The 576,716-nt window shown below is 42.5% G+C and overlaps 9 protein-coding genes across 23 annotated transcripts in view; 4 read left to right on the top strand and 5 right to left on the bottom strand.

Annotated features, from left to right (window-relative positions):
- PDE1C (phosphodiesterase 1C) overlaps positions 1–168,143 on the bottom strand; it is a 311,437-nt gene extending 143,294 nt beyond the window's left edge. For 3 of the 5 annotated variants that reach the window (XR_009558360.1, XM_060280590.1, XM_060280589.1), the window contains exons 1-3: positions 167,643–168,143; positions 52,718–52,768; positions 43,489–43,660 (exon numbers count right to left, since the gene is read on the bottom strand). Coding sequence is in view for 3 of the 5 variants with exons in the window: in XM_060280590.1 (XP_060136573.1) it covers positions 43,489–43,660; positions 52,718–52,768; positions 167,643–167,964 (545 nt within the window). In the remaining 2 variants the exon portion in view is untranslated. Of the gene's footprint in view, positions 1–43,488; positions 43,661–52,717; positions 52,769–99,095; positions 99,327–167,642 lie in introns of those variants that run through there. The other 2 variants (XR_004693428.2, XM_035129012.2) reach the window with 1 other exon arrangement.
- A 19,597-nt stretch (positions 168,144–187,740) lies between these two features.
- Positions 187,741–191,460, bottom strand: LSM5 (LSM5 homolog, U6 small nuclear RNA and mRNA degradation associated). The gene is made up of 5 exons (XM_035128956.2): positions 191,371–191,460; positions 190,285–190,380; positions 189,672–189,699; positions 188,478–188,550; positions 187,741–187,995 (listed from the first exon to the last, which is right to left on the bottom strand). Exons 1-5 carry the CDS (start codon positions 191,414–191,416, stop codon positions 187,963–187,965), a joined length of 276 nt encoding a protein of 91 aa, XP_034984847.1. The 5' UTR covers positions 191,417–191,460; the 3' UTR covers positions 187,741–187,962.
- A 3,254-nt stretch (positions 191,461–194,714) lies between these two features.
- Positions 194,715–228,571, top strand: AVL9 (AVL9 cell migration associated). 2 transcript variants are annotated; one of them, XM_060280586.1, is made up of 16 exons: positions 194,715–195,157; positions 202,848–202,968; positions 205,032–205,117; positions 206,969–207,040; positions 207,678–207,767; positions 209,004–209,070; positions 209,591–209,631; positions 212,399–212,437; positions 214,581–214,650; positions 215,293–215,843; positions 219,121–219,255; positions 219,821–220,040; positions 221,288–221,405; positions 222,301–222,354; positions 223,666–223,754; positions 224,759–228,571. In XM_060280586.1, exons 1-16 carry the CDS (start codon positions 195,038–195,040, stop codon positions 224,851–224,853), a joined length of 1,968 nt encoding a protein of 655 aa, XP_060136569.1. In that variant the 5' UTR covers positions 194,715–195,037; the 3' UTR covers positions 224,854–228,571. The 2 variants fall into 2 exon arrangements, with proteins under 2 accessions (XP_060136569.1, XP_060136570.1); XM_060280587.1 differs by lacking the exon at positions 194,715–195,157 and adding an exon at positions 195,192–196,096.
- A 312-nt stretch (positions 228,572–228,883) lies between these two features.
- Positions 228,884–241,281, bottom strand: KBTBD2 (kelch repeat and BTB domain containing 2). Of its 4 annotated transcripts, none has more exons than XM_035128953.2 (4): positions 241,212–241,281; positions 237,650–238,174; positions 235,635–235,800; positions 228,884–233,520 (listed from the first exon to the last, which is right to left on the bottom strand). In XM_035128953.2, exons 2-4 carry the CDS (start codon positions 237,817–237,819, stop codon positions 231,985–231,987), a joined length of 1,872 nt encoding a protein of 623 aa, XP_034984844.1. In that variant the 5' UTR covers positions 237,820–238,174; positions 241,212–241,281; the 3' UTR covers positions 228,884–231,984. The 4 variants fall into 4 exon arrangements, with proteins under 4 accessions (XP_034984844.1, XP_034984842.1, XP_034984845.1 ...); XM_035128951.2 differs by lacking the exon at positions 241,212–241,281 and adding an exon at positions 241,052–241,201; XM_035128954.2 differs by lacking the exon at positions 241,212–241,281 and adding an exon at positions 240,742–241,034.
- A 3,596-nt stretch (positions 241,282–244,877) lies between these two features.
- On the top strand, positions 244,878–252,007 carry LOC118092177 (uncharacterized). Its single transcript, XM_035129975.2, has 5 exons — positions 244,878–245,027; positions 246,974–248,845; positions 249,586–249,711; positions 250,670–250,789; positions 251,858–252,007. Exons 1-5 carry the CDS (start codon positions 244,889–244,891, stop codon positions 251,893–251,895), a joined length of 2,295 nt encoding a protein of 764 aa, XP_034985866.2. The 5' UTR covers positions 244,878–244,888; the 3' UTR covers positions 251,896–252,007.
- Positions 252,008–252,378: 371 nt separating this feature from the next.
- On the bottom strand, positions 252,379–260,108 carry RP9 (RP9 pre-mRNA splicing factor). 2 transcript variants are annotated; one of them, XM_035129976.2, is made up of 6 exons: positions 259,845–260,108; positions 258,650–258,680; positions 257,462–257,591; positions 255,516–255,607; positions 255,040–255,101; positions 252,379–254,134 (listed from the first exon to the last, which is right to left on the bottom strand). In XM_035129976.2, the coding sequence occupies exons 1-6, from the start codon at positions 260,030–260,032 to the stop codon at positions 253,948–253,950; spliced, it is 690 nt and encodes a 229-aa protein (XP_034985867.2). In that variant the 5' UTR covers positions 260,033–260,108; the 3' UTR covers positions 252,379–253,947. The 2 variants fall into 2 exon arrangements, with proteins under 2 accessions (XP_034985867.2, XP_060136568.1); XM_060280585.1 differs by lacking the exons at positions 255,516–255,607; positions 258,650–258,680.
- Positions 260,109–267,944: 7,836 nt separating this feature from the next.
- On the top strand, positions 267,945–284,611 carry FKBP9 (FKBP prolyl isomerase 9). The gene is made up of 10 exons (XM_035129105.2): positions 267,945–268,323; positions 271,806–271,951; positions 272,977–273,166; positions 273,661–273,806; positions 274,807–274,996; positions 276,841–276,986; positions 280,007–280,193; positions 280,544–280,689; positions 281,988–282,151; positions 283,248–284,611. Exons 1-10 carry the CDS (start codon positions 268,043–268,045, stop codon positions 283,425–283,427), a joined length of 1,776 nt encoding a protein of 591 aa, XP_034984996.2. The 5' UTR covers positions 267,945–268,042; the 3' UTR covers positions 283,428–284,611.
- A 2,316-nt stretch (positions 284,612–286,927) lies between these two features.
- NT5C3A (5'-nucleotidase, cytosolic IIIA) lies at positions 286,928–316,659 on the bottom strand. Of its 5 annotated transcripts, none has more exons than XM_060280583.1 (10): positions 316,101–316,223; positions 302,886–302,992; positions 298,684–298,782; positions 297,434–297,503; positions 296,914–296,960; positions 295,878–295,963; positions 294,111–294,200; positions 293,229–293,391; positions 292,452–292,652; positions 286,928–287,310 (listed from the first exon to the last, which is right to left on the bottom strand). In XM_060280583.1, the coding sequence occupies exons 2-10, from the start codon at positions 302,985–302,987 to the stop codon at positions 287,209–287,211; spliced, it is 960 nt and encodes a 319-aa protein (XP_060136566.1). In that variant the 5' UTR covers positions 302,988–302,992; positions 316,101–316,223; the 3' UTR covers positions 286,928–287,208. The 5 variants fall into 5 exon arrangements, with proteins under 5 accessions (XP_060136566.1, XP_060136563.1, XP_060136565.1 ...); XM_060280580.1 differs by lacking the exon at positions 316,101–316,223 and adding an exon at positions 303,926–304,168; XM_060280582.1 differs by lacking the exon at positions 316,101–316,223 and adding an exon at positions 303,478–303,831.
- Positions 316,660–316,814: 155 nt separating this feature from the next.
- Positions 316,815–541,906, top strand: BBS9 (Bardet-Biedl syndrome 9). 2 transcript variants are annotated; one of them, XM_060280578.1, is made up of 23 exons: positions 316,815–317,139; positions 320,270–320,393; positions 320,719–320,869; positions 321,883–321,947; positions 324,271–324,384; positions 334,088–334,262; positions 335,452–335,533; positions 336,513–336,693; positions 338,022–338,151; positions 353,247–353,428; positions 355,639–355,715; positions 360,445–360,498; positions 361,757–361,853; positions 367,581–367,685; positions 373,028–373,168; positions 373,799–373,894; positions 379,043–379,215; positions 380,109–380,261; positions 411,959–412,141; positions 423,439–423,661; positions 449,598–449,696; positions 522,292–522,418; positions 539,645–541,906. In XM_060280578.1, the coding sequence occupies exons 2-23, from the start codon at positions 320,282–320,284 to the stop codon at positions 539,658–539,660; spliced, it is 2,736 nt and encodes a 911-aa protein (XP_060136561.1). In that variant the 5' UTR covers positions 316,815–317,139; positions 320,270–320,281; the 3' UTR covers positions 539,661–541,906. The 2 variants fall into 2 exon arrangements, with proteins under 2 accessions (XP_060136561.1, XP_034985953.1); XM_035130062.2 differs by lacking the exon at positions 522,292–522,418 and having other exon boundaries at positions 316,816–317,139.
- The last annotated feature ends 34,810 nt before the right edge of the window (positions 541,907–576,716 follow it).

Here is a 576,716-nt window from a genome sequence, read left to right as displayed (position 1 = left end):
TTCGACTAGGTTTGGTTTGTGCACTAAGATCATAGTAAGAAAATACTACTACTACTAAGCTAATATTCCTTTGCCATTGGTGTCTTGGTATACAGGAATGTTCTGTTTCACTTCCTGTGCAATTGCAATGCAGAGGTACAATCTGATGGTGAAATTATTACCACCCTGCTGGTGGATGAAGACATTTATTTGCATGGAACTATGCGCCCTTCTGGAAAACCCTGCTTGCTCTTCTGAGGGACAAGTCTTTTCGTAAGTGTATCCGTTTGCTTTTAAGAGATTGAAAGCCTCTGCCTTCAAATTACTCATGGGGGAATTGGAAAGGAAAATAAAATAAAATGTGAAATGCCTGTTGCCCGGAGATCAGCCAGCAGACTATGTTTGCAAAGTCCCATATCCAACAAAAAGCAGCACAATTAACAAAGAAGAAAAAACACATTTCAGCCACACTAGTTCTGAAAGAAAGAGGGAAAATGTACTTTTTGGGTGGTTTTGAGAAGTCAAAGGGGGGCTGGTACTTTTTAAGTGTGCTGTCTTTTGCACTTGGACATCATCCTGACACTATCTACAGAAGGACAACACTATTGTGACACATACTTCATCAACCCCCACCCCCAGCAGGGTTCTGCCTACAGCATCACTTTGCAAGATGATGCCATTGAATTGAATACAACAGGGTTCTTTTTAATTTGCTTTGCTCCCCAAGTATGGGCAGAATTGCACCAGTAATTATTACAGAGTGGACTGTCATGAAATTACGCTATTGACCAAGACACTTAATCATATCTGACCATGAGGGATAGCCTAACTCTTGCACAGAATGCTTTAGACAATCACAAATGTATATATAACCAGCAGGGAGATTGAAAAATAAAGGTTTGGGGTTGTTGTTGTTTTGTAGAGCTAGTCTGTTTGGAATTGCTACACAACAGCTGTCACTGGGCTTGACTGCATTTCTTCACAAAACAGACTTCCTGGAACAGATCCCCACAGTGATATATATTCATTCCTGGTCCAAGGCAAGCACAACACGTTCAGAATAATTCCTTATAAAACGTGATATCACCAGGTAAAAGAAAACGACAACAAGTCAACAACTTGCAAAAAGAATGCTTCAAGTTTTAAGCCGGGATTCTTGGGCGGAGTGGGGAGGGGGCTGAGATTACTTTCCCCGATATATTCACAGCATCTCTCCCTAGTGAAATCACAGACAGTCTGCTATGTTAAGATGATGAGAGAGAAAATATTCTGTTCTGAACATCTGGACAGATGCAGCTTAACATGCTAACACTCTATGTAGGCTTGATCAGCAAAGGAATAAAGCAAATACTCTGTTGCCATTAAACAGATTTACAGCACAATCCCATGCATGCCTACTCAGAAGTAACCCCTACTGAGTTAAGTGTGTCTAGGGTTGCAGAATTAAAGTTTCTAATAATAATTTCATTGCAACTCTCTCTCACACACACACACACACACACACACACACACACACTTAGAAACAAGAGATCCAGATATATATTTATAGATCTATAGATATATATGCATTTCAAACCTTCCGGAACTATTGAATAACACTTTTATTTGCATACCTCACCTTTCTTCTGTCATGCTGCTAGGACTAGCTGTACCTTCAATACGGCAAAAATTATGCCCATTCCAAAAGTTCAAATAAATAAACACATGCTGAATCACAAGCATTAACAAAAACAGACTGGAGTTTCCTGCCGTTAAAAAGTGGATTTCAACTGTGTTTTCCAAGTTCCTCCACATTTGTTCAGGCTGCTTTGGGGAGAGGGAGGGAGGAATGCAAAAACAAACACAGAGGTAAACAGAACTGGGTACAGGAGGCTTAGTTTTAATATGACAGAGGTGTGACTGTGTGTTTTTTTTTATGCCCACTTGCATATTAAAACATTGTTGCGTTTGTGCTGACATAAATGGCATTTCTTCACTGTAACGTGCAATTTCAGCATATTCAGAGAAAAGACCATGGATTTCTTTTACCCCTGTAAGTGGCTGGAAGTTGGTGGATATGCAGTAAGCAGGTGTGGTTTGTCCTTGGACCGGACTAAAAAGTATGTGGAACAGAACAGTTGTCTAAATCATTGCCATAAAAACGAGAGAGAGAGAGAGAGAGAGAGAGAGAGAGAGAGAGAGAGAGAGAGAGAGAGAGAGAGAGAGAGAGAGAGAGAGAGAGAGAGAGAGAGAGAAGGGAAATACAAAAGATAAAGTGTTACTTACAGTCCTCTGAGGCGAAGCCATATCTTCTCTATTTGTTCTGGTTGCAGGTATTTCAAAGAGTTGCTCTCAAATTCTTCAATTTCCTTCGTTGGAGATTCCATAGCTCTACGTTTTCACTTTGGTCAAAGCTCAGAGAGAATGAATGCGTCCCCCGAAACATGCACACGCTCCAATTTTCTTTTTCTTTTTTTTTTTGGTTAACACTGACCAGGAGCAGCAACCATTTTTTTCCCCTGCCTCCAATTGCTCCCCCCTCCGCCACACACACCCCTGGCTTCCACACTAGGAGCAAAAATTTCAGGTGTGCTCTGGGGGGGAGCTGCGATGGCATGCCATGTTCCTCGGAGTGATGGGAAGGGATTAGAGGCTGATCTCCAGATTGAACGCAGCAACCCACAGATTTTTATTTTTTATTTTTACACAATAAGCCAAGGGTACAATCAGTAATACCAGCTGAAGGATCTTTATCAGGGGCGAGGGAGGGGGGTGGGGGAAGCCTTGCAGACAATTAAGCTGTCTGAATGGGAGGCCTTATAGTACTGGCAGATGTACAGCTCCCAATTATCCGCCTTGCCATTCGCTGGACTCACTCTGCGTCTCCCCTCTGTGCTATGAAAGGCAGCCCTCATTCCTTCCAGTGCTGAATTTCTCTCTCTCTCTCTCTCTCCTTCTCTCTCACACCCACCCACAAATGCCCTCCCCTTCTCGGGTTCTTCCACTTACCAGCCACTTTACTGACAGGCAAGGAAACCGACAACTGAGGAAAAGTCCTCTGTCAGCATAAGCCTGACCAACGTGTCTCTCTTTCTTTCTCTCTCTCTCTCTCTCCCCCCCCCTCTCATTCTTTCCCTCTTCATACACAAAAGCACACCAAAGTAGAGTAGTACAGAGGGAGAAGATAATCCAAAGGGGGTGGGAGGGAAGGCCGGCTTCAATTAAAGTGGAACCGAGTCAAGCAATTGCACTAATGCACCTCCAAGAGAATCTGCTTGAGTGCAGCCAGCCTGCCTAGGCGAGCCAGCAATCATGGATGAGAGACGACGGCGCTGTGTAAAACTGTTTTCGATCCAGATATATCTTTTTAGAGAAAAGGGTAAAATCAACTAGTGACCAAGGAACTGTGAAATGGACAGCTAATTTACCAACAAATTAACCATTCCTAAACAAGTATTGGCAAAAGGTGTGAGCAGCTGACCAGCGAGAAAACTTGCTTCATCTCCAGTCGCTGAAAGGAGCCACAGATCAATCAGTTTAGCTACAAAGACGTTGCTTTAGAGTAAAGGCTTCCACCGAATGAAGCAGGTGACTTTCTGGAGCAGCATTTTTTCCCCAGGTTAAAATTTTTCAAATCACGTTCCATAGGATTGTTTTACAAAAAGATCCCCAAACCTGAAGCATTATTATTTAAAACTGTTTACATTGTTTACCTCTGAACTTACTGGTATGTGTTGAGAATAACACTGTATACATCTGATGAAATGGATTTGCCTATGAAAGCTTTTGTAACAATCTAGTCTTTAAGGTGAGGCAAGATTCTTCGTTGATTTTGCTGCAACAGACTCACACAAGTCTATAACCCTGGTCAAAAAAGTTTTATTGCTGAGGCATTTCAGTCTATTTGTAAAGTTTATCCCTAGTACCCCACCACCAAGACAAAGTCTTTTTCCAATGGACCAGGGTCAATTCTCACTTGACATTCTGTACTCAGATATAGATTCTCAAGTGTGGCTTTCTAAACCGCTTTGAGGTTTCATTAAAATCAAGCGGTATGAAAGACACACGCACATTTATTTTCCACCCTGCCCCACTTTAAAATGCAACCATGAGTAGAGGGCTCAGATCAGGCTTTTGCTCACAAGCATGGGAAACTGGAGTGCAACAAAACTACGGTATTGCCATGTGCTCTTCATTAGGGATGTCGGAGGATTCCATCAGAAAAGAGAGCAGACATTTCCACAAGTCGCATTTTGGTCTGAGGTGAGGGACAAAAATCACACGAGCATATCTGAGTGGTACTTGCTATCATTTTAGTCTGCAAGTGCTAATGTAAATAGTTGCGTTGTTTTCTGCATTGTTTTTGACATTGCCTTTCATTGAGATGTATCAGAGAGAGTTCTTATCTCTCCTTCTTCACCAAAGGAGCGGCATATTTAAGTCTTACCACCAGGCTGCAGCTCAGTGGAAAGTGCCAAGAGGAGGGCAATGTTTTGCCATGATGAGCATTTGAACAGATGGTTCCCTGGCTTCCCAGTGTCACGTCACTGCTCTAGAAGGGGAGGGTTGAGGCAAGCAACGAGAGCAGTGGGTTGGCTCCACTTAGGTGCCGGCACCATGTCAGGATTCCCACTCGGCTCTCCCTCTCAATAACCAGCAGCAATGCACCCTGCGAGCATTGCCCTGCTGGCCATTCCCGATTTAACCCCTGGAAAGCATGGGGAAGGAAGGAAGGAAGGAAGGAAGGAAGGAAGGAAGGAAGGAAGGAAGGAAGGAAGGAAGGAAGGAAGGAGGAGTCCTGGGACAATTGCTCGAGGAGTGTATTTAATCCCCATGGCTGCGGCTCCATGGAACTCCCATGTTGTGCGTGCTTGTGTGCTTGCCTGCCAATACAACTTTCTTCATTGAATCCCTGGAACTGGAAATGAGGTTTGTGAAAAGGTGCCTCAGAGGATCCCGGCTTCAGCTCCTGGCTCAGGTGTACCCAATGTGATGATCTCCAGATATTGGCGCTACAATTCCCAGAGAGCCAGTGTGGTGTAGTGGTTTAGAGTGGTAGACTCGTAATCTGGGGAACTGGGTTCGCATCTCTGCTCCTCCACATGCAGCTGCTGGGTGACCTTGGGCTAGTCACACTTCTCTGAAGTCTCTCAGCCCCACCCACCTCACAGGGTGTCTGTTGTGGGGGAGGAGGGGAAAGGAGATTGTTAGCCGCTTTGAGACTCCTTTGGGTAGTGATACAACGGGATATCAAATCCAAACTACTACTACTCCACTTCTTCTTCTTCTTCTTCTTCTTCTTCTTCTTCTTCTTCTTCTTCTTCTTCTTCTTCTTCTTCTTCTTCTTCTTCTTCCATGTTGGCTACCCCTGTGCATTGCAAAGAGATCTGGGGGTATTTCTTTCAGATAGCACCCTGCTTCATTAACTGACTTGATAATATTGATGCCACAAGCCAGAAGGGCTGAAGCCACTTTATTACTTCTTTTAATGCAATTGTAAGCTTTGGGTACAGGGCCCTGTGGGTTAAAACCAAAAGGATTCCTGTACAGCACCCAGTTACTATAGGCATTTATTGATTATCATTCTTCCATCTTTACCCCTTTGGCTCATGCCTCGCTCAGCTCAGTCGCCTAGTTCCCTCCACCTTTGAGACGAGGCAGTTGAGAATGAAAAAAAGGAACATTTCATTCTGTCAAGGTCATTGTTTCATAAATTGCGGCACATTTTTCAGAGCTGAGACCTAGCAGCCCACCTAGTGCTCCTCCTCCTTGGAAAAGACCACCTTGTATTGAATAGAATAAAATAAAAATGATAATCTGGCCTTAAAATCATCAGAAAGCGGGGTGAGAGTGGGCAGTGTAATGACAAAAGTACTACAAGCACTAAAAGTGTGTGAAGCATGCACCAAAAACCAGCTCTCGGGGACAGAAATTTATCATCAGGAGAAAAAATCCCGATCAACAGAAGGGAAGATTGCGTACACAAAACAGGTTCAGTCCTGTTTGTAGTCTGGGTTATGAGTGATCATAATATCTAAATACAACCAAGTATGTAATATTAAAATGTATTGATACCCTTCCCACAATACAAGATAAAAAAGGTTAAATCAATACAATTTACGCAATCAAGTACCAAAAAACCTCCTCTTTACAGCTAACCATTTTTTTCCTGCAGTATTTAGATTCACAGGCAGCGAAGCCAGCCACCCATTTAGTGATGCAATTTTCAGGATCTACTAAAAGACACTTTCCTTTTGATGATGCATTCCGGTCTGCAGTTCAAACATTGGGTTTCAGAGATCATCAAAGTGCTGTTAGAGGAGGCTTATTAACAGATATGATCTTCCGCATCCCAGATCTACAAATACATAGCCTATTCCCATAACCAGACAAAATATACCATGCCTATTTTTAGAGCAAGTCCTGCACAACTTGAATCAATAATCTGAATTCATTCTGTGATGATGCACAAAGATGCTATCTTTGTTCTGGCTCATACATTCTCTTAAGTGATACAGTTGTCTCTTTGCTGCGGTTAAATGCTCACTGTCCTAATAACATCTGGACAACTGAATGACATGGGATTGCTGAGGTTGTACGGTACCATTCATGCCAATAGCCATGGACCAGATTGGGGGGTGGGGTGCTGCCCCCATGGACTTGAACCTAGTGACACATGTGAGTCACTCATCCAAATGGTAGCAAAGAAGAAGACAAGAAGATTAAGCAGAGTAACAGAAGGATGTGCGCTAAGTAAAAAAGAAAAAGAAAAACTCAAATACAATGCGAAGAATTGGAAGTTTTCTTTTTTTAGAAATTTGAGAAATGAATTCATATGATTGTAAATTGTGGTTTTGTACGCCGTGTCTATTTTTTTCCCTTCCCCCCCCCTCTCTCTTCTTTTTCTCCTTTTTGTTCCAACTTTTTATTTCTCTTTCTTGATCTTATGTATGTATGTATGTATGTATATGTGTATTTTAACCAAAGAAAGACAATATGAATACCAAATGGTAGCAGAGTTCCACAATACTAAGCCACAGGAAAGTGATAGCGATATCACACTATGCTAGTTGCAAATGAGTTAGCCATATCCATATCCCAATGATTTAGGGACTTTCCTGGCCAAAAGAAGCAGCCTATATGATGTCCACAGGGTTCTACGAATGTAGTGTGAACCATGGAGCAAGAGGCTCCAACAACTGACCTCTGTTCCACTAGCGGCAGCTCAAAATTCAGGAAAAACTGAGCATCATGACCTCCATGCGGTCAAGTGTGATGAATGAGCAGACCATCATTAATCAAGATTATATTAAGCTATAGCCTTTCATTATAAAACACAGGGAACATTCTGAAAACTGGGTATGCTGCAGAGTATAAATATATCCCTACATTTTAGCTGAAGGATTTAGTTCAAAGCTATGGAATTTGCTTTAAAGCTTTTGGGTTAATTTTAAATCCACCCCTTTCTCAAGGTTTCTCCAAATTGCCTTTCAGAAGCACTTAAGTCTAAAACAAATCACTGGGCATCTTTCTGGAACCTGAGCAACTGAATGTATGGATTTTGTCCCTAAGGCTGTTGGGGAAAGGTGTGATTTTCTATTCAAAATATACTGTCAATATTCTACATGCAACAAGACTGAATTGGGTTTTTCATCTAATGTCATCACAACATCTCCCTCCCCCCCAACCAATTAATGAAATAAATACAGCTTTCTCTTAATGGTTATGAAGGTATCTGTACATCAGTCCACGAGGATAAAACAGTTGCATTTCATTTGAATGTTGGGATTCATTCAAATGAGTGTGAATTAAAATTGCCTTTTGGCTAATATAGAGGTTGAGTTCAAAAACCAAGCAGAGCAGTTTTAAACTGGTAAGGCAGGAACAGGGTGAGCTCCTGATCTTATGGATTTGAAGGCTCTTTTCCACCAGGGCAACCATAGTGGGCTTCAATACTAGAGGGAGCAAGCAATATTCAAAACAATCATTGGAGGCTGAATCTGGCTGACATTGTAAGTTTCACAACAGGTGCACTATGGGAAATTGACATGGTGGCCTGCCTGTCATCCCTTGGAGCTCTGGTCTGGAAAATTTCTCAACAGCTGCCCTTGCCAAGGTGCCAGGACCCTAGCAGCTTATTGGGGATGCCAGTCCTGGCTGGAAATGCCAGCCTATACCTACTGCCTAGGAGAGGGGTATAGGGTCTCTAAGAGAACTCTTAGTACTCCCATGAAATTACTGCTCCCATAATTCTTTGGGAGAAGGTGTATTCACTAACGGATGGAAACTGATATATTTTGGTTGCACAGATACACCTAAAAGAATTCATGTATGCTCAAATCGGGCACTCTTGTCCTGCTAAAGCTATCAGGTAGGTGTGCAAATCCACCTCAACACAAGACACAAACGTTAGGCCACAAGAACATGCAGTTCCGATAATACCTGGGGGAAATGTTTCTACCCATAGATTCAAAAGACATTAATTAGGATGTGCCATTTCCTCATCTGTATTATTTTGGATTTCTCAACAAATGGGGCAAGCTACCTTTCCATTTCTTAGATAGAAAATTAGCACACGAAGAAATGGATGGAAATAGCTTTATTAGAAAGAAAACAAGGAGAAGACTGACACTTCAGAAGCCATTAAAAAGTTCTGCCTGGTGACATAAAATGGAATGCTTGACATAAAATGCAAATTATGAGAAACAATAAAGAATATGCCTGGAAAATATCTGAAACACTGTATTTTGTCACACTGATAGGAAAGTGATCTTAACAACATGAAATCTTCCATTTGAAGTACTTTATAAATGCCACTAATAGAAAACCTTTTCTTTAAAGGTTTTCATGGTAGGACACCATTGGGACTAATTAGAACTTTAGTGGCCAATATTATCTACCTTTCTGTCCATGTGTGGCCTTAAGTTATGCAAATCCTTTGTACAAATGAAATACACAAAATGCTCCTTACTATGCTAATAAATACCTATATTTGTGTAAATAGGACTGTGTGGATGTCACAAAATCAGATCTCTAATTAAAAAATGATGCCCATACAGAATACATTAGACATTTTCCTGAGAATGTTGGAGACAGGGAGGGAGGGGTAGGCAGGAGTGCCAGATGCTTATTGCAGTGTAGTTGTTAACCCCTTCTCTGGCTTGCCCTTAGCCTGAGACATTCATATTCTGTGCATCTGCACATCAAGTCCGTGTTAGTTATTCCTGTCCTCTTGGCACACTCAGTCCCTAGCTCTCTATATTGGACAAACAGGCCAAACCCTACGCCAAAGGATAAATGGACATAAATCTGACATCAGGAACCAGAAGACAGAAAAACCAGTAGGAGAACACTTCAATCTCCCAGGACATTCTATACAAGATCTCAAAGTAGCTGTCTTACTACAAAAGAATTTCAGAAATAGACTGGAAAGAGAAGTTGCTGAATTACAACTTATCACCAAGCTCAAAACCATGGAGGGACCTGGTTTGAACAGAGACACTGGATTCTTATCTCATTATACATGATAAAGCGATCTCCAGTCATCTCATTGTCTCAACCCTTGCTTTTTCATGCAAAATCATTTGCAGTTTTCGGTCATCAACAGCTATCAGTCAGTCAATCACCCACTTCCACCACCCTTCTGAGTGATACCCCCTCCCCTCCCCACCCCCTCCCACCCCTTCTCTACATAAGCGCCTGGGGACTCCTATTTCAGTGTATCTGAAGAAGTGTGCATGCACACGAAAGCTCATACCAAAATAAAAACTTAGTTGGTCTTTAAGGTGCTACTGAAGGAATTTTTTTATTTTACTTCGACCCAGACCAACACGGCTACCTACCTGTAATCAGTCCCTACTTGTTGAGCATCACATTGCACAGAGACTTTGCACATAGACCCCAGCCATGTGGGCGGGAATTATATGATCCGTGTACCCTTCAGTTTTTGCAGCCCTATGTGGACTGGGCTTGGCATCCACAGGCCCCTATACATCTACTGAATTGAAATCAGTCATGAAGAAGAAATAGGACCACAGACAGCATGGTCATGATGGAACTCAGAATCCTAACAGCTGCACAGAGGTGATATCTTACAGCAGCTTTTGACTCACTAGGGCTGCCATACTTCTGGCTTTTCCCAGAAACATCTGGGAATCAGCAGAATGGTGTCCAGGCAGATTTTTGCCGAATCGGCAACATGTCTGGGAAAACCCTGATGTATGGCAAGGGGGGGTACTTTATGGGGGTAAATCCACAAAATTTCCCCCCCCCCCAAAGCCCCCAAACTTAAAAGCTCAACAACTTTATCCGGATATCCACTTTTGGGAATATGGCAACCTGATGACCCACAAATCGCTAAACGATTTCAATCTGAGATACCCAGGTCACTACATTCTTTCCCAAATCTCCTCTCTCTGAATGCAATTTAACTTACCCTATGTAGTTAAACATCCAGACATTTTCGGGGGAACGCCATGCTTAAATAACCTCTTTCCTGAGCAGATCTACTGAGCGACAATTTGGTTTGCTGGTTTGCTAGGCACCCCTAGGACTTTTCTGCGCTTCATGGTTATTTGTTCCTCACTCCCTGCATACAAATGAAGTAAAATCTGCTTTCTGTAAACTTTTCTTGCTCTTTTCTCTTTGCTTTTTCCTTCACATTATCTTGGCACCGAACCAAAAAAAATTAAAAATCTCTGTGGTAGGATTTATTGCTCCTCATGACACATTGAGCCTGAGCTTGTCATAGCTGCCAAGTTATCCCTTTTTTAAAGGGATTTTCCATTGTGCTGAATAGGCTTCCTCGCGAGAAAAGGGAAAACTTGGCAGCTATGGAGCTTGTGGAAATAACAATCACACTGCAAGTCCTCTCTTAAACTTTACTTTGACCATCCATGGGTTGGCCTCCCACACAGCTGGCAAAAGGGCACCTCCTCAGCCTGGAAATTCTCATTTCAGCTCGTGAAAGAGTTGTGTCTCCTCGAAGATGTCGTTCCATAAGACAGTTAACTTCCCAACCTCAACAGCAGCTGCGCTGTTCAGTGGAATCCTTCCAAAAATGTTTTCCACAGTTTGGCTTGGATTTCTTGCTCCAGATTTCAGGAAATAACAAACTGGCGAAAGTGGTGGCTTATGACTTCTTCACATGCTATCTTTGACTCTGGGTTACAGTACAGGACAGACAAGAATAAATACTTCTTCACACACAACACATCAGTTACCTGTGGAATTCACTGCCACAAGCTTTGGTGACGGCCATTAGCCTTGATGGCTTAAGGACTGCGTTAGCCAAATTCTCAACTTCCAGTCGCCTACTTTGCCACTGCATACTGGTTCTCGTGGTGTGTTCATACTGAGCCGAACTGGTCACTGTCTCTCCGCTCCCTCCCTCTTTCTCAGTATGCCGCAATGGCACACGCAACCAGAGGTCAGGTGAGCATTGCTGCTCCACTTGATGTGGCTAAAATTCACAGATAATGTCTACCAACAGCTATTGGCAGGACCAGCTCTAGCATTAGGCAGAGTGAGGCCACCACCTCAGGTAGTAGATGCTCAATGGCAGCAGTAGCAGTTTTCTGGCTATTCTTTCCACACACACCCAGCCATTCATTTTTGTTGGAAGACAGAGCTGCTTAAGCCTTGTGGTCTGTGTGGGGCGCCCTAAAAGTAGCCTGCTTCTTCAAGGGCAGAAGAGGAAAAGATGTCATCCCCAGCGCTGAAGGAAGCTCCATCTAACAATCCAGTTGGCCTCTGTCTGCGGAATGAGGTAGGGCACCATTTTGTCCTTTCCTCTGGCAGCAAAACATCCTGGGTTGCTCCTACCCATCACCCCCCTCTAGCCCCAAACTCGGACAAGGCATGCTGATGTCTTTGCAGCCAAAACACACCCACACACAAGAGGAAACGCTTCTGCATGCTTGCGAAGAACCAGAGATTTGCAGAAGTGCCTAAGCATGTTTAGTGGGAGGGACCCCCCCTCCAAAAAATGAAACCCAGACTGCATATGTGTGCTTGTGTGGAGAAAAAGGGAATTAGGGAAGGCATCTGCAGTGAATATGGAAGTGAGGGGGCTGGTGAGCCAAGCCACCTGCTCCCAGCAGGAGCCACATTCAAAACTAAAGCTCAGCTGAAATTTCCCAAGACTTCTTTTTCTGAGGAAATTTCTGACAACCATCCTGAAAAAGAAAACCACTTTGCAGAAATTTCTTTAAGTATTCTTCACCACTTGGGGAGGGCACTGTTCTCCCCTTGCCCTGGAACGACACCAGGTCTGGGGCACCGTGGAAGATGCAAAATGCTAGCCAGGCTGCAACACAGTGACTGCTGCCGTCAGGTGCAGTCGAAGCAAAATAATCCTGAGGATAGAAGAAAAAGGCTGTGTTGCTGCTAATGGGGAGCCCCACGTGCCTGCAAAGTTGTTGGGGAAATTCCGTGAAATTCTCTCTCTCTCTCTCTCTCTCTCTCTCTCTCTCTCTCTCTCACACACACACACACACACACACACACACTTTCTCTGCTCCTAAATTAAGTGGAGAATTTTTTTACAGCCTAGGACTGCCATACATCCAGAATTTCCCAGATTCATCCGTTGAAAATTGCATCCAGGAAGAATTATCAAAAATCGGCTTAAATGTCCAGAAAAACCCAGGCATATGGCAGCCCATATTGGAAGAGTTGTTTTTTGGTGATTTTCTTCATTGGGGGCAGGGGAGGTTTTTTTTCCAAAAAAAAATCAACAACTTTTGTGTCCGGATATTCGCTTTTTGAAATAGGGCCACCCTAGCACGGCAGTGTTGCAATGGGGCAATAACAAAGCAACTGTGTTGGGTTCATGGGCAGTGCCAGAGGGTCAGAAGGGGGGCAAGCACTCACAACCCAAACAAGGATTTCTCTCCCCACTCCACCCCTCATTGCTGGACTCCTGTCAATAATATAAACTGTTATTTTTCTGCCGTGGATCTTAACATGTGGAACACAATGCGCACACATAGAAAAATACTTTGACTTTTCTGTGCTCGTCTCTCCCACTCCCCCCCCCAAAAAAAATCTAGGTCTGGGAAGGGAAGGAAGCTAGAATTAGATGGAGGTACCGAAAGAAAAGATGTCCCAGGAAGAAGATGGTTCATAGGGGAAGGAGAAGAGGGACGCACAGCAGCACAAAGGGGATGGGCCGCAACATTTTGTGGCACCTTCTGGTTCAGAAGCAGCTTTTGAATACCAAGTGCTGAAGGAAAGCAAGCAGAATGGGCATTGGAAATTTTTTGATTTACATTGCAATTTTACATGCCATTGTACCAAAGTAAGCCACATTGACCTCAGTGGGGCTTACTCCTGAGTATGTGTGCATAGGATTCTGCCCATCCTTTGCTACCTATCTAGTCAACCATGAAATTAATACCACTAGCTGTCACCACTGAACCACATCTCCTCCCCCTTGAAATGCATTAATCCGGAAAGATTCTCTTTGAAGTGAAGGTCAGAAAAAAATCTACCTGGCAATCCTGAGTTTATTTTTTCATCACTCTCGGTTTTGCAATCCAATTTATATAGAATGCAATAAACCAGGGGTGGCCAACTTCCAAGAGACTGCGATCAACTCACAGAGTTAATAACTGGGAGTGATCTACCCCCCTTTTGGGGGGGTTCAGGTCAAAGTTGTTGTGCTTTTTTTAGGAAGGAGGAAGGCCCATGTTGGGGGGGGTCATGTAAAAGTTGTTGAGCTTCTTTAGGGAAGAGGAAAGCAACATCGAACTTTTTTTAGGAAGGAAAGCCCTGTTTTTGGTGGTTCAGGTCATTTTAGGGGTGCAGGGCAAAGATGTTGAGCTTTTTTAGGGGAGCCAAAGTTTTTTAGCTTCTTTGGGGGGAGCCACTGATCTACCGGTGATCTACCACAGACATCCAGTGATCTACCGGTAGATCACAATCTACCTGTTGGACATGCCTGCAATAAACCTTTGTAGCTAATTTTAATTTTTTTTTAAAAAAAGGACAGGGGGCACCACCCATGATGTCCTCAGATGTTGCAGGATTCTAACTCCCATCACCACCAAAAAAAACAGGGCCAATGGCCAAGAATGATGGGAGAAGTAATTCAATAACATCGGGAGCATGTTGGTGAGCCATGGCTTAACAAAAATGCAACTCAAAATGTGAGTGTGATCTTCCGGAAATTGTTTTATTATAGCTTTAAGTGCTTCCACAACCATTGTGAGGCTCCACGCAAACAGAAAAGGCAGATACACTCGAAGCAATTAAATCTGATCTTTTGCAAAAACAACGTCAGATAAAGAGGCTCCTCCACAATCACTTCCTTGCAGGTGAAACTTTTTTTCAAATGGTAGCCCACTCCTATGTGGGCTTCTTCTTTTTTTAAAAAAAATAATGAAACCTCTATCAATATAAAAACATTATTTCCATCTGAAAGTTAAATTACACTTTAACTTTCCTTTGCTTCAATTTAGTAGAAGACTGAAAGTGTGACTCATTCTGCCACAAATATACCAAAAGAACAGGAGCTCTCTATCTCAATTCCCAAAAAAAATGTTGAGAATGGAGAACCATTAAGTTTTGCTTTGCTTTTTGGCCTGTTTAAACTTTTATGATATGAAGGAAAGGTAGGCAGCTCCATTGCAAAGAGAACATTTGCCCTCAGGATATTGCTGTTACTTCGTTGCGGCACATCAATACACCCAACTGTAATCATAAACCAGGGAACCTCTGGCAATAAAATGCCAGAGCACATTATTTCCTGAACAGCTACAAATCAAACAGTGATGCAATCTGAAACAAACAAACAGAGCCTGGTTGAACAAACCATTGGGCCTACTGGTCACATACAGAAAGAAGAGCAAGTTCAGGTGGTTCTGCTTTTTAATTTCATGAATTGCTAAACTGCTTCTTCATAGCAATGCACAGAGCTGTGAGCATGAATGTGCACGGTCACTATAATGCTCAAGCAATGTCCCCCTATGAAATAGCTATTGCAGGTTTTTAAAAGTCCACAGTACAGTCAGAGCTGAATGAGAAAGACTGGATTCAGCTACAAAACACTGTTCATTACCAGGGGCGGCTTGCCCATTGACTCTAGTGGCGTGGGGAGCCAGGGCGCTTGGGTGCCGAGGGGTGCCCCAGCAAGTGGGGAAGGTGCGCAGCAGCCTCCTTTTCCCTCCTCCTGCACGCCGCGCCGCTCAGGGCTCAGGGGAGAGCAGGGAGGTAAGCGAGTGGAGCAGGGGCACTAGGACCCTGTTCCGCTCTGCAGCGACAGGGTCATCCCTCACCCCGGCGCTGCGTTTCATTGGTAGAGGCGATGCCACATGGCATTTCTGAACACCAGGCCACATCACAATAACATAAAACTCATCCACAATATGGCTGTGGACAAGGTGGCTCACCTGGGCTGGTAAGCTAGGTGGTCCAGATATCGCACAGCAATGTCCACTCAGGTAGTGCAGCAACAACATAAAAGGGCAGGGAGGGTTGGCTGGAGGCACAAGGAGATCAGGTCCAGGATCTAACTGGGCTCCTCCAGATCCTTCCTTGTCTGGGGAGGAAACAAGCTGTAGATTCACAAGGAGGTGACAGCAACTACAGGAGAATTAGAGACACACAACCGGCCTCTCCTGCAAAGCAGGTGTGTAAAGAAAGGGAGTAAAAGAAGCTGTACTGAACCTGCCCTTTCACTATGGTATTTGACCAAGTCCTACTCAGAGTAGACCCATTGAAGTTAATGAAACCACATTAGCCATATCCATTAACTTTAATGCGTCTATGAAGAGCGGGACTAGCATTGAATACCACCCTAGATTTCCAACTGCATTACATTAAATTAGCACTCCTGTCAAGAGCGCTGTAAAGTGCAGCGATCTGCCTCTCAAGTTAAATCCCAGAATTTCTTGTTCTAATGAAGGCGAAGGACTGCGGGTAGGAATTATAATGCACTTCATAGAGCTAGGAGTTGGTTTTCAGCAATGAAATTTGCAAGCCAAAACAGCAAAAGAATACGATCCTGTTTCTGCCAAAGTCAGGTTTAAAAAGAAAAGAAGAAGGAAAGAGCCTGCTAATTCATCAGACAGACTGATGTGAGCATTTTACAAAGAAAACAAAATAGTTATATATATACATATATTTAAGTCAGCTTGTTTACCTGAATTCTTATTACCTGAGAGTAGAGGTTATCTACTCTCTGGAAAAGACAGTTAGAGCTATATGAATATACAGATAAAGAGTCTAATGTTGCCTGGGTATAAACACAGGATGAAGATTAAGTGCAACTGCGCATCTTCATTATCATCATTTCAATACAATCCATGTCCGTGGTGCCTTACAGACTTGCAGAGTCTATCCCTGCTTTGAAGAAGCTTACACTACAAAATGGGCAGTGGGAAGATAACCTCTCATCTTCATTTCCGCATTCTTCATTCACCATGAAGTCATCTGTTTGTTTGTGTATACATTTATATCTTGATTTTTGTGGAACATGCTTATTGAGTCATATAAAAAAACAAAAAACAACTAGGTGGGATAGGTGATTAACCCAAAAATACCCAGTGAGTTTCATGATAGAGTGGGGGGGGGAGGGATTTTACACATCACTTGGGAAGACAGGCGAACTAATGCTGGTGTACTGGAAGAAGCAATGATCAGCAGTTTCGAAGCAATGATTCTTCAACATCAACTTCGTTGGACTGGTCACATTGATGATCATCTTCCAAAGCAACTACTCTATTCCGAACTTAAAAAAGGAAAGCATATTGCTGGTGGTCAACAAAAGAAGTTCAAAGACTCTCTCAAGGCTAATCTTTAAAAATGTAGAATAAGCACCAACAACTGGGAAACACTTGCCTGCGAGCGCTCCAGTTGGAGAACAGCCTTTATTTTGAAGACGCTCAAACTCAGGACGAAAGGGAGAAACGTCCTAATAGGAAGGCACGTGTCAGCGGGTCTCCTTACAGAGAGCCCCACCCATCATTTTCACCAGCTCATCACCCAGCGTCAGCACCAGTAGCGAGTCAGAGGAGAGGAATGAGGGAGTGAGCGGAGTGAAGAGAGGGCTGTCGTATGCTACAGAGCCATAGCTGCTAAGTCTCCCGCTTTCCCCGGGAGCCCCCCATTTTTCCAGCTGTCCCCAGCCGAAAAAATGGATTTTTTTTGTTTCCCCCCGGTTTATTCTGGCGCGGCGGCCATTTTGGAACTGGGTGAAGAATGCTCAGAAGCGACTTTTGATGCTGCTTTGCCCAGTTCCAAAATAGCTGCAGCGCGACTTCTGGTGCGGCGGCCATTTTGGAACTGGGCACAGCAGCATCAAAAGTCACTTCTGAGCATGCTCCGTCCAGTTCCAAAATGGCCACCGCGCTACTTCCGGTATGCTACTTTCGGTCCGGTCCCTTATTTTTCAGAGAGGTACTTGGCAGGTATGTACAGAGCCCTTGTACCACTCTGAGAGAGAGCTAGGGGAGGAGGAGCTGAGACAGCCATCGGACACAGGGCGTCCGTTTCCCCCGAAGCCTGAATTGAGGCGTGCTACCACCCATAGGGCAAGGGGGCGGCATTTTGGGGTCCCCAGGCTCTTATGCTGGGTGAAGACCAGGAAGAAGCCATTGCGAGGTTCTGATACGAACTGAGCAGTCATGTTTCCTGATACTCTTGCACTGTAAATAGCATGCACAACAAAACTCTGAAAGAAACGACGGAGTGGAGCGTCTTTACTCATGAGTAGCTGCAGCCCCCTCTGACAGCACACTTGGCAAACCCTCACTGTGATCAACTCCCGCCCGGAAACCTATTTCCCCACTGTGGAAGGACGTGTGGATCCAGAATTGGCCTCCACAGTCACTTACGGACTCACTGTTAAAACTGTGTTCATGGAAGACAATCTTACTGGGCAATGAGGGATCGCCAAAGAAGAAGAAAAAGCGGGGATTTAAGCAAAACTCCCTCTACTCCAGCCACTGCACCATGGTGACTCTTGTAAGTTCAGATGTATTAGTCAAGCTACTGCTGCTGCTGTCACTCAGTACAATGTCTTGAGTACCTAACAGTGCCAACCCGTCATCTTCGTCGCACATCCCCTTCACCCAGCAATACTTCCCTTCATCCCTACAGCTGCTCAGAGTGCAGAAGGGAAACTTAAAGCCCTTCTATAATGCAAAAAGGGGGGTAGTGATGGTTCACTAAAGACAAAGAAAATAAAGAGAGAAATTCTCAATACATCAATGGTTTACAAATTACTAATAGATGGGTGTGATCGTGACTGGGCCCGTAATATATGATCTGTGAATATATTTTCAGAGGTTAAGAATCTAGTTTCATTTAGTTTTTTCCCACTCCCAAAGCCTTTCCCGCGGCAGCGACAACGACGTACAGTGTAAAATCAGTTTAGTTGCTTGCCACAAAGTCCATTTAAAATGGGGAAATAAATATGAAAATCTGGCGTTGATAGATTAATCCGTTCCAGACGGGTCTGCGAAGTACTCAACCTGAAGCGTATTTAACCCAAAGCATGGGTGTAATTGGTTCCGGAAGTCTGTTCATAAACTGAAGTGTTCATAAACTGAAGTGAACTTTCCCATTGAAAGTAATGGAAAGTGAATTAATCCATTTCAGATGGGTCCGCGGCGTTCGTAAACCAAAAATTCATAAACCAAGGTGTTCATAAACCGAGGTTCCACTGTACACAGATAAAGCAGCCCTTTCCCCATTTAGTTTCCTATTGCTATTGTGGACACTTGCTAGCAAACTTGGATATTCTTTTGCATTCCGCTTACATTTTAACATAAATCTTAGGAAACAGAAGTGCAACTGTCCTTCCACGATGGAGTTAACATTGAAAATGATGTTTTGTAACATATATTTCGGTTCTCTGTTACATCCGGGACAGAGCCTCCCAATCCTAGCAATTTCTTAAGAAGTTTTTGGTCTCCTGCTCCCAGCATTGCTCTGTCAATTGCAGTTATGCTAATTGACCTGCTTCAGTAAAGAGAATTACACCACAGGCAACCAAACGAGAAACTCCTTGGCTTCTTCGTTTTCATTGGAGGTTATTACAGTGTAGAAAAGACAAATGGAAAAGACAGGTGTGGAATATCTCCCTCCTTCAAATACTGTCATTCCAGCAGTTAGCTTTCTTTCTTTCTTTCTTTCTTTCTTTCTTTCTTTCTTTCTTTCTCTCTCTCTCTCTCTCTCTCTCTCTCCTCTACACCTATGTATGTTTTCCCTTTGATGTGGTGAAAATTTGTGCAAGAGTTGCGCAATGAAGTAGTGACATAAGGAGTCCTCCATTTCCAATGTTAGACTATTTTTGATTTATTGAACATAAATGTTCACTGCAATGGACTGGGATGCGGCAAATGTAACACCAGTATTGTTATTTTTAAAGAGAATCCAGAGGGGATCTGGGGAATTAGTGGCGGGTTAGCCTAACATCTGTTCCAGGAAAACTGATGGAAAGCATGATTAAAGATTAAATTACCAAGCATCATGGAATAACAACTGCAGAAGCAAAGCCAACATGTCTTCTGCAAAGGTTAGCCCTGTCTCACTAACCTCTCACAGTTCTTTGAGAGGTTCCACAAACATATAGAAAGATGTGACTCCATCAACATGGTGTACTTAGACTTTCAAAAAACTTTTGATTAAGTTCCTTACCAAAGACTCCTGGGTAAGCTCACAGTCATGGGCTGAGAGTGTAGGCGGAGTAGCAACTGGTTAAGGAACAGGGGAAAACAGTAGGAATAAAACGAGAGTTCTCCCTATGGAGGGATGTTCACTTTTGTCTGCCAGAGATCAGTACTGGGGACCTGTGCTTTTAAACTTGTTCATGAATAATCTAGACTTGGGGGTGAGCATGAGGTAGCCAAGTTTGTGTGCAAATGAACCTAGCAGTGTTCAGCTTATTTCTTAATTGCTATTTTGTTAATACTGCTTTATAGATTACGAATGACTCGTTGACTTGTTAATCATCTAAAACGACATGCTGTAATTGTGAAGTTAAGCTTCTTCTTTTTTAGTTGCTGGGCTTTTTATTGCTGGTTTGGTGTTTTATAGATAGTAATTGCTTTACGGATCTTTTGTTAATTGCATTGCATGATTTACGATGTGATGTCCTGTCCTGATTACTTATTGTTTGTAAGCAGCTTTGAGATTCATTTGAATGGAAAGCAGCATAGAAATGCAACAAATAAATAAATAAATAAAATCAAGTTCACCAATGGCACCAAATTGTTCAAGGGAATTAAATCGAAAAGGGATTAGAGGAGCTCCAAAAAGAATCTGGAGTTGAATGTATGTTGCTGTCCAGAGGAAATCAATAATAGCTCTGATCAGCTATTTAGAAAGGGGAACAGGAAACTCAATTTAATTATATATTGTCCCTCCTCCCTCCAGAACAGCTAACTGGTGCAATTACTGAATATTTCACCCGTCTGCTAAAACGGGTTCTCCAATCATGGAGAGCACGAGTTGCGGAAGGGTTAACAAGACAATCCCAGGTTTGTTGGGCGGGTCAGTTTAGTTGGCCACAAGTGTGATTGGGGGTTTGCCGTTGCTGGGGAAACTGGTATGTTGCAAGTTAATTGATTGACAGCCGTAGCCTTGAAATATTCATGCAAGCAGCTTGCAGCTTGCAGATCTCCTGCCCACCCTCCCTATATTTAGGGGTTCTTTGCGCTTGACCTTGCTATGCCCGTCATGGGGTCGCCTGTTTTGGAGCAGGGGCCTGGTAGGAATTTTGTCCACTTGGCCGATTGGCCGGGCCAGGTGGTTTTTGCCTACTGCGTAGCAAATTGTCACAACCTGTAAGGTTGCAGTTAGGCATTGGTTCAATTTGGATGGTGGGGGGGTAATGATTTGGCTGGGCCTGCCCCTCAAAATTGCTGCTGCCTTTAGGGGTATTCCATTAAAGGAATCCTGGGGCTCCACATGTTTGTCTGTACCCCCAGTGACCGCGCATGAGCCTCGGGGAGCATCCGAGGGAGAGGTGAAGGGTTTGGCTCCCAGCTCTGTCCTCTCTCAGAGGGTGCTATACTGACTTCCCCAGCATGCTAGCAGGAGTCAGATCGTTCTCTCCCAGGCGGGTGACAGATGGCGGGAACCAATGAAGCAACCACTCACTTTAGTTGTATTTAAATAAAGTTGTGGCCAAAATAATGCCAAAAACCTTAAACTTAAATTCCTGTTGAAGTGTGAGTTATTGGGGGGAATTATCATGGTACCTCGACATGCAAGTGCACATTTAGCTGAATCAAGACAACTTTGAGACCCCTTCAGGCATACTTTTAAGAGTGCATTCATGAATGGTGCTCATGATGGAACTAGCGCAATCATGAGAGGTCTCACATTCAATACTGTTCGTGCCTGTAGAGGTTTTGGGACAGATATACTACTTTGTTTCCAATCAGTGTATGTCCTGTAACTTTCTGCTGAAATCCTGTAACTTCTTATATTACAAATGCTCTGGGGGGAGGTAGGGGACTTTTGTCCAGTTTCTCTTGAGTTCCCCGCCACACGGTAGTACAGTGGTACCTTAGTTCTCAAATGCCTTGGTTCTCAAACGCCGAAAACCCAGAAGCAATTGTTCCGGTTTTCAAACGTTTTTCAGAAGCTGAACATCTAATGCAGTTGTCGGCCAATGTTTCCAGGCCACCTGCACCAATCAGAAGCCGCGCCTTGATTTTTGAACATTTTGAAAGCCAAACGGACTTCTGAAATGGATTAAGTTTGGCAGTTTTGTTTTTGCTATTTATTTTGGGGTTTTGTTTTTGAGGCTTCTTTGGTTAATTTGTTTTTGTGACTGTGTGGAACCCAATTCAGCTACTGGTTGATCGTGTGACTGCGGCAATGGATAAAAGCCCCCATCCAAACAATCAGTGCAGGTAAGATTAAAAAATTTTTTTTTAATAATCTACAATACTGTCTTATTTATTTTATAGCACAGTACATTGATTATTGCTTTCATTTTATGGATCAATGGTCTCATTCGATAGTAGAATTCAGGTTAAATTGCTGTTTTAGGAGTTGTTTTTAAAAGTCTGGAACAGATTAATCCATTTTGCATTACTTTCTATGGGAAAGTGCACCTTGGTTTTGGAATGGAATTCCGGAACAGATTAAGTTTGAGAACCAAGGTACCACTGCATGTCAGAACTAAGTATATGAGCAGCAAACCCCACTTATCCCAGATACCTCTAGTAGAAGTATCTGCTTGCAACAGGCAAATATTAAGAACATTTGTTTCTAAAGTAGAACCTGATAGTGGACTCAAAATCAAGAACATCTGAACATTTGTCTGAGAGAGAGAGAGAGAACACATTTCTAGCCCATAATGAAGGAAGTAGTGGGATTCTGGGTAGGTCATCTAGTAACCAGATTGACATTTATTCATCATGGCTTATTGGTGATAATGAGGATTCAATAAAGACGATATCCATTCTTAAGGAAATCAGCCCTGAGTGCTCACTGGAAGGACAGATCGTGAAGCTGAGGCTCCAATACTTTGGCCACCTCATGAGAAGAGAAGAATCCTTGGAAAAGACCCTGATGTTGGGAAAGATTGAGGGCACTAGGAGAAGGGGACGACAGAGGACGAGATGGTTGGACAGTGTTCTCGAAGCTACAAACATGAGTTTGACCAAACTGCGGGAGGCAGTGCAAGACAGGAGTGCCTGGCGTGCTCTGGTCCATGGGGTCACGAAGAGTCGGACACGACTAAACGACTAAACAACAACAACAAGATGGAACCGAAGCCTAAGAGTTAAAGAATTAAGGCTGCTATATTTTGCTACTAAACAAAATATATGAAAACAATATCAGATGCTTGAGGAGGGCAGGGTGGAATATCAAAAAAGGAGGAAGGACCTAACAAATTCTCTTTGATAACTAAGCCCAATGTCATGTTCCTTGCCTTTTGTAGATTTCTGAAAAATTGTTTATTTTTGGCCCTTGCCAGTCAAGCAGAATTGTTATAATATAACCCTCCATACATTCCCCGGTTTTCACTGCTTTTTTCATTGGACTGAAAGGTCAACGTGTAATTTCTCCCCTCCACACTGGTTCAACATGACTGTAGTGAATTATTCAGAAGTTCAACAACTTTTGGGGAAATGAAGGGACGCCTTTTGCTTTTTGATAGTTTATTGTTTAATTTTCTGGCTTATATTATGAAACTGTTCTGAGATTGATTGTTCCTGACAATCTATTAGTACAGACAAAACAAATACGAAGTAGTGAATAGAAAGTCAAGATATCTTACAAATTAAGATTTTGAGCTACTTTTGGATATAGCACGTATTGAATTTTTCAGGGGACAGCTTTGATACTTCTATCAGAATATGAAATGGTAGGGAAAAGAGAATAAAAACCGCTCAAATATGAATTCCTTATTAAAGAATGATGCTTTGAAGTGTTCTCAATGGCACTAGACTGCCGTAGCAAATGAACTCCAGTTGTCTGTACAAAGATCATTCTCTCTCTCTCTCTCTCTCTCTCTCTCTCTATATATATATATATATATATATATATATATCTTGGGTTTCTTTGGCTGAGCAGGAAAAAGACTGCCCCAAGGAGTTGAGTCAAACATGCAATTGCCTTAATGACACTTGAAATTAGCCCAAAGCAAAATTAATAATATATGGGTTAAGGACATAGGCACATTGAGCCAGTTCAAATTGGCTGGCAAGTATGTTCACATGCTCGATCACACACATAACAAGTTTGCAAAAAAAAAAAAATCCTCTCCAATAAAGGGGGAGAAGTAGAGAAAATTGCATTATCTGTACACTCGTGTTATTCATGGTAGAGAATGTATGCCCATGCAAAGACTCTCTCCAATCTGGTAAATGTCTGAACCAGGACAAAACCTTTGACTGCTATTATGAAGGAGGGAGAGATGAAGGGAGAGAGAGAGACTTACATTTACTTATGAAAAATAAATGTGTAGCACAGTACAGTCATATGACAGCATACTCATTCACTGCATTGATCAAGTAGTCTGTGTAGAGAAGACTGGAATGAACATGTTTTTTATTTTTTTAAAAATCAGCCCGTATATTCAAAATAAATGTCTCATCTACACAAGTTACGGTCAACCTTTTTGCCTCCAATTTTCGTTTTCATCGTCTCCCTTCCAGATATGCAGAGATCAGGTACAAGGATCTGTCACAACTCATCAAACTGAAGCACTGAAGCTTCATTCTTCACACGCTGCATTAGAAAAGAGCGGGATGGGCTGCGACCTGCCCAAGGCCAGCTTCAGCATTTTGTAGCCCCCAGAAAGAGAGACCTCCCTCCAGCGCTTGAGAGTGCAACTGGCTTGTCAGGTAAGAGGAGCAAATGTCAGCTGTGGCCCATGGGACTTCTAAAAACTATTAAAGGCCACTACCATCACACTCCTGAGTCCCTGCTGCTGAGACCAGCAACAGGGGCAACAGAGGAAGTCTAGCATCGGTGTGTCAATTTTTGCACAGCTGCAAGGTCCAAGCACCCAGGAAGAAACCACTAGCAGCACTGACATCTGCCCTGAGCCCTTAGTCATGGGCTACTTGCTGTAGACAGACTATCCGAGCACAATTCAAAGTGTTGGTGCTGACCTTTAAAGCCCTACATGGCCTCGGACCAGTATACCTGAAGGAGCATCTCCACCCCCATCGTTCTGTCCGGACACTGAGGTCCAGTACCGAGGGCCTTCTGGCGGTTCCCTCGTTGCGAGAAGCCAGGTTGCAGGGAACCAGGCAGAGGGCCTTCTCGGTAGTGGCGCCCGCCCTGTGCAATGCCCTCCCATCAGATGTCAAAGAGAAAAACAGCTACCAGATTTTTAGAAGACATCTGAAGGCAGCCCTGTTTAGGGAGGCTTTTAATGTTTAATTGATTATTTTATTTTTCTGTTGGAAGCCACCCAGAGTGGCTGGGGAAACCCACCCAGATGGGTGGGGTATAAATAATAAATTATTATTATTATTATTATTATTATTATTATTATTATTATTATCATGGGGTCACGAAGAGTCAGACACGACTAAACGACTAAACAACAACAACAACATTATTATCATCTAATTTTCCAGAGAGTCCTGCAGTGATGCTGCACTGGGCAGTATGGGGCATTGTAGGAAATTTAAAATGGCCACCTGTTGCTGGCGCTGCCAGGTAAGCCTACAAAAGGCGGACAGAGGTCATTAGAGGACACTCTGCCAAGAGCACCCTCAAAACTGGAGCTGTCTCCCCATGAGAGCCTCATGGTCACTACAGTCTGCTAAAACATCTTTTAGTCTTGTGGGCATGTCTGATCCCACACCCAAGGCCCCTCAAAAAGATGGATCTAGTTGGGTACCCTAAATGCCTCCAGTCACCTGTGGCCCCCTTGCCAAGTCATGGTCCTAGGGCACCATGTGACTACGCCAGTGTTGTGATTCAATAAGCATTCTTGTGACTATTTTAAGTTATCTCCAATATTGGCCTTGGCTTCACACCAAATGACCACTCTTGGACTATTTCAGTGAAAAAAGTGAAGAATACACACTGAAGCAATGAAATTACATCAGATTTTCATAGGCAGGCTTGCTGATGGGAAATAAAGTGATACAATTGTTTTATTGCATTTAAACAGAATAGCAAGTTGAGAGCTGGATCATAAAGAAGGCTGATCACTGAAGAATTGATGTTTTTGAATTATGGTGCTGGAGGAGACTCTTGAGAGTCCCATGGACTGCAAGAAGATCAAACCTATCCATTCTGAAGGAAATCAGGCCTGAGTGCTCACTGGAAGGACAGATCCTGAAGCTGAGGCTACAATACTTTGGCCACCTCATGAGAAGAGAAGACTCCCTGGAAAAGACCCTGATGTTGGGAAAGATTGAGGGCACTAGGAGAAGGGGACGACAGAGGACGAGATGGTTGGACAGTGTTCTTGAAACCACGAACATGAGTTTGACCAAACTGTGGGAGGCAGTGGAAGACAGGAGTGCCTGGCATGCTCTGGTCCATGGGGTCATGAAGAGTTGGACACGACTAAACGACTAAACAACAACAAGAACAGCAAGTTCAAATTCATTATAGTACATGTTCAGCCAAAGAATTTATGTCCATTAATTTGGTGAAAGCTGAGTGTTTGTATGAATCCATATATGTTTGTATATATTTTATAAGCTTTGCCTTCGAGTTTATTTTGAAGGAGGATGGGCATACCTATCTGCAAAAGTTCAAGATACTATTCCCCCCCCCATCTATAGATTTTGTCAACAATTAATATTGGCATTAGGAAACTTGAGCACACTCACCAGTTTTCAATACAATACTAACCATTTACAGTAGACAAGGGCTCTGGCTAAGCCTCGGTCTTCATCCTTCAAATAGATTTCAGATGCAAAAACAAAGCCATAACAAGCTCCCCATTGCAGTCAATGGGTAGGGGAGAGAAATATAATAATACAACCTTTCAAAATGTCATAGAAGAAAATGCAGCAGATAAAAAGTTTGCAAGCTAATGGAGATCCCTTCAAGATCACTTCACCTTAGAGGGGAACCATATTTCCCTCTCCACTTGCGTTGCCGAAAGGTTTTTATTACCACCCTGTCTTTTTGAAACACCATTTCTCTTCCAAGTGACAATAGTTGTCAAATTCAGATGCAAAGATTTGAGATGATAACAAGCTCCCAAGGCTTTTATTTCTATGCCACTCTCTCTTCATTCCTTGCTTGTTTTCTACTGCTGCCTCTGCTGTGAGGTAAATCTCCTTGACATCACTGATGGGGAAAAGCACGAGGCTTTAACAATAACGTGGTAATTGAATGGAAGAGGGAGGAAATAGATGTGCAGCCTCCAACCTCCTTCTCTTTGACCTGAACCCTCTTCAACGAGTAACAATGTGAAACATACCAGCATAATTCTAGAACTTTCCTAGCACGTTGATACTGAAACAATGTGGAACTCCTGAACTAGCGCGGTGGTTCTCAGGAAGATTCAAGGACAATCAATATTATATTTTGGGAATGATTCATGTTCCCCCACCACCACCCCTTGCCTTTTATTCTTTGCCAGGATCCAGGACAGCCACTTGGAGTAAAGCAATTACAATTTGCCTAATCAGTTATCAAACCTATGGAACCTCATTTTCCTACATCTGTTTATTTTTAACGCAGCTTCTTTAACATCACTTGGTTTTAAGTAAATAAAAACCAGAGAATAGATGTGGGCTACAATAAGCCCATATGATTGTTATATCCAAGTTTACAAGAACCGTGAACAATGATTCTTAAACAGAGGTAGCTTCCGCAGACGTAAACCAAGAGGGAACTCAGCTACACAGCTGCAATTAAAACATTTTAAATGTGTTGTAAAGTGCAATGCACAAATGTGACACTAGAGGGTGAACATGAGCTATGTAAAATTCAATGTGTTTTCCAAAACTTTTTTTTAAAAAAAGCATTTTTACAGTGTTTTTTATATGTTTGTAGATTCCACCAGGATCCTGCCTGTGGAATCTAGCAGACATCAAGTTGATCCGAAGTGCCGTCCAGTGCAAGAGAAAGCACTCAGTGGACCACCTTAAGAAGAGGCCTATATGCCCATGGGATGGGGTAGACTTCTCCAGCAAAAAATGATTTTTAGGCTGCCCATCAAATGAAATTAGAACCAGGCACCATTTTTGTATAAAGTCATTATCAAATCTGAAATTAGCCGAAGCTGTTAATGATGTGAAAGCTTCCCCATAGCTTGTGATACTGTCCTTGGATAATGAGACACTTTATAACAGCAAGGTCATTTTGGCACATGAGCTACGTTCACCCTTGGCCAGCCCTGTTGGGGCTATATGCCCACGGTGTGCTTGGCCAAAAGTAGATGTGGCCACCCCACACTCCCCATCAAACACTGTCACATGCACACAGACACAGGCACACAGCCTCCCTGGGGTCCCTAGTGGGGTCTTGGGGGAAGCAGAAAGCTTATTGAGGGGTGTATCTGGCACCCAAACTGTAGGTTAGCCACGCTTCAATCTTACTGCAAACTGTTGGCTGTTGCTGTCTTCAAAGAGGACCACCTATTCTATTTACCTCGCCAGTGACAAATCCAAAGATTAAAGTGGCAGGGAATGCTTGACACATTTTTTTAATTGATATGGAGATTAGCACACAAAACAGTAATTAAGAAATAATGCACACAAATCTGCAGATGCTTTGTGAAGTAAGTATGTGCTAATAGGCTCACCAACAGCTTTATTCTAACCTCTGAATCTCATGGCATATAGCACTATATTTAAGGTTTTCTGCTCCGACATTCGTCATTCCCCTTTTAAGGCTAATGGTCATCATAATCCAGCCAATGTTGCTTCTTTGAATAGGAGAGCTAAATTCATACTTAATGATCCCAGGATCGTTAATGAAGCTTAGAACCAATGTACTGCCCTCTGGGGAATCCCTCACTTCGGAAAGCAAGTTGGGGGGTGGTATAATTGAATGCTGCAATGCAACTTGGCGCACTCTGTACATAAAAGCTAGCACATGCCTCCTGACATGCTCGCTTTCCATGGATAGTGAGATTTTGACTTCACATGCACTATACATTTAAATCACTGGTGCCACATGAACAGTCACTGCTTCCCCCAAATATGCCTGGGAAATGTAGTTTGCAAAGGGTGCTGGGAGTTTTTAGGAGACTACTCTTCCTCTCAAAGAGCTACAGTTTTCAGAGGTCCCTGGGAAGAGGAATCAACTGTTAAGCCACTCTGGGAATCGTAGCTCTGGGAGGGAAATAGGATTCTCCTAACAACTCTCAGCACCCTTAACAAACAACAGTTCCCAGGATTCTTTGCAAGAAGCCATGGCTGTTTGAAGTGGTACGATACAGCTTTAAATGTGCTGGTGGGGCCTGACACTGTTTCTGTCTAACGAGAACAATATACGGTAACATTATTGCATCAGTGAGGCCGAAAGGGTTCAATGAGACAATATAATTTGAGGTGTTGACTCTTACATGGAAAGACATTGGCAACAAAAATATACATATGGGAACCTTCCAGGGTTGAGAGTGTGACTACCTACTGCAATCGCACTACAGCAGCAACATTTATCATGGCCGCATAACAAGCTGACACAGAATTAGATTTCACATTTAACACAGAAAGTTCAAGAGGGAAGACACGATAACGCAAGACGAACCAGTCTTATTGTGATGAATGGATTTCATTCTGGCCTACAAAATACATCTATCTGGATTAAATCCTCAGAAAAGCAAATGGAGCCGTTTCACGCAATCTGACACCCACGGACATAGCTGCCAAGTCTCCTGGTTTTCCCGGAAAATCCCCATTTTCCCAGCTGTTCCTAGCTGAAAAAACGGATTTTTTTGTTTTTCCCCGGTTTATTCTGGCGCGGTGGCCATTTTGGAACTGGGCGGAGCATGCTCAGAAGCGACTTTTGATGCTGCTCTGCCCAGTTCCAAAATGGCTGCAGTGCGACTTCTGGCACGGCGGCCATTTTGGAACTGGGCAAAGCAGCATCAAAAGTCACTTCTGAGCATGCTCCGCCCAGTTCCAAAATGGCGGCAGCGCTACTTCCGGTCTGCTATTTCCGGCCCGGTCCCTTATTTCTCTGACAGCAACTTGGCAGGTATGCCCACGGAAGGTGTCAGTTGTTTGACTTAATGAAGCGTTAGCCCTGCTGCCGCTGGGTTATCTATATGCTCACCTACATAAATGGGGAGGCGGCGACAACGGTGTAAAGTTAGGGCTGCCAAGCTGCCATTATTTTACTGATCTGACGCCCCTCAAAACCCCTGCTATTCTCACAGTAAATCAGTATCGGCAACAGAGAAGATGTTGCAATGCTTTTATTTCGAGCTGCTCATAGGATCCTAGAACTGTTACGTTTTAAGGGACTCTGAGGCTCATCAAGTCTAACCTTGAAATGCAGGAATCTCAACTACATTATTATAGGAAATGAAACTTTAAAAAGTAGCATCTGCACTTGATTCCTCCCCTCCTCCTCCCCTGTTTCCTCGTGTGTTGTGCCTTTTAGATTGCAAGCCTGGGGGAAAAGGGGCCACCTTACTACTGATTTGTGTAAGTCACTTCGGGAAACTTTTCAGCTAAAAAGCCAAGTGAGGATGCATTCAATAGATAAATATTAGCTGTTGTTGATCACTAAAGCTTCAAATTGTTGCCTGAAGATCTTCCTTGCTCTTAATCATCGTTGAATATTTGCGCCAGGCATTTTGACTGACCAATAGTAGCATGCAACAAACCTGTGATATGAACATAAATGCTAAACGTGATACATGAATTGTTTTTCACTTCCAGCTAGCCATCCAAACTGGGGATCAAACGCAAGCTTCAAATTGTGGTTTGTGATTCCTGTTTGTTTAAACTAACCATAGTTAGTATTAACCGCGACCCTCAGTTTGGATGGAACTGGAAACCACAGTTAGTTGAGCAAACTGCAATTCCCTTTCCTACACAATTACTGAACATGCAGCAGCCATTGGGTCACCCTACGAGGGAGGACTAGGGTTGCCAGACTCAATAGTGGACAGGACTTCTGTGCCTTTCATTGCCCTGCTCTCTTTTGAGTCTGGAAACCTTAAAGAGAAACCAGCAGACCCTTTGTTTAATTTCCAAGCAAAGGGTCTGCTGGTTTCTCTTTAAGGTCTCCAGACTCAAAAGAGAGCAGGGCAATTAAAGGCACAGAAGTCCTGTCCACTATTGAGTCTGGCAACCCTATTATCAGCTTGCCATCAAGCAAGTCTTTTTACCATCTTTCCATTCCTGCAGCGAGTGGAGGCCACCTGTAATTATCACAGCCCATGTGCGCGAGCCAGTGGCAAAACCCCTTGTTGGATAACAAGGGCAAAAACTAAAAGGTGAGGACCAAAATACAAGAATCGCCTTTGGCAACGAGGATAACAAATATCACACACAATCTTTACCATGGTAAAGAATTGCATACACGCCCTTCCGCTTCCTCCCCATGCAAGCAACATGTGAGGTGCAAACTCTGCACAGAGGCAGGATTTGCATTACTCTTCCCCATGAAAAAGGATGAACACAACATCAAGCCCCTTAATTAATTGTTTATTACTTATATCCCGCCCAACTGGCTGGGTTTCCCCAGCCACTCTGGGCGGCTCCCAGCAGGATATTAAAAACATGATAAAACATCAAACATCAAAAACTTCCCTAAACAGGGCTGCCTTCAGATGTCTTCTAAAAGTCAGCTAGTTGTTTATTTCCTTGACATCTGATGGGAGGGCGTTCCACAGGGCAGGCGCCACTACCGAGAAGGCCCTCTGCCTGGTTCCCTGTAACCTCACATCTCACAGTGAGGGAACTGCCAGAAGGCCCTCGGTGCTGGATCTCAGTGTCCAGACTGAATAATGGGGGTGGAGACAGTACTTCAGGCATACTTGGCCAAGGCCATTTAGAGCTTTAAAGGTCAGCACCAACACTTTGAATTGTGCTCGGAAACGTACTGGGAGCCAATGTAGGTCTTTCAGGACCGGTGTTATGTGGTCTCGGCGGCCGCTCCCAGTCACCAGCCTAGGTGCCGCATTCTGGATTAGTTGTAGTTTCCGAGTCACCTTCAAAGGTAGCCCCACATAGAGCACATTGCAGTTGTATGGGTCAGGCTCTAATTTTGCTGTCCAGTAAGCGGAAAGTGTGCAAGTATTAGCGCAGCCCAAGCCAGCATGACCTATGATGAGAGGACATGGAGAGAGACCCGCCTACTTTGGGCCACACATATTGCAGGCATCCCTGCTGTGAACTAGATCAGTCGTCTCCAACCTGGGGCCATGCAAAAGCTTTGGACCAACTCCCATCAACCTGGCTGAGGGGGATAGGCTGGGGAAGGCCAAAGTACGGTATATTATCTGAAATGTTTAAGATAAATTAATATCATGAACATTATGCTGATTCTTTTTTGTTATCCATTTTACCCATCAAAGATTTAAAGTTGTAGGTATCTGCCAAATGATGCATGAATTTAGATTTAGGCAATATTTTATTAAATAGTGTGCCAGATTCCAGTCTCATTCCAATTTCCCAACAGAGTCCACACAGTTTACCCTGTCTTGCACAAATGTGTAGTTGGCTCACTGAACATTCATTGATATTTTCTATAATCTTTCTAATTGGTTAAGTATCGCTGGCATTTGGGATAATAATATTAACAGCATTGTTAGAGTAATTAAGGAAATGGGGAAGCTCTCCAAAGGATGTTCTTTAATAAGATCCCAATATTCTTAAGCTTTCATCTTCAGAATGAGTTTAAAATAGTGCCCAAGAAAAACATTATTTGAAAATGGAGCTGAGTTAATTATTATTTCGATTTGGTTACAATGAAATAAAATAGTGGGTGTGCTATTTTAATTCATGCTGCTGATATTACTTACTTATTTATGTCCTTGTACTCCCAACCCACCCTTCTTCCTCCCAGTGGGAGCCTGACCCCATTAGTAGAGGCATGACCCTGTTAACCTCTTATTTGACATTCTCAACCCCCAGAAAGCATTGAGAGTTTGGCACGACAGCTCCAGAAAACTATCTCTATCTATCTATCTATCTATCTATCATCTATCTATCTATCTATCCATCTATCTATCCAGGGCCGTCTTAACCATATCTGGCGCCCTGCTGCCAAGATCCCTCCGGCGCCCCCCCCCCGTGAGTAAGGCGGGCAGGAGGGGGCGCGGGGAGCTGAGAAGCACGGAGGAGGCAGCCCCAGGCTCACGCTCCCTGTGCGCCTCCGGAGAGCGGCCTGAAGCCACTCAAAAACTGAGAGGCGCGGAGGAGGAGGCCCCAGGCTCCCACTCCCCGTGCGAAGCTCTGGAGGTGCGCGGGGAGCGTGAGCCTGGGGCTGCCACGCTGTGCCTATCAGCTGTTCAGGCGGCCCCAGGCCAGCGCTCCCCGCAGCACTTCGGAGAGCTGCCTGAAGCCACTCAACAACAGAGGCGCATGGAGACAGACACCAGCGTTCGGCGCCCCTTCCACACCCCTGATGGCCAGGCACCTGGCGCCTGGCGCCACCCAGCCCGGGCCTAGGGACGGCCCTGTATCTATCTATCTATCTATCTATCTATCTATCTATCTATCTATCTATCTATCTATCTATCTATCTATCATCTATCTATCTAATCTATCTACAGTATCTATCTATCTAAACATTTGAACTGAATTCATAAATTGACCCAGACATATTCCAAACCACATCCTGCTTCCAAGCTTGCTGGCCTCAGCAATTCCCACCATAAAGTTTCACCAGTACAATCCCCTGTCACACACACACACACACACACACACACACACCGAGATAAAACCACAAAGCCAAAGAACCATTCTTGTGACGACACCATACATCACAACCAAGGCATTGAAACCAGAGATATGATTCTAAGGACAGTCCTCAGAAATGCTACTGATTTAGGAGAAGAATAAAATCTCCATATTTCCAGACTTCACAAAACAACTTGCAGACCAAAGACGTGGTTTCCTCCAAGCGAGACCCACGGCAAAAGAGGCTAATCTGGAGTTCTGCATCAGGTCCCCTGCTATTTTCTGTGTCAGAAGGGGCGAGGAAACATACAAATTTACAGTACCAAAGGATGCAGAAGCCTATATCCAAGAGGAGCTACCCACCGAGCACAATAAGATTTTTATTTTTCCAGGTTTTATGATGTCCAATTTTCTACTCTCTCTTCTTCTTTTTCTTAACAACTATGATTTTATAGCACTCATTGCTTTTTCCCTTCTTTAGCTAAATAATAAAAATAAACAAATTACCAACTGAAATCTTTTTTTCATGGATACCATATTAGAAAGATGTCAACAGTTTTCTTCTTCCTCTTCTTCTTTGATATGTGAATAATAATTTTCATCATTAAAAGGAGAGAGCTGCTAGACGCCGGATTCAAGCAATAAGTCCTTTTTTAGTTCCCCCTCCTCTTTTTTTCCTCTTTTTCCTTTTTTCCTCTTCCCCCCTTTTTCCATGTTAAGTCATTTTTTTCTACTAAGAGCACCACCTACTTAGTCCACTCTTGTTTCTTTCCCCTTTTTGTTGCTTCATATAAGCAAGTGTGAGAGAGTGTGCCTGAGTGTGTTTTGTAATTATTTTCCCTTTTTTATTACTTTCTGTATTTTCTCCCTTTTATTAATCCCATACCTTCCCTTTTATCAATATTGATATCTATTTCTCCCCTTTCAATAACCAACTTGTATTGGGTATATCTTTCTTATCTATATATTATTGTTTTATAATTATTGTTCCAAGGCATAGCGTTTGTTTGGGAAACAGATTCTACATATAGCTGATATCTATTGAATTCTAGTTTAAACATATATGTTAGATTTTTATCCTTGACATATATTATTAGATCCTATGTACATAGCTGTCAAGCTTTCCCTTTTCTCGCGAGGAAGCCTATTCAGCATAAGGGAATTTCCCTTTAAAAATGGGAGAATTTTAAAAATTCCCTTTAAAAATGGGAGCTATGCCTATGTATTGATCCAAAAGTCTCTGCCACCAGCAGCTCCCCAATGCATGTGGCGGGTGTCCATTTGGCAAGGCTACAAAAGGGTCTATCAGGTACGCATAGTGATGTGGCAATCAGTATCCCCGCTTTGTGCACAGGAAGTCTGCATGTATATGTTGGCACACACTTAGGGCCACTTTTCACATTGGTATTAGTTCGCCTGTCTTCCCAAGTGATGCGTAAAAAATTCCGGAGACACCGTTGGTGGAATCTTTTGAGGAGTTGGAGATGGCTTTTATAAGTGGTCCATGTTTCACAAGTGTACAGTAAGACACCAGTGTTGAATCAATGATTCTTCAACATCAACTTCGTTGGACTGGTCATGTTGTGCCAGATTATTGTCTTCCGAAGCAACTACTCTATTCCAAACTTAAAAATGGAAAGCGTCATGCTGGTGGTCAACAAAAGAGGTTTAAAGACTGTCTCAAGGCAAATTTTTAAAAAAATGTAGTATAAACACCAACAATTGGGAAACCCTTGCCTCTGAGCGCTCCAATCGGAGAACAGCCTTTACCAAAGGTGTCATGGGCTTTGAAGACACTCGAACTCAAGACACAAGGGAGAAATGTGCTAAGAGGAAGGCACACTTGGAAAATCCACACCATGATCAGCTCCCGCCCAGAAACCAATGTCGCCACTGTGGAAGGACGTGTGGATCCAGAATTGGCCTCCACAGTCACTTATTGTTAAAACTGTGTTTATGGAAGACAATCTTACTTGGCTACGAGTGATCGCCAAAGAAGAAGACAACTTTTCACATCTTCCAAGCACACTGCCAGCAGGCAGGGGGCCAGCTGAGGTGGCCTTGTGACTGCCCGGTGCATTCCTTTCATATATGAAGGGGTCCATCTGAATGCTCTCTGCTTTTTAAAGCTCAACTTTTTAAAGCACCACCTCAAGCATGTGAAAGAGCTGCTTCGTGGGCCATTTTTGGACCTGCCATTGCCCTTTACATAGCTATGGCTGCCAGGGTTGAAAGTTAAGAGATTTGTGGGGGGGTGCAGAAAGTTTGGTGGTGAAAATATTGTAGCTTGTCCGTGCAGGGAGGCAAAGAGTAGTAGCTGTAAGTATAAAAATATAACAGGCAGACTCTCCATTCCAAACATTTCGCACCAAACCTGCTGTGTAGCATATGAGGCAGGAATATTTAGACATTCTTTTTTTTTCTGTTGCCTTATCGGTTTCTCTCAGTTTAGGAAAGACACAATAAGGAATTTATCTGAACAGTCATTTCCACCCCCCTCCCATCACTCTAAGTTGCTGTCAGAGAGAGAGAGAGAGAGAGAGAGAGAGAGAGAGAGAGAGAGAGAGAGAGAGAGAGAGAGAGAGAGAGCTCTTTTGTTCTTACTCCAGAAAACAAAGTCACAAAGGTATTAAATTGAGCAGGTGCTTTTTACAAAATTGTTTTCTGGAACCACATTCTGAAGAGCCAAAATGTCATTCCCTTTGTCTAAATGCAACAAAAGAATCCCAAAGGGGCCACCCAGGTAATGAGTGATTTAAGTCTACATGCAAGCATATGGCTTTTATCTGTCAGACTTCCCCAGTCCCAGTGGGTGCAATGATCACACTTCTGTGATCTATGGTCAGAAATCAAAGGGAAGTCACACTGGCATGTAATTTCTGACTACTTATTGTCATCACCCCAAAGTCCACCAGCGACCAGGGCCCAAGTTCAGAGGCTACATTGCCATTGGCTGAGGGAGACAAACAGGTTCCTGCTCTGAGCCCAAGTGCTGGGGATTAGAGACCCACCAAAACTGACACTGGCACCAACAGGCCACCGAACTGGATCCCACAGCACCAAGGTTCATAGAACCATAGGAATGTTGGGTTTCTTGAATAATCAAAGTTGCTTTTGAGCCGGTCTAATGTCATGAGAAGAGAAGACTCCCTGGAAAAGACCCTGATGTTGGGAGACATCACCTTGCCGACAAGCAGAGACATCACCTTGCCGACAAAGGTCCGTATAGTTAAAGCTATGGTTTTCCCAGTAGTGTTGTATGGAAGTGAGAGCTGGACCATAAAGAAGGCTGGTCGCCGAAGAATTGATGCTTTTGAATTATGGTGCTGGAGGAGACTCTTGAGAGTCCCATGGACTGCAAGAAGATCAAACCTATCCATTCTTAAGTGCTCACTGGAAGGACAGATCGTGAAGCTGAGGCTCCAATACTTTGGCCACCTCATGAGAAGAGAAGACTCCCTGGAAAAGACCCTGATGTTGGGAAAGATGGAGGGCACTAGGAGAAGGGGACGACAGAGGACGAGATGGTTGGACAATGTTTTTGAAGCTACAAACATGAGTTTGACCAAACTGCGGGAGGCAGTGGAAGACAGGAGTGCCTGGCGTGCTATGGTCCATGGGGTCACGAAGAGTCGGACACGACTAAACAACAACAACAATGTCAATACTGTCTGTTTAAGAAAAACAGGTGCCGGTAATTTCTGTTTAATTGCTCACAGACGTGGGCTCTACTCCATGTATATAAGGCTCTGTTGGAAAGCATTTTGTGTGGTAGTTGTGTGGGAGTATGGTGGGAGTTTTGGGGAGGTTTGAAGGGTTGGAATGTGGGTATGTACAGTTGCTGGGGGAGAGAGCATTTATCTTTAGTTTAAAGTCTCTTCCGAGTCAGTTTGTTTTTCTGTTAAAGAAAGCCAACCTTTTGTTTCTCTTCTGTACACTTAAAAGGTATACTGCTAGTCAGGGGTTCCATGCTAGGTTGGTCTTTAAACTCTTGGTGGTGTATTTTAGCCAAGTCAACTTCTGTTTGCGTATTTTGTTTTTCTATAAACTCTGCGTGAAGCGTACTTTGAAGGGCCACTGAGAAACTGGGGTATATGATTTATGTTAGCACTCTTAATACCCAGTTTTCCCCAATATTATTTCGCGATAAGGAAGAACCCCTCGCAAGTATTTCCCCTTAGGAACCAAGTGTCTCTGACCCAAAGGGAAGGAGAAGCACCCATTTCCAAGCCATAGGGTTAGCTCTTTAAGGGTCTATAGTTCTCCAAGAGAAGAAGGGGAGCATTTGAGAGGTTGACATAATATAGGCAGAGGCTCAAAAGCCTCAGCTCACCTCTTGTGCTAGTCAGAGCAAGGGGCTCACTTGGAGCTCTCCAGGGTGCTGCAAGAACCAATCTGCCTTGCTTTCCTCCCTCCCTCCCTCCCAACTGTGGATGCCCCCTAGAAACATAAACAGGACACTTATGGCCCAAGTGCATGGTTTAAGAGTCCTTGAAACATGACACTGGGCCACATTGAGCACTCCACATTTAAGTGCCTTTAACATGCCCAGTGTCTCATTTAAAATTGGCTCGGGGTACATTACAAACCAAACGTTAGTCTACTCGAATTGTTTTTATTTATTAGAAGCTTTTTATTCTGTTCTTCTGTCCAGAGACTGCCAAGCCACTGCGAGTCTTTTGGAAAATTAAAAATTTATAAATTACAAATTAAAAAGAGTGCTCACTAGAGATACCCGAATACAAAACTTTATGGAGTGCCGAGCACTATAGCGGTGAGCTCCGTGGCCCAGGCAATTCTAATAATACTAATCATCTCCTGCTCCATTTCATTTCCTATCACATTTTCAGCAGCTCATATGTGCAAATGGAAATTTGAGAAGCAGCGTGTCTTTCAGGGATTGAAGGCAAACGAGTCTTGCATTAGAAAGAGAGTGCGCACTCCAACAAATGTGTCGAACTCTTTCTGCTTTAATAGCGGGGATGATGACTAATACAAAAAATGTGCAGCTAAATGCTTCATTAGCAGGATAAAACCCCGCCATCACACCATTACCAGCCCACGCATAACCCCTCTCTTTTGCTGCAGAAGTGCAAGTTAATGGACTAAGCTTCCAGCAGCCTGGAGAAATACAACTGCCAAGAATCCAAAGTATGAACACCCTTTCGACGGGCTCCCCAATGTCTCTCCTAAGCTTTGGGCCACCACTGGTTTTCTACCTGCAGATGGGAACAGAAGCAAGAGTGACAAGTGGGGCCAGAGGAGAGCCGAGAGTTTGCACAAAGCTGAGAGCAGTAAAGCAAGCGTGTGCCACTATTATACATCATTTCCACACATTTTCATTCCAAACGTTTTTATGCCAGACAGTTTTCCTAGGAAGCAGGTTGGAGACAGAGGAAGATTGTCACCTGCATGCGACCCGGAGAGCAGGGATCCTGTCTCACATGGTCTCCTCTTTAAATTAAGGAAACAGAAGCTAAGGGAGAAAGAAAAAGTGCCCACAGTCTTACACTCAGCACCACACATGGAAGGAGTAAGCCTAGTCCTCAGTGGCCATGCGTGGCTTTTGAGACACCCAGAGGCAACTGAGCATATTCATTTCTGCATGCCTGATGATGATGTTCCATCATTTTTAAATAGCACCATTTATTTCTTCAATTTATTTGTGAATCACTTTCCATGAAACATCCCAAAGCAATTTAACGATAAAAAACATCAGCAGTAAAAAACATGTGCACAATGGCCTTGATTCAGACCTTGGTGCCTCCAAGGGGATGTGGGAAATATTTCTGCCTGAAACGGTGAGGAGCTGCTGCCTGGCTGACAAGACAGTCATACCTTGGATCTCAAATGTCTTGGCTCCTAAATGATTGAAACCCAGAAGTGGGTGTTCCCAGAGGCGTCGTACCCATAGAGGCTAGTGGCGCGGGGCGCCAGGGCACCAAGTTCTGGAGGGTGCCAGGGAAGAGGCGGAGGTTGGACATGGTGCCTCCCAGCATCAGCTCGCCGCCCTCGCCTGCTTCTGCCATGCTGCACCAAAGCAGCGCCACACCCGGAGCCTCCGTCTGCCGTGGCTACCGCGGCACGAAGCGGCCAGCTGAGCCGGGAGGCACCGCGTCCAGCCTTCACCTCTTCCCTGCTGGAGGAGCAGCCCTCCAGCCGCTGCCTGCCTCCTCCAGCCCCGCCGGCAGCACATCCTCCCTAAAAAAAACTCTGGGAAACAGGGGGAAACCGGAGGGAGCTTTGCACCACAGCGCCGGATATGCTTAAGACGGCCCTGACTGTTCCTGCTTTCAAATGTTCTTTTGGAAGCCGAATGTTTTGGAAGTCGAACGGACTTCTGGAACGGGTTCCGTTCGACTTCCAAGGTACGACTGTACTGAGCTTGACAGACTAACAGTCTGACTTGCTATAAGGCAGCTTCCTCTGTTCTTGCGATTAATTCGTCCCAATGGTTTTAATGGAGCATTGCTCATCTGGCTTCCTGACACTGAGGGCAGAGCCAACCGCATTATCCCTACTGCTGTGCCCACACCATGCTGAGCTCCCCTCAGCCCTTCGTGGGAACCAGCAGCAAAACCTGCCATTGGGAAACCAGGTGGGCAATGCCACCCTTCTTGCAATGCCCCTCTAACTGATGCGCAATTTGACTGAATTAGCATGGATCCAGCAAAATACCACACTTTGCGACAAGCTGCGTGTAGCACTGAAAGTCAGGTCTGTGGAGGTAGCTCCCAGCCAGGGGTCCTCCTTTTGGCCACCAGCGGAGAGCAGAAAGGGTTCAGCGCACCATATCTAGCTTCAAATCTCTTTCAGGAGACTCATCTTCCACACAAGGCTACCACAATCAGGGGGAGTACCCAGGCTTGAAAGCCATGACTCCGCAAGGAGATAAAGGAAATTCTGATGGATCTATTGTACATTAGGGTCAACGGAAACTTTTATCTGCCACATTTATTTCTGGACAGCTTACAGTATCAATAAAATGCTAAAATACAAACATTAACCATCAAACAGCCCAGGGGTCAGCAAACTTTTTCAACAGGGGACCGGTCCACTGTCCCTCAGACCTTGTGGGGGACCGGACTATATTTTGGAAAAATAAATGAATGAATTCCTATGCCCCACAAATAACCCAGAGATGCATTTTAAATAAAAGCACACATTCTACTCATGTAAAAACACCAGGCAGACCCCACAAATAACCCAGAGATGCATTTTAAATAAAAGGACACATTCTACTCATGTAAAAACATGCTGATTCCTGGACCATCCATGGGCCAGATTTAGAAGGCAATTGAGCCGGATCCAGCCCCTGGGCCTTAGTTTGCCTTCCCATGAAATAGCCAGTCATAGTCAATAATTTGGCCAGTGTGTGCAATTTTTTAGATGTATTAGGACAGTACAAGCAAGTATGTAGCAGAAACTACACAGGTGAGATTTCAGGTGATAGCAGAAGCAGAATTTGAGTTGCCTTTCACAAAATGACTGTTTAACAAGGTGTTTTGATTACACACACACACACACACACACATGTCCCATTTAGAAACAGTGGGGGTGAAGTGATTTGAGGGCTGGTCTTAGACCAGGGAAACCTATATACAGATCTCTACTCAATTACTTGAATAAACTTGCGCCAGTAACTACCACTGTGGATATGTTTCCAGGATAAAAGCAGTGAGGTGACATATGCTGGTCTCATTAGAGCAAGGTCATGGGAAAAAATGTAATAAATATAAATATAGTTAAAAGAAAAGTAGTTACATCCATGGAACTCTCAAGCTCTTGAGCTGAAGTTCAAAAGTGAAATTTAAAAACCTGACCCTAAACAAGCACCCACCCCACTCACACATAAAACAAAGACCGCCACAGCCAACCACAAAAGAAAAACATATCCAGACCTAGGCCAACCCCAACATCTCTCACCATCAAAGGAACACAAGTAAACAGCAGAGAACCTACACAAGCGATGCTGACAAACCACCACCCCCCACACACATTAAGTAAAATAGAAACATTGTCACATGACACCCCCCTCACACCCTCCCCTATCTATCTCCCTTCCCCTTTCCTCCCCAATGTCTCAACAATTGAAACTGATCTGTAAATATGTTATGAGAGACATTGCACATATCTTTGTAAACTAAGAAAACCTTTTTTTAAAAAAAGTGAAATTTAAATGTATGTAAGTAAGTAAAACTTTAATACGGTCAAAGACCAGCAAAATTTAAATGAAAAATAATGGCATTGGTAAAACTCTTGACCTTTTGACCTTAAATTTCACCCCCACCCCAGCAGTGTTCTCTTGCTCCAGTGCAGGAAATACTTCAGAAACAACTCAGACATGTTCTTACATCTATAATGTTGTGCCATGAGGCCATCTGGATGTATTTTCCATTATTACTTTGTGCCCTCTAGTGGAGTTTCAATGCTCCGTTCTTAACATGAATGTTCTGGCATTTCACTGGGTATAAATGCAAATCTGAAACAGTCAGAACCTATTGCTATCCACTGGCCAGAATAATATGTTGCTGGCCAAACAGCACTTCCAAACCCATGGTCACTGCTTCTCTACTGCAAAACAGCAGCAGGCAGAGCTGGCCCAAGACATTTTGTTGCCTGAAGCAGAAGACAATATTGCACCCTTCTTCCTTACCTTCCAAGTCCCGGACTGCAGAATCTGGGACCGGCAGCCGTGTGACACCGGAAGTTGCGTCGATGTAACTTCCGGTATCGCTTTGCCCTTCTATGGGCACCAAAAATGGCCGCCGCCGGCTTCAAAAGTCGCTTGTACGCATGTCAGGAAGTGCGTCGACGCAACTTCCGGTGTCGCTCCTCCCATCTATGGGCACAAAAAATGGCCACCGCCGACACCGGAAGTCGCGTCTATGCACTTCCGGACATGCGTAGATGCAACTTTTGAAGCTGGCGGTGGCCATTTTTGGTGCCCATAGAAGGGCAAATCGGAAAGAAAAAAATGGCCGCCAGCAGGAGAAAATAATGGAGAAAAACGGAAGACTAAGTGATATGGGGGACCACCGGGAAAAGGTAAGTAAAAACGGGGGGTTTCCCGGGGAAAATGGGGTACTTGGCAGCTATGCCCTTCCTCCCATTCCATGTCTGAAAGTTGACAGGACTGGCAACCGAATCAAACTTCAACAGTGACTATAGTCTTCTGCACATTGATGAAGGTTGAATATAGTGTCATTCGGCAGAGCCTAGCTGCACTGGACTGTAAATATTCTCCAGCTGAACCAACTTTCAACACTAGTTATGGGTCAGTGGACTCCTGGGTTAGCCAAGGAGCCACAGGCAGCTGCCCCAGGACCATCCCAAGACATTTTGCTGCCTGAGGCAGAAAACAAGATGGCGCCTCTCACCAACTCCACAGATAGAAACTCACTACACTTCCAGTTACTTCAACACTGGCAATGGGAGAGCAGCCTGGTTAATATTATGTCTGCGCTGTCAATGCCTTCCCACCAAACCTCTCATCAATCAACACAGGTGCTGAACATTGTCACTCAATGCACTAAGCAATAGTGATGTAATTTTCAAAATTTTGCTGATAGCCAAACTCTCAGTACCATCAAATCACAAAAAAACAACCTCAGTACAGTAGCATAGTACACCATGTGCTTTCTTTGAAAAATTTAAAATTAAAAAAACACACATGCTGAAGTAAAATCCATGCATTAAAAGCTCGTCAAAGATAATATGCCTATGAGTCAGGGGAAAAGTGTTACTGGTGGAGAAGGGGAAACCTATTAAAGAACAGTGTTATACTGATCTTTACAAAATTGAAAGTGTTTCTAATCTTCCATTTTCTATTCTTCCAGTAAGTTCAAGTTCCTTTCTAAATTGTGTTTTTGCACCGTCCCTTCTTGTGCCTTCGAGAATGCTATTTCAACATCACAGTCCAGATCTCCCAACGTATATCACCCAGTGAGAGTATTATTTAACTTTTCGGGCATGCAATCGCATTCTTATAAGATAACAGGATTTACTATGAAAACCTTCAGGTGGCAAATTTCACAAACGATCTGATAGATCTGCTAGTCGTGTAGCATTTGCATCTTTCTAGATTACAATGCAAGAAAAACGCAGGTTGGCAGCCATAATTTCACTGCACTGATATTTCTTCATTTTTGTTTTTGCAAAGGCACTGGAGCGGCATCTGTTGTAAGAGTTATCCCATTCAACCCTGAGAATTCAACATGCTGATGATTAAGAAAGCGCAAGCTTAAGCAAGGAACATCTATTTCGGTCAAACCTGAATGAGGTTTTCACAAGTGCTTCGGGGCTCTCTACCGCCGGCAGCTCCTCTGCTAAGATTTCTTCAGGAGGTCTTGGGTCAAAGACGATGGTTGGCTTCTGTTTTTCCTTAAGATTCCCTGTAAGCCCACCAATAATGGTATTCCACAGACAGTTCTGAGATTTCGACCCTAGGCGGAAAAGAAGACAAACTGATATAAAAACTCGCCCTTCAGAGAACTGGAGACAAGTAGTAAATAGTCCCTCGGCTTTTGCCCGTGCAAAATCTCACGCTGTGCCAATGGTTGGTCTCATTATTAACCCTGGAGAGAGGGAATGGGATCTAATATTCAAGTTGTTGTTGTTGTTCATTTTATTTATTTATTTATTTATTTATTTATTAAATTCATAAGCCAACCTTCACCACAAGATCTCAGGGCAGTGCACAGAATGAAAACAAGGAAAGAACACAAGTAAATAGTTAAAACAGAAACAAAAAAATACCCTCCCTTCCCACAAACACATTTAAAAGGCTGTAGAATATTAATCAGCCTAAGGCCTGGTTGAAGAGGAATGTTTTCACCTGTTGCCTAAAAGGATGTAATTAAGACGCCACTTTATATTTTAAAGAAACCAAACTCAAAGTGTCTTACAACACGTTAAAAGATGAAATAAGACAATCCAAAATAAAACATTCCTGAAGGGAGTCCAATATAAATTATACATTCAATGCAACATAATTAGCAGGCAACTAAAATATTATCTTAAAGATTTCACACACAAAAAGTATTACAAATGAGGGCAACTACAGAATGCACAAGTAACGCAGGAAAATTAACCAAATCATAACGATCTTAAAGATTTCAAAAGAAAACATTACCAAAAAAGGTCAGATAGAAAATGCACATTTTAAAAAGCATAATTACCAATGGAATAAAATATTATCATAAGCATATAATGTATCTGCTGCTGTTGCTGCCAATCCTGCCAATGGTGGTTCATGGCAGGCTGCAGCTGTCTCTGGCCTCTTCTGCAGTCTTCGTTTTTGTAGCTGGAGTCAGTCCGGGCCCCACTCTCCCAAGCCAGATAGGGAAAGGTTTGCAAGGCAATGAGCAGGTCTTGCAGGACACACAGCCAAGAGAGCCCTCCTCCTTAGGCTCAGTGTTGCCCCTTGTAAAACTCAGCAAGGAGAAAAATGAGTTGGCTCTGGCACCAGTTGTTCTCCCGGCCCTACCAATCTCAGTGGGCACCAACGACCACTACACTTGAATAAATAAAACCATGGCTTAGAAGAGTATCATATCTAAAAACAGCTCATGAAGAACTTTTTTTTTGAAAAGGGAAAAAGGAAAAAAGCAGCTTGTGACATTCTTCTTCTGCAAAGACAGTCAGAAATCACTTGCAGCATGAAACCAAAATGCTTGTTATAATTGTAGTCAAATAACTGTTTTGGTTTCTGTCTAGATATTTGCAAATTGATATCATGTATTCCAATACATGATATCATGTATTACATGCAGCCAAAGATGGAGAAGCTCTATACAGTCAGCAAAAACAAGACCTGGAGCTGACTGTGGCTCAGATCATCAGCTTCTTATATCAAAATTCCAGCTTAAACTGAAGAAAGTAGGAAAAACCACTGGGCCAGTAAGGCACAATCTAAATCAAATCCCTTATGAATACACAGTGGAAGTGAGGAACAGGTTTAAGGATTTAGATTTGGTGGACAGAGTGGCTGAAGAACTATGGATGGAGGCTCGTAACATTATACAGGAGGCAGCAACGAAAACCATCCCAATGAAAAGGAAATGCAAGAAAGCAAAGTGGCTGTCCAACGAGGCCTTACAAATAGCGGAGGAGAGGAGGCAAGCAAAATGTAAGGGAGATAGGGAAAGATACAGGAAATTGAATGCAGATTTCCAAAAAAATAGCAAAGAGAGATAAGAGGGCCTTCTTAAATGAGCAATGCAAAGAAATAGAGGAGAACAACAGAATGGGAAAAACCAGAGATCTGTTCAAGAAAATTGGAGATATGAAAGGAACATTTCGTACAAAGATTACCATAATAAAGGACAAAAGTGGAAAGGACCTAACAGAAGCAGAAGACATCAAGAAGAGGTGGCAAGAATACAAAGAGGAATTATACCAGAAAGATATGGAGGTCTCGTACACCCTAGGTAGTATGGTTGCTGACCTTGAGCCAGACATCCTGGAGAATGAAGTCAAATGGGCCTTATAAAGCACTGCTAATAACAAGGCCAGTGGAAGTGATGATATTCCAGCCGAACTATTTAAAATTTTAAAAGATGATGCTGTTAAGGTGCTACACTCAATATGCCAGCAAGTTTGGAAAATTCAGCAGTGGCCAATCCCAATCCCAAAGAAGGGCAGTGCCAAAGAATGCTCCAACTACCGCACAATTGCGCTCATTTCACACGCTAGCAAGGTTATGCTTAAGAGTCTACAAGGCTGGCTTAAGCAGTATGTGGACAGAGAACTCCCAGAAGTGCAAGCTGGATTTCGAAGGGGCAGAGGAACCAGAGACCAAACTGCAAACATGCACTGGATTATGGAGAAGGCTAGAGAGTTACAGAAAAACATCTACTTCTGCTTCATTGACTACGCAAAATCATTTGATGGAAAGTTCTTAAAGAAATGGGAGTGCCTGATCATCTCATCTGTCTCCTGAGAAATCTCGATCTGGGACAAGAAGCTACAGTTAGAACTGGATATGGAACAACTGATTGGTTCAAAATTGGGAAAGGAGTACGACAAAGCTGTATATTGTCTCCCTGTTTATTTAACTTATATGCAGAATTCATCATGCGAAAGGCTGGACTGGATGAATCCCAAACCGGAATTAAGATTGCCAGAAGAAATAGGAACAACCTCAGATATGCTGATGACACAACCTTGATGGCAGAATGTGAGGAGGAACTAAAGAACCTTTTAATGAGGGTGAAAGAGGAGAGTGCAAAATATGGTCTGAAGCTCAACATCAAAAAAACTAAAATCATGGCCACTGGTCCCATCACCTCCTGGCAAACAGAAGGGGAAGAAATGGAGGCAGTGAGAGATTTTACTTTCTTGGGTTCCATGATCACTGCAGATGGTGACAGCAGTCAGGAAATTAAGACGCCTGCTTCTTGGGAGAATAGCAACGACAAACCTAGACAGCATCTTAAAAAGCAGAGACATCACCTTGCCAACAAAGGTCCATATAGTTTAAAGCTATGGTTTTCCCAGTAGTGATGTATGGAAGTGAGAGCTGGACCATAAAGAAGGCTGGTCGCCGAAGAATTGATGCTTTTGAATTATGGTGCTGGAGGAGACTCTTGAGAGTCCCATGGACTGCAAGAAGATCAAACCTATCCATTCTGACCAAATTTTGGATTTTGACCAAAAAATGGAGGGGAAACAACCCAGGAAAACCCTTTGAAACTTTGCAAAAGGCAGACAAGGAAGGAAAAACTGCTCTCTTCTTTGTCCGATCTCTCTCATTTGCCAACAGAGGTCCGTATAGTTAAAGCTATGGTTTTCCCAGTAGTGATGTATGGAAGTGAGAGCTGGACCATCAAGAAGGCTGATCGTCGAAGAATTGATGCTTTTGAATTACGGTGCTGGAGGAGACTCTTGAGAGTCCCATGGACTGCAAGAAGATCAAACCTATCCATTCTGAAGGAAATCAGCCCTGAGTGCTCACTGGAAGGACAGATCCTGAAGTTGAGGCTCCAATACTTTGGCCACCTCATGAGAAGAGAAGACTCCCTGGAAAAGACCCTGATGTTGGGAAAGATTGAGGGCACTAGGAGAAGGGGGCGACAGAGGACGAGATGGTTGGACAGTGTTCTCGAAGCTACAAACATGAGTTTGACCAAACTGCGGGAGGCAGTGGAAGACAGGAGTGCCTGGCGTGCTCTGGTCCATGGGGTCACGAAGAGTCAGACACGACTAAACAACAAACAAACATCATGTATTCTATTAATATTTGTATTCCATGTTGTGAACTGCCCTGTAGTCTTTGGGCAAAGGGCCATATATACATTTAATAAAAATGAAATGAAATGAAAATGAAATCAAATACATGGAAATTGCAGATTATAAATCCCACAAGGTTTTTGAAATGTGGAATTTTAGCTTATTCTTCTTTCAAGAAAAACACGTTTGGTTGTCTGAGATCATTCCACTTTGCTGTCCCAAAGGGGCTGCCTTCTCCTGCTGCAATTACTGTTCGTGCTTTTTGCTTCAGTTAACGTTCAGCATCTCTCACTCAAAGCTCCTCTCATAATGGGAGCAAATGGGAAATAAATCCCTGGGAGCCGAGATTTGCTGCTGCCATTCTCTTATTAGGCAAAAGCTCGATTTGCACGTGACATTCACACTTCCCCTTCAATCCTATGTGGAAGAACTTGGGGGGAAAGCAGGGGCAGGGGAGAGAAAGATTTTTCTTTCTTTCTTATTAATCTTTATTGGTTTTATACAACGAATCACAGCTGTAACTCTCCATCAGTAGTGTAAATAAAAGAAGTAAAAAATAAAATAAAAAATTGGGAAGAAGGCAAAGTTATTTCCATATTGAGACTTCCCTCCTCCCCAGCCTGGCTTCTCTACATTTCTGTATCAACTGCATATTAGACAGCATCTATTTTGCTATTATCCAATACTTCCAAGAATTATATCACATTACAGGAGTCCTTCAAAGCCTGCCAAAGAGTTTACATGTTTACAGTGATCTTTTAAATATTTCATGTATTTATCCCATCCTCTGTTAAATTGTTGATCTTCTTGATTCCGAACTTTCCCTGTCAATCTTGCCATCTCAGCGTACTCAAATAATTTCATCTGCCTGTTCTATTTTTGTCAGTATGCTCTAGGAGCATAGCTGACAAGTTTCCAATTTTCCCCGGGAAACCCCCGTTTTTAAAGCTGTTTCCCGCTGACATCATGAATGGTGAAATATCCCGTAATTCCCCCGGATTTCTTCTGGTGCCGCTCTGCCCATGTCTGGGCACCGGAAATTGGGCAGCGCCGGCACCGGAAGTTGCTTCTGGACATGCATAGAAGCAACGTCCAGTGCCGGCGCTGCTGATCCCGTATTTTTCTAACCGGGACTTGGCAGCTATGGCTAGGAGAGAGAAATATTTCATCCGGGGTGGGAGGGGGGAGACAGATGAAACAGTTAAATAGGAATGGCAGCTGTACACCCAGGCTATTCCCAGCTTTGCATTTTCAGAATTTGAGGCATGAGCCCTATTTATGCAGATAAGCAGGGTGAAGTAATCAACATAAAGTCTTGTGCAGAATGGCTGCCTATCCCCTGGGAGCAACACTGGGGCTAGGAGGTTGGCCTTTGGGGAACTCCTCCTAGGCCAGCAACTGGGGACTGGCAGGCTTTTTCGCCATCTGTTTATTTGAATTCTGTTGTTGTATCCTTTTTGTAAACCTCTTTGAGATTTTTTACAACCACACAGGTGTATAACTTTTTAATGAAATTAATAAATAATACGTAAAATAAAATCATTCAGCATTCAACTGCCCACTAAACTTACAAGATCCCCTTTTTTGTCAACTTTTCTCGCTCAGTGTCACGTGAGTCATTCTATCTGTTGAAAGAATTTTAACAAGGCAAAATCCAGAGAGCTCTTTGGGGTGAGCTTAATCGCTTGCAATCTTATGCAATTTCAAAAGTAACTTTCAGTGGATCTTCAACAGCTGTTGTTAAAAAATAAAAAGCCTCAATGTGCGTGTGACACGAATAATTCACATTATTTGCATCATTTACGTTTTCTTCCTTCCAAGCCACAGCATGCAAAATATGGTTCCACTGCCACCATGTGGCGATATAGGAATACTGCACCCTAAACTGAACAATTTGCAGAGGGGTAGCCCTGCTACCGGTAGTTTCTTTGTGCAAAAAAAATGATGAGTCTAGAATCATAGAATCATAGAGTTGGAAGAGACCACAAGGGCCATCCAGTCCAACCCCCTGCCAAGCAGGAAACACCATCAAAGCATTCTTGACATATGGCTGTCAAGCCTCTGCTTAAAGACCTCCAAAGGAGGAGACTCCACCACACTCCTTGGGAGCAAATTCCACTGCCGAACAGCTCTTACTGTCAGGAAGTTCTTCCTAATGTTTAGGTGGAATCTTAAACATTAGGAAGAACTTCCTGACCTGACAGTAAGAGCTGTTCGGCAGTGGACAGTGGCGCCTTAAATACTAACAAATACTAACAAATTTACTACAGCAAAAGCTTTTGTGGACTGCAGTCCACTTCATCATTTGCATGAAGTGTCATCCTAAGTAGCAGGTACATTATATTCGGGGGGGGGGGTTACAGACACTTCAAGTGTCCCTCTTTTCCAGGAACAGTCCTGGACTTACAGAATCCATCCCCGGTTCTGATTTGATCCCTGAAGGTCCCACTTCTCCTTAAAAGGTAAAGGTAAAGGAATCCTGACAGTTAAGTCCAGTCACGAATGTCTCTGGGGTTGCGTCGCTCATCTCGCTTTACTGTCCGAGGGAGCCGGCGTACAGCATGACTAAGCTGCTTCTGGTGAACCAGAGCAGTGCACGGAAACACCATTTACCTTCCCATCAGAGTGGTACCTATTTATCTACTTGCACTTTGACGTGCTTTCGAACTGCTAGGTTGGCAGGAGCAGGGACCAAACAACAGGAGTTCACTCTGTTGTGGGGATTCGAACCACCAACCTGTTAGGATTCATTCCCCGTCTGCAGTCATAGGGTTATTGTGTATCATATGACTGTATGTGTTTTCATTCCCACAGAGTGGAAGTGACGTAGACAGGATGTTTATCTTGGAACTGTTGTTCCTTTGTTCTTTCTCTTTACTGGCTGTTATGCCAGAGAGAGGGAGCCATGATGTAGAGCTCCCAGTTTGTTTATATGTAAATAAAGCAGTTTAGCCTTATTTACTGACTTCTGTGTTGTTCATCACGTTTGTGAGAGCAATCGCATATTTGGCCTGTGGGACCAGTCTGACAACTGGCCCCCGGGACGGCCGAATTACTGACACAACCTTCTGATCGGCAAGCACTAGGCTCTGTCGTTTAGACCACAGCGACACCCGCGTCCCTCACTTTTCCTTAGGACGTCCCTATTCTTTTCAGAGAAATGTTGGAGGGTATGGAGTTACCTGCCCCTGAGCCAAGGAGATAAGCGCAAGCCGTAGAAGACATCTGAAGGCAGCCCTGTAGTGGGAGGTTTTTTTAATGTTTAATGTTTTCATATGCTTTTATATATACTGGAAGCCACCCAGAGTGGCTGTGCTAACCCAGTCAGTTGGGTGGGGTATAAAAATTGAAAATTCATAATAGTACTAGTATTAAATAGGATGTCCCTTTTCTCAGCGAAATGTTGGAGGGTATGGGGTTATAAACAGTAAGGTCAGAAGAATAAGAAATGAAGAAAATTGCCGATGATGGTCATATGAAACAGTAGTTGATAATGAAGGCACCCTGGGAATTAACATACATAGTGTTGTTATATATACAGTACACACACACACACAGTCATACCTCGGTTTAAGTACACTTCGGTTTGAGTACTTTCAGTTTAAGTACTCCGTGGACCCGTCTGGAACGGATTAATCCACTTTCCATTACTTTCAATGAATGGGAAAGTTTACTTCAGGTTAAGTACACTTCAGGTTAAGTACAGACTTCCGGAACCAATTGTGTACTTAAACCGAGGTACCACTGTGTGTGTGTGTGTGTGTGTGTAATCTATTATGTCGATTTGGACCACAAATGATAGCATGGAACCTCTTTCTGTATTGCGATCCAGTGATTTCAAATCACACTTCCCTTCTTTAAAAAATATTCTGCCAAAATGTTTCTGCACCACCTTTCATATACAGAAGCAGCAGTGTACAAAAAAGCAGAAGTACAAAAGAATTACGTTTAAGAAAAAAAGTAAGGGATCTGCAAGGTCAATGGCAAATAGGTTTAGAAGGAAGCAAAGCCTCAGAAAATGAATGGGCTCTCAGCAAGTGTTTTGAAGATCGTAAGCTCAAAGATGCCCTCCTTCAGGACAGCACAGCGTGGTCTGAGATTCGTTCCTTGTGCTTTAAATCCGCATACTTATTAATTCTTCACTAATCTCAAACTGAGCGTGCCAAATATATTTAGTGTACATCGCCTTGAGATGATCACTTAGAAGGCAATAAATTGATGATGATGATGATGATGATGATGAGCAATGGTAAAAATAGGGGCTAGGTAGGGGAATAGGGGAGGGACCCAGGTGGCGCTGTGGGTTAAACCACTGAGCCTAGGGCTTGCTGATCAGAAGGTTGGCGGTTCGAATCCCTGTGACGGAGTGAGCTCCCATTGCTTGGTCCCAGCTCCTGCCAACCTAGCAGTTCGAAAGCACGTCAAAATGCAAGTAGATAAATAGGAACCACTATAGCGGGAAGGTAAACGGCATTTCCATGTGCTGCTCTGGTTTGCCAGAAGCGGCTTTGTCATGCTGGCCACATGACCTGGAAGCTATACGCCGGCTCCCTCGGCCAATAATGCGAGATGAGCGCGCAACCCCAGAGTCGGTCACGACTGGACCCAATGGTCAGGGGTCTCTTTACCTTTACCTTTTAGGGGAATAGGTGGAATCCAGGGAAGACTGGAATTTCTCCCAGTAGTGGAGGCATCTTGCTCACAAATGGACCTGCTGGCATGACTGCAGAAAGAGGGGAGGAAGGAAAGAGTACAGTTCAGGAGAAGGGAGGGGAGAGACTGCATCAGGCAAGGCCTCCTTCCACCTGCCTTGCCCCACCCTCCAGTCTCTGCTTCTCAATTTGTATTGTATTATTTTATGTACTGTGGCTTTGTTTTATTGAATATAGTTTATAAATTATTTATTGTAATTGTCAAGTGGATTTCTGTTTAACTTTTATATGTTGATACTATTAATACTATTCTAATAATTGTTGAATGTTACTTTTTGATGTAGGCTGCTTATTTTAAAGTTTTGCTTTATTATCACATTTTTGTAGTGCATTGGATTGTTATAAGGTGTACATTTTTTTGTTCCTTCAGCATGTAAACTGCCTTGAGTATTGTAAGATAGAAAGACGGTATACAAATAAAAAATGATGATGATGATGATGATGATTTGTCTGACATTTTCCTTTGTAGGCTTGTCCTTTGGTCTCTAGAAAGTAGGGAGTTCTAGTGCACTGATCTGAAACTCTCATGAAGCAAAGTGACAAAACTTAGCTACTTACGGGCGAATCTTGAAAGCGGCCGAGCATTCTTGTCCCCCGTCTCATTTGCAACTGAAAGACAAAATGCAGCTCTAATTTAAAATCCATATATTGCAAGCATCACTAAGGCACACCTCACAGCCCCCTGCACTTTTAATCCTTTGGATTGGGGTTGCTTCCAGAAGCATTGCCATTCCTCTCATGTAGCAGACATCTGCTTGTACAACACAAACTCCCCTTCGGTGCACCCTCAAAATCTGCCCCAGATGCCTCTGGAACAGTTTTCAAGGGAGGAGAGGAAAGTGAAAGTCCCACTGTGCAAGAGGAACTCCATTTGCACAGGGACAGATTCAATCCTTGGAATTAAAATCCAGATAGATGATAGATAGATAGATAGATAGATGATAGATGATAGATGATAGATAGATAGATAGATAGATAGATAGATAGATAGATAGATAGATAGATAGATAATGAACATTTATAACTGACTTAATGCTTTTTTTTTACAAAACTCAATATATAACAAGACAGTTTCTAAACCATAAATCATTATTAATAACATCATCATCATAACCATCATTATAAGGTAAAGGTAAAGGGGCCCCTGACCATCAGGTCCAGTCGTGTCCGACTCTGGGGTTGCGGCGCTCATCTCGCTCTATAGGCCGAGGGAGCCGGCGTTTGTCCACAGACAGCTTCCGGGTCAAGTGGCCAGCATGACAAAGCTGCTTCTGGCGAACCAGAGCAGCGCATGGAAACGCTGTTTACCTTAACTTTGGGAGGCAGTGGAAGACAGGAGTGCCTGGTGAGCTCTGGTCCATGGAGTCACGAAGAGTCAGACATGACTAAATGACTAAACAACAAATTTCTATTCTTGTATATTGTATTGTTGTTTTATTGCTATGGCCGATGGCTGACGCAAATAAAGATTCATTCATTCTCTTACTGATAAATAAATAAGATAGAAACAAGCCACCTAATCACTCCTAGCAGAAACAAAACCCACAACTGCGCATCAGGTCATCAGCGAGAGATATCTGCCTCCAAGATGCTAGCAGCCTTCACCTGATCTTGTTCTCACTACTGCAAGACACACAGGGAGAAAGCTGTCCCTGGCCTTTCATTGGAGCGTTTGTCACTTTCCCCAATCAGAGGCCTTTCCCCATTCAGAACATTCCAGAGAAATGTCAACGATCCATTTTCTATAGATCCCATTAAGCAGCACCCGCTGGCTATTAAAGAACTCATCCTTCTAGCTCATTAGCACTCTTTCATCCAAGGCCACTTTCTGAAGACCTTCTTAATGAGCACTCAGTCTGATTTCTTTGCAGGGAGATGAAATGCTGGGAGGTACCAAATGAATCCTTCACAAGAAGGTTAGACGACCATCGCATCAAGGAAGCGCCATTCCACACTTTCTGGTGCATTTTCACATCCTCTTCCCCTATCGCAGAAGTCTGATTTTGGGGGGAGGTTAGACATTTCATGATAGGCAAAACGATGAGGCAAGTATGTTGGTTTTGCAAGTGCTCCAAATTGGCTTTAATAGTGGAACCTGAGTCAGCTGGGTGGGTGGGTGTCTGAATCCCACCTGGAAATAGTGACAATCTATACTTTCCAAAAAATAAATAAAGCCAACAACCCAGAGTCCTTTCTGCTGGGGAAAGCTCAAGACTGAAATCCTCAGGTGTCAGGAAATGTTATTTATGTATGCAATAACTGTGGCCCGTGTTTTGTTAGCCCAATAATTGTAAGTGAGAGAGGTCCCAAATAAAGAGGATTGGCAACTTAAGTTGGCAGAATATGCACAACTTGCAGATTTAACATCTAGAATAAGAGAGCAAGAAGGACATACGTTTAAAGAAGATTGGGAAACGTTTATTGAGTATATGGAAAATAACTGTGTACAGCTGAAAACGCTGGCATTAAGACGAATTCAACAGGGTAAATAATTTTTGACAGGTGTAATAGTGGAATAGTGAATGGTATAAGATATGCAAAATGAACTATGGAGAGAGAAGAAGGGAAAGTATATAAAATGTTTATTTGAAATGTGTCCGTGTGTCCCACTGCTTTCCCCAGGAAAACCTGCTGTTTACCCCTGAATGGGAACAAACAGCAATCAGGTTTTCTGCACATTGCCATTTGTTTCGATTCAGCTGTAAAGAATGGATTTTTCCAGGGAAAGTGATGAAGCCAAAAAAATAATAATGCTCAGACACGGACCTAGAAATCCTGTACCTAGAAAGATAGCAAACACACCATGCCACCACGATAGTCAGCAGGAAATCCTCAGTATTTGTTATGCTTTACCCAATAGCCAGCTCCTGCCACCCTGGGTTCCATGATGCCATCTGGGCAGAGGCTGTTCCCAGCACTCTCCTCACTTCACCCCACTCTCAGCCTCTTTGAAGTCCGCAGTTGCCACCAGATAAGATTAAATAACTAACCATCTGCCCCTTATCCAATAGCCTCCACAATTTCCCTAGGTGCTCTCTGAAGCCTCCTTAGATAGTGCGATATTAAAGGTCCAAGCATGAGGGTGTTGAAATAGAAAGAGACTCCACCATGTTTAGGCAACAATTAAAGAATTCACTAAGATTGGGGGAGGGGATATGGAGTTTTAAAAGACAGGCAGTGTGTAAGTTGTAGAAGACTCTTCCGGAGCAAAATGACAAAATACGGTAAAGAGGATCAAAATGCAATCCACTATCCCGGTACTAAACAGCCCCCAAACCAGGCTCTCTAATAGCAGTCCTTCTTCCTTTGTTTGCCTCTCCCCAGGTGCACAAAGTTTGCCTATCACGTTGAGATTCACCTTGAAGTGCTTGCCTCCTGACTGGCTAACCCTTGTCAATCGTAGACTCCTTCCAGTGGGACACAGGAAGTCATGAAGCCTCTTCGTGAAAGTGTGCCAACTCTCTCACATCTAAATGGAGTCTTGCTGCCTTGATATTGTGACCCTCAAGACATTTACTAGGTTTCCAAGTTAACCAATGAACCAACGGTTTAAAATACACATCCCATTGAAACAAAGCAATAGCCTGCATTTTGGGTTCTTGACGTCACCTCCTCTTTATCACCAGAACAGCAAAATAGTAGCAGTCAGATGAGCTTTGGCCTAGGATACATCTGAAAGTCCATCACCATATTCCGCCTCTTCCTAAGCATGACCAATGACCTGTGAAATGTAGGTGGGTTCTCATGAGGCAAGACACAGTAATAACAGCAAGAACCTTTATTGAATTACTGTAACATAAGGGGAAAACAGGGGAAAACCAACTGCTTATACTCTTTCTGTTCACGTTAGCCAGTAGATGGAACTCTTACAACATCCTGCTCTGTGGGGGTGTCTTGATCCGCTTCCAAAATTTATTTTAGATTCTGTACCATAAAGGAAAACCCTTTAGGTTTGTATTCTCCTCGGTAGGAGTTTTGTAAGCTAACCCTCTAGGAGATAAAGAACTACACAACTTTTAGAAGACATCTGAAGGCAGCCCTATATTGGGAAGTTTTTTAATTTCTGGTGTTTTATTATGTTTTCATATCCTATATGGCATAACCAGTTAGAGCAAAGTTCCTGGATACAAACAAATTTGCAGAAATGATCTTTTAATGTATGTACTTTCTGTCCAGAGCTGAGGCAGTAGAACAGCACCACACTAAATGACAAGGAGTGCTCTCCACAGGGGCTCCCACATAGACTCTCAACTTCTGAGATATTCCCACTCACACAAACACCTATAAGTTTTTAAATTCTTTTTATACCATTTCTGCATGAAAGTCGCATCTACTTGCACTTTGACGTGCTTTCGAACTGCTAGGTTGGCAGGAGCTGGGACCGAGCAACGGGAGCTCACCCCGTCGCGGGGATTCGAACTGCCGACCTTCTGATCAGCAAACCCTAGGCTCTGTGGTTTAGGCCACAGCACCACCCGTGTCCCAACACAGCAGGACACATAACCACCCTAATAGTCCCACAATGGCGCTTCCTTCTAGCTAGCTGTGTATCAGATCATACCTTTGCTTCAGTTTACCAAATGAAAAGCTTATACCATGGGACTTGGGACACAAAGGAACAACAACAAAATCTTCTAAGTATTTCAATGGTAACTTTTAATCCTGCTCTTTCCAGACAGCAGAGCAACCCCTCTGAAAGGAGGCTGGCTTAAAGGGGGCACAAAGGCAAATCTTCTCAGAGGGCTTTCCCGGGCCAGGCGACATAAAGAAATAGCAAAGCTTCTGCCTCAGTCTAACACTTTCGGTGTCTGGCTTTTCTGATTTTGCTCACAATCACAAGCAAGCTCCCGACCAAAGGTAGGGTTATTGGGAAAAGATGGAAGTTCTCCATCAAAGCAAGCACTGCTCCCATCTGCAGGAACAGAACAACCACACTGCATTCTGGGAAAAGAAAGCAACGCCATCTGGCAATTAAAACAACAAGTTTTGCCTGATTTTCAAGGTGAATACTAATGCATCTCTGAAAATCTGTTCTTATTGGCACATGAGCCAATATAGTATGTCCCTATAATTCTCTCTCTCTCTCTCTCTCTCTCTCTCTCTCTCTCTCTCTCTCTCTCTCTCTCTCTCTCTCTCTCTCTCTCTCTCTCTCTCTCTCTGTGACAGACAGACAGACAGTTATTTTATCTTTTGAAAACAGTGCCTTGAAGGAAAATCTTCAGTTAGAAATGGCATATGGATTCGTCCTCAGAAATGTAGGTCAACCTTTTAAGTGTGTTAATGCCACAGTGCCTAAAAAAATATGAACCTCGCGCATTCTGTGGCAATTCTCAAAAACATCACATGTCACATGGAAAAGAACATATGGCAGTTTGAGACTATTTGCTATTTTTCCCCAATACACATTTAAACCCAATTATGTGTGAAATGTAGCACAATTCAAGGTACATTTACTCAGAAGTAAGCTCAATGGGACTTACTCCCATGTAAGTATCCACAGAACGTCAGCTTATGGACTTAAAGATCTGGAATTTTCAGATTACTAGCTTCTCTTAATATTTATTATTAAGGCTGCAGTCCTCTATTCATTTAACCTGGGAGTAAGCGCTAATGAACGCAATGGGACTTATTTGTGAGTAGACATCTATAGGACGGCACTCTTGTACGGTAGGATATGTGCACGGGAATTCACAGGACAAGTGCAGAATTTCCCCTCTAAAACCTTTTATAAATAAAAATTATCACACACATAAAAATCAAATGCAGGTTTAACACTAAAAGTCACCCAACAGTCTGACACTACAAAGGAGCCAATCCCTGGGTGCAAATCTGTTGCTGCAATGGAAAATTCTCTCCTTTCTGGTAATGAAAGACTCCCGTGGGGCTGTTTCCAAAGGAAACAGCTACTAACTTCAAAAGGTATCAGCATCACATCAGCAACACTGGGACAAACTATTTCTCTTTTTAATAGTATTTTTATTAAATTTTCAACAAAAATAACAAAAATAAAAAACAAACAACAACAAAAGCAACAACCACAAACAAAGAAAAATATACATAAAAACAATATCAAATCCATAAAATGGGATTCTCTGAATCCCGTTACCTCCCCTCCCCCCCGCTCCCCTGGTTCCTTAATTTTCTACCTCAAATTTCTTAGAATTACAAGTGCTCTTAAAATCCTGCCAATGTATTAACCTGTTTACAATGCTTTTGTAAGTACATAATAAACATTTCCCATTCTTTTTAAAAATTTCTTGTCGTCTTCATTTCTGAGCTTTCCAGTTAACCTAGCCATTTCAGCGCAGTCCGCTAACTTGGTTTGCCAATCTTCTTTGGTCAAGATTGGGACAAACTATTTCAATAGTTTGAAGACTGAAGGCACTGTCCCTTGTTCCTGCTTTTAGTACCAGTTCCTTATTCATTTCTCTCTCGAGAATCCAGACATTTGGTAGCATGGGGAGCTGTCTTGTCTTGAGTCTGACCATTGGTCCATCTAGCCCAGCCTTGCCCCAGGCTTTGCTTCAACACTAAGACTGCAGCTAAGGACATCTAAGGTGCTTCACGAAGGGCCTGAAGGATCTCCTCTTGGGTAACTCCATGCTATATATATAGTTATTCCCGCTGGGCTCAACTTTCCACTACTGGGCCCTGCTTTAGAAGCTATTGCACCTGTGCAAATGTTATCATCTTATGTTATTTTCCGTAAGTGGAACACGAGACAAGACTCAAATTTTTGGTTTAGTTTTTGACAGAATTTAGGCCACTTTATAGGCTCTGGTTCAACTGCCCTGGTTCAACTGCCCTGCGGGCAGCGCTGACTCTGGGCACCAACTATAAGTCAGCCTTGGGTGAACACCTGGGACAGTGGCAAGCAGGAGGCCTGCTAGGCCTCCACCCAGATGAGCCCAGATGAACTCAGGCTTAGGGCACAACCCCACACGGGGAGACCAACCAACTATTCCATGGATTCCTTCTTAAAGGAATACCCAACGCATAGGGATGGTTAGGCATCCTGCCACCCCTATCAACCTGAACCAGAGCCTACCCGCCTTACAAGTTGTGACCGTTTGCTACACAGCAGGCAAAACCCAAGTGGCACCAGCCAATCAGCCAAGTGGGGGAAATTCCTGCCATGCCCCTGTCCCAACGACAGGCGACACACGACAGCATAGCAAGGTCAAGCACAAGCCCTAAATATAGGGAGAGGTGGGCGGGTGTTCCGATGCACTGAGCCCAAAAGAGGAAGCATCGGGTTAAATAGTGGTCCCTCGATCGCTTTGACTGGCGTCCCTCAGGCCCAATTGCACCCAAGATCGAGGGACCACCAATAGGGTGTTGTGGCCGCTCCAATGTTCCCACCCACAACACAGGGTCTGGTTGCCAGGTCGCACTGCAACACGTGCCCTCGTTAGGGAGGACCCTAACATAGTCCAACAACATCTGGAGAGTACCACACAGCACTGCAGAACTGTAGCACTGGAAGGGACCCTGGGGGTGAGCGGGTCCAGCCCCCTGCAATGCAGGAATCCTGCCCACAACCATCCCTAGGTGGGCTTGAACCACCGACATTCTGGTTGGCTACCACTACTTCAGGGCATCCTCTCATCATCTTGTTTTCTACATCCCTTGTTCATGTACAAGCATCCTATGAATGGGTTCCCCACAGGCTGTCAGGTTCCAGGAATGAATAGCTGCGCACAGCTTGGTGGCAGTTCTCCTCTCGCCGAACTTTGCATAAACATCCGGTCCACACAGGCTGCCCACTGCCCTCCCCATTCCTTTTCGTCTTCCAGCAGTTAATCAACGGCACTTATAATTGTGAGAAAACAGTCTCTGTTTATGTCTCTTAGCCAAGATTTTTTTTCATTGTGGATTTTTGATACTACATCATTGGGCAGAAAACCGAGGAACCGGTGTGAATGGATATTTCAGCAGCCCGAGTAAATGCCATAAATTAGTCATCTTCAAACCTTGTTACATAACCCTACACTTAAGGTACCTTGTTTTTAAAATCAACAACTGGCTCAGCGAGTCCCTAGAGCAGCAAATGTTGGCAAACACCATAATGCAGATAAAGCCAACTTATTCCTTGCGGACTCTGTTCGATGCAGAGAGGCGTTCTGTTTTTTCAGCCACCTCAACTGTATTTCTTAACACCAAAGCATTGGAGAAATGTTGAAGGGTGTGGAGTTATCCGACCCCCGAGCCATCTGAAGGCAACCCTGTATAAGGCAGTTTTTTAAATCTTTAATGTTTCATTATGCTATTATATATGTTGGAAGCTGCCCAAAATGGCTGGGGGTAGAGTGTGGGGTGTAAATAGTAAAATTATCATTATGGAATGGGACACCCCTATTTTCATCGGAGAAATGTTGGAGGGTATGAAAAATGTCTCCTTACTCTTTGCTTACTTGTGCTGTTTTTGTTTGTTTGTTTTTTGTGTGAGGGCAGGACTGACCCTTAAGGAAAGGAAGAGGAGACAGCACTCTGAGGAAGAAAGCAGGAGCTGGAAGACTGTAGTCAAGGGGCAAGCAGGACGAGGCCAAGCCAAGCTTTCCCAAAGTTGGCCACAAAATACACCTTTTGAGTCTGCCGCAGAAGCAAGCGGTCAATTTCTCCCACTCAATGCTGATGGCTGGGTGGATTGCACTTATATACCACCTTCCTGCCAAGGCAGTTTACAATTTTAAAATACGGAAACACATAAATGATATGAAATGTAAAGTTGGCCCAGTGGTTGGTGGGAGCAAAACCTTGACTGGGGCAGACCCTGATGTTGTCTTTGCCTGCCTTCCTTGCTCTTTTGCTCCTTCCCACGGGGCAGGTGGTGTCTGCTAGTTCTGTAAAGGTGGCAGAAAGCACCTCTGGAAAATGAAAAACCATTAGAAGGGAGATCACCTTTAGGTTAGCACCTTGAGAACAGGCACCCTAGTCACCTGCTCAGTCTTTCCCACTATGGTGTGATGTACTCTATTTCTGTTTAGATTATAGTGACTATTTCAAAACTTTTCTCTCTCTCTCTCTCTCTCTCTCTCTCTCTTTCTGTGTATATACAGTCGTACCATGGAAGTCAAACAGCTTAGTTCCCAAACGTTTTGGCTCCCAAACGCCCAGAAATGACTGTTCCGGTTTGCGAACTATTTTTGGAAGCCAAATGTCTGATGGGGCTTCTGCAGCTTCCAATGGGCTGCAGGAGCTTCCTGCAGCCAATCAGAAGCTGTGCTTTGCTTTTCGAACATTTTGGAAGTCGAACGGACTTTTGGAACGGATTCCGTTCGACTTCCAAGGAAGGACTGTATAGCAAAGTAATGTGGAAATGTGGCCAACTGAACTTAAGATTGGAAAAATGAGAAACTGAGAGAAACCAAAATTGAGAGTGCCATCCACTCGTAACCAGAGCCGAGCCTCTGAAGAGGGCATTACGGTTCCAGTAGTTACATACAAGGGGAGGTGCTCTTTCAGGTAACTTAGTCCCAAGCAGTTTTGGCAAAGCAAAGTGGCTTATTTGCCTCTTTTCCCATTATTTTATGTTTCCTGGAGAGAATTGCTCAGATCCAAGGAAACAGAAATATTTAGTCTACAGCATTGCTTCTAAAACGAATTTTAAGTTATTGGCTTCCAAGAATGACTTCTTAAATAAATATATAGAAATCAACAGGTAACAGTGAATTGGGGAAACTGGGCTTTCCTACACGCTGGGGGAAGTGATACACTATATATTTCATTCAAACCTTGTTTTCTCTTATTTGTGAATCACAATGTGGCACAGGTCCCTTGAGCAAGAACTCTTGTTTTAAATGTCATAGCATTAGTAAATGAGATCCCATGTGGATTTCTCACATGCAGATTCCCCCTGCCCTCGGTTGAATGTTGTTGAAACACCAAAGCTGTTGTTCTAAATGCAAAAAAAAAGTCATGAAAACTTCAAATGGTATATGTATCCACAGCTTTAACTTTTTTAAAAAACAACAACCCATATGGTTGTTCTGGACGTATCTTTAATGATGTGAGCATATTAGCATATTGCAGAGCATATAGATTCTAGTTTAACAACATAAGTCCCCAAAGCAAAGTGAGCTGATCATCCTTAACCAACCAGAAATTTTCTAGCTCCTCGTTTACTCAGTTCATGTTCTACTAAAATAGAAGAGGATGCCTTCACCCCGGTATGGTTCCCCTTTATCACACACACAGCCCAACAAGATAATGACAAAAATTAACCACCAGCATACAAATCAGTATAGCTAACCTGACCCAAAACACCCACCCACCCCACTCACACATGAAAACAAAGGCCATCATAGCCAATCACAAATGAACAACCACACCCTTGGCCAACCACAATCTCTCTCACCACCAAAAGAACACAAGCGAATAAAGGAAGCCGCACAGTGGCGGAGCTTCATGCTCCGGCACCAGGGGGCGGGGGTGGGGCTGGCGCCCGTTCTGGGGGTGGGGCGCACCTCCCGGAGAGGTGGCCCACGCGTTCTGGGGGCGGGGTGCGCCTCCCTGAGGGGTGGGGGGTGCGTTCCAGGGCTGTGGCGCGCCTCCCGGAGGGCCATGGCGTGCCTCCTGGGGGCAGGGCATGCGTTCCAGGGACGGGGTGCGCCTCCCAGAGGGTCGTGGCGCGTGTTCCAGGGGCAAGGTGCACCTCCCGGAGGGGCATGCCATGCGTTCCGGGGGCGTGGCATGCATTTTGGGGGGCAGGGCATGTGCCCGCAATGGCGCCCCTTGGAGCCCGCTGCTCGGGGCAGCCCGCCCCCACCGCCCCTATCTTCCTATGCCCCTGAAGCCACAGAAGCCCTGTCGGATGTTCGGCTTCCAAAAGAATATTTGCAAACCCACTCACTTCTGGTTTTCAATAGTTTGGGAGCCAGAAAGTTCAACTCCCAAGGCGTTCAGGAGCCAAGGGAAGACTATATTCTATGAGAGACCTGGAAATACTTATCTATGGTATTGAAAGCCATGCAATGGTCCAAAACCCCTGAATTGAAATATTACCTCAGAACTTGAGAGCACAGAGCAAGGGAGAGTGAATGAAGAACTCACCTTTGATCTGAGGTGCTTTTATATTTCATTCTGAGAGGCAAAACGCCCAACAAACTCAAGTGTCCAGTGCATCTTCACATTGGGCCAAGCAACATGCAACATACAAATAAGCTTCTTGAGATCCTAGATTCCCTTTTCATGCCAATGGAAATTCCTTCTTCAGAGTATTTGCTCAAGAGATTACCCAAACTGCATGTGTGTGTTTTTCTGAGGAGCAATCTGCTTTTGTCCTTGGCAAATGGACAAAATACTTGTTGTTTTCAGATCATTTTAATGAATGAACTGGGTGTAGCCTTCCCAGGTGTTGTCTTAGCAGCTCTCTATAGAGAGGCTGCCCTACCCCAAGAGGGGTTAAATCCCAGGAGAGTCTTAATCCCCCTGAAGGTTCATTAGCAAAGAGCAGGAATTTACTAAGAACCCTTCAAAACTGTTGTTGTGGGCGCCCATTATATACCGTTTCCTTTGCACTTCTATTTCAGTCATGGATTTCCTAAAAACAACAGATAATAGGGAGGATATCTGGTACCTGTATTTCGGGTGCAGGCCCCATATCTTCATGTTTTTGCAACAGGAGCAGGGAAACTTTTCCAGCTAGCATCCTTAGGTTGCAAAACTGCCCCAGGCCATTTTGACAGGTGGGCTGGGCAAGGCTGACACCAGGTGAAATGTTTTCCTTTACCCTCACAGTTTGAACTCAAATGTCATAGGCACAAAGCTCTTGCAGGCACTGGTGATCTACTGAACAGAGGAATCGTTCTGAGAAAAAAAGCTTAGCTGTCAGTGAAAAAGTTATCGCCCTGTTTGGCTGCATACCAAAAGTGCCAACTTCCGGCGCCCTTTCTATCTAGCATGGCAACTTAAGCATCATCAACAGAGAGGACAAAACAGTACACAGAATTGCATAGGATTTGTACAAGCTTACCGTATTTGTAAGACGGCATCTTAAAAAGCAGAGACATCACCTTGCCGACAAAGGTCCGTATAGTTAAAGCTATGGTTTTCCCAGTAGTGATGTATGGAAGTGAGAGCTGGACCATAAAGAAGGCTGATTGCCGAAGAATTGATGCTTTTGAATTATGGTGCTGGAGGAGACTCTTGAGAGTTCCATGGACTGCAAGAAGATCAAACCTATCCATTCTTAAGTGCTCACTGGAAGGACAGATCCTGAAGCTGAGGCTCCAATACTTTGGCCACCTCATGAGAAGAGAAGACTCCCTGAAAAGACCCTGATGTTGGGAAAGATGGAGGGCACAAGGAGAAGGGGACGACAGAGGACGAGATGGTTGGACAGTGTTCTCGAAGCTACGAACATGAGTTTGACCAAACTGTGGGAGGCAGTGCAAGACAGGAGTGCCTGGCGTGCTCTGGTCCATGGGGTCACGAAGAGTCGGACACGACTAAACGACTAAACAACAACAACAACCGTATTTGTATGTCTAGAAGCAAATTTAGAAATAATTGCTATCCTATAAATAGGAATGCAGTATATTTCACCTTGGCAGGGAAGACTATAGTCAAGTGCCCTTCAAACACAAGACCCCTTGCAACAGAAATATATCTGCCATTTAAAGCACATTTCCCCCCTGTATACACATTTTGGGGTTGGAAAACTGTATTGCAAAATTCAGAGAAGTGCAAGTTTCAAAGGATAGGCGTGTTTTGTTTCATGTATTCTTTTGGGGAGTTGAATTAGGTCAGGTCACATTAAAATTCAAACTGAACCAAATTTCTTCCCCATCAGCTAAGTCACAAATTCTGCAAGCTTTTGTGCTTTGTTAATGACTTATTCTAGGATAGTAATCCAAGGTTTAATAACTAGTAAGCAAACCTGCCCACTGGATATATAAAAATGCTGAGTTCTTTTCTTTTTTTACCGCTCCTGTTTTTTAATTCTCCACTTCTCCAGTTTCACTACCTCCCCTCCTCCCTAAAAAAACCCATTTAATCATTTTATCCTATTAATGTCTTTTCATCAAAATACATTTCATACCTGCCTGTATTGCTTGTTGTGCTTTTCCACTTCTCCAGCTGTAGAATGGAGATAACAGTTATCTACTTTGGGTAAAGTTGATATTCATTAAAACTATTTTGACATCATGTATGGAAAGTGTCATAGGACTCAAACATATCAGTTTTTATTCCCATAAGCCATTTCTTCCCAGTTTTAAAGCCGCTGCCAGCATTATACAGACACTGGCCCCCTAAAAAAACATTTTTATCGTATCATTTAAACATGTTGTTTTGCAACAGCAATTGTCATCATAACCACAGCTCAATCCAGTCCAGAGTGTGTACAGCATCCATAAAGAGAGAGATCCTCTTAGCCAGGGGTGGGGAACATTTTATACCCTGAGGGCCACATTCCCTTCTAGGCAATATGTTGAGGGCCACATGCCAGTGACTGGGGCAAGAAACAGAAGTGGATAGAGCAATAAATATGTATTTTACCTTTGTACAGTAAGCTAATTTCTACACACACAACTCTCTTGTTAAGTATAGTAATTTAATTCACTGTGTTTAAATTTGATTGGTTGGTAACTGAATTCTAGGGAGTTCTCTAGTAGTTCTCATGTGATTGGCTAATGTTAGTCACATGGGAGGTATCTAGTGAAGGAGAGACTCCATTTTGTATGAAGCAAGATGACTGTGCTTTAGAATCCACTGTAAGCACTGCTAAATTGAATAGAGTGTCAGAGTACTTCTAGGCTTGAAAGAAAGAGAGCAATGCTGCAGTAGAAGGTAAAAGTGGAAATCTCTCATAGGAGCTACAAGGGATGGGCTAATTGAGATGCAGAGGCTGAAAGTGCTGTGCTCTGGAAAGGGAGGAAAATACAGTTGTTTGGAAGTTATACGAAGAGACTGTGAGCCCGTGCTTGGAGAAGCATGTGACTGTAAATATTATGTTTCAATTCATCTATAAGTTTCTGCAAGTAAAGTTTTGAATGTTAAAGTCTGGACGTTGATTTAATTTCCAAAGAAGGGCGTCAGTCATATATATGATTTGAGCTTCTTAGCTGCATTTTTGCTACTCTTTACTTCAACATTTCCAACCTCTGAGTTCAAAGATGCATGCCAGCCAGGCAACAACATCCAAGATGGGAGTGAAGCAAGACTGGAGAGGGTTGTGTGACCTGGGGAGAATCCCAACCACTACACGGAGACCCAGGAGGCTGCATTTCGACCACAGTACTGAGGTTCCCTGTAATGAACACAACTGGAGAAGTGAAAAGGCACGGCAAGCATAGAGTATACTGTCAGAAACAACAACAAACTTCACTCTCCCAAAAGGGTATTCTACTCCACATAAGTGAATTACTCATTTATCTGCAACTCAGATACATACATCACATCAGCAGGCCAAGAAAGAAGGGGTGAGTGAAGATTTACATAAAGAACAAAGATGAAAGGAGTCCAGCAGTGCCTCCCATTCACCAAGAGGCTGCTGTAGAGATGGCATGGGCAGTTGGACTTGAAGACCCTTGGGTCCCTTCCAACGCTAAGACTCTATGATTGTATGACCTCCAATGAGGTGGTAGATCTTGCCTCCAAGGAGCATGCCAGACCTGTTGTTGCCAGTGCTGCAGCAACAGTGGGGGATGCATTCATCGGAGGCCGGATCTGCTGTCCCTGTGGATTCTGCCATCCAAGGCGGTCGCCTCCCCTTGCCTCATGAGTTGGCCCTCACCTTTGTAGCAACGGGCTGGATGTGGATGGCTAAGGACACAGAGCAGCCTCCAACCAGTTGCTTGTTTAGGCAAATCACGGCCAGCCCTCCACTTATCACTGCTGGTGGCACCACAGATATCAGTCATCTGCAATCAAAAGGATGCTGCCCACACTGAAAATCAAAATGAAGAGGACCCAAACTACGTTCCTGGGCTTCTGGAAAACATCACCAGCCACCTGCAGGGGGGAAATGACTTTTCATTTCCCAGCAGATCACTGTAAGATTTTTAGCTTTATGATCATCATCATCTTGTATTATTTTTAAACAAATGCTTTGTGATTTTTATTAACTTCCTTGTGCCAAACCAACAGAAAAGGGTTATAAAAGTAGGCAGGCAGGCAAATAAATAAATAAACAAAGTCTTACTTTGTATGAGTTGCTCCTAGCCCTAGTCAACCAGAGCATGTCTAGAAATTTTGCATACGAAAGGTTCCCAGCATCTCTAGTTGAAAGGCCTTTGGTAGGGGGGGTGGGGGTGGGAAAGAGCCCAGAAAGCCAGTACCATCCTGAGTAGACAGTTGTTCACCAGATGAAGATGATTTGACCATGAGATACCTTGGGCATACATTCCTCTGGCTACAAAGGTACCTACCACATTTCTGTATTACCCTCAGGAAATTAACCATGTACAATTCTGTCCAGTACAGGCCAAGTGAACCCACTACCATTGGCTGAATCTAGATTTAATGCCTTTCCTTCTAATGTTATGAACAATAGATTTTCCAAAGGCCAGATTTCAGCTCTGTGTGTATGTGATAATAGCTCTATAGAATCCTTACAACATATACTATTTTGCTGTCCACTGCATTCAGTTTCTCGGACCAGATTTTTGTCCCCTTTATTATTGGAAACCTCGGGTGACTCCTTGGAAACACAGTTAACACATTTACTGCAAGATTCTGATCCGAGTAGGTCCCTTTTTGTTGCCAGATTTCTGATCACAGTTTTAGCTTATAAGAGGAAAAATGGATTACTTTATGATTCTTGATCTCACTTAAATAATACTGATTTATAGTGATAATCTGATCTTTTAAGTGCTGTATTGCTCTTATTTTAATGGAATTTAGAAATTTATGATTTTAGATATGTGTTTTAATTTAATTAATTTTGTCTTATCTGCTTTGTTGTATTATGTATATCAGTATTGAATATGGGCCTATGGCCGTAATAAACTATCTATCTAAGTGAACCTACATTTCAGAACAGAGCAGCAATCAGAAACACAATTGTGTGTGTGGACACAGAGTTGCTTTATTCCAGGTCAGACTATTTATTGTCTACTCTGACTGGCAGCATCTCTGCAAGAGGTCTTTCCCATTTCCAGCCACCCAACTGGAGATGCTGGACCTTCCGTATGCATGAGAAGTATGTACTTTCCTTCACCCTAAAATCTGAACCATCTGGAGTGCCTGCTTGTGTTGCTCACTCATTGCTCATTGCTCATAATGGTGAGGTAGCATTCTATTCGCAGACGCCTGTCCATACTGTTTCCTATACATTGGCTTCATAATTGCAGTGTGCTGACTACAAATTATGAAGAAATGTTTTGTGTTGAAAGCCACACATTGACAAGTACCATCTGGAATGGCATCTAGTAGGATGCTCTTTAAAATATATAAAGTTGCTGCTTTAAAAATAAGGGTGGGGGGAAGGATTGTGGGACCTATGATTGCAACCATGCCATGTCCCAACCACAGGTAAATGTTTCATGTCATTCACCTCCAGCTGTTTGCAGCTTGTGGCAAGCCATGGGCATGCTTTGGAGGCCTCTGTAAGTCAGGCCATAACAAACTACTCTAAATGCAAGTCAGTGAGGGCATGCCAAAAGCTACTCCCAGCATTCAGTAGCCGAAGGGTGTGTATGGCAGGCTTGGGGGTTTGGAAATCTATGTGTGATTGGCTTTTCCACAAAATGGTATGTGCTGGAATGTGCTCATGAAAAGTTGTTCTTGTTCTTAAATGGAAATAGTCACGAATATATTCCCTATATATCTAGGGAAGTAATAGTACCACTGTATTCTGCTCTGGTCAGACCTCACCTGGAGTACTGTGTCCAGTTCTGGGCACCACAGTTCAAGAAGGATACTGACAAGCTGGAACATGTCCAGAAGAGGGCAACCAAAATGGTCAAGGGCCTGGAAACGATGCCTTATGAGGAATGGCTTAGGGAGCTGGGTATGTTTAGCCTGGAGAAGAGAAGGTTAAGGGGTGATATGATAGCCATGATCAAATATATGAAAGGATGTCATATGGAGGAGGGAGAAAGATTGTTTTCCGCTGCTCCAGAGAAGCGGACACGGAGCAATGGATTCAAACTTCAAGAAAGAAGATTCCACCTAAACATTAGGAAGAACTTCCTGACAGTAACTACCAAGTCAACATCAATGTAGCAAAGGGGGGCTCAGAAGACCAGCATGGCTCACCCTCGTTGCTGGCCCTGTTCTTCCCCCACCACATACAGACACCATGATGGGTGAGGTCTCTGCCATTTTAATTACCCCCAGTATAATTACCCCCAATGTGGCATATATAGGGCTGCCTCTGAAGATGGTTCAGAAATTTCAGCTGGTGTAGAACTCGGTGGGCAGGTTGCTCACCTATAAATTCATAAATGGGTCAGGACCAGGATCTCTCGAGGACCACCCCTCCCCATATGAAACGCCCCAGACCCTGTGATCATCATCATGAGGCCCTTCTTTGTGGGTCTCCCTCTACAAGAGGTTCAGAGGGCAGCAACACAAGAACGGGGCCTTTTCTGCATTGTCCCCCTGTTGCTGGAATGCTCTCCCCAGGGAAGCTCACCTGGTGCCTTCATCACATATCTTTAGGTGCCAGGCAAAACCGTTCCTCTTTTCCCTGGGGGCGGGGGGTGGCATTGCTTTTGTTTGTTCCTATGTTTTACAGTCATGCCTCGGTTTAAGTACGCTTCGGTTTGAGTACTTTCAGTTTAAGTACTCCGCGGACCCATCTGGAACGGATTAATCCACTTTCCATTCAATGGGAAAGTTTGCTTCAAGTTAAGTACAGACTTCCGGAACCAATTGTGTACTTAAACTGAGGTACCACTGTATATTTTTGTGTTTTAATATTGTAAACCACCCTGTGATCCTCAGATAAAGGTCAGTATAGAAATTTAATAAATGATAATAAGTAATAAATAACTCTGTAACAGTGGCCACCACTCCCCCCCCCAAATGTCTTGGTGTGCTAATACACTCGGGGGCAGTGTGGGTGGTTACCATGGCAGGCAACTCACAACAACTTCCTGGTGCAGATCTCTGGAGCACAATCCTGGGCAATGTATATGGAGGTCCTGGGCTGCCCAGGCAACAAGATCCACCCTCTCGGCCTCACTGTTGTGGTCCAGAGGAAAGCAGAGCAATATGTTTAGCACCAGCATGACTGCGGGAGTTGCTGGAAGGAGGCATTCAAGATGCCATCCCAACGTCTTAGGGACTCCACTCCAGATTTGTATAGTGTTTACTGCTTAGCCACCACACTCCTATTGGTTATCAAAATCTCCAGCAGGTAGACACACTGGGGGAAGGGACTGAATTAGAAGGGCACTTAAAAGAGTACAGTTGGGAGCAGGGCTCCTATCTGGTTTCCACATGAGCTGGTCAGAGTGTAAGCAAACTTCTATATTTTCACCTGGCTTCAGTCCCTGCTATTTCGTGTAGGCTCCAGATGTTTTGGGACTACAACTCCCATCATCCCTGACCACTGGTCCTGTTAGCTAGGGATGGTGGGAGTTGTAGTCCCAAAACATCTGGAGGGCCGAGTTTGCCTATGTGTCTAACCACAACAAGCAATCCCCACATGTTTTGGGACCTCATAGTTGGCAGCCATAACGTATGAATTGGGTCTTTTGTCTCTCCAGACTCATCATGAACATTACATCTGATATTCCATGCTTTAGCTTCTGAGCATGGAGTAGGGAAACCCTGCTTGATTTTACACTTTTGCTCATAAACTTTCCTGCCTTGGAAATAGCATAAACCCCAGCTGTCACTCACTTCTGGCAAAGCTGCTTGCCAGCCCTGAAATCAAATATCATATTATTATTATTATTATTATTATTATTATTATTAACAATAATATTCACACCACAATCAAATCCTCCTAAGGAAAAATAAAATAATTACAGAATGTGGGCCTTAAGGCATACGCCTCCTTTCACTGAAATGTTGACAAGGAACTTAATTTTGTAAAATAATGGGTTAAGAAAGAAAGAAAGAAAGAAAGAAAGAAAGAAAGAAAGAAAGAAAGAAAGAAAGAAAAGGCTACATACAAAACAGACCTCAAGCACGAGTGACTAAGCATAACACAAACATACACTGCCGGATGGGAATATCTCCCTAAGGTTTCATTTAAATATCGGTGTGGAGACAGTTAGAGATAATTAGGCATGTAAAGTAAGCAAATGCCTGATAAACTAAAAGACTAGAACTAAACGACGATGTAGCGTTCAAAAGGGCAACATGCACCAAAATGACGAGAAGAAATTATCGCAGGGAAGGCAACCCAATAAAATGGCATAAATGATTTTAATTAACAGAGAGAATCTGTGCGGGATATAGGCGCTGAAGAATAAACAGAATCTCCAGAGAAAGAACATTTACTCTGACAACTTTGTCAGTTAAACAAGCACATCTTCCCAGAGAAGGCTGATCTTTGTTATCGGAGGCGTTGTAATTGGCATTTTCAATGCTTATGCACACCTCCTTCAAGAACAATTAAACAGCAGGCTTGGGAATAAGGATGATAAATCTGAGTAGCAATTGTAGAAGCATATTAATGGCATTTATCTGAATGGAGGTGAGAGAAGAAAGCTGAGAAGCATTACAAGACTACCTTTAGTGAGGTTTAAGTGTACCGAATGGTTTGGCTATGGAACCAAACACCATGTTCAGGTGCCAACTGTGAAATGTCTTCCGCCATAATTAGCAGAAATGACAATCTAATGAACTCCTAGAGATGCATCTGTGCTGTGCAGTGGATCTAAATGAGTTCAAGAAAGCAAAATGTGCTTTACAAAACTCAGACTATAAGACAGGAAGGGAGAAACTATGGCCCTCCAGATGTTGTGACACAACTCCTCTCATCATCAAAGCAAAGATGTTTATTCGGCTTTACGCCCATCATAAAAGACAACAAAACAAAACAAATAAAACAGCGGACTCGTACAAGCCTCAAATAATATAACACAATTCACAGCTCACAAGGACAAATATTAACAATTCAAAAAGAAAAGATTAAGATTAAGATTAAAATTTAGGCACTACACTAAAATCAATATCTGATGTCATTATAGAAAATTCTTATAACTATCAATAATCAGCTAACATTCCATTCCGTCTCTTGTACGAAAGGACGGCTGTTAGGAATTTAGCAACCTGTAGAGTAATATAAGGCTCCACATCTTGAAGAACCCAGGCAAGCTGTAGGTCAACTGGTTTGTCAGCCATAGGCTGGATTGTGGAGTTTAGTATACTTGCACGAGCCGAACTGTACATAGGGCAGATAAACATAACATGGTGTAGAGATTCAGTTGATTTCGTTTCACAAGCACACATTGAAGAGATTTGGCCCTTAGTAAATCTATGTCTCAGCACGTTTGTTGGATCTAAATGAGTTCAAGAAAGCAAAATGTGTTTTACAAAACTCAGACTATAAGACAGGAAGGGAGAAACTATGGCCCTCCAGATGTTGTGACACAATTCCCCTCATCATCCTTGATCAATGGCCATTCTGGCTGGGGCTTACGAAATCAGGAAGGATCCGGAGGCGGCGAGAGTGGTTGCCACCCTCTGCCATAAGGTAACACTCACTATCCAAGTCAATTCCACACAATCAAGCTAAACAAAGTGGCAGAATAAAGGCATACCAGATGTGAGTGGTCTACCTATCTTTCTTGCCTGTCCCAAGAGATCCATTTGAGAAAAATAATATCCCCTATGAGATCCCCGCTGTCCTAAAATTCATCAGTGTGTCCAAAATTCTGGCCTCAGGGGAGCAGGCTTTCCCTGCGTGGAACCCATCGCAAATGGTAAACCTTGTGTCCTGCAATTTCAGTTGTAGCTGTTCTTTCCAGCTCTTGCTCTTCTGCTGGGGAAGCCTCCTCCTCCTAACTGTGTGTTTAAGGAGAGTGCTGAACGTACTTCTAGTCAGGTCTTAATGTGTATTGTTTAGGCAAAAGCAAGTCCTGAGCCTCAGTGAAGCAGAGAATTTGCTGCCTGGTATGCTTTAACATTTGAGGAATATAGCAGAAGTGGCAATGAAACACCAAGGCTGGCCTAAGACATGTTTCTGCTTGAGGCAAATGGCAAAGTAGTGCCTCCTTCCATTTTATGTACAGAATCCAAATGGACTGACTCTTGACTTTATTTCAATCCTCAACCATAAATGAGAGCAGCAGAATACAGTAGCTGGCCAGGGGGTGGGAGTGGCAGAAGGCTACTGCTTCCCCATCCTCCAACATCTGCCAAATGAGGCAGCAACCTCACTCTGCCCAATGGTGGGGCTCTCATCATGCCTGTATATGCCTTGAAAGATCTACATTGGCTCCCAGTATGTTTCCGAGCACAGTTCAAAGTGTTGGTGCTGACCATTAAAGCCCTAAATGGCCTCGGTCCAGTATACCTGAAGGAACGTCTCCACCCCCATTGTTCTGCCCGGACACTTAAGTCCAGTACCGAGGGCCTTCTGGCGGTTCCCTCATTGCGAGAAGCCAAGTTGCAGGGGACCAGGCAGAGGGCTTTCTCGGTGGTGGCGCCCGCCCTGAGAACGCCCTCCCATCAGATGTAAAAGAGAATAACAGCTACCAGGTTTTTAGAAGACATCTGAAGGCAGCCCTGTTTAGGGAGGCTTTTAATGTTTAATAGATTATTTTATTTCATTTTTCTGTTGGAAGCCGCCCAGAGTGGCTGGGGAAACCCAGCCAGATGGGCGGGGTATAAACAATAAATTATTATTATTATTATTATTATTATTATTATTATTATTATCATTATCATTATCATCATTATCATCATTATTATCATTATTATATGAACAACTTCAGTCTTCTTCCTTTTCTCAGAAAACCAGGACTACGTTGTAGTCTACCATGCCTCCACCTCAGGCCACCATTAATGCTGCTTCCAGAGAACAAATACTGGTGTAGGGAGAAGCCATAACATTACTCCACACCAGAGATACATAAAAGAGGCAGAAATAACTAGGGAAGTGGTACCTCTGGTTATGAAGAAGAAAAAGAAGAGTTTGGATTTGATATCCCGCTTCATCAAAGCGGCTAACATTCTCCTTTCCCTTCCTCCCCCACAACAAACACTCTGTGAGGTGAGTGGGGCTGAGAGACTTCAGAGAAGTGTGACTAGCCCAAGGTCACCCAGCAGCTGCATGTGGAGGAGGAGAGACACGAACCCGGTTCCCCAGATTATGAGTCTACCGCTCTTAACCACTACACCACACTGGCTCTTAATTCATTCCAGAGGTCCGCTCTTAAGCCGAAACTGTTCTTAACAGGAGGCGCAGTTTCGCTAATGGGGCCTCCTGCTGCTGCCGCGCCGCCAGCACGCGACTTCCGCTCGCATCCCGGGACAAAGTTCGCAACTAGAGGCATCTACTTCCGGGTTAGCGGAAGCATTCGTTACCTGAAGCGTTCGTAAGGAGGACGGTACATAACCTGAGGTTCCACTGTACTGTACTCTGTGTATGACCATTACACCAGGGAGATTTTAGACCAAAGTGATGCCTGCCAGGTGTTTTTGGCTACACCATGCTAATATAGCCAGGGTTCAGGGGTGATGGGAATTGTCATCCAAAACATCTGGCTGTCACCATGTTGGCTACCCTGGCAGTAGCTTTCCAGGGTTTCAGACTGAAGTCTTTTAGGCCTACCAGGAGATGATGGGATGTGCTCTACCATTGAACTAAAGCCTTAAACAAAACAACTGCTTATTTCTTTACCATCTCAAAGGCAACTTGCAAGAGAAGAACCACCTTAACGGAAGAATGAGAGATGGCAAAAGCCCAAATACTCCGAATCTCGATTTAAATAAAGAAAATAGTCCCTCCCTTCCCCAGTGGGGATTTCAGTGGAATTATAGCTGGCTGCTAAGACAACAAAATGAGGATGTGATGTCACAGAACGGTCCAAGTGACTGTAATTGTTTTGTTCTAGTATACTGCTCTTGCTGCTTGCTGGAAATCTAGAAGAGATATCATTAAGCGCAACTGCCTAGTAATTGCTACAAGTTTTCTTTCATCATGAAACAGCCAAGCCACAAGACTACAGCTACTGAAATAACAAGGGCTTATTTCCGCTTGCAAGTCTGAAGCTCACAGAAGAATCATTGCATAAAAGCTCATTCACTAGCTAAACGAGAGGCTTTGGGGAAAAAATCAATATCCTCATTAGTGATTTTTTAGAAAGCAGAAAAAAAGTTAATCTTATAGACTTAAGTACATGCCAATTCCAAACACTGTGTTTCCTAGTCATATTAATTTCTCCATAACATCTGCAGAAATTTGCCATTAGTATTTTGAGACCACGCTCAGCTCCTAAAAATTATAGCATATGTCTTATAGACAGCTGGTGTAATGTTGTGAGTGGCTGGGTGAGTGAACTTGGAAGTCCCTGGTTCAAATCCTGCTCGGTGGCCACTGTCCTCAGGAAGAATAATTTTATCTCTCTCGGCTTTCATCACCACCACCACCACCTTGCATTAGGAGTTTAATAACATGGACACAGTTTACAGGGCTTTTGTAAAAGTTACTGAGGTAAATGTATATGAAGCACTCTGGAGAGTTAGGGGCTTCTGTATACTACAAGCTTAAGCAAGTTTTTAACTGCCATGACTGTCCCCAATGAATTATGAGAATTCATCACTACCAGTGAGTCACTAGGTGTGGGAAACCAATCAAAGGGGGGATCAATTATTACCATCCAGTTGGTTAGTAGAACTGGATACAGAGATATGCTTAGCACATCATTCTTTGTATTTGTCTTCACAGAGTTCCAAAACCTACGGTAGTACTGTTTGTAAATGCTTTAGAATACTTTTTAAAAGAAAGGAAAACAGTGTTAGATATCATTCACAGGACTTCAAGAACAAAAAGACTTCCCTTCCCCTAAACAAGGATATCTACACTGCAGCTGGACAACAGCACATTTCATAAAATGATTATCCATTGAGTTTCTCTCTCCTGTTTTCCTATTTTTGCTATTCTCAGAAACAGATGCCTTTCTTAGAAACTCAGCCACTTCCCCCATTTTTTTAAAATTTCTCCAAATAATTAGATTTTCATGCAGAGGAAGCCATGCAAACCTACTGCTTTGAGAAACAAAGGTTCAGCTAAAATACAAACTCATGAACAATGGACTTTGTTTTCTTCTTGGATAATCTTTGGATAATCTAGGGATTCAAGAGCTAGGGTTGCCATGCTGTCTTCAAAATAATGATTTTCAACATCCTGATTCTATTGTAGTTTACTCTAAACATAACATAGTAAGGCAGCTGTGCTATGCAGACACACTGGCTTCCCTCTGAAAAAAGGCTGGAAACAGGAACTTGATCACTCTGCTTAAGCAGTTCTTCCCTATATGCAAAACAAACAAACTGCAAATAATTATCCTTTTTATTCAGCATTTTAGTTACGGCACATAAGCGGTATATGAAATAATATTAACAAAAGAACGGAAAATGTGCTTTTGCCTCTCCTGGGGAGCAGTAGCTGCAGAGGCTAAGAAATAACTAAAATAGGCCGCAACCCTCACTTCCGCTTCCCATATAAAAGCCTCCAGTTGGGTGGCCACATCCTGACACTGATAAAGGAAGATGCCCTTAAGGTGTCCATATGGCCTCATTTACAGAAGACAGTCTGATGGGCTGTCTAGTTCAAGCCCAGTTTAAAAATAAAGGAATCATAAAGTGGAGAAGCAGCTGAAATTGTCCATCAACAGCTGGGTCAACGTCTTCCCTGTTATGATGCAATGGATATAATTTTTAATTAAATTATCACCATTATTTCTAAATGTGCACCTATATGTTTAAATTGGCATGTGGAAGTTTAATGTACATCTGTGTCCTCTTTTTTTTTTTTGTCCACTCTACTCACATATTTCTATGGGACGGATCTGAAGGCCGAGACAGACACGATGGAAGCGGAGCTGTTGGTTTAAACCCAAGTCTGGCCAATCACATATGAAGTAGGGGTGTGGAAGTCTTATTTTTAATAGCAAAAGGGTCTGAAGTGAAGGCAGTGGATCATCTTTATGCCTGCCACTTTCTTCCCCATTTGCCAGCACTTTTGTCCCAGCTGGGCTCACCTTTGATAGCAGAGCTAAGCCAAATAGAAAAGGCCTGGGGGTGATAGGTGAGGGGATTCACACACACACAGACACACACACACCTACCTGTGTACCCCCTCTTGATTTGGGGGCAGATCCAGGTTTACACAAAAGGGGTCTGCCTTTGTCCTGTCTAGTTTGGTCCTTATTTGCCTGTCCCTGGTCTCACCAAAATTTCTGTTTGATTGGAAATAGGAAGTGCCGGATATCCCTTTGCAAGGCCAGGTTCATAAGGGGCCATGTACTTGGCTATTTAAAGCATTATGGCTCAGTACCTGCACCTTGAATTGTGCCACTGGTGTTCTTTTTAAAACTGGCGAGATAGTAGGCAAGGTTGCTGTTTGGAGTTAATGTTTCTGAGCAGTCTTCAAAGGCAGCCCCACATCAAGAGCATTGCAGTAGTCTACCTGGGTTTGACCAGGGCATGGATAACTCTGGCCTAATCTGCTCCTTCCAGAAAAGACCACAGCTGGTGAACTTCTTGGAGCTGCTTACATGGCAATTAAGCAGGACATTTGGGTGTTAATGGCTATAATCAGATCCTAAAGCACCAAGATATGAACCTGATACATCGAAGGGCATTTTTAAATTTCTTTAACTTACATACCACTTTGTTTCAACAGAAATCTTGAAGCAAGTTACTTATCTCAACAAAAATCAGTATTTCAAAACAAATCATAGCTGCCAAGTTTTCCCTTTTCTCGTGAGGAAGCCTATTCAGCATAAGGGAATTTCCCTTTAAAAAAGGGAGAATTTGGCAGCTATGAAACAAATATGCAAATGCCGCATTCACTACTACTGATGAAGATAATAATAGTCACATTTTAAGTAGTATAGTTGAGCAATTTCAAAGCAATATAAATAAAAAACCACAAAAGCAAACTGTATACAACATATCACAATATAGCATCAAAATGCAACATAATTACACTATATATCGGGGGGGGGGACACCTCACAAGTCTTACCAAAAAACCCACCCCTTAATACACAATAATACAAATCAAGAATTCAGGAACCCTGCTACCATACCCAATTTCTCAACAGTCACAATCTCCTTGCACCCATCACAGCACTCCATTCACTTCAGTAAAGCACTCAAAGCATTCAATAGTGCATAATCATATACCGAAATATAAGACCACTGAATAAGAACAATCCAATAACTGGAGAAAACCCGGAGGAAGCACATCAGTCTCTACCCCACCTCTCACCTGGAGAGATTAAGACTTTTTCACCAACAGATTCCCACCATATTGGATGTCAGGCACAGCTCCCAACACACCCGATCCTCACCACCTCGCAGGGAGCCTTCCAGTCAATCAAATGCAAATAAAGCAATCTTCCTTCCTTAAGGATCAGCAATGTTCCAACAACATCCAATTGAAAAGGGCAAAGTGTGAGCTTCTGTGGATTTTCACTGATGCTGCCATGGGCTGAGCTGGCCATATGAAAGCCACCCATTGCCAAGTAGTGAGTTGAGTGGAGATGACCTTTCTGTATGCCATCAACAGCTGCAGGTGATCTGGCCTCGTTTGTAGCAGAGGAAAATCCAACATGCTGGATCCCAATTTCCTCTTCCACCTTACTGCTAACCAACAACATTGTAGTGAGTTTGAGGGGCCTGATCCAACCCTTACCAGTCCCAAAGCATTCTCCAGAGCTCCTGCTGCCACACCTGGATTTGATGTCATGGGGCTTTCCCATTGCAAGCAAACTAATATTCCACCATAAAGGTTCACCTGCAATTCTACTTTGCCTTCCAAAGTATGGTACTGTAACTACATTTTGGCATAGCTGCCAAGTTTTCCCTTTTCTCGCGAGGAAGCCTATTCAGCATAAGGGAAAATCCCTTTAAAAAAGGGATAACTTGGCAGCTATGCATTTTGGATCTTTGGAAAAATAATCTTATATCAACACAGATATAAAACTGTGAAAATTTTAACATGTACCTCATCAAAACAACCTGAATTGACTTCAAAAAGAAGCTTGCAACCAAATAATTGACCAGCTAGGCACATTAGTTAGAACCGAGCAACCACTTCATTTCCGTGTCCTCTCTGCCATTCAGGTGTTGTGTATTAGTTCATAAACATTTACTTACTTAAGACTGGATTGCTGAGGGGGGTTTTTGTAATACTGAATTTGTTTGACAATTTGTTGAATTTACTGATATGCTCTGTATTTTGTATATTTGTATTTCGAATGCCCTCTATTTTGATGTTTTGAATGTGTGCTGTAAGTGACTTTGAGCACAGTTCATTGTGGAAAAGCAGCATATAAGTAAACAAATCAATCATTACATACTCTTTGCCCTTTCTTCAGACATCTTTGATTCTGGACTCCCTACTACTTAAGTGTCCCTATAAAGGTAAAGGGGCCCCTGACCATCAGGTCCAGTCGTGTCCGACTCTGGGGTTGCGGTGCTCATCTCGCTCTATAGGCCGAGGGAGCCGGCGTTTGTCCGCAGACAGCTTCCGGGTCATGTGGCCAGCATGACAAAGCTGCTTCTGGCGAACCAGAGCAGCGCACGGAAACGCCATTTACCTTCCCGCCGGAGCGGTCCCTATTTATCTACTTGCACTTTGATGTGCTTTCGAACTGCTAGGTGGGCAGGAGCTGGGACCGAGCAACAGGAGCTCACCCCGTTGCAGGGATTCGAACCGCCGACCTTCTGATCAGCAAGCCCTAGACTCTGTGGTTTAACCCACAGTGCCACCTGGGTCCCTGAGTGTCCCTATAGCTGGAGGTTTATTTCCAGTCCTCATCCTGTCCATCAAGCTACTTCTGACTCTATGACCTACGCCAAGTTTTAATCCCAACCAAACTGACAATTTTGCATTTCTTCCCTCTGAGAATCAGGACAGCAAACATTCTTTCTTTCCAGAGCACCTGGCACTTTCCAAACCATCACGCCAATTGCAGGAGAGTGATTCACTGCCACAAGCACCACTCAGTACAGATGCTGAAAGTGGACACAGTCCTAAAGGAGTTCACTTTCCATTGCCACTTTCCATTTGCACTGCAACACTTCTCAGTCAGCAGGCTACAAACCTTGAGTATGTTCCAACATTACAAAAGCTGCACAGAGCAACAGAGGCTCTCAGCTCTTTAGCAACATCTCTAAACAGTAGCACTGCAATTCAAAACAGGGCAGCTGTACATTGGTGTGCAGGCAGGTGGTTGAGTTCAGCCTGTGAAAATCAAGAGCTCCATGGGCATTGTGAAGACAGATGGGATCGCCACAAGAGGCCTGTCATTTGGAAGCAAGCAGCTGAGAAAGAGAAGCCTACAGAGAATGAGTGCCAAGCTAGGCCGGGAGTAGCTACAATCTCATAGAACTCTCTTTGTATGTTGCTCACTATATTCCTAGCAATTGATCATGTGTGCTTGCTGTTTGGATTTACTGTGAATTTAGATCCGCAGGGCTCAGCCACCTGCCTACAGCTCTTCACAGTTTTCAGAGGGATGGCATCACTCACTTACTTTAACAACATATTGATGATTAGATAGATAAGAGGAGGCATTTAAATGTCTTGCATTAGAATTGCCTAATGCTTTGCATTGTTGTTTTGGTGAGGATGATCCTGAAAGGACCTTGTCGAGGACTGGAATAACATCGATGAGCACCTAAGCGCCCTCTGCAACCCAGCCGAAACCGGGCCCCTTGGTTTACTGAGGAGCTCCGGAAAATGAAGCGGGAACTCAGACGCCTAGAGCGAATATGGCGATGGACTCGCAACAGAGCTTCAAGAACATCTTATAGGATGCTTATGAAAGCCTATGAGATGGCTATGATAGCTGCTAAGAAATCTTACTTCGCAGCTTCCATTGCATCCGCTAGCTCTCGCTCGGCATAACTTTTTAGAATAATTAGGTTGATAATGTCCTTAGGGGGACAACCAAATTTAAGCACAAATTTGACTCATAGCTGTGAGGCATTTGCGAGCTTTTTTGCGGAGAAAGTCCTGTTGCTCCGCCATGACCTCCCTGCCAATTTAGATACAGCAATAGAACTGGAGGCCCCTCAACTGTCTTCAGGTCCAGTGTTGGACCATTTTGATCGGATACTCCCTGCTGATGTGGATAGATTCCTCCAAGCTGGCAGGCCCACCACTTGCCTCCTTGATTATGTTGTTGTTGTTGTTGTTGTTGTTGATCTGTGCCCATCTTGGCTGATTAGGGCATGCCCAGATGTCGCGCAGATCCCCCTGGTTGAAATTATCAATTTGTCCCTTGGCATGGGGACATTCCCAGGGGAGCTGAAGGAAGCAGTGGTGTGTCCGCTCTTAAAGAAAACTTCATTACATCTTTTAGATTTACCCAATTACTGCCCAGTTTCGAATCTTCCGTATCTGGGTAAGGTAATTGAGAGAACGGTTGCTGAACAGCTTGGCTTAGGGCCCTCGTATTTACAGGACCGCCTCACCTGGTATGCCCCGCAGAGGACCTTAAGGTCCATGAATAACCATAGTTAGAGGTCCTGGGCCCTAAGGAAGTCAGACTATCCTCCCCCAGGGCCAGGGCCTTCTCAGTGATAGCTCCGATCTGATGGAATGCTCTGCCCCATGAGACGAGGGCCCTACAGGATTTAACCTCCTTCCACCAGGCTGTAAGACAGAGCTATTCCACCTGGCCTTTAATTTGAACTCAGCCTGATCTTTTATTTCCCTTCTCTTCCCCCACCCCTTTTATGAAGATTACCCGCTCTGGCATCCCACAGCTAATTCTCCCCTGGCCTCCTCGCTGGCCCAAGTAGGACTAATTTAGCCAGCTAGCCCTTGTGACTATCTAATGTTTATTGGATGGATTTTCCCCAAATTGATTTTTGATTTTTGAATTTTATTGTTATTCATGCTTTTATACTGCATTTTATGCTGCTTTTATGTTGTATCACAATTAAGTGTTTTAAATTTGTTGTTAGCCGCCCTGAGCCCGGGTTTCTGAACCGGGAAGGGCGGGGTATAAATAAAAATTTATTATTCTTATTTATTATAAAGATCACCTTCATATTCCACAGCAACAAACAAATGCTCTGAATGACACACACATGCAAAAAGAAAATACACCTTGCCTAAACATTTTTAAAACATTTGGGATGCCTAAAGATGGCACACCATGTGTGGGTGAGTGGCTGACCTCCAGCCCTCACCTCCTACACATGGGCTAGATTGGAAGAGCTTCTACGTGTGACTCTGACCTCAGAGTGAGTCTCTAAATTTTGTGTTCTAAAATAGTCAGTCCCTAAAGAAATCTTCGTACAAAGATTACCATAATAAAGGACAAAAGTGGAAAGGACCTAACAGAAGCAGAAGACATCAAGAATACACAGAGGAATTATAAAAGACGCCTACTTCTTGGAAGAAAAGCAATGACAAACCTAGACAGCATCTTAAAAAGCCGAGACAACACCTTGCTGACAGAGGTCTGTATAGTTAAAGCTATGGTTTTCCCAGGGGTGATGTATGGAAGTGAGAGCTGGACCATAAAGAAGGCTGATCGCCGAAGAATTGATGCTTTTGAATTATGGTGCTGGAGGAGACTCTTGAGAGTCCCATGGACTGCAAGAAGATCAAACCTATCCATTCTGAAGGAAATCAGCCCTGAGTGCTCACTGGAAGGACAGATCCTGAAGTTGAGGCTCCAATACTTTGGCCATCTCATGAGAAAAGAAGACTCCCTGGAAAAGACCCTGATGTTGGGAAAGATGGAGAGCACAAGGAGAAGGGGATGACAGAGGATGAGATGGTTGGACAGTGTTCTCGAAGCTACGAACATGAGTTTGACCAAACTCCGGAAGGCAGTGGAACGCAGGAGTGCCTGGCGTGCTCTGGTCCATGGGGTCACGAAGAGTCGGACATGACTAAACGACTAAACAACAAAGAAATGGAAGTAAGACACCATGTGGACCACAGAGTCTGGTGCATATTAGAAGGTGCATCACGCACAGGTCTTATTATCTGAACACAATGTGTTGTTTGTTAGGCAAGTGTATGTATAATGAGTCAACAATTTACATTGATTCCTATGGGGAAATTCCTAATGCATTCCTGACCATAGAATTTTGACCAAAAATGGGGGGGGGGGGACAACCCAGGAAAACTTTTTGAAACTTTGCAAAAGGCAAACAAGGAAGGAAAAAACTGTTCTCTTCTTTGTCCGATCTCTCTCACTTCCTCCCTCCCTGCTCCCCACCATGTTTTCTGGCAAAATGGCTGTTGTGGACCAGCAAAACAAACAAAAAAGGCTTTCTTAAAGCTGCTTATTTGTTTAAAGTTTGCAGGTCTGGCTGTTTGGTTAGCTGAATCTGTATACAGCAAGGTTTGGGTACTAATTCCTCGTGTTTGGATAAGTGAATTCTTGTTTAATAAGCAAGTTTGGCTAGTGGGACCTGCATGTACATTGGTCCAATAGTCTTCTACCAGTATTAATAGTAAATGTTACTATTGGTGGTGATGTTCTATTATTTTCATGCCACTCATCTGACTGGGTTACGGCAGCCACTCTGGGTGGCTTCCAACAAAATACCAAAACATACAAAACTCAAACATTAAAAACCTCCCTGTACAGGGCTGACAGATGTTTATTTCCTTGACATCTCATGGGAGAGTCTTCCACAGGGCAGGTGCAACTACCGAGAAGGCCTTCTGCATGGCTCCCTGTGACCTCACTTCCCACAAAGAGGGAACTGCCAGAAGGCCCTCAAAGCTGGATCTCAAGTGTCTGGGGCTCTGGGCTGAACGATGGGGGTCTTTGTTATTCAGCTTCCTGGTAGTGGTGCTGTTTAATTTGACAGGGGTGAGGGGCTGAGCTGAAAGATCAACTCAGCTAACTTCCAGCTCAAAATTCAGGGGCAAACCTTGGAGTAGAGGCAGAAGTTTGGAAATATTTTGGAAGAAATTCCCAGAATTGCAACCTCTTCTCCCCTGCTTTTCTTTCTTTAACAATGCTACTCAAAGTCATAGAGACTGTAGAGTTCCTTTTGATAGTTGTCATTTCTCCTCCACAATGTCCCTGGATAGCAATGGCCAAATCTGTCAATTTCTGTTTTTTATTTTTCTAATCTTCAGCTTAGTTCAGTTCTCCATTTGTTTGTGGGTTTTTTTTTAAGTCAGTCCATCAGCACTTATTTTCATGACTTTAGTATATGCATTTTTGTACTTGCAAAGTTTAGAGGTGTGCTTAATTTCAAAAGATTATTGTGTTTCAGTCCAGATATTGTTGTGGAAAGTATGATAGGGTTGCCATATTTCAGTAAGTAAAAACCAGGGCACCCAAAAGTTGTTGAACTTTTTTTTTTTAGAAAGACCCCTAAATTGATCCAAGACAAGGCATCGTGAACGTCAATTCCACCTTTGAAATCCCCATAATGAAATCCCCAGAAAAATCCAGATGTATGGCAGTCCTCAAGTATAAATTTGGTAGGTTTGCCTTTAAGTGTGAACCAAATCAAAATTCCACCCCATCCCTTCCTTTGGGGCAGTGCTATTGCATAGCACACAGTTATTTCAAGGGGTATGTGGGGCTAGGCTAGCAGGAGATAGCTGGTAAAAATAAGCTTGGAAAAAAGTTTGAAAACAGGAAAAAGAGGAGGGGAATTGCGAGTCAGCCCCCCCTAAAAACTTTCACAACTTCCCGCCCACGAACAATTGCCAAAATACAACTGAAGTCCAATACAAAACAAGCAGCACGCAAGGGCACCAGATTCAATACAACTGAAGGCAAGTAAAGCATAAAATATTCAGAATTTGTACCAGAAGATTTGGTTTGTTATGATATTTGTTTGTTTGTTTGTTTATTTCACAACATTTATTTGTCACTTGGTTGTTAATAAAAATAAAGCCTTAAAAAGGTAAAGGTAAAGGGACCCCTGACCATTAGGTCCAGTCGTGACCAACTCTGGGGTTGCGCGCTCATCTCGCATTATTGGCCGAGGGAGCCGGCGTACAGCTTCCAGGTCATGTGGCCAGCATGACAAAGCCGCTTCTGGCAAACCAGAGCAGCACACGGAAATGCCGTTTACCTTCCCGCTGTAGCGGTTCCTATTTATCTACTTGCATTTTGACGTGCTTTCGAACTGCTAGGTTGGCAGGAGCTGGGACCAAGCAACGGGAGCTCACCCCGTCACAGGGATTCGAACCGCCGACCTTCTGATCAGCAAGCCCTAGGCTCAGTGGTTTAACCACAGCGCCACCTGGGTCTTACAGGTTTACAAAAAAAAAAATGAAATTATCAGCCAAAATGATAAAAAACAACTATTTGAAGCACTCAAAAAATAAAATAAAATCAACGCTAGGCTAAAAATATTCTACATTTCTGGATGGACTTGCCTAAACAAAAATGCTTTTAGCAGGCACCAAAAAGAGTGCAGTTAAGGCACCTGCCTGATTTCAGATTTAATTTATTTTTGCATGGGTAATTAAAACATCCATCAATCATAAGTTAAGTGTAGGAGACATAAGCATTGGAAAACCAGATTCCCTTATGAAGGTGTGTTACAATGTTTTCATAAACAAGTTTTAGTATTAATACTTCTATGATTAAATACTTTTACACAGGTAGAATCAGGAGGTGTTAGAGGCTAGAAAGTTAGAGAGAAATTGTTTCTTTTTTCAGTGTGTATTTTGCATTTTTAAATTGTCATTATTTGTATGTCTTTATTTTACCCATGGATTCCAAAGAGAACTCTCTCATCCACATCACTAAGACCGAATCCAGGACGGTATGCAACTCATCACCCAATCACGGCACACCTCCAAAACAGGGTGACCATAACTCAAGTAAAAGGGTATGGAGCTTGGGGACAAAGCTTTCTGCCTTTCTGTCATGCATACTTAAGAGTTCACAAGGGGGCGTTGAAGATGGGAAAGAAGGAAAAAGAACACTTTTCACACAAAGCTCCACCTGGTAAACCAGCTGAGACCCTACCTGCCTGTGCACTGTCTTGACAGAGTAATACATGCCCTTGCTTGGACCAGTGCAATGCACTCTATGTGGGGCTACCTTTGAAGATGACTCAGAAACTACAACTAATCCAGAATGCGGCTGCCAGACTGGTAACTGGGAGCGGCTGCTGGGACCATATAACACCAGTCTTGAAAGACTTACAGTGGCGCCCAGTACATTTCTGAGCACAATTCCAAGGGTTGGTGCTGACCTAAACAGCCTCAGACCTTTCTACCTGAAGGATCGTCTCCACCACTGTCGTTCAGCCCAGACACTGAGGTTCAGCTTCGAGGGCCTTCTGGTGTTTCCCTTACTGTGAGGTTACAGGGAACCAGGCAGACAGCCTTCTGGGTAGTGGCGCCTGCCCTGTGGAATGCCCTCCCAGCAGATGTCAAGGAGATAAGTAACTATACAACCTTTAGAATACATCTGAAGGCAGCCCTGTATAGGGATGTTGTTAATGTTTAATGTTTCATTATGTTTTTGTATATGCTGGGAGCCACCCAGAGTGGCCGGGACAAACCAGTCAGATGGGCAGTGCACAATTATTATTATTAGTAGTAGTAGTAGTAGTAGTACAGACCAACCTCACAACACACATAGGAACAAGAGCACATCACTCACACTTTTCTTCCTAGAACCCTAGAAGGTACCTCGCCTTGAGACACAAATGGCCCAAACCCAACCCTACTCCACTTCAGCAACTGGGGGGAGGGGGGTTGCCAGGAAAGAGCACGACAGAGACAGGTAAGCAAAAAAAGGGAGGATTGCATGCTAGGAAGTACAGCTGCTGAAATTGCCTCCCATATCTCCTCACCCCACACTCTTTCCCATTTGTGAACATACCGGTGTATTGTCTGAACTAGAAGGATGTTTGTCTATTGTTCTGGGAGGTGATGGAGAAAGTAGAAAGAGATATTTCAGAATTAAAGTGAAGTATGCCTCCTGTTTCAACCCAGGTATCAAAAGTTAAGGAAACCCAAGCTTAATCTACCAGCAAAAATGTGTGCTTGGGAAAAGTCTGCCTCAATTGAGGAGATTGGACTAGATGGCTGTCAGATGTCCTTCAACATCACATATGAATCCGACCTGCTCAAGACATTGAAAAGATTCTCCACAACTACCACTCCCCACGCTGGGACATAAGATAGACTATGTGTTCTACACAGCAGTCACTGCTGCTCCCTGAAGCATTTGCATCAATCTGCCAAATAACAGGGCTGGCCCTGAAATCAGCTGAGCTGGGATGCTATAAAGAAACTGGCAACATAGAAGCCATGGTACCCCTGGATGCAAGAAGCCAAGTTCATACTGCTATCCAACCTCAAAGCTCACTAGTGGCCTTGGCAAAGTCGCTGCCTCTGACAAGCTTGCCACACAAGGCTGTTGTGAATTAAACACCCATCTTGGGCACTTTAGAGAAAGGGTGAGTCTGGCCCATAGTTTTCATGATTCTTTTCTTTTTGGAAGCATAAACGTCCCACTTGTGTTTGCATTCTCTTCCAAGCGGCTAAATTTATCCGCTAGAGTTCCTTCCAACTTGAATGTGACAAGCTTGCTTGGGGCTGTCTGACTGCAAAGTTCAGAGGGATGAGAAGAGGCAGGCAGGCAGGCAGGCAAAGATCTCGATGCTATAAAGGTAGCATAGCCCACGCAAAGACTTGATCCTAAGTGAGGTGGGCATCCAGTTAGAGCAGATATGGGGGGAATTCTTTAGACAGCCTTCCCTTTTGGCAAGCACATGGGCAGGGGCCAGAGGCAAAAAAAGTGTGTAGAGCAATGAATGAAAACTTTACTTCTGCACAGCAGGCTCATTTCCCCCCCCACACACACACACAACCCTTTCTATCCTGCAGCCAGGCAAGCAAGAGTCCTTATCAGTTGAAGGACATATTCCAACCACACTCAACGAGGGTGTTAAGAAAAAGGCAGATACTTGGGGTGGGTTGTATATAATAATAATTTAACCATGGGCTGTGGTGGACATGCGAAAAAGTTAAAAGATTTTGGGGAATGATATACAATGAACTGAAAAAGATTATTAAATATACTTTTCCCAAAAAATCTGAAGCTTTTCTATTAGGACTTATAGGACAGGAGATTGTGAAAGAAGATCACGTATTATTTATGTATGCGACAACCGCGGCTAGGACTTTGTTAGCCCAAAAATGGAAAACTCAGGAGTTACCGACGATTGAAGAGTGGCAGACAAAAATGATGGACTATGCGGAATTAGCAGAAAACCACTTCCGTGCCTTTGCCGGAGGTGGAGTTGTGGGCAGCCCGACGAGCCCATTGTGCGGGGGCTGCAGTGTCAGCCCCTGCGCAATGGAAGCTCCCGCCTGCGTCACCCGCGCCCCTGTCCAATAGGGATGGGGGGGCGGGGCCGCAGCGTTTAAACCCCGCCGCGCTGCCGGAGCTCATTCTCTTCATGCCCAGTTCGCCGGAGCGAACAGAAGCAGCCTTCTTCAGTGGTTTTTGTTTTCGTTTTGTGCTCAGTGTTGTTTGATTGTTTTATTCCCCTTTTCTCTCCTTCTCTCTTTAGGTCTTTTTCGTAGGTGTTTAGGTTGCGTCTGCGAGGAGGCTTTGTCGGAGCCGCGGTGCTTCCGCCACCCTCGGCTCAGCCGCCTGTCAGCTGTTCCGGCGCCGGATCCAAGCCGCTTCGTCGCGTGGGGGCTTCATCGGAGTTGCGCCGCTTTAGCCTCCCCCTGCCCAGCTGTTCCGGGTGCCGGCCTCAAGCCACTTCGTCGTGTCGGGTTTTGCCACCTTCGGCTTCCCGGGCTGGGCAGCAGCAACTCTGAGAAAGGACCGTGCCCACAACGAAGCGGCTCGTGCCGATTGCAGCGGAGGATCCCGCTTCCCTGGGGGCAGTGTTGAGGCGGCTGCCTCCTCTCCCCGTTTTTGTGCGAAAAGGACCTTTCGGGAAGCCAGGGGTGCGTTGCCTGAAGGTTTCCTGCCGTGGTTTGGGTAGCAGAGTTGAGGCGGCTGCCTCCTCTCCCCTTGCCTGTCCGAGGTCTCTCTTGAACCGGTCGCGGACGCGGTAAGTGCGTTCCTCTCTCCCTCCTTATTCTGGGTTTTTTCCTCCCCCTGTTTGCATACTCTCTAAGTGGGGATCGCGCCATTAGCGGTTGGGCTATATCCTTCATCAGCCCGGTTTGGTTGCTTAAAAGGAGGCATTTTGAGTGTGGCCAGGTGGGCGGCTGGCGGTCGCCATTTTGAGAAGGCCTCCTTCAGTAAAGTGTGGCGGCCATTTTGAGTGGCCACGTGGGTCTGCCGACGGGCGCCATTTTGGGAGGGTCTCTTTAGTTCAAATCAGGCAGCCATTTGGTGTGTGGCTGCTGGCTTAGGCCTTAACAGCCAGGTTACTGGTTAAAGCATTTGATACTGTGACTGCTTTGCTTAGTGTAGCAGCGCCATTTTGGGAAGGGCAGTGCTGGCTGTTTTGTCCTGTGTGGCCAGCGCCATTTTTGGGAAGGGCGGTGCTTGCGAGGGCAGCGCCATTTTGAGTGGCTAATTCTTCCACGTGGCGGGCGCCATCTTGTGTGTGGCCTGCTGTATTGCCGGTACTAGCAGCTCACTGTTCTTCCCTTGTTTTGGTTCTCAGGGCGTCCTGGTTTTAGCTTATGTTAACCTGTCTTATCCTGGTGTTTTGAATTAATTCGACGCATTTACTTAATTCGTGATATTTCCCAAGGGCATTTAGTAATTATTGGTAAACTGGTTTCTTTTGGGCAGTTGGTAATAATCGATTGGGTGGACTGCTTTTCATAATTTTACCAGGCAATTAATTATATAGAAAACGTAAATTGGTCTTGGGCAAATTGTTATATTTGCTGCTATCTGGAATTAATTTGGGGTTTGGTTATTATTGGTTGGTATTGGTTTCGCCTTCTGGAGTGCGGACAATAACTCTATTAATATCGGGAATTTATTGCAGTATATAGAAGTGGCTGATCGTTTAATGTTTAATTTATCAGGGTTGCATTTACCTAATTTGTGATATTCCCCGAGTGCATTATTAATTAATGGTAAGCTGGTTTCTTCTGGGCAGCTAGTAATAATTGAGTGGATACAGGCTTATACATAGATAAATTTAGTTAATTATTAGATAAATAATAAATAAATCTAAATAATAATAATAATTATAAATAATAATAATAATAATAAAATAAAATAAAAAATCAAATAAATAATAATAAAAAGATAAAATAGAATAAAATATATATATATCATACTAATATAAGGGAGGGAATTTATTTCTTAGCATTTTGTCAAAGTCCTTGCGATCATGGCTTCCAAGGGCAAGCAGGGCCAGGCCAAAAACCTAGCAGCTAAGGTGAATCCTAAGGCTTTCGCCCAGGCGGTTAATGCATTGCAATCTATTTGCGGCCAGCTGGGCCCACTCTGTAGCACGCTGGTCCCACTGGCCGAAAGCCTTCAGGATGAGTCCCCACCTAATTCACAGGATTGTGTAGCTGATACGCAGTTTGATGACCAGGATGGGCCGTCCACCTCTGCTTCCTTTTTCTCTACCTCCTCCTCTGGGGGGGTTAGCGACGCGGCTCAGGGACCGCGTACCCGGTCGCAGAAAGCACGCTCCAATGCTCCCAGCCAGCAATCAGTGGCTTCAGGGTCTCAGGCGCCCGGCTCCCTCAGCGGGGCGGCCCAGTCTGTTGCAGGTCAGCCGGGAACCCAGCCCGCGGCGGCTGCGGCTCAGCAGGGGGCGCAGGCGCGCGATTCGACCACGGATGACGAGGCGGCGGGGCGCGCGGCGGGCGGAGTCGCGGAGTCGCGGGATGGTGAAGACCGTCGCCAGGGAGGAAAGGCGAAGAAGAAGTCGGAGAAACGTAAGAGGAGCAGAAGGGACGATTCGGACGACGACACAGGTACGTCCTCGGATTCGGAATGCGACATCCCAATGGAGGATTATTGGGGTGTGGGGGAGGACCAGATGGGTTTCCCCCTCTGGGTGCATAAAAGGAGGGCCAGCGCCCATCGTAAGTCCTTTAGGGGTACGCTGGAGTGGCGCGACGGTGCGTTGATTCCCGACGAGAAGTATGCCACGAATTCGGACACGGATATCCTTTTGGGTTCTCATTTGTCAGATAAAAAGAGGGAAAAAATTTTAAATGGGGACTATATCGATGTGTTCACCATTCTTCCCCTGACTCAGATGATGGGAAAGGGGGAGAAGCGCCGGGATTACAGGGGTCGGCGATATAGGACGCCTCGGGCTGATCGCACGTTTGAAAATTGGTTAGAGGGCATTCACATCTGGGCGGCCGTGATCTCTGCGGCATATCCAAAGCGGGCGGTGCACCTATTTGCTTACATGGCCGACGTTAGGTTGGCTCACAAGATGGCGGGGGAGACGGCAGCTTTGAACTACGACGAAGACTTCCGCAGGAATGCTTCAAAAAACCCAAAAACGCGTTGGGACCAACGGCACCAACATTACTGGAGTAACCATGTAGTGCCGTATGTTGAGAAAAAACAAACTGACCCCCCGAAGGTAAGCAGGTTTGAGCCTAGAAAAGACCCGCGGCGCAGGGTCTGTTGGGAGTTCAATAAAGGACTCTGCCAGAGGCCCAATTGCAAATACACTCACGAATGTGAGAAGTGCCTGGGTCAGCATCCGGGGGTATCCTGCTTCAAGGGGAAGCAGTCCTTTCGGGGGGCCAAGGGCAATTCTCACCAGGGCCCCAGATACCCCCCCGGTGCCTCCCACGGTGCAGCCTCCGGACAGCATAGAGTCTAACTGTTCCCTAGCCATGGCCTACTCCCCTGTAAAACTGAACCCCTTAAAAATGTTGCTAGCCCTATACCCTAATAGATCTGCTGCAGTGTACCTCGAAGAAGGTTTCTCTTCTGGTTTTCGCATCCCCGTCCAGATCCCGCCTTCCACAACCGACCCACCAAATCAAAAATCAGTCAGGGAGCGACCCGACATAGCCATCAAAAAAATAAATAAAGAGCTATCGGCGGGCCGGGTCGCGGGCCCATTTTTAACTCCTCCCATAGCCAACCTTCACATTTCCCCGCTAGGCATAGTTCCCAAAAAGGCCCCAGGAGAATTTAGGTTGATTCATAATCTTTCTCACCCTAGGGGCAGCTCAGTTAATGACGGTATTCCGCAAGAGCTTTGTACGGTAAAATACACGTCCTTTGACCACGCCGTGAAGCTGGTTCGCCAGTTTGGCAAAGGGGCCATGATGGCGAAGTGCGATATCGAATCGGCCTTCCGCCTCCTTCCTGTACACCCCCTCGACTACAAATGGTTGGGTTTCAGGTTCAAGGGCGCTTATTTCATCGACAAAGCTATGCCCATGGGATGTTCCGTTGCTTGTTCGGCCTTTGAAACATTTAGCACATTCCTGGACTGGGCCCTTCGTGCCAGGACGGGTCTGTCAGGTGTCACTCATTACCTGGACGACTTCCTTTTCGTGGGTGGAGCGCTCAGTGCTGATTGCGCAGGTCTCATGGAGGCCTTCGCTTCCCTTACAAGCGAACTGGGGGTGCCACTAGCAGCTGATAAAACTGAGGGACCTGTGTCTCGTTTGACGTATTTAGGTATTGAATTGGATACGGTAGCCCAAACCTCGCGTTTACCGGCTGAGAAACTAACAGCCCTCAAGGAGTTGATCAGACAGCTTATTCCCCGTAAAAAAGTCACGTTGAGACAAATCCAATCGCTACTAGGGCACCTTAATTTCGCTTGTAGAGTAATCTCGCCTGGGCGCCCTTTTTGCCGGAGGGTTGCCAGGCTCACTGTAGGACTAACCCGACCGTTCCATAGGGTTCGCTTGCCAAAAGGGGTGAAAGCGGACCTGCTGAACTGGCTGACCTTTCTAGAACATTACAATGGCGTATCGTTATGGCAGGATAACATTACATTATATTCAGACTTTCAGATTCATTCAGACGCAGCGGGCGCATTGGGTTTCGGGGTATATTTCAGAGGAAGATGGTGTGCCGAACCTTGGCCTCCTAGTTGGAAAAACACAGACATTACTCGGGATTTAACATTTCTAGAATTCTTTCCCATAGTTGTAGCAGTGCATCTTTGGTCGGACGACTTCAGGAACCGGAGGGTCTGCTTCAACACGGACAATCAAGCGGTAGTCAGTGTGCTTACCAGGCAATCGTCGCGGTCGGAGCGGGTGTCTGCCCTCCTGCGTCATTTTGTGCTGCGCAGTCTCGAGTTAAATATGCACTTCTCAGCCAAATTCGTGCCGGGGCTAAGTAATAATATCGCAGATGCTTTGTCTCGTTTCCAGATGGACCGCTTCCGCTCATTAGCACCAGATGCGCAGCAGTGTCCAGAGAGGTTCCCGGAACACCTATGGAACCTTGGAAACGGGAAATCCTGAAGGGAGTATTTGCTTCCGTGGCCCCCGCCACCCTCAGCTCCTACAAACGAGCATGGGCAGACTTCCTTGCCTTCCGACAGAAGGGCGCTGGCGGGCACATCGAGAGTCCACCAACCCCGGAGGAGGTTATGCAATACGTGGTATACCTCAGAGGGCTGGGCCGCGCCGCCAAGACCCTTGGCATCCACACCGCAGCTATCACCTTTTTCTCGAAATCTCTCTATCTCAACGACCCGTGCGATAACTTCCATTTGCGTAGAGCAATGGAAGGCTGGCGTAGGCAGCAGCCTCCCGTTGCCGATTCCAGGCGGCCCATCACGTTTGAGATGCTTACCCAAATCCATAGGCAATTGAGAACTCTTTGTTGGTCCAAATTTGAAGCGCGGCTGTTTTCGGCAGCCTTTTCGTTAGCTTACTTCGGGGCCCTTAGGGTTGGGGAAGTGGTGTGTGAGGACCACCCTGATGGTATTACCCGGGGTATATTATTACGGGATCTATCACTGTCCGAAGCCCAAGCTATCGTGCACGTCCGCCACTCAAAAACGGACCAGAGGGGGAGAGGCGCTAGCATTCGCCTCCCGGCAACAGGTGCCGCAGGTCCTTGTCCAGTGAAGGACACTAGACGGTATCTTTACCTCCGACCGCCGGGTCCTGGCCCGTTGCTCATTCACCATGATGGTGCTCGGCTCACTCGCCAGCAATTTACCAGGGTACTTCGCAAAGCCATTGCATCTTGCGGGTACAACCCCACGGAATATTCTGCCCATTCCTTTAGAATTGGCGCTGCCACTTCCGCTATGCATCTAGGCTTGTCATCGGAGAGGATCCAGGAGATGGGGAGATGGAAGTCGAATGCTTATAAAAGGTACATTCGCACGTAGGTTGAAGCTGGCCTCTCTGGTGGCAGTGCTGATACGGTTTTCATCTTTACTTTTCAGGTTACCATTTCATCCGGGTTTGGATAGCAGGGCACAGTATAGTGCACTGGGCCCAGAGAAGAGCAATTGAAGTTGGTCTGGGATGCAGGCTCGGCCTCCCAGATAATGTGGAGGTTTCCTGGATATCCAGAAGGGGTATGCGGTGGAACGAGTTGCTGCCGATCATCCAGGCCCGGGCTGCTTCACTTGGCCCCCCAGATTTCCTGATTGTGCAACTCGGCGAAAACGACCTGGCTTACCGCAACGCGGTCGAGTTGAGGAAACATATATTCAAAGATATTGACCTGATGAGGGAGAGTTTCCCGCGGATGACATTACTGTGGTCCTCTTTGCTGGAAAGGCGCTGTTGGCGTGATGGCCGTTGCCCGAAAGCCTTGAACAGATCCAGGAGGCTTTTGAACTCAATGGTGGCTCGCAGAGTGTTATCATTGAATGGCCGGGTTATACAGCATCCCACCCTGAAACGAAGTGAAGCAGCCCTCTATCGCGATGATGGCGTTCACCTTTCTCCGATCGGGAATGACGCCTGGCTACTGAACGTTATTGCCGCCATACGTGATGTCCTGGATGATGTAGATCTTAATTAGGCGAATAAGAGAGTAGGGTCACACTCCCCCGGTAATAATTTAATTCATATCTTACAACGAATTATCAGAGTGCTAAACCTCTAATTAGGGTTACGCGGAAACTAACACCTAGGTTATTATAACATGTGAGCGGATTGGCGGCGAGCCTGGGGGGGCTCGAGTGGCGGTTAGGCGTTGGAAATTTGCATAACAATAAGATGGAGGAGGGGCAGATTGCGTCATCACCTGCCCAAATTTGGAGAAGTAATTCCGTTAAAGGATTCCGGGGGCGAGGCTTGGTCCAGAGCCGGGAGTCGCCAGGGCCGTAAGGCACGCCCCGTACGGTGGCCACAGAAGGAGTTCCGGTTGATCGGCATCGCCGGGTTCCTTACTGGTGGTTAACTTCTCACGGACTTCAACACACGGGTTGGAGTCGGATTTAGTCTGATAGGTTCCAACGCCTAAGCCAATTCCGCTCAACATGCATATTTAATAAAGTTGTGGCCTGAACCACCCAATTTAACCTTTAAATCCTGTGTCACGTGTCATTATTATTACACTGATCGGAGGGCATTGCTACACAAAACCACTTCCGTGCCTTTGCCGGAGGTGGAGTTGTGGGCAGCCCGACGAGCCCATTGTGCGGGGGCTGCAGTGTCAGCCCCTGCGCAATGGAAGCTCCCGCCTGCGTCACCCGCGCCCCTGTCCAATAGGGATGGGGGGGCGGGGCCGCAGCGTTTAAACCCCGCCGCGCTGCCGGAGCTCATTCTCTTCATGCCCAGTTCGCCGGAGCGAACAGAAGCACCCGCCCACCCGCCCCTTAAAAAGAGAATAGGGGGCGCTGCTGCGGACCTGGTCGGTTGCCTGGTTAGTCAGTGGACCGGGTAGGACTTTTCCCATACTGGGCTAGCCATGATGGGTTTTTCGCCTACCTCGTAGCATGTCGTCACAACTTAGGTTAGGCGGTTAGGCGTTGGAAATTTGCATAACAATAAGATGGAGGAGGGGCAGATTGCGTCATCACCTGCCCAAATTTGGAGAAGTAATTCCGTTAAAGGATTCCGGGGGCGAGGCTTGGTCCAGAGCCGGGAGTCGCCAGGGCCGTAAGGCACGCCCCGTACGGTGGCCACAGAAGGAGTTCCGGTTGATCGGCATCGCCGGGTTCCTTACTGGTGGTTAACTTCTCACGGACTTCAACACACGGGTTGGAGTCGGATTTAGTCTGATAGGTTCCAACGCCTAAGCCAATTCCGCTCAACATGCATATTTAATAAAGTTGTGGCCTGAACCACCCAATTTAACCTTTAAATCCTGTGTCACGTGTCATTATTATTACACTGATCGGAGGGCATTGCTACACAACTGACTAGCAGGATCCGAAACCAGGGAGAGTCAAGGTTCCAGAAGGATTGGAGTAAATTTGTGGATTATATGGGGAAGAACTGTAGAAGTTTAAAGACCCTTGCAGGACTGAAATAAATTCTACGAATTGACTTTAAATAGAAGGAATAAAGAAACTGCAAGACAGGAAGGTACAGCAAAAAAAAACCGATTGGGGGGAGGGAGGGAAGTCAAAGCTCGGCAGAACAAAGAAAATTGTAATAATTGATAAGATGGTTAGAAGAAAAATTTTGTGTTTGTGTTGTGTTTGTGGTTGTTTGTTTGGTTATTGTTTAAATGTGTTTAATTGGAAAATTTAATAAAATGTCTTTAAAAAATAATAATTTAACTATGGGCATGATCTAGCCAAAATTAAGCACTTTGGACTGTAATCATGTGCACATACATACCTGAGAGGTAAGACACATTGTGAACACAACGGGCCTTGCATCTGGGTCAAATTGCACAGGAATGTGCTGTTAGGGTTCCAATCTTATGTGCACACTCTTGAGAGTAATTCCCACCTTAGTTTAAAGGTGCTTACTTTTTGAGTAAACACAGAGGGCATCAGATGGAACATATCCTTGGTTTTAATAGGAGAATTAGGCACAGGCTTAACTCCCCCTGTTTCTTGAAATCAGTGGAGTCGAAATGTGCTGAAAGCCATGCCCCGTGGCTACCTCAACAGCCCCAAAATAGAAACGCCAAAATAATGCAATTATAAACATGTCACTTTAGTCATCCTAATACATCATGTTTGAAGGAACATCATTTATCTTGGACCATCTAGTTTTTGACGTATAACCCCTATTTACAGCGCAACCCATACTCAAAAGTAAGTCCTACTGTTTTCAATGGAGTTTATTCTTAGGTAAGTGTGTATAGGATTAGTTACAGGTAAGTAGCCGTGTTGTTCTGCTGTAGTCGAAACAAAAAAATTCCTTCCAGTAGCACCTTAGAGACCAACTAAGTTTGTCATTGGTATGAGCTTCCGTGTGCATGCACACTTCTTCAGATACCTAATTGGTGGACCAATGACTCCTGGTGTCTGTTTTATTATCGCTTACGTATCTGAAGAAGTGTGCATGCACACAAAAGCTCATACCAATAACAAACTTAGTTGGTCTCTAAGGTGCTACTGGAAGGAATTTTTTAAATTGTGTATAGGCTTGTTGCCTTAGTGTTTAGTTCAAGATCACACACACAATATTAATCCTCGGATTCCTACATGAGTAAGAAACTGTCAATTCCATGCAGCTGCAACAATTCCCCCCCCCCCAAAAAAGCACATGTTCTGATGTTCAAGTGACTCCCACAGAAAGCATCATTTTTAACAGCTGTAGAATGCAGCATGTAAGATAGCAGAAAGACCATGACAAAAGTTCTTGCATGCCACCAAGAACCTTTAAGCTCTCCATCTAGCCTGAAGCTCTTGTGCTATTTACATCAACATCAATCCACAGCAGCAAAGAACAAGCACAACACAATCAGCAGCTGGCCATTAGATATAGGAGAAGGCATAAAAGTGAATTTGTTCTTCATAAATAGGCCACTCGGATTGCAAACTAAAACTAAAGTCAGCAAGATAGCTTGCTTTGTTAAGATTTGCAGAGATTTGCATAGTGGAGTTCAGTCAGATATGAAATTTCAAAAGAACAGCCTGCTTAGTTCACCCTAGGAGTCTAACTACCGGTACTGTGCAGTCTGATAAGGAAAAAGAAAGCAGGAAGGAGCAAGAACCTGTGGCTCAGAGCAATTCTGCTCCCCCCGCCCCCAAACATCAAAAAGACAGAGTGGGACAAAGTGGTCTTAGGTTTAAAGGGCTCAGTCCACCTTAGAGGCATGTTCTCAGTTCTGGACCCCTTTTTGTCAATGATCACCAAGATCAACTTTCATCTGAGATTGTACAGGGTGTCTCCCAGCACTTGAGTAACCACAACCAGCCTCCACATCTTTAGGATCAGGGGCAAGCAGAAGGCATGTTTTCCACAGTAACCTCTTTTTTAGAAATGAGCCACTGTTTACAGCAGGGACCAAGGAGAATGGGTGTGATTTGTGTGTCTCCTCTTTCCATTTCCAGGTCCACTTCATTTCTGTTTACGTGGTACAAGGGCAATTTCGGGAAAGATTTGGTTTGCTGTGTCAGTGACCATGGGTTTACAGAAGCTTAGTTACCTACTTAAAACTCCCAAGTAAGGAAAAACAAAGAAACTACACACACACACAAACACACAAACACACACACACACACAGCTTCTGTGCTCCTGAGCTTGTAGGAAGGAAATGCAGCAAGCAAGTTGAAAATATGTAATCCCCAAAACACAGGCTTTCCTGAGATAAGGGCTGCCAACGAAACAAAAGTTCTGTATACCTCTTGCCAAACTAATGCCAAAAACATTACAAAAGCATGGTGGTTCAGGGCAAGGCACCTTTCTTGATTAAAAGAAAGCCAACAAAGCGGCAAGAGGGACAGAGCAAAGCAAAAGTTACAGCAGGGCAGCAGCATCTTCCAAGAGGCATCTTGGACAAGCCCCCTCATCCACCCCTGTTTCCTACTTGAGACAAAAGGATAAGAAGAAGAATCACCCACACAAAGGAGCTCACCAATTGTGAAGCTATAGCCATCAATGCTGAAGGTGGCACTCCGGCATTTTTTAAATCCTTCTTTTCTGTTGCTTGCCTCTGTCATGACGATCCTGCCAGTGAGTGTTCTAGGCAGCAAGAGCAGCAGCAGCAGCAACAATTCTCCCCTTGTGGGATGAGAGCTTCTCTAAGCAGGCAATTAGTTGCCCTTGAATCTCTCCCTTCGGCAGCACTCACCACTGACTTCATGCATCTCTGAATGCACAATGCTGGATCCAAGAGAGAGAGAGACATGCCCAGCAGTAATTCTCCACCCCCTAAGAATGTCACAGCAGCATGTTACTGACATACCTACTCAGAGGTTTTAACCACTAGTTAGAGACGCTGGGATCTGAAATCCAGCAGCAATTAGTGTAACACTGCTGAGCCAAACAAATCAACGGTGCATGTCGCAGAAATGTGGAGGATCTCTAGGCACAACAGTATGGAACTGGGATAGAAGCAGATTGTGGGAATCATAGCCTCTATAAGCCTCCCCCCAAGGGATCTTAGAAGATTTGCAGCCTAATCGGCTCCTGACTGTACCTTGGCAAGGAGTTTCTAGACCCCCTTTGGACCCGGTATAAACAAGTTCTCTTCACTTGCCTAAAGGTCTCCAGATAAAGTTTCTGAATGTATGTGTTAAAGGAAAGTAGGTAAAAATGGAAACTTCCCTCCCCACCCCACTTTTGCCATGTGCCCCAAGCCTGTGATTTTTTGGGTCACAGGATCCTCGTGACATGGTGACCAGATCCAGACAGTGAGAAGCGTCCTTTATTTCCATCCTAGAATTTCCCTAGGCATGCCTTTCCCGATCTTCAATTCAAATCCTTAAAAGGTCTAAGAGTGTCAGGACCCTGCAATCCAGATACGGAGGCTGCGGTGCTGACAGAGGAGCTGACATCCTCTGGACCTGAGCACCCCCAATGAACCAGAGACTCACCAGGACTGAGATGTGAAAGGTGTCCATGCCTGGACCAGATACTGCAGTCCCTGGGTCCAGCACCACCACACTCATCTCTAAGGACATCACATTCTACAGATCTTGTGAGCCAATGCAGGCAGCTTGTTTGGCATACATTCATGGAGGGATAGAGTACCAGGTTCCGGGAGGAGTGGGACATGAGAAGGGGTTCTGGATGTGAAGGTCTAAAATGCTTCAGGCTTGACCCAGACATTGTTGGAGGAAGAGTCATCTTAGGAGCTCTCCTTGGTGCTGTAATGACTGGCCTGCCTTGCTACACTGACCTCATTATGACCTGTGGGACCAGAACAGAAGACCTCATGTTCTGAATTTAACCTTAGTCACCCTTAACCTGAAGGAGCGTCTCCACCCCCATCGTTCTGCCCAGACACTGAGGTCTAGCGCTGAGGGCCTTCTGGCGGTTCCCTCGCTACGAGAAGCCAAGTTACAGGGAACCAGGCAGGGGGCCTTCTCGGTAGTGGCACCCACCCTGTGGAATGCCCTCCCACCAGAGGTCAAAGAGAACAACAATTACCAGACCTTTAGAAGGCATCTCAAGGCAGCCCTGTTTAGGGATGCTTTTAATGTTTGATGGATTTCTGTATTTTAATATTTTGTTGGAAGCCGCCCATAGTGGCTGGGGGAACCCGGCCAGATGGGCGGGGTATAAATAATATATTATTATTATTATTATTATTATTATTATTATTATTATTATTATTATTATTTCCACTCTTTCACAAGGAAAAGAGCTGTGAAATATGATTACAACCCCCAAAATTGCCCTGGTTTCATCACCCAAGATACGGTACCTGTTAGGCCTTTGAGCCATCCCAATTAATATGAGCATCCTGCCCACCCCATTTCATGAGGAAGTAACTTTCCCTTACTCAGTGACCTTTTCATCCTACACTATTTAGTAGGGTGGTTCTCCTTCATGTTCACATTGCCCACTTCAGCTATAGAAAAAAATCTGCCCAGGTCAACAACCTTCCCTCCACATCCAAATCTTGCCTTTGGGTTTCTTGTGAGAATTTATTGAGGTCTTGCACATAGGAGATTGCGAAGAGACAATTAAAAGAAGAAGAAGAAAGGAATGCATAGTGGGACAGTTTGGAAGGATGTGATCCACACAAATGTTGTGGGGTCTCCCCAAATAAGGGTTTTAGAAGGGTTGATTTGCACTTGCAAAGAAGGCAATAGTGACAACCCAGCCAAGAGTTACAGTACAATTTTCTGCAGCCACTACAGCTTCTGAACATGTTACCCATAATTCTCCATCTTAAATTATAAGGGCAGCATGGCACCTTATTTAAAAAACACCTTTCCATGGGTGTAGACAGGGGGGGGCAGGAGGGGGCAGCTGCCCCCCCCTAGAAGCAAAAAATTATTGTATTTTACAGACCATAACCAATACTTTGCCCCTCCAAAAACTGAAGTGGAAAGGGCTTTGCTTTAGCAAGAGCAGCTCTCCACTTGCTGGGGGCGGGAACACAGCTGTAACAAAAACACATCAAATAAATAAAGCAAAGTGGCTACCAGTACTTAAGCAGTTAAGACAATGGAGTTAAATATCCCTTCAGGCAAGGTCCACCCTATTCACCCTATTGTTATTCAGTGGGAGTTGTTAATGGGCATTCAGGGATCGCATTAACAGTTCTACTGGCGATTTAATGAGGGTGCAGAGGATTCAATTTGACTAAGGTGGCCCTGCAAGGCTAAAAGGAAGTGAATAAGAAGGGGGGGGCTGTAGCTTTGATAGACACAGTGATGTTTATAAAAAGAATTGGTGTTCCAGTCTGCCCCTCCTCCTGCATCTGTATACTGTAAATCAGGGGTGGCCACCTCCCAAGAGACTCTGATCTACTCACAGAGTTAAAAACTGGGAGTGATCTACCCCCTTTTGGGGGGTTCAGGTCAAAGCTGTTGAGTTTTTTTAAGGAAGGGAAGCCCTGTTTTGGGGGGTTTAGGTCAAACTTGTTGAGCTTCTTTTAGGAGGGAGGGAGGCCCATTTTTGTTTAGGGCTTCAGGTCATAGTTCAGCTTTTTTTAGGGAGGTGGAAAAATTTGGGTGAGCTTTTTTTAGGGGTGCCAGTGATCTAGCAGTGATCTACCACAGACATCCAGTGATCTACTGGTAGATCACAATCTACCTGTTGGACGTGCCTGCTGTAAATCAAGCAGAGAGAAAGCTGCTTACAAGGCTCCTGTACAGGTGTACCGGTATCTTCCTCTTGCTGCAGAGTTCTAGCATCACAGCGTCACCCAGAGGCACCCACAAATGTGAGTTATCCCTCTCTCTATTTCTTCCTTCCTTTCCTCCCTCTTCCATCCTCAATAAAATACTGGGGGGGGGGGGGCAGATAAGCCCCACATAGAAAGCCCATCAACATGGGGGGGGGAGGACTCTTTAAAATACAGTATTTACCAGTAATTTCTTTTGGGGGGGGAGGCACCTAGGCCTCTAGGAGTTGGCTGCTATGCCTAGGACAATTCAAGAAAGCAGAATCATGCATATGCTATGGTAATATATCAATAGAATCATGGAATTGTAGTCGGAAGGGACCACAAGGGTCATCTAGTCCAACCCCCTGCAATGCAGGAATTTTTCCCCAATGTGGGGCTTGAACCCACAACATGGTTGAAATATTATGCTGATATGCAGCAACGCCTCGGAGCCATCGAGACTGCCGCCCTGTCTTGCCTCGCCCTCGCCTGCCCTGCCACCCCCTCTCCCCTGCCCGACCCTCCCATCCTCTTGCTGCAGAGTTCCAGCTTCACAGCATCACCCAGAGGCACCCACAAATATGAGGTATCCCTCTCTCTATTATTAATTCCTTCCCTCCCTCTTCCATCCTTAATAAAATACTGGGGGGGGGGGCAGATAAGCCCCACATAGAAAGCCCATCAAAATGGGGGGGGTGTGACTCTTTCAAATACAGTATTTACCAGTAATTGGGGGGGGGGAAGAGGCACGTAGGCCTCTAGGATTTGGCTGCTATGCCTAGGAGTAGGACAATTCAAGAAAGCAGAATGATGCATATGCTATGGTAATATATCAATGGAATCATAGAATTGTAGTCGGAAGGGACCACAAGGGTCATCTAGTCTAACCCCCTGCAATGCAGGATTTTTCCCCCAAGGTGGGGCTTGAACCCACAACATGGTTGAAATATTATGCTGATATGCAGCAACGCCTCGGAGCTGTCGTGACTGCGGCCGTACCTTCCCTTGCCCTCACCCGCCCTGCCACCCCCTCTCGCCTGCCCGACCCTCCCGTCCTCTTGCTGCAGAGTTCCAGCATCACAGCGTCACCCAGAGGCACCCACAAATATGAGTTATCCCTCTCTCTATTTCTTCCTTCCTTCCCTCCCTCTTCCATTCTTAATAAAATATGGGGGGGGCAGATAAGCCCCACATAGAAAGCCCATCAACATGGGGGGGATGACTCTTTCACATACGGTATTTACTAGTATTTGGGGGGGGGGAGGCACCTAGGCCTCTAGGAGTTGGCTGCTATGCCTAGGAGTAGGACAATTCAAGAAAGCAGAATGATGCATATGCTATGGCAATATATCAATAGAATCATAGAATTGTAGTCGGAAGGGACCACAAGGGTCATCTAGTCCAACCCCCTGCAATGCAGGAATTTTTTCCTAAGGTGGGGCTTGAACCCACAACATGGTTGAAATATTATGCTGATATGCAGCAACGCCTCGGAGCCGTCGTGACTGCGGCCGTGCCTTGCCTTGCCCTCGCCCACCCTGTCACCCCCTCTTGCCTGCCCGACCCTCCCGTCCTCTCCAGCCAAGCAGGGTAGCCGCCGCCGTTGCCAGCCCCAGAAGCACAAGGTGGCCGCTGCCGCCACCACGATGTCGTCAGGCCAGCTGGCCCTGTAGCCCCGCCCACGTTCCCACTTTGTGGCCCCGCCCCTGAATGATCATGGCTTGCCCCCCCCCTAGTTTTGATCCTGGCTACGCCCTTGCACCTTTCTCTATAAATAAAGCACCACCTGAGCCTTGTCATTAAACACGTGCCCCTCAATTCACCCATCTGTAAACCTGCAGTAACTTCAGCACAGTGGGTGTTCTACGACATTAAGTATCTTTTGAAAGATGCAAAGAATGAGGCTGTTTTAAAGTGCTGCCCTTGCTCTCCTTCTCTGGCTCTCTTTTTTTCTTCTTCTTTTTTTGTAAGTGGTTTTCTAGGTCACCTAAACAGTGAATTTACCACTTCATAAAAAAAGAAGCCATGAAACAAACTCTCCTCAGAATATGCAAAGTACAGAATACGTAGTCTAAACTTGATTTTATGCTGGTTGCTGGTTCCATCTAGTTATTTTCTGCTGAGTCTGAACAACATCTCTCCCTTCCCCTAGCTGGCTCAGGTCCCACAGCTCCAAAGCAAATTCACTTTCCTTATCTCAGTGGTTTCTCTCAGGACACATTCTTTAAACTGTGCTCTTAAATCTTAGGTAATTTCACTGCTAAATGCCCCATGGCTGCCCTTTAGCATCACACAATGCTTCATGTGGATGGATCCTTTGAGATGGAAGACAATGTAGCAGCTTAATAAATGCAAGGTGTAATCATGTTGCCTATCAACAGTACACTAAATTCATGCAGAAATTTAATTGCCCAAGATGAAGGAGGGCTGTTTTAATTGAATTTACAGAGGGAGGAGGATGTGTTATAGCAAAAGACTTAATGTTAAAAGAAGAGGCCTAATGGATCAGACCAAAAATCTATGTCGATCAGCATGCTGTTTCCTGCAGCGGCCAACCAGGGATGTCCAGGAGGACACAAGCACAATATTACTCCCCTAGGGAGACACTAGGGTGAGGGTCTGATTGTTGGTGGGATCGATTCCTGGGTGTGAAAGAGAAACACTCAGGACCGTGTGTATGTCACCTTCTTGGTGAGAGACAAGAGCTGCTGGGGAATGGTGACCTGGTCAGATCATGGAAAAAAATCATAGGCACATAACACAGTGTGCATAGCAGGTGGTAGCGTGTGCTAGATGGGATCCTGAGATTTGAGAATGCATGTGTCAGAGTCAGGATGCGTCTGGGTAAAGGAAGCAGGGGAAGGTATGTATAAGTCATCACAAGCAGGGGATAGTTTGGTGTTCTGGAGAGGGAGGGTCAAAGGAATGAAAGACCTACCAGCCCATTTTCCAAAACCCTAAAGCAAATGCATTCCATTCACACCCCTAATTTAGATGTAGAGGCCATTTAATTAGTGGCGCTAATGACGTTTGAGTGGGGAAGGAGGGAGACTTGACCCTAGACCTATCTCAAAATGAGGCGCATTAGCACCTGCCAACAGCCCTCCCACAATACTGGAACTATCAGTGGCTCACTGTGGATGACCTCCAAACCATCCTAAACATCTTTGCAGAAGCTTACAAAAAGCTTGGGCTATCACACAACATCCAAAAAACCAAAGTGCTGCACCAACAAGTACAAAACAACCCCTCTGGAGCATCACAAATCCAACTCAGTGGTGTAACGTTGGAAAACGTTGATCACTTCTCCTACCTAGGCAGTTACCTTTCCACAAGGGCCAACATTGATGCCGAAATCCAGCATTGCCTGAGCTCTGTGGGTACAGCTTTCTCCCGATTGAAGTACAGAGTGTTTGAGGACCAGGACATTCGCAGGGAAACCAAAATGCTTGTTTACAAAGCTATTGTACTACCAACATTACTATATGCTTGTGAAACATGGACCACTTATAAACGCCATCTCCAGCTCCTCCAAAGATTCCATCAACAGTGTCTCCGAAAATTTTTACACATCACTTGGGAAGACAGGCAAACTAATATCAGTGTACTGGAAGAAGCAAAGATCACCAGCGTTGAAGCAATGATTCTTCAACACCAACTTCGTTGGACTGGTCATGTTGTGCGGATGCCTGATGATCATCTTCCAAAGCAACTACTCTATTCCGAACTTAAAAATGGAAAGCGTAATGCTGGTGGTCAACAAAAGAGGTTTAAAGACTGTCTCAAGGCAAATCTTTAAAAATGTAGTATAAACACTGACAACTGGGAAACCCTGGCCTGCGAGCGCTCCAGTTGGAGAACAGCCTTTACCAAAGGCTTTGAAGACACTCAATCTCAGGACGCAAGGGAGAAACGTGCCAAGATCACACTGTGATCAACTCCCGCCCGGAAACCAATGTCCCCACTGTGGAAGGATGTGCGGATCCAGAATTGGCCTCCACAGTCACTTACGGACCCATTGTTAAAACTGTGTTCATGGAAGACAATATTACTCGGATACGAGTGATCGCCAAAGAAGAAGAAGATCAGTGGCTCACTGTGGCTAGTTTGCAAATCATTTTGAGGTTGAAATCACTTGTATCCATCGTGATTTAGGTTCCAGAGTTATAGCCAGTGAATCTGTGGAGATGTCTGGAATGCTGTCTGGTGTGATATTGATAGATGAATTTCATTTTATGTGGCTTGAGGATGTGGGAAGGTCCTAGGTTGGGTTAATGGGCCCACTTGTGTGCTGGGTCCTTGGCCTTCATTGCTTTCAGAATCTATCAGGGAGGGAATAGCTTGGTTGGGCCAAAGAGGTAATAAATGCCTTGTTGTGAAAGGGAATGGTCCTGTGTTGCCTTACACTGGCTGTGGTGAGGCTTCTCCAGAAGAAACCTCCCATGGGCACTGAAGGTTTGAATAACTACAGAGCAGTAGCAAATGCCCTATTCCTGAGAAAGGTTCTAGAATCAGACCCAGGTTCTCTTGGATGAAACCAATTTTCTAGGCCTATTTTAATCAGAGTTTCAGCCCAGTATTGGCACTTAGACCACTGTGACCAACTATCAGGATGACCTAGAATGACCAGGAGAGAGACACAGGAAGGTGGCCCTGCTGATTCCATTCAACAGTGTTTGCTATCATCAACCATTGTATCCTCCTGTGATGTCTGTACATTTTCGAGCACAATTCAAAGCCCTAAACAGCCTCGGTCCAGTATACCTGAAGGAGCGTCTCCACCTTCATCATTCTGCCCGGACACTGAGGTCCAGTGCTGAGGACCTTCTGGCGGTTCCCTCGCTGCGAGAAGCCAAGTTACAGGGAACCAGGCAGAGGGCCTTCTCGGTTGTGGCACCCGCCCTGTGGAACGCCCTCCCACCGGATGTCAAAGAGAAAGAAAACTACCAGACTTTTAGAGGACATCTGAAGGCAGCACTGTTTAGGGAAGTTTTTAATGTTTAATAAATTATTGTATTTTAATATTTCTGTTGGAAGCCGCCCAGAGTGGCAGGGGAAACTCAGCCAGATGGGCGGGGTATAAATATATTATTATTATTATTATTATTATTATTATTATTATTATTATTATTGGCAACAGAGATTACAGTTTTACCATTCTGATTCTAATTGGTCAGTTGATCCCAATCGGTACCGGAGGCTTAGGGATATTCTGCATGATTAGAAGGCATTACCATTTATGCATCATGAAGCAAGTGCACACCATCAATTTTAGCTAGTAAACATTACCTCAAAATGACTGGTGGCAGTCCCCCTTGTGACTTTTCCATGGAACACTAACAGTATACTTAATGAGGTTCTCTCTCTCTCTCTCTCTCTCTCTCTCTCTCTCTCTGTCTCTCTCTCTCTGTGTGTGTGTGTGTGTGTGTGTGTGTGTGTGTGTATCTAAGTGTGAGAGAGAGATTTAGAAGAATCCATAACCAGGGTGATTTATCAAGGGATTACATTTCCCTATAAAATTAATCCTGTCAACTTCTGGAATCAAACCTCATGCTGCCTTAAGCGCTCCAAAATGTCCTTAGACATGAATAAACCTTAAAATGGGGAAGAGTTCCTCAGGAAAGATGAGCTGAAATCCCTGTAATTATGCTATGATAATTTTAGATAGCTAATGTGATCATCCTTTTCAGATTGGTTATGGCAACTGTGAGATCCATGCCTGAGAGATTCTGAGAGTCTTTCCCCTCCCCTAGAAACACACCATCTGGATGTTAGGATGACTTCATCAGGAAAATGAATTCTACTTCAGTGGTATTTGGTTTTACACAGAATAGCCAGGAGGCAATACAATGTTGTTGTTTTTTCCTAATGCTCAGCTGTTTTAAGTTTGCTTTCCTTTTCCTTACTCCAAAGCTGACCATTTTCTTCCATGCCAAGTGCTAATCAAGCATTCCACCGAGCCCAGAGAAGTGCCTGTTGCTTCTGTCACTTCATATTTTTCACTTGGCGCAGTCACCCGTTTAATTCATAGCGGCGTGAGATGGGAGGTGGGGGATATGGCAAATGGGAAGGAGAGATTAAAATTAATGATGGGGTGGATTCCAACCAAGGCATTTCATTCCGTTCCATGTCTGAATTGTCAGCCACATCATTGTCATATTTAAGAACCCACTAATTCATGATGGGCTGAAATCAGCCAAGAGCTAAGTCAATTCCCTATTCTGCCAGATGAATACAGGCACTCCTCTGATGCCAGCTCCAAAGATTATTGTTGGATTTGGACAGGGAAGATACAGGCCTTAACTCAACACAGCAGGCCCTCCTTGGGCAAGAACCAAGTACCCGTTTTCCATTAGGCTACATTCAACATTACGTTTGCTTTGCCCACTGGGTAAGAAGAAAAGAATAATTGCCAGTGTTCCTTTTCACTGAATAAGGAAGGGAAGGCGCTTGCTTTGAAAAGGACAATCTACAAATTTATGTACAAGAGCCAATGCCCCTCGGTGGTATATTCAGATCATTTTAGACTCTGGGTTTAATGGCCTGTGAGGGGAGAGTGCTTGTCTTAATGGCCCTGGGAGGGACCCACTGGACGATTAAGTCCAGTCAAAGGCGACTTTCAGCCAAGGGAGCCAGCGTTTGTCAACAGACAGCTTTCCAGTTCATGTAGGCAGCAGGACTAAACTGCTTCTGGTGCAATGGAACACCGTGATGGAAACCAGAGTGCACAGAATTGCTGTTTACCTTGCCGCCACAGCAGTACCTATTTATCTACTTGCACTGGCATGCTTTCAAACTGCTAGGTTGGCAGGAGCTGGGACAGAGCAACGGGAGCTCACCCCGTCGCATGGATTTGAACAGCCGACCTTCTGATCGGCAACCCCAAGAGGCTCAGTGGTTTAGACCACAGCGCCACCCACACCCCTGGCTAGGCCCTGTGAGGAGGCCGTCTTTAGATGATAATATCTATCACTTCAAAATATACTTCAAAATATGCCATGCCAACCCTGGTGAATTTGGGGGACCCTTGTGCACATTGTGCCGAGTGGGGTCCCTGGCCTTCTGCCCCAAATGCAGACCCTGAATATACCTCTGAATGCCCTGGGTTGTCCTACAGAGCAGAGGGCCTGCGTGGTAAACATAAAAAGTTGCCATACATATATGTCTATGTTTAACTCAGACTGGAAATTGTTCTCTAGGATCTGGGAATCTTTGACATTGCCTGCTACTTGATCTGTTTAGCTGTGCCTCCCTTCTGCACAACAAAGCGTGTGTTCTACCAATGAGAATACATTCCCTTCTTCAAATCAAATCCCACAAATGCAGATTTACCATATTTTTTGTGTATAAGATGCCCCCATGTATACTACGCCCCCTCCTTTTGGAATTTAGAAAATTTAGAAAATGGGCATATGCAAAAAGACGCCCCCAGATTTTTAACCTTATTTTAAAGTAAAAAAAACAAAAACCCTAGTCTTATGCGCGGAAAAGTACGGTAATTGTTTTCCTGCTACCTGACAGAGCTAACCAATTGCCATGGATACAAGAATCCCAATCTCTCTGCAAAGCTTCAGAGACTGGGTTTTATTACAGATCAGAGGCCCTTCCAGTTAGATCACAATTTGCAGGTGTCCATTTTTCAGTGACTAGGGGAGCAGCCTTCTCTGCTGTGGCTCCCATCCCCTCAGAGATTTGATTTACTCACAGTAATCTGCTTTCAGTGCTTATTGAAAACCTATGTACTTACTTAGGTCTTCAGGACCCATATGTAGGTCTTTATTAAGTGGTGGGTACTGTTTTATTTATAGCTGTGAACCACCTTAATGTTTCCAGATCATTGGCTTTCATATATATATTCATATATTCATATGTATTCATATATATATATATTGCTTTCATTAAATAAGAAATAAATTATTGGCAGCTTTCAGATATGCTTGAGTCAAGCCAAATTCATTTCCTCGCAAAAGCCTTTTGGACATTTCCAAATTCTTAGGAACTGAATTGCTATTGGTAGATCAACCAGATTTTAAGTGTTGCCATTCTACTTCAAGGAGTACTCAGTGTGACTCAGAAGCACCAGAAGCAAAACACGTGTTCTCTTGAAATCTAATGGGAAATCTCTTGAGCTGAAAGAGAAAAATAATATTTTCCGTCGCAGATACAGAAATGTGCAGGCAAGGTGCTCGTTTATTTTCTAAAGGGGGGAGATACAGAAGAGTGGCTAGAGAAGTATTCTAATATGTACCTGATTTACAAAGAACGATCCCTTAGAGCTTTATGTGGCCTGTTAAGCAGTCCCATCCCACCCTCATTGTGACTGAGCTGAAACTTGAATTAGTGAAAGGGGAAATAAAATGAGGTGCGTGTCTCACATTCACTGCAAGAAGTCATGGTTTCCTCGATTCAGAATTGTCACTGTATATCCTACTTTTAAGGATATAAATCCTTTTGAGGCAACTTGCGAGAGTATAAGTTGAAACTCAACAAAACCATAATGTCAGAGCCTGCAAAACCTTGTCACATGGTCTACAGGCAAGTTTGAAATGACTCCCACACAATGGATGTTATGTTCCTTTTTGCCACCTACCCACAGAACCCTATTTCAGTTCTCTGGATCAGTACGAAGCTAGATAATGTTTCGTGTGTATCCAGTCTGAACTTCTTACAGTACGTTTCCGAGCACAGTTCAAAGTGTTGGTGCTGACCTTTAAAGCCCTAAATGGCCTCGGTCCAGTATACCTGAAGGAGCGTCTCCACCTCCGTCGTTCTGCTCGGACACTGAGGTCCAGCACCGAGGGCCTTCTGGCGGTTCCCTCCCTGTGAGAAGCGAAGTTACAGGGAACCAGGCAGAGGGCCTTCTCGGTAGTGGCGCCCGCCCTGTGGAACACCCTCCCACCAGATGTCAAAGAGAAAAACAACTACCAGACTTTTAGAGGACATCTGAAGGCAGCCCTGTTTAGGGAGGCTTTTAATAGATCACTGTGTTTTATTTTTCTGTTGGAAGCCGCCCAGAGTGGCTGGGGAAACCCAGCCAGATGGACGGGGTATAAATAAATATATTATTATTATTATTATTATTATTATTATTATTATTATTATTATTATTAGCAATCATCTGCTAACCAATCTTTAAATAAATAAAAAAATAAAAAATGGGCATGGTCTATCAAACATTTATCTTCTGCCTATGTGGAATCAGTGGGTACAGTATTGTTTGAGGGTTTCCTTATTGGATTCTCCCAATATCAGCCCTTCCTGTGCTCCTTTATTACATCAAATAAGATACAGAGTGTTTTACACACTCCAGGTGTTTTTGTAACATGTTAGTAATTTATTTTTCTGACAAGTAATAGAATACCTTGCCCTCCCTCTTGGAACTCTGCGTCCTCATCGCTCCTTCCTTGACTTCCTGCTGCTAAACTTTTGTTGTGTTCTTGGAATTTCATCACAACAAACATTCTGGCGAGATCAACAGAATATCTACCAAAAGGGTCTCATGAGTTGCATCAAACCCCTTTGTTCATCCCCCATAAAAATACTCACATCAGAAAGCAAGATGCTCCCTTAATTTCCAAAGAAACAAAAATCTTAGGGATTTTTCCTCATTATATTGTAAAGAAACATATAGAAATAATAATAATAATAATAATAATAATAATAATAATAATAATAATAATAATAATACCAAACCCAAGGATGGAGCCAAAAGGTTTACTAACCAAGCCTGGAACTAGATTAGCAATGAATGCAACATGTAGGCAGCCTGTGTGTTATCCAGGCAGGATGATCATTTTACTGCCTTTGGGACTCTTGATTCACTTTAAAATCATACCTGCTTGAAGAGAGGAAATAATAATCAAGCTCAGTCTACCCTTTTTATCAGGTTCCGGAGCTATGAAATGCACTAGTCAAGACAGCCTCTATTGCTGAACAAACAAAAAGGCCCTTCTGACCATTCAAACTGTTCCAAAATGCAACGCTTTAATTCTAATCAAGGGAGTGGAGTACCATATTTTTCCATGTATAAGACTAAGTGGGGGGTTTTTTTTACAAAAAAAAATAGGTTTAAATTGGGGCTCGTCCTATACACGGGTAGTGCTGAGGGGTGTTTTCTTAATTTGGAGTCCCCCAAAATGTTGTTGTTGTTGTTTAGTCATTTAGTCATGTCCGACTCTTCGTGACCCCATGGACCATAGCACGCCAGGCACTCCTGTCTTGCACTGCCTCCCGCAGTTTGGTCAAACTCATGTTCATGCTTCGAGAACACTGTCCAACCATCTCGTCCTCTGTCATCCCCTTCTCCTAGTGCCTTCAATCTTTCCCAACATCAGGGTCTTTTCCAGGGAGTCTTCTCTTCTCATGAGGTGGCCAAAGTATTGGAGCCTCAGCTTCACGATCTGTCCTTCCAGTGAGCACTCAGGGCTGATTTCCTTAAGAATGGATAGGTTTGATCTTCTTGCAGTCCATGGGACTCTCAAGAGTCTCCTCCAGCACCGTAATTCAAAAACATAAATTCTTTGGCGATCAGCCTTCTTTATGGTCCAGCTCTCACTTCCATACATCACTACTGGGAAAACCATAGCTTTAACTATACGGACCTTTGTAGGCAAGGTGATGTCTCTGCTTTTTAAGATGCTGTCTAGGTAGGCAAAATAGGAGGCATTTTATACATGGGGGCGTCTTAAACATGGGAAAAATACGGTACAGTAGTTGATTTGCAAAAATGCTCAAATGTGGGGGGGGGGCACCCAGCTGTATCTGAGAAACAGTTTTTAAGAAAAACCCAGCTTGATCTCCAGCAGCGGAATACAGCTCAATTAGCACCAGCCAAAGAATGTCAGCTTCGACCGCAGTCTTCCATGATTAGACAAAAGATAAACCGCATGAACAGCACCCTTGGGAAAAAGTGTTTCATCAAGTGGGAACTACGATTGCAAAGGCCCTGATCAGATAACAGGTGGGGAATGAGGGGATGCTGAACCAAATGGTACCTGTCGCTCTTCATACGATGCAGGTGGTGTTATGTGGGAGAATGCATTCTCCTAGGTACCCGTGTTTCCCCTTTTTTTAAGACACCGTCTTATAACTTTTTTCCTCCCAAAAAAACACAGGATGGCTTACTTTCGGTGGGATGTCTTTTTTTATTTTATTACCAGTACGGTTTTTACGGCTCAGGGCGCTGCTGGGCTCTCTTGAGTGCTCGGCGCTGCAGCAGCCACCGGTTCCGGGTGGCGGGGCGGCAGGCATCCTTGGCCGGGCCAGGCGGAGGCTGCTGGCTCAGGTGCTCCGCCCGCCGCTGCAGGGAGCTTCAAGCTCCTTGGCCGGGCCAGGCAAGGAAGAAGCAGTGAGCCCAGCGGTGGCGGCAAGCACGGAAGCGGCAGGGACGGCAGTGGACGAGAAGGCGGAGCGCGGGGATGCAGCCAGCAAGGCGGGAGCGTGATCAGCTCTTGGAGCGCCGCTTCGCAGCTGATCGCGCTCCTGCACTGCCGGCCGCATGGAGTGACTCTGTGAGTTGAGGTGCCTGTGGGGGTTGGTTTCCGCGGCGCGGAAGTATGGCTTATTTTCGGGGTATGTCTTCTATTTCTCAAATGCTTAAAAACCCTGCCATGGCTTACTTTATGACTTTCCCCTTAAAAAAGGGGAAAGAGGGTATTTGGGAGGCAAGCACCAACCAACTGAGCCTGGAATCAGAATGACAGACAATGCAAGCAGTCGCACAACTGCTTGCCCCCCCCCCCCCAAACAAGCATTTCACAAGCAAAAACAAAGGTCTGCTTGTGACACCAATAATTACTGCTGGACACCCTTCCCCACTGACACATTGCTGAAGACTCAGTTCCATCCGTTGCAGGTGAAATTCTTTCACACCACCCTCTCCTTTGCTCCTCTGATTTAAAAGCCAAGAGGAGGCATAGGCTATTGGGTGAAAGATGTGTTACAGGTATGTAGTTATTAGAAGAAACATGACATTTGGGGCCTCAGCATTCATCCACACAGGTAACAAGATGCATCTGCCGTGAATTCCCAGCCTGTAAGGAAAGGGCGGTGGATCTTGAAGGGCAGGGAGAGTCAACTGTAGCAACTCATATGTTGACAAGGCAAAAAAGTGGGTACACTGATTTACAAAGGACTGCTGCCAGAATGTAAGGACTTTGGCTGATAAATAGCTATGGTCAGCTAGAGCTAAGCAACTGTGGCTGTGGGTTTCCTTCTCTTCATTTCATCAAGGGGCAGGTGCATTTTCAAATTTAAAGGGCAATCACTACTATTTTTATTATCATTATTATTGCTTTCCACAAATGCTTTGTTGAAATTAAAAGACAGACAAAAATTCATCCAGAAATAACAATAAAAAATCTTACATCAAATCATAGAATCATAGAATCATAGAGTTGGAAGAGACTACAAGGGACATCCAGTCCAACCCCCTGCCAAGCAGGAAACACCATCAAAGCATTCTTGACATATGGCTGTCAAGCCTCTGCTTTAAGACCTCCAAAGAAGGAGACTCCACCACACTCCTTGGCAGCAAATTCCACTGTCAAACAGCTCTTATTGTCAGGAAGTTCTTCCTAATGTTTAGGTGGAATCTTCTTTCTTGTAGTTTGAATCCATTGCTCCATGTCCGCTTCTCTGGAGCAGCAGAAAACAATCTTACTCTCTCCTCTATACGGCATCCTTTAATATATTTGAACATGGCTATCATATCACCCCTTAACCTTCTCTTCTCCAGGCTAAACATACCCAGTTCCCTAAGCCGTTCCTCATAAGGCATTGTTTCCAGGCCTTTGACCATTTTGGTTGCCCTCCTCTGGACACGTTCCAGCTTGTCAGTATCCTTCTTGAACTGTGGTGCCCAGAACTGGATACAGTATTCCAGGTGAGGTCTGACCAGAGCAGAATACAGTGGTATACATCAACTTCTTCTTACATCTGTAACGACTTTCCGTCACTCCATCATGCATCTACCACCTTATTTCTTTGAGCGCACTTTCCGTTTTCATTTATTAATTTTCATTAATGACTTGTTATCCTATGAATTTTGACTGTACCACAGAGGTCCTTCAAGGCCTGCCATTGATGTTGTATTATTACAATGTTCCTTAAGATATTTTTTATGCATGTCCCATTCTTTAATAAATGTTTGCTCAGTATGTCCTCTCAATTTCCCTGCTCAGCGAATTCTAACAGTTTACTTTGCCACTCCAGTTTGGTTGGGATTATCACTGCTACGGAAATAAAGGAAGCAGTCCCCATGCCCCAACAACAGCTGAAAGGTAAGAAGGCTTTATGGCAGGGAAACTGGTGTGAGGGGTTCTTCACGTTGCTTCTGGCAACATGCTGATTAGATTACATGGTCACTATCCCTTTGACTGACCACATATAACATCCCAGATGCTACAGGGTAGGGTAGTGATGGAAGAGGTTTTTTCTAAATGGCCTAAATGGCCCTAAATGGCCTCGGTCCAGTATACCTGAAGGAGCGTCTCCACCCCCATTATTCTGCCCGGACACTGAGGTCCAGCGCCGAGGGCCTTCTGGTGGTTCCCTCGTTGCGAGAAGCCAAGTTGCAGGGAACAAGGCAGAGGCCTTCTCGGTGGTGGCGCCTGCCCTGTGGAACGCCCTCCCACCAGATTTTTAGAAGACATCTGAAGGCAGCCCTGTTTAGGGAGGCTTTAAATGTTTAATAGATTATTTTATTTCATTTTTCTGTTGGAAGCAGCCACCGAGAGTGGCTGGGGAAACCCAGCCAGATGGGCGGGGTATAAACAATAAAAAATTATTATTATTATTATTATTATTATTATTATTTTCTTCTTCTTCTTCTTGACAGTCATGTTCCCTTGGGGGGTGCACATGACACAATGAGTAGACACCACACCAATCTCTCTCTCTCTCTCTCTCTCTCTCTCTCTCTCTCTCCCACCCATTTTTTCCTCTCTTTCTCTCTTTCTGTCAACTTATTTCCCCTCTTCACTGCCTCTATGAAATTGGGCCAATTGCCCAGCCCCATAATAGAGACTACAACGCTTTTTTTCTTTTTTTGTTAACAGATTAAAACCTTTTTATTTGCCCAGGCATTGTAGATTAATGTATGTTTAATGTATGTTTAATGTATGTTTAATGTATGTTTAAACCACTGAGCCTAGGGCTTGCTGATCAGAAGGTCGGCGGTTCGAATCCCTGTGACAGGGTGAGCTCCCGTTGCTTGGTCCCAGCTCCTGCCTACCTAGCAGTTCGAAAGCACATCAAAATGCAAGTAGATAAATAGGAACCGCTACAGCGGGAAGGTAAACGGCGTTTCCATGTGCTGCTCTGGTTTGCCAGAAGCGGCTTTGTCATGCTGGCCACATGACCCAGAAGCTATACGTCGGCTCCCTTGGCCAATAATGCGAGATGAGTGCGCAACCCCAGAGTCGGTCACGACTGGACCTAATGGTCAGGGGTCCCTTTACCTTGTTAGCTGGCTGGGTGATTTATTCCTCTTAACTGTTGGTTCATTTTATAATACATTTGTTATTTTAAATTTCATTGTAAACCACCCTGAAATCCATTCGCGGCTGAGGAGCAGCCTAGGCATTTTCAAAAGAAAGAAAGCAATGGCTGTTCTCGATGGGCTGACCTCTTGCAGAAAGAACCAATGAGCACACAGAAGGGTATCTGGGCAGTGTGAGTGGGTGTCAATTTGGTGTGAATCAGCAAAGTCCATTTTCATGGAGGTAAAATTTGTATTTGTACCATTTGTATGCACAGAAGCTCCTCCGTGCCTTGACCTGAACAGGGCAGAGGGACACACCAGCAGCTGTGAGCAGCTGTAGTCCTGTTCCTGCATGCATATTCAATCAAATATTGACAGAGAATAAATATATCAAGAAATGGGAAAATATCAAGGGTGATGAACTTAGCAATCCATATCCGGTATTTTCTCCCCCTGCTCAGACTTCATGAGTTGTACCAATGATTTGAAAACTTTCTTTACTTCCTTCCCTGCTCATAATCAATGCGTAGCCACAGCGGCAGCCAAGAAACTAAAATTATATCATATTTGTGTGATTTGCTACGAAGCGAGCCAGCCACCAAGCAGCACGATCAGTGGTTCCCCAACCTCCTGATGCTCCTTCGTTGCCAAGCCAACTCATTCATCTCCCTGAATGTTCTCAAATGATGAGAGCTAAGCGGCTGTTGTTGTTTATTTCTTTTAAAAGGAGGTTGGAAATCTGTCCAGACAGAAAAATAAAAGGGGAAAGTGTGAACAGCAAAACTCCCACCACTGCCTGACACACCCACCTCTCCATTTAGGAATTTAGGTCACCGTGTTCACATGAAATTGATAGGCACTGAGGGAAGGGGAATTAGAAGTCTTTTCATGCAGCCAAGAAGCACATACAGCTGAAGTTTCATTTCAGAGGAGCAATATTCTGCTTTTCAGGGACCAATATATATCTGTTTCTCCTTGAAATGGGAGAGAGCTGGTGCCACCGTGCTCTTAGAGGTATTTTTTAATCAAGCGGTATTTACATCTTGCTAAAGAAAGAAATAAAAATCCCAGAGGCATCTGGCTAGCCACAGCTAGCCCATTAGAAGGCATCTGAAGGCAGCCCTGTTCAGGGAAGTTTTTAATGTGTGACATTTTAATGTATTTTAAATCTTTCTTGGAAGCCGCCCAGAGTGGCTGGGGAGGGCCCAGCCAGATGGGCAGGGAACAAATATATTATTATTATTATTATTATTATTATTATTATTATTATTATTAAGCTGCAATCCTCTACACACTTTCCTCGGAGGAAGACCCACTGGTCTCAGTGGCATTTTGGGATCTGTATTTGGGGGAGAGTGTTGGACATTACGTTGACTCTGTTGCTTCATGGCTCATCATCCCTGCCCATTGGCTGTACTAACTGGGGTTGACAGGAGTTGGAATCAGGGCCGTCTTGAGCAGATCGCGCGCCCTGGTGCTGAGGGGCAGAGATTGCTCCGCCGCCCGCCCCTCCCTCGCAGGGCGCAATTGGTTTCCGCGCAGCTTTGCCGCGCGGTGCCCTTCTTGCCAGGCCGACGCCCAGCTTACCAGCCCCCCGCTGTGGTGCACTGCGCCACCGGGGGTCTATGTAGAGCCGGCCCTGGTTGGAATCCAACAGCATCTCACTGGTTTCCCATCCCTGGGCCTTCAGCAAACTGAACCTCGGAAGGCTTCTCAATTGGGGAAACGAGGGCAGTCAGCTACGACTGCTACTGCCGGGTTGCCAAACCAGAGATTGATGCTCAGCCTTTGTTTAGGAAACGTATAAACTGCTTGCTCAAAAAAATTATCCAATTGGTGTACAAGCAAACTCATTTATAAGCAAAAGGTGACTAAAATGAACATGCCAATAAAAAATAAATGCATAAAACAATAATTGAAAACAAAGATAAAATTACGGCAATAAAAGGTTTAAAACAAATGTAACAATATCATTTTGCAGTAACAGAAAGGTTTTCAGCAAACATCCGAAACAGTATAGTGTTCCAGAGCCCAGGTGCTGCCACAGTAAAGGAATGACCCCTTGCAAAATGGTCAAAGGCCTGGAAACGGTGCCTTATGAGGAACGGCTTAGGGAGCTGGGCATGTTTAGCCTGGAGAAGAGAAAGTTAAGGGGTGATATGATAGCCATGTTCAAATATATTATAGGGTGCTGTGAGGGACAGGGGATATCGCGAAGTCCCTCCCCTCCTGAGTTCAAGCCCATCCCCGAGCACAGGGGAAAGCAGAGAGAGTTCCGATTCCAGTGGGGAAGCAGGAAGTCGTGTCCGAGGCTCAGGCAAGGTAGCGGAGCCAGGGTCCCAGGTGGGACAGGAAGGGGCAAATAAGGGGGGGAGACCCATCCCCCCAACTCCAGAATTGCGCAGAAAGCGGAGAGGAAAGAGGATGGGTCTACCCAGGCTTTTGTGTTGGAGAAAGACGCGCCAAAAGCCATTCGGAGGTTCTGAACCCGACTGAACACATCGCTCCGTGTAAATAGCAATGACTTCAGCACTGTAAATACGCAGCACCAATAAAAGAATAAAATGCAGAGCTGTGTAGAGTCGTTACTCTGAAGTAGCCCGCTCCGGCCACTGTGACAGCAACCTCCGAATCTTTTTTTGGGCTACTTTGGAGTTGCCGGGATGAGTGCGTCAGAGGCGGAGAAATGGCGGCAGATCGCGGAGAAAGCCCAACAGGACCTGCAGCAACTGGCGCTGCAGGCACAGGGGGAATTAAAGGCAGCTAAAGAAGAAACCAAGAAGGTCCAGGAGGACCGGCTACAACTTGCGGAACAGGTGAGAGCGCTTCAGGAAAAAGAGCAGCAATTAAGGGCGGTGGCGGTAGAGCTCCAAAACAAGTTGGATGCCGAGAAAAACAAGGCGGGAGGGGCCCCCCAACTCCAAGTGCTGCCAGGAAGGAGAGCGGGGACCCTAGTAAGCAAGTTCAATGGAGACCCGAGGGAATATCATGGCTTTGAGACTGAGATCGTGTATGCTCTTGAGCTGCACCATGATGAGTTCCCTGATGATGAGCACAGGGTAGCGTTTATTGTGGAACACCTTACAGGGGCAGCCAGGGAGTGGCTAAGACCGTTAATCGCGACAAAAAATCCTTGCATGAAGAATGTCAAACTATTTCTAGAGGCTTTAAAAACTATGTATGCGTCCGATAGCCATATGGACCAGACCAAGGAGGAACTGCATAATTTAAGGCAAAGAACAATGACAGTTCGCGAATATTGGGCGAGATTCACCATGCTAGTGCACAGACTGGGGTGGGAACTGCACTCGCCTCCGATGGAAGCGGCGTTCTACCTGGGGTTGAATGAGGATGTGAAAGATGAGTTCTCGAGAGGTCCAAAGCCCAGTAATATGGATCAGCTGAGCAAAGCGGCTCTGGCGGTGGGGGTGAGACAGGAATCCCGGTGGAACGACAAGCACGCAACGCGCGCAAAGCGGGCTTGGTTCCCACGGTCGCAGGAGAAGCCACTCCCCCAACAACCCTTCCAAGCCACGCCTGAGGCCAGCCAGGACCAGGAACCCATGCAAATTGATAGCGCGCGCGGGCTTTTCAAACCCCAGCGGCGACAATACGCAAGGAGGGAAGGGGCGGGAATTGCTTTCTCTGCAACTCCCCCCAGCATCTCGTCAGAGACTGCCCACATCGCAGAGAGTGGCAAGGAAAGGCGGGAACGGTTGTGCCCTCCCCCACTGACGCAGCACCACAGCAGGGAAACGGGAAAGCCTGGTTGCAGGAGACAAGGGGCAGCAGCCAGGCGCAGTCAGCAGACAACAGCCCCAGCCCGCCCACCCGCACAGAGCGGAGCAGAGCCAGCCCACCCCTCCCAGAGCAGGAGTGGTTCTAGAAGTGACGCCACGGACTTTTTGGGATTCCAGTCCTCCCAGGTGGAAGGGGGGGCTCGCAGGACTGGGGGAAGGTGTTCACACCAACGGGCTCGGAAAGTACTGAGTTCTTAGGCTTCCAGTCGTCACCGACACCTGGGGGGGACCTGGGGAGGGGAGAAGGGGAGCTTGGGAGGGGGGTGGATGTGAGGGACAGGGGATATCGCGAAGTCCCTCCCCTCCTGAGTTCAAGCCCATCCCCGAGCACAGGGGAAAGCAGAGAGAGTTCCGATTCCAGTGGGGAAGCAGGAAGTCGTGTCCGAGGCTCAGGCAAGGTAGCGGAGCCAGGGTCCCAGGTGGGACAGGAAGGGGCAAATAAGGGGGGGAGACCCATCCCCCCAACTCCAGAATTGCGCAGAAAGCGGAGAGGAAAGAGGATGGGTCTACCCAGGCTTTTGTGTTGGAGAAAGACGCGCCAAAAGCCATTCGGAGGTTCTGAACCCGACTGAACACATCGCTCCGTGTAAATAGCAATGACTTCAGCACTGTAAATACGCAGCACCAATAAAAGAATAAAATGCAGAGCTGTGTAGAGTCGTTACTCTGAAGTAGCCCGCTCCGGCCACTGTGACAGGTGCCATATAGAGGAGGGAGAAAGGTTGTTTTCTGCTGCTCCAGAGAAGCGGACACGGAGCAATGGATTCAAACTACAAGAAAGAAGCTTCCACCTAAACATTAGGAAGAACTTCCTGACAGTAAGAGCTGTTCGACAGTGGAATTTGCTGCCAAGGAGTGTGGTGGAGTCTCCTTCTTTGGAGGTCTTTAAGCAGAGGTTTGACAACCATCTGTCAGGAATGCTTTGATGGTGTTTCCTCAGCTACAGCTTGTCTCCCTCTTAAAACCTATTGTCTCCGCTGTTAAAACCTGAATTCTTTTTTGTTTGTTTGTTTTTGTTTGTCTATGATGCTATGAAATGTAGAACAAACACTGTATGGCACTCAAGAAATTAGATGAGGCAGCAATGGCTTATTCTGAGCTCTTTCCTGCAATTTGTCCTCCTCCAACACCTACCACAGGAATCTTACTGCACACATGACCAGGAGACAGGGACCAGGTTGAAAATTGGCTATAGTTTTAAATGATTTCAAATTGTAGTGTGAACATGACATTCCATTTTCTGCATTGTAAAATGCAGATACAAAATGGAGAACAAGAAAGATGGCGGGGGGATTCATCACCCTACACTAGGATGCAAGATTAGGAAAGGCGAGTCTTTATACTGTAACATTTGTTGCCATATATATATATATATATATATATAGTTGATATTGATATTGATATATATATATATATATATATATATATATATATATATATATATATATATAGTTGCCATATATATATATATATATATATATATATATATATATATATATATATATATATAGGGATGGGAATGAGATAAACAAGGAAGGGGGGTGGGAGTTGGTTCAGTTTGCATTTAAATGTGAGCCTACCTAATTTTCACTTTTTCAAACAATAAGCAAACCAAAATGCAGCCATCAAAAACAAATTTTTACTTCTTCGAATTTTGCAATGCAGTTCACAAGCCAAGTAATTTGCCCCCCCCAACATGCATATGCTTTAAAATGCATGTGTTAGCAAACATAGCACACCAATGTGCTGTATTAGCAAACATTGCTTTGGGAAAATAGGTATATAAGGCAAAATTGCATGCAAAAGTGTGTACAGTCATACCTTGGATCCCAAACGCCTTGCAAGTCGAACGTTTTGGCTCCTGAATGCTGCAAACCCAGAAGTGAGTGTTCCAGTTTGCAAATGTTCTTTGGAACCCGAATGTACGACGAGGGTTCCGCCGGTTCCAATTGGCTGCAGGACCTTCCTGCAGCCAATCGGAAGCCGCACCTTGATTTCCAAACGTTTTGGAAGTTGAACGGATTTCTGGAATGGATTCTGGTCCATTTCTGAAGTACGGCTGTATTGGAAGAAAGTCACACTAAAATACTGATGGATTTTTTGAGGCCCTTCCGGGGGGAAGGGATCACAAACTGATGTTGTGAGAAACAAAAAATTGGAAAGAATGCAAAATTGACAGATCCACCGATCCCCTAGAACAGGCATCCCAAAACTGCGGCCCTCCAGATGTTTTGGCCTACAACTCTCATGATCCCTAGCTAACAGGACCAGTGGTCAGGGATGATGGGAATTGTAGTCCAAAACATCTGGAGGGCCGAAGTTTGGGGATGCCTGCCTAGAAGAACCTTACTAATTTCAACATGGATGCTATTGGAGTAGGGCTCCTCCCCATAACTCAAGAGATTCAGCTTCCTGCTCTATATCTCTGTTATTGTCAGAATTTTGCAGGATTTTGCAACGTGAACCAACCATGCAAGAGTCCCTGACAGCAAGACAGGAACTGTTGTAGCTTCTTACTGTACTTCTCTATTGCAAAGGTGTCCAAAATATGTCCATTTCTCCCTATAGCTTCAGCATATATTTAAAGAAAACCAAATGAGGCTGGTCCAATAATAAGAAAACTGCACCCTCTTTCTCTGCCTGAAAATCCAATTTCTTTCTGGCTCCTTTTGTGTAACGTGTTATCGCACTTCAGCAACTTTCTGGGGAGACAGTGGAATGGGGAGGGAACAAAATCATGGCTTTATCTTGACGCGTGAAGCTGCTGTGATTTACTAAACCTCTCTTACTGTAATCATTTATGGCCAAATATTCGGCAAGCTGCTTACTTTCTGCAAGATCCTCATCTGTCTCCGCCACACTCTTCAGCCAATTTCGAGAGAAAGGGATGCAAAGAGAGCCCTTGATAAGCACCACTTTGAGAGACCCCCTGCAACGTTCGGCACAATATCAAGCATTAGCCGGCACTTGTACAATCCAACAATTGCTGTTATATAATGGCCTTGGGATATTGTACTGGAGATGTGAATAAAAAGAAGTCATAGAATGCAGAACACTTAAAGGTTCAAGGCAGAAACAAAATACAGTTTCTTGCACAACCTGGGCAATCAGCCCTACATTGTCTGAAAAATTCTATTCTAGATTTATTTTTGTGTGGGTGTCTCAAAACACCTTACACAGAAGAAGCGATTTTTACGGGAAGGGGAGAGAAAAGAGGATACAGACAGATTAGTTATGAGCCATTTTACCAGATTCATCTGTCAGCCAGCACTAAGTGAACGAATCCAGTATGTGGATGGTGTTTTGTAAGCCACCTTGAGGACTTTTTCAGTGAAAAGGCTTTTTAAAAAAAAACTTAAATAAATAAATATTAATCAATCCAATTTTTAAAAAAAATTCAATTCTGTCTACTATATTTGCACTCAGCCCTTGGGAGAGCAAGGCAGCCTGCCAACACCACCAAGTCAAAGAGAGGCCAAACTCTCTGCCTCCATTTAACCCCCACAGTCTTCCACGCTGTGATGGGATAGCCACTTTTCACCACAGACACACACACAGGAAGTGTTAAAATGCTCTGAAGGGAGCTGATAAAAAGAGATTCAAAGCGAAAGGGTGAAAAATAACAGTGTAAAACGGCACACGCACACTGCTCTATTAAACTGAAATAAATAAAAACCTCGGGGATCATTATTTTGCTCATAGTGATGGGGAGCTGCATGGGAAAAGAAAAGCAACAATTATTTTTAATGGCACAGCTAATACCAACTTGTACTCAGGGCAAAACCAGCAGGAAGAGGGCACACTTTTCAGCCCGAAAGGAACTTCTCCTTCTGGACAAACTTCCATTGGAGAAAAGGCCAGAGGCAAAATTTGGTGGAGCAAGGAGTGTCATTTTTTTCCTTGCACAGCACCTCTTCCCCCCAGGCAAGCAAGAACCACTGTCAGTGGCAGACTTTGGGTTCTCAAATTTCACTGGCGCCCTGGGCAACGCTAAAATTTGGCACTGGCACACACACACACACACACCCGCCTCTCACGCTCCATTCTACAGCACTGTTGTGGCGCCCCCTGCAACACAGTGCCCGGTGCGGCCAAACAGGTTGTGCTACCCTAAAAGCACCTCTGGCACTGTCACAGTGGAAGGGCACGTTTCACCCAGGGCCGGATTTAGGGTTGATGAGGCCCTAAGCTACTGAAGGTAATGGGGCCCTTTATACGTCTAGCTATCCTTTTGTCAATAACAAATTGTCACTGTTTTTTGTGTGTGTTGAATATATGCTATATGGTAATTTATGGACCTAACAGGTATTTAAAGCCGTTTGCACATAACAATATATGTATTTTTTATCAAAGTAATTGTTACAACCAGTCCATGCAGAATGTAGGCATCCTATATATAGAAATGAGCAAACCAGTGATATTTTAGGGAGCATAGGAGCCTACACAACACAAAACACTGTTGCTGTATGTAAGTTTTATTTGGTTTTTATCTTATATTTTGGAAATGTACATCCAGGTGTTTTGTTTTGTTTTTAATTTTGGGGGGGGAGGGGCCAAGAGAGTGGGGCCCTAAGCTATAGCTTGTTTAGCTTATATGTAAATCCGGCGCTGATTCCAGCAATGCAAAAACACTTGGGGTGTGAAACAAGGGCAGTGAGGAGTGTGGCCTAGTGTCGCCATGCTGAGACTAGGACAGTATATCTTGTGACCCATCACTCAGCTGATCACAGCCCACCTGAAGCTCTGTAAAACCCTGTCTACTGCTGTAAAGACTATGGGAGAGATGGATCAAATATATGGAGTGGAGGTCTGTTTTGAGCTTGGTAGGCTACAGTTTTCAGCTTGGTAGGCTACTGTTTTCAACTTGGTAGGCTACAGACTTGTAGCCTGATTGTACCTGTGTTTATTGGGAAACAAGTGCCACTCATCCCCAAGTAAATGTGCAAAGGACAGCAGCCTCAATGGGGACTGCATTCCACTCAAATCAGTGTTATCTACTTTAGAGGATACAAGAACAAAATCAGTCTGTGCTACTAATACTGCAGCGAAATACAATATTTTGCAGTTGTTCAGTGAAGGAGCTCAGAAGACAGTTTTGAATCTATTTTACTGGGCAACCCAGTTAGATGGGAGGATACAAATAATAAAATTATTATTATTATTATTATTATTATTATTATTATTATTATTATTAAAGGTGAAATACACAAACCCATCTCAAGCCTTATTCATTGGACAGCATTTCCGTCTATACTATGCTAACTACTTTGCACGGACATTTAGAACCAGGAGCTGTCCAAGGGCCAAATGGCAGTGCTTTTTTCTGGGGGGGGCGCAGGGGTACGCATACCCCTAAACAATCTAGGTTCGGCCTCATTGAGGGGTGGTATTTCAGTATGAGTAGGAAGATGAGGGTACCCCTAAACATTTTTAGGAGCACTGCCAAATGGGATATGGGATCCAAAGATCTATGACCCGAGTGCCACTTTTAAAAAAAGATAAAACTGAGATTGAGGCTGCCCCATTGAGGGCATATCCTCCTTCCCCCCTCTCTCACATAAACACAAAGTTACACACACACATACAGTATATTGGTGACATTCAGCTAAGTTTTACTCAGACTAAATTAAGTCCATTGATTTCAATGCTCTGAGTAAAACTTAGCTGAATACCTCACAAAGCTTTTTTTCCTTTTTGCAGCACATTTAGATGCCATAAGGATACACCTGTGTTTTCCCTGGAAGGCAAATAGTGTGCCTTTGGGGGGGGGGTGGAACCACCACAGTTTTGATGCAATTTGAACCTGCCCTCAGCTACATTTAGCATTTCCAAACAAAAACAGAGATCTAATCCTGGATCTCTCTCACATGCACACACTCCTCAATTGCAATCCCAGGTCAAAGGGTCAGGTTTTGGATGCTGCTGAATGCCATTTTGAATGAAGGCAGTAGTCTAAACCTTTCAAAAACGTGCTGATTTTAACCACAGATTTTGAAGCTGATCTTTCCGTTTTCTCAGAATTCCTGAGCAACACCAGGCAGCAGGCTGCTAGTACCTTACAAAGGGGGCTAGGGATCCCCAACAAAGATTTTTCAGCAATCTCTCAAACCTACATTTTCCAGTTTTCTTTCTGGGAGTCCACACCACAAATTGCAAGCCAGTTCACACATGAAACCCGGCCAAAATATGGCTTTAGCATTAAGGTTCCTAGAGTAGAAGATCATAGCCGCTGTGCTCTTCCTCCTGAACCCCCTCTGGCTGCACTGTGTTTTGGTGAGTGTGTCAACGAAGCTCAGGCTCATAGTCTGCCTCCTCTCGAAAAACCACAAGCTGAAAATCCCAAGATACAAATTGGTTACAGCTTGTGGTTTGCCTGGAGTGAGACAAACCATGAGTCCTGGTTTAGGTGACATGCTATGCAAAGCCATGGCCTCACTCAGAGCAGCCATAGCTGCCAAGTTCCAGCCTGAGAAATAAGGGACTGGACCGGAAGTACCAGACCGGAAGTAGCGCTGCCACCATTTTGGAACTGGGCGGAGCATGCTCAGAAGCGACTTTTGATGCTGCTCTGCCCTGTTCCAAAATGGCCACCGCACCAGAAGTCACACTGCAGCCATTTTGGAACTGGGCAAAGCAGCATCAAAAGTCGCTTCTGAGCATGCTCCGCCCAGTTAAAAAATGGCCGCCGCGCCAGAATAAACCGGGGGGAAAGAAAAAAAATCTGTTTTTTCGGCTGGGGACAGCTGGAGAAACGGGGGTTTCCCAGGGAATATGGGAGGCTTGGCAGCTATGCAGAGCAGCACAGACCGAGAACCAAGAGTAGAGCTCTGGAAATGCTGTCTCCTTACTGGGTGACAGAATGCTTGCACATTCCTACCAAGGCATAGATTGTATTAGTCTTGCAAGCGGCTGGCTCAAAGAGACACAAATATATCCAAACAGTATCTCTATTACCCTGTTTCTCATATTTTAAGACATACCCATAAAATAAGCCATAGCAGGATTTTTAAGCATTCAAGGAATATAAACCATACCCCGAAAATAAGACACAGTGATAGGCGCAGCAGCAATGCCGGCCACGGCAGGAGGAGGAAAAAAATAAGACATCCCTTGAAAATAAGCCATAGTGTGTTTTTTTGAGGAAAAAATAAATATAAGATGTGTCTTATAATATGAGAAACACGGTACACTGACGCAAGTTCACAAATCAATGCCAAATAACAATGAATACTATAAACCCACAAGAATTCAGGATCACCGGTTAAAAGTCCATTTCAGCTATGAGTCTTTCTCAAGTTATTGATGCTTGCTTATTCCCCTTAGGGAAAATTTTTCGGATTCCAGCTTGAACCAAGACAGCTATATGATAGGTGCAAATCTTCAGACATGGTGTGCCTTCTTTATAGACAATTTGCTTCTGGTCGCCAGCTGCGCTACTGCTTGGATATGTTTGAGTCTCCTTATTTATGGTGTAGATTGTTGTTGAGAGACTCTCATTGCCTGTATATTTTCTTTGGGGAAAGTCGTCACAACTGAACAGGTTTCAAACTGTTTTTGCTTGGTATTGGAGTCAGTGCGCTCTGGCACACAATCGTGCGCACCACCCGTTGCTTTCAGTTCTGTAACGCACATTTACAGTAAATCCTATCGCTCATCCCAGACCCTGCCTGTTCCCCTGAAAGCTACGTATTGTGAATAACCCACTTTACTTAGTCCCTCTCCCTACATGTGCACCATTTAACGGAAACCGAAGATTACCAACTCATCTGATTCCACCGAATTCTAGAACTACAGCTGCAAGTCCCTGCCGGGAACCGGAGAGTGGGGGAAGCTTAAGAAGAACTCTCCTAGCAACAGCCTCAACAACAGAACTGCAAAACAAAAGAGATGGAATCTGCAAGATGTTTTTTTAAAAAAAACAACCTCGCAGGCTGGGAGAACAATTCCATCTCGTTGCCAAAAGGCCTTTTTTTATATAAAGGGACACAACATTGGTGACATCGGCTGCTGTGCCACTAAACAGGACCACCTAATGGGTACTTCAGAATTCATCAGATGGGTAGGAGAGCAAAGGGAGAGAAGGAGAATACTTTATCTCTGACCAAAGAAGAAATAATTGCAGTACAGGACCAGGCTGCCCTCTCTCCCATTTTCTTACAAATTCCTCTTATTTGTCTATTCGCTTGTATTCCAGTTGTATGATCTTTCATGTTATAAAAGTACAGCAAGCAGTGCACAGAAGCCCAGTGGAGCGAGCTCAGTGTCATGCCAGAGGGGATGTATTCTGCAGATGTACTTATAAGCATCTGCCCAGGTTGCTGCAATGCCTTCAGTAATATTATTTTTTTAAAGCTGATTAGGACAATGGAAATTATTCTCCCTTTAGTCTGCACTGATTAGTCCCATCAGCGTCAATGGTAGTTCCACATGCGTATGAAGGGAAGAGGAGACCCCATTATAGGATCTACATCCTTGACTGTTATGGAATAAAATCAGCAAACAGACACTCCCATGGGGATGTAAGATCTCAGATTACCAAACCATCCAGAGCATATGGCTTACTAGGAAAGCCAATCAAACAGTTTAGGCAGCCAAAAAAAAACCTCAAACCCATACTTTGAAAAATAAAATGCTTGCTTGCCACTGTTTCCATCACCCTTGATAAAAAAAGGCCATTATTTCCTAATAAACTGCATTTCTACAGCACCTTCAATGAGGGCATTCTAATGGAACTTGCAGACATGAACCAAGTCTCAGAGTGCATTGTAAGCTTGGACTTAATGGTTGTCAAATGCTTGCACTTGAGAGAGCTTCTTTTGGCATAAGCATGGGAAAGGCTTGAATGAAGAGGCATTGAAACCATGATGTTCAAAACACACTGACTAATCAAATTGGCCAGGCAGACATTTAAGTACCCTGGAATTTGAGGCTGTGGGGGAAATGCTTACTAAGAGTACAATCCTAGCCCTGCTCAGAAGTAAGTCTGGTTGAAGTCAGTGGGGCTTACTCCCAGGCAAGTGAGATTAAGACTGCAGCCTAAAGCAGAAAGTAACACCAAGGACAATGCTGGGAAGATTCTCAAGGCAGGTCAGAAGGAGCAGGAAAAGTAAGAGAGGAAGTTCCAGAAAGCACAGCTTCTCCTGCAAACATCAGGAGGAGGACCGGTATTTCATGACTATCATATATCAATCAAGTATTGATGAGCATTTGTGGGTATTGCTTTAGAGAGCAATGCCATTGGAACCAATGGGACTTCAAGTAGCCATAATTAAGTTAGCTAATTTACATCCCATCAAGTTCTCTCTAAACTTGCCAAGTCTGGATGCAATATATTTCAATCCCTAAACATGTAAATCCCTACATTTCAATCCCTAAACAGATTGCCGGAATTAAGATTGCCGGAAGAAATATCAACAACCTCAGATATGCAGATGACACAACCTTGATGGCAGAAAGCGAGGAGGAATTAAATAACCTTTTAATGAGGGTGAAAGAGGAGAGCGCAAAATATGGTCTGAAGCTCAACATCAAAAAAACCAAGATCATGGCCACTGGTCCCATCACCTCCTGGCAAATAGAAGGGGAAGAAATGGAGGCAGTGAGAGATTTTACTTTCTTGGGCTCCTTGATCACTGCAGATGGTGACAGCAGTCACGAAATTAAAAGACGCCTGCTTCTTGGGAGAAAAGCAATGACAAACCTAGACAGCATCTTAAAAAGCAGAGACATCACCTTGCCGACAAAGGTCCGTATAGTTAAAGCTATGGTTTTCCCAGTAGTGATGTATGGAAGTGAGAGCTGGACCATAAAGAAGGCTGATCGCCGAAGAATTGATGCTTTTGAATTATGGTGCTGGAGGAGACTCTTGAGAGTCCCATGGACTGCAAGAAGATCAAACCTATCCATTCTTAAGGAAATCAGCCCTGAGTGCTCCCTGGAAGGACAGATCGTGAAGCTGAGGCTCCAATACTTTGGCCACCTCATGAGAAGAGAAGAATCCTTGGAAAAGACCCTGATGTTGGGAAAGATTGAGGGCACTAGGAGAAGGGGACAACAGAGGACAAGATGGTTGGACAGTGTTCTCGAAGCTACGAACATGAGTTTGACCAAACTGCGGGAGGCAGTGCAAGACAGGAGTGCCTGGCGTGCTATGGTCCATGGGGTCACGAAGAGTCGGACACGACTAAACGACTAAACAACAACAAAACATGTAATACATCTAGCCTTGAGTGCGAATCCCTGAGTGGATGGAGAGGGTGGCCTTTAAAACAGACTACTTAGGAGCCTTTATCAGCTAAATATGTACCCTGCACTGATAAACCCGACCCTGCAGGGGCCGCTCCACCCATTAGGCAAAATGAGGTCGTTGCCTCTGGTGATAGGGACCAGGAGTGACAAATCAGCACCCCCCCCCCCAGGGCCTGCACACACTTCCTCATCTGACCAGTGGCACCCTCTTGGCGCCCTCTTCCTGGTTGCAACAGAGATGTCTGGGTGTGGCAGCCCAACACCACTTCTGCACACAGCCTCTATAGGTGCCAGCCACAGCGGAGACCATATAGTGGCAAGAACATGCCTGGCTGGCCTTGGCAGTGACTTCAAAAGCTCTCCAGTGTCAACAGAAGCTGCAGCAACAGTCAGGAAAGGGTTGTTTTGTCTGGCAAAACATTTAAAAGTAAGTAGCGTGGGGGGGAGAGGAGGCAGGAACAGGGAAGAGGAAGAAGAGTGGCGGGTCAGCTCACACGGTGCCATGGTTTGCGTCAGTTCTGCTGAGCTGTGTACCCCACGCTTTTTTAAAAAAAAAAATCAGTCCAAATTCTGTGCCAAGAAACACTGACTATGAAACACAAAGCACATCAGTATGATTTCTTTCATTTTGCAGAAGTTATTATTCCACAATGTTGCTTTTTATTTAATTAATTCTGCTTTGCTTCTCAAGGGAAGCGGTAGTAGCTGTGCACCCCAACTGCTAGTATGCTAAAACTTGAATCCTATGTGCTCCTAACTGGGATTAAAGCACCCTCAATTACAGAGCATAGGGTTGCACTGTGATCCAGGTGTTCCATCAGGCTCCTGGGATATCCTGGGATATCACGTACTTTGAACCATAAGGACTAGAATCAATGCTTTTCTTCTGGGAGGGGGGAGAGTTTCAGTACTGCGTACCCTTGAGTACTCCCAGAAGAAAGCACTGGCTAGAATTATGATTTGTTCTTAGGCAAGCTTCCTCAAGGACCACTGGTCCTGCTAGCTAGGGATCATGGGAGTTGTAGGCCAAAAACATCTGGAGGGCAGAGGTTGAGGAAGCCTGTTCTTAGTTGTCTACTGTGTCTTATCCAACTTTCTATGCATTTTTCCATGCTTCACAAGGGACCCAGGTGGCGCTGTGGGTTAAACCACAGAGTCTAGGGCTTGCTGATCAGAAGGTCGGCCGTTCAAATCCCTGCAACGGGGTGAGCTCCCATTGCTCGCTCCCAGCTCCTGCCCACCTAGCAGTTCGAAAGCACATCAAAGTGCAAGTAGATAAATAGGAACCGCTCCGGCGGGAAGGTAAACGGCGTTTCCGTGCGCTGCTCTGGTTCGCCAGAAGCGGCTTTGTCATGCTGGCCACGGACAAACGCTGGCTCCCTCGGCCTATAGAGCGAGATGAGCGCCGCAACCCCAGAGTCGGACACGACTGGACCTGATGGTCAGGGGCCCCTTTACCTTTACCTTTTACCATGCTTCACAGAACTGCAGCATACACACATCCCTGGCTATAAAGAATAAGCCAGGAAACACTGGATTTTCAGGTGTGGGTCAGAAATGTAGTAGAGAAGTGGAGCAAGCTACCTTGCCTCCACAGCTGGTTCACCCATGAGGTTCCACCACCCATCTTTGCTGCCAGGTGGGGGGAGGGAGATCTTCTCCTCGAGGGAGGAACCAATGCAAAGCCCCATAGCCAGGCAAGAGGAGGGATCTGGAAAGGATATTCCTCGCCACCCCCCCAAAAAAAGCTGGGGAAACGCCACATGGGCTCACAGAAGAAGCCCTTACAGAGTTTGCCCTCCCAGTGTTGGGGTGACTCCATGGCATTTTGTTTCAGGTGCCAAAGCACCTCAGGCCACTGGAGGAGGAACGGGGTGTGGCGATTCGCCCTGAGTCAGGACCCAGCGTGTAAGGGGTTAAGCTTGGGATAGTTAGAACCCTCAGGGGCGGGCTCAGCCAAGGGATAAAAACCCCTCCCGAGTGGCAGTTAGGCAGTTGAGTTGCTGTTGCAGTTGGAGTTGGGTGAGTTAGGAAGTCAGAGTTGGTTGGGTAGTGAGAGTCAGAGAGCTAGGTGGAGTATTGGGGGGAAGGAACAGACAGACAGGATAGCAGTGTGATATAAAACTAAGTGTGTTGTATAACTTAGAAGGTATAGGCCGGTATAGGCAACAGTTTTAAGTTCATGTACAATATTATCAATCCAGTAACCACACGCATATGTACCAATAAATAAACTAAACTTGTTGTTTTTAAACCATATCCTGGTCTGTGTCATTTGAGAAGGGAAATAGCAAGTATCCAGCTGGCAGTCTGAGGGGAGCTGCGGCCGAGGATAGAACGTGTCATTGGTGCAGCATCAATCGATCTTGAAAACATTCAGTGGTGCTGTACAGGTCCAGGCAGGACCGTGACATGGGGGTGCGGAGGGAGCGGTCTGCCCCCAGCACCACTATTCCGGTAGGGTGCCATTGCGGCGGCACCCATGGACACGCACCGTGTGCACACACCCCACGCCCTGGGCGCCACGCCCCCACAGGCAGTGTGTCACGCCCCCCGGGGGTGGCAGCCATGCCCCCTGCCTGCTCTCCAACCCTCCTCCCCCTGGTAGCGGAGCATGCAGCTTCACCACTGCCTCAGGCCACCCTTCTTGGCCCTGTGGAATCTTTTGTTCTGGACCATCAAAAGAGACGGGGTGATTTATCCTTTAGAGTTAGTTAGCATTTCCAAAAATGCAATAGTTAATGCTTTTAAAGGTTGCTTCCGGACTGATTTCAATGGCATGCACTTTATTATCACAGTTTAAGGATGGGGAACCTGTGTCTCCCCCCCCCCCAGATGTTTTTGGACTCCAGCTTCCATCAGCCTCTGCCAGCCTTGTCACTGGCAAGGGATGGTGGGAGCTAGAGTCCAACAACATCTGGAGAGCCACTGGTTCTCAAACCCTGTTGCGGTGGATGCAGATCCAGAAAACAAAGACGTTCAAAAACAAGGTCTGGAAAATGAATGCGGATTTAAAAAGAAACAGAGGGCGGGGGAAATATTGATGAGCTAGAATACTGTGGGCAATTGAAAGCTTTTTTTATTATAAGCTCGAAGGAGGATATGGTGTGGGTGTTATCACTATTATTAATACTGTTATGCACCACTCGGCGTAGCTCTTTATACTCGCGGCATGAAGATTATCAGGTGGCAAAGATGATGCAGCACAAAAGGCATGCAGGAAAAGATGCTCATCCAAGAGGACAGGACAGGGAGGTAGTCAATGTAAACAAATAATCAAAGGCCACTTCATGAAAGCACCTCAGAATGCATCACTCATCCCATCTGGGTCTGGTTCAGGGCATCTTGCCATGCCTGTTTGAACCGAGACGAGTGATTCCTTGCAGAATCAGATGGTGGATTGGAGCCCTCATCATTTATTCTCACTGTGAAGTTCCTATCCATTGATGCTCCCTTACTAGCAATCCCATACCATTCCTCCTATTTCCTCACAAATAATGGGACCTCTGCCATTTTTACAGAATTGCGATGACAGTCAATATTTTTGCATCTTCTTTGCAGAGTCTGTAATCTCTTAACTTTTTAAAATTAGAATAACTACTACTACTACTACTACTACTTTGTTGTTGTTTAGTCGTTTAGTCGTGTCCGACTCTTCGTGACCCCATGGACCATAGCACGCCAGGCACTCCTGTCTTGCACTGCCTCCCGTAGTTTGGTCAAACTCATGTTCGTAGCTTCGAGAACACTGTCCAACCATCTTGTCCTCTGTCGTCCCCTTCTCCTAGTGCCCTCAATCTTTCCCAACATCAGGGTCTTTTCCAAGGATTCTTCTCTTCTCATGAGGTGGCCAAAGTATTGGAGCCTCAGCTTCACGATCTGTCCTTCCAGGGAGCACTCAGGGCTGATTTCCTTAAGAATGGATAGGTTTGATCTTCTTGCAGTCCATGGGACTCTCAAGAGTCTCCTCCAGCACCATAATTCAAAAGCATCAATTCTTCGGCGATCAGCCTTCTTTATGGTCCAGCTCTCACTTCCATACATCACTACTGGGAAAACCATAGCTTTAACTATACGGACCTTTGTTGGCAAGGTGATGTCTCTGCTTTTTAAGATGCTGTCTAGGTTTGTCATTGCTTTTCTCCCAAGAAGCAGGCGTCTTTTAATTTCGTGACTGCTGTCACCATCTGCAGTGATCAAGGAGCCCAAGAAAGTAAAATCTCTCACTGCCTCCATTTCTTCCCCTTCTATTTGCCAGGAGGTGATGGGACCAGTGGCCATGATCTTGGTTTTTTTGATGTTGAGCTTCAGACCATATTTTGCGCTCTCCTCTTTCACCCTCATTAAAAGGTTCTTTAATTCCTCCTCACTTTCTGCCATCAAGGTTGTGTCATCTGCATATCTGAGGTTGTTGATATTTCTTCCGGCAATCTTAATTCCTGCTTGGGATTCATCTAGTCCAGCCTTTCGCATGATGAATTCTGCATATAAGTTAAATAAGCAGGGAGACAATATACAACCTTGTCGTACTCCTTTCCCAATTTTGAACCACTCAGTTGTTCCATATCCAGTTCTAACTGTAGCTTCTTGTCCCACATAGAGATTTCTCAGGAGACAGATGAGGTGATCAGGCACTCCCATTTCTTTAAGAACTTGCCATAGTTTGCTGTGGTCGACACAGTCAAAGGCTTTTGCATAGTCAATGAAGCAGAAGTAGACGTTTTTCTGGAACTCTCTAGCTTTCTCCATAATCCAGCGCATGTTTGCTATTTGGTCTCTGGTTCCTCTGCCCTTTCGAAATCCAGCTTGCACTTCTGGGAGTTCTCGGTCCACATACTGCCTAAGCCTGCCTTGTAGAATTTTAAGCATAACCTTGCTAGCATGTGAAATGAGCGCAATTGTGCGGTAGTTGGAGCATTCTTTGGCACTGCCACTACTACTACTACTACTACTTATTTATACTCCGCCCATCTGGCTGGATTTCCCCAGCCACTCTGGGTGGCTCCCAATCGAATATTAAAAACACAAACCTCCCTGAACAGAGCTGCCTTCAGATGTCTTCTAAAAGTCAGAGAGTTGCTTATTTCCTTGACATCTGATGGGAAGGCATTCCACAAGGTGGGTGCCACCACCAAGAAGGCCCTCTGCCTGGTTCCCTGTCACCTCACTTCTCGCAGTGAGGGAACCGCCAGAAGGCCCTCAGCACTGGACCTCAGTGTCCCGGCTGAATTATATACTTCAGGTATACTTCCATGTCAAATAGCTAACACATCAGGGGAAGGCTGCCAGCCTAAGATGCTACCTTATGCGTTGGCTGCCCATGTGGAAGGAACTTTTCAGAGAAGCAGTTTCCCATATCACACTAATTCTGAAAAGATGTTGGCCTTTCCTGGGAGCCTCAGGCTGTTTGAATTCAACATTTTTGGGCATCATTCATAGACCCTCCAGGTGTCCTTACTTTCCAGGGATGTCCCTGATTTAGAGATACTGTTCTGGTTTCTGATTTGAGCCCAGAACGTCCCACTTTTCCTTAGGGCGTCCCTATTTTCATTGGAGAAATGTTGGAGGGTATGGAGTTATCCAACACCCGAGCTGTCAGCAGGCAATCCTGTATAGGGAAGTGTTGTTGTCTTTATAATGTTTGGTGTTTTTTTTATGTTTTCATATATGTTGGAAGCTGCCCAGAGTGCTGGAACAACCCAATAAGACGTGTGGGGTATAAACAGGGAAATTATCATTATGGAATGGGGCGTCCCTATTTTCATCAGAGAAATGTTGGAGGGTGGGCATCCATATGGCATTGCTCTCAAGCAGAACTCACCCCATCCCCCTTTTTTGTACAAGCATAGGATCATAGAATTGTAGAGGTGGAAGGGGCCATAGGGGTCATCTAGTCCAACCCCTTGCAATGCAGGAATCTTTCACCCAATGTGGGGCTCAAACCTACAACCCTGGAATTAAGAATCTCAGTGAATTTGGAATTTTCCACTCATGGGAAAATCAAAAAAGCAAAGCGAAGTTCAATATCCCAACCTAATATCCTGTTGCCTGGCTGTGGGGTGGAGCAAGGAGGGCTGCAGCTGTTTGAATTCTCTTCAGTTAAGTTGGCACCAGGAAGAGCTATGCAATCTGAAGAAGAAGAAGAAGAAGAAGAAGAAGAAGAAGAAGAAGAAGAAGAAGAAGAAGAAGAAGAAGAAGAAGAAGAAGAAGAAGAGGAGGAGGAGGAGGAGGAGGAGGAGGAGGAGGAGGAGGAGGAGTTTGGATTTGATATCCCGCTTCATCAAAGCAGCTAACATTCTTCTTTCTCTTCCTCCCCCACAACAGACACTCTGTGAGGTGAGTGGGGCTGAGAGACCTCAGAGAAGTGTGACTAGCCCAAGGTCACCCAGCAGCTGCATGTGGAGGAGCGGAGACGCGAACCCGGTTCCCCAGATTACGAGTCTACCGCTCTTAACCACTACACCACACTGGCTCCTTCCCTACTTCCAGGCACTCACCAACAGCTCTAGAAGGGACCCACATAAGAATATTGTATATAACTGGACTTGTTTTTGATGGAAGATGGAGATTTGTTTATGGGCCTTCAGGAAACGGCTTCGAATTCACTGTTTTGAGTCAACTATTGTCTTTCCCGCATTTTGAACGCTGCTCAGTTTTCCAGAGAGAGACTTCCCCCAGCTAGCTCTTCCATCAACACACACACACACACACACAAACGTACCATGCCTTGTGGGGGGCCACCCCACCCCCCCAGCTTACAGAAAGGATCTCAAACTACCACAGACACCAATAATAATATAGAGAGACCGAAAGAAAGTGTTGTGTGGCTTCATACAAAAAGGAAATTAAATTGCCTGCTGTTTTTGAGAGGGGAGGTTTTTTCTTAACAATGACTTTTTATATCACCCTAACGGTGAGTTTGAAAGCCATATTGCTAATATGTGAGGAGGAGGGGGCTGTTGCAATGAAAAATGTCTAAATGTCTGACAAAAGCAGCTCAGGATTAAGGCATTCATGCTTCCATTTGCTGCTATTGGTAACAGGCAGTCTTTTCTCATGATAATGTGATATGTCTGACTTGCAAATCAAGCATCAGGCAGTAAGAGCATAGGAAAAACATAAGGTAAAATCTACTTTTAATCATGACAGCCATATTATGGTTGTGTTTTGAAAGGCGGGATTTGCTGGCATGTGGAAATCAACCTTTGAGTCGTTTTGGGAATCTTTCCTGTTGTGCGGATTGTATGTGGTTTGAGGAGCAGGGCTAGGATGCCTCTTGAACTGGACTTGAAGTTAGTCATCTGTGTGGCCTCCGTGTGCTAGCTGCTGCTGTTCTTACTAAAAGGCAACCACAGGAAGGGGCATCCAGATCAGGACCAAGCCTGGGACAATGGCTTAAATCTCCCCTCCCACCGCACTGCCAGCCCAAACCACACACTGCCACAGGGCACTTCACAATGTCTGGAGCATCGCACTAGATTTTGTATAAGCTTCAACTGGGTTCTACCAAGGGTCTCATAATCTTCATCAGATTTCACCAAATTCTAACTTCACATAGATTTTGCCTGCATTTTGCTAGGTATCACATAAGTTTCAATGAGGTCCACCCCAACAGGACAGGGAGCCTTAGTGGAAGCTGGGAAGTACTGTGGGCAGCAAAAGGGGGCTCGACTCAGAAGAAGGCGTTGGATCAGGAACTGGAAGAGGAGAGCATAGAATTGTTGCCTGGAACCCGATGTAACCTCCACAGAGACTCTAGAGCAGCGCAGTCTCAACATTCAAAGAGAGCAAGTCTCGCAACTGAGCACATCAGGCCTCATCATTAAAAGCTTGGTGGGCAGGGTGTGTAAATGGTTGGGACATCTTCGCTGCTTCTGTCCAGTTCTGAACGCCTTGTCTGTTTCCTAAACTCCTGAATGGTGTCTCCAGAACTCTGTTGTCCACTGTCAAGAGTGTACTGTTACTTGCTTGAAAAGCGATCTCTTTCTTACTTAAACGTCAGAAACTCTGTCTGCCTGCGTTGAACGAGAGGCAGGGCACATATGGTTTTTGCTACATTTCACAGATGTTTCACAGGACTGCAATCCCCAAGGCTGCAATCCTAAAGGCAGAGGGGAGATGACTCAGTTACTCCACCAAAGTAAGGGCAGAGCAGCGCTCTTGTGCTATTCTATCCCTTCCTGGGTTCGTTCTTTCTTTCTTTCTTTCTTTCTTTCTTTCTTTCTTTCTTTCTATTTCCCCTGTCACTGGGAACAATGGGAAGGAAAATCGCTACAGCAGCTCCTTCAATTGTTTCCACAAAAGACCTACAGTGTTTAATTATTATTTTTAATTAACTGAAGCAAGTATCCTCGTTGCTTGCCTAGGACATCAGTTAATGCTGAAACTTCTAAGAGCGGCACCTTATCTTAATTCTGAATCTTGCTCCTTTTGTTCTGAAGAAATTGCACAGTGCAATTGACTCAAGACGCAGTTGTCATGACAACAAAACTAGAGTAACAAGCTGCATCACTGAAGGTATTATTATTTGAATGAATATTACATAGCATGTTGATTATTTAATTGCTACACATCTAAAAAGCCCCAAGTGTACATCAATTCACCCTGTAAACAGCAAAGAAAGCAGATGAAGGACTGGATTAAAAGCACCCGTATGGACTGAAAGCAAGGTACGTGGGCGACCAAGGCGTTAGGCTGTGGAGTGGGCTGGTCATCTCACAGTTTTCACCCCACCTGTGTGAAACTTGCAAAGTCCAGATGGCTAGACATTTTCAAATGTCTGTTTTTAACTCTCTGGGCACAGGCTGAGAGAGAGACTATCATCCTTCTGTCTCCACTTCAGTGTGTTACATAGGAAAGCATCCTACAGTTTGTTTCCCTTGCTTCCCTGCTCCCTCCTGAGACAGTTTTGTAGGCCCTCTACAAATTGTGGCTAGTTGGTGCCGCTCCTGTGGCGATTTATTCATACAAAAGCATGCAGCCATAGTGTCAGGGACTGGGCAGAGGAGGAATGGTGGAGACCGCCTCTCCATCCTGACCCTCCCAGGGAGGAGGAAGAGGAAGACAGTATAGATTTACAACAGGGCTTTGAGGGAGGTCACAGCTCAGAGCCAGATGAGGGGGAAAGCTGGGAAATCATGGGAGAGCCAGAGCAACACCCGGCTGACACGTTGTCATAAGAAAGCATTCCAGGGCCTCCATCTCCCAGATCCCGGCGAGCCTTAAAAGTAGGAGAGCAAAGAGCTCAAAGACAGAGGGCACATAGCAGCACCCGTAGAGGAGGGGATAAGGATGACAAATGAGGAAGTGGGAGAGACACGGGGGGGGGGGGTTGAAGATTCACTTGGGGCAATGCCATTATCCAAGAGGCTGGGTTCTATAGCCTCTCTCTGTAACGACTGAAATAAAAAGGACGGTAAGAAACTTTTCCTTGTCTTTATACTTTCCTGGGCAACCAGCCGGGAGCTGCTGACAGCACCCTGACACATACCGAATTTCCAAAAGGGCTATCCGATGGCCACCCATTGGGCTCTGTAAGCCTTTACTCCTAATTCCAGATATTTGGGGTAAGGTGACTCTAAACCAGGCATCCCCAAACTGCAGATGTTTTGGCCTACAACTCCCATGATCCCTAGCTAACAGGACCAGTGGTCAGAGATGATGGGAATTGTAGTCCAAAACATCTGGAGGGCCGAAGTTTGGGGATGCCTGCTCTAAACATTGCCAAAGGCAACCTTTTCTTTATTAGTACTCCACATGTTCAGAGACACTGGCAGCACATTCTAGAAGAGCTAAGCTCTGGCAAATCGTAACTTAGACCAGGAATATGGAACCTGCGGCCCACCAAGATGTGGCTGAACTTCAACTCCCATTTGCTACACTGATGGAAGTTGGAATCCAAAAGCCTGCGATGGGCTGCAGTTTCCAGTTCCTTGGCTTAAACCAAGCCCTGCTTACAGCTGCATGCTACTGCAGGCCATAAATACCGTAGGCAGCAATTGGTGAGAAGTGGTTTCATTAGAACACAGTGAGCCCACCACTGTGAAGCATGCTCAAGCGCTATTTCAATGGGACAGGCTTAAGCACATACACAACGTTCCCATAAAAAGAATTGAGGGTTAAATGTGCTAAATGTTGCTCAGGTCACAATCTAAAAAAGCAGTGGGCAGAAAGAAGGTGGTCATTGGCTGGTGAAATACTGGCTAACTTGAGTGGAGAAACAAGAGAGAAACTGATTCTCAAATGTGCTAGAGCAGGCATCCCCAAACTTTGGCCCTCCAGATGTTTTGGACTACAATTCCCATCATCCCTGACCACTGGTCCTGTTAGCTAGGGATCATGGGAGTTGTAGGCCAAAACATCTGGAAGGCCACAGTTTGGGGGTGTCTGTGCTAGAGTTTACAGGCACTTCTTTGAATCCAGTTCTCTCTTTATTATTATTTTTCCGCATTTTTCTGCTTTTCTCTTTGCTTCTCAATCTGCAATAAACCACAAAAGCAGCTGCTGGTTGCTGGGATTGGATAGTTCAGTCCATAGAGCAGGAGGCTGTTAAACTCAGGGTCATGAGTTCGAGCTCCACGTTGGGAACAAGATTCCTGCATTGCAGGGGGTTGGACTAAATGACCCTCGTGGTCTCTTCCAGCTCTACAATTCTATTATTCTTGCAGTGACTGCTGAACTAGATCAGATCCAAGAATAAGCTTCCTAGAGTCTTAAGTAAAATTTCATATTCAGGACTAGTTGCCTTTCACCGTTAAAGTTCTCAAGCATGCATTGTTGCTTTGTAAAGAAGGGAAGAGTCCGTGATGATATGAGAGGCCAGGGGCGCCAGGTATGGGGGACTCTGGGTGCCTGAGCACCCACAAAAAAATGTTGCGGGTGCTCAGCACCCACACTGCAGGACCCACCCCCACACACACAACTGATGAGGTCTCGCAAGAACAGCATCTCTGAGGCCTTGGAGGTGCTTTCTGAGGCCTCAGAACCTGACTTCCAGTACCACCAGAGTCGGGTTCCGATGTCTTGCAAAACATCGGATGGTCAGCATCTCTAAGTGCTCACAAGGTGGCACCAGAAATAGGGTTCTGAGATCTCAGGCGGCCTCAGACACCATCTCCGAGGCCTCACAAGGTCTTGGAAGCTGACTTCCAGAATTCAGGTTTCAAGGCTGGGGGGGCGTGCATGACGTAACCCATAATCTGGGGCCCAGGTTGGCTCCCTGTGAGAGCCCATGGTGTCAAAAGACTCCTGAGATTTCCTTTGAACTTGCTGTTATATCTATAGCCTTGAACACCTAAGCTTTGCTTGTAATAGCCAACCTGAAAAGTCTCTGATAAGCCTTCTATAACAAGGGAGTTTATTATAGTTACTGCTTATAAGTTAAGACCCACATGTTCTTCATGTTCCTGTTTCTTCCTTGATTATATTAAGCTTTTTGAACTGACATTCCTTTCTTGTCTCTTGAAGTTGCTCTTAAACTGTGAACTGTCTGAAGCCCAGATAATCACCAACATTTCCTAAACAATGTTTTTCCACTAACACTCAAAACATAAGACAACTTGACGTCATGTGTCCCTAGCTGTGACCATCAATATAATGGAAGCTTTGAAGCTCCAAAAATATTTCCACTATGTGTTCTTCTTATCATGTTAGCAAACAATATTAGGAAGACTAGCTGAACCAATTTCCTTCCTCTCAAGCCCCTTACAGGCCTTTCTTGAGAGTAGAACAGGTGAACTGCAGATGAACAAATATCTAATCACGTTGACATAAACTAATTCAAAAACACTCTTAGCTGAGTTCAGAGGTCTTAAAGTACAGTGGGTTTCTAGCTGAGAGGTTATATCGGGTCAAACAGCATGAATAAATCTGTTCAAATCAAAATTATTTTGAAATCTTTAATTTAAAAAAATTTAAAAAAGAAAAATCAAAGTGATCTAAACGCATTCTCACTTTCCCCCCTGTTACTATTACTACAAGATCATAGGTAACAATGCAAGAAGTCTGTTTAAACAGCAAGGATTTACAAGGTTCATTTAAACTAAGTGAAATGAATGATGATGCATTAAACACTGAAGACCAGAGACTTCTGTGATCACGATATCAATCTTTTCTTGCTAACATCCAGGAGCATAGTTCACTGAGCAGCTCCGTCAAAATGTCATTATTAGCTAACAATGCCAAGCTGTTCGATGTAGCGTGGTCAGGTAGTCTCCTTCTGAAATCCAGGTAAGTAAATTTCATCTAAATTTGCCAAGCTTCCCTCCCCTCTTCTAAACGCAAACTGTAAGGCCAAAAGCGACAAGGATGTTACAAAGAAAAATGTAAAGTTCAGGCAAGTTTGCTTCCCTGTTCTTCGGGGTTTTAAATTAGAATGGCAGATATAGACACAATATCAGGTAAGATAACAGACATCCCCTTTGTCAAACGTGCCGTTTTCATGAAGCTCACAGCCGAACATGAATGCCAATTTAATCCTATCTGATTTCTGTAACTGGGGGGAGTGCTACAGGCCACATCTGCAAAGTTAAAGTACTCCTATGCCACTTTAAACAGGCATAAGGTAAAGGGACCCCTGGCCGTTAGGTCCAGTCGTGGACGACTCTGGGGTTGTGGCGCTCATCTCGCATTATTGGCTGAGGGAGCCAACGTACAGCTTCTGGGTCATGTGGCCAGCATGACTAAGCCGCTTCTGGCAAACCAGAGCAGGGCACGGAAACGCCGTTTACCTTTCCGCCAGAGTGGTAGCTATTTATCTACTTACACTTTGACATGCTTTCGAACTGCTAGGTTGGCAGGAGCAGGGACCGAGCAACAGGAGCTCACCCCATCGCGGGGATTCAAACTGCCAACCTTCTGATCTGCAAGCCCTAGGCTCTGTGGTTTTGACCACCCGCATCCCTTTTAAACAGGCATAGCCTTCCCCAAAGAATCATGGGAACTATCATTTGTTAAGGGTGCAGAGAACTACAGTTCCCAGCATTCTTTGGGGGAAGCCATGGCTGTTGATATATGAGTGTTTTGGTATTGGTATGGCAGATGTGACCGTAGGACATGGTTACAAAACAGCACATGCTTTGGCCACCTAACATGCCAGGTTCAACTCCTTGCACAAAGACAGACAGAATGGGGGGCATGCTTCTTGGGGAATGTGCATATATACCGGAGAATGTGCATAATAGCCAGATGGTGTACAAAAAGCAGTTGAAATACGCACATTCCTCAAGGCCTGCTGGAAATTTTGCAAACTGACCAGGAAAAGTGCACAATTCCCTCTTCGTGCAAACATTGTGTGCATATTTTCCATGGGTGGGGTAGGAGCCCCACTGTGGTGTAGCGGTTAGTGTTGGACTAGGTAGGACCTGGGAAAATAATAATACTCTGGAAAAAATTTCAGGTTTAAAATTAAGGTATTTCCCTCCAATCTCTCATATGATGCATTTAACTATATACACACAAACGCGAAATATTTAACTATATACAATCCTAAGCAGTCTTAATAGGGCAGAATCCAGTAGGTCTTCCTTCTGAGAAAACATGCCTGCAGAGGAGTTACGACTATAAATATGGGCACCCAGAATGTTATGGATCCTGATATTATTTATTCATTTATTCATTCTATTATTATTATTATTATTATTATTATTATTATTGAAGTTATATATCGCCCTATACCCACTGCACAATCTTCCCACCCAAGCATCTTATTTGTTTAACGCCACAGCAGCAGCCATTCTTAAAAGCTCTCAGCAGGTGGCAGTGTTGCTTTTATTAATTCTGTTGCGTTTCCTTTGCCTTGGCTCTGCCCAACACTTTCATGGTTCTCTCTTCCCTGAATTCTGCACTCTTGTCTTTTCCTTTCCTTAATCCCACTGGAGCTTTCTTCATCAACCTCCTTTTCCAGCAATGCTGCCCACACCCCAGCTACCTTCTGGGAAAAGAGGAAGAGGAAGGGAAAGGGAAAAGAAGGAAAAAGGGGTTTTCAGGACGCATCACTGGTTCTTCCCTGGATCTGTGGAATCCACAACGCACAAATAATGAAGCACATTTTTCACAGGAAGAAGCACAGTTGCAAAATAGTTCAGAATACGGCTGCCTACGTGCTATATCTTTAAAGCACATTCTTTTCCTCAAAGAATTCTGGATACTGTACTTTGTTAAGGGTTGCTGGGCATTGTAACTCTGAGGGGTAAACTACACTACCCACAATTCTTTGAAGGAAAGAATGTGCTTCGAATGTGCCTTGTGCATTACTGCAGACCAATTATACTAGATTTATTTATTTTCCCTTAGTTTACTCAGTATTATTATCACTAGAGCGGAGTTGAAATGTCTCAGGAGACAGTTTTTCTCCAAAATGACTTAGATTTTTTCCCCCTTTGTCTCAAACCCATCTTTAAAAAAAAAAAGAAGGCCCCTTTGCAGATGATGCAACATAGTGACCAAGCCATCTACAGAGTTGGTACTGTCACTTGCAGAGATGAGAGAGGGAGCCCTTAGGGAAAACGGGAGGAAAGCTTTGCTACTGCCAATGCTAATGGAGAATCTGATTAAATGCTGGCGCCCACCCCAATATCTCTACAGGGTGGATAAGATGGAAGAATTTCGAGAGGCCATTTGGGCACAGCTATAATTCTCACCTGCTTTCTTGCCAAAGAGCCAGTGAGTGTGTATGGGGTGGGATCCACTGATCCTACTTCCCACTGTAGCTGTCATTCCCTTGCTCATCTCTTTGAGGCCAGAGGGAGAAAGCAGGTGAGCAGACAGCGGCAATGAGAGGAAAAGCAGGACCAGGTGGCTCTTAATGCCAAGTCCCTTGAAGATGCTTATCTGCTTGCACATCCAGAGCATGATCTTTCTCTGGGCCTCATTAAACTAGCTCAGGCATCCCCAAACTGCGGCCCTCCAGATGTTTTGGCTTACAACTCCCATGATCCCTAGCTAACAGGATCAGTGGTCGGGGATGATGGGAATTGTACTCCAAAACATCTGGAGGGCCGAAGTTTGGGGATGCCTGAACTAGCTGGACGCATCTTTCATTGTGGACAGGCCATCTTTACCCCACAAGGGGTGTGGGGCACCCAGGTGCCAAATTCTGGGGGGCACCAAATGTATACCTACTGCATACCAGTCCCTCTCGATCAGCGGCAGTGAAAAGCAATGGAGCGAAAGTCCTCGCCCCCTCCTCTGCCGCTCTGTTACTCCGTAGTGTCAAATATTCCCGCCGAGTCAGGAAACAAAAGCAGGGGTTTTTTGCTGCATTGTTGTTACAGGTTAGCGTTCCTCCTCCCCCGCCCCCCCCCCCAAGCTCAACAACTTTGGGTTCAACGGCTAATCGCTAAAAAGGTAAACAACTTTGGCTTCTTCCCTCCCAAAAAAAGTTCAATAAAAGTTAATTTGGGGGCAGCTAAACTAAATTTGGGGGCACTGGGCTGATCTTTGCACCCTGGTGGCGCATATGCTAAAGACGGCCCTGGTTGTGGGTGAAGGTGAACATTCCTATCTGTGATCATCAGTTGCGTGCAACTAGTTGGGGATAACGCTGCACATCCCTAGGCTGAATGTGTCCACTTTCCTCAGTCTTTTTGGCATACCTGTTGCCATTTACCTGTGTACTTTGCCCTTCAGTAGTTGAAAACAGACCATCATGCTTTAAGAAGGGCTTCATTCCACTCGTCTCCAGTGAAACAGTCAAACAGACCTGGCAGGTTTTGCATAGGGTTGCCATGTGTCCTGGTTTTCCCAGACATGTCCTCTTTTGGGGGGCCAACATGCAGGTTTTTGCATCTTATAGGAAATGCCCTGGGGGGGGCTATTATTATTTTTTAATTTGTTTGTTTGTTTGCTGTGCCCCAGAAGCAGAAGCAGTTGCCTTGGCTGGAGGACACTGCGTCACCAACTTTTTCCAGGCTCAGGCTCCCGCTTCCTGCTCTGTTCTGGCTGCCCAGAGCCCAAAGTCTGTGAGCAGTGGGGCTGGGAGTGCTGGAGGAGGAGGGGGCTCTTGACTAGAGACCCGGATGGTGGTGTTTAGGAGCTGCATTGGGCCTGGAGGCAGAAGCAGTTGCTGGAGTCCATCGGCTGTGCTCCCGCGCTCAACCCCCGGCAGCCCCGCATCCTCCCCCAGCCGTGGGTTTTTGTGCCCAAGTTCTTGCTTCTTGGAATATGGCAACCCTAGTTTTGTACCACTGCTAACCCACCAGACTCCGATTTTGGCCCACTTTTCAGTTTGCAACAATAACTCAAGGTGGCTTACGAAGGAAAATGACAATTGCCCAAATAATAATTAACAAAAGACAATCGAGCCACATCCCCTGAAACGTTTGTACAGCCAAGACTCGTTTGAGCAGACATAATAGTGGGGTATGGAAGTGAGAGCTGGACCATAAAGAAGGCTGATTGCCGAAGAATTGATGCTTTTGAATTATGGTGCTGGAGGAGACTCTTGAGAGTCCCATGGATTGCAAGAAGATCAAACCTATCCATTCTTAAGGAAATCAGCCCCGAGTGCTCACTGGAAGGACAGATCGTGAAGCTGAGGCTCCAATACTTTGGCCACCTCATGAGAAGAGAAGAATCCTTGGAAAAGACCCTGATGTTGGGAAAGATTGAGGGCACTAGGAAAAGGGGACGACAGAGGACGAGATGGTTGGACAGTGTTCTCGAAGCTACGAACATGAGTTTGACCAAACTGCGGGAGGCAGTGGAAGACAGGAGTGCCTGGCGTGCTATGGTCCATGGGGTCACGAAGAGTCGGACACAACTAAACAACAACAACAATAGTGGGGCAAAAGCGAGTACATCATGCACAAATATTATTCTATGATTTTATGCCCTAATACTATCTCGAGCCAATGAGGCCAAAGTGAAGGGGTTGCAAACATGTGCTTCCGCATCAGCCATACAAATGGATCTGCAAAAAGACATTTCAGTCTACAGGCCTGGGTTTTCCGTGCATAAGAAGTGAACACTGTAACTGCATTACATGAGTAACTATTCAGTTGTGAATTGGCTCTATTTATAAACACTTCTTCGCAGTACTCTCTGCTGAGTCACTTTCCACACCATAAAGGCAGTCAAATGCTAATTAAAGAACAAAAAGCAACCATGCCAGAATTCTCATCCCTGTAGTTTTATCCGCCCAACACCCTGCCATTTGAAAGGACGGATTAGAAGTAAAGATGCTGTTAAAAATAAATACCTGCCTAAGGTGACTTGTCTTATGCCTTCTGTGTTGACCTTTCACCACCTGGTGAAAAATTCTCTTTTAAGCAGTAAGTAAGCATCTTACTTACTATGGTGGATGTGGTGCTATTACAGTCTTCTGTTCGAAGCAGGGTGTGAAACGCTGCTGCTGGCCCTTCCCCTGGAAATCACATCTAATTCCAAAAGGCATCAATTCTTGTGCAGATCCCCTTTCTGAGATCTTGGCTCCAGATGTGAAGGTCAGGCACGGGGCCAGCAGGGTGCAGGACATGGGGCACAATCTTGTCACACCAACCTTACTGTTCTCCACATTTTAATGTATGCAGGCAAAAACAATGTGTTATACGTAGGGCTGCCTCTGAAGATGGTTTGGAAACTTCAGCCAGTGCAGAATTCAGTGGCCAGGTTGCTTACCGGAGCAAGACGGTTTCAGCATATTACCGTACACCAATCCTGGTCCGACTGCACTGGCTACCAATTCTGGGCCCAATTCAAAGTGCTGGTTTTGACCTATAAAGCCTTAAATGGCTCAGGACTGCAATACTCTTTCCATATGAACTATCCGGACCCTGAAATCATCTTCTGAGGCCCTCCTCTGTGTGCCTCTTCCTCGAGAGGTCCGGAGGGTGGCAACACATGAACAGGCCTTCTCTGCAGTGGCTCCCCATGTGTGGAATGCTCTCCCCAGGGAAGTTCGCCTGGTGCCTTCATTATACACCTTTAGGCGCCAGACAAAATGTTCCTTTTTAACCAGACCTTTGGTTGATTTGATAGACATCCTATGCCCTTTTGGAATGTGGTGGGGGATTTGGGGGGGGGGTTGGGTTATTGGGTTGTTGTTTTTATTTTGATTGTGTATTTTGTGGTTTTATATTTTGATTTTATTCTGTGAACCGCCCTGAGTATAGGGCGGTATATAAATTCGATAAATAACAATAAAATAATATATCGTGAAGTTCTTTGAACACTCTATCCGTAGTGCTACACAAAAGCTAAGTATTTTTTTAGAAATAGAAATTATATGCTTTTAAAAAAGCATAAAAAATAATAATTTAAGACATCATTTCAGAATCCTGAATCAACAGTTTAACCTAGCTTCTTTTTGCCACACCGGTCCAGGGTTTTCACATCGTAATTCTGAATGGAAACATTTGGTTCCATCCATGTAATTTGGTCAGAATTTGGCATCAACCTTTTGCCCAGCAGCCTGGTCTGTCTCTGTCAAGACAGAAACACATCCAGCTTTCTCTCCAAAGGTCGCCTCGCGCTCAGAGGCCTTTGGCCATCGCAGTTCATCATTTAAAAGAGGAGGCGGGCACTTTCTGCAACATCTTCTTGTGTTTTTGTTAAATGTTAATTCACTTTGTGATATATAGGGTATCTGGAAGTGGAATATGATTAGCAAGATGAGAAGCCTTGACACAGCATAGCCTGTGCCATTTGTTGCTGTGGTTACAAGTATCAAAGGCCACAATAAAACACAGTAAAGACCGGATATGAAAAAAAACATGGATTATTTCTTTCATTTCCCCATCTCCTTACACAAAGGCCCTCCAATTGAGTTTGAAAATGAGTTTTGCCAGAGCTGGCTTCAAAGGAAAAGTGCATTTCATCACTAAGCATAATTCTGATACAAACGAGTCAACACTTGTTTTAGACAACCGAAGGGGTGGGGGAGAAATGGAAGCTTGATGTCGTCAAGATCAGGCTGGAGGCATTGGCGGCCATAACTAAATCTATTCCCAGACAGCCCAATCAGTCTTTGAAAGTAGGAGCTGAAAGCTGGGAACATGCAGCAGGCAGGGGCTAAATAAGACTTGTCCAATCCAGAGGCTCCATATTTCTTGCCCATCACAGGGGCTGATGTTGCACTTAAACTGCTGCAGTAAAGCAGTTGCCAGAACTGACAATCTGTGCCTCCCACTTCCTCCTGAACCTCCTCCCCATCCAGCTGTTTTCCCTGCAGGCTTACACTCCATCAGGGAGGGGGTCACTGTGTTCTCTGTGCTCTGCTACAAGGGAGGAGAGGAGCTGAATACAGTAGGACCGGCAGGCTCCTGTGACTCTGTTGCAGCCTCAGTTCCTGCCTCCTCCTCAGCTGCCTGTCCTATGTCTGCAATGTTTTCTGCCTCTTCTTCCTCTCTCTCACTCAAGCTTGTTAGTTGTGCCACCGCCCCCCCAACCTTTCTTCCTTGTTCCACCACTACTCCCCTCGTTCGGAGCCTTCCTCTTCTGAGGCTTCCCTAGGGGGTTCTCAGGCTGCAGCTTCCCATCACTCTTCCTCACCCAGCCAGTCCCTGACACCAGGGTCGCTCACTTAGATTGGTCCTATCTTCATGGCCAGGTACAACTTCCAGAGCCCAGGATGCATTTCGGGGGGGGGGGATTTATTCAAATAGCATGACCCGACTGCAGAGTTCGTGTATCAGCAGAATTGAACCAGAGGCATAAATCCCACATTCAGATGAGATCGACAGAACTGTGTTCCTCCACCATTGCACACAAGTCCAATGTGGTGGACTTGTAAGGTAATAAAAGCTTTCTGGGAGATGATATATAATGAAATGGGAAAAAATAACGAACCATAACATATAATGAAAGGAAAAAATAATAATGAACCATAACATTTAAACAAACTATTCAACACAAATAACCTTTGTTAAGAAACCAGAAGCTTTTCTATTAGGAATTACAGGGACTGACATCCCAAAAGAACAGAAAAAGACTTTTTATGTATAGCACAACAGCCGCCCAGATGCTATTAGCCCAGAGATGGAAAGAAGACAAAGTCACTACTAGAGAGGATTGGCAAACCAAGCCGATGGGCTATGCTGAGATGGCAAAACTGACTGGAAGCTCAGAAACCAAGAGGACAATAACTTTATAAAATAATGGGGAAAATTTATAAGTTACTTAGGAGACCACTGTAAACAGATGGAAACATTAGCAGGATTTTGACTCAGTTGTAGCGTAACGATGACAATGGATAATATGGTTTGATATAAAAACTGGAGTATTGGAGAATATGTAGTGATAAATGTTTAAAATGAGACCCCATGGAGGGGGTGGGGTGGAGAGTCTGGAGATTCAGAGGAATCTCTCTATAGTCTATATGGATACTTTTTTTCAATTTGTTGTTTATAATTTTGCATTTGTAAAACCAAATAAAAATGATTTCAAAAAAAAGAAATGAAATGAAATGTTCGGGAAATTGATTAAAATCCTGTTTTTTGAGAAGCAATGATGCTTGTCAGCTGTTGTTGATCACATTTTTCCATACCCCACCCCACCCCAACACCGGCACAATTCGTTTTTAACCATTTTAACATAGACCTGGTGGACATGCCTTTTCCTAACTTGTAAGTGTGCTTTTGGCAAGTTAATTCAGGCATCCCCAAACTTCGGCCCTCCAGATGTTTTGGACTACAATTCCCATCTTCCCCGACCACTGGTCCTGTTAGCTAGGGATCATGGGAGTTGTAGGCCAAAACATCTGGAGGGCCGCAGTTTGGGGATGCCTGAGTTAATTCCTCGCTCTCCCATTCTTGCCTGGCAGCCCTGTGGCAATGGCAATGTCTCCTTCAGCTGTGAACTTGCAAGCATGAATGGAAGGTGGAGAGATGAGGTGGGAATGAAGAAACCTTTTGTGTGGCCGGAACAAAGTAAGAGCCACAGCCACTGTGCCCCCCCAATTCTGCCTCTGGTCCCTCCTGTGCTTGGCATGTGACCCTTGGAAGGTTGCCCATGAGAGAAGGTGGCCCTCCAGCTGCAAAGGGTTCCCCATACCTGGCTCCTGTTGAACTGGTAGCTGCAGAGCCACCCTCTTTTCAAGCATAGCAAATGATGTTCAGCCATAACAAGCAGAGCAAAGTCCTCTTTCAAGTGCCCACCAGGCTACCTGACAGCCACCAATCTCTACCCTTGGAACTCAAACAAAAACAAAATAGAGTTCTTGCCTTCTGCAACAGACTCATTGCCTAACAAAATCATTCCGCTCTTTTTATTGCAAACTGGTGCCTTAGGTCTGCAGGTACAAAGCGCTGTTGTGAAATAATGAGACCAGCTCTGGTTTGTAGTAAGGGACACAATGGAAGACGTTCCGTGGATGCACGCCAATTTACAGCCAGCATAAAGCACTTCTACTGCTGAATCATTCACAGTATTCACAGCCTAAGCCATCATTAATTCAGACACGAGCTCATTCAGAATTTGGAACCGCTGCCAGAATCTGCTCACATCCTAGGCTCCGGGTTGTAAACAATTTCGCAGATCTGAATAGAGGTCTTCTGGCAACAAGATGTTGAAAGAGGAGCTGCGTTTAGCCACAATCCTATAAGGGAATGATTGGGAGTATCTTGAGCTGAAATCAGTGGGCAAGGCCCTGCCAAAAGTAAGCAAGTTTAAGTCTCGTCTGTCTTATTGGGAGCAATTTAAGCAAATAACACTCCCATTTAAATGTAATGTGAACAAGCTTAATGTGAGTTGTGACAGCCACATTGCAGCGGAGTGAGGTGGTAGAGTCCTAAAGCAGGGTGAGGATGATTATTAATTTAAATTTGTTAGTTGCTTCATCTTGCCCTGGGTGACCGAAAGTGACGTACAAACCAAACCTACAGACAAAAAAACCCCACATAAAGACATTAAAACTATCCCTCTGGGCCGTGGGTGTCGACTATCATTTTTGAACATTCCCTAACTGGACAAACACCAAATATCATCCCTGCAAGAATAATTTTTTAAAAGAACAAGGAGAAATATTAGAGTCCAGCCTGAGGTGGTATCATCCATCCATCTCATTGTGAAACTGTACCATCACATTCTGTTGCATGTGCTGCTCCACACTTTCGAGGTGCAAGGTCCACACCAAACATCTAACACACACATTTAAAGCACATGACTTCTCCCAAGGAATTATGGGAACGGTAGCTTGTTAAGGTTGCTGGGAATCTGTAGCCCTGTTCTCATCTCAATACACACTGTTCTTCTGTGTATTTGGTGAAACATGCATGTTTCCAGATCAGGTGTACGAGACAGACAGCAGCCCGTCTTCCGACAGAACAGCTCCAGAGCTCTCGGAGGGAAGAGGTTCCCCTAGCAACCAACTCATTTCCCTCCAGGCATTCAGGTTCCTGAAGGGTTTGCTCCCTGACACAGAAGAACAGGCTTCAAAGACACATGTTCTGAGCACATGTGTTAAGGAGGACTGAGGTACCTTCGCTCTTGTGCCCATGTCTGTCAGTACACACAGCTGGGCATAAAGTGTGAGTACTTTACCTTCCACAACCAACCTACCTGGAGAGTACCGTAAATGTTCCAGGCTGTGTTTGACTTGAAGAGAGATTCCCCTCCCCCACCACCACCAGTTTTGAATCAGCTGGTCTCGTTTCCAAAGTGGAAGCAACATGTTCGAGAATCCTCCCTTGTTCCTTCTGTGACTACCCAATAACAAGATGCTTCTCTGCACAGACGGTTGGGTTCAGATTTATTACTGGTGCGCACGTACACAGTGGCAGGTACAGTGCCGCAAAGGCAAGAAGCCGTTTCGATACAATTGTCTCTATGAGAGTGGATCAAATTTCTCCATTGCATTGTGCGTTGCCAATGAGCACGTGGCAATTCTGTGCATTGATAAACCAAGCAAACAAAAAACAGTAATTGTGATGCAATGACACAATAAGTCCACTTACCCCCCTTTTAGGGGTGCGGCAGCTTTGGGGGATGGCCAGCGCCTCCCCGTCCCCCAACTTCCGACCCCCGGCCGACTGTGTGTTGAGTCAGCTTTCTTTCTTATATAGTGTTTCATAGATGCATCAGCAGAATTTCTGTAATCTGTTCTACGTGGAGCTGCTTTAAAAATGTTCCAAAACCTTATCTAGGAAAGACTATGGCAGCAAGGATGCTGCGAGGGACCATGTATTCAGAACATATCGCACCATTTTCTACTGGTTACACCGGCTGGCTTGGTTTGAAGTGCTGCTTTGGGCCTTTAAAGTCCTAAATAGTTGAGGGTCATGTTATCTAAAGGTCCTGCTCTCCTGTACAAGCCTGCCTTGGGTTTACCATTCTCTGTTAAAGCCCTGCTCTCCGGCCCATCTATAAGAGATATTAGATTAAAGGATACCAGGAATTGGGTCTTTTCAGCCGTGGCCCTGCAATTATGGAATTCATTCCCCCAGGAAATAAGCATGGTCTCCATTTTTGAAAAAGTGTTATTTTGGTTTTCTTTTTATGAAATGCTTTTGATGTATGAATTGCTACTGCTCTCTTTCAAGGGTGTTTATTATGGTTTTAATTTTTTTATAAAAATTAATCATGTTTTATTATTATTATAATTATTATTGGATTTTATAACATCTTTTACACCACTTTGTAAGGGCAATTGTGATCTAAAAGACAATATATAAATCAGGCAATTAATTTAGGAAAAGCCATGGTCGTCTATAGCAGTCTATATTAATGCAAGCTATAGTTGTCTCTATAGGGACTGCAGGTGGCACTGTGGATTAAACCACAGAGCCTAGGGCTTGCTGATCAGAAGGTCAGCGGTTCGAATCCCTGCGACGGGGTGAGTTCCCCTTGCTCAGTCCCAGCTCCTGCCAACCTAGCAGTTTGAAAGCACGTCAAAATGCAAGTAGATAAATAGGGACTGCTACAGCGGGAAGGTAAACGGCGTTTCCGTGCGCTGCTCTGGTTCGCCAGAAGCGGCTTTGTCATGCCGGTCACATGACCTGGAAGCTATACGCCGGCTCCCTCGGCCAATAATGCGAGATGAGTGCGCAACCCCAGAGTCGGTCACGACTGGACCTAATGGTCAGGGGTCCCTTTACCTTTACCTATAGTTGTCTCTATACTAATGCACAGAGTATAGGGGACCAGCAATTCAAAGTTCAGCTCTTAATACAGGGTGGAAAATATTACCTAATAGGCATTACTGAAACCAGGAGGGATGAGACTCATGAGTGAAATGTAGAAATTAAGGGGTATAACCTATTCAAAAGAAATAGATCAAACAAAGTGGGAGAAGGAGGAGCATTAGGGAGGAGCATGGAGTGTGGATTGAGAATATATGGGTAGAATGTAGGAAAGGAAAAAACTGTGACCATGCTGTGGGTGTCTGCTATAGACCTCCAAGCCAGACTGAAGACTTGAGTGATGCCTTCCTAGAGTAGATTGCCAAACATTCAAAAAAGGACAGATAGAGTGGTCATGGAAGACTTCAACTACTCCAATACCTGTTGGAACTCAAACTCTGCCAAGAATGTAAAGTTCAACAAATCCCTCAATTGCCTCACTGCCAATTTCATTCCCCAGAAAGTAGGAGAAGCAACAAGGGGGTCATCTGTCTTGGACCTGGTTCTTACCAACAGGGAGGAACTGAAGAATGAAGTGAAAGTACAGGGAACCTTGGGAAGAAGTGACCATGTCCTTTTGGGTGTCAAACAGGCAAGGGAAAGCTGGATGAAATTGGACATGCACTCTAGACTTTAAGAAGGCTGATTTCAAAAAACTTAAGGAACTATTAGTTGAAGCCCCATGGTCAAAGAGAAAGAGAGCCAAAGATGGGTGGGAGTTTCTTAAAGGTGAAATATTGTTGGCACAAAGGCAAAAAAAAATATCCAACAATAAAGAAAAGTGGGAGGCACCTAAAGAAATTGGTGTGGCTCCATAAAGATCATACAGATCAGCTAAGATGCGATGCTTTTTTTCTAGAAAAATAGGTGCCAGTAAGGTGTTACAGTAAGTGCCACACTTTCTAACAACAAAAAAGAGAGGTGCCAATACTGCGTACCCCCTAAAAAAAGAGATGTAAGAAGGGCATGCATAAGAGATGGAAGAAAGGAGAAATCACAAAGGGAGAAAATACAGGAATAGCCAACAGTTGCAGGGAGAAAGTCAGGTGGGCCAAAGCTCAGAATGAGCTCAGGCTTGCAAGAGAAGTTAATAATAATAATAAAAGTTTCTTTGGATGTGTTCGAAGCAAGTGGAAGAGCAAGTAAGTAGTAGGTCCCTTGAAGGGAGAAGGTGGAGAAATGCCATCACCTAAAAGGAAAGCAGTGCCCAATCTGATGATAACAGACTAAACAATGCAAGGTGGGAGCTGCAGCCCAAGACAGCAAAAAAGGTGGTATGGGAACACCTAGCTACTTTAAATGAATTCAAATCTCCAGGGCCTGATGAGCTGCACCTAAGGGTACTAAAGGAGCTTGTGGATGTAATCTCAGAACCTCTGTCTATTCTTGGAGAACAGGTGAGACTCCTAAAGACTGAAGGTGGGCAAATGTCCCCATCTTCAAAAGCGGGGGGAAAGAAGACCCAGGCAACTGCCAACCAGTCAGCTTGATGTCAATACCAAGAAATGTCCTAGAACAGATAATGAAACAGTTGGTCTGTAAGCACTTAGAAAAGGATGCTGTGATTACAGCATTACTAAGATGCTGTGATTTCTCTTTTTTTTTTTAAATATATTTTTATTAATTTTCCAATTAAAACCAATTATATCACATTCATTATTTCAAATTATACACATATATATATCAATCAAACCGAATGTTATGCCAAATCATCTAGAGAATTTTTTATTTGGGTTCCCATGCTTCAAGAAATTGGGGATTCCTCGCAACCGTCCACTGCCGTCTTTTTTCTAAAGTTCAAATCGTCCTCCAAATTCATAATAATCCAGATCTTCCCCTTACAGTCACATAGATGTTTTCCACTTTCAACCGATTGTTTCCCAGCTGCTGAGATAAATATCAAACAAGGTTTCACAAATGTTCTTTCTCCTGTGTGGGTTAATCAGTCCAGCCTCCCCATAAATCTTCTTAGTCTGGAGCTCCCTGTTGCGTCGAAGCAGCGCCATCTTAAAAAGCTCAAATCACTTTCGTTTTCTCTCATAGCCATGAAGATTAACGATCTTTATAAAATTTACAGCTTTTCCAGGCAGAAGACCCAAACATCAAACCATAAACTCTTGGTAAATTAATGGATCTCCTTGCCCTATAGCTGAACTTAGCTTCAGGTCGCTGCTCCAATTCAAAGTGCGTCACAGCTCATAAATCCTCCGAACGCGTCCAGGACTCCTTCCGTCCGACTAGGGGGGGGGCTTTTCTCATCGGCAACTCCACATCTTTAAAAAATATGCTCAGTAACAACAGTTTATAAAGTTCAACTCACACAGTCTTTTGCTTCTCTTTCACTCCAAACAAGCCAGGACATCGCGTCTGGGAAGGTACGAAGTAACTCATATGAAGAAAAATTAAAAAAAACTCAATTCCCTTATCGCTCCATCCCCATCAATCCTTCTTCCAGATGATATACAGCCTTTGACTCCTCTCCCTCAGCAGCATAAATTTCTCAGCAGTAAACAGCGCTTCTTCCCCTCCTTCTGAAGTATGTCCATAGATTTAAGCCTAATTATCTTCTTTAACCATGGAAATCCCCGCCATGCAGATTAGCGTCCGGGAGTCCTGGCCCTCGTAAGTGCTTTTCAGCCCAAGCTCCCCCCACTCCATAAACAGTCGGAGTGGGTCTGGGGGCATCGCGGGCCAGCGGCCCCTCTCCGTAACCCCCGGAGAGGGTAGGGGGTTGCCATTTACTCCCCTAGCAACCGCCAAATTCCTTACGAAGGTCAGAGGGATGGAAAACAGGTCCGCCATTCCTGCCGGCGGAAACCGGAACCCCCAAGATGCTGTGATTTCTCAAAGCCAAATCATGCCAAACAAATCTCATTTCTTGATAGAGTTATTAGCTTGGTGGATCAGGGGAATACTGTGGACATAGTGTGTCTTGATTTCAGTTAGACTTTTGACAAAGTCCCCCATAATATTCTTGCAGAGAAGCTGGTAAAATGTGGTCTGGATGAGGTAACTGTTAGGTGGATTTGTAGCGGGTTGACTGATCAAACCAAAGAGTGCTGACTAATGGTTGCTCGTCATCCTGGAAAAAAGTGACAAGTGGGGTGCTGCGGGGTTCTGTCCTGGGCCCGTTGTTGTTCAACGTCTTCATAAATGACTTGGATGAAGGAATTAGGGGGATGCTCATCAAATTCGCAGATGTCACCAAACTGGGAGGGGTAGCTAATGCCGCAGAAGGCAGAATCACGATTCAAAATGACCTTAACATTGGAGAACTGGGCCAAAACCAACAAAATGTATTTAATTTGTTTGGTTTTTGTTTTTTTTATAATAATTTTCATTAATTTTAATATAAACAAAACAAGACAAAACATAGCATACATGATCCATCCCCCTTCCCTCCCTCCCCCCACAAGTCCACTTCTGCCACCAGTAGGCCTTGCGGGTGTTGGGAGCCAAAGGCGGTCCATTTTAAAGCTGAGTTTGTCCTCCCCCCTCCTCCCCCCTGCCCCCCCCTGCCACCAAGAGGCCAGGGGTGGAGGGAGTATTGAGGTTTGTATTTCCCCCAGCTGGTCCTTCAACATAAACACACAAACAAACAAATAATTTTAAAAATCTCCAATTCTTAATTTCTTAACATTGTATTTGTGACTTCCTCGAATCTCTTCTTCCTGGTTTTCTTAGTTTCTTAATATAGTTGTAGCGGGTTTTCTATTCTTAATTCAAAATCTTTTCCTTAAAATATTCACTTTATCCTCCTCCTTCTTCGTGCCGCCTCCCCACGGGCCCCCTCCTGCCACAAGAGGAACCCGTGAGGTGCAACCTTCCAAAGAAGATCCATCTTTGGTGGTTGGGTTTCCCTCCACTCCCTCCTCCCCCCCCCCAGAGCCCCCCAAAATGTATTTAAATAGGGGGAAATGTCAGGTTCTAGGCGGGAGGAGCCAACTGCACAAAAATATGATGGGGGTCCTTGAATCTTCTGTTACGCTCACATGAGGGAGGGCTTTATCATGAGAGATTTTAAAATTGCACTCATGTAATTTTAGTATGTTTTCAATCATGTATGTAAACTATTTTACTTAGGCAATTTTTTATTATCATTTCAGGGATGGGGAACCCCTGGACCTCCAAAAATTATTGGACTACAGTTCCCATCATCCTTCACCACTGGACCTGCTGGCCAGGGCTGATGGGAGTCTGAGTCCAGCTGCACCTGGAAGGTCAAAGGTTCCCCAGCTGTGATTTATTCCATAAAATAAATAACAAATGGACCTGGCGCTTGGGCCCAGACACATTTTCAGCAAAAGCATGCCTGCTAACCACATAGCCCAGCTTCTGCACGTTTGGTCTAATGTCTGCTCTGCTCACATGAATGGGGGACCCTGCCTTTGGAGTGTTCTCTGAACTTGTGTTGACAGAGGTGCAGCTGGATGCTGTACAAAGCTCACAAGCACAGCAGGCAGGGTGAGACCCGCAGGCATGACCCTCCACTCCTCCCTGTAGTCATGCTTACCGTATATGATGCATTTATACAGCTCTAGGTAACCATGCAAAAATCCGTGAATAAGGAGGGAGAGCCCTGGGAAGTTTAGCAGTTGGGAGGGGGGTTGAAGTTAGCAGTCGCCGTACTGATGACTCCAGAACAGCTGCAGCTGAGCTTTCGACTGCTTCTGCCTATTAGCAGTTTCACTTAATAATAACTATCAGGTTCTCTTCGAGACCCAATGGGGTAGAATGAACACATAATTGTAGCCGGGAACAATAATTTTGAGTCACTTCTCAAAATCACAGTTGGATGCTTGTGTAATTATACCCTTGGTAGTCAACTGTACTGTGCAAGTATTAAGAGCTACTAGTAACCTTTTGTTCCCCGGCAACAGGGATGCAGGACATGGTGCGAATGGGCTTTCCATGTGCTCTGCTCAGCATCATCTCTTCCACAACCATGTACTGTACTGTACCAACCCTGTTATCACCTCTAGTTACCATGTTCCATTTGAATAGGGTTCTACACAACCATCAAAACTCGTTTCAAAGGTGTTAATAACGCAGCAGTTGGTGCAATTGAAAGCACTTTCTGGCAGTTGTACCAGCTTTTCACACTATTAAACCCTGTGAAAATGGGACAGCCCAGTAAATCCAATGCAGAAGTGGTCAATGTTGTGCCTCCTACGTAGATCAGGGAGGTCCAACTTTTCATACAGACTAGGCCACAAGAATACTTCAACACAGAGCCTGCAGATCACACACTGAATTAAATCTCCATGTTGTAAATTAAAGTGCTCACAATGTCTTCAGTATTATTAAATATACACAATCAATAGATCTAATTACATACACAATTAATAGATTTAATAAATTTAATGTTTAAACAGATTTAATACACAAACAGGTGTGTGCACTTTCATGAACAATGCATGACAGAAAAAAAAATACTCTTTTAAGGCTTTAAGATGTTTTTTTCTCGAATGTTGCCAAGGGCTGGCAAAAAGGGCCTCGTAGGCTACATGTGGCCCATGGGCCACAGATTGGACCACCCTGTTCTAGATGTTGCTAGACTACATTAACTTCACCCCTGACCATTAGGCATGCTGGCTGGGGGGGGGGGTGGAAATTGGAGTCCAACAAGTTCACCACCCCATATTGCACCAGGGAATGAGTACAGGCAGTCTATGCCCAGAGACCCATGCTATTTCCAAGACCAGCCTCCTGCATCCCCCCAAAAAACCCCAATAACTTCTACAGAGCACCTGGATGCCTCAAGCTATTCATCTTTAGCACTTTTTACACCTAGAGAATTTTATGTAGGATCAGTGATCTACCACAGAATTGCAGCAGGTGACACTTTTAGCATTATATTTTCTTAATAAGTTGCTGGCTTTCCTGGTTGAGGACTGCGGAGGCAGGCTTATGTAAGGCAGCTTTCAAACGCTACCTGGTTGTGCCATGAGAGCAATGTTTAGAGACCCACAACCATGTAGACATGGTCAACAGCAAGAGATCTTTATCTGTAATAATAATAATAATAATAATAATAATAATAATAATAATAGTTTCCCCAGCCACTCTGGGCGGCTTCAAACAGAAAAATGAATTAAAATAATCTATTAAACTTTAAAAGCCTCCCTAACAGGGCTGCCTTCACATGTCTTATAAAAATCTGGTAGCTGTTTTTCTCTTTGACATCTGATGGGAGGGCGTTCCACAGGGCGGGCGCCACTACCGAGAAGGCCCTCTGCCTGGTTCCCTGCAACTTGGCTTCTCGCAACGAGGGAACCGTCAGAAGGCCCTCGGCGCTGGATCTCAGTGTCCGGGCAGAACGATGGGGGTGGAGACGCTCCTTCAGGTATACTGGACCAAGGCCATTTAGGGCTTTAAAGGTCAGCACCAACACTTTGACCTGTGCTCGGAAACGTACTGGGAGCCAATGTAGATCTTTCAAGACCGGTGTTATGTGGTCTCGGCGGCCGCTCCCAGTAACGTGAAATCATCACCCAGCTGGGATCCGGCTGTCAATTTCACATTGAAGATATACTGCCCCTGCCCAAATGGCTATGGTGAGTGTAAAGGTTTCAGCCAATTTATGGAATGAAGCTATGGAAAAGTAACTCTTATGGTGAGGCTGTGACAAACAAATGGGCAAAAGAAAGATACAAGGCAGTGCAGAACTGGACCACATCAAGAGCTTCAATACGTCTGCATCTTGCATGACCTCAAGTCACCAGGCATTACTCTAAATACAGCTCTGAACCACATGTTTGGGATTCTCCCAGTGCCTATTTTGAAATCAAAGCAGCTGCAGATCAGATGCCCATGCAGCTCTTTTTCTTTTTTTAAAAAAAGGCACGGAGAATCCCATTTTGTCCTACCAATATGCACACGTCCCTCGACTACTCTGTTTCTTTCCTCCTTCTATTAATTGCCCCTTCCCAACCACCCACCAAATCACAAAAGGAATTCTGCCACACACTGCAGCATCTTCAGACTCAAGCATACCAAAATGAGATTTGAAAGGCAACATTGCATAAATATGCAATATATTCTCAGGACAGAGTTGTGGCTGGTTTTTGTTTGTTTTTATCACGGAGCTTGGGCCAAGCTTTTTCAATCTCATTCTGACTGCTTGGGATTTTGGAAATCTGACAAAGAATGGCTTTTTTCCTTCTTAAATAGTGTTTGCATTTCCAGCTCTCCTTTAGAACAGGGTGTGTGTATATAAATCTTACATTTTCTTTTCTTCCTTTTTGTACGCTCACCCCCTGGAGATTTTCCCCTTGATTAGTTTTTGTCTCAGTTGCCTTGGTTTGTTTCCTGAGAGATCATGGCATGGCATTCACATTCCTACATTTGTAAATGCAGCCTACAGTCTTTTATGCTTTCGTACCCATCTGTGCACTAGCACACTCCATTTGATCTCTGTGCGGTGCTATTCAAGTTAAGGCTGCAGCCTGCTGTGCAACTAACCAAGCCTGTTTCACAAAGCCAAAGAGCATGAAATAGAAATATGTGAGCACGCCTTGGTCAGAGCATGGAAGCTTGCTTTGAAGAACTTGAATCTTGTGTGCATTTGCAAAACAAAGAACTATCTTTTAGAATGTTTTATGAGTTCTTCAGCAAAAAAGGACATGCACATTATTATTACTCTATTATGCTAGCGGGGGAAGCTGTTCAATCCTTTATGCCTCAAAATAAATTCCTAAATTTAATTGCAATTGTCAATAAACCTGTCATTAAAATACAGCAACAACCATTACAGCTGCTTTCCCGATAAAGTCTACAGGTAAAAAGAAGGTAAAGGACCCCTGGTTGGTTAAGTCCAGTCAAAGACGACTATGGGGTTGTAGCGCTCATCTCGCTTCAAGCCAAGGGAGCCGGTGTTTGTTCACAGACATCATAATCATCATCATCATCGTCGTCATCATATATTATTTATACCCAGCCACTCTGGGCGGCTTCCAACAAAAGATTAAAATACAGTAATCCATCAAACATTAAAATCTTCCCTAAACAGGGCTGCCTTCAGATGTTCTCTAAAAGTCTGGTTGTTCTCTTTGACATCTGGTGGGAGGGCATTCCACAGGGCGGGTGCCACTACTGAGACGGCCCTCTGCCTGGTTCCCTGTAAATTGGCTTCTCACAGCGAGGGAAACACCAGAAGGCCCTCGGCGCTGGACCTCAGTGTCTGGGTAGAACGATGGGGGTGGAGACACTCCTTCAGATATACTGGACTGACACCATTTAGAGCTTTAAAGGTCGGCACCAACACTTTGAATTGTGCTCGGAAATGTACTGGGAGCCAATGTAGGTCTTTCAAGACCGGTGTTATGTGGTCTTGGCGGCCGCTCCCAGTCACCAGTCTAGCTGCCTGTGTACCAGATGAAGCTAGTAAGCAGCTGCCCTGGACACAGAATTGACCTGTGCCTCCACGGACAGCTGTGAGTCCAAAATGACTTCCAGGCTGCGCACCTGGTCCTTCAAGGGCACAGTTACACCATTCAGGACCAGGAAGTCCTCCACACCCACCCGCCTCCTGTCCCCCACAAACAGTACAGTGGTACCTCGGTTTATGAACACAATTGGTTCCGGAAGTCTGTTCATAAACTGAAGCGTTCATAAAGTGAAGCAAACTTTCCCATTGAAAGTAATGGAAAGTGGATTAATCTGTTCCAGACGGTCCGCGGGGTACTTAAACTGAAGCATTCATAAACTGAAGCATGGGTGTAATTGGTTCCGGAAGTCTGTTCATAAACTGAAGCGTTCATAAACTGAAGCGAACTTTCCCATTGAAAGTAATGGAAAATGAATTAATCCATTCCAGATGGGTCCATGGCGTTCATAAACCGAAAATTCATAAACCAAGGTGTTCATAAACCGAGGTTCCACTGTACTTCCGTCTTGTCAGGATTCAACCTCACAGTAAACAAGAGTCACAAGATTGCATGGGAGGAGTCAGCAGTGATGCCAAACATGATTGCGCACAGTGCCGAACCCAGAAGTAGCCCCAAAAGACATCATGAAGAGGGGCAGGGTGGGGGCAGGGTAGACTGTTAAGCGCTCTGCCAATTTGCCAAGGATTGCCTGTTCTGGGGTTTAATTGGAGCTTTGATAATTAAGGTGAGCTGACATGCTGAGCTTGTTTTAATGCTGGACAGAGGAAGATGATGGCCTTGCCATCTACAAGACAATCCATCTACAAGACAAAAGACTCGACCAGTAATCGAAGGGGGTGTGATGTTACATGGAAAGAAAAGTTGTCCTTTTACAGAGGTTTTGGGCAAGGTGTTCTGGGAACAAGGAGGAGGGAAATTGGACATGTGGCACTGGCTGGAAGAGACTGTACCAAGAGACATGGGGCCATGACTGGTTGCTGCTTTGGACCCAAGCATGTTGAAGCTATGAAGGGAGCAATGAGAGACACTAATGGGGTGTAATGTTCTGCACCCCCTCCACAGAAGGCTTCAGGTGTAAATATGTGTGAATAAATCATAATTCTAAGACACCGCAGGCTCCGGTGTGCCTTGATGTTCCAACAGAAACACAACCCTGGTTGTGTGTCTGGAACCCCCTGGAATCTTGCTGCTGCTTGGCAGAGATTGGAGGTGATGTGTAAGAATACATTGCGGCATGAGCTTCATAAGAAGTATCTGATGAAGGACAAGTCTGTGCTGGTGAAATCTGAACAAGGCATACTTAACCGTGGGGTGACTTTTGTGCATGGATGGCATCTAGCAAACCATATAAACATACAATTTTTATTTTTCTAAATAGAACTTGCTAGTCATTTGGGAATGGAGGAGAGGTGAATGAACCTCCCTCAATGGACTGATGCATGTGGTTTTAAGTGCAAAGTTTTCAACTCCCTCCCTCCCTCCCTCTCTTCCTCAGCAACTAAATAAAACATGTTTGTCATTGTCAAAACAGCATTTCCTTTCTAAATCCCATGTTGTTCAATTACAAGTGCACTTTTACCCTCATTAGCTGATCAGTTTGAAAGGTTTTTTTCTCAAGCTCCCAATATCTCAGACAATATTATTTATTTATTTTTAAGAGCCTGGACAATATGAGGGATACAGTTCCCTAAGATGTTCTGCCTACTAGCACAGCATTGCTCTAAAAATGAATCCCTTTCCCCTTGTAAGTGCAAACTCAAATGTATCTGGAGTTATACAAAAAGAGCATGGGCTGGCGATGGGGAAATATGAAGATGAAGACCCAGAGGGAGTAAAGGTAAAGGTAAAGGACCCCTGGACAGTTAAGTCCAGTCAAAGGCTACTATGGGGTTGCGGCGCTCGTCTCACTTTCAGGCCAAGGGAGCTGGTGTTTGTCCACAGACAGCTTCCCAGGTCATGTGGCCAGCAGGACTAAACCACTATTGGTGCAACAGGACACCGTGATAAGTGCCATAGCACACGAAAACACTATTTACGTTCCTGCTGCAGCAGTACCTATTTATCTACTTGCACCGGTATGCTTTCAAATTGCTAGGTTAGCAGGAGCTGGAACCCAGATTCGAACTGCCAACCTTCTGATTGGCAAGCCTAAGAGGCTTTAGACAACAGCACCACCCACGTCCCTAGGTTCAAATGGTTCAGCTCTAGCATTCCATGTTTGCAGCCTGCTCACCTTGCCAAACAGTGATGAGTATATTCCATGAGCTCTGCATGTCCTCACCCATAAATAAACCCTCAAGAGGCCAATTTAGAAGTATACGTCTCTTGATGTCTTAAAATAATTTTAGTCTAATTATGCATTTCCTTTGTGATAAGTGGAATGGGCTTCGATGAGCTGCTAGTTAGTGAACTGGAAAACTTTGCACTAATGGTGTGCAACTTTTGCCATTTTCTCTATTCATTCAGCTTATTGCATTATCATGAGGATGCATTCTAATTATCATGAGGATGCATTCTAATAAACTTGTGCAAAATAATAATGGTGAGCTGGATACATGTCATCAGCAGAGAATTGACAGGAAAGCATTCATTGCCAAGATGATTATTTTATATCACATCCTATATGAGTCAGACCGAGGCATTGGCTAGACTGAGTGGCTCTTGCTCCAACAGTCTTTCCAAGCTCTGCTACCTGTATCATTTTTAGCAGGAGATAATGTGGATCGAACCCGACGCCTTTTGAATACAAAGCTTGCACTCTACCATTGAGCTATGAGCCAAGAGAAGGGAGCCGCGGCCAAGAAAAAGAAAATTAAAAGAGAAGAGATGCAAAAATCATGCTTACAGCTCCAGTGGCTTTTGAGCTGCTGTCAGCTTGCTTTCTCGGGATCTGTCATATTGGTTCTCTTCCCAAGCACATCTCCATATCAATTGGTGGTACTAACAGACCACATAAACTAGTGTGGATCTGATAACTGTGCTCCCATTGGGAGGAAAAATGGGATAGAACATGGGTAGGAAAACTAAGGCCAGTGGGCCGGATCAGGCCCAATTGCCTTCTGGATCCGGCCCATGGGGCTTTTCAAAATCACATGATTCTTAATTGTTTGCCATATCAATATATACTCTTAACTGTATTCTGCCCTTGCCATCGCCTTGTGCTTTTAAAAGCCCCTTCTTTCCCTCCTCCCATCCCTTAAATTATTGTTTCCCTAAACACACGGCAGTCATTTGCTAACAGCTCAAGCAACATTCATTTATACACAGCATAACATAACCATGGTCTCTTACCACCCTGTCTTCACCCAACCATGGTTGGGATGGGGATGGGAGAGGTACCAAAGAAATTAAACCAAGCATTTAAAAAATGAACATGTATTTGAAATGCAAGTGACAGTATGCTTTTGAATTCTCTGACTGGGGGAGTGAAGGGGCACAGTCTTGTATCGGAAGGTCTTCCTGGAATACAGAACATGCTGTAGGACCACCACTTCACTGTCACCTCTCCTCATGCTTCAGCTTGCAAACAGAAGGTATGCTCTGAGGCTGCTGACGGCCAAAACTGTTAAATCAACATCCAAGCCCTTCTGTAACTAAGGCTTATTGCACGCGTTTCCTCCTATTGTTTACTCCTGCCTGCACTTCCTCTGCTGTCTCCCCTGTGCCAGAAATAGTCTGCACATTTTCTGGGCAGGGACCAATCCTCCTGCCCTGCAGAATCACTTTAGTGCATGCAAAAGGACACCCATCAGATACAACCACACCATGGAACGCTGGGCAGCAAACCCAGAGCAGCTACAAACCTCCATTCAGCAGCGAGCGGACCTTGAAACTATAACTTAGCTCCGTAGAGCTGTTGAGAGGCTACAGTGCCACTCTGAGCTGCTTGAATAACCAGATGTTAAACAATTTTTAAAAATGCAAATATCCTTTGATGCAGGGGAAGGGGATTTCAGCCGGCACCGCTTGCCATGTCACAGCGTTGGAGAGCGCTGCGCTTTCCCCTGCCTGAAGTGGTTTCTACCCAGTCACCGCAGTTCCCGCTATTCGCTCAACTAAACTTCCAAGGAAGTTTTGCCCGACTCAGAAAGCCGAGCAGATTCAAAAGTCGTGAGCGGGGAGGTCCGTGGAGTGGCACCGATTGAAGCGTGAGCGTAGGCAGAGAGACACGCATAGGATGAGAGGGAAGAGAAAGGCAAGACACACACACACACACACAGAGAGAGAGAGAGAGAGAGAGAGAGAGAGAGAGAGAGAGAGAGAGAGAGAGAGAGAGAGAGAGAGAGAGAGAGAGAGAGAGAGAGAGAGAGAGAGAGAGAGAGAGAGAGAGAGAGAGAAGGAGCGAGGCCCAATCGTCTAACACTCACAGGCGCTCCCGCAGCGGCGGGGATTGAGGGGCAAGGCCAGCCCAGCCGGTCCCTGTTCCTCTTCGGGGCGCTTCAGCACCACGGACAGCTCCTCGCGCGTTTCCTTCTCCTCCGCCTGGCCCGGCCGGTTGCTTCCTTCCCAGGCGCCCGGGGCGGGCGGCGGGCGGCGGGCAGGCGCGGCTGCGGTGGCCGCCTTGCCCGCCCCTTTGCTCCGGGACGCTCGTGTCTTGCTGCCGGCTGCCGGCGGAGCCCCCGACGGCTCCGAGCGCACCTGGACTACGGCGTTGCGCGAGCGCGTCAGCGCGGAGGTGATGGAGCCCATGGCTCCGCGGGGAAGGACGACGGAGCGCCCGGGTCCGCGGTCAAGGCAGGTAGGCAGGCAGGCGCCCCGTTCCCGCTCGCTCCGCCTTCGCCTCCGTGGCTGGCTCGAGAAACGCAGCTCCCGGGTTCTTCCGGGCAGCTTCGGGCGCCAACCTCTGCCTTGCGCGCGAGTGCGCGGAAACCGGCAGGCTATCCCCCACCCCACTTGGACGTCCCACTGGTGGTGCCAGCGCGCAAAGGGCCGCCCCCTCGGCGCTCAGAGGCGCTCCTTGCTGAGCCTGTGGACAAAGTTGTTCCAACTTGGCTTGCTCAGCAGAAGAAGGGGTTGCACTCAGAATCTGAAAAATATTTTTCTTTTTTAAAAAGAAGAAGACCTAGCCTAGCTCACCGGGTCAATCTAATCCTTATTATTATTATTTTTATATTTTATTGAAAACAGTTCAGCTAAAAATGTTTTTTAAAAAATGAAAGAGAAAACAAAAGGAGCATCAAAACCCTATAATTCTGCACATACAAGTCTAATACAAAGATATGAATGAAATTATTATTCTAATACATTTATTTATAACCTACTTTTTTATACAAAAGCTTTCCAAATGTCATAATATTTGTCGATTCATAGTCTGTGTCTATAAGATATCCATTCATCTAATCTTCTCACTAAGTCAATAGGACTTTGTAACTGCTTGTTGTGATGTGCAGGGATGCCAACTTGAATAAAATATTGGGGGGTGGGCAGGTAGTTCCCACCCTACATAATCAATCACATGATGTGGCACACACAGTATTTGAATGGCAATGCCCATCAACTTGGGGGGCTGTCCCCCTCAAATATTTTATGGGGAGAGGTGAAGGGACCTTGGCTCTTAGGAGTTGGCTCCTATTGCAAAACATAACAAGCTGATTTGCTTTTTCCCATTCGAGCTGCAGATCTAATTTTCTGCTTCCTCTGCATGCTTCTCCCTCGCTCTTTCAAGTGTTGGCGGAAGAGTCCTTTGGACCAGGATGTCAAGCTCAAATAGGGCCTCGCATTTAGACTCTTGTCATTTATTGTTGGCACTTCATAAGTTTCACAACTTTTTTATCTGCATCGGACCAAAATGTGGCATGCATGCACACTCAGTTTGGAGCTGCAAATGAGAGGTGTGATTTAGTAAAAGACTTGCTTTGTTGTTCCCTGTCAAATTAACTAATTTAAAATATCCATAATAATAATGATATATATATCGGTTCTGATGGCACAAGTTTAGACTGAGTTGAACATGCCCTCTCAGATCAAACCGCTCACTCATGTTTCCTGCCTTATTTTGTTGTTTTTTTGTTGGTGTGTGTTGTCATTATTTAATTTTTATTTATTTTTGGTAGAAGCCAGAAATGGCCCAGGTCACTATGGTCCTCAGAGGGCCTGGTCTTCATGGCTGAACTGAACTCAGCCATTTGCTTCTCATATAAATAGGTGAGCCTCATACCCTCTGCTTGGGAAGCCTTTTCTCCAATCCTCATATATGGGAGCTGCTTGGAGTCATTTGCTAACTAAGAGGTAAACATTCTGCATATGTTCTAATCTTTATAATTTCTGAGCATCTAGTACTACAAAACAGGTTGTGGGACTGAGCCCCAATGGAGATGTAAATATATTAAGGTTTCAAATAAATGTCTGTGCAGCTCATTTTCAGTTTTGCAGTCACTTTTGATTAATTGTTTCCTTGAGCAAAATTCAAATCTATATCTACATACGTCTTATCCCATGCTGACACACATGCACAATTCCTTTGTGTGCAGCTGTAGGAGGGCCTGTTTATACAATCTGTCATACGGGGATAACAAACCTCTGAGTCATTTTCATGACCTGGTTTGGTTACATGTTTGAGGGGATATGAATTGCAGGTTGAAGCAAGCTGAGAGTAAGAAAAACCAGGAAAAAATCAGAGTACAACTGGATGTAGCCGGCGTTGTTATGGGGAGGGACAGAGGGAAACTGTAATTGATTGCGTGTTTGTTCCTATGTGCAAAATTCAGAGAGAGAGGGAGGGGAAAGGGAGGAAGGGAGGAAGGGAGAGAGTGAGTGTAAGGGACTGTTGCCAACCCAGGAAAGTGGTTTTGTGCAGTCACAAGGTTGTTATTTTGATGAGTGTATTTAATAGTTACATATAGTGACACAGAGTGACCAACAAGTCTGCTGATGTTTCTTCATTCTTGTCTCTGCCACAGAGCAGATTTGCACATGCATGTACGTCAAACACACCAATATGAACGAGTGACTTGCCTGCACAAAACTACTACTTGAGACCAACACCACAGATGCTTCCTCTGGCGCAGCACCTTTCAGTGGAGGCAGTTTAGACATTGTTCCATGTTCAAGACCAGCATGGGCAACTCAACCACAGAGTCTTGTGGCACTTTTAAGGCTACCATGTTTACTGTAACATATGTTTTCGTGCACCATGTCATCAGCTGCACAAATAATTATCCTGCGTTACAGGCGTAAGTAGGGACGCGGGTGGCGCTGTGGTCTAAACCACAGAGCCTAGGGCTTGCTGATCAGAAGGTCAGAGTTTGAATCCCCACGACGGGGTGAGCTCCCATTGCTCGGTCCCTGCTCCTGCCAACCTAGCAGTTCGAAAGCACATCAAAGTGCAAGTAGATAAATAGGTACCGCTCCGGCGGGAAGGTAAACAGTGTTTCCGTGCGCTGCTCTGGTTCACCAGAAGTGGCTTAGTCATGCTGGCCACATGACCCAGAAGCTGTCTGTGGACAAACACCAGCTCCCTCGGCCTATAGAGCGAGATGAGCGCCACAACCCCAGAGTCGTCCGCAACTGGACCTGATAGTCAGGGATCCCTTTCCCTTTCCCTTTACAGGCATATGTACACCTGGTATGTGCAGAGAATGAGGAGTCCAGAAAATGTTCCTTTCCATCTGCCTTCCCCCAATCCCACCCTCTGTTTGGACATTTTCCAACTCTTATTCTGCAAATAAAAGAGCTAAGTCTCACTTGTGGGCTGCTAGGAACAGCCTTCCTAGCATTTCATAGAAAATCCGAGGATTATGTTAAGTCATAATTACTGTAATACAACACTTCATCTCTGCTAAGGGGCTGATAATAGACTTGGGAGAAACTGCCTATGCTAGAGATGTGATTACACAATGAACACACCTCTGTAATTTCCAAGAAGGGAAATATATGATTACAGTCTTGCCTACGCCAACATGCAATGCTGTGTATATGTATTAGGTTGGCTGGCTGGTGTGCGATGGCTAATATAAATGCATATTATTTATTCACTTACGCATTACATCTGCTTTTCCTGGGTAGCATAAGTGGTGTGGAAATTTCCTTAGCAAAAATGTAGCAATTATAGCTACCCATGCAACTCTCTTTTGCATCCATGCCCTTTTCTGCCATATTAACAGTGCAATCCTAAGTAACTCAGTCTCATTGTGTTCAATATGCATGAGTTATCATGTTTGGGTCTGAAGTCTTAGGATGCTGTCCTATACACTAGGGGCAGGCAATATGATGGCCTCCAGATGGACCGCAGTTGGGGACCACTGGGTGAAGAGGCTGAGGAGTATTGGGTGTCCAACAACACCTAGAGGGCACCATGTTGGATAACTCCTGCTATCTGTCAAGATATTGAATTTTGTTAGAGTCAACATGTATGGGATTTATAACACAGAACACAAATACTTTATAATATGATCATGGGACATCCATAAAACAATGCAGCTACATAAGAACATAAAACATTTCCAAAATATAATTATAAACAAGCCTCTTAGATATTGCCTTAAGTATGTATACAAGCTCAGCGAGAGGAGTGAGCTTGCATTTGTTGGGTAATCTCATTTATATTGGGTCTAATTTGAGACAAACAAACTCTCATTTCCTCATTGACACAAAGAGCACTTTCTCTTTTTCTGATTTTTCATATTTGTCAGAGTTGAAAATCCCTGTTCACAACAATATGTTGTGGAAAACTGTAGAAAAAATAGCCAGCGCTCTTGAATATTGATCCACATTCTGCAGATAAAAACATTTTGTTACTATACTATACCTCGCTACACTACACTGAAATGTTGAGATGTTTCTTTGATTGTCCTGAGTCTTCCTGCCACACTTGCCATCCTCTCCTGCCCCACCAGTGTGGCACGCCAAACCCTTTGAGAACCATTGTTCTAGACCAGGGTTTCCCAAACTTGGGTTTCCATCTTTTATTGGACTACAACTCCTATCATCCCTAGCTAGCAGGACCAGTGGTCAGGGATGGTGGGAATTGTAGTCCAAAAAACATCTGGAGACCCAAGTTTGGGAAACACTGTTAGACAGACCCAAAGAATGCCCTTAAGGCAGGTGTGAGGCATGGCCAGTATAGGTGTGCTTTGGGAAGAGTTCCCCCCACCTTGCCATATTGGAATAAACTTTATCCTATTACCATGCTGTCATCCGAGGCAACTCGGCCCCACTGACATCATCACAGGGAGTTTCCACTGCTAATGGAATTGTCCCTTATGTGAACATATAAACAGTGCTAATGCACTCAGCCTAAGACACAAAACAAAACAAAACACAGATCTGCCGCTTTCCTTTGCAGATCTTTGTCTCCAGTGTCTGTCTCCGGGGCTTTTCCCCAAGGGGAGAAACATAGAGTAGCATCACGAGAGATAACATGATAGGTGGCAAAGAAGAATCCTTTCATCCCAGGAGATGCCACTTTGCTGGTGATTAAAGAATGGGGCTTCTTTATTATAAGTGGGAATGGGGAGGGTGGAAACAAGCTGCATCGTGGTTTGACATTTATATTTCAAATTATTAACCACTCTCAGTTCCACCCTGATACTTGCCACCTGCCTGGATTTTAACTTGTCTGAATTAATTTTAAGATGTATATTTTAAATAATTGATGTCTGTTTTTATGCTTATTGTGTTGTTTTTATGATGTTAGCTGCTCTGAGCCCAACCTCAGCCAGGGAGGGCGGGATACAATTATTATTATTATTATTATTATTATTATTATTATTATTATTATTTCGACTTGATGGCACTCACCATTGCCGAGACTATCTAGCAAGCAGCAATATTTCTTTTTCTCATAAACACTCAGAGCAACCTGTATGAGGAGATCACTGCTGCTGCCATTTAACATGGGCTGCCCACCAATTAAATTGCTTTACCTACTCAACCAGCCTTTAACCAACTGAAAAATCCTGCCAGGCAGAGCCGGCCCACCCACAAGGCAGAGTGAAGCAGCTGCCTCAGGCAGCAGAAGTCCCTGAAGTGGTGCCCCGCAAGTGCTCACAATATATTACTGGAACCTGCTGCCATGGCTGATTCTTGCCACCGCCACACAAGCTAGGTAAGATACGCTTCAGCGGGGGTGGCACTGCAGCAGCAAGACAGCACAGCACTTCCCCGTTTCAACTCAAGCGGCAAAATGGGACTTATCTGGAGTCCACTGCAGCTCTGTGATTCTATGGTGTGGTTCCATGAGTCTATGCCAACCACAGAACAGAGAAACAGCAGGAACAATATATTGCCTACTAGCCCTCCCCTCATCCTCCTCACCTGGGGGATTTGTGTAGCTTCTTGCTGAGAGTGGAACAACAGGAAGGGCCTCCTTCAAATTTTACTGTACATAGGGTGAATGCCCCTAGTGAGAATGGCTGTATGGGCTTTAAATCTCAAGGCCCTCACATTTTTAAAATGTTTATTCTGTTTGGAAACTCTCTTTATATGGCACAGCCTTGCCCTATTGATTGAAACTGTCGGATTTTGCTCTCTGGTGTTCTCTTCAGAGCTTGCATTTAATAAACTGGAGAGGGGTTGCAGGATCTGTAAAAGTGGCTACTGGGGGGGGATATGAAGTATCTGAGCCAAAACAACAACAACCACCACCCAGAGCAGTGTTCATGCTGGTTCAAATGGTGCCAATTGACCAGAGCTGTGAAACCAGCCCTGTGAGGAAGTAGAAATGTCACCACTCCTGTAGTTTGACCAGCCTGAGTCAGGAGACTCACAGACTTTACTAGATGTCCTTAAGATTCCAAGAAGCAAGTTCTTAAAATGTCATTTTCCGCTTCTGGAGCCTAAAGCAGAAAACCACCCCACAAACTATACAGTAGCAGGTTTGACCAAAAGGCTAAGTCACTGGCTTAATAACCAAGGACCAATCCAAGGAACCACAACAAAATAGAAGAGGTGGCGCTGTGGTCTAAACCACAGAGCTTAGGGCTTGCCAATCAGAAGGTTGGTGGTTCGAATCCCCACGACGGGGTGAGCTCCCGTTGTTCGGTCCCAGCTCCTGCCAACCTAGCAGTTCGAAAGCACATCAAAGTGCAAGTAGATAAAAAGGTAACCGCTCTGGCAGGAAGGTAAACGGCGTTTCGTGAGCTGCTCTGGTTCGCCAGAAGCGGCTTAGTCATGCTGGCCACATGACCCGGAAGCTCTCTGCGGACAAACGTTGGCTCCCTCGGCCTATAGAGCGAGATGAGCGCGAAACCCCAAAGTTGTCCGCAATTGGACCCAACCGTCAGGGGTACCTTTACCTTTTTATTTTATTAATAATAATTTAAACAGCAGCATATGAAGCCTAGAGCCTGTAAGCCAATAGGAAAATATAGTTGGAGAATACAGTACAGGACAGTACAGGAAAGAAATATAAAAATATAATTTGGAGTTACAAAACAATAAAACTACCTTGTCTCAACTCTGTTCTTCACCAATAGAGCAACGACCCCACAGAAGGCAGAAGGCAGCACAGATTGCAGGAATGAAGTTGGACGTCCAAAACTAAGATGAAATACCCCGCAACAAATATGTTGCACAAACTTCAGAAATAAAAATGTTGGGCCTCGCACAAAGAAATATAGAATACTTTTAGGCTTTGACCCGGTAACAAGCCAGTGTCTTCATAGCCAGCCAGAAGACACACTCCAGAACTGGGTGTGTTTGTGTGTCTGTGCCTGTGGCTCCACAGCTGAGGCAGGTCAGTTCTAATTAGGAAGGCAACAGGATGGCCTTGAAACCCAACACACATGACCCAACACAGCTGCAATCCATGAGACCATTTGCAATGATTGTGAGAAAGAAACTGCTTTTGCATTAGCTGAGTTCTTTCCCCGGAAGCCTGAATAAAAAAGAAAGAAACCACGTTGCTGGGGAAATCTAAGAAACCCCAAATTCAATGCAGTATTGAAAGGTTCGCGCCACCATCTTTATCCAAAATGGTACAGTCAAAGATCGGTTCCCGAACGCCTCTGTTATTGTACGTTTCGGTTCCTGTGCGCTGAAAACCTGGAAGTAAATGCTCCGGTTTTTTAACGCTTTTCGGAAGCCAAATGTCCGATGCAGCTTCTGCTCGACTGCAGCAAGCTCTTGCAACGAATCAGAAGCCGTGCCTCGGTTGTTGAACATTTTGGAAGCCAAAAGGGGTTCTGGAACGGATTACGTTCGACAACTGAGGTTTGGCTGTATCTATTAAGACAGAAGCAAAAACTTGCTTCCTCATCTCAGGAAAAAGCAGCAGTAAACAGCATATTTTTGAATAAGTCTTAAAAGCCCTGGTGGTAGCGAGAGCAGCAAAGGCACAAGGGTTGCCTGGCCCAAATCAATGAACATTCTTTTGAATTTTAACTTAGCTGGTGACTGCAAAGAAACGCAGTCTAGGTCTAGCCTTTGAACTACATATAGCTAACCATGACCAACTTTGTTTGCTCCTCGTTTTGGAAGATGAGGTTGTTTCAAATGCTGCCCTGAATCATATCACAAACATTATACCACTTATTATACATAGCTATCCATTCTTAAGGAAATCAGCCCTGAGTGCTCACTGGAAGGACAGTTCGTGAAGCTGAGGCTCCAATACTTTGGCCACCTCATGAGAAGAGAAGATTCCCTGGAAAAGACCCTGATGTTGGGAAGGATTGAGGGCACTAGGAGAAGGGGACGACAGAGGATGAGATGGTTGGACAGTGTTCTCGAAGCTACGAACATGAGTCTGACCAAACTGCGGGAGGCAGTGCAAGACAGGAGTGCCTGGCGTGCTATGGTCCATGGGGTCACGAAGAGTCGGACACGACTAAACAACAACAACATACATAGCTAGAGACATGGGCATAGCCAAGGGGGCAGCTGCCCCCCCCATCAACAAAAATCAATACAAATCTGAGATTCCCCCCCCCTTAACAAAAATCCTGGCTATGCCCACATCTAGAGAGCTTGTGCCAGTTTCATCGCAGGCCAGCGTAATCAAGAAACCCTACCCAGAAACTGAACCATGTCCTGCGCTGATCACAAAAACCTTGGTTCTCCAGTGCCTGAGTCACCAAGAGTAGGATTCACTTCTGCTTTTGCCCCAAGTCTTCAAGACTCAAGTACACCTCATTCTTCCACATCAGCGAATGGCTATCATTCACTGCTACGTGGGTAGGCAAAACCCAACCCTTCCAGTGTCTCTATTTTCCAGGGACAGTCCCGGCTTTACTGAAGCCATCCCAGGTTCTGATTTGAACCCAGAGTGTCCCACTTTTCCTTGGGACACTCCTATTTTCATCAGAGAAATGTTGGGAGGGTATGGAGTTACACAGCCCCCCCCCCCGAGCAAAGGAGAAAAGTAACTACCGTGTTTCCCCTTTTTTAAGACACCGTCTTATTACTTTTTTTTCTCAAAAAACCACAGGGTGGCTTATTTTTGGTGGGATGTCTTACTCGTATTTTTATTATGAGTCTGAGGGAAGGGAGGTGTGTGCGTCCCTGGCCCAGCCCTCTCTCCCCAGCCCTGGGATGTTCGCAAAGGGCTGCTCTCTCTCTCCTCCAAGGTGGGGACTCACTTAATAGCAATCTGCTACACTGGAGCTTCTTAAATCTAAACCAGTATAATGGAATCTATCTGTGTGATACAGTCCTAGCAGTAGCCTATAGTAAAGCAAATAAGGATCTCTACTAGCCAGCTGCCCAAGACTTAAGTTCCAACAATGTAACACTTTGTAGTGCTAAAATAAAAAAAATCCTTCAGTAGCACCTTAAAGACCAACTAAGTTTTATTTTGGTATGAGTCTTTAAGGTGCTACTGAAGGAATTTTTTTATTTTACTTCGACCCAGACCAACACGGCTACCTACCTGTAACCAGAACTTTGTAGTGCTATCACTGATAGCAAAGAAGCTACCTGCTGAGAACAAAGAAGCCAGCTAAACAGCAATTAAGATTGCTGACTTGGTAAATGGTAGCAATTAAGAAGCAATTGAGCTAGCAAGGTAAAATTTTGTGGGTAAAGGAAGCTAGGACCGGCAGTTTAACTTTTGTGCTCACAAACAGCAAGAAGGAAAAAGTCCTTAATTTTTTTAAAAAAGTCCCCAAGGCAAGGACTGCGATCCAGACTACTTACAAATCCTTAAAGGGGCAGCTCCACAGACAAGCAAGCATAAGGTAGAAAGGAAGGCTGCAAGGAGACAACAATCAGACACAGGAGACTGCCGTCAAGAGGAAATCAACAGGCAACTCATGGGTGGACGCATAGAATGGAAGGGAAAGGTGGAGGGAAGCGAGAGGTGGGTTCTGTGTGTGTGTGAGAGAGAGAGACAGAGAGACAGAGAGACACAGACGCGCACACGGAGATCTCTCCCTTAAAGGGAAAACAGCCTTTGCATTCAATCGCTCCTCTCCCGTCAAGAGGAAATCAACAGGCAACTCATGGGTGGACGCATAGAATGGAAGGGAAAGGTGGAGGGAAGCGAGAGGTGGGTTCTGTGTGTGTGAGAGAGAGAGAGACAGAGAGACAGAGGACACAGACGCGCACACGGAGATCTCTCCCTTAAAGGGAAAACAGCCTTTGCATTCAATCGCCCCTCTCCCGTCAAGAGGAAATCAACAGGCAACTCATGGGTGGACGCATAGAATGGAAGGGAAAGGTGGAGGGAAGCGAGAGGTGGGTTCTGTGTGTGTGAGAGAGAGAGAGAGAGAGAGAGACAGAGAGACAGAGGACACAGACGCGCACACGGAGATCTCTCCCTTAAAGGGAAAACAGCCTTTGCATTCAATCGCCCCTCTCCCGTCAAGAGGAAATCAACAGGCAACTCAGGGGTGGGCGCATAGAATGGAAGGGAAAGGTGGGGGGAAGCGAGAGGTGGGTGCTCTCTCTCTGTGTGTGTGTGTGTGTGTGTGTGTGTGTGTGTGAGAGAGAGAGAGAGAGAGAGAGACGCAGGGGGCGGGGGGAGAGAGAGAGACAGACGCGCTCACGGAGGTCACGAGGCTTCGGCAGCCAGCAGCTACGGCTCTTCAGTGCATTTTTACAAGCTTTTAAAGGAAATACGTGTCTGTGGAGCGACAGCAAAATGGAGATATTTTTAAGGGGGGGTTGGCTGGCGGGAGGGGGGTTATTGCTACTGGGTGAAGGGTCTATCAGTATGTCTTATTTTCGGGGTATGGCTTGTATCGCGCAATTGCTTAGAAATCCTGCTATGGCTTATATAATGACTACGTCTTAAAAAAGGGGAAACACGGTATACAACTTTTAGAAGACATCTCAAGGCAGCCCTGTCTAGGGAAGATTTTTAAAAATGTTTAATGTTTTATTATGTTTTTATATATGTTGGAATCCGCTCAGTGTGGCTGGGGCAACCGAGTCAGATGGGCAGGTAGCAGTAGCAGTAGTAGTAGTAGTAGTAGTAGTAGTAGTAATAATAATAGAATAAAAGGTAAAGGGACCGGACCCCTGACCATTAGGTCCAGTCGTGACCGACTCTGGGGTTGCGCGCTCATCTCGCATTATTGGCCGAGGGAGCCAACGTATAGCTTCCAGGTCATGTGGCCAGCATGACAAAGCCGCTTCTGGCAAACCAGAGCAGCACATGGAAACGCCGTTTACCTTCCCGCTATAGCGGTTCCTATTTATCTACTTGCACTTTGACATGCTTTCGAACTGCTAGGTTGGCAGGAGCTGGGACCAAGCAACGGGAGCTCACCCCGTCACAGGGATTCGAACAGCCGACCTTCTGATCAGCAAGCCCTAGGCTCAGTGGTTATCCCACAGCACCACCTGGGTCCCAATAATAGAATAAGACACCCCTATTTTCATCAGAGGAATGTTACTTTAGCAGCTCCATCAGCTTGTTCCAAAAGGCCTTGCTTCTTATAGACCCTCTGCTCCAAAAGGGACCCACAGCTTTTGAAACAAACTGCACATTTCCTCATCACCGCCCTCAAGCATTTCAAAGCTAGCCACCTTGCTTTCAGAACACTGCTAATCCTCTGCCCACTAGGAAATATAACTCCTTTGTATAGAGAACCAGCTGCACAGCATGTGAAACATGGAAAGTGGTTATTTCAATTTCTAGAGGCAAAACCCCTGACATTTTAGTGAGTTATGAGCTAGTGTTCACTATTTGCACCTATGATATAAACTTTTTGTTCTGGACCAACCACCAAAAAAGGGGAAAAAATCAAATCAAATGTTTGCTGAAAGCACAATTCCATAAAACAGCAAAGCCTCAAGACTGTTGAAACACATTTAGGCCTACTTTATTTGAAGGAAGACATCTGCCAGAGATACATTTCCTTTTTGGGGTTTGCAGAAAGAAATTACAGTTTTAGTTGAATTCAAGATGTCCATTTACTCACAACTCCTTTGAGGGTTTTCTTCAATCACTAAACGACGTCAATAGGACAGGAAAATATTTTGCAAAGAGACAAATGCTCCCCTGGCTTAATACAGACACCAGTTGTGTTCATGCAACAATTAATTCCCAATGGATAAGCTCATAATGAATGGTAATGATTTTTTAATATAGGAGAGACCATATTTTAATATGTGTAAAGTTTTACAAACAAAATATATATTACAGAGAAGTTACTAGATGAAATGATTAGTCCGTTGCTTATTATCCAGTCAAATATTGTATATTGATAATTAAACTGGGTAAGTAAAGAAACCACCATACAATAGTTTTCAGGCAACTGAAAATAAACTTTGTTTTGAAAGAGTCATCTCTACAGAAAGTCAGGTTCTCCCTGCATTCAGGGAGAACCTTTCTCACAATGTGGACTTATTTGAGGAGAATCTAGTGTAGTGTAAAGTGACTGAAAGTGCACTTATATTCCATGTGTTGGTTGAAATTGTATTCCACCACAAAACGAAGCATAATCCATTACTACCCTCAATATTCGTTGAAGAAATAACAGCACTCACTTAGCAGACATGTTTTTATTTCATCGTAGAAACCATTAGCTCCTGTCAACTATTTCATACTGCGAAGCCAATTCTATCTTACATTTTCTCTGCACCAGAAGTAGTTGCATAACAGCATCGTTTTCACCCAGTGTTCTCCTCTCATAAAGTGTTCTCATCTCTCTTACCGATCAGTAACAAGACAGTGTAAATCCCACCCTGTCATGTTTTATAAATCTTTGTGGCAAAGATTTTTGTTTTAACCAAGTGATGAACATTGCTGACTACTCTGACTATTGGGGAACCCTGCCACAACAATTACTAGGCTAGTTAGTGCAAGGCAGCTGCTGCGTATTATTCTGCAGACCGTAAACCACCATCCTAACATCTCATATTTTGTGGCTGTTGTGATGAAACACCATGTTTTCAGCTCTCCTTTATTTCCATACAGCCTCCCACCTCCCAAGAGCAGTTGAAAATTCAATGCCCTGGACAAACATTGATAAATCTCACATTGGCAGAGCTTAACAACCAGCTCCTATCTGGAGACAAGTCACTGTGTTCTGATTAACACTGCAAACCCCTGGGCAGTATGAATCATTCACATGATTTTCTCTTACGAGGTAACTTTTTCCATGTTTCCCTACCAAAGGCAGCTGAGATTTTCAGAATTAACCTCATGTTCCTATTGATACATAGCAATTTAACCAGCAATTCTTTATGCAATGTCTTGGAACATCATTCACACATGCATGGGGATCACTTGACTTATTCATGAGGACCAACAAGATACAGCTGTGTTATTCCTTCATCTAAGGCAGGCATAGGCAACCTTGGCTCTCCAGATGTTTTGGCACTACAACTCCCATGATCCCTGACCACTGGCCCTGTTAGCTAGGGATCATGGGAGTTGCAGTTCCAAAACATCTGGAGAGCCAAGGTTGCCTATGCCTGATCTAAGGTATAAAGCAGGCATCCCCAAATTCGGCCCTCCAGATGTTTTGGGACTACAACTCCCATCATCCCTAGCTAACAGGGCCAGTGGTCAGGGATGATGGGAGTTGTAGTCCCAAAACATCTGCAGGGCCGAGTTTGGGGGTGCCTGGTATAAAGTGTCAAGCTAAAAATTGGCTGTTCCTTTTCAGCTGGTCCTTCTCTCAAACCATTGGCTAAGCTGCTGTGATGTCACAACATTCCAATAACTCAAGGTGAAGTAATACTCATGGAAAGTTGGACAGCTGCTGAGAGGGAAATGAGTGAATTGGGAAAAGGTTGGTAACTGGCCTGCAACAAGACTAATATGTTGGCAGTGGGGAGTAGATAGGAAGAAAGAGGCAGTGCACTTTGTAAACTGGAAAACTGAGCAGAAAGAAGGAATATGAAGAAGGGTGAAAGCTGTGGTGCTGGGGCATAATTAAAACAAATGTCTGAAAGGAAGAAAAACAGAAGAGGCAAGGAGTATGTGGGATGGGGAAGGACAATGCTAACATAGGATTTAAGACTGAATAAATTATGTGCTTTTGAAAGCTAAGGGATTGTCAGTCAGGAGCAGTAAGGGAGAGAGTGGAGGGCTGAATTCCTTCTAGATTAACACACAAAATCTGTGCCTGTTTCCAGTAAAACTTGCATATGAGTACAAATGCATAAAAAGGTTTTTTAAAAAACTCGGAGTCCAAGCCAGAAGATTAAAACACATACCAGAAAATATCATCTCATGGGTATTAAAAGTAATGTTGTCCTTCCTTCCAAAAATGTCCTACTGGCTTTCTAGATAACTATTTGGTAGAACAAGAGACTCTACATCTCAGGGCAGTGGGTTTGAGCCCCACGTTGGGCAAAACGATTCCGGCATTGCAGGTGGTTGGACTAGATGACCCATGTGGCCCCCTCCAGTTCTCCAATTCTATTATACAGAGCAAATTGAATTCTGCATGCTTGATCAAGTCACATGCCAACAATATGAGTCACCGTACATTTAAAGCACATCCCAGACCCCAAAGAATCCTGGGAAATATAGTTTACAAATGGTGATGGAATTGGAGCTCAGGAGTCTCTGCAGCAGTGGGGATGTGCTTTACATAAGAGTCATACTAACTGGAAGAGAGTTGGAAGGGACCCTGAGCATCATCTAGTAGTCCAACCCCCTGCAATTCAGGAAAATGCAACTGTCCCATATGGGGATCGAACCTGCAACCATGGCATTATCAGCCCCACACTCTAACCAACCTTCTATCCAGGCATGTAGGGTGTGTGTGTGTGTGTGTGTGTGCGCGCGCGCAGATCTGCTATCTGCTTCCAAGGAGTCAATTCCTTTGACCAGAGTAACAAAGACAAGCTACTCTATTTAAGAGAAACTATTGAACAAGCAACAGTAAATATCTTTATCCTAGTGGCATCATGCAAAACTGAACAAAAAATAACTTGCCACCTTGATCTTAAAAGTTTAAAATGCATATTTTAAGAATGTCGCTGGGATTCTAATAAATTAACCCCACCCCCACCCCCGAAAGGGCAATTACTACTGGAGTCAGGGCTGAAATCAGGGGGTGGGAGAGAAATCATCCATAAACTAGATAAAAAGGCTCAAGCTCAGAAGTGAGTCTGTACTTTTCCACTGGTTGAAAGCAATTGACCAGCTGCTTTGTAACTCCCAGTGCATCTGGCTTGTGCAGTTGCCTGGTAACTTGTCATGTGGTACTGCACATATATTGCGTTTAAAGAGAGACACACAGTTGCTGGCCTGGTAATCTTTAGGGACTAAGAATTTGTCAAGTATTGTATTGAAAATGCTTTGGCTTTATGCTGGATTGGAGTTAGATGCAGGTTTCATATATTTCATTAGTCACTTTTTAAGATCGAAGGGCTAAAAACTTACCAACAGTCATTTTAACAAGTTTATGTTCTCTGGATAAATGAGGTCTTTATTTGAATATACTCTAAGAATAAGGTGCAAAAGCGTTTGTAGAAATGAAGCTAAGGTTGATGACTTGCAGTTACCAATTAATTCCTTATGTGATGCTCTGGAAAATCCTTACAGACACATCAATCGTATGCATGTCTGCTCAGAAGTAAGTCCTGTTGAGTTCAGTGGAACTTATTCCTAGGTATGTATACACTGGATCGTAGCAAGAATGGAATTAATCTCATCATGTCTATTCCTTTTTTTTTTTTGAACATACTTTTTATTAATTTTACAAAATACAAAAAAGCAAAAAAACGGTACATACTTAAACCCCTTTTCCACCTCCTTCCTACCCACCCACATGGGTCCTCCCCTGCCACAGAAGTATCCCATGTATGTGAACAGTCAGAGATGGTCCATTTTATGCTTGGGTTTCTGTCCTCCCCCCCCTCCCCTGACCCCAAAGCCCCCCCCTGCCACCAGGGAGCTCCAGCAAACCAGGGCAGTACGCAGGAGGACATCCATCCAACCATCTATTGTCATACCCAAAAAAAAGAGAAAAATAGAAATAGGAAAAAAGGGAAAAAAAAAAGAAAGGGCGAAAAAAGAAAAAAGAAAAAACAATACAAAACAAAAAAAAATTTTCTTGCATTCATAGTTGTAAAACCATATTTTGTGGGCTTCCCCTCCCCCCCCTCCCCGGTTTTCATCCCTTTTTAATCATCTGCAACAGTTTCTTACTTTATAAAAATACACCTTTGCATCTTATACAACTTATAAATCAATTGTTAACATTTTCATCTAATATTCAAATCACTGAGAAATCAAACTCCCATTTTCTCTTCCCGTGCCTAATTTTTTGTTTTTTCTCCCTCTATAAGCCTCCATATTTTCACATTTTCCAAAATCCATTCACTTTTAAAACTATAACTATTCTCAATTTAACCTTACATCCCCGATTGCCGGCTCCACCCCCCCAATCCAGCAAGTTCCAAAATCAGCAGACCAGTTATAAACCTGTTAATCCATCCTTAATCACAACATCACTTTCCCTTCACCCCACCCCCTGTTTACAGTCTTTTGCCATCCAGGCCACCATACAGGACCCCTGGATTTCTTCTCTTCTCTGCATATTTTTTCCTTCTTCCCTGTGGGCGTTCTGGAGTTCCAATAATACCAATCGTGCCCCCCTCAAAAGCAGGGCACTCCATCCAACTTTTTGTAGAGTAGAGTCATCATTTTTTTCGTGGTGTGCTTCATTTTGTGTTGAATCATCACAATCCTCATCTTCATCTTTTCCTTCCCCATCCTTGTCATTCTCACATTCATCTTTTTCAGTGTCAAAAGCTTCATCTCCTAAAAAATCATATTCCGCCATCACCTCCTGGAATTTTTTCTGTAACTCTTGCCGTCGTGTCTCCTCTTGACATAACTCTATTCTTGTTTCCCACATTAAGGTCAAAACAGACCGCTGGAACTCAGGGGAACACTTTTTTGTTGACATATTTCAGTCCTGCCAAGGTCAAAACTTGTCACGTGGGGTGGAATATGATCACAGTTTATTTTTTCGACTCCATTTTAACAAGCTGGCTGCATTCTTCAAGTCTTATTGACAATAGAGTTCGAACTCACATTTCACAAACACTTAAGCCAAAAAAGAAATTCCACAAAGTCCAGAAATACAAATTGAAATAAAATTTGACTTATAAATCCTGACAACTCACTGGGTTGTCTGGGCTGCCGGCTCCCGAGTGGAAAGACAGGTTTTTTCTTAGGCTGTACCTCTTATTGCAGGGCAGTCATAAACCGCAGTCTCTCTCCCCTTTTCACCCTGCATCAAAGGGGAGATTCTCTTTGATGCCTTTGAGGGATCCTTTGAATTGTAAATCTTCTGTTTATGGCTTCGGGTTTCTATTTACTGTCTCTTTTGTTGCCGTGGGGGGGGGGTGGCTTCCTCTTTTCTCCCCTCTCTCCCAGATCCAAATTGTTTTATAATAATCCAAATCATGAGATTACTTACAGTCTTTTCCAATCGTTTTATTTTCGGAAGAATCCAGCGCTCTCCGCCTTCGGCTTGAAGCTTCTCCCTGCTAGAATAACGTTGCCGCTCAAAATGGCCCCCGCGACTTCTACCCTCCTCACTCCGGAGCTCTTATTAGAGCTAGCCGAAGAGTTGGGGAGTCCGGTTTGGGTCTGTGCTGAGCAAATTGCCCTCGGGACGCCCTTCCCGAGGTTCTAAGGGGCGCAGCGTCGCTCTCGCTGCCCTCCCCACTCCTAGCAGAGACGGGCCGTCTCGGAGACGAGACGAAGCCCCGCCGATCGACGCTGGCGCTGAATCCGGAAGCCCATCATGTCTATTCCTTAGCACATGTGCCACATGTCTTTTGGCCATGATATTCTATTTTTGTAGAAGTAGCTCCTACTAAACAACTTCCTATAATTGGGGTGGGGGGGAATTAAGAATTCAGGTATAGCATCCTACTTTGCTTCTATCAAATGACAATGTGAACATTAATGCAGTCAGCACAGCTGATGACAAACAAGTACTTTGGGCAAGACAAAACTTCCTCTCTTCCGTGAAAACTCTATGGTTCAGACTCAAGAGCATTGTTTTAAAGCTGCCATAGTTCAGTTAAAATGCTAACTTCCATCGTCTCCCCCTAGTGGAAAGAATACCAGTGGAAAGAATACAGTGGAAAGAAGGCACTTTCACATACAGGGGAGAAGTCACCACCACCAATTTTCCTTCCTTGTTCCATCCCATTATGCTTTGAGGTCAGTCTTTGGGAGGATTTTTCAGTGGACATGGTGGGTTGCCAGCAGAAGGGTAGTGAAAAGAAGTACCTCATCTTGTACTGACAGAAGCAACCGCCTCCTCATCTGCCTCAAATCCTATATACAGAGAACAGAATTCAAGGCACCAAGTAGGATAAACTTGCTTCAGTTTGCAATTTTTGCTTAATTAAAGCAGGACAAGATTTCATACAGCAAGATCTAGCATCTTGTTGAGTGCATTTTTTTAAAGGTGCTCTTAAGTCTGAAAACAGTTGAGCTGTTTGTGTCTCTATAGAAAACTAAACTCTAGTTACCCTGCATAGTAACTTCATGTTTCTTATCACTAATTTCGAATGCCAAAAACTGTCTACAGACAAGGATTCTCTGTCAATTCCCTCCGGTTATCTAGAAGTGTAAGCTGAGCAGCACAACTGTAAGAAAAAAACTTTAGCATTAAATCTGAAGATCAGAGTAGTCAGTAAACCAATTTCCAAGTAAATGCATTTAGGAAAGCTGGCTTTGTTAAAACACTGTAAAAAAAAATCTCTCATATACTGACTATTTTTTAAGATTAATGAAGAGGAAATATTTGCATTGTTTTGCTGTGGGTTAAACCACAGAGTCTAGGGCTTGCCGATCAGGTCGGCGGTTTGAATCCCCGCAACGGGGTGAGCTCCAGCTCCTGCCAACCTAGCAGTTGGAAAGCACGTCAAGTGCAAGTAGATAAAGGCGGAAGGTAAACAGCGTTTCTGCGCGCTGCTCTGGTTCGCCAGAAGCGGCTTAGTCATGCTGGCCACATGACCCAGAAGCTGTACGCCGGCTCCCTTGGCCAGTGAAGTGAGTTGAGCGCTGCAACCCGTGTCGTCCGCGACTGGACCTAATGATCAGGGGTCCCCTTTACCCCCTTTAAGCATATACGACCAGGCTTTTTGTGCTTATTTTATCTCAATCCATGGGTAGGCAAACTAAGGCCCAGGGGCCGGATTTGGCCCAATCGACTTCTAAATCTGGCCAGCGGATGGTCCGGGAATGAGTGTGCTTTTATATGAGTAGAATGTGTCCTTTTATTTAAAATGCATCTCTGGGTTATTTGTGGGGCACAGGAATTTGTTCCTTGTTTTTTTCAAAATATAATCTGCCCCCCCACAAGGTCTGAGGGACAGTGCCCCCTGCTGAAAAAGTTTGCTGACCCCTGCCTCAATCGGTAGAGCATGAGATTCTTAAATCTTACAGTCGTGGGATTGAGCCCCATGTTGGACAAAAGATTCCTGCACTGCAGGGGGTTGGAATAGATGATCCTCATGGTGCCTTCCAACTCAACAATTCTATGAATAATGTTAACATTGTAGTATGAAACCAGTTTAAATTTAAATATTATAGGAATTAACTGTGGTGTCCGTTGTTTAAAGGATACAGGTGCATTTTCTTCCTTCCATATACTTTATTTGGTTCTTGAGAACATCTTTTAATTAGACAAGCCACTTCTACAGCAAGACAAAATAGTGTTTTAATGGGGAATGATATTATGTACCATAATTGGTATAATATGATAAGGATTTGGCGATAGAAATCTCTCCTCTTCCTTTTACTTATTTTTATCTCAACCTATTGAGCAGTTAACATTTGTTTTCATCTGACAGAAATAAAATCACAAGGTATTTTAACAAGGTATTTACTATCGCAGCCTAAAACTCTAGGCTGTGGGGACAAGGAAGGAAAGCTGGAGAGAAATGCATGAGAAAACAATTCCCCTACACATTATGAACCACAGCTTAACCAGCTCATATAGGTAAAAGGTAAGAAATATTTATAACTAGCTCATAACCTGCTCTAAGCAGCCTGAACCAGAACCATTCAAAATTCCTGGTTTTATCTGACATCTAAAATGCCAGAGTTACAAAAACAACTCTGTTCAATGCAGTTATTTTTTTTATTAAAAAAAAACCTCTTTATTGCCTTGCTCTGAACAGCAAGTTAGTTTTGCCTTTACAACAAAGTCATGATTTTAACTTACAAAGTCTTTGTTAACGATGCATTTTTCCTGAAATGGAAATCTGCCTTTCTATAAATGTAAAAAATAAAAAAACGCATCAAATTTCATCAATATATTCCTACAGAAGCTTTAACAGGAAGTCTTCAATAATGGCATATGACTTTATTTACACTTCTGGTCCTTCTCCTCCGGGAACCAGCTGAAAGAAAGTTCACATGAGAAGATGAAGAACATAAGCATTTCATCTAGAAAAGTTATGTACAACCATTCTACCCTCTCTCAAGGATGGAGCTACAGAAACATGCCCAGCAAGATCAGTTCTATTGGCCTGTCTGTGTGAAGCAGGCCATTGTATAAGCCACCTTGAATTTTTCAGGTCAAAAAAAGATTATATACACATGTGTATCTGTAAATAAATTACATTAGAATAGCTTATATTCCCTTGTTTTACATTTATTGAGACCCCCACACAAAATGGGCCATATCTCCACCTCCGTGACTCAGAACATGCAACATCTCAGTTCTTTTTTAGAGTACCACTTCAATTTTTTTTGGCATTTTATTGGATTTTGTTTCAGTTTCTGACCAGTTTCTGAATTAACCAAGCTTCCACAGTTGACTACAGTTTGGCCTAGTTGGCAGAAATTAACTAGGGGCAGAAATGTAAGAATAATTACTTACCATTGTTATGTTATTTCCATTTAGCAAAATCTGGTCTAGCTTTGTAATTCTTCGTCCTTCAGGTGTGATCTCACTGTTGAACACAAGACAAACAGGAAAAAAGGATACAAAACTAGAAAGTTTGATGAAAACTAGCTACCTATTTTTCATTCAAGTCTTAATTATCTGATAAGAGACTGCTACTCTCCATGCCAGAACCACCCAAATGGGGAAAACTGGTAAGATAAATTGCAGCAATCTTGCCCACATTGTTCTGCAATTGGTACTTTCCTAGAATAGCATGGGAAGGGAAGTTGTTGCAACTGTACCCTTATAGCTAACGTGAAAAGTAAGGAATGAGTACCTCTGAAAGATACTGCCACAGTAGTCTGGGGATTTGTAGAGAGGAGCATCCCAGTGTCAGGGGGCAGGTGCCAAGAGCAGGATAATAATAACTCACACAGCATCAATGAAGTTAACTCTTCATTCAAAGAAACAAACAGCTCAGGAGGCCAGGCCTAGTGAACACAGCAATTCTTCCCAGTAGATCTTGCCTCAATGAGGCAGTTGTGAGGACGGAAGGTCCCTGCCTTCCCACAGCTGCTTAAGTCTCCACTTCCCCTGGGTCCTTCCCAAGCAATCTGAGACTCCATTGATGTGTCTGTCTCTGCTCCACCCTCTTCATACTTCTTTTGGTCCTGGGATACTGGGGGGGGGGGAAGCTGGTCACAACAGGAGGGGGAGACCCCCTGGCTTCTTCAAAGGTCCACCTCATCTGTTTCTCGTCCCCCCTCCTCTCCAGCCCCGATTCTGGACTGCTCTCTACCACAGCGTCTTCCTGCTCACTAAACCCTGTTACCTCTTCAGCTTCCGACACCTCCTCCCAATCTGCTCCCTCTTTTCCCTCTGACCACTTATCGTAGTCCCACTACCAAACCTCGGGCTCTGAGCCTTCTTCCCTTGGGGGCTCCCCAGCTGGTGCCTCCTACCACTAAGATAATGCTCCACTCTCACCTTAGGAGAATTACACTCTGCTTTTTCTGAAAACTGGTGAACAGTATTACAGCATGCCTCTCACAAAAGTAGCTAATATTGTCAGCCTATGTCCAAGTGTGGGAGAGGTCAAGAGAGCAAGTTCTGAAGAGTGAGTGAAAGTAAAGACAACTGTTGGTACAAGATGTGCTGAGATTGAAAGCCAGAAGCAACCATACTTACAATTCTGTAACATCTTCCAGTACCATGTCTGAAGCCTGGTGTCAAGGAAAAAGTTACTACAAAAGTAGTAATTCACATTTTCCCCTGCATTCATTAGATGAGTAGATATCCAAGATGGTTAACAGTGTTTTTACATTATCAAGGTGTAGGCCCTGTTCACATAATACATGGCTGCCACACAAGTGGCTCAGAGCATGTGCAACAGGTACTAGGCTTGCAGCCTGGAAAAATGATGTACAACACTGGTAGGGAACCTGAGATCTTGTTGGACTCCAATTCCCATCAGTTCCATTCAGCATGGCCAATTATGAGGGGTGGTATAGTCCAGCAGCATCTGGAGGACGAGGATATAATACCCCATCCATTATGTACAGGCACCATCTGTCAGTACTGCAGACACAGTATTCGCAGAAGCCCAGTGGCTGCAAATGAACTTGCACAGTTGCAGTGCAAACCAAAAATGTATGAACCTAAATGCAGATCTACTTTTATCCAATTCAAAACACCAGAACTCCCTTTCCATGGGAACGTTGTTTTAAACAGCTGCTTACAAAAAAACACACCCAAAAAGAAAACTGTCAAAAGCTTCCACATTATTTCTTGTAAAGGATACTGACAAAGTCATCAAATCCTAGGAGTGTGCCAACAATTTCTTTATCACTTTTCATCACGATGTGAATTCGTGAGCCTATGCACTTGTCCACGAGCTCTGTTAATCAGAAAAAAGCATTTAATTAGCAGTTACTAATGTATGTACAAAAGTATGTGCACTGTCTCTTTCTTCAAATTGTGTTTTCAGTTACTAATGATTTTAAACATACATCATTTACAAAACAGTCTGCATCCAAAACTAAAAGTAATCTTAATAGCAGGGGACACTAGCATATTACTTCATTAGCTAAATCCAGTGGGTCAATTAAATAATCCCAAAGTTCAAAAGATGCAGTTGGGAGCCGATTATGATCATATACATAATAAAAGGATTGCTAGAGCCTCAAATTTTAATGTGATTTCAGTTCTGAACCTTTCCCTGCTTTTCAGCAATTAGCATTCAGGAGCATTGTTGGCTGCAACTGTGGAGGCAGAACACAGCCATTGCACTTAGTAGCCATCGCTACTGGCTTATTATCCTTCATGAATCTGTCCAATCCTCCTTAGAAGTGGGTCCAGTTGGGGGCCATCGCTGCCTCTTGTGGAAGCGAGTTCCACAGCTGAACTAACTGTGCTGCATGGAGAAACGCTTCCTTATCCATCCCAAATCTTCCAACATTCGGTTTCATTGGATGCCCATGAGCATAGCTGCCAGGTTATCCCCTTTTTTTAAGGGATTTCCCCTTATGCTGAATAGGCTTCCTCGCGAGAAAAGGGAAAACTTGGCAGCTATGCCATGAGAGAGGAAAGAACCCTCCTCTCCATGCTGTGTGTAACTTTGCCCCAGGTATGTGGCCATGATGTCACACGTACAAATGCTGCACTTGCCCCCCCCTCCTCTCATCTCCCTCATCCTCCCCCCTCTCCCCCATCCACCTATTTCCTCCCTCTTCCCCACCCTATTTCTCCCCTCCCCCACCCATTTCAACCCTCTCTCCCCACCCCACCCCACTTCTCCCCCACCCTATTTCCCCTCCCCCTCCCGCCCTTTCTTTAACCCTCTCCCCCGGCTACACCGCTCAGAGACGAGCGCCCGCCATTCATTTACCAAGAGGCAGAAGCTGAGACGGGTTGGTAGTCGCGTTGGCCGCCATTTTGCCGCGAGGCCTGACTAATCGAATCCGCCGTCCTCTTATTCCTCACTGGTGGAAAAAATAAATAAATAAATACCGGGGGAGGCGGGCTCTTGCATCCCCGGCCACTCATAACAAAGCAGACTGTTCTAGCTTGAACAGACTCGGCGAATCGATAAGAGAGCAATCGAACTAGGAAAGCCCTCGAAAAGGAATCCCAGCGCAAGTCGAGGCCGAGGGCCACGTGACGACCGAGCGCTAACTTTAAAAGCTAAGCCCTACCCTGGTTTGGTTCTTTTTTTAAAGTGTGCCGTGCTTTAAATCTGAAACGCATCTCCTGGAACTCTTTTTATTGCCTCCACAAAGACCTAAATGCGGGCTGTGTGTGGTAAAGGGGAAGACACTTTGTGCATGCTCGAGGGTATCTTTTCGCCCATCTGTTCTTAGATTGGACCTTGGTATGGAAAATCTCGGGCGCTTGGATTTTGGCCGAAGTAGGACTCGAAAGGCCGGAGTTCTGAAAATGCACAAGAATCAGGCCTCCAAGGGTTGCATCCCTTTAAAATATGGGTTTCGATATCCACCCGTTTTTTAAATCTGTAGCATGTCAAAAAGATGGATTTGAGCCCGTCGTTTTGTGTTCTTTTTTTAAAAAATATTTATTTGTTTCATTCAGCTGTACAACATTCAAGTACTTCGATAAAAGAAAATATCAATAAAGTAAAAAACAACCATAACATTGTGCTACAGGTGTCTTATTTGTAATATCATCTCTTCCCACCTTTGTGTTCTAACCTTGGAGATTAGTCAAGCATTCAGTACCCATCCAATTCGTGTACGTGCCCTTCCTAAATACTGTAGAACAAATGGCATTTGCAATGAGAGGTTTCCCAAACACAAGCTTAAAGGCCACGGGCTTTGCTATGTATGATATATAGTCAGGGTCAAGCCTGCATTCTTGCCTGCTCCCCACTTCCCCACTTAGAAAACTGTTGGGGGTGGGGTGGTCAGGCCAAGGGATGTATGTGTATATATTGTCATGCGCTAGAGTAGGCTTTCCCTAGCTAACAGGACCAGGGATTGTGGGAATTGTCCAAAAACATCTGGAGACCCAAGTTTGGGAAATCCTGCGCTAGAGTGATGACACCACAACTAGTGTAAATGAGCTCTAGTCTGGTTCTTATTTTTTTACTATGGGTACCAACTGATGCTGGTACATATCCCCCATGTTGCTGGTAAATTGCCAGCTTTTAATCCATAGTACCAAAGGTAACAAGTTTTCTAGCACTGTGTATAATAATGCATGCCTTGTAATCAGTATCATACAACTGGCTCATTCAAGCTACTTTCTCTCTGCGCCAGTTATAGGGGCTACCTTTTAATGTAACATTAAACAAATATGCTGATTTTCATTGGCCAGATGTCACATGTTCCAGACTTGTGCCCTGATCTGTGCTATAACCATACACTTAGTGGTCCCCACCCACCAAATTTCTCCACTGAGAGAGGAAAGAGAATCAGTAACTGAACTGAAGGGAGGCAAATGATGGAAAGCAAAGCACAATCCCAGCCTCCTAACCACAGCAACCTCTTGATTGTGTATGTAGTGAGAGAACCCACAAAGGCACTGCAGTTGTCAGTAGTAGTAGTAAAAAAAAAATTATATGCCGCCCATCTGACTGGGTTGCCCCAGCCACTCTGGGTGGCTTCCAGCAAATTAAAACATCAAACACAATAAAACATCAAACATTAAAAACTTCTCTATACAGGGCTGCCTACAGGGATTCCCACATGGCGGGGATGGTATTCCCAGCCTTCATGTCATGTTTGCAGACATCTTTGTACCGGTAATGCAGAGTTAGCCAGCTCCCCAATAGGAACATGTCCACATGTTCCTATGAACATGTCCACTTGTTCATTCCGTGGACATGACCAAGCCAGCATAGATGTTGCCGAGACAGGACTGCGAACATGCTGGGAATGTGGACTTGGGAAAGACTTTGTCCGACGCTCTGTCCTACCATGTGATGCCCAAAACTTCGTCCGTCAAGGTAGATCTTCCCATTTCGCGATCTGCCTTCAGCAGTTTTCACTATGGACAGGCAGCATACAATTAAGATTACGATATTGGCCAGTGTGGCATAGTGGTTAGAGCATCAGACTGAGTCCCCACTCAGCCATGAAGCTCCCTGGGTGACCGCTGTCGCTCAGCCTAACCATCCTCACAGGCTTGCATGGAGGGGAGAAGGGAAGTCCTAAGATTCAAAAGAATCTTGTTTTATTTGCAATGTTTTCAAGAATGTTAATTGTGTGGTTGATTTTGTAAAACCAGATATGTAAAATTATTTAAAAATAAAGAAAAAAGTGCCTGGCCCCTTCATGGGAAATTTTGTGGGTGCTCCAGCAGGGCCCTGGCACCTATGCAGGGTTGTTGCTGCGAGGACAACATGGGGAGCAGGAGAACCACATGCTTCCCCTCGAGCTCCTTGGCAGAAAAAAAAGGCAGTGTACAAACATGATAAGAGAAAGAAATGGGCACACCTCTGGGGCTACTTAAAGCAAACAGTCTAATTTGTCAGTGCCTAAATGATATCCAGCGTCAGAACTTGGCCACAATAAGGAAAATGACTATTTTCCACCTTCCCATTTCGACTCTCTGGCACCCTATCAGCATAACCTAGCAATTCTAAAATATAGGTGCACTTTTACTCTTGAAAAATTGAATGTATTGCCCTCAGCTGTATTCGAGGGACTGTTCCAACAGATTCCACACGAAAAATGCTTATGTCCCTGTGGAGATGGCAGTAGCGAATTGCTGGTGCATGCCCTTCTGGCTTGCACTTTATAAAGACTTGAGGAATAAGGTTATCGCCCCTCTTTCATTGTCCATTCTGGGTCCCCAGGCCACTGCCACAGTGTCCTTTCTCTTGTCATATATCAAGATGAGCAGATGACAGCAAAGATTGCAAGGTTTCTAGCTGGGCCAATCAGAGTAAGAAGGTCCACTATTTGACTGCTGATTCAGGACCCTAAAGTGTGTTTTATATTATACAGTAATCGACTTTTTATTTCTGTTATTTGTGCATCGTATTGTTGTTTTATTGCTATGGCTGACGCAAATAAAGATTCATTCTCTCTTTCTCTCTCTTTCCTCTGGGACTACACTGGGCTCGGCTGAGGTTTTGGGGCGGGGGGGGGGCTGGCATTCTCCGGCGGGCTGCACCTTTAAGAACAGAGCCCTGGCCGCCGGTTGCCAGGAGGAACCATCCTGAGGTAACCGGGTAAGGCGGCCGCCGCCGCCCTGTTTTGGCAGCTTCCTCCCCCTCCTCCGGCCTCGCGCGCCCGTGAGGCGGCCCTGGCTCCCGCGCGCCATTGAGGCCTTGCCGGCAGCAGGGCCCGCTCTCCCCTCCGCGGGGCCCGGCGCCTCCCTCTCTCTCCTCCGCGCTCGGCCGAGAGGCCCCCCTGGCGCGGATTCCTCGGCGGCCGCTACGGGGCGTGCTCGGCGGCCAGGGAGCATGCTCAGAGGACGGGCGCCGGCGGGCTGGCGTGGCCGGCCGCGGAAGGAAGCGGCGCCCGTAGCCCGCCGGTAAACAACCTCCTCCTTCTCCTCCGGCGGCGCTGCTGCTGCTCCTGGGCTCCTTCATGGAGCGAAGGGGCAGCTCCAAGGGCGACCTGTACCCTCGAGGCGGGGGCGGCGGCGGCTCCAAGGGTCCCGTGCTGCACATCGCGGTGGTCGGCTTCCACCACAAGAAGGGCTGCCAGGTGAGGAGGGGGTCTCCTTCTTCTCCTCTTCCCTCTCCGTCCCCTCTTCGCTCCTTCCCTTTCACGCGGCGTGAGAATCGTAGGCTTGGAAGAGGGTCCCAGGGGTCATCTAGACCAACCCCTTGCCGTGCACGGATCCTGCCCGCAGCCTCCTCTGGGTGGGCTTCAACCACCAACCTTCTGGTTAACAGCCAGGAGGAGAACAATTGTGGAGGTGCCTTGTCGCCTTGGGCAAGGCGAGTTGTTTGTTTTTTAAAACAGCTCAGCCTATTTGTATATTTTTATTTTGTGAATAATTTGCACACTGCTTGGTGGTTGTTGTTTTTTTATAAAAAACAAAACAAAAACACACACACACACAACAAAAACACGTCCAACACACCTGAGTTTTTGTTCGCCCAGGCTGGTCCTGTTTACACACCTGCTTTAGCATGTGTAACAGCCTCAGAGGGAAATGTGCATTACAGCGGCATCCTTGATTTGATTTGACTTTGCATTTTTATGCTGCGAACCATCCTGAGATCATCGGATGAAGGGTGGTAGGCAAATGGAACAAATAATAAAAGAAAAAGTAATAATAATAATAATAACCACCCTGCAATACTTTTATTATGGGGGAACGAAACAGTAGAGTGGTCAGCTCCAACCTTTCAGTGGATGCTCCTTGTTGGCTGCGGAGGAGTGCAGATTTTAGTTTATGTACTTGTTTGAGGAAGGATAGCTACCTTCAGTCTGCAACAGAGCATTAGACACTTCATCTCAGGGTTGCGGGTTCAGACCCCACATTGGGCGAAACATTCCTGCATTGCAGGGAGTTGGATTAGATGGGCTTCAATGCCCCTTCCAAATCTACAATTCTATCATTCTGTGAAATAATCCTAAACATACTTACTAGGGGAGCAAAGCTATAGGACTCGCCATGCAGTCCTGTGCATGGAGGTAAGTAAAATGAGGTCTGGGCTCACCTCTGTGGCGTTAGACACATATGCCTGGGGTTAAGCTGGCAGAATTATCTTTGCTTGTGGAAGGCATTAAATAAGGGTATGGGACAGTGAAAGGGACTTTAAGGGGTTGTCATTTGAAATGAATGCGATGAGCTTTGATCAGGGTGGATTTGATTTAAATTATATCGATTTGAATCACAATTTAAATCACTAGTCAGTAAGACTTGATTTAAATAAAAAAATTTACAGAAAGACTCATTCTTGCTGGTATAATCTTAATATATACAACCAGATGAAGGTTTCATTTTTGGAATAATAAATTTTCAGAGTAGTTTTTACAGTTACATAAAAAATACTGATTTGGTTATACTATTAGAAATACATAGACAGATATGAAATTATTGTGAGGTTTAATAAGTTAACTGTTTATATTTGGGCAACTTTTCTGCTGTACTTTATTGGAAGGAGAGAAATAATCATTTCCTTAATAACAACTTTAACAATTTATTTAACTAAAACAATAACATTATAGCAAATGTATCCATGTTTGTTAACTGATGTGGTTAAATGGTTGTTGTTGTTTTTAAAAAAACTTAGACTGGGTTTTAGCACACATGAAAAACTTAAAACAAATCCTTATTTCCTGATGAATAACCTTTGAACTATAATGTAACTTAAATAGAAAACTATGTTTAGAAAGATTTTCCTCCAAAAGCATTTTATTTAAAAAATTCAATTTTTTATTTTTTTATTTTAAAATCATTGAGTTTTATCCACCCTGGCTTTTCGGTCAGTTTTCCCTCTTGTCCAGTTCCAGGACAGATTTTGTTAGTGCCTCATGTGCATATAGATATATATATATTATATATTTTTGTACCTAAAAGTGGCCATAAAACCTGAGTAGCAAGTGAAAGAGTGAGATACTACCGTAGCTTAGCATGGCATCAGGTGAAGAGTTACTACAGAGGCTTCTTCTTTTCAATCATAAAACATTTTATTGCCACCACCCCCCCCTGCTTAACTTGCAGTATTTAACCTGTAAATAAAAAGTACATTTCTTGAGCTGCAATACATTTGTGATATACTATGAGACTCAGGTATGCCCTTTTATGATGAAGCACATTTCTATGGCTAAGATCCTATACCTTGGACGTACCTATGTGCTCTGAATTCAAGAGAGTTTCCTTCAAGGTAGACATATATAGAACTTAAGTGTAATAAATATGTGTATGTATGATTTAAGGCTGTTCCTTTTTCATGCTTTATAAATAGACTGGCATTTTTTGCTTGACCTTGTTTAAATAATATATTTTGCTTGGTGGGTGAGGCTGTGATTACTTTGGCATCAACAGAACTTAAGTTTGTAAAGAAGGAATGGCTCAATTTGTCAGCTGTAGTTAATATGCCGCACTTACACATGAGAATATTTACGGTACTCAGTTAGAAAAAAGATTTTCTCAGGTTTCAGACTCAAAAGGCTGTATGCTTAGCAGAAGGTGCTAAATTTCAGGTAGATCTGAAGAGAAGTGGCAGAACAGGTTGTGAGTATTTTCAGGTAAAGGTATCTGTCAACTTAGATAGCCGTTTTAAATGTAAAATAATGATTATGAATGGACAAAGACAGAAAATGGATTTTGAAAAACATGTTGCTAAACATCATAGTCCTGAGCACATTGACTAGGGAGTAAAATTCACTGCTGAACTCAGTGGGAGTTGTGTGTGGGTAAACTTGTCTGGGATTTGGTCACAGGCTGGCTGATTCTTTGTGTGTGTTTATTAATTCAGTTGCTACATTCCTTTTGTGTATTAGGTTAAGTTCACTCAGACTTGTGTAACATTCTTCCTGGTGGGCACTTAATTGACTGATGTAAGTTGGCACAGTTTGATAATGTTTTATAGACATTTCTTGGGAAACAAGTTTTCTCCCTCCTCCTTCAACAGTTAAGAGTTGTTCAGCCATGGAACAGACTCCCTTGGGAGGTGTTGGACTCTCCTTCCTTGGAGGTGTTTAAGCAGAGTTTGGATGGCCGTCTGTCACGTATGCTTTGAATTGAGATTCCTGCATGGCAGCGGTTGGTCTAGGTCAGATGATCATCAAGGTCCCTTCCAGCTATACAATACAATGATTCTGTTCTGTGAACACTGTTTCTTACTCAGTGGAGACATACTGTGTCTAAGAAGGCAGTTCTCAGAAACTGACCCCAGCACCAAACTGTTTGATGCAGCCAGCCAAGCGATTGTTGCCCTTCAGGTTTGTTACTTGGTAAAGGTAAAGGTAAGGGACCCCTGACAGTTAAGTCCAGTCGCGAATGACTCTGGGGCTCATCTCGCTTTACTGGCTGAGGGAGCCGACGTTTGTCCACAGACAGTTTTTTCGGGTCATGTGGCAAGCATGACTAAGCTGCTTCTGGTGAAACCAGAGCAGCGCACGGAAATGCCGTTTACCTTCCCGCCGGAGCGGTACCTATTTATCTACTTGCACTTTGACATGCTTTCAAACTGCTAGGTTGGCAGGAGCTGGACTGAGCAACGGGAGCTCACCCCGTCTGGATTCAAACCGCCGACCTTCCGATCGACAAGCCCTAGGCTCAGTGGTTTAACTACTCCACCTGATGATTAGGTCCAGTCGTGACCGACTCTGGGGTTGCAGCGCTCATCTCGCGTTATTGGCCAAGGGAGCCGGCATACAGCTTCCAGGTCATGTGGCCAGCATGACAATGCCGCTTCTGGCGAACCAGAGCAGCGCATGGAAACACCGTTTACCTTCCCGCCGGAGCGGTACCTATTTATCTACTTGCACTTTGACGTGCTTTCGAACTGCTAGGTTGGCATGAGCTGGGACCGAGCAACGGGAGCTCACCCCATCACGGGGATTCGAACCGCCGACCTTCTGATTGGCAAGCCTATGCTCTGTGGTTTAACCCACAGCACCACCCACGTCCCTGCGTCCCTTGTTACTTGGTACTAATTATTAAATTCTGCTGCCTTTTACCACCCATCACACGGATTGTTACGGTACTTTCCAGGCAGTTATTGTCTCTCAAAGCAGCACACAGAATAGAAAAAGAAAAGCAGAAAAGGAGACAGGCCTTTCCTTTAGGCTTACAAACTAAAAAAGACAAGGCCCATAAGGAAAAGGGAGTAGAGAGAAAAAGTGCAGAAGAGAGATCAGTTCATCAAGACCAGAAGAAGGCAGTGATCTATAAAAGAGCATATATATCCTGTTTGGACAAGCTGATTGTCCCTTGGTGTTACTGCTTGAATAGTGATGGGCTCTTGTTCCTTTGACTGATGGATGGGGCCAGAGAGTCCTTTCCCCCCATGTATCTGCACTCAGAGGATAACAGACAGCTGTAGCTAAGTGGTCTTTCAGGCATGAAGGAGGAGGAAAGTGACCCTCCTCCTAGTATTCCTTCTGTGGCTGATGGATGGAGCAAGTTAGTGTCCTTCTTGCCTTTATGCTATTCCTGAGTGGCATTGCATAGGTGATCTTCCTGTGGCCCCAGAGCTCCTAGCTGATGGCAGAAGCCAGAGTGAGCTTCCTTCATAGCTGCCAAGTTATCCCTTTTTTTAAGGGATTTTTCCTTATGCTGAATAGGCTTCCTCGTGAGAAAAGGGAAAACTTGGCAGCCATGGCTTCCTTTCTTCAGTCCCGTTCCAGTACTTTTTCTAGGAAGGCAGTTGAGCTTCTCTCAGAAACTGACAACAGTAGCTGACGGTTTGGCATGATAAGTCAAGTGATGGTTGCCTTTCAGAGGGACCATTTGTTACTGATTAAATTATGCTGTCCTTTCCCATCCAATACATAGGTTTTTACTTTTTTATAGCTTTCCCTTCCTGAGTACTGGATAGCTCAATTGGTTACAGTGTGGTGCTGATGATGCCAAGGTTGCAGGTTCAGTCCTTGTATGGGACAGCTGCATATTCTTGCGTTGCAGGTGGTTGGACTAGATAGGCATGGCCAAACTTGGCCTTCCAGCTGTTTTGGGACTACAATTCCCATCATCCCTGGCCACTCGTCCTGTTAGCTAGGGATGATGGGAGATGTAGTCCCAAAACAGCTGGAGGGCCAAGTTTGGCCATGCCTTGACTAGATGATCCTCAGGGTCCCTTCCAGCTCTACCATTCTACGATTCCAAGAACTACAGGATATGCCACCAATGGTACTTTATGCTTATATTTCCCGAATAGCAGCCCTTCTGCTACACGACAAGCCATTCTTTGAAACTGAAAGGAATATCAAAAGCTGTTTGTTACAAGGTACACACTGTTTTTCAAAAAGTGAGAAATCCCACAGGGTTGGGTGTGTCTAAAGTAGCCGTTTAACTCAGAGGTAATAGAACTATCATTAGCTGTCTTGCTTCATCACACTTATAAGACTAATTATATTTCTTCTCTGTAGCAGGTTTGTGGCAACTATTTTTCCAGATGTGGTAGGAACTTTGAGGTTGGGCTACTATAATATGTTTGCCATAATTCTTAACACACATTGTTTAATGTTTTCCCTTTTCTTTTCTGCTCAGTCACACAATTTCCCTAAAGATGTAAAGGTTACTTGTTTTAGGGAAGCTTTTAATGTTTAATAGATTATTGTATTTTAATATTCAGTTGAAAGCTGCCCAGAGTGGCTGGGGAAACCCAGCCAGACGGGCGGGGTATAAATGATAAATTATTATAATTATTATTATAAGCAAATCTGGACAACATTCATTGAGAACAAAAATATACAATATATTGTTTGTCAAAGCTCCAGTTGTGAATTCATGTGTAGCTACAAGCTTGATTCTGCAATTGGTTGAGCACCTTTTTGGCCTGTGGGTGCCTCGTCATTTGTGAAAATTAGCCTTAGCTAGAGCTAGCATTGCATAAGGCACCAAATTCCTTAGAAGAAGGGAGGATAAATTGAAACCATCCTGCAGAGCTGATGAGCAGAGTTTATGAAATCATAATCTTTCTTCCTTATCATTTCAAATATAAGCATAATGTGTAAATAAGCCATAATAGACTTCACTTAACTTGTTGTAAATCTCATCTTTTTTACAGGGGGGGGGGGAGAGTACACAAGGTGGCTTATGTAATTCCAAAATAAAACAAACTGATAGTAAAAATAAGAAACCCTTTTAAACATTAGCAGAAGTATTAAGAAGTCTCTCTCCTGTGTACCCATTTGTACAAAGAAAAACTTCAAAAGTTAAGCAAAAAGAACTGGACATGCTCACAACAAACTGTGCCTACAGTTTGATTCAATCCTGACCAGACAGAAAAATAGTCATATAATTAGGCTTCAGTCATTTCTGGGGCATTCTTGAATTCTGTAAACCATGGGTTACTGTCCCTGCTATGAATTAGAAATATGTCCAGACACAACATGGAATAAAGTTCTTACCCGATGACTGGCAAGTTGTTCCAATTAAAGTGAAGCATCATAATTTCTGCTCTGATGCCTACCTTGTGACACTGATGTTTCCCTTTCGGATAACTGCCTTTTGTGAATATGCTATAAGGAAGAAAAAGGTTATCTGCTTTTGAAATTGAATTAGGGAGATCTGTGGTAGAATCTTAGCTGAATTTGCATTCCTTGATGAGCTTTTTGTATTGAAGCCATTATCATTGAATGGTGATTTTGCAAAGAACTAGGGTTTTTCACATTGAATCCATTTATTTTCCCAAATTAAATTTCCTGAAAACAGGGCTGTTCCATACTTGCATTACTCTGTGGTTTAAAATAAAATAAAATATAGTTCTTGTGTTATTTTATTGAACAAAAAAAGTTACTTTTTGTGTACTGAGGTACATTTTTAGAAGAATGACAAAGTTATATATTTATGAAATTTTAGGTGGAATTTAGAGGCAACAAACAGGAAAGGATTTTGGGAGGAGCATAGTCAACGCACATCTTGTGAACCTTCTTACACTAGGGGGGGGTCTGGTGAACAGACAAGAGTTTTTTGCAGAGAGTCTGGCTCATTAATTTCAGTATCATGTTATTTTGTGTGTTTAAGAGCCTGACAGAACTTGCACTTTGACCACACCTTAGCATGGCAATAATTCCTTAAATTGGTCTTAAAAATATTAAACTACTTCACTAACTTTTGGAGGATTTTGGTTTTTTAAGGTGGAGGGGAAGGAGGTGGTCTGTATTTCAACCCCACTTCTGTTCTTAGGAATTAAAATTCACAATCTAAAGTGTTCCATTACAAAGGAAAACATCATGGGAGGAACCCCCCTTGCTGCAGTTTCACAATATTTGCCATTTAATATACTGTATGCTGTAATGTGCCTTAATGAATTTGATCTCTTCAGTAATACTGCCTGTGTGTTTTGTTATCACTGAATTTCATTCTCTGTATTTTATAGATGTTCCCATGTTCTAGCTTTCAGCAAATTTGAAGTTGTTGTGAGCGCTGCATTAGCTGGCAATTTCGAGAGGGATATGTACCATAAGCAAAGGTTTATGGAGCATTGAGTGTCAGGTGGTTTGTTTTACGTATTGATGCAAAGCACATTCATACCAATGTGGTGGTATCCATTATCCCCTATCATCCCTAATGTCTTACACTTTCACGTTTGTTTGTTTTTCATGTTGACTGGATTGATGGGAACAATTACGGTACTGTATTTGTTTTAGGGAAAAGAATTGCAATGGGATTGGTTACCCATTTTTCACTTAGATATCAGGATACTGGCTGCTGGGTTTGCTACATCTTCTGTTCCCAGTTCACTGAATATAACATGCCTCTTTGCAGGTTGAGTTCTCTTACCCTCCCCTAATCCCAGGAGAAGGCCACGACAATCACAGTTTGCCAGAGGAATGGAAATACTTGCCTTTCCTCGCATTGCCGGATGGCGCTCACAACTATCAAGAAGGTAAGGAGACATTTGGGATGGTTCCCCCCAATGTTGCATGGATTACGTGATCGGGCCCAACAAGCACAGAACTGGGCATTGTCTGTCTCAGCATTTTTACATTTTATATTAACCAGCTTTCTAGTCCCTGCGGCTGCAAAGGTAAGGCGCAAAATATTCCGCCGAGAATAAATTAGGCAAGGCATGCACAAATTTGGTACATAGGCTAGTGGGCACACACTAACTAGTTAATGTTTACCTGCTTCTAACTGCACCAGGTGAAACATTCCTAGATGTCTCAGCCCCAAATGCAAAGGCAAAACACAGCTGCAGGCCAATCTGTTCCTATGGCAGCAAGGCATTAGTGCATAGTTTGGGTAAAAGCAGAAGTAATGGTTACAAAGCTATCATAGCAACAAAGCAATCAGACTTGTTCAGTTGAAAGCATTCCCCTGGGTATCGCTGCTCTGGCTGTAAAGTGTAAGACAGCTGTTCTTAGAGCAAGTGCTTTCTTCTTGTAAGGCTGCCATTCAAGCTTGATGCTCTTTGCCCATTAATACTGACAATTGAAAACAAAAAATCCAGTTGATCACAAAAAGCTTAATTTTATATCTGTAGAACTTTGATCAGCAGTTTTTTTCTTCATTTGAAGTGGGAGTGAGAGATGGTGGACACCCTGGCCAGCTCTTAAAGTAGCTGACAAGCAAGTTATTAGCAAACTTTTCTCTATACCTTTCCTGCTTCAGATTTGGCAGGAAGTATGCTTTAAGGTGTCAGTAAAGGCTCTAACACTGATTAGCTAAGTTTGCGGAAGGTGGGGCTTGGAATGTTCACTTAAGCAGGAAACTTAAATTGTTTGCTGTCCATCTTCTGTGAGGAAAGCAAATGCCAGTTTGGCTAGGATTAAAACCTGACATATGGGTGGCTGTGGTGGATTGGGAAATCCTGGGAGGGAGTGAAGGCAAAGTGAGTGAAGGAAGGGTGCATGGGTCCAAGTGGTTTTCTGTTTGCCCAGCCACTTTCCCCAGGAAAACCTGCTCTTTACTGCTGAATCGGAGCAGACATAAGTCTGCGAAAAACTCTATGGGCATTTGCTCCGATTCAGTGCTGAAGAGCAGGTTTTCCTGGGGGGGAGTGGAAGTGTGGATGAGCCCTGAGAAAGAGAAACCCCGGGGAGAAGATTAGAGGCAGTGTAGAATGACAAGAAGCAGCTGATGAGGAAGCTGTCCTATGGGGCAGGGCTGGGGAGATTGGCTGGTCAACAAACAGAGTGATTTAAGAAAGTTCAGTAAAGTAAACAGCATAATGAAAAGCCGGAAGCCAAGGAAACCACGGGTGGTGGAGGTGTGAAGTTGAGGAATGGCCAAATAGGGTAGGCCTCAGGCAAAACTTCAGTTAGGGCCTAGAAACCGGACCTGCCAGAAGGAAATAAGCCAAGAAAGGAGAGAGACAAAGAGACTTATTGACAGAATTTGGATCACAGGCTGACAGAAAGGCCGCTGGTTGCAAGAGTCAAGGAACGGTGGTGGTGCCAAGTTTCACCTGTGGATTTCAACTAACCAGCCAGTTCTTGGGCAGCAGGTTTATAGTTCCCTGGAATGGGATAGGGAGCAGCAGCTGCAAGATACAGTTCCTTATCGCTGATGACTGAGGTGCACTCCTGGCTGTTACAAAAAGATCCATTGATGGATGAGCAAAATTAATTTCCCCCAGGGCAGTAAAGCAGCTTAAGCAGGCTCTGCATGGTAATGCAAAATACTCATGTCGACCCATGTTCTACCCATTATTCCACACCATAATGTTTTAGCTTTTCCTGGACATGTTAGGCTAGCTTCCTAATTGGCTCTTAGGGTGATACGAAGCAGGATAACACTGTAGAACAGGCACCCCCAAACTTCGGCCCTCCAGATGTTTTGGACTACAATTCCCATCTTCCCCGACCACTGGTCCTGTTAGCTAGGGATCATGGGAGTTGTAGGCCAAAACATCTGGAGGGCCGCAGTTTGGGGATGCCTGCTGTAGAAGCTTCATACCTCTATGTGATGCCTTTAGTGAATGGTAAGACCATTTCGTTCCTCTTTCAGACACTGTGTTTTTTCACTTGCCACCAAGAAGCGGAGATCGAAGTACAGTGTATGGTGTCTCATGCTACAGACAGATTGAAGCTAAGGTAATTATATTGCAATTGTGTAAACTTTAAAAGAAAAAAGGTCTTGTGCAGAAACTTAAGTTGCTTCTCCAGTTTGGCACCCTCCAAATTTGACCATTTGTACAAAGTATTGGTGCAGATATTGATATAATGTGAACATTAAGTCTTTGAGGCCCTTGATGCAGGGTAATATTCTTCCTGAAGCTTTTTATGACAGCGCCTCTGTCGTATGTTTGAGCTTTTTTTCAGTTCTTGTGAATTGTTGGACTTCGCATTTGGCAATTGTTGAGGAACTTTTTATAGTAGCCTTTGTTTCAAACAAAATATAGTTAATATGAGCCAAAGTTTGTTTGTTTGAGTGACATGATAAACCATGGTTAAGCAAAATGAAAGACTCTGAATTCCTTCCTGTCACATGGGAGAAGAAGGGGGAGGCTCTCTTGGGTTTGTCATACTGAACTATGGCTTAGCATGATGTGCAATAAATGAACATGAAAACATTAGCTAGGAATCCAACTGCAGATTTTCTGGCCTGTATTGATACCATGAATGCAACTGCAGGAGTAATGTTCATTGTTTACACAGTGACTTCTCTTGATATCAAATGTTACGTGGGTAGTGATGTGGGGTGAGAATATTCTAGAGAATGAGAATATTCTCGGCTAGAAAATTCTCCAGAGAATATTCTCCACAAACTGTAAATTATAATGCAAGAAACAGTTTTATAACCAGTTTTCTATAAAATCATGAGTTCCTAAATTATTCATTTATATTCTAATATTGTTACCCTGTCATACTCCAGCAGCATTTATAGTCTGTTAAGCCTCTGCAGCAATTTCATAACACTAACCGGATATCACAGGATATTACAATAAAACATTTATGGCAATGGAACTACTGTGTTATTTCACTGTGGCTGTTCTAGTTTTACTGGTCTTTTCTTCACTCGCTACTATGTCTGCATTTAAAAAACAGATCTTATATAACATACCTGTCTATTTGGGACCTGATGCTATCTACACTCCCTTGCTTTTTGGTGCAATTTGGGTGAATTATATGGTGGTACCAGTGCTTTTTTCGGGGGGGGGGGATACAGGGGTACACAATCTTTGTACTTTTGTCCATTTACTGTATTTATTTTTCCTGATTTGAACTATGAAATGGTGATTTACTTGAGTCAAAATGAGAGTACCCCTAAACATTTTTTAAGAAAAAAAAAGCACTGGGTGGTACCATGTGATTTTGGCTAAGAAAACAACTGGCATTGTGACTCAGTTCACACATAATGCAAAACCATGGTTTAGCATTACAAGGATGAGCCTGTGTGAATGTTAGGTTCCCAGTCCCATGCATGCTTTCCTGAAAGCAAGCTCCACTGACCTCGAATGGGTAGATCTATGCATAGGATTGTTTGCCCTGTAAGGATAGTATCTGCTCCAACATTCCTCTTACACAGGAAAAGTCTGCCTTATTTTTCAGAACTAAAGTATGTCTTCACATGTAAACTTGTGGAAGCTTCATAAATACATTAAAGTTGATATAATTACTGGGGTTGCTGAAAGTGTAGACAATGTATAGAAAAGGAATGGATCTCCTCTTCTATTAGTGTATTCAAAGCAAATCTTTTCACTTGGCTTTTCCTTATTGACCCCTTCTTCTCTCCCTTCTTTTTTACCTTCCTTCTCCTTTCTCCATAACATGCCTAGTGCTTTATCAGACAACATGACTACAGGCAGAGCCTGTCCTATTTTTTTATTTTGTAGAGTGCTCAGTTGTTTTTATGAATGCTGCGGCTAAATGAGTATTTGTTCCTTAAAGGCGGATGTGTAAAAAATACAGTAAAAGCTTGTTCTCTCTTACTCTTTTTCAAAGGCCTTGAAAGTACGGCAAGCAGATGTTACCCGAGAAACAGTACAGAAAAGTGTCTGTGTTCTAAGTCAGCTGGTAAGAGATAGTTACATGCCTTAAAAATAGCCTGTTTGGGTATCTTTCCTTCATATTAGGCACACTCCTGTTGAAATCCAAGACAAAGGCATTCTTTCAAAATCATATTCTAGTTAACAGGAAAATGCCATTTGCAAGCTCTTCAAATGACAGCATGTCTAATTTAATACACTCCAGAGCATTTCCCCCAACACTGTAACTCTACACCAGCTCTCAAATGGAGCAAGGCAGCCCAATTTTGCCTGTATTTTATCACACTACTCTGATCAGATAGGAACACTATCACATTTATAAACTATTGCTTGTTTTGACAGCAGGATGACTGACATAGTCAATCATTCTAAATAAACTGTTACCTAATGCAGTGTTTCCCAACCAGTGTGCCTCCAGATGTTTTGGGACTACAACTCCCATCATCCCTAGCTAGCAAGACCAGTGGTCAGGAATGATGGGAGTTGTAGTCCCAAAACATCTGGAGGCACACTGGTTGGGAAACACTGACCTAATGTATGTGTAATTTGTCATCAATTTGAGATCAATATGTGTACAGTAATTTGTTTTGAAGGGTAGCTGTTTTTGTCCTTGACTGTGTGCCTGCCTTTCTTGTTGTAACATGATGATGTGTTTTACTTTCCAGCCTCTTTATGGGCTGCTCCAGGCTAAGCTGCAGCTAATTACACATGCCTATTTTGAAGAAAAAGACTTCTCACAAATTTCAATACTTAAGGTAAGTTTTATGTATAGAAATACAAACTCTTGTGTGATACTGATGAACCGCAGAGGACCTTCATTATTATCGATTTGATTCCTAAACTTTAAAGTCGCCCTTCCATCATTTCTACCTGCTTAGCTTTCCTTTCCCTTGAAGCAAATGGGGAAGCCCATGCAGACTGACAGATAGGTCAACTCACTGGAGTCCACAGCCAGGATAGAAAGGAAGGCCCTTAGCTTACATTATTTGCATTCAGAAGGTTTCTTTTTCTCGATTATATTGTTTTATCTTTTTGCAAACCACTTTTGTGGGGGGTGCACACGTTTAAATCAAGCAGTATATACTTTTTACGAAATAAAGAAAATAGACCAGGGGATGTGGATGTTGTCCTTTCCAGACGTTGATGAACTCAACTCTCACAGTCCCTGAGCACTGACCATACTGGCTGGAGGGAAGTTGGAGTCCAACAGCTTCTCAAGCACACCATGTTAGCTACCACCAGTGAAGACCCAGGGGTGGGCAGCCTTGTGGTATCCTTAGGGTTTTCTTGCTAGCACCTTGAGCTCCACCTGCTGCAAAAAGGCACACACTTAGAATTAAAGAATTCTGACCCCGGGGATTTCTTTTTGAGATCCAGAACCTCACAGTTCTTCCCCACCAAAGTCCATTCCTGCTTACTCCAAACTTTCTTCATTTCAACAAAGAGCCATTTTGTTGCCACCTTTGTTTAATAGTTGTGAGTCAGAAATGCTTGTTGATCTACTGAAAATTACCCAGGGATCTATTAGATAAGTCCCAGACTACTTTCTGCCCACCCCTGGTGTAGCCAATACTGAGCTAGGTAAATGAGTGGGTCTGGCTCAGCTTAAGGCAGTGCCCTATGTGCCAAGATCAGCCTTTCTCAACCTTGGGTCCCCAGATGTTGTTGAACTAACCAGTGCTTTCCCCCATACCCCATTGCAAATGAGAGGATTTTCAAATGCCATTGGTGGTGTAGAACATTAAAATGGGTCAAAGATCCCATTGGGTTTACAGCCACTCTGGGTTCTACCAAAGGATCCCTTTGGATTCCAGCTGAAGCCTCTGGATTGCTGTCTGTGTATTTAGTAACTCATTGAAAATAATGCCAAGAATCTTCTTAGTAGTATAGTATTTTGGCAGATCCATGCTGTATGAAGCCTTTTCATTTATTTTCTAGTAGATGCCTTTAGAAAGTGTTTTTAATGCTTTCAAAAATTTATGGCTTTTCAGGAACTTTATGAGCATATGAATAGCTCTCTGGGAGGAAGCCCCCTGGAAGGATCACAAGTTTATCTTGGTAAGCAATATTCACTAAATAACACAACTGTTCAATTTTCATTTCCTAAAGTACTTGATTGGTACTAAAGTCTAATGCCAAGCCTGTGTGCACCTAAATAATGTACTAATTATTGTGATTACTTTTCCCATCAGTCACGGGGCTAGCTAAACCTGTCACTTTGCTTGTCATTTTCACTGGTGGGTGAGGAGAGCTGCTCAGGTGCTTTTTCAAAATCATGTTTATTCAAAAGTAATGAGTGGATTATTAAAGGCCTATCAATAGGAGAAGGGCCGTATAATGTTCCTTCCTCCTGGCTTTAATAGGAGAAGGCAGTCAACTATTATTGGTAGTTAAAATCCAATTTGCATTTGTGGTCAATGAACCATGTAGCTCACACGGATTCTTTGCCCCTAAGGGCTGGGAAAATAGTACAAAATCTTTTAATCCTGCTGCCAGCAGGTTTCTCCACATTTACAAGCAGGAAGAGCTGGTGGTTCTTACTAAGTTCTGCTAATTGTTTTGCTGTCCCTCCTTTTAGGCCTGTCTCCACGAGATCTTGTCCTTCAGTTTAGACACAAGGTATGTTTCTTCCTGATGTGAATCCTGAGGGAGGTTACATCTACCGTGTTTCCCCTTTTTTAAGACACCGTCTTATAACTTTTTTTCCTCAAAAAAACACACGGTGTCTTATTTTCAGGGGATGTCTTATTGTTATTATGTTTTTATGGTATCTATGGTTCCGGGCGGTGGGGCGGCAGGCCTCCTCAGCCGGGCCATGAAGAGGCCAGGCCGCTGGCTCGGTGCTCCGCCCGATCGGCGCTGTGGAGCGCTCCGTCCGATCGGGGCTGTGGAGCGCTCCGTCCGATCGGGGCTGCGGAGCGCTCCGCTCTGCCGCTGCTGGTTCTGGGCGGCGGGCGGCAGGCAGGAAGAGGCCAGGTCGCTGGCTCGGTGCTCCACCCGATCGGCGCTGTGGAGTGCTCCGCCCGATCGGGGCTGTGGAGCGCTCCGCCCGATCGGGGCTGCGGAGCGCTCCGTCCGATCGGGGCTGCGGAGCGCTCCGCTCTGCCGCTGCTGGTTCTGGGCAGCGGGCGGCAGGCAGGAAGAGGCCAGGTCGCTGGCTCGGTGCTCCACCCGATCGGCGCTGTGGAGTGCTCCGCCCGATCGGGGCTGCGGAGCGCTCCGCCCGATCGGGGCTGCGGAGCGCTCCGCTCTGCCGCTGCTGGTTCTGGGCGCCGGGGCGGCAGGCAGGAAGAGGCCAGGTCGCTGGCTCGGTGCTCCGCCCGATCGGCGCTGTGGAGCACTCCGCCCGATTGGGGCTGCGGAGCGCTCCGCCCGATCGCCGCTGTGGAGCGCTCCGCCCGATCGGCGCTCCGCCCGATCGGCGCTGCGGAGCGCTCCGCTCTGCCGCTGCTGGTTCTGGGCGCCGGGGCGGCAGGCCTCCTCGCCGGGCGCTCTGGCGGCGCAGAAGGGGCCAGCAGCGCTCCCGCCGTGTGTCGCCCCGGTGGTGCGGAAGGGCCTGCGGGCCTCCCGTCACCACTCTGCCTTGGGCCATGCAGCCCATGACACTCCAGCGTCGCGGAAGGAGCCAGCAGCGCTCCCGCCGCCGTCCATCACTCCAGTGGTGCAGCCCACAGGGGCGAGCAGCGGCCTCACCTCTGCCTGGCCCGGCAGCAGCAGCAGCAACAGCGGGAGGACAAGGACGACGCTGCTGCTGGGTCCCGCTGCCTCGAGGCGAGCGGCGCTGCTGTGCGGAGGTATGGCTTATTTTCAGGGGGTGTTTAATCTGCACAAATGCTTAAAAAGCCTGCTATGGCTTACTTTCTGACTACGTATTAAAAAGGGGGAAACACGGTACTTCTGCCTTTGCTCTGCTTTTGACAAACAGTGAAGATGCATCTGCTCCAGCAAAGGTTTATTAGGGGATTCATTCTCAAATGTATTGAGTTTGTAAAAGTTACTGTTCTGTGTGGTTGATAGTTGGCTTAGTTCGTTTGGGCTAAATGTGATGCTTAATAGTGAAGGGTTGCAGCTCAGTGGTAGAAGATCTGCTTTGCATGCAGAAGGTTCAAGGTCCTCTCCCTAAAAACATGGAAAGCTGCTGCCAGTCAGTATTGAAAGCACTGATCCAGATGGACAAAAGATCTGACCTTGTGTGAGGCAGCTTCCTTTCAAGGCAGATCTTGTACTGATGTAGACGGCCTTCAGGTAACATGGCCCCAAACCATTTGAGACTTTAAATGTTAAAACCAGCACTTTAAACATGGCCCGGAATTGGTGTTACATGCTCTGATCATCTTGCACCCACCAGCAGTCAAACACAACAGCATTCTGTACCAGTTCACATTTCCAAATAATCTTCAAAGGCAGCCTTATGTACGGTGTATTACAGTATCTATCTTGGATGTGACCATCACATGGATTACTAAAACCAAGGTCCAGTCTCTGTAGATAAGGTCATAGGTGGCATACCAGTTTCCCCTGGAAAAAAGGCACTTGTGCTTCCCAAAATAGTGCTGAGCCGAAGAGAAACCACAAACTTGGTCCTTCAGGGAAGTCAAGGCCCATCAAATAGCAGTTGTACCCCAGTGTCCAGATTAGCTTGCTTCCCCAGGCATAGCACCTGTATATTATTTGGCCTGAGTTTCAGTTTATTCACCCTTATTCACCTCAGGACTGTCTCCAGACACCCATTTAGGATTTCCACAGCCTCCCTGAGATTGACAGGTGGGAAAGAGAAGCAGAGCTTGGCATCACCTGCAATTTGAGCTCAAGCTTCTGGGTGGTTTCTCCCAATGGTTTGACTTAGAAGACAAACAGCATGGGGGACAGAATAGAATTTTTTGGGCCTCCAGAAGCCAGAGGTATAGGCTACAAGAGAAATCCTCCAGTATCATATTCTGGGACCAAACATCCAGAAAGGACTGGGGCCGATGTAGTACCATTCCTCCCCTTTCCAATCCAGCTGCACAGGCCAGAAAACACCATGGTTAATGGTACTGAATGCCACTGAGAGGTCTAAGAAAATGAATCGTGTTGTGATCTTGTCTGGTTCTCATTGTACCTCATCCACCAGGACGACCAAAGCTGTTTCTGTCCCATATCTGGGAGTAAAACCTAGAAATGTATAATGACTCATCTGTGCTGCTACTATGAGTTGTTTAATTGGTTGATCGATCCTTTTGGGTACTTTGAGTATTTTAAAAGAAAAGCCAAGTTATAAAAGTAAATGAAATCATTTGTTCAGGTATTTATTGTGCATTTCTGAAGTGTCAAATGGAAATGATATAATGAAATATTAATATGCCTACCTATTGCTGTTTAAGATTTGTGTCTCTTTGTTTTGAAGGTCTTAATACTTTTTAAGCTGATTCTTCTAGAGAAAAAGGTAAGATCTTTTCCTTCTCCCCAAGTTGGCAGAAAGAACTGAAATGGACTTGCTTAATGACGTAGTGTAATGGAATATAGATTAAAAGCCATTATCTTTTATAGATGGTACTTAACACCTGCCAAAATAGCTAAAATGTATAAAACAAAAGCAAGCCTGTGTTGGAGGTGCGGTAAAGCAGAAGGGACACTTATACATATCTGGTGGACCTGTGAAAAAAATCAACAGCTTCTGGGATATACAGTATATGATGAACTTTAAAAAATGTTTAAATATAATTTTGTGAAAAATACAGAAGCTTTTCTATTAGGAATAACAGACACAGGTATAGCAAAAGAGGATTGGAAAATATTCCCGTATGCCACAGGCGTGGCGAGGACCTTAATTGCCAGAAATTGGAAAAAAAGAATTTGTGCCAACAAAAAGGAATGGCAGGACAAATTATTAGATTATACTGAATTGGCCAGATCAATAGAGACAATTGGGGGACAACCTAGACAAGAATTCCAAAAAGAATGGGGAAAATGCAGAGAATACTTTACCAAACAGTGCCCCAAAATATACACCTGGACTTGTTTCAATTTCTGTAGGAGACTTTGTGGTTTTTTAAGTCATAATTAGGAACAATTGTAATAATCACATATAAAAGAAACAGTACACAAGAATAAGGAGGCCATTTACAGAATAAAGGAGGTCTTTTTTATGTTATGTGTTCTTTGTGTAAGGGGATAGGAGTTTAATTTTGGTAAATAAACTGTCAATGGTGGTGGGTTTGTTTGTATGTATGAGTTGTTGTGGACCATGTTGTAAATAAAATAAAAAATAAAAGCCATTATGGATAGATGTTATGAGCTATCCCACGCATGCAGTTAGCTAGTATGGAGACGTGCCTGTTCTGTTTGCCTGCTTTTTAATGTTTCAATTCAGCAGCAGTTGCCATGGCAAAGGTAAGCGAACTTTGCTAAAGTCGTGGTGTGCCTGTATGTGTGTACAGATATGCAAATGTAAAGAGGCAGCTGTATGCAACAAAAAAATGGCTGCAAAATATAAAAAAGCAGAAAAGAACAGTGCCATAAAATGGTACAGGCATGTCTCCTTCAGCCCTGCCCAGTCGGGAAAAAGGCAGCTACATCAGCCAACACTGTGCTCACTCCCAGAGCGCAGCTCTCTGCACCTTTCCTTTCCTCAGACCATGTCACCGCCTTGACATGTAATAAAATACGGGCAGGCCAAGCCAGTGTAAATAGGAACTGGGCAGGAAGAGCAAATCGTTTCTCATGCATTGTGGATTTTTGAGAGGATATTTACTGAGACCATTTGCAGGAACCATAGGAGGCTACGGTGCGCCTGTGAAGCACCCTTGGTTTATATTCACCCAGTAGCCACATAGGTTTAAAAATGAAGGGTGGAGGGGATTGAATGCTGCAGGCTACTATAGCTGCAGCAACATGGGAAGATGATTATTAATCTGAACTTTTTACATGTCACAAAGCATAAAAGCAAGAGTGCTCCAGAGCGTCGAGTCATACTTACCCTTCCCATTTTAATGCACTGAAATCTGTGGGATGTTTCCTTGAACCAATGAGGAAGGAAGACCAAATGCAGAGTAGCAAATCCTCTGCTTCTGAGTTCAGTCTGAGTGCTGGAGCATGGAGGGTTCTTCCAGATGTAATACAAATGTTGCAGAAGAGGAGGGGGTAGTGTGTTCGTCATGAAACAAGAGTGGGTGAACCTCTTTGAAGAATAGGCCTTAACTAAGAGCAGGTTCATGCTACTCAGACTATATACCACGAGACCTGGCTCCAGATGCATCCAAGAACTCTTAACAGCACACAGTACTCCATTGGCTCCTAGGCTCTGGATATAGATGGTGTTGGGGCACCCCTGAATAATTTATCCAAACTGCAACACAGGAAAAATTGTGTCTAATGCTTAAAAAATATTGTTGCTTGTGATTCCTCTTTCCAGTGCTGTAGAGAGTTCTGCATGCTGTTCTTTAAACATTTATCTGAATAATATGCCTCGGAAAGTCATGTGCTGCTGTCATTCTGGGTGTTATGAACTGCCATTGTTTGTTTTTTGTTCTTGCTTCTCTTCCTCTAGAAATTAATGTTTGTCATTCCCACCCACCCCTCCCTTTCAGGTTCTGTTTTATATCTCTCCAGTGAATAGGCTTGTGGGAGCACTAATGACTGTCTTATCACTCTTTCCTGGTAAGTGAGAGTAAAGTATTTACAACAACAGAAAGCAAGTTACGCAGTTTCCCATGTCACCTGAACCTAGAGCTGTCATTAGCTATGGTTGGTTTGTTTCAACAAGCTATTTTTAGAAATCACTGTTTGAAGTTGGATTGTTTGAAACAAACCATAGTTAATGTAAACCACAGTTTGCTGGCCCAGACCAAATTAAAAATCACGGTTAACCAGAACTACTACTCCCAGTCATACAGTAAGAGGGGAGGAAGGGAAATGTCAGGGCCAAAAGAAGGCTACATTCATTCAGGTATTGCTAAACCATAGATTAGAATGACATTGGGATACAGCTTGTCTCATGAAAGATCACTAGTATGGTATATTTTAGCAAGTATAAGGAACTGTGCTTCACCTATAAATATACTGTGCATGGAAATCTAAGATCATTTATAGAATCGTAGAATTGGAAGGGACCCCAAGAGTCCTTTAGTCCAACCCCCTGGCATGCAGGAATCTCAGCTAAAGCATCTTTGCTCAGGAAAAAGGGAGCCTTCAGATACAGAGCTGTAAGGTAGCTTTCAAAGTATGCAATATGTTTTGTATTATGATAAACTCACTTTTCATAATGCTATTATCAAAGAGATTTTTTTTTATGATTTCTAGGTATGATAGAGCATGGTCTCACTGACTGTTCACAGTACCGGCCAAGGAAGAGTGTTTCAGAGGATGTCGGACAGCAGGAAGTCCCACCTCCTACAGATTATTATGTCTCCTTGTCCACTGTGGCGCTTTCAAATGAAAACGTGGAAACAGATGCAGAAGGCCCAAAGTTGTCAGGAAACCAAGAACGGGATACTGAGAAAGTAGATGCACCTTTATTTCAGACTGAGAACAATCTCAATGGAGCACACATCTCCAGGGACAATGGGCAGCATTTGAAACCTCCCTCTCGCACTTCTCCAGAATCATCTGAAAGTGACTGGGAAACCTTGGATCCTAATATCCTGGAGGACTCCAGTTTGAAAGAAGGAGAAGGTGAAATCCCTGCAGGAGCAGCACAGACTGAAATCCTTCCAAAGGAGCCTGCAGTCTCTGAAACCATTCCCATTACTGTGCAGCCTCAGCCTAACACAGGGCACGCCGTCTTTGTTCCTGGCCTTATATCAGGTTTGGAAGAAGATCAGTATGGCATGCCCTTAGCTGTTTTCACTAAGGTAACCTGGCATGTTCTGGCTTCTGGAAAGTTGCCACATTGCTTTTTATCTTGTTGCAAAGTTGTATCTTTATCCTCTCATTGGGTAAGCTGTCCTGGAGCAAGTGCTCCTCATAAAGGTGGATTGCAAATATTAAAAAACAAATAAGCCAGGCATCCCCAAACTTCGGCCCTCCAGATGTTTTGGACTACAATTCCTATCATCCCTGACCACTGGTCCTGTTAACTAGGGATCATGGGAGTTGTAGGCCAAAACATCTGGAGGGCCGCTGTTTGGGGATGCCTGAAATAAGCAATCCAATTAGTAAATCAGTCAACAAAACATTATGGCTTGTCTTTTGAAAAGGTGAGGACCCATCTTCTACAAGCTCTCCTTTTTTGGATGGTGAATGCCATGGGGTCATAACAAACCTTGCACAGTTTAAACTTGCCACAGTGGCAGAGAGATGAATGAGGTATCTGATCAAAGTTCCACAATTAGAGGAGGGGATACAATAATGTGACAATAAAAAAGGAAGATAATGCACAGCACAGTCTACCAGCTCTCCCTGTCCTGGTAATACAAGCTGGGCAGCTGTGCTGACAGGGCCAGTGGTGTTAACCTTTTGGGAAACTGCAAGGATATCTTAATACCCAAAGGGAATGGGACAAAAAGCAGCAACAGACAGACAGAACACCCCAGAGTCTTCATGCCATCACCAGGAACTGGGGTGTACTCATTCATGGCAGGGCCCTGTTAGGATGGAAATAATACACACTTTCTCTGATCTGGGTCATAGGGTCATAGCTCATTGGTAGAGTGCAGAAGGTCCCAGGTTCAGTCCCCAACATCTCCAAGAAAGACTAGGAATTTCCCCTGTCTGAAACCCAGAAGAGCCATTGCGCCAGTCAGTGTAGATACCATAATGAGCTAGATCGGACTTGGTATAAGGCAGCTTCCGACGGGTGTTCAGTGCTATTCAGCTCAGAATAGGCCCACTGAAGTTAATGCACATGGCTTAATTTCAGTAATCTTAATGTGTCTACTCTGAGCAAGACTTGGTTGAATACCGCTCTATGTCCCTACTCCATACAAAGAGTCTCAAAAGAGCAGCACTGACTTTGTGAGTCTGGGACCTAACCTAGCAACTCCCAGCTCTGCCAGTTTCCAGCACTTGCCAAGTATGAAACACTCATTAAATTCTTACTACTAAGGGATTATCTATAGGTAAAGGTAAAGGGACCCCTGACCATTAGGTCCAGTCGCGGACGACTCTGGGGTTGCGCGCTCATCTCGCATTATTGGCCGAGGGAGCCAGCGTACAGCTTCCAGGTCATGTGGCCAGCATGACTAAGCCGCTTCTGGCAAACCAGAGTAGCGCACGGAAGCGCCGTTTACCTTCCCGCCGGAGCAGTACTTATTTTATCTACTTGCACTTTGACATGCTTTCGAACTGATAGGTGGGCAGGAGCTGGGACCAAGCAACGGGAGCTCACCCCGTTGCGGGGATTTGAACCACCGACCTTCCGATCGGCAAGCCCTAGGCTCAGTGTTTTAGACCACAGCGCCACCCGCGTCCCTCGGGATTATCTATACAGTAGTGTAAAACAGTGGTTACTTGGAATGGTCACCCACCAATTTATTGTCACATGAATTGTGGACCTCAGCAGCCATCGGCTTCATGCATTTTAACTGCATGTTTGCCAATTTTATATCTGTAACTTGAGACATCCAAACAAGAATCCTAGAGCCCATGACCCATTTGCAGGTCACAACCCGCAGATTGGGAAATGCTGGTCTAAAAGAGACCTCCAGAATATCTGGGTTTCGTTGACTACTATGGCTGACAGTCATAAATAAATCTCTCATGAACAACTTCTAAGAAAGATAATGTCAAGGAGCATGTTGATACCTTAGCCAGAGGTAGCCAACGTGGGGATCTCCAGATGAACTCCAACTCTCCTAGGCCCCTACCAGCAAGGCCAATGGTCAAGGGTGATATGGGAGTTTTGGACCGAAACATTGGAAAGGCACCATGCGAAGCGGTCTGAAGGGCTAGACAACATTACAGCTGTTATAGTATGGGAATTCTTGTCTCTCATGCCCAGATTGTTTGAGGCAGTGCCCCCGTTCATGTTTGTTTCCTTTCTCTCTCCCCCCCCCCCATGTGTCTCTAGTCTTTCAAGTCAACAGCACAATTTTTATAACAGCTGGAAGTGGGCTAGAGTTACTGATTCTATTTATAAGTTTAAATTATTATGCTTTCAATAGCATCAGTTGAATTTAGGGTATAATCTACATACAAGTGCTTTGTTCAAAGACTTCTTAAAAATAGTAAACTTTCCTGGAAAATACTGGCGTAATTGATGGCAGACAAATGCAAACTATAGCCATGTGCTCTGTAATCTTGATTTTGTGAAACACTAGCTGGAAAACCTGAGTTTTTATAGGATACTGTTGTATCATAAGCTTGATTTCATGTAATTCTTCCATAGTTACTCACTTAAAAACAGTTCCCCTTCCTCCACCATAAATTTTCCATGTTAAACTCACAATGTTACTGCAGTGCTACTGGGGGAGGGGGTGTATTTCTAAAAATGAGTAGTCGCAAAGCAAGAGGGTTCTAGTGGTGACAGTTTCCTATAAAATTTAATAATGAAATGCTCAACTTTTTGCAGTGTGCCTTACTCATATACAACTTCCCAGCATTGTACGTTCTGTCCTTACGTTCTTTGCTGAGACTCCGAAGGTCACAATAATTGGGCTTGCAGTCAGATCAGTCTGTTCTCATTGCCCTTTATCTGACAACTATAAAATGCAGGCACCATCAACGTCGTATTTAAAGCAAGGAACCACAAGACATTGGTTTGGCGTTACTACAAAAAAGCCTTGCATTTCTATGTTCCCTCCCTCCCTCCCACACTTTTCCTTTCATATTCACTTCCAATTTAACCCAGAGCAAAGGCTTCAAACTGCAGTTTGTCTGCTTTAGATGTAATTCATTTTTGCTCCCATGTATGTCTGGGGAGGAGGCAGTATCTGAGCACAGGGAGTGTTCATATAGTTTGCTGAATCTGTATCCTGCCTAGATTTCATGCTAATTTATTGACAGTAATAGTTTAACTCAACAGAGCAATATTTCACTGAGGTGTAATTGTTAACTGATGAGGAAGTAACAGTTCAAGTTGCAATTAAAATCTTCATTATTTTTTCCTTGTTCATTAGAACATCACAGCTCCTGCTCTTCAACCTTTTTCTTTCTCACATTGATCTCCTTCCTCCCTTTTCTCTGTTTCAGGGATACCTTTGCTTGCCGTACATGGCGCTGCAACAACACCATCTCCTGTCTGATATAACCATTCGTGGGTTTGTTGCAGGAGCCACCAACATCCTTTTCCGTCAGCAAAAGCATCTAAGTGATGCTATTGTAGAGGTATGAATCATTTTCTTTTATATCATAGGCGGGTAACTGAATGGCAGCTTTTTTTTAAAAAAAAAGAGAGGGTTTTTTTTGGTAAATGTGCCATAAAAATAAGGATACAGCTGGCAAAGCGTCATACTTCCAAACAAATACAATTGCTTAACTACTGGATATATTCTACCCAACAGGAAGATTCTTCCTATCCCAAGTCCTATTTTGTCTCTTTATGGAGTGGGAACATTGCTTGGAGAACTTCTCCAGCAATCCAGTTGCAGAGTTGAAATAGACCCAGAGAGAGACTGTTCAGCCCTGCCTCCCCCAAACAGGACCCATACCCCAAATTCACTCTGTGGTCTATTCTATACCTCAGTTCATCACAAGGAAAAAGAAGCTGATTGCTTGTAGGGACTAGAGATGGTTGATTGGTGACTGAGTTAGTTGTAAGACACTGTTGCCACCTGCAACTCTGCAGCCAGAATGAGTTCCATCTCTTAAGAGTAGCTCCTCTTAAGAGTTCAGCTCGGGTTGTTACGTTTTCCTCTGCACTGCTTTTTCATGTTGGATTTTTTCTCAACAGATTGAGGAAGCTCTCGTTCAAGTCCATGATCCAGAGCTCAGGAAGGTTCTGAATCCCACAACAGCTGACTTGAGGTTTGCAGACTTCTTGGTGAAGCACGTAACTGAGAACCGGGACGATGTCTTCCTAGACGGCACTGGCTGGGAAGGAGGAGATGAGTGGATTCGAGCCCAGTTTGGCTCATACCTCCATGCGCTGCTTGCTGCTACTCTGCAGCCAGGTAAACCCTGGTGTCATTGCTTTCATTTTTTTATTTTTTTAAAAAATCCTCTAAGAATATACTTAGCAGCTGTAACTAGAAAGAGTAAAAGGAAAGGACAAAGAAATATAGGGATCTGGGTCTGACCTGGTTAGCAACCATATAGAAGCTCTGATGCTGTATTAAAAAAAAAGGGTCTCAAATATTAGCAGCACCCTGTGCAATGTCAGAATTTGCTGCCCTCTTGCCTCTCTCCTTCCATTCTACATCATAGTTGCAGCGCCCCCGGGGCTCCGCACTTAGTGCAACCAAACTGGTCACACAGCCCTAAATCTGCCTCTTAATCTGATCTGATGCTACATGCTAGCACACAGTAACGCAGACCCAGGTTTTACTATCAAAGCGCTTGGTTCTGTCTAAAGGACTGTGTGATGATGTGGAGTGTTTTATATCAGATGCATGAGAAGAAATGGTCCCATCTCTCCAAATCCCGTTAAAACCCAGATTAGTTCCTTCTTAAAATTCTGTCTCTTTTCAAGCTGTTTTTTTATATCTTAACTGCATAATCTGCTTAGTTTTAACTTCCCATCAATTTCACTAATTAAACCTTTTATTTCCAGTTTTTTATTTGCTTCCTGGCAGTAGCAGCTGCCACTTTGCACTGAGTGGGGAAGGATAGATTTGCCTGTTTGCCAATAGGTCCCAAGTCCACACTCCTATTCTTGAATGCTAGCCCAGGTGCATGTTTATATATGAGGTTGGTGTCTTTGTCTGCTGACGCCATGCCTTTGAAAAACAACTGTGGAGGAGCTGTCTTTCAGTGACTTGGTATGTCATAGACCAGGGATGGCCAAACTTGGCCCTCCTGCTGTTTTGGGACTACAACTCCCATCATCCGTAGCTAACAGGATCAGTGGTCAGGGAAGATGGGAATTCCAGTCCCAAAACAGCTGGAGGGCCAAGTTTGGCCATCACTGTCATAGACGTAATCAGGGGGTGACACCAGCCCTTGCACACCTGTATTCACAGTGATACACAACACATCAAGGGGGGGAAATAAGAAAGATTTTTGGGCTTTCAAACATGTGGAAATCCAGTCTGTTAGCCAGCACCATCCCCTTTCTATTTGTTGCATTGACAGTATTACTATGCCGAAGGTGCACACTGCCTTTTTAAAAATTAAAATGTGCTCGCTTCTTTGCATGCACACGCATAGCATGCGAAGTACTGAAACTGCTTAGGTTTCTCTTATCTATTTCATTCATCAGACAATGAAAAAATATTATCAGACTTTGGAACCACCTTTGTAGCAGCTTGGAAGAATACACACAATTACAGAGTGTGGAACAGCAATAAACACCCAGCTCTCGCAGAGGTAAATCCCAGGTAAGAAATTTTAGCTTAAATGTTTGTATGGAAGAAGTAGAGAGTGGAGTGCTGTCGTCTTGAGCACCTGTGACTTCCGAGGTCGGCCATTTAATTTCCAGGAAGCACAAGCAAGAATTCTCCATTTCCTAGTAGTATCAAGCTTTGAAATTACAAAGTTTTAGTTCTGGAACTCACTTTCCCCACATATCTTTCTCCTTGCTTGTGCTTCAGATGTTGCATGTTCTACATTTAGCTTGCCTTGAAGGCTGTTCTTTAGATAAACAAGAATATGGTACTCTCTGCCTGCTTGCCTGGTGTAAGGTGGCCAAAATTTGTCCTGCTTCTGAAGATCAGAACGCAACACAATTCAAGAAATTAGTGCTTCCAGGCCCCTAACAGCAGGGTGTATCTGTGCTCTTGATGTTTGACCATTTTATCTGAATGTAATTACAACTGAACTTCAGAGGCTTTTAGCCAAGAATTTAATTTATTCCATAAACAGTTGTTTGGAGGTGCAGAAGCCCTTGGCTCCTGATTGTGGCCACTGTCCCATAGAGTCAGAAGTAAGAGAGACTGGAGGACATTGGAAGTGACTGTGGTGTAACTGAACAGCCACTTTAAAACGGAAGGCATTTCAGAGGCGTAGCAGGTTGTAACCCAGGGAAGAAATTCAGAGATGGATCAGTGCCAAATGTTTTGTCCACTGTACAGTCATTGGGGCCTCTGAGATCTCCCCTTCCCCCCCATGCAAACTGATCAGAGCAGGAGTCAAGAAATGTTAATGTTTTCAGTCTAGTTAGAGAGGAATGGCTTATGGTTTCTGTTTTTATTGTTACAACACACAAAACATTTTAAAATTGTGTTCTGTTTTTCTCTTCTCTTTTCTTCCACCTCCTTCCAAAACACTTTTCAGTCACCCATTCCAGGGCCAATACTCGGTTTCAGATGTAAAATTAAGATTGTCACAGTAAGTACCATAACCGAATATGCTTTTAAAGGCTAGGATTTTTGTAAATTGGCGAGCATGTTAAACTGGGGTTTGGTATTCTGGCAGGCGATGACTGTTGAAATCTTCACAATAGTTGTCCGGTTGACTCTGTGGCCCAGTTTACACGTAACACTAAACCATGGTTTTAAAATAAGCTGTCGTCTAACGTGAACAAGGAGCATGCTGCTGCACATTGCTCAAAAGTCCCCACTTCACTCATCCCCCGTGCCTCCCTATGCCACACTTGTGCGAACGCAGTACAGACTTTGCGTTCCGCACAAAGCAGCACTTGATGGGATAGTTTGTTTACCATAATAAATTATGTTTATTATTGGCTCTGTAATCTTACGGCCCAGGACAAACCAACCAGATCCAGATGAATGCATTTTTCATTATTATTATTTTTACATTCTGTTGACCATTCTGCTGTAGAAAGAATTATAATCCAGGTTAAATACAGAAATTGGATGATAAGATTCTACCTTTGAGAGGTCCTTGTATGGTTTGGGGATTGCTACTATCCTCAGTTGTTTCCAGATTGGTGGTGATAGGTCTCAGTTAGAACGTCAATATGTAGTTTGGTCATATGTGTAACCATCAGATTTAAATGATTTATAAAATACTGTGGAGAACCTATCTGCGCCTGGGGTTTGCCTACCTTTTTTAAAAGAAATATTTAATCTCTTCTTATATAATCAGCTCTTCCATACGTTTTGCCTCTGCATCCCCCAAAGTTGGTGGTGTTATTGTGTCCAGATTTTTTTGTATCTCTCCTGAGTGGAGTGGACTTAGAAGAGTACAGAGATGATGAAAACCCCTTAAATCTTCACAAAATTTTAGTAGAAAATACTTTCCCCCGTTTTGGTCTTTGTACCTGTTAACGTTTTTTTATTTCTCTCCAAATTTACAAAAAAAAATTGCTTTAAATATAGTAGTTGTATCATTGCTTTCTCTATTTCTATAGTTTCTAATTCTTTCCGTTTTTAAAATGCCCTTTGTTGGTAGTTGAGTTGGGTTTTACAACTATGGTTTAACAGAATGTGCAAACTAGATCTATATCCATGCTTACAATATTATAAAGAACCTTTATTATTGTTTGAGAGTTACTGGCCACAGGGCTTAATACCTGCCCTTTAAATCTAGTACCTTGGCCTAATAAAAGTATCTGCCTACTAGGTATTTCTTTCTTTCTTTATTGCCAACTCCTTTGTTTAGTTTCATGATCAATTTACATGCTTGGAAACAGTGAAAGTCAGTTGTAGGATGTGATGACATTTCTCTCTCGTTTAGTTCTGTTCAGAATAGTGAACGGGGCAAGAAGATTGGAAATGCCATGGCTACAACCAGCCGGAATGTTGTACAGACAGGAAGAGCCGTAGGTAAGATGCTTCGTAACTGGAAACCACGTTATGTGCTGTGACATTTGTATGCTGCAAACAGAAACCTTAACTTTCATGGCCTGTTTCATGAATCTTGGGGGTGGGGTATATCTCCACCAACTGCACACAAATGTTGCTACCTTCCGTAAATGAAGGGATAGCTGGAAACTAGCTGAAGCACTATGTATGGAGAAGTGAAACGGGAAACTTCATGCACAACACTTGTAGGATGTGTCATTTCACATATTTCTTCAGTGAGGGGTCTTAAAAATATGTTTTTGGGTGTGAGGAATTCAAATCTTACTATTTTTGTGATTGGACAACATCTAGCTTGGTAAAAACCACATAAACCAAAGAAATTTAATTTTACCTTCTGAAAATGTCAGGTGATGCTAATTATTATTATTATTATTATTATTATTATTATTATTATTATTATTATGTAATATAATTGCAAGTACTTGGCAATCATTTTCAATAATTTCTATACAATTTTACACACATCTAACCAAGCAGAACGAAATTATATTAACTTAATCAAAATATATTTGGGATTCGCAAGTCATGTTACATCTTTTAGCACCCCTCATTTTTGGAATTTGAAAGCTGTAAGATTCCACATGCCTATCATCTCAGCCATCAAGTTTTCTACTGCAACGAGGAGAGCCCCCCAGCCTTGCATACTCCTCAGCTCACTTTCCTCAAACCCAGCAGTTCCAGAGATAGCTATGAGTGTTGCATACTTACACAGACCTATGGGAATGTTCATCCCAAGCTTCGCCAGTCTGAACCAGCTTTAGAAACGTAGAGAATGCCAAAATAGAGGCTGTCTGTTTGAGAAATCTGCTTTTTACACATAGGTGTAAGTGCATTACAATCTCGTATATACTTTTCAAGTCCTATTAAACTTAATGGGAATTACTTCTAAGTAAGCACCATGCTATTAGTTGCTCTCATCTTAGCCTTACCTTTGCCTAACCTCCTCTTTTTACTATAAAATCCAGGTCAGTCAGTTGGAGGAGCTCTCACGAGTGCAAAATCAGCCATGTCCTCATGGCTTTCTACTTTCACCCAGTCAACACAAAGCCTTGGGGAATAACTGTTCTGCAGCGGACCAAGCCCTTACATTCATTTTGAGAAAGAGACCTGTGGTTTTGCTTTTAAAAACACGCCCATGAATTCAAGCAGCATGAGGATGAAGGAATGGCCTTTAAAGCTGCATCGCAGGATGCCATTGCAGTTTGCATTAATGCCTCTTTTTAAACATCTGAGCCTTTGTAACAACAGTAGCATAAAAGCCTTGTTGTAAGACGGACTTTATTTTTCAAGGTGTGCTGTTCTTTGGATGTTGATAATGATTTATGTAAATTTTGTTGTATTAACTCCAGCTGTCTAGACTTTTTCTTGGAAAAAAGAAAGAGTGGGGCTGACTAGGTTTGGAACAGAAAACTGACCTCTCACTTCCACCCTCCCATACCAAATGCAGAAGTAAGGTCTTTTCATTTCAGTGGAACCAACTTGTGCAGACGGTTGCAGCCTAATGTTGCAACCTTTTGCACCTGTGGGTGGAAAGAAGTGAAACAAATACAGATTAAATGAGACGTGCACGCCCGGTTTAACACCTAATACACCATAAATGACAGCTGATCTGAACAGCTGTTGGCAGTTTTGCACCTGCTCATTTCAACTTTCAGAAATCTAGCTGCTAGCACTTAGGTTTTAAAAAGTTTGTTTTTAAAGGTCATGGATAAAATGGAAATTACCATAGTTCTAATACTGACTAAAATACACAGGTTTACCATATTTTTGTTTCCTCTTTGGAATTATCACCCGAGATACCTCTTAGCAGAAAAACAACTCTTGCAACTCTTGCTCACCAACTGCAATTTCCTCGTTTTCAAGTTGTGTAAGTGAATTTAGCTTTCATCATTCAGGTTCCCATTTGCTTGTGTTGCACCCAACAGTGGCTGTTCGAAAACTTTCACTCGTGAATACCTATAACCAAATAACCTACCTCTATGGCACAGTTAAGACTCCAAATGCAAGAGTCAGAAGTGCTTTCCCCCTTTCCTAGCTGTTTTAGGGTTTTCTAATTTAATGTGTAAGTTAGCAGACATTTGAGAAATGACTGTAATGAGATATTACTTGGCTTTCTGCCAGCGATAAGTTTTATGGATTGCAATGTAGGCAGCCGTGAGATTGCCTTGGACTTTTAAGTAATTCATCTTAGCGTAGGACATTACACTATGAATGATTTACCAAAATAGAAGAATTCCAGGGCTTCCCTTAGATCATAGTATTTTTGCTTACAACAGCCAGTTCAAGTCCCTTCCCCTTCTTGGTTTTCTTCTCCAAACTTCAGTGATTTAAATGGATGTGGAATATAGTGTTAATTCGGGTGTGCTGTGGCTAGACTGCTTTACTTCATATCCTTTTAGGGAACAAATATTTTTTGATGTAACATTTTGCACCAAAGTTGTCACAGCATACCCCAACCAGAATTCCTGTATTCCGGCCACATCTCAAAGACCCAGTTTTCAGAGATGGCTATGGTTGCACTTCCAAGATAGCTTTTCATATAAGCAGTTTGGGTTACTTCACCCAGCTTTCCTGTAGATACTCTGTGCAGCTGTTTTCATACCTGTTCCACATACGCATTATGAAAATTAATGACCAATTGTGGTATGCTACCAGTACACATGTGCAATTTTCACACACCTGTGTATTTTTCATAGGTGCTGTACAAGGGAGGTTGTTATGAAGTGGCAGGTGTCCTGCTATAATCCATGTATATAGTACTGTTTGCAAGACACATCTTATGATTTCAAGCTTACTCATGATATCTGAAATAATATAGCCAGCATAAAAAACCCTTGTATGTTTTCTTCTTCACTACTTTTCTCAAATGAATGAGTCCATAAATTAAGAGTTATGGTTTTCTAACCACAGAAGTTGACTGCGCTCCTAAAGCAAACATTTTACAAGGATGCTGTGGCGTGGAGATGTTACCCTTTTATTGAAACTACAGAACTAGACATGCCATGGCAGTCATTACACTGCTTTTTTTCTTGGGAGCTCCTTGGAATTGTTACATCAAGTTGTTGGTTTTCATCCTTCCCTAAAAGGAGCACAAATTAATTGCCAATTAATCCACAGGCACCATAACAATGGATCAGCAAAATCCGTAGGGACAAGATGGTATGAAAAGCTGGTAATTCTTTTAAAATGTCTTCTTTAGCGATTGCTTGTAGTACATGACTATACGCTGTACAAGTGTTTATAGTAGCCATCATCTTGGAGTGACCAATTTATATTTATAATTTTACTACAGGGAAAAAATTTGCCAGTAGTTAATTGTACAAGTCAAATGCAGGAATAAACTGTAAAACCTATTAAAAATGATTACTGTGTGTACTGTAGTAGTTACAATCACATAATTTGGATTGAGCAGGTAGTCGTAATATACACTGAAAAAACTGGCATGAGCACATAGTGTATTACAAATGTGTGGGGTCACATACATATCTTTGCAAAAGGGTATTGAAAGACTAAATTAGATGGCGGTCTGTAAGAGAAAATAATTCAAATTTAACATGAATAGCATTTGTTTTCTAGCCACTGATTGCAAATTAATTTATTCTGGAAAACGTAAAAAGCAGTGCTGCTTGTATTATTGAAACATCAGATGTTGCGCATTGAAGCACTCTTGCTTGAAGCACTTCACATCAAGCAAGCACCAGCTAAAATGCAAGCACTGTCATTTACTCTAGTATTGTAGTGACAATTCTAAGCGGGGGGGGGGGGGGACTTAAATCTTGCTGTTCCTGTAATGCAGAGGTAGTCAATGCGGTACCCTCCAGATGTTGGATTCACATTAGCATCAGCCAGCATGGCTAGTAGGAATGGTTATGAGCTCAGTATCATCTAGGGCACACTCATTGGCTACCCCTATTTTCAGTTACGTTCTTTAAGGGCTGGTTAGTAACGCCTGCAAATTCTACCCAAAATAGGGCACATGATGTTGATGTGACCTAAAGCCAAATTAAGAACATAAAGTGCTTCAAATTCAAATAATACATGTGCTGTTCTATAGAAAATGGCCAGAGCATGTTAAAGTAAAAAAAAAAAACCCTTCCAAATGTAGCAGCAGTGCCCAGCCCAAAGGAACCCCCACCCCACCCCGAGTTATATCTAACAGTATGATCTTAATACTTGCTCCACAAGCAAGTAAATGTTCAGGATGCAACACCTTGGCTGGTGCCAACATACTGCATAGTGCAGTGCTTTATGGCTACTGAAAGGGTATTATGCTGGTGTTTGAACATTTTGTCCCACACAAGTGTGTTGAATCAGGCTGCTAACTTGGTATTTTGTAAGGCTGTTTTATGTGCTGGTGCTTCCTATTACAAACGTATATATTTGCATCATGCACAGTAGAGAAACTGATTTTTATATTTTTTTAAATGTTACAAGTATTTGGATATGTGTATCATATTACAGTATGAAATAGACTAGAAATACCTCTATTCCAGTTTCTATACCACTTAACAAATCAATATCAATCATTCAAGGCTGGTTTTGAGACATAAACCTGAAATCAGTTAATCATGGTTTAAGTGAAATGAAACCTAAGTTTATTTCCGTATGGTTTTTAATGCTACCAGCCTGTTGGAAGAGGAGGGTTGGTAAATATTAGGTATTTCATCTATCATCAATGTGTAAAAAATAGGTTACTATGTTCAAAATACTATTAATGCTTCTGCTGTATATTTTGTTCTAAAGAAAATAAAGATTGTTCTTGTTTTGCTTGAATGTAACTTGTTTGGCACAAGGGTTTACTTGTAGTTTGAACTGCAAAAGCTTGAGACCTGCTCTTACTCACAACCTACCGTGTTTCTCATATTATAAGACATGTCTTATATTTATTTTTTCCTCAAAAAAACACACTATGGCTTATTTTCAAGGGATGTCTTATTTTTTTCCTCCTCCTGCTGCTGCGGCCAGCATTGCTGCTGCGCCTATCACTATGTCTTATTTTCGGGGTATGGCTTATATTCCTTGAATGCTTAAAAATCCTGCTATGGCTTATTTTATGGGTATGTCTTAAAATATGAGAAACAGGGTAGACAGGGAAAGAGAGGCAAGAAACACTAATGAGTGTGTACATGCCCTCACCATTGCCAGCTTATATCAGACTAGTTTTGGTGGTTTAAAAATGGGTATTCATATGTTTTAACTCTTTTCACTCATGACTTTTTCAAGAGTGTGCTAAAATTATCTGCCTCATGCAAATCAGCAGTAGCTTTTAATTATATAGCCCTAATTTTCACCTGCTACAGCCAAAATTACAGCCAATATTCTAAATACCAAATATGAATCCATAATGTCGTCTTCTCCTTGTTAAAGTTGCCTAATATGTTCAGTTGATGCTGAGCAAAATCTCAAAGAAACTGATCCATTCTAGACCAAAGGTTAGGTGCACCGATATTACAGGAACAGAATCATCTTCATAAAAAATGCAAACTATGAAGTTACTTGTTTATCTTCACAACTTGCAGTGTGATAATTTCCTCCAGTATTTCTTTCCTATACTGTTTTCTTCCAAGAAACATATTTGCTAGTTAGTATTAGTTACAAATTTCTGAATAATCTTTCCTCCTGTTCTGTTAGAAGGGCAGATATACAGTGGTACCTCTGAAGTTGAACGGAATCAGTTTCGGAAGTTTGTTCGACTTCCAAAACATTCGGAAACCAAGGCGCGGCTTCTGATTGGCTGCAGGAAGCTCCTACAGCCAGTGGGACGTTCAGGTTGCAAAGAATGTTTGCAAATCAGAACACTCACTTCCGGGTTTGCGGCTTTCAGAAGCCAAAATGTTCCAACTCGCAGGGCGTTTGGGGTCCAAGGTATGACTGTATTCAACTTAAGTTTAGAAGCAAAGCCAACCTTATTTTAACAAGTTGGAAGTGGGATTTTTTTCAATAGGTTCATTTTTTTACCAAAATCAATTGGCAGAAAAGTGCTGGACAAGAAGCTTTCAGCTACTGAAAAGAACTATGCAAGTTTTAACAGTGGCCTGGTTCACACGTCATGCTAAGCCAAACCATAGCTTAGGGAGAGGATTGCGGCCACTTCACTCCTCACCAGCTGTTTTGTGCCATGTTCAGCTAAGCTATGGTTCGTCTTAGCATGGTATCCAAACCTGGGCTTGTGGTTGGTTTGTAATGGACAAGAGGTAATCAAGAACAAACCTTGGTTACAGTTCATGGTTACATCTGGATTTAAACCAAGGTTTGTTCTTGGTCTCAGAACGGCACAGCAGCAATCCAACGAGTGAGGCAGGCACCATCTCCCTGGAAGACCGCACACTCACATGTAGCCACTGTTTAGCTAAGCATGAAGTGTGAACCAGCTATCAGAAAGCATGCATTTTAAATACAATTTTCAGCACCTTGCCTATGATTCCAAAGTGTAATGAGTACACTGTACAGCAGGGATGTCCAACAGGTCGATCGGGATCGACTGGTCAATCCCTAGGAGGCTGCAGTCGATTGCGGGATCATTTTCCTTTACTTTTGTCTAAGAGCACCTAGCTCCACTCAGCATTTTATTCTGTTCCGTGGAAGCAATATTTTGGTGAGCGAGTAAACCCCTTGCCCCTGAAAGTTAGGCGCCCCCAAGTGAAGTTTTTATCCCGCACCCTAATAAAATGGGTTATAAAACATGTTATTTCCCCTCTCTAAAAAAAGCTCAACAACTTTGACCTGAACCCCACTAAAAAGGGGGTAGATCACCTCCAGTTAATAACTCTGTGAGTAGATTGCAGTCTCCTGGAAGTTGGCCACCTCTGCTGTACAGCAACATCTGCCCCCTCTACACCTTGTGGCCCTCAGAGGAAAGCAAACTTGTATACTGTAACTTACCTCTCTGGAATATTTCAGAACATGAGGCACTTCCACATCCTGTTGCGCCTAATTTTTTGAGCCACCCAGTACCAGAATATTTTTTGACATTACAGTTTGAGGAAATATTTTTTGACATTACAGTTTGACATTGCAGAAAATGCAGGAAACAAGTCTTTGACTCAGGTTTTTTTTTTAATAAATTAATATCATTCAAAATACAGTGCCAGAACATGATGCAGCTGAACATGCTAGTATGATCCATCATGAAGCACCTGTGCTCATGTAAGATTGGCGGCGCTCCGCTACTGCTAGTGGTTCCTGGGATTAATGCCAGAGCAGCACTACTGAACTGCTCTCCTGCACAGAGTATTCCTGAAAAAAACAACTGCCCCCCCCAAAAAAACAAAGAGACAACTAAGGGATATCTATACACAGTCACACTACAGTAATGCTTGTTATTAAATTAACAAAAATAAAAACCTGGTTAATCCACACTATATCTTGGTTAACATTGGGGCAGGGGGACATAAGCAGCAGGAAGTAATATGCATGAGCCATTGTTTCTGAAATACAGAATGTGGAACTGTTTACTGATCAAAGCTCCACACAGACCCGCACTAGGTAGGGCTGGCAATTCTTACTGCAAGCCCAGCAACGTAAGTTCACACCTGGCAAACTACCAGCTGCTCGGAAGACCTGTATTCTAAATAGACAGGTATAAGTTAGTGAAAATACATGCACCTAATAATAATAAAATAATAATACAGCTTGACTGAGCCTGCAGTCATTTTGCCCTGCATGTCACCATAAATTGGAAGATCTACCCTTCCTACCACAGGTAGATCCATGGGATTTGTTTCTCTCTTTACATGGCATTATTATACCAACACGGCTGTTGTGTAATAGGTGTAGCACATTCCATTAGGCCACACAATCTATAATAACTAGCACATACAAAGATTTCCAGAACTCACTCAAATATAACTGGAAGATACTTTGAGCAATTAACATACCATCCTAGAAATAGAAGCTGCTTTTGTGAAAGTTTCCTGAACTAAAAGTCTTCACAAGACTAAAAATTTAGACAATAAGCAGATGCTTTAAGCTTGCAATATACATACAGATCCCATCAGCTACCAGAGGGATTGTTTCAGATTATGGAAGCATATCCGCTTATAAATTCCACCGATTTACACTCAATGGCCACAAAATGTTAAATAGGGCACACATACAAGACAGCTTATTGTTTCATATTCCAGCCCTGTTCTCTCAAAGAGTTTTCATGATAACCAGTTATAGGCATGCAGTCTCTTAATTTTTTGGGGAGCTATACAGGTGGCAGTGTTAGCATCTCTCCATCAATCTCAAACTCATCAGCTCCATCTGGTGAAAAGAGATACGGTGGAGGCTTCCATGGGGATTCTTCAAGGCAAGATGGATATAGCTTTCCCACAGTGCACCGAAAGTCTTTCCCCAAATCCCAGAGCACCCTTTCAGATATATGCTGGCGCAAGAACCACCGGTCAAGTTCCATATCGTACTGGTAGGTGGCATACTTGGCTCTCTCATTCATGTGGGTTTCTCGTATGAAGACACATAAGGAGTTGGAAATTACAACAGCTCTGACACAGGGGTCAGAATATCGTTTGGCAGGGATGTTGGCTGCCATTCGCCATTCATTTTTATTCACATCATAAACTTCCACAGTAACGGAAGACCCATCTACAGTGCTAGTAGGGAGCCTTATACCAGAGTTGCTGCCAACGTGCAAGCCTCCGATATAAAATATTTTATCCCCAAAAGCAGCAGCTGAAGCAAAGCATCTACTAGTTTGCCTCATAGCCATTTCAACCCAAGCATCTGACCTGGGGAAGTAACAGTACATCAGGTTGTGTGCCATTACATAAATGCAGTTATGAACAGCAACAGCTGTACTCCATTGCCACGCACAGGGCAGTGGGCTTACCATTGTCCATTCATCTCTCTCAGTATCATACCTTTCAACAGTTCTCCTGTTGAGCTCTCCACCTACACTGTCTCCTCCAATTGCATAGATGTGGCCTTCACAGCAAACGAGGGATGGCTTTATACGAACAAACAGCATTGGACTCTTTGGAAACCAAGTGTTTTGTTGGGCATCAAACCAGTAAAAGCAATTCACAGTTCGGAAGGCAACCTGAAGTCTGCTAGTTTTACTGTGGTTGGTTTTTGCATTTTTCAATGGGATCTGCCCCCCTGCTATATAAATGTCATTATCAGGAGTTACAAGCGTCCCAACCTTATGCAAGTCAGCGGGAGGGCTGCAGAGCTTGTAAACTTTTTCAGCCTGTGGGCTGTAGCATACTGAAGAGTAAAGACCACCAGGGTTTTCAGAAGCAGCTTCAATGAAGATCATCATTTCCTCTTTAGTCATTCCAAGTCTTGGTTTAAAAAACTTCGGCATAGATTTATATAATCCTTGAACCACTACCGATTTATCATTCGGCGGTAAGCCTTGAAACCAAGCTCTTTGTGTAACTTCAGAAAGTGCATCAATTCTTATTTGGCTAAGAACAGATGACAAATACTGTGATCGAGATTCTGTGTTGTATTCCAGCCATAACATAGCAGCTTCACGAACGGTTTCCTCCTTTTCCACATTTAAGTTGTCACTACTCAAAATATCTATCAACAGATCATGTGAGAGTTGCATGAAAGCCTCCTGGTGACATACAGCTGTGAACTTGTGTTCTACCATTCTTTTAGCACTCTGTTTTAACTCCTCACAGCTGAAAAGATCAGCGAAGCTCAACAGCCGCACACAGTTCTCTGCATTTATTTTTTTAATTAAGTATTCTCTACAGCGCTGTAACACATCTTCTACCTGCAATAAAAAAATGCAATACTTACATTAACTTCATATTTACGGTCAACAGAACAGGAAAAGAAACAAATTTTCCTAGATTTCTATAAAAGCAACATCTCCTTTACTCATTCTATGTTTAAGATATTTTATTCTCTTGCCATTTATGCTGTTTTAAATGTGTATTATATACTTCACCTTCCTTTGTAATCTCTTACTTTGAAATCTTTAAGAAAATATTTTAGTTTCCTGTTAATTACATTGCTTTGACTGTATATTTGCATTTGAGCTTCTTTTGTAAAGCTTTATAGTGTAATACTTTATTTGATGTTTTAATGTAGGTTGAAAACTGATTTGAGATTTTTTTCTTTAAAATATAACGCAGCATAGAAATGAAATGAATAAACAACTTCTACTGACCAAAAGTGAAGGGATCATTTACAGAATGTGCCTAAACATATTGGCTACAACAAGCCATTGTTCACAAAAAGGAAAGGAAGGGAGAAAGTGCCCCAGTTCATCTTCAAAGGCCAAAGTCTATTGGTTACTGAAGAAACTGACTATCTTTCATTTGTAGATAATAGGGAGAGAGGTTTTCCCTATTGCTGGTCAAATTGTTATGTACCTCAAAACAAAACAAAAAACCCCTGCTTTCCCATCTCACTAGGTATCAGACAGCTCCAATCTCTACAGGGATGGCAGTGAACAGAAAAAGCTGAATCAAACCTTCTGCTAGTTCACTGGCGAATACAGCCATTCTACTGTCAGCTGTAAACATCAGAGCCCAAAGAATTTCAGGTAGTAATGATGTCCATAACAAGGCAACATATGCAAATCTGGGAGGTTCCACTTCCCTTTACTGCATTACTGCCCCTTATCCTAGATGTTGCAATGTATTAAAGTACCTCTAGATTATCATTCCCCTTATAAGCTTTCCCAGACTCTGAGATCATCATTTAAATCCCCCCCCCCCGTGTGTGTGTAGGAGAAGAGATGTTTGGAGGGTGGCATCAAACCTTTCCTGTAGGAGTGCTTCAGTTGTACAATGCTCTCCCTAGGGAAGTTCACCAATATCTCTTCTGTGTCGTGGTAAGACATTATTTTATTCTCCCAGGCATGTGGGCCTTAAGTTAGTGTACCTAGGTATGCATCTGTCCACTAGTGGGAGGGATATTTGTGTTTCATAATGGTTTCTGTGGCTGAACACTTTTAATGTGCATCATTATTTTTACTTGGTCTGTTATATATTGTATTTTGGTTGTAAAGAGATTAACAAATTAAATATATAAAATTAATTATACTGCAAATTCCTTTGGAAAGCTCATGACAGTGCATGGCTCCCTGAAATCATGAGTAGCTAACCTTTTGTGGCCTGAGGGACGCATCCACCATTGGCCACTCTCTGAAAGTGGCATCCATGCAGGTCAATAGAGGAGGGCTATTGTTTCCCCTCTGCTCAAATGATCAATCCTATGACCAACCAGGGTTTGATCTGCACCACTATCTGAACACTGGGCTCCACCCAGTGCAGCACTGCTTAGTTTAATTGTCATTACCAAAAACCAGTAGTCTTAAAGGGCCTTGCTTAAGGGGGCACATTAGGCTCTCAAATTGAGGGTTAACTATCCTTGCCCTATATTAATACATCCAATTTAGAGGAAGAGAAGAAGAGTTTGGATTTGATATCCCGCTTTATCACTACCCGAAGGAGTCTCAAAGCGGCTCACAATCTCCTTTCCCTTCTCCCCCACAACAAATCCTCTGTGAGGTAGGTGGGGCTGAGAGACTTCAGAGAAGTGTGACTAGCCCACGGCCACCCAGCAGCTGCATGTGGAGGAGCGGAGACACGAACCCGGTTCCCCAGATTATGAGTCTACTGCTCTTAACCACTACACCACACTGGCTCTTAATTTACATCTTAATTCTAGAAGTATGTAATGGAGAGCAAACTCATTTGAACCAAGTAGAAATATATTGTAATTAGAGAAGTTCATAGTAGCACCATTAGGGCAGAAAATGCAAATACTTCCATGGCAGTTTCTGTTAAATGTAAAATACCGTAAAATAAAAAGTTAAATATTCAGAAAAATAGCTTTTTAAAAAATGTCTAAGAAAAGTTAGCATGACATTCTTACCTGTAAGAAGCAAGCTGTTTCATAAAGCTGTTCGACTGTAGTGTCACTTATTGCCAAATTACCCGTGTATGCGTAAATTATTATGATTTGCAAAGTGGCTGCATCCACATTCCTTAGATGGACATGCGTTTGCTTGCTTTCACTCAACCCACTCATAAACATAGCCCTGAAAGATAAAACAAAATACATTAACTTCCAGCTTCTATCTTACTTTCTCCAACACTGGATAAAATTCAGTACATTTAAGAGCATTCAAAACTATTGAATGGTTCACAAAGGCTGCATTCCAAGGATTGGGATTTCACACTATTTACATCCAGTTTCATGGATAAGCTAATGTCCAGTTTGTGTGCAAGTGGACTCCCTGATCTTATTGAGGTACAAATCAGTTTAGTAAACATATTAATAAATGTTATATATGAACTTCCTCTGTGTTTAGGTTACATTAAGCACATATACCATATTTTTCAGTGTATAAGACTATGTTTAGCTAAATTTGCAATTTAAAAGTCGTCCAAAATTGGTGGTCATTTTATACACAGGGGTGTAAGCACAGGGGTTTCTGTTTGGGCTCTGGTGCAGGCAGCCTGGGCTTGGGTTCAGGCTCTGGTATGGGCGACCTGGGTTCAGGTACATACACAAAGTTGCAGATCTCTGTAGCTAAACTAGAGTTTCATTTAAGTATTTTACACTCATCTGCTGAGAGACTGTGGCATGAAACTTAAGTTCGTTCGATGTTAGTATTCCTTGAGTACTTGCATGTTACTAGTGTGAAAATCATTTTGTTTAGGGACAAGTTTCAAGTTTTCAAAAGGTCTGGAACTGGCTCAATTGAAAGCCAAGAGGAGCCACTGACATTGTGCTTTTATTTCATTTAATACTCACTGAGATATCAACCATACCTGAAGTTTCCACAATGGAACAAAGCAGATGTAAAATGCAGCATGTCCCAACATCTTCTACAATATGTATAAGATATTTTTATTTATAAATATATTAGTTGCACAAGTTATTTTGCTCTTGTACAATAAACATCACAGCAGATATTGAGCCAGAACTCTGGGCATATTCACCATGGTCAATTTGCACTCGAGCTTGCCTAATCCTTCTAGATTAGTGGCAGCCAGTGCGATGCTTTCTGTAAATTGTGGACTCCATAGCAAATTGTAAACAATGATTGATGGAAGTTGCAGTCCACGACATCTGGAGGCCACACTAGCTACTCCTGTAAGCAGAATGCACTCTTCTCCCTAACCTGCCATGGAATACAGTCGTACCTTGGGTTACGAACACCTCGGGTTACAAACTCCGCAAACCCAAAAGTATTTTCGCTGCGCATGCGCAAAAATCACAAAAAATTACGCTTTGCGCATGCGCAAAATGGCGCTTTGGGTTACGACCATTTCGGGTTACAAACTGCGTCCCGGAACGGATAGTGTTCGTAACCCGAGGTACCACTGTAGTGAAATCATGCTCTTATTTCATGTGAGCTTCCTATTTCCATGCCTCCTTATTTCCTAACACACAACAGAGCAATGAGATTTTGCATGCATGCGCACACACACTTTAGATCTGTTCACACTCAACTCTAGGGCAAGAGGGACCGCTCTCCCCCCCCCAAAAAGGGGGGGGAACCCCGTAAACCTCAAAACTGTAAAAAGAAGGAAAAGAAGGAAAAGAAGGGAAAAAAGAAGGAAAAGAAGGAGGCTTTTCCTTCTTTTTCTGTGAAATTGATCTGGAGATATTTCAGACCTTGTTTTCATTAACCAAGTTTCCCTCCATAACACAAATGTCATGTTTGGCACTCAAACATCACTCTTACAATAGATATTCTTCACTTTGTGAAGCCATCAAAGTAGTTGTACACCCGTTTAGCTATTCCACATCCACATCTCCATTCACTTCAAATTACCAGTAGAACCATTTTAAAATTATATTATACACTGTAGTCTTAGACATAAGAGATGAATAGAATACATTTTTAAGGAAGAAACAACACTACTTTAATCACATACCTGAAGTAAGAGCTACATGTAGCAAGAACCATCTTATGGCATGGGAATTCAGTGCCCTCAACAATTAAAACAATGTCAGTTAGCAACTGCTGTTCATAGAACAACTTTAACTGCTCCAGTAAGGATACAGCATATTCCGTATTGATCTGCCTTTCTTCCTGGGTAGACATGATTGCATTCCATTAATATTTCCAGAATCAGGTTACAGAAGCCACTTTATTTCAGCAGGAAAGAGGTCAAGCAACCATTTTTTGAAGAACTCAGAAGAAACTACAAGGGATATTTTGAATCCTTTGCTAACTTTATTAAGACATTCAGCAATGATAGACTGGACTGTTGAATCAATACTTCAGATAGCAACCCACTCCTTGGATGCAATAAAATGACTTGGTCTCCATCCGTTCGCCTGAGACTTTCAAGAACAACAGCCAAGTTCCTGTTCAGATTTCCAGTGATACAGTTCATGGGCGAAAGAATGCAATTTGTGAGGTAGATTTTCTTGAACCATCTCTCAATCACTTGTGACTAGAAGAAAAAAAAATCATGTCAGCAATTTTTCTAAGCCTGTCCTACCACTGTACTGCCAAGAACACTGTTTGGTACACTACTTTAAACCATAAAGTTGCTGTTATGAAGGCCATTCATAAATTCAAAGACTAAAGGTGAAGAACACATTTGATGCCTTCTCAACTCCTCTGATGAATTAAGAATGCCCAGAACTAAAATGAAGCCTTGGATAGGAGTAGCAGTGTTCAAACCCTACTAGCACTGGTAATGTCTCCTTACTATTTGCAATAATGGATCAAGTTTTTGTCTCTCTTCACAAAATTTAACATAGCCACAAATGTCATTGGACTCCAAATCTTACCTTTGTGATCTCTGTGACACAATGAACAAGGGTAGTGAGCAACTGGTTCTTAGCCTGTTCCCAATCAAGATGAACATTTCCCTATTAAACACCAGCAAGGTCACCATAACTTGAAAGCTAAATGCTTTCAACTTTTGCTTATACAGTCATACCTCGGGTTACGGCTGCTTCAGGTTGCGTTTTCGAGTTGCGCACCGCGCTGAACCCGGAAGTCCCAGACTGGGTTACTTCTGGGTTTCAGCACTCATGCATGCACAGAACCGCTAAATTGCGCGTGCGCAAAAGCGCTGAATCACACTTTGTGCATGCGCAGATGCGACGCTGCTGGTTGCAAACGCGCCTCCCACAGGGATCACATTCGCAACCCGAGCATCCACTGTACTATTTGTTTTCTAGCAGTTATGTGGGGAAGAAAAAATTTCAGTGTTTTATTTTTCTGTCGAAAATTTTCTCTTTTATAACTTCATTAATAACAATGGAAGGATGCCAACTACAAATACAGTATTAGGCGAGCTTGGCAGTTTCAAAGTTTTTAGTTTGTTTACTAAATATAAGTAGAACATACATACTCCTGAACGCCTCCCTTGTTCTCTCATAATGGTAACGGTGTCCACCTGAAAGGGGCCAGAACTGAGTTTTGACAAGTTCTGGCTAAAAAAAAGCACTGCTTATGGTACGGTAGTTCCTGTGACTATTATACTGGCTTACACTTCAAATAGCATACACTTCAAATTTCCAAATAGGATGACTGTGCAAGATTGAACTCTCCAACCTTCAGTCTTTCAGATCAAGTGAAATCTGGTTTCTAAACAAGAATCACACACACAATCCTATTCAAAACTATACAGAACTGCACTTTATATTATTCTTATTAAAACACCATCATCTGAAATTAAGCTGTATGAATTGTCCTTCTGATCCTCCGGTATTAACCCAGCCAATAATCGCTGCTAAAAAGTAAGACATCAATTAAAGCTCAATATGACTTGCAGTGTCGGCACAGAAACACACACTATTGCTGAAATATGAGCCCCTGGGAACAGCGATAGCACCAGTCAGTAACCTGGCAGAATTAAGAAGCAAGCCCTATGCCATGCATGCCCACTCCCTACCTCCCCCCACACAAAAAAATTATTGCAGCAACCGCTATACCAAATGCACAATATATTTCTTTAGACCTCTGCAAACACTGTACTTGTTACTTCAACTCAATAGTTTGCATTGGTTCTATGTAGAACAGGTGAAAAAAATAACCTGACCACCATTCTCAAAACATTACAATCCAACATCCATTTACATGCCAAGTTCACAATGCAACTATATAATTATGCCAAGCCAATATAAATCATCATTAAATTCATGTAAGTGTGTGAGAGTTTGAGATTAAAACCGAAGAAGCAAAAAGAGTCTGTTGCTCAGCTTCAATTAAGTACCTCCATTTCAACATCATTAATTGTAACTTTACACCTACAATTCATTTTTTTTGGGGGGGAGCGGAATCCCATCCTCACCCTCTCTGCTAAGCAATGGCCAACCTCTTTCCGCTAGGAGGCTGTGGTGTAAAAAAACAAAAACAAAAACAACCCACCTGCTTTTCTCATCGCAGGAGGGGAGGGGAACAAGGGGTGTTTCTAAATAGCAGCTAAGGATGACCACCCAAAACCAGTATTTTTATGCAGCGGGGGTCAGGATGCAGCAAGGCAGACACTCTGACCATGGCTTCACCTGGATGCGATGCTAAGCCAGGCCATGCCAGGCCATAGCTGCCAAGTTTTCCCTTTTCTCGCGAGGAAGCCTATTCAGCATAAGGGAAGTTCCCTTAAAAAAAGAAGGGAGAACTTGACAGTTATAGGCCAGGCCCCCTCATCAGCTTTTACCTCCACACCCACCTCCACACCCCTTCCTCCCCAAAGCCACGCACCTCCCAAAAAGAGAAACAGTAACCCCTCCGCCCACCCTGGAACAAAGACCTTGGGCGCCCGCTGCTCAGAGCCGCAGCATGACATTGGAGACGGCAGGCGCGGATGATGCGCCGCTGCGGCTGCGAATTCCGCGGGGCTCCCCCCCCGGAAGCACCTACTCTCCATTTGCGTCGCCGCAAGAGGCGGAGTCGGGGGGAGCCGTTTACGGCGCGTGGGCCCCCGAGAACAACACACCGACACAAGCACACGCACGTCGCTCTCGCCCGTCGTTCAGGGCGCAGAATCACCCTGCCACCTCATACCTCATACCCCCGCGGCCTTCCTCCTCCTCGCCCCCATCACCGTCCGCGGAAGCCGGTGCCGACCATCCTCGCCCCGCCAGGAAGGAGCCCAGGCCGCTCCCCGAAGGCGGCTGTCCAGGCCACAGCCTATGAAGTAAACGCGTGGGGGGGGGAATAGGAGCCTATGGCGGATTTCCTTTTTTGAGGGGGGGTCGCGCGCGTTTCCTATCACGGAAGGGCCGGCAGCACCTCCCGCCCCACCGGGCAGAGGCCTAGGAGATACTGGAGGCGGCGGCTGCTCGCCATCCCTTCACCCACACCCCTCACAAACCTGCGCCACCCTCTCCCCTCCGGCGGCGGCCGCTTCGCCTTCCTCCCCTCAGGATCCTCCAGGGCGAAAAGGAAAGCGGAAGGAGGGGGGAGGGAAAGGGGCCCGGGGCAAAGGGACACACACGGCGGCTGCGCACGCGCGGGCGCACGGGAGGCCTTACCTCGCTCTCTGCCTGCCTGCTTGCCCGCCCCGACGTCCGTTGAAAGGAGCGCAGCGCGCGGGCGCACCCTCTCGGCGTTCGAGCCCGCCCTCCTGCGCATGCTCGGAGGGATGAGAGCGCGACGCGGGCGGGAGGAAGAGGGGGGGAAATGGCAGGGAGGCGGAGCTTGGGTGTGTGTGTGGGAGGGAAATGTTATCGCGCATGGGCAGAGGCGCCTCCGCCCGGCGCGGCCTTTCTCCCTTCGTGCGCACGCGCCCCTCGCCCCACCTGCCGTTGCCGCTTCTCGGGGGAAAGAGGCTCCTTCCCAGAATGCACCGTGTTTGCAGCGCGCCTTCGGGCGCCTGGCGGAAGAGGCTGTTCCCTGCTTTGCGCCCCCTGCCGATCGGATGATGTAACTGCAGCCGTCTGATCCCACCAAGGAAGGCGCAAGAAATGATTGTTAGAGTAGCGCTTGTGGAGAAACTAAGGAAACGTCTTTCCTGCCCTCAGGAACACAAACGACGATTTTGAAACCGTATTCTTACACAGTACACCGGAGAGATGTCCCCAGCTCCCCATGCAATCAGTTATAAACCACAAACCTAATGTGCATTATTTACATTGTATATGCAGAGAATGTTTCTATGGGGCTTGCCAGCAGACCATAAATTTACACAGTGCTTTTTTCTCTCTAGGGGGACGCATACCCCTAAACATTTTGTGAATCTAAGTTTGGCCTCATTGAGGGACAGTATTTCAATTTGAGTAGGAAAATGAAAGTACCCCTAAGCATTTTTTTTAAAGAAAAAAAGCACTGAATTTACATATCTGTTTTCTCCTACTCTGAAGTAAGTCCCACCCATTCAATGAGTCAGCCTCTCTGAGGTAAGTAGCCAGAGGATTACAGCCCTGGCCGGTTATTTTACCTTCTTAGCCGACTGCAGATACTGGTGGAAGGCTATGTTCCAGGTTAACCCCGTTTGCTGCTGCTTCCTGTTTGTGCATTGCCATAATTCACGCTGGCACAAAAGTGTCCCACCTTGGGACAGCGAGCAGCAAATTGTGTGGTACACGTGCATCATGCTTTGAATGCAATCCATGCATGCTGTATTACCTAAGGTTAGCAGAGTTTTTTCAATGAATCCAGGGCCACTTTTCAACTTCAATGGATCTTGTATGGGGACTGATTTGTAAATCTGGGGACTGTCCCCGGGAAACAGGGACGTCTGGTAACCTTACCTTATGTGGCTCTTGTCCTTAAGGGAAAGGAAACTGGCCATTTTGGAGGTGAGCAAAGACTGCAGGATGCATTTCGGTCTCTCCATTGCTTACATGGAACCTTGCATTCTGTTAAGTCACTATTTACCCTACTTTACCCCAGGCTCTCTCAGCAGGTGAGGGCTAGTGAAACAATCAGCATCTTAGGCAGGCAAACTGAATTGGAGGCAAGGCAACCAGATCTCCAACAGCAGAGTGAGCCTCCTTTCCATCAAGGAAAGTCTGTACAGTCACACGGGAACTTTTGACACTAGGTCATTGAATCTTCTTCTTTTTCCAGGGGGACACTACACATGCTCAGAGGCACTCAGTCCAAAGTGGTAGAATTTTTTAAGGTGAATGGGGTCAGGCATTCTGTTGGAAAGCTGCCTTAATGGCCCTAGCAGGGGTGGCAAATACATCCCATGGTCTTTTCTTGACATTTACTTGCAACTGTAACTTCATTAGGTAAGGGATCCCAGACTGGTTCTGCTTAGCCTGACCCTATGCAGAGTAAGGGAGACATGAGAGTGAGTTTGCTGGATTGCAGAGTGGCACTAAGTATTTGTAGGATCAGAGTGCAAATGAAATGCAGTGGTCACTGGCCTCATTGTGTCTCTCTACCTTGGTAATAAGCCTGAACTTTAAAGGTTGAGGGCAAATGAATGCACACAGCCATAATCCTATGCAAAGTAAAGTGTGCATTAGCCCATTGAAATTCATCAACTTAGATGCACTCAAATTTGCACAGGACCAGACTGTTAGCTGTAAGTCTCCTGTTGCTTTAAAGAAAAGGCCTCAATGAGCTACAGGTGTGCTGAGGAAGGGCTTGTGCTTAAGAGAGAGGAGAGAGGCGTTAGCAATTAGTTCTTTGCTGGGCTGTCTTCAGATACAGCAGCAGCATCGATGCCTGGTTTGGGGCTATATAAAGTAATGACTTGGCTTTGTAGAGCTTGCATTTAAGGAGTAAAAAGCAATTGGAAGGTGGGGGTTCTTGGATTATAGAAAGGTGTAGAAAGATGGTGAGAGCTTTAGTGGAGACCTGGAAGAGGCTGGCCTGTTGCTGAACGAATTCTCTGTATTGTTAGACTGTCTGGGTTTCAGAAGAGGTTTGTAGGCTTTTTGTTACCTTTGAATAAGCTTATTTCTCTTCCTGTCTTGCTTTTTTATATGTTTATAAACTTACAGCCCCTTTCTAAAAATACAAAACTATTGTTTGAACCAGGTATCCTGGATAAGTTATCATGTGGGCAGTTACTGCTAAAGTTTTGTGTACTGTATGTGTTAAATCCTAGTAATAATGCTGACAACAGCAATAATGATACTTGAGGGGTAATGGGAGGTTTATTGTCTTTGCCTAGGAGGAAAGAAGAGAACTTTGACTGTAATGAATTGAGACAGGTGTGTTCACTGTAATAGTCTTCTGCCATTTTAGAAATAGATGTATTTCTGATTGGTCATTAAGCAAGCTGGGTCAACATTGTGCCCTGTATACTTTGAAATTGGTCCTACTGAAATTGTGAAATTGACGGGACTCAGTTCTGAGTAAGCATGCACAGGACTAAACTATAATGCATCATTTCAAAGTTATATGGATTTTCCATTTCTAGTATTTAAGCAGTGGCCATAATCTCTGCTAATACTTATGGTTTTTCTACAACAGTTTGCACAAAATAGTCAGGCTTGAGTGGAAAAGGCGATTATTAAAGTAAGAGAAAGAGTATTTGCTTGTATGTTTGTGTGAGCAAAGAGAACACTTATGGCATAAGATCCACAGAGAGCAATGAGGCTTAAGGACATGGTTTCACAAAAATCTGTTTGTTTGGAGAACTTTTCCAATAATAAATGATATAGACTTCTCTGAACATTGCAGGGATCAGTCGGGATGAAGTTTTTTATCCTAAATGCAAGAATGGCTTTAAGGTCACAAGGGAACCTAGTGAATGGTCAGTACCCGCCTGTCCCATAAAGCCCCCTTAAGACTCTCTACTTTAAGGGGGCTTTTTCCAAAAAAAGATGTGGGGGGAAAAGAACAGGGGAATGACATATTAATGGATGGGTATCAAGCCCATGCCCCCCCAGCCTTACTTGCCATTTTCCCTCTGCTTCCCTATTATTTATTTATTTATGCCCCACCCATCTGACTTGGTTTTCCCAGCCATTTACATTTCATACAAGGCATTCGGTTGCACTGCAGAACATAGTGCTGGGGGCTCCAGCCACCCATCAACTTAAGTTCTCCAGGTAACATAGAAATTAACATTTGTTTCCTGGTTCCTGAGCCCTGCCCGAGTCCTTTAAATGCCTAGCAGAACCACCATTCCATGGGGAGTGTTGAATCTGTTTCATCCCCAGAAAACCCAGGCCGTCCACGGACTTGACAAAGGTGGTGTGTGTGTGTGTGTTTTAAGTGCTCTTTTTTCTGTTTTCTAGCCTACAAAATGAAAGCTTCCTCGGAAAACGGACCCTATTCCACAAACCAAAGACCCTTTTTTTACGCACAACCGACAGCACAGCAACCTTTCCCTAATCCGTGGTTCCTTGGCCCAATGTACAACCCGTACGGCATCCCTACAGCAGGTAAGGCAGAGGAAGAGGTACAGGTTGAGCCACAGGTGAAATAAGAATTGAATCCATTATGTAGCATTGGTCTTGCAGTTCATATTCAGGTTTGGATTTAATGTGGGTATTTCCCTAGTTCAGCCTTGGCCAACCTGGTGCTGTGCCGGTCAGAACTGAATAGCGTTGTACAGTGGTGCCTCGCTTAACGAATGCCCTGCTTAACGAAATTTCCGCTTAACGAAATAATTTTTTGAGCAGAGGTTGCCTCGCTAGACGAATTCATTTTATGAAAAATTCGTCTAGCGAATCACGGTTTCCCATAGGAATGCATTGAAATTCAATTAATGTGTTCCTATGGGCAAAAAAATCAATGCATTCCTATGGGATTCACTAGACGGATTTTTCGTTATAAGAAAAGACCCGTGGAACGAATTAAATTCGTCTAGCGAGGCACCACTGTAGTCCAAACCACCTGGATGGCGAAGGCAGTTCTAGTTTATTTTGTAACTGGCTATCTGTGATATAAAGAATTCTACAGAGGCCTTCATGACTGCAGCAATTACAACTGTGGTTTTGCCATGTTGGGGTGCCCCCTTCCTGGCAGGGACCCTCTTGGTTAACCGCTGTACACCAGAGGAATCGCAATGGGTAAAGCTTTCAGTAACATGCAATAGTGATGGAAAATGCTTCACCTACTGAACTTCTGCATGTTGTCCTGTATGAAGAAGAAAAGAAACCCTGAAGCAAATTTTATCATAGCCATTATTATTTAATACTTCGCTACACAAGTTGCTTTATTTCAATAAATTTAAATCTCACTTTTGCTTTGAACCTACCTGGCAACAGTGTGAGGCTCTAACCTAGGGAATGTTGCCCAACCCTAAAAAGGTTGACCCCTTGGCAGAGCAGGGGGTAAGGAGGAATAAGAGAGCACACCTGAGCTAAAGGATTCCCTTCAGAGCTAAACATTTGACCAGACGATGAGAATCTTAGTCCAGGAGAACTAGCGAAATCCAATGGTGTTCTCTCCACCATCTCATTTGTCTATCCAGAGCCAACAAACAATTGGTGTAAATAACTACCAGCAAGCTCTTTAAATTGGGAACATGCCCAAGATTAATAGTTGCCTCGATGGGAGAGAAGCTAGCCCCTTGCCCTATGTTCTCTAGGCAAGTCCAATCCCCCAAAAGGCTAAACCCCAAAAGTATGTATGTGACCCTTCAGTTTGTGCCGGCTCCAATCCACCGGAGGTGTTGGCTCATCCCCAAATGCCCCTGAGCGCCCCAGGATGGCTGTGGTGCAAATGCAGTTGTGTAAATATAGGACAGGACAGGGCTTCCTTCCAGGCCATGCTGGTCTGCTGCTGATTACCCCAGACAGCCAGGCATTTATCAAGTTTTGAGTGTTGTCCCTTGGGCAGCCGATGTCTGCAAAGTCGGTGGGGGGTGGGAAGTGGGGCAGAGCACATGGGACAGTTCACCCCAAATGGTTCCAAGTACAGGGCTCTTCTCTGCATGATGGGGCTGCTTGTGCTACCCTGTTCTTGATTCCCCCAACTGCTGTATTCAATGCATATTGCTGCAGAAATCAAGAACACTGATTCTTTACATGATGCCAAGGAGGAACGGAAGCAGCCTGAAGAGGTTGCTTTGATAATGATAGAGGCAACCTTTTTTTCATCCTTGGACATCACAGAGGGAATGCTTAATAGATTATTGTGTTTTATTTTTCTGTTGGAAGCCGCCCAGAGTGGCTGGGGAAACCCAGCCAGATGGGCGGGGTATAAGTAATAAATTATTATTATTATTATTATTATTATTATTATTATTATTATTTCAATTAACTTTTGCTGATGAAATGTAGGTCTTGTTAAAGGTCTGAATGTCTTCTACGAAGTAATGAATCTTAAGATTGTTTTGGCAAAACTTACATTGGTGGAAAATGCATGTTTCTGTTCTTCTTAGGCTTAAGAAGTGGGAGTCCATATTTCCCCCTTTACTCTGTTCCTGTTCAAGAGTATCCTGGATATCTTCTTCCACAGCATCCCATGCAGATGAGAGTTAACAGGAGACCCTATTTTAATGGTCCTCCGCCCTCATCACCCATGTTTTTCCAAGCCACACGCTTCAGGCACTATAATCCTGGGAAGCGAACAGAGACCAAAGAGACTCAGACTGACCCTAGGCAGGCTGAAAGTAAAGCGAAAAAACATCAGGAACATGGTATAGAAGTGAGAGACTGTGAAATAGGAAGCATGGCCTGTGTCTCATCTGGTGTTGGCAAAGATGCTGACATCTCTTTGGAAAAGGCAGAGAGGGCTTTATCTCCTCTTGTTGCCGAGAGAGACTTTGCCAAGGGCTCTGCAGGTTCTTTACAGTTCCGAAGCCTTCCCCCATCAGGTTACGCTTTTGAGAAAGAGGAAGTGAGAATAGAGTATGGGAATAGCGGTGGCCCCGCCATTCAGCTATGGAAGTCCTTCAAAGAAACAATTCCTCTTTATGATGTGGTGAAGAAACCCGTGCCGGAGAATGTAATGCAAAGGGATATGTTTGCTATGAGTTCCTGCGAAGGCGTTGCATATGGGCCTCGTGAACAAACTGAATTGGTGCCGAGCATTTCTTACCCAGAGGAGCAAGAGGCTGTTGAAGATGTGCAAGAGACAGAGCCGCAATATAAATCGAAGCTGGATTTGGAAAAACAAGGAGCTACTACTCATAGGCCAAAGTCTCCTCTAGACGAAGCCAGAACAGGGCAGCTGGCTGAACAAAACAGACCTGACCTGTTAGGTGCGAGGCAAGAGGCTTTGATGTCGAAAAGATCTGGCTTGAAGAGGTTCGGTGGTTCCAGAGCTCCTCATGATGTGTCCAACCTAGTTCGGCAAAGGGAACTGTTTCCATCTGGCATGGAGATAATGAATGATTCGTATTTCCCTCGGAAGTTGAATGAAAAAAATGATGCGAATGATGATGAACACGTGCCAGCTTCAGAAAAAAGCATGTGGTGTGACGAGTCAGAGAAATATATTCCTCCTGAGGGCTGGTTAGCTTGCTTAAACAGCATGGATGCCAACTCAAATTACAATCCACATTTTTCCCGAAGGAAACGTCCGAGTGTACTTAGTTTTACCTCGGATGAGATGTCTTCTGTAGATGAAGGCTCCTCGATGGACGATGAACCACTCTCTTATTTTGCCTCTGACTACATGCTTCAGAATATGTATACCTTTAAGAAAAACGGCGAAGGTTTGGAGATAGATAAAATAAAAAGTGGAGGCTCCCTCAATGAAGATGAGGAAGTGGTGGGGATGGAACAGGCCAATACCAGCTGCAGCCAGAACTTGAAGGGCAGTTCACGGGTCAAGATCAAAGAGGTTTCCAGTCCAAGTGACAAGCTGGGTGTTCTCCCCAGGACTTCCAGTAAAAGGTATCTCCAGTCTCTCAAGAAGAAAGCTACTAAGAGTCTGTCTCCATCAGAAGCAGATGAGTCTGAAGATTACTGGGCAAAGGAACCGGAAGAAGAGGAGGAAGAGGGAGAAGAAGAGGAGGACGACGATGACTACTTGAATCAAAGAGGCTCCAGAAGAACCTTGACCCCCACCAAAAGTTGCCCTTACAGGCAGACTGGCCAGCAAGTGATCTGGAGAGTACCAAAAAATGCTGTGCCAGCTCACCTCCTTAGTTGGCCCATGCAAGATAAAATGAAAACGGCAACTAAACTGAAGAAGGATCAAGAACAAGTTGAGGATCTCTTCGGCGACTATAGCTTCTGGCTGCAGAGGCCGACATCCCAACAACTAGAAGTGCTTGAGGCACGAAGAAATTCACAAAAGAGTTCAGGTAAATAGCAAACACACAAGTGGCATTCCTGCATGTTGGGACACCTAAGTCCGTATTCCTTTTCTCACACACAATGGGCCTTGCCAGTTTGGAAGGGGGGGCAGGAACTGAAGCTTTAAAGTACCTTTTAATAGACTGGTGTATGTGGGATCCACATTCTTCTTGTCCCAGTGTATATTTAGTACGTTTATACATACATACAAACTGATCTGCATCTTTAGGCGTTCGGAAGAATTTATCACTACTTAATAAGAATTTAATCAGGATTTAATGTAGTCCAAAACTTAATATGAAATCTCCAAACAGTGCACATAAAATTAGAAAGTGTTTCTGATACAATCTATTCTCATAACAGCTTTACTAAAAGTAAATGCCTTCTCAAAAACTAACTTGAAAGGGGCTCCTGTCCTGATTTATAGTCAGTTGTGGCCTGGATCCTGACTGGTATTGCTATAGATCTTTGAACATGAGATTGTGATCCTGCTGTGCAGTTAAATCAGTGCATGAAGTGGGAGGGGGGAAACGGTAAGATGGTGGTACTTGAAAGTTGAAATGTCTCAGCCCAGAACCCAAGAAAACTGGATGTTGGTGGTAGAGTTCAGTTCAATAAGGCTTTCTGGATTAAATGATCTTGAACGCTTGTTGGGAGGGGGGCTCTGGCAAGCAGAGTAGAGAGCATTAAGGTTAGTGTAATAGCAGGAAACACAATGACTGACTTAGATTCTTCTTATTTTGCCCAGGAAGGCTACAAAAGGAAGGTGGAAGGACTGCATCTGATGAATACTGGATGAAAAGTGGAGCTAGACCCAAATTTGCTAGCCTCGTGCATGGTGACCACTTCCCCATAATCAGAAGCAGAGATAGAGGTATGGCATTGTCTATATAAATGTTTTGAGAAAATGCACCTGTTAAACATAAGGCACAAAGTACTTTCCTCTGTCCTGGTAGCGATTCATCTAAACTTGGTTGTTCTCTCTGTTATGGCCCAACACAACAGCTTGAATGCACACATAAAGCAAGTAGAGGCAAAGCTGGATTTGGCAGATAAGGTAGACTCAGTATGCAGCTGCAGTTCACCACAGGACTCAAATCAATGTATCTAATACAACACACCTATTTGCAAATATGAAATATGATGCACATGCTTAATTTTCACTGACCTTTTAATACATTCCGAGGGCCAATCTGCACAAGGCAAGAGTTCATAGGGTTGTAGAGTTGGAAGGGACCCCAAGATTCATCTAGTCCACGCCCTACCAACATAGGAATCTCAGCTAAAGGATCCATGACAGGTGGCTCTCCAACCTCTGCTTTAAAACCTCCAAGGAAGGAGAGGCCACAACCTCCCGAGGGAGACTGTCCCACTGTGGAACAGCTCTTACTGTCAGAAAGTTCTTCCTGACGTTTAGTCAGAATCTCCTTTCTTGTAACTTGAAGCCATTGGTTCGAGTCCTACCCTCCAGAGCAAGAGAAAAAGTTGCCCGTGTTGCTACAAATGAGTTTAACCCACACCATTCTCCATAGCTGTCCATGAAAGTATTAACAGTATAAGCCCAGCTTTATAGCATAATCAGTCATTCAAGCTAGTTGGGAGAGAGGGGCGGAGTCAGGGGAAGCATCTTAATTCAACAGTGGAGGGAATGAACAGCTCTCTGGTCTAGACTGGGTTAATAAAACTGGCTTTAAAGCGTTTTCATATTCTCTTCAACCAAACAGCAGGTGATAAATCTGTGCTAAGACTTCATAGAAAAGGGAGAGGGATTAGGGAAGCAAACTCTGGTATATTTTGGATGAAGAAATATTTTATATTCCCTTTTTCTTCAGGCGACTTGCTTCTAGGCATGCCAAAGAGAAAAGCACGGAAGCCTCCACATAAGCGTAGAGACACAAGACATGATATAGAAGTTGAAGAATGGGAGAAGCCCAAGTCCACCCAACACAAAGGTAGGTTTATTAAGTCTAACCTAAGACTTAGTCCAGTGGTCTTCAGAGTGTAGGTGCCAGAACAGATTCTCAGAAGAAATTGCTGGTCAGTAGAACTGGAAAACTTAATATGAGAACTTCGCTGTGAATCTGTGCATGGGATGCTCCTAGGATTTGAAACACAGGTCTGGGGAAATGTGAAAGGGCACATGACTCTGAAACTTCGGGTGCTTTTCTATAGTGATTTGGCCTATCTCTGATGATAAGAGAGGCCACAGACACTTTCTGAGTTGCAAATGCAAACCATCTGATGTTAAAATCTCTACAGCATGGATATCTGAAATACCAAGCCTAGGCCCTGCATTGTAGGATGTTGAAAAGATTAGCAACCTGATTCCAGGTGTTGGCCAAGGTGACACTGTATGCTCGGCTTGCTAGAGCTTTGCCTGTATTCTGACTCACCAAGCTGGAAAAGTATTCTGTGCATAGGGAAGGGCCGTTGCCTTGCACGCAAAAGATCCCACGTTCAATCCTTGGCACCTCCAGGTAGGGCAGGGAGTATTCTCTGCCCGAAATCCTGCAGAGCTGCTGCCAGTTAGATGGACCAAAATCAGTCGCGACGTGGTATAAGGCAGCTTCTCGTGCAAACTCACCTTATTTTTGCTGCATTTTACCCTGTTGCCTGTTAAATTGCGCCTATTGTGTGTGTGCAGAGTTTGTAGCTGCAAGAATGAGTGAGATGCAAGTATCTGTTGTGGCACAATACTGGCTGTCTTGTGGGACTTTGCTGCACTGAGTTAACACTTAAGACTTGGGGAACAAGTCAAACGTTCAGAAAGTGTGTGGAACACACAGGTGAGCTCTTGAGAATAGATTTTTAGGAGTCCTGCGAGCTTCCCCAAACAGGTACTGCTTTTTCAACACTCCTGCATATGACCCTTGTTTAGGCTCCGCCTCATCTAAGGTTTGCAGGTGAATCTTGGACAACTCCTTTAGTAGGTCAGTGTCTATCAAAATATGATTGGATAAAAAGAGAGCCTGCAGCAGAGTCTCCTTAATAATTAACCTTCTTTAATATCATTTGTGCAGGACGTGGAACAAGGAGATCTCTCTATAAAAGAAGATAATCGTAACTGAAGTGTAAACAATCCCCATATATCATTCGGATGAGTCCTATTTAACGGTTGCAAGTGGCTCGGCAAGATTAAAGTTGCACTGTAAAGGTTTCTGAGCACACATCTGACAAAATGTATAAAAAAATGAACACTAAAACAAAGGCACTTGGTTTTGTAAATAACACAACTGATATTTAACCAAAATAAAAGTTTAAAATTTGCACTAAAGCGATGTCTTCGGAATATTAATTGTAGTGCCTCAAACATTTACGTGAAGTGGCAAACTTTGAAGCAAGTAAGTTTTCTGTTTGGGAACTGCAACTTAGTTTGAGAAACTTTCATTCAGGGTTGAATAAAGTTCCATTTTTAGAAGAAATTTGCTGGATGTTGTGAAAATCCAGAGACAGCAAGAGTTGTTTCAGTTTTTGTAGCCCAAAAGCTCCTGTTGCCCTCTCATTGTTACCTGGTATTCACTGGCATGTATCTTCAAGCCAATAAGGTGAATGAGTTTTTTATTTGAGAAATCGGCTGCAACAATATTAACGTTTCTACCCTTATAAGGTTTCTCTTCTGGTTTTTTTAACAAAAGAGAACCTGAATTTATGGTCTAGGGATGCTACGTAAAAGTATATTCTGGTTATAACCACTTCACAAACATATTCCAAAAGAATATATCTTGCTAACTTATTTTACAGGCAATGTTTAGCTTTTCAAGCAATCTTTCTAGCAGTCAACCTGTTTGCTGCTTATTATTTTTAAAACATAGTAGCAAGATTGTTTTTAACGCTTAAGGTTTCAGTTCCATAGGGCAGCAGAACTATTTTTATGTGCTCTGCATAATGATATTTGCAGGAAAAGGCGCAACTGAAATTTAAGTCTAGATTTCAATTGCAGTAATGCCAATCCTGTTGTATGCTTTTGGTATGAAGCACACCTCTTTAAAACTACTGCTTGCAAGATAGCATCATATGCAAGATTTGCATCATTTTGCCCTGTAAACGAAAAGGCTTGTTGTGGCTACATCATATACACTACACTTTCAAGTATGGAATTATCAGACAAAACAAAACTGTACCATAAATCACATGGGACAGAGAGCTTTAAATCTGGTTCTCTACAGCTTGTGATCCTGCAACCTGAATGCAGACCACCAACCCCGTTCCATTGCTTGACAACCCCTTCTGCTACAGTTCCAAGCAGACGGCCCAAACAGGAGATTTGAAGAGCCCCTCGTGTTCTGTCATATAAGGCTGCTGGACTGCATTTGGCTGAGTGGGTCACCGATTTTACAGGCTAGCATTAAGTTAAAGCAAAAATGTTTACATCGAGGTCCAACTGCAGTCATGAAGACATTTCCTCCAATGGCAGAAAACAAACCAGTTTCCACAATACTGTAATCTCTGTTTAATCACACTGTTCTGTAGAATAATAAAAAGTCAACTACAGTACAGGCAATTTGAGTGAAGTAACTTCACACCAAGTTCCTTTGTAGTTCTCTTGATTTTTCCCATTGTGTGCCTCAGAAACTGAGTGGCCAGAGTCATTCCTTGTTAGTCTTCTTTCAACAAAGCCCAGGTATTGGCTGTGCAGAATGACAGAGGCCTTGTTTACATGTCACTAAAGGAATCCCTTTCTCCATATTCTCCAAGAAAATACCACGGGGCGCTTCTATACGCCTTGGGAGCTATGTGGCTAACTTCTCCACTGGCAGCTTCCCCCTGCCTGAAAATTCTAATTTAATTTTTGACCTCCCAGAAGGCTAAAAAGAAAATTGGGGGGGGGGGGCAATAGTGCCCAAGAACTGCCAAAAAGGGAAGTTGCAGGGGATGGAGAGAATAACACTTAGACACCAGAGGCTCTTTATCTCAGGTGCAGCCCTCTGTTCTCAAAGTACCAAACTTTGTCAAACCTGAACAATGAGAAAAATGCAATGTGGAGGGACAGTGGGGGAGACCTGATAGGGCAACTCACAAAATGACACCAAGGAGCACCTAAAACACGCCCTTTGCAGAGAATTGTTCTCTGAATGGTTCGTAAGATATTGCAAGCTCGCCACAAGTATCCTCAATGCAGTTTGGACCTCTTGCTTGGTTTAGAAGATTTGTGCTTTCTCTTTTTCTTCCTCTTTTCTTTCCTCTTTCTCTTTTTCTTGTGTTTTCCTTTATATCCTGAAGAGCTGGAGCTGGAGCTGCTGCTGCTGCTGTCTTCATCCGAAGTGGAATCCTCTAGCAGCTGCTTCAACTGTTGTATCCTAAATGTACAAATGACCAGTGAACACAAGATCAAATTCCCCCTTTTGCTTGGCAATGGCAAACCACCTGTAGTTTTGTTTTTTTAGGTGGGTGGTAGTCTTAAATGGAAATGGAAATTACGACAGGAAAAGTGGAGGTCTCTACCCTTGAAAGCAACACTGAACGTTTCAAACCATCACCCTTAGATGAGCTACTGAAATGTAGTGGCAGACACACTGAACTTTGAATCAAGAGTTCCCCTGGGTTAAAAAAATTTCATCATGCGTAATTGGTAAGCTCAGCCTCACTCACACACATGCCCTGGCCTGAGGATAAGACTGTTTTTTATATTTAAAAAAATGATTATTATTAGAGGAAGGGGTGTAACTCACTGGTAAAGCATTTGCTTTGCAGAAGGTTCAATCCCTGAGGCCTCCCTCCAGGTAGGCCTGGGAATGTCTCCTTTTTTGAAACCCTGGAGAGCCTCTGCAAATCAGTGTAGACAATACAGAGCTGGAAGTACCCAATGCTCTGATGCAGCAAAAGCAGCTTCCTATGTTCCTATAGCACAGGGGTAGGCAACCTAAGGCCCGGGGGCCGGATCTGGCCCAATCGCCTTCTCAATCCAGCCCGCAGACGGTCCAGGAATCAGTGTGTTTTTACATGAGTAGAATGTGTCCTTTTATTTTAAATGCATCTCTGGGTTATTTGTGGGGCATAGGAATGCGTTCATTTTTCTTTCCCCCCCAAAATATAGTCCAGCCCCCCACAAGGTCTGAGGGACGGTGGACCGGCCCACGGCTGAAAAAGGTTGCTGACCCTTGCTATAGCATATGGAGGCCTCCAAACACTCTATAGAGTGCTATTATGATTGTGGTTACTGTATTATTGCATGGACCCAGTTTAAAACAGGAATCAGTCTTACCGCATTTCCTTCTCATGGCGTTTATTTTCCCTTATAATATCATACATGGGGTCTTCGTGTGCCTTCAAAGAAAAAGGGGGAGGGAAGATCATTGCCCAATAGAATAAATTGCAACTTGTTTGTTTTTAAATAATTGCTGTGTTTCCTAAGGATTCAAGCAAAGACCTTGCCAGGCTATGTCCTCATGCAGAATCACTGGTGATTGTTTCATTACCAAGCTGGGGATAAAAAACCTTAAAAACTGCAGTAGGGACTATGTGATGGGGGAAATCCAAGGACAGAGGGGAAATTAAGCAACCTCTCCCCTCTATCTCTGAATTTCCACATAACAGCACGCTGCAGAAGATACAAAGTTCCCTCATAACAGAAATAGTTCTGCCCTCTGGTTAAAAGAAGGAATTCAGACACTCTTAACGTAGCAGAATTTTCAAAAACATCATTAATAAACTACCGTAATGCCGCAATGTTTTACTTACTACTCTGAATTGTTCTAGCTTCTGGTTGCCTTTAATGAAGAAGGGGCATTCTTTGTCTCCCGTTCTGTGTCCATAACGTTTACATCTCCAGCCTTGAGGGAGAAATTAGAAATCTGTCCAGATTGCGCCCTCTAGCCATGGACAAATTAGCTGCTCTTTCTGCCTCTCCTCCAACCCCCCACTCCACCCATTCAATTCACCCTCTATTTAAAGCCTTTTCTTATGAGGGGACAACCATTATTTTTATTCAAATATGTCCAAATATTTATGGACATATTTTTAGCCAGTTTTGCGTGCCCCCTCGCCTGCACCCCTGGCAGGGGGGGGGGCACCTCACCACCCCCTAGTTACGACCCTGCACATAAGTGAAATTGCATAAATTTGGGCATACCCTCTAAACGCCCTCTCTGCCACTCTCTCTCCAATCCAGACAAAAAAACACTGTATCCAAAAATACCCACCATAATTGCAGCTCTGGGGCTGTAAAAATGGCCAGTGCTGATGTGCTACTGCAAACATCAGCTGTTAGATGGGGTGGCTCGGCAGCCTAAACAAAGCCCCACTGAGCCGCTGCTCTCTCTGGGGCTTCCTTCGCCCTCACAGGTGTGGTCTTTCGGTCAGTTCAAAGCGGACAAGCAGGCAAAAATGGCGGAAGGCGATCGCACAGGTAAACTGGCCCCGAGCTGTACAAGGCTTCCAACATCTCCAAGTTCCGGATCAGCAACCAGCATAGATCTGCTGAGTAGAGGTGCTACAACAGGCATCCCCAAACTGTGGCCCTCCAGATGTTTTGGCCTACAACTCCCATGATCCCTCGCTAACAGGACCAGTGGTTGGGGGAGATGGGAACTGTACTCCAAAACATCTGGAGGGCTGAAGTTTGGGGGTGCCTGTGCTACAAGCTATCAGCCACCGTGCTGCAGCATTCTGCATTGGCTGTGGTAAGCCCCACATAGATGGCTCTGGACCACAATACCTCAAGGACCACCTCTTTCCATATGAACCTACCCGGACCCTGAGATCATCTTCTGAGGCCATTCTTTGTGTGGCTCCTCTGCAGGAGGTCAGAAGGGTGGCAACACGAGAACGGGCCTTCTCTGCAGTGGCTCCCGTCTGTGGCATGCTCTCCCCAGGGAGGTTTGCCTGGCGCCTTCAACTTGCCTGGCGTTCCTTTTCAACTAAGCCTTTGCCTGACTTGATCTACATCAGGCGTAGGCAAATTCAGTCCCCCCCCCGATGTTTTGGGAATACAATTCCCATCATCCCTGACCGCCGGTCCTGTTAGCTAGGGATGATGGGAGTTGTAGTCCCAAAACATCTGGAGGGCCAAGTTTGCCTATGCCTGATCTACATCCTATACCCTTTCTTAAAATGCTGGCTCTTAAAAATATATGCTGGCTCTTTTGGGGTTTTTTTATTGGGTTGTTGGTTTTGTTTTGATTTTATGTATTTGATATTTTATGTGAACCGCCCTGAGACCTTTGGGTATAGGGCAGTATAGAAATTATATTATTATTATTATTATTATTATTATTATTATTATTATTATTATTAGAGACACCATTGCCTCCTTTGCCAAGATTTTGCTAAACCCTTCTAGAACTTCTTTGCCTGCATATCAGTTGACTCCTGCCTCTAAATCAGGCATCCCCAAACTGCGGCCCTCCAGATGCTTTGGCATACAACTCCCATGATCCCTAGCTAACAGGATCAGTGGTCAGGGATGATGGGAATTATAGTCCAAAACATCTGGAGGGCCGAAGTTTGGGGATGCCTGCTCTAAATCCTCATTCCTTCTCTCCAGCCTGTCAAGTCCAGCTTGTCATCAACTTGGTCCCCTACAGATATTTTGAACTACAATTCCCATCAGCCCCAGCCAGCCAAGCCATTCATTCTTTGTTCCCCGTTCCCCAAAAGCTGCACAGAAGTCTACTTTCCTCACTCACATTGCATAACTTTGACCTCCTTCCCCAATGGCATCCAAAGCCCTTTGGTTGGGGCGTGGGCAAGGAATTCTCGGGCATTTTCATTGCCAGGTACGTCAGGAATGCAGTCTTCCGGTTTAGTCTCATCTTCCTGTACACACAAGAAGCAAATCAAATGAAATGAAGCCGCGAAAACAAAATGGGATGAACTGGTCTAACCTCCATCCCTGCGAGGTGGGACGGGCTGCAAGACACTCTAACTTTCTTACTTTCTTCCAGCAGATCTGCTATCACCTTCAACTGTTTAGCCCACAACCAATTCAGACTTATGGTTTGCACTTCTGGAGAAAGACAGACCTTTAATCAGGGCTTCCTTTAAATTCTGCAGAACCAGGCCGGTGTGCGCACCAAGAGGTCTAGACAGGCTGAAAAAAGCATTTGTACGTTTCCGAGCACAGTTCAAAGTGTTGGTGCTGACCTTTAAAGCCCTAGATGGCCTTGGTCCAGTATACCTGAAGGAGCGTCTCCACCTCCATCATTCTGCCCGGACACCGAGGTCCAGCACCGAGGGCCTTCTGGCGGTTCCCTCATTGCGAGAAGCCAAGTTGCAGGGAACCAGGCAGAGGGCCTTCTTGGTAGTGGCACCAGCCCTGTGGAACGCCCTCCCAACAGATGTCAAAGAGGAAAACAACTATCAGACTTTTAGAAGACATCTGAAGGCAGCCCTGTTCAGGGAGGCTTTTAATGTTTAATAGATTACTGTGTTTTATTTTTCTGTTGGAAGCCGCCCAGAGTGGCTGAGCAAACCCAGCCAGAAGGGCGGGGTATAAATAATAAATTATTATTATTATTATTATTATTATTATTAGGCTTCCAATTCTGATCTGTTAACTATGTGGCTACCACAAACAAACTCACTCACCTCAGGGTACATGAGATTGCAATAGGGAGCTTTGGGGTCATCTAATTCAACCACCCGTTTTATCTACCATGGATAAGTATGTAGTTTTACTCTAGTTTCATTTAGCTTTTAAAGTCTTGCGCTGTATTTTTACACACAGTATTGTGTGTGTGTCCCTCAATTATATTTTGTGTAAAAAACTTCAATGTTTCTTTTTATATAAAGTTCTAGAGAAACTGCATATTTGTTCCTGGTTTACTGTTTTTTCATTTTTTTAAAAAAACAGTTTTACAAGCTACCCAACCTACCTTAATAAACCCTGGAGGAAGTTTCTCATAGCTGAAAAAAGATTGAAAATATACATTTAGTGTCATTTTTTTTACAAAAAAAAACACTACTACAAAACAATGCAGAAAATTCAGCTGAAGCTAAAGAATTAAGATTGCTGGAAGAAATATCAACAACCTCAGATATGCAGATGACACAACCTTGATGGCAGAAAGTGAGGAGGAATTAAAGAACCTTTTAATGAGGGTGAAAGAGGAGAGCGCAAAATATGGTCTGAAGCTCAACACCAAATAAACTAAGATCATGGCCACTGGTCCCATCACCTCCTGGCAAATAGAAGGGGAAGAAATGGAGGCAGTGAGAGATTTTACTTTCTTGGGTTCCATGATCACTGCAGATGGTGACACCAGTCACGAAATTAAAAGACACCTGCTTCTTGGGAGAAAAGCAATGACAAACCTAGACAGCATCTTAAAAAGCAGAGACATCACCTTGCCAACAAAGGTCCGTATAGTTAAAGCTTTGGTTTTCCCAGTACTGTAGTGATGTATGGAAGTGAGAGCTGCACCATAAAGAAGGCTGATCGCCGAAGAATTGATGTTTTTGAATTATGGTGCTGGAGGAGACTCTTGAGAGTCCCACAGACTGCAAGAAGATCAAACCTATCCATTCTTAAGGAAATCAGCCCTGAGTGCTCACTGGAAGGACAGATCCTGAAGCTGAGGCTCCAATACTTTGGCCACCTCATGAGAAGAGAAGACTCCCTGGAAAAGACCCTGATGTTGGGAAAGATGGAGGGCACTAGGAGAAGGGGACGACAGAGGACGAGATGGTTGGACAGTGTTCTCGAAGCCACCAACATGAGTCTGACCAAACTGCGGGAGGCAGTGCAAGACAGGAGTGCCTGCCGTGCTCTGGTCCATGGGGTCACGAAGAGTCAGGCACGACTAAACGACTAAACAACAGCCTACTTCTCAGGGCTGTTGTGAAGGAACAAAATAATAATAATAAATCCTTCCAGTAGAACCTTTGTTGGTCTCTAAGGTGCTACTGGAAGGAATTTTTTAAAATTTTCTTTCGACTACGGCAGACCAATACGGCTACGTAGCTGTAGTTAGGGATCAGGGTTAGGGACGCCGCGCGCCTCCCCGCTGCCCCCTCCTCCTGCGACGCCCCCGCCCGGCCCCCTTCCCGAGCGAGAGCCCCGAGCCTTACAAGGACTCCAGGTGCTGGATCTGCTGGATCTGCTGCACTTCCCGCTTCTTCCTCTTCTGCTCCTTCCGCTCGTGGCCTCGGCTGCTGGAGCCGGCGGGGCTGCCTCCGGGCAACGACGACGTCGACTCGCTGCGGCTCCGGTGCCGCTTCAGGCCGCTGCCGCTCCTCGCTCCGTCGCGCCGGGACATGGTAAACCGGGGGAGCCGCAGCCCGGCCCGGCCCGGCCCGACCGCGCAGCTCGGCGCCCAGCCTGGCGCGTGTCACTTCCAGGGGAGGCCAAGCGAGCACTTCCTCCGGCTCTCGGCAGCAGCGCCCCCTCCCAAGCTCGCCTCCTGCGACCGCGCAGCTCGGCCCGGCTGCGTCGCGGGGCGGGGGTGGGGGGGTCGCCTGGTCACTCGCACTGAATCGAAGCAATCCATCAATCAGTCGTGAAACCCGATCAAATTAATAATAAAACCCGACTGTCGTTTGGCAGCGCCGGATTTAGCTCCTCCCTGAGCAGTGCCGGATTTATGGTACCTATATACTAAACAGGCTATAGTTTAGGGCCCCGCTTTCTTGGGGACCCCCAAAAAATTCAAAGGGGGAAAAGAACCCTGGATGTACATTTCCAAAATGTAAGATGAAAAACAAATAAAATAAAACCTCCATACAGCAACAGTGTTTTGTGTTGTGTAGGCTCCTATGATGCAAGTACCGGTAATGGCCTGCTAGCCTGCTCCCTAAAATATCACTGCTTTGCTCATTTCTATAGATAGATAGGGTGCCTACATTCTGCACGTGCAAATGGCTTTAGATACCTATTAGGTCCAAAAATTAGCATATAGCATATATTCAACACAAAAAAAGCAGGGACAATTTGTTGTTGACAAAGGACAACTGGACATATAAAAGGCCCCATTAGCTTCAGTAGCCTAGGGCAGGGATAGCCAACCTAAGGCCCGTGGGCCGGATACGGCCCAATCAGCTTCTCAATCCGGCCCGCAGACGGTCCAGGAATCAGCATGTTTTAAGTAGAATGTGTCCTTTTATTTAAAATGCATCTCTGGGTTATTTGTGGGGCATAGGAATTCATTCATTTTTTCTCTCTTCAAAATATTGTCCAGCCCACCACATGGTCTGGGGGACGGTGGACCAGCCCATGGCTGAAAAAGGTTGCTGACCCCTGGCTTAGGGCCTCATCAAACCTAAATCGGCCCTGGCTAGGCCACCTCCTTCCCCAGACCATGCCTTGCCTGGGCACACCTCTCGCTGGCCCCACTCCACAACTTTCTCCATACCCTACAACATTTCTCTGATTAAAATAGGGGCATCCTATTTGATGATGATGATGATATAGGAATTCCAAGGTCTCACATATATATAAATCATATGTTCCTAAATCTACAAGGCAAATATATACATAAGTATATAAACCACATGTCTGAAATAGTACAGGAGAGCAATCCTGAAGCCATTCTGACTCTTCCAGCGGCCTCAGATATTCTCTGCAGTGAGGAAGGAAATCGGAAAAGCCTCCCCATTGTCTCTTTGTTCACAAATCCTATCTTAAGGGTATACTATGGTGAGCCTGAGACCTGGATTCAGGAATTAAGTACTGTACAGTGGTACCTTGGTTCTCAAATGCCCAAAACCTGAAAATAAGTGTTCCGGTTTTCGAACGTTTTTCAGAAGCCGAACGTCCAATGCGGCTGTCGGCTATTATTTCTGGGGCACCTGCAGCGATCAGAAGCTGCACCTTGGTTTTTGAACATTTTGGAAGTCAAACAGATTTCCGGAACAGATTAAGTTTGCCGCTTTTGTTTTTGCTATTTACTGTATTTTGCATTTTTGAGGTTTTTTCGGTTAATTTATTTTTGTGACTCTGTGGAACCGAGTTCAGCTACTGATTGATTGTGTGACTGTGGAAATGGAAATGGATAAAAGCCCCCATTCCAAAAAAAAGGACTATCATCAGTGCAGGTAATAATAATTTCAATTTTTATCATCCACAATACTGCCTTATTTATTTTATAGTACACAGGTGGTCTAAACCACAGAGCCGAGGGCTTGCCGATCAGAAGGTCGGCGGTTTGAATCCCCGCGACGGGGTGAGCTCCCATCATTCGGTCTCAGCTCCTGCCAACCTAGCAGTTCAAAAGTTTCACCAGAAGTGGCTTAGTCATGCTGGCCACATAATAATAATAATAATAATAATAATAATAATAATAATAATAATTTATTATTTATAACCCGCCCATCTGGCTGGGCCTCCCCAGCCACTCTGGGCGGCTTCCAACAGAAAAATAAAATAAAATAATTGATTAAACATTAAAGGCATCCCTAAAGAAGGCTGCCTTCAGCCCATGACCCAGAAACTGTCTGCGGACAAACACCAGCTCCCTTGGCCTATAGAGCGAGATGAGCGCGCAACCCCAGAGTCATCCACGACTGGACCAAACAGTCAGGGATACCTTTACCTTTACAGTACATTGATTATTGCTTTCGTTTTATGGACCAATTGTCTTGTTAGATAGTAAAATTAAAGTAAAATTAAATTGCTGTTTTAGGGGTTGTTTTTAAAAGTCTGGAACGGATGAATCCTTTTGCCATTACAGTGGTAGCTCTGTTAAGAACTTAATTCATTCCGGAGGTCCGTTCTTAAACTGAAACTGTTCTTAACCTGAGACACCACTTTAGCTAACAGGGGCTCCTGCTGCCGCTGTGCCGCCGGAGCACGATTTCTGTTCTCATCCTGAAGCAAAGTTCTTAACCAGAGGTACTATTTCTGGGTTAGCGGAGTTTGTAACCTGAAGCATTTGTAACCTGAAACGTTTGTAACGCAAGGTACCACTGTACTTTCTATGGGAAAGCGCGCCTTGGAACGGACTTTTGTAACGGATTAAGTTTGAGAACCAAGGTACAGCATCTCAAAAGGAATGGCCAGGCTGCCCAGGTAAAGCAATCAAGTGACCATTATCAGTATCCTGCCAGACAGGCTTTCTGTTGTAGACCCCATGCTGCATTTCTGCTGTAGCCCTCCTCCTTCTGTGATGTATGTATGATGTTTCTGGGGTTGTTCTTGAGCTACAGGGTGGGCTATTTCAAAAGTCTATACATTATAAGGGCTTGCACACCATTGTTCTGGGTCTTTCCTGCCTCCTGTGTGTGGCTGTGAGCACCCTGTTGCAGCAGTTAATAAAGATCAGGCTTACTAGCTGCCTTGCTTCTCAATATTCTCTGGTTAATCTCTGTTATTTTCTCCTTCCGACAAGGGACCTACTTAAAGACTCTATATGGGCTCTTGGATACCCCATAAGAGAAAGGGAGCAGTATTTTTCTTATAACAATTATTAATGCTATTTTTCTAGAAAAAGAGGTGCCAGAACTTCACAATGAACGCCTCCCTTGTTCTATTATTATTATTATTATTATTATTATTATTATTCATTTCATTTACATACTGCTTTATATTTTAAATAAAAATCTCAAAGCGGTTTGCAGCACATTGAAACATCAATAAAACAATCCAAAATTAAACATTACTGAAGAAAGTCAAATATAAAGTATACAGCCAAAGCAACATAATGAACAGGAAACTAAAATATTATCTTAAAAGTTTCAAAATGAAACCTTGCAAAGGAGGTCAACTACAGAATACATATTTAACACATACCGGTATTTATCAAAAAAAAAAATCTTAAACATTTCAGAAGAAAACATTGCTAAGTGGCAATGGCGCCCCTCTGAGAGGGGCTGAAACAGAGTCCCAGTGAGCTCTGGCTGAAAAAAGCCCTGATTATTTTACCAGTTATACCCCACCCATCTGACTGGGCCACTCTGGGCAGCTTCCAACACATAAAACAACATAAAAAAGCATTACCATATTAAAAATTTGCCTTATTCACAGCTGCCTTCAGATGGCTCAGGAATCAGATAACAGCATACCCTCCAACATTTTTCCAAAGAAAATAGGGACGAACATAAGGGAAGGTGGGACATTCGGGGGGGATCAAATCAGAAACCGGGATGGCTTCTGAAAATCCTGGAATGTCCCCAGAAAAATGGGACGTTTGGGGGGTCTGTAATGTAGTCCATCACATTCATCGCCCTGGCCATATTTGCTTATAGCCTCCCCCCCCCCCCCACCTCCACATGGCCCCTGGAAGGTTGCCTGTGCAAAGAAGCCTGTGAATAAATGGATCCTAAACCATTTCAGCTGCTTTCCTCTTTAGAAAGGCCAGTGGTGCCTGAATTCACAAAAATGCAGAGTAGTGTTTCAGGTAAGTGGGGCAGAAATTCACTTTCAATGCCAGCTTTTGCATCTGGCGTGTCGCTAAGGGGGTGCCAACATTCCAGTGGAATATTGGCTGGTGTCTTCAAAACATTACCAGAGCGCTGGGAAGTAGCGCAGAAGCTGCTGAAGGCCATTTTTCAGGAGGTTTTGGGGTGATGATTAGGGCTGAGACCTGCTTTATTTTTCAATTTGGTTTAAAAAAGAGAAAAATAGCATGTGTGGCATTTTTGATTGGTCAGATATGCACACTTTAAGGGCTTATTAACTGAGGAAAGGGCTTATTATCTTTACAGCTCCCGAATCATACCTTTTTAACCTTAAGATTTTAATTGTCTCTGTGAAATCTGGTTCCTGCTTACAGGAGGGTGACAAGTAGATCTGTCTGGCAAATACAGAGATCGGCACTCCAATATTTTCTGCAGCCAATAGGTCAGGATGCTGTTGTGTCTAGGTCATGTACAAAACAGGAGCTTGTACCAGGATCACAGATAGTTCCGCAGGGATCTATTCTATATTAAACTTATGCCTTCTGCACTGATGCCTTGATCCATATAACTAAACCATGTAAAAGGTTCAGACAAGTCCCTTTTGAAACAGTTGGTAGAACTGGGGGTTGGTTATAAAAAGGTCTCAGCATCTTCACAATTACAATTCCCAGGACTGCCTGGGGTAAGGTAGGAGAGTTCAACATTTTAAAAATAGTTTGTGTCACAATTGTGCCCCGAGAGCCTTACCAGCATTTGTTGGGGTAATGAACGAAGTGTCTGAATGAATGTTTTCAATATACTAATATACAATATACTAAACATAAGGCAGAACCAGGGACGCAGGTGGCGCTGTGGGCTTGCCGATTGGAAGGCCAGCAGTTCAAATCCCTGTGACGGGCAGGCGCGTAGCAAGGGAGGGGCGTAGGGGGGGCCCGCCCCTAGCTCCACACTAGCTCCACTATGGTGGTGGCAGTGCGGCGGCAGCACACGGCGGCAGCGCTCGCGGCCCGCCCCTTGCCTCCTCCGCACAGATAGAAGCAGAGCAGAGCAGCAGCGCCAACCCGGATGGACTGCGCATGTGTGGACATGCACAGTCCACCCTGACTTGTCCTGGCGCACGCGTCGTGCGTTGTGACGTCATGACGCATGCGCGCTGCGGAGCGACGCCCCGCCCCCAGGGGGTGCTGCCCCAGGCAGCCAAGTGGCACTGTTCGCCACTGGCGATGGGGTGAGCTCCTGTTGCTCAGTCCCAGCTCCTGCCAACCTAGCAGTTCGAAAGCACGTCAAAGTGCAAGTAGATAAATAGGTACGGCGTTTCTGTGCGCTGCTCTGGTTCGCCAGAAGCGGCTTTGTCATGCTGGCCACATGACCTGGAAGCTGTATGCCGGCTCCCTCGGCCAATAACGTGAGATGAGCGCCACAACCCCAGAGTCGGTCATGACTGGACCTAATGGTCAGGGGTCCCTTTACCTTTTAAGACAGAACGAAGTTTTTATGCAACATGTTTTATTCTACTTTCCTGCAATCATTTATCTTCTTGCTCATCTGTATGTATACAATCCAGGAATTCAAAACAGGCAATTTTGCTAGATTACAGAGCACTTTCCTTTGCAGCAGAAGTACAACTTGTGTTTTGGTGCCCCTGCCATGTAATCCAAACTGCAAATCCCACCAATGTTTAAAGGCATCTGAGGAGTTTCCATTCCTGCAGTTAGCTATACAGTAATGTAACAGGTTATTAAGCTGGGCAAATCACATTTGCTAAACTACCGGTATACCATAGGATAACTCTCTGCTCAGTTTGTCCTATACTTTACAAATGTGACATTCTTTTGAAGATTTTCACTGACAAAGAAGAAAACAATACCTTTGCTTTTCAGTTCAATATTTAACTGATGTGCTCTATTGTAAGTCAAAGTTGGTGTCTTACATTCTTGCAACAACAGTGTCCCGATGTTATGAAGTCAACCCCTGAACCTATATGCATGCCCAGCACACATATGAACCCACAAACACTACAAAGAAGAACGGACCCTTTTGAGTGGAGTCAGGATGTGTGGCCATTTAAAATATGTGTATACCTTCAACCCAATAAATAACTTGTCGCCCTAGTAAGCAGAAAAAGATGTGTTTGTTACATGGAAATGGAAGAGACATAGCAGATGTGTGCTGCTTTAGACAGTGAGGTTGCAAATAAGTGGGGCAGCAAATCAAATTAAAATTCAAACACCTTAATCCTAAAGATAAAAGGAGTCCCTACCTTATCCAATGAATAGAGATGTGTCACAGTACTGTACACTCTGGGCAGCTTCCAACATATAAAACAACATAAAAAAGCATTACCGTATTAAAATTTTGGGAAGGTGTTTACGTATGCATACCTGATCTTGGAGCAAGAAACCCTGGGAACGTCCCAACTCTATTGTTTTTTGCAAACTAAAAATGGCTCTGCCATTACCCGTTTTGTTCTTGGATGGCACCTCTCTCAGCCAGTCTTCTGAGGAAGCTGGCTTGACTTATTTTGCAGGCCTTGCTAAACCTGCTGATCAAACCCTGCCTCTACTAATTACAAAATAAAAAAATTCATTCAGTAGCACCTTAAAGAACCAAGTTTTTATTTTGGTATGAGCTTTCGTGTGCATGCACACTTCGTATGAAGTGTGCATGCACACGAAAGCTCATACCAAAATAAAAACTTAGTTGGTCTTTAAGGTGCTACTGAAGGATTTTTTTTATTTTGTTTCGACTCAGACCAACACGCCTACCTACCTGTAACTTCTACTAATTACAGAAATTATGGGGAGAACTGGGCACCCAGGAATTCCAGGGGATCCTTTCCCCATGTAAACTCTTAACATTTTCCATCATGAGAGGTGTAGACTTCTGTCACCTGATCTGAAAGTTCACTCTGTCCTTATTAGAAAAGCCAGGCCAGCAATCATCTTTTCTGGTTTGTAGAGTGACTATCTCTCAAACAGAGGAGTCGTCTGAATCATAGCTGCCAAGTTTTCCCTTTTCTCACGAGGAAGCCTATTCAGCATAAGGGAATTTCCCTTTAAAAAAGGGATAACTTGGCAGCTATGGTCTGAATAGCCCTTTTATGTTAACAACATCATGGGCGTAGCAAGGATTTATTGTTTTTATTGGGGGGGGGGAACGCTTTAAGGTTTCGGGGGGAGGGAGAGAACTGAGTACCAGGGTCAGTTAGTTAAATACAGTATATTGATATATTTACACACACACCCAGTTACTCTACGCCCATGAACAGCATCCTGTTGATCTGACTTGCAAAGGACGCTTTCCTGTCCTAAGCGAGCGGCTCAAAATACTCCGGTAGATCATTCCTCCGCTGCAGTAATTCAACTTCTTCCCTGCGACTTCCTACTCCAAAGGCTTTGCGCGCTCCCGCTCCTCATCGCCCTGGGGTCCGAGAGGATGGCAGGGCTGGGCAGGGCAGCTGCTCTGCTTGAGGCCTCGAGGAAAAAACCCCGAGCCCTCAGCAGCCGCGTCTCTGGGCTGGAAACGAAGAGGCGCCACGTCGCGACGCGAGGGGACCGTTGCCCCACCTCTAAGTTCCACCCCCGCGAGACAGGGGGAAAAAACCACGCACGAACTATAAACTTGACTCTTGGCGGCTCCCGCTCTCCCCTTTGGTCGGCCTTTTCTCCCTCAGTTTCCCGAGTGGGAACGAACAAGCAGACCCCCCTCAGGCACCCGCCTGGTCTCCCAGGCCCTCCTCTTCCTCGACGTCCCCTCGGGGCTGGCTCCTCCCGCTCTGCAAGCGGAGAAGCAGCGGCTGGCCGTTCCCCCCCCCCGCCCCGACCCTCCTCCTCCTCCTCCCTCCGCCCCTCTCCACGTTTGCAGCTCTGGGAAGCCGGGATTTCGGCGCAGGACCTCCGCCTTGGCCGCGCCTCCTTCTCGCTCGCCCCATCGCCATGGAAGGGCCAGGAATGCAGCCCGGCTGGAGGAGACGCCACCGCCACGGCCACCGCTGCTGCTGCTGCTTCTCGCCGCTGCTGCTGGCGCTACTGGTGAGCTGCGTGGCGTGCCAGGCTCCGCCGGTGCCGGCCGCCGGCGAGCCGCCGTGGGACGGCAAGGATGTGCTGGTGGAGCGCAGCTACGTGCCCCGCGAGTGCCCGCGCACCGTCCGCGCCGGCGACTTCGTGCGCTACCATTACCACGGCACCTTCCCCGACGGAGCCAAGTTCGATTCCAGGTACGGCTCCGCTTTGCGTGGCAGCCCTGCTTGCGCGCGCTTTCCCGGCAGCGAGGCCCGCCGGAGGCAGCGGGACTTGCTCCCCAGGCGTGCATGCACACGCTCGCGAGCCTTCGCGCTCGATCAAGCTCGCTGGCCAGCCGAGCGCAGTTCAAAGTGTTGGTGCTGACCTTTAAAGCCCTAGACCAGGCACCCCCAAACTGCGGCCCTCCAGATGTTTTGGCCTACAACTCCCATGATCCCTAGCTAACAGGACCAGTGGTCGGGGAAGATGGGAATTGTAGTCCAAAACATCTGGAGGGCCGAAGTTTGGGGATGCCTGCCCTAGACGGCCTCTGTCCAGTATACGCGAAGGAGCGTCTCCATCCCCATCATTCTGCCTGGACACTTGAGGTCCAGCGCCCAGGGCCTTCTGGCGGTTCCCTCACTGCGAGAAGCCAAGTTACAGGGAACCAGGCAGAGGGCCTTCTCAGTGGTGGCGCCTGCCCTGTGGAACACCGTCCCATCAGATGTCATAGAGAAAAACAACTACCGGTACCAGGCTTTTAGAGGACATCTGAAGGCAGCCCTGTTTAGGGAAGCTTTTAATATTTAATAGATTATTTTGATGTTCTGTTGGAAGCCGTGGGGTATTATTAATAACAATAACAATAACAATAATTTATTATTTATACCCCGCCCATCTGACCGAGTTTCCCCAGCCACTCTGGGCGGCTTCCAACAGAACAGAACATTAAAATGCAAATAATAATAATCCCAAGATGGCATCCAGCCCAGGGCGGCTTTTGATGTGGGGCAGAGCACCCGCTTCGCACGAGGGAAACCGCAGCCCTGCCCTCTCCTGTGAAAAAGGTCCTCGGTGGCGGGGATCGGGAGCCCACAGTCTGAGAGAGCTCTCCCCATTAGGCAATAATGGACAGTGGTACCTTGGTTCTCAAACTTAATCAGTTCCGGAGGTCCATTCCAAAACCAAAGCGTTCCAAAACCAAGGTGCGCTTTCCCATAGAAAGTAATTCAAAATGGATCAATCCGTTCCAGACTTTTAAGAACAACCCCTAAAACAGCAATTTAACATGAATTTTACTCTCTAACGAGACATTGGTCCCTAAAATGAAAGTAATAATCAATGTACTGTACTATAAAGTGAATAAGGCAGTATTGTAGATGATAAAAGTTAAAATTAAATTTTTCCCTTACCTGCACTGATGATAGTCGTTGTTTGGGTGGGGGGCTTTTATCCATTTCCACAGTCACACAATCAATCATTCAGTAGCTGAACTGGGTTCCACACAGTCACAAAAACGAATTAACCGAAAAAGCCTCAAAAACAAAAATGCAAAATAAATGGCAAAAACAAAAGCGTCAAACTTAATCCATTCCGGAAGTCCGTTTGACTTCCGTAATGATTGAAAACCAAGGTGCAGCTTCTGATTAGTGCAGGCACCCCAGAAACAATAGCCGACAGCCACATCGGACGTTCGACTTCCGAAAAACATTCAAAACCCAGAACACTTACGGTACTTCCCGGTTTTCAGCATTTTGGAACCAAGGCCTTTGAGAACCAAGGTACCACTGTACAGCTCTATGCAGCCAACTGCTAGGGCTGAGGTCCCTTGCCCCCCCCCCCCCCAGATTTGAGTGGGTTGTCCCTCCCAAGTTTATGGGCATTGCCATTCAAATAGTGTGCATGTACCACATCATGTGATCAATTATGTGGGGTGGGGTTTACATGGGCTCCCTCAATAGTTTATTCAAGTGGGCACCCCTGGCTCTAGGTGCATAGGCATCTGTTTATAACCTGAGAAGCCTGGGAGAAGCCATACCTGCCATCATCTTCAAAAGACAAAGGTATACAAGCTCCTCTCCTAGTCTAGAAAACCCCATCAGTGCCAGATATAGGGTGGCGAGCCAAGGGGGCACAACAACAACAACAACATTAAATGCCTATATTTATACAGGTACCAACTGAGAAGATGGTACAGATGCTTTATGTTTGCATATGATTTATGCTGCATTTGGCCCTGCAAATTCTGTTATGTTCCACAAAGTATTGTTTGTAAGCTGCTTTGGGATTCATTTGAATGAAAAAAGGCCCAGAACTACTAATTAATAAATCAATAGCCATAACAAAGCAACTGTACCAAAAGGAATCATTGTGAAAATAATAAATACGATGGGAGTGGGGGGGGGAATTGCCAAATTTTGTCCTCCCTGCAGGCGCCACATCAGCAATGTCTGCCCCTGACCCCACCCAAGGCGGAGAGGCTGCTTACAGTGCAATCTTTTGGATCACAGGGCACCCCCTTGGGCCTGCAGATGTAGCTCTGGAACTGATCCATTTCCAAGTGATGGAGACACTTAGGAATGTTGCCGCACAATACAGTAAACTGGCCTCTGCTATATTTCTCTTTGTGTATGATACTTTTGAATGCATTCCCACTGAAGTCCTTGAAGAAAGGTAGATTTAATATAACTTGGGTGCACTGTAAGTTTGCCTTTGAGTAAAACGTAGGCTATATCTAATTGCATCATAATTATAGGGCTGTATAACAGCCCCTGCACAAGGCATAGAAGGGGGTGTCTATTTCTCCTCTAGTGAGAGGGCAGCCTTTGTGGCCAGGGAAACTGCATCTTGTAAATAGATATAATGTTAATTATCAAAAATTCCCAAGTGAATATGCCCTTTGGCAAAATTCCAGACATCTCTCTGGAAAGAATGCATATTTTTGGAAGCTTATATTTTTTTACCCTTTCAACATTGTTGTAGAATGCTGCATTCCTAACCCCACACCTTGGGAATAAGCCCCATTGAATTCAATGAGACTTACTTCTGAGTAGACATGATTGGGGTTGCACCAGGAGAGCCAAACCATTCATTCCCCCCTATCTGTCAATCAAATTAAAATTGCCTTGAATATGTGCTTTCTGTCATTATCCATTCCAGACAAAAGAAAGTTCGCCTTCACGAAAGTTGTGGCAGAAATGTTTTGTTTGTTTGTGCTGAATCAGCTGCCATGAGTTATTCTGAGTTTGAAAGATTGGTGAAAAAAATTCTCCCACTTCTTTTCCCACAACAACTGTTTAGATCTCTCTCTTAGCCAACCATTATCCATATTTTGCTTTAAAATACCCCTGCTGCCTCAAATTCTTTAGCCTTTCCTAGTAGGAAAGATACTCAAAGGTCTACATCGTGTTGGTTTTCTACACCCTTTCTAGCTGTAGGACTGTCCAGGGTATCCCACACAGGGTATGAAAGCAACACATGTTTAGATGGCTTTTGAAAGAGAGATGAGACAAGTTCATGGGGGATCAGTAGCCGTTAGTCATAGTCATGACTGAGAAATGGGTAAAAATAAAAGAGCTGCCAACAAAATACCTGTGAATGAGATTTAAGTGAATTGCAAATGAATTTGCAAGTAACCTACTGTGTGTTCGTTCTCCCTCCCCCCTCTCTCCCTCTCCCTCTCTCTCTCCCTCTCTAGCTATGACAGGGGTTCCACATTCAACGTCTTTGTGGGGAAAGGCCAGCTCATTGCTGGGATGGACAAAGCTCTGATCGGCATGTGTGTGAATGAGAGGCGGTTTGTAAAAATCCCACCCCATCTTGGCTACGGGAGTGAAGGTGTTTGTGAGTACGGTATTCTGTATGGAAATGTTCATCCAAGACAAGCTGTTGAAAATACAGAGTTTCTAACAAGTCCATCAAACCCGACTTTTTTAATGAATGCCTTGCTGCCTAATAAGTCCTGTTCATGGGATGTATCTGTGGATCTGGATGTGTGGATGAGGAGGGACCATGCTGACGGACTCTGCCTCCCAAACTCCACATCTTCATTTTAAGTTCTGAACTTCTGAGAAACACGTGGAGTTCCTGCTCTCTCTCTCAGTCCACGTATTTAGATCTCTGGATATGTTATATGAATTGAGTTCGGGGGGGGGGGGGGCTGATTACTACAGGCAGGGCCACAGTCTCATGCACACCAAGCAGACTATCATTGCTAAAGTTTCCCCCTGTCCTCCACATCAAGTCCTTTTGCCCTTTTCTTGAAAAACATGAGAATCTTTGTTTTCTCCCCATTGTTCATTTCTTTAAGACAGACTTCTAGCTACAATTGTTGCAGAGAATACGTGATGGCAGAAATGTCCAGCATGTTCCTCAGTGAGGAACAAGTTGCTGTCCTGTTCTGATCAAGATTAACGTAATACAATTAAATACAATATTTAATACAACTTCAGTAGTGATGACTTTGAGCAGGGTAACAGTAGTAAAGCGAACTCTCTCCAAGTCAGTTGTTTCCCCTAATTTTTGATAAACAGAGGCATTTCCAAGTTCCCTGTGAAGAGGGATTGATTGATAATCCACGCTGGGAATTCTTGCTCTGGGGCGGAAATGGTGGGCTGTATCCAGTAATTCTTAGCAAACGACAGCTCCCAGAATGCTTTGGGTGAAGCCATGACAGCTGAAAGTGGTATTATAGTGCTCTAAATGTGGCCTCTGTCTCTGTACGCCTGGGCCACTGGTGAAACAGTTCCTTAGCCAGCCACAGTCTTTTGTGCATGCCTGCTACATCTTGAAAGAGACAGTTGTTTGTTACATTAATTCTGTTTTTTCAGCAAGCATCATTTCCGTTTTAATATATTTTGCATTCACAGCTGGTGTCATTCCTGCAAACTCAGTGCTTCACTTTGATGTGCTTTTGATCGACCTTTGGAATTCTGAAGACCAAGTTCATATTGAAACTTATTACAAGCCAGAAAATTGCACAAGAACAATCCAGGTGTCTGATTTTGTAAGATACCACTACAATGGGACATTTCTAGATGGTACACTGTTTGACTCGAGGTAGTTAATATATATTTCTTTTTTTTTATTCATGTTTTCTGAGGTCTTGAGTTTTGAGGGCTTGTGCGAGAATTTACATAAAAATGTGAATGAAAATATTTCGTTGGCAGGGCTGGGAAAAACCTATGCCTGAGGCTTAGGAAAACCACTTCCTGTCAGTATAAGACAATATTAGACTAAATAAACCAATGGCCTCTCACGCCCGCTATAAGGCAGCTTCAAATGTTCAGCTTTTAACCACTAAAGCAATAGGGAAAGAATGTGGCGTATTTGGCATCTTCGCCTTTGTGCAACTAAGTTTTGTTGTTTTATACGCAGCAGAAATTGTTTGAAACAAAATGCGCATCAATCTACATTGATTTTACTCTGTCCAACTCTTCACGTTTTCTCCTGCTTCCAGTGTTAAAAAGGAAGACACTGACTATAAGTAACTTGCTTTTGTTTATATCATCAGACACTGACTATAAGTAACTTGCTTTTGTTTATATCATCAGCCACAATAGAATGAGAACATATGACACTTATGTGGGTATCGGTTGGCTGATCCCCGGTATGGACAAAGGTCTCCTTGGAATGTGTGTCGGAGAAAAGCGCATTATCACAGTGCCGCCTTTCCTGGCGTATGGAGAAGACGGAGATGGTAAATGCCAAATTTGTTTATGCCACTAGTGAATATTATAACACAAATGCAAACGCATAACTGGTAGTGGATATATAATTAATCACAATGTCATTCAAAATATACTAATATGCCACTTCAAAATAAGGTATATATCATACAGTACATCTCACATTTCCAGCTGATGAAGACTTTATTCCGAAACAGTGAGCTATTCCGGATACACTGTCCTCTTGAGACTTCTGTTTAAGACTCCTGAGAGACGTCTTCCTTTGAGACTTTTATAGGACGTCTTCCTTTGAGGGACTTGGCGTTGGCATTCCTCGCTATTCATTGACTTGTTTGACTCCTCATTTGACTCTTATATATACAACAATTTACAGTCACTTGTATATTTTGTGAGATGTACTGTATGATATATACATTATTTTGAAGTGGCGTATTCGTATATTTTGAATGACATTGTAATTAATTATATATCCACTACCAGTTATCACCCACCCAGCGTCTTGCGTTCGCATTTGTGTTGATTGTTACATTTTGCAACACAGGGGTTTGTGTTTGTCCACGCTAGTAAATATTAGGCAACCCTGAGAAACAAAAATGAAGAGAAGATCTTTCCACAGAATTTGAACTCATGTTTTGTGTAGGAAGCAACTGATCAGTCAATCAACTCAATATCTGATTGCCCAGGGAATGTTCATCTTTAGTCTCAGTTACAGTTTACCGGTAATTTCTTTCAACTTTCTCTTAATTTTTCCCGGATAGAAAATTGGCAGAATAACCAGACTGCTATTAGCAAAATGAAAGTTGTTTTTCAAAAATTCCTGGAAGTAGAATCTCTCATGTTGATTAAAAAACATAAGTTGCTTTAGAATTGGTGGGGGTGCAGAGAAATGAAATGCGTATGATAGCCTGGGATAGATGTGAGGTTGAGGGTATGTATATATGTGGGGTTTGCTTGAATTTCTTTCTGAATTCCTGCGTTGACTTAAATGCCCACCGTCTACCTTGGTTATAGGTAAAGAAATCCCGGGTCAAGCGTCTCTGGTCTTTGACGTAGCTCTCCTAGATCTCCACAACCCCAAAGACAGCATCGCTGTGGAAAAACAATATGTGCCCGAAACCTGTGAGCGTAGAAGCCAAGTAGGGGACTTCCTCAGATATCATTATAATGGTACACTTCTGGATGGCACATTGTTTGATTCTAGGTAACCACACTGCTAAACACATGTTTCCTACTTTCTGTTTCTTTCTTTCTGTGTTTTTATAGCTCTGTTCCGCTGAGCATTCTTGAAAGGTATTCTAAGTAGCTTGGTAAATGTCTTCAATAATCAATCAATAAATACCCTGTTTCTCCTATTTTAAGACGTAGTCATAAAATAAGCCATAGCAGGATTTTTAAGCATTCAAGGAATATAAGCCATACCCCGAAAATAAGGCATAGTGATAGGCACAGCAGCAATACCGGCCGTGGCAGGAGGAGGAGGAGGAAAAATATAATACATCCCCTGAAAATAAGCCATACTGTGCTTTTTTGAGGAAAAATAAATATAAGATGGTGTCTTATTTTTGGAGAAACACGGTAAGACTAAGAAAAAGTTTTTAAAAGTAGAGCAATGGTTCCAATGGATGTGGGTTATCCTGAACTCTCATTTTCTCTCTGTTTGAAACGAGATTTAAGTAATAAATGCACAGAAGATGATGTAGACAGAACAAGCAGACAGAAAAGCACAGCTAATAGGACACCAGCACATAAAGTAAACACATTTGGGAATTTTAAAAATACTTCCTATTTCTCCTCTTGAGTAACTTTAGTGTATAAATGTTTAGAGGGTTTCCCATTTTCCATGATAATAAATGGGAAGCAAAAGTGGACCTGCTAGTTTATAATAACTTGTACGGTGAAAACCAATTCTTTACGTTTATAGCATCTTTTATCAAAACATGTCAATATGCAATAAGAATAATATCACCAATCAAAATGTTAAATGCTTTGCTTCTTCCTGTTGTGGATAATTACTTTTGGACATTTACTTACAGGGGCACATGATTTAACAAAGAGCATCTGTTTCAATTATCCTAAAAGAATAGAAAAAAATAGCCATTCCGTCCCATCTTAGCACTTAGTGCTTAGATTGGAGAAAACAGATCTCTATGCCTGATGTTATATGACATCAGGTGACTGACAGATGGATGTGGTTTTTCAAAAACATCCTTGCAGCCAAATTCAGAGGCGTGGTGGACCTAGGTGCAGTGAGAGGTTCTCTATTACTTTGTTAGACCCCATGCTATTTTTGCTGACATACTTGAAAGATCAACATCTTTCAAACAGAACATCTATCAAACAGAAAAGATAAATTACTGTTTCAAATGGTACTAGCCGCTAGAATTGTCTATGCAAGATAATGGAAGGGAAAAGAATCTCCTTCATAAAAGCATGGCTACTTTGAGTAAGATCATACAGATTATGTGGGTTAGACAGGGAAAACAAGGGTTTAAGAAGTTTGAATCTGAATGGGACCCATTTAGGAATTTCTGGAATAAAAATCAAGGGGTGACAAGACACAACCCTATGTCATGAGAGTAGTGTCTCTTGATTGGATGACATTAATATGCTATTCTGGCTTGGTTTTTGATTTGTTGGTTTTGTGTTTTTCATACCACAAAGTGGATAGCTTTTTCTAGTTTTGTTCATTTTATCCGACTTCTCATTTTGCTGCTGTACAGTATATTAAAATAGTTTTCTTGTCTATGCGATTGGTCTGCTCAGTACTGTTTAAGGTTACTTCACCTATCCGTTAATATATTTATAATCTTGTTATATATTTGGCTTGCTTTTTTATTCACAGTTGAAGTTTTACCATATAATACACATTTACGTATTTGTTTTGCTAGTTTAATTTCCTCACTTCTTCTAGTCACACTTGGGTTTGGTGCTATTATCAGACATGACTTCATCAATTTAACTACCCCCTGTTGATACTTCTGATGTTTTTGCTGTAGAGCCAGTAAGGTGTGGGCATATTGATAACAATCTTAGTTTTGCCTATAGTTATTCCCGGAACCGAACATATGATACCTACATTGGGAAAGGTTATGTGATTGCTGGGATGGATGAAGGCTTGCTTGGTGTATGCATTGGAGAGAAGAGGAGAATAACCATCCCACCTCACTTGGGGTATGGCGAAGAGGGAAGAGGTGAGTACTGTTTTTAATTCAGCAGCAGTGCCCTCCAGTTCAGTCATTCTTTTACTTCAGCATTTAAAAGATTTCAGGCCCAGTGTACTGCATGGAATATGATTGTTGGCCTTCCATCTTCCATTTATATATATATATAATTTTTAAAAATTAGATTTCTTTTGTTACAGCAAATTACAAATACAATTATCCAATTTTACATTTTACAATTCCCCCCCCTCCCATTGACTTCCCTCATCTTCCCCTTCTGGTTTGTTACATTATTTGTTATCTTCTTCATGTTAAATAACTGTAAGTGTTATTGCATTGTCTTTCTTCATCTTTTACTTGAATAAAATTGGGAGGGAATGTTTATTCAAAGGCCTTCCATCTTCCTGGTTAGAAGATAGGAATCAGTGGAAGCTGCTGTAGCCCTCTCTCTTGGCAAAGCTTCAATTTGTGCTTGCCTTTGCTTGGAATAAATACAAACTAAATATCAACCATGAAATTCCCTGAAATGAGAAGTAATTGACTATAATACAGATTAACTGAAAATAATAATAACCACTTAAACAAATGAATATAAAAAACTACTAGAGCAAAACTAAACGATGCAAAAATAACTTAAGTAATAATCAAAATCCTTGACGGGATGCTGGCTACAAACCTTGTTTCACTGTGATTAACAGTTTCCTCAGAAGGAAATAGAAAGATACTAGACCAGGCATCCCCAAACTTCGGCCCTCCTGATGTTTTGGACTACAGTTCCCATCATCCCTGACCACTGGTCCTGTTAGCTAGGGATCATGGGAGTTGTAGGCCAAAACATCTGGAGAGCTGCAGTTTGGGGATGCCTATACTAGACTCTAAATGACCCAAGTTCAAAGATAAAGGGTAAAAAACCTAGCGAAAGAGAAGCTTATGATAATTTTAATTGGACTTAAAGGAAGCCAATAGCATTCCAGTAATAAAAGGTTAAATACCCAAACGTAAAAGCTCTAATTCTGCATCCTCAAAAAGGTTTGGAAACCTAAAATGCAGAAAGCAAGGAGGAATTCAAATTAAGCTATATTAGCTTTTAAACAAATTCAAAATCTAGTTTTTCAGGGGCCTAGTCAAGACTTCTGCTTAGAAGAGGCATTTCACAACCATCAGTAGTGAATACTTTACTTATCTAATATTCCTCTTTCAAGTTTATGGGAAATTGTATTGCTAGAAAGGAAATATGAAACTTAATACCAGCCAGAAAAAAACTGGGCTTCTTTAATCCTCAAGCGGAAGGGAAGAAAAATCGCAACACTAATCTGACACCGGTGATTGAAGAGATCGTAAATTTGACCCAGGCAATACTTGAAAATTAACCATACAGCTTTGGTTAAATGTTGTGCCTCTCAATAGGGGAGAAGCACAGTACAGGAAAGGTCATTGATTACATTTTTTAAAAATGCTCTGCACATTTAAACAATGCTTTGCACATAATTCTGTAAAACTTGAAATCTTCCACTAGCTTTTAACTAGGAATACTGAAAATATTGCTCCTGCCAACCTAGCAGTTTGAAAGCACGTCAAAGTGCAAGTAGATAAATAGGTACCGCTCCGGCCAGTAAAGCGAGATGAGTGCCGCAACCCCCGAGTCGTCCACGACTGGACCGAACGGTCAGGGGTCCCTTTACCTTCACTGAAAATATAGATAATTATCTCATGTCTCACCATCTTGGAATTCGTGCTAATTGAAAATTATCACACTTGCCAACCTCTGAGAAGCCCCTTTCATGACATTTGGAGATGACCAAGTCTCATTTGTGGAGTAGCTACTCTGTTTCTCCGAAAATAAGCCATACCCCGAAAATAAGCCATACCCCGAAAATAAGCCATAGTGATAGGCAATTTAACCTTTTAGGTTATATAATAAAATGCAAGTGTCTCTGTGTCCACGTTCTCCGTGTGTCCCTGGGCTACTGGGCATGTGCCCCACGGACACAGGGATTGGACGGAGAGACTACAGCCCCACCCCCCACCCCTCTGCCCTGCACTGGCTCAATAAGCAGTTAAAACAGAGGCCACCAGGTGGAAGGCAGGAGCAGGCAGCAAGGCCCCTTAGCAGGGCAGGCCCTCTCTCAACGTGCCCAAGGACCTGAGGAGGAAGCCGGGACAACCCAAAAATCGAGGCCCCGGCTTCTCCTCACTAACAGGCCCGAAATTGAGGCCCAAACAGCGCAAGCAACTGGGAGACCCCCGCTGGGCCGGAACGGCCAGGAAAGGTGTGGGGAGGCCGCCGAATGCTCAGCGCCAACCGCGGGACCCTCAGAAAGCGCCGGGGCGGCCGCAAGCCCCCCGGACGGCAAAGCTCCCTCCCGGACGCAGCAGGCGACTGAAAAACGGCCGCGGAGGCCAACAAAAGTAGCAGGAGCCACCCCCACCCCCCAAAAAACTGGGCGTAGACCCTGGCGGCCACTGGGCCCTGGCAGCAGCAGCGCTATTGACGGGGGGAAAGTTAGGAACCAAACGGCAGGCGCAAAAAGCGCGCGAAAACAGGGTGAGGAGGGATCCACACTCCAAACACAAGCTTTGGAGGGGGTAAAGGAAGAAATACCCCCCGCACCCCCTAGCCAAGCCCGGGCTGTAAAGGTAAAGGGGGGGACTTTGGCTTGGGGTTTGGGAACGGGGGGGGGGGAATTAGGGATAAATTAAGGATCAAAGGGAGGGGGGGAGGAACAATCAATTAGACAAGGAATAAAAGCCCCCCACGAACAGCCGCCACCGAAAAAGGCCGAATGTTCTAGCGCCCATTTATTAAATGGGCTGAATGACACTAGTACTTAATAATAATAATAATAATAATAATAATAATAATAATAATAATAAAGACATCCCCTGAAAATAAGCCACCGTGTTGTTGTTTTTTTGAGGAAAAATAAATATAAGACGGTGTCTTATTTTTGGAGAAACACGGTACATAATTTTAGTAGATCAGATCAGTTCGTTACTGTAAGAGCAAAAGGGTGGGTGGCTTCTTTTCATATAATCATTTATTGTTCTAGGAAAGATTCCGGGATCTGCTGTGCTGGTCTTTGATATTCATGTGATAGACTTCCACAATCCATCTGACTCTGTGGCTATTACCACCCATTATAAACCTACCAATTGCTCTGTTCTGAGCAAGAAAGGCGATTACTTGAAGTATCACTACAATGCCTCACTCTTAGATGGCACTGTGCTAGATTCAACGTAAGTATGTAGTTTAGCAGCAAAGAACAATAGAAGCATGAAACTGGGAATATTTTGTGCATGTGCGCCTACCCAATTACTTATTTTTAAAAATTTGCTTTCATTAAGTTACAATTGGTGAGAGAGTAATGATGAAGAGAAGGGCTAATAAGACTGAGGGGTTTGTGGATTCTGGGGTCACTTGTATTAACAAACGTTCTGCATGGTCCAACTTGCAATGTATTTCTTAGAGTCTATTAAGAATTCAGATCATCACATATAAATTGGAAATGGTAAATGTCAAAAGGCTGGAGGAGGCTGATGTTTCATTGGCACATCCTAGCTTGTGAACTACTATTTTCTTCTTTCAGGTTTAGCCTTGGGAAAACCTATAATATAGTGCTGGGTTCTGGACAGGTTGTATTGGGAATGGATATGGGTCTCAGAGATATGTGTGTTGGAGAGAAAAGAACAGTTATTATCCCACCCCACCTTGGCTATGGAGAGGCTGGCGTTGGTAAGTGGACAACACTTCATATGTCTTTTAGCACAGTGAAGCTAATAGTGATGCTGACACACAAATGTGTCTGGTCTTCTGCAGCATGTGCCGCAGCTCACTTCTGTGAGCAGTCTTGTTTTGTTCCTTAAATGTGCTCATTGGTTCATGAACAACTCTTGAGCTGGTGTATCCTCCACACCCCTTTCTTTAGCTCCCAGCAGAATCTGAATAATGAGAGATCTAGCCGAGGAGGATTATTTGGAGCCAGGAGTACTGCACTTTGAGAAAGTGTGCCATTGATCGATGTAGCACTTAGCTGCAATTTAAGTAAGAATATTAGTCTAAAAAGAATATTCACAACATGAGATGTTGAGAATATAGCCATTTAATGATACTACTACTACTACTACTACTACTACTACTAAGGGACACAGGTGGCGCTGTGGGTTAAACCACAGAGCCTAGGGCTTGCTGATCAGAAGGTCAGCGGTTCGAATCCCCGTGACCGGGTGAGCTCCCGTTGCTCGGTCCCAGCTCCTCCCAACCTAGCAGTTCGAAAGCACGTCAAAGTGCAAGTAGATAAAAAGGTAAGGTAAACGGCGTTTCCGTGCGCTGCTCTGGTTCGCCAGAAGCGGCTTTGTCATGCTGGCCACATGACCTGGAAGCTGTACGCCGGCTCCCTCAGCCAATAACGCGAGATGAGCGCCGCAACCCCAGTGTCGGTCACGACTGGACCTAATAGTCAGGGGTCCCTTTACCTTTACTACTACTACTACTACTATTACTCCCAACATTTATTACCCACCCTTCTCACCAAGGTCCCAGGGCGGGTTACAATTAAAAACACAATATTTAAAACAGTTTAAAACTTAAATTTATAGAAATATGTCATAAAAATATACACTTCAGTTGTTAAAAGCTAAGGTAAAGAGGTGCATCTCTATAATATTATATAATATTATATTATTATATTATTTACTATGGTTTAATCTCAGAATGATGAAAATGGCCCAAATTAATAAAGCAATGGGGAAAGGCTATACAGTACGTACTTGTGAATTAACAAACAACCTTACCTTAATAGTCACAAAGCGTAGTGCACCTTCTAAGATAAAGAATACATTAGCCATATTTCTTTTGGATGCTGCAGGCTTTATTTTCTCATATTTTATCTTGCTGATGTTTCTAAGCCAGTGGGTGAAATCTGAACAATTTGTATTAACTGCACAATTTGTGAATGCTGGGGGTGGACCAAATTCCCAAATGCTCCTACATAACAGAAATCTAACTTTATTTTTTGTTATTTACTGTTACAGAAGGAGAAGTGCCTGGTAGCGCCGTGTTAGTTTTTGACATTGAACTGTTCGACTTGGTGTCTGGCCTACCAGAGGGCTATATGTTTGTATGGCATGATGAAGTCTCTCCTGATCTCTTTGAAGAGATTGATAAAGATAAAAATGGAGAGGTTCTTCTGGAAGAGGTAAGGTTTTGGCTAGGAAAGCTGCATTGGAAAAAATTCTATAGGAGCTAGTAAGTTCACAGACAGCATACAGGGCACTGAGTGGAGGCCCAGTCTTCAAGCAATATATTTAAGATCATGTTTCTATTCTGACGGGACAATCATTTATGGAAAATTAAAACAAATATTTCTACCCATAGCAATGCATATGATCATGCAGTTGCTCGAGACAAGCTTTGGACATTCTACAGAAACAAGAGGCCAACGTGCTTCTAGGTCTTGAGCATCGGAGGGAGATACATAATTCTATACAGAGAATAGCTACTCGTTAAGAGGAATTGATTGAAGCCCAGCTTCAATTGATCTGATTGAAGCCCGGCTTAAGTGAATGTCCCTAACAAAAAATCTCACTCAAAGGGTCAGGACATAGCAGCTGTTGCAGTAGTAATGAATACAAACACTGCTTGTGGGAATTTCCCAATTCCTTTAAGATATTTGAAATTCCAGCAAAGGCAGCAGTACTGACACGCACCTTGGAATTTAAGTACCAATTTGACACCTGAACATCTCAAATGACACATATACAGTGGTACCTTGGTTTAAGAACAGCTTAACAGTTTATGAACAACTTGGATTAAGAACGCGGCAAACCCAGAAGTAGGTGTTTTGGTTTGTGAACTTTGCCTTGGAAGCAGAACATGTTTTGTTTCCTGTTGAGTGTGTTCCATTTGTAAATTGAGTCCCTTGCTGCTATGGGAAAGCACACCTTGGTTTAAGATAAGGTTACCAGACGTCCCCGTTTCCCGGGAACAGTCCGCAGATTTACAAATCAGTCCTGTGACAAAAGCCATCTATTTAGTAGGAAGTTGAAAAGTGTCCCCGGATTCATTGAAATTTTTTGGTAACCTTAGTTTAAGAACGGACTTCCGGAACGGATTAAGTACTCCACTGTACTCACTAGAGATGAAGTATTAACTGGTATTTTCTTAGCACTGTATGTGAATATGAGGGGATAGATGCAAAGGAACCAAAACATCCTATTTGCTGGAGTTTAAAGATTAAACAACCTGGCTGCAAAATTCACTTTTCTCTAATGTATTTATTTTTTAAATTGTAGTTCGGCAACTACATCCACGAACAGGTCAAGGCTGGCAAAGGAAAGTTAGCTCCTGGCTTTGATTCTGAAACAATTGTGAAAAACATGTTCAGCAATCAGGACCGAAATGGAGATGGCAAGATTACCGCTGATGAATTCAAACTGAAAGACCAAGAGCCACAGGGACATGACGAACTGTAGTTTGTTTTTAAAATTTGTAGGAGCTAAACTGCTGTCAGAATGTATGCACAATAGAAGTGGTTTGAAATGTGTGTGTATACTTAAAAGTGTGGACAGTGAAAATGAATACTGTCTTTGTAAGAGTGAAGTAGGCTAAAGTAAGGGGAAGACTATGGCATTACAAAATTGGGTTCAATGACTTAAAAAAAAAGTGACACAAATCTTGTGACATACTTTTTGAGAGGTGGTAAAGAATTTTGAGCTTAGAACAAAAATGTACATTTCTGTTAAACTCCTGCACCATGGCCCTGTTCGGTTACTCTCCAACTGAAGTTTTATAATCATCTCTCCAAGGAAGAGAAAACCTACAATGGGAGAAGCTGCACTAAATCTTTTTCAAAGTCGGTATCCCAAGTCAGATGCTATGGTAGCACCATGAGCAGTACTGGAAATGGGGAGTCATGTTTCCCTAAGGATTGTAACTGAAGCTATGAATACAAAAACCAATCACAAAAAGTGTATATCATTCTTTGCCCCGTATCAGAACATGTCCATTTATTTTCATGGGCCTCCTCTTGAGTATCACCCTGAAATTAGTCTGTCCTCACTAACGTGTATTATAGAAAAAAGGAAGCAGAACTTTACTATAAATATGCTGCAATATGCATAATGGTAGATTGTAATTGTGTATACAACATATGGCTACTCCATCTACTTTTTTGTGCAGTGACTCCTCAACTAGAGAACTGTCATAAGTGTACTTCAGATTGAATCTCAGGTCTCATTTGTGTCTATAAAAACATTTTGTTGATCATAGAATTGTAGAGTTGGAAGGGATCATGACAATCATCTAGTCCTGCAAGAATATGCACCTGTACGGGGATCAAACCAGCACCACACACTGAGCAATTGAGCTAAAATATCCTGCGGCTAAAGAGCACAGGAGCGTAAATTAAGTGAGTGACCTCCCCCAAAGGGAAAAGGAGCACAAAGCCACGGTCCTTCCACGAATGGGAATGTACAAAGCGTCTTCTTTTTTAATTGTAGAATGGTGCTAGTCTTAAAACTATGACATACCTTTCAAAACACCTTTGCAGTAAGCAAAGTTATGTTTTATATGCTTTGTGATATTAATAATGTCTTGAGGATTTGTCAAGTGTGATACATGCTGTTATTTTTATTAAAATAAAATATGGACAAACACATTCTGCACTACTCTTCCTCCATGTACAGGTGACTGAAAATGGGGAAAGGCTTAACAAGTGACAATATTGATTTAAATTAGGGTTTTCAATAAATATCTGAACTGCTTGGCTAGCGCTGGAATTGGAGCTGGGACATAGGTATTCAAATCACATCCAAAAGCTCTCTGAAAGGTGAACAAACCATTTATGTAGTTGTAGCCCAACTATTGAAGGAAAGTGTACAGGGTGAATGAGCAAAGGACTGCAAATTAATATTGCATTCTTTCATCTTTTATAATTGACTACAGGCCGAATGTGGGTAACAAATGAAATGCACCAATTATGAACAGTACAGTCATACCTCGGTTTAAGTACGCTTCGGTTTGAGTACTTTCAGTTTAAGTACTCTGCGGACCATCCGGAACGGATTAATCCACTTCCCATTACTTTCAATGGGAAAGTTCGCTTCAGGTTAAGTACGCTTCAGTTTAAGTACTCTGCGGACCGTCTGGAACGGATTAATCCACTTCCCATTACTTTCAATGGGAAAGTTCGCTTCAGGTTAACTACAGTGGTACCTCTACTTACGAATAACTCTACTTACGAATGTTTCTACTTACGAACGGAGCTCCGTCCGGCATCTTGGATGCGGTTTAGATAGGATTTTTTCTACTTACGAATGTTTAGATAGGGCTGCTTCAACTTACAAATTTTTTCGACTTACAAATGTGCATTCGGAACGCATTAAATTCGTAAGTAGATGTACCACTGTACAGACTTCCGGAACCAATTGTGTACTTGAACTGAGGTACCACTGTACTTTAAATAATACTGGCTGCTTTTTGGTTTCTTTTTCCGGCCAAGGGAGAGTGGTGTTTTTTGGTTTTAAGCTACCCCTTGTAAGTAAAAGCTGTTTAGTAACTGAAATAAGAGATGAAAAACTCCCTATCAAAGCTCTCTAGAATTGATATATGTATTCACTTTATTAGATATCACCTAAAACAATACCATGTATCTGCATGAGGAGCTGGGCTAGAATCATAGTAGTGTATTGTAGAGTTGGAAGAGAGGGTCATTTAGTCCAATGCCCTGCGATGCAGGAATCTCAACCAAAGCATTGTTGAAAGCATTGGGCTCTCATGGGAAACAGATTCATATAGGCAGTTTGTCTCACATGGGTGTGTTCCAAGTAGTAATCATGCATAAGAATTGGGCATGGATCTGCCTGCCAGGTAGCCCTTACAAGCAGCAGCAGCCTGCACCCAAAAGCAAGGCATGCCAATATGGTAGAAGCTCTTCTTCCAGACTGGCAGCTCCATTTGTTCTGGATAGTCTTCCTAACTGTTTAGAACTTGTTTTCCTGGTTGGGTTAAACAGTAAACCCGTGAAGAGTTTTACCTGATTTATAAGTACCAATTTAATCAATTCACACTTTCATTCATGAGAATGCACATAAATAAAATTTAAAAGTATGGCGTCTCCAACTTTTTTGCTTTGTTCTAGAGTCAAACAAAAAAGTGAACCCCACTTCATAAATGCTCTCCCCATCTAGCTTGAAGAAATGAGTCTCCATTTGGGGTAAACTAGGAAGCACAAACCCTTTCTTCTGAGAACCATTTGAAGGAGAAAAGATCCCAGGTTGTGCTGGATAGTGGATCAGAACTGGCCAACTCTACATCCTCTCCTGCTTCCTAGTTTAGCCCCAAACCAGCTTTTATCTGCCTCCTGCTGGACAGAAATGTGGATCACAGCTGTGCAAGAATCTTTCATTTCGAAACACTTAACATTTTCACGAATAGTTACATGAGACATACTATGGCAGAAATAGAACTAATGCGTGGTATTCATTTTTAAACAGTTTAAACAGTTAATGTATATCTCATCACACACTTCACTAAGGTAACACTGAAATTATATCCTTTATACCTAGCTTGGGGGAAAAGCATGGCAGTGCTACTGAAAATATTGTTTTATGTGTATTGCTATTTGGTAAATTAGAAAAAGTGTCTTTAGAACTGTTCAGGGCCAAAACATGGGGCAGACCCAAATCTTATTATAAAGCACTCAATATCTGTTTCAGCATTATTATTTTTATAGCCAGCATGATTTTAAAGATCGCAGTGTTTAGTCTTCACTCTTGTGTACTGAAAAGAGCAGTCAATAGCAAGCTTTCTCATCTGTGTTCTGTGTATCTTTTTCAAGAATATACAAATATCAGCAATATTAAACCCCTTAAACTCAAAAGGTGCAACTTTTATGAACTGTAATCAAGTCAATTACCTCCACATGTGCTTATTCACCATGCTGCTTGTGCGTTTTCTACAACAGCCCCACATATTCTGAAAACATCCCTTTATTGTGCATGAATATGAACTGAAGGAACTCTTTTCCAGTTATCCATACAATCTATCCATTAGAATAAATAAGGGGTTCCATTAAAAGTGATGGGGGGGGTGAGCGTCCAGAAGATCATGGATACAGTACAGTATATTACTTTACAAATAAAGTGACTCCCATACAAAACGGCGTCAAGATTGATATTCTAAGATAGCACAGGCATGCTGATTTGTCCAACTGCCTTCATCAGGAGGAAAACAAGCAAATTCCAATGATGCTCTTTACAGAATCTTTTGTAAGATTGAGTTGGCCACATCTAAAGAGTCATCTTTCACCAACACAATATCATAGCAGTCCATATATTTCTCCAGCAATTCTTCAACCTAGGTTTTAGAATGCAAAGAAAAACCCAAATGTCAGAAAAAGTCAAACATCAAGAAACATATTACAATTTACCAAGTCAACACCATTTTAAAAGGAAAGTGACGATATGTTTTTTTTCCTTTTTACTAAGTACCGGTAATGTAGGTGGTTTATTCAAAGATGTTTGCAACCAGATTTCAGAACTCTGGAATGGCCTTTAAAGTACAAAGGATTCAACCATGTTCCCATAATTTTGAGAAGCAAAATATAATTTGCTACCCTGAATACATAATGCAGACAAAAGCTATTTAGCACATATGTAAGTCAGGTTGAAGCACTGCGCTCTCTCTCTCTCTCTCTCTCTCTCTCTCTCTCTCTCTCTCTCTCTCTCTCTCTCTCTCTCTCTCTCTATATATATATTTGGGGGGGAAACTTGCTTAAATACAATGCAATCTGACATTTATATTACAACCATACTAGGAGTCAATGAGGTATGAGATGTGGTTGCTGAACGTAGGCTAGGTTTAGAGTTAATAAGGATATCTGAGGAGTAGATAAATAAAAATAAGTATCACAGTTGATTAATATCGTATTTATGTACAGTCAACGACCATTTCTGTTCCCGCCCCCCCCCCCACGTGCATCAGTGGAGCACATATAAGCACACCCTGCCTGTTCTGCCCTTTTGTGACGTTTTCAGTCATTTCTGGGTTCAGTGCTGTGTGCAATCATGTGTCTTTTGGACACATGTTAATCAGTCACCTAAACAAAGAAAATTTTTGTTCCGTACTATGGGGTAATAATGGACCGGTTCAAACAAATTCCATAAAACCTTTCTTTCAGCTGCTGCGCACTTAATTCCGTTGTCAGATTTGACCTGTATGATATTCTAGAAGACAAACAATGATCTTGAATAGGGAATGCTGTCACTAGGACGGCCCACCCCAAACCAACATTGTCAGTGTCTTAGTGTCAGGCAAATACATTCTTGTTTATTGGTTATTTGAGAAGGACCAATGACTGGATGCTTGACTATGTTTTAAGTAAAGGTAAAGGTAAAGGGACCCCTGACAATTAAGTCCAGTTGCAGATGACTCTGGGATTGCAGCGTTCATCTCGTTTACTGGCCGAGTGATCCCCTTCATGGATCAATGCCTTGTCGTGGCGAAGGGGCTTGAATAACTCAGAGAAGCTATGAGCTATGCCATGCAGGGCCACCCAAGATGGACAGGTCATAGTGGAGAGTTTTGACTAAACGTGATCCACCTGGAGAAGGAATTGGCAAGCCACTCCAGTATCCCTGCCAAGAAAACTCCATGGACAAAGACAACAGGCATATAAAAGTTATGACGCTGGAAGATGAGCCCCTCAGGTCGGAAGGCGTCCAACATGCTACTGAGGAAGAGCGGAGGACAAGTACAAGTAGATTCAGAGCTGATGAAGCAGCTGGGCCAAAGCCGAAAGGACGCTCAGTTGCGGATATGCCTGGAAGCGAAAGGAAAGTCCGATGCTGTAAAGAAAAATATTGCATAGGAACCTGGAATGTAAGAACCATGAATAGAGGTAAGCTGGATGTGGTCAAAAATGAGATGACAAGAATAAATATCGACATCCTGGGCATCAGTGAACTAAAATGGAAGGGAATGGGTGAATTCAGTTCGGGTGACTATCATATCTACTACTGTGGGCAAGAATCCTGTAGAAGAAATGGAGTGGCCCTCATAGTCAACAAAAGAGTGGCAAAAGCTGTACAGTAATGGGATGCAATCTCAAAAATGACAGAATGATCTCGATACGAATCCAAGGCAGACCTTTTAACATCACAGTAATCCAAGTTTATGCACCAACTACCGGTGATGAAGAAAGTGAAATTGACCAATTCTATGAAGACCTACAACACCTTCTAGAAATGACACCAAAGAAGGATGTTCTTCTCATTACAGGGGATTGGAATGCTAAAGTAGGGAATCAAGAGATAAAAGGAACAACTGGCAAGTTTGGCCTTGGAGTTCAAAATGAAGCAGAGCAAAGGCTAATAGAGTTCTGTCAAGAGAACAAGCTGGTCATCACAAACACTCTCTTCCAACAACACAAGAGACGACTCTACACATGGATATCACCAAATGGGCAGCATCGAAATCAGATTGATTATATTCTCTGCAGCCAAAGATGGAGAAGCTCTATACAGTCAGCAAAAACAAGACCTGGAGCTGACTGTAACTCAGATCGTCAGCTTCTTATAGCAAAATTCCAGCTTAAACTGAAGAAAGTAGGAAAAACCACTGGGCCAGTAAGATACAATCTGAATCAAATCCCTTATGAATACACAGTGGAAGTGAGGAACAGGTTTAAGGATTTAGATTTGGTGGACAGAGTGCCTGAAGAACTATGGATGGAGGCTCGTAACATTATACAGGAGGCAGCAACGAAAACCATCCCAAGGAAAAGGAAATGCAAGAAGGCAAAATGGCTGTCCAACGAGGCCTTACAAATAGCGGAGGAGAGGAGGCAAGCAAAATGCAAGGGAGATAGGGAAAGATACAGGAAACTGAATGCAGATTTCCAAAAAACAGCAAGGAGAGACAAGAGGGTCTTCTTAAATGAGCAATGCAAAGAAATAGAGGAAAACAATAGAATGGGGAAAACCAGAGATCTGTTCAAGAAAATTGGAGATATGAAAGGAACATTTCGTACAAAGATTACCATAATCAAGGACAAAAGTGGTAAGGACCTAACAGAAGCAGAAGACATCAAGAAGAGGTGGCAAGAATACACAGAGGAATTATACCAGAAAGATATGGAGGTCTCGTACACCCCAGGTAGTGTGGTTGCTGACCTTGAGCCAGACATCTTGCAGAGTGAAGTCAAATGGGCCTTAGAAAGCACTGCTAATAACAAGGCCAGTGGAAGTGATGATATTCCAGCTGAACTATTTAAAATTTTAAAAGATGATGCTGTTAAGGTGCTACACCCAATATGCCAGCAAGTTTGGAAAACTCAGCAATGGCCAGAGGATTGGAGAAGATCAGTCTACATCCCAATTCCAAAGAAGGGCAGTGCCAAAGAATGCTCCAAATACCGCACAATTGCGCTCATTTCACACGCTAGCAAGGTTATGCTTAAAATTCTACAAGGCAGGCTTAGACAGTATGTGGACCGAGAACTCCCAGAAGTGCAAGCTGGATTTCGAAAGGGCAGAGGAACCAGAGCCCAAATAGCAAACATGCGCTGGATTATGGAGAAAGCTAGAGAGTTCCAGAAAAACGTCTACTTCTGCTTCATTGACTATGCAAAAGCCTTTGACTGTGTTGACCACAGCAAACTATGGCAAGTTCTTAAAGAAATGGGAGTGCCTGATCACCTCATCTGTCTCCTGAGAAATCTCTATGTGGGACAAGAAGCTACAGTTAGAACTGGATATGGAATAACTGATTGGTTCAAAATTGGGAAAGGAGTACGACAAGGTTGTGTATTGTCTCCCTGCTTATTTAACTTATATGCAGAATTCATCATGCGAAAGGCTAGACTAGATGAATCCCAAGCAGGAATTAAGATTGCCGGAAGAAATATCAACAACCTCAGATATGCAGATGACACAACCTTGATGGCAGAAAGTGAGGAGGAATTAAAGAACCTTTTAATGAGGGTGAAAGAGGAGAGCGCAAAATATGGTCTGAAGCTCAACATCAAAAAAACCAAGATCATGGCCACTGGTCCCATCACCTCCTGGCAAATAGAAGGGGAAGAAATGGAGGCAGTGAGAGATTTTACTTTCTTGGGCTCCTTGATCACTGCAGATGGTGACAGCAGTCACGAAATTAAAAGACGCCTGCTTCTTGGGAGAAAAGCAATGACAAACCTAGCCAGCATCTTAAAAAGCAGAGACATCACCTTGCCGACAAAGGTCCGTATAGTTAAAGCTATGGTTTTCCCAGTAGTGATGTATGGAAGTAAGAGCTGGACCATAAAGAAGGCTGATCGCCGAAGAATTGATGCTTTTGAATTATGGTGCTGGAGGAGACTCTTGAGAGTCCCATGGACTGCAAGAAGATCAAACCTATCCATTCTTAAGGAAATCAGCCCTGAGTGCTCCCTGGAAGGACAGATCGTGAAGCTGAGGCTCCAATACTTTGGCCACCTCATGAGAAGAGAAGAATCCTTGGAAAAGACCCTGATGTTGGGAAAGATTGAGGGCACTAGGAGAAGGGGACGACAGAGGACAAGATGGTTGGACAGTGTTCTCGAAGCTACGAACATGAGTTTGACCAAACTACGGGAGGCAGTGCAAGACAGGAGTGCCTGGCGTGCTATGGTCCATGGGGTCACGAAGAGTCGGACACGACTAAACGACTAAACAACAACAGAGCTGGCGTTTGTCTGCAGACAGCTTCTGGGTCATGTGGCCAGCATGACTAAGCCGCTTCTGACGAAACCAGAGCAGTGCACGGAAATGCTGTTTACCTTCCCGCTGGAGCAGCACCTATTTATCTACTTGCACTCTGATGTGCTTTTGAACTGCTAGGTTGGCAGGAGCTGGGATCGAGCAACGGGAGCTCACTCCATCGCGGGGATTCGAACCGCTGACCTTCTGATCGGCATATGTTTAAAGTATGTTTATGTAATTTTATTATTTAGTTTTACTTTTGCTGCAAATTGCTTTAGGATTTTTTGTAGCAGGAAGAAGTACATTAAACAATCCTAACCTAATGTTACTATATCAGATGAGAAAATAAGTTTGCAGATCAAGAAAAACTAAAACAGGAAAACCACTGCATAGTAAGGTAGGCAGCAGTAATGCAAGGTACAGTCAAACCTCGGTTCCTGAACCCCTCCGTTATCGTACGTTTTGGTTCCCCAATGCCGAAAACCTGGAAGTTTCACTTTCAAAAACCTCCCGGTTTTGAAAGTTTTTTTGGAACCTGAACGTTCAACGCGGCTTCCGCCTGAGTGCAAGAAGCTCTTGCAACCAATTGGAAGCCGCGCCTTGGCTGTCTAACGTTTCAGAAGTCGAAAGGTGTTCCAGAACAGATTACGTTCGACATCCAAGGTTTGGCTGTATTAAGCTTCTACCCTTGAACAGATTCTGTGTTAGAAAAAGGTATACATGACCATAAAATCTAATATTATGGACATTATGATTATCAAAGAGACAAAGACTTACCTTATCGTTTAGATACCCAATCTTAAGAATATGCTCAACATTTGCCACTCCATCTGCCATAGTTAAATCTCCTTGAGAATCTCCAAGCAGTATGATGTTGCTGTTGTCCTTTAATTGTTTGAAGTACTCTGTATTTTTCAAGGCGCCATCATGTTTGTTGTAAACATGAATCAGTTCCCCTTTAAATCCTTTTAATACGCCCTGTTAAACATGACAACAATTAGTTCTAAGAATGGTCTTAGCAAATTAACAAGTGTCCCTTCTGTGTCTCTTTAGAACGTTTCCAAGAGGCTTTATTCTTTCAACCAACTACAATTATATGATGCTTATAACAGTGAGAATAATGCTTTATTCAAAGGAAACTCATTCATTTACTCTAGGAACCCTTGTGTCCTCTCAGACTTTGAATCTCGTCTAATATTTAGTCTAGTATCCATAGTAGACACACTGAACTCAACAGATTTAATTTACTTAATTGATTCTAACCAATCTACTCTGTATACCTAATACATTTTTTTAAAATACTTGAAAATTAATACTTTGAACCTGGCTCAGTGATATATAGGCACCCAATGGTGTTACACAGTTGGTCATGTGACCCCCATCTGCAGTTTGGCTGATGCATTCTGCACCAATTGAAGCTTCTGGACCAGACCTAATGATTGTCTTTAATATAGGAAATGCCCATTTTAATGCTTGAGTCGGAAGCTACTTCCTTAGTAGTACAGGATGTGTTGCAATGAATTAACAGTATGCATTTGATATGCTTATACCTACATTCTCATCAAAATCCATGAAGTTGGAAACTACTTTGACGTTGGGATGGTAGACACCTGCTTGATGAATGACTTCTTCTAAGATGTCTCCAATTCCAGCAGAAAATATGAATACGGGAATATTATGTTCATGGAGTTTATCAAAGAAATTCTCATACCCTTCTCTGTAAAAGCAGATTTATTTTTTAGAAAAGGAACTAAAGTCTGATAGTATTATGTTTTTTATTGCAAAAACAGAAGTTTAACATATCCTTCCCCTAAAATATCTATAAAATAGGCAAAATACTGGTGCATTTTTTTTCTTTAATGGAAAGTTTATTTATCTATGGTTTCAAAATCTAAAAACATTTGATCGAAGATGATGTTTTGCATTAAAATCAATAAAAATATTAAGAAAAATGCTTTCTCAAATATCTGTTCTATTTTGAGCAACATGTCCTTCAGGTCATTCTACTTTGCAAACGTAAAACAGTTTGCTTCTCAAAAAGCAGGAATAAAGCAGGAATTCCTGCGGCACCTTATCTGTAAAAATGACAAGATAGGGAATTTTAAAAAAATTAACTAGCTTGTGCAACATCTACTTTCCTATTCCTCAGGCTAGAGGGCATGCAGATAAGTAAAGGCTGCATGTCAGACCCTTGGACTTCAACCTAATATGTGTATGGATAGAGAAGAGAGGGAACTCAAGCATCCTGCTTAAGTAGTGCAAGGAAGGGGAGACACTAGCCTGCTAATTCAATCTTTTTTAAAAAATTGGAGAGCACAAATGGGCACGTAACAGCTTTCCATTTCTGTAATTCCCAACGAAGAAACCCCTTCCTAAAATCTGATATTATGCCACATTTACAAAACTAGAGAAACGGAATACTAGGTTCTTACTTACTTCAGCATAACATCAGACTCCCTCACAATTTCAGCAAGTTTGTGCTTCTGTAATCCTTGTTCAATAAGCAAAGAATGTGATTTGTTGTACCTAAAATAAACACCGAAAACTTGTTATTCATGTTCAAGTAGGGTAAAAATCCACACTCTCTTATTGGAAAAGGAATGTTTCAAGACAGGGTTGCCGACTTTTTGGGGGCACTTTTGGAATTCTGAGAACCATAGGCACTACAGGTGGGTGGCCGTGTTGGTCTGCCATAGCAAATAAATAAATAAATAAAAATCCTTCCAACAGCACCTTAGAGACCAACTAAGTTTGTTATTGGTATGAACTTTCGTGTGCATGCACACTTCTTCAGATACTTCATATACTTCTTCTTGGTATCTGAAGAAGTGTGCATGCACATGAAAGCTCATACCAATAACAAACTTACCGTAGTTGGTCTCTGAAGTGCTACTGGAAGCATTTTTTTTTGTTTCAACATAGGCACTACAGATATTTTGATAAAATAGCCGAAGTTAAACAAACAATGTGCAGCCAAATGTTTAATGTAATAAAGTGAAATCTGAGGCATAATATCCTAAATTCCTAAGTGTGAAGTATTTTATTTTTATTGTTTAATTTTCATGCTTTTTTCTTCACATAAATGCACACAAAGTACTGTAGGTCACAACATGACAGCAAAAAATGCAAATCAATATATCATTATAACAACAATCTATAGTGGAACCTTGGTTCTCCAACGCCTTGGTATTTGAACATTTTGGCTACTAAACACCGAAAACCCAGAAGTAAGTGTTCTGGTTTTCAAAGGTTTTTCAGGAGCCGAATGTCTGATGTAGCTGTTGGCTATTGTTTCTGGGGTGCCTGTGCCAATTGGAAGCTGAGCCTTGGTTTTTGAATGTTTCGGAGGTCGAACAGATTACGTTCAAGAACCAAGGTACCACTATAGAATCAATCATTAAAACATATCTATCAATATCAAGTGGTTAGATTATACAATCTTGAGTTACACATGATAAACATTTCCAATGCAATCAGATATTAACAGTAATATAACCAGCTTCAAGGACACTGAAATAGTACTATACCAAACTGTATCAAAACTGACAAAAGTGCATAAAATAAAGTGTTTTAGAGAGCTTCACTAATCCTACGTCAATTGACTGCTAAACAATTAACTACATTAAATGCAACTGCATGAATTCCCACCCTTTCCCCCCAATGTTCGTCCATCTATTTCAGCTTTTTAAATTTTTCTCCTCCTTTAACAGGTCTAAACTGAATTTTTGCATAGGACTACACAGAAGGCCACACATTGCCTTTGTGTCATAAATTCCCCATCACATATCTAAAGAGCCATTTAAGCTGCACACTATCTCACCTTTTCCTTATCACAAATTCTTGAACAGCATTGGAAGATTTTTATGCAGTTGCCTTGAATTTTGACAGCTGCTGTCAGAAAGAAGGGAGCTGGAAACTCCATGGCATAACTCAGGCAACCCTTTTGAGATAAATCTAGCTACTAGATTATGCCTTTTGTACATAATGGTACACTTTAATCGGCTGCTATTGTTTTACCAAAGCAGTAAATGTCTACTCATGCAATATAATTTTGGAATTCATTTTAAATTTTGAGTGTAAAATATGGAAGTGTGCTTCAGTAATCAAGTCAATCTAACAATTAAGGTGTAAAAGTTTGCTATTAATATTAACCATTACAGGTAAAATAAATAAATAAAATATTAACCATTACAGAAAACTCACCACTCAACCATGTAAGGATACTTCTCTTCAATTGTAAGACTTGGATCAATTTCAATAGCATAATACATTTCTTTCAACTGGTATAACTGAAAAAAGAAAAGGTCAGACATTCTGTATATGTTGTACTCCATGACGACAACTTTGGTGCTTTGATCAAATCATTTAGACAAATTTGCTACTTTAATCCTTGTATATTTCCTGTTAACATTTGTATAAGAATAATTTCCTGGTTTTGGGTGCTCTGCACAATGGAGGATTGCTGCTGCTGCTGCCCTAGTGCTAAAGCTTTTCAGTAAAAAGATCAGGAAATATTCACCCTCCACATTAAAAATCTATTTCAGTTAAGGACTTTTGCTTTATGGCTCAAAAACAAATTAACAAAGCAACAATAAGAAATAAAGCACAAAAAACACAAACAATACCAGAGGGGTTTTTGGCACCTTAAAGACAGGCTGAGTAATACTGGATGGGCAGCAGTGGGGCATGACAGAGTGCCACCAGCATCCATAGCACTATTGCTCTGGAGTTGGCATATTGATTGGACCCAACGCCATCAAGGGTCAGTTTGGAATCCAGTGGATTTGGGGATTCTCATTGTGTTTTCCTGCCAAAAGCCTTAAACGAGAAGGGCCTTGAGCCATCCCATCAGTGGTACTTCCGCCCACCTGTACTTTCGGCAGGCAAAACAGAGTTCCATGCCAGAGCAGTGGTGCAGTATCACATCATGGGTGAAGACGAGTGGAACTGCTTTGGGATGAGTGGAGGAAAACCAACACTGCATCCTGTGCAACATACCAAGGGTTTGGAATTCACTGTGGCATAAACTGTTATGTACTGAAGTCCACCATCAGATGCAGAAAATGTTATTTTCAGTTGGGAGATAAGTGTAGCACACTTTGAGTAAAGAGAGAAAAGTGGAGCCGACAGAGCACACTTGTGAGATAACTTGATGTTAAGCTTGAGGTAAGTGGAGTAATCCTTTACAAGTGTTGTAATTGGCCATAAAAAGGGGCAAATAAGTAACTTTTAGGATTACCTTTTTGCGACATTCATCTGTTATAAGTTTGCAGTTGTCAATGATGTCTGAAAGATGTACAGAATGTTATTAGAACAGTGCAAGATTCTAACTTGCCCTAAATCAGTGCAATAGTTTTAACTTGTTAAAAAACTAACAATGCTATTGTTTAAGAAGCTATAAAGCAAATATTTAAATCAGTGTGTTAAAAAGAGCTACAGACATCAAAGCATCTGCTTTGGAAAATCATTAAGTCCAACTTATTTCATTAAAGGAGGATCTTCCACCCCGTATTTCTATGAGTTCAATGGAGCTTTCTACCTCAGGCATCCCCAAACTGCGGCCCTCCAGATGTTTTGGCCTACAACTCCCATGATCCCTAGCTAACAGGACCAGTGGTCGGGGAAGATGGGAATTGTAGTCCAAAACATCTGGAGGGCCGAAGTTTGAGGATGCCTGTTCTACCTGGTGAGCAGATAGATGTTTGCAGCCTGGATCTTGATCAAATTAAAATTTCTCATAAACAATAAATAGTACTCACTATGACATGTCGGACATCTTTTGCCATTGTGGGAAAATCTACTCAGGGTCATATCAAAGTCTGTAATTATCTGTAAAAGGCAGATGAAACAAACTATAAATCATGAGGCCCAAATGTTAAATGCCTAGAATTTAAGCGACGGACAAAGTTTAAAAAATTTACATTGAATGGCTCATAGTGTAGCAGTATGAGGAAAAATACAGTGGTACTTTGGGTTACAGACGCTTCAGGTTACAGACTCCGCTAACCAACAGTACCTCGGGTTAAGAACTTCACTTCAGGATAAGAACAGAAATTGTGCGGCGGTGGCGTGGGAGGCCGCATTAGCTAAAGTACCTCAGGTTAAGAACAGTTTCAGGTTAAGAACGGACCTCCAGAACAAATTAATTTCTTAACCCAAGATACCACTGTATGTGTGAACCTTGAGTTCCTGTGCTCCTCTGGAAGGGTTGCAAGAAGGAATTTGGAACTTTTTGCTGCTATGTTTGACTAACCAGAGCTTAGCACATTATCAGCACCTGGACAAACTGAGGTCAGTTTTAACTATGGTTTACAAAAACAAGCAAACTTCAAATCATGAGTTGTGAAGGTGGATTACTTTAGTGAACCATTTTTTAGATTAAACACAATTTAGGGTGCTGATGTAATACTAAGCTGCAATTAGTCTAAACCAGAGGCAAAATATTCCATCCTCCTCCTCATGGTCATGCCAAAAGGCAGAGGGCCTTCTCGGTAGTGGCGCCTCCCAGCAGATGTCAAGGCAATAAGAAACTATCTTACTTTTAAAAGACATCTGAAGGCAGCCCTGTTTAGGGAAGTTTTTAATGTTTAATGCTGTACTGTATTGTGTTTTTAATATTCGGTTGGGAGCCACCCTATTATTATTATTATTATTATTATTATTATTATTATTATTATTATTAGGGGTGGAGGGGGGAGCATACAAGTCTAGGCTCATCCCTATAATGCAAGCAAATGTAGCCAATATCACTGCATCAACATTATTAATCAAAAAGGCATTACTAAAAATGATGCAATTATACACCTGAGTTGTGATGAGTGTGTTACTAAGAATATTTAAATAAATCTCACAACTCTATGGAGCTAGTAAATGTATATATATATATATATATATACATATATATATATATATATATATATACATATATATATATATATACTGAGATTTTGACTTTGCTAAACAACAGTTGCATGATTGTTAATTTCTACAAATGTGTTTTAGTCATCACCTGAAGTTTCGCAGCTCCTCCTTTGATGAGACCACAGATAATTTCTTCCACCCTTTCTGGGTCCCTGATATGGACCGTTTTCTTCTGAAATTCTGGCATCTAGAAAACGTGAACAAGAGGTAGATATTCGTTTTACAAAATAGAGCATTTCACAAGTTCTGTGGATTTCAGGCTTATAGGATAAAATACAACACCATGTCTTCAGGAAGGGAAAATGATGGGTGCGCTTAGTCAACATTCATACAAATCCTTATCAAAACATCTTTACATTTATTCATAAAACTCTTTACTTTCTATTGTAAATATAAGCAATTTGCAACTGGTGAGGATATGAAGCACAAAGTCACTACTGCTGTTACCATGTTGTTAGATACAGACTGTATAAATGTGTTGTATAGTGGCAGGCCTCAAAGCTTTATCATAGTTTTGGAAGATGCTTCGAAAGCATAATTGCATGCATTGACAAGAAAGAAGTTATATCAAGTTTCAACTCCAATCTATCATGAATATAAACATAAGTCCTCATATTCACACCTACCCTAGGATTCTGATCCCCATAGGCCACACAGCATCCACAGCGTTTCTATAGAGTCCCTGACAGACCATGTAGCACATTTGGAAGAAGTCACAGAGTCAACATAGGTAGTGTAGACTGCAGACGGTAATGATTTGCAAAACTCAAAGCCTAAAGAAGGCAGGACTCTCGTGCATAACATGGGAAAGACTAGAAGAAGCATAATCTTAAACTTTTCTTTTTAATTGTTAATATTTGTCCTTGTGAGCTGTGAATTGTGTTATATTATTTGTGGCTTGAACGAGTCCGCTGTTTTATTTGATTTATTTTGTTGTGTTGTGTTTTATGATGGGCGTAAAGCCGAATAAACATCCTGATTGATTGAAGCAAGTCGGCTTCCCAGATCATCCCCAAAGCAGCAACTCACCTGGGGGATATGTTTTTATCAAACCACATTATTTTCAGTGGACAAAGCAACCAAACATTATCTTGTCCTATTACCAATGTAATCAACATAGCTTGGAAAGAACTACTACCAAGAGATAAGAGCTGGAACAGTACAATTACATCATGGAAACATCCTTTCAGGAAAGATGACAAGCTTCCTGTCTCTCAAAGAATGGAATCCATTTGCTTAATGACTCTGTTTTAAATATGTGTATACTTATGACAGTATGTGTGTTGCTGACATAGCTATGAAGGTATCTTGGTTGAGGCATGCCATTCTTGCTAAATTCTTGAAAAAGAAAAATATAGCAGGAATATACGATCTCCTACTAGAGTGGGAGACCAAAGAGGAAATGACCAAATCCGTAATGATTAAATGGGCTCAGGATTGCGGGCACAACATAACAATAGAACAATGGGAACAACTTTGGACAAAAGACCTAAAGTTCACGGCATGCTACACAGATATTCTCTGTCCTTAATTAAATTATCTTGTCAGCATAAATACAGTAACAGTCTCTTCACTGAAAAGAATGGCATCCTTTTACCCACTCTTAAAAGTTAAGCCACTAATTTATGACAATATAGAGCATACTTGGGTGAAAAAACTGAGGAAAATTAATAAGCAATTTTTAGGCACTCATATATACTTATTGTCCGCTGAAAGTAGAAAAGTTCTTTATACTCAATCAATCCCCAAACATGTCAACTTTGAAGAAGTCTAAGCAAATTTAAGGTTCCTTTCAGTGCGACATTAATCCAATATAGTCTGGCACAAAGTGCTAACATAAGATTTAGTAGTACCACAATAATGCTGTCATAAACAAAGTTCTACTTTGTTAATAATTACTTGAGGTACTTTTAGTCCTCTGCTTAACTAGCTATACAGGACACATGGCACCGCTAGTTAAAGATTGCAGATAGCAGGGCCCAGAAAGACTACGTAGTAAGAATAAGGTTATCTGGACTGTAAGTTGCTTATGTCTTCATATCGCTGATCTCTGTGCATCCCAATATTAAAGAAGTTTATTTTCCTAAAACTGCCCTTAACTGATTAAAAAAGCAATCTTATGCTCATCCCAGGTTAGTGTGTATTAGAACAGCACAGTATGTTTTGCTGATGAAAAGAACAGATATTTTCTGAATTATGTGATTTAATGTTTAAGATAAACCTCTCATTCAGAAATAATTCAGATACTTAGCTCAGATATCTCTTTTAACAAAGCAAACATTCAAACTTGGCTTCTGATAGGAGAACCTGCTATCTGATGGAACAGATTTATCCATCTGTTCCAAGAGTGACAGGGGGGGCATGTCTTTCAGTGCTAATTACATGGTGCTAAAATTTTATACTCATAAAATACTATGTACTGTATTTTCCCGTCCATAAGATGCCCCTATGTATAAGATGCCCCCTATTTTTGGGGACTCTGATTTAAGAAAAAATTGTGTATTTTACTATCCATGTATAAGACGCCCCCAAATTTTTGACATTATTTTTAGGGCAAAAAAACCTAGTACAATTATCTAAGTTTAAAAGATTGTCAGTTACAGTTATTCATTACACTGTTTTGGAAACACCTTGAAACAAGACTCCTAAGAACGGCAAACAACAGAACAGTGTATTTATAAACAGATAGCCATGTAAGCCTACTCTACTGGTATATAAAGTTCCCACAGCATTGCCAAGTCTGTTTACCAGTGTTTATTTAAAGTAAAAAGCTACTTTACAACTTTCTAAAAAACAAGCTAATTTAATTTCTATTCTACATTAACTATTTCCAGTTCTGGTAGAACTTTTTATCAGGAAGAGCTTTATTTGCCCTTTTCCTTCTAAAAGATATGAATTAAAACATTCTTTATACAAACTACCGTACATACAGCTTAGGAAATGTGGTAAGGATCATGAAAAGTAACAATTAGTTGCATTTATGGCCTGAGGCATGGTCAATATAAATATGGCAACAAATTAAGATCTATGCAGTTTCTAAATTTGTGCTGTAATTTAGGAGTTCTGTACTGCCTTTGTGTTGCAAAGAATGTGACTGGATTGTGTCCCCTGCTATATATACTGCTGGGAGTTTTTCTCACTACCTTTAGTGGTACATAATTAGAGGAGGGGAGTCCCCTATAAGCAATGAGTTCCTGCTGCAGGCCCTCTGTAGTGCAGAGGACAACGGACATCAGCAACCAATGTGAGAATTTTGCAGCTAAAGGCAGCAAGGCATTCTCCCCTTGCTTATAATAGAAAGTGTGATAGAGCTGGGCAGCTTTTGATCACTCATCTGCCACAGGATGCCCTGGCTGGGAATAGAATCAGGTTACAAGACAGTAACCTTAGAAAACATTGGGATGGGTCTTAGTTTCAAATATAAATGTTTGGGATCAGTCTAAGTTTCAAAAAATAGCTAGTATCCAAGCTTTGAAATGATTTGTAATCCAGACACTCTATTCTTCAACCCTGAGTATGCAGATGTTGTCAGACTCTACAACTTACATCAACCTGGACCATTGGCTAAAATGGTTGCAGATTATGGGAGTTATAGGGATATGAGGATGTATGTTACTATTTGTGTTGTCTACTTACAAAAAATAACTTATTAAGGTAAGAAATTAAAGTTTTGGTTTTTTTTTGCAGTGATGGTAATAGTCAGTTAAATGAGAAAGCACTACCAGCTCTCTACCAGGTTTAGTAGACAAAACATTTATTGACAATTACAACAGCACATTAAAAGCACAGAGCTTTAGCTGTTTAAGAAACATACCTGATAGTATCATTTATCTCATTCTTGAACTAAAACATACACAAATAAGTTATTAACTTTTGCTGCCTGCATGTTACTGATACACTAACAGTCACACACATTTTGCTATACAGTAGCTGAATTCTTTTCAATTGATGGCATGATGCAATGGATAGAAATGCACTTCAGACCCAAGTATAACAAAGTGGTTGCATGCAAACTAAGCTTAATAGATCTAAAAGGTATTGATATATACAGATGAAGCAACACATAAAAAATCATCTCAGTAAAGGATGCTTGCTATGTCGTTTTGCTACAGTTAAGAGTTTTACTCAGAACATCTTTTGGTGCTAGGAAACTCTAGATCTGAAGTCATTTTGAACTTTGGATCTGCAGCGCTTACAAAATTAAAAATAAAAGGTGTTAAAGTCCAGACTGTGGTAACTTTTGGACAACAGAGTTGTCAGGAGTTTTCCTTTTTTTTTAAGGGGGAGTACCTGTGTGCTGAGTTTATGGCACTCTTGCTTCTTCTGTTCTTGATGCTTTCCTACTGCAACAGCACAGATGACAAGCAGACTCCAGAGATGCAGGGCTTGCATACAGGCTGCCAACAAAAACCAAGCAAACCGCTTAAGAAATGGTCTGCCACATTATTCAACTGTCAGTATTTGTGTGTATAAACAAAGTATACACAGATATTAATCTGGATAATTCCAGATTTATTCATATACATTCTGATCTATAAACAGATTTCAACAATCTGGGTCAACCCACAAATCCACGCATTTGTTCTATTCATAGTTAAAAACTCTAACAGAGCAATCCTGGGCATGTTTACTAAGAAGCAGGTTGCACTGTGTACAATGGAGATTACTTCAAGGTAAGCGTGCATAGGATTACAATCTAAAATGGCAATTTTATGCAAATATACCAGGGAGTAAGCCCCGCTAAACACACTTACTTCTCAGTAAACATGGACAGGATTGAATTGCATGATGTTTAGAATTTGCAGCAAACTATCAAAATAAGATAAACCTGCACAAAGCTGGCAATACTGGCTCAAAAGCCAAAGCTCTGTTTACAACTTACCGGTGGAGCTTGCTGAGGCAGCTGCAGCAGCCAAAAGAAAATTCTTCCAGCTAACTAAACACTAATATAGCAGCACAAGGTACAGCTGAGGGCGTTTCCAAAAGCAGCCTGACTAATCCCTGAGCAAAAAACCCGAGCCCTGTGACGTACATTAGGAAGGCACGGCATAACAATCCAGCCTGCCAGTTTTACAGATGATCAGATGGGAAAGCAACAACAGAACCCCAGAACCTCAACAGTCAGGTAGTTCTGACTGACCAGCAGGCAAATTAGGACTGCTGTAACAAGAGCAACATGCTTATGTGGAAACCAAATCCTATTTTATTATTTTAAAGAACTCAAGCCATGTCAACATGCTGCTGAGACTTACTGGAGTAAACAATATTTCTGTCTTATGATGCCTAAGTCACCCAGAGCATTCACAGATGAGGTAAATTATGATACATACGTCTAGATGTTTTAATTGGAGTCATGAGGCAGAAGTCAAGAAGGTTGCTTGGTCTGAACATGGAAGACAGAAGAAGGCCTAATTGGTTTTCGACAGATACAAAACAAATGGGAAGATTTCTAGGGTTAGAGCAATGTTCTCCAGATGTTGTTGGATTACAACTGCTCTCAGAGATGACATGAGTTTGTGGTCCAACATTGCTTAGGGACCCAAGGTTGAAGAACACTAGCATTAGAGGACCACCTCCTCATTGTAAATATTTTATATTATAAAAATAAAAAGGTAGCCTGAGTTTTGACAGCAACAGTGCAAAGTTCCTGTATTCTTATGTCAAATATTTCCTACATGACCTGGGATACTGACAGTGCCCTCCACCTACTAGAACTAAATAGGAATTAGTTCATTTTTAATTGTGTGGTCAAAGGCAGCATAAAATATGTAAAAAAACTGTTCCTCATGATGTGAAGTTTGAATAGATTTTTGTATTTTAATATTCTGTTGTAAGCTGCCCTGAGTGGCTGGGGAAACCCAGATAGATGGGTGGGGTATAATTATTATTATTATTATTATTATTATTATTATTATTATTATTATTCTATAATAGGGGTGTTAATTATGCCTTTTCTAATAAAAGCAGAAGAGTCCACCTCTGTAATCAAGTATGCTATAACTGTAAATTGAGAAGCACCATGTCAACCTATTGTTCTGTATTCATTGTCACTATATCTCGTGATTTTTCTACTGTTTTTAAAGGCAATATTGAATATGTACAACTTGTTAACTGAATTAAAGCTGACCAAATTATTTTAATTGTTATCTTATTTAAATAGAATATTTATTCTCAAATACAGTTAAACTATTTTTGTATGGGGATTTGCCCATATACTATTATTAGTATTTCTGCCACAATGAAGGAGGAAAAATTCCCCAAAGTGTGGAATCAGATTTTCTATCAAGAACAAAATGAAGCAATACATTCTACAAAGCCAGTGTCTTTTTCAATATTAAAGTCTACAGCTGTTCAACTGTCTGCTCCAAGAATAATGAGAGGCAGAGACATAAGGATCAAATCAGGGTTGTCCCTGACAAAAGGAATACTTGAGAAGTATACTGGTTTTATAATATATCTGTAGGAATGCTAGCTGAAACATGGCACAGAGGTTCTTCTGAAAAGAATGCAGCTTGCTCATGGCAAGGTTTTAACAGACATCCATACACAGTACAGCCTGTAAGATGTCTAACATTGTGTACATATTACCTTCCTTAAAGTAACACTTATTAAAGTTTTTGAAGAGTGTCAAATTAAGGCTGAGTCAGCTGTAAGGAATAATAAAACTACATGACATAAAGCTGAACAGGCACAAAAGGATTCCACAGCATAATGGAGTTTACAATTGTATCAGCACAACATACTAAAACTGTGATGGAAAAATATGCCTCAATGCCACACACCGAATAGGGAAAAGTGAATACTTTAGAAACTGAGGTCAGAATAGATTGAGGATAAAGGTTTACAGTAAATGCTTAAGAAGTTACTGTTTCTTGGCTAGATCTATATGGCCAATAAGAGATAATACTAGGACTTTCCATTTGAACATTTTCCACAGCAAGGCAAAGTTACTGGAAAAACCTACAGCAACCCATCACACCCCTTATTTGAAAGTCTGTTGTTATTATGAAGTAATTTTTACTAAAGCTGACCACCATTAAAACCGCTTTAAACCAGGTTGTGAGACTTTAACAAAGACTCTGCCTCTACTATATATCAAATAATTTCAGAACCATACAGATCCACAAATCTGCAGAATAATATTTATTATGATGCAATATATATGGAAAGCTATATCAAATTTTTTGTCAAGGCTTCAACCAGAAACCTCATGGTGACCTATTTGGCACTGTGTGCACTCAGGCTGGAAAGCCCTATTTAAGCACAGCAAATGAACCTTGGTGTGCAAGCATCAGCACCTGAAGTGGCAAGCAATATAACGCCACTGAGTTGACCAGATCTGGTGTAGTATTAGGAGTTTGGCTGTCTGCCTTGCCTAGGCATCTTCAGTATCTTCTACCCTGCTGCACTTCAGGCTTCATCACAGCACCTCTGTCACTGAAATATTTGTCACCTTGTGGACCCACCTAGGCAATCCTCTTTGGCTTGAAGCAAGAAGCCAAGATAGGCGCATTTTTCCAACCACCTTGTCTATATCCTAAGCCTGCAACAATGGAAACAGATCCTTTAAAACTGGACCAGATAGTGCTCTGGTCACTTCTACAACTGCATCAAAGCAAGTGTCTAAGTCAGAGTAAATATGAGCAATTTTATGCTCAAAGTGCCTAGCAATTGTTTTGCAGGAGGTCTTCAAAGGTTCCAGCATATCCTCCCCAGGAACAAGAAAAACCTTCTATTTGAACAGGCATCCCCAAACTGCAGCATTCCAGATGTTTTGGCCTACAACTCCCATGATACCTAGCTAACAGGACCAGTGGTTGGGGAAGATGGGAATTATAGTCCAAAACATCTGGTGGGCTGAAGTGGGGATGCCTGCTCTTGAGAGTCCCATGGACTGCAAGAAGATCAAACCTATTCATCCTGAAGGAAATCAGCCCTGAGTGCTCACTGGAAGGACAGATCCTGAAGCTGAGGCTCCAATACTTTGGCCACCTCATGAGAAGATAAGACTCCCTGGAAAAGACCCTGATGTTGGGTAAGATGGAGGGCACAAGGAGAAGAGGACGAAATGGCTGGACAGTGTTCTCGAAGCCACCAACATGAGTCTGACCAAACTGTGGGAGGCAGTGGAAGACAGGAGTGCCTGGCATGCTCTGGTCCATGGGGTCACGAAGAGTCGGACACGACTAAACGACTAAACAACAACAACATGCTCTTACATGTCGACAGTAGTAGTTGCTATGAGACTTACCACCTACTTGTTTTATTGCCCACAGTCCTCTATTAAACCACAAAGTTAGCTAGGCAGGGGAAGGTGCCTGAGAGAGATGATGTCAACAGGCTTTCCATCTCACCATACCATTGTCAGACCAGCAGCCATGTCAACAGGAAAATTCCAAAATGTCCAGGAATCCATCACATTCCATAAATATCTGGTGGCAGACCAACTTAATGGTCCATCACCTCTGCAGAGGGGGGAAGCTATTGTCAATCCAAATTTCTAAGGAATTAGTCTAGTTGTCATGACAGGTTTATAGAACCCCTACCATTTCAGACATCAAACCCGCTATTCAGTCAAAAATACTAGGTCAAGAGTTTGTCCGACAATATGTTTTGGTCTAGTGGCATTGAAAGAGCTCTATGATTGTCACAGCAGCCATGAAGTTCCAAGCAGATCACCCTAAAGTGGCCCAGGTGTAAGTATTGTCCCAGCGAAATGTCCTGGGGGTTTCCAACACAATGTCTGAGACCAGCTCATCCTGTCCAGGAAAGGAAACTGATGGGCAGTGGGGTCACTAGAACACCAACAGAATTCTTATATGTCTCTCTGGCCCAACACCAAATACAAACACTCAAACCCAGCTCACATTCAAACTGGTCCCTAGTGAAGGAGGTGTCAGTAACAACCCTTCCCTGGCCCTCTAGTCCATGTTGGTACTGGCAAAGCTGAAATACATCAACAGCGCTCACTTTATCATGGATATATATTTTTATTGTGATTTGAAATGACATTCAAAATCAGCACCACATGGCCAGAATACAAATCAACAACACAAGCCTAAATCCTCTGGCTGGGGGGAGGACCTGAAGAGGGGACTCACCATTTTTGCTTGACTGGCTTGTCCAATGCACACACAGACAGCACTTGTTGGGGTTAAACCTAAATGAAGGTGGTTAAACCTAAATGAAATGGTAATGAAGGAGAAATTTCTCCTTTTATTTTTTTGTCTAAATCAATTTTTTAACTAGCATTAGTGTGTGAACTTTAGCTAACCCCTTTCCAGTAGAGATTTTTTTTTTTTTGAACCAGTAGCTTGGTACACTAAGTGAACGCAAAGAAACCTATAGATAATAACCATGACAACCAATACTCTGGTACACTAGAGGCAAGAAAGACATCAGCTATGTGGAATGATCTCACTTTATCAACAAGTTATTGAATAAAGAATGAAATTAACAAGGTAGAACAGCTAATGAATAAGATAATTAATCAAAAGAAGGATACTGAAGAATAACTGTATTTAACCACGGATATTCAGAGGAACTGAAAACACCTGATTTGCTTAGATTTGATGAAGTGGGTTGTAACAGCTATAGAATGTTTTATTTTAACTATGATTTCTCCCCTTAGTATTCCATGCAGGCTTTGATAGAAAGGCCCTTCTACATGGCCCAAGAAAAGGAAGTCAAGAAACTGTGGTGGCGTGGAACAAAGGGGGAAAGACTCTTTTTCGCTTTTGCTGCTGTTCTGCTGCTGCCATTGCTTCTCACCTCCTCTTCCTGATGAGTGTAGGCATTTCTACAGCTACCCTCCTGCCAACCTAGCAGTTTGAAAGCCCACCAGTGCAGTAGATAAATAGGTACCACTGTGGCGGGAAGGTAAACAGCGTTTCCATGCGTTCTGGTTTCCATCACGGTATTCCATTGTGCCAGAAGCGGTTTAGTCATGCTGGCCACATGACCCAGAAAGCTGTCTGTATTCAAAAGCCGGCTCTCTCGGGCTGTAAGTGAGATGAGCGCCGCAACCCCAGTCACCTTTGACTGGACTTAACCATCCAGGGGTCCTTTACCTGCTCTTATACAATGCCTGCAACAACAAGATCAAGGATGTATATGCACAAGCATGCACACACACGTTTTAAAATCTGCAAAACTAGACTGGAAATTGACTCCATCACAGTTTTGATGGCACTTTTCAATTTATCCTAGTTATTTTATTTGGCGAAGAAAATATGAAGACACTCTAAACACATGCTCTACCTTGGACAGCAACCACAAGATCATGAAAAAAAAATATTACAGGAGTAAGGATACTTTGTAAGGACCATAAACAAAACTCGAAGGGTGATATAAAACTATGTTATACTCAAAGTAAACATTGAACTCAATGGACTTTGTGAAAGGAACTGGCAAGATCAAGGCCAAAGTGCTTCAGCAAAAATCTAAATCTCAAAACTTATAAAATATGTTCAGTATCAAACAAAATAGCAATTTATATTCAAATTCATGTATTATTTTTGTAAAAAGCTTAGAGATTTTCTTACAATTGAGTGGAATACAAATTTTGTTAACTCTCTGCTTAATTGCTCATTATTTCAATATGTGTACATTGAAGACTACCGCTTGATATCAACCCAAAACAACCCTAGATCAAAACAAACAAAATTTTGCCTAGAATATATTATTCCAAGAATAACTGAAGTGAAATGTTTGGACGGAATTATTGTGTGTGTGTTTGTGTGTGTGTTTGTGTGTGCGTGTGTAAGTAAACGCACACATACACAATTTGCTTATCCCATTTAGTTTTCATATTATAAAAATAATGCATATTATCTTTGGGATAACACTGAACTGTTATGAAACAAGAAAAATGAACATGAAAGTTATATTTCCTAAAAAGAAATCAGTTCTGTGTAAAAGCTTCAGAGCCAATTAAACACAAAATCATTTCAAAATGCAAGTTAAACACAACTAATGAGTTTTTCATGCCCATAGCTCCAGTAACACTGCAAATGACTACAGCTGCAAAAGTCAGCAAGCATGGGAATAAGTGCTGGGATACTAGGATCTACATTCATCCAACAAAATGACCTTTCTCACTTGTGACTCAAATTGCAACTATCAGTCAGCTATCAGTCAGCACATTTGTGATAACTATCAAGACGCTAGGAAGAATCAGTTTACAGAGAAACTAGGACAGGGCAAAGGGTGTCATTAGGCCTCCTACAGCAATTTTATTCCAAGGCTTTCTAAAGCTGCACTCCTACATTTCTTACCAGGAATGAATTTAAGGGCGGAGTTTCCAGAACCTGTATTATTTCAAAACGAACAGGAAGTTAAAAATTTACTGGGTTAAATTCTATTTCTAAAAATAAAACAAAAATAGGCCCAATTCTTCCTTTAATGGTGGTAAGTTAAATCCTGCACAAAGAACCATAATTGGACCTTGTACTTATTTAAGAAAAGAACAAACAATTCTGTTATGTCCAGGCTTTCCTTTTCCTATGCTAATCGGAAAAACATCCAACAGAACATTATTTGGGTTAAAACTCCAAAGAGCAGAAAGTTTAAGCAAAGAAATAATGAATAGCCAGCTATAGTGGGGTTGCCATATGCCCAGGTGTTCCCGGACTTGTCCTCTTTTGGGGGGGGGCAACATGCCCATTTGGGCGGATTTTTACATTTCATATGAAATGTCTGGGTTGGGTGTGTGTGTTATTTTTTATTGGTTTGATTGATTGAGGGGCATGTGCATGATTGGGCGGGTGTTGTGCCCCAGAAGCAGAAGTGCTGCAGCGACTGCGAGGTCTGGAGCGAAGATCAGGTAGGAGCTGTGGTCCTGCCTCTGCTGCCAGCCCGCCACCAGCATCGCTGCCAGGCCTGCATGCCTTTCCCCCCAGCTTGGGCTGGCCATGGCATGAAGAGCAGTTCTGCACGGCAAAGCCGCTGCCAGCCCAAGCTGGGGAAAAGAGGCGCGTGGGCCTGGCAGCGGTGGCGCTGCTGCCTCCAGCAGAAAGAACTTTCTGACAGTAAGAGCAGTTTTTAAGCAGAGGTTGAATGGCCATCTGTCATAGATGCTTTTGTTGAGATTCCTGCATTGCAGGGAGTTGGACTAGACGGCCCTTGGGGTCCCTTCCAACTACCATTCTATGATTCTATGAAGGCTCCCTGTCACTGGCATACAATATTGTGAACATGGGCTATTATAAAGACTTCCTTCCTTGCAAATTCTGCCAACTCAGAATTCTGCTGCTCATTTTTGGCAAGGAACAAATCTAGGGAGTGCATGTGCTCACTCAACTGCACTGGTTGCTCATTTGTTTACAGGTAGACTCCAAGTACTGATCTATAAAACTAGATGCAGTATTCTTTAGGAAATATATTTCTGCATTTAAACATGCAGTGAGCCTGGGATTAGAAACTTAAGGAATTTAGCATGTGCATTATCACTTAACTCTGGACAAGGGAGGAAACTGCAGAGAGACCAGCCACAGAAGCCTCCTTGCACCAATAGGCCAAAACAGGTCAGAAAACACTCCCCAAACCTCAAAAAAGCAAACAGACCAACCCTCCTCATTTATCTGCAGTTTGTTAACTTATCTGGCTTTATGTTTAACAAATCCAAAAATATTCTTTTCAACAATGTTATGCTGATATTTTGCTAAATTGTTGAAATGCTGTAATTCTATTAACTGTTTTCATAAGTTAGTATGGATTTCAGTGGGTTTATACATTTTGATATTATTCTCTGTTTGGTCACTTTTAGCCATAGAGTTTTCCACAGAAAGGAACAAATATTAATGTTCAACTGAAACTGAATGAAATGGTTTTACTGACTGTAGCCTGCCTTTGTGACCTCATCTGCACCCTCCACCTCCGCTGCACAAGGGCCGAGTTTAAATACTACCGGTATATTAATGCTACTGTTTGTTGTTGTTTTATAGCTTTATTTGCTTCATAACTTGCCATTAGTATAATAGATATAGGCCCTTTATAAATATTAATGGATGCACTGCCCATAGGAACTTGCATAAGTATATATACTGTAGTTTGAAACTAAAGCTATTGGCCTGATTTGAGTCTTGCTTTTTCTCCATTTAAAATAAACATAATTTGAGGCAATGGTGTTCAGTCCACAGAGTAAGAGTTGTGCTTGTTTATCAAAACAGTCTGCAGTCACAATCTCTAGGCATGGAAGTCCTTCAGCACTAATAAAAATTATCCTATTCTGGCTTCATAATATGGCAGCATTTACTTCTTCCAAACCCTTGTTCAGCTGTTATATGTAATCCTAATCACACCAAACAATGGTTATGTCTGGATGTTATGCTAAACAAAGGTTTACTGCAGGAGTAGGAAACCTTTGGAATTGGGGGCCAAATGACCTGAAGACTCACCCCATACCCCTCCCTGACCCCACTTCACACCCTTGCATAGCTGGAATGTGTCCTTGACCTGCAATAATTCCTCTTGCTTGCCAGGATGCAGGTGTGCATGAATGCAGCTTACCATACAAAGAGTCACATCATTGTCTTACCCACGTTTTGCCTATGGCCTCCACCCACACTGACACACTACCCTGGAAGGTTGTCCATGACAAAATGTGGTTCTCAGGCTGAAAAATGTCTCCTACCCCTGGTTTAAGCATGTTGCCAATGAACCTAGTTGAGGTGTGGGCTCATATGCTTCCCCTTCTCGTTTCAGGGCTGCCATGAGGAATTCAAAAACTTTACTTCTCTTTCTCATTAGTCAGAATTTAGAGTTTCAGGTAACTGTAAACCGTGGATTATGTTGAACTATGGTTAAAGTTGGCTTGTTTCACACAAACAAAAGTTTACATAACTGAAGGTTTGTTGGTCCAGATTATATGACAAATTGTGGTTAACTAAAAACTTCTGAAGTTCTCCCTTCTGAGAGGGACACATGAACCAAGACTCACCCTAGCTCATTCACATTACACTAAACTATGTTTTAGCGTGCTGTCCAAACATGGAGAAAGGTTAAGAAACATATATGGCCTAGTTACAGGTAGGTAGCCGTGTTGGTCTGGATCGAAGTAAAATAAAAAAATTCCTTCAGTAGCACCTTAAAGACCAACTAAGTTTTTATTTTGGTATGAGCTTTCGTGTGCATGCACACTTCTTCAGATACCTATTTCATGCGGCTCAATGTGGTGCCTTCCATAGTTCTGGTTACAGGTAGGTAGCCTAGTGAGGCATCAGAATTGACAAAACAAAGTTACAGACATTGCTACACCATCAGAGGTCAGAGCACCCAGACTTGGTGTGCCAACAGACAGAACATGAAAACAGCTCCAAATCACAATCTGAATGTACGTATGTCTGAAACAGTCATGGTGTTCCGTTGCACCAGAAGCGGTTTGACATGCTGGCCACATGACCCAGAAAGCTGTCTGTGGACAAACATCGGCTCCCTTGGCCTGAAAGCAAGATGAGCACTGCAACCCCATAGTTGCCTTTGACTGGACTTAACTGTAGGGTCCATTACCTTTACTAAAATCTTAAACTATAGTGTGGGTTCAAAATCATGGTTAACACAAGCTAATCTTTGGCATGGTGTCTGAACTGAGTCATAGTTAGAAGTAAGGCCCACTAAAATAATCATGAATATTACTAAGTTGTAAGTCACCCTACTGTTATTCCTCATTTCATCAATCTGAAAATAGTGGTGTTACTACTTACTGACTTCCCAAAGAATTGTGAAGTTTAAGGAAACAGTGCACAATTGTGATTCCTTTAAGGAAAGTCTATGTTCTTTTTCTAACATTATGACTTTGTTCCATGCCTATGCCAGCATGGTATTCTTTGTGTTCCATCACAACATCACTGTTACTATAGGAACTAGTCTACTAATATGGGAAAACAAACAAGCTTCAGAAGCACACACAGATAAGCTAATGTAATATATACATTATTGATCATTCAATTTCTGACCACTGTAGAAATTTGCCTCTTCAGAAACTAAGTAGTACATACACAATTCAAGCACAGAAAAAGGCTGTGGGTGTTCCTAAATTAACAGTACCAAAGAGAGTACAGTGGTACCATGGGTTAGTAACTTAATTTGTTCTGGAGGTCTGTTCTTAACCCGAAACCGATCTCAACCTGAGGTGCGCTTTCGCTAATGGGGCCTCCTGCTGCCACCATGCGTGCAATTTCCATTCTCACTCTGGGGCAAAGTTTGCAACCCAGAGCAACTACTTCTGGGTTAGTGGAGTTTGTAACCTGAAGCGTTTGTAACCTGATGCTTGCATAATAATGAAAGCAAGGAGGCACAGAGCAAGTAGAACAATTAAATAGGGAGACCCAATAAAAGCTATAATCTATGCTGTGGATGCTTCAACTTCTGCAATTATATTTTCTTCTGTAGAATCAAACTGGTAACAGCATACTTATCTAACAACATCATGGAATAGAATGCACAAATTGTATTTTGGCTACAATTGTGGATTTTGTGATATTGTCAGAGACGGGCTGCGTTAGGTCTTGTTAGAGGCTTGATACAGCTTAAACCTCGTCTCCTTGGAGTCTCTCAGTGGTGAGTGGGTGCTTCTTTTCCTTTTTGCCGGAGAGCAGTAAGGGAGGGGAGAGAAGCAAAAGGAATAGCATAGATTTGGAAAGAAAAGCTATTTAGAAAATGAAGCATTGCCTCAGTGTAGGACATACAGCAGCAACTGACAGGGAACACTTTCTGGGCTGCAATGCAGCGGAGTCATGGACTCACCCAAGACCCCTCTGAAGGTTTGAGAGCTTTGATGGCACTCATAAATTGGCTGCTCACGTTTGGGGGAGAGATTACAGAACAAGGAGGAGCCTACAAATATAGAATTTGGAGAATACAAAAAGGACATGCAGTAAAATTTGGCAGTGTGGAGTGCTGTTGCTGTTCAGGGTTCCAGGCAAACCTACTCTAGGCAAACCTACTGCTTTCTTCCAGGAAAACCTACTCTATTCCTCATGCCCCCTGGTTTTCTGACCCCCACAGTTGACTAGTGGTTTACACCTACATGCAGGCTCTGCTGCTCTCATACGGCTCCCCCCCCCCCCATTTTTCTCTCTCAGGTTGCCCTGAGCCTGCTGATACCTCCCCCTGCAAGGATGGTGCCATTTTGGCTACAAAGGTTTGACACGCAGTTACTTCTCATCACTGAGCTCTCCCTGGGGTTACTGGGCCAATTTACTTCTCCCTTCTGTCCTCCTTCAACATGCACTGTGATTAAATGATATACAGTTGTACCTCTGGTTACGAAAGTAATTCATTCCGGAGGTCTGTTCTTAACCTGAAACCGTTCTTAACTTGAGGTACCACTTTAGCTAATGGGGCCTCCCGCTGCACATTCTCTGATCTCACCCTGGGGCAAAGTTCCTAACCCGAGGTGCTACTTCCAGGTTAGCGGAGTCTGTAACCCGAAGTGTTTGTAACCTGAGGTATTTGTAACCCGAGGTACCACTGTATTAAGATGTACTAACCAGTGTAGGTTTTAAGCAGCAGTTTGGTTGCAACAACTGTCTTTCCTTCCTTCCTCATCACAAATCTTCAAAGAAATACCAGCACCCATCAAGTCTGCAAATGTATGTCTTTCTGATTTTAGAGTATTAAAAAAATCATGGGTCCCCCACCAGCCAGTCCTTTCAATACCAATTTACAGGTGGAGCTTTCCACAGTCATGAACCCAAAGACAGAATTACCGTAACTGTGGATGAATTAAACCAGGGTGAAGGAAGCACATGTTTTGCCCTCAAATTCAGTATGGGATACTTAGAAAGTCTTATGTGCAGACTCCCAAGGCAATCCACATTAGGCGGAGACTGCAATCCATGAACCTTCAATTAAGGTGTACATTTGAAGTACTGTATTCAGCACAGCGCTGGGCCGCACCAACTTTGCTCAGAAGCAAGCCTTGCCAGCTTCAATAAACCTCATTCCCTAACAAAGTGAGCACAAGATTACGGCCAGATCCTATGCACACTTGCTCACAAGCAACTCCAACTCTGATCATGGAACTTATTTCCAAATAAACGCTTGTAAAGGTTATATACAGATACCGGTACTTTTGAACCACTATCATTCAGTGGCTTTTAAAAGGGGGGGTTATTGGTTTGTTTTTGTTTTACTATGTATTTTGAATTCCCATTTTGTATTTCTCTGTTGTGAACCACCCTGAAATCTTCGGGTGAAGGGCGGTACGCACATTTAATAAATAATGTTAAGGATAATAATAATAATACAGGCCCAGAAAGGTCTACTAATTTCCATGTGGCCAGCACTGACGCCTAAGCATGGTCAGTCCAGAAGCAAGTGTCCCCGAATTGAGTGGGACAAGATACCATTTATTTGTATGTTTATTTCAGAAAACTTATAAACCGCTTGACTGCGAGAAGGAAAAAACAAAAAAACGAAAAACGAAAAGCAACCGCTCGAAGCGCTGCGGCCGCAGCGGGGCTTAACCCCCGAGTAAACAGCGCCTCCGCAGCGCGCTCCTACCATCTCTATAATCTTGGTCTTCCTGCCCGTCTTCTTCTTTATGGTGAAGATGTACTGGGCCAGGACCACCCCGCCGACTAGGGCGCACACGCTGGCGCTGGCCACCGCTCCCATCCTGGCCACGGCGCTCTTGTCCATGGCGGCAGAAATCTCTCGCCACGCTCCGGCCTCGCGGGGTGAGGGGAAAACCGAGGGAGAAGCCTTACGTTCAGGTCCCGGAGGCGGGCAAGAGCCCCGCACAGCCTCACGCCGGTCTTCCTCTCAGCCGGTCGCCTTCCTCTCTCTCCCTCTCCGTCGGCTGCGAGGGCGCGCGTGCGCTACCGCCAACCGCCGAGATGAGCGGCCGTTGGCCCCACGAGCTCTCTCTTGACAGTTGAGGCGGGCGACGACGAGGCCCTATCAGGGAGAAACCATTCCGTCTTACGGGACGGGGGTGGTGGCCCTCTTTTCTCTCTCCTCCGCTAGACAAAACGCCGGCAATTAGGAGAGGAGGTTGAGGAGGGAGGTTGGTCCTTTTACGCCGCTAGCGGGACGGGGGACAGGCGCTGGGCGCTTCCTCTCCTCCTAATACCGGTAGTACAGTCCAACCGGCGGCCGAAGGCTCGCAGAGACTACATCCCCCAGCATGCTTTACGCAGCCGCCGTGCAGTTTATGCTCTCTCCTCTCAGCGCCTTTCTCGGACGGCAGGAGGGGGCGGGGCCGGCGTTGGTTGCTGAGGCGCTATGACAACGGGAGCAAAAATGGCGGCGGGCAGAGCTGGCTAGAGAATACCTGAGGCGTTCTTTCCCATATACCAACAGAACCCCGCCCCCCATTTCTTCCTTGTAATAACAGCTTCTGCTTGGTGTATCCCCCCTCCCGCTCCCCTATCCATCTCTCTCTCTATTTGCTTATCTCCCTCATGGGTCCCGTTAGCATCCTCATGCCCCAAAGGTAGCGCCGCGATAGGTTGCTTGTGACAAGGACGCCGGCGCCCTGTCTCGGTCCCCCTGACAGGCGAGGAGAAGAAAAGGGTTTCCAAATGCTGGGAAACGTCAGGTAAGTTAACGCCCTACATCCTTTCAAATGTGTTTGGAGGAGCGTTGTGTTTTCGTTACTGTTATGTATTTTGTGTTTTTATCTTGTATGTTTATGCCGTGAACCAGCCCTGAGATCTTCAGACGAAGGGCAGTATACAAATTCAATGAATAATAATAATAGTAATAATCAGTAAATAAAATGAGCACGATCTCGTGTCTTGTACTGTGCAAAGTAGAAGATCTGCTGTTGGAGACATTGCACAGCCTTGCCCTGTGCACTTTTTTTCCAGAGATGCCGCCAATCTCACTTCCCAAGGTGGAAGTGTGCATAAAGGCTGCAGCCTTGCAACCCGTTCAGTGTGCCCAGGTGAGCTCACAAGTACGGTAACAGCGCATAGGGCTGCCACTTAAAGGTTGTGGTTCTTTGTACACTTTATTGCGGATCTGTCCCATGGAACTCGGTGCGAATTCTCAGTAAAAATGCCTGGGCTGCAGTGATAAATAAGTGTATTAGCAACAAAACTTATGCATGGGAAAGAAGATATACCTGTGTGTACTGTTTCTACAACACCAGGGTCTAGGGAATACCTGTATATGGTGGACATTGCTGTTTCACTCAGAATGTTCAGGACATTAACTGCAAACTGAGCAATTTCCTAAAAGGTTTTTGCATTCTTTTGAAACAAGTGATATGTTAGTATTTGCCTAGGGATGTATATTGTGCTTTAGATGTTTATGCAACATTTTCTCTCTCCTTAGGTCTTTCCAATGCACAATAAGAGTATTGAAGAAGCTGGCAAATTGTGTTTTTAGCATGCATTGCTGTAAATACTTGCATTAATGTGTGTAACCTAGTGTTGCTAAGCTAAGGCAAGGATTACTGAATCTCTAGCCTCTTTTCCTTTACTGCGTTCCAGTTAACTGCAGGCAGGTATTAGTGCAACCTATTTGTGTCTGACTGGATTCAGTTCCTTAGCTTGTGTCATAAGGGCAATTCAAGGCGATTAAATGCCTGCCTGTTTATCTCTTCATTCCTATTTCATCATTGCCATTGTGCCATTGATAAGATTGTGCCCTATAATCTTGCTTTGCCATTTGTTTCTGTATTACAAGTGAAACTTGTAACAAATGTTGCACTGTGGCGTATTACAGTTCACTGGACCATTCCATCAGCCATGCCCTTCTCCATGATGCTCCCTCTCCACTCCTACTCACAGTCAGTCAGCATTCCATGGCTACTGAGCCCACTCAGTCCTCATTGGATTGTCTGTGGGTTTGTCTCCACCCCATCTTTTCTCGTAAAGATCTTTTGTATTTCTGCAAACATTGGGGTTCTCCCAGTCTTACAGATTCCTCCCTCTCATGGATGTGTGACTTCATTTATGTACTATTTTGGCTACATATGCAATGGCACTCACAGCCTGAACACTGGGAATAGAGTGAATGGCGATTATTTATTATATAGCGCCATTGGTGTAAATATGCTAAGCTCCAAATAGCTCTGTGCTTGAGAAGAACACACACCTTTGGATAATAGGTTGCTGATTTGCCTTTCCAAATGCAGCCCTTCATACCATGTTGAGTCCTGTTCCAGAGTGGCCATTTATAATATATAATTCCTTCACCCCATGTATGCGCATAGGCTTCTAATTCCCACCCACCTGCCTGCATTCATGTTGTTGTTGTTTAGTCGTGTCCGACTCTTCGTGACCCCATGGACCAGAGCACGCCAGGCACTCCTGTCTTCCACTGCCTCCTGCAGTTTGGTCAGACTCACGTTCGTGGCTTTGAGAACACTGTCCAACCATCTCATCCTCTGTTGTCCCCTTCTCCTTGTGCCCTCCAACTTTCCCAACATCAGGGTCTTTTCCAGGGAGCCTTCTCTTCTCATGAGGTGACCAAAGTATTGGAGCCTCAGCTTCAGGATCTGTCCTTCCAGTGAGCACTCAGGGCTGATTTCCTTCAGGGTGGATAGGTTTGATCTTCTTGCAGTCCATGGGACTCTCAAGAGTCTCCTCCAGCACCATAATTCAAAAGCATCAATTCTTTGGGGATCAGCCTTCTTTATGGTCCAGCTCTCGCTTCCATACATCACTACTGGGAAAACCATAGCTTTAACTATACGGACCTTTGTCGGCAAGGTGATGACTCTGCTTTTTAAGATGCTGGCTAGGTTTGTCATTGCTTTTCTCCCAAGAAGCTGGCGTCTTTTAATTTCATGATTGCTGTCGCCATCTGCAGTGATCATGGAACCCAAGAAAGTAAAATCTCTGACTGCCTCCATTTCTTTCCCTTCTATTTGCCAGGAGGTGATGGGACCAGTGGCCATGATCTTGGTTTTTTTGATGTTGAGCTTCAGACCATATTTTGCACTCTCCTCTTTCACCCTCATTAAAAGGTTCTTTAATTCCTCCTCACTTTCTGCCATCAAGGTTGTGTCATCAGCATATCTGAGGTTGTTGATATTTCTTCCGGCAATCTTAATTCCGGTTTGGGATTCATCCAGTCCAGCCTTTCGCATGATGAATTCTGGATATAAGTTAAATAAGCAGGAAGACAATATACAGCCTTGTCGTACTCCTTTCCCAATTTTGAACCAGTCAGTTATTCCATGTCTAGTTCTAACTGTAGCTTCTTGTCCCACATAGAGATTTCTCAGGAGACAGATGAGATGATGAGGCACTCCCATTTCTTTAAGAACTTGCCACAGTTTGCTGTGGTCGACACAGTCAAATGCTTTTGTGTAGTCAATGAAGCAGATATGGATGTTTTTCTGGAACTCTCTAGCTTTCTCCATAATCCAGCTTGCACTTATGGGAGTTCTTGGTCCACATACTGCTTAAGCCTGCTTTGTAGAATTTTAAGCATAACCTTGCTAGCGTGTGAAATGAGTGCAGTTGTGTGGTAGTTGGAGTATTCTTTGGCACTGCCATTCTTTGGGATTGTGATGTAGACTGATCTTCTCCTATCCTCTGGCCACTGCTGAGTTTTCCAAACTTGCTGGCATATTGAGTGTAACACCTTAACAGCATCATCTTTAAAAATTTAAAGTAGTTCATCCATAGTGTATCTCAAATTGCTTTTGAAGCCCCTCTGGAATGTGAAATTAGGTGGATTTTACATCCCCTTGTTTCCCCCCCTCTCACTAGGGCTGAAGGAGAATGTCTTTATTTAAAGCCCGTGACTGGTGGTCTACAGTGGTGGGCAACAAAGAAGAATTTGATCAAGGATGCTTATGTGTTGCAAATGTTGACAATAGCAGCAGTGGACAAGGTAAGTGGACTAAATTTGTTGTGAAACTCTACACAGAGGCTGCAATCCCAAGCATATTAGTGGGAAACACTTTCTGCTAAGTTTAAAAAGGTTTAATTTTGAAGAGAAGTGGTTAGAATTGAGATTTAATTCTGGATCTCTAAATGCAACTTGATGCTGGTCATGTTTACATGGAAATAAGTTCCACAGACTTCAGTAGAGCTTATTCCCAAGGAAGCATACTTTGCATTGCAACGTTAAAGCTCCACCCTGTGTAGAAATAATGTGTCACCACATTTTCAGCTGTGTAAGCTTCACTTAGTATTTGGATATGTTTGTTTTACAGATAAAATAATTGTGGGAAGTTATACAGGGTTCCTTAGAATCTACAACCCCCATCCTATAAAACCTGGAGATGCTGTGCAAGCTGAAGATTTGCTCTTGGAAGTGCAGTTACCTGAGCCAATACTTCAAGTGGAAGTAGGAAAATTTGTTTCGTAAGTAAACAGTCAGTGCTGCCACTAATGATCTTATTAATTGGGAAACTTTGAGTGAGTTTATCATTGGAGTCAATTAACTCTCTAAAGATTGACCTGGTTTATTTTATGAAGTACCTTGGGGTTATATTGGAACAATTATACTAGAATCAAAATATGGATTCTGGCACATTTGTTTTTTGGAGTTGTCCTGTGGCATTTTCTTGATCCTCAAGGTCATTATACCTGAATCATGTGTAATAGTTACTTTTTAAATTAATTATGGTATATGCAACTTTTGAGGCAAACTTCATAAAGCAGTTTAAATAGCTTTGTTACAAAAAGGCTACCAAAGACAGGCTACCAAAAAACAAAACTTTTTTTTATAAAAAGAACTAGATCCTCCTCTATGGCGCAAGATGGTTCTCAGATAACCCAGTGGTGGTAGTTCAAATATACAGAAGCTACTTCAACTGGAACACCAGGATCTAGATGAAGGGCAGCTGTCTGAAAAACCATGACACTTAAAATATCCAGATGCCCTCATTTGGAGGGCAGTTTAAATATTAAAATAATTGATGACAATAATAAATAAGTGCCCAAGGAAACATAATGTAATTAATATAGACCAGTTTCCATCAAGCTTTCTCTTTTTTCAATCTTTTCAAAGAATATTGCATGTTTGCCATTGCTGTCTACAACTGGGTACTTGTACTGTAGAGCTGTCCTTTGTGTCCTCTGTCGTCTTGTAGAAAGGCCACTGTCTTGCATGCATATCATAAAAGGATAAGTGAGTATTTTACTTCTAATACTTGTGAAGACAATATATATTTTAAAAGTTGCTAATTTGACAGGCATAAACATACAAATACAAACATGTCAAAAATATTGAGTGTGAAAACTCTTTCATGTCTGCTATATAGCACAGGTTCTTAACCAAATTTTACTAGAATTGTTGCTAATTTATTAGCCTCAGAGTAATGTACGTTTCTTAGCGGTTGACTCATATTTTCTATTCTTTTTCTTCTTTGCAGTGGTATAGAACTGTTACATCTGGCTGTATTACATCCTAAAAAATTGTGTGTGTATGCTGTCTCAGGTAAAAAAGGGCTCTTCAGATTAGGGTGACAACTTTTTCTCTTTCCCTATTCTCCACACAAGTAAAAAATTGCATACAGTGTTCTAATCTGCTAATACCAAGTCAATTTTGAAATTATAAAAAGGTGAATAGTATGGGATTGGTCCTTGCCCACTTTAAGAATTGTGCTTTGTCTCTGTGTTACTGAAAAGTAACTTATGTCAAATAAATGCTACTACTTCTAAATACTCCAGGTGGCGCTGTGGGTTAAACCACAGAGCCTAGGGCTTGCTGATCAGAAGGTTGGCGGTTCGAATCCCTGCAACAGGATGAGCTCCCATTACTCGGTCTCAGCTCCTGCCAACCTAGCAGTTCGAAAGCACGTCAAAGTGCAAGTAGATAAATAGGTACCGCTCTGGCGGAAAGGTAAACAGTATTTCCATATGCTGCTCTGGTTTGCCAGAAGCGGCTTTGTCATGCTGGCCACATGACCTGGAAGCTGTACGCTAGCTCCCTCAGCCAATAACGCAAGATGAGTGCCGCAACCCCAGAGTCGGTCACGACTGGACCTAATGGTCAGGGATCCCTTTACCTTTACCTTACCTCTAAATAAATATTTCTCTTACTTTATCTGTGCCCAGGCCCGGCTCTAGGGGTAGTCTCGGTGGCGCTGGGTGGTAGGGCGCCGGGCCGGCAGGCGGGCGATGCGCGGCGAAGCCGAACTACGCGCTGCGCCCGCCCACTAGGGCGGAGGCGCCAGAGCAATCTCCGCGCCACGGCGCCAGGGCGCCTGACCTGCTTGAGACGGCCCTGTCTGTGCCTGAATTAAGGAAAGCTTTCTGTAGATCATTGTTGCATTTGTTGGCACCTTAGAATGTGTATCACACTAATATAGTTCACTTGTGTATAAGAGCCTGCTGGAAATTTTACTCTGGAATTGTAAAAGTTCAGTTACCAGTTTGTCTGCAATGTAAAAAAAAAAATGTAAAAAAAGAGCTGTAACTAAATTAAATGCGGCTTCCAACATTTAAAAACATCACCATAAAATACAAAGTAATAAAAACAAACTAGTTAAAAGCAATAGTTAAAATACATCAAAACACATTTAGAACCAGCAATTCAAATACAGTTTGCTCTGACAGCAGCCCAGTGATCCTATACACCAGTTTTCCAGAGGCATGTCTTAAGCGATGAAAAGTATAAAACCTAGAAAAGGGCCATAAGTAGGATGGACCAAGCTCACCAAGGAATTTGGTTTAAGGCTTGAAAGAGAATATAACTGGAGAACATAATAGGGGAATCCTGGCAATGAGAAATAAAGTTTGAGGATGTATTCGCTTAGTTCGTTTTGGTTTTTTTTAACAGAGCAATAGCTTTGGCAATGAATAGTATGCAAGTCTTTTAAAATGAACAACTAACCCACTAGTAAATGACAGTATTTTAGCAGTTCTGTAGGCTCCCAGGTTTACTTTCCTTATTTGGCAGAGGCCATTGCTATAAGTAGCAAATATTTATCTTAACCACGAGAGCAGCAGCACCAACAAGAAAGCTTAGTCTTGTGGAAGGCCGCAATATATAAAAATTATAATAAAATAAAAATTCACGTCAGAAAGATGAGTTCCAAAATAATGAATATAGTACTAAGTATGAATTGGCATTAATATTGTACAGTGATAATATATGTTGATGTTATATTTTCACCATGGGTATGCCAAATGGCTGGTAAGCAGATGTGCTCTCCTGTCTTGACAGAATGTAACGGACATGTGGCGATGAGGATAGAAGAACAGAAAGAGATTCCTTAACATTTAAATGTTGGCATTGCAATTAACATATTGTGTGAGGAAAATGTATCTCACTTTGCTTAGGTCATTTGATATGTATATACTCTTTGAAATGCCACCCTGTTAAATATTAGACAGGTGCTGTCTTAGCTGTCTTTTTGGCATCTCCTGAAGAGGTTCCTTGTCCCAGAAGCCTTTTAAGTAAATACCTTTCCCAGTCTGCATCTGTATTGAAATTGTTTTTATATATTTTAATTGTTATATTGTTTGTGTTTGCCACCCTGGGCTCCTTTGGGAGCAAGGGAAGGATATACATTTGATAATAAATCAAATAATAAGTATAGCGTTCTGGCATGCTCCAAGTATGACATTTTTTATTTTTTACGGTGTAAGGTATAACTCAATGGAATCTTGACCCTAACATAATTATCATTATTAAAACAATAGTCTACAATTGCTTGTCTACAATTGCAATATAATCACCACAATATCTCGGGCAACATACTTAACACAGGAATTGGAAAATCCTACATATATGATACCTTCTCTAAATTTAATAGGAAGCCTGGGAAACATTGACCATGGGAACCAATATCAGCTAAAGCGTATGTATGAACACAATCTTCAGAGAACAGCCTGCAACATGACTTACGGGCCATTTGGAGGCATAAAAGGTAAATTCTATATTATTATTGGCCTACTTTATGTTACCTATACAACTCATATGTAATTTTGACAAATGCAGATTCTTCCTGATTTTGACTGTTTTAGGAGGCAGAATCAAGGACATCTTATGACATAGTGATTAACACTGCAATCCTAACCCCATGTATCTGGGAGTAAGACCCACTGAATTCAGCAGAACATCTTTCTGAATAGGCTTAGATCTGCACTGTAAATTATGAGACTAGTGCCTCCTTACTACGTACAAAGGATGATGCTGTTTGCCTAACTTGTGGTCATATTTCCTTAGAGGTAGAAAAATGTTTTTTGAAAACTATAAGAACAGCCACATTTGCTAGAATATGTGAGAGTGAATCACTTGTTCCGATACATAGTTAACACGTGAGGATGAGTGCACTAGCTCTTCCCCCCTGCCATCATTCTGTCTGTCCTCCACAAGTTGTAAGGTGGGCTTCTAAAGTGGAGAGTCTCCTGTGCTTGTTTTTTGGCCACAATATGATCCTCCCATGTTAATATTAGTTGTACAGCAAGAAGTCTGCTTCTGACTACATAAGGTAGAATATGAATTAGTTTTTCCTGATGTGCATTAACAAATTTAACCACTAGAGGTCTCTGATGTGTTTCAGCCAGAATTGAAACGGGGGGGAAAATGTTTTAAAATATAGTCCCTTATTTCAGTCACAGGCAATGAATGTACAGGAAAGTGCACATCTCCTTGTGAACAGTGCCAGAATAATCAGGACTGGTTCAGGAGTTCATAGTTGGCATGTTAACCATGAGCCTGTCTCAATTAGTGTCAGGACTAACACATGTGGCAGGCCGCACATTGAATCTGGTTTTCTGTACAGAGTTTGGGAATGGATGATCCATGGGTGAGCTAGAAATGTCTCATTTGGCTTAATCAGTTTGACTCTACGGCTGTGCATAAGCTGCACAGGAGTGGAAGATCAATTAATAAGATGATTTTATAAGATCTTTTGATGATTCCCTGCCCCATTAGGTCCTGCTGAAGTCCTGGTCTCCACCTGGAATGAGGGGATGGCCTAATCTATCAATATGATCACTTTATGTGTTGGTTTATTCAATTTTTATACTGCTTAATATAATAAAAATCTCTAAGCAGTTTACATAAAAATACAGCTGCATTCAATAAAATGTCTTTAACCGGATAAAAAGAAAACGTAACTTCATATCATAAACAAAACTGAGCAGCATATTACATATATAAAGTAACAATCATAGTAAACATGTCTTTTTAAGGACTGTCTAAAGGTAATTTCTGCCTTTATCTCATGAATTACCCAAGGGGACAGCATTCCAGAGTGTGGATGCTGTAACCAAGAATGTTTTCATTAAGTGACAATCCACTGGTTGGCAAACCAGTGGGTCTCCTCACATCTTAAACATTGCCTTGGTCTGTACTGGGGGAGGCAATCTACCAGGTATCTTGGTCTCAGGTTGTCCACGGCTATAAATTTCAACGACGATACAGTGAACCTGGCTTGGTAGTTAGAACCCCTTGCAGATCTTTCGACACTTGACACAACATGCGTAATGCCGGGCAGCCTTGCTGCTTAATTTTGCCTTAGCTGTAGCTTCCATACCTGGTAATAGGGTTCCACACATGCAGTGCATTACGGTGGTCTAATCATGAGGTTAGCAATGTATGGACCACTGTGGCAAAGCTATCCTTGTTCAAGAATGATTGTAGCTGTTGCACAAACTAAAGTTGATACTAAGTACTCGGAGCCACAGAGGTCACCTGGGTGGCCTCTCTGTCAGAAGAGGCCATGTCCCTGGATCATTTCCTGGACGCAGTAGTGAAATTGATGAGGAGAAACAAGCTGAGGTTGAATCCTGGCAAGACAGAGGCATTGTGGGTAAGTGGTTCCCATGTCTAAGAAATTGGACAGTTGCCGAACCTGCATGGGGTTGCACTCCATCTGAAGGAGCAGCTTCAGAATTTGGGGGTGCTTCTGGATCCAGCTCTGTCACTGCAAGCTCAGGTAGTTTAATAAATAATACACAATAAAACAAAACAAAAGGAAAGCCAAAAAAACCCTCCCCCAAACATGTCATAAAAGTCGCCTCTCCTTTTGTTACGACATTGCTGTAACCATTTGCTTTCTTATCTTGCAACTGAGGCTTAATGCCAAAATCAAGAATTTTGGAGAATAGAAAAACCAGCTCTGCGCTGTTGTATATTCTCAGTATAACATCTGGTATAAATAACTAGGTTGTAAGTACTATACAAAGATTAGTTAAGCCAATTCCTTGTGCTCTGCCAGCATATTCATACAGGATCTGTACTCTAGCCATGCAGACTTCATTTCTTACGGCTAGGTATTCCTTTAGTCATAATTAATTTGCTTTTATAATATACGTTACACTCGATACAGGTTTCATTGCACCAGCTATAGGATTTAATGTGATGAAAATAATTTGTCAAGCAACACCACAGTGGAGATCTTGAGTGATCCCAGATTTATGAATGATTTATACTGGTGGTGATCTGTCATCATGAATGGACTTGAAACTTGCTAAATTGCTGTTGGGCAGTAGCTCTATCACATGTTGATTTTTTTTTTAAAAAAAACTATGATCCACGGCAAGATAATAGTAAAATGTTATGTTAGAGAAGCTGATTGTGAGAATCAATCAAGTATCTTTGGCCCCCTCCATGCTAAAGGTCCGCATCAGATGATGCATATAAAATAGCAGGCAAAGCATGGCATACGAGGTACAGCTGGATGCGTCGGGGCTCTATTCTCCCCTTAATCTGCCCATTGCCATGGCACATTGTAACAAGGGGACAAGCTGGGGTTTAGTTATTTCAGAAAGTGAATATTGAATGGGATGTAGCATTTTTATGGTTCCTCTGAAAAATCTTAACACAAGTAGCATTGTAAGGATCACAAGGACTGTTACACTATTAAATATATATATAATCGCTCCCAGAATTACACATCTGTTTTATGTTAATCCATGAATCCAGCAAAACAAAAGAGAAATAATAAAAACAATTGTATTTTTAAAACAGTAGGGAAAAAGTTACAAGGGGAGGAAAGGCTATAGAAAAGCCAGCTTTTCTCAGCCAAATGTCTGAATCCATTTTACTTTTATTATAGTTCAGCCTGGAGGCAAAGCATGTTTCAGACTTACAACAAAGAAGGTGCTATGAGGAAGAATTCTTCTTAATAACAAAGTACTACATATGTAAAAACCATGCAGCTTTGTAACAGGAAACTTATAAGAGTGGTAGACTGGGGGTTTACTTTTCCACAATTTTGCGAGGGTGGTTTTTATTAGGTGCTAGTCCAGAAAAAAAAGATTATCATCTAAGCTTTATGTTGCAAGTTTAAGTGTATCTTTTACTTCTATTTAAATTAGACAGAGATATAAATTTGGACTGTGATTTATCAGCTACTTCTTTGTAGAATGGCACTTAACCATTAATGCAAGCAGCTTTTAAACATTGTCTGCTGAGAAATAGCAACGGCCCATTGTGTCTTGGGTTTGTGCATTCCCTCCATTTCATCTTATCCTGCCCAGCCAAAGGTGAGTAGGAGCTTCCACTGCTGGTTTGTAACAAACTGCAGTTTCTCATTTAGTCCATATACGGAAAATGTAGTTGTTACAAACTGCAAATGGAAGCTTCCAGTCTCATCCCCTTCAGTGCAGCAGTTTGTGAGTACTGTATTGCTTTCAGTGATTGTTAGCAGGGCATGGTCACCATTTTGTTCCAAGAAACAAATTCAGAGGAAAATTACTCTTTTAAAACTCAGTTTTGTTCTGGAGTACAGTACTGTCTTTTTTGTATTTAGTGGAATCTTTAAAAAGCTTTAAGGAAGTTTTTTCTTTGGGTACAATACTTAGCCGCTGTGTTGTGATTATACTTTTAGACACAAACGTTTCATGTAGCTTTGCCTGAGGAATGTCATATTGAATATTTTCTAGCATCACACCGCCTTTAGAACTCTGATAGTTCTAAATAGTTATGATATTTAGTTCTAGATAGTTCTGATAGAACTCCTCTATGCTGTGGAGTCTTATGGAATCCTCTGTGCAGTCTGTCTTTGGCAGGAGAGGGAGTCATAGGTTGGCTTGATCAGGATCTGGGGTTCTAGAGGAGCCTTTGTACGTAGTAAGGAGGCACTTACTTGTCCCATTGTTATCAGTCATTATAAAGTACAGCAAAACAATGACTTGAGCTTTTGAACCACGCAAATGTACTTTTGGAAATCTGCATTATGTTTCTGGTTTTACATTTTTAAAAGTTTGGTTCTTACTACATTGTTCACTTACCTCACATCTATCATCAAGGCAGTTGATGTGGGCAGAGCAAAGAATGCATCTCTAGACTCATTCCTGCCCTGTGTGTGCCAAGGTGGAGGAACTGTCATGGGGAGCAAGGCGGGGCCAGAGGTTAGCAAAGAGATGCTGGGCATGTGTGGGGTGAGTGGGAGTGGGCTGAAATGAAGGGTGCAGGAGAAGGGCAATGAAAGCCACCCCCCAAAAAACCCATGTTATCCTATGATTCTTTTAGCAGAGGCGAATTTATTCCTGCATTACAGGGCTTGGACTAGATATTATTATTACCAGTATTTATTTCATTTCTATACTGCTTTATATTTTTAAGAAAAATCTCAAAGCGGTTTGTTGTTGTTTAGTCGTTTAGTCGTGTCCGACTCTTCGTGACCCCATGGACCATAGCACGCCAGGCACTCCTGTCTTCCACTGCCTCCCGCAGTTTGGTCAAACTCATGTTCGTAGCTTCGAAAACACTGTCCAACCATCTCGTCCTCTGTCGTCTCCTTCTCCTAGTGCCCTCAATCTTTCCCAACATCAGGGTCTTTTCCAGGGAGTCTTCTCTTCTCATGAGGTGGCCAAAGTATTGGAGCCTCAGCTTCAGGATCTGCATTTTAGAACGTCAATAAAACAATCCAGAATCAAACATTTCTGAAGAAAGTCAAATACTGTATAGAGTATACAGTCAAAGCAACATAATTAACAGATAACCCTTGGGGTCCCTTCCAACCCTACAATTCTATGATCCTGTGATTTAGGGGATTGTGAACAGTTCACCCATGCTGGGCGCGGCGCCAAGAGGGTAGCTCAGAGGGTGCTGCAACAGTGACAAACAATGGAAGACGAGAGGCGGAGGATGCTGAATTTTGGCATCGCACAGGGCACTGCTGAAACTTGAAAGCCCCAAGTCCGCCACTGCATTTAGATAAATGAACACAAGTTAGTAATGTGGATTGTTTTGGAAGACCAAAACAATCATACCAATGAGGCAGAGAGTTGAGAACTATGATCGTTATTTCCATGGGATAGAATTTTGTTACGCAAAAAATTGCTAGAAGAAATCACTAGTATCACTCAGGTAACCCATGTTCTTTAACTTCAGCAGGAACTTAAGAGGAAATGGAAATGTCTCCCCCACTCTTTTTTTTTAAAGGAAAGAGCAAAGCATTGGGATGTATGCCAGAACACTAGAGGGCCCCTTTCAGGTGTTATTGATAGAGACTAGAGGTCTTAAATTGAAAAGGATTTTGAGTTTGATTGTAGATTTACTGTTCAACCTGAATTATGTTTGAATTTAGCTAAAACTGATGGGGGGAATACCTTGGTGTGTTGAAGGTTACAGAAACCAATAATTTTCTCATTGGACTGAAATTTTTCCTTGGTTAAGCACACCAACCCTTCCAAACTCTCAAGTTTGTGCCCGTCCTTAAATTTGTTCTCTCTGTTGCACTCTTTGAAGGCTGCAAGGTTCATATTGTAATGAAATCCTGCTACCATCCATTAGATGGGGACAAACAGAAGAATAACTGAGCAGAAGTAAGAATGCTAATGTACACAACCATCCTGAATCTTTGTACTGTATACGTATAGACATGGAAATTGGATTAGCAAATTATATACTAAAAAGCAGTTCTATATTTCATATGCCCAGCATGCTTCCTAAAATATCAACATCTTTAAATGTATATCTGCAATGCTCTGTAGCACTATTGGTATACCTTGGGTTTTTGGGTATTTTCCCTTACTTTCGTTCATTATAGTGGCCAAGAGGCTGATACTCATGAATTGGAAGACTAGAGATACAATTCCCCTTAATCAATGGCTTGACAACATGACAATATCGGCAACATATGAACGAACACCTTATAGACACAGATTCGAAATGAGATTACACAGTATTAGGTTATTGATAACTATATGTGTATTAGGATAAGATTATACACATCACAACTAAACGACTAAACAGCAACAAATACTTATGTATGGAAACATAACTGAGCATTTTTTCTCTTTTTCATTCTTGTTTTTCTTTCTTTTTTTGTCACTTATCTTTTTATCAATGAAATTCTTCTGATAAACTATTAATAATAATAGTACAGTGGTACCTTGGTTTACGAACTCAATCTGTTCTGGAAGTCCGTTCTTAAACCGAAACCGTTCTTAAACCGAGGTGGGCTTTCCCTAATGAGGCCTCCCGCCACCAGTGCCCTTCCACCATTCAGATCCATTCTTGGACCGAGGTAAAGTTCTCAAACCGGGACACTATTTCCAGAGTTTGTAAACCGAATCGTTCTTAAACAGGACTGTTTAACCCGAGGTACCACTTTACAGTAATAATAGTGTTCATAGTGAGTGTTCATTGCAGCTTAAAAATTATTAATTTAGATTTGTTGTTAGTCTCCTATGTACAGTACTGTATAGATTTGCATGGAATAATTTCTGAATATTCATATGTTGTTGGAATTTTCATATGTTTAGGGTATCTGGAACTTTAAGCAATCCACCAAATGTTGACTTGAACCATTATTATTGATTGATTTAGCATATTTACCTAGCTGAATTCCTTACGTATCAGAATGTCAGCGGAACTATTATGACTCAAGCCCTTTATTATTTAATCTTTTGGATTAGATAAGTACTTGCTATTTAACAAGTTTTTTACTTCTTCCAAATTTCAACAACTGGCTGTGCATTTATGGGAGTGTATGTATTTATATGGAGATGAATATAAACAAACTCTTTCTATTGTTATAAACAATAAAATCTAAATTGAACAGAAGCCGCATATCCTGTCCTATAATTTAAAAAACGTGTGTCCTGTTGTAGGAACCTAAGGAAAGTCATAACTCTAAAACAATTCATCTGTTCAAAAATGCTTCAAGAATTCTACATGTTAAACCTATAATTCTGTTTAAAATTATTGAATTTAGTAATAGGAAGCATTTGTTCATTGGCGTAAACTATAAAGAGTTTACGTTTCCTAGAAAGATGGATGAGTTTTACTATTCAAGCAACAGGAAAGTCTTAAAATTACCACCACTTGGAAATCTGAAACTAACTTGAAAATATCATGAATTAATGTGTTATGATGGGAACAAATAATCAAATTTAAGCTGTCAGGCAAACTTCTAGGCCGAGGCTTAAAGGAGTAGAATCTAATGATATGATATATTTGGTCTTTATCACTTACAGTTGTAGAGAAAATGCAAAAGGAAAAATGGTATTATTTTGAGGGATATATATATATATATATATATATATATATATATATATATATATGGTGATGTTGTAATATGACTGTTTTTGGACTATACTTCTGTGACTTCTACTCATCAGATTATTTTTTGTAAAATAGAAATGATATATACATTTTCTAATATGAAAAGATTATTTTTCATTGGTTAGCTACCTTCCTTTAGATGTCATGATTAATGTGCTGTTTCATTCTATTTCATGTTTAATAAGGGAAACAGGATTCTTTTTAAAAGTGATGGAAATACTTTTTAATATGCTGATTTACGATTTTGTTAACTCAGACTGCTAGCTCTTTTTATTAAAGCTCTTGGCATAATGGAAATGTGTTTCCGATCAACAGTCAGTAAAAGAATAAAATAACTTTTACACTTTGAGATAATGCACCTTATGTTTTATAAAAGTTTTTTTTCTTTCAGAAGAGGCAGTTTTATTTGAATTTGGAAGGTTTGATGTGTTTGTTGAGAATTGCTTGAAACTATATCTCCTTTGTTAGAACATTAGTAATATAATTGCACAATGTTGCAACTACAATAAGAGCTTTCCATAAAGCAGAGATACGTTAGTTTGTATATTAGGGACTCAAGATTGAATAAATGAACCAAATCAAACTGGGTAATTTCTAAGTGAACTATAACTTTTTATATAAGGTATTTTATTTTAAATTGTTTAGGCTGCAATTCTACGCTTTCCCCCAAATGTCGATGGTGCGGCTTAGGGCAGGCATAGGCAAACTCGGCCCTCCAGATGTTTTGGGACTACTACTCCCATCATCCCTGACCACCGGTCCTGTTAGCCAAGGATCATGGGAGTTGTAGTCCCAAAACATCTGGAAGGCCGAGTTTGCCTATGCCTGGCTTAGGGTGCACCACATTTGTCTCTCTGCTGGGAAGGGGGGAGGGTTCTTTGTAGTGGAGGCCTGAGCTCTGGAGTAGCTGCAGCTGGTGGTGCTTCTGCCAGTGGTAAAGGTAAAGGGACCCCTGACCATTAGGTCCAGTCATGACCGACTCTGGGGTTGCACGCTCATCTCGCATTATTGGCCGAGGGAGCCGGCGTATAGCTTCCAGGTCATGTGGCCAGCATGACAAAGCCACTTCTGGCAAACCAGAGCAGCACACGGAAACGCCATTTACCTTCCCGCTGTAGCGGTTCCTATTTATCTACTTGCATTTTTGACGTGCTTTCGAACTGCTAGGTTGGCAGGAGCTGGGACCAAGCAACGGGAGCTCACCCCGTCACAGGGATTCGAACCGCCGACCTTCTGATCAGCAAGCCCTAGGCTCAGTGGTTTAACTCACAGCGCCACCTGGGTCCCTCTGCCAGTGGAAAACCTGAAAAGGGGCATTTGTGGGTGACCTTGGCCTTGGGTCACTCAGCAGTGCTGACCTGATGCAGAAAAGAGCAAACAACACTCCCCCCCCTATCCAGCAGGAACAAGCAGGGCTTCACTACGGTGCATGACCTTGGCCTGTTAGGCCTGGTTTGCTCCCTAAGAGTAACACAAACAGAAAATACATTGTTGCACAAGGTTGTCTGTAGGTGGGTAGAACAATCCCAATACAGTGGTACCTTGGTTTATGAACTTAATCCGTTCCAGAAGTACGTTCTTAAACCAAAGCATTCTTAAACCAAGGTGTGCTTTCCCATAGCAGCGGGAGACTCAATTTACAAATGGAACACACTCAACAGGAAGCGAAACATGTTCTTCCAAGGCAAAGTTCACAAACCAAAACACCTGCTTCTGGGTTTGCCGTGTTCTTAATCCAAGTTGTTCATAATCTAAGCTGTTTTTAAACCGAGGTACCACTATATTAAGAACCTAGGCAACATTTTTTTTTTACATTTCATAAGAAACAGTAAGATACTTGGGGTACAGCACAGGGCAAGACATTCAAGAAGACCCCTTTCGTTATAATGTGGGACTCCTTGCCCCAGGAACTTCATCTGCCTCTTGTGCTGGAAAAATATTGGTAAATAAATTTAATAATTTTGCAGTGGTCGGTCGTGTTTAGTTACATACTCTACAAAGGATGTTCAAGTGATTCTGTAGTGTGTGTTCAGGAAATATGCATGTACATTCAATTTTAAACCTATTTTATGAAAGACCTTATACACTGCTTCCTTTTTATTTAGGTCGTGACTTGATCTGTATACAGTCTGTGGATGGAATGCTTATGTTATTTGAACAAGAAAGCTATTCATTTGGCCGTTTTCTACCTGGTTTTCTTCTTCCTGGTCCACTGACATATAGCTCTCGAACAGATTCTTTCATTACCGTCTCTTCCTGTCGGCAAGTTGAGAGTTACAAGTACGTAGAGATGTCAAACATGTAACATTTTATTTTGTATTTGTTGCCCTTTAATTACATCAAAATGTAAAGTATTAGGGAGGATGCATCTGAAACAAAAATCGTTGTACTGATTTAATGCTCTGCTCAGGTAGGCAACTCATTTTGGCAGCGATTACATCTAGGTATCCTAGAAATTCCAATAGCAGTGAGTACTAAAAAAAGTACACAAACGCCTCATTTTCACTGCTATTCCCAAATAGCAAGAGCTGATTTAGATGTTTTCTGCACATAACCATTGGGTTAGAACCAGATTTAGTCATGCTTAGACTTGATTTCATTCGGTCTATTCTGAACATGACTGTGTCTGGATCCAACCCATACTGTAGGGGGAAATGAATAAACATGTTTGTTTGTTTAAAATATTTATCGTCTACCTTTCCATACCACCTCTCCAATATCAACAATAGAAAACCTTTAAAACCTAAGATAAGAACAAGTAAACATACCCAGCCAGCCAATTTAAAAACTTTCTTTTGCGCAGGTAATGTATTTGTTGAAAAGAATATGTTTGGCTGAAAATCAATTAAAATTCAGTACAGTATTCACATTAAAGATGAAAATATGTAAAAATATAAATTTGGGGCTGTAACTCTGTGTCAATAGAAGACACAAATGTACTCATTGAATGCCCTTTTTATAACACTTAGAAACAATTACATTCACCCATTGTTAAGATCGCAGAAGGGAAGGCTATCTCTTGCAAAGACCTGTTTTCTGTTGACTGATGTAGAGAAGTATATATACTTTAGAACATCCAAATTCCTTATTAAGGATCTACAAATTTGTATAAAATTTTTTAAAGGAGCTATGGGAAATGATTTAGCATCTAAAGGTTGGGGAGTAGAATTGTAAACCACTATTAGTAGCAGTATTGTTGTTGTTGTTATTTTTATGCATGTAATGGCTGTTTGCTAAAACGCAATAAACTGAATTGATTGATTATGAGGGCTATCCAGGCAAGAAACATTTTAAATTATTTGTTAAGAGTCAGACTTGCAAATGCAGACAATATTATTCCATCTCATAAGAATAAAGGACGGGAGTCTTGAAAATAGGTTTAAATCATGTTTTTAATGCACTCTGAAATAATTTTCCAATATGAAAGTATTAAAAACTTTTAAGAGATACTATTTGTTTTTTACAATAGGTACCAAGTGCTTGCATTTGCAAAAGATGCTGAGACCCAAGAAAATGAGCAACAAAAGCGTGGGTCAGGAAAAAGGCTTGTGGTAAATTTGCTGCTTCTTATGGTTCAATGACGCTCCATAGAGACTAAAGGATTTAAAATATTAGCTTATAGTTGTGAAGGATTCAGCTCTATTAATGTGGGGACCCAGCAATGATGTTTGTGTTTGATTTTCCTGAAAAAGGGTCCTCCACATTACGTAAGGAAACAGGGGCAAGAGAGCAGCTAGGTTTTGAGATGCTGAAAGCATTTAAAATGTAGCTTTTTTGAAGCACTGTTGCTGTTGTTATGGGGAAAGGAAGCAAACACCACAGGCCACATTATTTATACCAGGGGCACTATCTTCTTTTATTTGTACCAATGGGATGCATGCTATACAGCACTTTATTATTTTCCTCCTGGCATGATGGAGTACTGCCTTTCTTGAACTGAATGTAATAATAATAATAATAATAATAATAATAATAATAATAATAATAATAATTTTTTATTATTTATACGGCTTCCAGAAGGATATTAAAATACAATAATCTATTAAACATTAAAAGCTTCCCTAAACAGGGCAACCAATGATGGCCACCAATAAAGCAAAGAGAAATAAAACAATACAAATCACAAAATGAACTGATGTTACATACTGTAGTCAAGATATGTAACTCCTGTGTTAGCACTGCAGATTATGACACCCTGTACTTAGTCTCTTTACAGTTGTATTCCGTTTATAACTTCCATTGTAACAAAGCTAGCTATGTATGGGTTGTATCCAGACTAAGTTAGTTGCACTTTGTTGCAACTTATTTAAATGGGAACTAACAGTGCAGATCTACTTTCTCCTTGGAAGTAAATCCTGTTGAATTTAATGGGACATACTGCCAGGTAAATTGGGTTAGGATTGCAGCCTAAGTTGTTACATTAAAAAAACCACAAATGTGTCCCATTGATTTCAGTGAGATATTTAACTAATTTAGTCTGATCCATCCTTGTGATATGATTAAAGTACATTGATTTTATTTTTTCTTTAGGTGGACTGGGTTTTAAACATTGGAGAACAAGCGTTGGATATATGTGTTGTTTCCGTCAATCAACTTGTTTCCAGTGTGTTTGTGCTTGGGGAAAGAAACTTCTTTTGCCTTAAGGATAATGGACAAATTCGATTCATTAAAAAGCTTGACTGCAGCCCAAGTTGCTTTCTTCCATATTCAGGTTTGTAAATAGAAATTTGGAAGCAGAAACTGTGGCTTAGTACAAGCAATTTTGGACTATAGTACCTGAACAGTTTAACACCCCAACCTAAGGTAGATATTTATAAATGTTTTTGCTCATAATTATGTCTCTGATTTACCAACAAGACATTAAGTGATCAGGTATTTAGCTCATTATATTCCTTAGCAACAGATTAATACTGTTTTGAACTACATAATTAGGATTCAGCTGATATTTCACCAAATGCAGTAGGCGACTAAGATGAATGACAGGCACACTTATGCGTGACAGCATATAAGTCTGGCACCGGGAATTAATTAATTAAATAAATACTTATACCAGGAAATGGCGTGACAGAGTTGGAGAGTCCTTCCCCGGAGCCCGAAAAGGACTTCAGTGAGGGCAGAGGAAGCCCCACAGAGACCTGAGGCACAGTGGGGCTTTGTTTAGGCTGTCTAACCTCCTCGTCTAACAGCTGATGTGTGGGGTAGTTCAACATCAGCTTTCCTGCACGTCCTAACCTCCAGCCCATCCCTTAGCTTCAACTCTAGTTAAAGAGAGAGAGGGAGGGGGGAGAGGGAGAGAGAGCTGGAGAGTGGGAAAAGTGGGTACCGAATTTGGGGACTTTTTAGAGGGTGTTCTGCACTTTACACAAATTCACAGGCATAGACACACAGGAGCCTGGAATGTAGCTCCCACATATGTGGGGGGACACCTGTAGTGGAAGTATAATAGTTTAATCATGGCTAGTCCTACCATGCGGCAGGGTGAATTGATCCGTTTTAAGTGACACCAAGAGGACAAAGGAAGAGGAAGACTAGACTTGGTGTCTGAGCTGTGAAGGAAGTGTTGACCTTAGTTGACAGCTGTTCACAATTGTTGGTGACTGAAATTTTCTATAATTTAGGTTGTTTCCATAATATTCCCAGAATTTTTTTTTGTTATTTAAGCAAAATAACCATAAACTCTGTATACCTTTTTGTACTTGTAATTAGTTGAAATTGGTTATTTCCAGTGTACAGTGTGGGGTTAGATAGATAGATAGATAAAGTATTACTGTATATTCCTGCATATCAGACTACTTTTTAACCCAGGAAAATCTTCTCAAAAGTCGGGGGTCGTCTTATACGCCGGGCCGTATTTCTTATACGGGGAGTATATCCCAAACTCTATATTTTAACTGGAAAAGTTCGGGATCGTCTTATAGGCCCAGTCATTTTATACGCCGGAATATATATTATATTATGCCTCATGAAGGGAGAAATGGTATAAGCGTAAAGCAATTTGAATGACAAATTGGTTCTAAACTCTTTGCATATATATTGTAGTGTCTGGAGCTGTAGTTAACACACTAATTGGAAACCACAGTAGCATTCTACACGTTTATCAAGATGTGACTCTAAAGTGGGCAGCTCAGCTTCCCCACATTCCTGTGGCAGTAAGAGTGGGGAAATTACTGTAAGTACTAATGGCATAATTTTAGCTTAAGTTTATTTTTTTCATTCTTTTTCTGGAATACACTTTGACTGATTCTAATTTTGTTGCTCTTGACTGGCTGTAAGCAACAGTGCTGCTTCTGGATTATTATTATTTTTTGGGGGGGGGAATCAATTTTTTTGTATGTTTTAAATTAATACAGTTGAACTAAAAAGCAAATGTAAAGCCAAAACATTGAAAGCCGCAATTAAGGAGTTGGGTAAAACACAACCCTGTTAACTGGGCACAATCCTGACATAGATTGGCAGCAAGCAATGGGGTCGTATCCCCTCTCCTACAGCCATTCTTCATAATGAATGGAGCAGGTAGCGCTGTGGTCAAAACCACTGAGCCTCTTGTCTTGGGCATGCTGATCGGAAGGTTGGTAGTTTGAATCCCCAAGATGGGGTGAGCTCCCATTGCTCTGACCCAGCTTCTTCCAACCTAACAGTCTAAAAGCACACCAGTGCAAGTAGATAAATAGGTACCACTGCGATGGGAAGGTAAACAGCGTTTCCATGCGCTCTGGTTTCCATCACGGTGTTCCGTTGCACCAGAAGCAGTTTAGTCCTGCTGGCCACATGACCCGGAAAGCTGTCTGTGGACAAAGGCCGGCTCCCTTGGCCTGAAAGCGAGATGAGCGCTGCAACCCCATAGTCGGCTTGTGACTGTATTTAACTGTCCAGGGGTCCTGTACCTTTCTTTTTAACCATAATGAAGAGTGGAGAGATATGTCATTGCTGACATTGATCACAGCAAAGGCTTACCAGGTTCCCTTTGGGAAAAAGGAATATAAAATAAATGTCTATATTGAGGTACAATGCGTTCTAATTCTCTATTCCTGTGGTAGATTTAGCAGTGATATTACAGTTAGAGAGGTTTGTCTGGGTCTCATGGTGTAAGCATGTGAGTGTTGTTGACTGAGGATGCAAGGCTTGCAGAGCACTGAGAGTGTGATTTGAAGATGTGTTAGAATAAGAAGGTTGAGTACTGTATATTGGTTTAGAATATTGATGTGTTTGATTGATCTGATTAAACACTCTAGTTGGTTTTCATTTGTAATATTGTACTTCCTGATGTTTAGAGGCTATTTTGTAACTTGTTTACTGTGAATTTTCCTTGTATTTTTTGTAGCTGATTTTTATGTTTGTTTTATACTAAAGTGGATACTCTATTATTTGTGCTTCATATAATAGAAATTCTGATACTTTTTATATTTGTGGTTGAAGATACCTATGTTTTGTTTACATATAAGCGGGGTATAAATTGTCCAAATAACACAACAATTTACATGATTATTAAGCTTATTGGACAGATTTGTTTGATTTGTTGTAAACTGTTAGGTTTTCCTCAAGTAAGCCTTACTGAGTTTAGTGGGATTTAGGTTTAGGATTGCAATCTACGTGAAATTTTCTTATAGGTTAAGGTAAATTCTCTTGTACGCTGACAATTTAGATTCCTGATATATTGCTTGCTTTTTGGGGGGATGGAAGGGAATGTTTTCATTAACTGTAAGGCTTAACTTAGAATTTCAGAAGGGTTCAGTGGTGGAACTATCTTTGGAATATGGCTACCAGTTGGGGTGAATAGACTTAGTCAAGTCCTAGAAATAGTTAAGATATCTCTAGTTATTATCTTCTCTCTTTTTTGCTGGGGGTGGGGGGAGTTGACATCTAGGACGAACTCACCTGTCAATTCTGTTCTTATCAAATATTGTAGGTATATTACTCATTAGTGAAAGCTCTGTAGTTGCCCTTCATGGGAGAGAGGTTCTGCTGAAAAATGTTAAACAAAACCACAGACCTAAGTGTATCTTCAAAACAAACGCAGTGCTTTTTATTATAAGGAGATGACAGGTATGAACTAGTTAGTGAAAGTACATTATTTCACTTTTGAGAATATTATTTTACTGAGTAATGAAATAGCCTACTTCCTGCAGTTCTTGCAGAATAATTTTGAAACAATTTGTTTTGGTAGAAATACTGTTAAATCTATGGAACATATAAAGAAACATCCATTTGATCCAGTGCTCTGTGCACAAAGCAGCTCAGGTTGCTTCTGAGGAGCCCTTTTAAAAAAAGTTAAATTCCTTCTGTTTGGGCCTGAATCCACATGCACCATCCAAACAGGGAATTGCTGGGAATTTAGCTTTTAAACAGGGCTCTGCACCAACAGCCCTGGCTGGTGGTTGGGAGGGAGGAACTGCATGCTCAGAACTGCCCAATGTTTCCCATCCAACTGGCAATATTATATTTATCTATTATTGATTTTATGTTCCACCTTTTCTCCCAAAGGAGTCCAGGGCAGCCAACAAGAAGTGATAAAACAATTTAAAAACCCGCATTTAAAACATCTTTAAAACAATTCCAATGCAGGTGCAGACTGGGAAAGATCTCAAAAAAACTAGTTGAAAGAGGAAAGTCTTTAGTAGGTGGGGAAAAGACAACAGAGGCAGTGCTTGTCCCTATTGAAGGGAAAGATTCCACAACAACAACAACAACAATAATAATAAGTTTGGATTTGATATCCCGCTTTATCACTATCCTAAGGAGTCTCAAAGCGGCTAACAATCTCCTTTCTCTTCCTCCCCCACAACAGACACCCTGTGAGGTGAGTGGGGCTGAGAGACTTCAGAGAAGTGTGACTAGCCCAAGGTCACCCAGCAGCTGCATGTGGAGGAGCGGAGACGCGAACCCGGTTCCCCAGATTACGAGTCTATCACTCTAAACCACTACACCACACTGGCTGATTCATGAAGGTGGTGGTGGTAGCGACACTCATCTCACTTTACTGGCTGAGGGAGCCGGCGTACAGCTTCCGAGTCACGTGGCCAGCATGACTAAGCTGTTTCTGGCGAACCTGAGCAGCGCACGGAAACACCGTTTACCTTCCTGCAGGAGTGTTATCTATTTATCTACTTGCACTTTTGACGTGCTTTCGAACTGCTAGGTTGGCAGGAGCAGGGACCGAGCAACGGGAGCTTACCCCATCGCGGGGTTTCGAACTGCCGATCTTCTGATTGGCAAGCCCTAGCCTCTGTGGTTTAACCCACAGCACCACCCCCGTCAAAGGTACCTAAAAGGTAGTCTCATGTATAATGCACTGCAGCATTCTAGACAGGAGTTAATTGCTATGTGAGATAATGAACAATTGTTTGCATGGTGGTTTAGTGTGGTGCTGTGGTCTAAACCACTGAGCCTTGGGTTTGCCGGTTGGAAGGTAGACGGTTCGAATCCCCGCGACGGGGTGAGCTCCCGTTGCTCGGTCCCGGCTCCTGCCAACCTAGCAGTTTAAAAGCCCCAAAAAGTGCAAGTCGATAAATATGGTAGGTACCTTTCTGGCGGGAAGGTAAACAGTGTTTCCGTGCGCTGCTCTGGTTTTGGTGTTCCGTTGCACCAAAAGCGGCTTAGTCATGCAGGCCACATGACGTGGAAAAACTGTCTATGGACATACGCCTGCTCCCTCGGCCTGTAAAGTGAGATGAGCGCCACAACCCCAGAGTCGTCTGCAACTGGACTTAACTCTCGGGGGTCCTTTACCTTTTTAGTGTAATAGGAAGTTTAAACAATATGCTAAGTTGTTGGGGTTTTTTTTGGTAGAAACATTCTTCTCTGTAGTTTAGCACAGCCAACAGCAGACAAGCATGAGTGTTGAAGCTAATATAACTAGTGAAATGTGAAGAAATGTGAACTTGTGGGTGAAGTTATAAAGAAAACCACTGCACATGCAGTCTTCATCATCATCCAGATGGAGAAAAATACTTTGGTCTTCATTCCAGCCCATGTGTTACTCCTTCTTACAAGGTGACATCACTACAACCGTTAAAGCATCATCATATAAAAATAGAAAAACTCCCATATTAAAAAAATGGGAATACCTAATACTTATTGCAGTATTTTATAGAAGAAAGATGGCAGGATTCAAAGTTTCTTTTTCTCAACAGTGCTGGTTTAACAGAAGTTCTGCCAGTTATGGCACACAGTGAGAACTGGATGACTTTATGCATTTAATGTTTTCAGTATAACAGAATGTGAAAAGTTTAAACTGAATGGTTTCTTTTAACAATTCCAATTTAAATCTTAAGTCCGTGTTGAGGTTTTGCTGAATCGAGTACATTATCCTTAAGTAGCACAACTCTTTAGCTGCATATGATCATATATATGTTATCTTTTAAAGACTTTTGACTAGATTACTGTATTGTACTTTCTTAATTGTTGTTGTTGTTTAGTCGTTTAGTCGTGTCCGACTCTTCGTGACCCCATGGACCATAGCACGCCAGGCACTCCTGTCTTGCACTGCCTCCCGCAGTTTGGTCAAACTCATGTTCGTAGCTTCGAGAACACTGTCCAACCATCTCGTCCTCTGTCGTCCTCTTCTCCTAGTGCCCTCCATCTTTCCCAACATCAAGGTCTTTTCCAAGGATTCTTCTCTTCTCATGAGGTGGCCAAAGTATTGGAGCCTCAGCTTCACGATCTGTCCTTCCAGTGAGCACTCAGGGCTGATTTCCTTAAGAATGGATAGGTTTGATCTTCTTGCAGTCCATGGGACTCTCAAGAGTCTCCTCCAGCACCATAATTCAAAAGCATCAATTCTTCGGCGATCAGCCTTCTTGATGGTCCAGCTCTCACTTCCATACATCACTACTGGGAAAACCATAGCTTTAACTATACGGACCTTTGTCGGCAAGGTGATGTCTCTGCTTTTTAAGATGCTGTCTAGGTTTGTCATTGCTTTTCTCCCAAGAAGCAGGCGTCTTTTAATTTCGTGACTGCTGTCACCATCTGCAGTGATCAAGGAGCCCAAGAAAGTAAAATCTCTCACTGCCTCCATTTCTTCCCCTTCTATTTGCCAGGAGGTGATGGGACCAGTGGCCATGATCTTGGTTTTTTTGATGTTGAGCTTCAGACCATATTTTGCGCTCTCCTCTTTCACCCTCATTAAAAGGTTCTTTAATTCCTCCTCGCTTTCTGCCATCAAGGTTGTGTCATCTGCATATCTGAGGTTGTTGATATTTCTTCCGGCAATCTTAATTCCGGCTTGGGATTCATCTAGTCCAGCCTTTCGCATGATGAATTCTGCATATAAGTTAAATAAGCAGGGAGACAATATACAACCTTGTCGTACTCCTTTCCCAATTTTGAACCAATCAGTTGTTCCATATCCAGTTCTAACTGTAGCTTCTTGTCCCACATAGAGATTTCTCAGGAGACAGATGAGGTGATCAGGCACTCCCATTTCTTTAAGAACTTGCCATAGTTTGCTGTGGTTGACACAGTCAAAGGCTTTTGCATAGTCAATGAAGCAGAAGTAGACGTTTTTCTGGAACTCTCTAGCTTTCTCCATAATCCAGCGCATGTTTGCTATTTGGTCTCTGGTTCCTCTGCCCCTTCGAAATCCAGCTTGCACTTCTGGGAGTTCTCGGTCCACATACTGCCTAAGCCTGCCTTGTAGAATTTTAAGCATAACCATGCTAGCGTGTGAAATGAGCGCAATTGTGCGGTAGTTGGAGCATTCTTTGGCACTCCCCTTCTTTGGAATTGGGATGTAGACTGATCTTCTCCAATCCTCTGGCCATTGCTGAGTTTTCCAAACTTGCTGGCATATTGGGTGTAGCACCTTAACAGCATCATCTTTTAAAATTTTAAATAGTTCAACTGGAATATCATCACTTCCACTGGCCTTGTTATTAGCAATGCTTTCTAAGGCCCATTTGACTTCACTCTCCAAGATGTCTGGCTCAAGGTCAGCAACCACACTACCTGAGGTGTACGAGACCTCCATATCTTTCTGGTATAATTACTCTGTGTATTCTTGCCACCTCTTCTTGATGTCTTCTGCCTCTGTTAGGTCCTTACCACTTTTGTCCTTTATTATGGTAATCTTTGTACGAAATGTTCCTTTCATATCTCCAATTTTCTTGAACAGATCTCTGGTTTTCCCCATTCTATTGTTTTCCTCTATTTCTTTGCATTGCTCATTTAAGAAGACCCTCTTGTCTCTCCTTGCTATTTTTTGGAAATCTGCATTCAGTTTCCTGTATCTTTCCCTATCTCCCTTGCATTTTGCTTGCCTCCTCTCCTCCGCTATTTGTAAGGCCTCGTTGGACAGCCATTTTGCTTTCTTGCATTTCCTTTTCCTTGGGATGGTTTTCGTTGCTGACTCCTGTATAATGTTACGAGCCTCCATCCATAGTTCTTCCGGCATTCTGTCCACCAAATCTAAATCCTTAAACCTGTTCCTCACTTCCACTGTGTATTCATAAGGGATCTGATTTAGATTGTATCTTACTGGCCCAGTGGTTTTTCCTACTTTCTTCAGTTTAAGCTGGAATTTTGCTATAAGAAGCTGATGATCTGAGTTACAGTCAGCTCCAGGTCTTGTTTTTGCTGACCGTATAGAGCTTCTCCATCTTTGGCTGCAGAGAATATAATCAATCTGATTTCGATGCTGCCCATTTGGTGATATCCATGTGTAGAGTCGTCTCTTGTGTTGTTGGAAAAGAGTGTTTGTGATGACCAGCTTGTTCTCTTGACAGAACTCTATTAGCCTTTGCCCTGCTTCATTTTGAACTCCAAGGCCAAACTTGCCAGTTGTTCCTTTTATCTCTTGGTCCCCTACTTTAGCATTCCAATCCCCTGTAATGAGAAGAACATCCTTCTTTGGTGTCATTTCTAGAAGGTGTTGTAAGTCTTCATAGAACTGGTCAATTTCACTTTCTTCAGCACCGGTAGTTGGTGCATAAACTTGGATTACTGTGATGTTAAAAGGTCTGCCTTGGATTCGTATCGAGATCATTCTGTCATTTTTGAGATTGCATCCCATTACAGCTTTTGCCACTCTTTTGTTGACTATGAGGGCCACTCCATTTCTTTTACAGGATTCTTGCCCACAGTAGTAGATATGATAGTCACCCGAACTGAATTCACCCATTCCCTTCCACTTTCTTAATTAAAAAGGCTATATGCAAGATCACACAAGATTTGTGGAAATTATCATGGAAATATAACACAGAATATCTTTACTTTCTCTTCTTTTTATTTTGATCAGACACTGATGATGCAAAGTTAAAATCATAGAATCATAGAACCGTAGAGTTGGAAAAGAACCCAATGGTCATATAGTCCAACCCCCTATAATGCAGGAATCCAGGTTACCCTCACTGCATAACTCTTCAGATTTTTTGCCCTGTTGTATGTCTGTTGACATCATATTGATATAATATAGCCTTTACTTATGATATAATGTAGCCTTCCTTCCTAAGTAATTCTTGAAATGCTTCTGGGTTTCATTAACAGCACATGCCTGCACTTGCCTACTCTTGAGTAAGTCCCATTGTGTTCTAGGGGGGCTTACTTCAACTCAAGTGGGTACAGGATTGCAGCCTAAGACACATTATGTTGTCATAAACTGATGTGAGATCTCTGAATATTTATTTTCTGTTTTTCCTTTGTACAATTATTATATTTTTCTTCATGACCGTGCTACATCATCTCTCTGATGAAAGTCAGTATGTATTTATTTAAAAGAGAACAGAGAAGCAGCAAATCTTCAGTGGGGTGCTGTTTTTTTTTTCATCGGATGGCCAAGTAGGCAAGGAATCAAGATTCCTGTTTGGACAGCCTGAAATGACCTCCTTCTGGATAACAACCTACTGATAAGTATGTCCAGAGAGCCAACAGATGAGCACATCTGAAACAGCCACATATAGAAAAGGCAGAGGAAAGGAGAGAGTGGAAAACAAAGGAGCTCTGACTCCCCATGGTCAGGGAGAGAGTCTTGGAGGAGAGTAACTGGGCCATCATAACTGCCTTTCTTCTAGCCTGTGGGACTCTAGCCTTGGCCCCATATCTGACAATGTGTTCTCAAGGAATAACTGTTTGCTGGAGAAAGTTATGGGACAGTTGTCACTTCTGATCGACTTTGCTAGTGGTTTATTAAATTGTTTGTTATATTGTATTGCTGAAAGCTGCTTTAAATATTATTTAAAACCAGTATATCCTATATAATAATGTCCATGTTGTCCCTGCGTCCAGATGTCCCGTGTGTCCCTGAGGTACTGCGCATGTGCCCCAGGGATACAGGGATTGGACAGCAGAGACTGCCCGCGCGCACTCTCCCCCCCCCTCTGCCTCCTCCAACCGCCGCTCCCGCCGGACACCGCCTCACTGCAGGGCACGTCAGGGAAGCGAGGGTGGAGGCCGGCGAAGGCCTCCTCACAACCCTCCCTGGCCCGTGAGAGGAGCGGCGGTTGGAGGAGGCAGGGGGGGGGGAGAGTGCACGCGTCCTTCCTGTCGGCGGCTGGGGGAGAGGAAGGAAGGAGAAAGCGCTCCTCCGTTCCTGTCCCCCTGCCACCGACAGCAAGGACGGGTCCCAGGGTTCGGAGAAGCGCTGCACAAGCGCTTCTCCGAACCCTGGGATGTCTGCTTCCTGTCGGCGGCTGCGGGAGAGGAACGGAGGAGGAGAAAGCAGCGCTTTCTCCTCCTCCGTTCCTGTCCCCCTGCCGCCGACAGCAAGGACAGATCCCAGGGTTCAGAGAAGCGCTGTGCAAGCGCTTCTCCGAACTCTGGGAGGTCTCCTTGCTGTCGGCGGCTGCGGGAGAGGAACGGAGGAGGAGAAAGCAGCGCTTTCTCCTCCTCCGTTCCTGTCCCCTTGCCGCCGACAGCAAGGACAGGTCCCGGGTTCGGAGAAGCGCTGCGCAAGCGCTTCTCCGAACCCTGGGATGTCTGCTTCCTGTCGGCGGCTGCGGGAGAGGAACGGAGGAGGAGAAAGCAGCGCTTTCTCCTCCTCCGTTCCTGTCCCCCTGCCGCCGACAGCAAGGACAGGTCCCAGGGTTCAGAGAAGCGCTGTGCAAGCGCTTCTCCGAACTCTGGGAGGTCTCCTTGCTGTCGGCGGCTGCAGGAGAGGAACGGAGGAGGAGAAAGCAGCGCTTTCTCCTCCTCTGTTCCTGTCCCCCTGCCACCGACAGCAAGGACAGGTCCCAGGGTTCGGAGAAGCGCTGCGCAAGCGCTTCTCCGAACCCCAGGATTCTAGCGCCCGTTATTAAACGGGCTGAAAACCACTAGTAGATAATAAACTAAACTAAATTAAAATTTGACTTCCTGGCTCAGTGTCCAGGTGGATGAGCTTTGCAGCAGCCATCCAATGTGCCTTAGCTTCTGAACCCATAACTGGAATATGATGAGGTGCATGGGAGCCAGAGTAATCTTTTTGTACCTTATAAGCTTTCTACTTTGTTTTTCAGCCTCTTATTTCTTACCCCAAACCTTTGCAACAGGGAGAACCATGTTTTTAATATATGATATAGGGACATATGGCTGGGTTTCTTGATTTTTGGGGGGGGAAATTTAGTTGGGTTGCCTTCTAATATTTATCCTTTCCTTGAATAGAATATGTATAAAGTTATTCAGAGCAGTGGAACATACATGTGTTTATAGCAAATAAACTATGTATATGATATGGTATTATCTTAAAGCAGCAGGAATGGAAAGATGAGGTACTAGCAAAATGTTTCTAAATTTAGAGAAATATACATTTTAAATTGTACTTGGTGCATATGTTTCTAATTTAACAAATCTCTTCTCTTAGCCACTAATTAAATTTTGTAATAAGACTCAATATCATTTTCATGACCTAGAAAGTACAGTCCATGAAGCACTCCTTTCAAACCCACCTATTAATGCCTATGGGTCATTCACAGGAGGAGTACTTTGGTGAATTGCACCCCTGGCTTAAATTGTACTGCAGTTTAAGAATTAATGGAAAGTATTACATATTATGTGTAGGTATATTGTAGTTCTAGAGTTTCATCTTATGTAGACAATCTAGCTATAATTTTGACCTTGTAAAAAGGTTTGACACCCATTTAATTTAACACAGCAGGCACCCCATAAGTACAAATTAATTTTTTTGGCTGTCTTTTGGTTCAGTCAATATAATAAAAACTTTTTATTATATATTATGGTGTCGTCACCAGCGGGTGGCAGTGGTAACTAAAAGTTACTGACCTGCTTTTGGGGAGATTTTTCTTATTGTTCCAATGTGACAAAAAAAGTTTAATGATCTGCCTTCATATAAGTTTTGGTAGGGTCATTTTTAACATTAATTAATTAACTTCATATCTTCATGTTTCAGGCTTCTTTAAAAATGAAAAGTGCAACACATATATTATAATAGGATGATACTAGTCCTTTGAATTTTTTTAGCTTGAAACAGCTATTTTGTTGTTAAATAATTTTTATTAATTGTCAGAAAAAGGTTATACAGGATTCTGCAAAATTTAGGAGCTGATGGCAATATACATAGTCCATATATAATAAAAGATCACTCTTGAACAAATATAGACATAAAATAAAGCCAAAATTAATAAACCACAGGTATATGAATACATGGAAGGTAGCAACTAGAACAATATATAGTATAGACAGAGTGGTTAAACAAGACAAAGTTATAAAACACGAACCCTATTATACCAAGTAAAGTATCCAAATGTCCTGAGTCACTCTATCAGCCATATTCATTCAAAGGCCAAGAGGGGTCCTCGGCCATATTCCTCCTTGCTTAAAAATAAAAGAAAGTCAGACCAAAATAGGTACAAAATCATCTGAACAACAACAACAACAACAACAACAACAACAACAACAACAATTTTATTTACACCCCGCCCTTCCCAGTCAAGACCGGGCTCAGGGCGGCTAACAACAAAAATATACACAAGTATAAAAGAAACAATTTAATTAAAATGCAGATTAATACAATGTTAAAATTCAGTTTTAAAATTAAAAATCTACAAGTAAGATAAAACCATTATGAGATAAAACCTTAGGGTAACCCCGGGGTCAGACTGCGTCAGTCCAAAGGCCAAGCAGAACAGCTCTGTCTTGCAGGCCCTATGAAAGATGACAAATCCCGCAGGGCCCTAGTCTCCTGAGACAGAGCGTTCCACCAGGTCGGGGGCCAGTACTGAGAAGGCCCTGGTCCTGGTAGAGGCCAGCCTAACCACCTTGTGACTCGGGATCTCCAGTATGTTATTATTTGTGGACCTTAATGTCCTCTGCGGGGCATACCGGGAGAGGCTGTCCCATAGGTACGAGGGTCCTAAGCTGCATAAGGCTTTAAAGGTCAAAACCAGCACCTTAAACCTGATCCTCTACTCCACCGGGAGCCAGTGCAGCTGGTAAAGCACTGGATGAATGTGATCCCGCGGCTGGGACCCTGTAAGGAGTCTCGCCGCGGCATTCTGCACCCGCTGGAGTTTCTGGGTCAGTTTCAAGGGCAGCCCCACGTAGAGCGAGTTACAATAATCAAGCCTAGAGGTGACAATATCCCACACTTTAGTGTACCAAGTAGTAAGATTGGCCCCATCTAAATTTGTCCAAAAGTGTACAATGGTCATTCTAGCTGCCATAAGCAGGTGTGCAATAAACTTTATTGTTCTATGGGCCCCAATCTCTGAGCAGCGAGAGACTCCAGGGGTTCCTGGTTTGTGTTTGTTAGAATGAACGTCAATGCAGACTGTGGCGACTTTAGGATACATGGTGTTATTTTCACATCTATGGTTTTATTTTCATTCTGTCAGAAAAGTGACTAGCCAGTGCATTAATTTTAATATAAAAATTAATGACTACAACTAGGATCATGGCTTGAGGCTCTCATTTGCACTGAGAGGTATACATCCTTGAGAAATATATCCTGAAAGTCAGAGCCAGCACAGCCATTAGGTGGGGTGAGTCCATTGCCTCAGGCGGCAGAAGCCCTGTGGTGGTGCCCCTTTGGGTGCCTTGCCATCTTCACTGCCGGTGAAGAAATGGCACTGACACTGGCACTGATTTGGGGTGAAATCATGGCAGTCTCTCCCCAAATTGGAGTGATGTTGCCCCAAATCAGTACTGCTGCTGGTGCTGCTCTTCCACCGATGGCAGAGGTGGCGGGGTGGGTAGTACAGGTGTTAGCGGGGTAGGTTGAAATGGGATGTGCCCCCCCTGGTCACAGTGGTTTAATGTGACTGGAGGATCAATGGTGCCTTTGGCCAAGGACTGCTACTGCTGTGTCTGAAAAAGCTAAGAAAAACTTGACCAAGCTGTCATGGACTAAAATAGCACTGAACATTTTTGTCCAGTCAAAGGAGACTATGGGGTTGCAGCGCTCATCTTGCTTTCAGGCCTAGGGAGCCGGCCTTTGTCCACAGACAGCTTTCTGGGTCATGTGGCCAGCATGACTAAACCGCTTCTGGCGCAATGGAACACCGTGACGCAAACCAGAGTACATGGAAACACCGTTTACCTTCCCGCTGCAGCGGCACTTATTTATCTACTTGCACTGGTGTGCTTTCAAACTCCCAGGTTGGCAGGAGCTGGGACAGAGCAATGGGAGCTCACTCTGTTGTGGGGATTCAAACCGCTGACCTTCTGATCAGCAAGAGGCTCAATGGTTTAGACCACAGCGCCACCCGTGTCCCTTTTTTGATTGGAAGGCTGTTGAGAGAGAGAGATTAGTCTTATATCAAAAAAAATTCCTCGGTTTTGGATGCCTATTTTGTTGCATACACTGTTCTCACTTCATAAGCGATGTTAGCTATTGTGCACAGTTTGGTTTTTTGACTGTCACTGTCCAGAAAAACTGAAGAAATCAGACTTTCTGATAATGTAGATCATGAATGTTTCAGATTATAACCTACTTCCATGGAAGTCAGTGCAGAAACCAGGTGGTGAAGGCAGTCAGACATGCTCAGAAACTTCATTACACTTAGTGAAGTAATTAGAACAGCAACAATAACACCAGAGATAACATTATTCACACTAATTCAGTAGATTATTAATATTGCAGGATTTATTAGCGTGGTCATTTCTTTAAACATAAAAGGGATGTTTGCTGTTAAATGGGAATACTTTTCTAAAGTATAAAATATGGTAGAGTAAAAATGGGTTTTTTTATTAAAAAAACTAAACAGGCAGCCAGGTAATTTATAGATACAAGGGCTTATAATTTATAGATCCAAGGGTTTATTAATCCATCTGGAATGATTATTGTTTTATTATATGACAAAAAGTATGCAAAGCACTTGGATTTGTTAAAATGCTATGTTTTCAGCAATTTGTTGTGCAAAAGAAACATGCAAAAAGCATATGCTATTATTTTTGTCCAAAATCCAATAAAAGATAGATTTTCAAATTACTACCATATGTGTGAAGAATTTGCTTTGAACAATAACCGTATTATGGGTACCAAAATAATTTGTTTCAATTGAGTTTCTTCAGTAATAAATAAAATCTTTTAGTTCTTACATTTATTTGGCTTCTTTTAAGATCTTTCAAAAATATTCTACCTCAACAATAAGTAATTGAAACTGTACTTTGTTTGAAATGTGTTACGGTAGTAATGTTCATAGCTATACAGACAATTACAGTAGCTGCAGGAAAATGGCTATAAAATATATTTTAGATCCCTTTTATAATTGCAGCCCTGAAGCGACTTGCTCTGTTAATAGTACTGCTGACACTGTTCTGGGGCGAACCATTCGAGAACTGTAGCTTTGAATTTGGTTAAACTAAAACTGTCTGGGGGTTAGGTGTTCCATAAGATAAATTAATACTTCATAATTCAGTTGCCACCTTTTATATCAATGCAGTTATGAATGCATGGAAAAAAGTATGGGGAAGAAAAATCTTTAATGTTTTCATGGAGTCCTGTATACTTAATTTTAAAATATAAAACACCATAAATTTTAGGACCTAGAGAAAATGTACTTTTAAAAAAACAGTCCTGTAGTTTGACTGCTTAAATATCAGCAAAGCTAATGCAATTTAAATTTTCTTAAATGTGTATAGGATTGCAGCATATCCAACCAGAGCAAAGGAAAATCATTGTATTTTACAACCCTTTGCTTAAACAGCCTATATTTCTTGAAAGCAGAGCAACCATAAAGGAACTATTGGCAGAAAGAATAGATTACCAAAAATAGGAATGTTTGAAGATTGCCTTTTTGGTCCAAGTCTTCAAAAGACTCTCAATGGGCTATTAAACTTGTATGAAACATTTATGGACTTATTACCAAATCATGAGCACACAAATGTTTAGTATTCACTATGCCAGTGTCGAATCACATAAACTCAGCATAACAATTATGTTACCATAACGTTGCAGGTGAACATGCTAGTGCAAATGTTTAGGATATAGACATGTTTGATTAATACAAACTAGATTTGCGTGTATCACATGTACAGTCTAGGGATCTAAATAAGCTAGAACCAAATGAATCATGCTATGGAGATATCTGTGTTAAATCCCGAGAAAAGCAGCTTGGGGGAAGGGCAATTTTCAGAGCTGTACGGTAGCAGGTGCTTATACTTCACCTATCAACCAGCTATAACTTCCCCGTACTCCTAACTCTTTCCCCCTTTCATAAGGTTCTAGACTTAAGTCTGTCTACACATAATGCAGCTACTGTTGTTTGCTTCTTTGTGCTGCAGCAACCCGCAGAAGGGCACTAAGCTGCTAACAGCAAAAGCGTTATAAGCATTTTACAAACTCATCTCATTGCTCATTTAAGTAGGCTTGTTTTTAAAACAGATTTGGGAGTGTGAATACTAAAATTCTGTGTTGTTAGAGGTATTTTAGCAGTTTCTTAATTACATGTCTTCTTAATAACAAATTTCTGGTGACATGATTCAGGTAGGTAGCCGTGTTGGTCTAATGCAGTCAGATAATACACACACACACACACACACACACACACACACACACACACATATATATATATATATATAATGTTCAGAGACCACCTTAGACACCAACTCAAGCATGCACATGAAAGCTTATACCAAGAACAAACTTAGTTGGTCTCTAAGGTGCTACTGGACAATTCGGGTGACATGAAACATGATGGTGATACTTAGATTTATTACAAGTGATCTGATTTCACCAACCACACACTCAGTAGAAATCGACTCCCCCCCCCCAATGTACAGACAGTGCCTTGAAAAATATATGTTTGGAAGCATTTTTAATAGCAAAGGACATTGCATTGGCATTCTGTGCTGTTGCACTATGGTGCTATTTAGCTTTCCTCCCTTTTTATGCAGAGATTTGAAAGGTGTGATAGTCACACTGAGTGATAGTGGTGATCTACAATGCTCCTACCTTGGTACAGATCCATCTTTATTTCAAGCTCCAAAAGTTGAGGCTCGGGATATAAATTATGAAGAATATGATGCAGAAATGAATAAACTTCAGAAAATCATTAAAGAAGCCAGAAAAATCAACGGTATGCTTCCCCCCCCTTTTTATTGAAATTACATCAGTTGTGGTTGGTTGGTTGTCCATTAAAATCTAACTATAGGATTTATCTTTAATTTGTATTTAATGAAGTATCTGCTGAATTAAGCTATGCAAATAAACATGATTTTAATTCTCTTCCCCCAATATTAAAATATCTATGTAGTAGTGGTAGCGGGTTATGCCATTTTCCCCTAGAAAAGTTTGCTATAACAATTCTGGCAACAAATTTACAATGAAGAAATAACTCACCTAGAAAGAATACTTCTGGTTCTTCCATGTTCATTGTGTTTTTAACGTATGTAAATGAATGTTAATTGTAAACCAGCTTGGTAAGATTATATCCTGAAAGGCAGAATATAAACAACTGGAAAAATATATAATTTATATAGACACATAGAAAAATGTCCATAATGTCCCAGGAAGAGTGAAGGTGTTCAACCAATGATGTTTCTTTCCTGGAGTGCTTCCTGGAAGAAGCCTCTTCATAAAAAAAAAAAGAGGCTGCTGTGACAAAGGGGAGGAATGGAAAAGGAATGGGGAGAACTGGAGCTGAGAAGCAGAAAGAGTCCAAACCTAAGTTGACTGAGGAACATAAACCGCCGGAAAGGAAGCAGAGTGGGAGCATCTGTAGCTTCACAAGGGATCTGGCCACTCACCTTCCCCTTTCCTTCCTTCATTTTCTGTTTTGGTTGCAGAATAGCATTAGATACTTTCCCTCTTCTGAGTGTTCTTTTTCTTCTACATTCCCAATAAAGACATTTGTTTTGAAAGCTTCCTCCCCCCCCCGCCAAACAGAACTGTGAACACACTGTGAGGAGTGTGTGTGAGAGAGATACATTATGCGTGCATGGGAGTGTGGGGTAGCTACTTCCACTTTTTGCACACCCATTGCCGGCATGTGATCCTGGAGGGGAGGGCAACTATGCAGGATGAATAAAGGGTTAAAATAAGGTTGCCATACATCCGGGGAAACCAGGACATGTCCTTTTTTGGGGGGCCAGCATGCCCATCTGGCTGGATTTTTACATTTTAAACGAATGTCTGGGGTTTTTTTTGGGGGGGTGAGGTTGTTTTAGGGGCGGCATGTGCATGCTCGGTCAGTGCCACCCACCCTCCTGGCCGTATGGCAATGCACATGTTCAGCCCTTGATTCCCACCTGGGGAGCAGAGGCAGGGCTCTTTTTAAAAAAAGCCTCTCCAGTTTTGCTCTCTGTCACTTTCCCTGGCTTTCCCAGCGTATGCTGAGGTTTAAGAGGGACTTTGGCACATTACCTGCCAGTGGCCCCCTTCTGACATGCTCCCCTTTTCTCACCCTGGCCTACTTTTCCTACCTGATTGAGCTGCCTTTTTTTTTAAAAAAAAACATCCCTACCTCCTCATGAACCAGGCAGCTTCCCTCCTTTATTTTTAAACTTCTTATCCCTTGACAACAGCAGAACACTGAGCCCTCATTGCTGTGGTCCTCTGGCTACCCCCTTGGTTTCCCCACAGCGCACTGGCCCAGTTCACTGGGGAAGAATTATGTGTGGAAACCAAGATGGCAGCCATAGAGCATCTGCTGGCAAGCAGCAAAGTGTTTAAAATAAAGGGATTGGCTGTGAAGCGGTCTGAAATTTCAGCAGGTAGAGGGGAGGGGCTAAGAGTAGGTATTGATAGCTACTGGGGCAACAGTACTGTACTTTTCTCCCTTTCTATCTTTCATTTATTTTCTTTCTTTCCCTTTAATTTACTATTTCCTTTATGCCTCCTCTGTTGTTTTATATAATAATGTCTCAGGTATAAGGAGAGCGGAATAAGATACCGGTAACATTGAAGGAGAAGATTGGCTTTGCAAGAGGGAGGAAATTTGAAAGGAAAACTCTAGTTAAATTTTGATGTAAAATTTTGAAAATATTCTGAAATAAAATGTTGTAAGTAAAGTTTATATGAGTATGGGTCTTTGCTGCGTTAACAAAGTGTGAGGACTTATATGTGAGTAAAAGCTGAACTTCCTTTCAGATCAAGATCAATAAAATAAATATGGAAAATATCTTTGTTACTATTCAGTATCCCTCCCTTTGGGGAAGTATTCACCAGACTATAACTTGTGAATCTGCACATATGGGACTTTATCCTAAGTTGGAACTTCAGCTCTAAGTCTCAAAACATGGTTATGAAATCATTGACTAAGCTTCATAGTTTACTTTTTTTTTACAGACATTGTGCCTAAAATGGGAAAAAATGAAGATTTTGCACTTCTTGTGACGGTCTCACCTGATCTTGATTCAGCGTCTGTACGTAACCTTAAAACTTACAGATATTCTTACATAGATTTGTTTTTATAGAAATTGTATACTCTCAAACCTGATAGATAGTGCTTATAGCATTTTTGTTAAACTAATGAACACTGAGCTTAAATTTAGAACAATGGCCAGGAGCCCAAAACCTACTCAGGGACTTGATCATGCCGAGAGAGAGATTTTAAAGTAGATCCCCATGCCATATCAATAACTGTCCATAAAGGTCAAGTAACATTTTTTTAAAATAAAAAATTGTTCACTTAGTTACAAAAGTTGCTTGCCCTACCTTTTGTGTGTGTGTGTGTGTGTGTGTGTGTGTGTGTGTGTGTGTGTGTGTGTGTGTTATTTTGAGAAATGTAAAACCAAGCCACCTTGTGCAAGAAACCAGTCCTGTTCTTGGTATCCTGCCCAATATTAGTCATAATGTTACATGCTTAAATACAGCGACTTTCTTAAGTGAGGCTATTTCTGTTCTCTAAATCAGGCTTCCTCAATCTTGGCCCTCCAGATGTTTTGAGACTACAATTCCCATCATCCCTGACCACTGGTCCTGCTAGTTAGGGATCATGGGAGTTGTAGGCAAAAAACATCTGGAAGGCCGAGGTTGAGGAAGCCTGCTCTAAAGCCTTATTCACTTTTAACACTAAGCCAAGCTTGCTGATGTACAGGGGGAAAAACCCATAGGTGTTTCACTCCTTCCTCTTTCCTGTTGCACTATTGGGAGTTAAGTCATGGTTTGGCTTAGTGTTATGTTCAAACCCAGATTTCTGGTTTGTCTTGCTCCAAATAAACCATGACCTGTAATCAAGGTTTGTTCTTGGTTTAGAGTGCTTTTTATAATATAAAGGGATTGAAGAAAAAAATCTATAAATGTAGCATCTGTATTGAACTTGAAGTCTTTAATACTGTGCCATCAAACATTTACCCAATAACTAATACTGAGTAATTGAACACATCCTTAATAATTAGACTTAATAGTAAATTATATAAGAAATTCATAACAGATCGTCAGAATGTTTTTATTGTACCTTATGCAAACATTGCCAATATCCATTGAATGTAGCCATAGCAAACCACATAAGGATCATGGGTATTTGATCTGATCCTATAGCACTTGGGCCACTCAAGCCAGAGCAACATGCATCAGGATTATGCTTTTAAGTTACTACAATATGCAGTAGGCTAGTCTTAATTTGAAAATGTTTGTACAGAGAAAATAAATTTTGAAATGAAATGTTAACTTATTCTTTTAGAAATCTTGCAGTACTGTACAGCTACAGAAGGATGAAGGAAATCCTGGTTTGGTTATGACTGTGCTTCATTGATATTGTTGGCATGGTGTTCAGTTGATGAATGATGACAGCCTAAACCACAGTAAAAAGAAACTGGCTGCCTATACTAAACTATGTTCATGCACCACCCATCACATGTTTATTTGATGCCAGTTGCTGCTTGCTCCAGAAGCTCATCTCAGCTTCCTATACCCACCAAGAGCTGTCAGTCAAATGTTAATCCACCACTATTTGCCTCCAGCTGTTAATGAACATTGGCTATACTCAGGCATCATGGGAAACCATGGTTTGAGCTAACTATATATTAGAACACAAAGGCAAGCCCTCGTTTAAAGCCATTTGTCTGCTTTCCTTTTCTGCTCTTTTGGCATTTGGCTTCATCATTTTATTCTCATCTCCATGGTGCAATAGCATGTCGAGGCAGAGTAATTGATTTAACTGTGGCTTCTTAATTCAGATAGTACACCAAGCCACAGGTAAGTTTCCCTAACCATAGTCTGACATTGTATCTGAATTGAACCATTGACTGTGTTCTCTCTCATTCTAATTTGTATGCTAAAAGAAGTTATTTGAAGTTAGTGGGCCAGCTGGCATGCTTTCCTAAGCACTAACTGTTAATTGTTAACAAGTAAATCCTAATACCTTTGGGGTAATTAAATTAAGAACTATTATGTGTGTAGATATTTTATTTAATATTTTAGCTGTTAGGCTCTTGGTTTTTGAATCATTTTCAGTAATTTATTGCAGTAACAGGAGAAATAATTTATTCAGCAGCAAATAAGAATTGTTTCTAAAATATGACATGCATAGTTACAATTTGAATGATTTTAAACTGCCTGTTAATGACATGTATAGACTGAGTAAGATAAAGTATTATTTATGCTCTACAGCAGTTGACACCATTGCACTAGGTACAGTGGTACCTCTACTTATGGATGCGATCCGTTCTGGGGTGCTGTTTGCACCCCGAAAAGTCCGTAAGTAGAGTGCCGCTTCTGTGCATGCGCATGACACAATAGAGCGCTCCTGTGCATGTGTGAAGCGCGCAGAATATAATAATAATAATAATAATAATAATAATAATAATAATAATAATAATAAATTATTATTTTTACCCCGCCCATCTGGCTGGGTTTCCCCAGCCACTCTGGGCGGCTTCCAACTGAATATTAAAAACAATACAGCATCAAACATTAAAAACTTCCCTAACCAGGGCCACCTTCACTTGTCTTCTGAAAGTAAAATAGTTACTTGTTGCCTTGACATCTGCTGGGAGGGCGTTCCACAGGGCGGGTGCCACTACCGAGAAGGCCCTCTGTCTGGTTCCCTGTAACCTCACTTCTCGCAATGAAGGAACCGCCAGAAGGCCCTCGGTGCTGGATCTCAGTGTCTGGGCTGAATGGTAGGGGTAGAGACGCTCCTTCAGGTATACAGGACCGAGGCCGTTTAGGGCTTTAAAGGTCAGTACCAACACTTTGAATTGTGCTCGGAAACGTACTGGGAGCCAGTGTAGATCTCTCAGGACCGGTGTTATGTGGTCCCGGTGGCCACTCCCAGTCACTAGTCTAGCTGCCACATTCTGGATTAATTGCAGTTTCCAGGTCACCTTCAAAGGTAGCCCCATGTAGAGCCCATTGCAGTAGTCTAAGTGGGAGATAACCAGAGCATGGACCACTCTGGCGAGACAGTCTGTGGGCAGGTAGGGTCTCAACCTGCGTACCAGATGGAGCTGGTAGACAGCCGCCCTGGACACAGAATTAACCTGCGCCTCCATGGACAGCTGAGAGTCCAAAATGACTCCCAGGCTGCGCACCTGGTCCTTCAGGGGCACAGTTACCCCATTCAGGACCAGAGAGCCCTCCACACCTGCCCGCCTCCTGTCCCCCACAAACAGTACTTCTGTCTTGTCAGGATTCAACTTCAATCCGTTAGCCGCCATCCATCCTCCAACCGCCTCCAGGCACTCACACAGGACCTTCACCGCCTTCACTGTTTCTGATTTAAAAGAGAGGTAGAGCTGGATGTCATGTGCATACTTCTGCATGTGTGTGGCGAAACCTGGAAGTATACATTTCCGGGTTTGCCGCGTTCGCAACTCGAAAATCTGCAACATGAACCTAACACAACTAGAGTATAAGATTGTGCCCCTTGGAATATAAATTTCTGTAAAGCAGAACAGATTGGAATATAATAATAATAAAAATTCCTTCCAGTAGCACCTTAGAGGCCAACTAAGTTTGTCATTGGTATGAGCTTTCGTGTGCATGCACACTTCTTCAGATACACTGAAACAGAAGTCACCAGACCCTTATATACAGTGAGAGGGTGGGGAGCGGTATTACTCAGAAGGGTGGTGGGAATAGGTGATTGGCTGATAGGTGTGGTAAACCTGTTGACGACTGTTAACGACTGCAATTGGTCTTACAGGAAAAAGCAAGGGGTGAGATGGCTAAAAATAACTTTATCATGTATAATGAGATAAGAATCCAATGTCTCTTTTCAGACCAGGTCTCTCCATGGTTTTAAGTTTGGTAATAAGTTGCAATTCAGCAACTTCTCTTTCCAGTCTATTTCTGAAATTCTTTTGTAATAAGACAGCTACTTTGAGATCTTGTATAGAATGTCCTGGGAGATTGAAGTGTTCTCCTACTGGTTTCTCTGTCTTGTGATTCCTGATGTCAGATTTATGTCCATTTACCCTTTGGCGTAGGGTTTGGCCTGTTTATCCAATATAGAGAGCTGAAGGGCACTGTTGGCATTTGATGGCATACACAATGTTAAAAGATGAGCAATTGAATAGTCCTGAGATGGTATGTTTGATGTTGTTGGGGCCAGTAATGGTGTTGACTGGGTGTATGTGGCATCAAAGTTGGCATCTGGGTTTATTGTAGGCTCTGGTATCAGTGTCCATGTTAAGTCTGGTGGTGGTATTATTGTGGGTGAGGAGTTGTTTAAGATTGGGTGGCTGTCTGTAGGCAATGAAAGGTCTTCCTCCCAGAGCTTGGGATATGTTGCTTTAACTGATTGTACAGAACATTCTTGCCCTTTGTTTCCTCTTTTTATAGATAATTTTAAGCAAAGATTTTTTTGGGGAAAATATTTGGATGATATCCAAGACATTAGCAAAAACATCTGAAAGTTGATATGCACAAACTTATCTATCATAGAGAGTAATGGTAATAGTAATATCACAAGCATATTACATCTGTTGGATTTGACTGTTTTACTATGCTGAGAACACAGCTCCAGGGGGTTGAATGGCTGAGTGATTGGGACGCCATAGTTAGATATCACCCAACATTTTTGTGCATCTTAATTCTTTTATTATTGTTTTAAGACCTCTACAGTAAGTTGAAATCTAGCCATACAATATGTTCATTCCTGTGTGATACTGAATTTGCTGTTTCTGTGTTTCTTCTTCTTCTTTACAGCAAGCCATTGACAGTGAAGTAAAAGCAGAGGTGGTTCCTTCTGTGACAGTAAAGGTATTGGCCTTGTTGGGACTTTAAGACCAAGTATAACACTCAATCGAATCCCCGCGACGGGGTGAGCTCCCGTTGCTCGGTCCCTGCTCCTGCCAACCTAGCAGTTCGAAAGCACGTCAAAGTGCAAGTAGATAAATAGGTACCGCTCCAGCGGGAAGGTAAACAGCGTTTCCGTGTGCTGCTCTGGTTCACCAGAAGCGGCTTAGTCATGCTGGCTCGGAAGCTGTACACCGGCTCCCTCGGCCAGTAAAGTAAGATGAGTGCCACAACCCCAGAGTCATTCGCGACTGGACTTAATGGTCAGGGGTCCCTTTACCCTTTACCTATAACACTCAAAAGATTCAAACCATGTTTTTTTATATTTAGAGGGCTGGTTCTAGAAAATATACAGAAGTGACTGAGATTTTGATGATTTACATTGCTTGTGATATGCATTAAATAAATAAAAATTAGATGTATACAGTGCTTTTTTTCTGGGGATACAGAGGGGTATGCATGCCCATGGACATTTTGTAAATCTTTGTTTTGTCCATTTACTGTATTTTTTCACAATTTGAACTGTAAAATGGTTGTTTTCCTGAGTCAAAATGAGAGTACCCCTAAACATTTTTTGTAGAAAAAAAGCACTGGATGTGTATATACATCATGGGTCTCTGTGTTATGGGGAAAGCTAAGAGAAATGCCTCCTGGAGAGGATTATGTTTAACAACCATAAACATTATCTATGGTCTTGGAAGTGAGCCTCTCTAGGAAGATGCTATCTTCTTGAACCAGGACTGACTCACAGGTTGTCATCGTTTGGGCATTTATTTATACCCCGCCCATCTGGCTGGGTTTCCCCAGCCATTCTGGGCGGCTTCCAACAAAAGATTAAAAATACATTAAAACATCAGTCATTAAAAACTTCCCTAAACTACATGTGTGTGTGTGTGTGTGTGTGTGTGTATCTATACTGTATCTACATTTGTTCACTACAGTGGAATTAAAGGATGTTTAGTGAATATTTATTTTTGTTTCATAGATTTATGGCAGGGGGATTGGGAATTTCCCAATGGAGCATAATATTCTAATTGCATTCTATTCACTAAAAACTTGTTTTCATGTACATAATTCTTTGGAAGATCTCAAACTGATAAGAATTACAAAATAATAGCACTTCAACAGTTGTTACTAATTTACTGTTCCTTTTTCAGTTGCAATGTGTTCTAATTCACCTGGTATTTTCCATAAATGCCTTTCTAATTTTTACTTCCAACAGATCACTGTGGAGGGCAAACAGCTGACACTTGCAAAATTATCAATATGTGTTCAACCTCCTTTAGCTTTGACTCATGACAAATTCACCTTGAAATTAGGTAAATGTTCTAGCTTTCATCTATAGTTATTTCTGTTTTTTGTCCATTGCCTATCAAACTGCTGGTACTATGTTATAGGTAGGTAGCCGTGTTGGTCTGGGTCGAAGTAAAATAAAAAAATTCCTTCAGTAGCACCTTAAAGACCAACTAAGTTTTTATTTTGGTATGAGCTTTCGTGTGCATGCACACTTCTTCAGATACAGTGAAATAGGAGTCCCCAGGCACTTATGTAGAGAAGGGGTGGGGAGGGGGTGGGGAGGGGGAGGGGAGGGGAGGGGGGATCACTCAGAAGGGTGGTGGAAATGGGTGATTGACTGACTGATAGCTGTTGATGACCGAAAACGACTGCAAATGGTTTTGCATGAAAAAGCAAGGGTTGAGATGGCTGAAGATCGCTTATCCTATATAATAATGTCCATGTTGTCCCTGCGTCCAGTTGTCCCGTGTGTCCCTGGGGTACTGCGCATGTCCCCCAGAGACACAGGGATTGGACGGAGGGACAACCAGGGACACAGGGATTGGACCCGCGCTCTCGGGACACAGGGAACAGCCAACTGCCGCTCCGCCAACCGCCGCTCCGAAGCCCAGTCTCATGCTGGAGGTGCGCGGTGAGGCGGCGGGGGAGAGAAGCGCTCCCCCCCCCGGCAGCCTTGCCGCACACCTCCGGCATGGGACGGCGCTTCCTCGGGGAACCCGAGGAAGCCGAAGCGGCAGCGGGCGCGGAGGGAAGCCCGCTTTGGCTTGGCGGCGGCGGGAAGAAGCCAGCCAAGGAAGAAGCCAGCTGGGAAGAAGCCAGCTGGGAAGAAGCCAGCCGCCGCCAAGCCAGTCCCGGAGCCGAATTGCGGCGCGGCGGGGTTTTTCGCCGTTTGCCTCCCCCTCGGGGGAAGGCAAACGGCGAAAAGCCCCCGCTACGGACTGGCTTGGCGGTGGCGGGAAGACCCGCCACCGCCAAGCCAGTCCCGGAGCCGAATTGCGGCGCGGCGGGGTTTTTCGCCGTTTGCCTCCCCCAGGGGAAGGCAAACGGCGAAAAGCCCCCGCTGCGGACTGGCTTGGCGGTGGCGGGAAGACCCGCCACCGCCAAGCCAGTCCCGGAGCCGAATTGCGGCGCGGCGGGGTTTTTCGCTGTTTGCCTCCCCCAGGGGAAGGCAAACGGCGAAAACCCCCCGCTGCGGACTGGCTTGGCGGTGGCGGGAAGACCCGCCACCGCCAAGCCAGTCCCGGAGCCGAATTGCGGCGCGGCGAGGTTTTTCGCCGTTTGCCTCCCCCAGGGGAAGGCAAACGGCGAAAAGCCCCCGCTGCGGACTGGCTTGGCGGTGGCGGGAAGACCCGCCGCCGCCAAGCCAGTCCCGGCAGGCCGCTTCCTCTAGCGCCCGTTTTTAAACGGGCTAAAATCCACTAGTCATGTATAATGAGATAAGAATCCGATATCTCTGTTCAAACCAGGTCCCTCCATGGTTTTGAGCTTGGTGATAAGTTGTAATTCAGCAACGTTGTTCTAAATCTGCCATGAAGATGTTGGCATACTGTGGGGCCATGCGGGTGCCCATGGCTGTGCCGCTGATCTGGAGGAACAGGTCATCACCAAATTTGAAGTGGTTGTGGGTAAGGACAAAGTGGCAGAGTTTGGTAGCAAAGAACAACGTTTCCTTAACTCCTACCCACTCAAACTTCTTCTGTACCTGCGATACATTGACGATATTTTTATTATCTGGACACATGGACAACAGACCCTGGAAACCTTCCACCAGACATTCAATGACTTTCACCCCACCATCAACCTAACAATGAACCAATCTATGCAAGAAATACATTTTTTGGACACTACTATAAAAATACAGGATGGACATATAGCCACCACCTTATACAGAAAACCAACTGACCGACAAACATATCTACATGCTTCTAGTTACCATCCCAAACATACCAAACAATCCATCGTATACAGCCAGGCCCTACGTTACAACCGCATCTGTTCCAACTCTACAGACAGAGAATCTCACCTAAGAGATCTACAGCAAACCTTTTTAGAACTAAAATATCCACCTGATGAAGTTAAACAACAGATCAACAGAGCCAGACTGATACCCAGAGACAACTTGCTGCAAGACAGACCCAAAAAAGAAAATAGCAGAACACCACTAGTCATCACATACAGCTCCCAAGTTAAAACAGTACAACGCATCATCAGAGATCTACAGCCTCTCCTGGACAATGACAGCTTCCTTTCTCAAGCTCTGGGAGGAAGACCTTTCATTGCCTACAGACAGCCACCCAATCTTAAACAACTCCTCACCCACAATAATACAACCACCAGACTTTACATGGACACTGGTACCAGAGCCTGCAATAAACCCAGATGCCAACTTTGCTGCCACATACACCCAGACAACACCATTACTGGCCCCAACAACATCCAACATACCATCTCAGGACTATTTAATTGCTCATCTTCTAACATTGTGTATGCCATCAAATGCCAACAGTGCCCTTCAGCTCTCTATATTGGACAAACAGGCCAAACCCTACGCCAAAGGATAAATGGACATAAATCTGACATCAGGAACCAGAAGACAGAAAAACCAGTAGGAGAACACTTCAATCTCCCAGGACATTCTATACAAGATCTCAAAGTAGCTGTCTTACTACAAAAGAATTTCAGAAATAGACTGGAAAGAGAAGTTGCTGAATTACAACTTATCACCAAGCTCAAAACCATGGAGGGACCTGGTTTGAACAGAGATATCGGATTCTTATCTCATTATACATGATAAGCGATCTTCAGCCATCTCAACCCTTGCTTTTTCATGCAAAACCATTTGCAGTCGTTTTCGGTCATCAACAGCTATCAGTCAGTCAATCACCCATTTCCACCACCCTTCTGAGTGATCCCCCCTCCCCTCCCCACCCCCACCCCCTCCCCACCCCTTCTCTACATAAGTGCCTGGGGACTCCTATTTCACTGTATCTGAAGAAGTGTGCATGCACACGAAAGCTCATACCAAAATAAAAACTTAGTTGGTCTTTAAGGTGCTACTGAAGGAATTTTTTTATTTTGCTGGTACTATATTAGTATTCATTAACACTACTTTTTTCTGAGACGGATATGTTTGACTTTCATTCTATATTCTCTCTCCCCCCCCCCCCCGAAAAAAAGTTCCAGGTAACAACCTGTCATGTAAATAGTGATAGGAAAAATGGAAGCTAATCACATCAGGTCACATTATAATATATAATATATTAGTAATGGAAATTACGGTATTAGAAATGTTTCTAAGAGGATACTAGGACAACACCAAGGCCCATCTGCCATTGGCTAATATATATTTTAAATAACAGAACAAGTAAATGGTCTAGAGTGAAGCCTGCCCTGTTCTGTATTCTGTGTTGTATGGCAAGGTCTCAAGCCCTCCCGGGAAGTGGAATAAAGACATATGAAACAGTTTTTTTGGTTAATGGGCGAAAAAGGCCATAACTTTATTGGTTACAGAATGTGCGTGGTATTGGCTTAGGCATTGGAAACCACACGACTATACAGTGGTGCCTCGACTTACGAATTTAATCCGTTCCGAAGGCACCTTCGTAGGTCGAAAAATTCGTAAGTCGAAAAGCGCCATTGGAAACGCAATTTCCCATAGGAATGCATTGGAAATGGAAAAATTCGTAGGTTGAAGCAACCCCATCTAAAAATTCGCAAGTCGAAAAAACCCTATCTAAAACCGCCGTGGTTTCCGTTTGGATGTCGAGAAATTCGTAAGCGTGTGGCCATTTGCCCCATTCGTAAATCGAAAAATTGGGTTGTCGAGCCGTTCGTAAGTCGAGGTACCACTGTATCTGACTCCTGCCCATCTGCAGGAGTCTTGGAAGGGTTAACCACCAGTAGGGGGAGCCTTGCTGATGCACATCAACTAGGGACTCCCTCAGGGTCACCGCTTGGGGCCCTAGCCCACCGTCTGGGGTTTCAGACGGAGACCATGCCTCCCAGATTCCTTTAACGGAATACTCTTGAATTAGGATGGGTAGGTGATGGCCACTACGTCCCTTCACCTTCAACCTAATACTCCAATGCCTAACTGCCAAATCTTACAAAGTTGTACGATTTACTACAAGGTAGGCAAAAAAACCAGCCAGTGCCAATTTGCCAAGTGGAAAAATTCCTACCAGGCCCCTTGGACAACCAAGGCGACCAACCGAGGTCCATAGCAAGGTCAAGAAATAAAAGAGCCTAACCTAAGGGTGGGAGGGCGGGAGAACTGGCCAAGCAGGGAGAAAAACAGGGTCAAGTCCTCGGCCGTGGGCAGTTTAAATAGCCCACACCATGCCCCCGGACCATCTGAATTGGACGGCCTAAGGGTCACGTGGCCCCCATCCAATGGGGCAGGGGCAATCCCGCCCTGCACATGTGGGGAGGGCTTGCTCCCAGCCCGCAACAACATCTCCCCAGGAACGGGAAATGGCTTTTTCTGTAATACTTGGTTTGAGCATCAGGTATTCGTACATACTTGACTACATCTCACTTGGTGTTGTCCTAGTGCTTCCTCCGAAACACCCTTACCGCGAGGACAGTGGTCGCTTCCCTACACCAAAGAGTCAGGCTTTGGGCTTGTATTTCCCAGTTCACAAGATTAATTGCTTTTGAAACTTGATAAGACTTTCAAAAGCAGTTTATGATATGGCACTGGGTCTTAAACAGAACAAAAACCTCCCATTAGATATTCCTACACCCTTGAGTCACCTAAAGTATCTCTTTGGAATGAGGGTAATAATTATTATTAGAAATATGTAGGTCAATTCTGTGTAGATCGCTAGCAGAAGTTTGCAGTCCAAATATTGTCCTTTTGCTTGGAAATTTCCTACTTTGTACAGTGGTTTCATAGCAGCTCAGAGTACTTTTAGGAAATTCTGCCAGGATAGAACTGTCGCTCAGAAACTCCCTGTGGCCAGTGAGCTAATTTTCAAATAACATAGAAACTTCATGATGTACCTCGGGGCATTCCAGCGATAACACCCAATTTGTTCATAGCTTCGTGTATGTTTGATGTTAATTTCTTAGTGGCACCACAGGATTTTGTCATAGGTATTTTGCCGGTAGTACCAGAACTGAAAGTTTTGTGGGAAAGTGTTTTTAAATTCAGTTTCATTACTTTACTTAAGCAGATTGCACTGCCTTTTATATGGTTTCACAAGGTGGTGTGCAAACAGGAAAAAGATTAAATGAGTGAACTGTCAATAAAAACAACAATAAAAGTAATGACACAGCAGTGACCTGAGCAATTTTGCCAAAGAATTATGTAAATCTGCAAGTCGTGTATTGATATCTGGCAAAAAAGACTATGTTGTATAGTTCTAGATATATACTTTGAGGGACATAATTATAGATGATAAGCTTGTGATACTTCTAAATCCAGATTGCATCATCAAATTGTCCAGGAGGCCAGAAAACTAAGGTACTAGAATTAGATGGCTCAAGAGGCTGATTGCTAGGCTTCTATGGTGTTTCTGTGGGAATTAAGAAATTGATTGTTGAGTAAATTTTGTTTCCACACATTTAAGAATTATAAATATGTATTGTTCATAGATGGATAGTACTGCATGTACTTTTTTTTGGGGGGGGGTAACAAATAATGATCTATGATTCAATTAATATTTCCTTAGAAATGGTTTTGTAGAATTACATGAAATCTCTCCCCTCCCCCCAGTTGACCTTTTTGTCTTTATCTGTGTTTACAGAGTCATCTGTATCTAAAACAGTTGTACTCTCTGCCTTTCTAAAGGGGAATATCTCACCAGCAGATCTGGAAGGTACCGCTCTAGCTTCATATAACACAGCAACAGGTAAATATTATGAAAATTTGAATAAATGGGGAGGGGCGGCGTCAACTGTTTAAGTTTTTAACTGCAATTGTTAAACTTGCATTCTACCTTCTCCCCCCTGGAGCGTGTGCAATCCAAATTTCTTAGAGCTCTTCTACAAGTCCCCAGATGTGTTCCAATTCGCATGGGTCAGACTAGAAACGGGGACAATGAGAGTGGAGGCTTTCATCTGCCTAATACCAATTTACAAATGGCTGACATTAAATCTGCTCCATCAAGAAGCAGATCCTCTGCGACCAGTTCCAGTCAGGCTGGCTGACAGCAGTCCTGAACACCCTCCAGAAAATGGGTTTTGCTCCCCAAACCCTCTTAAGTCTGGGGTTGGGCCAAGCAAAAGCCACGGTTAGACAAAGAATCATAGACATTGAGAGACAACAGGACTGCTCAAGATGCCCTGACTATAAAATAGGAGAACCAGAGAGATATATAGCCGGTCCGGCAGCTAACCTCTCCTTCCTTTTAGCCAAAAACAAAAGAAGGGCTTTCACACTCGCCAGAAGCTCAGCCCTGCCCTCACCAGCCCTGGAAGGATCTTACAAAAAAAGTCCCATACACCCAAAGACTCTGCGCCTGTTCATTGCGGAAAATAGGAAGCCCAGAGCATCTATTTTTTAGATGTCCCTTCTATGAAGAGACACGTAGGGAGATCCTTGATTCCACGCTGGTGAGGCTAGCTGACCTCACGGAAAAGCAAATATACATCCTGCTCATATTAGGCAAAGATGAGAAGACAACCCGGACGGTAGCCGGATTCTGTGTTCAGATCTGCAGACATAGACCTTCCCCTGAGCCAAACTAGTTCATTTGAAAGTCCTTAAACCCGGTTCCCCGAGCAACCCAGGGCCAATTCTCTGCGGCAGCTTATCTTAAAGTTTTAAGTACCTTTTCGCTCACTGTATTTATAAATATTAATTTTATCATTGTATTTCTCCAAAAATAAGACACCGTCTTATATTTATTTTTCCTCAAAAAAAAACACACTATGGCTTATTTTCAGGGGGTGTCTTATTTTTTCCTCCTCCTCCTCCTGCGGCCGGCATTGCTGCTGCGCCTATCACTATGTCTTATTTTCGGGGTATGGCTTATATTCCTTGAATGCTTAAAAATCCTGCTATGGCTTATTTTATGGGTATGTCTTAAAATATGAGAAACAGGGTACGTTTTGTCCTTTGGGGATTGTTCCCCCAAACGTGTTTTAAAAGCTGGTCTGCGACCGTAATAAATTATTCATTCATTCAACCTTGCATTTCAAAATACATTATTTTGTGTAACACCATTAGTTTGTCATAGTGTGTTTGTAGAAGCAACTGTTATTAGCTTCCACCTACAACTGAAGTATCAATTTTCTTCAAACCTAAACTGGAAAAGACCACCTTTAAGGGTTAGAAGTTAATTACACTTTTAGCACTTTCGATGAAAGTGGAGCTATCCAGAAATAAGTTTATCAATATTGTTGTTCACTCCTGCACAGAACCAGAGGGTTAAACGCTTGTGAAGTCTGGTTATTCCCTTACGCTGCACTGCATTTTGGCTGAGCAATAGCACTTAAGATGTTTGGGAAGTGAAGCATTCCTCAGACAACAATGAAGCCACTGTATTAAAAATTATCTGCTTATTTCACAATGTTTATTTCAGCTGTACTCTGGGAGATGGTGCTCTAACACATGTTGTTACCCATAAAAGGAAGTTTTGCTAATCACGTTCTATGACTGATATGAAAATTATCTGTTAGTTTAAGGGAAAATCACTCTGTTAAGTGAAGAGCTAAGGCACAAACTTAAAACTCAAGGAAGTTACACCTTCTTTATAATGATATATTTTTGCCATTTTAAGTAAAGCTGCATGGTGATATGAGATAATAAATTATAGTTGAGGGTTTTACAACACTTGTCTAACAACCAAAAATAGGTGCAATTCATGATTAAAAAATAATGCAGAGGGGCTTTTCCTGTCTTCTTTTCCTTCCCTCTGCAGTTCCCCGTGCACCTCAAAAATCTGTTCCAGAGAATTGGTGGACCCTTTGGAGCAGATCTAGGGGGCATGAGGGGAGGGCTGGAGAAACGAGGGGAGAAATGTTGCACAAGTAGATGTTTGTGTTATTGGCTGTTAACATTAAGATTGCTACAATCAACATTTTGAGAATCTGAAACTGAAAATAAGCTGTCTACTTCGGTAATCAACATTGCGTCTCAAAAATGACATCAGATAATGAATATTTTATGAAGCTGATAATGGAGAGCGCCTATTTATTTCTGTTGCCACACATCTCAGAAATAAGGACCAGTTTGTAAAATGTCTATCTCTGACCTTTAGCCACCAGACAAAATAGAGATGATAGAGCAGAGGTCGGCAACCTAAGACCCATGAGAGTTGTTTAACCCAGCGTTTCTCAACCGCTGTTCCGCGGCACACTAGTGTGCTGCGAGACGCTGGCTGGTGTGCCGCGACGTGCGGCGACGAGAAGGGCGATTTGCATTGTCACGTGCCTGGCGGCTGCCAATAAACAGCGCTGACCCGCCGGAAAGCAATATTTCTCCTCCTCTTTTCCAAAGCTCAGTGCAAATGACTGGAGGGTGGTTTTAGAGTCTAGGGAGGCCCCCTAGGGAGGCGCGCTCCAGATCCACCGCCGGCCCCCCTTAAGCCACATCGAGGTTGCTCCGCCTCCCCTGCCTCCTTCGCCCGTCCTTCGCCATGGCTGCGCGGCGGACGCTGGGCTTCGCGGTCCGGAATTACTCGCAAGCAGCAGCCAAGGTAACCTTTCGCCTTTGAACCGCCCCGCAGCTCCCCTGGAAGTGCGCGCGCCCTTGTAATTTGGCAAGTGTTTCTTACAGTCATAATTATATAGTCAATATAGGGCGGCACAGAGTTAAATTTTTTAACTTTTTTAATGGTGGTGTGCCTCGTGATTTTTTTCATGGAACAAGTGTGCCGTGGCCCAAAAAAGGTTGAGAAACACTGGTTTAACCGACCCATGAGCTGGCCCTGAATTGAGCCGCTCGCTCGGCAAGTCCCCGCATGCTGCGCTAAACCAGCGCAGCGGGGGACTCTCTTCTGTGGCTCTGGAAATCGCTTCTGCGCATGTCCAGATGCCGAAAATTCCTTCTGCGCAGAAGCGATTTCCGACACCGCAGACATGCGCAGAAACGATTTTCGGATCTCCACAGGAGTGATCTGGCCCATGCCCGGTAAGCCTTGCCGACCCCTGTAGTAGAGTATAGGCAGGTCCCCATTTACATGCTTTCAGTATGTGTGCATTGTGCTGAACCTGGCAGTGAAATGTCGCTAAAAGGGTGAAGTGGGGGCAGGGGGAGTGTAACAAACAGGGTATTTGCAGGCTTTTCCAGTGGGTTTCAATTATACGCAATTTCACTGGCTCACACAGTGCCTCGGAATGTAACCCCCACGTACACGGGGGGCTGCCTGTAGCAAAAATGATTTGATCCCTATACTGCATTAGGTCCCATCCCTCATTTGCCAATCTCTGGTTAGACATATAGAATACCTAATTGTTCACAAGCTATAGAGGGCAATCACATGGTGACCTTTCTGGGCCACAGGAACGCCATTGGTAGTACAGACAGAATCATTAATAAACCAACGTAAATTAAGATATCTCACCAACATGCCATAAAACATTTTTTTTCCACTTCAGGTAGTCCTTTAACTAATGCTGCTGGATATTTCAGTGGGACCTGCACTGTTGTGTTTGATTCTTAACTTCTCTTCCTCCTGGCATGGGTTCTCCATAGTCCTCTTCATTGTTCTTTGCTTTCCTTCATCATATTCTCAGCTTTCTGTCCAACATCTTATGTTCCATGTCTTAGAGGTGGTGGAGGAGCAACGTAGCCTACATCTTACTTAAGGAAGCTAGGCTTCCCTTTCATTCTCAGTTATTAGATTTTTGTTGAATTTCTGTTATTAGTTGTATTTTGTTCTTTTCTTTCTCTTTTGCTTTCACTGATGTTATGGTAGATCTCAACCCAGAGGGTAAGTGAATGATAGGCTGAATCAAAATCAAAGTTAGTGATTGTTGTTTTTTTAAAGTCAAACCATATATATGTGAGCTGCTGGTTGGCCCTTTAGAAGTGACTTAAAAATACTTTGATGATACTCTGTTCCACTACAGATGCCAATTAGCTTAGCAACACTAAGGTGACTGTCACCAAATACCACTTTAAAAAGGGGAAACTGCTTGTTTCTTGTATATTCAAATTTCAATTGATTTTTCTGATTTTTTTCTCTTCATTTCATGACATTTGACCTCACTGTTTAATATATGCCTGTGAACTGCTACTGAAATAAGGTGCTACTGGAATCCTTATTGTGTTTGCTGGCATAAGTAACCCAAATGTTAACTCTACTTTGATGTTAATTTCTTTTAGGAATAGTGTAGCCATTTAATTATTCATAAGCGAATATAATAAAATCCAGGTTAGCCTGTAATTGTCAATTAGAAGTGTGATAACTTGTGGACTTTCATTGCTTTGGGTCACTGAAAATGTAGCATTGCATCAAGGGATGCAATAATGTCAAAATGCATCACTTTACTTTCAATTATATATGGTAATTGAATGGTTGCCACTCGCAGGAAAGAATATGAGCCCACCGCCTTGGTGACCCATGTTCTATGGAAAAAACAGATTTTATTCCTCTCTGAATGATCTTGACCATTGCAGTCCATTTACTGTGTCTCATTGAAGTCAATGGGAGCCACTAAGCCTGCTCTTATTTGCTTAGCCTTTCATGCTAAAATGGAACCCAGGAACTGACTTGCTTGCTTGTACGTGTGTGCATGCTTGTATTTTTACATAGTTCCGGTACAGTTATCCAGCTAATGAAATTCCGATTAAAATGATTAATTGGTTATTGATCATTACATATTTTACTTTTTATTGATATTTTACAATCTGCATGAATGATCTTGTTTGTTTTTATACCTGATTGACTGCTGATGAAAGTTAACAAACCAAAATAATAATTATTTGAGAAAAATTACTGAACTCCTGTGCAAAGTTATTCAGATGCTCAGCATAATGCCAGGAAATCGCTGTGTATTTTGAGGTCAGGAGATTAATATTTAAGAAAATATCTGTTGCAATCTTGCTTCCTTTTTAAAGATAGAAGTTGTTTTAATATTTGGGATTTTTTTTACTGCAGTTATTTTCTTGTTGCAGATTTTCATTTATATGATATGTATGATCCTGCAGATCTTTTATTTTCTGTGGTTACCCTAAACAAAGCCTTATACCTAATCTCAGTATATTTAGACTTAACAATTACAAGACACACATGATTTGTTTCAGGTGCACCAAGAGTTTCCCAGTGCAAATTTCGATTACCATTGCGGTTAGTTTGCGCTCCAGCTCATCCTTCAAAGACAGCAAACCAGAAGTTAACTATTGATACCAACAAGCCTCCAGTCAGCCTTGTTACCCTTTTCCCAGGTAGAACATCAGTTAAGGATACACCTCTTACATGATTGATTTACCTAAAATGCTTGAGTAATGAGCCATTTATTATCTAAAAGCTTAAATGAAAGAAACATTTTGACTGTATCTGGATTGGTTTCTCAATGTAGTTTGTATATTTAGAATTTTGTCAAAACCCATTTAAGTTTTGTTAGCTTTATTATTAAGTTGTTTTACCACATGGAATGTTTTTATGTGAAATTCTTATCACACAGTACTGAAATACATTGATATGTTTTGCTTCTAATATATGCACCATTTAAATAACTACTGGTATAGGTTGGTCAATTTGGTTTGCTGTGGATATGATGTTACCCACACTTGGGAATCCAATCCATTGTATAGAGTTTATGGGTCTTGGTTAGATGCATTTTATATAAGAGCAGATAGTTGTAAAACCAGCATGAATGTTTATATCTGATAGATAATGGGACTTTGTGGTGCAGTGGCATAATGTATAAGAAACAATGCATTGGCACATTCTCACCCAAAATTATTTGCAATATGAAGTCTACTGTAAACTTGAAATCTAAGTAGATTTATGGGTGCAGTGTTAATGGTATGGAAAACTGTGTAAATTATACATTTAATTTAATTTAATTTCAGACTTTGCTGATCAGGCTGATGAAGACCAGCTAAATGCTTTAGGGTTTCAATTATTAGGTGGCTCCCGAGTCACATTACTTGCTTCAAAAACATCGCGTAAGTACCTTTTTGAACTGAAGTTATGGGTGAGATCTTCACATGTTAGAGTTTGTGCAATACTTTTGTCCACAGTGTGACGGGTGGGTGTCAAACCACCTGGAGTAAGTGAAGTTAACTCTTTATTAGAAGATACAAGGTCTGCTCATGAGTGCCAGGCCTAATGAGCACAGTAACTCTTGTCCCTATGAGGCAGTTGTGGAGACTAAAGCTCCCCACATTCCCACAGTTGCATAGGTCTCCCCCTCCCCCTGGGTCTTCCCCAAGCAATTGGACTCCACTGCCATGCTTGTCTTTGCTCCTCCCTCTTCATATCTCTTTTGGTTCTGGAGGACCAGGAGGAGGGGATCTTGTCGCAGCATTAGGGAGAGACTTCTTCTTCACCAGCCAGACTCATCTCTGCCTCTTGGCCTCCCTCCTCTCTTGCTTCAACTTCTGATTCTGATTGTGGACTTCTTTCTGCCACAGACTGTCCCTGTTCACTAAATCCTGTTCTGCTTTTCAGTTATTGGCTTCCGAGGATGTTGGCAAGAAGCTTGGTTCAGCTGGCTCAGCACTTGTATCCTAGGCTTTTGTCCTTCATGGCTTAGTAAATCTAGTAGGGAAGCAATATCAGGCTGGGTCCAGGAGCTTGTAATTGTGTCATTGAGAAATTGGTTACAGCTTTTTTTAAAAAGAAGAAGCCATAATTCAACAATCCCGAAGAAGCATTATTATTAATCAATAGGACCTGGCCACTGTTTCATGACTGAATTCCAACTATTTTGTCCCGCCTTCTCTTTCCCTTCTCTCATTCCTGCCTTTGTTGTTGTTGTTGTTATGGAATTCATATGCCAGTTTTCCTCCATTTGGTGGGCCTCAAAGCAGTCAACAGGAAATAAAGCAAAACTCAAACAAAAAATACAAATTAACAAGTAATTAATAAAACTGCAGAACATCCGTAATAAAACAAGAACCAGAAACCTTACTTGATTGTCTGTTTCAAAATATGAAAAATATGCTTTTGACAGACATTTACATTTAAAACCCTTGTTATACTGTTAACTAGTATGTGAAACTAGGGTTTGACGTTTGTTTTAAATCTGTGGTCTATGTAAACCTGTTTAAAGTGTGCAGATTGAGTCCTCAGGAGCAGCTGGTGCAGTGGGATGGTGCCATGTTGCTGCCGTCCTGACAGCAGCATCTTTGCTACTTACTGGGATGGTGTCAGGACTGTGTGGGTGCACCAGTGGAACCAATCCAGTAGTCCTGAGCCTCGGGGCCTTTCAGCTCGTTGTTTAGATTCTAGAATGCTGTGAAGAATTATCTAAGTTTGGTGGCATGAGCTTTCCTCTATTCGCACGGATGTCAAGAATTCTCAAGCTGTAAAAGACCATAATATCTTTCACCATAAATCCTGTGATGGGAAACATCTGGACAAGTAGTTATTCAGTGACTCTCATGGTATCAATTAGTTTACTTTTTGCAGGCTTCATTTTTGTTTGTGTTTGGTTGTGTGAACATTCTTGGAGTGTTGCATGATAATTTTTAATATTTGTTTGACAATAAAAAAAATTTAAACAGTTGAAGTAACTGGAACATTCCATCATAACAAAGATCTGAGAAGACTTGTAATTTTCTTTGTAAATAGTTTTACGTATAAGCTAAAATTAGAATTTGTTATTTGGAATCTTGTTTTACAGAATTGGTAGCTTAAATGATATACATGTGCAAACAAGGTCTCAGCTGATGGGAATAAGTGTTCATTTATTAATGAAAGGAAAAGAAGCTTTAAGTATCCCACCAGAGGCATTGGCTAGCTGAAGTGTATTGTAACCTTTTAGCTTGAACAGGGAGCTTTATCTTCCCATCTTTTCTCCCACTAATAATTTTCTTTTCCATTTGGGTTTGTTTATTTATAGACCTGGCTTGATGCTTGCAATCTCAGTATAAGCTTTCCCACAGTACAGATGCTTGAAGCATAGCCTAGCGTTTGATGCAATACTGTCTAGAAATTGCTGCACCATAAAACCTTTACTCTTACCCGTGTACCCATGCTGCTACTTCATTCTTTTACCAGCTGGGATTCTGTAAGGATTACAGTTGGGAGAATAATTTACATTTGACACTAAGTTCATAGACTTGTAGAACTGGAAGGTACCTTGAGGTTGATCCAGCCCAACTCCCAAACCAGAAAGCAGCTCTCATACTGAATGTAAATTTCCACCAGCAGTTGGATAAAACTCTCAGTTATAAATTACAACTGTCTCAGAAATAATTATATCCCATGCCCATTAGGGCTTTTATGTGGCTTTTGGGTGAGAGATTGATTCCTACGTTCACAAGTTGCTTAACCGTGTCAGAGACCCCAGGAGGGGACAACTTTTTGGTCTCTTGACACAGAAATAACTGTTTACTAAAATTCTTGAAAAATATGCCCCTTCATCCAACTTTCAATAAATATTTCATTGCTGAATAGTGATTTATGGGTGCTTGTGGTATTCATAATATCCCATAGGTTCTTTAAAACAATTAGCTGTTTAGCAGTATTGAACATGGTCTGGGCTTACCCAAACATGACTTAGAATGCTTGTCAACAGCTCGTGTGCCATCTGTCCTTCTGTATAAAATTTAATATTTAATATTTTGAGGGGAAAGCTGCTTTCCTCAAACATACCTGTATTCATAATCTTAGAATGTAGGCATGTAAGTAACAGTTACTCTTTTGCTGTTTTCAGCAGAATTGTAAAACTAAAGAACTCTATTTCATTAATATGCTGTAGATTTTTTCAGAGTTTTCTTTCTCTTTGTAATAGATCAAATAAGCCATTAGTTTTATCCTACCTTTCCACTTCAGTTGAGTTGTCTGCTATATTTTCCTGCTGGTCAATACAATTTTAAAACCACTGATGACCTCTTTTTTTTTTTTTTTTGCTAAATTTGACTCGGGGACTAATTTTTGATGAGGGAAGTTTTGTTCAAAATGTCTGGTCATTATTCCTAGATATATTTCTAGCATAATGAAAATAAGATTGTATGTTATCATTAACAAATGGTTTTAGGCTTTTAAAAGGACATGCTTTTATATGAAACCTGCCTATTTTCCTTGTACACTGTAAATATAATTTGTCATTGTCCCATCTATGAAATGCATTTTCTGGGAACTGTGCCAGTAGAAATGTTATACAATCTTGGATTACTAATCTTATGAACTGCTTAATAAGTAAAGATATAAGCCTCATCTTTTTTAAAAATAAAAACTTGGCCAAACTTCTAAAACTTTTAAGGTTTTTTTTTAAAATATCCCCTCCTCATTTCCACCCTTCCTCTTATTTTTCCTCACAACTGTTCTCTTACATATATTGAAAAGATTACTATAAACATAGCATTTTCAGAATTGGCTTGAAACTTCTATTGCTGTATACTTGGCCATTTCATTAGCCCATTTTCATTAAGGGATGATATGCATGAAGCCTCCATCAACCACAAAACATTTAATTTTCATGATATAAGATGCAGAATCCCACTCCTTGGTAGCTATGATGTTTTGCTCTTTAAGATGGATATGCACTTCAGAGACTTTTCTCTATTAAGATCCTTTATAGTCCAATGAGATTTGAATTTTACCTGGTCATAGAAAATTGCAGGGCATATTATTTTGATAGCTGAGATATGGAAAGACCTAATAAACGTTAGGTTTTAAAATCCTACCCAGAATTCTTCTTTGAGATCATCTGATGATTCTGAATGTGAGAATGCTCAATTCATTTCAGGTATATCACACTTGTTTCAGAGGTGTGGGTCCTTTTAGCTAAATGGAAAGAGAGAGCTGCCATTTTCCAATATGGTAGCATTTTTCGAAGCTGAATTTTTAAAGGGATTTTTCCATATTGTATTGCAGATATCAACTGAGCATGAGCATACCCTGGATTGTTCAGTTTTTAATTTCAAATGTCCTGGATGTAAAATTTTGATACTTGTTCTGAACTGTTGATGTGTTAGGGTCAATGCAAACAGGTCTCCTATCTTTTAACCATGATTGAGATTGGGAGAAACCCTTGGACGCACATGCCCCTTCCTCCTGCCTCTTCAAATTTATTGAACCATGAACCATTGGTTAGCATTAACATTAACCATTTTAAGCTGGAAATTAGAGCTTGAAATCCATGTGAACTAACAACTTCCAAATAAGTGTTTTTGTTAGAATAAATAAATGAATTAATTAAATTTCTATACCACCCTACGTACGAAGATCACAGAGCGGTTTACAGTACAAAAATACAACAATGCACACCATAATAACAAACAAAAACAACACCCCCCCTAGTTTAAAAGGCCCCCTTTTTTAATTAGCCAAAGGACTGGAAGGAGAGGAATGTTTTTGCCTGGTGCCTAAATCACAGAGAATCTTGTGGCACCTTAAAATTAGGAATTCTTATTGTAATAGGCTTTTGTAGGCTAGTGTTCACTTCATCACATGCGTTAAGTATTGCCCTCTGTTGACAGATGTGTGTGTATGTGTGAAGTCACCCCTGAACAAAAATGATGGAATGGATTTGATGGGGAAGTACCCCTGGTTCGTGAAAAAACCAATGCTTGTTTACCTGATTCCTGAAAGCACTAAATATTAAAAGTGGTTTCATTCTCTAGTTTGCTACTGGAGAATGTCCCCAGAATTTGGAGCAAGCAAGGAAGGAAGGCAGAATTGCAGCAGGCATCTCAATGTAATTAACAATAGTGAATTCCTTAAAGCATGTTTGTAATTGTGATAATTGTGACACAGAATTCCCACCATATTGCTGAAAAAGTGTTTATTAAAATCAATGCTATTGGTGGAAGAGATGGGGAAAGGGGAACTATTAAACATGCTAAATTATGAACACAGAAAGAATTTTCACAAGTGGAATCAAGAGATACTATATTCATATAATAATAATAATAATAATAATAATAATAATAATAATAATAACATAAGTAGAACTGTTATCAAGTATGGCTGTATGTACATGTGCACATCACCTGTATGCTCTGCTCCTGTAGTCTTCAGTTTATATTGTTTTTTAATTCTTGTTTCTGTATTGTGTTTAACTAAATTCATTTAAAAATGGCCATACTTAGTAACTGATAGTGAATCAGATACTAATTTTTATTTTGCTTTTCATTTTCAAGAGCGTTACAGAATTCAAAGTGAGCAGTTAGAAGACCTTTGGCTAATTGTGAAAGAACTCACTGTTCGTCTTGAAGAACATTTTAGGAAACAAAACTGCAAAGACTTTGCATGTACTTTTTCTGGCCCAATACCCTTACAAGAATATTTTGAAATTATTGATCATCATTTTGAGGTATGCATATTAATATTTGTGATTTTGTAATGACATTTGGCTGGTGACTTTTTCAGTTGCTACTTTGAGCTGTTGTAATTGTTTAAATTTGAAGAAGTGCTTTTTACACAGGCTGCATTTTGATAAATCAGTGCTTTTATGTAAGGGCTGCAGTCATGGTATGTAGGCTTATGGTGGCCCATCATCAAGCCCTTAATGGCTTCATACATGTTTCTATAAAGAGGAATGGAGATTATATCACTGCTGATGTGAAAGTCAGCATCTCATTTCTAATAATCTTTGCCAAACCAATAGTATATTAACATATTCTTCAAAACTCTTAGAAACACTTTGCACAGTCATTATAGACAGGAATATGAGTTGTTTTGATATTGGATTGACATTTGATATATATAGTTAAGATACGTATTTTTAAAAATTGCCCTTCCTAAAAATAAAAACCTATTCTTAAAGACAGTGTTTTAAACATTTTAAAATACTGTGTCTGATTTCTGCTGCAGCTAGTAAAATATCATTGAGCATATGTGCTGCAGATCCAGTGTACTGAAATAAGTCATAACCTGCTGATGACGAGATAATTTCACCTCTGTCATGAAAACTCATGGTAAGATTATCATGCATTACTGAAGATTGCCTTCACTGTCAACAATTATTTCAGTTTTGGTAATACCTGGCATTATTCTAGCCTGTTAGTTGATCTGATGATGTGTGTGAAATTACTGGTCTTCAGACTGACTATGTTGCCATAGAAAAGCACTCTGCGAATCGCCACAGCAAAACTTCCAGAAATGCGGTTGTTCTCCACCTGTTTGTTATAAATGTGTCATGTGGAAATATTATTGCATTTTGGAATACTTTTTAACTTTTTCCTTCAAAAACCTGCTTAATTGTAGCTGCGCTTGAATGCTACTAAATATGAGCAACTATTATCTGAACGAGCCATACAGTTTAGAGCTATTGAACGGCGACTGCTGACACGGTTTAAAGATAAAACCCAAGCTCCTCTACAACATCTGGACACCTTGTTAGAGGGAACTTACAGACAGGTCAGTATAGTTGGGTTATGAGCCTGACTCTTTAATGTCTCCCCCCACGCTAAACATATAGTTTTAAAATACATAAGCGGTACCTTCCTGGTTACATTTACCAGCTGAGAGACCATGGAACAGTAATTTGTTTAAGCTAATATTCCCTGCAACTTTCCAGATGATCTGTAGTGGTTTTTTTATTTGATCTTCAGATACTGAATTGCTACTCAGAGGCTCTCGCAAACTTTGACAGTGCATCATTCTTTCCAAGCTGAAATAGTTATGTGAAAATATTTTATAGTTCAGAGCTCATGTAAACATTTATGGTATACTGTAAACTGATGGAATGGTTTAACTGATGTAACATCCACAACAAAATAATCTCGAGACGAACAGTCTCCTTTTGCAAATGTATTTACATCCTGGGTCTTTCAAAGGCAATAGCTGAAGTAATTGAAAGCAAATCAACTGATATACTGTTGCAAGATGGAATACAGTTTGAGTTTCTGCCTCACTAAAGAACATGAGTGTTGCCATATCAGACTATAGGTTAATCTCATTTCCGGTGGGGGAAAACTAGGAACTTTTGGAAAATCCAGAAGCAGGGCATGAAAGCATTAGACCTTTTCTGTTGTTACTCCCCAGAAACTGTTACTCATTGGCATTCTGCCTCTGAACCTGGAAGTGCATATAACAAATCATGGCCAATAAGTATTGATAGATTCCATCTCTATGAACTTTCTCTATGAACCATCTCTGTTGCACCTTTAAAGCCAACTAAACTGGTAGCTATCACCATTTGTGTGGTAGCAAACTCATGTTTTAAAAAAAGTTATTTATTTATTAGAAGGTTTATAAGCTGTTTAATCAGGAGCTTTCTAAGCAATGCACAAATAAAGCAGAGCTAAAATCTACAGAACAATTGAAAAAACCCCAACAACTTACAAACAGCCATCACAATTAAAACACAAAATCAGCCAAACTTTTAAAACAAATATAAATAACTAAGTTACATGAATGTGTAGGCTTGCTGAAACAAGTTTTCGGTGGGATCTAAAACAATATAGTCTGGGTGCCTGCCTAATGTTAATAGGTAGGGAATTCCAAAACACTCGTGCTACTAATGTCGAATGAACATTATGTGGCACTTGTAAAGGTTTCAAGTTCCAAATACTGAGATGGCTGAATAGGCATGTATGTATGGGGCAAGGCAATTTGTTAAGTAAACTGGTTCTAAGCCAGGGGTCAGCAACCTTTAACAGGCTTGGGCCGGTCCACCGTCCCTCTGACCATGTGGTAGGCTGGACTATATTTTGAAAAAAATATGAACGAATTCCTATGCCCCACAAATAACCCAGAGATGCATTTTAAATAAAAGGACACATTCTACTCATGTAAAAACACGCTGATTCCCGGACCGTCCACGGGCCAGATTGAGAAGCCGATTGGGCCGCACCTGGCCCATGGGCCTTAGGTTGCCTACCCCTGCTCTAAGCCATTAAGAGCTTTATATATCAATAGCAAGCACCTTATCCACATTGTCAGGCTGCATAAATTTAAAGTGATCCCACAGCACATTGCAGTGTTGCATGAAGAAGTATGTTTATCTGTCCTGAATCTCACTGGAAGCTCCCACATTCTAGTACTGTGAGGAAATCTTTGTATCTCCTTACTCCACACCATACATAATTTTATAGACCTCTACAATCTCATTCTCTTTCCATTTTTCTAAAATAAAATCCCCCCAAATAGTATTTCCTTGTATTAGAGTCCCTCCAGTCCCCTGATAACGTTAATCGCTCCTTCCATTCAGCTTGCAACACAGAACTGCAGGGAGCTTCCTAGGGAGGAATAGGGTCAACTCTGTTCTTCCATGCGTAGCTCGCTTTAATTCCATGTTTTGGTATATGAATGGAGCTCCCTTTGTCACAGCACAGGAACATTTTGAGCTGTTCATGGAATAAGAGAGTGATCTCTTCCTTCATGTACAGCTCAGCAGTGGGACTCAGTCCAATTCGCTACTTGCTGCTGACCTGTAATCTCCAATCAGCTGAGCTGGGGGCAGGGTCAGAAGATTGTGCACTGTTACAATGTGATTTTGCAGTTTGAGAAAATAATTATCAGTAAGCTAAATCAGGACTTACTTGATTCTGTATTTGGATTTCTATGTGAATAGGGAAGTAAGAAAGTTCAGGTGATTTCTCCAGATGTCCAACTCTGTAAAAATGTTAGGTTTTGTTGAGTTTTCTTTTAATGTTAAGAACATTTCTTTTTATGAAGAGTAAAATTGGCATTCAATGAATAAGATGTATCTACTGGTGTGTGTGTTTTTTTAATGAAATGCAAAGTTTCATGTTGCCTAGGTTCTTAATATTGGAAATGTTCAAGCCAACCCCATACAGCCTTGAGCACAATGTTGTTTTTAAAAAATTTTCATTACTTTTAGGGAGTCATAATCAAATTGCAACTTCTTTCTTCCAGTCTTAAGTGCTTCAGGTATTTATAAATCCATATATCTTCAGTTATCAAATTTGCTTAATTAACTGGAGCAATGGCTTTTCTCAAATAATAATTCACTTGGAAGTTCTAGCTTGGAGAAATGACTTCACTTGGTTCCATTTCAGAAATATATTCAAGCAATAGCATTTGCATCCGTAAGATCATCCTGTTTCCATTTATAGGAAGCCAAGGATGTAGCTGAGCTGTATCATATTTATCAGCTTTAGAGGCTTGTCCTAGAAAGGAAATTGGAACAGTGTGCCAACTTGATTGGTTTACTTTCACAAAAGGGCCTTGTATTGGCAATGCAGCTGTCTTGAAAAACAACAGCATTGGGATTGTAAAGCACTTAATGTAGCCTGTGTTCCTTTAGACCAGGCATCCCCAAACTTCGGCCTTCCCATCTTCCCCGACCACTGGTCCTGTTAGCTAGGGATCATGGGAGTTGTACGCCAAAACATCTGGAGGGCCGCAGTTTGGGGATGCCTGCTTTAGACACTCCAAAACACTACGTTTGTAATGCTGTTCTTCCCTTTTAAAATCAGAGAACTGTGAAACATAATTTCCTTTGTATATTTTTGTCTATATACAGTGCTTTTTTCTGGGGGGATGCAGGGGTACCCATATTGTGAATCTTTGTACTTTTGTCCATTTTCTGTATTTATTTTTCCCGATTTGAACTATAAAATGGTGATTTTCTTGAATCAAAATGAGAGTACCCCTAAACATTTTTAATAGAAAAAAGCACTGCCTATATAAAAGGAATGAATACATTTCTCAAAATAATTATCCTGTTTTTATATATGGCACAGACATATTATCATTTGTCATTTATCTGTATTTGTATTTTCTTACATTAATCTTCTGCACTTCCCCCCAAACCCATAGCAAAAGTATTTCTCATTTTTGAAAGAGAGGGAGAAAGTGTTGGTCTGTGAAGACCAGATACTGTAGAGGATGTTTTATTGAGCAACGAGATACCTACATAAAAAACAGGCAAAAACCTTGATTGAAAACCTTCTGTGAATGGTAAGGCTCCACTGAGATCTAGTGGAAGCTTCTGCTGGAATAAGGGTGTGGTGGGTTTTCACAAATTGCCTTCTTCTCCTTGTGCTTCCTCCAGAACAGTGTGGAAGATGGTCCTGGGGTCTGCAAGGAGGAAAAATGAGCAAAAATCACCTCCTCCCCCTCCAACCTGTAGAATAATCCTTTGGGTAGCATTCGACACACAGGAAGTAAAACCCCTTTAAAATGAAATAGATTAATAATCATTTAGGCTGCAATCCTATCCACATTTATCTGGGAGTATGTCCTATTGAAGGGACACAGGTGGCTCTGTGGGTTAAACCACAGCGCCTAGGGCTTCCTGATCAGAAGGTCGGCGGTTTGAATCCCTGTAACGGGGTGAGCTCCCGTTGCTCGGTCCCAGCTCCTGCCAACCTAGCAGTTCGAAAGCACATCAAAGTGCAAGTAGATAAATAGGTACTGCTCCAAGTGGGAAGGTAAACGGCGTTTCCGTGCGCTGCTCTGGTTCACCAGAAGTGGCTTTGTCATGCTGGCCACATGACCCGGAAGCTGTATTCCGGCTCCCTCGGCCAATAGCACAAGATGAGCGCCGCAACCCCAGAGTCGGTCACGATTGGACCTAATGGTCAGGGTTCCCTTATGTCCTATTGAACTCAATAGACTGACTTTTGATTAGTTGTTTTATAGGATTGTGTTATTAGTAATTCCAACTGCTTCATTTTTTAAAAAATGTATCCTCCATCTTGACACCTCGTTCTCCTTCAAACACTATTGTTGCTTTGTTCTTTCATAAGAGGCATTGCTATTTCCCAATATATTGCATGGGACCCATAGAAACATGAGACTAGTTTCCTAACCCCAAGCCAGGGCAGGGGGTCATTTTAAACTTTTCACACAACCAGCAGTTACCTCCCTCCCTGTATGGCAAATTGCCTCTGACACAAATTCCTGGGCCTAGCATATGCTCAGAATACCTTGTTCTTTAATTTAATTTAAAGAACACCTTGTTCTTTAATTCTTAAGAGTACATCCACTCAGCTGAGCTACCTTTTTGCACCTGTTTTTTTGGGTGATGTAGTAAAAAGCAAAGTAGTTCCAGCAAGCCTGAAACCTCGAGAAAGTAATATTGGGTCTGTAGTTCTCTGCTTAATGACCAATATGTGTCTGTTCTAGAATAACATACTTGCAACTATTCTACGTCGTGTAAATACAGTTAAACTAATATTGACAATAAAGGTAAAGGTACCCCTGACCATTAGGTCCAATTGCGGACGACTCTGGGGTTGCGCTCTTATCTCGCTCTATAGGCCGAGGGAGCCAGCGTTTGTCCGCAGACAGCTTCCGGGTCATGTGGCCTGCATGAGTAACCAGAGCAGTGCGCGGAAATGCAACGGGAGCTCACCCCGTTGCGGGGATTCGAACCGCCAACCTTCTGATCAGCAAGCCCTAGGCTCCGTGGTTTAGATCACAGCGCCACCTGCGTCCCTAATATTGACAATAAGTACATGTAATTAGAGGTTTTAATTTTTTTAAATTGAACTTTAAATTTAATATTGTACTCTGTGCAGGAAAAGGATCGTAATAGGACTGAATTTTCTTTGGGAGTAAAATAAGTGAACCTTCTTAAAAACTTGTTTGAAAAGCAGAGTACACATAACTTAACATAACTTAAAGTCACTTCTTTATCAAACTTTTTTTTTTGTTTCTCTAGTTTTATGTTCTTTAACATCAACACAGTCACATCTCAAGCTTCTAGCTGCTGCTATCTCTGAGGAATAACCTTTGCTATCATTTCCCAGTTTAAACCTTTCAAACAAAAAGTAGAGTTATGTGAGAGAATAAATGGTTACTTAACTACACAAACTTGGGAAAAAACAAATGAGAACAAAGTTTATTCTCCAGAGTTATTCCTGTTGGCACCATTTTATGCGCCTTACCATTTACTTGCACATAACTAGTAATTTCTACATTTTGACAGCATGTCTCTATTATGTATCATTTAATTGGCCTATTATGGAATACAGCAGAGCTATTTTAGGGGGTTAGGGCTAATACAGTTGTGGTAAAGTAAATGGTAGTTGGCAAAATTGGGGGATAACAAATTGATTAGAACATCCCAACTTTTAATTTATAAATTTCTTAGTATAGTTTTGGACAAAATAATACCTATTGTTGGCTATTTTATGTGACACATTTTAAAGGAAAGAATTGCTATTTAAAGCATGAAATATTTGTGATGTTCTCATGTACCAAGTGCAGTAGTTTTGCTGTCGAAATAAATTTAAAAAATGTCCAGTAGCACCTTAGAGACCAACTAAGTTTGTTCTGGGTATAGGCTTTTGTGTGCATGCACACTTCTTCAGATACCAGTGGTTTTGCTGCTAATTGAATGTACCGGCTTTCACACAGCTTTCTTGGACAGTGTTTTATTTGTACTTTAGTAATTACTCTTGCTAACACATTATTTTATTGTGACCAGTTCAGCTACTCTTACATAACATGTTTGCACCCTGAAGTGCAAATATTTGTTCATTAGACTAAAGATGTAAGGCAGGCATGTGGAACCTCCAGCCTGCATGCCTAATTGGGCCTGGCATTGCTCCCAGTTTGGCCCGTAAGGCTGTTTCCCCTGCAAAGCATGCCCACCCGCTCCACAACTAACCTTAAAGCACACTCTTAATTGTGCATTGACAAGGCTGCTTGTTGTCACAACCTGCTGGGATAGGCTGCGCTACTGAATTCCCTGTCAGCTGAATTCCCTGTAGCTAGCCAATCGTAGCAGAAAGTGGCGCTTGAAGTCACCGCCTATCAGCTGATAGGTGCTGATTTCAAGCTCGCTGGGATTGGCTGCTGTTCTGAGTTCTACCCTTGCAAAAAATTGAGCTCCAAGTCTGTGCCAATCAGCTGAAAGTAACTTCAAGTCCTTCTTGGCTGAGCTTGAATGATACTTGGTAGTGCGACTTGCCATGCTAAGAAGCAAAAATGGGCACCTGACATCAAAGTGATGTCAGCACAGGTGATCAGCAGGTGGGGGGAACCCAGCATCTGGTCTGCTGGCTGGATCTAGTTTCGCATCTGTGATGTAAGGGATAGAGCAGGCACCCCCAAATTGTGGTCCTCCAGATGTTTCGGCCCACAACTCCCATGATCCCTAGCTAACAGGACCAGTGGATAGTCCAAAACATCTGGAGGGCCGAAGTTTGGGGATGCCTGGGATAGAGGATGTAGTTATACGGAGCATAGGGAGGTGTGTTCACAAGATTTATGAAGTAGCCAGTATTCCCAACTTTGATGGATGTTGATAATATAACCAGATCATATAGTTTTGCAACATAATGAATCTGACAGCATTGGGCATCAGCCCAGTGCATCATGTATAGTTCCTTATCCAACAGGGAATCCACACATGGAAGCTTTTTCTGTGGATGCATTGTCTTTGCTGTACTGTGTCATCATTGTCCAAGAGCATAGTAGTTCAATGGTCCAAAAAGCCAAGCATCAAAAAATTCAGGTAGTTCATTCGACATAAGGATATTTGAATTGTCATTCTATTTATTCTGCTTTACAAGCAGAATCTATAAACAAAATATGCCGAGATCTTTTTATATTCTTTTTAAAAGAAATGTTTGTTTAATTGCTTTCCTTGCAGACTCTTTGAGAAATTTAAATTTATTCAGAAAAAAGAAAAAAAGGAAAGGAAAAGGGTCTTTCCATGCTCTTTTGTCCAAGCCATCGAACTAAAGTATTTTAGCATATATTAATGAAAGTTTCAAAGCGCATTGTGCACGCTGGGGTTAATGCCAGCATATGGAGGATTTTTCCTTGTTGTTCCTAGAAGATTGTGAAATTAAGTCTGTCACATTTTTATTGACTCCTGATGGTTCTGTACCTATTCAAATGGATTTATTCCCCATGAGCATATATCAACTTTTGTTTTGACAATTGTATGGTTGGAATACCTATAGTCTGCCCTCCAAAAAGTTTGTTTTTTAACTTATGGGCTATTTATGGGTTCTTAATTATGAAATCAAAACATATATTTGTTTGAAGTACTGATACTGCCATGTAACATACTGAAGAATAACAGTTAGAAATTCAGTGTTTTGTAAGCAGTTATTTAGGCTAACTTAGAATGTGTCTGTCTACATAGTTTAAGGCATCTAGTTTGGAATTCTCTAGTAGCTACTGAGAAAGGAGTAAGTGTCAAGATGCAAATAAATTGTATTGCATTTGGAGTATTCAGTTTTCTGGCCTGTGTGTGTAGATGTGGCACAATTACTTCCAGCAGAGTGCAGTAGAAAACAGTAAATATCTCAAGACTTCACAATTACTTTTAACTACAAAAAACTCATTAAAATAATAAGACATTGGGATAGAAGGAATTTATGGTTTATGAGCTATAAAGACACATGCAGAATGCAGTGTCAGAACTGTGCAGTTCAAGTTAGTTTATTTTCTCTATTCTGGGATCTCATCGAAAGACACGTGAAGAATATAACCAAAATTATGCTCAGTTCTTCAAAGATTGCTCATCTTCACTAACATTCCTTTTTATTTATTAAGCTGACTGTTATTCCTTAATACAATGAGAGCTTGAGGCTCCATTCCTGTGTTCCCTGTCACAATGTTCAAGGGTCATAGGATAGACTCCCACCCTGGGTTCCTTTGACACTGATGTCCATAGGGTCAGAAGGGGATATGTTGTGAGAGGACTGGGAAGTGGCTTGGTTTCGGAAGAATGCAAAGCAATTGCAGTCATCTCACAGGCCATCAAACTGGAAAGATATTTAGATGCATTTGGGAGCCTAAATCAAATACAAAATAAATTCTAATACTTTTTAATAGCCCCAAAATTAAGGGAGAAACGCAACACACTGCTCTGTCCTGCTATGCCTACTCATGCCTGGCAAGTTGCAGGATAAGGCAGTTAAACTACCTTCAAATTTCGCCACTCCCTTTAGGATTCCAGCCCAAGTGACCAGATTAAGTGATTCCTGTGGCCCGTGAAATTAGTTGTGTATGCACAAACTGGGGAAGGGTTAGCATCAAAAGACACTGTTTTGTTTTATTTCCCCCATAAATTTTATTGAATCTTTTAATCATCATGTTGTTGTTGTTTAGTCGTTTAGTCGTGTCCGACTCTTCGTGACCCCATGGGCCAGAGCATGCCAGGCACTCCTGTCTTCCACTCCTCCCGCAGCTTGGTCAAACTCATGTTGGTAGCTTCGAGAACACTGTCCAACCATCTCCTCCTCTGTCATCCCCTTCTCCTTGTGTCCTCCATCTTTCCCAACATCAGGGTCTTTTCCAGGGAGTCTTCTCTTCTCATGAGGTGGCCAAAATATTGGAGCCTCAGCTTCAGGATCTGTACTTCCAGTGAGCACTCAGGGCTGATTTCCTTCAGAATGGATAGGTTTGATCTTCTTGCAGTCCATGGGACTCTCAAGAGTCTCCTCCAGCACCATAATTCAAAAGCATCAATTCTTCGGCGATCAGCCTTCTTTATGGTCCAGCTCTTACTTCCATACATCACTACTGGGGAAACCATAGCTATAACTATACGGACCTTTGTCGGCAAGGTGATGTCTCTGCTTTTTAAGATGCTGTCTAGGTTTGTCATGGCTTTTCTCTCAAGAAGCAGCCGCCTTTTAATTTTGTGACTGCTGTCACCATCTGTAGTGATCATGGAGCCCAAGAAAGTAAAATCTCTCACTGCCTCCATTTCTTCCCCTTCTATTTGCCAGGAGGTGATGGGACCAGTGGCCATGATCTTAGTTTTTTTTGCTGTTGAGCTTCAGGCCATATTTTGCGCTCCCCTCTTTCACCCTCATTAAAAGGTTCTTTAATTCTTCCTCACTTTCTGTCATCAAGGTTCATCATACAATACAATAAAAAACCAAACTAATCTAAATAAAAATAAAAACCAACAACAAAACAAAGAAAGAACAAAGAAAATACAAAGGTAGATCTTAATCCTTGTCTTACACAGAATGGTGTGGACCCTCCCAGCTCTCACCTCAGAGTTTCCCTTTCTTCTCCCAGCTTCCTACCTCGGGAAATCTTACTTTCCATCCATCCATCCATCCATCCATCACCTTCATGTGCAAACAATCCCCTCAGTAATCCAGAGTAGAGGACCGCTAGCTGTTAAGAATATTTCTTGGGCACAATCAATTAAAACATGCCTTTTGTTTTGCTTTCAACCTTTTAGTGATCTTCTCTTCTTAAGCCAGCAGTCAGCTCACATTCCAGATGTAAATTTTAACTGGCAGACAGATTGCCTCAGTTGTAATTTATAACAGTCACAAAAGTAATTAAAGAAAGGGAGCTTTTGCCAATCCAGTGCCCTAAGGACTGACCCCCTACTACTATCTGGTGTTTGGGCATAATTGAAATTCCTTGCTCTATGTCACTCACCCCCATCTGGGTCCCTCAAAACCTCTCGGTCTCCCAGCGTGGAAAGCAACCTTTTGAGAGCATCAGATCCCCTGTTCTCTCCATTTTCCCAGAGAAAATGTGATAACCAATATTTATGGCTTGGCTATCATTAATCACCACATAATTATCAGTTTCCTTTCACATTTTGTGTAAAGGTTATTGACTATATGCTTTTAGTAGTTTTTATAATACTGATTGAATGAAAGTTCAGTATCTTTAATGAAATAAGAATGTGGCTTCACATATAGGTATGGTACTGTATATCATTCCACTTTTAAAATGATATAAAACCATGTCAATATAGAGGCTATTCCTTTTATGAAACTATTTGGGATTGATGAATGCATCCTTCTAGGTTTTTATTAGTCATAAAAAGTCCACCTTGAAAATATTATTGGAAGCTGTCTATTCAGTCTTCAGAGAGTTGAGCCAAAAATTTATATCCCAAGAGAGAAATTCTGAACACTAAAAATTAGGTCTAAAATTCTGCAGGGGTGTAGCGTATCAATGGACAATCTACTTTGCTATGTCGCATGGAGCTGCAAATCACAGAATCATACTCTAGAAATAACTGTGGAGATCCAAAATATCATAACCAGGACCCAAAGTTTAGGCAGCCCAACGACCTGGTCGTGCCCAGTGGGATTTTTTTTATCTTTATTTCTGAAGAGCAGGCTAAATCACAGACTGCCTTTGAAAGTCCTATCAGTTTCAAAAGGTGTTGCCATATGGCATGATGGGCAGCTGTTTGAGAAACACAAACTTGAAAGCCCCTTTGGTTTTGAAGAATTGATACCTTGGCTCTTTGGATGTAGGCTCATATGCACCTGTTGAAGCAGGTAATAGATCAGACAATATCAGTCCCCAGGGAAGCTGTTCATCTGCTGTACTAATGCAGAAATAAGAGCAGCTTATGTGCTCCCAGGCTAACTCAAAACTGCCCCTGGATTTGCAGAGAAAAAATGGGCATGCAATTGTTACAGATAATGGCATATAGGACCTCATGTTACAGATAATAACATATAATGCTTCTCCAGAACTGCATATTTAAAACTGATACAAGTACTATTTCATCTAGCCCAAATATAAGCTGTACACCCCCCCAATTCTGACTGTGAAAAGTTTAAGTGCGGCTTAAATTTGCGAGCTTACAAAAATTGGCTTTTTTACGATATCGCTGCTGAAACAGACATACGGTAAAACGGAATGGGTGTGAGTGCCTGTGGAATTTTAAGGGAGCAGCTTATATTCGGGTATTGTCTCTCCCCCCCCCCCATGAATTTTAAAGCTGCAGCTTATTTTTGGGTGTTGCTTATATTCAGGCCAATATGGTAATTGGATAAAGGGTTACAGGTGAGGCCAGTGATACCAAATACATTGCAGATCAACTATAACTGAGACATACTGCCCAAATGACTTCAATATCAGTGTTTTCCTCAGAGCTCAGGTGTATATGCAGAGATGTTCTATACAATGAGGTGAACTAGATCTAAGAAACAAGCTTCTTTTAAGATATCCTGGATTATAATGTGGATATCTGAATCTTGTTCACACTGTAAAATCTTAATGAAGAGGTCAGGTTTGATAGATCTGCATGCACAATTCCTTAACCAATTGCTGCAGAGCTAGGAAGTGTGCTGACTTAAGTGATACCGTATATCACTTGGTATTATCTCTACTGATTGGCAGTGGTTCTTCAGCGCTTCAGACACTGTGGCTTGTCCTATTCTTCCTGGTGATGCCCGGAATTGAATCTGCAACTTTCTGCATTGTTTAGAAACAGGGCAAAATCCTTAACTTTATCCAGTGCAACTGCTAAATCATATGGTGAAAATGGGCACTTTGTGAAGTGCTTTGAGCCTTTGACTGTCCTGATGATTGATGCCTGCACAATATAGTGGGGTAACTGGTCCATAAGGATCCACCCCTAGCAACCTGTTAGCAATTTCTTTTTGCTCACAGCAGCTAAAAATAAAACATAACTACTTCTCCCCTTTTTATAAATTGCTGCAAAGTTCCCCAGGCTGCTGTATCTGTTGGCAGACTGGTTAATTATTTACATTCTCCAAAAGGCGATGGACAGTCTCGGATGCCCTGATCTAGCTTATTAAGTTGATTGTAGACAACTTGTTCCATTAATTTCAGTGGAACAAGCTAAATGCAAATACTTTTATCTTTTTCAAGCTGGATGTTCAAGAAAAAGGGTGTACAGTAAAAATCAGGACTCAGCTTTTGCCACAGATGGTGAAAGAAGTGGCATGTTTTTAAAAAAGAATTATTTAAATTCTGTTTTGCTGTAATTGAAACATATAAAAGCATCATTTTACTGTGTATGCAATACCACTGGCATGTTCATTAATGTTTAATCTTGGTTAATATGAGGGTTACTTCTTGTAGATGGAGTGGAGAATTTATTGAGAATTTAAGAATTAACTATAAAGCAGCAGCTCTGGAAACTTGTCTGAATGCTTTTTAGTTTGTATGGAGTACAAATGCATTTGTGCTCTGTTGTATTACAGTGAAACTTTCTCATTAATGCAGATAAAATAGGAATGGGTTTTCTCTAGTTGTTTTCAGCAGTTCTGGAAACATTGTTAAACTTGTTTTTGGCCCCCTTTCCAATTAAGAAAACCACTATGGTTTGCATTTGTTTTTATTAGAGGTGAAGCAGGTAAAATATTCTTAGTTGGTATTATATCCAAACAGCAATGTTGAAACACAGCCTTAATTCTTAATAGAAGATTTAAGTTCATAGCCTTCAAGTAAACTGGTTCTAAAACTGAGTGATATCTCATCTCTCAGATAAATGCATATGCCTGATGGGTTAATCATTGGTGGTATTTTTAAGACATCTGTTTCTCATGGGATTAGTGGACATTGGTTCTACAAATGGATTGCAACTGCAAAGATATTGCTGAAAATCAGATAAGATTACCGTAACTGCAGTTCTTAAAACGTTTCTATTTTAAAATACTGTATAATGTGCTGTTTTCTTCAGTTCTTTGGCTGTAGTATAAATTAGGGGAATCTTCACAAAATAGACTTGTTCTACATTCCCCCCCCCCTATGATTAGAAGCAAACCTGTTAAAACTCCCATGCCACATTGCCTCATAAATCTGAGGTTTCTCTTTATGAACCAGGTTAAATGGTCAACAACAAAGTACAGCAAAGCACCCCAATTTTTTTGCTGGCATAACTTCAGTACAGACTTCTTCTTAAAATATCTCTAAATTATGTTGTGAACTCCTAACAAGATGTTTCTTGTTTCCCTTCTCACATTTTATGGGATCCATAATCATATAATAAATATTAAATCTGGGAGGAGCTGAAATTCATTTCCCCCTAGCATATGGGATTTCACTTAAAAAGCAGATGAGGGTGTGGGATGTCCCACACAGCTAGTAAAGTAGAGAGAAAGTTAGATTGGCTGCATCTTGTATTATGTGAGCCTTTTAAATGTACTGTTTTTAAAATGACAACTAAAATTCTCAGGTACCTAATAAAATTGTATGAACCATACTAAACTATTTTAAAGAGGAAGGCTTCATTTGGTTCCCAACTACTGGAAAGAAGATGCTAGTGTAGCAGTGCGATATGTCTTTACAGGGGTTAGGAACCCATGGGGTGGGGGAGTCAACTTTAGGGTTCTTCTCAAATCAATGCCATGTTCAGAATGCTTTAAATCTCTATCAAAATGTGCCTATTTGAAAGCACTGAAGCCTTAAATGTGTAAGTGAAACTCCTGCTGGCAACTGGATGCCCAAGCTCTGTCTTAGCTGGTAGCTCTGGTGGTTTTCCAGCATTGAAGGTGGGATCTCCAACAAAATGCTGCAGTATGTTTCTCCACCCTGGTTCCTATCCAGCCAAGAACAGGAGAGTTGTTATGCCGTTCAGATCTCTGCTGAGATGAGAAGGAGATAAGACACCTTCCCTGCCCACAAGCCTTCCTCTCCTTAGCTGCGTTGTAGTGGTTTGTGTCCTTTAATGCCCTAAGCATGGAACTCTGAGTAGACCCATTGAAATGAATGAACATGACTAAGTTAGGCCCATTAATTACAATAGCTATGCTCCAAATAAAACCTTGCACCTAGCGGAGAAAGGAAATGTGTGTTTCTGATAAATTTTCATGTTGTGCTTCTATTAGTTATAGAAATTGTGGCTAGATTAATTCTATGAAGTTGCATACCTTGGATCCCAAACGCCCTGAAAGTCAGATGTTTTGGCTCCTGAACGCCGCAAACCTGGAAGCAATTGTTCCGGTTTGCAAACGTTCTTTTGGAACCTGAACGTCCGATGGGGCTTCCACGGCTACTGATTGGCTGCAGGAGCTTCCTGCAGCCAATCTGAAGCCACTATTTGGTTTTCAAACGTTTTGGAAGTCGAACAGACTTCTGGAACGGATTCCGTTCGACTTCCAAGGTACTTGCTAAGTGGTATTGCTAAGTGGTTTTACTTCTGATATATGAGACCCACAAGCTCCAGCCTCCTATTAAAACCAGTAGTAGTGGAGTTTGTCTTCTAGCCAGGAAACAGATTTATTCAGATAGAGAACTCGTCTAACATACCTTGTAAAGTATAAATTTACAATAAAACAAAACTTTAATCCCTTAATATACTGAACTGTTTAAATATGTATAGAATTCTAAGGGTATTTCATTTTTTCAGTTACTGAGCATATGGTCATACGCAGATTTTTCAAGTGGATTTTAAGAAGGGGGAGAGTGCAGATTCAAGGTGGGAAATTGTTAATCATGTTTATATCTCAAGATTCCTCCAAAGAGTTCAAGAAGGTGTACATGGTCCCCCTCCCCATTTCATCCTCACAACAACCCTGTGAGGCAAGTTTGGCTGAGAAGTAGTGACTTGCCCAAGTTTACCCGGTTTACTTCATGATTGAGTGGGGATTTGAGCCATGCTCTCCCAGGCCCTAGTACAACCACTACAACCCTACTGGCTCAATATGATAAGTTGCATCGCATACCTGTATTGGAGGAAATGCTTTTGATGATGCAAACTGTGCCCATTTCTGGTACATAATTCCCACAGTGAAATGTTTTCTGCGCTATGTGTTGACATATTTATTTATTCTTTTGATAGCTAAGAAAGGCTTTTACTTGCTCCATAAATGTCTATGACATCAGTAATATATAAATTAGACTATGCATGCTGTGAGTTAATAACTTTGCCTCATTCAGTTGTAGCTTTTTAAGGGTGTGTTTGTATTAACTAAGCAGGTTCTTAATTTGTCTCTCTGGAAAATGTGAATGCTGTCTCTGTTTCCCTTTCTCTGTTTTCACACACTGCTCTAAACACCTTAGATAAGTAATTAGAAACTAAAGGTTGTAGTTAATTGTCCAGAACATAGGATTGGAATGCCAATCCTGGCATAACCCAAGTGATTTACACTAGATTTGGCATTGTGCGTAAGAGGCTGAAGTCACTTCTAATGACATGTCCTTATTCGTAAACAGGTGTTTGCCCAAGGGGAACACGCGAGCATTGCTCTGCAAGTGTTATGGAAGAGTGAATCAGTGGAATATATGAGCATTTCTAACCCCTACATCCCAAATATATTATGTCAAACCTTTTAGCACTTAATGTTCAGTGAGGTATTGCTTGCAGCAGTGGAAGAGATTGAATTCCAAAGAGGGTGGCACCTTTGTATCTATCCGTCTCGTTTAATGAATAGGTTTTTTTTTCTCCTGAATATGATTGGCAGTCTCTTGTCCCCTCTTAATTAAATTGCTCCCTGACCTAGAACTTTTGTTAAAGATGTCACGTTAGTCTTTTATTGCTAGTTTCCATGGGGAGTAGTTGGTGTCGGCCCTTGAAATACATGAATGCAGCCAGGAATACATTTATGAAAGTACTAATTAAAAGTGTCTTAGCACCAAACTAAGATAAGGAGGAAAATGTGTCTAATTATGTTACTTTCCTTCTTACCCGAGAGATTAACAGCGTGTAATAACATTTCTAAATCAAATTCTTTAGTTCATATAGGATTAAATCAAATCACATAATCAAGTCAGTTCTGGATGAACAAATGATTCTGTTAAAACTGATAAAGTTCTTGTAGGCTTACTATTCCTCCGCTTAGCACAGTTGTGTACTGTGATAAAAAATTATATAATCAGTGTAATAGAAATCCCACTTGTTAGTCGGCTGGTTTCTTTTAATCTTGAGTCAAAATGCATTTTGTTCATCAGGATGTAATGTGTTTACTTAAAGTATGCTTACTTAGTAAGAAATGTGGTTTATCATTTGATTTTTGAAATTGTTCGTTGATCCTCATAAACACTTAAATTGAGATGTTTTATTGTATGATGTTGCAAGCACCATCATTTTAGCTACATTGCCAGTTTGCTTGGATGGTTCTGTGTTGCCCCAGGCAATTAAGGTTCACTTGTTTTGTATAAACATATTGAGCAGTCCATCTTGGAGAATATTTAAATCATGAAATATGCCGTATGAATGAAAACTAACCAGTTGGTGCAAAAAAGCAAGCTTTTTATTGCATTTGAGTATACAAATTGAAAACTCAGTTGTGATCTAAAGAAATCCAGCTATCATATCTGCTTATGCAGCAGCTGTCTCATATGGCATTGCAATCTGTCTCTGACTTTTAGGAGCAAAAGCTTCAAAAGCAGGTAGCAATTTTTCAAGGGAGAACTACTCTTTGGTTGGGGTAGGGAGAATCATTGTACGTGTGGAAGCCATTGGGGCATGCATTACAAGGTTTGTTAGATTTTGCAAGATCAGTTGGGATCAGATTCAGAGCCTCCTGCAGAAGTCAGAATTGAACAACCCTTCCCAAGGTCTCAATTTCCTGTTGCTAATTGTATAATATTCAGTGTTGAATGAAAAAACCTCTGAATGTTGGAACATATGAAGCTATTTTATTTTTTAATGGAGATGGGTTGGAATCTGGGAAACTACTGATGTGAACATTTCTAGATAATTTTCCTGGATAATAAGTTCTGCTGGAGTATGTTTGTGTACATATCTCATTCTATATGTAATCCTTTCAAAAATCATCCTGTGAACACTAATATGTTATGTTGATGCATAATGTTACCGGTAATGGGGGAGAAGGAAGAGGAAAGAATGATGGAAAGGGTTGATAAACTCAGTTCTTCTGAATCTCTAAAAAAAACAGCTCCCATCATCATCCTGGAGCCTTTTATAGTCAAAGGCTTAATAAGCCAAAATATGTTTCTCCAAATTGGGCCACATTGCAGAAAAGTGTGATTACAATGTCAAAAAGATGTAGTTCTTTTGTACTACCGCACTACACTTTAAAAAGGTTTGTTGGCATTGCAGCTGGTGAAGAATGCTTAGTACATTTTTCTATTAAAGGAGTGCCTCTATTTCATGAAATTGTGTTTATAATAGTGTAGAGTAATTTCGGGAGGGAAGGGAATCAGCTGAGTTTACTAAGAAGATATATGAGCATTCAGTGTATATTCCAGTAGCGACTCTGGCTTCTTAAGTGCTACATTTCTATACCATACTTCATTCCAGTTAAATCTTTACAATATGTTGTTTGGTAATCATTTCCATAATTAAAATCATATGTAATTTTTAATAAGAAATCTGATGCCATTTTAGGAAGTGAAGTCATATAGAGGCTTTCAATGTTAGCTACTAAAGCACATATGGCTTTTAACCCTTACTTTCTCTAAACACCACAGTAAACTGCAGTCATTTCCCCAAATATATTAATCAAATGTCCACTCCGTTTGTTTGGCGGTGAAGTTGCACTGAAGCCTTTAGTATACTTAGGACTCAGAGATACAGCTGCAAATAAAACATTTTAAATGTGTTGTAAAATGCAATATACAGATGTGACACTACATGGTGACAGTGAGCTATGCCAAATTCAATGTATTTTTCAAAAGTTTTTTTTAAAAAAGCATTTTCACAGTGCTTTTTATATGTGTGTAGATTCCACTTCAGTTACTTAACTAATTAAAATTACAATCTAAGGCATGGCTGCAAGCTGCTTTGAGAAAAGAACCATGTGAAAAGCTTCTTGAGGTAAATAAATAAATTGATAGAGTGTTAACTAGCATGAAATTGAATTATTGTTTCAGATTTGGTCAAAAAACAAAAACAGCATACTATTAGGCAAAATTGAAAGCTGCAGTGCGACACCTTTGTTAACATTAAATGTTTCATTGTGCACTCACAAAGCTCTGTGCAATTATATCCAGCCCATTCACTTCAATGAAGTGTCATTAAATAAAGTGGGAGAACTAATTGAGAATCAGTGGCATGTGCTTTTGTTTATGGGCGTGTTTTTTGTTTTTGTTAGCTGCAAGTTCTAATTACGATATCAAATACATTTCACAAGCTCTCCACTTTCTCACCACGTATCTGCAATAAGCATTTGTAGGCTGGAATTTTGGTTGCTTCTCAAGGTCATAGCAAATGGGTGTAGAGGAACTGAAGATGTTATAACTGCAGTTAGGGAAAGAAAGATCAAAGGACATATTCTAGGAGTAAATTTAGGTGTGGGTGTGGATTTCCTTTGCTAAATTGCTCTTTGTGGATTACAGTGACCTGAAAGCAGTGCCAGTCAGAGCAGAAACGCAGGACAAAGATAAAACCAAAACAAAATTGCACAGGGGGAAGACCTGCTGATCCCATTTCTACTTAAGTTAATTAGTTAATAGTGTTGTGTTCTCTTCAAATTACACTTGGTATGTTAGGAAACTAATTTTTCTGTGAAGAGTTTCTCTTTGAAGTTGAATGGCTAGGTCTTAAGTCTTGGGCATTTAAAAAATAACAAGTTGGTTTGACAAATTTAATATTGAGTTGTCACTTCATGAAAACCTGCTGTTGCTCTCATAGCAGCTATATTACTTTACATGCCTAAGCAGGTTCTTAATTTGTTGTTTTACACCCAAGCATTACTCTATTCTTTTATTTTAGCTTAAAAGCACACATTTAATGCTTTGTTATTGCTAGGAAAATTAGCCATCAGTCCTTGTGCTAATTCACTCTTTCTGGTCTGAAGTTGACTATTCTGGATGCTTTTGAAAATGAAAATATGGTGCTGCAAGGATAGTTTCTTTAAAAGGGACAATAACCCTGAATCATGAGGAAAATATTATTTCTCTCTGTGAAAATGTGGAAGTATAATGGAAGTAACATTGCTGTTTTGAACAACAGTCCTTACATGCAACATAAAAGCTAATTTCTCCGTCAGCTTTGCCAAAATTAAATGGAGACTACTTTCCAAAGTTTATAGAAGATTATTCTCAGACGATATCAGTGTGCTGACGGAGAAAATCACTTCTACTATCCCTACTCCAATCTTTTCTATTACATTCTCAAACTTTCTCTTACAACACTCTAAAAACATCAAAAACCAATTCTGTCTTTAGCAGTCTGCAGCCATTTCCCATACATTCTACATTTGATAGGTGGTTTTCAGTGTATTAGATAACTTGTATGGTTTCTAATATGTTGTTGAGTCATGAAATTTATACAACTCTTATCTTAATCTTACAGAAATTTATTTAAATGAGGGTTTTAACTGACATAAATATTTAAAACGACAGTCTAAGGAATTTGTTCTCATAATCTTAAGTAGAGAAATGTTGTATATTCCTTCATCATGCTAAAAATCAATTTGGTGAGTCCTTCAATAACCACTTGACTTGGTTTAATAGAGCCTGGATTTGCTTTCCCATTCAAGGCACCACAAGCAACAACACCCACACCCACCTTGCAGCTGTAGCCATTAAACCCAGCAAGCAGTTTTGAATGCACCAGTAGTTCATGCTTCTTTAGAGGAGCATGTTTTCCAAAGGCCCCCATAGTTTTTCAGTTTGCATCCGTCTGTCTCGGGAGACAATGGAGGAATGTGCCTTTGGTAAAGGTAAAGGTAAAGGGACCCCTGACAATTAAGTCCAGTCGCGAACGACTCTTGGGTTGTGGCGCTCATCTCGCTTTACAGGCCGAGGGAGCCAGCATTTGTCTGCTTCCGCAGACAGTGTTTCCGGGTCACGTGGCCAGCATAACTAAGCTGCTTCTGGCAAAACCAGAGCAGTGCTTGGAAATGCCGTTTACCTTCCCGTGCTTTCAAACTGGTAGGTTGGCAGGAGCAGGGACTGAGCAACGGGAGCTCACCCCCTCGCAGGGATTCAAACCGCCCACCTTTTGATCAGCAAGCCCAAGCGGCACAGTGGTTTAACCCACAGCGCCACACGCATCCCTAGTATGCGCCTTTGGAGGTGAAGTCAAACTGTTGGAAGGTTACAGTGCCTGCTCTGACAGTAGAGACCGATATGGGAGAAACCTGTTTGTTGTAGCCGGGGCAGATGAAGGTGTCTGGTTGCGCTCCTGCAGATGCACCATGGCACTTCTTCTCTCTGTGCTCCTCCCAGCAGTCATTCCTCCTCTGGTCACTGCTGTGGATGCACAACGTGACTGCCTGTCTCCAGGCACTGTGGTTGTCTGCAAGGGATTCTCCCACATGGTGGGGTTGATGTTGCATACTCATTCATTAAATCAGCCAGGACCATGGGTAGGCAAACTAAGGCCCGGGGGCCAGATCCGGCCCAGTCACCCACGGACGGTCTGGGAATCAGTGTGTTTTTACATGAGTAGAATGTGTCCTTTTATTTAAAATGCATCTCTGGGTTATTTGTGGGGCCTGCCTGGTGTTTTTACATGAGTAGAATGTGTGCTTTTATTTAAAACGCATCTCTGGGTTATTTGTGGTGCATGGGAAATCCCCTGCTGAAAAAGTTTGCTGACCCCTGGCCAGGACCCCGAAAAGCATATAGCTAATTTCATGTGTTCAAAAGTTTGGTATCCAATGCTGCTGTTCCACTCAAGCAGCAGATTCTCGCTTGCACAATTGAAGTTCCCCCTCCACTTATTTTCCCTTCAACGTCCCCCTCCAAAATCTGCTCTAGAGGGTTGAGGGAAACTCCAGAGCTGATTTGGGAATGTCCAGGGAGAGGGGAGGTAGGGAAAGTCCTATTGCTCAAGCAGAACTCGGCCCACACAGCGTGGGATACAACCCTTTATCCCCTTTACTGTTGTAGTGTTTAGAGAGAGAGAGAGGACTTGGAAGTTCTAAAGTTTTTTTTAAAATTTATTGCAGTGTTGAGTTCTTACTGGAAAATGAAATAAAACATATGCACTCTCTAAATTATACTATTTCTAGTTTGGCTAGAGAAAAGACCTGAGGTTTCAACTGCAGGGATTGCATACAGGATATATTGGAAATACTTCAAAACAATAATTAAGGACTAAAATCAACTGCGGATAGAGTAAAAATATTTACAAAACATATCTGTTCCTAAAATATCTGCCTGGTCTTGCTAATTTGTTCACCATGTACCTTGGTTTTGAAACTTAGCACAAGGTAGTAACTACACTTTCTATATGCATATATACTTTCTATATATATTTCAAAAGCACACAAACAGACAGATTCTTATTACTTGTAGCCAAGGCCATTACAACAGAAATAAAGCTAAATATATGGAAATAAATCAAATCATCCCCTTGACTGTGAACATTGCACACCCTCCAACATTCCTCAGATGAAAATAGGGACATTTCTTACTCCCTGCCTTAACGGACCCTCCCTGAAACCCCATTTTTGTGCCCCCTTACAGAGCATTTCCTATCAGAAGAAGGGCAAGTGCCATCACCACTACACCAATGGGACACAGCACACATGCCCTCTACTGTCCTGAGAAAACCCCTTAATCCTAATTTTATTTCATTCCTTGGTAGATTTACAAAAAGAAAAAAACACACCAATAGATAAATTTTAGAAAGGGGCAAGATCAGAAGACGCGAACTCACAAAGCATTTTTTATTTAAAAAACCACAACTCCACTGTGCTCTCCCTTTCTTTTCCTGGTCAGGGCAGCCCTGCCCTCTGTCTCTGCCCATCAGAGCTGGCGTGTCATGCAGGGCCTTGGCAGCCTCTCTTCTGCCTCATCTGCTCTCCAGAAGCTGCTATGAGCTGACCAAGGGAGGAGGTTGGCAGCGGCAGCCATAGAGAGGACATGGAGAGGCAATGCGAAGCTCCCTCGCCATCACCGCCACTGCCGTTGCTCGGGACAAGCGCCAGCTCATCCCCCTCTCTGAGCTCAATGGCAGCGGTGCTGGTGGGGAAAATAGGGACATTCTGGGATCAAATTCACAATTCTGGGATTGTCTCTGGAAAATTGGGGCACTTGGAGGGTATGATATTGTTTTGGGACAAAAAAGTCGCCATTAACTTTCTCATGACTAGCACAGATAATGTTGCCCTGTAGATACCAAACCTGTCTAAATCAGCCCACAGCCATTTAAATTGCTCCAATTGCCCTTCTGGGAAATTCTGAAAAGACAGGAATCAATGCCTAGGTGGGCTATATAAAGGGCAATATAGAATATAATGCAGAAAGATGGTCTTCAGTCTGGTCTGGTCTGCACACACAGAGAGGTGATTTTACTGGCCTCTTAAAATAGTTACTGGCCAGATATTCTGTGGGCGTATTTTTAAATCTAATCTGGATAAGTCCATGTCTAACAGGAACCAAATTTAATTCCCACATATAAGCTTCCCTTTTGTGATCAGATTTAATTTACAGATACAAAATGGAGGACTTGTAATTCTTAGGCCAGCTGTAGCCTTACTGGTAATTCTCTTTGTCTAACATAGGCAACCATTCATAGAAAGTGTGCAAGTTGAGTTACCGTGATCTACTCAAATGATTAACTATAGAAAGTAGTCTGGAATGGTCTTAACAAAAGAAACTGGCTTGAAATACGTAGCAAATTATATTTACGACCCTATGCAGAGCTAATTGCAAATAAATCATCAGAGTGTATCATCCAGGACAGATTTTCATGTTCCACCAAGTTGGAAACTTTGGAAATGTATTAACCCAACAATCAAGCCGGAGCATTTGTTACATCTTTTGGGTCAATAGCTTTGTTTAGTTTCCTGGTACATCAAAAAATATGTTTTGTTACACAGACACATTTATTGGTCAATCCACTGTGCACTAGAGGTTGCAAAGTTACCTTATTTATTTTAACCGTCCTTGGCCAAAACAAATACATTGAATTTAACTCAACTGTGTAATTAATTTAAGCTATATGGAAGTACAGACTTTTAATTAAATATAATTTGAACAGTTTGTCTTGTTCTCGAATGAAATTAAGTCTCATTTGAAAGCTAATATTGGCTAAAATAATGTAAAACATTTGTTAATAATTTGGAAAAATAGTTTCCTTAGGAAGTCAGCCTACACCATTTCTCCCTCATCTTCATTTATATCATATTTTTTAAATAAGAAAAAGACAAATGAGTAAGCACACAATATAGTGAACAAAAGAATATTTTAACAGATTTAAAGCATAACTAAAGCTTTGTCTTAGATTTTTCTTCAGTTTTAAGCCTAGCTCCCCATTTTCAAGAGAGAAAATGGCCAAGCTTATTGTTCCATCTCAATAATTAAAAACCAGAAATGTTTACTAATAGTAAATTAATAGTTTGCATCAATAGTTTTTCAAAATATTCAAAATATTTCAAAAGAAATATTTGAAAGGAAAATCAATATTGAAAAAATTGCCCTTGTTTCTATGGAGTTTCTGGTCATCCCTATTTTTATGATGACCATACACATAAAAGCTTATCTAAGAAACCTTTAAATTCTCTGTTTAGTAGTTACAATTATTCCTGGCAATGCCAAACTTCAATGATCCTGCGATCACTTAGGTTTGGAAGCAAAACAAGGCCACCCAAAACCAAGGTAGTGATTTCTACATAGGGAGGGGATTCCTTAGATCAGGCATCCCCAAACTGTGGCCCTCCATGTTTTGGCCTACAACTCCCATGATCCGTAGCTAACTGGACCAGTGGTCGGGGAAGATGGGAATTGTAGTCCAAAACATGAGGAGGGCCGAAGTTTGGGGATGCCTGCCTTAGATTCACAGAAGTATCTTAGTTGAATTTAAAAACACAATAACCTCAAAATAACCTAATGAAGACATGTTAGCATCTAGAATCTACTGAATGTTAAAAACAGTTGAGCCACAGAATGTTAGGGTATCAGAGGGAGACACAATCACAAGGCTGAAAAATACATGAGTCTTCAGAGTGCACATAACATTATTATTGGTTGGAAAATACATTTAAAATATAGAGATGGTTATCTTTAGAGTTAGTTTGCATTTTGTTGAAGTGCTGCAGATCATGTCATACAAATTAATGTTTTTTTTTAAAACTACACAATGAAAAGATGGAATTAATCTACTTAAAAGTCTTGCTGGTTCTTGGAACAGAGACTCGGCAGGAATAGGTTTTGGTGCTATTTGCTTTGTTTGCATACATATGTTGAAAACTTAAATAAGCCTAGCGTGAAGAGGATTTAGCACTCAAAATTTAGGAGGCTTGGCCATTACAAGAAGGAAGCAAGTGGAGGAAAAAGAAAACTCAGGTCTAGGGGGCTGTCTACTTTGCAGGCATACACAGATGTGTGTTTTATCTAACTAAGGCTGTCATACCAATTCCACTTACCTAAGAATAAGCCCAAGTTCAGTAGGACAGGGTAAGAATTGTACCGTAAGGAGTTTACAGCATTTTCACATTCAGATAAATACTTTGCAAAGCATTGTGGAATACATAATGTTGTATATGAATGAAGTAGCTCTCTGCTCTAGTTTAAGTGCCTTTATTAAAAGTGGCAACATAAATATTGCAAAAACAAAAGGTGTCAGCAAAATACCCATAAACCTGGAGTTGGATATGCATTCTCCATCTTCATTCTCTTCAATTTGTTCTTTGATTATTGTTGCAGTCAAGTGCTCCGTATTCAAGGAGTATTTGTTTTCAGCAAAACAAACTGCTCTGCTGCAGCCTGATTATGTGGGATCTCCTTCTCCTCCCTAGGTGATATCATTCTTCCTTGTCTGCAGCCAAGATGTGCCAGCATAGTGAGCAGATAGCTTTGCTGTCATCAGGGAGAGAAAAATATTTTATAAATAAGAAAAACACCCCCCTATGGTATGGCTCCCATATGTTCAAATGGGTTAGTTGAGTAGGTACTTAATTTTGTATAGTGGTCTGACAGTGTACTTTTTTGGGGGATGCACTGTTAAAGAACCAATGAGACACGAAAAATAGAGTGGTTGAAATAGAAAAACCATACATTGTCTTTTCATTGATAAGGAGAGTTACATATAGTAAAATTCTAATGTTCCCCCCCCCCTTGGAACACCTAGCCTGTATAAGGCAAGCCATGCTACGTATTGATGTTTTGTTGACATAACTGAAATCTCATTCTTTGTTCAGATATAATCCAGAGGATACAAATTATCTGGATTTGTTTCAATCTGGGTTCAAATGCAATTTCAGGACTGAATCAGCCTTGGTTACTCTGATGACACGAGTTGAAAGCAGGACAAAGGGGAATGCATGTTTGCTGCTGCACCTCAGTGTATTTTGATAACGCTAAGCGTAGTAACTTCCTGGATTTGGCTCTAGGCAATGGGTATTGGGTGCACTGTTTTACAGTGGTTCAAAAAGTAGCTCTGGGAGACTCTGATTTTAGCAGAGTAGACCTACTGAAATTAATAGACACAACTTAGTCATGCTTATTAATTTTAGTTGGTCTAGGGGCTACTCTGAGTAAATCTTAGTTGAATACTGTTGTTCAACATCTATACGAAGCCATTGGGAGAGGTCAGTAGGAGTTTTGGGGAAAAATGTGCCGATAACATGCAGCTCTGAGTATAATCTGGACCACTGTCTGGGCACAATGCACGACTGGATTGTTTAGGTCCAATAAACTAAGCTTGAACCCTGGGAGGACGAAGGGTGGATGGTTCCCATGTCACTGGCCAGTTACCTATTCTGTATTAGGTTCCTCTCCCTCTGAAAGAACAGGTTTAGGGGTGCTCCTGGATCAATTTTTGTCACTGGAGGCTCAGGAGACCTCAGGTTAGGGCTAGGGTGCTGCTGGCACACCAACCGAGCAATTGGGATATTCTGGCCACTATGACTTATGCACTGTTAACCTCAACACTCTATTATACCAGTGTGCTGTACCCTTGCACCTGGACCAGAAGCTCCAGTTCTGATTCTTTAGTTAACTTCTAATTGATTCTACCTCTATTGTATTTTTTGAGTGTGCTGCTTAAAGACTGTTGCAATTAAGCAGTACAGTATGATCCCATTACAGGTAGGTAGCCGTGTTGGTCTGAGTCGAAGCAAAATATAAAAGATCCTTCAGTAGCACCTTAAAGACCAACTAAGTTTTTATTTTGGTATGAGCTTTCGTGTGCATGCACACTTCTTTAGATACACCGTATGCGTATGATCCCATCTTACGCAGGGGTTTGGTTCCAAGGGTTCCACGTATACATGAAAATCATGTATACCTAAACCCTTGGAGCTACCTTGCAGCTATCAGGTGAGGGAGGGGAGAGAGAATGGCCTTGCTTCCCAAGCAAAGCAGAGAGCTTAAAAGCTCTCTTCACGCAGGCTCACCAAAGCCACTGTTGTAAAATAATAAATATATAAATGAACAAAACTATGCAGTGTGTGAAGGAGGGCTTCCTTTCATCCTTCTTTACTTAGAATCAAGAATCCAGTTGGGCTAATTCCTCTTTCATTTTTCAACTTCTGAAATATCAATATATCTGCAAGGCTAAGGAAAATATAGCATGCAAGCCAGAATTCCAAACAGAATTTTCAAATATATCCATAATTTGATCTAGACATCAAGAGGTCAAAACAAGTTTAATATACTGAGCATTTTTGAATCAAACATTGTTGGTGTTAGTATTAGGGGGTGAAGTTGATGAAGTCCTCAGGGGTTTTATATATATAAAAAACTTCTGAAGTTAAGTCATGCCAGCAGCAATGTGAAATGTTAATAGGCCAATTTAATGCATAACCTTGATGAAGAGGGCGATTTTTTTCTTGAATTGTGTCTCCATTTATTTATTTATTTTATAAGGGTCTCCCCTTTGATATATATATATATTTAACATGCTGGCATCTGCTTTACTGTAGAGAAGTTTATATGGGCAAGTTGAGAATTTGGTCAGCCAGAAAAGTATATACAAAAAAGTTATAAATGGCAAGTACCGGTAAATTTTGATTGGCTTTTTTTAAAAAAAAAACAATGCCCAAATAGGCTGCCTGTTTCACTGTCTCTTTGATCTTTGTATTGCTGACAATGTTCCCCTCATAGATTACTCTTGAGAAACATTTTCAAACCTTTCTTTCATTTAAACGCTTTTGCAACTTAAGGTAATACAAAGGAAATTCAATGAATAGACAACTTAAAGTCCCTTTGTTTGGATTGATGGACACTGTGCAACAACCATCATAGCTAAAGCAAAGCCACATGTTACGCTTTCTTGTTATAAAAGCTGCCTTATGACTGAAATAGAGAAAAAGAAAAGCCTGGGCCAAAGAACGGACACCTGCATTGTTCTTGTGAAATTGTACAGAAGTTTCAAGCATGTAAATTGCAAGAGAAAAACGTTGGGGATAATTGTTTACAAAGCAATAGTTCCTAAATGTTAATTTGGGGCAAATTAAAAGCAGCGATCCTTTACATATTTACTTCACAAATATTGGGAAAGTCATTGCCTAGTTGTACAGCAGGGCTTTGTTTTAAATTACGTTGTAAAAGTTTCTGGATAAATATTCTGAACACTGGTATACAAGTAAGATAAAATTCAACAGGTGTAAATCTTAATCCCCTGGGCTGAGCCACATCAGATGCATTGTACATGGGTGTGAGCATCTGACACCTCAAGGTACCCAGCTCTCCTCTTGAGCTTGACCACTATATCAAATTTTAAGGGGAAGGAGAAGAAAAATGCAGGAACACTGGGTTTTATCCAACATAGTTTTACTTAGAGTTGACTGAAATTAATGGGCCTAAGTTAGTCATGTCCATTCATTTCAATAGGTCTTCTCTGCATATGATTAACATTGTATAAAACCAAATGTAAGAGAAATCACAATGAAAGTTAGACACAATTCTTTGTTTGAAGTTCAAATATCACATTGATACACTAGATCAGGCATCCCCAAACTCGGCTCTCCAGATGTTTTGGGACTACAACTCCCATCATCCCTAGCTAACAGGACCAGTGGTCAGGGATGATGGGAATTGTAGTCCCAAAACATCTGGAGGGCCGAGTTTGGGGATGCCCGCACTAGATAACCCTAAGCAAGACACTTTCTCAGCTAAACAACTGTGACCTACCTTGCAGGGGTGTTGTAAAGATTATTGACATCATGTATTTGAAACACTCATGAATACTAAACAGCAGAATTACAATACTTGGTTGAAACTGTGTTCACATACTGTATAATTCATTTACATGAGTAATTCTGGCACATTTACAAGTTTGGGATTAATTTTGCTCTGATTTTTCTGAGTTAGAGACTTCCTTCCCCTCTAGCGCAATTTGCTGAGGCTCTACCTCACTATTTGGCTTGAGTACATACAGTATTTGGACGTAGAGCTCTTACGTTCTTTATTTTATTTGGATGTAATAGCTTCTCATAATGCTTATCAAGATTTCTTTGTTGCAAAAGTATATACTTACCTCTGCAGTAATTTGTGAATGCATTGGGAACATGCACACTCCTTTATGAAGCATCTGTGAAAGCAAACAGTGCTCATGTTCATTTAGTAGTTTTAATGGGATTCTTGTTAATTTTATTGTTAGGTTTGTTTTTATACTTCGGAGGGGGAAAGGAAGATATAAATTTTAGTGTAAGTAATTGGGTTTATTCAAATTCCTATCTCATGGACACCTGGATATTTACACTGCTGCTAAATTAATATTTAATATTTGCCAAACAGACGTATAATCTTTTAAACATACATACATACATACATACATACATACATACATACATACATACATACATATTGTGTTAGCTGCTGGTTTACAGTCAAATACTCCTATAGGGCCATTGAGCAAATAAGTTTTGACGGAGCCATCTTAATTGTTCCTCCTTACCTGTAGAACAGGGGTCAGCAACCTAAAGCCCATGGGCTGGAAGTCGCCCACAGAGGTCCTTTGACCAGCCCATGAGCCGCCCACTAATGCGCTGCGCTAAACTAGCTCAGCGTGGTTCAGGAACTCACTTCCACAGCGCCGGAAATCGCAGACGCCAGAAATAGCAGGCGCACGTGCGATCCGGCCCACAGAGGGATCTCCGCAGGACTGATCTGGCCCAGGCAAGATAAACCTTGCTGACCTCTGCTGTAGAAGTTAGAAGGCGCTGCAGCTTCAAGCTTAACCAGTTAACAATCCATCCATGACAAAGGAAATGCTCATGGTTGCCCCATTCATTGACAGCTCCTATCCGCTCAATTTTATTTTCTGTAAAAATGTGTACCCCGCTTTTTTGGTGTCTATGCACCACTGAGGGAGACTGGCAACAGTTAAAACCAGCCATAAAATAATATGGAATTCCAAAAGACAAACAAGCAATATAATAAAAACAGACAAGTGCCCCGCACCCCAGCACTGAGAAGCCTACCAACTTCTACCAAGGACATTTAAGGTAGAAAGGTCGTAAAATGAAACAAACAAACAAACTCTGTATATCCACTAGAGCATGCATCCCCAAACTGCGGCCCTCCAGATGTTTTAGCCTACAACTCCCATGATCCCTAGCTAACAGGACCAGTGGTCAGGGAAGATGGGAATTGTAGTCCAAAACATCTGGAGGGCCGAAGTCTGGGGGTGCCTGCACTAGAGGGTAGTATGGATCTAAGAGCTCAGCCAAAAGAATTAGCATACTACTGGTGCAGGTTTTAAGAGTTCAGCCAACACATACCTACTGGCAAAATAGCTAGCAGCTAACTTTCTGGTCTGATCTCATTGGGTTCCAAGCTAAGGAAAGCAAAATAACCTGATATTGGAGGGTGTTGAACTAGATGACCCTTGCGGTCCCTTCCAGCATTCCAATTGCAGCATTCCCTTGCAGCATTCCAGTTTCCTCACCCAGAAATGCACTCTCTCATTGGTCATACCCAGTTTTAGCTCCAAGATAGAACTCAAAACCAAACCTAACAAACAATGGACCATGCGCAGCAATAGTCCTAATAACACCATGAATTTCAACCACAGTACAACCCTGAAGAGTGTCACCATTTGGGACTATCTTGCCTCTGGTCGTTTATCTAGGGCTAAATAATGCTCATCACCACCACACAGCCAACAAACATCAGATCGGGACTGAGCAGCTGACACCACTTGTAGGCGAAGAAAATAATTGCAACCCAGATGCAGGTGCTCTGAAAAGCTGCTGCCTGTTAATGGGCAGGCAGAAATGAAAGGAGGACTTAAGGAGGCAGAACGTTTTGCATTCATCTCTTCTATAGGTACTGTCTAGCAAGGAACCTTCCTTAAGGTGATCCCCAAGTTAGAAATAGGAATGGAGAAGTTAACCCTACTTCCTGGTGAGAGAAACAGTCTTACTCGATATACAGGACTGGATCTGCTGGCTGCTAGTGGGCAAATTGAAGCAAAATGGGAGGTGGGCGGGGGGGGTGTCAATATGTTAACAGTCTCATTTCACTTCATAAAAATTGTTAACTAAATTGCTTTCTAAACATTGCACCTCAATCATCAATATGTTGCACACATGGAGTTCCATAGTCTATAACCTTCCTGTAAGATAAACAACAGTAGGTTTTGTGTTTCAATTTTACCTCATAGCCATGTCTGGGAAGTGGAACCAGAACAAGAACATTTTCAATGATTAAAGTCCCACTTCCCTTGGTTCTCTTTCCGATTGCGTTTTTCCACTGATGTCCTGAGTATATGAATGGGATAAAATATTCTGCCAGTTTTATAAAAAGAAAAGAGCTGGCGTTTTGCTTCAGCACACCTTAAATTTCCTTTTCAGAATCTTTGCATGCCAGTAGCCATGCTTGTGCTATAAACATCAGTGAACTGCTGAAATGCCAAAAGTATCTACAGTTTTGTATAAACCAATATGTGTATAAATAGACTTAGTGAAAATCTTATGATAAACAGGATTAATTCTTTCTGTGCAGAAGAAATTGAGATGATAACCTAATTTACAAATAAATGACATGCTGTGGAAATTACTCCAGAGGGGATACTGTTTACACAGGGATTACCATCAGAGCTGGTATTTAAAATGAGTGTTTACAATTTGTTAAAGGCTATTATGTTACATAATGTACTGAAGATAAGTCTTGGGGATACCATACTATATTGTTACAGGTAGGTAGTCGTGTTTGTCTGACGTAGTCGAAACAAAATAAAAAAAATTCCTTCCAGCAGCACCTTAGAGACCAACTACGTTTGTCATTGGTATGAGCTTTCATGTGCATGCACGAAGAAGTGAAGCTTGCACTATCTGAAGAAGTGTGCATGCACATGAAAGCTCATACCTATGACAAACGTAGTTGGTCTCTAAGGTGCTGCTGGAAGGAATTTTTTTATTGTATACATCTAGACAATGCAAGTTCTCTCGTATGTTGATTGTACTAATAGATTAATCACAGTACCATATGGATTTTAAATTCTATCTCACTTATAAGAAGATGGCAAATAATAACTCAAAACTCTATCTGGCTTATGTTTTTGGAAAGCAAAGTTCATCAGGTTCTTCTAAAGAAAACTCAAGAGTTAGCCAAATGTAATGTTAGTGGTGTGTGCTTGAGAATAGCAAAAGTATACAGTACCTAACAGAAGTTTGTAATTCTTGCAGGTAATAGCTCTAGCAGATGCAGCTGGAAAAAATGAAGCCAATATGTTCCAGGCGTTCACAAAGTTAAAAAGTGCCACCCAGCTGGTAATTCTGCTGATTAGCCTGTGGCAGAAACTGAGTGCTGACCAAGTTTCTATTCTACAAGCTACATTCTTGCCATTAACACAGGATACTCAAGAGCTGGTAAGAATCTACTAGGTTTTGTAAAAATGTGGACAAGTATTAAATCTATAATTATGCGTTTCCCAGCATGTTCTGTTAACAGTTTTATTTTTTTCCTTTCAACTAACTTATTTGCTTTTGTTTTGATTTAAGGTGGGGAGTGGCAGGGGAAAAGACATATTTTTCAAGTGTCTTACTGATCCATACTAAATATATTTCTACTATATTTTAAGCATACAAATTAGTCATTCCAGCTGGAAACTTTCTTTGGGTTAAGTGTATCTGTATCAGGGTGGCCCTGTCATTATGTAAACTGCAATAGACTGCTACATGCAATAGATCTGGGATGCTGTTAAAGAGCAGAACATTCTCATTTACTTTAGCTATTCGGAGAGGCTGCCATTTGGAATTTCATCCTGATGCATCCAAATGTTTTGAGTCAACTTTGACATATCAAACCATTTCCTAAAGATGTCTACTCCGTCCCATGAGTACCAAAGTCAGTTCCTTCATCTGGAGACACCACCTCTTTTTGGTAAAAAGACAGGGTCAACTGTTGAGCTCATTGGCAAGGAGGAGCTTCCTGTCTTTTGGATGCAGTATTTGTTTCTTGCAGACCTCCCTGGAATTCTACATTCCATATTTAAGATAGCCTTAACATTTTCCTTTTTTAAAAAAAGAAGAAGAAGAAGAGCTGCTTCCCTTACTCTTCTCACTGATCTCATCAGGGTTCAGGAAGGGAATATAGGTAATTAATTATTATTGGTAGGGTTTGTCCCTAACCTGGCAAAATAAAATGGTCTTCTCTAAGCTCCTGAAGAAAAACAAATAAGGCAACAGAAGAGCCTCCTTGTGAATGGGGGCAGCTGGAAGAGGGTCTCTGAAGAAAACCAGTGTGCACAGGCAGGTTGATGTGGAAGTAGTTTGGATTGACATCAGCTCACAAAGTATTCACAAAGTACTGGTAATTCAGGTCGTCATCCTTTGCATCCAGGGAGTGACAGTGTATCCTTATCTGAACACACTCTGATTTAGCCCTTAAACAAGGTGCTGGAGTGTGAGCAGCATTCTAGGATGAGCCAGGAGCCAGGAGTTGGGATTGAAGAGCAGTCAGGATTAAACAGCAATTGAGATCAGAGGGCAAATCAAAAGCTAGAAGTCAGGGTGAAAGAGCAAGACCCAGAAACACACAATATGCAAGAGCTCAGGCCGGCCTTGTTGCTCAAGCAAATTTCCACTGAGATTGGAAGTCATGTTATGTTTCTTGCTGTCTAGGAACAGTCAATGGCCAGCTTGGGTGGGTTATTCTAGAACAGGCATCCCCAAACTTCAGCCCTCCAGATGTTTTGGACTACAATTCCCATCATCCCTGACTACTGGTCCTGTTAGCTAGGGATCATAGGAGTTGTAGGCCAAAACATCTGGAGGGCCGCAGTTTGGGGATGCCTGGTCTAGAAGGTTATTCACTGAGAAGCTGTAGTGGCACTCCTTGGTCACATGGCATAGTGATCAGCAGTGCCTGATGAGGTGCAAATAATCAGATATCTGGGGAGTTAGACTTCAACATATACAGTAGATTAATACTCTTCACTTATTACAAATGCCTCAAACATGGGAGCTATTCTTGATACTGGATATTAATGTTCAGTGAGCATGTTTCATCTTCAGCCTGGAATCAGCAAGGATAGGATGCCTGAAGACAACAAGTCCAATAGCAGGTTTTTCAGCACCCTGGAGAGAGCCCAAGGAGCAGACCACTTGTTTGAGAGGGCTTCTTGTCAACAGAACCCTTTTATCCCTTGGCCTGACTACATTTCTCAGTCTCCACCTTCTTGATGAGGAGTCCTGTAGAGAGAATCCTTTGGCCTGGAGCCTAAGCACTATTATAATCCCTCAATGAGTTCACATACATACTGCCTGTGCTGGCACACTGATTCCGCAGTTTGTGAAGCAAATATTATTTATTTATCTATGTAGAATATTATGCCACTTCTCTGGACAAATGCTCATCTAGAGCATCTTACAGTCAAAAACTGCAAAAGATAACAAGAACAGTAATACAAAAAATCTTAACTTTAAACTACCAAATACATGTATATTTTTTAACTTAGCTAGTAAAAAATAATAATTTGGACCACCAGCTAGCTAACAAGTATCACCCCTGCAAGTCCAACTGAAAAAGACTGCAATGTTGAGATTTGATGCAAATCCAATGAAATTCCATAGCTGTGGGGTCGTTTTAGAGAAGGAACTCTCCTTCTCTATGTTTCACATGCACCCATAAAAATACGATGCATGAAAAAGCTCATCAGAAATTATGCTAATGTGCACACTATCTACCCATAACCTATGTGCACAGTGTCAAAGGATTTACTGTGGTTCATTTGGTTGTAAAAAATTCAGTTCTTTTGTCCACTGTTGCTCTAGAAGCCAGGTGAATTGGATCTGAAAAAGGCTGCAATTTCTCAAATATCTGGAGTAGAATGGTTCTGAATGGTTAAACTTGTAGGTTTTTTAAATAAACCATACAATCTGCTTGACCTTCTCTTAATGTAATGTTTTGAGACGTTTTCTAGTAACAACATGGGGAAATCTGTTTGATGCCTTAAGACAAGAGGTACAATTTTAGTACTTGCCCTTCTGGGGCCCCTTTACACATATATCCCACAATGTCACATTCCAGGACATCATATATAAGTGGTGTTGTGATGTGCTATACTGAAAACCTGCAATTGGAGCAATAACCCCAAAAATAATAAAATAACTCCCCCACTCAGATGCTGCAATAATTCCATACAGCAGTTATTATAGTATCACAGAAATCTGAATGTAATTTAAAGAGAAGGGCATTTCTGGTGTGTAAGGGGACTTTTGACATTCCATCGATGTTTCAGAAAGAGGCTTCTAGCTTGTGTTCAGGTTTACCCCATCCAGTTGAGTGGCACTGTGGTTGGAGAGCAGACTCCAGTGATTAGTATTTTACTCTTCATTCAATTTTACATCATGAGATTGGCTGTATGTTGTTGTTGTAGAATTTTATTTGGTGTAGAACGTCTTTTTATAACATTCTGTATGCTTTAAGGCTGTAGAGAAGTACAATTATCTTCTGCCTAACACAAACAGCATCCCATCAGATGGGTATCTGCTTAAATCAGAAACATGGCTTCTTGTTTTCTGGACATTTATTTGACATTTGATTGATTCAGAGTTTAATTTGTATGGTTAAGTATCCTTTATTTCTTTGTTTTCATATGCAACAACACAGTTTTGCATTCCTTAGGTAAAGGATTTTAGCATTTGGGTGGGTAGGTTGCTGTGAAGCTGGCAATCGTTCTGTTGTTTATCCAAGCAGGTTAGTGATAGAAGAATCTTTCTTAACACCAAAATAGTTAATTTGTGTCTACAGTCAAATAGTTTATTTGACCTTTGATGCTGTTAATTAGATAGGGAAGCTTAGTTTTGAAGCTTAAAGCTGACACAAAGTGGCAAGGGTCTCTAGTCCTATCTGCCTTGCCATCACAGTAGGCCTTTAGGAGACAGTAGCCATTTCTTAAGCATAGACAAAGCAATCTTCTCTTTAATGCCTTTGACAAAATTTTACCCATGACTGATCTAGAGACCTTTGGGCAGGGGTCCCCAGACTACGGCCCCCGGGCCGGATGCGGCCCAATTAGCCGCCCAATCCGGCCCGCGACGACCCCCGCCGCCCGCTGCCGTCGCCCGCTCTTACGGCGCACGGCGCGGCGGCGATCTTCAAAATCTGCAAAAAATCGCCGAAAATCCTTTGTGCGCATGCGTATGGGCCTCTCCCGACCCGGAAGAGGTCATTTCCGATGCACTTCCAGGTCGGGGGAGGCCCATACGCATGCGCACAAGCGATTTTCGGCGATTCCCCCCCCCGACCGTGTGCGTGTGCGCATGCGCACGGGCGCGCACTCCCCCGCCCTCCGGCCCGCTGCGCGCGCACTCCCCTGCTCTCCAGCCCGAAACCCGGTAAGTCTGGGGACCCCTGCCTTTGGGCAACTTAGATTTGGCTTACAATTTTGTTTGCCTATTTTTAATTTAATGTTTTTGTCTCTTAAAACCATATTCTTACCTTCAAACTAAATAAAACAAGTTATTGTCTTGGCATTTATACCTTTACCTTCTGTTGCCCTACAATCAATTTCACTGGGTTGATATAATGTAAAGGGCACTTTTTAAATTCAACTTTCCTGTCATATACATTCTGCGCTGCATTGCCCAGAACAACATGCAGAAGAAAATGAAGCTCTTTTTTCAACCCAGTAAATGAAAATATTTGTAATTTTTATTTTCTATTAGGCAGAAACAGAATTAAGCACAGTTGGCACTTGCGAACTCTGTCTTTTTTGTGTTATTTCCACTAAGACTGGATGTGGAAACCAAAAGATTTATCAGTTTTTTCATGGTTTACAGGCTTTAAATGGAGAGGTGCCTAGAGAGCAATTTCACTTACATGGAACACTTCTCATTCACCATCTTTCAGAGTTAGCTCACTTGGGCCTAGTGCAAATGTAACATTTCCTGATGGTTTAACCATGGCTGAGAAATTGGTCTAAAATATTTTAGTAAAAAAAATTGTGTAGCCATTTGGGTATGCATTATTATAATACAATTGGTGTTCTACAGTGCGATCTTGCACATGGTTACTCGAAAGTAACATCCATTGAGGCTTACTTCCAGGTAAGCAGCTAATTTTTCCTTTATCTTGTGAGTATGAACTCACTGCATTTCCATTCAACTTCATACATCTAATTAAGTATGCTTCTGCTTATGAAAACTCATGCCAAAGTAAATCAGTAAATTCATGCCAAAATAAGCCAGTTAGCTTCCATCTGGGAGATTCTGCTCTTGGCATGACATTTTAGCACAGAACGAAGAATGGGATCTGCAAACTAGAAATATAATACCAGAAGAGGAAAGGACCATGCTGTGTGGGTTTTGTGCATCCTATTTTTAATTCCCCCCCCCACATAAAAGCACTTGTATCTTCAGTACAAAGTAAGTGATCTAAGAATTTGGATTGCAGTTGCTGAAATGGTTAGGCCCATGCCTCTTCCTGGTAGAACTTACTAAATTCTTAAACTCAGTACTTACAAAATGTATGTGACAGCCTCCACCCTGAGTCCTGTGCTGCTGAAATCCAGTGACAAGAGAGAGTAACCCCCTGTATGTATGCCTGCCCTTCCCCTGCTTAATAACTTGCTGCCACCAGATAATGGGGCATTTTTTTCTACAAAGCTGCCCTCTTTCAATCAGTCTAAAACTTCCCTGGGTTTATGAAATCAAGTCTAAAATTCGTTGTTGTTTAGTCGTGTCCGACTCTTCATGACCCCGTGGACCAGAGCATGCCAGGCACTCCTGTCTTCCACTGCCTCCCGCAGTTTGGTCAAATTCACGTTGGTAGAAGAAGAGTTTGGATTTGATATCCCGCTTTATTACTACCCGAAGGAGTCTCAAAGCAGCTAACAATCTCCTTTCCCTTCCTCCCCCACAACAGACACCCTGTGAGGTGGGTGGGGCTGAGAGACTTCAGAGAAGTGTGACTAGCCCAAGGTCACCCAGCAGCTGCATGTGGAGGAGCGGAGACGCGAACCCGGTTCCCCAGATTACGAGTCTACTGCTCTTAACCACTACACCACACTAGTAGCTTTGAGAACACTGTCCAACCATCTCCTCCTCTGTTGTCCCCTTCTCCTTCTGCCCTCCATCTTTCCCAACATCAGGGTCTTTTCCAGGGAGTCTTCTCTTCTCATGAGGTGGCCAAAGTATTGGAGCCTCAGCTTCAAGACCTGTCCTTCCAGTGAGCATTCAAGGCTGATTTCCTTCAGAATGGATAGGTTTGATCTTCTTGCAGTCCATGGGACTCTTCAAGAGTCTCTTCCAGCACCACAATTCAAAAGCATCAATTCTTTGGCGATCAGCCTTCTTTATGGTCCAGCTCTCACTTCCATACATCACTACTGAAAAACTATAGCTTTAACTATACGGACCTTTGTTGGCAAGGTGATGTTTCTGCTTTTTTAAGATGCTGTCCAGGTTTGTCATTGCTTTTCTCCCAAGAAGCAGGCGTCTTTTAATTTCGAGACTGCTGTCACCATCTGCAGTGATCATGCAGCCCAAGAAAGTAAAATCTCTCACTGCCTCCATTTCTTCCCCTTCTCTTTGCCAGGAGGTGATGGGACCAGTGGCCATGATCTTAGTTTTTTTGATGTTGAGCTTCAGACCATATTTTGCGCTCTCCTCTTTCACCCTCATTAAGAGGTTCTTTAATTCCTCCTCACTTTCTGCCATGGCAAAAAAAAAAATCAAGAGTTGTAGGAAAAGGCATTACATGAAAAGTTACAGAAAAGCAGCACATCCCCAAATAAGCTTCAATCTTATGCTCCTTTGTTGCTTGAACCCTGTGGAGACCTCTGGCCAAGGGGAATTATGAATGGGATATGAGCAGGGCCGGATTTAGGTTTAATGAGGCCCTAAGCTACTGAAGGTAATGGGGCCCTTTATATGTCCAGCTGTCTTTTGTCAACAACAAATTGTTGTTGTTTTATTGTGTTGAATATATGCTATATGGCTAGCAGGTGGGGCCCATTACTTACATCATAGGAGCCTACACAACACAAAACACTCTTACTGTATGTAGGTTTTATTTTATTTTATTTGTTTTTAATCTTATATTTTGGAAATGTACATCCAGATTTTCTTTTCCTTTGCCTTTTTGGGGGCCCCCAAGAGAGTAGGGCCTAAGCTATAGCTTGTTTAGCTTATACATAAATCTGGCACTGGATATGAGTACAGAATTGGATCGTGGGGAAGGGCCCGTGGTCTGGGAGGTGCTGATTTAGATGCTGAGATGGGACCTCGTGGGTTGTCAGGGGAGAGTCTCACCTCAGCCATATTGGATGCCCTGACCATCATAGTAGAGCCACATGTTTTGGTTCCCGCACCACCTCCTGTCAGTGAAGCACTCCACTGCCCCAGGGAGGCGCCTAAAGCCAGAGCAGACACTGAGCCATCGATGCCAGCTCCGCCTCCATAGCCAAAGATGTGGTGATGGCTGCTCTGGCACAAGCAGAACCAACCTACTCATAAGAGTGCCTGTTTGATTGGGAAGGCAAGTGTGTGAATGACTGCGTGCGACGTAAGAGGTCCCCACCTTACGCTTTTTGTTTTTAAACCTCTCAAATTATAAAAGCACTAATAGGGATTTCTGAGGTAACACTAAACCTCTCCACTCTTCCCTATAGCCTTATTGTAATCCCCCTATCCCTTGTGGGTTTTACAAATAAAATGAGAGTACTTTTCCAGCCCAAACGTGGCCCGGTATCTTTTTAAGCTCGGGTGGATATGAGACTATTCTTAGTGCACACACCAGTAAGGGGTTCTCCTCACTTGAGCTTTCCCCACTGTGAAGCTTTCCTCCCTCCCGAGGAAACTTTGTGTCACCCTTGAACCAGTCTCCCTCTTCCTCCCCCTCTCGGTGCACTCAAGGGACAACAAACTATCCTTTCTGCCTTAGATAGGGGTTTTGTCCTTTTAATGAGTATCCCCATCAGATGAGCAATAGATACCTCTGCTGGAAAGATCACACCGACGATAGTTTAAATGGCACTTTAACTTAACATTTAATGTCTTAAAATCTTAACGGTTGCGTTCAGGTTTCATGTGTACAAGCATGTGGTTTCAATAGAACTGTTCTTGTTAATCATATAATTACAAACCTAACCAATTCCTCATCTACACCTACTCTAGTAACCTACTCCACAACCTCCCTCACGCTCCCAAAACCTTCTCTCCTCATTTAACGGCTACCCATCCTCTTTAAACCCGCGGCTGTCCCGCCCCTCATGGAATGGAATGCCGTCAATCAACTAAGAGGCTGGGTTTAACACTTAACACCCTAGAGTTCTACTCAAGCCAGCCCAATCCGTCACACTGCGCGCCTGTCCAACTCTTCAAAAGGGGTGTTCAGGGGATGCGTCCATCTTAGCTTCTGCTTAGCATGTATCCTAGAGCAGTGGTTCCCAACAGGTGGTCCGGGGACCCCCAGGGGTCCGCGAGCTATGCCAGAGGGGTCCGCAAGATGCTATTAGAATAAAAAATATATTAAATATATTTTGTATGATAACAGATTTTTTGTTTTGGCTGCTTCCTGCATGAGCAGAGTCTAGCGCAAAACTAGAATTAGATAGAGGCAGTAGTTCTGCTGTATGCCGTTAGGTGACGCTTTACAAACAGTACTGTTTTGCAAAGAGGCAGCGCGCGCATTCTACTAACGCTCACCTCCCCAAGATGCTTTGTGCGTGTCGGCTTCATTTGTGCGCTACAGCGCAGGTACCCTGTCTTCTCCATTCCCCTCCCTCCTCCCTGGCACGCACTGCCTCTTTGCAAAACAGTAGTATTTGTAAACAAAGCGTTGTTTTTTGCGGAAGCTACAGTTCGCGTAGTTAAAAATGGATTGTTGGTTAAAAAGTGGTTCGTTAAAACGACAAAGGCCTACAGATGAAGAGGAAGATAATGCATTTGATGTTCAAGCAATTAAGTCAGTGACTCTCAAACCGATCTTGTCAGTGTCCATTGAACCTAAATCGTCGGCGTCCCTTGAACCTAACCCTTCCAAGATCAGTGTTAAGCTTACTGGAAAAAATGGATTAGGAATTAGGAATTAGATTTAGGATTAGGAATTAATGGGGGTCCTTGTCACAATAGCGGCTCGATGAGGGGTCCTCGAGAAAATTTTGTTGGGAACCCCTGTCCTAGAGCTCTGTTGCAACTTCCGAACTGTGTAATCTGTAACCAGATCTGTGTTGGGGACTGTTGTGAATTCTGGAATAAAGCCTTTAATAATCATTGAGCCATGAATATGAGTACTGAGTCTACGAGCGTCTTGTAGCCACCCTGTAGCAGTGATCTACACCTGCTATGATCAGTCATTAAACACAGTTTCTACATAGTGCCTGCTGGTGACTCTAATCAAACTTTGGTTGTCTAAAACACAGGTTTTAATGCTGCCTGTAGTAATACTGTAGCTTGTTTTCAACGAACAGTTTTTCAACAAAGGCAACAAATAGTTTGGGTTAAGAACATAGCAAGGATCTAAATTGTGAATAGGTTAGTGTATTTTAATGGTGAAGACTCTGGAATGCATAGGCTTTCAGTTATATATGGGGTGATGAAAGCATTCAGTTAATCGTTATCTTAAAGACAATTCTCTGACCCAGAACTCCAAATGGGACCCAACCAGGGAAGCTGTTGCATACTGCCTTTTTTAAACATGTCCCAAAACTGATACTTTTTTTGGGTTGGGGGGGGGTGCTAATGTTTGTCTGCACTGATGACAACAATGTTAACTCATGTATTAAACCATTTTTTCACGATATGGGTACATTATTTACAGTGGCTTCTATCCCCTGCACACACCAGCATTTAATAAATTATAGAAATATAATTTTGTAATATCACAAAGCTGTTGATACTGTGGCATCAGATTAAGAGCACATATCTGGGGGAGACGTTTAGACTGTGGGATCAGTTTCAATTGCTGGGCCCTGATGATGTGGTTAAGACACTTATTGGGATCAGGCTTACCACATGCCTTCTTCGCCCTTGCCCATGCTGGCTGACTAAATTTAGCAGGAGGGATTAAGGGAGTGGTTAATGCCTCGTTACAGGAGGGAGAAATGTCCATTGCATTAATGGAGGCTGTGGTGCACTCACTTTTGAAAATGCTGATGATTATGATATTTCTTAAAGAATGAAACAGGACATATAGGCTGGGAACTAACCCCATGTGCTAGGAAGCATGGGTTTGTTTATTTTTGCCAGTTTCCTCTTCTGATAGCGTCCTCTACAGTCTGTCTCTTGGCCTATAAGAGCTAATATTCGGGGGCATCATGGATTGCAGTGCAAGGCGGGACAAAAAAAGCCCCTGTGTGTCCATTGCTTTTCAGCTTAAGTCCTTATCAAGTAGTCTTCATGTTTCTCACAAAGAATCTTTAGAGGGAAACCTGTGCTAGCCTGGAGGTGTGAAACCAGGAGTCAGCAAACTTTTACAGCAGGGGGCCAGTCCCCTGTCCCTTGGACCTTGTGTGGGGCAGGACTATATTTTGAAGAAAAAAAAGAACAGATTCCTGTGCCCCACAAATAACCCAGAGATGCATTTTAAATAAAAGCACACATTCTACTCGTGTAAAAACACCAGGCAGGCCCCACAAATAACCCAGAGATGCATTTTAAATAAAAGCATGCATTCTACTCATGTAAAAACACCAGGCAGGCCCCACAAATAACCCAGAGATGCATTTTAAATAAAAGGACATTCTACTCATGTAAAAACATGCTGATTTCCAGACCGACGGCGGGCCGGATTTAGCTGGATCTGGCCCCCAGGCCTTAGTTTGCCTACCCATGAACTAAACCAACAATTAGGCTTGTGACACAAAAATACTTAACTCATTTATTACGACATGAATTGTGGGGGGTGGGGGAGGATTGTTTATATATGCACCTTGTGGTGGTTTTTTAAAATTAATATTAAATGGTCATGAAATGTAGGAAGGGCTGCTTGTTAAAGTTCTGTTAAACCTTAAATGTTTGTAAAATAAGCATAGTAATCATTCATAATAGCAGTCATTGGTGATAATACACCCATCTCAGATTTGCTGTGTTAGTCCTGAATAGCTGTAGTGGCACAGGAAACGGTTGTCTCTCTTCAAACCCAAACAGTCAAAATCTTGTTGATTCTAATTCAGCAATTTCATGCTGGAGTCTCTCTGTGAAGGAATTTCAAATATGTGTAAAATGTGTATGGAACTCAGTTCATGTCCAGGAAACCAACTAGCAGTTTCCAGTGGCTCATGGAAGTATATGTGTTTGGTCTCATTCACACATGCTAATTTCTTAAAAATAGGAAAGATAGAACACAACCATTTCAAAATTGCATTTTGTTGTCATTTAAGGAGCTATTTGTGTGGAAAGAAAACCAGTATGAAGAACTGAAAATTACTATACCAGAAAAACTGGAAAACCAAACCTATTTAATCTATTATTGTTAAGTACTCTCACTTTTAACATTAACTATACTGTATATTTAGTGCATTTCTTTATATTTAGAGTCCTTGGTTTTTCTTGCTGCTTGTTTTCATTTTACAAATATGTTTAGTAAATTGTTTAAGCCCATTTCAGTATCACAATTTAAACCTTTTCCTTTATTTTGTTTGTTTAATCTTCTTAGTGCATTCTTTACCAGAGTAAAGTACATGTTTTTCCTTTAATTTAGAAATACTTTTCTCTTTCAGGGCTGGGAAGAAACTGTGGATGCTTCTGTCTCTCACTTGTTGAAAACGTGTTTGTCCAAGAGTTCGAAAGACCACACGCTGACACTGACCAATCAGTTGTGTATCCCCAAGGACACCAGTAAACTGAAGAAACACATAACCTTGCTCTACGATAGATTGGCCAAAGGGGGTCGGATGTCTCTAAATACAGACTTTGACTCTCAGCAAACGATGATTCCAGCAGGTAAGCAATTTGATATACATTTGTGTGCATCCTAGTTCAGAAATAAAGGAATGTGACTTTGGTTAGGTTTGCTGTTTAAGTTTCCTATTAAAATTGTCATAGTCAAGAGAAATGACTTTCCTTTCCCCCTCAGAAATTCCAGGGTAACCACTGAATAAATATGCTAGTGCAATTTTGATGCCAAATATTTTTAGAATGGTATGCATTTCTTTGCTGTAGCATTAAATATGATCCATTCTGTTTTCCTTCTAACCAATAAAAAGTGGATTAGAGAATAAAACCATTTTCGGCTAACGTTTGTCTAAACTCGATCACTGGCTGCCATATTTCAGGAACATAAATAGACTAATACAGAAGTTAATGTACCCCAGATGATCATTTTGTGCTGCCTTCAAGCTAACTGCTAAGTTCAGTTGAAAGGTGCACAAAGACATGCATTTCTTTTCTTTTTTAGGAGTTCCATATATGCACCCAACTGGGGTTTTGGAGCCTCTTATAATGATCTCCCTGAAATGCCTCAAACTGTTTTCTTCCTGAAACTGTTTTCTGCCTTAAGAGAGCGAATGCAAGGAATCTATTCACATCACTTTTCTTTAACGTCTTCCCAAACCTTCATTGTTTTACTTATCTGATACAATATGTGGGCACATCTAGTAGGGGCTGGGGGGAAAGAGTGATTCACAGCTTGATTCACAGCTTGTTAATTCTTCTAAACTTCTCACCAGGTTTTGATATTGTGGTCTACAGCAATGTATTCCGCTGTCTTGAATAATGGTTGGAGGGATAAGGGTTAGCCCCCCACTTCCTTTCAAAGCTAACTCAGAAAGTAGCCTTAGGAGATCAACATGTGTTCACTGCTGATTGACAGTGTGGCTGATACTTTTCAGTAACTTTATGAAACCGTGGAGAGAAACCATTAAGGGCACTGTGTTATCAATATACTGATGATGCCCAGCTCTCAGTATATTGATATACTGCAGCCAGGTATTGCTATTTGTGAACCTAAGTTAGATTGCTATAGTTTAAGTGTGATTCAGCAGGCTCATACTGAATTTCTGCATGGTGAAAGTAACATAAATGGGGAATCCCAATGTTCTTGGAGATATGAGCTTGCTCATTATTAATGGCGCCAAAGATTCGCCAAAGAATTGATGCTTTTGAATTTGGTGCTGGAGGAGACTCTTGAGAGTCCCATGGACTGCCAGAAGATCAAACCTATCCATTCTGAAGGAAATCAACCCTGAGTGCTCACTGGAAGGACAGATCCTGAAGCTGAGGCTCCAATACTTTGGCCACCTTATGAGAAGAGAAGACTCCCGGGAAAAGACCCTGATGTTGGGAAAGATTGAGGACACAAAGAGAAGGGGACGACAGAGAACAAGATGGTTGGACAGTGTTCTTGAAGCTACTAACATGAGTCTGACCAAACTGCGGGAGGCAGTGGAAGACAGGAGTGCCTGGCGTGCTCTGGTCCATGGGGTCACGAAGAGTCAGGCACGACTAAACGACTAAACAACAACAAGAAGTTACTTGATTCAGCTGGTGCCATAACCATTCCCCAATTCCTTTTCTCCTTTTGTTGTTTAGTCGTGTCCGACTCTAATTTACCTACCTCTTCTCTCAGGAAAACAGTCTTTTAAGCTTGTATTTCCAAGAGACCACTTTATTTATTCTTCCTGGATCTGCTCCTTACTTGTGGCTTTCCAAGCTTTGTTCAGTCTGTTTGACATTTGTAGCATCCTCACAAGATTGCTCCAACCCCAGCTAGCTCTTTCCCTTGTTTCCATTGCATTTTTGTTAGTCTCTTCAGGTTAGTAAGGAACTAGTGGTGTACACCAATTGCAAGATTCAGTTTGGACCCTGATTTGGTGCTTTAGAAACAGCCTGATTCGATCAGAAGTGCTTCTGAGATTTCATTCCCTTCCTGCCCTGGAACAAGCTTTAACTTTTTTTGTTTATTTTTTGAAATAATTAAATGAAATTAGCAAGCATGCTAGTCCTTTATCCTCTGAGGAGGATAAATGCTGCCAAATTTCATGAGAAAGTTGCAGTTTTTTCTCTGCAAGGGCAGGATCTATAGTTTTGAGGTGGTTAAAAAGGGATCAATTTGTATGGTCAGTTTATATGAAAAAGAGCATATACACATCATAAAGATGCCCTTAGGTAAGGCGGATGCCAAATTTCAGAACGATTGATGCTGTATTTTTTTGTTCAAAGTGCTTTTAAAGTTGATTTTGGAGGAAAGAACTAAAAGAGATTACCGGTATGTTGTTCCTAATGTATCCCTTCACTGGTTAGGATGATGTTGGACTGGCCTGTCCCAAAGCCCTGCTTTTAAGGAAGGAGATCAGTTGTAGCTGGGAAGAACACCTTTGCAGTAATTTCCCCCCAACCTTTGAAGGAGCTTTCCAAGAAAGTGCCTTAGTGCGCGCGCGCGCGCACACACACACACACACACACACACACACACACACACTTTTAGGGGGAAATGCCTTTAGTTTAAAATAGTGTGTGCAACCACTCGTTGCTTTAATATTGCTGTTTGTGTGTTTAAATTTTAATTGATCTTATGATTGGGTTGTTTCCAGTTAGGATTCTGTAAGTCACATTGACTAAAGGATGAAGTGAGAGTAATATTAAATGCAGACTTTAAAGATAGCAAGAATAAGACTGCAAATCATGTTTGTTTTGGTATGTGTGGAAAATTACACACACACACACACACACACACACACACACACACACACACTTCCCACTCACAATCCAAAACATTACATATATATAAATTTTATTTTATAGGCTTTTAATCTTTTAGTCAGTTTTAGAAGGCATTGCAAGTATAAATAAACTCTGACATTGACTAAGTTGCTATGTAGTTACTTATTTCTCACATAATGCTTTAGGGCCATGGCCTTATGAGTCACTCATCACAGTGGCAGAACCTGATTGATGTTATTATGTTTTTACTTTATTGCCCATTTCATGCACTATGTTTTCCTAGTATGTGGCTATTATGCCCTGCAAGAGGGCAGCTAAATCCAAAATAAACTGACCTGGACATAGCTGACAGAGGTCAGTTTGGGGTTTTTTGGGGGTAGGGGGAAGAAGCACAATAGACTTAATTAGACTTAATATAAGCTCAAGAGGGTTTCATCTTGTTTCTTCAATAGAAGCAACACCACTCCCCCATACCAGATAGTAAACTCCTTTTAAAACTGAAGGGAGTTTCAAAAGTAGTTTGTGATTTGGCATTGGAAGGGGGAGGTCTGTTGGATAAAGGTGGGGGAACTATCAAACATTTTACTGGGTTAACACAAGCCCCTTAAATGAGTCTTACGAGCTATTTGGATCCCATCCAATGTCATTTAGTACTTGTGTCTTTCCCAGTTCAAGTGGGCGTGGGTAATCTATTTATCAATGTTAAGGTTCTATCTATGTTAATAAGTATCAATTTAGAATAGAATAGAATAGATACTTTATTGTCATTGTACATAGTACAACAAAATTGAATGCCATTCCATAAAAAACAATATAAAAACACAGTTACAGCCACACACACACACATACACATACATATACACCCATCACAACTCCCGGGATCATATTATTTAGTTACAGCATTTAAGATGGTTATAGCTCTTGGATAGAAACTGTTTTTTAATCTATTCGTTCTTGATTTAATTGTTCTGTATCTCTTGCCTGAAGGCAACGGTGCAAAAAGACTATATCCAGGATGAGATGAATCTTGTAAAATATTACCTGCTTTTTTAAGGCAACGGGAGTTGTATAGTTCTTCCAGAGATGGGAGAGGATGACCGATAATTTTTTGGGCTGTGTTTATAGAGCACTTTCCTATTCATGACTGTGCAGCTGGAAAACCAAGCACAGGTACAGTATGTAAGTATGTATCTATGGAGCCTCGGTAGAAGGACACCAGCAGTCTCTCACTCAGCTTGTTCTTTTTTAAAAGTCTGAGGAAATATATTCTCTGCTGGGCCTTCTTCACCAGAGCAGTGGTATTCGCGCTCCAGGTCATACTCTGCTCGATGGTAACACCCAAGAACTTAAATACAGCCTCCCTCTTCTGAAGAAAAGTGTTATTAAATCACAGTGTGCCTTCTGGGTAAATGGACAGTACGTGAAATAAAGTTTCCATTATACTCTTTGCTCAGTTCCATTCAGTTTTCTTAGTCATGCTGGGAGTGGCTTTCAAAAATTACTTTTGCAATTTAGTTTATGACACTTTGAAGGCCAGTTTAGTATAATTAGTAGGAGAGGAGTGAAAGATGTTCAGAAGCCATTCTATGAATGTAATGATAAAGATCTTCCAAGTCACATCAAAATGTGTTTTATACTGTGTTGCCTTTGGCATCATCTTAAACAGCTGGCTTAGGACGGAAGTAAAGGGGTTTGAGGAACTCCGCCAATCATTAGTATGGGTCAAGACTGTATAGGCTTTGCTGAAACGTGGTTTAGACCACCCTGATGACTCCTTGTGGGTGGGCAATTTTTTTTTAAGTTTAAGTTCAGTGAATGAATTCTATAAGTATTTTTAGTAGTATATTTTGGTTGCTTCTTTTTATATTTTGTAAGCTGCATGCAGTATACGACAGCTTTTAGATGTGTTTTGATAGCTGCTTTTTGCAAACATAATTAGGGAGGCTTTCCAAATTTTGACATGCGGTCACATGAGTCACGTGGCTCACATGGGAGCATGGCCTGGAAGATGCGCATCCCAGGTTTGCTCTGGAAGGTATGGTGGTACCATTCACATATTAAAAACTACCACAGAGATATTGACATTTTCAAAAGTTGAGGGTCCATGGCTTGGCAGTACTTAGCTAATTGGGAACCAGTGTCATAAATCATTCCTTGAAATTCTTCCAGCTCCTAAGAATATACGCAGTGTGCTCCAGTGGGTGTTATTTATAGATTTTCTCACTATAGCCATATTATCTAAAATAAATAAATAAATAGAGGTATTGGCCCATCAAATTTTAAATCCTTGGAGAAGCATATTTGAACACATGTTCAAAGACTAATCCATATAAAACCAATCCATTGATCATTAGTATATGGAAGTTTATGAATGAGGCTTTCACTGAAACTGTTATTAGATTAGAATTCTGCTGAACTGAGTATTCATTTACAAACTTACATTGAATCCTTCAGACAGTGAAATCCTATTTAAAAATTTATTGACCTGGATTTTTTTGTCATCCAAAACATAATTCTGCATTCAGCTTCCTGTCACTCTACGACTGAACTTTCCTCATATTTTCTTGTAATTAATGCATCTAATCTTATATTTATTTGCTTTGTAAGCCTTCTAATGTATTGCAGTTTTTTACACCGCTTCTGGTATCTCACTATATAAGGAAAACAAGGGCTGGTGTTAAGAACTCACACTACAGAATTCTGAACAATCCTATTTTCTCTTACATTGTGAAGTAGGTATAATGTGAGAATTGGGTGTGAGTGCTAGTTTCTGAATTAAAGCAGAGGGGAAATTTGAACCCCAGCACTCCCAGGTTCATGTCTAGCATTTTGTCCACTGGATTTAAAAAGCTGTTAAAGCAATAAACAACTGTTTTACATTTAGAAGACAACTGAAGGTGGCCCTGTTTAGGGAAGTTTTTAATGTTTGATACTGTACTGTTTTTAATATTCGGTTGGAAGCCGCCCAGAGTGGCTGGGGAAACCCAGCCAGATGGGCGGGGTATAAATAATAAATTATTATTATTATTATTATTATTATTATTATTATTATTATTATTATTATTATCTCAGTAACCAAATATATTGATTATAGATGTACAATATGTACACACTGATATAGTTAGAGGTAGGTAGCGGTGTTGGTCTGCTGTAGTCGAAACAAAATAAAAAAATTACTGCCAGTAGCACCTTAGAGACAAACTAAGTTTGTCATTGGTATGAGCTTTCATGTGCATGCACACGTCTTCAGATATGAAAGCTCATACCAATGATAAACTTAGTTTGTCTCTAAGGTGCTACTGGAAGGAATTTTTTTATTTTGTTTTGACTACAGCAGACCAACACCGCTATCTACCTATAACTAGAACTATGGAAGGCACCACATTGAGCCGCATGAAATGGAAGTCCATCAACCTCACATATCTGAAGAAGTGTGCATGCACACGAAATCTCATACCAATGGCAAACTTAGTTGGTCTCTAAGGTGCTACTAGAAGGAATTTTGTTTACATATTGATATATTACTGTTGTAAATATATTGTGCACTTGTAAACTTAGTTGTTGTTGTTGTTGTTTAGTCGTTTAGTCGTGTCCGACTCTTCGTGACCCCATGGACCATAGCACGCCAGGCACTCCTGTCTTGCACTGCCTCCCGCAGTTTGGTCAAACTCATGTTCGTAGCTTCGAGAACACTGTCCAACCATCTTGTCCTCTGTCGTCCCCTTCTCCTAGTGCCCTCCATCTTTCCCAACATCAGGGTCTTTTCCAAGGATTCTTCTCTTCTCATGAGGTGGCCAAAGTATTGGAGCCTCAGCTTCACGATCTGTCCTTCCAGGGAGCACTCAGGGCTGATTTCCTTAAGAATGGATAGGTTTGATCTTCTTGCAGTCCATGGGACTCTCAAGAGTCTCCTCCAGCACCATAATTCAAAAGCATCAATTCTTCGGCGATCAGCTTTCTTTATGGTCCAGCTCTCACTTCCATACATCGCTACTGGGAAAACCATAGCTTTAACTATATGGACCTTTGTCGGCAAGGTGATGTCTTTGCTTTTTAAGATGCTGTCTAGGTTTGTCATTGCTTTTCTCCCAAGAAGCAGGTGTCTTTTAATTTCGTGACTGCTGTCACCATCTGGAGTGATCAAGGAGCCCAAGAAAGTAAAATCTCTCCCTGCCTCCATTTCCTCCCCTTCTATTTGCCAAGAGGTGATGGGACCAGTGGCCATGATCTTGGTTTTTTTGATGTTGAGCTTCAGACCATATTTTGCGCTCTCCTCTTTCACCCTCATTAAAAGGTTCTTTAATTCCTCCTCACTTTCTGCCATCAAGGTTGTGTCATCTGCATATCTGAGGTTGTTGATATTTCTTCCGGCAATCTTAATTCCGGTTTGGGATTAAATTTAGTATTTTCTATTTTATATTGGCAAACAAACATTAACATTTCACTGAACATATAAAATATATTCTAGTTTGAACAGCCAGAGCAGCTTTTGGAGCTGGAGTCAGTCAGGGCTCTATACTCCTTGGCCAGGTGGGGAAAAAGCCAGCTAGAGTTTCAGGATCAGTCCTTGCACCTGGAGCAGGAGCCAGTATTTACAGATCAAAATCTGGAATAAGTCTTGCAAAAACAACCAGAGCAGCCTTTGTAGCTGGAGACCATTGAGGACCTGACGTCCCAGGCCAGGTAGAAATAGACTAGGTATTGCTCTGCTCACAGCTAAATGTTCTCTGAGTAGCTATGACTACTTTTTTACCTCCTGGGCCAGGAAGAAATAAGCCAGACAATGTGTGAATTGGATTTACACACTAGTTGAATAACCAGGTCAAATATTTACAATATCCAAAGTGCTTAAGAAAATTATCGCAATCTGAATCCATCTCTCCTGTCATAACACCTTTTTTTAACAGATACAATTAATTAATCTTATAATTCATAGATTAGACTAGAAACTTTAATTTTTAAGATGGAAGTGTTTTTATTTATTCATTTCAGAACTTTCTTCATCTAGTGTTCTCGAAGTTTCAGTGCTGCGTTGAAAACTTTAGCATAATTTTTCTGAGGGCACCACCAAAAACATCTCTCACACATGGAAGTTCTGCAAGAGTTCGGCAAATTAAATCTTACTTTTGTAGTATTTGCTTTGAGGGTTTATAAAATGTTTTATTTGTAATGGACATGTTTTAAAACTTAAGACACTGAAAGATGATGCAATTTCTCTCCAACATGCACTCCTGCAGCAACTGTTGCCAAATACTTGAAATTTAATGTTATGATTATGGGTATTGAACTTGGCATATATCTTTCAACACACGGCGAAGCCTTCTAGTGCCCCTGGGTAATGATTGGAAAACGTTGGGGCAGAAACATTAGAATATATTTTGCAAAACTCTTGGGGGGTGTCTTGTTGCCTGTTAAAGTAATTGCGAGACTTATTCCAGATTTTGTTCTGTAGATATTCGTGTAGCATTAATAAGGTCATGGTGGTTTTTAGTGCCATCAGCATGTGAGCACCAAGCACTTCATTATATTAGACCATATGGTTCTTGCCCCCAAAGAGCTTACGGGGTAATTTTATGTATGAGTAATGAAGGGTGAGGGGAATGATAACGGAGGTTGTGGGTGAAGAAGAGAGCCCTGTGCAAAATTAACCTCGGGTCAAATGCTGAATATAAACGGTGGTAAGGGATGCTTGATAGGAAAGGGCTGGTGGAGCTTATTACTGTTGCCACATGCCTGTGGGCAAGTGTACAACGCAAGGTGGGAGAGAAATGAGCTAGAAGGAATGGTTTAGTTTTATTTTATTTTGAAACGGATTTAGATTTATTTATTTTCATAGTAAAGCTTCTAATACAGTAACAATTCAGTTACCAGAAAGAAAGAGATACATAGCAATAACTCCCCCAAAACAGCCTCAAACAAGAGAACCTGAGCTAACATGTACTAATTTAAAGGCTTGTTGAAATAGAAATCTGCATGCTAGCAGAATACAAAAAAGAGGTGATGATCTAACCTGCCACAGAGGTGGCTCTCATGCATTGCTGATAAAACACACCAACTGGCTACACTTTCCCAAGTAAGCTGTCCCAGTGCGATCAGAGTTTTTCTACTCATACGATATAATATATTCAAGGTTATTATTGGTTTTGCCATTATAATGGTACTGCACCTGTGTAAGAGAGTTTGAGGGTAGAATTATGGAACCGTTTCCTTTACATTACACCTTAATAAGAGGTTCTGAAAACTGGCGTTGCAAAGCTACTAAATCTTAATCGAAGCCTCACAAATGTGCAATAGTCAGGGAATCACATACTTGTTAGGCCCTTTTCCCGATCCCTTTTAGATGTGAATTTCAAGACGACTGGGTTTGAAAAACAAATGTGGCAGAAAACCAAGTCCAACTTGAAAAGGTGGGTGGCAGGGATTGGCAGGGCTGCTGAGAGATGGACAGAAGGGGTTTGATTTTGAGAGACCTAAGGCCAGCTGGGACCCCAGGCTCTTAGTTTGCATTAAAAAAAATTAAATTGGACACTTCTGAAGAAAGTTAGAGCATAAAATGCGAAGGCAGCTCTGATGCTTCTGCACATCGCATGGCAGGCAGCACCATTGCTAAGGACACTTAATCACCATTGGAAAGCAATCAGAAGTAGGAAGGACCCTTCCCCTGTCATAGCAGGAACAGAAGGAGCAGCTCTTTGGGGAAGGATATTGGGGCATGTTTGAGAAAGCGTGATGCCTTTACAGAACACAACATATGTTGTGTTGGCTTATTTTGGAATGTAACTCCCTTAAAACAAATGAATTTTCCTTCATGCTGAAAAAAGGTGGTAATTGTGCAGACCCTTCCTGATTTTCCATGTTTCTCACATAGCCGCCACTAGTCTGCGTGTCATCACTGAGCTGTTGTTTATTGACATGTAGAAACCATAAAACAAAAATATAAAATGCAAAATGGCTCAGCAAATACAACCATAAAATAAACACCTTACAGCTGCAGCAAGTTAAAATTCCTCCAGACTGTACTTTGCCTAATTCTCTCTTAGAGCCATCCAAGTTGGTGTCTATCGCTGCCCTCTGTGGAAGTTTATTTCATAGTTTAACTATGCACTCTGGGGCATACGGTAGAGGATGGTCCACTCGGGCTACTGGAGGAGCCTAGGCCTCCCAAGGAAAATGCCAAGCCATCTTTTTTTAACCCCCCCCTCAATGCTACACACTCCACCCCCCAACTCCCACCTTTTATACTTCTGTTTGAACTCAGAGAAGCTCTGCAAACTGTTCTGGCAATCAGCTGTCTCCTCCAATCCGCCAATCCTACTCCATGGTCCTCCTATGGCAAAGATGCGACTCCTCTGTGTTTCTAAGCAGAAAAATGATGTGACTTAACGGACTACTTGAAACCCAACCCCATGTGGAATGCTTGTACTTCACATCTTGTTATGAGGCCTGTCTGGCACAGCCATTGCAGAGGATATCATACATCAGTTCTGAGGATGCACAGAGCTCAAGACCTATGCAGCCATGCTTTTGGAGCATGCATGTTCCCCAAGCAGCCTTACTGTTTGCTTTTTAAAATTTTGCTGCCTTGTTACGTATATGAGCAGCACTGGACACAAAGTGAGCCTTTCAAATGTAATTTAAAAATAACAAAGTTCTTTACTTATATAACTTGTCCAATGGATGGAGATATAGGAAAGACTTGAATTATTATTTTTAAATGTGCTTGTCCATCATGCAGCGGCAAAGTTTTTATGCTAGTACTTGTGCAAAGTTTAATAGTAGGCTAGTTTCTACACACACTCTTCATACACAACTCTCTGTCCCCCATCCAGACAAGCCTAGGGCATTATCACACCTTCCAACATTCCACTGATCAAAATTGGGACACTCGTTTTTTTGGTCCAGAGCTCTTGTAGAAGGTAGCTGTCTTTTGGTACAGTGCTGTTGTGTGAGTTAGCTGACTTGCGCAAGAGCGCGAGGCCAAACAATGGGGCATTCTGGGATCCAATTTGAAGCCAGGATGGTTTCTATAATTCTGGGAGGTCCCGCTCAAATCAGGATGGTTGAGGGGTATGCATTATCAGAGTTTAAATATATATTCCAGTCAGGAAGTAGAGTGCAAAGCTGGGGTGGGGGTGAGGGAGATGGCCTGTGGAGAGGGAATGTGGAGGGGAGAGGATGTGTTCTGGGAAGAGTCTCACAGGCCAGATGGAGAGACATGAGTGCCTGCATTTGCCCCCTGGAAAGTTAGTTGAGGTTATGTAAATGTTTTGCTGATTAATGACAAGAACTGCAAAAGTTCTGTGCTGGCCCACAATTCTACATTTCCCCAGCCATGCAGTGAATCCTCCTTGACATATTTTGGAGCTGCACATTGCTTTGTTGTCCTGTCGATGACCAAGTGGCTTTACAGTATTTATGGATTGTGCCCTAGGTCTTATAGCTTCATTTGTCTCATAGGAGTTATGGTAATATCAAATTATATTAGTCTTCTTCTTTGGCGATCACTCGTAGCCGAGTAAGATTGTCTTATATGAACACGGTTTTAACAGTGAGTCTGAAAGTGACTTTGGAGGCCAATTCTGGATCCACACACCATTGCACAGTTTCTGGGCAGGAATTGATCATGGTGAGGTTTGCCAAGCATGCCTTCCTCTTAGCATGTTTCTCCCTTTCGCTGTGAATTTACACATCTTCAAAGCCCATGACACTTTTGGTAAAGGCTGTTCTCCAATTAGAGCGCTTGCAGGCTAGTGTCCCTCAGTTGTCAGTGTTTATACTACATTCTTTTAGATTTGTCTTGAGAGAGTCTTTAAACCTCTTTTGTTGACCACCAGCATTACACTTTCCATTTTTAAGTTAGAAATAGAGTACAGTGGAACCTCGTGTTACGTACCGCCCTCCTTATGAATGCTTCGGGTTATGAGCTCTGCTAACCTGGAAGTAGATGCTCCCAGTTGCGAACTTTGCCCCAGGATGTGAGCGGAAGTCACGTGCCAGCAGCGCGAGGCACCGTTTGCAAAATTGCGCCTCATGTTAAGAACGGTTTCGGGTTAGAAACGGACCTCCGGAATGAATGAAGTTTGTAACCGGAGGTACCACTGTAGTTGCTTTGGAAGGCAATAATCAGGCATCTGAACAACATGATTAGTCCAACAAAGTTGATGTTGAAGAATCATTGCCTCGACACTGGTGATCATTGCTTCTTCCAGTACAGTGCCATTAGTTTGTCTGTCTTCCCAAGTGATGTGTAAAAAATTTCAGAAACACTGTTGATGGAATCTTTCAATGAGTTGGAGACGGCGTTTATAAGTGGTCCATGTTTCATAAGCAAACAGTAAGGTTGGTAGTATGATAACTTTGTAAACAAGCATTTTTGTTTCCTTGCCAATGTCCTGGTCCTCAAACACTCTGCACTTCAGTTGGGAGAAAGCTGCACTCTCAGAGCTCAGGCAATGCTGGATTTTGGCATCAATAACTGCCCAGATAGGTGAAGAGATTGACACTTTCCAATGTTACACCAGTGAGTTGAATTTGTGGCGCTTGTTGGTGCAGCACTTTGTTGTTTTGGATGCTGAGCAATAGGCCAAGCACAGGTAATCTGTAGAGCTAAGACCTGAACCCAGGGCCAAGTCCAACATCCTTACACTGGCCTGCACCAATGCAAGTGTTAATTTTGAAGATGTAAGTTTCAATCTACATGCACTAGTTAATACCATTAGAGTTGCTAGATGTAGTCTGTTACATCCCTTGCATATTTATATTCCCCTGAGTAAAATGCCGAAAGGGGTCGTAAGATGAATAAGCATGCTGCGTGGTGGAAAGACATCTATTTGCTTGATGAGAAAACACTCCATTGCTCACTTGATGTTGCATCTATCAAGCACTAGACAATGAAGGAACCGAAGCATTAAAAAGATAACAGCAATCACTTAGGAAAAAATAATAATTTAAAGAGGAAAAGTCATGTATAATGAATTTTTAAAAATCCCACTGGAGACTTGGGACTCACTGGTTGGTTTGGACTGTGAAATGTAGCTGGCACCCCTACCATTCCAACTCCCTTCCTCTAAGTACAATTGAGATCAGCGCATTAATGCCTTGGTCTATGGAATCGTACTGCTGGCTCCTAGCATTGAAATCATTAAATTTTAATATGTACAGCTAAAGTATAAGTAGTCAAAAATGATTAATCGTGTTGATGTCAGCTGTTGGTGAAAATAATGGGCAAATAGTATTTTTCACTGATGACCGTATTTGTCACTGTACTTTATTTTCTGTACAGTTTGTTTTCTTAAGGCATATGTGGTCAAATGTAATCCCACTGCACCTGGTGCACAAACCAATTCCCTAAAACCACAGGAAAAAATGTATTTATAAGGAAGAAACTTCATAAATCTGTTATGTTTTCTAAAATGACTGGTTATAGTAACAAAGTATGTAATATGCACAGTGATTTAATAGTTATAAACAAATGTGATATCTTTTTGCTGTGTAAACTAAACTAAATTTCTATTGAAATAACAAGACTTCATATTTTAAAAAAAGTTTTAATATGTCATAGCTCCAAAGCAGAGAGCACTAAGCTCTAAAACAGCAAACAGAAAAGATAAAATATATAACATTTTAAAACAAGAGCACACTTCTTAACAATTACTAACTGAAGTGTGGCTACCCTTGATCTAATTGGTTAGCTAAAAGCATTTGGTGTCTTAGATTACGGTTTGTGAGCTGAATTAAGAATTTCAGTGTGGAACTTTACCAATGTTTAGAGCATTGTATTTTGATCGGGCATCCAGATTCAAATCATCTTTCAGTCATGAATCAACTGGCTGATCTTGAGCAGAAGTGTCCCAAGGCAGATGTACTACCCCTACCCTAACACCCCATATACCCTGAAGGGTGGTATACAAATACTGGTAACAACTTCTACTACTACTACTACTTACTTACTTACTTACTTACTTACTTACACATACATACATACATACATACATACGTACATACATACATACCTACCCTGCTTGTCCCCCAGGCAAGACTCATTTTTGTAAGTTATTTTCACTAATATATGCATTTTTGCACACTGTTTTCCTCTGTGTGCGTTTTGTTTATTGGAGATGTGCATTGCAAAATTTCAAAAGTGCACCTTTTGAAGGGTAGCTGCCTTTTTTGTTCACATGCTGCCTTGGGAAGTGTGAATCCAGACAAATCTCTTTCCCATCCATACCAGACCATACTTAGATTTGCAAACTGCTGGCAGTTTTATACAATGTGTATTGCTTGGCCTCAGTAATAGTTAGAAACACAGGAAGCTATCTTATACTGTGTCAGACCACTGGTCCACCTAGCTCAGTATTGTTGTCTCTGATTGCATACCCTCCAACATTTTGCTGATGAAAATAGGGTTGTCCTACTCCATTATTATTATTATTATTATTATTATTATTATTATTATTATTATTTATTATTATTATTATATCATCCCACCTTTCTGACTGGGTTGCCCCAGCCACTCTGGGCAAGGCATATCTGTGGAGTGACAATAGTACGGAATAATACATAATATATCACACACTTCTTTGGTTTTATAGACTCAGTATTAAGACTAAAAGCATACTTGATATGTGACCCTAAGAAAGTTAAAACAAAACCCCCGGGAAGTATTAGTTCCAAGTAAGAGAATCTGAGCTAATCTTGAACACTTTGAAAATGAAGTTTTAAACACCCCATCAGTTCAGTTGCCTTTTACTTTTCCGCCTGTGCTTTTGTTGCTTTTCTGAAGTCACAGAAAATAAAGAGTTGGTTCCTTTGCCTAAAATATGAAATGCAGCAGTGTACATTAAAAGAGCGCTGCAGAAAACGTATAGCTGTGTTTTGGTGAAATATATTTTAATTTGGTAGTTATTAAGAAACAACTATTTTTGGAACTTTCCATGGAACATTTTTGGCCTTTGGGGGGGCCTTCCAAGGTTACAGTGACCAACAACTTTATCCTCTCAAACACCTCATTATGAGTTGTACCGCGGCATAATAGTCTATTCTATTACAAACTGAAGAAAAACAACGAGTTTCTCTTGTTTCCTGGTAGAATTGAAATTGGAACCTCTGCCTCATTTTCCCTTTCAGGTCAGTCTGTTGATTTGAATCAAACAGTGAACTGTTAGAAGATGTCACTTCATCTGCTTTTAATACAAAAAGGCTATAGTTGTTAAAGATCTTCTATAAAAATGTGCTTGCTGGCAAAGTGGATGGCATTTATAACAGGACAGCTGGGCCTTGTGCTTAGTAGCAGAGTTCAAACATTGCTTGCCAATCAAATTCTGCCCTCTGATAAACTGAGGTCATCTGGAGTTGCACTCTTGTGTCAGAAAAGAATAGTTTGATTTCTGATATGTTATTATTATTATTAACTGCTAAGAAGCTACTACTGGACAAAAGACTGACATTGCTTGAATATTCCAAGTTGCATTGTTTATGTGAATTTACAACTGAAATAACAAATTGCAACCTAAACTGATAATAAAATACTAGTACTGAAAAGCATATATTTCAGGTTTTCCCCACGACTACTGTTATTTGAAAGCGAGTGATTTATTTATTTATTCTTCCTGAACAAGAATTTTACAATTGAACTCTTTCTTGGAGAGAACTTGCTATCAGAAAGAAATTTGATCCCACCTGAAATCAAGCTGGCCCCACCCCTTGATAATTATAGATAGGCCTTAAATTCCCCCAGCTTTTTTCCCCCTTTATTTTTACTGTATCCTTCATTGGCTAACTGTAAACTGGGTTGTAGAAATATTACTCTGGTCTGCTTTTTGCATATACAGGTTATGGTGGATAATGTCCTCATTTACTTTTTAGTAGGATTATGAAGTAGTTTTAAGTGGTTACATTTTATCTTTATGTTTTGACGTGTTATTTGTAAGCTGCTTTACGGAGGTTTTTCTTTAAAAAATAGCCTGTGAATTTGTTGAATAAATAAAGCAATACAGAAATAAATAGGAAAGAACAATAGCTCATTTGTTTAAAATATTTATATTCGAAGGCAGCTACATAATTGTACTGTCATCATGTGCAAAGTAGCTATGAACGAGGTATACACAGAGCAGGACATACCCTTGACTTAAGTCTTTGCTCCTAGTGGCAAACGTAAATGTCTGTAATGATTCAGTAGAGGAAGATTTGGCAGTTGGAAGATTTAGATTCCTTATTTATTTGTTCACTAGCTTCAATTATTCTATAGTAATATTTCAGGAGTAAAGAAAGCAGTTCTTTCCTCCCTCGCAAATACTGTATTTGATTATTGCTGTTGAATACCTGCCAGCAAAATTTATCTCGTCTTTTATATTCCTGATGCCTCCCACCAGGCAGCATACATTCAGAAGGCAGGCTGGAGGAGGAAGTGAAAGTGGAGTAAAGTAAGGAAGGGAGCAAGCAAGTGTGCACTCTTTAAACTCACACCTCCTGTGGCAATCTCTTTTAGAAACTGGACTCCGGGCTTTAATTTTACAAACAATTGCTAAGCATAATAGTTCCCTCGAACAAGTTGTCAGTGGCGAGTCTAAGCTGTCCACTTCTGCACATTAAAGGAAGTTATGGGCAAGGATCCAGAGAGGTCCAACTATGTGCATGTTTTTTTCCCCTTCTAGCAGCAGCCCCCGCCCCGCCGCCTACTTCATCTCATGCAGTCCCGTTTTAGATTATCCATTTCATAGGGTCTTCCAAGGTTGCAACTGACGATGTCACTGCTGAAAAGATGAGGCCAGGATGCCCTGTACGAGCGCAATAAATACCATCCAAATTAACATTGATTCATAACATGTTAAATGTGCTTCAAAGCACTTGGTTATAGTGTTTTGTAATTGCATGTGGGTGTCTAAACAATTGCTACCTTATTGCCATGCATGTTAATATATCAGTGCAAATTATACTGTACTAGGATTTACTTAAAGGCAAAGTATGTTAGATGATGGAAGTCGAAAACAATAAAGTAGCGGCCATTGGTTTCAGACTATTTTAAATTTATAAAATATGCTACGCAGTTTGCTTCAAGCTTGTAATGAAATTGTCCAAGCTGATCCTTTGCTTGAAAGGGCCTTAATGTAAAGTGATTTTCATGCCTATGAGCTAAGGGGAAATAGAACTTTCCCACAATCTTGCATAGCTAGGTAAATCTTTCCTCTGTTCTAATCAGACTTCTGGGGATAACAGACCAGTGTCTTATAATTGTTTAGGGGATGATGGAATCATGCAACATTATTATTGCTTATAATTTATTAAGGGTGAGGAGGACATTTCTTTTTGGTAGTCTTTGAAAAGTTGTTCCACACTCAGCCATGTTTTGCTGAGATTCTGCTGAATGTTTTTTATACTGACATTGTGTTTCTAAAGAAATCAGCTGTTAAATCTGTTATTTGGTGGTTTGTTTCTCAGTGCCATTTCTGTGAGTTGCATACCACATGTGCTGAACCTCATTTTGGAAATAAGGCCAACAGGACTTGAAAACTTATTTAACTGCTGCACTATCTTTCATTGTCAGGGATGTTAAAAGTTTAGCAACTTCAAAGAAGGATTTGCATGCAAAAATACCTCTATTTGAGACACCAACCAGCCACGTCCGTTATTTTTCCACTGCATTCTCGTGGCAACAATGATAAAGACATTAACGCTGCTGAGAAAATTACCAAAGAAAATTTAATTATCCTGTTAAAGATCTTCTTTACCAATGACGACAGGAATCAGAGCTTCAAAACCACAGATTTTCTGCTATTTATCAATTACTAATCTACTGATAATGTAACTGTTATTTAACATTTTAGATCATAATTGACTACAGTACATTGTGCTAGCTATTTTATATAATATAAAGGTCTGGTTATTATTTGTTTGCTTGTTAACTGAAAGCAAACAGGAAAAAGCCTGATCAGCCTCCTGGGACAAAGGCTTCCAGACTATGGACACCATCACAAAAATATCCCCTACACACACACACACACACACACACACACACACACACACACACACACCCTACCCCCTATCTTAGATGGTGTGGGACACAGAGCACTGCCATATATAGGAAGGTGGTAGCCCTTTAAATATCTCAATCTCAATTTAGGAAGAGGGCTAGGCTATTGAAGATTCATTCCCCATGTCTGCTGGCATGGGATTGTTGTTTATCACATGATGGTGTATGTTTTCATTCCACAGTGGGAAGTGATGAAGACAGGATGTTTGTGTTACTGTGTTTCCTGAAGTGGGACTATTGTCCTTTGTCCTTTTTCTTTGCTGTCTGAAGCTAGAGAGAGGGAGCCATGTTGCAGTGCTCCGTGTGTGTTAATATGTAAATAAAATAGATTAGCCAAATGCTGAGTTGCTGAGGTCTGTTACGCAATTGCGAACACTCTGTGGATCCCTGAGTGTGCTGATGTCAGCTGGTATCAGTCGCTGTGATGATCGGGCTGGAGAAAGCTTTTGAAGCTTTCCCAAACAATTGACCAGGAGTGAGAGAATATGCCAGTCAGGCATGTGTCTTTGCCAAGGTCCTACTCGTGAGCAGGAGCTCCTAACATAGGCAACCTCTGTCATTCTCCATTAACCCCCAGCCAGCATGGGCTGCGATTGGGGATGGTGGGAGTTGTAGTCCAGTAACATATTGAGGGACACAGGTTCCTCCCCTCTAGAGCATTACCAGTCATAGAATTATAGAATTGTAGAGTTAGAAGGGACACCGAGGGTCAGGGAACAATTGAAGAAGGTAAGTTAGCATTCAGTGATTCAGGAAATGGGCTCATTCATGTCAACACTCTTGCTGTCACATTCCAAAGCAACTGAAGTTTCCGAATACTCTTTAAATACAACCTCATCTAGAGTATGTTGTCATAATCTAATCAAGGCATGTCATATCTATGCTGATGGGAGCAGATGATGCCTTCCTAAGATACCGCAAAGAGGTTGTTCCTATGCTAGGAATGAATAGATTTCAGCCATTCAGTTTCTTTATTTTTCTGTGAGTTGGCTCTGCTGCATGTTCCTCTTTCTTTGCCAATTAAGTTCTAATTAATTTTGAAATTGGCATGTGCATATATTTTTTCCATTCATTTGCCTTGATTTTTTTCGTTCTAACTAATCCACATGAACCAATGATCAAACATATTGAAACAGCACTGGCAAGGGAACATGTTAACACACATCTGCCCCAATTTTTTTAAAAAAATCATTGGCTTGGATGAGGAGGGGATACCCATTCCCATGTGCATAAAGAAGCCCACCCAAGTAGGCACAAATTATTCTAAAAAAAAAAAATAAATTAAAAAATTCCATGCAGTTTTCAGTGTGCATCTTCCATCGTGTGCATTACTTGTAGGACAGATAAAAACCTGAAAGACTGGGATGCTGTGGCAAGAATAACTGTAATCTTTACAAAATCCAGAAACTGAACAACAATAAAAAAACCCAAAAGCAAATTCAAGTATGAGTTCTTAGTTAAAGTTACATAATTAATCATATAGTTCATGGGTAGACAAACTAAGGCCTGGGGGCCGGATCCGGCCCAATCGCCTTCTAAATCTGGCCTGTGGGCGGACTTGGAATAAGCGTGTTTTTACATGAGTAGAATGTCTGCTTTTATTTAAAATGCATCTTTGGGTTATTTGTGGGACATAGGAACAAGACACAGTTCCTAGAAAGGAGCGGCATATAAACTAAACCAGATAGTGACTCTTATGGCTCTTCCTGTGTAAGATGCTACTTTTTCATGGTTTCACATTGGCCAAAGGGGAAAATAGCCTTTCTGGAAGCATGCTACCAAATAGCTGATAAGGCCAGGTAAAGGTAAAGGGACCCCTGACCATTAGGTCCAGTCGTGGATGACTCTGGGGTTGTGGCGCTCATCTCACTTTACTGGCCGAGGGAGCCGGCATACAGCTTCCGGGTTATGTGGCCAGCATGACTAAGCCGCTTCTGGCGAACCAGAGCAGTGCACGGAAATGCCGTTTACCTTCCCGCCGGAGCGGTACCTATTTATCTACTTGCACTTCTTGGGGTTTGCTTTCAAACTGCTAGGTTGGCAGGAGCTGGGACTGAGCAATGGGAGCTCATCCTGTCGTGCGGATTCGAACCGCCGACCTTCTGATCGGCAAGCCCATTTTTTAATCCCTGGAGGTGGGGTACACAGGCAACTGGGCAGTCTCTAGTAGCTATGGCAACAAATAGAGACACTGGGGTGATGTGGGATGAATTTGTAAAATGACCACATGACCCTTAGGTGTTAATTCCACTGCTGTTCGTGCTTCTCCAGTGTCTTTATCAGCCTACATATTTTTTATATCTCTTCAGCCTACGTATTTTCTATAGATCTTCTGAACCTGATCGTGAAACGACTTGCCAATATCACCTAGTATATTGATTTAATTTCAGATCTCAGGTATGATTGGGAGATTCAGACAGATCTAGCATTCTGTGACAGAAGGATGAGTGTTAAATCAGAGGATAGCGGAGAGGCAACAAAGCTCTATCCTTTGTTTCCGAATAAAGTCTGAAATGCGTATGCATGTAGCTTTTATTGTCCTAGTGTCTTCCTTTACCTTGTAAGGTGTGTTTTAAAAAACCAACCCACTGTGTTACAAACCTGCAGTAAAGTTGTCCGTTTATGCAGAATATGTAGTTCACTTTCTGTAGATGTGTCTTTTTTCAAGATTAGCAAACAAAAAAACCCCAAAAAACCCAACAACACGTGTTGAGCACAGTAAGTGAAAATAAACAAGAGGAGCCCCGTTTCCTTCGATGAATAAAATTCACAATTGCTTGGCTGTGATTTTATGAATGTTATATGCTATCAAACAGTTTTGCTGACCACAGCCTGCTGGCTCGATTTATCACAACTGATAAAAGATCTGTGGTGTCAAGCAAGAATGTAGCTACACAGAAAAGGGGAAAAGAATGGGTCATAATACAATAACATATTCTGGATGCTGTCCTTCCTTGCCAACAATTAATGGGGAAATTCATTTTATGAATCACTGTTTACAGACTTACATCTGGAGAACTTTTCAACTTGAACCTTTTCCAACGTGTCGGATTTATGTGCCATTCCCCTGCCCCCCCCCCTCCAAATAGCTTTTCTCTTGTTCTTGATACAACTTGCTTAAGTAGTAGTAATCAGCGGATGTGAATAATTATGCTTTATTTTCTAGCCCTTTGGGTAGAAATCTTTCTCTGTAGTAGACTGCTAAAGTTCTTAGATAGCAGTGGGAGAAACACAGGAAAAGAGAGCACAATGATTACCATTTGAGTTCCTGAAAGATCTCTGCTGAAACTATAATACAGGTGAAACTCGGAAAATTAGAATATCGTCGAAAAGTGCATTTATTTCAGTAATGCAACTTTTTATTTTTTATTTTTCTTTTAATTTTTACAAATGCTTTCTTTTGGAAATTCCACAGTAATAAAACAAATAGTTACAATAATACAAAAATGCTATTACATTCCATTCCATTTATAATTGACCCGCCTAACGACAAATAATTACAATTACAACAAATAAATGCTTGATATATCTTGCTTTGCATATCATGCATCTATCTCATATATTGGTTTCACCTTCTAAGTTGCATTACTGAAATAAATGCACTTTTCGACGCTATTCTGATTTTCCGAGTTTCACCTGTATGTCTGATATTTTTTGTGCTGCACAACATAAGACCCAATTTGCATGTGATCCCATGTAATGAAGGAAACAAAGTCATGCAGCATTCTATCTGGCTAGTATACTGTATGGAGCAAGTTCTACTGGGGCCTTATCTGCTCCCTGTGCACCACTGGCATGCCTGCATAACCATCTGGGCCATGCATTTCTGACATGTAGGCAATGTATCCTGGTTTAAACACAGCAACCACATGGTGTGTGTTATTTTCTTATTCATTCAGTGTAATGTTAAGATTCAGATATCACGTTAAAAGCTTTAAATTGTACCCACATTCCTATTCTAGTCCAAATCTGTAGAAAGAAAATATTTTACTTGTGTAGGAGGAGTACGGTCCGTTATAACATCCAGCTAACAATGAGCAAATATGCAATATAATCAGTTTTCATCCTCCAATCCCTACCTGTTTTTTCCTCTGAGTTTCTTCCAGTTTCAGTGTCTAACTTGAAGAAAAGCAGCTGAGAAAAGGCAACTTACAGGTGGCGAGGGCTTAGCAGTCCCCTTTCTCTCCCACCCACTTTTATAGGGCTTTGGCAGGGATTTTACCATGACGGATTTGCCATTCTCATGTCTAATTTGGCCTTGATTCACAGTACTGAGAAAATAATTCTATATGTTAGAAGAGAAATGGCACCACCCCCCCAATTTGTAATTAGCCGTAATATGGTTTTCCTTACTTCTAAAGAATAGAATCTTTACAATTTCCTTTTCTGTTCTATTTTCAGAAGTGTTTTATTTCTAGGATTTTACTGCATTTTGGACAACCTCTTACATCACAGCCAGCAAAAAGCAATAAAGCAGCAGCATTTGTAATAAAGAGACAGAACTCATGTAATATTGTCCTTGCTTGGTCTAATGCCTAGGGACCATGTAACACCAGTCCTCAAAGATCTGCAGTGACTGCCAATAACTATAGAGCTCAAGTCAATGTTTTGTTTACAGAGCCCTAAATATTGGGACCCAGATACCTATGAGAGTCCTTCTCCCCATATCAACCTGCCCATGCCTTCACAGTCTGCTGGGGAGTCCCAGCCTTGGGGGAAGCCTGGGAATCTTTAACCCAGTAATAGCAGACTAATTGCCAAATGTGCTCTCTCTAGAGATTCTGTCAGGGTCAAAGTTGTCCAACTCTAGGCACCTGCTAAAGACTTGAGTTTTCCATCAGGCATTTTAGAGAGATACCTAGATTGAGGAAACTGCAGGACTGTTCTTACTTTGTTGTTTTGCTCATGGTTTTACTGTCTGTTGCTTTGTGTAATTATTATTAATGTCAGGCCCGGCTCTAGGGGTAGTCTCGGTGGCGCGGGGCTCCAGGGCGCCGGGCTGGCAGGAGGGCGCTGCGCGCTGCGCCCGCCCGCCCACCAGGGCGGGGGTGCTGGAGCGATCTCCGCACCAGGGTGCCCGGCCGGCTTGAGACGGCCTTGATTAATGTAACCCACCCTGGGGTCTTTGAACAAAAGGGGGGCCAGAAGCTTGGAAAATAAATAAATATTCACAGATTTGTTGTCAAGAAAGTGAGCACACAGCCATGTTTCTGCATATGTGCACACCTACCCACACACGGGCTGGTTGTAAGGCTAAGTACAAAATCATGCTTGACTTCACTTGGCTCAGGGAAAAGGAAGGGCATATTGTGTGTCCTGCTGTTCAATAAAGGTCGAAAAAGAGGATTTTGTTGTTGTTAGAGGTTGTGTTTCAGCAGTAAAAGGAATGGTTAGGTTTTCCATTCTTAAGGTTGGCAACGTGCCACAACCTCTGAGTCGTAGCCCTCTCTATCATGATGGCTGTGAATCAACATGGTTAAAGCTGTCGCTTCCATAGCCCGTTTCTAACTTTTTCCTGCTGGCTGTTGACCTTACAAAGGCACTTCCCACAGGTTCTTGCTCCTACTGTGTATGTTTTAGTTCAGGGAGGAACTAAATATGGAAGAGAAGGAAATATGGTAGCAGTGAGGGTGCGTGGCTGAGCTTCTCTTGGGGTGGGCGGGCAAGGCAAGCTCAGAGAAGCACACTTTGGAAGAATCTAGACTCAACCCAAGATGAGCATGAGGGTGAGGGAAGATACGGAAATTCTAGTTTGAAAACCTCATATTTGAGATTTGGTGTGTTGAGAAATCTTATAGTGTGTGAACTGCTGGTTTTTTAAAGGCAGAAAGCCTCTTTCTTTTTGCTTTCCCCAGCTTAGAGGATACCTCTGGGTTCATATAATGGCCCAGTTCTCATGTAGCGTTAAACTGTAGCTTAACTGTAGTTAGTGTAATACAGGGCTCACCTTTTCCCTAGTCCTGCTGCTACAATGCCACTTGTAAGCAAGCCAGAGGCTGGCTTGTAGTGATGTCTGAACCAGAGTTCATGGTTTGTTTCTTCCAAAGAAACCATGAGCTGTATGCCAAGAACAAACCTTGACAAATCATGGTTTGTTTGGGAGAAAGAAATCAAAACCTTGGCATATTTCCTGTTTTCATGTCAGCAGAGGAAGAACAAAGTGTGGACTTGTGTTAGTTGTGCAACCTAGTATGCATATTTATTTAAACTATGGTTTAATACTACATATGAACCTAGCCAACATAACCTTTAAAAAAAAGTTTTGGAGCTTCATAAAGTACATGATGCATCTGGAGGAAGAACCTGGCCACTAGACAAAATGGTTGTAAAATATGACAAGGATGGAAAGGGGTTAAAAAGCCTTTGAAAATGTGACTTGTTTCCTCCTTCACAGAGAAGCAAAGTTGTTAGCATGTTGTGGTTAAAAAAACATTAGGGTTGTAGCTGCAGTATAATCTTCCACTGTCCTTTTCAAGCTCTTCGCCTATGCGTGCAAACACCCTTGTTTTTTTCTTTCTTTAAGGAAATAATTGTATGCCTGCATAAGGAAAATAATACAATGGGGAAAATCACTTTTGCTTTTAATACTGCTACATTTTAACAGTGCAAGTTGACAAGTAGATCTTAACACACCACTGACATCAAAACCAAAATCAGGATGTCTTACTTACTTCCAGCCAATAGCATGAGGTGCCTTATGGCAAAGTGACATTTTTTGACAGTGATTAAGTTACCTTGGACGGAAAAGTTGTGCTGATGCCTAATGAAATAGTTTGTATCAAAGGTATTAATTTTCAAGGCTTTTTAACCTTTGGGATTTTAGTTTTGAAAATAAGCTTTCAGAATTTTTGCTCATGTGCAGAAACCTTATATGTGCTAATGGGCTACGTGACATTTTACTCATAATTTCAGTGTTACGAAATATTGTTTAAAGGGCATTATTTCAATGAAACTTTAGTGGCTTATTATGTTCACAAAGTTTTAATCTTGGATTTTATCTGAGAAACAAGGGTTGCATACATAAGAAGCTTAGAGAAATAGTTTTTTGTTTAGCTGTCTTGCAAATAGAAAGGAGTGCCCTGCATTCAGTTGAAAATATATAACGCAGGAATTGATTGTGTTCATGTAGCTGTCAGTTAAGTGTTACATTGCTGTAGAATCAGCAGCAGATATAGCTTATGCTCTGTTTTGGCAATGGGCGCGTGCCAAAGAGTGGTGGAAAATGTCCTATGCATTGGACTTTTCCATGGATTTTTCTGAGATTAAAGCTGCCATATGCATACATATCCCTGCATACATTGAGGCTACTGCAAGATATCCATGATTTATCACTGTTTCCCCATTTTCTTTTGCGAAATAATACGCTCTGTACATAATATGGAGTTTCTCTTCGAAGTGCACATCTTCCTTTTTGGTTTTCAGGGCTGTTTTAAAGAGCTGCTTTCAACATGGGGCTCATCCACATTTGCCTTTTGCCCTGAGCTTTCTAGACACAGGTCCGTGCTTTAAAGCGCTGTATCCTTGTCCCCTCCCCCCCATGCTTTTCCTGTGAAAGCCCACTCTTCAAAGCTGAATTGGAACAAATGACAATATTGTACCACTTTAAAATTTAGGTAGGGCTTCACATGATTAAATGCAACCTCATTTTAAAAAATCCACTGACATAGAAAACAAGATGTCAGAGAAGAGTGCAGCCTTGCCTCTTCCCCGTCATGCTAGTTTTCCATGTATGGAAATCTTCTTTCTCCGTGGGTGAATATTTCATCACATGCGTTTGAATCTACAGTCTGAAGTGGTGATGGCTCACTTCACCCCATCCCATCTTGAGGAATTCCTTGCCCAGTCAGACAGTTGCTTCAAGAAGCAATACTCTTAGTAGTGGAAAGAAGCAAGTTTGCTTCAAGAAGCAAAACTCTTAGTAGTGGAAGCCAATCCATGAGTGTCAATAGGGCAGTGACCCACTAACCTCCATCAGTTTTCTCTTTCCGACCAGTTCATGGGATGGCACTGCTTCGGTTTGCTTCTCCTTGACTTGGTCCACTTGGGCTGTATTTGTCTAACAGTTAATGAACCACTCGTAATTTTTCTGCATTTTGAGTGGTTTTTAAAAAACATTTTAATTCGTTTTCTATGTATATTCCTTCCTATGCATATTCCTTTTAGTTTACAAATATTTCATTTGCAACTTAGGTGCCTGTACTACCATCCCAGAGGAAAGACCACCCTCACCAGACACTACAACATTGTTTACCAACCACAGGCACCTCACCAAGAAGGAGACTGAAACTGGTAAGAGGATAAAGTATTTCCTTCTATTAGCTAAAAGACAAATATGTTCACATGTATGGATTATGTATGCATGTATAGGGAACGTCAGCTTTGTTTCAAAGTAACTCTAGATTGCTTTGGAGTGTTTCCCTTTTAGTCTTCTGTTGGTTCCATTATGCAATTTATTCAAATGTTGTGGTTTTTCATTGTAGAATGGATAGAATATATAACCACTAGTGGGGAGTGCCCAGTGCTGCCCAGGAATTGTTAGAAACCAAAAAAATAATGTGATTTGTAGATAGTGTAATTTGTGAGTTGGGATCTTCATGCCACAAACAGGTGAAGTCATGCCAAAGTTACATTTTGGTCCATCATCTTGATTCAAAATTGCACCTGTTGTCCAAATGTCAGTGAAGTCCGCTGCCTTCCACCTAAGAAAGCCTTATGCTGAGTTTGGTGACAAAATTTCGAGAGGTGGCCAAGCCTGTGCCCCAAACTGGGGAAGTCATATTAAAGTAATGTTTCGGTCTGCCATCTTCGGGGGCATAATGTGTGGCGGGAGGGAGTGCTGCGCATTTGGCTTCTCTTGCCGCCCTTCCAGCCCTGCACCGCTTTGCGAAGGATCAGATCCCAGACTTGCAAAGTGGTGCAGGGCTGCAGGGCACAACATCTCACTTTGTGAGGCTGGGATTGAAGGGCACATGGCTGTTGCGTCATTTCACCCTGCCCACATGCATCGGGGGGGGGGGATTCACATACCAAGGGCCTCTTTGGCCAACCGGGCTCCCCCTTGCATAGGCAGGCAGGTGGCACAGCACAGCGCGCTTGGCTCCGATGGGGGTGGGTTGCTCCAGCGGTGTTGGTGGTGAGGTTTGGGCTGGCGCGGGTGGCTCCATTCACTCTCTGCGCCATGCCCCCTGGCATGCGTGTGCATATGTCTGCCCTGGCACCAGTAAACCACACGGTATAAATTGAGGGCAACTCATGACTATAAAACTGACCTGTCTCTGAGTTGAAAAGTATGGAGAAGTGAAAGTGGAGGCAACTCAGTTTATTTAAGTTTTTCATTGCTGGGGTTTATGTGGATAAAAACAGAATCATTATGTTTGCGACAAATGTATAAACAGGTTTATTATGTTAAGATATGAAATGCAATGTTGATGACACAATGTCTGCAAAGACTGTGTGTGCTCTTGGGAACTATGAAATGGTGTTAAGTTAAGATCGAGAGGTGTACTTGGGAAAATTTATTATGAAGTTTACTAAGTTCATGTCCTCCTATTGTTTATTCTTAGAAGAAAAACCCAAAATTTCTTTATCAGTGGCTATTCACATCTTTGTTCTTTGGTCTATTATATATGCATATTTTGTAAGGCAATCTCAACCTTGATTTTCAAACAGGTAATGTCAAAATATTCTTTGAAAGTTCAGTTAAGTAAACGTGTTGGCAATCTGCTTTGGCGTTGTCTCTAACTGCACACAACAGAAATTTGCAAGTTGCCTAAGTTCTGGATTCTGTTGCTTGAAATAGTCTAGTTTATACCATTTCTATGTAAGCACCGCAACACAATTTTAAGGAATGATAATGTAGCATTTTAAATGTCTGAGTAAACCTAGGGGAAAATAATAATTATTTTTCTTATAATTAATTCATTGTTATATTTTCAACATATTTGCACAATGCCAGATCTTCAATATACTGGTAGGTGCCTTTTTTGAGACTTTGACAATATTGATTTTTGTATATTGAGGGGAAGTTCAAGATAACTTAGAAATCAATCAATAAATGTTACAACTCACTATTAGAAGGGAAGATAAGATTCAATATTTTTCCATTTTAATCACCATTTATTTATTATATTAAAAATCATGGGCAAAGCTTTCACCCATAAAGGGCCCTTGAAGTGGTATTCAGAAAAAAAGTAAAAAGTTTAAAATAGAATCCTTTTCAGCAGAGGTAACATCAATAAACATCATGGACATTCTTCACTAGTTAGCAGATTGTCAATAAGGAGGGGGACAGATGAATCTCCTGTGGGAGGGAGTATTACATACAGTCTGCCCCACATTATCATCAGGTGTACCTCATCAAGATAGTGGGATGTGGCGCTCGACTCTCCTCAGAAGGCAGACATTTTATTGTTTTCTAAAATTGGCTGTGCTCTTTATATTTAACCTGCTGTTACTCACACTCTGGTGGAATATAAGTACAAATCAATAAGTACTAAAATATTGCAGCCAGGTTGTAAACTTGTAAGTCAGCTCTTTGCATTTGAAAATCCACTTGTCTGGCGGGTTTCCAAATATCTAAGTGTGAACCAGCTGCCTGCCTAAGGTAGTCTCAGCTTGAATTATTCTTCATTCTTTTTTTCTATTTTTATTTCCATTTAGCTTCTTGGTACCTATCATTTTATATAGCAAACTTTTAAAAATTGATTTCCTGCTCATTCCTCTTTCACTTGTGGCTGGATTTAAAACATACAATCTACTCTATTTCTTTATTATTACGTGTATCCTAATTGGATAAAAATTCTCTCATTCAAGGCCATGCACTTCAGTGCTCGATGGCTACTTGAGAACGCAATGGTGGTGGTGAAGAAATCCTTTTTCACTGCCACACGATTGTCACAGTAATTTGCTCAGATACATCTTGAGATTTATACCACCTAGACATTAGCCCCTGTCCTTCCTGCTACTTTCCCTGCAACTCTCCAGTATATCAAGAAACCCTGTGGATTCCTCAACAGCTGAGAGGGCACCTTGGAGCGATCATGTCACTGGCACTCTCCATTTTGCTACTCTACAATGATACCAGGGCCCTCACAAGTCCAACAACACCTGGAGGACTACAGTTTCCCCTTCCTTAAAACTTTATGCAGCTCAAGACATGGTTACATTACTGACTGCCAGGTTAGGCAGGTGTGTCTACTTAGCACCCCATTTGTGACATACTTTTCCCAGGGAGGCTTGCCTGGTAGCAAATCTTTTATGTATTGGAACCAGCTGAAGACCTTTCTATTTTTGGTCGGGCCTTTTCACATAATACAGTGGTACCTTGGTTTACAAACATAATCTGTTCTGGAAGTCCGTTCTAAAACCAAAGCATTCTTAAACCAAGGCGTGCTTTCCCATAGCAGCGGGGGACTCAATTTACAAATGTAAGAAGAGTTTGGATTTGATATCCCGCTTTATCACTACCCGAAGGAGTCTCAAAGCGGCTAATAATCTCCTTTCCCCTCCTCCCCCACAACAGACACCCTGTGAGGTGAGTGGGGCTGAGAGACTTCAGAGAAGTGTGACTAGCCCAAGGTCACCCAGCAGCTGCATGTGGAGGAGTGGAGACACGAACCCGGTTCCCCAGATTACGAGTCTACCGCTCTTAACCACTACACCACACTCAACATGAAGTGAAACATGTTCTGCTTCCGAGGCAAAGTTCACAAACCAAAATACCTGCTCCCGGGTTTGCAGCTTTCTTAATCCAAGTTGTTCATAAACTAAGCTGTTCTTAAAGCAAGGTACCACTGTACTTAGCTAATTTTAGTGTGCCTGACAAATTTTGTTAATGCAACTCATTTAACTTGGGTTCTTTAAAAAATAGTTTACTGTTTCTTGCCATTTTAATCCATATATCCACTGTGTTACAAAAACCATTCTGATTATTGTTCTATATTGCTTATACTTATTTCGAGATAGGGCAGTATATAAACACATAAATTAATCTCTTCCCCAAAAATGTTTCCAAACTGATATATAACAGAAATATCAACAAGAACATATCTGGTAAAAATGAAATATGCATAGCAATTATGGATGTATATGTATTATACATACGCATACATTGCATACATTGCAGTTGTTAGTTAGCTGGTTCAAATGCAGAGAGAAAGTCCTTGGAGGATTTGGGTCCTGAGCCACTAAGTCTTTTTGGGTCAGAGCCAGCACTTTGAATTGAGCCTAGAAACAAAGCAGTAGCCAGCACAATCTGACCAGAATTGGTGTAATATGCTCGGTTTCTAAACTGTTTTCAAAGGCAGCCCCCTTTCTAATGCATTGCAATAATCTAACATAGAGGTTACCAGAATACAGACAACTGAAGCTAGGTTCTCTCTGTCCAGATTGGATCCCAGCTGGACTGCCTGTCAAAGCTGGTGGTAGGCTTTCTGTTCCCCCAAGGTTACTTGGAGATCCAGAATACCCCCAAAGTTACACTCCTGCTTGTTTAGGGAAAGTGCAACCAGATTACCTAAGGTTACTCTAAGCAACTTTGGAAGTTAAAAGCCAAAGGATGAGATACACACATACTTCATTTTTGCAACTTAAGTTGAAAATAGTATATCATCTCTATTAATAATGTTATCATTAAAATATGTTTCTAATTTTTTGTGCTTCCTATACCTATAATCTTTGCTACAGCCATGATACTAGAGATCCTGAGCCAGTTCAGACATTAAAAATCTATTTTCCATGGACCATACTGTGTACTTTGGCTGTCTCCAAGGAGAATGGTAATGGCTGCTCTAGCATTTCCACTGATGCACCTGCAGCTTCCCAGTGGCCGTGTCTGCAGTAGTAGCAGGATATTTTTCAGCTATGACAACCACTGGAAACGCCTAGATAGCAGTAACAGTCGATACACACGGTCACTTATTAGTGTTCTCCTAAAAATATCCACATTGTGTGGGGAAATATTTTGTGGAAAAGATATTATGTATCAGAACCCACCTTCTTTCATGTTGGTGTTAATTGCAGAATACATCTTCTGTTTTTCTTTTCTTTTGTTTCTAATCTCTGAATTCATCCTGGAAGGTGAAGGGTTTGGAAGCACGAGTTTAAGCAAACATTGTCTCCTAGTTTAAACTCAGTTATTAAATAATCAAGCACATGCTTTAATTTTCTTGCGATAAGAGTGTTATGACAGCTTGTGGAGAGGCAGGATGGATACTAAATGACGATGGAAATAATGTCTTATCACTTGTTTGTAAAAAAAAAAAAGCACCTGCCGTTCGTTCGTTCGTTCGTTCTTTCTATCTATCTATATATGGAAGCAAAAATAACCCAAACTTTAAAACACAAATTAACAGAATTGTACTGTAAAAGGGCAGCAAAAGCGCAAGGAGCAGCACCACCGATCAACACACAAAGCAACAACAGAACAGTTTGTTTAAAAGGGAAAGCTGTCAGTTGCCAGCAGAATACAAAAAGGAAGAAAAACTAGCCATTCAGTCAAGGAGTTCCACATACAAGACACCACCTCAGTAATAGCTCTCTTCTTTGTTCCCAGAAATGTGCCTCAGAAGGCAATGGCACATGCAAGAGAGGCATAACGACTGATCTTGATGGATGGGCAGACTCACTTAAGAGGCCCTTCGGCATCACCTTCATGTTTGCTTCTATTAAGGCTCTGAGAGTCTGCGTTAACAGGGCCAAACTAGCTGCAATGCCTGTTAGCAATTGCATGGATGCCTTTTTTACAGTAAAATGCATCTGAATCGCCTTCTGGGCTAACCAGCAACTCACTACCTGTGAAATAGTAGGGTATAAACACTAGATCAGGCTGACATATTTTAGAACATATAGTTTCTCTTTACTGAGAATATTGATGGCTTGCTGGCCTGTAAGTTCATAACGCATAAAGTATGTCATCAGATATACAGAGTTTGATTAAAGGCAGAAGAACTAATAACCACAAGCAGTGGGGCAACTTCAGCTGATTAATTGGAAGGCCTATTTTAATCAGTGGAGCTGTAAGTTAAAGGCACACGTGCATTTTTGGCTTTTTATTATGCTATATTAGTGTAATAAGAAACGAGAAAGGAAATATTATAGCTAGCCTTTCCTTCAAACAGTGAGCGATGATTTTCAGGGCCTGTGTTGAGGATCAACATAGATATCTGCCAATGACCCACATCCCAGAAGTGCTTCCTTCTCTTCAGTATGGAGCCTACTTAGTCACTTGCCTCTCACCCTGGCCTGGAACAGCAGCAGTCAGTGGTGTAGCATGGGGGTGTGCACAGGGATGGTTGCCCCCAGCAGAAAATTGTTAGGGGTGCAAAATTTCAACACCCAGTGCTGCCTCAATACAGCTGTGCGCTCCCATCACTGGGCTCCGTTGAAAATGGCTTCTGTGTGCAAACCAGGACATGACAGACAGTGGAACAACTCTTCTTTTCCTATCTCTGCACCTGCAATCTCTAGGCAGTTGAATGTGCATGCATACTCCATCCGTTTCCCTCCCTCCCTCCCACCGCCACATGACCTTGGGCACTGGCAACCCACACTACGCCACTGGCAGCAGCGGTGAGAAGGAGGGAGAGTTGATGGCTTTCATGCTCATTGGTGCTGTTTGGCAAGCAGTGGCAAGATAGATGGTAGCAGGAATGGGCATCAATGCTAGCAAGAGGGTAGCCTCAGTAAGAAGGAGGCTCATTGAGGGTTTCTTCCCAAGGACACCCGCACTCCGCAAAAATCTGGAGCCAGCACTAATAGTTTTCATTTATTGATTTGTAAGTTAACTCACAAAAGCACAAGCATACGATGGAGTTGGTAATATGCAAAATTATTGAATGCAATTTATTAATCTGTTAAAAATCAGGTCTTTAGTCAGCTGCAAGGTGGCCCTAGTAATGCAACAAGAAATTGATGTAAGCTTAGCCAGGTTGAAGATTCATTACAAAGATATTGCTTATATAATTTTTCTTCTATGTAGCTGCCGTGTAGCTCAGTGACTTCAACAAAGTTACTTGAGGTTTGCAACGCTGCATTGGGTCCTCTGTAGGGCTTTGTTCAATAGAGCTCAAAGGATATCATTATTCCTCTTTCTTGCTATTTCCTGTAGTTGACTTGCATTCAAACTGACATTTTAAAATGAAATTTGGCAGCTTTTGAGTTCATAAGATAGATATGGAAAATAGAATTAAATTGTATTTAAAGATTTATGAAGTCCAGATTTGGACTAAACTTTAACATGCTCTACTTTTGTCCCAAATAACATGCCTTTGTCTGATAGAATCGCTTGTGTGGGAATATATATATGATAAACAACAGCTTCATAACATTATATGAAGTAGTGTTTCATTTTTGATACAGTACCAGGAAAATTTAAATTACAGTTTTAATATAAAAAGCTATGCTCCTCAGATCTTTCCAAAATCAAGCTCTTCCTTATTCAGACCACCATTTAAGTAATGAAAAGAAAAGAAGAGAAAAGAAAAGCCCTTGTCTCCTGGTTCCTTTCCAACGACATTTTATGGTCATTTAAGACATTTTAAAAAGTTATAATTAAATTCTAATTGGTTGATTAATTGGAATATCCAAATGTCTGAGACCTGCTAAATGTTCATGGAAAAAAGAAAGAAAGAAAGAAAAGAAAGAAAGAAAGAAAAGCTAAAATTGTCTTCGCTAAAGATTTTCAACTATAATCATGCAAATCATCCCTTGCATGAAAGAGAGCAGCTTCCAGCTGCCCAGTCCCATTCTCTTGTCTCTGAGGTGCTCAGAAGGCACAGCTTCTTGGAAGCAGCATTTCCAAACCATGTGAATTGGGCCCTCTGACCCACTCCTCCCGGGACTGCAAAGGGGTTAGTTTAACCTCCAGTTTGCTAGTAAAACTGAATTACTGTGTCATGAAATGATGCATGTCTAAAAATGTGTCACCAACTTGAAAATCTGGAAAGCTCTGTTCTATGGAAAACCTGATTGAATCCAACACTGGAAGGATGCATCCTGGTTTGTAGGACAAAAAGAGGGCAAACTACAGAGATTTCAAGGACAAGAGAATGAGACAGAAACAATGAAAGTGCACAACATGGAAGGGGGAAACACCAGCTCTTTAGGTCCTCAGTGATTCATATTGTTTGGTGTCCAAACAACCTTCTCATCAATGACATCTTTGACTTCACTTATTGGCATTGAAAGGTGGAAGCAGCCAGGCTACGGTAAAGGTAAAGGTACCCCTGACCATTAGGTCCAGTCGCGGACGATTCTGGGGTTGCACCGCTCATCTCGCTTTACTGGCCGAGGGAGCAGGCGTTTGTCCGCAGACAGCTTCCGGGTCACGTGGCCAGCATGACTAAGCCACTTCTGGCGAACCAGAGCAGCACACGGAAACGCCGTTTACCTTCCCGCCAGAGCGGTACCAATGTATCTACTTGCACTTTGACATGCTTTCGAACTGCTAGGTTGGCAGGAGCAGGGAACAAACAACGGGAGCTCACCCCGTCACGCGGATTTGAACCACCGGCCTTCTGATCGGCAAGCCCAAGAGGCTCAGTGGTTCAGACCACATCAATCACAGCTCTGACTTCACTTATTGGCATCGAAAGGTGGAAGCAGCCAGGCTAGCTCATCTCAAAGAAACAGCTTAGTAAGGTAGCTTCACATTTTGCTTCATAACTTACTTTCTAGGAGGGGTAGAAACTTTTGTAAACTGAAAGCTCAAGGTGTGAGGTCCCTGCTGGCTGTGGTTTGGTACGTCAGTACCCTCAATACCTATTTCTTGGCTGCTCTGCTTGGGATGATACATGGAAGCCATGCAATTTCTGACATTAGTTTTGATATAGCTTCATTGTTAGGAATTTTTATAAGTTACTTTGAGAGATTCTTGGGTCTCTAAAGTGAGATATAAAAATGTTAAAAAAATAATAAATGAATTGTGATACTATGACATCATTCAAAATAAACATACTAGTGCAAATATTTAGGACCTGGATATTCACATCCCAAATGTTTTCTTTTTGATTACTCAAAAAGTGTTTTTCTTGCTTTGTATATAGCACTTGAAATATATCTTATTTATAAATATAGATATAAAGACTCCAAACGGTTGCTTTGTATTTGTATAACAAACGCAAGCATTCAATAATGGAGGGACTGAAAACATAAAGTTCTGAAGTGCCATTATTTCAGTTTTTATTACAGTTAGTACTGTGTGCCGTTCCATGAGTTTGCATCTGTAGAAATGTGCTAAAAATTTGCACTACTTCTAAGATTAATGTGCTTAATATTTACCTTGACACAATTAAGAAAGAAGCAGTTAATTCAAGATAAGCTTACATGAACACTCTCCCTTAGACATTTTTAAGAGTAGCTTGGCTCTCCTGTCAAGAGAATATAATCTTTCTAGTAACAGGCATTCCTTTAATTCAGTTTCCTTATCTGAACGTGTTTGGTTTTTATGTTCTGTCATCTTTGCATTCAAGGCTACAAATACTTAGTAAAGTGATACTAAAGGGGACTAGACTGCCTCATCAAATAAACGAAATAGTAGTCTCTTGTGTTTAGAACGTTGTATGTTGTGAGAAGTCCTCTTCAGGCATTATAAATGTCTAACCATGTAGGTGACACAGGGCCTCCACCCCTGACCTCCATGCATTGAGCAGGAAAGTCTGAAGAGGACTTCAAATTTTACAAGCCTCACTGTGATCAGGAAGCCCACACAGCCAGTGTTCCCAGTCACAAGAAAATTACTAAGCATGCTTAGCTGAATATTTACAGCCCCATTTCATGCCTTCCTGTTAGCAGAAGCATTCGGGTGGGATGAGGCTCAGCCCTGTGTCCCCTGCATGTGTTGGCATTCAAGATCCCAGAGGACAGTTTGTGTGTGTTCTCATGGACATTTGGCAAATTCTTGCATGGGAATATTTTCATAACATAACTAATTTAAAATCAGTCCAACCTCACATGATGTCATTTAAGTCATTGTGATGAATGGAACCCAGTCTACTTCTCTTTCCTTTGTTTCTTACTTTGTTCATTTGTGAGAACCTTGTGTGAATTCTCTGCTGAACTTCCTGGGTGTTTCAGTAACGTGTGTGTGTTATCTGAATGTGTTAGGATAACTGACAAATCAAAATGTAAGCCTGGCTATATCTGTACACCCTTACCTGGAAATAAGCCCTGTGGAACATATTGGGGCTTAGCTCTAAGCAAACACACCTAGAACGGTATTTAAGTTCCTGCGCTTTAGGTGTGCTGTGCCAGTTGATGCATTGGTGCAATATCGTAAGACATGTTAAGTTAAGTTAGCACTGAAGAGATTGAAAGCAGATGGGCAGGGGCTAATGTTTAGAAACTTCAGTTTGTTAAGAAAAGTGAAGCAAAACACTTGTGAGTTGATCCAAAGGCACCTTTCTGAGCACTGAAGTCATGTTTGGCTCACATGACGACTGTTTAAAATTTCATGCTAGGTAAAGGTAAAGGTAAAGGGACCCCTGATAGTGAAGTCCAGTTGCGGATGACTCTGGGGCGCTCATCTTGCTTTACTGGCCGAGGGAGCCAGTGTTTGTCCGCAGACAGCTTCCAGGTCATGTGGCCAGCATGACTAAGCCATTTCTGGCGAACCAGAGCAGCGCACAGAAATGCTGTTTACCTTCCCGCCTGAGCGGTACCTATTTATCTACTTGCACTTTGACATGCTTTCAAACTGCTAGGTTGGCAGGAGCAGGGACCGAGCAACGGGAGCTCATCCCATCATGGGGATTCGAACTGCCAACCTTCTGATCGGCAAGCCCTAGGCTCTGTGGTTTAGACCACAGCGCCACCCCCGTCCCAAAATTTCATGCTCGAACACTGCAAAAGAACAGTGAATCAAAATCCAAATAAATTCCTCTATTTGCACAAGAGGTAGCATGCCAACTGTCATGTTCAGTGTTTTATAAGAATGGCTGAACTCTTGCACGGACATTTGTGGAACAAAGCTAGTTCCACTCACCATTCTTTGGCTCTAACCCATAGTGGACAATAGCCATTGTTACTTAGAAGAATCATTGTTGATTTTTTTTTTTAAGTACACACATTTCTCCTGCTTAACATTCTTGTTTAAGATGCAAGTAATTCTGCAAGTAGATCCATATGGTTAGCAAAATTTAAAATCCTGTTGGCTGTTTCTGCATTAAGTCCTGGCCATTTTGTACTGCTATTGTGGCGTGGGTGGCAGTCAATTTTTTTTCACTGTATTTTTTTATCCACTAAGAAATAGATGCAAAAAAATGAATAGTATATATGCACAGCAAGTTACTGTTAAGCTCTGTTCCAATGATGCCAACTGTGAGGTGGTCTGATATGCACTCTAGCAGTGATAAAATGAGCTTTCCTGCATGAAATATTAGCTCTCTTGTATACATTTCCTCCTTACAATGTTCAATTATCTTAATGCATGTTGTAAATGACACTGATTCATGAGCTTAGTGTGGGCAGACTTTCAAAGACCTACATCAGGAAAATATCTGGGTACAAAACCCCAATTGACTCTATAATTAATTAACTTCACCATAGTACTTCATAGCTCTTGACAGAAATTAGGGATTTGGCTGAAGGGAGGTATTTTCTTTCTCTTCCTGCTCTTCACTTGAGATAGGTTGGGCAACTACATGCGTTAGGACTTGCTAAAAGGCTATGCAAAGCATTCATGTATTTATGAGACTTCTGGCTTGAAAGCAGAATAAAGTGTATTTATACATGGGGGAGGGACAAGTAATTTAATAGCTTAAACCCCAAAAGTAAGAGATGCAAGCCTCAATTAGAGTTTCTTTTTAATCTGGTTTGTAGATTAATTTGGCTCAGTTGGATCACATCTGCCACTATAAAACTGTACCACAGATAAAAGGAAAATGAAAATTCTTACCAGTATACCTACCACAGGTCTCTTTCATATTTTTGTTTGTTTATTTCAAATTTCCTCCCAACAGAAATGCCCCGAAGCAGCTATCTGTTCATATGTTCCACAGAAAGACTTCGCAATCTTCCTTCCCTTTAGGAACTGTTTTTGTTTGACAGCTTTGCCTGTTTTGGCAGGAGTGGGAAGAGGAAAACAATATTTGCGCCTAAGAAGGAATTGCACCCATTAATTGCGAAGAAACACCCACATGTTCTTTCAATCAATTGGGAAGACAATCTGGGGCATTTATCCACATGTAAATCAGATGGCAAAACCTGACGAGAAAGGAGCCAACAAGCTGCCTTTCCATCAGCCCTATGAATGTGTCCTGGCACCAGGGTCGCAAATCCCTGCTAGCCCGATCTATTCCCTGTCAGAACCAGAGATCCCACCTGTGCTCTCCCTGTGCAACGCCCTCCCTTCAGATGTCAAGGAGTTAAAGAATTACACAAATTTTAGAAGACATCTGAAAGCAGCCCTGTATCAGGAAGTTTTTAATGCTTGATGTTTTTATTATGTTTTTAGATGTGCTGTAAGCTGCCCAGAGTAGGTGGGAAAACCCAGCCAGATAGGCAGGGTATAAATAATAAAATTATTATTATTATTATTATTATTATTATTATTATTATTATTATTATTATTATTATTATTATTACGTAACGGACCCCTGGACGGTTAAGTCCAGTCAAAGGCAGGGGTTGGGGTACTCATCTCGCTTCAGGCCGAGGGAGCCAGCGTTTGTCCACAGACAGCTTTTCGGGTCACGTGGCCAGCATGACTTACCCGCTTCTGGCACAACGGAGCACCGTGACAGAAACCAGAGTGCACGGAAATGCCGTTTACCTTCCCGCCACAGCGGTACCTATTTATCTACCTGCACTGGCATGCTTTTGAACTGCTAGGTTGGCAGGAGCTGGGTCAGAGCAGTGAGAGCTCACCCCATCACTCGGATTAGAACTGCCAGCCTTCGGATCGGCAAGCCCAAGAGGCACAGTGGTTTAGGCCAGTGGTCCTCAACCTTGGGCCTCCAGATGTTTTGAGACTACAATTCCCATCATCCCTGACCACTGGTCCTGCTAGCTAGGGATCATGGGAGTTGTAGGCCAAAAACATCTGGAGGCCCAAGGTTGAGGACCACTGGTTTAGGCCACAGCGCCACCCGCGTCCCTATCCCTTTTACCTTTAAATTTATTATTTTTAAGTGGTGCAATAACCCACTGAGGTCCAGACAGACCACCAGAATCTAGAACCTTCAGTATTGGTGGATGCTATTGGACTCATAGTGTCAGTTCGGTATGGTGTAGCACCCAATTGACTGGAAGGGATATGAACCCAAAAAATGTTCACAGTGCCTCCAGTGTTCATCCTTCACTTAGTCAATCAGTTTCATTGATGCTACCCAGGCAAAGCAAGGCCCGTGAACTGCAGGTGCAGGGCATGATGTCATGAGCTCTGTGGAGATTTATTGGCAGGCTTGGTCAGTGGGGGAGAAGGAACAGGATGAGATCTCTGAGACTGTTGGCGGGGAGTAGTTCACTAGATGATGACCCTACCCTGCTGCTGTTTGATGCCCCAGCAGAGGAGGGGGAGCAGAGTGAGCCAGCCCCTTGCCCTTCCTCCTGTGAGCTAAGTTAACTGGGGAGGCATGTGAGCCTGAATTGGGCAGGCAGACTCAGGCCTCATCTCTAGGAACGTGCAGTTGGATGTGCCGGTGTGAGCAGTCCCATCACTCAGGGCAACAATTGCTTGGATGGCTGTGTCTGCCCTGCTCTTCAAAAGAAGAGCAGGGAGGCATACCAGGCACTCATTTGTGACTAGCCCTGCACCACAGACCTCTGCTTTAGACTTCTGAGCCTTGTAACCTGTATCTTGATCTATGTCTGAACCATGAACTGATTTGTAAAATAAAGCATTCAGGAATGATTGAGCTGACAGTCCAAGTACTGAATCGTAGAGTGGGAGCCAGGACAAGTGACTACATTTAATGGCCCAAAACTTCCAACACACACACACACACACACACACACACACACCACCCATTGCACTTAAGCAATATTTATACATTCCTCCCTTCCTTGGCCCTTTCCCCATAAGTTATTCTGTATACGTATGCCTTCTGAACCTGGGCTACATGCCCATGGACATGCTATAATGTTACTTCTCTATTATCTTCAAAGAGAATATTGTTAACCATCACCTGTATATTGCACTAATTAAAAACTCCTAACATTTTATCTTTGATCTTCTATATATGTATAGAATGCTTACAGGCTAACAACGTGAGCTTCTTTGCTATCTTATAAATCATTGAATCTCTGGGTGTGCCCCCCACCCTGTCTTGAATAAATTGTCAGATACTACCTTAGATGAGAGAATTTCCTGGCTGTTCTCCATAAGTGCCATCCATAAGTAGCCTACAGCATAAAGTATTTAATTCAATTTTATTCTATTTTAATTTTACTCGCTGAACAACTCTGATAGTCATTGGGAAGAATGTGTAAAACATGAAATGTATTATAAAGTAGATGATTTTTGAGCAGTTCAAAACTAATAAAAAGCTGGAAGTTTCACTTATCTGCTGCCACCCTGACACCTGCAAAAATTATGATCAGCTAATTCAGTCATTTAATTGTGAGGAAGATGAGAGATCACTTAAAGAGCTGGAAGGGGATTTTCAGCTACATTTAAGCCAGACATTATTCTTGTTAAGGCATTCAAAATTATCTCAGTGTTGCATGGGTGGAGGAAATCAATGATGTGCCTGCTGGACTTCTCCTGATTTCCAGATCACTCTGAGTTTTGTGCCTGTAGCTCTCAGTTTGTGCAACCGATGCCATGGAAAATGTAGGTACAGATCACATGTACAACTACTCTGTATGTACTTGGGTATATGCTTTGTGTTCAGGGGACCTGTGCATGTGTGGAGGCCAGAGGTGGGGACAGTGGGACATTATCCCACCTTCTGTGTGTTTATTATGAGTGCCTGAACAGAGCTATTATCTCAATGCCAAGCTAAGAGTTTTTCAGAGTGAAATGTGGAAAATGGAGCATCCCCCCCCCCAAGAAAGAGCATGGAAAAACCATTGAAACTTTGATTTGACATCCCCATTTGTGTACAGTTTGTTTTTGTTTTAAACCCGCCTTACTTTTGACTGACCTACTGTTTGGAATTGACAATAATGGCCATCCTTTTTTTCAGAATGGACAAGTTAGGCAGAGGAATTTAGCTTTTAAGCACTCTATCCACAGTATGAACTTGCAATAATGTTCTCATTCCAACCCTTTTCATACTGTATCAATAGAACACTACAGGGGTGAGTATAAAAGGGTTTAGTTGGCAGATGAAAAATGGGGGGGGGTATGTAAAGCTGGAAGATGTTCAAATCCAGGCCATAAAGACCCAGGCCTGGCTGTAGCTGTGTCTTCAAGAACTCATTTTCTTGGCTGCCCCGCTGTTGAGGGAAGTCGGTTTCCCTTGGGTTTACCAGATTATTAGCATTTTCCAGAAACACTCTAAGACTTTTTTGTTTGCACTGGTTTTAAGTGGTGGAGGTAGGCATGCCTGGGGTTCTTTCTGTTTGTTTATATGTATTTTATACAAATAAACTGAACATACCGTGTTTCCCCTATTTTAAGGCGTAGTCATTTTATAAGACGTAGCAGGATTTTTACACTTTTGCGGAATTAAGCCATACCCCGAAAATAAGCCATACCCCGAGCCACCTGGAACTGGTTGCTGCTGTTGCTGCTGCTGAAGCGCCGTGCAGCTCTCTATCCGTCCTCGCCCTCAACTGCTAATTTCTCACACGGGCGGGGGGGGGGAGAAGCAGGAGGAGGCACAAGCACCGCGCGCTCGGCCCTCTTTCGGCGTCGCCAGGCGAGCCGCGCTGGGAGCCTCCCCACTCGGTGACGGGAAACCCCTCGGTGACGGGAAACCCCTCGGTGACGGGAGCCCTGCTGGCCCCTTCCGCGCTGCCGGAATGTTGTGGGGCCGCATGGCCCGAAGCAGAGCAGCAGCGGGTGACAAGCGGCGGCAGGAGCCGCGCCGCCGAAACGTTCTGGGGCCGCATGGCCCAAGGCAGAGCGGCGGCGGGTGACAGGCGGCGGCAGGAGCCGCGCCGCCGAAACGTTCTGGGGCCGCATGGCCCAAGGCAGAGCAGCGGCCGGAGGTGACTGACGGCGGCGGGAGCCCTGCTGGCCCCTTCCGCGCCGCCAGAACATTGTGGGCTGCATGGTCCACGGCAGAGCGGCGGCCGGCAGAGCGGCGGCATGGTCCACGGCAGAGCGGCGGCCGGGTCCGCTGGCCCTTCCGCGCCGCTGGGGCGACTGACGGCAGCGGGAGCCGCGCTGCCGGAACGTTGTGGGCTGCATGGCCCAAGGCAGAGGGGCGGCGGGGCGACTGACGGTGGCGGGAGCCCTGCTGGCCCCTTCCGCCTTCCGTGAGCAACAAAAAGAAAGCGAGCCAGCCAGCCAAGAGCTTGCGTTCGCTCCTCCAGACCACTCCGCCGAGAGCCTCCGGCCTCTCGAGCGGCGATGCTCGGGCGCCCAAATGGGAAGAAAGACCCCCCTCACCAGATTCTGAGCGCTCCCTGCTCCCCGACGGATCGGGCAAAACCTGGCGCGCAGCGCAAGCGCGGGACGGAAGGCGCGATCCAGCCATTTAAAGCTGTGGCCGCTGCTGCTTTTTAGCCCCCTCCAGCTGTTTGCCAGTTTTCTGCGTCTTTTTTGTGGTGTGTGAGGAGCGCTGCCATAAGGCTGCGCTCCGGCCACCTTTTTAACCTCCCCCCCCCAGTTGTTTGGTAGCTTTTGTGGCGCATGAGGAGTGCTGCCATTGGGACGCGCTCCGAACTTTTTTCTACCCCACCCCCCCAGCGGTCTGGCCGGCTTCTCCTGCCTTCGCAGAGTGCTGCCAGCCCAGCAGCAGCAACGCCGGTCGCGGCAGGAGGAGGCAGGAACCATACTAAGACACCCCCCGAAAATAAGCCATAGGCTTATTTTCTTGAGTAAAAAAATTATAAGACGGTGTCTTAAAATGTGGGAAACACGGTATATTTTATATTTCTGTGTGTTTCATAAGTTTTAGAAATACTGTTAACCACTTAGAGCCTTAAAGATGGATCGGGTTATACAAATAAATAAGGTAAGTACAACCACTTAAGAACTTCTGAAAGCTACAGAAGACAAAGTGCATTGAGGTAAATAGACACAATTAGGAGACCTATTCTTGAGACTTATCCTTTGCATGGTGGATGGTTTTATGAGGCACAAGCATATTTATATTGCTTTTAAATTTTAGACAGAAGGTGATGTGGTAACTAATCAATAATTTTCTTGATAGATTTAATGGGAAAGGGAAGAAAAGAGCATTAAGGAAGATCCTGTATTGCACGACTTCTATAATAAACAACTACAAGTGGCTGTACTTTTATCCTTGTAACTTAAAAAGATTTACAAAGGTGGCTAGATAACACTGTAGACTGTGTAGGAGTGTGGTGTTGGCAGACCTGAAATATAAAGGATTTAATTCAAAGTCACTTTCAAAGCCAGTAATAAATCGTAGTCCAGTAACAAAATCTCATTTCTCAATTTCACACAAGGAAAGATTGCTTGCCTTTCAAAAACCTTGCTCTTTTAAAAGATGTAGAGCAATTATTTAAGATAACTAAAGCAATCATTCTCTTTGTGATGAATTCAGTATTTTGTATATGTTCTGAAGTACATAATCATTACAAGGAAACAGAACAGGGATGGGGATGGAATGGGGCTAGTGCAACTAATTCCACTGGGGAGCTATGCCTAAGGCAGCATTTAAGTAATGTCAACAAGTCCCCTATTAACTTCCCAAATCATCTCAATGCAGCTGGGCTGAAATCTAGCCATTATCCGAGTGTTGCTGCAGAGCAGCAACGATCAGACCAGCAATTTTTTCCAAGATTCCCTTGCTACTAGATTCCCTACTTGGAACCACTGGCAATTTAGAATCTGGGCTGAATATTTGGGAAATGTAGACAGGCTCCCTAGTTAAATTTAAATATTCTTAGGGTAGAGTTCTGTCTAACAGTAAAGCAAAGGCATGAATCAGGCTATTATATCAACCAAGTTTTCCCTTCATAAAAATATATACAAATTAGAAATGATTGAGTGTGAGATACTTGGTAAGAACAGTTTCAGTTTTGTCTGGTGTTTTCATTATAAGAGCACATCATACCAGATTTCACCTTGTCCCTTAACACTCATATTCACTCTCCAGTGCAAAATGAAAAAATAAATTAAAATCCTTCCAGCAAGTAGGCTTTATCCTGGGTAGCTTCTGACCCTTAACATTCACTGTATTTAGCATTAAGGTATGTGAGGCTGAAAATGGCATTCCTATACCTGCTCTGGGTGACCAAATATGATAGGAGCTCAGAACTTCTCTAAGGGAAACTTTCCCTGCCAGCATTGACATGAGCAACTCCAGATGTTATTATTATGTGAAGCATTTTTTACCGCCTTCTTCAGCTGAAAAGTCTTCCAAAGCAGTTTACAAAGATCAGTACAGTCATACCTCTAGTTGTGTTAGGTTCATGTTGCGATTTTCGGGTTGTATATTTCCGGGTTTCGCCACATGCAGAAGCGTCGCTCTAGTTGTGGACTTTTCGGGGTGCAAACGGCACCCCGGAACGGATCGTGTCCGAAACTAGAGGTACCACTGTAATAAAACAGTAGTCTTGCAATCTAAAATACATGCCACAGTGAAAAGGGATTGGGAGGGAGGGAGGAAAAGCAAATCCTGGTACTAGAGCTTTCTTCTCTCCCCCCCCCAAAGTACAGTGGTATCTCTGGTTATTAACTTAATTCATTCCGGAGGTCCGTTCTTAACCTGAAACCGTTCTTAACCTGAGCTACCACTTTAGCTAATGGGGCCTCCTGCTGCCGCCGCCACGCAAATTCTGTTCTCATCCTGAAGTAAAGTTCTTAACCTGAGGTACTACTTCCGGGTTAGCAGAGTCTGTAGCCTGAAGTGTTTGTAACCCGAGGTACCACTGTATATATATATATATATATATATATATATATATATATATATATATATGTGTGTGTGTGTGTGTGTGTGTGTGTGTGTGTGTGTGTGTATGTGTGTGTGTGTGTATATATATATATATATATATATATATATATATATATACATACACACACACACACACACACACACACACACATACATACACCTACCTACCAGAATGAATTAACATGACCATTCGCCCCCAAATAGCAAACCTCTGCAACAGACATGGATGATGGACTGAATTTCTTGAGCAGTGTCATGTATTTCAGAGTACATGCGGAGTTCATTGCAGCAGAGAGGTCTGGGTATGTGTGTGCTTCTTTGGGACTCATGATGTAGATGATAACAAGATGTTGAACTATAGGTCTCATCATCCCTGGCCAAGCCCATGCTGGTTGAAGCTGATGAGATTTGGAGTCCAGCTATATTTGGAGGAACACAGGTTGCTCACTCCTGGGCCAGATTCCACAGTAGAGTCCAATTCTACATCCAGGTGGGTTGCTGTTTCCGAGAAACCACTATTAATCAGGAGAAAAACTTATATAATTTTTTAATCTGGGAACTTTCTAGCACCCTGTGTTCACCCCCCATAATTCAATGGAGATTGTGAGACTGCCCCTAGATTATGGAATACCCTCCTCTCCAATGTGTATTTGCCACTGAAAACATTTTCTCATCAAGATGTCTGCACTGTTACTTCTCAGGTGTTTCTCAGATTCTTCAAGGCAGGATTCAGATTTTCCTGCAAAGTTGTATTGAACCACAATCACTTCTTTTGAATTTTGACCAAATCCCCCCTTTAAATATGAAGTAGAAAAGGGAGAGTTCAGAACTTCCTCAATTGAAATAGTATGAATGCTCTTGAATGGGATTAACTGATGAAACTGTATTTTCTGATTATGAATTGTTTTTCTATATCTGGTAATACTTTCAGGAAGGCTAATATGTCAGTTAGAAAGATAACTGATGAAGAAGTTGCTTTTCACCCTTTGAAATGATTTTTGTGAACACATTATAGCAAAGTGGCTTGAAGAAGTTCATATCTATTTTTGGAGAGAAATAGAGATTTGATTTTCCAGCTGGTTTTTTAACACTGGTATTTATGTATACAGTACTATAATTACTTAATGGTCCCTGCCTTTAGATACATTGAAGGGAAAATGTATTAAGCATTTGGTAAAATTCATAATCACACCCAATTAATTTTTATCTGAATTTCCCTCATGTTAAGCTTTTCTTGGCTGGTTTCAGCAGCAAGATTATTAGTCTTATATAGCTGTATTTAATCATCCTGAGCCATGAATCAAGGCAGTCTTTCTGAAGTTACCTAACTTTAAGCATTCCTACACAACTTGTGACTTGCAAAGCCTAGTATAGCTCACCAGTCATTTTAGTAATTCAACCAGGGGCCACTGGATCAATTATTTTCACTGGATGCACAATTGGCCTCAGCAGCTAGGAACACCTTTTGATAGCTTCACCTAGTGCATCAGCTGTGGCCATTCCTGGGCCGAGGTAGCCTGGCCAAAGTATTCCATACTATGGTGATTTCAAGACTAGATCACTGCAATGTGCTTTGTGTGAGATGGCAGCTAATGCACAATGCAGTGGCTAGGCTCTCCTAATTGTGGGATAACCAGCCTTATATGGCCAACATGTGTTCGTCTAATTAATGCATGAATGGGTTAATACCATAGAGTAAGCTGCCCTGCCAGGCTTAGCTATGCCCACTTCCTCTCAGTTTTGGGGGAACTAGGTAATCAAACCTTTGTTTTCCACCAGTCTACCTGAGAAGCTCCGTGTTTGAAGAGGTTTGAGCAGATTGCTCTAGCTCAATCACATACCATAGCGCTCTCTCTCTCTCTCTCTCTCTCTCTCTCTCTCTCTCTCTCTCTCTCTCTCTCAAAAAAGCCACTCTTAAGTTCCTGTACCAATAATCTAGGAACTTTCTCCACTTTGTAACTAGCCGAGTTTTACTGCCTGTGCAACTTTCTGAAGCACATGAATCTGACCTTTGAAAATTCTCTAAAATTCTCTAATTTCATGCAGAAGTCAACCCAGGCCTGGCAAAGAATTTAGATTTTTAAAATGTCCTTTTAAGATATATTCTGTATACGTCCCACTCTCTATTAAATGTTTGTTCTGTGACCTTTGAAGAGTAAGAAGACAGTTTTCTATGTTACCAAATGTGTGGTCTTTTCCTATGCTGGGAGAAGACAGAAACATGGAAACAAACCTTTTAAGGGGACATTTTGGAACTCACTTGAAAAGGCATGTTTTAAAGGGTTTACAGCCTGTATTTCTAGCCTATGAACAAACAACCAAACCTAGGAGAAGCTGGTGTCACTCACCTATCAGGGCACAATATGTAACAGCTCTCACTCTGAATATAGACTTCAAATGTAATCTCACTGTATACAAGTTGTACAAGTATTTCAAATATCTTGTGCATGTTAGAACTATCACACACTTTCCCATTCTAGTTTTGCTATGAAATTCACGTTTTTTGACGGGACTAACATTAGCAACATTTTGGGCATGATTTTGTAGATAGGTTTGGTAAATGTTGCCAAATGGGTAAAATATTGGTAAAATTTGGTAAAATGTTCACAAGGTTTTGTAGCACTGGAGCGTGGTATTGCAAGAAGAAGCTTCCAAATAAATATCTCTGCCCCCTTCTGCGGGTTCTCTCCATACTGGGCTATCATTTAAATGTTGTTGTTTTTTTATTTAAAAAAAATTGTGGCCGCTTAAGGTTAAATACAAAACAAAAATGTGTCCCTCTTTTGGTGAGCTTGGTAACTGAAAGGTTGCTAAGAGGAATAACCATCATAATGTGGTTAAGCAAATAACCTTGGGATTTGGCACATACCATAGCTCTGTGATTTCACCCTGCTGTGTGGTCTTTCTCATACACTATTATAAGCCACTGTTCCACCCTTGTAACACTAGTTTCAATAACATTTTTTTGGCAGGGATGACACAAGACAGCAAAATAATATACTTTCAAGTTTATTTTCCTTGCTCCTCGTAGCTCATGTCCTTTCTTTTTCCTCTTTTTCCATCTTTTCTCTTTCCTGTGTTTTCATTCTTTCATCCATCTGCTCTGGGAACTGTAATCACCAGTGTCAAAATATAGAGATTTCCAACCTAAAATTGGCACCCGTGGGAAGGAACCTAAAACGATTTGGACAGAGAGCACAAGTTGCCAAACCATGTTTAATAGGTTGTACCAAAGATTTTCCTAAATGGTTCTCATACACTGTGGCTTCTCAAAGGCCAATAAAACCTTATTATAACAGAGCCTTAACTTCTATAAAAATGCAAGGAAGACTTGCTTTAATTCTTGAACTTTAGAGAAGTGCATTTCCCAGGGAAAATCACAGTGGACCGAATTAATAGAGTTACCCCAGGAACAATGGTCTTAATGTCTTTGAAGTTCAGAAATGGAGAACAAGTCCTCCTTGCTCTCATGTCTGCTTTGAAGATGAGACATAGTGATGCAATAGCATTTACTTATCACATTCGCCAGAAGTGTGTGAGTGTAGTTCTGGAACAACCCAGCTGACACAGTATTCTATTTCATAGCTTGGTATGGAAGCAATGCCGTCTTATAATGATATGTTTCAGCATATGCTTCCTTGACTCCTGTACATGTCAGACATTGTTTCAATATGTGGCATCTGAAGAAGAAGAGGAAAATTCGCCTGTGCATTTGATAAGCTGGTGAACAGACCCAGAGAAACATTTGGAGAGCAAAACCAGTTTCTTGGTATATCTCTTCAGCTAGATGTGAATGGTGGCAGGATCCCACTTGGCTTATGCCAATTTAAATCACTTCTCTTACGCTAGATTTAAGGTTAGCGTACATTAGTAGGAGGAGAGAGCAAATATTCATTCACCCGCTTTACCACAATTATTTTCTCTGCCCACACCTAGAAGAGTTTAACTCCTCCCACTGCCAGCTCACACATTTTATATTAAACCAGCAGCTTGCATTAGAGCAGAATGGTTTTAATCTCCCTAATATCTCAGTAGCAAATCACTCACTAGCTCTCCAGTACCAACCAGTGGCTACTCGAACATGCTGAAGAAACTACAGAGTGCACTCACTTGAAAATAGTCAAATTACATCCCTTATATAAATGAATGGTTTTGGATTTTACCCATTTACTCTTAGTGTGTTCATAAGAACCTGGTGCATAACCAATTTTTGCTGGTTTGTAATGTTTGATTGAGATATCCAGACACCATTCTTGCTCCACCTTCTCTGGTTCACAATAGTAGCTTCTAATGCCAGGAGCTTTCATTTATTGACTGGATGGGTTACAGAGTGAATGATGGCTAGGTTGCCTGTCAGCTCTCCAGCAGCCAGCATAGCCATGTTGAAGGAATTAGATTACACTGATTCCTGGGGCCTTGGGGGCTTGCTTACTTACATTTTTCTCTCATCCTGGGGTCTTCCTGTAAGTAAGTGATCTTTTGGGCTGTAATTTGGACACAGTGTAGAATAGAGGAAGTCCAGGAATCTTACATAGCCTTCTGTGGAAGAAGATAGCATCCAAGCTACTTTGGGACATGGTGACTCTTGCCCTTGCCTTAGGTCTTGACAATATCTCCAGATGCATGTAAGCATTGGAGGAAGAGCCTCTCTACCAGCCATTAAAATGAATATCTGAAACAAATTGAGATGGGGAGAGTATTAATGAAAAGGTAGGTGAAAGACGTTGGAGCAGAACATCTTGAGTTAATTTGGAGCTTGGCGGGGAATAAGGGTTCCCATGGTGATGAAAGCTTTGTTAATGACAAAATGATAGTGCAACAAACACAGTAAAGTTTTATAGGAAGGGAGAAACATCATTTTGTAGGCTACAGCTCAGTGGTAGAGCATCTGCTTTGCATGCGGAAGGTCACAGTTTAAATCCCCAACATCTCCAAATAGGGATGGGAATGTCCTCTGTCTGAAGGAGCTGTTGGCCAGTCAGTATGGGCAGTACTGGTTAGATGGACCACTACTCTGACGTTTAAGATATCTTCATATGTTCCTAACAGACCAAAAGTACGATCTTTCTTTCTTTCTTTCTTTCTTTCTTTCTTTCTTTCTTTCTTTCTTTCTTTCTTGTCATCCTCTTTCCTTTCAGAATTCTCTGTAGTATGTTATCAATATATATACTGTCAGCAGGATGCTTGTTACCAAGAAGCTGGTGTTGCTTTTATAAATGGCTACAGTACACCACCTGGAAGTTTATTTATAGTTGAAGTAAATCATTCTCAGTAATAATTTATAGAGATCAAACATTTAGTGCTCTGCAGTTTACCCGTAAGCGTGTCCTATTATAATGGAACTATCTTGCACTTTAAAAATAGCATTAGTATAGTGTTTTAGATTTAAAACGGATCAGGAGGGGATTGAAATTGATTGATTACAAGAAGATTATCGCTATCACTGTAATGTGAAAAGGTCACCTTTGGCCTTTTCTTCACTACATCCCAAATTCAATCAACATTGAAGATCTGCATGATGCTTTATATCAGGATGATGCAGACTGCCACCTATGAGCATATTTATTTCAGATTTAAATAAATATGTGCTGTTGTGGTTGAAATTACTAATTATACTGGCCTGTCCATAACCACACAAAATCTCAAGTGGAACAGCAGCCACAATGCCATGCCACTGTTACAGGCAGATCAGCCTAGTAATGCACAGTGATGCAATCTAGTTCTTGAAAAATTGACCAGAGAATCTGTATCTTATATTTCATCTACAGCAGAAGTGTGACTGAAGGTCATGGCAGATCATTTGGAAGTAATGCAGGTCTATAAGCATTTTAATATAAGCTTCTTACCTTTATACCCCACCTTTCTCTGAAGGTGAGTCCGCAGGCAATGTCCAGTTCTGACAGAGATTATCTGAGAAATGTTTCATTTCATCAATGTGAACTTTCACATTACACAGTACCACAAGATGTTGATTTGGTTTGTTTTTAGCTTTACTCATCAACAGATTAGATGAAGTAGCTGCAAATAAAGCTAACACGTGGGGTAGATTGCCAGTATGATTTTCATTCTGTCTCTCAAAACTAGACAGTTGGCAAGCCTTCTAGCTGCTAAAAACTAACTCCCAAACAATCAGGCTTCTGGATCGAGACAAACTAAGCATTCCTTCCTAGGTCAAACTTTTGTGGTATTTCTGCACTATGTAAGATCTTTCTGGAGATTTGCATGCTAAGAAGAGGGCATCTAGGCATTCTTCATGAGCTTTAGTGATCTATAAAATGTATAAAATTACAAGAAATAATTATAATACCAAGTGATTTTCTTGTTTTATGGAAGTAAAATAATTTTTAACTAACTATCATAAGTGTAACTGATACCTTTTCAAAGACCATAGCTGTGAAGAAATCTTTTACTTCTGGTGCATCCTATTACCAGAAAGCTGTCTGTGGACAAATGCCAGCTCCCTCGGCCTGAAGCGAGATGAGTGCCGCACCCAATATTCGCCTTTGACTGGACTTAACCATACAGGGGTCCTTTACCTTACCCTCCCTTTTTGTCTCCTATGTGGCTCACTGCCTCTCACAGAGTACTGGCCGCGTTCAGATGTAATAGGAAATAATGGTGTCTCTCTCCTAAAACATGCCACAGTGGGCCTTTACCTTGCCCACACATGCGTTCCTGCAACCCCTCTTTTCTGCTAACAAGGAGATTGGAAGCTGCTTTTGATTTTAAATTAACCACACTGCCCCATGACCTCTGGGGATAACTTGGGTTTGTTTAAGCCAGGGATGGCTAATTCTGTTTTTTAAGGATGAGGGCCACATTTTCCAGCAGTGGACCTGGCAAAGACACACACTTAGGCAGGCTGACAAACACTCATTCAGACAGTCCCCTATCCTTTCTTTTCTCTCTCAGAGAGAGACCCTCAACTGAAGTCTAATTTTGTTGTACTGATGTAGCACTTTTTAATATAGTTTGATCATATCATGGACTGCAGACAGTCCATCATGAGCCTCTTTCATCACCTGCAATGTGTCTATTAAGACCTGAGTTTCAAAACTACCTTGTCCTTGAACACAATTAAAATAATTTTGTGGTTTTTATAACATTTTGCCCTATAAACCTACCTTTATTTTACAAAATGGAGCTGAAGTGAAAACGTATGTTATCTGTAGAACAATGCACTTCTGGCTTTCTGTCATGATTTATCATGATGAAGGATAAATATTCAGCCTGACATGAACTTTAGCAGATTATTGCTTATTACTGTCTTACTCTTGCATTCATCAGCTCTTCATGTTGGGCTGGAAAGCTAGTCTCAAGGTTTGGGTCTTTGGACATCTGGAAAGTCTACTTCAAATTGTTGACATTTTGGCTGTCACAATAGTATCTCAGTCCATTCTAGCAGGTTGCAGGAATATTCGTTCCAAACATCCATGTTTGGGGATGAAATATAAAACATGCAGTTTTCATAAGCTTGAAGATCTTCAGTGTTACTATTTGCCTTTGAACTTTTCAGAAGTAAAAAATAAATAAAATTCAACGCATTTCTAAGAGTCAATGTTAGATTCTTACAAGCTTTCAACTACAAATAAGTGATCGAAATACATGGTTGCATTTATTTACATACAGCCCTGTGTTATAAATGTTAACTCGAACTGAACCGTTTAATGTGCTTAATCTATTGCAGATGTAATGGTCACTGAAATATTTCTGTAAACCACTTCTGTTGGCATTCTCTGGACTTCCTTTAGTACTGATTCAATTTTAGCCAACTGTTCCAGCTTTAACCAGGATAAGCTTGTGCCAGAGTATGCATCTATGACATATGTTTTCTCAGAAACCCCACACAATTGCAAATTTCTCCAGCCTGCACCACCACTTTGTACCTAATTAGAGTAGACGTGGCACTAAAGAGAAACCACAAACACAGCAGTGTGCCCCGATAGATATTAATACAGTCCAGGATCTTAACAAAGTGAACAATTGCCCAAATAATGATTTCCTGCTGTGGATTTTTTATGCTTTGTTTGTTAAATCCTATTTTCCTTTCTACTTTCCTGTTGACTGCAGCAGAACTGAATTTTGTTGAATCCTTCTCATACTGGGTCAGCAAAACCCTTCACCTTTAGAAAATACGTTAACTCATTGAATGCTGCCTCTTCAGAATTGTCTTTCCTAGCTTGTATCCACTAGGAAAATGAAGAAGGCAATGTAGTTATGTAGCAATGAGCATGTAATTGCTAATGTAGCTAACAAAGCAGGCCAATGTATTTCAGACCAGTGGAAGTTTCTGAGGCATCTTCCAAGTCAATTATGCACAATCAACCAATTAAATTTTTGTTAATTTTAAAAAGGTAATGGTAAAGGACTCCTGACAGTTAAGTGCAGTCACAGACGACTCTGTGGTTGCGGTGCTCATCTCGCTTTACAGGCCGATGGAGCCGGCATTTGTCTGCAGACAGTTTTTCTGGCATGTGGCCAGCATGACTAAGCCGCTTCTGGTGCAGCGAATCACCAGAACCAGAGCAGCACATGGAAATGCCGTTTACCTTCCCGCTGGAGCATTACCTATTTACTTGCACTTTGGGCGTGCTTTCGAACTGCTAGGTTGGCAGGAGCTGGGACCGAGCAACGGGAGCTCACCCTGTTGCGGGGAATCGAACCACCGGCCTTCTGATCGGCAAGCCCAAGAGGCTCAGTGGTTTAGGCCACAGCGCCACCCACGTCCCATTTGTTAATTTTACTCCACTGGAAATTTATTGGACACTTCTCTAGATAACTGGCATGGCAGAAATTGCATTACAGCATTGCTTGTCCGAAAAACTGTCAAATCAGATATAGCATTTGAAGGGAAAAGATTTACCAGACGCTTTCTATACAATCTGACAACCTTTCATTGCTTGTATGAACAGTAATGGAGGCTCCCTGTACATGCCAAACAGCCACCTCACTGTTTATAAGGATTTGTTTGGAATAACCCTTTGTACATTATCTTTAATTATAATTCTTTGCCTGGAATCACACTTTTGTGTGTTCTCTATATTTGAGGAAATGATACCTGGTATGACTCCAATTCCTGGAACATTTTTTCTTTGCTTTTGTTGTGCTCCTCCTGTATTTGTTATTGTGTATGTAAATAGTAGTACAAAAATTTAAAAAAGAAAAGAACATATCATGTAAATTGGGCTGTGATCACACTGACCAATTCTGGTTTTAATTGTGGTGTTTCCATTTTTGTTGTACATTGCCTATAGATTTTTTTTGGCTGTAAGGCACTACAGAAATAGATCAAATAAATCAATTGTCAAAAACTATTTTTGTGACAGCGGATGCGCAACTTCCAACAGCCCTTGGCACAAAACATGAAGGCTGACTTGCAATGCCTTCTTTGAATGTTGTTATTTTTCCTTGCACAACTGCTTGGGGGAATTTGGCAGAATTTGACACCTAATGTTTTCTGGGTTGTGCCCTCTGAAAACAGAATGCCAGTGGCTGAATAAAGAGTGTGATTTATTTTAGGGTAACATTATTCATTCTATCAGCAATCATTTGATTTGCTTAAGTAAATAAAACAGTAAACATATAGGTAAAGGGACTTAACAGGACCATTAGGTCCTGTTGTGAATGACTCTGGGGTTGCAGCGCTCATCTTGCTTTACTGGCCGAGGGAGCCGGCCTACAGCTTCCAGGTCATGTAGCCAGCATGACTAAGCCGCTTCTGGCAAACCAGAGCAGTGCACGGAAACGCCATTTACCTTCCTGTCGGAGCAGTACCTATTTATCTACTTGCACTTTGACATGCTTTTGAACTGCTAAGTTGGAAGGAGCAGGAACCTAGCAATGGGAGCTTACTCCGTCGCAGGGATTTGAACCGCCGACCTTCTGATTGGCAAGCCCTAGTCTCTGTCATTTAGACCACAGCGCCACCCACATCCATAAAACAGTAGGCAATATATATTTGGGCCACAATTAAGAGGGTATTGGGTTTAACTTTTGTCATTCCAAATCTGTACCTCCCTCTTGTAGTGGGGGTGGGGTGGGGGTGGCAGCGGCAATGTGTTGGAGCCCCCATTTCCTCTGTCAAGGTTCCAGTCTGGATGGGAACCCTGGACTTGCTAGCTAATCCTTTAAAAGATCATTCAAGCAATCGATAATTGTATGAATGAGTGGTATCATGTCTTGCTTGGCCCTCAGCGGTAGTTCATTAAAATTATTGTTAGCATTTTTGTTTTGTTCTGTCTGTCTGAATAGTATGTTTATGATTTGATTCTTTGTTTTGATCCATGGTGAAATTAGATTGCTATTTTTAAAATACCTTGAAGTAATGAGCTGTTTTCCATTCCGAAGCTAGTGTTTTATTTGGATATGGGTTAGTGCTGGCAACAGGAAATGCCGCAATGAAAAGAAATATATCCCTGTTTTTGAAATTTACAGATACATTGAATGGTGCCATTCTATTCTTCATTGAGAATGAGTTGTATTTAATGACCTCAAAATCTTCATAGGCATCTGTGCTATATTCTTTCTCTTTTTTTGGTTGTATTGTGTGTTGGAAGGAGAGGGGCTTTCATCTGCTCAAGTTGGTGTTGTTGGAATGGAATAAAGGTCTGTGTGTTTGAATGGATGGAAGGTTTGAGAGAGACAACAAAGAAAGGTAATTGATTGTATAATAGAAGAAAGACTAAAACTAAGCCTTCCAAAATTGCTTCCAATATGGTGTTAGGGTACATGGAGTTGAAAGAACAACTGAGACATTTTCCATAGTCTTCAAAAATCCTTTGAAAGGTGAAGCAACACATGGCCAGACAAAGCTGAAAGCTAGATGGAAAATGTTGCCAGCTGTATCTGACTAATAGTTTCCCTGAATCAATTGAAGGTGGTATGTTAGACACCTTTCAGAGATAAAATGCTGATTTTATTTATATTCAAAAGACAACAACAATTCTTTGGTTTCATCCTTCAAAAACATAGGAAATGTGATAGCAGGCTACAGCAGATTTTGTGGTGGATCTTGTGATCTCAAAAGGGGGGGGGGTCTCCTTTAAAAGAAGGTCACACTCATCCAAAGGACCAGGTGCACAGGTTGGCAGTAGTTTTGGATCTTATTCCTGTGATCAGTTTAGCAGGATATTTCAACTGTGCCTACTTATGGAAGGTCAGAATTTGGTAGTTGTACATGCTTAAATAAATCTTGGCTCAATTACTGTACTGGGCTGTATGTTGCCCTTGAAGACTGTATAAAAATACACTTATCACTTAAGCAATTTTACTAGTGAATCTGAGTTGATAACCCAACATACACTTCTAGTATAAATCAGATCTACTGAAATAATCGATAATTTTTAATTGATTTCAGAGGTAGAAGATTTGAATCACCTGTTAAAAGCCACAGCTGCTTCTAGAAAGCCATAGACAAAGACCATAATTACTTGCTGTGTAGCATAAAATCTGTGCTTACGCATCTCTGACATACGATAGACCCAGATTACTTGAACTAAGTGTGATATTTTGTTTTAAATTGTTTGAGCAGCTTTTGGAAGAGCTCATGATTTATTTATTTTTTAAGAGTCCTGCCTGCTACCTTTCTGTCAAAATAGAAGATGCACAGTAACCCCCCCCCCATCATATGTGTACTGTGCTTCAACCTCACCCAACCCCCCTGCTGCCAGATAACTATTCCAATAGCACCCTTGGAGAGGAAGGTTTCATATCAGATTCAGAGTCAGTCCTTACTTTCAAGTACAGTAAATTTCTTTAGGCTCACATTATTAGTCATGAGACAAATGGCTTTTGCAGTTCCAAATCTGAGAATTTCCTGAAGGCTCCTAAATATCACATATAAGTTAAATTTCCTGTGTGTGTGTGTGTGTGTGTGTGTCCACATCATAGCTGCCAAGTTTTCCCTTTTCTCGTGAGGAAGCCTATTCAGCATAATGGAAAATCCCTTAAAAAAAGGGATAACTTGGCAGCTATGATCCACATGCACATAGAGAGCAAATGAAACTAGGTTGCTTTCTTGTTCTTTGAAACTCAATCCAGATATCATTTTATAGTGGCGACAAAAAAAGTAAACACTATTTTGGGCTTTACGTAGAGTTAGCATTTCACATTCTAATTACTCTTCAGTAATTAACATCAGGGCACACTAGATGGCTCATTAAAGGCTTTTAAATATTAATACATGTGCCTGCAATAGTTAGCAACGATCATTGTGCTGAACTAATTTCCAAAATGTACATTTGAATCCAGCTGGCATGCTTATCTGTGACTAAATTTCTCCCCGAGGCAGGAACATCAGTGCAAACCCTCTCTGTGCTACTGCTGTCTGTTTGCAGTGTCGGGAAAATGGTTTCTTCATCTCCAGCGTGACCGCTGCTCTTTTGGCTTCTGCAGCACTTTATCTGGAACTGTGTCCAAGAGGCTTTGGGTTTGATTCTGGCTTTGCTGTTTAAAAGCCACCCAAAGCCACCAGCATGATATCATCAGCTTCCAGGGCATGGCTTCTTCTTTTTCAGCCTGTATGAGGCCCTGTGGTAATAATGACATCATTATATTTTGCCAGTATCGCCCATTATGTCTTCAATCAAGTGCTCATCTTCTCATAGTAGTTAATCCCCTGGGATTTAATTGTGGAAAGGCTCTGGTCACCTTTGACTTAAAAACAACAAAGCTCTTTGTCCCATTGAGAGAAGAGACAGAGGAATTCCCTGCTATATTGTGGTATAATAAGAATCTGGAGCCAGCAGACTTTCCTTCCCAGGGAGAATTACTACTACCTGACCTTCTTTTGAACTTGAATTTAGTAGCTGCCACTCCCCTGCCATTTGCTGCTGCAGACGAAGAGAGCTCAACTGATGAATAAATAGCAGTTCTCCTGAGTGCTGAAGTAAGGTTTTGACAAATCCCAAGTACATCAAAGATAGGAAGAGCAGCCTGTCGCCATTTAGTGAGCACTCTTATTATCACATTATGTCAGACGATGGGCAAAGTTCAGCTGACTTAACATGCTGCTACTGAGAACAAGAGCTCTTCCTTTCACAATCTGGGGGGGGGGGGGAGAGCTGCAAGAAAAAAGACAGCTTCGTGAAAATCTTCCACATACAACACCTCCTGCAGGTTTCAATAATAATTAAAATACGGAAGCAGATTGTCAAGGAGGTGGAAACTAGGTTCACTAAGCTAAGGTGTTAGCCGTCTTGCCAATTTCATAACGGCACTTAAACAGGAAATCTGAGGGATTTTCACACTCTGATAATTTTATTACAAGCAGGGGGGATGGAGGGAGAAAGTGCATACCTAAAGCTGCAGTGTTCATTCAGTGTTCATAGAGGCTTGCTAGTATTTGTGACAAATCTTTCATTCAGAAAGAGAATCCTAGACATCTTTACCCTTCTATAAACAATCCTTTTTTAAAAAAAAAAAAAAAGTCTGGGACCCCATCTATTATAGCATCTTTCTGTTGATAGCTGGTAGTGGTGTAACGGTTTTCCATATGATGGGGAGATATGGGATCTAAAGGTAATCACTGATTGATACAGTGATTTTTTCTAAAAAAATATTAATAATGTTTAAGGGTACTCTCATTAATTCCCAAACCGGAATTAAGATTGCCGGAAGAAATATCAACAACCTCAGATATGCTGATGTCACAACCTTGATGGCAGAAAGTGAGGAGGAATTAAAGAACCTTTTAATGAGGGTGAAAGAGGAGAGCGCAAAATATGGTCTGAAGCTCAACACCAAAAAAACTAAGATCATGGCCACTGGTCCCATCACCTCCTGGCAAATAGAAGGGGAAGAAATGGAGGCAGTGAGAGATTTTACTTTCTTGTGTTCCATAATCACTGCAGATGGTGACACCAGTCACGAAATTAAAAGACACCTGTTTCTTGGGAGAAAAGCAATGACAAACCTAGACAGCATCTTAAAAAGCAGAGACATCACCTTGCCGACAAAGGTCCGTATGGTTAAAGCTATGGTTTTCCCAGTAGTGATGTATGGAAGTGAGAGCTGGACCATAAAGAAGGCAGATCGCCAAAGAATTGATGCTTTTGAATTGTGCTGGAGGAGACTCTTGAGAGTCCCATGGACTGCAAGAAGATCAAACCTATCCATTCTCAAGGAAATCAGCCCTGAGTGCTCACTGGAAGGACAGATCCTGAAGCTGAGGCTCCAATACTTTGGCCACCTCATGAGAAGAGAAGACTCCCTGGAAAAGACCCTGATGGAGGGCACAAGGAGAAGGGGACGACAGAGGACGAGATGGTTGGACAGTGTTCTCGAAGCTACCAACATGAATCTGACCAAACTGCGGGAGGCAGTGGAAGACAGGAATGCCTGGCGTGCTCTGGTCCATGGCGTCACAAAGAGTCGGACACGACTAAACACCTAAACAACAACAACAACAACACTCATTTTGACTCAAGAAAACCACCATTTTATAGTTCAAATTGGGAAAAATAAATATAGTAAATGGACAAAAGTACAAAGATTCACAAAATGTTTAGGGGTATGCGTACTCTTGCATACCCCCAGGAAAAAAAAGCACTGGATCAATATTATTGTCATTGTGGGAAAGCCACTTACACATACAGTTGACAGTGGTCTTGCTGCAGTTGGAGTAATGTGCATGTCTACTATTTTGATGTGTTCTGAGTTGGAAAGCGTAATTTTCCTGATTGGACAAAACAGGAAACAATAGTCATTAAAGTATTCCTGGTTTGGTTCCTCACAATCTGGAGGGAGGATTGAAGGAGCTATGTGTGCAGACAAAAGGGTTATTAATAGCTAGATTTATTAAGCAAAGCTAGGATTGTCCAAATCAAAGCATTAATTCAAATTCCAACTCAGCCATGTGAATCTAAGCACACTGTTACTTGCTTACCTCAACTCCACCCAAACATTCAAATATAAAATGTAACACACCACAGATAAACTAGCAAAATCTTTCTGTCTATTTATCTGTAACAAGTGAACATTCAACCTATGAGCACTCATTAAAGACCAAAGTGGATGGGGGGGGGGGCGGAGGAGGAGAGAGTTCTAAGACATTTATTTAAAAGATCCAAGAGATGTTTGAAATTAGTTGCACCCTGTCTGGGCCACTACCAAAAAGACCTGGCTTTATATAGCTGCCAGGCTGAAAAATGCTAATTCTAAGAGCAAATGTGAAGTCTGCTCAGTTCAGGACCGGTTTATGTCAAAGTACCAGAATCTAATTTGATTTAATTCCATTTAATTCTGAAAAACTTAACTGAGTTAAGTCATGCACTTCTTGTTTTGGTGTGTTGATTTAACTGTCTGAAGGGCAACACAGAATGACACTTGTTTTTTAGTCTCTAATGACATCCGGGACACCCAAAGATTTTAGCATTTAGTAGATGGCACCTGAAAGTTAATTTGCCATTAGACACAAGAAGGCAATGTTGGAGTGGAAGCATGAACAGGTCTGATGTGGTACAGTCCAGGAAGGACTGTGTCAATTACTGTTGTAGCATACTGGAGTAGACTCTCGGGTTGCTGTCCAGAATCCACGTACATTCATTTTGGTTTGTTTATTTAGTAATTTAGCAGTTTAGCTAAGTTTATGGAGAGTATATATTGTAAAGTACGGCTTCTCTCCAAGCAGTCAGCAGCTCTTTGTTAAAAGCTTAAATGTTTGAAGTGGTGTTAGGAGTCAGGGTGATGTTGATGTGTTTTCAAGGCCATTCCAAGCTTGCAGACTTCCAAGATGATAATTAGCAATTGTCAACTTTGTGGATTACTGTATTTTAAAGATCTGTTTAAAATTTATTGTTTCCTTGGTTCTTTGATAAATAGATTTCAGAGAGGAATTTTGTGCACCACAGTCCACTTTATCAGATGCATAGGTATGTATTCACATGCTGATGGGAAGACACAGTTATATCCAGAAAGCAGATTTTTATGTGGACTGGTTTAGGCTCAGGTTGATGGTGACTTGCATGATCTGAAGAGAAACCAGAGTATAAGCTGATGGTGACATGAAAGTTATTGAAGAACTGTTAGAACTGTTCAAGTATCAAGTATTTTTAGCACATTATATATGTTAGTTAGGTTACCAATGCCAGAATGTGTGAGTTATCAACAACTGTTTTGTGGAATACACTTATTAATCTTATAATTATCACAGTTGTTTAATTCTGCATTTCATTTCCTTCTGACCTCAACGTTTACAATTCTGCCCTCTTCCCCCAACCACATATATATGTGCCTATAATGCAGGATAACACTTCATCCATCTGATGAAATGCCCTGTATCCACCAAAGTTTAATTCATAATAAATGTGTTTGTCTTTAAGGTGCCACAAGACTCTGTTCTTTATGATGAATAGATATTGTTCAGGCACAGTTTAAATCCAATTCTCTGGACAAAAACTGAATGGATCTCATTGAAGTAAATTCTGAATGAGGTGACTAATTATGGGGCTTCAGACGCAAACTACTTACAATTTTAGGTGAATGAAAGGTTTACCTTTACTCTGCAGTTCAAATTGCTGATTTATAGCTTTTGCGCCTTGCGTACATCCATGAGCCGAGAGCTGCTCATTTGTCAGGCTGAAAGTGTTGCAACTATTTCTTCATCTTTCTGTAGCTGTGCCTTTATGTATGTCAGAGAATTAAGGCAGTGAGGTCTGTGTGATCTCCTCTAGATTAATGGTCTCTCTTATAAAAAGCATATAAATGAATCCCATAGATATTTATTCCTAACTCGTTGTCTGCCATAGCCTGTGTATGTGAGAGCCAACTTAAGCTGTTTCCATACACAGAAGAAAGGTCTGTACTGACAGTTCCTTTGTCTGCATATTGGATTTCCTGTTGTTGTTTTTAAAACTAGTTTTATTGTGTTTTTTCTGTCTTTTATAAAATAATAATAGAAAGCAGATAGACAAGGTGAAGGATAGATTAAAGGGAAGAAAGGGACAAGAGTGGAGAGGAATATATAAAGTGTAATGGAATATAGATAAGGAGATCATTAATGATTTACAGCAAATGAAATACTGTTAACTAGTAGCTGTCATCAGTGTAAACTGTCCATATGGACACCCATGAAGAGGTGTTCTCAATATGGCTTAAGTTCAAATATGGTAGGTTTTCTCGCCATTAATGTATGAAGGCAGGAAATATGTCTTCCGATTGCTGTCAGAGGGCCTGAAGTTTGAACACTCCTCTCTAAAAGGAGGAAGGTTTATGGTACCATATTATTAATTTTTTCTTTGAATGTACTAACCAGTGTACCTCTGGTGTACCTCAGTGTACCCTGAGTATGCAAGAAACACTACCGTATATCTGGGCAGCCCTCTTTCATTTCAAAATTGATACGTGTTGGCTTGCCCAACTGAAGCTGGGCAGGAGGATCTCTGGACGGCTGAAACTGAGGCAAGGGTGTTAGGAGTGGCCTATCAAGTCAGGTGAGACTCGCAGCAGCTCCACTCTTTGAAGGCCATCGCTGCCTCTCACTTCATGGCTCCAGTCTTTTGCTGCTGCACACTCTATTATGACTGGCTGAAAATGCGGAATGTGAAGATTCTGCAGCATGACAACTTGATCTTATCACTTGGCAGCTACTTTTTCAGTCAGCCTTGCATCAGGAAGTGCTCTAGCTGTGTGTAAAGGCATGCATTATGTTGAAGCAGAAAGGAGAACTGTTCTCTCTTGTTGTGTGTAAAGCCTTGCCGTTTTTCCTTATGCAAAAATAAAAGGGTGGCGGGGTTGGGAAGAAAGAAAGCTTAGACGCCAGGCAGACACTATATATATAGCTTTCTTTGACTGGTCAAAAAGATAAGTGGGCTGAATAGAGACAAGTGTTGTTTCTCTATAAATTGTGTGCCAGCAGGTTTATCACCGAGCACTGTAGATTATGTTGAGTGCAGTAATCAGGAGGAAGAAAGGGAGGCTAAAATAACAAAGTGGTAGGACTATTTTGATTCCACAATCAAACCCTCCTTGACTCCTGCCCTCTGGGTGGAAAGTGCTTATGTTACAAAACAACGTGAAGTCAGTCCCCAGATATTAGTGGTAATTTTACTTCTTACTGGTTTTACTTGAGATATTAGCTGCCTGGGATATTTACATTTTTGTTTAGACGACCAGATTCTATGAACATAATGGCTGAGGACAGAGAAACGGCTTTCCCTACAAAGTTTATTTAAGCACTAAGGACTAAAGTATATGTGATGGCAGCAGACATGTTTGTTGCTCTCAAGTCTGTTCTGTTTACACGCTAAATAAGTGTGTGTAATTTAAACATTAAAAAGAGTGCATGGGTGAGGGTTGCTGAATCCTTCTTTGCCTTATCTCACCATGATGTGTTGCCTGAACACTTTATATATCCACTACCAAGTTCCAGTATTGGAAGCCAGCCAGCCTAGGAGAAGATTGCCCAGGTAAATAGCCCATAGAAAGGTAAGGTGATGGTAGTGGGAGCATTTAGTTCCCTCCAAGTGCTCAGCCCTTTTGATGTTATAATTTAATTCCCAGCCCATCTTTCTGCATGATCAGGGCAGAGACATGAGCAAACCACCCTGGCAGCTGACACGTGGCAGCTGGCCCAGTGTCGCTGAAAGAGCTGCTGAACTAAATGCAAAGCCCAGATGCATTGTCTCCCTGCAAGAAAGTGAGGTGTTTAGACTCTACACTTTAGAGACGTTAAATCAGCCCAGGTACATATAATCAGCCCACCTACACATATAGGATTTCCATAACAGAAGCTAGTAGAAATATTATATTTTGAGAGCGCAAATCATGCCTTTGTAGTCTTGAATTCCTCCAGAAATCTTATCAGCTCAGAATTAAATATGCTTGACTAGTGATCCAGTAGTAGATCAATGATGTGAAAAGGTGTGGGCAGCAAAGCATTTTTTTTTCCTGGTACAGTTGAATTACAGTGTAAACAGGAAGCAGAGATGATAATTGAGAAGGTGAGCTGACAAATGATTTTTGGAAAGGATGTAAGATTCCCCAAGTACAAGGGTGGGAAACCTTTGGCCTTCCAGATGCTTTCCATCATTTCCAACAATTGACCATGCTAGCATGGGCTGATAGGATGTCCAATAACATATGGAGGACCAATGATTTCCCACTCTTGCTCAAATAGGTGAGCTTAGTATGCTTTGTGGCCTACTGAAAGGACCTGCACTCTTGGCCATCTTAGTAGGTTCCCTGCAGCCCTTTGTTTCCCCTCTCCCATCCTCCCCCACCCCCTTTTCATGCTTCCTGGAAGAAGCGAAGAAGGAACTATGCCGCTTGGCTCTCAACTCAGCAGCATAGCTGCCAAGTTTTCCCCTTTCTCGCAAGGAAGCCTATTCAGCATAATGGAATATCCCTTAAAAAAGGGGATAACTTGGCAGCTATGCTCAGCAGATGCAGCCTGTGAATGAAGGATACCTTTAAAATGAGGTTTTACAGCCTGCATTTTTGCATGATTCTTTCTATAAGGAAACCATTTTTCTTTTTAAGTCATTCAGAACCTTTTTTTCACCTTCATGTTTGCTGCCTGCAGATGAAAACTTGTTTGCTGTTACTTCTGGAAACTTTGTGAGTACAACACTCACAAAGGTAAAGGTCTGCAATTTATTCTAGGTTAAGTATTTTCATGGAGGACATTTGTTTAAAGGTGGATGAGGGCAGATGTAAATTTAACCAAGCTTAAATGCTCTTGGAGGAATTGCCATTGTGAGCTTAACTGCTATGAGAGAGAGTAAGAATATTTCCTAAACCTTTCTCCCCAACGTGCTGGGTTTTCCCCCCTTCAGTTTTATTTAGATTAATCTGTTTTTATTGTATTCTAGCTAAAAAGTTCCAGTAAAAATAAATTTTACAAAAGAAACATGTTAGTCCACAAAGTGGTATGGATGGCCATTTGTCATGGATGTCTTAGCTGAGTTTCCTGCATTGCTGGGGGTTGGACTTGATGACCCTTGGGGCACCTTAAAGGTAAAGGTAAAGGGACCCCTGACCATTAAGTCCAGTCGTGGATGACTCTGGGGTTGCGGCGCTCATCTCTCTTTACTGGCCGAGGGAGCCGGCATACAGCTTCCGGATCATGTGGCCAGCATGACTAAGCCACTTCTGGCGAACCAGAGCAGCGCATGGAAACACAGTTTACCTCCCCGCCGGAGCGGTACCTATTTATCTACTTGTACTTTGATGTGCTTTCAAACTGCTAGGTTGGCAGGAGCAGGGACCAAGCAACGGGAGCTCACCCCGCTGCAGGGATTCGAACTGCTGACCTTCCGATCGGCAAGCCCTAGTCTCAGTGGTTTAGACTACAGCGCCACCCACTTCCAACTCCAACAATTCCAACTCCACAATTCTGGTTAGCAGCCAGACACACTGACCCATATGATTCTGTGATTCATCACTGCCACTTTTTGTTGTACTTTTAAAGTTTGATTTTTGGGGGCTATGTAAAAACTTCTTAAGAGATCTCTGTTGAACTATAAAACAGTTTACAAGTTAAAGAAAGAAATATACAGTCAATTTCCACACAAAACATACTTTGTATACATAGGTGATAGTGCCAAGGGGAAGGGGCACTCGTTTTTTTCTTAGTTCATACCTGCCGATAGCTCTCCTTCAGTGCAACTTGTTCTCACCTACACACAAAATAGAAAGCACAAAAATTAAATAGACAATGGCTATCCAATCAGCAGCTACCCACCTTCAATAAAGTGGGCTAATTGTGTGCCAAGCTGCATAGGTGGAGCCAGAGGCCAAGAAATGTAAAGAAACAGCGATCAGTTCCTACTGTGTTGATTTATAAACACCACATGACTTCAGAATTGGCACTCTGCATGTATTATAAACCAAAATCCTGGTTTTAAAGGTTTTCTTTTTAATTATTCACATAAGCCTTAGCACTACTGAAAGGTTCATTCAGGAGTGTAGGATATAGGAAATAGGAGTGGTGGCATTACAAAGTTGGCTTTGATGCAGATGATAGGAGCTGCTGATTTGCAGCTGAAAGGCATACGTTAAAATGCAAGTCTGAAAAGAAAAATATACATACATGGTGTGTGTTTACCTGTTCCGATTTGGATAAGGTGATTTAATTCAGAAATTTTGTGCTTTTAATATTAAAATTTTCAACACTGTAGCAGAGTGTTGAAATAGTTAGGATTTTTGCTAGCTATACAGGAATATTGAGTGGCTTCAAAATAAATAGCAAATGGGGAGGAAAGGATGTGGGTTTTTAAGCCCCATTTAAAACAAATCCCTGTGTTTATTAGTATCAGTGCTATTGGAGGGCAATAATACTTCTGTATGACTTTATTGTTGTCCACATGGAAAATCTGGCAGAAGATATACCAGTAAAACCCTGATGGTTGTTTGGGGTTAGACTTTTTCAAAGGCCACCCTGTTCAATTCAAAGGTACAAATATAATCTAAATTCAGATTTGTCCAGGAAATCCCAATATTGGATAGAAATGGATTTAGTGCAGTACATGGTGCTTTCCACATTTCAGAAATGCCCCCACCAGTCACTTCTGAGTTTAAAAGTTGGTAGCTAATTGGATTTCAGCATATTTCATTCTGTGAATGATTTGAATCCCAGAGTTCTCCAAAATACTCAGTTTACATGTACAAAGAAAAAGAACCTCCTCTATGTTTACTGCAGGTCACTGATCCAAATTATTCCATGGAGTGCTATTGCCATTCATTTCTGGTTAAAGTTGAAGCCAAATGGGGGAAATGAAGATCAGAATTCACATTAACAGCTCCAGACCTCAGAGGTGTTCACAGCTGGGAAGGAAAGTAGATTGACAATAGCATAGAGCATTATTCATCCATCATCCATCATCCATAGGGACTATTTCCAAATGCAGTTGTCTCCATAGTAAAAGTCAATCTCCAGTCAAGATCTGCTATAAATAAAACAGAAAAAGAATCTAGTATTTCAGATAGTCACTAACATTCCATCTTTCATATATATGAAAAAGATTTGACATATAAATCACTAGATTAACGTGTATGAGCACAAGAAAAGCAATAAACCACAAGTGCCAACCTTGTCTGTGAATGAAACGCCTATAACCATGGTATAGAACACATTTTTACATAGCTGACCTATTGAACATTTGCACGTGTTTTTCATTGATGTAGGATTGTTCCCTCTTAAGTGGATTCCATTCCGTTTTTGAAAACTTGATTTAAACGGAACAGACACCTAAAAAATCTTAACAAGCATAGTTGACCTTTGGGTGGAATTCTACAATAGAAAAAAAAGAGGGCTGTGTGTAGCCGTGTTTTCTAATGTATGCTTAGATCTCATTTGTGGAACAAATAAAGAAATCTACAGAGTCCTTCTGGCGTATGAAACAAGGGGAAAATCTATAAGGGGAGTGTGTGTAAAACAAATAAAATTCTACAGCACAAATGCCAGACGTAATGAAAACATTGGCACTGCTCTAAGATGTATTTAAGTGATGCATATAATGGCATGGCTGTTCCACTGTGTGTGTGGTGCTAACGTGCATAGTACAATCTATGGGAGACTGGTAATCAGAAGCCATTGTTTTTGTTAGAAACAGGAAATATTAACTCTTGACATGTCAGAGAAACATGCCTGTGCTATAATAACATAAATGTATGTCACCACTGCAATAGAGGTGCAAGTCCGATACTTAATTTGAAAGATCTTTACAGCACGCAGGAAGAACTCCAAAGGTTATAGTTTTCTTAAATGGTAACAGGCATTCCAAACAAGCTGCTGAAATCTTATGAAGTATGTTTTTCTGCATATATATATATAAACTTTGTGCCTAAGTTATACCAATTGTTTACAACATTTCTCTTGGGTTTAGTCAACCATTTCCCCTTCATCACTATTTTTAAAGAATTGATTACATTTTTGTTATTTCACCCTTCTTCCAAGGAACTTGGGATTTTGGATGAGTTGTGCCATTTTAACCAGCACATCTACTCTCTGAGATAGGTGAGGCAGAAAGTGTATGGCCAATGATCAGTTTAGTAATGCTCAGTTCTTGGTGTTAGTAAACCAGGATTTGCATGAGCAGTATATAACCACACAAGGTTTTTTTTTTTCCTTCTGCTCTTCTCTTCTCTTTGCAGCAAAAGGGAAAAAAGAAGGATCTGGCACTTAACCTTTGTTGCCTGTTACACACAAACCCAGAAATGATGACTAATGGTTTTCAAACAGACCAAGATGTTGAGCCAATTTGAAGCCATGGATTAATACCCTGGGCTTATTTAGAAGCCATCAACTACAGTTTCCAGGCTGAAATGTAATTAGCTTGCTTTGTCACTCATGCAATGGGATGGGCAGGAAGGAAGCTTGATGTAGTAGAGTGCTGCTCATGTATATCCTGGTTTTCTAAACCAGGAATTGAGCATGTGAACCAAGCCAGTGTGGTGGGTGGCTGAGATCACCCAATGAGCTTGATGGCTGCAGGAGTCTTTGAACCCTGGTCTTACTCTGACACTAACCACAATAACATTGAGTCATGGAATTGGAAAGGACCCAAAAGGTCATCTACTTGCTTTCTTGTAGCTATGTAGTCTTCTCCCACTACACACTTATCCAAGTCACAAAACAACTCAAATTCCATACATTCGTAAACTGTATCATTGATTTCTGACAGGTATCATTGCATGGGGCTTTAAAAAATCAAGGACATAATGAAATACACTTGTCTCTATTTTCCCTGAATTTAGGCAGCATATTTGGTGATGGCTTTTTTAAAAAATCACTTTTTAAAAATTCAGCACATAATGCCAGCAACAGATTATAATGTCATTTTCAGTCCAAATACTCCTTTTCCAAACTATTATGTTCAGATTTGTTACAAAAAAAGTAAATTTCATATATGCTGACAAGCATAAGGAGTAGATATATAAATCTGCTATGGGTGAGAGAGTAGGTAATATGCCAAAGCTAGAGAGAAGAGAACTGACCCACCAACATGAAAGAGCGTAACATCACTCAAAATGAAGCATAAAGCTTTTGGATTGTCATGGAAAGTAAGTACCATAAGTTAAGGTTCCAAAGAGTATTAAACAGTTTATATGGAACACATGGGTTGGGAATAAACACTCCATTTCAGATCTACATGTAGTTTGAGGCTATGAGACTCTTCACTTATGCTCATTAGGAGTGCTCTGTTCAGTTTGTGAAGAGGCCACTGAATTTACTTGTGATGTACCATAATGATACATCTGCGGAGTCCAAGAAGGTTTAGCCTCAATCTGGTTGAAAACAAATTCCAAATGGGCTCAAATTTATTTAGCTTGAATCAATAGCATTTCACTTTTTACCACTTGTTTGAAACAAAAAACTGTGTTTTTGTCTTGTGTCTGATATTTTCAAAAGTAATTGGGGAAGTTCTCTTAAGGTAGGCTGCAGGTCATTGTGTGGGAAATCATAGCATCATAGAATTGGAGAGTTGGAAGGGGTCATGAAGGTCTTTTAGTCGAACCCCTGTGGTGTAGGAATCTCTTGTCCAAATCTAGCAACTATCTGGAGCATTTGTGGGAAATCGATATGTTAATGTTAGATACTTCCTTACTAGGATGTTCTCAATCTGTGGAGAAGATGTATGGTGCTCAGACCAGGATATACCGTATTTCTCCTAAAATAAGACGTGCCGATAAAATAAGCCATGGCACGATTTTCATGCGTTGAAAAAATATAAGACATACCCCGAAAATAAGCCCCAGTTGCTAAGTGCAGTTCTGGAGGGCCTCACCAAAACACCCAGCAGTGTGTGCTGCGTGGAGCCCCGGGCACTTTGTCGGCGCTTCAGCGTGTGCGTGCTGCGGGCCTCGCTGAAGCGCTGACAAAGCACCCAGCGGTGCCACGTGGAGCGGGACCCAGCAGTGCTCTGTAGCACTTTGAATCCTCCTCCTCCTGTGGCTCGGGGCGCTCTGCGCAGCACTGCCAGGCGCTTTGTCGGCGCTTCAGCGGGTCCCGCTGGCTCGGGGCTCCATGCGGCGCGCGCTGCTGGGCGCTTTGTCAGCGCTTGAGCAGCAGCAACAACTTACCGGTAATTAAATTAAATTAAATTAAATAAGACCCCCCCCGAAAATAAGCCATAGGCTTATTTTCTTGAGTAAAATAAATATAAGACGGTGTCTTATTTTATGAGAAACACGGTATTTGTTCATGGCATGCAAGTGGGTGTGTTAATCTGAGGAACAAGGATACACAAGCAAGATAACTTTATATCTTATCATTGGAACTTGGATTAAACTGCATAGCCAAAAATACTAAAGGAGTTCAAGGCAACTGAAAGGAAGTCCGTTTCAGATACAAAGAGGGAAATCATAATATTTGTTATGTAATACAAGACTGAAACAGAGGTACAAAGAATAGGTTTTTATCATGCTTGGTATTGTACGATGACATGCCGAAATGTTTGGGGGAAGGTAATGACATGGCTAGTTGGGGGAAGGTAAACAAGGTTTCAGGGAACCAGGCAGAGGGCCTCTCGGTAGTGACACCTTCCCTTTGGAACACCTTCCCATTAGATGTTAAGGAAATAAACAGCTATCTGATTTTTAGAAGACATCTGAAGGCAGCCCTGTATAGGGAAGTTTTTAATGTGTGATGTCTTGCTGTGGTTTTATAATTGACTGGAAGCCACCCAGAGTGGCTACGGCAACCCAGTCAGATGGGAGGCAAATAATAATAATAATAATAATAATAATAATAATAGGCAGAAGTAAGAGGTTTCTGCACGTGTGTCTCTTCATCATGTAACTAGGCAAGCCAAAAGATCCCATTGTGGGTTTTCCACATCTCATCTGTTTTGGTCCAATGGGTGGCTCAAGCATCTTCCAGGAATCTATTTGCAAATAGATGAAAAGAGCTCTGATACTCCTCTGGATATGCAGCAAACAGAACTGCACAGACCATAGATTTGTATAAATTCATTACGATGTTGGCAGTTTTCAAGTTTTCTTTCCAGGTCAGCCATCACTAGTTCAAACAGCATCAATATACATGAGAAGTTGGGTATTCCACCCCAACATGCATTTTATTACACTTACTTAAATTGAACCACATTTGCCATTTTAATGCTTATGCATCCAGCTTGGAGAGCCTCATGATCCCTTTTTGTTTTTGCACCCTGAATGAATTGGAGTCATCACCTAACTTGGTTATGATGATGGTGATGATGATGCAGTTGCTGAAGTTGGATCACTGCAAGTTTATGCACATCTGTGAATACATGAAATAAGTGTGTCATAGCTTTGTGGTTCCTTAACATGGATGTCCGTTTTAGTAATTACTGGGGAATTCTTTTTTTTTTTTTGTAAATTCTGATACAAACTAAATAGATGGGCACCTCTTGAACTCTGCCCCCCAAATGCGTGAAAATGCAGTAAAAATGCATAGTTTGAGAAAAATGCTTTTTAGAAATATCTATTTAAGTCTTTGGGTGCAAAGTTATAGTGCAGATTAACACAGCAAGAGGTTCAAATTGATGAACATGGGAACACATATACAAGTGACATTGACTAGAAACAGACAGCTCAGTCCATCCATCCATCCATGTGGTGAAGGAGTGATATGTTACTATATAGATTGACAGTGTGCTCAACCACTGGCAGTTTCAGAGAAATGCCATTCCTATCTCCCTTACTGCCAAGTCCATTTCCTTCACACTTATTGGGAAAAGAAAGGTCCAAGGATGCGTCTGAGAGGCAAAGCCCCTTAATGCATGCATTTGGGGTCTCTACCTTTTCCTTTGGGGAAGGTGGGTGAGAAGGGAGATTGAGGCTGGAATATCCTAGTGAGAGTAAGGTCTAGTATTTCCTTTATGACTACCATTAAAGGAAAGGGGAAGAAACTGAGCAATCGTGTACGTGGTGGCTGGGCTTGCCAGCAGGCTGATTGAAACAAAACTTGACAATCCATCCCCACTGTGACATGGCAGTAAAATGACTTGCCAGCCAGGAAATTACTCATTTGTGCATTACCTAATTTGTTTAGGTATAAAAAATTAATAATGCCAATAGAGCCATAAACTAATTAATTTGAAGTGTTTCAGATTAAGGCAATTGACCTATGAAGCTTGAATACTTATGCCAGCAAATCTAGCTAAAGTACTGAAGTATTTTTTTCCTTAAACCATTAGAATTATTTGCTACATTGTACATTATGCCCCAGCCTAAGCATTTATTTTGTGATGGAATTTTTTTTATGTTAGATTAGATTGTTAGTTTAATTGAAGTCAGTGTGGTTAAACACTGTTGCTTTTGTTTTAGTACCCTAAGTACTTTTTCAGAGTACTAAAATTCAACATGAGGGAATGACAGAGGAAGAGGATGGAAATGAAGATGGGTGTAAATAGGGGGACATATGCAATTATTTCATTAACACCCACTTAAGCTTAGTGACATACTTGAGCTGCAGTCCTAAACTAGCAAGCATGCCTACGGAACTTACGTAATGGTACTCATTTATGAATAAGCATGCTTAACATAGCACTGCCAGTTTTGGTAGGGCATAGAAAATAGGGAAAGTACAGATACTCTGGCTTAACCGGTTTGTGGATTGGATCATTAAAATGGCGAAATTGACTATGTATGCTGGCATAACCCCACTAAAGTCAATGCCAGTGTAAGCTGTCTATGAATGGTTGCCTTAAATTAATAGGTCTGATTAACTACCATGTGAGAAATCAAAGGCTAACTGTTACTCTGTGGACTGCACACTTGACTGGTCTCCTTCTCCATCAGTCTCAAAGAACAAGAGGTAAAATAGGGCAGCCTAGACATGACTCATCACTTACTCTACAATGTAGCCAAAGGACACATGAAAAATAAACAGAGAAGACGTGAAGCTAAGAACAGCATGAAACAGTCCTGCTTGCTGTATATAGTCCTCACAGTCAAGTACATCAAGAATGTACCATGGGGACTTATTTTTCAAAGATTTCATACATGATTATGTTTACCCATATCTGAGAGGCTCCGCTGAGGCTGTGACTTGCTCTAGTGTGTACTTGCCAATCTGTAACAATGTCCCCAATTCTTCAGAAACTGTTTTCAATTCTTGTGTGTTCCATAGGATAAAGTTGTTATCAGACATCTTGTACTTATTATATTATATGCATATGTTGCATATAACAGAAGTAAAATTGTAAATGTGTAATTAAAACCACTTCTTAATGTCTGTGTAGCTGATGACTAAATTTCCCAGGTATCATGAATATGTTCTTATTGACCACTGAGAAGAGTGACAATGATAGTGGATGTGATTATTAGTCACAGTGCTTGATAATGAAGAGTTGTAAAACAACATCTGAACTCAGCTCTCATGTTCATTTTTGAAGTGATCTCAGCTCAGTGCTTTTGATGTCACCTCAGTGTGAGTTTTCTCTATTGTATTTACATTGGAAACATTTATTCTGAATATTCACTGGCATGACAAGATTGCAAAATTAGAGGAAAAAAATGTGGCTCTCCTTTTCCCCAGGATCAGAGGATCTACATAATTGTACAGTAGGTTCAAAACCAGTGAGATTTTTGAAAGTCCAGACAAAAACACAACATGCCACATTAAAAGTGTCCTGCTGAAAAAGTTTGTTGACCCCTGGGTAAGGATTTCCAGTAATGCAGGCATAAGAACTTGAATTGACATGCAGTCTATGCATCCCTTCATGTTTTACCGTAGAGTATTCCAAATTCACTGGTTTCTAGCAGCAAATATAACAGAAATAATGAAGTAGAAACTGGTCCAGATTACTCAAGACTTCTTTAATAGTTTATTAAATCTAACTTTTTACACTGCCCCCCCCGAAGTGTTCAAGGTTGTTGTTCTTGTTTAGTCATTTAGTTGTGCCCGACTCTTCGTGACCCCATGGACCAGAGCATGCCAGGTACTCCTGTCTTCCACTGCCTCCTGCAGTTTGGTCAGACTCATGTTCGTGGCTTCGAGAACACTGTCCAACCACCTCGTCCTCTGTCATCCCCTTGTGCCCTCAATCTTTCCCAGCATCAGGGTCTTTTCCAGGAAGTCTTCTCTTCTCACGAAGTGGCCAAAGTATTGGAGCCTCAGCTTCAGGATCTGTCCTTCCAGTGAGCATTCAGGGCTGATTTCCTTCAGGATGGATTGATCTTGCAGTCCATGGGACTCTCAAGAGTCTCCTCCAGCACCACAATTCAAAAGCATCAATGCTTCAGCAATCAGCCTTCTTTATGGTCCAGCTCTCGCTTCCATACATCACTACTGGGAAAACCATAGCTTTAACTATATGGACCTTTGTTGGCAAGGTGATGTCTCTGCTTTTTAAGATGCTGTCTAGGTTTGTCATTGCTTTTCTCCCAAGAAGCAGGCGTATTTTAATTTCGTGACTGCTGTCACCATCTGCAGTGATCTTGGAACCCAAGAAAATAGAATCTCTCACTGCCTCCATTTCTTCCCATTCTATTTGCCAGGAGGTGATGGGACCAGTGGCCATGATCTTAGTTTTTTTCATGTTGAGCTTCAGACCATATTTTGCACTGTCCTCTTTCACCGTCATTAAAAGGTTCTTTAATTCCTCCTCACTTTCTGCCATCAAGGTTGTGTCATCAGCATATCTGAGGTTGTTGATATTTCTTTCGGCAATCTTAATTCCGGCTTGGGATTCATCCAGTCCAGCCTTTTGCATGATGAATTCTGCATATAAGTTAAATAAGCAGGGAGACAATATACAGCCTTGTCATACTCCTTTCCCAGTTTTGAACCAATCAGTTATTCCATGTCCAGTTATAACTGTAGCTTCTTGTCCCACATAGAGATTTCTCAGGAGACAGATGTGGTGTTCAAGATACCTTGCAATAATGTGCAGGACTTTTTATCCTTCATTACCTGCCCATAGGACCTCAGACACAGCCATTTTTCAACAATGTGACACCATAAAAAGTAATGATTGCTTGTTGTAAACAGTTTATAGAATTATACCAAATGTAAGATTGGTCCCTTTCTTCCTTCTGGCTGCAGCAGCTGCTGGATTAAGGTGTGTGGGGTGGGTGGGTGGGTGGTATTTCCTAAACTGGAGTCACAGCCAGGTGTGATGGATAGGTGCCTCACAGTGCTTCTCCCTGCAACAACTTAGGCTGGCATGATGCAACAATAAGTCTGCCGTCAAACAAAGAAAATATATATTCCGGGAGAACAGAGCATAAAATGATGAACAATCGGAAATAAATGCAATGCATACCAATTTATATACTGTCTAGTGCAAAAGACATTTGTCAGGAATGCTTTGATGTTTCCTGCTTGGCAGGGGGTTGGACTGGATGGCCCTTGTGGTCTCTTCCAACTCTATGATTCTATGATTTACTAGGCCATTGAGCTGATGCATGCTAAAGAAGGAGAGACTGACTAGTGCAATGGTTTTTGCAGTGGCCTTGTAAACCCCAAGGTCTAATCGTTTGTGGGTTTTGCATTGATTCTGTATGCTCCTATGAGATTATTGTATGTTTACTCATGTTTTGCTACAATTATGATTGGTTACAATGTGTTTTTAATATTAATTACATTTGTATCCCTTCCTTATTCTAAGGATCTCAGGGCAGTTTGTATGGGGTCATATCAGTTTATCCTCAGAACAACCATGTGCACTAGAGTATACTGATAGACAGTGATATGCCTAAGGCAGTCTTCTGAGTGAGCTTTCTAACTAAACTGGGATTTTAACATAATTCTCTTCGGTTCAAGTCCAGCACTCTTCCTGCCTAGTACTACAAACTGACATGGAATATTACCAAAGTTGAATTAAAATATAGTGCATTTTATTCTTTTTAGCAATTTTTGAGGACAGTAATTTCTCTCTCTCTCTCTCTCTCTCTCTCTCTCTCTCTCTCTATATATATATATATATATATATATGCTGTTGTTTTGAAATGATCGCCTCTGTCTTTTAAGTAGATTCATATAAAGTAATATTATTATTTTACCTTGGTTGCACTGGGCAAATCCTCTTGCAAATTGCACACTATCTGAATTTCATAATACTTTTCTCGTGGTTGTTTCAAGCAATCCACCTTTAAAGAACCAAAAGCAAAGAATTAGAGCATTTTGAAATGTATAACGTTAATATGTTGCACTTGTAAAATGGAGAGAGGGGTCTACTTTTAGACATTCAACTGCTTTCCTCATCAAAATTATTTCAAGCTAAAAGTTCAAAAGTCTGTAATCCTCAGAATGTAAACTATCTGATTAAAAAGTGAACCTTTGTGTGAAATGACAGTGGCTAACGTAAAAAATGAGCAATGACCTTGGCAACTATAGAACGTTTGTTAATACTGTTTATTATCTTAGTGCTAATGGTATGTTGTTATAAACCTTCAATGAATAATATTTTCTGTTAGTTATACCACACAACAAGGTGTGCATTATAATACAGGGTGTAAATGGCTGCTTGACCTGTGCACAGTGAGATGTAGGATTCTCATGTTCTCCCACACACAATGTTTTCACATTTTTTTGTATTTTTAAATAGTACATTTCTTTTTACAAAAAGTATACGGATAGAAGCTAAAGTTTTTAAAAGTTTTTTCATAATTAGACACAGCACTTGAGATTCCTCAGCCAAAATTATACCAAAAGAACTACTTTACATAAAATGTATATTGATGATGCACAAACATATTTTAAAAACCAAAAAATGGTGGAACAAAGACCTCTGACCTTCCATACTTACAAAAACAACAACAACCCTAACAGTCTAAATTAGGAACAAGCAGATGGGCAGACTTAAGCCATCCTATTATTTAGTCCCAGTAAAAAAAATAAAAATTGGCCATTTATGTTGCTGAACTGTAACTCCCATCAGCCCAGCAAGCATGGCCAATGGCCAGGGAGGGTGGAAATGGAAGTCCAGCTACATCTGGAAAGCCAGAGGTTCCTCACACATGGTTTATTCCATGTCTGAGAGCAGTTGTGAATGGAATGTTAGGATGTCAGTGGAAACATGACCTTTTCCCTTTCATCCTCCCTTACCCCAAAGCCTGAGCAGATTCCGTTTCCAAGATGACCATAGCTCTATAGACTATGCAATTACCCATATCAGTTCAATTCCCTCCTTAAAGTCTACCTTTTTTTGGCACAATCCCCTAATTCCTATGCCCTACTCCAGGGACAGGAAATATATGACCCTCTGGATGTTGTTTAACTCCAACTCCCATCCTCCTCAACCAGCTTGACCAATGATCAGGGATGGTCGTAACTATGGTCCAAAAACATCTAGAGGGCCTCGGGCTCTCCATCCTTCGCTACTCCAATTCAACCCTGTAACTAAGCCTGAGAATGTGTAACTGAAAAAAAGATATATTGTGCCTGTGCTCCCAGTTCCTTACTCTTCCTCTGTTGTTTCCTATATCAGAGTTTAGACTGTGAGCTTATAAGGCCAAGAACCTGCCCATCTGCACTATAAAACACCAATGAGCTAGCATTGAAGGGTTCTGGGTTGTTGTTACAGATCCCACTTGTTCTGCCACTAAAGTCCCAAGCCTGACCACAGACAATCCTGCTTCCCTGTTCCTCTTCGTGAGATTTCATCAAGCACTGGGTACATGCTTTCAAGTCTGTTTTAAATAGAGTTGGGACATGAGTCATATGTTGTCAATTTGGCTATTTGGTAATTTATTCTTTAAAATGGCTGCAAGACTAATAATGCAATTGCATAGTTGGCAATGTATCTTTTAGATTACTTTGTGGATATTATCAGATTTCATGCTTGTTTGGTGTAGTATCACAGAAAATGCTTAATGCTGGTTACAAATTAGGGACAGCTTTTCAAGAGAATTTGGGTTTGAGTAGACATTTAAGAGAAAGAAGATGCTTCGGCATGGGGATCCTTCTTTGAATAAGGAGAATCATGCTAAGATGGGAGAAAGGAGCCTTGCGGGAGAAGTGTTTGAGCAGTGAATGAACCAATGGGGGTAAATGAAAGATCTTATAAGAACTAGGATCCAAAGAACTGCACAGCTATGTTACCCTGGCTTGTGTTTCATGAACAGCATCCCTTTCCCCATGCCTCAGAAAAAACAGTTTCTGAAGCAGTCAGAAGTTTCAAAAAACATTTATAATATAGCCCAGGGGTCTGCTGTTCAAATAATAATATTTTCAAAAAATCCCACTGAGCATGCCCAAACTCTTGGGCATGCTGAAAGCAGCTCTTTCAGTCCCAGTCAGGGACTAGAACTTGAACTTAATGTGAGAAACAAGTGCAGAAGGCTTAAAGAGAGAGAGAGGGAAAATGATCCTAATGAGAGAAGAGAAGATTAGCAGCCACATTCTGAACTGAATGAAAAATGCGGAAAATATGACAAGTCTAAATAGGCCGTTACTGGATTACTGGTTTTTAAATACAGTATCTGCATGGTTTTCATTATACTGTTTTAAAAACAATAACACATTTTTTTTTAAATATATACCTATGCAGATCTCAAGGAGAAACAAGTTAACCAGCTAATAACTAACTAGAAACAAAAGCCGAGGACAAAGCAATAATTAATTTTTGAACAAATTCTGTAGAGTTGTTCAAATGATGCATTGTTTCATGACACTGTTGCATAGAATGGACCATTGCTTCTTTCTGCAATCTATAAACAATATGCAATAGGGGGCCTAGGAGTTGTTTTCCTTCCACCCTACCTTGTAGGAAAAACATACATTATTTGCTTATTATTTATTTTTATTTATGTATTATTCGCTTATTAGTTGCCTTTCCAATACAAATTGCCTAAGGCCACATGCAAAACTAACCTGAACCAACCGAGTGTATCTTTCTTTTCACTGATGTAATTGTTTATTTAGTTAGAATTGGTTCTATGTAGGATGACCGTGTTGTGTTTCATAAAGGTAATTCAGGGCCCCAATACAAACATGTCTAAGTCATCAACTGGAAAAAAAACAAGGGCAGAACTCTGGAAGTCAGTGGAGTCACACTCAGTAATACAAGCTGAGGATCTTGTCTGAAGCCAAGCATGAAAGACCCTTCCTTTTCACAACGTTTGCTTTCATTCAGGCTTAATAGAAACATAGCACTGGATATATTACATTTGCCTGCCAGTCAATTATTGAAGTTGGCGTTCACTATAGTTGTCCATGGAATACGTAAAATGTTGGCTAATAGTGGTAGTACTTGACCCAAAACCTAACTGAATAGGTCTGTGGACAATTTTTGGCATGCATATGGTAGTAGGAGATCAACATGTTAAAGTTTAACATGTATTTTAAATAAAGTTTGACTTGTAACTACCCAATATATAGAATGGTATACTTCACTGAACTGCAAGATGTACAGCCAAGCTCTGCTCTCTATTGAATGGAATTTAGTTTGGGGGTTTATACTCCCCCCCCCCACAGTGACAAATTTGGCCCCTCTCTTTTGCCTCTCTCTCTTTATTGATAAGCCACTGGTTGTCTCACTCCATTAAGCTAGTCTAGACTCCAGGCTTGAGCCGCATTGGTCTCCTGAGTTTTGGATGTTATAACAGGTCAGCACCACACAGTCAATTCATATTTGTTAACTACCAAACATATGATGGGTTGTTTCAAATGAAACCATTCACTTCTTAAACTGAATGGTTCCTTTTTTTAAAGTTCAAGAAACCACTTGATAAAATGATGTGCCAATTGTGTATAAATAACTTTACCACAAGAATAAAGGAAGCCATAATTCTGTAGGCTTGTGTTTTATTTAGTTCATCTGTTTGCATTTATGAAGAGTGAGAATAAGGAAAAGAAAATCTGTAGTGGGGGGCAGTGATATAGTGCAGCTTCTGAAATGAACCATGACCAAGACTTTAATTCATTGATGGGTCTATCATTTCGGAAGGAGGCTTTGAGTTCAAGGCTTTCTCTTGTGATGATGGTCAATAGATTGAAAAATTATCCCGAATGGAAGCCCTTGCTCAGGAAAAATATTTGATGGGAAAGGTTTTCTCTTTTTTAGCCGAACATAAAGGACATAAAGGAACCTTGTGCTGTAGGATTCAAGTGATAGCAATATTTCCACAGAAACATCTATAACATTTCATATTGTTATTGAGGAGTAGCATGTACAAACATAATATAATGTCAGTGTTTAAGATTGTTGTGTTTTGTAACTGTTTCCTTGGTTACTGCACCCATTGATTTGCATCAGAGCAGCTGAAGAAGATGGAAGCCAGTGCGTTTTGCTTTAAAACTTCAGTATCTCTGCTTTGTTAGTCACCATAATAAATATTAATGACATATATAAGACATTCTTTCACCTTGGGAGAAAAAATATATGACTATATGAAGAACATAATCTCCGTATGTGAAGAACAGTGGATCTGTATCTCAAAAGTGCAACTTGGAGTTCTCTCTGAGAGACTTCTTATGGTGCATTTAAGATTCCTGGATAGTTTGAGGCGACGGACAGCACCATGCATCTCTACACAAGCCCGTTCACAGCCAGCTGCCTTTCTGCAACATGCTTGCCTCTTTTACTTCTGGCCCAGGTTTTAAGGTCTCCTCCCAGTTCTCTTGGTACTTGCAGCTGAGACAATGATAACATTTAGGGGAGCCTGGTCCTCCAGGGAGGCCATCCTGCCAACATTTAGGAGTGGTCTGTTACAAGCGGCTCGCAGATGTAATGTGAGTCAATAATGCGATGCTACAGACTTTTAAAAGTTATTAGAAAGGATAGAGAACCATTGTTCACTACAATCAGGTTACTGTGTGTTAGTCAAAAAAACATTATAATGGTCTTTGGCTGTAGAATGGAAGGTTTTGGTTAAATGTCAGACAAGCAATGTAAGTTTACTAGCGGAATGGGTTTTTAATACTTTTACTGGAAGTCTAAAGGTGGCTAGAGAAACATCTTTCATTGGTGGTTGAGGCGTAATTATTTTTGCCTCAGCAGAGAGGAAGATAATGTTGTGACCTCAGCTGAAATCCTGAGGTGGGGCTGAAGAAATGGAACAAGGCAAAGGACAGTTGCTTTGCTCAGCTCCCTTTAAGTTCTATGCAGGTGGTGGGATCCAAAAGTGGACCCCCTCTGCAAACTACTTTGGACAGGTGGACTGAGCCACCCACCTGCCAGTCATCTGGCACACATTTAAAAACCCTAATTTTCCATAGTTCTAAAATGTGTGGAGAGCCTACATGAGTTAAGCAGCTCCCCACAACAGAACATCACCCTCCAACTCAGAGAATGTGATGGAGGAGACCGAAAGGAGCATGCTAATTTCTGTTTCTCTAAGCATTGTAGACAAAGAAACACCCAAGGAAGACTTCTGGGATTGGCCTTTTGTGTGTGTGTGTGATTTAATAAGTAGCAGGTGTGGAGGAAGGGATTCCCAGTTGCAACTGTGAAGTGGGAAAATAGTGCTGTAAGCCTTTGTCCCTGTCATGGTTCTGATCTAGACTGCCTCTATAACCCACAGCTCCTATTTGCCATGGAAGGAAAGCAGCTTTCCTCCTGGGCCAAATAGGAGCTGCAGAGGCTTAAAACTCCTTCCTCCATGTTGTGTTCTCCAGTCAAGATCAGGTGCATATGTAGGATATATCTATTTGGAAAGGGGGGGGGGGAGAACAAAAACCAATAATGTAATTAGTGTCACATCTTGTTTGGCCCTTAGAGAAGAGCAGGTGCTCTAGCCCTATGATGCCAGAGAGCTTTTATATCCTTGCTGGGGCAGCTGAGGTCTTCATGGTTGCCATGACAATCATACGACTGTCTCAGTATACCGTCAGGTCAACACATGTGGCAAGTCATTTTCTTGTTTTTTACTATAGAACAGTTTTATGTATTTTTCAGTTATAAAAGTATTTCTATACCACCCTCTCATAACCTATCAGGGTGGTTTGGGAATGATTTGATTGTAGGCGGGATTCAAGTTACCCTTATGTCATGGATGGGTCATTCCTGGTGAGGTTTGGATTCTTGGTAGCAATTCCCCCCCCCCTTTCAGGGATGGGAAATTGCTTGGGATGGTGTGACCCCCAGAGACGTACTGAAACATTGAAATCCCTGCATGCTTTGGGAGAGCTTTTGACTGGCGGGGTTGGCACTTCTGTCAATACCCCAGTCTTGCTGTGGAATGCTGAGGTGGAGAAAGCAAGGGAAATGGTTTCTCCTGAGCTCCCCACTCCAGCACCATAGTCTTTAAAAAGCAACCTGGTTTGTGGGGAGCACCAAGTGATGAAGCAGGCTAGACCAGTGGTCCTCAACCTTGGGCCTCCAGATGTTTTTGGCCTACAACTCCCATGATCCCTAGCTAGCAGGACCAGTGGTCAGTGATGATGGGAACTGTAGTCTCAAAACATCTGGAGGCCCAAGGTTGAGGACCACTGGGCTAGACGACAGCTGGAGTGGAGGTGGTGCAAATTTGGCAGCAAATGTAGCCAGACGCAGGTACGAGTCCATAAATGTGCCTACCAAGCTTACTTTTCTGTCATTACAGGCAAGGAGCTGTTCAGCTGCCTGGTTTTTTTTTAGAAATAAAAATATGTGGTGTTTTTTAAATGGATAGTGTAATTTGTGAGTTTGGACCCACCATGCTGAAAGTTGGGTGAAGTCAAGGCAAAATCACGATTTGGTCCACAATCTTGTTTCAAAATAATGGTCAGAGTCCGAACATCAACGAAGAGCACAGCCCCCACTTTGGGAGCCCTCAAGATGGATTTGGCAATGATATCTTGAGAGCCGTACAAACGTATAGAGAACAAACAAACAAATGGACAGACAGACAGGCATGCCACTTTCTAAAATATATAAGTTATTCTATATGGTTATTTTTATTTTTATTTCTGGAAAACATTTATATATTGTATACTGCCCTGTGATAGTCAGATGAAGGGCCACCTTGAAATAAAGCAGTATTTTTTGTTTATTTATTCACTGCATTTTATCTTTGTGAAAGAACATGTACTGTGGTTAATTTTGTTTTGAAAACCATTTCCCCCCTATAATGAATGCTCATGAATAAAGGCACTGGCTTAAATAGACAGTTGGGCCAGCTTCCCATTGAAATAGTAAATTTCCTCACAGTTAGACTCCTCTTTTGAACTATGGTTGAAGGAAATGAATTGCACTTTTGTTGGACTTTTAGTCTCAGGAGAGATTTGAAGGAAGACATTATTAGACGTTGGATATTTTGTATGAACTGCATTCTTTTTCGCTCGTATATCATCATATTGTGATATTATCTTATTAATGTTGTATTGAAATTTCAACAGTTATTGACTTGGGCTGCACTTTTTGGTTGTTATAGCAGGAGTATTTTTATTTTTTTGTTATTTTGTTATCTGGTGCTCACAACCAGCAGATTGTCACTTGGTAACAGTGCCCACCCTCTAGTATGCATTCCCTAATGAGAAGGAAACAGTCACAACCTTTAAAAATGTATATGTTTCCCCAAGCTTTCCTGAACCCTGACTCTTAATTTTAGTTCTGTTTTGTGATATGTTCAGTTATATGTGTGATATATAAGTTTATTCTGTTTCTACTTAGTTTACAGGAAATGTTTTTATATGTTACTAACTGGCCAGGCCACGCATTGCTGTAGCTCATCCCTGTGATTCTCCCCACCCTGTCCAGATCCATGACCTATCCAGTCCCCTCCTGCCCCCAACCCACACCCAGGCGAGTCCCCACCTCCATTCGGCCTAGTAGCTGCAGTACCAGTGTAGCCTCTGATAGAGGGCCAAGGTTTTCTAGCTGTAGTACCAGTGTAGCCGCCGCTAGAGGACGCTGTGTTGCAACCTCTTTTGCCTTCTATTTCCCAGCTTCCCCGGCCCTCTGATTTCAGTGTTCTAAACCAGTGGGTTTTACCTGGTTTTCGTGGCACAGGTGTGACATGTGGGCAATCTAAGCGCATGGAAATACTCGGATATCCCCATGTGATGCTGTGGCTAAATTTGAACACGATCGGACAAGCAATTTTGGAGAATGTCGTGGCCTAACAAACATGGACCTTCTACATATATACAGTGTATATATGTATATATATATATATATATATATATATATAGAGAGAGAGAGAGAGAGAGAGAGAGAGAGAGAGAGAGAGTGTTCCTTTTTCTATCACAGTCTTCTTGTTGTAAACCACTTAAGAGGTTTTTTTAAAAAATTAAATTAAGCGGCATAAAAATTAAATACAGTAATGGTATTGCCTTGTTGGTATGTTGTGCCTTCCATTAATGATCATCCTTTTTCCTCATTCTAGTTTCAGGGCTTGTCTACACTTCCACTTTCCCCCCAGAAAAACTTGCTTTATCACTGAATCAGGGTACAAACGCCAGTCGTTTTTTTCTGCAGATAGATGTCTGTTCTGCTTCAGCGGTAAACAGCAGATTTCCCCAGGAAAGTGGCAGGAGCAGAAACAAAAAATGGCTCAGACCTGTGCTTTTCCAGCGCAGGACAAGTGTGGACATGCCCTCAGTTGTGTTACATTTACCATTTATCTGATAGTTACCTTTCACGGCTGCTTTCTGCTCCATTTTCCCAGCACAAGAACACAGTTTATACAGCTCAAATTGACTTTGACACTGGCATATGGGGCCAGCTCACAGAACAACTACCGTAAGTGCTGAATATACTGGCAAAATGCAAGTTGTGCCATTACCGCTTGGGAATGGTTAAAATGTTGCATCTGCATACTTTGGTCCTGTAAAAATCAAAATGCTTGAAAAATGATTACTGTATGGATGTTCTCAGCCACAGGGAAGGTCATCAGAGGATCAGCCGGCAGGAATATGCCAATCTAAAATATTATTGTATGTCAATTTCAAAAATTACATTTAGCATCCCACCCTGGCAGTTTCTGTGTATATATGAACTTGTTCATTTCTGACTTTGGGTGTGCCAAGAATCTAGGCTATTATAGTGTGATTGTACAATATCATGCATTAGCACACAGCTATATTTCTGCTAGGTTCTCTATCGTATTGAGAATGCAAGCGCAGATCTGCATTTGTTCAGTGCTGCATAGGGTATGGATTCTGAAATGAATCTTTTGTAAGATCCCAGGCTTTTCTTGCTATAATTTTGTTAGTTTACTTCAGTAATGTATCCCTTTTTTTGGGTTTTACTGAAAAAGCAACATCCAAGCAAAATGTATTCACCATAGTAAAGACTCTATTGATGAATACTCAGTGTTGAATAAATGAATAATGGACTGCTTGAAGGAAATCCTTGGATTATGGGTTCATGAGATATAGAGAAAGTCCTGATCAAACAAGCCTATAAAGCCAGGAATTGCAGTATTTTGGGGTATACTTTATTCACAGAATATTTCATGTTACATTTGAAGGAATATATACTTATAATAATCAACAGGGATAACCCTAAGATAACCCTTTTTAAAAGACCTTAAAATACAGTATCACTGTAACACAGTTTATTTCAAGCAATTTTTGAACAACAAAAATGACTGTGTTACAACGTTTGAGTTCAAATGTTCAGGAGTGGAATTGACTGTAATGGTATATCTCGTGTGTGTGTGTGTGCGTGTGTGTGTGTGTCGGGGATCGAAGTTTGTGGTAAAGTTGGAACCCCAGTGCCAAAGCACAACATATAATTGGGCTTAATTTTTTCCATATGTATCAACAAAAACAGCCCTTTCTGCCATGAGAGATGAAAGCTTCCCTTTTTGTCATATTTTTCTGTTGTATATAATTCCAAGCTCTCTACAGTTTTGCAGGCTTCCTACCAAAACATGCCAGAATGCAGGGGAGATGAGCTGTCATTCTTGACCAGAGCTTTTATTTCTAATAGAAGAACTCTGTATTGCAGATGAATGCAAAGAGGGCCAATTCCTCTTTGTTACTGCAAAACATCCAATTTGAAATGAAACAATCCCTCTGTTCATTGTTTCAGCCAATTAACTAAGCATTACCTTACAGAAGCCGTCACAATGTATTCAGGCAATATATAGCCTGCTTTTTAGTCAATCAGATTCTTAAAGTGCGCTACAGTTACAAAATTAATAATATAAATAAAATCATAAAACCTGCAGGAAGGCAGGATGAAACCAAGAGCTGGCAATGAAACAAATAATAGAACAGAACAAACCGTAGCAAGCCTGCCTGGCATGAAAGGCCAGCTGGCCTTACAGAGAAGCAGACTCCTGAATCCGCCTCATAGTTGTAGGAAGCAGGCCAAAGCTTAGGGGCTGACACAAGTATTGTACTTTTTCCCACCACCACTGCCAATTCAGCAGGCTATTTAAATAGATTTGGGGAAGGCCGAAGTATTTAACTTGTTTGATCAACTGATTACCCATATACCATCTATGGGCCCTATAGTGTCTTGAAAACACAATGACTTTTTTCTTGTAATTCACAGCCAGCTGTTCTCTTTGGCAATATCCTGAGAATGCCCTCATCAATCATTTTAGGCCCACTTTTGTTTGAGATAGAAGTACCGCATCATCTGCGTATAGTAATATAGAGGTGGCTTTTGTGGCCATTTTGGGGGCATGATACTCTGGGGTGGGACGCGGGTGGCACTGTGGGTTAAACCACAGAGCCTAGGGCTTGCCAATCAGAAGGTTGGTGGTTTGAATCCCCGTGATGGGGTGAGCTCCCGTTGTTCAGTCTCAGCTCCTGCCCACCTAGCAGTTCAAAAGCACGTCAAAGTGCAAGTAGATAAATAGGTACCGCTACAGCGGGAAGGTATACGACGTTTCCGTGCGCTGCTCTGGCTTGCCATAAGTGGCTTAGTCTTGCTGGCCACATGACCGCTGTCTGCGGACAAATGCCGGCTCCCTCGGCCTATAGAGTGAGTTGAGCGCGAAATCCCAGAGTTGTCCACGACTGGACGGTCAGGGATACCTTTACTCTGGGGATGTTAAACTCTGGGCAATATCATTGATACATGAATTAAACAGTGTAGGAGCTAGGATACAACCTTGCTTAACTCCCTTTGTGGTGGTACGGATCCTGTGAGCTGTCCATTTGTAGAGCAACACACTTTCAGCACAGTGTTTTTATACGGACATTTAATCAAGAACAATAATCTTTTTATCTATACTTGAAGCATTCAACTTATCCCACAGCCTTACTTGAGAGATTGAATCGAATGCAGCTTTCAGATTATTGATGTAAACCTCTGGAATGTATTTTGTGTAGTTAAGTCTACAAATACATTGTATTTTATTTTATTGCTATAGGTAGTGACTGATGCAAATAAAGATTATTCTGATTCTAGATTTGAGAAAGCTTAAAATGCACTTATGTATGCTAGTTAATGCAGAAACAGGGCGAAAACATATCAGCACATACATACTACGCTAAAGGACATTCCATGTGTTGTAGAAAGTTGCTTGTGGCTGCAGCTTGTTGTTGTTGTTGTTTAGTCGTTTACTATTACTACATCTCTAGCACCTTCCCGGATGAGTGGTTGCACCAACTTGCAGGCCTGTGCCTCCTTTCAGTGACAGCTCCCCAAGGCAGTGACCTTTGTGTGATGAATGGCCATCTCTACCCACAGAAGAGTGTGCATGCACGTACAAATATTTTTGACCATGATCTGAAACGTGTGCCTTTTTGAGATAAATAAAGGCAATATATGGCCATGAACTGCAAGGCAAATTAGACTGTAATCAGATTGTATGCTGCATAAGTGTGTTTTTTTTAAATAAAAACCAATCTCTTTCAGATTCATGATAATATTACTTAGACTATCTATGGGCCCAATTCATAAAATACTTAGAATGGTATACATGTGGTTACATTTGCCTTAGTTGTGTATGCATATCTCTCCAATTTATTGTGGTTTTTTTTTCTAAGAAAAGAACACTCACAAACTTACATATTGACTTGATTTCCAAGGTCTTAAAGTGACCGACATGTTGTTCAAGATGAATAACAAACAGCAGATGTTTGCCAAGTTCTCAATAGCAGTCAAAAAAACTGATGCTTAGTAACACTTGCTAGAGTTTGTATGTTAGATAGACTAAGCAATAGCAACACGACTAAAATTAAGGAAAAAATAGTATGCTTGTCTATATTTGTGATTGTGTGTATGAATATGTGTGTGTTAATATAATGTAATATACATATGCATATAAGTGTGTGTAATGCTATGTATAGCAAAATATTAACTTCAGGATAGTGCCCACTCTGAGGTGGGAGAAATTCCAGAAATCCCAAACTCACTATTCTTATCTGGCTGTGACTGCTATAAAATGGCCTTATGCCTGGTTTCAACGGGTGATGTTTGGATTTTGTTGTTACGCAGCTTAAACCTTACTTTGGTTGGCTGCCAAATGGAGCTGGAAAGGAATGTTACCTCACTCCCAGATTGCTAGGACAGGGTTGGGGGTCTTAGCATTCCTCATCACTAGCTTCTGAGGAGTTGGCCATTGTTGGGCACAGATTCATGGGGGTTGTGCAACCATCAGTTCATTGCAAAGACTGGTTGTCAGCCGTTGTGCCCAGGTTGCAGGACTACAGGAGCTACAGTATTCTCATAGCCAAGGTCATTTTTCCCGGAGTTACCCAGAGGTCAGTCTGGGCAATACATGCAATTTATTTAAAGCATTTTTATTCCATCTTCAGCTCAAAAGGCTGTCAGGAACAATGAATGACAGTTGTGTCTCTCCTTTTCTTCAATCTCCTACCCGGTTCCCTTCATTGTAAGCACAGAAATGCCCCCTACACATTCTCACACACTTTCACACAGACAGAGCACTATTTATCTTGCTCAGAACTTATATGAAAAAAGTTATTTATGGTTGCTAAGCAGATGAGGTGGGGTGCTCCAATAAGGCACAGGTATGAATGAAGCAAGGGACCCAGGTGGCGCTGTGGTTAAACCACTGAGCCTAGGGCTTGCTGATCAGAAGATCGGCGGTTCGAATCCCTGTGACGGGGTGAGCTCCCGTTGCTTGGTCCCAGCTCCTGCCAACCTAGCAGTTCGAAAGCACGTCAAAATGCAAGTAGATAAATAGGAACCGCTACAGTGGGAAGGTAAACGGCGTTTCCATGTGCTGCTCTGGTTTGCCAGAAGCGGCTTTGTCATGCTGGCCACATGACCTGGAAGCTATACGCCGGCTCCCTCGGCCAATAATGCGAGATGAGCGCGCAACCCCAGAGTCGGTCACGACTGGACCTAATGGTCAGGGGTCCCTTTACCTTTACCTTATGAATGAAGCATGTAGTACTTGGAAGTCTCTCTCTCTCTCTCTCTCTCTCTCTGTGTGTGTGTGTGTATGCAACAAACAAAGTGATCATGCTCATTTCTAGGAATTGGGCATTATGTAATATTTATCTTATTTTTAAGCTGTTTTAATTGATGTATTACATATGTGTGGTTTCTTCCTAAGTTTGTAAGTGGAGAAAAATATGAACATGATACCAGATATGGTCTCAGATTGTACAGCGGTGCAATGCAAAGTATTTTCAGGAATTCGTTCTTCTCTCTCTCCCCCCCCCCCCAATAAGCTTTGAAAATGGCAGTGTTTCAAGCTGGTGAATGCCGTTGATGGTAATGGTGCTAATTATGCTATCCGCCATCTGTCTGCCTTTCTCCCTGAACTGAGACAGGGTAGTTGTGCTTTCTTCAAAGGCTCTGCTTGAGGCCTGTCAGATGGCAAGACAGAAATGGGTGCAGACCAATAGACTACACCCCATTCTGAAGGCTCTCGATATACATTTCCTTCATCAGTTATATACTTAGCCCATTTCATCATTGACCATGTAATAACAAGACTAGACCGGTGCTTGGTGTTCTCGTTGACAGAATAGTCAAATCTTTCCCCTTTGTGGTACAGTGTCAAAAATAGTTCTTGAGGCATCTTAACCAGATGCTAAAAAAGCAGGATTTATTCCACAAGGGCACACTGATTATCCTTTGGCAGGATTTTTTAAATTTATTTTTTAGTTCAGGAAATTTTGCAAGGAACAATAAGAATTTTCCCTGGTATGAAACTTTTCAAGAAATGCAATTTATGCAGTATCAATGACCTCACTTGTGCCATGAGATTCCTGCATTGCAGGGGTTGGACTTGATGACCCTTGGGGTCCCCTTCCAACTCCACAATTGTATAAATCTATGATTCTATGACTTATTGTGGTGCAGAGAGCTGACACATATCTTTTTTGCCCATACTGATTTCAATATAATTATCAAAAGGTTGCATGAATTTTACACATCTCTGACATATCCACAGTGTATTTCCATAATTCCATTTGCAAACTTTTGTGGAAGGCAACATTGGACCTCTTCTTCTTCTTCTTCTTCTTCTTCTTCTTCTTCTTCTTCTTCTTCTTCTTCTTCTTCTTCTTCTTCTTCTTCTTCTTCTTCTTCTTCTTCTTCTTCTTCTTCTTAAATAAAGACTCCATAGAGATTAGAGTTCTAACATTTTCAGGTTTTATCTGTCAAGAATGAGTCTTAAGGGTGATTTTTTGAAATGGAGCACCTCCTGTGTTCCAAGGATGATTGTTGAAATGCATACTTTCTCAGAAGTACCAGTATATATTATTTTCCAATACTGTTCACCAGTAGCCCTACCACAGCTCCCCCCTTGGGAGCAGACCTACAGAGAACTAGATGACCCTTGGGGTCCCTTCCAACTCTACAATTCTGTGGTTCTATGAGGAGTAAGAAGGCTTGTTTGCACCATCCTGGGCCCTGCCTGGTCTGCTCTCCCATTGAAAAAACACATACTGTAAACGTAATAGGCTGTATGGTAACAATTGCAAAGTTGTTTACTAGAAACATCATGACATAATATATTAAAATATTAAAAAGTAGCTTTTCAGTTGAGCTAATTCTAATTAGAAAAGAATGTACTATGGCACTGACAAAATAGGATTTGTATTTTGTACATACTGGACTTGGTGATCAACTGAAAAGCTACTTTTTAATATATTATATCACAAAGTTGATTTCAACATTATGAGAAGCTATATCTAATTTTTGAGAAGTAGCTTCTGGTCTACCGCCATTGCCGAGGGGCGAGGAAACCTCGAGCTCCAAGGTTCTTGGCGCTGCGAAGGAGGGGGGAGCCGCAAGAGCGCCGCGGACCCCCAAATGAACCCCAGATTGAGCTTTCTGGGGTTGTGGAGACTCAGCTGAGCCCCAGAATGTATCCTTCGCTCCCCGGTAAGCTCTATTAGGAGCCCCGAGATGGTTTTATCCTGTTCCATGGAATGAAGAACCGAGTTTTTGCAGCGATATTTTGGTGAGTGAGTAATCCCCTTGCCCCTGAAAGTTAGGCGGTGCCCCACAACTGATGATTTCACCCTGCACCCCTCTCTAAAAACGCTCAACAACTTTGACCTGGACCCCAATAAAATGGGAATAGATCACCTCCAGTTTATAACTCTGCAAGTAGATCGCAGTATCCTGGAAGTTGGCCACCCAATACATGGGTAGGCAAACTAAGGCCCGGGGGCCAGATCCAGCCCAATCGCCTTCTAAATCCAGCCTGCAGATGGTCCAGGATTCAGCGTGTTTTTATATGAGTAGAATGTGTCCTTTTATTTAAAATGCATCTCTGGGTTCTTTGTGGGGGCATAGGAATTGGTTCATCCCCCCCCCAAAAAAAATAGTCCGCTGATGTGGACATGACACTGGTAGCAATATGATTGATCACATGGCCTCTTGACCACTGTCCCTCCTGGTTTATGAAATCTTTCCAAAGGGGGTTGATTGGTTGGGTCCAAGCTTCATTGTGTGAGGGGATGGTCTCTGCTGCCTTGATAGACGCATTGGTGCGGCTCCTCCTAAAGAAACTGGCTCTGGGCCCCTTAGACTGGCACAACCATCAACCCTGTGATTTATAAAATGTTTGCCATTCATTTGTGATCACCCTCACCCTTTTACAATCAAGCAGAGCATCAATTTGCAAGTGGGAGGGCTAGGAACCCTTCAAAAAGTGATTATTATTTTTTTGGCGGATTTAATGAAACCACAAGAAATTACGAAGGAGAAGGGAATCTTTGGACTAAATGTTTTTTCTTGATCTGCTTGTCCTTGCAGAAATCTGCTGATGTAATAGTAACAAAAATAAATTATATGCCCTCTTCTTTAGTTAAGCCACTGCACACTACTATGGGTGGTATTCAGCTAAGGTTTACTCATAGTAGTCCCATTAAAATTAATAAACATGACAAAGACTGGGTCATTCATTTCAGTAGGTCTATTTTGTGTCAAACTTGGCTGAATACCACCCATGTTTAAATACTGGATGCTGCAAAGGCATGCATTCTTCTGAAATTTGATGAAACTGCACAGTTGCTTAAGATGAAACACAAAATTACATTTCATTCCTTAGAATAGTATAAGGAAGAAAAATGTAAATACCATTTAAACTTCAGAGGACTGCTATCTGAAGTTCATTAGGTCAGTTTGACTTCCATATTCTACTAGGGACTTTTGTTGCTAATACAAACATAACAACAGAAATATGCATGATCATCAAGCTGAACAGAATACGATACAACACTCTTTCTAAGCATTAAAAGGATGAAACCAGTGCTTTTTTCTTTAAAAAAAATGTTTAGGGGTACATACTCTCATTTTGACTCAAGAAAATCATCATTTTGTAGTTCAAATTGGGGGAAATAAATACAGTAAATGGACAAAAGTACATAGGTTCACAAAGTGTTTAGGGGTATCATACTCCTGCGTCCCCCCAGAAAAAAGCACTGGATGAAACTATACATCCTTGAAGTATTAGTTACAAATGAAGCCTTTATAAATGGGAGATAAGATAGACAAAAATCTTGAATCCATTGGGTTTGGTAGTCCAACTGTTAGGATGCTCATAACTGTCACACCCAGTGTGCACCCTTAAACTATCAGGTCAGGCTCTAAGGACCTACTAAGTCTCAGGAAAGAGGGTTGCACTAGTCTGATGGAATTTCTAACCTTCTCAAACTTCTAAAAAATAAGATATTCTAATTAATATAAGCTAGTTCAGGGCAGGTATGTCGGTTTATTGTTTGCAGGAATATGCAAATCACATGGGGGTAATGAGCCACATATTTAAATAGGCAAACATTCAGGAAGTCTGATCAAATGGTATTAATCACAGGGAAAGGGAAAGAGCAAAATAACAATAACATTCCCTGTCATTCCACTCTGACTGATGAGCCTGTGTTTCTTCCTAATATATCCTGTCTTTCTACAAATGTTCTGCCAGCCACAAAAGCACATGAAAGTGAAAGACATGCCAGATTATAGAAGAGACAGAACATACCAGGGCGTCAGCCCTAAGACAATATAGTGTGTAAACCACTGCATCAATAACATCTGTGTTCAACTTCTAAAATTGCAGCTAAGAAGAACATTTTGTACCATGTTCACAAGCACCATTTACTCCTTGTTTTACGTTTGAGTGACAAATTAACCTCCCAGACAATGGAAGTCTTTCAACAGACTATGTCTTATTCCAGAGCATCACAGCTTTTTAAGGGACATATTTTTTTCTTCTTGATTTCATAGCCACAGTGCTGGTAGATCCTTCCCCACCTTCTTCCTACATACAGATGTACTGGTGAACTCTACAAAACCTGGATGTTTGGACTGGATTTTAGGAATCTGCTTTTCGTAGATGCATTTGGGTACTGTTGTGGATGCAGTCTCAACCCGAGACAGGGTCTTGGTCTCCCCTCCTTATGGGACGCGTGTCTCTGCTTTGTTCTACAGTGAGTGTCATTAATGTATTAACACAGTGATTTTTTAAAAGTCTAGTTCTCTAGATGGCTTATCAGACAGAATGCAAACTTGTAGAAACAGACTGTAGCTGAGACAAAAGCAAGTCATTCTTAATAATAATAATAATAATAATAATCAGGATCCTTTCCCCCTGTGTTAGCATACATACAAAAAACAACCAACAACACCAAAGCAAATCATAACCAGGTTTTAGAAAACGATTTCCCACATTATACCATATTAAAGATGATCTCATATCCTATAGTTTATTGGATCAGTTTAAACACCTTTGATCAGCACTCAGCCACAAACAGGGATTTTAGTGTCAGAAGCAACATTGGTGTGATGGTTTTGTGAAATATCCTTCACAAAGGCCATCGGTGTTTGCCCAGTAGTTCCTGCCACAACAAGTCAATTACCTGTGGTTGAGCTAATTTCAGAATACATTTAGTCTCTCATCCCACAGAGTTTTAAAAAATAAACATATTCTACATGATAGGGCTGGAACAGCAGGGTGGCCATATCAGCCCTGATGCTTAAGATTAGGGAAGATAAAGAATCATGCAGAAAGAAAGTGGGCATAGTATAATCTCTTCTACAGGAATGTAAATAATGGAAAGAGACAGCACAGGTGATAATTAGGTACACCCCCAATCCAAAATGAAATCATTATTCTAAAATTCCACTAACAGCTCTCTTTACTGCTGGTTCTCATTTTCTATCATGAAAACCCTTTATTTTTCTGTTTCTCGATCCACAGATCTCTGTTACCTACCTCTGCATCTGATAGCATTCTCTCTGTATCGCCATCGATCTCTCTACAACTGCATATCTTTTCCCCCCTTCTCGTTTCTCCCTCCAGTCTTCCATCATTTCTGATTCTGCCTCCCCCTTCCCTGTACTCTTCGTTTCTGAGTTCACTAATATTAGCACACTGCTGCTCTTCCAGCAGTTCACTCACTCAGGTAGACTAGGGCGCAGGAAGAGTAGATTTAGTGAAGATAGCAACTCTTCCCCACCCACTTTGGGTATTCCAGCAAAAGTGGAAAGGGGCCATAAATAGTACGAATTTGGAATTCTCTTAGGTGGATACAGGCCCATGGGCTTTCTTCATAGAATATGAAAAACCCCTTTTCGCCTAAGGTGGGCTTGAACACATGGCCCTGAGATGAGAGTCTCATGCTCTACTGACTGAGCTATCCCAGCTCTAATGCCATCCCAGGGTTTTGTGTTCTATGAAACATTGTGGGTACCTCAACAGTTCAACCAACATGTTTCCATTGGAGCTGGAGAATCTTGTGGAGTTTTGACAGCTACGTTGCAAAGGATCCACTAAAACAATCAAGCATCTTTTTCTTTTAAGCCTACCTCGTCTAAACATGTCCAGAATACAATTCTTACAGTTTCTTTTGTTTACCTCAAACACCAGTATTCAAGAGCATATATCCTGAGGCAGGTCCTTCTCATAACTCTCAACTTCTGGGAAGACCATTAGATCACATTTGAAAAACGTAGACAGCTGAAATTAGGTTACTTTATTAAAAATCATTTGCTATGTGGTAAGGCACTCCTGAGTTGCTCCTTACAGTGTGCTGCCTTGAGAAGGCAATTCTTTCCCTTTTTGCTTAGTTCATGTTTTCCACTTTTGGTTTCTGCCATTCTTGACTTCTACACATTCTGTGACACTGGAATTCCCTGCTCCCATTAAGTGTTGTGTGAAAAATTGTTTCCTTTGATCAGATTTGAATTTTCTACCTTGTAGATTTATTGAAAACCCCCACTGTTGCCAGTTGCATAACACAGGAATCCCTGTTCTCTGTTTTTTGTCATATTTATGCCTTTCGCTATACACATTTTTAAGGGGGGGGGGGAGGCAGATTATGCTATAGGAGAAAAAGAGCATTCTCTGTGTTTGAGAAGGATTTTAGGTACAATTATATCTTGTGTTAGCCATTTGTATTTACATTTTTTTCCACTTGAAGGGGAAACCAGGAAGCGAAGAATCTGCATATTTTTAAAGCACACAGAGTAAGATAATTGAAGCATTGAAGGGTTGGGTGATGGGCGAAGACCGATGTGGATGTTTATCCAAATATGCTTCACCAAGCTGAAAATGTTAATCGCACTCTGGGTTTCTATAGCACCTTTCATCTGAAGACCCAAAGCACTTTAAAGAAATTAATTTAATTAAGTTCTGTTGCACTCTCATGAGCTAAGTAATGTTTAAACAAGGATCACTTCAACCAGCATTGAAATGTAGCCACCCTTAGGGGAGAATGCGGTAACTATTCAGCAAGTGCATAGCAACCCTGCACAACAGTTTTAGGAGATAAAGCAAGTAAGAATCTGTATCCAATCGAAACTACAGGGGGGAACCTAGGTGTGTAGCCTAAATTACCATTCCATGAATTTGCCCAGGACAATAAGGGCAGGGCTTCTCTCCAGCTGCCATTGAACCTTCCCAATTAAATGGACATAGTGAAGGACTTTGAATGCGACAAAAGATGTCCATCCCGCTGTGATGATCTTTAATGTCTAACTCCTGTGCTCACTTACATTACTAGCAAAATTGAGGTATTACTGGGAAAGTTCTGTGCGCCTTGTTGGAATTGAGACCAGATGGCTTCTGCTGTGTTATTTTAGTTTTAAAGAGGCTTCCTCACAACTTTATTTAGGGCAAACTCTTTACTGAATATTCCGGCACAAACAGCAAAGCCCTTCTGGCTATTTCTGAACTCCACGAAAATGAAAGCAGGTCTCGTCACAAATCTTTTCCATTCATGGTGGCAGTTTTCACTGGTCTTCACTTGATCACTGTACTTCGCTGGCTTTATGGAGATGTTTCTTAAAGGGAGTTGGTTGCTTGGGATACCAAGGCTTCTGTGGCTACAGTTATAAGACAATCCATCAACACAATTGATAGGATAGCCCACCCCATCGTGAAATAACAATAGATTAAAACATGCAAGCAAAACCTAATTTCAGCATGAAATATACACCAAATGGTTGGGCTACAAACATTAAATTTGGCTCTTGAAGCCCAAATAGAAAAGTCTAACATATTTCCAGAGTTGTTTGGATGTCCATCCCACTTCAGGCTTGCTTCTTGGTGTGAGTTTTGGAATGTCCCCCCTCTCACACACAAACTGTGCATCCTATTTTCCTGCCATTTAAAAGTGGTGTTCTAAGGTTCTGGGGGTCAATAGTTCCCCGTCTAGATTTCTTGGAGATTTGCTGCTCTAGGGTATATGCAATCCCATCTCACCTCGTCCTGCCTTTGATATGCCGTTCTCTGGTTTGGGACAAGAGCTGGTGCTTCCAGCTGTGTTGTCTACCTTTGCTTTCTTTAGCAACATTTGGTGCTTTAATGTGGCTGATGGAGCCTCAGTATGAGAAGTGTTTGACAGCCCCTGGTCCAAGACTCCTTGTTTTTAAAAGTGTGCTGCAGTGTGATTTACTTTTGAAATTACCAGTGCATTATTTTGAAGACTAATAGCAGTATTTTATGCACTGGACAGATCATTTGGAAAGAGGACTTTCATGTCATTATGATTATTACCATTAGTGAAATGTACTGAATGGAGTGAGCTCCCATTAATATTCTGTAAACATAGAAGATTTAATTGCTGTTTCCATCCAGCAGCAAATTCCTGCCTACAGCATGCTCTAGTGATAAATTGAAATTCTGCATTTGTCAATTACTTTGTAGGAATTTCCTTCCTTGCAAATGCCCTTCTCTAATTTTTTTCCACCATGGCTTGTATGGTAAGATTTATTATCTGGTCAAGGCTCTGTAGAACACTAGAACGAACAGCTAGAGCTGCTTAACTCCTAGCTCAGCTCACACCATGACATGTTTCCTAAGATTTCTCTTAGGAATGTACCTCTCTGGGAGTTGTTGTCAGGGGAAGTAGACTGGTGTGTTATCCCAGGGGTGGAGAATTGGATCTGGCCGCCAGGTCAGATCCTTATTTCATATATCCCCTGCAGGCCAAGTTTGACAGATGGGCAGGGTTGCTCTGCTGTCAATCACCTGACATCACAGTGATGTCAAATCCCTCCGATGACAATCAGCTGATGGTCTGGGCTTAGGTGCTTTGCGCACAGAGCTATTAAAGCTTTTGGCAATCAACTGATCGTCAGCATCTGCATACTGCTGTGGACAGAGCTTTGCTTACAAGCCCTTTGGCCTTGATGCATCTTTACCTGCCCCCAGCCTGGCTTGGCTAAAATGGTATCCCATGCCATTTTAGGAGGACAAACAAGCCTTCTTAGGCCCACAGGATGAAAATTTGCCATCCCTGTGTCAGCCTCACATCCACCCTGTGAGGTGGGTGAAGCTGAGAGACGGTGACTTTCCCAAGAGCACCCAGTGAAGACAAAGGCCGAGCATGAATTAGAGCCTGTGGGGACAAGAGAACATATGGCTAGCCAGGGTGCCTAGAGCCCAGTTCCACTTTTTCATGTTTGTGTTTATATTTACTGTTATCTACCCTCCTTTCTTATTAAAGGAGCGAGAAGTCTGCCAGTAAATCCTAGACTTTTGCTGCTGTGGTAGATCTCTGGTGCCTTTCTCATTTCTTTGCCAGTACACATCTTTGTGCATGCCACACAGTGAGATTGTGGCATTCTGCCTGCGTCTGCTGGCCATTCGCCTTGTTCCTCCGCACTGGTCTTGGTCTATCCGGTCATGGTTCCTGGTTCCTGTTGGGCCTTGGTTTGGAGCCAGGTGATGCTTATAGTGACTTGTTTTGGCTTGCTATCCATAGCAGACCTCCACGATTTCTTAATTAGCAGTGAGGTGAACCCTCCTACCTTACACTAAAAATACTGAAACAGAATATTCAATATGAATCTTGCATGTCAAACACTTTGAGGATATGACTGTAGACAGGCGGTTTTTGTGTTGCAGATTAATGTTTCCCAATGTGCAAGACTACTTCTTGCGGAGGTGGCTGTTAAAAAGAAAACCAAAAGGCTACAGAGTATTGCCTTCTTGCATGGATTGTTGGCCCCTGCCGACCAATACAAATATTTGTTCAAGGTTTAATATTGCATATTTTGACCTTTAAAAAGAACACCATTACATCACAGGGGAAACATAGACATTGACATAACATTGCAGTGCTTGGCTGGGAGGGAAGGAAGTCCCCCTTTATACTGATCAAAAGAACAGGGGGGAGGGGGCTTTCTGGATGTGTATGTCTTACGTGTTGTTATATGTATGGTGTCGACGGCTCAGGACTGCAATACTTCAAGGACCGCCTCTTTCCTTATGAACCTACCCAGACCCTGAGATCATCTTCCGAGGCCCTTCTTTGTGTGCCTCCTCCTTGAGAGGTCTGGAGGGTAGCAACACGAGAGCACGGCCTTCTCTGCAGTGGTTCCCCATCTGTGGAATGATCTCCCCAGGGAAGTATGCCATCTGTGATTTTGTAATAACTGTTTCTTTACAACAGCAGCCCTGGGAAGAGGCAAGCCAATATAGAGTCAGGCAGCATTCTTTTTAAATAAGAACTCAGCTGACCAGAACTCCCTCTCTGACCAGAATGAAACAGTTTCTTTCAGCCCTTATAACTACCGTCTTGACCAAGCAGCAGGGCACCGTGACTAGATCTAGGAATGTGAACTGGATATTAATGCCAATTAAGGACAGCTATCAAAAAAACCTAAAAAGGTTGCCGTCTCTTCACTTTACGCAGCACAGCAGTAGCAAGGGCACAACAGTAGTTCCTATTTCACCTCCCAGTTTTCCCTTTAAAGAACTAAAATAGGGAAGCAAGAGGACTTCTTGCATTATTTGCATTATGCTTAATGGTGGCATTCCCCTTTCCTGTGCCAGCCATTCATAGCCATGTGTAATGCAACTGCATGAGTGGAACTCCCCTGAGATGCTGTACCAGTGAGAATATCCCGGGTGTTCTCTTACACAAATGTAACATCATGATTTTTAGCAGTAGTGGCTCATCTTCTTTAGGCCGAGAGCTACATCTATGCATGGTCAACATAGTGGGGGACACATGTCAAAGTGAGTTTTGTGAAAGTGTGCATAGGGAGAACTGTAGTTTTCAAGGTTGCCTTCCAAGTTCCTCTCCCATCAGCCAGTCCATGTGATTTGAAAACGTTTTTAGCATTCGTTATTCATTCCAGTTTTAGTTCTTTTTAAGGAGGGCAAATTCTGGAACAGTTTTGGAGTAGATCACAAAGACCTTTTGGCCTCAGAGAATCAGAGCAAGAAACTTGTGAGGGTAACCAGTAAAAAAAACCCTAAACCAACAAACAAACATTTCATAAAATTTATACATTGCTTGATTGTAAATGGGAAAAAATTGTAAAGCAGTTTACAAAATATAAAATAGTAAAATTGAGAAATATCTACAACCCTACTTTAAAATCTAAAATACTAAAACAGATGAAAATTATGTCATCTTTCATGTAGGTAGGCTTAAACAGGACAGTGAAGGTGATCTCAATAGGCAGGTTCCAAAGTGTAGGTGATGGAACAGTAAACAATTGACTTCTTACAAATGTGGAACGGGATTATGTGGCACTTGTAGTAGGGCCAAATATTTGTTTTAAAATGAAAAATGCTAGGGGCATCCTGGCATCATATAGCATATAGCAAGGATCCACTGGAGCAGTTAGTAGAATAAAATTTAAAACAATATATTGGGGGGGGGAGTCCTTAAGTGGGCTAGTAACAGCTTATGGGCCCCAAGTTTACAGCTTTGCTGTAGTGGATGCAACAATTCTCAATAGCTCCTATCTATCCTTTGGATGTAACAAGATTTGTTTGTACTTAGAAAAATTTGGTACAAATCCAACAAAAAAATTCAAATCTGTTTCCTCTCTCTTTCATTTCAGATAGTGTCTATTTTCAGTCCTGGAAACACAGAAATTCAGCGCTGTTAAATTGCCCAAAGACTCTAGTGTTTTCAGTTCGTTTGAAATTGGACAACACATAATTTAGCCCACTTTAGTAGCTTGAGTAAAGCGAGGTCATGGTAGCATAGAGACTTTATTATTTCAGAAAAAAACTGAAGTTTATGGGTGAAACAGATCAGAAACACTTGGACTGAAACTCACCTGCTTTCAATCTGCTTTAATAAACACTGCATTTACAGTACAAATATCTCCAAAAGAAATGCTCTTGCTTCATGTTACATGTAGGTGAAATACTGGATGCTTTTTGCCTTTTCACCTACTGTATTTGTGTACACAGAGAAGTTTTAGCCCAGAAAAATAAAATAAAGGAAATGAATCAATTACTGTACAGTATATGATGATGCCATTCTTAGTGTAAAATTAAGCTGCTGGAATATTTTGTCTTCGAAAGCCACCTAATTTTGGTTCTTGTGTTTGTCAAGCTGTACTTCACTTTATCACTGTGGAAACATCCTAAGCATTCTTTGTCTTTATGAGTAGCTGGTGAAAATTATTATTTTGTTACTACTCTTACCTTAGCCTGTTTTCCCTTCTGCAATGGGATGCCTGCCAAGAGCTTTGGCTGGTGGCCCAGCGGCACCTCTGTCAGGACACAGATAGCCTAACCTCTATTGTCGACGCTCTAGGTTAGATTACTGCAATGCGTTGTGCATGGGGCTGCCTCTAAAGGTGGTTCGGAAACTTCAGCTGGCCAGGTTCCTCACCGGGGTAAGATGGTTTGAACATACTACATTGATCCTGACCCAGCTGCACTGGCTTCCAATTAATTTCCGGGCCCAATTCAAAGTGCTAGTTTTTAACTATAAAGCCTTAAGCTGCTCGGGACCACTCTACCTTAAGGACCACCTCTCCCCATAAAAATCAACCCAGGCCATGTGATCATCCTTTGAGGCCCTTCTTTGTGTGCCTCCTCCATGAGAAGTCCAGAAGGCGGCAACATGAAAACGGGGCCTTTTCTGCAGTGGCTCCCGTTTGTGGAATGCTCGCCCCAGGGAGGCTCGCCTGGCACCTTCATTGCATATCTTTAGGTGCCAGGCAAAAACATTCCTCTTCTCTCAGGCCTTTGGCTAATTAAAAAAAAACTATGGCCTTTTAAACTATGTTGGGGGGAATAATAATAATAATAATAATAATAATAATAATAATAATAATAATAAATCATATAATTATACATTGTAAACGCGAGGAATTTATCAGGACTTTTATTCAAGGTACCCCATTCGAAGCTTGGTAATTGAACCCAGTATTAAAATATGTTAATGCGGGGTACATCTGCAAGGAATAACACCCCTTCAACTTAAGAGTAATTTCAGGAAAGGACCATGTGAGTGAAAAATTACTCTCATGGTGGTACAAGTGAAGCCTCATAGAAGAAAAGAGGCCTTGTGATGAGGTTTGGCTTATCCCACAAAGAACGAGCTTTGATATTTAGTTGTGATGAAAACATCTAGCAAGCCAGAAGCCAAGGCTAATAAAAATTTTGGAATTTCAGAGAATGGTTTAAGCCACAGTTGGAATTATTGTTATTGCTGCATTAAATCAGGATCCTCAAAATGCCCGGAGTTACTTTGACTGATTAACTGAAGTGGCCATGAATGAGAAAACTGTGGTGATTTGTCAGAGTGTGGTTTCAAACATACGGTTAGGTGTGGCTGTGGCCAGTACAGGCAGACATTGCTTTGGATGCTGTGGCAGATAGAGAACAGCATTTTTATAAATATATCTGGTATTTGCAGAATCTGGCAGGTCCAAGTTTGGTTTGGATATCTCTTATGTGTCTTGGCAGGCATATATATTGCCGTGTCCACAGAGCAAACTTCATTAATGGCTGAAGTAACACCTACTGGTGAGGCCCATTCAATCAGCTACAGGCAGCTATTGACTCATGGCTTCAATTGACTCATATATCACTGAACTTTGTGACCACTTTCTGTTCCCAGCCCCGATGCCAGCGCATGTCAGGATTTGAACACATGCTGATTTTTTAAATTAGCCTTTCGAACAAGGTGGAACACTTCTACTCCGACTTGCAAGCTGATGAGAGATTTCACATTTTGTGTCAGAGATGATCAACAGCTATTATTCATTTAATGTGCTAATTATATTGTTATTTTTCTTTAAAAGTAGCTGCCTCTCTTAAGTTCTCTCTGTGTGTGTGTGTGTGTGTGTACGGTACATGTACTTACGTATTGCCTGTGGCAGTTACTGCAGCCGAATGCAGAGCCCAGTTGGTTGCTCCTTCCCCAAACAAGCCTGATGTGAGCCTCTATTGAGGACCATCTCTGCTCCCCAGAAAGGGAGGCCAGCCTTGTCCAGATCCTTCAGTCATCCTTCCAGACACTGTTAGGCTCTGCAAACTGTGCACTAAATCCCCATACCCATTGGAGGCTGCTGATGTGATCAACAGAGGGAACTGTGGCTTGGGACTCTGGCATAGCTCCTTATGGTCTTCCTGTCCTTGTTATTTTAATTGTTTTCTGTTCATCTTTTCCTCAGCCACTTGTTTCCTTTACTTCTGCAGGCCTTCCTTTAGCTTTACAGGCCAGAAAGCAGACAGATATGTACTATTCATACTGTGATTTAGAATACTGGTCTTCCGCTGGTGGGTTGGGACCCACTAGTGATCTTAGGTTGGTCACAACAGGAGCATGGCCACCATGCAAATATATGGTAAAAAAAATCAAGAAATGGATCCCCAATTGCATGTTTGGGCTGAAAAGTGGGCCCTGGATCTGAAAAGGTTGAAGCTACCTCATTCAGAATGTCAAAAACCTTGGGCATAGATTATTGATTATATTTTGGATTGATTTTATCATTTTGTAGGTCATAAGCCACCTTGATATTCTTTATGAATGTGTAGGTTGTAATACTTAAATAAATAAGTATCTCATCAATCCTTTTATTGATGTTACTGTAGGTTTTTATTATTCTGAAGGGCTCAGGCTTAGAAGCAGTTTGCAGAGCCTCAAACAAGTTCATAGGAGACAATCTGGGGCCCTACTGAGCAGGAATAGGAGGGCCTTCTAAGACCAGTAAGCCCAGAATCTGAAATGAAATGACCCAACTGTACCACTTTTAGGAGAGGGGACAGTTATGCTATGGGCTTCCTAATTCCTAGGTCAGTCTCTTACCCACTACGCTACTTACGGTAGCTTCCAGTTGAAGCGGAAGATTATTAAAACCGTCTGCTAATAGTTGACTCTCTCAACTTCCTTTCTAAAATGATATTTTAATATTATTATTGTTTTGTTTTATACAAGACAACAGAGTCTCCAATCGCAGTCACTTCTTGCTGAGAGGAACAACCTATAATACATGAGAACAGCAGCAGGAGGGAGGTCTGGGTCAAATGCTTTGGGGGCTGCTCCCTTTGCTAAGTTTTGATATTGTATTTTTCTTTGGGATTGGCCATCGTCAAATCCGTCTCCATAATGTAGCTATGTACATTTCTTCCTGAAATGTCACCTGGAAAGATTCTAGTGCGCTTTTGGTGTTCTGTGTGAACTTTGTTGTAAAAAGTCTCCTGCAGAGAATGTCTTGAAATGCCTTGTGTAAAACCAGAAGGTCCTCTGAGAACAGTTTGGAGAGCTCAGGAAAGCAGTTCCCAGGGAAAGAAACATTTTAAACAGCACAATGCTGTGTGCAGCCAATATGCGACATGGTTATTTATTGCTTGGTTTCAAGTCTTAACTATGTCAACAAGTTTTATACAAAGCTTTTTAAATATATATATATATATATATATATATATATATATATATATATATATGAAGTAATCAAAACTTTTCAAAAATGTTTATTGGCTCATTGATAGTAAAAGTGTAAATATATATTTTATTTATCCAGTTATTCATTTATTTTAGGACTCTTGCTGGGTAGCTGCATTATTTACTGGGCTTTGATCAGAACTGAGCTAATCCAAAGTGTCCTTTTGCTACTGTTCTTCACAAGTTGGGGCTCTGGTGTGATAGGTTTATATTTGTTCTTGCTAGAAGGAAATTAAACTTACTGTGCATAAAATTAGGGCAGCGTTAAATATCAGTGATTTTCATTTCCTGAAGTGAAAATTGGGGCTGTGTTGAATAAGCCCAGTTTTAGTTTTCTAGTTGAAAGCTGTGCTTTCAGGGGACTTGAAAAAAAAAATATCTCAGAAATGTTCTGCCACTGAGAATGTTTACCTTCATGTTGGTTCACAGCCATTCGGTCCAGATACCCTCTCTGCTCCTCTCCCACCCTCAAAAGACAAAATGCACTTTCAAGCCAACAATTTAAGTATTTTTCCTGCCTTTGCTTGCTGCTGCTGTCCCCACCACCATCAAGGCCCTTGCCTAGTGTTGCTACTGACCAATAGGGTTGTTTTATGTTCTGCCCTGTATTTGTGACATGCAGAACAGTTTCCGTTCAGCTACATTTCGTCTTCCACCAAAATCCGTGTTTTTTGCTGTCTGCCATGGCAAAATTACACACTGCAAATTTTTTTTGGGGGGGGAAGATAATTAATTACTTTTATTTATGGATTGAAAGCAACAAAACTAGCAAATGCTAATCATACTAGCTGGATTGATTTCTGTTCCAGACATGGGATGAATATTGGGACAAACACCAGCAATTTCTGCTTCCATTTCTGTTTTCACTGGAATTGTCTGACATTCCTACTTGACAGTCACTGAACCCCTGCTGTTAACCTGCTAGGCAGTGGCGGTGCTTTTGGATTTACATGTAATATTTATTGCATTTATATAATGCCCTTCATCTGAGAATCACAGGGCAGTTTACAGTACAGAAACACAAAACTACATAACATAATAGCAAACAAAACACTACCAATAGAAAACCTGTCATTCAGTGCTTTGAATAAAGAAGAATTAGGGCTTAGTTTTAAGAAACATGAACTGGTATGTGAGATAATTTTGAATGCCTTTGTGAAAATCTGTATTCTACAGGGATGTGTTTCTCACACTTTTCTCACACCTTTATGTCAATTAAAGCATGTTTGTGCTTGGATCATTTGAGTGAATGAGAATATCAGTTGAAAAGAATTTATGTATATAATTTGCAATTTCATAAAATTTCCAAATTACCAGCTACAATCACTGTTTCCAAATTCACAAGCATCAAGTCTCTTTGTTCAGCCGTGCTTTGGGCTTCTGCAATAACCGGGCTTATTTCTCACCAGATCATGTAAACGGATGAAAGTTTTACTGTTCCCAAGCATGCTACGTCTACTAAAGTTTTACAGTTTCCTTTGCCCATTAGAAAACCATACTGCATTTTAAAATGTTACTTTCATCCCTCCTAAGACTTTTTTGCAGCCTCATTGACTTCAGCCAATGGTTTTCTAAGCCAATCATCAGATAATTGTCAAAATTACTTTGCAGGGGGCTGAGCTCCAGTTTTATAAAATGTGTTCAGGATCAGTCAACCTCTGATAAATCCTTAGTTACTTCAACACAATTAATTGCATGTAAGATACTGAAATTGTGGCATGGGCTTCCTGTTCCTTGAATTGTGGGGCTGATTAATTTTGCTTAAAGATATAGGCATACCTAAGCCCTGACCCGTTGGGCAGTCTTAAATTTAGCTATAAAGGAATTCGTAGTGTAGCAGAGAGCAACTTCCAGGAATATATATATATATATATATATATAGAGAGAGAGAGAGAGAGAGAGAGAGAGAGAGAGAGAGAGAGAGAGAGAGAGAGAGAGAGAGAGAGAGACATCTTTTTACACTGCAATCCGGAAAACATTTTTTTATTTTGCATTTAGATGCCATAATTATTGCCTCATATTTCAATTGAGAAATCTAACGTGTTCATAAATTCAATCATCTGTGCATACTAGGAAAGCTGTGAGAAATAAATACAGCTGTAAAATGCTGTTGAAGTAACTGCAATTTAGCACTGAATATTTAAGGAAGGAGTCCAATATACACAAACCATGTTCCTTCATAAATATCAATAAATGAATGCTTCCTGATTGGCTTATTGAAATTAACAGCTTTGCTGACTTGCAGACAGTTGATACTCGTTTGAATTCTGACAAAATTAGTTACACTTAGGGCAATCCTAAATGCAGCTAGGGATAAGCAGAGCCACCTTTATATATCCTGCTCATTTGCTGATGAGGATGGACAAATTGGAGTGTTTTCCTCTTCTTTTTACTGTTCCGCTAGTTCTAGGCTGGCTGTGATCTACCCTGGCCCACTCCACTTAATCCTAAGCCCCTCTAGAAGTACTGATCAGGGAGTTAGGATTGTTCTGTTAGTTCACACTTAAATCCAGGCACCCCCAAACTGCGGCCCTCCAGATGTTTTGGCCTACAACTCCCATGATCCCTAGCTAACAGGACCAGTGGTCAGGGATGATGGGAATTGTAGTCCGAAACATCTGGAGGGCCGACGTTTGGGGGTGCCTGCTTAAATCCATCTTGGCTGTGAGCCTGGAAGACCTGCTCCCTGCCTTACATGCCTTTTCTTATCTGGCCTGGGAAGGTGGGGTCTGGAATGACTCCAGCTACAAAAGCTGAAGCTGCTGAAAAGGTCAGAGACCATCTTGGCTGTCTCATATCATCAAGCCTGAGCTTCTACAGCTGCTGCCTGCCATGAACCACCGTTGGCAGCAATAGCAGCAGATATGTTAGAGGCTTATGATAATAAAACTATCAGCCCCAGCCAGCATGGTCAATTGTCATGGATGTCATGGAGAGATCAGGTTTGGGAAGGCTGTCTTAGACTCAAGTTTCTTCAACTCTTTTGAACAAGCCCTTCTTCTAAATTTGTTTTGCCTTCTCTTGCCCCTGTACCGACAATCTATCCCATAGCAGAGCAAGCAGAATATGCTTAGCTGGCATGTGCAAAGATTTGTGAATCAGGGCAATGTTCTAAAACTGGCATTAGAAAGATGAATGGAACGAGACATCTCTGAGCCATCTTAATACCAGGAAAATCACCACTATGATTCTGCGAAAGTACCATTAACCCCAAGAAGCAGCTCTTCCCAAACCAGGTTGGGATAATGAGGCCAGCTGGGGAGCAGTCCCACAAACCCAGTAAGACTCTGTAAGTTAAGCAGTATGTGGACCGAGAACTCCCAGAAGTGCAAGCTGGATTTCGAAGGGGCAGAGGAACCAGAGACCAAATTGCAAACATGTGCTGGATTATGAAGAAAGCTAGAGAGTTCCAGAAAAACATCTACTTCTGCTTCACAGCAAAAGCCTTTGACTGTGTCGACCACAGCAAACTATGGCAAGTTCTTAAAGAAATGGGAGTGCCTGATCATCTCATCTGTCTCCTGAGAAATCTCTATATGGGACAAGAAGCTACAGTTATAACTGGACATGGAATAACTGATTGGTTCAAAATTGGGAAAGGAGTATGGCAAGGCTGTATATTGTCTCCCTGCTTATTTAACTTATATGCAGAATTCATAATGCGAAAGGGTGGACTGGATGAATCCCAAGCCGGAATTAAGATTGCTGGAAGGAATATCAACAACCTCAGATATGCTGATGACACAACCTTGATGGCAGAAAGTGAGGAGGAATTAAAGAACCTTTTAATGAGGGTGAAAGAGAAGAGCGCAAAATATGGTCTGAAGCTCAACACCAAAAAAACTAAGATCATGGCCACTGGTCCCATCACCTCCTGGCAAATAGAAGGGGAAGAAATGGATGCAGTAAGAGATTTTACTTTCTTGGCTTCCATGATCACTGCAGATAGTGACAGCAGTCACGAAATTAAAAGACACCTGCTTCTTGGGAGAAAAGCAATGTCAAACCTAGACAGCATCTTAAAAAGCAGAGACATCACATTGCCCACAAAAGTCCATATAGTTAAAGCTATGGTTTTCCCAGTAGTGATGTATGGAAGTGAGAGCTGGACCGTAAAGAAGGCTGATTACCGAAGAACTGATGCTTTTGAATTATGGTGCTGGAGGAGACTCTTGAGAGTCCTATGGACTGCAAGAAGATCAAACCTATCCATTCTGAAGGAAATCAGCCCTGAGTGCTCACTGGAAGGACAGATCCTGAAGCTGAGGCTCCAATACTTTGGCCACCTCATGAGAAGACGCCCTGGAAAAGACCCTGATGTTGGGAAAGATTGAGGGCACAAGGAGAAGGGGACGACAGAGGACGAGATGGTTGGACAGTGTTCTCGAAGCCACCAACATAAGTTTGACCAAACTGCGGGAGGCAGTGGAAGACAGAAGTGCCTGGCGTGCTCTGGTCCATGCGGTCACGAAGAGTTGGACACGACTAAACGACTAAACAACAACAACAACAACAACAAGGCTTGTCAGTGCCCTTCTGGAGACATGCTTTAGCTGATACTCCTTCCTGTAACTTTGCACCCACTTCCAGGCATTCTATGAACTCCAAAATTTGAGGATCACTTTAGGAAACCCATATGTCATCTTTGCATGGCCTAGCGTTGATTGCTAACAACAGGATAACCAACATACAATAAAATGCAAAGCAAAGTGCTGAGGCTTTTCCTCTTACTTTCATGTGACTTTTCTGTTCTTTTGAATAAAAGCCAAGAGTGACATTTATCAAGAGATTACTTGCGGGAGAAAGGTCTCACAGCATTTAAAAAATAATAACGCACACTATAGGTTAAAAGCAATGTGTGAAACCCAAGATTGGAAAATATGACATGAAAGTAATTTTCCCTGGCTATTGTTTTCAAGCACATCCCCCCCCCCTCCAAAATCCCCCAGTGCTTCCTCCTCTCGACTTAGGCTCCAAAGCAAAATGTCATCAAATTGTAAAATGTTATTGTATATTATTTCCAGAGCCGTTTAAAAAGCTTGAATATTATTTTATTCTTCACACTATAATAGCCCCTTGTTAAAATAAGAAATGGCACATTTGACAAACAGTTATTCACCACTGGTTAGCAAGCACTGATGAACCTGCAGACCAGGGGTCAGCAAACCTTTTCAGCAGGGGGCCAGTCCACTGTCCCTCAGACCTTGTGGGGGGCTGGACTATATGTTGCCATGATTATGACCCACATTTTTGGCAAAAACCTTTATTGGGACCAACCCCAACATTGCCCAAATGTGTGGGATTTTTTTTTGGGGGGGGGGTGTTTCCCTCATACACCTATGCTGCTTCCTTTGTGTTTTACGCGTTGAGTTATTATTTCTCTCGTAAGGCGGGGAGCTGAGGTAAGTGTGCCATTCCTGTCAGCCCTGGAGAGTGTGTGCACATGCGTGGGTGAAGGGAGAAGCCGTTGGCCACGCCAAGTCAGGCCGGCGCCGCTCAAGCAAAAACGTTCTTTCCCTGCGTTGCTCCCGAGGCACCTCCGAGCCCGTCACCGCAACTGCCCTTCCTGAGGTCAGTCGGCGGCAGCTCCATGGTGGAAATCTGAACTGTGGCTCCTTTTCCCTCTTTCCCACCCCCACCCTGGAAGAAAAGGTTGCTGTGCGCGTGTGACAGATAGAGAAGGGGCTTGTCTCAAGCAGCCGCCCGCCTCACATTTGACCCCCAAGCCTGGCTGAGTCGCAGAAACCATCGCACGTGTGCACTATGCCGGCTGCTTGGATTCCCGGACTGTCTGTGGGCCGGATCTAGAAGGCAATTGGGCCTGATCCGGCCCATGGGTTTTAGTTTGCCAACCCATGTTGTAGATGTTCTTCAACACTTAACAAATGTGTAGCTGTTCCAAACTGGCTGTGATAGGATCATAAGTATAAAGGCTGGGATTCCAAGAGCAACTTGGTAGTCATGTTTACTATCAGACGCAATAAGGTTTTCCACACATGCACACACAAGTTTTCCTATATAGTGGCCCAGTTTCTTTTTCTAATTCCGGCTGATGGAGCTTCTTCCTTGTAGAGAGCTTACAACAAAGATGAGCCAAAAACTCCCTGTTTTGTTTCACAGTTCTATTCACAGACTGTGGCGGTGTGGGGACACTTTGGGAAATGATTTCAGGGGTGTGGGAGAAAACCTATCTGGGGAAAGCAACTTCGGCCGGGGGGGGGGGGGGAGAGAAAAGAGGCATAAATCCTGCAAAGTTTTGGGGCAGAAGAATATCATTATATTTGCAGAGTTAGAGGCTTACCTGAAAAAAGAGGGATTTGATCTCTCACAGCCTTCTTTTTTCAGATGTCGTTTTGCCACTGCCGCATATCCCCCTCAAAATGCATCTTTTGGATGGGTGCTGTGCTGTAATGTATCCACTTTCCTAGGCCATTTGAGAAAGAAAGTGCTCCCCGGGTGGGAAAGAGCCACTGGAGCTGCGAAAAAGAGCACTGCTCCCAATTGCAGCAGCAAAACTAAGTATTAAAAGGTGTGGGTGGGAGAGCAAGCCTAAAACCCTGTTATTAAGCCCACCCCTTCTGGAAATTTAACAATACTAAAGGTAAAGATAAAGGACCCCTGACGGTTAAGTCCAGTCGCAGATGACTCTGGGGTTGTGGCGCTCATCTCGCTTTACTGGCCGAGGGAGCAGGTGTCTATCCAGTTTTTCTGGGTCATGTGACCAGCATGATGCAACGGAACACCGAAACCAGAGCAGTGCATGGAAACGCCGTTCATCTTCCTGCCGGAGCAGTACCTATTTATATACTTGCACTTTGACATGCTTTCAAACTACTAGGTTGACAGGAGCTGGGACCGAGCAACAGGAGCTCACCCTGTCATGGGGGTTCGAACCGCCGAACTTCTGATCGGCAGGCCCAAGAGGCTCAGTGGTTTAGACCACAGTGCCCTTTACCACCACCACCCCCCAAAAAAAAGAGGTAGAGAATTTGTCATATATCCTTTATTGTCTGCCCTTGAAGTAGCAAAAAATTAATTTCTTGAACTTTTGGCTCAGCTTGTCTCCAAGCAATCTAGATCTTCTATACACCCCCCCCCCCGACATGATTGTGTGGGGAAAGAGGAGCTCTTGTGAGTCACTACTGTGGTTGTGTATCTCTACTGCAATGTATGAGGAGGCTCTGTGCAACTGATTTTTACTTGTGGCTGTACATGTGGGACCAAGAAATCTTCATATACAGCCTGTCACTATTCAGGTTTTCTCATCTTGCACTTTGTAACTCTTGTAAAACAAATTTATCCCAGCCTGATTCTAAAATGTACTTCTCCAAGTTGGATCAAAACAGTGCAATACCTTTAACCTTGGTTTCACAGTGGCACTGAAGAGTCACAACAGCGTTTGAGACTGGAGTCAAAAAAAGAACAATGCATCTATTGAGTCATAAGCAAGGTTCTACCAAAAAGGAATTAGCATTTACCTTCTATTGTTTCAGTGCAAGAAGCCTATTGCTATATAGCCTCTCCATTTATTTCTGTAGGGCGAGAGCTAGTGCTTGTCTGAACACAGAGATTGATGCCCTGCATCCCTCCACTAAAATGAATTGGGAAGCTCCATGTGTGCATTGGAATTTCTACACCTGGAACAGATTGCTTAATTAGACATCGGTATTCAGTGCTTGTTATTTCAAAATAAATCCAGTTATGCAAGGAATGAAGCATGATGATCTCTGTGCATATTGTGTGAGAGCTAATGTTTGTCGGCCTTGTACTTATTTGATTTCCCTCTTCTAAATTCAGTTACTATATTGTTTTATATTTTGTCTAGTTGACGTTTAGAGAACTATTCTCACATTACCTGTAGGTTTCACCTGTGATGCAGGCTATTCTTGTTAGCTTTTTTATTTTATTTTTTGAGTATATATTGTTCACATAAAGGAAACATACGCAATTATAATGGAGTTAACAGGAATATTAGCAGCCCAGCTCAGACTGCTGGAGGTTACTTAGATGGATGGCAGGGTCTGTCGTCTTTAGCAAGGAAGCCATGAGTTTTCAGTTGTGATGTATAAACTGCAGTCAGCCAATGTGAATGGAAAGCTGGTGTGTGTGTGTGTGTGTGTGTGTGTGTGTGTGTGTCTATGAAACACTTTATTTAAATAAGTTGTTGTAACTCGCATCTTGCAGGCAGATGCTTGGTGGCTGCTCTTGCAAAAAGCAATCGTATAAAACTGTTGGAAAATGTTGCCCTCAAGGTAATTCTCCCCTGTAGTTTTGTCTGTTGGTGAGAATAGTTGCCTGCCTCATTATTGAAGGAGGCTAATCTGATACGCCTCTTTGGTTAAGCAACCAACACTGAACAAAGTAATTCAACCAATATAGTGTCAATTCTTCTTGTAAAAAGTATGGGAAAGAATGTTTTAATTATATGGCGCTGAATGCTGCCATCTTTGCTTTTTCTAGCCAGTGGATATAGGGGAAAGACACCTGCAGTTCTTTCACCACCTTACTGTACATATACTGTCTTTATGGTTCATCATCTCACTCATTAGCTAACCTCCCACGAGGCAACTTGCTCCTCCAGTCCTAGTTTGAGTCAAAACCATAGTTTGACCTTTCATCTGAACCATCAAACAGTGGCTTGCACATGCACTGCAATCCAGGATAATTATTTATAGTGTCTTTCTGACTACAGTGTAGGAAGTATTCTCACCTTACACCCTCAGTATAGCTTTAGCATAGACTTATTCTAATACAAAGAGTGCTGGTCGGGTCACGTCTTCCATTAGTGGTGTAAGCTGGATTGAGGGCGCAGGAAGAGGGTGTTTAAGAGGCAGAAATGTCAAGTCATTAGCTGGTATCTGATACTCTGGTTGCTTTATAACTGGACCTGCGATTGCATCAGTTCATGTTGCTAAGTTGCTTCTTTTGAAGATAAATGTTCCCAGCCATAAGGTTATGGTAGGAAGATCTTGAAAGAGGCTCTTAAGAAATCTTTGCTTAGGCAGCTATTCTGTAAAATGAGCACAGAAAACATACAATCAACTAATCCAACAGAATGCCTATGGAATTCTACACATAGCAAAAGGTTATAGTAGTATATTTAAATTTCTTTTGCGTTTTGAGGCTTAGAAAGTGCATTCCAGAAGTGGCGTGAATACTTATTTAAATAAAGTGTTATAATTTCATAGACACACAAACACACCCCTTCAGTATTTTCATACAAATTTCTTTAGAATAACCTTCCTGTGCATTTGCATTACTTGGGGCAGATTACAGCAATTAAAAACAAAGCTATCCCATTAAAAACCAAAAATTATCAGCGGATAAAAACATTCTTAAATGTCTGATTTACAATCCTATTTATGTCACCTTCATCACACACTTTAGACAAGTTACTCTCTTATAAATTGAGATCAGGGATCAATTGCTTACTCAGGATGGGGATAAGAAGGAGATAGTAGCCAGATTTCTGCAACACACAAGGAGGATTCGTGAATGTTATACATTGTACAAGTGTTAGATATGCTTTTATTGTACTGAACCCTTCTGGAATCTTGTATATGTGCCAATAAAGGTTTGGGAATAGGTCTCATATGGTCACATAACTTTGATTGTCCTGGGGTCAACTTCTAAATTGAAAAGTTTCACATCTGACTTGGGGTTTTTGTTTTCTCCTTCTCTTTCAGAACCTAAGTTTATGAACTCACATTAGTATTGTTCAGTGGGCCCCAAATGCTATTTCAGTTTGTTCCTGTCCGAAGTCTCTGAAATAGACACTTTTTGGCGTATGTTCATGGGAGAAAGATTATATGTAGAGAAAAAGGAAGCTGGGTCTTCCCACTAAAAATGTTGTTTTGTTGTTGTTGAGTGATTGTGAACCTTTTGAACAATAGATGCATTTTTAGAAGATCATAATTATATTATCATAATAATTGTAGCTTAGGGATTCTGGGAAATTTGCCAGCTTGCCAATGAGATGCCTAATACATAACTATGTACAATTGATTTCCTTTAAATAAGGCCCACCTGCACAAGAATCTTGTGATTGTAATATACTATTCTTCAGAATCAAAAATGGTTGCTAAATCTTCTCTTAGAAGGGGATGGCAGAAAGTGAAAATGTCCCAAGAAGTGAAAATATTTGTGTCAGAAAATGGAGAGAATTACTAGGGCTCTTATTTGAGTTCCATGTTCCCCTCTCGCTGTATAGAATTTCTAGAGCCCTCAGGTGATAACTGCCATTGATCCATCATTCTCCTATCATCAGCTAGTTTAATCATTATTAACATCATATATTTCTCTTGAGAAATCATAAATAATGGAAGAAAAGAGGCTCAGCAGCTCAAAGATTTAATTTCATGCAGTAGCCATCTTCCAGTAGCCCTTCCTCTTTAAAATGCGCTTTGCCATTATTTATCCATGCTGTGTTGTATCTTTCTTTGCTATGCTGTGGTCATGGTGGTTGTGGGAAATTTGGGTCTTGCTATTTCATTAGACCATTAAATCAGGCATCCCCAAACTGCGGCCCTCCAGATGTTTTTGTCTACAACTCCCGTGATCCCTAGCTAACAGGACCAGTGATCAGGGAAGATGGGAATTGTAGTCCAAAACATCTGGAGGGCTGAAGTTTGGGGATGCCTTAAACCATATGTAGTTTGCTAAATTCTAAATCATGATGTCTGTTGCTTTTGTGTTTTTATATTTGCATGATTTTAAAATTGTACATTTTGATAATGTGTCTGCTTTGTGTAGTTTTAATTATATTGTAGTTTTATTTTTACCTGCCTCCATGAGAACAGTAAACAGAATACCAGTGGATTAAAGAAATGACTCAATGAATGAATGAATGAATGATGCCATTTTCAGTAAATGTGCATCTCAAATATTTGTCTTCTAGATTTCAAACTGATTTTCCCCCCACCCCAGCAACTTTTTCTGTGTGTATATGTGTTTTCATTCTCTTGATTAGTATTTGTGGTTCTTCTCAGTTTATTATAATCTGCCCTTTTAATTAACCTACTGCTTGACTCTCTCTTCCTGGCAATTAATGAAGTTATTAAATGAGACAGCATCTTATGGTGATCCCTGCAGCACCTCAGCGTGTGCTAACAGCGCAGAACAAAAGAAGGTCCATCGCAAGATGACCTTTGCCAGTCCAACCCAACTCTCCACATGGTCCTTTTAATTGTCTTTTGGAAAGCAGACACTTTGGAGAAAGGAGCCTCAGAGACCCTGAGGGAATTAATGCTCTTGCTGAGACTTCATTGCTTTGGTCTTTTGTGTCACCACAGTGTTTTTCCATTGAGCTGCTGCTCTTGATTAGCCTTTGAGGTGCTTTGCATCTCTCTCTGGCTCTAGATCCTCTGTAAAGTTTGTTCAATTTCTTAACAACACACCCAGCCACTTTCTCATGTGACCAAATTCTTAAGAACCAAAAACGAAGGAGAAGTTGGGATGGAGGAATTGAAATCTGAATTGAACTTTTCACCATTTATAGATTCCAGTTTCTCTTCCAAAGGCAGCTTTATTATTCCCCCTCCTTGCACTGTCAACATAAAAGGCGGAATTAATGGAGAGATAATGTTAAAGAAACCATCTCCCTGACTAATGGGTTGTTATGGCCAGTCCTCCCAAGGTGTCAGCCAGTTATAAAGGAACAGCACTTTAAAAATATGCCTCTGGAAAGTTTATTCGTTCTCTTATCTCTTCTAAGGTTAGGTACACTTGGTCAAAGGGGCATAGAAGAACTGAAGTGCCTCTGTAATTTGCAAAGTAGTGGAATACCAGGAAATTAAATTACTGGAAAGTATTGACTTTGGTGATACTCAGGATTTGGCAGGCAGTAGAATTGCAAGGTATTAACATCAAGGCTGCTTGGTATAACCACATTTAGACATAATCTTTCTTTCTTTCTTTCTGTTTCTCTCTAGATTTGCCACAGGATGAATTACAGGAAGCAGAAAAGCCATGAAAAGCACAAGGGAACCCTCAGGAGGATTTTTAAAATCTGTGCATTTACAATCCAGCAGGAACAATTTATTTTCCTCTGTAGTGAACACAACCAACCTCAAGAAGGAAGTCCACTAACAGTGCAAAACGCTTACAATTGCATCCAGGCACTTGGCTATCCCTTACTTTGACACACTTTCTTATTAACAGGTTCTGGACTACTTACCAAGCAGTCATATAAGTGCTCTTTAGAAATTCTGATGATTGATCAAAGACTTTATATACCAAGAAATGCACGTTTGCACACAAACATTTCATGCATATATCTCAATTTTTAGGCCTCTCACTGCCCAGTCTGACTTGAGGATTGTTAATTTTGCCCTAATGTTACATCTTTGATAAAAGTTAACAATCTCCCTGTCCCCCTTCAGCTAATGAACTATGTTACTGGACTTACCATTTAATATCCTCAATACATGTTTCCCTTTTCCGGCTCCCTCCTGATGTTATTCTTGATAGTAAAATCTTCAAACCTGGCTTTTGGAAGTCCTGAAACTCAGGAATATAAAAATGAGACTGGTTTAATTATTCATTTATGCCTCAACCAAATATTTTACAGAATTCCAAAATCTGATATACATCTGGTGGGCAGATTCAGAGAGTGGATTTTATTTTAACTATGTAACTTCATTGCACATATCTGCCAGTCTCAACTTTCAGGGTTCAATCCTAAAATGTTGGTGTTTGGATATGAAATAGCAGATTTCATACAATCTTGAGTTTGAGAGTTGCAGCCCTAAAACGTCAGGCGTTGGCTCTAAAATTGAGTATTTTATATATGATAATGTGCACAAGAAAGCATTTGAAAGGACTAGTGACATCAAGATGAAAATAGGGTTAATTCAGGAACATGTACCATTGTGTGAAAATAACTCAGGTCTGGCTCCAACACTACATGCTTTAAGGCATATGCTTCTACTTTTGTTTTGGTCTAGTTGGTGCACCACAGATTACAAAATGAAGAAGCCACTGAAAGTATCTATCAAGGATTGGGTGCAGAGATAAGTACCAACTGACCCACCTCAGAGTAAGCATATACTGTTGGCAAGGACTAAGTTATGGGCAAAATACAGCCTGTTAATCGCTTTAAAATAAGCATCTGCTTAACTCTTCCACTGAAATAAATGGGACTTAAATATACTTTATTCGGGCTGGATCATGCCCAATGTCATTGTCATTTCTTCCATTTTGGGTCCTGTGAAAAATCACTACATGATTACCATTTTTCATTGTATAATTTTGTCTTCTGCAAAATTGGGCACATTTCCAATTCATCTTTTTCTTTGGCCTGTGAATACAGGAGGAGAAAGCATCTCAGTCTTATCTCTGTCACTTTGTCTGTAAACTGGCTTGTTTTGAATGTTCTGCTCACCCCCTAGCATCCACTTCCTGTTTGTATTCGGTCAGATCAGGGTTAGGGTAGCCTATTTGCAGTGGCTGATTTAGTATTCAGCTGCAATAGTGCTATAAAGTGAAGTTGTATCTGTCCCGTTTTTTGCTAACTTAAGTTTTTTTCTGGTAACTCACATTGTAACTGTAGACTCTTGGCTAGCCAGGTGCTCATATTTAGGTTTCTGTCCCTCTGCCCATAGAGGCCTTTGGGGGGGGGGATGTATTTGGGACTAAACCCAAATCAGTGGTGCAGATTTGCTTAGTGTTAGTTTGTGCAATATTGCAACCTTTGGATTGGAAGTAACAGTTCAGTGTTGGCTGCCCCAGATCTCATTCTGATGCAAGAGAATGGTTTGCATTATAGCATCAACACACTTTGGGCAAGCTTTTATTTGTGTGTCATATCTCTTTAGATGCTGCTTTGTTCTCTTCCTGCTGCTGGATCTTTGTTTCAAGATGGCTGGCACAGTTTAACATGTATTTAATGGTGAGGGCCTCATCTTGAGGGTGTGTGGGTAGGACCCAGATTTTAGGCTACATTCCTTCCTACGCATTTTCCTGCAGGAGAAAGTTGGAAACTCATGAAATGGACCTGTTGTGTATTAACGGGAAGCACGTGTGTGTATCTCTTTCCCTGTTTCAGGGACCACTGAACATCCAGGGGGAACTAATCAATTCCCTAAGCTCTTCAGTTTAAACATTAAACACAGTTCTAAAATCCTCTTTTGTGGTCACAGTTCTCTTCCAGATAATTCTGATAAAATGTCCTATTTTGCCACTCTTTATTGTTGCACGTGCCTGCGGTTGTTGCGCGTGCCTGCGGTTACTTTATTTTTAAAAATGATAGTGGTGCTTGATTTCTTCCTGAGCAACTTCTTTAGAATTTTAAATGTCATTGTTTTTCAGAAGAATTAGGTCAGTATTTCACAGAAGTACCAGTAAAAAATAGAATTAGCAACCGAAACCAAAAACACTCCCCTACACTGCACTCCAGCTATAGTGGAAGGGACAGGTGGACTTGGGGAAGAAAATAGGTCTGTTACATTGTTGTCATTCCCCTGATGTGATAGATCTGGGGGTCTGGGCTTTGAGTTCACACTACGTGTCTGAACATTCCTCCATATTGCCCCATGTCAAAGATACTGTGTCAGGGAGAAAAATTCCAGTCTAGCCTTTGCCTTGATATCAAAATTTATATATATATCTAGAAAGGCTTTTTTGTGAGAAAGTTTGCCATCATGAGAGACTCCACTTGCAGGTTGAATTGTTACCACTTTCATTAAGACCATTGCAAAAGATGCTTGGGTCAAGCAAATGCTTTGCCCAACTTCATATAGAAAGACTAGAAGCAGAACTACCAACTTTCATGATGTTCAAGTCCATTTTCTCCCCAGGAACAAAGAATGCAGTAGGTAGGTAATATATCCCATAGCCACAATTGCCAGCAGAAAGCTCCAACTAAATCCGGATTAGAGATCAGAATATCCCACGCCCTTTTAACAATTAAAAGATGTCACCAACATGGAAAAGGGGGTGTCTGCCCTCCTAGGGATGTGGGTGATTTAAGGCTGCAAGGTTTGTGAGAAGATTTAAAAAAACCCACATACCTCAGCTGGGCAGCTAAGCTTCTGCATTTGCATGTAAAGCAGTGGAGGCAATCAGACGATGCACAACCATTTCCTGGAAAGGCCTCACTAGCTCAGTCCACTTGTAACACTAAGCCAACCCATGGTTTAACACAATGAGCAAATGTATGGGTTCCTGGAATCAAGATCATAGTCTCAAGACCCCTCTCTTGGTCCTGCTGCAGACATGCTACTCAGGACCAAACTGTGACTTAGCTTAGTGTAACTTATAAACTGGGTCACCACCTGTGATGGATATAGAATATCTGTAAAACCTGGCTAAGTTGGCTGATTCTGCAAAATAAGAGTTTGGGGCTTTTAAAAATGGAAGCAGGCCAACAGAGACTCGGTTTTGTCACATACATATCAATGTTAGTTTTCTTTTATTCTAAGCATAAAGTTAGTGAAGAGTGGTATGGAATTCCTATTGAAATTCAGGAGAGTCCCCTCAGGAACGTTTTACTGTTCTCAAACATTTATGACAGGCATGCACAAGATGTCCTCTCTGGGTGGGACACCAGTTGTGTATTGTGAATCCTCGGGTGTTTGATCTAGAGCACCTGCATTTATGGCCCCAGTTGAACTGGATAATAGTATCTGTAAAACAGGTGGAAGCCTTCAGGACATGGTTAGTGTAGCACACCCGCGGGCCACAATTAGTGCAGTCTTGGCTTCCGATGTGAATAGAAATAGTGTGAGAACACCATGCAGTTACGGTACATAGTTCCCATTCACATCAGGGCAACCTACTAGGAGAGAACTACAGTATTTATAAAGAAATAAAGAAAATGTGAATTATTCATGGATAAAGTATGAGTAGTAATAACACATGGAGGTCTTTTACCTTCTCGATAAGATGGAGCAATTAATTACATACAGGAGTTCATTTAGCAGGCAGGAAACAGTGCAGGTGAGTCACCATTTTCATTTCCTTGGCTATGTGGATGAAAGTAGCTCAAAGGACATTGCCATTTGTAGTGTAGATAATAACGTAACAGAATGCCCTCCAACATAGTATCTGTTACAATGTGATCATCTTGACTGCCAAAACAGCAAAGTCAAAGCCAAATGTGTTTAAAAATTAAATATAAGCCAATTTGCTCACTGGGTGGAGGGTGGGGGCTGCTGTGCAAAAGTCAGCACCCACGTTTCTGAACACTGAAGATAATATTACTAAGTCAAGTGTGGGACTCTGAAGCGATATTAAGTTGGTTACATGGCTAATAAAGAGGTCACAATCCTTAGTGTAAATTGAATTTTCTTGTGTTAGTTATTTATATTTTCAGTAAGGGATAAGAATATTTTTTTTAAAAATGTTCATTTACAATCAGACAAGCTTTAAATATGCAGAATGGGTGTTAACGTCATCAACTTATTTAAAATGTATGCTCTATTTTTATGAGATGCTTGTACCAAAACAAATGTTTGTCTTTGTCAAATATATTATAGGCATAGATAAATGTAGGAATTGTGGGCAAAGTGTTTTATGTTCTAGCCAATTCATCACAGATGCTAACTTGATATTTCTACAAGGTATTTTCTAACTTGCATCCTTCAACAAAAATGTCTAATTTCAATTTCTTTAAAGAGCTGAATATTCTGTAGTACTTGATTGCTGAAGAATATTTGCCCAAGGCTATGTTCCACAGAGCAGGTAAGCATGCACAGTTGCATCTATGTTGGTTGAGAGTTACTTAATGGCACAAAAAGCCTATTCCACAAATCAGTTAAATCAAAGCATTTAAAATGATGTTATCTAAGTTGTGGAGGGAGATGGAGGGAGATAGTAAAGCAATTCATTTGTAGACAGAACCTGGAATTGTTACATTGTCCACAATTCTGAACCACATTAAAACCTGCAAATTGCTTTTGCTATCAAAATAGTATTAGGCAAAGAGTAATACGTGTATTTTTCTATTAGATTTTATTTCAATAATACAAGGTTTCTTATTGTCATCTATAGTTCTGTGTTAGGTATATACTTGATATTTTTGTTGCTATATATGGAGAATAATTTACTGCCACAAACCAAAGGATGTTGGGTGAGGATAATTTTCATGTTAAATCTATAAGTAGAAATATATTATTATTTATGTACTGTGCTAAATAAAATATTGTCTTTATCAAAACAGCAATTTTTACACATTTTTTTTTGAAATGGATTTATTTGCCTCTGAAATCTTTTTAAGATTATCAGTCTTCTGCAAAAGCAAAAAGTAACTGGGGACAGGTTGTTGAATGAGATTTGTGGTGCATCTGATAAAAAAAAGTTTAAATAAAAACATTTTACCCCACCTTTTCAAAGGAAAATCGCCTTTTGTTCTAGGTGACTTGATGGTTCAGGATTTGACTGTTCTGTTAGCAATACAAAGGAGTTCCTGACTGATCAAGTGGGCTAGTTACTGGCTGATAGTGGCGATGCCTTATCACCCTTAGTTAAGCATGGCATGTTGCTAGCTGTTGCTCTGTCTTTATGGCAGGCTAAAGCCAGCATCCTGTTAGAGCTGCAGGCTTCTGTTTCAGGGATCAAATGTGGCCTTAACAAATCTATGCATCTGTGATTAAATTCTTGTGTAGTTTATTTAGCAAGATCAGTTCAAATTTATAGCACTTAAGTGACACAACTGAAGCACACTTTATGACCTGTTTGGGGGGTAAACTCTAAGTTTGTTTGCAGTTCTATACCCATTTTTTTTTTAAGTACCAAGAAGAGTCATTCCTGGGGAAGGGTCATAGTTCAGTTGTGACATCTCCAGTTAAAAGTCTTTGAGGTAGTAGAGCTGGGAAAGACATTTGCTGTCACTGTGCTGGGCAATGTGGAACCAATGGCCTGACTTCATGCAAGATAGGTCTGGAAGAGAGATAATTTTTTTTAAAAAATGTTATGCATTCATGTATTCTCAAACCAGGACTATCTGTCTTTAGTTCTCTTGTCTAGCTGAGAATCTGGAATCCCAAGGATCATAGCATACTTTATACATGTAGTGGAGATCAGAGGAAAGTGATGTGGGACGTTTGGCTAAAAACAGGTTGCAGCTACATAGACAGCCATGGCCCAGATGCTAGGGAATATGAGGGGACGTGTAGAGGTAGTTGTGTGGCAATGTCCCTCCCTCCCCGGAAATAATGCACACGACACAAAGAAGTAAGTTTAAGTGGGTGAAAAGGCCACAACTTTATTGGTTAAGGATGTGGAGCGGTATTGGCTTAGGCATTGGACCCTAACCGACTATATCCGACTGCAACCCGTGTGTTACAGTCTGGGAGAAATTAACCACCAGAAAGGAGCCCAGTGATATGTATCTACTGAGACACCTCCTGTGGCCACCGTTGGGGGGTGCTCTAAGGCCCTGACCTCCGTAGGCCCAGGACAAAGCTACCGCCCCCGGAACCCCTTTAACGGGATTAAATCTCCAAATTTGGGCAGAGGATGACGCAATCTGCCCCCCCATTCTTTATCTATGCAGCTTTCCAATGCCTAACCGCCAAACCAAGTTGTGACGAAATGCTATGAGGTAGGCGAAAAAACCAGATTGGCTAATCCAAGTGGAAAAAGTCCTACCCGGCCCCACGGCCAACCGAGGCGACCGACTAATTCCATAGCAGCGTCGGCCTGCCTGCCTATCTGCCTATCCGAGAGGGCGGGTGGGTGGGTGATCCGAACGCTTGCGGTGCTGGGGCAAAGAGAGGCAGAGTTCCCGCCTCCATCCAGATTTAAACGTCGGGAAGGCCCCGCCTCCCAGCCGGCCCTATTGGTCGGCTGGGTATGACGGAGGCGGGAACTCCCCTCTCGCGAGAGGGCTGAACTACAGCCCCCTCGCGAGGGTCGAGACGGGCCACGCCCACACCACCTCCGTGAGATGCGGAAGTGGTTTTGTGTGGCAATGTCCCTCCCTCCCCGGAAATAATGCACACGACACAAAGAAGTAAGTTTAAGTGGGTGAAAAGGCCACAACTTTATTGGTTAAGGATGTGGAGCGGTATTGGCTTAGGCATTGGACCCTAACCGACTATATCCGACTGCAACCCGTGTGTTACAGTCTGGGAGAAATTAACCACCAGAAAGGAGCCCAGTGATATGTATCTACTGAGACACCTCCTGTGGCCACCGTTGGGGGGTGCTCTAAGGCCCTGACCTCCGTAGGCCCAGGACAAAGCTACCGCCCCCGGAACCCCTTTAACGGGATTAAATCTCCAAATTTGGGCAGAGGATGACGCAATCTGCCCCCCCCATTCTTTATCTATGCAGCTTTCCAATGCCTAACCACCAATCGAGCCCCAAAGGCTCGCCGCCAATACCCTCACACCCGCAACCAATGCTCTAGCCCCCTAATTATGTCAGTTAACCAAATGTCGTTCCCCCGGGGTGAAAGGTGTACTCCGTCGTTACGATAGAGGGCTGCTTCAGTGCGTACTAGTTCTGGGTGGGAAATTATCTGCCCATTCAAACCTAGAACCCTGCGCAATACAAATGAATTCAATAGCCTTCTGGTTCTGTTCAATGCCTTCGGGCAGAGTCCCTCACGCCAAATGCGCCTCTGCAACAAGGCGGACCACATCAGCGTCATCCCCGGGAAAGAAGCCCGTAGCTTGTCAAAGTCCTCAAAGATGTTCCATTTCAATTCCACTGCATTTCGATATGCCAAATCATTCTCCCCCAGCTGAATGACCAGCGCATGAGGGGGCCCAACTGAAGCAGCCCTTTCCAAGACAGCAGGGAGGAGTTCTTTCCAGCGCATACCGCGCCTGGCAATCCACGATATTTTAACGTTTTTTGGGAGGCCGAGATCACTCCCAAGACCGGTTTCCATGGCCCTTTGTTTGGCCCAGTGCACAATGCTGTGACCCGCAATCCACACATTGATGCGGCGCCCACCTGCAAGGAAACAGTGACAAACAGGGGATCAGTTGATGGCAGACTGAGGAACGTTAATGGTTTGCGGCTAGGAGGTAGGGCGCAGGTAACTTCTATAAGCATTCGACTTCCACCTTCCTATTTCTTGAATCCTTTCTGCTGAAAGGCCCAAGTGCATCGCGGAGGTTGCTGCCCCAATACGAAAGGAGTGGGCGGAAAACTGGCTCGGGTCAACGCCGCACAGCGCGAGGGCCTTGCGTAAAACCCGTGTGAACTGGGAGCGCATGAGCTTAGAGCTGTCCTGGTGGACCAAGAGAGGATCTGTGCCAGCCGGTCTCTGGTATAGGAAGTGCCTGAGGTCCCTTACTGGACAAGGGCCTTGGCCACCTGTTGCAGGGAGGCGAATGGTCGCCCCCAATCCCCGCTGATCAGTTTTAGATCGGCGGATGTGCACAACTGCCACCGAGCTAGACAACGCTACGTCCTGCATTCTGATCCCACGGGAGGACCCGTCTGGATGGTCCTCGCATACTACCTCTCCAACTCTGAGTGCCCCGAAGTATGCTAGCGAGAAGGCCGCAGAGAACAAGCTCGCCTCGTAAGGGGACCAGCAAAGAGACGTCAATTGAGTGTGGATCTTGCACAGAAGGTCAAATGTAATGGGCCTCCTGGGGTCGCCTGCTGGTGGCTGTAGCCTCCGCCAACCTTCCATGGCCCTTCGCAAGTGGAAGTTATCGCAAGGGTCCATGGAGTACAGGGATTTGCAGAAAAAGGAGATCGCTGCAGTATGTATGTTAAGAGTCTTGGTCGCACGGCCCAATTCCCTAAGGTGAACCACATATTGCATAACCTCCCTCTCTGAGGGGGGGGGCCGAAGGCGAAGGGGAGGGACCCTTATTCCTGAATTTGGAAAATTCTGCCCAAACGCGTTTGTACGAGCTCAGAGTCGAGGGGGCAACCGACGCGAATACTCCCTTCAAGATTTCTCGCTCCCAAGGTTCCATAGAGATTCCGGGAACGGCTCTGGACACTGCTGCGCCTCCGGTGCCAGCAAGCGGAAGCGGTCCATCTGGAAACGAGACAACGCATCGGCGATATCATTATTAACCCCCGGAACGAATTTGGCAGTGAAATGCAAGTTCAGTTCAAGACTGCGCAGCACGAAGGCCCGCAGCAGGGCAGAGACTCTTGTGGAGCGGGATGATTGTCTGGACATCACGCTGACCACCGCTTGATTATCAGTCCGGAAGCAGACCCTGCAATTTCTGAATTCTGTGGCCCACAAGTGCACCGCTACTACAATTGGGAAAAACTCCAAGAAGGTTAGATCCCGTGTGACCTCCGAGGCATGCCAGCTGGCGGGCCAAGGCTGAGCACACCACCTGCCCCTGAAGTAGACTCCGAAACCCAGGGACCCGGCAGCGTCTGATTGTACCTGGAAATCTGAACGTAAGCTCAGATTGTCCTGCCAAAGTGACACTCCGTTGAAGTGATCCAAAAAGGTTAGCCAATTCTCAAGGTCGGCTTTCACTCCCTTGGGTAATCGGACCCTATGGTATGGGCGCTTCAGACCAACGGTAAGTCTAGCCAAGCGACGGCAGAAGGGGCGACCTGGCGAAACTACCCTGCACGCGAAATTGAGATGCCCGAGCAAAGATTGAATCTGTTTAAGCGTTACATTTTTAAGCGGAATCAGTTGTAAGATTAATTCCTTCAGAGCGGTCAGTTTATCCAAAGGTAAGCGTGATGCTTGGGCCACAGTGTCCAATTCTATACCCAGGTAAGTTAAGCAAACTACTGGCCCTTCAGTTTTTTCAGCTGCGAGTGGCACCCCAAGCTCTCGCGTAAGGGAAGTAAAGTCTTTCATAAGCCTCGCACACTCCCCATTATTGGCCCCTCCCACGAAAAGGAAATCATCGAGGTAATGCGTAACACCTGCTAAGCCTGTTTTAAAGCGAAGGGCCCAGTCCAAGAATGTGCTGAAGGCCTCGAAAGCTGAACATGCGACAGAGCAACCCATCGGCATGGCTTTGTCAATGAAAAACGCACCCTCGAACTTGAAACCTAACCACTTGAAGTCGTGAGGGTGAACCGGGAGGAGCCGGAATGCCGATTCAATATCGCATTTGGCTAGCAGTGCCCCTTTACCGAATTGTCTAACCAGCTTAACAGCCTGGTCAAAGGATGCGTATTTCACTGTGCAAAGGTCCTGTGGGATGCCATCATTGACAGATTTACCGACTGGGAAAGATAGGTTGTGTATAAGCCTGAATTCGCCTGGGGTCTTTTTTGGTACCATGCCTAGGGGGGAAATGTGGAGGTCGGGTATGGGAGGTGTCTTAAATGGGCCCGCCACCCGACCCGCAGCGATCTCTTTATTAATTTTCTTAATTGCTATATCCGGCCTATCGCGCACAGACTTTTGGTTAGGCGGGTCACCAGTTAACGGTGGTGTAAGTACTGGGATTCTGAAACCCTGCGAGAAGCCGTCCCAAATGAAAGAGGCGGCAGTGGAATTAGGATAGCTGTTTAACAGGATGCGTAGAGGGGGAAGTTTTATGGGGGTGAATGCCAGGGATAGGGACATATTAGTACCTACTCTGGCCAGGGGCTGGTCCCTGGGTGGCCCCTTGAGAATTCCTGGGGCCCTGGCCTGTACCCCCCCCCTCTTCCTCCACGAAAGGGCTGCCTCCCTTTGTAGCAGGAAGCTCCAGGGTGCTGGCCGAGACATTTCTCGCACTCATGTGCGTACTTACAATTGGGCCTCTGACAGAGGCCCTTGTTGTACTCCCAGCAGACCCTGCGACGTGGGTCCTTCCTGGGCTCAAACCTGGCTGACTTTTGTGGCTCCGCCTGCTTCTTTTCGACGAAGGGCACCACGTGGTTACTCCAGTAGTGCTGATTTCTCTGGTCCCAGCGCGTCCTTGAGTTCTGCGAGGCGTTTCTACGGAAATCCTCATCGTAGTTAAGAGCCGCAGCCTCCCCTGCCATTGAGTAGGCCAGCCTAACGTCCGCTATGTAGGCCAACAAATGCATCGCCCTCTTGGGGTATGCTGCCGCAATTACCGCAAGCCAAATGTGGATACCGTTCTGCCAATTCTCAAAAGTGCGGTCTGCACGCGGGGCTCTATACCTGCGCTTTCCGAATTGTTTCCTCTTCTCTCCCTTTCCTAGCATTTGGGACAGGGGCAGCAGCGTGAAAATGTCGATGTAATCACCGTTCAAGATTTTCTCGCGCTTACGATTGGACAGATGGGACCCCAAAATTATATCAATGTCGGAATTGGTGGAGGATTTAGCCTCAGGCACCAACGCACCACCCCTGCATTCAAGGGTGCCGTTAAAACCCTTGCGATGGGAACTAGAGCGCCTCCTGTGTACCCAAAAAGGAAGGCCCATCTGGTCTTCTGCCACCCCCCAATAATCCTCCATGGGAATGTCCGCATCTGAATCGGACGATGTACCTGAATCCTCATCTGAGTCGTCCTTCTTGCTGCGCTTCCTCTTCTCCGTCTTCTTCTTCGCTTTACCTCCGGTCTGGCCTGTCTCAGCGCCTCCCGACTCGCTAGGGGGTTCGGTCACCGCTCGCATGCTGTCATCCACCCGTGACGAAACCGAACCTGCGGGCAACTGCGGAGGCCCTGCCTGGGCCTGTGAGGGTTGGTACCTAAAAATTTCTGAAACAGACTGAGCAGGCATGAGGGGCGAAACCGGTGCGCGAGCCCGAATGTGAGTGGGCTCGAACGCACCCTGGGGGGCGTTAGAAGAGGCAGTTATAGGGTCCTGAACCAAGGTCCGGACCTGCTGAGCGGCCTGCAAGAAAGAAGCCGATGTGCCCGGCTGGGCCCCAAAATCCTGTTGTAAACCACAGAGAGAGGCAACCTGGGGGGGGGGGTTACTGGCGAGCTGAGCGGCCTGAATAAGGCTATGGGAAGCTGGTTGGGAAGCTTGGGCAATGGCCTGACTCTGCTGAAGCGGGGCGGCCTGAGGAATGTTATGGGAAGCTGGTTGGGAAGCTTGCGCCATGGCCTGACTCTGTTGAAGGATCTGAAGGGAAGCAGCTGATGTGCCCGGCTGCGCACTCGTGTCCCGCTGCGCGCCGGAGGGCGGGGCGGCCGATGCACCTGAAACTCCCCCCCCCACTAGACTGGGAGCTGAGAAAAGAGAAGGAAGAGCTAGATAACTGACTGTTGCCGGGGGGGGGGTCCCTCAGGAACACAGGATTGTGAATTGCCAACTCCATTTTGCACCCCCCTGTTCGCGGAGGCAAGCGAAACACATAGAGGAGCAAGCGTGGAACATAGTGGTCCTAACTGATTGCAAATGTTCTGTAAATTGGAAGCCACTTGGGCCAAAGCCTCCGGGTTAAAGGCAGGAGCCGGGCCCGATGAGGCGGAGCCAGCATCCGCTGCTGGGGCAGCAGCCTTAGAGGATTTGCTGCGCATACTGCGTCCTGAAGACATGGTCTTGCCTAGTTATCAGTGCGCTTCAAGAAATTATTAACCCCAGCGAATTTACCCGATACCTGAAGGTACTAAGGCTAATCCCACTCAATGAGAACCAATTTGGCTAAACCTGAGTGAATTTGTCCCCAAAAGTACTATATCCTAGCCCAATAAATCGATTCGCCCAATTATCCCGCAATCTGATCTAAATCTGCGGGTTGACCAGCGTCCCTTAACAGCAAGATGCGAAGCAATACTAGAGATATATGTCGACTGAGCAAATTAAATTGCCAGCAAACGAATTAGCGACTATTAAAACACGAAATGCTAAACGATACTAGAAATTGGTGGCCTAGGAAACCAACCAAATTACTAACAACATAAATTAGTGACCTTTAAACACCAGGTGGTCACCAGTACTTAAAATGAGGGTGAAAACGCAAATAATGCTAAGCAATAACCGAAGAATAATCAACGAAAAGACCCCAGTCTGCTAACTAATTCCACGATTGAAGGCCCAGCCGCCTATCGTCGCTGTATGGGAAATATATATAGTAATATAGTAATATTAATTTTATGAAAAGTAATACAGTAATATAGTAATATAGCAGTATAGTAATATAGCAGCCAGAAAAGACTCAATACTTTGGAGGGGCACTAAAGATGGCTGGCCCTGCTGCACACGTGGACCCTCTCAAAATGGCGATCAGCAAATAGCAGCAGCAAAAAACTCAATGCTTTGAAGGAGCGCTAAGGATGACTGGCCCTGCTGCACACGTGGACCCTGACAAAATGGCGATCAGCAAACAGCAGCAGCAAAAGACTCAATGCTTTGGAGGGGCGCTAAGGATGGCTGGCCTTGCTGAACACGTGGACCCTCTCAAAATGGCCGCCGTGGCTTGCCGCAAATATCCACTCCCAAGATGGCCACTAGGGCTGTCGCACGTGGGGGGGGGCGAGGACAGGAATCACGGAGCGGCACTACAGGGACCCAAAACAAAAACCAAACACGTACACACACCAAAGGATAGGGGTTAGATATTGCCAAGGGGCACTAATCTCAGGTGGATGAGGGGCTTGTTAGGAAAGAGAGACACAAACCTCGAAGGGAAAGGCCGCGCACACAGGAAGCTCACCCCCTTGTTCGGAATCTCCCCCGATGACCACTGTGTGGAAGGTCGTGGGGAGGCGGCCGCCTCGACCCAGCGCCGACGATGATAATGGCACGGCCCAAGGCACAAGCACGCAGCGGGGAAGGGGAGCTCCAGCCGCCGGCAAAGGAGGCCCCGACGCCTCCGCTGCCACCGGTTCCACAGGGAATGTGGGCGAATGCTAAGGAGATGCGGGCGACGGAGACACGGCTCCTGCAGGCTGCGCTTGTGCCCTCACGAATGTAGCGATAGGCCAACTAGCTGCACGAACGCGTCCCCCAGGGAAACGGCAGCTGGCCGAAACGCTGAGCGCCGGAACCCCGAGCCGACTTCCTGCTCGCGGCCCTGGCTGCGCACGCGCGCCCCACAGCTGATCGGCGGAGCCCCACAGCTGATCAGCGGAGGCGTTCGCCCGCGCGAGACCGGAGCGATGGCGCGGAGTCACGGGGAGCGCGGCGGAGGCACGGGGAACGCGGCGAAGAGACCGACGATATAACCTGCAAAAGAAAAAGGAGACAAAGGGGACGGATCGTGGAAGCAAAAGGCACGGATTCGGGAGCTAACGATCCGAACGCTTGCGGTGCTGGGGCAAAGAGAGGCAGAGTTCCCGCCTCCATCCAGATTTAAACGTCGGGAAGGCCCCGCCTCCCAGCCGGCCCTATTGGTCGGCTGGGTATGACGGAGGCGGGAACTCCCCTCTCGCGAGAGGGCTGAACTACAGCCCCCTCGCGAGGGTCGAGACGGGCCACGCCCACAACACCACCTCCGTGAGATGCGGAAGTGGTTTTGTAGGTTCTTGACTTCTGCCCTTGACCATCACCTAGGCTTATCTCTTCTGGTTTTGTTAACCTCCTCCCCCCAAAATAAATATTCCCAAGTTTTGCAAATGTTCCATCTCTCACCTATTCTGCTCTTTACCTGTTCAAAATTCCCATTGGGGCTAGAAAGAGGCATGGATTGTTTGACTTCGATGCCAATCTGCACAGTTTCTGCGGAACTTCTATTGTGCCTTCCAATCACACCTCATCCCTTCTGGAATGTGTATCCCACAATCCCACTATGGTTTGTGCTGCTTATGAGTGAAACCATTTGTGGGTGGTTGTGCCAGTGGTTAAAGCCCATGAATGAATGAATGAATGAATGCGTCAGTTGCCTTATAAACTTGCTTTAATTCTCTGCTGCAAAAGGTGGAATGGGTAAGAAAGGACTTGCTGAATTTGGTTTCCATAATCTTTCCAAGGAAACTTTATAGATTCAAAGACTGCAGTGCCAGACTAAGAGCACATCTACCCCTTTCATTGCACTGCAATTATTTTAGCATTTCCAGAAAACCCCATAGTAATTATTCCTACTAGCCACATTAGGGCAGATAAAAATCTCCCTTTTAAAAAAATATGAAACATATGGTATGAAATATGAATTTTAGAAGTCTTTGTCTGCATTGTTGATTTCCCATGTGCTCATTTTTTTTCATAAGTGTGGCCAAGAGATCACAGCGCAGCTATCTAGCGGTGTTTTATTAGGGTTCAATGTAAAAACAAGTGATTTAATTAGTTGTGGGATTGAAGCAAAACAAAGTTAAGTGATTTGACCTGATATCTTCTGGCAGAGTGTCTTGGCCACCATATCTTAACATCTGTTCTGGGTGAGAGAATAAAAGATATACAGAAAAATAAACATACTGGGAAGGTATGTCCAGACTTTACCAGTTATTAAATACCATTGTATTTCCCAGGTGATTGCAAGTTGTGGGAATCCGAAAAGACTTTGTAATAAGCTAGTAATCACTTGCAGACTGAAACTTCCTTGAAGGGTGACTGCATCTCTTCCTATGAAATCCCTGCATTCATATTTTGAATCTACAATAAAAAGAAATTATTATAGTTTAAAAACATGTTACGTGAAGCATTTATAAACTGCCCATCTAATCCAGATTCCACAACAATAATATACATAATGATTTTTGTTCAAAAATAAAAAATATATAGAAAATACCAATATAAATTACTTTTATGGTTTAGGGCTAGTAGATTAAAATGCCTGGGTAAATAAAAAAGTAAAAAATGAGGGCATTCCAAATTGAGCTGCTGAAAATATGAGCTGGTTATATGGACCACAATATTACCTAATTTCAATAAAGTAAAGAAGGTAAAGATTATTAAAGGTAATTTTTCAAAATAAACAATTTAGCTTCGTAGTGGTGATTAGGAAGAAACGTTTGCAGTTACATCTTAAGTGTCTACCGGGAAGTCCAGTCATTAGCACAGAGCTGATACCATCCCATGGCCATCCATATTACAACAGTATGACCAGTGGGAATAGTGTTCTTGCTCCAAACTTCTGACCATAAGCTCTTAGTAGTCTCCTTTGCATAAGAACCACTGCTACATTCTGGGGTAGCTTCACTGAGTCGAGAGCCATATGAAGGCTTGGTTCAGATGCAATGTGAAACATGCTAGCCATAGTTAAGAAGCCACACCATAGTTTGAGCTTTCCAACAAACATCAGCCAAACCATAGTTTAGGGCTGCTTGCCCGCTTTTGTTTCCCATCTGCTCTGGTTTATAATTTCATTAAGTTCATTCACCTCTACTTGGTGCAGAAGGCTTCTGCGGTGGAGCAGCAGCCATAACTGTGGTTGTCAATTGTCTGAATATAACACAAACAGTGATTTACAAACCAGCTTCAAACTGAGGTTTAAGATTTGAAATTTATGGGCAGGCCTTGGTTCAGATGTTAAAATAAACCATAATTTTGCTCAGGGTTAAGAACTGGATCCAGCCTGGGGGCTAGATCCTTACTTCTCTCACCCATTGCAGGCCAACTTTGACATTTAGGTGGGGCCACCTTACTGTCAATCACTTGACATCATTACAACTTCAGGCAACAATTTAAAAGGGATTTGCTCTCAGCATCTATCACCTGGTGCTGAGGTGTGGTGCTGAGGTGTGGTGCAAGTGGGTGTGGCCTCATGGGCCAAATGTGGAGGACTGCCAGGTCTAATTAGGTCCCACAGGCTGAAGGCTCCCCACCAATGGTTTAGCTAGCTAAAGAATGGATTGGTATTGCACTGTATACCACTGAACCTAGTGTTCTTTGGGGGAAGGGATTCTAATAATTCTGATGAAATGGACCGTTTCAAAACGTATTGCTGTGTCTACCATTAATCCACAAAATAATCTAAAATAGTTCTGCTGTGGAGTTAAGGAAGAGCTGGTCCTATAAACTGACTGGATAGTATATGGAACCATATCTATGTGGCCCAGAGTATTAGCATTGTATGTGTAACAATGTTTTGCAGTTAACCCCCCTGCTAGCAAGCACCTTCAGAAGTAGCTCTTCAAATCATGCTAATCCAATTAAATTAAGAAGGAATAATCTAATAATTAATGGAGAAAGTTACTGCAATATATTTCAAGCATAGATTAAATCAATTGCCAGACACACAATGGGTGTTAACTGTTTTCTTTCCCTGAACATTAATTGGGGTGGAGACAGCTGGGATCCATAAATAATCTACAGCAATCAGTTTTTCATGTTGTTGTTTAGTCGTTTAGTCGTGTCCGACTCTTCGTGACCCCATGGACCATAGCACGCCAGGCACTCCTGTCTTGCACTGCCTCCCGCAGTTTGGTCAAACTCATGTTCGTAGCTTCGAGAACACTGTCCAACCATCTCGTCCTCTGTCGTCCCCTTCTCCTAGTGCCCTCAATCTTTCCCAACATCAGGGTCTTTTCCAAGGATTCTTCTCTTCTCATGAGGTGGCCAAAGTATTGGAGCCTCAGCTTCACGATCTGTCCTTCCAGGGAGCACTCAGGGCTGATTTCCTTAAGAATGGATAGGTTTGATCTTCTTGCAGTCCATGGGACTCTCAAGAGTCTCCTCCAGCACCATAATTCAAAAGCATCAATTCTTCGGCTATCAGCCTTCTTTATGGTCCAGCTCTCACTTCCATACATCACTACTGGGAAAACCATAGCTTTAACTATACGGACCTTTGTCGGCAAGGTGATGTCTCTGCTTTTTAAGATGCTGTCTAGGTTTGTCATTGCTTTTCTCCCAAGAAGCAGGCGTCTTTTAATTTCGTGACTGCTGTCACCATCTGCAGTGATCAAGGAGCCCAAGAAAGTAAAATCTCTCACTGCCTCCATTTCTTCCCCTTCCATTTGCCAGGAGGTGATGGGACCAGTGGCCATGATCTTGGTTTTTTTGATGTTGAGCTTCAGACCATATTTTGCGCTCTCCTCTTTCACCCTCATTAAAAGGTTCTTTAATTCCTCCTCACTTTCTGCCATCAAGGTTGTGTCATCTGCATATCTGAGGTTGTTGATATTTCTTCCGGCAATCTTAATTCCGGCTTGGGATTCATCTAGTCCAGCCTTTCGCATGATGAATTCTGCATATAAGTTAAATAAGCAGGGAGACAATATACAACCTTGTCGTACTCCTTTCCCAATTTTGAACCAATCAGTTGTTCCATATCCAGTTCTAACTGTAGCTTCTTGTCCCACATAGAGATTTTTCAGGAGACAGATGAGGTGATCAGGCACTCCCATTTCTTTAAGAACTTGCCATAGTTTGCTGTGGTCAACACAGTCAAAGGCTTTTGCATAGTCAATGAAGCAGAAGTAGACGTTTTTCTGGAACTCTCTAGCTTTCTCCATAATCCAGCGCATGTTTGCTATTTGGTCTCTGGTTCCTCTGCCCTTTCGAAATCCAGCTTGCACTTCTGGGAGTTCTCGGTCCACATACTGCCTAAGCCTGCCTTGTAGAATTTTAAGCATAACCTTGCTAGCATGTGAAATGAGCGCAATTGTGCGGTAGTTGGAGCATTCTTTGGCACTGCCCTTCTTTGGAATTGGGATGTAGACTGATCTTCTCCAATCCTCTGGCCATTGCTGAGTTTTCCAAACTTGCTGGCATATTGGGTGTAGCACCTTAACAGCATCATCTTTTAAAATTTTAAATAGTTCAGCAGGAATATCATCACTTCCACTGGCCTTGTTATTAGCAGTGCTTTCTAAGGCCCATTTGACTTCACTCTCCAAGATGTCTGGCTCAAGGTCAGCAACCACACTACCTGGGGTGTACGAGACCTCCATATCTTTCTGGTATAATTCCTCTGTGTATTCTTGCCACCTCTTCTTGATGTCTTCTGCTTCTGTTAGGTCCTTACCACTTTTGTCCTTGATTATGGTAATCTTTGTACGAAATGTTCCTTTCATATTTCCAATTTTCTTGAACAGATCTCTGGTTTTCCCCATTCTATTGTTTTCCTCTATTTCTTTGCATTGCTCATTTAAGAAGACCCTCTTGTCTCTCCTTGCTGTTTTTTGGAAATCTGCATTCAGTTTCCTGTATCTTTCCCTATCTCCCTTGCATTTTGCTTGCCTCCTCTCCTCCGCTATTTGTAAGGCCTCGTTGGATAGCCATTTTGCTTTCTTGCATTTCCTTTTCCTTGGGATGGTTTTCGTTGCTGCCTCCTGTATAATGTTACGAGCCTCCATCCATAGTTCTTCAGGCACTCTGTCCACCAAATCTAAATCCTTAAACCTGTTCCTCACTTCCACTGTGTATTCATAAGGGATTTGATTCAGATTGTATCTTACTGGCCCAGTGGTTTTTCCTACTTTCTTCAGTTTAAGCTGGAATTTTGCTATAAGAAGCTGATGATCTGAGTTACAGTCAGCCCCAGGTCTTGTTTTTGCTGACTGTATAGAGCTTCTCCATCTTTGGCTGCAGAGAATATAATCAATCTGATTTCGATGCTGCCCATTTGGTGATATCCATGTGTAGAGTCGTCTCTTGTGTTGTTGGAAGAGAGTGTTTGTGATGACCAGCTTGTTCTCTTGACAGAACTCTATTAGCCTGTGCCCTGCTTCATTTTGAACTCCAAGGCCAAACTTGCCAGTTGTTCCTTTTATCTCTTGATTCCCTACTTTAGCATTCCAATCCCCTGTAATGAGAAGAACATCCTTCTTTGGTGTCATTTCTAGAAGGTGTTGTAGGTCTTCATAGAATTGGTCAGTTTCACTTTCTTCAGCACCGGTAGTTGGTGCATAAACTTGGATTACTGTGATGTTAAAAGGTCTGCCTTGGATTCGTATCGAGATCATTCTGTCATTTTTGAGATTGCATCCCATTACAGCTTTTGCCACTCTTTTGTTGACTATGAGGGCCACTCCATTTCTTCTACAGGATTCTTGCCCACAGTAGTAGATATGATAGTCACCCGAACTGAATTCGCCCATTCCCTTCCATTTTAGTTCACTGATGCCCAGGATGTCGATATTTATTCTTGTCATCTCATTTTTGACCACATCCAGCTTACCTCCATTCATGCTTCTTACATTCCAGGTTCCTATGCAATATTTTTCTTTACAGCATCGGACTTTCCTTTTGCTTCCAGGCATATCCGCAACTGAGCGTCCTTTCGGCTTTGGCCCAGCCGCTTCATCAGCTCTGAATCTACTTGTACTTGTCCTCCGCTCTTCCTCAGTAGCATGTTGGACGCCTTCCGACCTGAGGGGCTCATCTTCCAGCGTCATAACTTTTATATGCCTGTTGTCTTTGTCCATGGAGTTTTCTTGGCAGGGATACTGGAGTGGCTTGTCAGTTCCTTCTCCAGGTGGATCACGTTTAGTCAAAACTCTCCACTATGACCTGTCCATCTTGGGTGGCCCTGCATGGCATAGCTCATAGCTTCTCTGAGTTATTCAAGCCCCTTCGCCACGACAAGGCATTGATCCATGAAGGGATCAGTTTTTCATAGACATATTTATATAGCTGGAGATTCTCCATTGCTGCCTGAGTTGAGGGTTTTTCTGCATTGGTACTTTTTTTTTGCCTTGCTTTGTTGTGAACCACTCTTGAGTGTATAGTGTATGCAGAATGTGCTGGGTGTACAAATAAAATGTAGAGAAGAAATGTACAGATAAAGTGTAGAGAATAAAATTAGCAAACAGCACTTTTGCTGCCGTGCTCATCTCTATTCTACGCACTGCTAAAAGAACCATTGAAAGATCCTACCATTTGTAGGGATCATACTTTGTACTGTTAGTTTTTTTGAGGATGAAATAGTTAGGCACTGTTATAAAAGGGCAGTCCCCACTCTGGCACAAACTATAGGGTAGCAATGGGAATCCCATCCTATTCTCTCACTGCTGCCAGCAGCCACTTACCGTGTTTCTCATATTTTAAGACATGTCTTATATTCATTTTTACTCAAGAAAATAAGCCTATGGCTTATTTTCGGGGGTGTCTTATTTTTTGCCGAGCCCCGACTGAGCGGGAACCAGCAAAGGCAGCAGCCCGCCGCAGACTTGGAGCTCGAGCCGGCAAAGGCAGCAGCGCGCGCTTTGCCGAGCTCCAACGGAGTGGGAACCAGCAAAGGCAGCAGCCCGCCGCCAGCTTGGAGCTCGATGCAAAGCCGTTTGCTCTCCATGCACTGAGCAGTGGCCCTCTCCCTATCTTCCTTCCACCTCAGTCTCTTTAACTTCTCTTTGTTTCCTTCTCGATTTTCCCCCCCTTCCCGCTCCCGTCCTTCCCTCCCGGCAGCGAACTCAGGCCGCCGCCAGAGCTAGAAAAGGGGGGGTGTGCGCCTTCCCCGCCGCGCGGAACTACATCCCCCATCAGCCCCCGGGCTTCCCTCTTCCTGAGTGTCAGTTTCACGCTGCAGGCAGGGAATTTAAAACAAAAGAGACTTCTCTCGCTCTTCCTCCGCCCCTCTCCTGCTGTTGCCGCGATCGACTCGTCCTGCTCCTTGCCGGGACTCAGGCGCTCCCTTCACTGTGCTTTTTGCTGGCTTCTTCGCACGCACACACGCGCGCAGGGGTGACTTGGGGGCTTTTCCATCCCGCCGGATTTCGGCTCGCTCCCCCCCCCCGACTAGCTCTCTCTTTCTTTCTCTCCATCTCCACACCCACTTCGGCGGCCAGGCGGGGTCTGCGCGACAGCACAGCAAGAGCATTTTAAAAAGAAAAAGGGGAAAGTGAAGGGGATCTTTGTGTGCCCAAGAGCCACACTGGGCAGAAGGGATCAGGTTACAGCCAAGGAACAGAGCCAAGGAACCTTTGCCGGCTCCCGCGCGCTTTGCCGAGCTCCAACGGAGCGGGAACCAGCAAAGGCAGCAGCCCACCGCCGGCTTGGAGCTCGGCAAAGTGCGCGCTGCTGCTTTTGCTGGCTCCCGCTCTGTTGGAGCTCGGCAAAGCGCGCGCTGCTGCCTTTGCCGGCTCGAGCTCCAAGCCGGTGGCGGGCTGCTGCCTTTGCTGGTTCCCGCTCAGTCGGGGCTCGGCAAAGCGCGCGCTGCTGCCCTTGCCGGGTCCCGCTGGGTCGGGACTTGGCGCGGAGTGCCCTGCCATACCAGCATGTCTTATTTTTGGGGGATGCCTTATATTTTTTGCCTTCTGAAAATCGTGCCATGGCTTATTTTATAGGGACGTCTTAAAATATGAGAAACACGGTAGGTGCCACTCAGGGCAAAGTGTGCAAGATTCCAACTGGCTTATAGTGGTCTCTCCAGGATTAGGGAAGCAGCCAGCTGTATTTCAAGTCTCCAGCTTGGCAAATTCAGCCCATCTCTTCTCCTACTTTCCTAGATACTTTAACAACCACTAGTGTAGCCCAAACAATTTATGATTATGATGATGATCTGTTTATTTTTCACATTTCTATCCCATCTTTCCTCCAAAAAGCTCAAGGTGATATACATTGTCCTTTTCTTCCTATTTTTATATTCACAACAGCCCTGTGAGGTGACTTGGGCTTAGACACTGACTGGTCCAAGGTCACCCAGCTATATGAGAATCAAATGCACCATGCTGAGCTCCTTAAAGAAAATGTGGGATATGAATGCAAAAAACAAATGAACAAAATTAACATCATCAATCTCCAAACCATTAGTTGCAAGGGATTATGAAAGTCATCTCAAGGATGAATTTGGAAAGAAAAAAACTGTACAAAGTAATTACAAGTGTTGATGAAAGAGAATTGCTACCACTATAGTTATCACAAGAGGATAGCTGCATATTATTAAAAGTCAGTAGAGTGAGAATGAACCACTAGAATATATAGGCACTTAATGGATCAACAGGAAACAGGTTTGAGGATGCATTATCAGGAGCTGAAAAATGCATTATGGCAGATGCAGTTGAATTGTGGAAATTATACTTCACTGCAGGCAGCTTATGGTTATTGGCTGAGTGTTTACCAGCAGTGGAATCTTGGATTTCTTGAACAATTAAGTACATGTACATTGGGGAGAGGCTGTTGTTGGCTGGCTACAAGGTCAAGGTGGCAACTGTGATAGCAAATAGCATTACACTGTGGAATATGCTGCATTTGCCTTATGTTGCATGTTTTAATAATAATAATAATAATAATAATAATAATTTTATTATTTATACCCTGCCCATCTGGCTGGGTTTCTTTTGTGTGTGGCAACATTCCTTTTATCTTCCTCCTCTTCATCTTCCTTGTTGTTCTCGACTGTCATTTTTATTGTTTTATTATTTAGCACTCCTTACTTGGGTGGATTGAGGGAGAGAGGCCACAGTGGGAGGGCTGAGCCATGAAAGTGTGTACATATCATTGTAGAACCAGGACTTTGCTGACTTCATGACCAACGTTGGATCTCTGGTGTTTTGTACTCGCCTGGCCTCCAGAGGGATTTGGTTATACTGCTGCTTTCAGCTTTCCAGAGTGTTATGGTTTCAGAGAGTAATGGTAGCGGTCAGATTCATAAATGCAAACTTTGGACTTTATTAGAGTACAGATTTCACAGCAGTCTGCCTGCTTTACATGTTTTCTGATTGTATCGTGTTCATGAAGTCCAAATTCAGCAGGGGCTATTGTTTGGATGAATCATTCAGTAAATGTCAGCTGGTCATCAGATGAGTACTAAGTGGTAACTGACACACTCATCTGGCAATCAGTAGGTGTGTCAAAATGTGTGGAACATTCCAAGGGAGGGCCAAAAGGGAACAGTAATGAGAGTGTGTCTAAAATAGAGTGGTCTCACATCCTGCCCCTCCCTAATTATTTGCACATGCCTCACTGGCTAAATGAGTTCTGACTGCGGATGGTCCTGTGTGAAGCACAGGAGTGGATCTGGTACCGGTTTAGAAGTTCCTGAACCAGACTTTTTTTTGTCCCACTGGGTTGCCTAGAAAAAAAACTGGAAAGGGGAAAGAGGTGTGAAGGAAGTGGAACACCGGATCTGCCTCCTGCCAGCCTTGCGGAGCTGTGGGTGTCCACAGCAAGTTCTTTTCCAGAGGCAACAGCTGGTACCCAGATTCTACCACAATGTCTCCAAGAACGCCCACCACTGTGTGACATTTTCCTTTTGCGTAGGACAGGCCATGGTTTGAAGCTAATTACAGCTTCAGGCACACTCTTAGCTGAAGGACAGGGCCTTTTTAAAGCTCTCCCACAAAGGCCATTTGGATAAGAGAACAGCATGGTTTGATCTACTGCAGTTTCATCTCTCTCTCAGTTGATTCTTACCCTCCTTACCTGGCTTCCGTTGTTATGGCCTCTCACCAGAAATTTACTCTCTGAACTTTTGTCCGCACCAACTCACTCTTCTACGCAGTGGGTCAATTCTACTAAAACCACACAAATATGATTGTTAATTTATGCATGCAGAAGCATCAAGGCAACAAGATTTTACAGATTAACACAGTGGGGGGGGAATGGGTTTCTGCTCTGATGTACTTTCAATTTCATTTATAGTAAGATCTCTCTTCACCCAAACCCTTAGTATTTACAAAGCCATACCCTAAGGCCTGTCAAATAAGGACTGGCTGATGCCTTGCGTGTCTGCCATATGTCTATTTTAGCATTAGATCTCTGATGATGGTTCATGTGCAAGTAATCACATGATACTGTGTCGGACAGATGAACATGAGCCACCCTGCCAACATACTTTCATCCCATGATGCTTTTCTCCTTTCTCCCAGGTTTGTGCTTTATTTTCCATATATTACAACTACAATAAATAAATATACAGCAGAGCAGCATATGGCTGGGAGGCAGGAGAAGAAAACTTCACAAATACATGGCTTATAAAGCCTTAAGTATGAGAAGATTCTCTACCGCAGGGGGTGTTATTCTTGCAATTACAAAGAGGTGGGGATTCTCGCTTCCTCTGCTCTCTGTATTTCAAGGGTTCTTTTCTCCCCCGCTCACTTTTCTCCCTCTCTTGCCAGGAAGGAAAGGAAACACGTGACGTGGCATTTGCTGCCCATGCAAAAACTCTTGGTGCATTTTGTTCCTGAATATGAAGTGTTTAACTGAAATGTACTAAACAACGTTCATATTGTTGTTGTTGTTGTTGTTGTTGTTGTTGTTGTTGTTGTTAATATACCGCCCTATACCTGCAGGTATAGCAAAACAATGGAGTGTATTTGTAGACTGACACATTGCTATACAACATAAAAGGTAAAGGACCCCTGACAGTTAAGTCCAGTCACGAACGACTCTGGGGTTGTGGCGCTCATCTCGCTTTACTAGCTGAGGAAGCCGACGTTTGTCCGCAGACAGTTTTTCTGGGTCATGTGGCCAGTATGATTAAGCCGCTTCTGGCAAAACCAGAAGGTAAACTCTTGTTTACCTTCCTGCCAGAGCGGTACCTATTTATCTACTTGCACTTTGACGTGCTTTCGAACTGCTAGGTTGGCAGGAGCTGGGACCGAGCAACGGGAGCTCACACCGTTGTGGGGGTTCAAACCGCCGGCCTTCTGATCGGCAAGCCCTAGGCACAGTGGTTTAGACCACAGCACCACCCGCTTCTCGCTATACAACATACATTTGGCTTTATGTGAACGTGGACAACATAAATCAGGCTCAGAACTGGAATACATAAAGTAGTACTGAGCATGTGCAGTTACTATTTCTCGTCTCTGAGTAAGTGCAGCCTACCCATATATGTGATTGCCACATTTTGTTTTTACTTTCATGACTTTGTGCTATTTCTATTAATAAACTGAGCTGTAACGAGATATAAATCTAATTGTTGCATGCCATCAGCCTACAAATTAGATGAAAGGATGCTTGTGATTTGTCGTCATCTGTAGACGCTACGTATGTGTAGAGATGAACCTCCTCTCCTTCCCCACATCTGTGGAAGCACATTGAATGAATTAATAAATGGATTTATTCAATAAGCAAAACATCTAAATAAATAACAGTATAAATCTAAGCGAATAATTGCTAAATCAATGGGAGCAAAAACCAACCGTAGATTAAAACATATACAGTACATAGAATACTTGATTAAGCATAAATAATGGGTGAATAAAAACTAAGAAGAATTTAAAAAGACCAGTTAAAAACAGCTATATGAGGTGGGGCTTCAATGATACAGATCTAACAATATGGGCCTACATTTTAGGACTATGGAATCACATTAACGTGGGGCCTGCAGAGGACCAGATCTCAGGACTAGAGTCTGCAGTGGGTAGAGATTAAGGAAGACCATCCAAGGAAACCTCTTTGCACCAATAGACCTGAGCAGGTCTCCTATAAAACCTCCTGAAAAGGTTTGCTCTCTGGTCTGAGCAACATGTAGATATATTCTTTCTGGCTATAGGATGGCCTTCAATTTTCTGTTCACCTTGCTCCCATTTTTGAACAGCTTGTCACGTGCCAAGTGGTTGTTAGTCCTGACCCATAGAGTTTGAAGGACATACTGCAAGCACTTAATGTGTGATATCTATTATTTATTAACTGCATCAGAGTGTTGCCGAAGTTTTTGTGTGCCACTGTAATACTCAGGAGCATGGCAGGGCTCCATTCAGATCTTGATTCTGTGCATTATACTGTAGTGTGTGACCTTTTCAACATATAAACTTTTGTTTTTGGCAATACCATTACAAACATCTGGCCTAAATAATGTGTGTATGTATGCAAGGAATTAAGAAGGGATGATCTTAATGAAGCAACTCATCCAGCACCAAGCGAATTATGTTCCTAAGAGCTCCATTAAAAATTGAGACAGGAAGGATCAAGGTAATGGCTCAACATCCGCTAAGTACCTCTTGCACATACTTTAAAATGTCAAGTGAAATCAAAACGGGTGGAAGGCACTTGTGAACCCTGCATGTGGTCTTCAGCAGCCAGGAAGATTGATTTGTAAGGTCACATATTCTCAGTGAGATTTTGGGCAGTTTAGACACATGAAAATTGATTGGTTTAAAATAATCCTCTCCACCAATTTGAGTTTGTAGACTGCTGTTAGTACCTCTTTTCTCCTGCACTGCAGGGTCAGAATCTCTGGCTGTGTCTTGCTTTTGTGTTATCAATTTTTGCCACATTCTATGATCTCCCCAAAGCCATTCCCCTTCCTTTTGCATGTTCTCCACCACTTACCAAATGGCTGTTGGCAGCAGTGTCTTGGTAGAAATTGGGAAAATCCGGACATATGGAAACCCTACCTACAAATCTGGGCCAATCTAAAAAAAAAGAGCTCAACAACTTTTCTGTCTGGATTTCCACCGTTTGAAATATGGCAACCCTACACTAGGATAGGTCATGACAGTGGTTGGCATCTCATGGACTGGACTAGTTCTTTAGCCTGACCAGGACTACAGACTAATTGATCTGAAGGCAATCCAAGTATTTGAAAATTTTCAATCTAGATTAATATTTGCTCATGTTTGTGTTTACATTACCCTGAGAATTAGGGCTGTTTCATACATCATGCCTATATAATCATTACATGAAAACCACATCAATTCCAATGTGTGTCAATCTCTCACATGGGTTCTTCATTGTGAGAAGCTGGCTGTAAGATTCCCACATGCAAATGCCACCTGTGTAGGAACTCTGTGAAACAACTCTGAATCGGGAAAATGATGTTTCCAGAAGATGAATGCAAGAGTTGGATAAAAGGACTTTCCATTGTAACTTTCTGCTACAAATCCAACAGAGCTTTAAGATTAAGAGTTCCTGGAGAAAATGACTAGGTAGGAACTAGGTGAGCTCAGTTCTATTAAAGTCTTTTATTGGTCCCAACGAAGTCAAATTTTCAAAGGGCCTGCTAATTTTTGTATGTCTAAGGACTAATTCACGCCATCATTTGACACAGTGATGCTACCACAAGTTGGCTTTTTTAAATTTGTTGGCCAGGATCTCAGCTTGGCCTATTAGCTTCCTTTTCTGCCCTGCAGACTGGTGGGAGGCCAGAATTTACACCCTACATGAACACATCCAGTCTTGAGAAAGGAGGTCTTTGCAGATGTGCATTAACACCAAGAAGGTGATCTTGGTGTGAACACATCCCAAGTCACTCCCTTGCTTTTGGCACTGGATATGTGAAGGCTGATCCCTGGTTTGGAAAGAAGTCTTGTAGTTTGATCATGACACAATGCAAACTCCTACAGCTTTCCAGTATTACAAAAATAAAAAATAAGGTGCAAGATATTAATTTATTCTGTTGCTAGTTTTCTCCATTCCCTCTTGAAGAGGCAGGGCTGGCCTAGGTGGCAGGCAATCAGACTGGCAGATCATAGAGCCAACATTAAGGGGGTGCCAAATCATCCTGTTCCTCAGATTTTGGGTGATGGTGCTAGAAGTGTGGTGGGAACGAGCCAAAACTACTTTCCACCTTGGTTGCCAAAATGTCTATGGGCCGTTCTGACCTAACAACCAGCCAGAACTATGTTGAATGTTTCAAATACAGATTGCCCTTTCACAACAGAGGTGGGTATGCAGCAGTATTCAGTTCAAGCTTCCTAAAAACAGACTACAAAAGAGAAAGAAAGAAAGAAAGAAAGAGGGAATGAATCACAGCGAGGGGGTCTTACGCCAAAGTCAACATGAAACAATAATTCCTATGGGTGTTGGAATTTTAATTAAAAAATTCAAAAGGTTTATGTGAATTTTGAATGTAGGCTTTTCCACTGGGGAAACGGGCTAATGAAAGTGACGATAGCAGAATGCATGCCACTCTTTCTTTTTCTGATCCCCACCCCAAGAACAGAATCTAAGCCAAGTTAGACATGTTAAATGCACAAGTACAATTGACTTGGATCTTTTTTGTTAAGCAAATAGCAGCCACAGCTGAACAGCATCTGGACCACGGGGGCTGAAGAGGGAGTTTCTCTCCCTTGCTGTGGTTTCAATGAAAATTCCCTTCCCTAACTTTGATTTGCTTCAGGAGAGGAGCTGCATTTGGCACCAGTGGAGGCATCCTTCTCCCTCTAGATCCTGAAAAGGTGATAGGGTAATTTTATTGGGACCACAGTGAAGAGAAAGGGTTAATATCTCTCTTTTTACCCCACAGAGTCTTGATTTGGCTTAGGCTCCCCTGTAGCAATTTTTATAAAAAGGATTTGGGCAGGTTAATTGCATTCATGCAATCGTAAAAGTAAAGGTAAAGGGACCCTTGACCGTTAGGTCCAGTCGCGGACAACTTTCGGGTAGTACGCTCATCTCGCTTTACTGGCTGTTTCTGGCGAACCAGAGCAGCGCATGGAAACGCTGTTTACCTTCCTGCCGGAGCAGTACCTATTTATCTACTTGCACTTTGACGTGCTGTTGAACTGCTACGTTGGCAGGAGCTGGGACCGAGCAACAGGAGCTCACTTGGTCACGGGGATTCGAACCGCCGACCTTCTGATCGGCAAGCCCTAGGCTCTGTGGTTTAACCCACAGCGCCACCTGCGTCCTAGTCATGTTTATTTCAGCTCTCAGAATTCCTTGCATTTTGCAATGTTTACATTTCCCTCCTAAGAACCTTGGCATTTCAAAATGTTTTCATTAAACTCTGGATATCCAAGTGAACCATTTTTCTATCCATATGTGCAGCACAGAGTGGTCACCTATTTATGACTTGCAATGATAGCAAGTGGAGCTTCCTTGTACAAGGGAAGTATACCTTGAATCAGATGCTGGGAGACAAATCACGGAAAGAAGCCTTTACTTTAATGACCCAACAAAGGGGATCCTAGAGGCACCTGCCTTGTTGCTATTTAAAACAAAATGACATTGGTCTGACCTAGCAGCACAATTCTTATGTCCCAGCAGGAGCTGCCCACATCTCTGACCATGTGCTCTAAAGCACAACACAAAAATGGCACTCTCTCCACTTTCTCCTTGGGAAATTGTTTCAGAAATGCAGCCATATGCACATCACAGCCTTCACCCTGTAAGTCATGTGGCAAGGACCTAAGCATCCTACAGGTTGCAGACTTAAGGCTTCCAGTCCCCACAGTAGAAGCCATCTGGAAGTGCCCTAAGCTAATGCTGCCCTTGATGGCTTTTTATGGTCAGCATCAAGAAGGAAGAGGGAATATTTCCTTTGAAAACTTACCACAAAGATGCGAGTTACAGCCGGCCACCTAAGGGGTGCGGGTGGGGAGAGAAAGATCACTTTACAATTATGCTAAGTTTGAATCTGGAAACTAATGACAGAGATATAATCTCTGTAATGCAGTCTTTATTTGATTTTTTGTTCGAGTTCACATACAGGATAAAAATAAATGCATCTAGTATACAAAGAAAGTGATTCTGGAAAATAAATCATGAAAGCAATTTTACCCATCTTAGAAGAACCCATTAACACATTTAGAACACACCAAGCCAAGTATACAGCTGTAGCTGGGACCAGCTGAGACATCTTATCTACTCTGCTGTGAGGCTGATAGTTCCCAACACTGCCATCTATAGGTAGTTTCTACACACAACAATTCTCCTTCTCTGCCTAAAACCTGAAGAATCTTTTGGGTGGCTGTTCTTCTTTTATGTAATTCCTGTTATTTATTCATTCCTTGGTCTATAAATATTATTATTTATTTAAGGAAGTCTCAAACATTATTTAATTCTAAGGGGAGTAACTAGCCACTATTCTACAATTATTTATCTAAGTGTTACAAAAGAAGTATGTGATAAAGATGGAATATATACATAAGAGCCTGAATAGATCAAATTTTAGTAATTTTAACACATATATATTGTGAGTACAATATACTCACTCTCCTAAAATGTGAGAATACAATAAAAGCAAAATAAATGTGAACAATATTACAGTACATGACATTAATATTATGTCCTTGGGCCATCTTCTGTGGGTTTATCATTTTGAAGAACATATAATCAGGAGGGATTCCTGGTGTTTCTCTTTACTGACATTTTAAAAGGAGAATGTTTTTAGTACATCAAAACAAGCACAAAGCATGAAAATCATTTTAGGTGTGTTATATTGCAACACCAAAGAATACTGTCCAAGAGAAAAATTACAACCTCCACTCATTCCTTCTGTGTAAGACTATGCGTGAATCTGCAATTCTATGCACACTTAACATGAAAGCAAACATGTATGGGACTAAACTGAATATGTGGAGGGGAAATTGGCTTTTTTGTTGGTACCTCTAATATATCTGGACTGAAATGACAAAATTCTAATGTGTACTTTTGATTTTTTGGCCTTCCATTAAATAGGATACATCTTTTAACTACCCTTTGCATGGTCTTTGAAAGGAATTAGTAAAAGGGAAGCAAGCCCTATCTCAATTATATTGTTAAGCGTTTTTTATTATAAAGCTGCTCATATGAAGCAATGAGAAAGAGAGAAGCTTTTGCTTTTCTATTCTGTTGAATAGTCTTGGAAATCTGAAAAATGTCATTGTCTTGAAGAAGTCTTTTCTGCATGGAAATGCTCAAACTCTCCCCTTGTGAATAAATGCTGCAACTGTTCACCGATGTCTCCGAATATCTGGTTCCTGGTAAAACACTGCCCCTAGTTTGCCTTTTGGTGGTACCTTTTAAAAATAATAGTGTGCACCCATGTGGTCATACCTGAATATTCAGATAGAAAACATTGCTGAATGTGCAATCTTATACACATGTAGCTGGGAGTAAGTCTCATTGAATTCCGTGGTATTTAACTTCTAAACAGACATGGGTAGGATTTCACTGAGTCACAGTTATTTCACAAGGTACACACCAGTTCCACTGTCCACTCCAGTATGGCTGCGCTCCAGTACATGCTTACTTGGGAATAAACTCCATTAAATTTAGTGGGACTGACCTGTTTGCAAAATCCCATAAAACATTCCTCCTAATTTTTAAACTGATAATGGACAGTCTGCAAATTATCATCTTCAGAAGACAGGGAGGAATAGGGTGTCTTAGGGTAAATGAAATATTGCAGGTACCTCAAGAGACTTCAGTAATATGTAATAGGTGGGTTGGATGCTCAAGCAGTTATCCTTAGGATGAGAAGAAGGTTGTAACAAGGGGACAGAAATGCTGGATGGCAGAGAACGATTTCCTGATGCTTTGGTTAGTTCAAAATCCTAACAGCAGCTAGATGATGCCTGTGGATATAAGTATTTCCCCAATTTATCTCAAATTTCAAAAAAATGTTTCATGAAAAGGTATTGTTGTTCGGTCCAGATTTGCTAGCCTGTTGTTCTAAAAACAACAACCATGAAATGCTTAGTATGTGATTCCTTCAAAACAATTGCTTAGAAGTCCAACATACCTTGAGAATTATTAGTTTTCAAAGTGAGCAAAAAGAAAGTGTCAGTTTCAAACTATCGATTTATTTTGTAAGATTTTAATAAATATGAAGCTATACTGTAAATCAGCACTAAAATGACGAAGGTCTCCCTTTCTAATGTTCTTGATGCCAGCTGACTTCTTTAGCTAAGCTAACTTATGGGGACATAGGAATTTTCCAGACAAAGAACTACAGCTGATTTGTGCTGCTCAGCAACTGACTTTGTTAATGCTTACTCCTTATCAGCTACACCAGCTGTTCAAAGGCTATCTTTCACAAAACACTTTTTATGACTGCAAGGATATTTTGTTTAGTGACCAAGTCACAAAACAAAATACAAATGCGCCTATACAGTTGTGTTTGTTTTGTCTGTAGCCAATTTAATGGCATCCGCTATCACTTTTATGGCTAAACCTGACAGCATTTCCTATGTGTCTGGGGTATACAAGGGATGTGAAAAGTGCAAGTATCCATTATCTTCATATGGGAGTGATTTTTTATTTTATTTTTAATTAAAAGAACTTGTTCAGGTTTCAGATGCCTGGATTACTGTTGCCAATGGGAATGTCCTCTCCCTGCTTTCTTTTTTTGTTAAAGGATTCTGATTTCAGTGTTTAAATATAGTCAGCAATCCATCTTTTATACAAAACAATTGCCTGTTCTGTGTTTCAAGGGGAAAGAACTAAAACAACCCAAGTGTTTAATTACGAGTCGTATCTACACAATATATCTATATTAGATATAGTATCCATAAGAGTTTATGAAGTGTTTTAACAATAGGTAGTTTAATAAAAACGTGCTTGAATTAATCAAGATTCTGGGGTAAAACCCATAAATTTAACCGAGAATGACAAAATGAAGATATATTTAGAATAGTTCACTAGCATTTCATTTAACGTTCTCATTTTACATCTTCAGCTTTAAGTCTTGAAACAGTGCTTTATTAAATTTGATTGCTTTTGCCTAAATGTTGGCCTTAACAGAGTTTTTAGTGAACTATTGAAATGTTCCAAGCTCTTACTTTAAATCTGATTGTATTTTGAAAGTTATTTACAGGAAACTAAATTATTGACCACATTCACATAAAAAAATAAACCTCAAGTTCATGTACACATGTACACACACACATACACGGTTCGCCTACCATGTACCTGGAAGACTTCAGGAGCTTTCCCTCTTGGTTCAAGTTAAACACAGCTTCTCTCTCTGAACCTTGGACACAATTACCTAAGAATAAGCCCCACTGAATTCAAAGAGACTTGCTTTTAAATAGGAATGTCAGATTGTGTTATAAATTATTGTTTTTCTTGAGCTATTGTGGTCTTTCTGTCTTTAAATGCAGTGTTGAGTTTGGATGACATAACTATAATAGCACAGGTGAATTATTATTATTATTATTAATTATTATTATTATTATACCCCACCCATCTGGCTGAGTCTCCCCAGCCACTCTGGGCGGCTCCCAATTGAATATTAAAACAATACAGCATTAAATATTAAAAGCTTCCCTAAACAGGGCTGTCTTCAGATGTCTTCTAAAATTAAGATAGCTGCTCATTTCCTTGACTTCTGATGGAAGGGCATTCCACAGGGCGGGTGCTGCTACCAAGAAGGCCCTCTGTCTGGTTCCCTGTAACCTCACTTCTCCCAATGAGGGAACCGCCAGAAGGCACTTGGCACTGGATCTCAATAGCATTTGGAGGACAATGAGTTAAGCTAAGAGGTATATGTAATTATGAGGCTAGTGATCCTGGATATACATATGACTGCACTTAACTAGATACATCTTTGACACGATTTTATGTTATGATTCTTGATGACACTGCTTCTAATCAACAAAAGGTCAATCATATGGTTAATTTCAGACCAATGCATTTACAGCTGGTTTTCTCTCTCAAAGTTATTTGGGCAAGCAACATACTATTTCAGTGATGGAAATGAAAATGTTAGACCTTTTCTTTCCCCCTGCGAATGGAGCAAGAGCACTTGTGCAGATTTTGAACTTGAAATGTTGAATTGTGTCCTGAATTATTATGCTATGTTTTATGCTCTGTTTCAACAGTTAGGGGGAATACTGAATTCCAAGGTAGAGAGAGATCAAAAATGTTACACTGCTCAACCACTGGTGGGTGGATTGGAACCATTTCAAATGACAAATGTAATTATATGCTCAGTGCATTTGTAATGATATCAGATTACAAACCTATAATGCAAATGAGCGAGCTAAGATGAAGATCTTCCTTTGTATTGCCCATTGTTTGCTGATTTGCTGTTAAGTCACAAAATTCACAGGTCATTTCAATCTGATAGTATCAAAACTTTATATTGCTGTGACACAACATATCCTTGGCTTAACAAAGGGCATGATGAAAATACTTTTTCCTAATTAAAAGAGTCATACACAGACAAAGGAAGACTCCAAACTGAGCCAGGAAGTCCGTTCACTAAACAACTGAGAAGGAACTTCCTGATTTATTCAGAAGCTGGTCTGGGGTCTTCCTTGGGGTGTACATCACTCTAGATTTTTCTCTAGATTCTGACAATGGAGAAGGAATGCCAGGTTTATTTTGACAGGAATTCCTGGTTCATTTTGAAACTATTTTACCTTTCCAGATAGCGAAGTGATTGTAGCCCAGAGAAATAATTGCTAATTTTGTAATTAGCTCCTGCAAAGACAAGAGTTCGTGCTCTTTCTAACTGAAGTTTAATTTTGGCAAAAAAAGTTTTTTTTCTGAATATGTAAAAGAATACAATGGAAATGCAAACAAAAGCTGGCATGTGTATATATCCATAATGCAGGGGAGATATTGTGATTGACTGAGAGTGTAGATTACATCAGCCCTGCAAAGTAGTCCAATGTTGCTGTACTAATATTGTTTTGGGGTTGCACCAATATGAGGGTGGTGGTGATGAATTGCTTCCCATCCAAGGAGGGAAACAGGAGAATTCTTGGGGGGTGTAACTGTTAGTATAAACTAGGGGTAAGGTAAAGGTAAAGGGACCCCTGACCATTAGGTCCAGTCGTGACCGACTCTGGGGTTGCGCGCTCATCTCGCATTATTGGCCGAGGGAGCCGGCGTATAGCTTCCAGGTCATGTGGCCAGCATGACAAAGCCGCTTCTGGCAAACCAGAGCAGCACATGGAACGCCGTTTACCTTCCCGCTGTAGCGGTTCCTATTTATCTACTTGCATTTTGACGTGCTTTCGAACTGCTAGGTTGGCAGGAGCTGGGACCAAGCAACGGGAGCTCACCCCGTCACAGGGATTCGAACCGCCGACCTTCTGATCAGCAAGCCCTAGGCTCTGTGATTTAACCACAGCGCCACTAGGGGTAGTCAACCTTTTTATACCTACCGCCCACTAATGCATCTTTCTTGTTGGTAAAATTTCCTTACTGCCCACCAGTGCTCAATGGAAGGAGGATTCAGCTTGTGCCGTAGAACCCCCTACCGCCCACCTAGAATCCCGAAACACCCACTAGTGGGTGGTAGAGACCAAGTTGACAACCCCTGGTATAAACACTTAAATGGATACATTTACAGTGGTACCTCTACTTACGAATTTAATGCGTTCCGAACACACATTTGTAAGTCGAAAAAAATTGTAAGTCGAATCCCATAGGAATGCATTGGGAGAAAAAATTCGTAACCCTATCTAAAAATTTGTAAGTAGAAAAAATCCTATCTAAACCGCATCCAAGATGTCAGACGGAGCTCCATTCGTAAGTAGAAAAAATTGTAAGTAGAGTTATTCGTAATTAGAGGTACCACTGTATGTTAAAGGCTCAAAAAGAAAAAGAAAAATGAGGAGGGGTGTAATGTCTTGTAAGTGTAGTTATTATGAGGTATATATTGTTCTATACTGCCTTAATATTTTATGTGGCCAGTTTATTCTTTTCTAAATATTCATATGGGCAGTTTATACATATTTCTATCAATATAAATCAATGACCACAAGAAATGCACCCAGAATACTCTGTATTTAAATAATAATAATAATAATAATAATAAAGTAATACTAACAATAATAATATAATTTATCTAAGCACAGGCACCAGAACTTTAGTTGCTATAAATCTTATATTTCTTATGAGCCCATGCCCACCCCACCTTCCACCACCTGAAGTACCATTCCTGCTCTTACCAGTGTTAGAAACTGAGATATGAAAGCCAGGAGCTAAATGGCACTTTAAACCTAGTTTATGGGAGCAGCAACTGAATATCTAGGTGCGCTTTTTTTATAACAAGAATACAAAGGTGAAAATGAATGAACTGCAGCTAAAATATTATGTTCATTTTATACATTTTATACATTCATTCTCCTGCCTACCCCCCTAATATTCTTCATTCTCCTGCCTACCCCCCTAATATTCTTAAAAGGCTCTCTCTTCTCCGGTCTTCAGAAGGTAGCTGGAAGTGGGGAGGCAGAAAACAGCGATCTTGGGCCTTTAACAGCTTTGTGACAGCAGAAATGAAAAAGATTAAACTTTTTCTAGTATGGAAATAAAATTAAAGAAAAAACTCCATCTGTTGAAATTTTGTCTCTCTGAAATGTTATTGCTTGTGTGTGGCCCAATTTATTATGGGGCCCACAATTTCACCTGCAAAACAGGATACAAATTTGTGTATAACACAAACTGTATGCAAATTTTATGCAAAGTTTCAAGAGGCAGAAGGCCCAATTCACATACTTGGCCCAGAAAATCCTGTTGGTGCCCATGCCATGTGGCATCTACAACTTCTGAAAGACACAGAGCAGCATTCATAAAGAATCTCACCACTGCCAGGAATGCTAGGAAACCCTCTACTGATCAGGCCAATCCACATTGTAAAACAGTTCCCATGTGAATTACTGTAGTGTTGCCTTTGAAAACAGTTTGGAAACTTGGAGTGGGTATGGTTTTTGTTTGTTTGTTTACAAAATACGTAAGTTAACTGGGAGCAGACAAATGAAAATCATTTTGCCAATCTTAAAACAGTTGCACTTACACATAATCTGCTTCTTGTCTCAGTTCAAGATGCTG

This window comes from Zootoca vivipara, chromosome 12 (genome assembly GCF_963506605.1).
Source record: "Zootoca vivipara chromosome 12, rZooViv1.1, whole genome shotgun sequence".
Lineage (NCBI taxonomy): Eukaryota > Metazoa > Chordata > Lepidosauria > Squamata > Lacertidae > Zootoca > Zootoca vivipara.
Note: the sequence above shows the minus strand (reverse complement) of the source record. Positions and strands in the feature narration are given on the sequence as shown.

Coding starts and splice junctions, on each gene's coding strand:
- LSM5 (XM_035128956.2), bottom strand. CDS start 191,416: ATGGCGGCCAACGCGACTACCAACCCGTCTCAGCTTCTGCCTCTTG. Junction 188,551..189,671: donor CTGGAAGATGTTACAGAATT/GTAAGTATGGTT, acceptor TGTGTTCAACAG/TGAGATCACACCTGAAGGAC. Junction 187,996..188,477: donor ATGGAAATAACATAACAATG/GTAAGTAATTAT, acceptor ACTTTCTTTCAG/CTGGTTCCCGGAGGAGAAGG.
- AVL9 (XM_060280586.1), top strand. CDS start 195,038: ATGGAGCGAAGGGGCAGCTCCAAGGGCGACCTGTACCCTCGAGGCGGG. Junction 209,071..209,590: donor AGGATCACAAGTTTATCTTG/GTAAGCAATATT, acceptor CCCTCCTTTTAG/GCCTGTCTCCACGAGATCTT. Junction 212,438..214,580: donor TGATTCTTCTAGAGAAAAAG/GTAAGATCTTTT, acceptor CCTCCCTTTCAG/GTTCTGTTTTATATCTCTCC.
- KBTBD2 (XM_035128953.2), bottom strand. CDS start 237,819: ATGTCTACCCAGGAAGAAAGGCAGATCAATACGGAATATGCTGTATCC. Junction 235,801..237,649: donor ACATGTAGCTCTTACTTCAG/GTATGTGATTAA, acceptor TTTATCTTTCAG/GGCTATGTTTATGAGTGGGT. Junction 233,521..235,634: donor AAACAGCTTGCTTCTTACAG/GTAAGAATGTCA, acceptor TTTTTATTGCAG/GTAGAAGATGTGTTACAGCG.
- LOC118092177 (XM_035129975.2), top strand. CDS start 244,889: ATGAAAGCTTCCTCGGAAAACGGACCCTATTCCACAAACCAAAGACCC. Junction 249,712..250,669: donor AATCAGAAGCAGAGATAGAG/GTATGGCATTGT, acceptor CTTTTTCTTCAG/GCGACTTGCTTCTAGGCATG. Junction 250,790..251,857: donor CAAGTCCACCCAACACAAAG/GTAGGTTTATTA, acceptor TCATTTGTGCAG/GACGTGGAACAAGGAGATCT.
- RP9 (XM_035129976.2), bottom strand. CDS start 260,032: ATGTCCCGGCGCGACGGAGCGAGGAGCGGCAGCGGCCTGAAGCGGCAC. Junction 255,608..257,461: donor GGAGGTCAAAGTTATGCAAT/GTGAGTGAGGAA, acceptor TTCTCCCTCAAG/GCTGGAGATGTAAACGTTAT. Junction 255,102..255,515: donor AGCTAGAACAATTCAGAGTA/GTAAGTAAAACA, acceptor TTTTCTTTGAAG/GCACACGAAGACCCCATGTA.
- FKBP9 (XM_035129105.2), top strand. CDS start 268,043: ATGGAAGGGCCAGGAATGCAGCCCGGCTGGAGGAGACGCCACCGCCAC. Junction 273,807..274,806: donor GTATGGAGAAGACGGAGATG/GTAAATGCCAAA, acceptor CCTTGGTTATAG/GTAAAGAAATCCCGGGTCAA. Junction 274,997..276,840: donor GGCACATTGTTTGATTCTAG/GTAACCACACTG, acceptor TTTTGCCTATAG/TTATTCCCGGAACCGAACAT.
- NT5C3A (XM_060280580.1), bottom strand. CDS start 304,157: ATGCTAGTGTTCTTCAACCTTGGGTCCCTAAGCAATGTTGGACCACAA. Junction 298,783..302,885: donor GCCATAAACTCAGCACACAG/GTACTCCCCCTT, acceptor CACGTTTTCTAG/ATGCCAGAATTTCAGAAGAA. Junction 297,504..298,683: donor GAGGAGCTGCGAAACTTCAG/GTGATGACTAAA, acceptor TGCCTTTTACAG/ATAATTACAGACTTTGATAT.
- BBS9 (XM_060280578.1), top strand. CDS start 320,282: ATGTCTTTATTTAAAGCCCGTGACTGGTGGTCTACAGTGGTGGGCAAC. Junction 320,870..321,882: donor GAAGTAGGAAAATTTGTTTC/GTAAGTAAACAG, acceptor TCTTCTTTGCAG/TGGTATAGAACTGTTACATC. Junction 336,694..338,021: donor TTGCTTTCTTCCATATTCAG/GTTTGTAAATAG, acceptor TATATATTGTAG/TGTCTGGAGCTGTAGTTAAC.